This window comes from Anomaloglossus baeobatrachus, chromosome 9, assembly GCF_048569485.1.
Source record: "Anomaloglossus baeobatrachus isolate aAnoBae1 chromosome 9, aAnoBae1.hap1, whole genome shotgun sequence".
NCBI classification, from domain to species: Eukaryota; Metazoa; Chordata; class Amphibia; order Anura; family Aromobatidae; genus Anomaloglossus; species Anomaloglossus baeobatrachus.
Window position 1 is genome coordinate 13953809 of NC_134361.1, and position 576716 is coordinate 14530524.

General features: G+C 49.5%; 2 protein-coding genes across 2 annotated transcripts; one reads left to right on the forward strand and one right to left on the reverse strand.

Moving 5' to 3' along the window:
• Window positions 1–26374: 26374 nt before the first annotated feature.
• On the reverse strand, window positions 26375–419548 carry DACH2 (dachshund family transcription factor 2). The gene is made up of 12 exons (XM_075323069.1): window positions 419124–419548; window positions 249260–249375; window positions 189725–189856; window positions 125016–125174; window positions 122779–122951; window positions 117761–117896; window positions 112360–112434; window positions 55769–55911; window positions 55362–55509; window positions 46298–46441; window positions 44468–44533; window positions 26375–27138 (listed from the first exon to the last, which is right to left on the reverse strand). Exons 1-12 carry the CDS (start codon window positions 419507–419509, stop codon window positions 27101–27103), a joined length of 1716 nt encoding a protein of 571 aa, XP_075179184.1. The 5' UTR covers window positions 419510–419548; the 3' UTR covers window positions 26375–27100.
• Window positions 419549–457924: 38376 nt separating this feature from the next.
• CHM (CHM Rab escort protein) lies at window positions 457925–557594 on the forward strand. Its single transcript, XM_075323070.1, has 15 exons — window positions 457925–457989; window positions 467132–467198; window positions 475912–475984; window positions 476576–476700; window positions 481351–481696; window positions 488620–488736; window positions 488823–488943; window positions 489128–489350; window positions 511910–511987; window positions 536605–536709; window positions 539140–539203; window positions 540000–540096; window positions 548169–548264; window positions 557103–557266; window positions 557358–557594. Exons 1-15 carry the CDS (start codon window positions 457941–457943, stop codon window positions 557589–557591), a joined length of 1959 nt encoding a protein of 652 aa, XP_075179185.1. The 5' UTR covers window positions 457925–457940; the 3' UTR covers window positions 557592–557594.
• The last annotated feature ends 19122 nt before the right edge of the window (window positions 557595–576716 follow it).

Genomic DNA, 576716 nt, shown 5'->3' on the forward strand with positions numbered 1-576716 from the left:
GGCAGGAAGAGGTAGTGAGGGGACTAGAGGGAGAAGGCGGACAGCTCTTCGCCTGAGCATCCATACGCGGCTAGATCCCAAGCCAAACGTTAGGTGTGCCCCTGTCTGGTGCTTTTTTTCTAAAGAAAGTGCGGATGATAAAGGAACAGTTAAATGCAACCTGTGCCGTACGAAGATCAGCAGGGGCCAGACACCACCAGCCTGACCACCACCAGTATACTCAGGCAGATGTCATCAAAGCACCCCAATACGTGGGCCGAACGCCTGGGTCCACAGTCAGTGTCTGTGGGTGACACCACGGCCTGTTCCCCTGCGCTATGTGCTGGCCAATCTCCTGTCCAGAATGCAGGCGCGGATGGTGTCTGTTTGGCGTCTGTGTGGCATCTGGCATCCGTATGGTGCTTGTGTGATGTCCGTATTGGTCCGTGAAAAAAATCCTGCTCATCGGAACAGCAATACTGAACAACCCCCCTATTGAGATTTGCTGTGACGTGGCAGGGGTGGCTCAAATTATTGATCACTTTTACACTTTTTATTTGTTGCATGACATTCATAGGCAGTGCTGGCCCCCCCTCTATAACAAATAACAAGATGATGTCCGCTGTCTTCAGCCTCAGGACCAAAAATATAGTGATGTGAATAAAAATAAGAATGAGGCAATTCACTGACAACAAGCGCAGATCCTGAAGATGATGAAAAACGGAAACACAAAGTTGCAAAAAAAATCCATTTATTTGCGAAAAAAAAAATTACAAACATATTTTGAGCAGAGAAGAGCTGCGGCGTGCGGTTCTCTGGGGTGCGGCGCGTGGTTCTCTGGGGTGCGGCGCGCGGTTCTCTGGGGTGCGGCGCGCGGTTCTCTGGGGTGCGGCGCGCGGTTCTCTGGGGTGCGGAGCGCGGTTCTCTGGGGTGCGGCGCTCAGCGACCTTACTGTCCGCTCCTCCGCGCGTTTTCCCCGCACACAGATGGCCGCCTTATTGCAGCAGAGCCAGAGATGCTACATTAATGTTTGGGGGGATTAGCTTCCCTCCCGGCAGCGGCCGCCGCATATGTTACCAGTTAATTGTGGAAGTGGAAGCTTCCCCGCTGGTTTACAACATGGAGCCGCTCACGTGCGCGGGATTGAAACGGCGCAAATCTCCGAATAAAAGCAAAATTATAAACAAATTCTCCTGTAAAAAGTCACATATTCCAGAGGAGGTGGGGGAGGGGCGGAGGGCGAAAAACGGGGCGACCGGAGCGAGAAATCACAGAGAGCGAGAAACCAAAGGGTGAATAGAAATAATGACAATATTAAGAATTCAGAAACCTCCGTGATCAGATAATGGCCGAAAACATACAAATGACAACATCTGTACATAGGACTGCAGGTGACACATACTACATTATCTGTACTCAGAGATATCACTGTTATCTGTGGTGTTACATAGGACTGCAGGTGACACCTACTACATTATCTGTACTCAGAGAGATATCACTGTTATCTGTGGTGTTACATAGGACTGCAGGTGACATCTACTACATTATCTGTACTCAGAGATATCACTGTTATCTGTGGTGTTACATAGGACTGCAGGTGACACATACTACATTATCTGTACTCAGAGATATCACTGTTATCTGTGGTGTTACATAGGACTGCAGGTGACACATACTACATTATCTGTACTCAGAGATATCACTGTTATCTGTGGTGTTACATAGGACTGCAGGTGACACCTACTACATTATCTGTACTCAGAGAGATATCACTGTTATCTGTGGTGTTACATAGGACTGCAGGTGACATCTACTACATTATCTGTACTCAGAGAGATATCACTGTTATCTGTGGTGTTACATAGGACTGCAGGTGACATCTACTACATTATCTGTACTCAGAGATATCACTGTTATCTGTGGTGTTACATAGGACTGCAGGTGACATCTACTACATTATCTGTACTCAGATATCACTGTGTTATCTGTGGTGTTACATAGGACTGCAGGTGACATCTACTACATTATCTGTACTCAGAGATATCACTGTGTTATCTGTGGTGTTACATAGGACTGCAGGTGACATCTACTACATTGTACTCAGATATCACTGTGTTATCTGTGGTGTTACATAGGACTGCAGGTGACATCTACTACATTATCTGTACTCAGAGAGATATCACTGTGTTATCTGTGGTGTTACATAGGACTGCAGGTGACACATACTACATTATCTGTACTCAGAGATATCACTGTTATCTGTGGTGTTACATAGGACTGCAGGTGACACATACTACATTATCTGTACTCAGAGATATCACTGTTATCTGTGGTGTTACATAGGACTGCAGGTGACATCTACTACATTATCTGTACTCAGAGAGATATCACTGTTATCTGTGGTGTTACATAGGACTGCAGGTGACATCTACTACATTATCTGTACTGAGAGATATCACTGTTATCTGTGGTGTTACATAGGACTGCAGGTGACACCTACTACATTATCTGTACTCGGAGAGATATCACTGTTATCTGTGGTGTTACATAGGACTGCAGGTGACATCTACTACATTATCTGTACTCAGATATCACTGTGTTATCTGTGGTGTTACATAGGACTGCAGGTGACATCTACTACATTATCTGTACTCAGAGATATCACTGTGTTATCTGTGGTGTTACATAGGACTGCAGGCGACATCTACTACATTATCTGTACTCAGAGATATCACTGTGTTATCTGTGGAGTTACATAGGACTGCAGGTGACATCTACTACATTATCTGTACTCAGATATCACTGTGTTATCTGTGGTGTTACATAGGACTGCAGGTGACATCTACTACATTGTCTGTACTCAGATATCACTGTGTTATCTGTGGTGTTACATAGGACTGCAGGTGACATCTACTACATTATCTGTACTCAGAGATATCACTGTGTTATCTGTGGTGTTACATAGGACTGCAGGTGACACATACTACATTATCTGTACTCAGAGATATCACTGTTATCTGTGGTGTTACATAGGACTGCAGGTGACACATACTACATTATCTGTACTCAGAGATATCACTGTTATCTGTGGTGTTACATAGGACTGCAGGTGACATCTACTACATTATCTGTCCTCAGAGATATCACTGTGTTATCTGTGGTGTTACATGGGATTGCAGGTGACATCTACTACATTATCTGTCCTCAGAGATATCACTGTGTTATCTGTGGTGTTACATAGGACTGCAGGTGACATCTACTACATTATCTGTACTCAGAGAGATATCACTGTGTTATCTGTGGTGTTACATAGGACTGCAGGTGACACCTACTACATTATCTGTACTCAGAGAGATATCACTGTTATCTGTGGTGTTACATAGGACTGCAGGTGACATCTACTACATTATCTGTACTCAGAGATATCACTGTGTTATCTGTGGTGTTACATAGGACTGCAGGTGACATCTACTACATTGTCTGTACTCAGATATCACTGTGTTATCTGTGGTGTTACATAGGACTGCAGGTGACATCTACTACATTATCTGTACTCAGAGAGATATCACTGTGTTATCTGTGGTGTTACATAGGACTGCAGGTGACACATACTACATTATCTGTACTCAGAGATATCACTGTTATCTGTGGTGTTACATAGGACTGCATGTGACACCTACTACATTATCTGTACTCAGAGAGATATCACTGTTATCTGTGGTGTTACATAGGACTGCAGGTGACATCTACTACATTATCTGTACTCAGAGATATCACTGTGTTATCTGTGGAGTTACATAGGACTGCAGGTGACATCTACTACATTATCTGTACTCAGATATCACTGTGTTATCTGTGGTGTTACATAGGACTGCAGGTGACATCTACTACATTGTCTGTACTCAGATATCACTGTGTTATCTGTGGTGTTACATAGGACTGCAGGTGACATCTACTACATTATCTGTACTCAGAGATATCACTGTGTTATCTGTGGTGTTACATAGGACTGCAGGTGACACATACTACATTATCTGTAATCAGAGATATCACTGTTATCTGTGGTGTTACATAGGACTGCAGGTGACACATACTACATTATCTGTACTCAGAGATATCACTGTTATCTGTGGTGTTACATAGGACTGCAGGTGACACCTACTACATTATCTGTACTCAGAGAGATATCACTGTTATCTGTGGTGTTACATAGGACTGCAGGTGACATCTACTACATTATCTGTACTCAGAGAGATATCCCTGTGTTATCTGTGGTGTTACATAGGACTGCAGGTGACATCTACTACATTATCTGTACTCAGAGATATCACTGTGCTATCTGTGGTGTTACATAGGACTGCAGGTGACTTCTACTACATTATCTGTACTCAGAGATATCACTGTTATCTGTGGTGTTACATAGGACTGCAGGTGACATCTACTACATTATCTGTACTCAGAGAGATATCCCTGTGTTATCTGTGGTGTTACATAGGACTGCAGGTGACATCTACTACATTATCTGTACTCAGAGATATCACTGTGCTATCTGTGGTGTTACATAGGACTGCAGGTGACTTCTACTACATTATCTGTACTCAGAGATATCACTGTTATCTGTGGTGTTACATAGGACTGCAGGTGACATCTACTACATTATCTGTACTCAGAGATATCACTGTGTTATCTGTGGTGTTACATAGGACTGCAGGTGACATCTACTACACTATCTGTACTCAGAGATATCACTGTGTTATCTGTGGTGTTACATAGGACTGCAGGTGACATCTACTACATTATCTGTACTGGTTATCATACATCTGCATTGTGCTTTGCAGGTTTTCTTCTCTGCTGCATTATACAGTGTGTCCACCCATATCCTGTCCACCGCACCTATATACAGTGCGTCCACCCATATCCTGTCCACCGCACCTATATACAGTGCGTCCACCCATATCCTGTCCACCGCACCTATATACAGTGAGTCCACCCATATCCTGTCCACCGCACCTATATACAGTGCGTCCACCCATATCCTGTATACACCGCACCTATATACAGTGCGTCCACCCATATCCTGTATACACCGCACCTATATACAGCGTGTCCACCCATATCCTGTATACACCGCACCTATATACAGTGTGTCCACCCCTATCCTGTATACACCGCACCTATATACAGTGTGTCCACCCCTATCCTGTATACACCGCACCTATATACAGTGTGTCCACCCCTATCCTGTATACACCGCACCTATATACAGTGTGTCCACCCCTATCCTGTATACACCGCACCTATATACAGTGTGTCCACCCCTATCCTGTATACACCGCACCTATATACAGTGTGTCCACCCATATCATGTATACACCGCACCTATATACAGTGTGTCCACCCATATCCTGTATACACCGCACCTATATACAGTGTGTCCACCCATATCCTGTATACAACGCACCTATATACAGTGCGTCCACCCATATCCTGTATACAACGCACCTATATACAGCGCGTCCACCCATATCCTGTATACACCGCACCTATATACAGCGCGTCCACCCATATCCTGTATACACCGCACCTATATACAGCGCGTCCACCCATATCCTGTATACACCGCACCTATATACAGCGTGTCCACCCATATCCTGTATACACCGCACCTATATACAGCGTGTCCACCCATATCCTGTCCACCGCACCTATATACAGTGTGTCCACCCATATCCTGTATACACCGCACCTATATACAGCGTGTCCACCCATATTCTGTATACACCGCACCTATATACAGCGTGTCCACCCATATCCTGTATACACCGCACCTATATACAGTGTGTCCAGCCATATCCTGTCCACCGCACCTATATACAGTGTGTCCACCCATATCCTATATACACCGCACCTATATACAGCGTGTCCACACATATCCTGTATACACCGCACCTATATACAGTGTGTCCACCCCTATCCTGTATACACCGCACCTATATACAGTGTGTCCACACATATCCTGTATACACCGCACCTATATACAGTGTGTCCACCCCTATCCTGTATACACCGCACCTATATACAGTGTGTCCACCCCTATCCTGTATACACCGCACCTATATACAGTGTGTCCACCCATATCCTGTATACACCGCACCTATATACAGTGTGTCCACCCATATCCTGTATACACCGCACCTATATACAGTGTGTCCACCCATATCCTGTATACACCGCACCTATATACAGTGTGTCCACCCCTATCCTGTATACACCGCACCTATATACAGTGTGTCCACCCCTATCCTGTATACACCGCACCTATATACAGTGTGTCCACCCATATCTTGTATACACCGCACCTATATACAGTGTGTCCACCCATATCCTGTATACACCGCACCTATATACAGTGTGTCCACCCATATCCTGTATACACCGCACCTATATACAGTGTGTCCACCCATATCATGTATACACCGCACCTATATACAGTGTGTCCACCCATCTCCTGTATACACCGCACCTATATACAGCGTGTTCACCTATATCCTGTATACACCGCACCTATATACAGCGTGTTCACCCATATCCTGTATACAACGCACCTATATACAGTGTGTCCACCCATATCCTGTATACACCGCACCTATATACAGTGTGTCCACCCCTATCCTGTCCACCGCCATTAACTTGAGAACGGCGGCAGCTATAGGCATAGAAGTGGTGTCTAGGTAAAGTAAAGTAGCCATGCGCTACGCAATGAAACCACCTATAGCGCCACCTGGTGGAAATCAAAGGCGTTAGCATTTTTATCTTCAAAACGGAACGAGATAGAGAACCTCGTATAGGTGGTGTATACAGGATATGGGTGGACATGCTGTGTATAGGTGCGGTGTATACAGGATATGGGTGGACACACTGTGTATAGGTGCGGTGTATACAGGATATGGGTGGACACACTGTATATAGGTGCGGTGTATACAGGATATGGGTGGACACACTGTATATAGGTGCGGTGTATACAGGATATGGGTGGACACGCTGTATATAGGTGCGGTGTATACAGGATATGGGTGGACACGCTGTGTATAGGTGCGGTGTATACAGGATATGGGTGGACACACTGTATATAGGTTTGGTGTATACAGGATATGGGTGGACACACTGTGTATAGGTGCGGTGTATACAGGATATGGGTGGACACACTGTATATAGGTGCGGTGTATACAGGATATGGGTGGACACACTGTGTATAGGTGCGGTGTATACAGGATATGGGTGGACACACTGTATATAGGTGCGGTGTATACAGGATATGGGTGGACACACTGTATATAGGTGCGGTGTATACAGGATATGGGTGGACACACTGTATATAGGTGCGGTGTATACAGGATATGGGTGGACACACTGTATATAGGTGCGGTGTATACAGGATATGGGTGGACACGCTGTGTATAGGTGCGGTGTATACAGGATATGGGTGGACACGCTGTATATAGGTTTGGTGTATACAGGATATGGGTGGACACACTGTGTATAGGTGCGGTGTATACAGGATATGGGTGGACACGCTGTATATAGGTGCGGTGTATACAGGATATGGGTGGACACGCTGTATATAGGTGCGGTGTATACAGGATATGGGTGGACACGCTGTATATAGGTGCGGTGTATACAGGATATGGGTGGACACGCTGTATATAGGTGCGGTGTATACAGGATATGGGTGGACACACTGTATATAGGTGCCGTGTATACAGGATATGGGTGGACACGCTGTATATAGGTGCGGTGTATACAGGATATGGGTGGACACGCTGTATATAGGTGCGGTGTATACAGGATATGGGTGGACACGCTGTATATAGGTGCTGTGTATACAGGATATGGGTGGACACGCTGTATATAGGTGCGGTGTATACAGGATATGGGTGGACACGCTGTATATAGGTGCGGTGTATACAGGATATGGGTGGACACGCTGTATATAGGTGCGGTGTATACAGGATATGGGTGGACACGCTGTATATAGGTGCGGTGTATACAGGATATGGGTGGACACGCTGTATATAGGTGCGGTGTATACAGGATATGGGTGGACACGCTGTATATAGGTGCGGTGTATACAGGATATGGGTGGACACGCTGTATATAGGTGCGGTGTATACAGGATATGGGTGGACGCACTGTATATAGGTGCGGTGTATACAGGATATGGGTGGACGCACTGTATATAGGTGCGGTGTATACAGGATATGGGTGGACGCACTGTATATAGGTGTGGTGTATACAGGATATGGGTGGACACACTGTATATAGGTGCGGTGGACAGGATATGGGTGGACACGCTGTATATAGGGGCAGTGTATACAGGATATGGGTGGACACGCTGTATATAGGTGCGGTGTATACAGGATATGGGTGGACACGCTGTATATAGGTGCGGTGTATACAGGATATGGGTGGACACGCTGTGTATAGGTGCGGTGTATACAGGATATGGGTGGACACGCTGTATATAGGTGCGGTGTATACAGGATATGGGTGGACACGCTGTATATAGGTGCGGTGTATACAGGATATGGGTGGACACGCTGTATATAGGTGCGGTGTATACAGGATATGGGTGGACACGCTGTATATAGGTGCGGTGTATACAGGATATGTGTGGACACGCTGTATATAGGTGCGGTGTATACAGGATATGGGTGGACACGCTGTATATAGGTGCCGTGTATACAGGATATGGGTGGACACGCTGTATATAGGTGCGGTGTATACAGGATATGGGTGGACACGCTGTATATAGGTGCGGTGTATACAGGATATTGGTGGACACGCTGTATATAGGTGCGGTGTATACAGGATATGGGTGGACACGCTGTATATAGGTGCGGTGTATACAGGATATGGGTGGACACGCTGTATATAGGTGCGGTGTATACAGGATATGGGTGGACACGCTGTATATAGGTGCTGTGTATACAGGATATGGGTGGACACGCTGTATATAGGTGCGGTGTATACAGGATATGGGTGGACACGCTGTATATAGGTGCGGTGTATACAGGATATGGGTGGACACGCTGTATATAGGTGCGGTGTATACAGGATATGGGTGGACGCGCTGTATATAGGTGCGGTGTATACAGGATATGGGTGGACGCGCTGTATATAGGTGCGGTGTATACAGGATATGGGTGGACGCACTGTATATAGGTGCGGTGTATACAGGATATGGGTGGACGCACTGTATATAGGTGTGGTGTATACAGGATATGGGTGGACACACTGTATATAGGTGCGGTGTATACAGGATATGGGTGGACGCACTGTATATAGGTGTGGTGTATACAGGATATGGGTGGACGCACTGTATATAGGTGCGGTGTATACAGGATATGGGTGGACACACTGTATATAGGTGTGGTGTATACAGGATATGGGTGGACACTGTATATAGGTGCGGTGTATACAGGATATGGGTGGACACGCTGTATATAGGTGCGGTGTATACAGGATATGGGTGGACGCACTGTTTATAGGTGCGGTGTATACAGGATATGGGTGGACGCACTGTATATAGGTGCGGTGTATACAGGATATGGGTGGACGCACTGTATATAGGTGCGGTGCATACAGGATATGGGTGGACGCACTGTTTATAGGTGCGGTGTATACAGGATATGGGTGGACGCACTGTATATAGGTGCGGTGTATACAGGATATGGGTGGACGCACTGTATATAGGTGCGGTGCATACAGGATATGGGTGGACACTGTATTGTGGAGGACGGTGATTGTTGTTACTCAGAATATACATTTATCACAATGCCCCGCACACAGTGCATGTCAGGCTGATTTCCAAAGGCTTTGGGTTTTTTAACCCAACAACTAATAGAATCATGTGTAATGTGTTAGTTAAGACCCAAAGACCTGTGGTCACTGCACATTGTGGTCCGTATTTAGGACATCTGACATCAGCCAAAGAGGGTAGAAAATGAGTCCGACACTACAAAAATTCTATTATTTTGCCAGTAGAGGTCAGACACAGAGTCCAGCAGGGAGTGTCTGCAGCATAGCCAGCGAATAGTGGGGGGGAAGGGGGGGGGGGTGTAGCACTCGCTTTATTCTGTTTCCTGTTTTTGTATTCTGTCCCACATGGAGGAACCAACCACCTGTATGAGAGTACCACCATTTAGGAGAGAGGGTGAGGATATCCACCAAAAAGGGAGCAGAAAGGTTTATTTCTTGCCATGCCAGAGAGCGCCCATGTGCCAATGTCCGAGCGCCCGTGTGTCGATGCCCGAGCGCCCGTGTGGGCAGTGTAAAGGCTACCGCTAACTAGGTCACCCAGTTGGCGGGCAGTATAGATTTTATATATATTAGTTGATCCACCTGGTGGACGCTCAGTCTGCCCCTCTCAGGTGTCTTTCCTCCGTCTGCCGCTCCCGGTGTCTTTCCTCCGTCTGCCGCTCCCGGCGTCTTTCCTCTCCCTGCCGCTCCCGGCGTCTTTCCTCCGTGTGCCGCTCCCGGCGTCTTTCCTCCGTCTGCCGCTCCCGGCGTCTTTCCTCCGTCTGCCGCTCCCGGCGTCTTTCCTCCGTCTGCCGCTCCCGGCGTCTTTCCTCCGTCTGCCGCTCCCGGCGTCTTTCCTCCGTCTGCCGCTCCCGGCGTCTTTCCTCCGTCTGCCGCTCCCGGCGTCTTTCCTCCGTCTGCCGCTCCCGGGGTCTTTCCTCTGTCTGCCGCTCCCGGTGTCTTTCCTCCGTCTTCGCTCCCGGCGTCTTTCCTCCGTCTTCGCTCCCGGTGTCTTTCCTCTGTCTGCTGCTCCCGCTGTCTTTCCTCAGTCTGTCGCTCCCGGTGTCTTTCCTCCGCGTGCCGCTCCCGGCGTGTTTCCTCCGTCTGCCGCTCTCAGTATCTTTCCTCTGTGTGCCGCTCCCGGTATCTTTCCTCCGTCTGCCGCTCCCGGTGTCTTTCCTCCGCGTGCCGCTCCCGGCGTGTTTCCTCCGTCTGCCGCTCTCAGTATCTTTCCTCTGTGTGCCGCTCCCGGTATCTTTCCTCCGTCTGCCGCTCCCGGTGTCTTTCCTCCGTCTGCCGCTCCCGGTGTTTTTCCTCCGTCTGCCGCTCCCGGTGTCTTTCCTCCGTCTGCCGCTCCCGGTGTCTTTCCTCCGTCTGCCGCTCCCGGTGTCTTTCCTCCGTCTGCCGCTCCCGGTGTCTTTCCTCCGTCTGCCGCTCCCGGTGTCTTTCCTCCGTCTTCGCTCCCGGCGTCTTTCCTCCGTCTTCGCTCCCGGTGTCTTTCCTCCGTCTTCGCTCCCGGTGTCTTTCCTCCGTCTGCCGCTCCCGGTGTCTTTCCTCCGTCTTCGCTCCCGGCGTCTTTCCTCCGTCTGCCGCTCCCGGCGTCTTTCCTCCGTCTTCGCTCCCAGCGTCTTTCCTCCGTCTTCGCTCCTGGTGTCTTTCCTCCGCCTGCCGCTCCCGGTGTCTTTCCTCCGTCTTCGCTCCCGGCGTCTTTCCTCCGTCTGCCGCTCCCGGTGTCTTTCCTCCGTGTGCCGCTCCCGGCGTCTTTCCTCCGTCTTCGCTCCCGGCGTCTTTCCTCCGTCTTCGCTCCCGGCGTCTTTCCTCCGTCTGCCGCTCCTGGCATCTTTCCTCCGTCTGCCGCTCCCGGCGTCTTTCCTCCGTCTTCGCTCCCGGTGTCTTTCCTCCGTCTGCCGCTCCCGGTATCTTTCCTCCGTGTGCCGCTCCCAGTGTCTTTCCTCCGCGTGCCGCTCCCGGCGTGTTTCCTCCGTCTGCCGCTCTCAGTATCCTTCCTCCGTGTGCCGCTCCCGGTATCTTTCCTCCGTCTGCCGCTCCCGGTGTCTTTCCTCCGTCTGCCGCTCCCGGTGTCTTTCCTCCGTCTGCCGCTCCCGGTGTCTTTCCTCCGTCTGCCGCTCCTGGTGTCTTTCCTCCGTCTGCCGCTCCCGGTATCTTTCCTCCGTGTGCCGCTCCCGGCGTCTTTCCTCCGTCTTCGCTCCCGGCGTCTTTCCTCCGTCTTTGCTCCCGGTGTCTTTCCTCCGTCTGCCGCTCCCGGTGTCTTTCCTCCGTCTTCGCTCCCGGCGTCTTTCCTCCGTCTGCCGCTCCCGGTGTCTTTCCTCCGTGTGCCGCTCCCGGCGTCTTTCCTCCGTCTTCGCTCCCGGTGTCTTTCCTCCGTCTTCGCTCCCAGCGTCTTTCCTCCGTCTTCGCTCCTGGTGTCTTTCCTCCGTCTGCCGCTCCCGGTGTCTTTCCTCCGTCTGCCGCTCCCGGTGTCTTTCCTCCGTGTGCCGCTCCCGGCGTCTTTCCTCCGTCTTCGCTCCTGGCGTCTTTCCTCCATCTTCGCTCCCGGTGTCTTTCCTCCGTCTGCCGCTCCCGGTGTTTTTCCTCCGTCTTCGCTCCCGGCGTCTTTCCTCCGTCTTCGCTTTCCTCACTTTTGTTTTTCGTTTCCTGATATTACTTTTCCATCATCTCTGTGTAATGCAGTTAGAAGTATCAGTGGTGAGGAGTTTGCGCCTCGTCGGGGGACTCCATCCTCATTAATCCCATTTTTATAATTTGGAATTAATTTTGCGCATTTATCATGCATCTTCTGAGGAGACTCCGGCTCTTCCCCTTCTCGGAGTAATGAACAATTTGGCTGTTGTAAGGACATTTGCAGCGAGCGGATCGGGTGATTAACGCGCCGCTGCGTTCTATTACCCGTCTAATGCCTCCATCTTCTGATTAACAATTAGCCGGTATAACACGAGCGCCTCGCCGTGCGAATTCCCTGCCCTCGTCTTCCAGGCGCGGCTCGTGGGTGGCCCGGGAGAGGACCATGCACATTCCCATCATTTTATGCCCGGCGGGTGGTTTTTACCTTCAATCTTCTCCGCGATTTAAGGTTTAATATTTGTTTATCAAGTTTTAATTCCGAGGTAAAAAAATTGTTACTAAATATCAGCATCCAAAAAAAAAAGAATCGCAGCCGGTGCCCGGAAAATCATCAAATGTTCTCAACCCCTGGAATATACAGAAATTTATTCTGCAGATCTACCTACCTCCCGCCATATAATACTGCAAGAAGCCACAGCTCTGACATCAGTGCATAAGTGTCCACACCCTGCTATCAGCCCCAATACTGCCTAATCCTAGGTGAGAAGCGCTTCATACCCCCCAGGGGATCACGATCCAGGCTGCGATTTTACTGCACATAAAAAACAGTTTATCACTAAAGTTAGTACACCCCTCACATGTTTGTAAATATTTTATATCTTTTACTGGGACAACATTAAAGATCTGACCCTGTGATACAATGCACAGTATCAGTGCGCAGCTTGTATGCAATGTACAGTGTCAGTGCGCAGCTTGTATTACAGCGTCCTCTAAATAACTCAGCACACAGCCATTAATGTCTAAACTGCTGGCAACAGAAGTGAGTACACCCCTAAGTGCAAATGGCCACATGGTGCTGAATTAGCCATTTTCCCTCCCCAGTGTCATGTGACTCATTAGTGCTACAAGGTCTCCAGCGTCAATGGGGGAAGTGTTACATTTGGTGTTATCTCTCACACACTTTCTCATACTGGTCACTGGAAGTTCAGCGCGGCTCCTCATGGTAAAGGATTCTCTGAGGGTCTGAAAAGAATTGTTACTCTACATAAAAATGGCTGAGGCCATAAGAGGACTGCCACCACCCTGAACCTGAGCTGCAGCACAGTGGCCAAGACCATACAGAGGTATAACCAGACAGGTCTCACTCAGAACAGGCCTCACCATGGTCACCCACAGAATCAGAGTGCACGAGCTCAGCATCATATCCAGAGGTGAAAGAAAAAAAAAAAAGCAGTTCCCGTGATCCTGTTTTCTGATACAAATGTTTCATTTCTTCACACAAGAACTAAAACATCTCCAAATAGGAGAATCTGCTTTGTGACCGGTGGATGAATCTATGTGGGACGGACCCCTGTGCAGTGTTGATTACTGTGCAGCGGTGCGGACCCCTATGCAGTGGTGCAGACCCCTGTCCCTGTGCACTGTTGCGGACCCCTTTCCCTGTGCACTGGTGCGGACCCCTGTGCAGACCCCTTTCCCTGTGCAGCAGCGCGGACCCATCCCTGTGCAGCGGTGCAGACCCCTGTGCATGTGAGCGGCAGCGGCGAGATTCATGGGGGGTGCAGCATTATTTCCCCCGCAGACATCGTCGCTTCCTCTTTAAATCCTGGACGGGAGGCGATTTCCTGCGCACACAAAACCTATTAAGAAAATAAGAGCAATAAAACGACTTCAGTGAAACTTTTTTTTTTCTTTCTCATCAGGAAACATTTTCCCATAAACATGTACAGTAAATAATGTGCGCAGATTTGTGTTTTTCCTCCTTCTGCCTTTTGTGGTCTGCAGACCTTTCTTCAGCCGTGCTCCCCCTCCCCCCACCCTACATTACAGGCTGATCCTCATCACGTGTTGGTCAATGGGTTTTATTTGCTGGTTTCTGTAATAATCACATTCGGGGGGAACACGTTTATGGCCACTTCACTAATCCGGCATCTCTGGACCAGATCTGAAAACAGAAATCCCCTCACATCTTAGATACGGGGTAGAAATAACCAAAAATGTCTACGAAAAAACAGTAAACAGTATTAACAAAACATAGAAAAATATAGAAATTAATCATCACCGAAATAAATCACATGGAACTGCAGAGACACCAGGGACAGGAGAGAGACCCCACTAGGACACCAGGGACAGGAGAGAGACCCCACTAGAACACCAGGGACAGGGGAGAGACCCCACTAGAACACCAGGGACAGGGGAGAGACCCCACTAGAACACCAGGGACAGGGGAGAGACCCCACTAGAACACCAGGGACAGGGGAGAGACCCCACTAGAACACCAGGGACAGGAGAGAGACCCCACTAGAACACCAGGGACAGGAGAGAGACCCCACTAGAACACCAGGGACAGGAGAGACCCCACTAGAACACCAGCGACAGGAGAGAGACCCCACTAGAACACCAGGGACAGGAGAGAGACCCCACTAGAACACCAGGGACAGGAGAGAGACCCCACTAGAACACCAGGGACAGGAGAGAGACCCCACTAGAACACCAGGGACAGGAGAGAGACCCCACTAGAACACCAGGGACAGGAGAGAGACCCCACTAGAACACCAGGGACATGGGAGAGACCCCACTAGAACACCACGGACAGGGGAGAGACCCCACTAGAACACCAGGGACATGGGAGAGACCCCACTAGGACACCAGGGACAGGGGAGAGACCCCACTAGAACACCAGGGACAGGAGAGAGACCCCACTAGAACACCAGGGACAGGAGAGAGACCCCACTAGAACACCAGGGACATGGGAGAGACCCCACTAGAACACCACGGACAGGGGAGAGACCCCACTAGAACACCAGGGACATGGGAGAGACCCCACTAGGACACCAGGGACAGGAGAGAGCCCCCACTAGGACACCAGGGACAAGAGAGAGATCTCACTATAACACCAGGGAGAGGACCGAGACCCCACTATAACACCAGGGACATAAGAAAGACCCCACTAGGACACCAGGGACAGGAGAGAGACCCCACTAGGACACCAGGGCATAGCCAGAGATACCAGAAAAGAACTAGGGATCAGGCATTAATATTACTTAATGACCAGAGATTAGCTGCACGTATCGGGGTCTGGACACTGATAATTCTATTACCCTAAATTTAATGTAGATGTTTTTAGATCATCAGGATTGATTTACCCAAAGATTCCTCTAATAGTGAATATGGAGGTAACCTCTTGAGGACGTGATCTCTAGCGCCACCTATTGGAGGCCACAATCCTAAAAGTCAATAGCAACCCTTTATAGAGCCTGGTCACACGACTTAGGATAAAAGCCAAACCAGACCCTCCATTTACAGACACGGATTTCGCAGTGTTTTCCCCTCCTCAGTGCAAAGCAAGAAAAATTATTTTGCCTTTGATAGAACATTAATGTTGTTGATACGTGGTCTATAATATATTTTGCAAATGTGCAACACAATCCTTTGTTGCTTTTCTTTGGTTATTGGGATAAGAGCTGATGTCTCATATAAGAAAGATGGCGGCAGATGGGGCCACGGCAGCGGTCACCGCACAGTCTACAGCATCTGCCCCTAATAAATCCCGGGTAAATGTAACGTTTCCCTCCACCGCAGAAATCTGCACTGAGGATACCCCGACATGACCCCATAACAATGGGAGATGGTCGCACTTTGTGCGTTCTCGTTCGCGGCTTCACATCCGACCGCGGATCCATTGTGATCTCACTGACTGCGCTTCATCACAGACGCTTCTGTCCAGACAACATCTCACAGATTGTTTTTTACCAACGGCTGCGAGAATATGGCGCTAATTTATAGATGAGATAAGGAGGCGGCCGCCCGTCATTTATATCCTGGAACGTCCTCGTCTCCTGCTGTCCCCGCGACCGGCGTCCACCGCTGCCATCTGCCTCGTGACCGGCAGCAAAACCCAAAGGAGGATTGATCTCATTAATCAGGGAAAGAAAATAATAAGATACAGCGAATAAAATACATAATCCTACGATAGATAATACATGGGGAACACGCAAACTAAACAATAGGAAGAATACAAATAATAAATACATAAAAATGTGGAACTGTATAACCTAAAGAAAATCATAAGAATACAGATAAAAGAAATAATCCTATAGATAAATGGTGAACACGGAAGCTACATGCTAAGAAGAATACAAATAATAAACAATGACATAAAAAAATGTGTAAACATATAACCTAAATATGATAAATGGAATACAGATAATACAATGTATAACTACACTTAACCTAAAAATATTAATAATAATAACATTATAATGACTTAATTACTACTATGAACTAATGATAAATATATTTAATTCTATACATAATAAATCATTTAAATATTAAGTATATACAATATAATGAAACTTGTGCAATCTGAATACTACCAATATAATGATGATGACTATAAATAATAATATTCATATATAATATACATGAAGGGTTTATTGGTGTCGGACACATTTGTTTTTCACATTATTTACCAATAGATCATTTTATGTTGAAGTTCTGCAACTTTCTAATAGACTTTGTAAACTTTTTCTTAAAACAATTGAATATGGGGGGGGGGAATTTTGCTATTTATTTTAACCCCTTTTGACACTTTTAAAAAAGCACTATGAGGGTGGGTAGTGTTAACCATGCAAATAAGGGGTATGAGAGGGGTATTCTTAAATTTGCATGTTAACCCCAGTCAAAAACGTCCTAGTTGCTTGGGGTCCAACTGCAGAGACCATCACTGAACCCAAAAACCATGATTATTAAGAGCCAGTGTGAACGGAGCGGTGACCATTCTGGTGGGAGAAGTTGGGTGCTGTGCTCTGATATCTCGGGGGTTCAATTAAGAATGAATGGAGCGGCGCATGATCGATCATGACTATTGATGAGCGAGTGTAATGATTACTATTTGCTACTCGCACTGATAGTACGGTAACAGGGTATTCGTTATATTGTGAGTTTTTGTGTACTCGCCTCGCTATATTCGGATGTCGCGCTCAGCAGGTTTGGCGCCTGATTTGCAGCCACTAAACATGCTGGGCTCCTTAACCAATCACAGTAATGCTGCTGCCATCTTGGTTTTTTCATTACTGTGATTGGCTGGCCGCACTTCATACTTACCGGTCACGGGAGTGAGAGAGCGAGACCAAGACCCATATGTGAGTCAGTAATGCATGCAGCATCTTCTCCAGACTCTCCCCATTCAGTTTCATCACTTTCCCGCCCATTACAGCCTCTTCCTCAGGCCTCCAGACCTCTCTGTTGGGTCCAGCAGAAATTACTCGCATTTCCCATTGACTTTCATTGTACTCGCTATTCGTGATTCCGAATATTACGGTACTCGTTCATCTCTAATCACCACTCCACGTGAACTCTTCAGACCCCCAGTTGTCGGGGTCTGTGATGGTCTCAGCCATGGACTCCAGCGATCGAAAAGCTATCCCCTAGAAAACAGAGTATAATTTCCAAATTTCAGAATATCCCTGTAAATCAGATTTATAAATTGCAACTTTTTAAAAAGTCATCAAAAAGTTGGTTGCACTTCTCATTGCAGTAGAATGGAGGGGGGAAACGGAAGAAGCAACTTAGTCTGAAGCGCAATATCCAGAGTGAACTGAATGTATCAATCATCGCGCGACACCATAATAAATGAGATAGATGGAGACCAAACAGACCTCAAAAAGTCTGAATATTCGAAACTCCATCTTTACTGTTTCAATTCCTTCCTATATTCAATATTGGAAACATTACAATATAAATAACGGCGGCTGCACTCACAGCTGAGGGTTCGTTACAGTCATATACAGCTTAGGCTGGTTTCACACTACGTCTTTTTAACATCCGTCCATAACGTTTTTTTAGCGGAAGTACGGATCCTGCTTTTACAGCAAATAACGTATGCAAACGCATCTGTTATTTTGCAGGATCCTGCACTGGATGTTTAGGGGCGGGCATTGGAGTCATGTGATCGGGAGTGAGGGGAACTAGACTGGGAGCCGGCTTCTGACAGCTGCAGACGCTGGTAACCAAGGTAAACATCGGCCTTGGATACCCGATATTTATCTTGGTTACGAGTGTCTGCAGCTGCTAGGAGCAGGGCTGCCTGCACGCGTAACCAACGTAAACATCGGGTAACTAAGAGAAGTGGTTACCCGATATTTACCTTGGTTACGAGTGTCCGCAGCTCTCAGATGGGAGAGAGGGAGGAGAGGAAGGGGGAAAGACAGAGATAGAGAGAGAGAGGGTGAGGGAGGGAGTAGAGAGATAGACAGATCACGCGAGACTGGTTCTGGGCATGCTCAGTACTTTCTGGGCATGCTCAGTACAAAAGCAGGATCCTGTCTATCAGCACGCCAGCGTTCACCTGCGTTTGCGTGCTGTTTAGTCAGGATCCGGTGACTTGCAGTATTTTGACGCAGCTCAAATTTGCTACAAGTAGCGTTTTTGAAACATGTTAAAAAACTGCAAGTCACCGGATCCTCACTATAACGCACGCAAACGCAGGTGAACGGATGTTAACGCGAGTCCATTGCAAATGCATTGAAATGAAAACGCATTTGCACTGGATCCGTACTTCCGCTAAAATAACGTTTTCAACGGATGTTAAAAAGACGTAGTGTGAAACCAGCCTTAGGCTAGTTTCACACTTGTGTTGAACGGCATCCGTTGCATTGCGTTGTGTGACGGATGCAACGGATGTGTTGCATATAGTGGCACAACGGATGCAACGGATGCTGCAAAACAACGCAATCCTTTGTAATTTTTTTTAATTTTTTTTTTACAGCTCCCAGTAGCCAGGTGATCAGCTGATCGCTCCCAGTAGCCATGGCCGCCGGGTGATCAACTGATCGCTCCCAGTAGCCGGCCGCTGGGTGATCAGCTGATCACTCGGTCGCCGAGAATGTGTGCGGGGGCGGAGTGCGGGGTGGGTGTAGCCGAGTGGGGCCATGGCGCTGAGGACAGGCGAGTGTGTGTGTGTATATACATGCGGAGTGGAGTGCGGGAGGGGGCGGAGCCAAGTGGGGAAGTATCTGGCTCCCTGCACACGTAGCGAGGGTAAATATCGGGTATAACTAAGCAAAGCACTTTGCTTGGTTACCCGATATTTACCTTGGTTACCAGCATACACCGCTTAGCGCTGGCTCCTTGCAAACGTAGCCAGGGTAAATATCGGGTAACTCAGCAAAGCGCTTTGCTTAGTAACCCGATGTGTACCCTGGTTACGTGTTCAGGGAGCCAGAGAGAGCATGCGCAGTGAAATCCTACGGATTGCGATGCTCAAAAAACGTTACATGCTGCATTCCTTCCACCCAGCGGAAGCAACGCAGCATCGGCTAGCGGAAGCAACATAGGTCCATCACTCGCAATCCGTCGTCCATACAAGTCTATGGGAAGCAGCGGAATCCGTTAACAGATTCCGCTGTTTTCAAAAACGGCGGATTGCAACTGAAGGAAAACAACGCAAGTGTGAAACTAGCCGTAGTAGTCTTTCATTTGTGAACCTGACCCCACCCATACCTTGCCGGTCCACATTATACATATATAGCCGAGGTCTCAGCTTCCCATACATGGTAAGTTTTTTAACTGAGAGAGGACACGCATTAGCTAGAGACCCCAGAAATAAGAGAATACCATGAAGAGGTTTTGGAGCTCTATTGCATTGATCAATTCAGTAGCTAAATTTCTCTTTATTCATATATTCATGGCAGTAATGCAGATTCCATTGTCATTTTTTCATTTTTGCATATAGCTATTGGATTTTTCATGTCAGTATTCACACAGCAGTTTCTGCTATTACATGTATTCCCCTTAGTCACATACATAGTCACTGGTGTGCATAAAATCTCTAAAGACTCCGCTTTCAGATCAGATATAGCGAGGTCCTGCGCCAAATATTATTACCTCTAACACATTTCCCCTTTAATTGAACATTTGCTGTCAGTGAATGAAAACAAATCCTGTCTATATTCAAGACCAGTGATGAATCTGCTCAGTGAGGATTGTTACAATGTGGTCAATTCTCTGTGAACGCAACAAAAACCTTTCCTCTGCAGGAACGTGTCTGACACCGATACAATGTAACAATCCGGGGAAACGCTGGACGGGGACGATGCAGATTCTGAAAATGGAGCCAAGCTTCAAAGCTTATTAGAAAGTTGCAGAAAACAGAGAACACCTGACTGGATCATTACAGAGACCCCCTGACTGGATCATTACAAAGATCCCCTGACTGGATCATTACAGAGATCACCTGACTGGATCATTACAGAGACCCCCTGGACTGGATCATTACAGAGACCCCCTGGACTGGATCATTACAAAGACCCCCTGGACTGGATCATTACAGAGACCCCCTGGACTGGATCATTACAAAGACCCCCTGACTGGATCATTACAAAGATCCCCTGACTGGATCATTAGAGAGACCCCCTGACTGGATCATTACAAAGATCCCCTGACTGGATCATTACAGAGATCACCTGACTGGATCATTACAGAGACCCCCTGGACTGGATCATTACAGAGACCCCCTGGACTGGATCATTACAAAGACCCCCTGGACTGGATCATTACAGAGACCCCCTGGACTGGATCATTACAAAGACCCCCTGGACTGGATCATTACAGAGACCCCCTGGACTGGATCATTACAAAGACCCCCTGGACTGGATCATTACATAGATCCCCTGACTGGATCATTACATAGATCCCCAGAGTGGATCATTACAGAGATCCCCAGAGTGGATCATTACAGAGATCCCCAGAGTGGATCATTACAGAGAGCCCCTGAGTGGATCATTACAGAGATCCCCTGAGTGGATCATTACAGAGAGCCCCTGACTGGATCATTACAGAGATCCCCTGACTGGATCATTACAGAGACCCCCTGACTGGATCATTACAGCGCCCCCAGTGGCCGTGCTGCACAGTACAAGGCTGGATTTCGTAAGGGGTTAAGGTGGGAGTTTCAGCCTCTCGATTGTTTCGTGGCTGGGATTAGATATTAATGCAATGAGGTCTGAGCGGGGGGAGGCCGAGGTTTTATGAATCGAGCTCCTATATTATAGATGTGCTGCTTAGCGCGTTTCTTGCTTCCCCTTGATGTGTTGTTGCGTCTCAGAAGTCAGCGCCGCGCAAAACTAAAGAGAATATTCTGTACAAAAAACGATAAAAACGCAGCTCAAAATAAAGAGGCCAGTATTGATGATAACGGACGCTTCATGGGCTCTTACAATACAAAGCTGTGAGGATGGAGTCAGTGATTCAGTTTGTCCCCAGAGCTGCGCTCTCCTTTTCATATGTAATTATTCTCTGAGTGTATTAGATAAAGCTCCGGCTCCCACATCTATAAATCATTAATGAGGCCGTTAACTCAAACAAAACTATAAAAGATCCGCATTACCCGGCAGAACCGCGCTTAATTGACTTCCAGTTATTTACAATTAATATTTCCATTTGGAATAATGATCGGAGCAGCGCTCCTTCTTGTTTCCTTAGGAGATTGTCGCTGCAGCTTCGCTGATTCATCACATTCCAGTCTATAAATGACCGGTAATGAGCCTCAGAGCCGAAAATAAACTGCAAACCAGACGGCGCAGCCACTGCGCTCAGGTAGAAAGGTGGCGGCAACCGCGGCCGGACCGCCGCGATTAACTACTAAATCCCCAGTAATCCGGACGTCGGAGAGAACAAACACTTCATAACCCTGAGACGAGTCCCCAAAGTTATCCCACAAAACTGACCAAACACTAAAAAGTCACAAACGTTACACAACTTTTACCATTTTCTCACCAGATAGAAGCAGCTCCACCAAAGAGGGGGGAACTGGGACAGACCGGGCGAGACTAACACACACCCCTCAAATACTGGAACAGAGGCAACACCTCTGACAAACATTGAACCCCAGTCTATTCATCATTCTCCATTCATTAAGAATGACCTATACAATACCAATAGCTGCTGTACATCCTGCATTATACTCCAGAGCTGCACTCACTATTCTGCTGGTGCAGTCACTGTGTACATACATTACATTACTGATCCTGAGTTACATGCTGTATTATACTCCAGAGCTGCACTCACTATTCTGTTGGTGCAGTCACTGTGTACATACATTACATTACTGATCCTGAGTTACTGCCTGTATTATATATACTCCAGAGCTGCGCTCACTATTCTGCTGGTGCAGTCACTGTGTACATACATTACATTACTGATCCTGAGTTACTGCCTGTATTATACTCCAGAGCTGCACTTACTATTCTACAAGCTTCACAGCTGAAATCTCTGAATCCTTTGCAGACTGTGAAGTGTCTCATTTACATCAGATTTTGCACATTCGTCCAATGTTGAAAAAACCATCTGTCCCCCTTGACTTATAAAAGCTCAGTTAGGGTGTCCCCAGGCTTGCTGACTGTTTCCATATTTGCACATTGGGGGCGCTGTCAGTGGAAGGTCAGCACTGGTGAGAAACTGACGTGATGCAATAATGAATGATTATTTACTGCTTGGAAACAAGTTGCAGCTAAAATCCCTGCGCTCCCCTCTGCCCGGTGCGGTGCGGAGTTTCCTGCTGATAAAATCCTCAGGATTCGCCGGCGGCTGATTATGGACGAACAATTTAACAATCAATGGAAATATTTTACACTTGGATCAAAGACTAGAGAAATAGTGATCAATGCTCAAAGGAATGTATCACTGGAGCATAACCTATTGTCTAAATCAGATGCTTATATTTTTATGGTTTATTTAAGTCTTTAATTTTTCATATCGTTGTATTAAAATGTTCACATTAATTCTAATGCAAGAGACAAAGGCATAAGCAGCAATAGATGGACTCTGACATATTGACTTTTAAAGGGAAGTAGAGGTGTTATCAGTCATTGTACAGGAGGGGGAGGAGGTGAGCTGTGATATCACCTATTATGAATGGTGGATCCTGTGTTATCTACCGTATATAGAGGTGTTATCAGGATTGGAAAAGGAGGGGGAGGAGGTTAGCTGTGACATCACATTGTGAATGGTGGATCCTGTGTTATAAGATGTATATAGAGGTGATATCAGTCATTGTAAAGGAGGGGGAGGAGGTGAGCTGTGATATCACATATTGTGAATGGTGGATCCTGTGTTATAAGATGTATATAGAGGTGTTATCAGTCATTGTAAAGGAGGGGGAGGAGGTGAGCTGTGACATCACATATTGTGAATGGTGGATCCTGTGTTATAAGATGTATATAGAGGTGTTATCAGTCATTGTACAGGAGGGGGAGGAGGTGAGCTGTGATATCACCTATTGTGAATGGTGGATCCTGTGTTATAAGATGTATATAAAGGTGTTATCAGTCATTGCAAAGGAGGGGGAGGAGGTAACTGTGACATCACCCATAGTGAACGAGTATAATGGAAGTCACTGATTGGGCAGTTCGTGCCTCCACCCACATACAGCCTTAAACCGGGCATTTAGTGAAGGGAGTCGGCTCTTTGCGTCCGATCTTTCACAAATGACACATTTGAGCACCTGCAATACCCGGCCGAGCACCAAGCGTACCCGAGCCCCCCAGTGCCTGATTGAGTGTCCTGCAGTGGGGAGCACGCTCGCTCATCATTACTTAGAAGCTTTTCTCTTTCGAGCTTGTTACCACAGTTTAAAAGGTGTTCGGGATCGCGGGAGTCCCGTCACCTCCTAATCCCCGCCAGCGGTGGTCGGTCTCCTAGGCAACAAGGTGCAAACAAAAGAAAAGTGTTATATCCTCAGACGGCAAATATTAATAATCACTATACAACAATATCATCTATTAAGATGGGAATAACAAAACAATAGATCATTGTCTGATGACACATTCCTAAGAAAACTGGCAGAAAAGTGCGGAATTACAAGAGAGGACATCGCTGTGTATAACAACCAGGAGCAGTACAGATAAGATAGTGACGTCACCTGCAGTCCTATGTAACACCACAGATAACACAGGGATATCTCTGAGTACAGATAAGATAGTGACGTCACCTGCAGTCCTATGTAACACCACAGATAACACAGTGATATCTCTCTGAGTACAGATAATGTAGTAGATGTCACCTGCAGTCCTATGTAACACCACAGATAACACAGTGATATCTCTCTGAGTACAGATAATGTAGTAGATGTCACCTGCAGTCCTATGTAACACCACAGATAACACAGTGATATCTCTGAGTACAGATAATGTAGTAGACGTCACCTGCAGTCCTATGTAACACCACAGATAACACAGTGATATCTCTCCGAGTACAGATAATGTAGTAGATGTCACCTGCAGTCCTATGTAACACCACAGATAACACAGTGATATCTGAGTACAGATAATGTAGTAGATGTCACCTGCAGTCCCATGTAACACCACACATAACACAGGGATATCTCTGAGTACAGATAATGTAGTAGAGGTCACCTGCAGTCCCATGTAACACCACAGATAACACAGTGATATCTCTGAGTACAGATAAGATAGTGACGTCACCTGCAGTCCTATGTAACACCACAGATAACACAGGGATATCTCTGAGTACAGATAAGATAGTGACGTCACCTGCAGTCCTATGTAACACCACAGATAACACAGTGATATCTCTCTGAGTACAGATAATGTAGTAGATGTCACCTGCAGTCCTATGTAACACCACAGATAACACAGTGATATCTATGAGTACAGATAATGTAGTAGATGTCACCTGCAGTCCTATGTAACACCACAGATAACACAGTGATATCTATGAGTACAGATAAGATAGTGATGTCTCCTGCAGTCCTATGTAACACCACAGATAACACAGTGATATCTCTGAGTACAGATAATGTAGTAGATGTCACCTGCAGTCCTATGTAACACCACAGATAACACAGTGATATCTATGAGTACAGATAATGTAGTAGATGTCACCTGCAGTCCTATGTAACACCACAGATAACACAGTGATATCTATGAGTACAGATAAGATAGTGATGTCTCCTGCAGTCCTATGTAACACCACAGATAACACAGTGATATCTCTGAGTACAGATAATGTAGTAGATGTCACCTGCAGTCCTATGTAACACCACAGATAACACAGTGATATCTATGAGTACAGATAAGATAGTGATGTCTCCTGCAGTCCTATGTAACACCACAGATAACACAGTGATATCTCTGAGTACAGATAATGTAGTAGATGTCACCTGCAGTCCTATGTAACACCACAGATAACACAGTGATATCTCTCTGAGTACAGATAATGTAGTAGATGTCACCTGCAGTCCTATGTAACACCACAGATAACACAGTGATATCTATGAGTACAGATAATGTAGTAGATGTCACCTGCAGTCCTATGTAACACCACAGATAACACAGTGATATCTCTCGGAGTACAGATAATGTAGTAGATGTCACCTGCAGTCCTATGTAACACCACAGATAACACAGTGATATATCTCTGAGTACAGATAATATGGTAGACTCCTGCAGTCCTATTTAACACATTTCTCTGACACGCTTCTACCCCCGTCGCGCTTCTGTCCCGCTTCTGTCCCCGTCGCGCTTCTGTCCCCGTCGCGCTTCTCTCCCCGTCGCGCTTCTCTCCCCGTCGCGCTTCTGTCCCGCTTCTCTCCCCGTCGCGCTTCTGTCCCCGTCGCGCTTCTGTCCCCGTCGCGCTCCTATCCTTCTCCTGTACATTATACGCCGCCTCGATAGTGATCGCAGAAAACTGAAAGCTCCTGAATGTGTCTTATTACAAATTCTTAATTGATAAAATGATAAAACAATTCCGGATCCTTCATTAAATTACGAACAGATTTCAAAAGTCAAACAAAAAAAGTTTTAATACTGAATCTTAGCAAGAACATCTTAACAAAGTTATACTTTAACTTAATATAGTACAACAGCGAATCCTCCCGCGGAGCCGGCGCCGCGCTCCTCGTCTCCACCACGGCGGCTCCGCGCTCCGCTGGTCTTCTTCATTCATTTCCTTTTTGTCAAAATTTTTACAGTATTTTGTTTCTGTCTTTTTTAAAAAAAAAATGTACACACATTTCTGTCCACAACGTCCTGTCCGCTGAGCGTCCGCTCCGGCACACGAGGCTCCGCAGAGACACACAATGTTCTGTGATCGGGGAGACCAAATCCAGCCACCGGGAGCCAGAAAAGATTGGGTCGAATAATCCAACATTTCTGTGCTTTAGCCAAAAAAAGGAAAAATAAACTAAATATAAACAAAAAAATAAATAATGACATAAAATCTGGTGGTTGTGGAGGGAGTTACGCAAGTCTACGATGTGTCTCTTGCTCCAATGTTGGGGGCCGTGATCTGCCGCCCTCGTGTGCGGAGCCTCGCGGGAACCTCTCCTCCTCGTCACCTGCCGGAGCAGTTGTTGATGCAGCAACTGCGGGAACAGCTCAGAAAAGTCCGTCCGCCTTTCATGCTTTTTGTTTTTCACCATCTTTCCTTCCATACCAAAGGCAGCGAAAGTTGGAAAAGTTTCCTCCGGTGGGCCGCGGGCTCCCAGATGGCGTCCTCGCCCTCAGTACATGATCGGAGGCTTTATATACGTCCTGTTTTCTGTAAATAGAAAAGATAAACTTATAAATTTACATTTTTACTAAAAAATATTACAGTAAATTTTGCAATAAAGGCAACTTTTTGCTCAATATTCATAGTGACACTTGCTGCACGTGTTGTTCTGCATTGTTGCATTCGCTGCTGCAGTCTTTGCCCGGCCGTTTCCGCGATGATTGATGCGCCATTTACACTAAAGGGTTGAGGCATCAGTAGATGAATATGTCACCTATTATTAAATAGCCAAATAGTAATAAAATATCATTATATTAATTATATTAAAATATTATTAACAAACAGTAACAATGAGTGCACTAGGAAAAAAGTGCCTCAAACCAGCGGGAGGGGGACAAATACACCATATCCTTTAGTATACTGGTGGTCCATATAAATGTATTATAGATGATATACCAATAAAATCATAAAGATATATATAAATAGACAAACAACCAACATGTTCCCCAGCTTCTGGAATGGCGCCAGAGACCCGACGCACGTTTCGGCGTGGATGCCTTCGTCAGGATACCAATGTCCCTTGATGAAGGCATCCATGCCGAAACGCGCGTCGGATCTCTGGCGCCATTCCAGCAGCAGGGGAACATGTAAACAGGTTGGTTGTTTGTCTTTCACATATACCAATAAAATCATAAAGAGATTATATATATATATATATATATATATATATATATATACAGTTAGGTCCAGAAATATTTGGACAGTGACACAAGTTTTGTTATTTTAGCTGTTTACAAAAACATGTTCAGAAATACAATTCTATATATAATATGGGCTGAAAGTGCACACTCCCAGCTGCAATATGAGAGTTTTCACATCCAAATCGGAGAAAGGGTTTAGGAATCATAGCTCTGTAATGCATAGCCTCCTCTTTTTCAAGGGACCAAAAGTAATTGGACAAGGGACTCTAAGGGCTGCAATTAACTCTGAAGGCGTTTCCCTCGTTAACCTGTAATCAATGAAGTAGTTAAAAGGTCTGGGGTTGATTACAGGTGTGTGGTTTTGCATTTGGAAGCTGTTGCTGTGACCAGACAACATGCGGTCTAAGGAACTCTCAATTGAGGTGAAGCAGAACATCCTGAGGCTGAAAAAAAAGAAAAAATCCATCAGAGAGATAGCAGACATGCTTGGAGTAGCAAAATCAACAGTCGGGTACATTCTGAGAAAAAAAGGAATTGACTGGTGAGCTTGGGAACTCAAAAAGGCCTGGGCGTCCACGGATGACAACAGTGGTGGATGATCGCCGCATACTTTCTTTGGTGAAGAAGAACCCGTTCACAACATCAACTGAAGTCCAGAACACTCTCAGTGAAGTAGGTGTATCTGTCTCTAAGTCAACAGTAAAGAGAAGACTCCATGAAAGTAAATACAAAGGGTTCACATCTAGATGCAAACCATTCATCAATTCCAAAAATAGACAGGCCAGAGTTACATTTGCTGAAAAACACCTCATGAAGCCAGCTCAGTTCTGGAAAAGTATTCTATGGACAGATGAGACCAAGATCAACCTGTACCAGAATGATGGGAAGAAAAAAGACTGGAGAAGAAAGGGAACGGCACATGATCCAAGGCACACCACATCCTCTGTAAAACATGGTGGAGGCAACGTGATGGCATGGGCATGCATGGCTTTCAATGGCACTGGGTCACTTGTGTTTATTGATGACATAACAGCAGACAAGAGTAGCCGGATGAATTCTGAAGTGTACCGGGATATACTTTCAGCCCAGATTCAGCCAAATGCCGCAAAGTTGATCGGATGGCGCTTCATAGTACAGATGGACAATGACCCCAAGCATACAGCCAAAGCTACCCAGGAGTTCATGAGTGCAAAAAAGTGGAACATTCTGCAATGGCCAAGTCAATCACCAGATCTTAACCCAATTGAGCATGCATTTCACTTGCTCAAATCCAGACTTAAGACGGAAAGACCCACAAACAAGCAAGACCTGAAGGCTGCGGCTGTAAAGGCCTGGCAAAGCATTAAGAAGGAGGAAACCCAGCGTTTGGTGATGTCCATGGGTTCCAGACTTAAGGCAGTGATTGCCTCCAAAGGATTCGCAACAAAATATTGAAAATAAAAATATTTTGTTTGGGTTTGGTTTATTTGTCCAATTACTTTTGACCTCCTAAAATGTGGAGTGTTTGTAAAGAAATGTGACAATTCCTACAATTTCTATCAGATATTTTTGTTCAAACCTTCAAATTAAACGTTACAATCTGCACTTGAATTCTGTTGTAGAGGTTTCATTTCAAATCCAATGTGGTGGCATGCAGAGCCCAACTCGCCAAAATTGTGTCACTGTCCAAAGATTTCTGGACCTAACTGTATATATATAAAATGTGTGTGTGTGAAAGACAAACAACCAACCTGTCTATATGTTCCCCAGCCACTGGAATGGCACCAGAGACCTGACGCGCGTTTCGGCGTGGATGCCTTCGTTAGGCCGCCAAAACATGCGTCAGGTCTCTGGCGCCATTCCAGCGGCTGGGGAATATGCAGACAGGTTGGTTGTTTGTCTTTCACACATATATCTTTATGATTTTATCACACATATATATATCTTTATGATTTTATTGGTATATCTTCTATAATATATTTATATGGACCTCCAGTATACTAAAGAATATAGTATATTTGTCCCCCTCCCACTGGTTTGAGGCACTTTTTTCCTAGTGCATTCATTGTTACGGTTTGTTAATAAATTTTAATATATTTAATAAAATGATATTTTATTACTATTTGCTTTTTAATTATTTCTTTTTTGGTTTGAGATTGTCTTTTGATCATAAAGCCTGTTACACACTACTATAAATTGGGAAAAGTAATTATTTTGTTATAGTATTTACTTTTTGATACATTGTTATTTTCCTTGATTGGCTGAAAGTTTTTCCCAAGATCAATGAGGTTAGACAAGGGAGGAAGGTAAATTACAAATTGTATCCAGGCTCCGGTCACTGACGGGTTAATGTTCGGTGCAAAACTCCAGAAGTAAGAAGCAAGGCGTCCGCAGTAAATCTGTTATGAGGGGGCATTAAATATTTTACAGGCAGGAGCGGCACCGGCACCGGCCTCGGGTCATGCAATATTCAGGGACACTGTGCGGCTCATCGCTACACAATTACTATACAGTCAGGTAACATGAATCACACAACGCCACGTCTGTAAACCCAGAAAGCACGCGCTAATGGCGCACATACACACAGGCGCGGCGCACACAAGCCTGCCCATACAGTGCAGACATACAGGTCACAGACGCGTACACATCCTACTCCTATTATACAACATACAGGTACACAGTCATACACGTCCAACACCTACTATACAAAGATACAGGCACACACACTCATACACATCCTACACCTACTATACAAAGATACAGGCACACACACTCATACACATCCTACACCTACTATACAAAGATACAGGCACACACACTCATACACATCCTACACCTACTATACAAAGATACAGGCACACACACTCATACACATCCTACACCTACTATACAAAGATACAGGCACACACACTCATACACATCCTACACCTACTATACAAAGATACAGGCACACAGCACTCCTACACGTTCTACACCTATTATACAAAATACAGGTACACACAGATTCATACATGTCCAACACCTATTATACAAAATACAGGTACACAGTCATACACCTCCTACACCTACTATACAAAGCAGGGCTGTGGAGTTGGAGTTGGAGCTCATTTTGGTGGAGTCGGAGTCGGTATAAAATGCTCCGACTCCTAAAATATATAATAAATTGGGGACAGTCGTGCAATGCAGAATGTGCTGAATATTTTACTAAATAATAACATTTAGTATAATGCTTATATTTAAGTGAAAAATGTATTGTACAATGTGAACATCAGACATTTAATCATTTTTATGATACAATAATCAAGATATTTAGATAGAACATAAAATATAGTTATTGGATACAACTTTAGAACACAACTTACTAATAAATTGTAAATATGTAATACACTATGTAAATAAATACATATATATATACACACACACAAGATATATATGTAATCTATATTACATAGTGTATTACATATTTACAATTTATTCGTTTTTTGTGTTCTAAGGTTGTATCCAATAAATATATTTTATGTTCTATCCAAATATCTTGATTACTGTATCAGAAAAATGATTAAATGTCTGGTGTTCACATACACATGTTCATGTATTACAATACATTTTTCACCTAACTATAAGCAATATATGTAGGAGTCGGAGTTGGAGTCGAAGGTTTGGTTTACCGACTCCAAAGCCCTGGTACAAAGATACAGGCACACACACTCATACATGTCCTACACCTGCTATACAAAAATACAGGTACACAGTCATACATCTCCTACACTTATTATACAAAATACAGGTACACACACTCGTACACTTCCTAAACCTACTGTACAAAATACAGGTACACAGTCAAACACATCCTCCACCTAGTATACAAAAATACAGGCACACACACACACACACACACACATGTACATGTCCTATACCTACTATAAAAAATACAGGTACACAGTCGTACACATCCTACACCTATTATACAAAAATACAGGTACACACATAGTTGTATATGTCCTGCACCTACTATAAATATAAAAGGTACACAGTCGTATCCTACACCTACTATACAAAGATACAGGCACACACACTCCTACATGTCCTATACCTCTTACAAGAATACATGTACACCCTCTTACACGCCCTACATTCGGGGCTGGAGCCGCAGCCCGACCCTCAGACCTGATATTCAGAATCAATCCTGAGAGGACATTTATATTTTTTTCTTGATCCCCTTTTTGGAGACTTTGTTGCAGCTCCTAATAATCTCACCGGTTATCCAGAGCTTTATTGTAGCGTCATGTAATCAATCCATTTCCTGGGCTGCCTAATGCACTCTAGTGCTCTCTGTTATCAGGACAGATAACAGGGGCAGCGTCCCTATATCTGCGGTGCTATCAGTGTTAATGTGCCGATAATGCGGTGCGGCCCCCACATCTCGGCGGACGGTCCCCGGTGTCGCTGATCCTGCGAGCGCTGTCACATTGTAATTTCAGCTGTGTTGGGTGTAATATGAGTGATTTATCATTCAGCTCGCGCTGTCAGGAGTCGAGTCGTAGATAAAGCCAAAACATCTGGAAGCACAAACAAAGGAGCGCAGCGGCTGCATGTTAATCCGGAGCCGGCCAGCGCGCTTCATTAGGGCCAGGAAACCGCTAATTAGCAGCTGTGAGGCAGCGGGACCGCGCACGCGGTATACGACAGCCCCGGGTGCCCTGTACAGTGCACGGTCTGGCAGCATTATACCGCCAAGTGTTAACCAGAACATCAAGATTGCAAATGATCAAGTCATCACCAGTTTACAGACTGTACTATTCCCAGAGCTGCACGGTAGATGCCTCAGAGCTGAAATCCCCCAGCATTCCCTGCTCGTTCAGAGTACAGGAGGGATAAGATACACAATCTGGGCAATGTCATTTGGATACATTCAGAATGCAATTGCTGCTTACAGCTGAGGATTTGCTACTTTGTGACCAATTGATACATTGTAACAAAAGATCCAGACAGACATCTGCAGCTGCATTTACATGTAGAGGATTGTCTGAGCGGGACACATTGTAACGAGGCCCTCAGCTGTGCCAGCGGGCGCTGGTGGACGGTTGTATCTGCCCTGTGACACACTATACGGCTCACGCTGATTTTCGGTGGCGTCCACACAACATTGATTTTGTGTATATTGATGCAATTTTGGCTTAATGATGCGTTTTTGTTACTGCGCTGTGTGACCGCGGCCGTGACCTTCAGGGGCGATTACAGGGGGCGCCGTCTCCCTGATATTTGGGCGACGCTCCCCCCCCGCCGTGACCTTCGGGGGCGATTACAGGGGGCGCCGTCTCCCTGGATTCCTGATATTTGGGCGCCGCTCCCCCCCGCAGTGACATTCAGAGGCGATTACAGGGGGCGCCGTCTCCCTGATATTTGGGCGACGCTCCCCCCCCCCCCGCCGTGACCTTTGGGGGCGATTACAGGGGGCGCCGTCTCCCTGGATTCCTGATATTTGGGCGCCGCTCCCCCCCCCCGCAGTGACATTCAGAGGCGATTACAGGGGGCGCCGTCTCCCTGGATTCCTGATATTTGGGCGCCGACCCCCCCCCCCGCCCCCCCCCCCACCGTCTCTCCTATAAAGTGATTGCTGATTAATACTTCATGTGAAAGGTACAACATGAAACCCTAAATAATAAAGTAACAATCGCGGAGAATCATTAATTCATCAGAGGAGTAAACAAAGCGCTGACATTTCTCTATAATTTATAAGGAAAAGATGGAAAAAGTTGGAATAATTCATTATTTAGGGTTTCCATGTAGAGACATCTCCTGATTTCCACATTCTGTACTGACATCTGCTGTGTAGGTCAGGACCGCCGCGCAGGAGACGCCACGGCGTACGGGGCCGACATAGCCACTAAGTATGTGCTGAAATACCCTCTGCTTCTCTGTAACCTTCAATCCAAGGGCTACCAAAAATTACCACTTATCTGCTTAAACACTCTGCGCTGCTGAGAACCTGCACATTACTATCTACCTCACACTCCTCCTGAAATACTCTGTGCTGCTGAATGGACTTGATTCTTGCACAATGACGTCAGATAAGATTAGCAGTCATTGTGGCAGATTTCAGTCTCCTGAAATACTCTGTGCTGTCCAGGACATTATGCTTTCCATTATGTAATTAATAGTCTGTGTCCTCCTATAAGATGAGCACTCTCCTCTCCTGAAATACTCTGTGCTGCTGGGACCTGCTCCTTCCTTTATGTATCTCTGTGTCCTCCTATAAGATCAGTGTCCTCTCCTGAAATACTCTGTGCTGCTGGGTCCTGCTCTTTCTTCTATGTATCTCTGTGATCTTCTATAAGATCAGCGCTCTCCTCTCCTGAAATACTCTGTGCTGCTGGGACCTGCTCCTTCCTCTATGTATCTCTGTGACCTATGAGATCAGCGCTCTCCTCTCCTGAAATACTCTGTGCTGCTAGGACCTGCTCCTTCCTCTATGTATCTCTGTGACCTCCTATAAGATCAGTGCTCTCCTCTCCTGAAATACTCTGTGCTGCTGGGACCTGCTCCTTCCTCTGTATCTCTGTGACCTCCTATAAGATCAGCGCTCTCCTCTCCTGAAATACTCTGTGCTGCTGGGTCCTGCTCCTTCCTCTATGTATCTCTGTGACCTCCTATAAGATCAGTGTCCTCTCCTCCTGAAATACTCTGTGCTGCTGGGACCTGCTTCTTCCTCTGTATCTCTGTGACCTCCTATAAGATCAGTGTCCTCTCCTCCTGAAATACTCTGTGCTGCTGGGTCCTGCTCCTTCCTCTGTATCTCTGTGACCTCCTATAAGATCAGTGCTCTCCTCTCCTGAAATACTCTGTGCTACTGGGACCTGCTCCTTCCTCTGTATCTCTGTGACCTCCTATAAGATCAGCGCTCTCCTCTCCTGAAATACTCTGTGCTGCTGGGACCTGCTTCTTCCTCTGTATCTCTGTGACCTCCTATAAGATCAGCGCTCTCCTCTCCTGAAATACTCTGTGCTGCTGGGACCTGCTTCTTCCTCTGTATCTCTGTGACCTCCTATAAGATCAGCGCTCTCCTCTCCTGAAATACTCTGTGCTGCTGGGACCTGCTTCTTCCTCTGTATCTCTGTGACCTCCTATAAGATCAGTGTCCTCTCCTCCTGAAATACTCTGTGCTGCTGGGTCCTGCTCCTTCCTCTGTATCTCTGTGACCTCCTATAAGATCAGTGCTCTCCTCTCCTGAAATACTCTGTGCTGCTGGGACCTGCTCCTTCCTCTGTATCTCTGTGACCTCCTATAAGATCAGCGCTCTCCTCTCCTGAAATACTCTGTGCTGCTGGGTCCTGCTCCTTCCTCTGTATCTCTGTGACCTCCTATAAGATCAGCGCTCTCCTCTCCTGAAATACTCTGTGCTGCTGGGTCCTGCTCCTTCCACCATCTGTCACTATGGAGCGGACTCTGCCCTGAATCCGATGATCTCTGCGCAGGTTCTTCTATCGCTTTCTCGCGGGTGGGAAAGGCGCCCTCCGTCTGGATACCCGGCACCGGCAGCCTAAATCCTCCGGGGCACAGGAGACCACTTAGCCGATCGGCAGCTTTATGGCGTTCCAGCGCTGCGCGTGCGGAGATTTGTCCGCGTCTCTGCGCAGTAACGGCCTCCTTTATTGGGTTTTTTGCTCTAATCAAATATTCATTTCTGTGGGTTTCGTTCCATTAAAGGGCGCATTATACAAAGGTGAGCAAAACGGGAGATTTAGGAGGACGCTTATTCCGGATCTCTGGGGGTAATATCCACTATATAAAACCAGTATAAATGATATTGTGTAACAGTAAAATCTGCTGATGGCCCCCGGGTGCCGGCTCGCCCGCTTTACAGCCGCCGCCGAGATGCATGACTGGCTTATTAAGCAACATATCTGGAAAGGATTTTACACCGAGTAAAGATCTCACAAATTCTCCGAGAGCTGAAAATCCTTCAATAATAGGAATTCTCCCTCAGGACGCAGAGTTTACAGCCGAAGATGCAGCTAAATCACCGCGCGCTGCAGAAAGAGAGAAGATGGAGAATCCGAGCGCCATCAATCTCAATGCTGAGCTGCTGCTCCAATGTGTCATGGAAGCTTAACGCTGAGATGTGGCACCAGGATCGGTGGAGATGGTGAGGAGGTCCAGGCCCTGAGACGGTGAGGAGATCACGGTCCTGAAGCGGTGAGGAGATCACGGTCCTGAGGCGGTGAGGAGGTCACGGTCCTGAGACGGTGAGGAGGTCAAGGCCCTGAGACGGTGAGGAGGTCCTGGCCCTGAGACGCTGAGGAGGTCCATGCCCTGAGATGGTGAGGAGGTCCAGGCCCTGAGACGGCGAGGAGGTCCAGGCCCTGAGACGGCGAGGAGGTCCCGGCCCTGAGACGGTGAGGAGGTCCAGGCCCTGAGACGGTGAGGAGGTCCAGGCCCTGAGACGGTGAGGAGGTCCATGCCCTGAGACGGTGAGGAGGTCCAGGCCCTGAGACGGCGAGGAGGTCCAGGCCCTGAGACGGCGAGGAGGTCCAGCCCCTGAGACGGCGAGGAGGTCCAGGCCCTGAGACGGCGAGGAGGTCCAGGCCCTGAGACGGTGTGGAGGTTCCTTTCCTGAGACGGTGAGGAGGTCCCGGCCCTGTGAAGGCGAGGAGGTCCCGACCCTGTGAAGGCGAGGAGGTCCCGGCCCTGTGAAGGCGAGGAGGTCCCGGCCCTGTGAAGGCGAGGAGGTCCCGGCCCTGTGAAGGCGAGGAGGTCCCGGCCCTGTGAAGGCGAGGAGGTCCCGGCCCTGTGAAGGCGAGGAGGTCCCGGCCCTGAGAAGACGAGAAGGTCTCGACCCTGAGAAGATAAGAAGGTCCCGGTCCTGAGAAGACGAGAAAGTCCCGGCCCTGAGAAGACGAGGAGGTCCCGGCCCTGAGAAGGTGAGAAGGTCCCTTTCCTGGTGAAGAAGACCTGGTCCTAAGACAGTGAGAAGGCCCGGTTGTCAGAAGATGAGGCGGTTCCAGCCCTCAGAAGGTGAAGTGGTCCCTGTCCTCAGGTTGTGAACAGGTCCCTTTCCTGATGCAGTCAGGAGGACCCGGTCCTGAGACAGTGAGTAGATCCTGGTGCAAAATCATAGTGTATGGCTTCAGAACCAAGATGGAGGTGACGGAGGCATTCAGCAGTGATTGTGCCTCTGTTATATTGCTATAAATTACAACCAACACCTGCCCTTTAGGAAGCAGACACAGCTCCTGAGCCCGCGCCATACACCAGGACCATGATGTACCTGTATACAACCTCTGGCAAAAATTCTGGACTCCCCTGGCTCAGAGGATGTTCATTCAGTTGTTTAGTTTTGCGCCATGTGTGTGATCTGCTTTTATTAAACCAAACTAAAGTCATTTCAAATGGAAACTTTCTGGCTTTAAGAAACACAAAAAAAATTTCATGAAAGCACAATGTGCAGCCAGTAATGGTGACTTTTCAAGACCAAACAGAGGGAAAAATTCTGGAATCACTCAATTATGAGGAAAAAAATATGGAATCATGAAAAACAAAGAAACAAAAGAACCCTCCAATCTATCACTAGTATTTTGTGGCACCACCTCTGGCTTTTATAACAGCTTGCCGTCTCTGAGGCATGGACTTAATGAGTGACAAACAGTCTCTTCATCAATTTGGCTCCAACTTACTCTGATTGCTGTTGCAGATTTTCTTCAACTTCCACCAAAGATTTTCAATTGGATTGAGATACGGACTATTTGCAGGCCCTGTCATTGACCTTATGTGTCTTCTTTCAATGAATGTTTTCACAGTTTTTGCTCTATGGCAGGATGCATTATCATCTTAATAAATGATTTCATAATCCCCAAATATGCTTTCGATTGATGAGATAAGAAAAGTGTCCAAAATGTCAATGTAAACTTGGGAATTTATTGAAGTTGTAATGACAGCCATCACCCCAGTACCTTACCTGACATACAGCCCCATATCATCAATGACTGTGGAAATTTACATGTTTTCTTCAGGCAGTCATCTTTATAAATCTCATTGGAACGACACCAAACAAAAGTTCCAGCATCATCACCTTGCCCATTGCAGATTCGCAATTCATCACTGGATATGACTTTCATCCAGTCACCCACAATCCACGATTGCTTTTCCTTAGCCCATTGTAACCTTTTTTTCTGTTTAGGTGTTAGTGATGGCTTTTGTTTAGTTTTTCTGTATGTAAATCCCATTTCCTTTAGGCGGTTTCTTACAGTTCGGTCACAGACATTGACTCCAGTTTCCTCCCATTCGTTCCTCATTTGTTTTGTTGTGCATTTCCTGTTTTGGAGACATATTGCTTTAAGTTTCCTGTCTTGACGCTCTGATGTCTTCCTTGGTCTTCCAGTATGTTTGCCTTTAACAACCTTCCCATGTTGTTTGTATTTGGTCCAGATTTTAGACACAGCTGACTGTGAACAACCAACATTTTCTGCAACATTGCGTGATGATTTACCCTCTTTTAAGAGTTTGATAATCCTCTCCTTTGTTTCAATTGACATCTCTTGTGCTGATTCATGTCGGTATACTTGGTGTAGCAGTTCTCCATGGTGTGATCACTCCTTTTTAGATGCAGACGACTGAGCAGATCTTATTTGATGCAGGTGTTAGTTTTGGGAATGAAAATTTACAAGGTGATTCCATAATTTTTTCCTCATAATTGAGTGATTCCATCATTTTTCCCCTGTTTGGTCTTGAAAAGTCACCGTTACTGGCTGCACATTATGTTTTTATGATATTTTTTAGTGTTTCTTAAAGCCAGAAAGTTGACATTTGGAAGGAATTTAGTTTTGTTCCGTCAGTAAACAACTGAATGAACATCCTCAGAGCCAGGTGAGTGCATCATTTTTGACGGGTTGTAGTAGGGAGCGTGAAGGGGAAATCTGTTTATTTTTTTCTTTGTTACAATGGATCACTGCAGGTTGTTAAAAGGGTTTTTTCATGATGTTAAATCAGTAAGTTTGCAAAGAGGTTGTAAAAACAAGCAGGTTTACAATTTAATTCTTATTAAAAGTCCTCTCCATTCTCGAGACTGAAGGGATTTCCAGGTTCATAGTTTACAGTTTGTGATTAGGTTACCAGCCGCATATGCAGTCATCAGTGGTGGATGATTTTGTAAGCAGGGAGCGCAGCACTTACAAACTCTTGAAAACCACTGGATCCGGCCATCATCAGTGTCCTCGGACGCTGCCTGTGCTAAAAGCCCGGAAGATCGCAGTTTGAAGCAGCAGCTCAGCAATGCCGCCGATCCGATCTGTCAATCATCAGGAGCGCACCGTCCCCTGAGCAGGAAGCCGGTAGGCAGAGGAGCGGTGCGCTCCTGCACAGAGGATCATGGGAAGCCTTTAAGCTCCTAAATTGTGTACACAATTGTATCAAGCTGTCAATTTTGAGAATGTGAGGTCAGGACCAATGTTGAGCTTGTTTCTTGCAGCTGATAATTTTCTACAATTTCATCTAGAGGAGGAAATACTGTATGAGCTTAAAAGCCGGCTACGAGGAGGTGCTGCAGCTAAGAGAACCGTTACTGACCCCTCCGCTCCAGCGCTGCCGATCTGGTGCTGCCGCGCTGTTCTTGCAGGGATGGCGCAATCTTCACATGACCACTGCAGCCAATCACTGGCCTCGGCGGTGACGGGTCGATGTGTGATCAATGCAAAACCAGTGAGGACCACCTTACTATGTAAGTACCTCCGATCTTCTGACCTCCACGGTCACCGCTCTGAGCTCCGTTCCTCGTAGCGATGGCTGAGCACAGACATCAGATAAACGCTGCTCAATAATTCACCGTGACGGCGCTGGTGGCGGAGGCGCTGACTGCAGAGCACGATCTGCAGGCGTCCGTCTCTCCGGAGCGCTGTACTCACACGAATCCATTATGTGGAGAAGATGTAGACGAGGCCTTAAACGTGTTCCCAACAGCGGCTCCAGTAACGTGCGCGGATCTCATATCATCAGAACACGAGCGGAGACAAGCGGCGGCGTCTGCTTATTCTGCAGAAAGGGATGGAAGAGGGGCGCATAATACATCCTGGTTACATTGGCTAACCCCTGCAGCGCTCCCTGCCCTACTATTCACCAGGATGCCATAGGCTAGGTGAGGCCAGCACCCCGGAGTACACCTGATATACTGCGGACTGAAGGCTCAGAAAAGCGCCCTATGGCTGTGAGGAGGTATCTGGACACTGTACGGCACCATTTATCTGGACACTGTATGCCATTATTTATCTGGACACTGTACGGCACCATTTATCTGGACACTGTATGCCATTATTTATCTGGACACTGTACATCATTATTTATCTGGATCCTGTACGGCACCATTTATCTGGATCCTGTACGGCACCATTTATCTGGACACTGTACGGCACCATTTATCTGGATCCTGTACGGCACCATTTATCTGGACACTGTACGGCACCATTTATCTGGATCCTGTACGGCACCATTTATCTGGATCCTGTACGGCACCATTTATCTGGACACTGTACGGCACCATTTATCTGGACACTGTACGGCACCATTTATCTGGACACTGTACGGCACCATTTATCTGGACACTGTACGGCACCATTTATCTGGACACTGTACGGGACCATTTATCTGGACACTGTACGGCACCATTTATCTGGGCAGTGTGGAAATATCTGGGCACTAAATGGCACCATTTATTTGGACAGTTTGTGGCAATATCTGAGCACTGTATGGCACCATTTATCTGGATACCGAAGGGCACCATTTATCTGGGCAGCGTGTGGCAATATCTAGGCGAGAGCTCGCAATGTATTTGTATAATCATCCCAGTGGCTGTGAAAATGCAACTCCCAGCAGGCCAGGTGATAGCCAACAAGACTGATAACAGTAAAACAGGTTGTGTTATTCAAGAAATGACAATGAGGTCCGTGCCCTCCAATTGCTGCAGGGTCCAGAGCTGCTCTATTGGATTGAGCACGTGCTGCATTCTGCGCTGCGTGGATCCATACGGATCACATATTACAGATCTCCAGCTAATGGCTCCTCTAGGACACATACTTGGGAGTTTTGCTAGCATCTCTTTGCGCTCCTCAGGGCCTCCAGCTTTGTTCCTGGCTCTTCGTGCTCGTCACGGTCTCCATGTTTTGCTCCTGGCTCTTCGCGCTCGTCAGGACCTCCAGCTTTACTCCTGGCTCTTCGTGCTCGTCAGGGTTTCCATGTTTTGCTCCTGGCTCTTCGCGCTCGTCAGTACCTCCAGCTTTACTCCCGGCTCTTCGTGCTCATCAGGGTTTCCATGTTTTGCTCCTGGCTCTTCGCGCTCATCAGGGCCTCCAGCTTTGCTCCCGGCTCTTCATGCTCGTTAGGGTCTCCATGTTTTGCTTCCGGCTCTTCGCGCTCGTCAGGGTCTCCATGTTTTGCTCCCGGCTCTTTGCGCTCGTCAGGGTCTCCATGTTTTGCTCCCGGCTCTTCGCGCTCATCAGGGCCTCCAGCTTTGCTGCCAGCTCTTCGCGTTTGTCAGGACCTCCAGCTTTGTCCCGGCTCTTTGTGCTCGTCAGGGTTTCCATGTTTTGCTCCTGGCTCTTCGCGCTAATCAGGGCCTCCAGCTTTGCCCCCGGCTCTTCGCGCTCGTCAGGGTCTCCATGTTTTGCTCCCGGCTCTTTGCGCTCATCAGTGCCTCCAGCTTTGCTCTCGACTCTTCGCGCTCGTCAGGTTCTCCAGTTTTGTTTCAGTCTCTTCCCGCTCGTCAGGGCCTCCAGCTTTGCTCCCGGCTCTTCGTACTTATCAGGGCCTCCAGCTTTGCTCCCGGCTCTTCGCGTTCATCAGGGCCTCCAGCTTTGCTCCCGGCTCTTTGCGCTCGTCAGGGCCTCCATGCTTTGCTACAGACTCTTAACGCTCGTCAGGGCCTCCAGCTTTGCTCCTGGCTCTTCGCTCTCGTCAGGGACTCCAGCTTTGCTCCCTGCTCTTCGCTCTCGTCAGGGCCTCCAGCATTGCTCCCGGCTCTTCGCGTTCATCAGGGCCTCCAGCTTTGCTCCCGGCTCTTCGCGCTCGTCAGGGCCTACAGCTTTGCTCCTGGCTCTTCCCGCTCGTCAGGGCCTCCAGCTTTGCTCCCTGCTCTTCGTACTCGTCAGGGCCTCCAGCTTTGCTCCCGGCTCTTCGTGCTCATCAGGGCCTCCAGCTTTGCTCCTGGCTCTTCGCTCTCGTCAGGGACTCCAGCTTTGCTCCCTGCTCTTCGCTCTCGTCAGGGCCTCCAGCATTGCTCCCGGCTCTTCGCGTTCATCAGGGCCTCCAGCTTTGCTCCCGGCTCTTCGCGCTCGTCAGGGCCTACAGCTTTGCTCCTGGCTCTTCCCGCTCGTCAGGGCCTCCAGCTTTGCTCCCTGCTCTTCGTACTCGTCAGGGCCTCCAGCTTTTTTCCTGGCTCTTCGCGCTCGTCAGGGCCTCCAGCTTTGCTCCTGGCTCTTCGCGCTCGTCATGGCCTCCAGCTTTGCTCCTGGCTCTTCCCGCTCGTCAGGGCCTCCAGCTTTGCTCCTGGCTCTTCGCGCTCGTCAGGGCCTCCAGCTTTGCTCCCGGCTCTTCGCGCTCGTCAGGGCCTCCAGCTTTGCTCCTGGCTCTTCGCGCTCGTCAGGGCCTCCAGCTTTGCTCCCGGCTCTTCGCGCTCGTCAGGGCCTCCAGCTTTGCTCCTGGCTCTTCGCGCTCGTCAGGGCCTCCAGCTTTGCTCCCTGCTCTTCGCTCTCGTCAGGGCCTCCAGCTTTGCTCCCGGCTCTTCGCGCTCGTCAGGGCCTCCAGCTTTGCTCCTGGCTCTTCGCGCTCGTCAGGGCCTCCAGCTTTGCTCCTGGCTCTTCCCGCTCGTCAGGGCCTCCAGCTTTGCTCCTGGCTCTTCCCGCTCGTCAGGGCCTCCAGCTTTGCTCCTGGCTCTTCCCGCTCGTCAGGGCCTCCAGCTTTGCTCCTGGCTCTTCCCGCTCGTCAGGGCCTCCATGTTTCTACACTTTATGTTGGATGCAGATTGCGCCAATAAAACAAAACCAAAACTTAACTAAAAGGTAGAACAGGCGAGGAAAAAAAAAAAAGAGAAACGAGAAGGAAACTCTCGCCGCGATCATAAAAGGAAGTTATTTTGTGTTCAGCAGTTCATGTTACTGCTGTTCATACTAATTAATTAAAGGAGCTGTTCCACTAATGTGCAAACAGGGAATCGCGGAAACTGAACGGGCTTTTAGGGCTCGGAGAGAAGTTCAGTCAATCCGGGCGCGAGCAATCAAATGTAATGAATTCACTTGTCAGTGCTAAGCTTGCAAAAACGCCGAAGTTTGACTGGGGAGTAAAAGGTTTATAATTAGATTTCCAATAGGATAATAACTAAATGGCAGCGAGCAGTAAAGAGAAAATATTACGCTCCGGCTAATGGCTGCGTTCGCTCAGCCCGCTGCAAGAGGCGCTCATTTAATTTGCTTTTGCCAGCAAAAAAAATTAAAAAAAGGGAAAAAAAGGAAAAAAAAAAAAAAAAAAAAGTATTTTGCAGCTCCGTCAATTGTGCCTCAATGTCATTTCCAAAAACCATTGACTGCGATGGGATAACAGGGCGGCTGGGTCAGCAGTGGAGGGCGCTGCCTGCCGTATCCAGGCGGCACGGGGGGTGTCCAAGTATAGACCCCATTGTTATACACCCTACTGGGGAGGGGGACCCTGAAATCAGGTGTCCTCCTGCTCTATTGGCATGAATGGGCACCGTGTAATACTAGACTTCTCCAGTGGGGGCGCTGCAGAACATATAAGACCAGAGATCTCTGAGATTACAGCTGATCGCTGGCGATCCCAGAAGGGAGACACTTTCTGAAGAGCTTTATGATCAGGGAATTTTGCTGGGAGGAGATCCCCGGACCTCACGCACCGGCTGACTCCTTCATTTCCATTTTTTTCCACTATTTTCCCATTAGGTGCCACCAAGGGCGACATAACGCTGGTGCATCCTGGGGCCCCGAGAGGTCAGGGGGCCACATCCACCTCCACAGCAGGAAGAATTCTGAATTCTTGGGCTGCAAAGGGCCCATATATTGCTCCTGCACAGGGGCCCTTTTTGGTCTGTGTCCACCAATGGGTGCCACAATCCCGCTCCTGTAATTGGGTGGTACGTGGCATCTGGTGACCGTCCCCCGAATCTGCAGGAAATTGGGGAGACTCCTGCCGGAGACTGATGTGATCAATCCATCTTTCCTATAGGAACTTTCATTAGTGGGGGGGGGGGGGGGGTTTACCCATGATGTGAAAACTTTTGCAATGTTGTCTTTAACCCTTCCCGTCTCAGTTGCTCCTTAATCTAGTGTGGAGATGCAATCACTCTGCCCCGCGGCCGGTTACTCTGCGCGCCGTCCCTTTAATTGACTAATGACCTGATCCTGCGCTGTGCGGCCGCTCTGGGGCACAATTACCGGCGACATCTTTACATTCACACATTTCACTTGTGAACTCATCGCCGTCCGATCGCACAAATCCTCTGCATGTAAAAAGGTCAAATAAAAAAATAAAGTGTGACAATGTGACGCGGAGCGGCTGAGCCGCAATCACCGGCGGAGCAGTAAATCACTGCGCTGCGTGCGGAGCCGGAGACACGGCAATAAAAGAGGCCGAGACAAGACAAGTCCGGGGGTTTAAGGCAAAGCGCGGCTAATCCTGCGCCTCGGCGGACGCTCAGCCGTTACCTTGCATGGGCGGGCTGTCGTGTTGCGAACCGTTGTGCTCTGTCTCCATTTCGGGAATACAAGCGTCTGAAAGACAAAAACATCAGAAGTGTGTGAACGGCGGCGGAAAACCAAGTGTGACCCAATACTGTCCACAGCTGAGGGTCCGTCACAATTGTATCAAGTCCAAACAACCCTGTGTGACCTAAACAATGGGGACACGAGGATACATTGTAACAAACACAGAAGAGACATTCCTGCCGCTTCTGAGCCCAACTTACATATAACTAACTACAGTAACACAAAGTAACAAACCATCAGCTGTGAGAGCACAAAACGGGCTTCATGGATGATGTCAAAAAGTGTCCACTCACGAAAAATAGCAGGAAAATAAGTGAGAAAAATGCAAAAAGTGCAAATATGTGAAGCAGAGAGGAGTATGTCATTCAACCTGCAGTCCCATGTAACATCACAGATAACACAGTGATATTTCTGAGTACAGATAATGTAGTAGATGTCACCTGCAGTCCTATGTAACACCACAGATAGCACAGTGATATCTCTGAGTACAGATAATGTAGTAGATGTCACCTGAAGTCCTATGTAACACCACAGATAACACAGTGATATCTCTGAGTACAGATAATGTAGTAGATGTCACCTGCAGTCCTATGTAACACCACAGATAACACAGTGATATCTCTGAGTACAGATAATGTAGTAGATGTCACTTGCAGTCCTATGTAACACCACAGATAACACAGTGATATCTGTGAGTACAGATAATGTAGTAGATGTTACCTGCAGTCCTATGTAACACCACAGATAACACAGTGATATCTCTCTGAATACAGATAATGTAGTAGATGTCACCTGCAGTCCTATGTAACACCACAGATAACACAGTGATATCTCTGAATACAGATAATGTAGTAGATGTCACCTGCAGTCCTATGTAACACCACAGATAACACAGTGATATCTCTGAGTACAGATAATGTAGTAGATGTCTCCTGCAGTCCTATGTAACACCACAGATAACACAGTGATATCTCTTAGTACAGATAATGTAGTAGATGTCACCTGCAGTCCTATGTAACACCACAGATAACACAGTGATATCTCTGAGTACAGATAATGTAGTAGATGTCACCTGCAGTCCTATGTAACACCACAGATAACACAGTGATATCTGAGTACAGATAATGTGGTAGATGTCACCTGCAGTCCTATGTAACACCACAGATAACACAGTGATATCTCTCTGAGTACAGATAATGTAGTAGATGTCACCTGCAGTCCTATGTAACACCACAGATAGCACAGTGATATCTCTGAGTACAGATAATGTAGTAGATGTCACCTGCAGTCCTATGTAACACCACAGATAACACAGTGAGTACTGATAATGTGGTAGATGTCACGTGCAGTCCTATGTAACACCACAGATAACACAGTGATATCTCTCTGAGTACAGATAATGCAGTAGATGTCACCTGCAGTCCTATGTAACACCACAGATAACACAGTGACATCTCTCTGAGTACAGATAATGTAGTAGATGTCACCTGCAGTCCTATGTAACACCACAGATAACACAGTGATATCTCTGAATACAGATAATGTAGTAGATGTCACCTGCAGTCCTATGTAACACCACAGATAACACAGTGAGTACAGAGAATGTGGTATGTGTCACCGGCAGCCCCATGTAGCGTGCTCTGGCAGTAGATTGCTGTGTATGGAGCGGGTCCCCTGGGTGTCTTGCTGTGTACCCCTCCCCCGCCCGGTGCGTCGTCTGCGCTCCTGATTTCCTTTCCCCGGGTCTCATCTATCTGGCGGTGTCGTTACCGTTCAGCATCCGGAGGCCGTCTCCCGCCGTGGCTTGCTTAAGTGCCTGCTCTACTTGTTCTCGTCGTTTGGACTCGAATTCCAGGGCTTCTTGTAATTTTCTTTTCGCCTTTTTCTCTTTTTTCAAGCGCTTCTGAATTGTCGCTGTAAGACACAAGCATTGGCGGCGTTACGGTCATCCGCGCTCTCCCAGGAATATTCTCCCAGAAAAGCCGCTTTCCTGCTGCGCGCGTCGTCACCGTGCGCTGCAGCCTCCACTCTGCCATAATCACTTTCTCCAGGTAATAGCTGCCGGAGATCGCGGCTCTGACTATAATCCATTTACTGCTCCGGGTATAAGACGCTGGAAATGACTCCGAGGCGCCCACTAAATACATACAGTAAAACCGCCGCTCGCGCACTCCCCGAACTGCTGCTACTAAAGCGGCAAACACGGGAAATTGTGTTTATCCAAAACACCTGTCACCTGCGCTGAGACAATGTAACGAAGTCTAGAGAATAATTCCCCCTGGTAGTATCCATGAGGCGCGAGGCACCGGGGACCCCAGATCACACCAGCAGCCAACATTCACACCCAGAGCGGCATCGCACAGCAGAAGCAACACAAAAAGGCAGAAGTAGGATTTGTGCTCTGCAGCCCGAGAGTGCACCGGTAACCAGCAGAACCAGGGTTTGTCCAGACATTGCGCTCGTGCCCCAATTCAGGCCAAGAAAAGTCCTGCAAGAAGCTCTACAGCAAATGGCTGCAGCGAGTGAAGCTCCGCACAACGGTGTAATGCACCGTGCGCCTGTTTTTTAGCACAACCAAAAACCGCAGCACAACCGCGACAACAGAACATCGGCTGCATTCACACGAGACGTTCTGCTGATACTTTTTGTTTTTTCCAAAGGTGCAAAATAAATGTTTCACCTAGAAAACAAAAAGGCATCAAAAACTGGTGATATTGTCACTACAAACCTATTTAGATACAATGTTTCACTTTGTGTCAATGCCTTATGTAAATGAAGCATTATGATTGCAGCTCCGGATGTGAATAGAGCTTATAACATGGTGAGCATTCCAAACAATTTCTAAATTTAGGGCCCAATTTATCATTCAAGAGTTCTTTTATTTTTTTTTCCCTTTTCTTTTTTTGTCTTCTGATATTAGTTCCATTTTTTGTGCCAAATTCTTCACCGTGGAGCGTTTGGTTCATGAATTTTGCACAAAATCTAAATTTCTATTTATTTTTGCCCTTTTTTTTTTTTTACCCTTTTTTGAGCTTTTTTAGTGCAAAATTTGAACGTTCCACTAGAAATTTTGCAAAGTTTGAGTAATAATTGCAGGCGTGCGCATCAATCACTCCAGGGTGGGGGATGGGAGAACAATTTGCACAGTTTTTGAGCCTTTTTTTTTTGATGAATTTAATGAAAACATCTAAAAAACAAAATCCCGGCCAGAAAGAGGAACAAGGAGAACATAAAACCAAAGAAAATAAACTTTAAAAAGGGGGAAATTAAATAGGAATTTGGTGCAAATAAAAAACAAGGTAAAAACAAAAAAAATAGCAAAAAAAAAATCTGCAAGTGCAGAAATGAATCTTTGTGTGAGATGACGGCGGCCGCCTACAGATTCTCCATAATCCACAAGTGCCCGTAACGGGAAAGTGTAACTCCACCCTAAGAAGTCCCTGTCTCCAGATTCCCGGGTGGAATCGTGCGGCTGCTCCATGTGTTTAGTTTTATTATTGGTGGAGTTTTACTTTTACCTTGTAGATCTGAGCAGTTTCTTAACCCTTTAGTGACGGAGCTAATTTTCACCTTAATGACCAGACCAAATTTTGCAATTCTGACCAGTGTCACTTCATGAGGTTATAACTCTGGAACGCTTCAACGGATCCCGGTGATTCTGAGATTGTTTTTTCGTCACATATTGGACTTCATGTTAGTACCAAATTTAGGACAATATTTTTTGTGTTTATTTATGAAAAAAATTGAATATTGGCAAAAATTTTGAAAATTTAGCAATTTTCAACTTTTGAATTTTTATACCGTTAAACCAGAGATTTCTGTGACACAAAATAGTTAATAAATAACATTTCCCACTTGTCTACTTTACATCAGCACAATTTTGGAAACAAAATTTTTTTTTGTTAGGAAGTTAGAGGGGTTCAAAGTTTATCAGCAATTTCTCATTTTTACATCAAAATTTACAAAACCAGTTTTTTAGGGACCACATCACATTTGAAGTGACTTCAATAGGCCTAGATGACAGAAAATACCCAAAAGTGACACCATTCTAAAAACTGCACCCCCCAAAGTACTCAAAACCACATTCAAGAAGTTTATTAACCCTTCAGGTGCTTCACATGAACAAAAGCAATGTGGAATGAAAAAAAGCAAAAATTAAATTTTACCTAAAAATGTTGCTCTAACCCAAATTTATTCACTTTTAGAAGAAATAACACAACAAAATGGACCCTTAAACTTGTTCCCCACTTTCTTATGAGCGCGCCGATACCCCACATGTGGTCAGAAACCTCTGTTTGGACAAATGGGAGGGCTCGGAACAGAAGGAGCAATATTTGAATTTTGGAAAGCAAATTTGGCTGAAATAGATTGCGGGCACCATGTTGCATTTACAGGTCCGCTAAGGTACCTAAACAGAAGAAATCCCTCACAAGTGACACCATTTTGGAAACTAGACCCCTCAAGGCTTCTATCTAGGGGTATAGTGAGCATTTTAGATCCACAGGTACTTCACAGATTTTGTTAACGTTACGTTGTCATATTGAAAATTTTAATAATTTTCTCAAAAATGTTGCTTTAGCATCAATTTTCTCACTTTTTCAAGAGGTAATTCCAAAAATTTGACCTCAAGGTTTGTTAACCACTTTTTTATGAGCGCGGTGATACCTCACATGTGGTTTGAAACCTTTGTTTGGACAAATGGGAGGGCTTGGAACGAAAGGAGCAATATTTGAATTTTAGAAAGGAAATTTGCCTGAAAAAGATTGCGGGCACCATATCGCATTTGGAGGTCCCCTAAGGTACCTAAACAGCAGAAACCCCGCACAAGTGGCCCCATTTTGGAAACTAGGCCCCTCAAGGAATTTATCTAGATGTTTGGCGAGTACCCTGAACCCTCAGGTGCTTCACAGAATTTTATAACGTTGAGCCATGAAAAAAAAAAAATAAAATTTTACCACAAAATTGTTATTTCAACCAGGTAGCTTTTTTTTACAAGAGTAAAAGGAAAAAATTCAGCATAACATTTATTGTGCAATTTCTCCTGAGTTTGGCGATACCTTATATGTGGTGGAAATCAACTGTTTTGGCGCATGGCAGGGCTCGGAAGGGAAGGAGTGCCATTTGACTGCAAAATTGGCTGGAATCAATAGCGGACGCCAGGTTGCATTTGGAGAGCCCCTGAGGTGCCTAAACAGTGGCGGTCCCCCACAAGTGACTTCATTCTGGAAACAAGACACCTCAAGGCTTTTATCTAGGTGTATAGTGAGCAGTTTGAATCCACGAGTACTTCACAGAATTTGATAAGCTTAGGTTGCCATATTGAAAATTTTCATTTTTTTCACAAAACTGTTGTTTTAGCATCAAATTTCTCACTTTTTCAAGAGACAACAACAAACCGTGGACCCCACAGGTTGTTATCCAATGTCTTATGAGCACAGGGATACCCCACATGTGGCCAAAAACCTCTGTTTGGATAAATGGGAGGGCTTGGAATGGAGGGAGCACCATTTGAATTCTGGAAAAGTTGAAATAAATTGCGCGCACCATGTCACATTTGCAGGGCCCCTTGGGTACCTATACATCAGAAAACCCCCCACAAGTGACTCCATTTTGGAAACTGGATTTTATTCAGGAGTATAGTAAGCATTTTCAATCCACAGGTACTTCACAAAAATGTTGCTGTAGCAACAAATGTCTCACTTTTAGGCTATGTGGCCATGATCCAGCGACACGGCGTCTAGTACACAGTGTCAGCCTCCTGCAGAGATGTGAGTGTTGTCCACGGGAGAACGCAGCTGCCCATGCCCACGATTTGGGTTCAGGCCGCTGTGGAGCTCTATGCTACCTGCAGAGAACACTCATCTCCGCAGCATAAATTGACATGCTGAGGCTCGGGAAGCTGCGCCACAGGTCGGTTTATGCTGCGGAGAAAAGAAGCACATTGGGCATGAGATTTCTAAAATTCCTTCCACTGTGCTTCTACTGCACAACGCAGCGCTATGGATGCAGGGAAAACACTCTGCGCCCAAAACGCTGCAAATCCTGATTGTGGGCACACAGCCTAAAATGCTACAATGGATGAATGGATAGATGTCAAACATATATAACGTCCCACCCCCTGCATATTCTAAGCTGGCGCCCTTTAGTGCCTTTCATGTGGCACTAAAGGGTGCCTAGCCTTGTATTTAGCCCCCCAAAAAATTAATAATTAAAATAAACGACGTGGGGTCCCCCCTATTTTGGATAGCCAGCTAGGGTAAAGCAGACAGCTGTAGCCTGCAAACCACAGCTGACAGCTTCACCTTGTCTGGTGATCAATTTGGAGGGCTCCCCAGGCGTTTTTTTTTTTAAAAAAAAAACGTGGGGTCCCCCCCAAATTAGATCACCAGCCAAGGTGAAGCGGACAGCTGGGGTCTGGTATTCTCAGGGTGGGAAGAGCCATGGTTATTGGACTCTTCCCAGCCTAAAAATAGCAGGCCGCAGCCGCCCCAGAAGTGGCGCATCCATTAGATGCGCCAATCCTGGCGCTTCGCCCCAGCTCATCCCGCGCCCTGGTGCGGTGGCAGACGGGGTAATATATGGGGTTGATACCAGCTGTAATGTCACCTGGCATCAAGCCCTGGGGTTAGTGATGTCACGGCATCTGAACAGATACCCGACATCACTAACCCAGTCAGTAATAGAAAAAAAAAAGACAAAAAAAAAATTTATTTGAAAAAACACTCCCCGAAACATTCCTCTTTTACCAATTTATTGAAAATAAAGAAATTCCGGTCGCTGTAATCCATTTTGGAGGTCCCACGCCGACTCTGGATCTTCTAGAATATGGGGGGCACGTTCAGGGAACGTATCCCCCATTTTCTGGAAGAGCAAGCTCTCCATGAGCAGTGTGGGTGGAGTAATCTGAGAATACTGCACTCACACTGCCCCGGTCCAACCTAGGGCAGAGTGACCTGCAGTAACCTCATTCCAGAATATGAGCGGCACGCTCACAGAACGTACCCCCCATTTTCTGGAACAGCAGTCTCTCCATGTGAGGAGTGTGACTGCAGATTACCGCACTCACCCTCCCCCGGTCCACAGTGGAGTAGCTTGTGCAGTTGCGACGTCAGCAGGATCCCTGCTTGCAGGGATCCAGCTGACAGCCGCTGTCTGCGCATGCGCCGCCAGCTTTGAAGAAGGAGGCGGCGATCGCGGGCCCGGAGCACCAGCAGCCAGGTAACGTATAACCGGGGGCTGGGGGGGGGGGGGACGGGGGGTGACCTAGTGGGACCTAGTGGGACCTGGGGACACCTTTCTGCTGCATGTGACGTGTCACATGCGGCAGAAAGAGCAGAATGAAGGCGGCCGCGCGCTGTGCGCCGCCATCTTCCACGCTCCGGAGGGGGGAGGGGGGGGTGGCTCTGGAGAACCGGAGGGGGCTCCGGTGACCAGAGGGCTCCGGTGGACCGGAGGAGGGGTCAGGGGGAGGACATTTCCCTCCGATCTGAAATGTTTGATCATTTCAGATCGGAGGGAAATGACTGCAGAGCCGGCGCCGGCGGCAGTTTTCTGTGCGCTTCGGCGCCATTTTGGATGTCCGGTGGGGGTAGGGGTGGGGGTGGGGGGACTCTCCGGTACCGGGGGCTTTGGGGGCACTAGGGGGTTAGATTTCTTTCTCATCTGACATGTTTGATCATGTCAGATGAAAAAGAAATCAGTTTTACCGGCCATTTCTTTTTTTTTCATGTGTTCGTCGGTATACAGTGTATACCGCCGATCACATGATCGGGGTCCAAAAAAAACACCCCGATTCATAATCTGGGGGGTCTCAGCTACCCCCGGTAGCTGAAACCCCCGAGATTTTCGGTCGCTGGGGGGCGCTACAGGGTTTTTTCGGGCCGCCGCTTTAAAGCGGCGGAACAGAATAAGTACCCTGTTTTGCCGTCGCTTTAAGTCGTACGGCCGTCGTTATGAGGTTAAAGGGGGGTCTCCAAGTTTTTGGAATCCTCCAACCGGGAGAGAGGGGGGAGATACCGAAATCTTGAGGTCCAATAGTAGCCTAATGCAATAGGAGTGCTGCAGACCCCACGATCTCCAGATTACCGCGCCCATGATGCAACTTATTGGCACTGCGCTACATTCTGCACCTGAGTGAAGAATCCATGGAGATTAAATGGGGCTCATAGAGAGCCGCTGCATTAAAAATCCCACCGTAGCCCCTGTGTCCTGGGAGTCAGTGGGGTCCTGACCTGCGGCCCCCTGATAACACTTCCTGCCCGCAGAGGCCCCCATCACTGTGTTACATTGTATCAGGGGGGAGGTTTGTGCATTATCTGATCATCCGCAGCCCTTGTGTCCTGGGAGTCAGTGGGGTCCTGACCTGCGGCCCCCTGATAACACTTCCTGCCCACAGAGGCCCCCAGCACTGCGTTACATTGTATCAGGCGGGAGGCTGACGTCGTCTCTCCGCATTCAGCAGATGAACATGTTATAAATCCGTTTCTCGCAATGAGTAAGTGCGTGTAATTAAGACTAATGATGAATCCGCGCTCGCTGCCGCCATATTTTACTATGTGCCAATGATATAAAGTCTCTTTCCCTTCCATTTGTATAGAGCAGATCATCTCCCGGACGGATGAAACTATGTAAATCCTGGTAATTTTCATAAAAAAATATGAAGAGAAGGAAAAAAATCAGAGTCTGTAAATCCCGAGACTTTATAAATCAGAAAATGGGACAAGACGAAACGGACGGAGCTGGAACAGCGGAAAGAGACGGGCGCGCTACACTATATATCCGTATACAGGGGGAAAGTGCCGCCAACACTGTGCACACATAGTACCGCCACATCCAAACAATACCGCCACGTCCAAACAATACCGCCACGTCCAAACAATACCGCCACGTCCAAACAATACCGCCATGCAGCACTCGGGGGTGGGATACTTGATGTGACACAACAATTCAGAGGTCGGGGTAAAATTGAGATGATGAGTTGTGCTGCCCTACAGATGCCAAATCCTACCGTCATGCAATGGCCACATATTACTGCAATACTGCGCCCAAGTAATCCCATAATGAGGACGTCGCAGGTGGCATCCAGGATCGGAGCAGTCACTGATCAGTAAATCGATCTGATCGCTGCTCCTGTGCGGATGATGGGGATGATTGTTCTATTGGAAAATAATTCACATTTTTGGAAAAGTTGCAGGAACAATCATCTAGACAATAAGCTGGAGTCAGGTGTGTGAGGTCACGCTCCAAGCTGATGACATCACCCCGATGACATCACAGCTGCACTGTGATATTACGGCGGGGTCCTCGCTGCCCCCACTCGCTGCACGTGCAGTAAAGCCGTTACATGTTGTGAAAAGGATTGACGGCCGACGTCCGGGAGACGCTGCGGAGCTTCTGCTGACTCCAGCGATCGGGGCTGTAAGTCATGAGGAACCCACAGATGGGACAATAAGAATTTCATGTGACCGCGAGCATCACATATGGGCGATAACTCATCCCAAACCGCACCGAATACACCCGCTGCATAGTGAGAGACTGCGCTGTTAACCCCCCGCTGCATAGTGAGAGCGCCTGTGCTGTTAATCCCTGCGCATAGGAGAGCCTGCGCTGTTAACCCCCCGCTGCATAGTGAGCATACCTGCGCTGTTAACCCCCCGCTGCATAGTGAGCATACCTGCGCTGTTAACCCCCCGCTGCATAGTGAGCATACCTGCGCTGTTAACCCTCCGCTGCATAGTGAGAGCCTGCGCCATTAACCCTCCGCTGCATAGTGAGAGCACCTGTGCTGTTAACCCCCTGCTGCACAGTGAGAGTGCCTGCGCCGTTAACCCCCTGCTGCACAGTGAGAGCCTGCGCCGTTAACCCTCCGCTGCATAGTGAGAGCCTGCGCTGTTAACCCCCCGCTGCATAGTGAAATGCGCCTGTGCTGTTAACCCCCTGCTGCACAGTGAGAGTGCCTGCGCCGTTAACCCCCTGCTGCACAGTGAGAGCCTGCGCCGTTAACCCTCCGCTGCATAGTGAGAGCCTGCGCTGTTAACCCCCCGCTGCATAGTGAAATGCGCCTGTGCTGTTAACCCCCTGCTGCACAGTGAGAGTGCCTGCGCCGTTAACCCCCTGCTGAATAGTGAGAGCCTGCGCCGTTAACCCTCCGCTGCATAGTGAGAGCCTGCGCCATTAACCCTCCGCTGCATAGTGAGAGCACCTGTGCTGTTAACCCCCTGCTGCACAGTGAGAGTGCTTGCGCCGTTAACCCCCTGCTGCACAGTGAGAGCCTGCGCCGTTAACCCTCCGCTGCATAGTGAGAGCCTGCGCTGTTAACCCCCCGCTGCATAGTGAAATGCGCCTGTGCTGTTAACCCCCTGCTGCACAGTGAGAGTGCCTGCGCCGTTAACCCCCTGCTGAATAGTGAGAGCCTGCGCCGTTAACCCTCCGCTGCATAGTGAGAGTGCCTGCACAGTTAACCCTCCGCTGCATAGTGAGAGCGCCTGCACCGTTAACCCCCCGCTGCATAGTGAGAGCGCCTGCACCGTTAACCCCCCGCTGCATAGTGAGCGCCTGCACCGTTAACCCCCCACTGCATAGTGAGCGCCTGCACCGTTAACCCCCCCCGCTGTATAGTGAGAGTGCTTACGCCTTTAACCCCCTGCTGTATAGTGAGAGTGCCTGCGCCGTTACCCTCTGCTGCCCCTGGAAAGTTCAGCATGATTTCATTATTAACCCCTTGAGCTGGCATTGTGGCTATTGTGGATATACTGGCAGGGGCACTCCGCTGCTGGAGGGCTCAGAATAGAACCCCTTTCCTCCGCATCCGGGGGTCTATCGGGGCAGCGCTCACCTCGGCTCTGTAGTTCGGCCGTCAGCTGCCGCTCCAGGTTTTCCCGCAGTTCCCTTTCCCGACACAACTCCAATTTTAACTCTTTCTTTTCCTGCTGGATCTGCTTTTCTTGTACTCTGGCGTTGTCCACTGCGACTTTAAGAAGACCCTAAAAACAGGAAACATTAGTGTAAAACTGAAGACCCGCAGATACCCCAAATTCTGATCATTCTCCTCCTACACCCATCGGGGAGGCGCGGAGACGCCCCGTACATGAGGTCTGTGGCTCTTAAAAAAAGAGACTGGGATCAGCTTCAGTCCTGACCACCTCCTCCTCACACAGCAGAGGGTTTGCTACAATTGCATCCACTCTAGAAAACCCCCAGAAGCACAAACCTTCCCAAGCCCCGGAAGCGCCGGACCGATACCTGAATGTTGGTGAGCAGCGTTTCTACGGATGACAGTCCGTCCGCGAAGAGGAATGGTGCCGGGAATCCGTGGGGGAGGGTCTGTGCCAGCGTCACCTTCTCCAGGGTGGGTTTAATGATGGGGATGGCGATCTGGATTTCATCTGCAGGAAGGAAAGTGATGAAGAGATGAGAGGATCATACGGGGCGGAAAACGCGTGAGGATGGCGAAGACCGGAGGATTCAGCGCATGGTCCTCGGCCGCCGGCTCCAGACCGGCCCCATCAATGTCACACAGAGGGTTCTTATGTGACTTGCAAACTTTCCAGAGAATCTTGAAGCCACGAGGTGTCCCCCATGCAGCCCCAAAGGGCGACAGGAGAGGGATCAGTGATACGCCCCGAATAATCAGAGGTGCACCCCAAAAGATTCCTGCCCTCAGTGGGGGACGACAGAGCTGCAGGTGGAGCAGATGTGGTGCAGGGAATGGATTGGCTGCAGGTGGAGCAGATGTGGCGCAGAGACCGGAGAGGCTGCAGGTGGAGCAGATGTGTAGCAGGGACCGGAGGGGCTGCAGGTGGAGCTGATGTGGTGCAGAGACCGGAGAGGCTGCAGGTGGAGCAGATGTGGAGCAGGGACCGGAGGGGCTGCAGGTGGAGCAGATGTGGAGCAGGGACCGGAGGGGCTGCAGGTGGAGCTGATGTGATGCAGAGACCGGAGAGGCTGCAGGTGGAGCAGATGTGGTGCAGGGACCGGAGGCGCTGCAGGTGGAGCAGATGTGGTGCAGGGACCGGAGGGGCTGCAGGTGGAGCAGATGTGGCGCAGAGACCGGAGAGGCTGCAGGTGGAGCAGATGTGGTGCAGGGACCGGAGGCGCTGCAGGTGGAGCAGATGTGGTGCAGGGACCGGAGGCGCTGCAGGTGGAGCATATGTGGTGCAGGGACCGGAGGGGCTGCAGGTGGAGCAGATGTGGTGCAGGAAATTGAGGGGCTGTAGGTGGAGCAGATGTGGTGCAGAGACCGGAGAGGCTGCAGGTGGAGCAGATGTGGTGAAGGGAATGGAGGGGCTGCAGGTGGAGCAGATGTGGCGCAGGACCGGAGGTGCTGCAGGTGGAGCAGATGTGGTGCAGGGAATGGAGGGGCTGCAGGTGGAGCAGATGTGGTGCAGAGACCGGAGAGGCTGCAGGTGGAGCAGATGTGCTGAAGGGAATGGAGGGGCTGCAGGTGGAGCAGATGTGGCGCAGGACCGGAGGTGCTGCAGGTTGAGCAGATGTGGTGCAGGGAATGGAGGGGCTGCAGGTGGAGCAGATGTGGCGCAGGGAATGGAGGGGCTGCAGGTGGAGCAGATGTGGTGAAGGGAATGGAGGGGGCTGCAGGTGGAGCAGATGTGGCGCAGGACTGGAGGTGCTGCAGGTGGAGCAGATGTGCTGAAGGGAATGGAGGGGCTGCAGGTGGAGCAGATGTGGTGCAGGACCGGAGGTGCTGCAGGTGGAGCAGATGTGGTGCAGGGAATGGAGGGGCTGCAGGTGGAGCAGATGTGGCGCAGGGAATGGAGGGGCTGCAGGTGGAGCAGATGTGGTGAAGGGAATGGAGGGGCTGCAGGTGGAGCAGATGTGGTGAAGGGAATGGAGGTGCTGCAGGTGGAGCAGATGTGGCGCAGGGAATGGAGGGGCTGCAGGTGGAGCAGATGTGGTGCATCATTGTGATATGTTAGTTCAGGTAACGAGACCGGCGGACGACTGGAGGCTCCATCATCATTCAGAAGAGAAAATCCGCAATTTGCAGCATGAGTGTAATGTGGCCCTAAAGCAGAGCGTAACGTGGCCCTAAAGCAGAGCGTAACGTGGCCCTAAACCGGAGTATGATGTGGCCCATTATGGTCCCAATCCCCACAGTCACAGATCATCACGAAAACAGAGGCGCAGCAGCAGATCCCAGTGGATTTCCGGCTCCGAGCCTGACGAGAGAATTTTACATGGTTTTATGACCGTCCAATAATCCAGAATCATCAGCGCCCACTGGTACCAGAATAAAGGAACTTAAATCTCAATCTCTGCTGCATCAGTCCAGAGATCCCGCTGAGCGGCGCCGGAGTGCACAGCCCAATCTGTAACCACAGCGCCGAGGAGACCCCCCCATCCCTGCCGCAGTCACACAATGTTACCACACGGAGGGGTGGTTTTTGGTTTTTTTTTAAAGCAAAAAATGTGCGCTTAACTGCAGAAGCAAAGTGCATGTGACCTGATGGCGCCTCGCGCCTCGCGCGTCTTCAGGAGATTTTGAAAAAAACACAGTAACTTTTTCAAGTGTAAAATCAAACATTTGGCATTAAATAAAAAAAGGCATTAAATAGCGGCGCCTCAAACTGCACCAAAAAAGCATCAGCCAAAGGGGACAGCGCATAAAAGAATGGCCTCTCCAGACTCAAATGCAGCATTTATGCCACGTGTAAACACGGCCCCATCATCCGAGCACAGACCAATCTGTCACTGTGCACGCCCCTAGTGCCGCCGGCCGCTCTCCGGTGCACCTCTTCTGTCTCTATGTACGTCCCTGGTGCCGCCGGCCGCTCTCCGGTGCACCGCTTCTGTCTCTATATACGCCCCTGGTGCCGCCGGCCGCTCTCCGGTGCACCTCTTCTGTCTCTATGTACGCCCCTGGTGCCGCCGGCCGCTCTCCGGTGCACCTCTTCTGTCTCTATGTACGTCCCTGGTGCCGCCGGCCGCTCTCCGGTGCACCGCTTCTGTCTCTATGTACACCCCTGGTGCCGCCGGCCGCTCTCCGGTGCACCTCTTCTGTCTCTATGTACGTCCCTGGTGCCGCCGGCCGCTCTCCGGTGCACCGCTTCTGTCTCTATGTACGCCCCTGGTGCCGCCGGCCGCTCTCCGGTGCACCACTTCTGTCTCTATGTACGCCCCTGGTGCCGCCGGCCGCTCTCCGGTGCACCGCTTCTGTCTCTATATACGCCCCTGGTGCCGCCGGCCGCTCTCCGGTGCACCTCTTCTGTCTCTATGTACGTCCCTGGTGCCGCCGGCCGCTCTCCGGTGCACCACTTCTGTCTCTATGTACGTCCCTGGTGCCGCCGGCCGCTCTCCGGTGCACCGCTTCTGTCTCTATATACGCCCCTGGTGCCGCGGGCCGCTCTCCGGTGCACCACTTCTGTCTCTATGTACATCCCTGGTGCCGCCGGCCGCTCTCCGGTGCACCGCTTCTGTCTCTATGTACGTCCCTGGTGCCTCCGGCAGCTCTCCGGTGCACCGCTTCTGTCTCTATGTACATCCCTGGTGCCACCGGCCGCTCTCCGGTGCACCGCTTCTGTCTCTATGTACGTCCCTGGTGCCGCTGGCCGCTCTCCGGTGCACCACTTCTGTCTCTATGTACATCCCTGGTGCCGCCGGCCGCTCTCCGGTGCACCGCTTCTGTCTCTATGTACGTCCCTGGTGACTCCGGCAGCTCTCCGGTGCACCGCTTCTGTCTCTATGTACATCCCTGGTGCCACCGGCCGCTCTCCGGTGCACCGCTTCTGTCTCTATGTACGCCCCTGGTGCCGCCGGCCGCTCTCCGGTGCACCACTTCTGTCTCTATGTACGCCCCTGGTGCCGCCGGCCGCTCTCCGGTGCACCGCTTCTGTCTCTATATACGCCCCTGGTGCCGCCGGCCGCTCTCCGGTGCACCTCTTCTGTCTCTATGTACGTCCCTGGTGCCGCCGGCCGCTCTCCGGTGCACCACTTCTGTCTCTATGTACGTCCCTGGTGCCGCCGGCCGCTCTCCGGTGCACCGCTTCTGTCTCTATATACGCCCCTGGTGCCGCCGGCCGCTCTCCGGTGCACCACTTCTGTCTCTATGTACATCCCTGGTGCCGCCGGCCGCTCTCCGGTGCACCGCTTCTGTCTCTATGTACGTCCCTGGTGCCTCCGGCAGCTCTCCGGTGCACCGCTTCTGTCTCTATGTACATCCCTGGTGCCACCGGCCGCTCTCCGGTGCACCGCTTCTGTCTCTATGTACGTCCCTGGTGCCGCTGGCCGCTCTCCGGTGCACCACTTCTGTCTCTATGTACATCCCTGGTGCCGCCGGCCGCTCTCCGGTGCACCGCTTCTGTCTCTATGTACGTCCCTGGTGCCTCCGGCAGCTCTCCGGTGCACCGCTTCTGTCTCTATGTACATCCCTGGTGCCACCGGCCGCTCTCCGGTGCACCGCTTCTGTCTCTATGTACGTCCCTGGTGCCTCCGGCAGCTCTCCGGTGCACCGCTTCTGTCTCTATGTACATCCCTGGTGCCGCTTGCCGCTCTCCGGTGCACCGCTTCTGTCTCTATATACGCCCCTGGTGCCGCCGGCCGCTCTCCGGTGCACCTCTTCTGTCTCTATGTACGCCCCTGGTGCCGCCGGCCGCTCTCCGGTGCACCTCTTCTGTCTCTATGTACGTCCCTGGTGCCGCCGGCCGCTCTCCGGTGCACCGCTTCTGTCTCTATGTACACCCCTGGTGCCGCCGGCCGCTCTCCGGTGCACCTCTTCTGTCTCTATGTACGTCCCTGGTGCCGCCGGCCGCTCTCCGGTGCACCGCTTCTGTCTCTATGTACGCCCCTGGTGCCGCCGGCCGCTCTCCGGTGCACCACTTCTGTCTCTATGTACGCCCCTGGTGCCGCCGGCCGCTCTCCGGTGCACCGCTTCTGTCTCTATATACGCCCCTGGTGCCGCCGGCCGCTCTCCGGTGCACCTCTTCTGTCTCTATGTACGTCCCTGGTGCCGCCGGCCGCTCTCCGGTGCACCACTTCTGTCTCTATGTACGTCCCTGGTGCCGCCGGCCGCTCTCCGGTGCACCGCTTCTGTCTCTATATACGCCCCTGGTGCCGCGGGCCGCTCTCCGGTGCACCACTTCTGTCTCTATGTACATCCCTGGTGCCGCCGGCCGCTCTCCGGTGCACCGCTTCTGTCTCTATGTACGTCCCTGGTGCCTCCGGCAGCTCTCCGGTGCACCGCTTCTGTCTCTATGTACATCCCTGGTGCCACCGGCCGCTCTCCGGTGCACCGCTTCTGTCTCTATGTACGTCCCTGGTGCCGCTGGCCGCTCTCCGGTGCACCACTTCTGTCTCTATGTACATCCCTGGTGCCGCCGGCCGCTCTCCGGTGCACCGCTTCTGTCTCTATGTACGTCCCTGGTGACTCCGGCAGCTCTCCGGTGCACCGCTTCTGTCTCTATGTACATCCCTGGTGCCACCGGCCGCTCTCCGGTGCACCGCTTCTGTCTCTATGTACGCCCCTGGTGCCGCCGGCCGCTCTCCGGTGCACCACTTCTGTCTCTATGTACGCCCCTGGTGCCGCCGGCCGCTCTCCGGTGCACCGCTTCTGTCTCTATATACGCCCCTGGTGCCGCCGGCCGCTCTCCGGTGCACCTCTTCTGTCTCTATGTACGTCCCTGGTGCCGCCGGCCGCTCTCCGGTGCACCACTTCTGTCTCTATGTACGTCCCTGGTGCCGCCGGCCGCTCTCCGGTGCACCGCTTCTGTCTCTATATACGCCCCTGGTGCCGCCGGCCGCTCTCCGGTGCACCACTTCTGTCTCTATGTACATCCCTGGTGCCGCCGGCCGCTCTCCGGTGCACCGCTTCTGTCTCTATGTACGTCCCTGGTGCCTCCGGCAGCTCTCCGGTGCACCGCTTCTGTCTCTATGTACATCCCTGGTGCCACCGGCCGCTCTCCGGTGCACCGCTTCTGTCTCTATGTACGTCCCTGGTGCCGCTGGCCGCTCTCCGGTGCACCACTTCTGTCTCTATGTACATCCCTGGTGCCGCCGGCCGCTCTCCGGTGCACCGCTTCTGTCTCTATGTACGTCCCTGGTGCCTCCGGCAGCTCTCCGGTGCACCGCTTCTGTCTCTATGTACATCCCTGGTGCCACCGGCCGCTCTCCGGTGCACCGCTTCTGTCTCTATGTACGTCCCTGGTGCCGCCGGCCGCTCTCCGGTGCACCGCTTCTGTCTCTATGTACATCCCTGGAGCCGCCGGCCGCTCTCCGGTGCACCGCTTCTGTCTCTATGTACATCCCTGGTGCCGCCGGCCGCTCTCCGGTGCACCGCTTCTGTCTCTATATACATCCCCGATGCCTCCGGCCGCTCTCCGGTGCACCGCTTCTGTCACTATGCACGCCCCTGGTGCCGCCGGCCGCTCTCCGGTGCACTGCTTATATAGCTATATACGTCACCCATGCCACCGGACGCTCTCCGGTGCACCACTTCTGTCTCTATGTACGTCCCTGGTGTCGCCGGCTGCTCTCCGGTGCACCGCTTCTGTCACTATATACATCCCCGATGCCTCCGGCCGCTCTCCAGTGCACCGCTTCTGTCTCTATGTACGTCCCTGGTGCCGCTGGCCGCTCTCCGGTGCACCACTTCTGTCTCTATGTATGTCCCTTGTGCCACCGGACGCTCTCCGGTGCACCACTTCTGTCTCTATGTACGTCCCTGGTGCCGCCGGCCGCTCTCCGGTGCACCACTTCTGTCACTATATACATCCCCGATGCCTCAGGCCGCTCTCCGGTGCACCGCTTCTGTCTCTATGTACGTCCCTGGTGCCGCCGGCCGCTCTCCGGTGCACCGCTTCTGTCTCTATGTACATCCCTGGTGCCGCCGGCCGCTCTCCGGTGCACCGCTTCTGTCTCTATGTACATCCCTGGTGCCGCCGGCCGCTCTCCGGTGCACCGCTTCTGTCTCTATATACATCCCCGATGCCTCCGGCCGCTTTCCGGTGCACCACTTCTGTCTCTATGTACGTCCCTGGTGCCGCCGGCCGCTCTCCGGTGCACCGCTTCTGTCTCTATATACGCCCCTGGTGCCGCCGGCCGCTCTCCGGTGCACCACTTCTGTCTCTATGTACATCCCTGGTGCCGCCGGCCGCTCTCCGGTGCACCGCTTCTGTCTCTATGTACGTCCCTGGTGCCTCCGGCAGCTCTCCGGTGCACCGCTTCTGTCTCTATGTACATCCCTGGTGCCACCGGCCGCTCTCCGGTGCACCGCTTCTGTCTCTATGTACGTCCCTGGTGCCGCTGGCCGCTCTCCGGTGCACCACGTCTGTCTCTATGTACATCCCTGGTGCCGCCGGCCGCTCTCCGGTGCACCGCTTCTGTCTCTATGTACGTCCCTGGTGCCTCCGGCAGCTCTCCGGTGCACCGCTTCTGTCTCTATGTACATCCCTGGTGCCACCGGCCGCTCTCCGGTGCACCGCTTCTGTCTCTATGTACATCCCTGGTGCCGCCGGCCGCTCTCCGGTGCACCGCTTCTGTCTCTATGTACATCCCTGGTGCCGCCGGCCGCTCTCCGGTGCACCGCTTCTGTCTCTATGTACATCCCTGGTGCCGCCGGCCGCTCTCCGGTGCACCGCTTCTGTCTCTATATACATCCCCGATGCCTCCGGCCGCTCTCCGGTGCACCGCTTCTGTCACTATGCACGCCCCTGGTGCCGCCGGCCGCTCTCCGGTGCACTGCTTATATAGCTATATACGTCACCCATGCCACCGGACGCTCTCCGGTGCACCACTTCTGTCTCTATGTACGTCCCTGGTGCCGCCGGCTGCTCTCCGGTGCACCGCTTCTGTCACTATATACATCCCCGATGCCTCCGGCTGCTCTCCAGTGCACCGCTTCTGTCTCTATGTACGTCCCTGGTGCCGCTGGCCGCTCTCCGGTGCACCACTTCTGTCTCTATGTATGTCCCTTGTGCCACCGGACGCTCTCCGGTGCACCACTTCTGTCTCTATATACGTCCCTGGTGCCGCCGGCCACTCTCCGGTGCACCACTTCTGTCACTATATACATCCCCGATGCCTCAGGCCGCTCTCCAGTGCACCGCTTCTGTCTCTATGTACGTCCCTGGTGCCGCTGGCCGCTCTCCGGTGCACCGCTTCTGTCTCTATGTACGTCCCTGGTGCCACCGGCCGCTCTCCGGTGCACCGCTTCTGTCACTATGCACGCCCCTGGTGCCGTCGGCCGCTCTCCGGTGCACCGCTTCTGTCACTATGTACGTCCCCAATGATTCCGGCCGCTCTCCAGTGCACCGCTTCTGTCACTATGTACGTCCCCGATGATTCCGGCCGCTCTCCGGTGCACCGCTTCTGTCTCTATGTACGTCCCTGGTGCCACCGGCCGCTCTCCGGTGCACCGCTTCTGTCACTATGCACGCCCCTGGTGCCGCCGGCCGCTCTCCGGTGCACTGCTTATGTAGCTATATACGTCACCCATGCCACCGGACGCTCTCCGGTGCACCGCTTCTGTCTCTATGTACGTCCCTTGTGCCACCGGACGCTCTCCGGTGCACCACTTCTGTCTCTATATACGTCCCTGGTGCCGCCGGCCGCTCTCCGGTGCACCGCTTCTGTCTCTATGTACGTCCCTGGTGCCGCCGTCCGCTCTCCGGTGCACCGCTTCTGTCTCTATGTACGTCCCTGGTGCCGCCGGCTGCTCTCCGGTGCACCGCTTCTGTCTCTATGTACGTCCCTGGTGCCGCCGGCCGCTCTCCGGTGCACCGCTTCTGTCTCTATGTACGTCCCTGGTGCCGCCGGCCGCTCTCTGGTGCACCGCTTCTGTCTCTATGTACGTCCCTGGTGCCGCCGGCCGCTCTCCGGTGCACCGCTTCTGTCTCTATGTACGTCCCTGGTGCCGCCGGCCGCTCTCCGGTGCACCGCTTCTGTCTCTATGTACGTCCCTGGTGCCACCGGCCGCTCTCCGGTGCACCGCTTCTGTCTCTATGTACGTCCCTGGTGCTGCTGGCCGCTCTCCGGTGCACCGCTTCTGTCTCTATGTACATCCCTGGTGCCGCCGGCCGCTCTCCGGTGCACCGCTTCTGTCTCTATGTACGTCCCTGGTGCCTCCGGCAGCTCTCCGGTGCACCGCTTCTGTCTCTATGTACGTCCCTGGTGCCACCGGCCGCTCTCCGGTGCACCGCTTCTGTCTCTATGTACGTCCCTGGTGCCACCGGCCGCTCTCCGGTGCACCGCTTCTGTCTCTATGTACGTCCCTGGTGCCGCCGGCCGCTCTCCGGTGCACCGCTTCTGTCTCTATGTACGTCCCTGGTGCCACCGGCCGCTCTCCGGTGCACCGCTTCTGTCTCTATATACGCCCCTGGTGCCGCCGGCTGCTCTACGGTGCACCGCTTCTGTCTCTATGTACGTCCCTGGTGCCGCCGGCTGCTCTCCGGTGCACCGCTTCTGTCTCTATGTACGTCCCTGGTGCCGCTGGCCGCTCTCCGGTGCACCGCTTCTGTCTCTATATACGCCCCTGGTGCCGCCGGCTGCTCTCCGGTGCACCGTTTCTGTCTCTATGTACGTCCCTGGTGCCGCCGGCTGCTCTCCGGTGCACCGCTTCTGTCTCTATGTACGTCCCTGGTGCCGCTTGCCGCTCTCCGGCGCACCGCTTCTGTCTCTATGTACGTCCCTGGTGCCGCCGGCCGCTCTCCGGTGCACCGCTTCTGTCTCTATGTACGTCCCTGGTGCCGCTGGCCGCTCTCCGGTGCACCGCTTCTGTCTCTATGTACGTCCCTGGTGCCGCCGGCCGCTCTCCGGTGCACCTCTTCTGTCTCTATGTACGTCCCTGGTGCCGCTGGCCGCTCTCCGGTGCACCGCTTCTGTCTCTATGTACGTCCCTGGTGCCGCTGGCCGCTCTCCGGTGCACCGCTTCTGTCTCTATGTACGTCCCTGGTGCCGCCGGCCGCTCTCCGGTGCACCACTTCTGTCTCTATGTACGTCCCTGGTGCCGCTGGCCGCTCTCCGGTGCACCGCTTCTGTCTCTATGTACGTCCCTGGTGCCGCCGGCCGCTCTCCGGTGCACCGCTTCTGTCTCTATGTACGTCTCTGGTGCCGCTGGCCGCTCTCCGGTGCACCGCTTCTGTCTCTATGTACGTCCCTGGTGCCGCCAGCCGCTCTCCGGTGCACCGCTTCTGTCTCTATGTACGTCCCTGGTGCTGCTGGCCGCTCTCCGGTGCACCGCTTCTGTCTCTATGTACGTCCCTGGTGCCGCCAGCCGCTCTCCGGTGCACCGCTTCTGTCTCTATGTACGTCCCTGGTGCTGCTGGCCGCTCTCCGGTGCACCGCTTCTGTCTCTATGTACGTCCCTGGTGCCGCCGTCCGCTCTCCGGTGCACCGCTTCTGTCTCTATGTACGTCCCTGGTGCCGCCGGCTGCTCTCCGGTGCACCGCTTCTGTCTCTATGTACGTCCCTGGTGCCGCCGGCCGCTCTCCGGTGCACCGCTTCTGTCTCTATGTACGTCCCTGGTGCCGCCGGCCGCTCTCTGGTGCACCGCTTCTGTCTCTATGTACGTCCCTGGTGCCGCCGGCCGCTCTCCGGTGCACCGCTTCTGTCTCTATGTACGTCCCTGGTGCCGCCGGCCGCTCTCCGGTGCACCGCTTCTGTCTCTATGTACGTCCCTGGTGCCACCGGCCGCTCTCCGGTGCACCGCTTCTGTCTCTATGTACGTCCCTGGTGCTGCTGGCCGCTCTCCGGTGCACCGCTTCTGTCTCTATGTACGTCCCTGGTGCCGCCGTCCGCTCTCCGGTGCACCGCTTCTGTCTCTATGTACGTCCCTGGTGCCGCCGGCTGCTCTCCGGTGCACCGCTTCTGTCTCTATGTACGTCCCTGGTGCCGCCGGCCGCTCTCCGGTGCACCGCTTCTGTCTCTATGTACGTCCCTGGTGCCGCCGGCCGCTCTCTGGTGCACCGCTTCTGTCTCTATGTACGTCCCTGGTGCCGCCGGCCGCTCTCCGGTGCACCGCTTCTGTCTCTATGTACGTCCCTGGTGCCGCCGGCCGCTCTCCGGTGCACCGCTTCTGTCTCTATGTACGTCCCTGGTGCTGCTGGCCGCTCTCCGGTGCACCGCTTCTGTCTCTATGTACGTCCCTGGTGCCGCCGTCCGCTCTCCGGTGCACCGCTTCTGTCTCTATGTACGTCCCTGGTGCCGCCGGCTGCTCTCCGGTGCACCGCTTCTGTCTCTATGTACGTCCCTGGTGCCGCCGGCCGCTCTCCGGTGCACCGCTTCTGTCTCTATGTACGTCCCTGGTGCCGCCGGCCGCTCTCTGGTGCACCGCTTCTGTCTCTATGTACGTCCCTGGTGCCGCCGGCCGCTCTCCGGTGCACCGCTTCTGTCTCTATGTACGTCCCTGGTGCCGCCGGCCGCTCTCCGGTGCACCGCTTCTGTCTCTATGTACGTCCCTGGTGCCACCGGCCGCTCTCCGGTGCACCGCTTCTGTCTCTATGTACGTCCCTGGTGCCGCCGGCCGCTCTCCGGTGCACCGCTTCTGTCTCTATGTACGTCCCTGGTGCCACCGGCCGCTCTCCGGTGCACCGCTTCTGTCTCTATATACGCCCCTGGTGCCGCCGGCTGCTCTACGGTGCACCGCTTCTGTCTCTATGTACGTCCCTGGTGCCGCCGGCTGCTCTCCGGTGCACCGCTTCTGTCTCTATGTACGTCCCTGGTGCCGCTGGCCGCTCTCCGGTGCACCGCTTCTGTCTCTATATACGCCCCTGGTGCCGCCGGCTGCTCTCCGGTGCACCGTTTCTGTCTCTATGTACGTCCCTGGTGCCGCCGGCTGCTCTCCGGTGCACCGCTTCTGTCTCTATGTACGTCCCTGGTGCCGCTTGCCGCTCTCCGGCGCACCGCTTCTGTCTCTATGTACGTCCCTGGTGCCGCCGGCCGCTCTCCGGTGCACCGCTTCTGTCTCTATGTACGTCCCTGGTGCCGCTGGCCGCTCTCCGGTGCACCGCTTCTGTCTCTATGTACGTCCCTGGTGCCGCCGGCCGCTCTCCGGTGCACCTCTTCTGTCTCTATGTACGTCCCTGGTGCCGCTGGCCGCTCTCCGGTGCACCGCTTCTGTCTCTATGTACGTCCCTGGTGCCGCTGGCCGCTCTCCGGTGCACCGCTTCTGTCTCTATGTACGTCCCTGGTGCCGCCGGCCGCTCTCCGGTGCACCACTTCTGTCTCTATGTACGTCCCTGGTGCCGCTGGCCGCTCTCCGGTGCACCGCTTCTGTCTCTATGTACGTCCCTGGTGCCGCCGGCCGCTCTCCAGTGCACCGCTTCTGTCTCTATGTACGTCTCTGGTGCCGCTGGCCGCTCTCCGGTGCACCGCTTCTGTCTCTATGTACGTCCCTGGTGCCGCCAGCCGCTCTCCGGTGCACCGCTTCTGTCTCTATGTACGTCCCTGGTGCTGCTGGCCGCTCTCCGGTGCACCGCTTCTGTCTCTATGTACGTCCCTGGTGCCGCCAGCCGCTCTCCGGTGCACCGCTTCTGTCTCTATGTACGTCCCTGGTGCCGCTTGCCGCTCTCCGGCGCACCGCTTCTGTCTCTATGTACGTCCCTGGTGCCGCCGGCCGCTCTCCGGTGCACCGCTTCTGTCTCTATGTACGTCCCTGGTGCCGCTGGCCGCTCTCCGGTGCACCGCTTCTGTCTCTATGTACGTCCCTGGTGCCGCCGGCCGCTCTCCGGTGCACCTCTTCTGTCTCTATGTACGTCCCTGGTGCCGCTGGCCGCTCTCCGGTGCACCGCTTCTGTCTCTATGTACGTCCCTGGTGCCGCTGGCCGCTCTCCGGTGCACCGCTTCTGTCTCTATGTACGTCCCTGGTGCCGCCGGCCGCTCTCCGGTGCACCACTTCTGTCTCTATGTACGTCCCTGGTGCCGCTGGCCGCTCTCCGGTGCACCGCTTCTGTCTCTATGTACGTCCCTGGTGCCGCCGGCCGCTCTCCGGTGCACCGCTTCTGTCTCTATGTACGTCTCTGGTGCCGCTGGCCGCTCTCCGGTGCACCGCTTCTGTCTCTATGTACGTCCCTGGTGCCGCCAGCCGCTCTCCGGTGCACCGCTTCTGTCTCTATGTACGTCCCTGGTGCTGCTGGCCGCTCTCTGGTGCACCGCTTCTGTCTCTATGTACGTCCCTGGTGCCGCTTGCCGCTCTCCGGTGCACCGTATCTGTCTCTATGTACGTCCCTGGTGCCGCCGGCCGCTCTCCGGTGCACCGCTTCTGTCTCTATGTACGTCCCTGGTGCCGCCGGCCGCTCTCCGGTGCACCGCTTCTGTCTCTATGTACGTCCCTGGTGCCGCTTGCCGCTCTCCGGCGCACCGCTTCTGTAATGTCAGCCCAATTCTATTTAGTAGAAGAAAGAAAGCCAACATTACATCGTCGCAGGAAGAGAACAGTCATTTGCGGAGCGTCCAATCTCCCGGTCGGAGCATAAACTGCGCTGAAATAATGTTTCAGGTACTATTTGAAATGAGTCATTTTCGGAGGAGCCGCACAGTAAAATACTTCACAGCGATGCATCTGGCACATAAAAAAGGTTATGGAGAGAATTTCAGCTGCAATTGCTGTTTGGGAAACCTTCCTCCGAATATACGGAGGGCGAGCACCGGATCCATTACTTTTGCAGGCGGTCCCTGCTCCGCGGCTCCTTATGGCTCCATTTCTCATGCCTCCGTGTCATATTAATGCTCAGATTTACAATTAGACGTCGGCTGAATGGCATTTTCTTCTTTCCCTCTTACAATTCCCCCGGGGCCGGGTGAATCGGTTCTGATCGGGGCATGATTGAGCGGCGGGCCTGCGACCGTGGTGCCGCGCTTCCGGCAGACTCATTCCTCAGGTCTCCATTACGAGACGGCCGCTGACAGAGGACACGTCTCCTCTATTGCGCTGGTTTGTATTCGCCGGGTATTTATTTCTCATCCGGATGAGGGTGGGTATTTATCACCGGCGGCGTGCGCATTAAACCGACCGTCTCCAGAATTATCTCCCAAGATTAAGCCCTGGCGCGGAGTCTGGCAGCCGCCGCTATATCTCCCGTTTAGGGCTGTTTTGGCGCTCGTGTATCAGGGACACAATGTTACAATGTATCTTTATTGCGCCATCTATATTAACCAGTGACGAATGGCCTTAATATGGGCGGCTGACGGCGGCACTTACTCTGCGCTGCGGGTTTATTTACACGCCGAGCGCTGATGATAGATTTGGGGACTGGACGAAACCTCGTGGGAATTTACCTGGGAATGGGAGGTAAAAGTTACATTGTTTCAGGACTCTTACAGAGGACTGCAAAGAAGTTCTGCAGCAGCTGCTCAACTGCAAAACCTAGATAGGATTTATTACATAAAGTGGATGTGATAAAACGGGATTATCATCAGTGGGATCGAGGTGAGGACCCCCCCAATATAATCCAGATTGCTCAGGAAAGTCTGGAAACTTTCTACAGGGGTTTTCTGTAAAATCCAAAACCATCGCAGGGTTAACGTTCTACAATAAACAGGTTTTCTTTCAGTTGCTCTCAGTTTTCACCGCCTCCGCTTGCTGTTAGTGAACGGAATCATTGATTATTTCCACCCAATGGCTGCCAATCATTTACAGACTCGATCCTTCTCACAACTGAATGTTTGTTACAATTGTATCCAATCTAATGAATCCTCTGCGAGCGACACCGGAGCAGCACAGATCTCTCTCCTGTGCAGAGGCTTTGTTACAATGGATCAGTGCAGGTAACATCAGTCGGAGGAGGATAAACGGCTCATGGTGCATTCTCCTTCCCGGTGCCATCGGGTGTGCGAGTGTCCTCCACCAGGGCTGACCGCCGCATCTGAAGCCTGACCGGCGGAGGATAGACGGCTCATGGTGCATTCTCCTTCCCGGTGCCATCAGGTGTGCGAGTGTCCTCCACCAGGGCTGACCGCCGCACCTGAAGCCTGACTGGCGGAGGATAGACGGCTCATGGTGCATTCTCCTTCCCGGTGCCATCAGGTGTGCGAGTGTCCTCCACCAGGGCTGACCGGCACACCTGTAGCCTAACCGGCGGAGGATAGACGGCTCATGGTGCATTCTCCTTCCCAGTGCTATCAGTTGTGCGAGTGTCCTCCACTAGGGCTGACCGCCGCATCTGAAGCCTGACCGGCGGAGGATAGACGGCTGATGGTGCATTCTCTCTCCCGGTGCTATCAGTTGTGCGAGTGTCCTCCACCAGGGCTGACCACCGCACCTGAAGCCTGACCGGCGGAGGATAGACGGCTGATGGTGCATTCTCTCTCCTGGTGCCATCAGGTGTGCGAGTGTCCTCCACCAGGGCTGACCGCCGCATCTGAAGCCTGACCGGCGGAGGATGGACGGCTCATGGTGCATTCTCTCTCCTGGTGCCATCAGGTGTGCGAGTGTCCTCCACCAGGGCTGACCGCTGCACCTGAAGCCTGACCGGCGGAGGATAGACGGCTGATGGTGCATTCTCTCTCCTGGTGCCATCAGGTGTGCGAGTGTCCTCCACCAGGGCTGACCGCTGCACCTGAAGCCTGACCGGCGGAGGATAGACGGCTGATGGTGCATTCTCTCTCCTGGTGCCATCAGGTGTGCGAGTGTCCTCCACCAGGGCTGACCGCTGCACCTGAAGCCTGACCGGCGGAGGATAGACAGCTGATGGTGCATTCTCTCTCCTGGTGCCATCAGGTGTGCGAGTGTCCTCCACCAGGGCTGACCGCTGCACCTGAAGCCTGACCGGCGGAGGATAGACGGCTGATGGTGCATTCTCTCTCCTGGTGCCATCAGGTGTGCGAGTGTCCTCCACCAGGGCTGACCGCTGCACCTGAAGCCTGACCGGCGGAGGATAGACGGCTGATGGTGCATTCTCTCTCCTGGTGCCATCAGGTGTGCGAGTGTCCTCCACCAGGGCTGACTGCCGCACCTGAAGCCTGACCGGCGGAGGATAGACGGCTCATGGTGCAATCTGCCCCTGGGAACGACTATTGATGGCTCGGCCCAGCGTCACGCCGCGGCGACTCCAGTGTTTCCATGCACTAAAAATTGAAGTTTCAAAATAACATTACTCTCCGTTAAAAAGAGAGAGACACGGCGAAATTAGGTGCTGCCGGCTGCGGCGAGGATCAAATGCAAAAAGTCTCATATTTCATGTCTGCGAGTCAGGAGCTGGAAAATAAATAGAAAAATAAGAGGTGTGCGGGCAATGATTCATTTTGATAATCTGGCCCAGGAGAGACGGCCGCAGACAGCGCACGGATCCGAGCATCCACAGAAAGACAAATAGGACGCAGAGGGTGGGAATTGGGAGGACGGTGCAGCAGAGGTCACATCGATTTTTAACAGCATTTGTGCACAGATGAGATAACCCTGGACTCCATCGCGCCCATTGTTCATATCCGACCTGTCCCCCAAGCCATAAATATCTCACTCCAAGACGGAAAAAAGGAGGCCGTAAAAAAGAAAGATTCTACTTAGGACTCCTTATGATTAAGTTTTTGTGCTAAGCAAACATGTTCTGTAGACCAAGGTCACGGCGCTGAGCTCCACAATGCCTGGCGAGGAGCGGATTATGGGGCCACGGATCGGGGAGGAGCGGATCGGGGAGGAGCGGCCCCGGCCCATTCATCAGATGTGAAGGATAAATGTGCAAGTGATCGGATCCAATCCCAAAATATTCACTGAATGGCAACACCGCTCTGTATGAGCGCGGCTTAGGAGGAAGTGGCAGCTATTGTGCCCGCATCCTGGCAGATAGGTGCAGCTATTGTGCCCGCATCCCGACAGATAGGTGCAGCTATTGTGCCCGCATCCCGGCAGGTAGGTGCAGCCATTGTGCCCGCATCCCGGCAGATAGGTGCAGCTATTGTGCCCGCATCCTGGCAGGTAGGTGCAGCTATTGTGCCCGCATCACGGCAGGTAGGTGCAGCTATTGTGCCTGCATCCCGGCAGGTAGGTGCAGCTATTGTGCCCGCATCCCGGCAGATAGGTACAGCTATTGTGCCCGCATCACGGCAGGTAGGTGCAGCTATTGTGCCCGCATCACGGCAGATAGGTACAGCTATTGTGCCCGCATCCCGGCAAGTAGGTGCAGCTATTGTGCCCGCATCCTGGCAGATAGGTGCAGCTATTGTGCCCGCATCCCGGCAGATAGGTGCAGCTATTGTGCCCGCATCCCGGCAGATAGGTGCAGCTATTGTGCCTGCATCCCGGCAGGTAGGTGCAGCTATTGTGCCCGCATCCCGGCAGATAGGTACAGCTATTGTGCCCGCATCCCGGCAGATAGGTGCAGCTATTGTGCCTGCATCCCGGCAGATAGGTACAGCTATTGTGCCCGCATCCCGGCAAGTAGGTGCAGCTATTGTGCCCGCATCCTGGCAGATAGGTGCAGCTATTGTGCCCGCATCCCGGCAGATAGGTGCAGCTATTGTGCCCGCATCCCGGCAGATAGGTGCAGCTATTGTGCCTGCATCCCGGCAGATAGGTGCAGCTATTGTGCCCGCATCCCGGCAGGTAAGTACAGCTATTGTGCCTGCATCCCGGCAATAGGTGCAGCTATTGTGCCTGCATCCCGGCAATAGGTGCAGCTATTGTGCCCGCATCCCGGCAGATAGGTGCAGCTATTGTGCCCGCATCCCGGCAGATAGGTGCAGCTATTGTGCCCGCATCCCGGCAGATAGGTGCAGCTATTGTGCCCGCATCCCGGCAGATAGGTGCAGCTATTGTGCCCGCATCCCGGCAGATAGGTGCAGCTATTGTGCCCGCATCCCAGCAAGTAGGTGCAGCTATTGTGCCCGCATCCCGGCAGATAGGTGCAGCTATTGTGCCCGCATCCCAGCAAGTAGGTGCAGCTATTGTGCCTGCATCCCGGCAGATAGGTGCAGCTATTGTGCCTGCATCCCGGCAGATAGGTGCAGCTATTGTGCCCGCATCCCAGCAAGTAGGTGCAGCTATTGTGCCCGCATCCCGGCAGATAGGTGCAGCTATTGTGCCCGCATCCCGGCAGATAGGTGCAGCTATTGTGCCTGCATCCCGGCAGGTAGGTGCAGCCATTGTGCCCGCATCCCGGCAGGTAGGTGCAGCTATTGTGCCCGCATCACGGCAAGTAGGTGCCGCTATTGTGCCTGCATCCAAGCAAGTAGGTGCAGCTATTGTGCCCGCATCCCGGCAGATAGGTGCAGCTATTGTGCCTGCGTCCTGGCAGATAGGTGCAGCTATTGTGCCCGCATCCTGGCAGATAGGTGCAGCTATTGTGCCCGCATCCCGGCAGGTAGGTGCAGCTATTGTGCCCGCATCACGGCAGGTAGGTGCAGCTATTGTGCCCGCATCCCGGCAGGTAGGTGCAGCTATTGTGCCCGCATCAAGGCAGGTAGGTGCAGCTATTGTGCCCGCATCACGGCAGGTAGGGGCAGCCATTGTGCCCGCATCACGGCAGGTAGGTGCAGCTATTGTGCCCGCATCACGGCAGGTAGGTGCAGCTATTGTGCCCGCATCCCAGCAAGTAGGTGCAGCTATTGTGCCTGCATCCCAGCAAGTAGGTGCAGCTATTGTGCCCGCATCCCGGCAGATAGGTGCAGCTATTGTGCCCGCATCCCAGCAAGTAGGTGCAGCTATTGTGCCTGCATCCCGGCAGATAGGTGCAGCTATTGTGCCTGCATCCCGGCAGATAGGTGCAGCTATTGTGCCTGCATCCCGGCAGATAGGTGCAGCTATTGTGCCCGCATCCCAGCAAGTAGGTGCAGCTATTGTGCCCGCATCCCGGCAGATAGGTGCAGCTATTGTGCCCGCATCCCGGCAGATAGGTGCAGCTATTGTGCCTGCATCCCGGCAGGTAGGTGCAGCCATTGTGCCCGCATCCCGGCAGGTAGGTGCAGCCATTGTGCCTGCATCCCGGCAGATAGGTGCAGCTATTGTGCCTGCATCCCGGTAGATAGGTGCAGCTATTGTGCCCGCATCCCGGCAGGTAGGTGCAGCTATCGTGCCCGCATCCCGGCAGATAGGTGCAGCTATTGTGCCCGCATCCCGGCAGATAGGTGCAGCTATTGTGCCTGCATCCCGGTAGATAGGTGCAGCCATTGTGCCTGCATCCCGGCAGATAGGTGCAGCTATTGTGCCCGCATCCCGGCAGATAGGTGCAACTATTGTGCCCGCATTCCGGCAGATAGGTGCAGCTATTGTGCCCGCATTCCGGCAGATAGGTGCAGCTATTGTGCCCGCATCCCGGCAGATAGGTGCAGCTATTGTGCCCGCATCCCAGCAGATAGGTGCAGCTATTGTGCCCGCATCACGGCAGGTAGGTACAGCTATTGTGCCTGCATCCCGGCAGATAGGTGCAGCTATTGTGCCCGCATCCCGGCAGATAGGTGCAGCTATTGTGCCTGCATCCCTGCAAGTAGGTGCAGCTATTGTGCCCGCATCACGGCAGGTAGGTGCAGCTATTGTGCCCGCATCACGGCAAGTAGGTGCAGCTATTGTGCCTGCATCCAAGCAAGTAGGTGCAGCTATTGTGCCCGCATCCTGGCAGATAGGTGCAGCTATTGTGCCTGCGTCCTGGCAGATAGGTGCAGCTATTGTGCCCGCATCCCGGCAGGTAGGTGCAGCTATTGTGCCCGCATCACGGCAGGTAGGTGCAGCTATTGTGCCCGCATCCCGGCAGGTAGGTGCAGCTATTGTGCCCGCATCAAGGCAGGTAGGTGCAGCTATTGTGCCCGCATCACGGCAGGTAGGGGCAGCCATTGTGCCCGCATCACGGCAGGTAGGTGCAGCTATTGTGCCCGCATCACGGCAGGTAGGTGCAGCTATTGTGCCCGCATCCCAGCAAGTAGGTGCAGCTATTGTGCCTGCATCCCAGCAAGTAGGTGCAGCTATTGTGCCCGCATCCCGGCAGATAGGTGCAGCTATTGTGCCCGCATCCCGGCAGATAGGTGCAGCTATTGTGCCTACGTCCTGGCAGATAGGTGCAGCTATTGTGCCCGCATCCCGTCAGATAGGTGCAGCTATTGTGCCCGCATCCCAGCAAGTAGGTGCAGCTATTGTGCCCACATCCCGGCAGATAGGTGCAGCTATTGTGCCTGCGTCCTGACAGATAGGTGCAGCTATTGTGCCCGCATCCCGGCAGATAGGTGCAGCTATTGTGCCCGCATCCCGGCAGATAGGTGCAGCTATTGTGCCTGCGTCCTGGCAGATAGGTGCAGCTATTGTACCCGCATCCCGTCAGATAGGTGCAGCTATTGTGCCCGCATCCCGGCAGGTAGGTGCAGCTATTGTGCCCATCTGTTACATCCCTACCCCAGTCACTGGTCCGGACAGCACGCGCCTGTTACATCCCAACTCCATTCACCGGTCCAGACAGCACGTGCCCGATACATCTCGACCCCATTCCCCGATTTGCACAGGTGCGGCGTCTGTTGCATCACCTTATTAATGTATGGGGTGGCAGCGGTCCAGGTGAGCGGTCACATCACTGGACGCTGAGCGGATGGTGGGGTTTATAATGGTTATGACCTATATACACTGTATCTATAGGACAATAAGACATTTCCAGACTCATAACCTTCATTTTTTGTAACACAAAAATCCCTATTAGGGGTGAAGTACAGCGCGGCACAATCTGCTCCGCCGCTGACCCCTGTTTAAACCCTTTGTTAAACCCTGTGGAAACAGAGTCGTGGGTAGGACCCTCGCAGCGTGGTCTCCGGGGCAGGACGTGTAGTTCTCTGACCCCAGGGTGCGATTGTCACGGTCCTGGTCCATGACTCCGCAGGGGGAATACTCTCATCATGCACAGTCCACGCTGGGACTCGTGAGAGGCGACACCTCGAGGACAAGAGAAGAGGATTGAATGGGGAGAAAAAAGAATAACGTCCATTATACCTTGGATTTACGGTGACGGAGGCGGCAACACATCCTTCCCCGCACCTCGTCTCGGGCGCCGTGCGAGCGGCGGGGGGCGCAGGCGCCGCCATACAAGTGTGATACAAATATTTATGAACCCATATGGGGCGACAGATGTCTCTGCGTACACGGCGTAGCGAGGATTTCATTTCCAGCCATAATCCCGGTGCTGTGTCAGCAGCTTCTCTCCTACTTACAGCGAGGAAACCGCGCAAAGAACATTAACGCTTCATTAATATTTATACAAACAGAAGCCATTAACAGAAAAAAAGACCCTCATAGATCTGTGCGATTGTCAGATCGTCTGCATCAAAGGACGAAGGAAAGAAATCAGTCCAATTGTGGATGACGGATCTTCTCATGTAAACTGTATAAATGCGGCATCGCAAGAGAATGGAGAAAACGAGCCGAGAAAAGGGACAAGAAAAGGAACTAGAAAAGGGACGAAAAAGTCACAAATCACAAGAGAAAGGAGGAAAAGCGTCAGAAAAGGACAAAGAAAAGGAATGGGAAAAGGGACGAGAAAAGGGACGAAAAAGTTGCAAATCACAAGAGAACGGAGGAAAAGCAGCAGAAAAGGAAATAGAAAAGGGATGAAAAAGTCGCAAATCACAGGAGAACGGAGGAAAAGCGGCAGAAAAGGATCGAGAAAAGGGACGAGAAAAGGGACAAGAAAAGGGATGAAAAAGTCACAAATCACAAGAGAAAGGAGGAAAAGCGGCAGAAAAGGACAAAGAAAAGGAACGGGAAAAGGAACGGGAAAAGGGACGAGAAAAGGGACGAGAAAGTCAGAAATCACAAGAGAACGGAGGAAAAGTGGCAGAAAAGGAACTAGAAAAGGGACGAAAAAGTTGCAAATCACAAGAGAACGGAGGAAAACCGGCAGAAAAGGATTGAGAAAAGGGAAGAGAAAAGTGACAAGAAAGTCAGAAATCACAAGAGAATGGAGGAAAAGCGACAGAAAATGAACTAGAAAAGGGACGAAAAAAGGGAAGAGAAAAGGGACGAAAAAGTCACAAATCACAAGAGAAAGGAGGAAAAGCGGCAGAAAAGGCCCAAGAAAAGGGACGGGAAAAGGGAAGAGAAAGTCACAAATCACAGGAGAATGGAGGAAAAGTAGCTGAAAAGGGCCAAGAAAATCACAAGAGAAAGGAGGAAAAGCGGCAGAAAAGTACCGAGAAAAGGGACGAGAAAAGGGACGAGAAAGTCACCAATCCCAGGCGCCACAAAGGGGGACGCCACTGCAGCCCCCAAACATCCCCAGAGGGGCCACTGGAATCAAAGTTGTCCTTTCCAAAAAACCGACCCACTGAAGGTGTCCGGGATCTTCTATTACGATTCTCCGGTCTCCGCTCAGACAAGAAATGTATCCAAGACGAAGACGCAGAATGTAAGATGGAAGAAGAAGCTTCTGATCCCGTCATTGGCTATTTAATTATTTTCTTTTTAACCCTTTCATTCTGTTCTGAGTGCAAAAAGATATGGAAACAGTCAGTAAGCAGCAGAATATTATCCAATGGCCAGTAAAAAAAAAAATCCTTAAAAGTTTCATTACCCAAGAAGAAATAATCAGCAAAGAGACAATGTCTAAAAATTCTGCCGTACAGAAACCGCAAGCAGCCGAATATTAGAGAACGAAATCCTCAAAAGATGTCAAAACCCACGAAGAAAAAGTCAGCGAGGGAAGAGGTGATGTCGATGAAGTCAGGCACCTGGAAACAGTCAGTAAGCAGCCGAATGCTGACAGATCCTTAAGATGATGTATTTAGGTAGAATCGGTGTGAGACGGATGGAGATGATATTCTGAAGCTCTGAGATGGAATCTGCGGGAGGTGAAAAATGGAGACTTAAAGGGGGCGTCTGGATTTACAAGATAATGGTTGTTTACTTCCACAATCGGCACCTTGGTTCTGTCTGTTCTAAGTCCGGCTGCTCAGAATCATTTACTTCGATGCAGCTGATTTCCAAAATCGGAAATATGGAACATAGCAGCCGTCTTTTTCTAGTCCTGGGCAATCACTTTAAAACAAGTCTGTGCAGCGTGGAGAGGCAGTCCCCTGTATGGTAGATAGGGTTTTCAGCTATAGCTTCAGAACAGTAAATCTAAAAGACGCTACAATTCCTGAAGTAAAACCCAATCTACAGAAGATACACTGAAGCTTCTTCTCAGACCCCCACTCTGAATTCTCATAGCTGAGGGTTTGCTACAATTGTATCCAGTTTAAGGCAATCCTCCCTGAGCTAAATGGCTAGTCCGGCCTGTGTGCAGGTAGCCCGACAGACAGAAGTCAGCAGCTGTGTCTATTCCAGATACAACTGTAACAAAACCTCAGCTGTGAGAAGTATTAGGGGATAATAAAGACAATGCTCCAATTCACTGACAGCAAGCGGAGATGTAGAGATGGCGGCGACAATATCAGTAATGTGCGGAGCTGCTGCTGCAGGGTCACTGAACTAACAATTTCTAGGGCGATTTGTCCCCCCAATAACACAGGAGGTGCAGTGTCCGGATATAAATCTGCTCCGGCCTGCGCTGAGCGCTTACCGCTCCATAACCCAGCGCGCAGCGCCCGGCTCCGGCCCCCGATTAATTATTCCGACTTTATTAAGGGCTATTTTACTACTTTATCCGGCAGGTTATGGGGGGCCGGCCCGCGCCCACTCCAGAAATATGACGTCCCCTGCCATCTATTAAACGCAAGTAGTGCAGAAAGTAATGGCGGCTGTAACCTGCTGTATAGATGGAAAATAACCTTTATAAAGCAGCGGTGCCGAGCAGTCAGCAGCACATTACACCGCCACACTGTCATAAAATAGTGCCCCCCTTGCAGAATTAATCCTGAACGAGTGGCGGTCCCGGCGGCGCAGTGAGCGCGTCCTCTGTGCGGACGCAGAGCCGGTTAACACGGTGAAATAGATCGGGATTTTTAGTAATATTCTGTTTGCGTCCTCACAGATACAAGGTTCAGCGCGGCGTCGGGGGAGCAGTAAAGCTGCTGGGAGGGAGATTTCTCTCCGCGATTTTACTACTCGGAAAATTCAATCACTGGGAAAATGTTCTGCTGTAAATATCTGGTGAGAAGCGAACAAAAGCGTCTGCTGGCGGCAACTGCTCCGATAACGCCCGGAACGCGCCAAACAGCGCACTGATCCGGCACAAGAGGCCAAAATAAACCAACAGATACATTGTATCACCAGACAACGACCCGATACATCATATCCCCAACTACCCAATACAATGTATCACCATACAATGACCCGATACATCGTATCACCAGACAACGACCCGATACATCATATCCCTAACTACCCGATACAATGTATCACCAGACAACGATCCGATACATTGTATCACCAGACAACGACCCGATACATTGTATCACCAGACAACGTCCCGATACATTGTATCACCAGACAACGACCCGATACATTGTATCACCAGACAACGATCCGATACATTGTATCACCAGACAACGCCCCGATACATTGTATCACCAGACAACGATCCGATACATCGTATCACCAGACAACGACCCGATACATTGTATCACCAGACAACGACCCGATACATCATATCCCTAACTACCCGATACATTGTATCACCAGACAACGACCCGATACATCATATCCCCAACTACCCAATACAATGTATCACCATACAATGACCCGATGCATCGTATCACCAGACAACGATCCGATACATCGTATCACCAGACAACGATCCGATACATCGTATCACCAGACAACGACCCGATACATCATATCCCCAACTACCCGATACAATGTATCACCATACAATGACCCGATACATCGTATCACCAGACAACGATCCGATACATTGTATCACCAGACAACGATCCGATACATCGTATCACCAGACAACGATCCGATACATTGTATCACCAGACAACGACCCGATACATCATATCCCTAACTACCCGATACAATGTATCACCATACAATGACCCGATACATCGTATCACCAGACAACGACCCGATACATCATATCCCTAACTACCCGATACAATGTATCACCAGACAACGATCCGATACATTGTATCACCAGACAACGATCCGATACATCGTATCACCAGACAACGATCCGATACATCGTATCACCAGACAACGATCCGATACATTGTATCACCAGACAACGACCCGATACATCATATCCCCAACTACCCGATACAATGTATCACCAGACAACGATCCGATACATTGTATCACCAGACAACGATCCGATACATTGTATCACCAGACAACGATCCGATACATCGTATCACCAGACAACGATCCGATACATTGTATCACCAGACAACGATCCGATACATCATATCCCCAACTACCCGATACAATGTATCACCATACAATGACCCGATACATCGTATCACCAGACAACGACCCGATACATCATATCCCTAACTACCCGATACAATGTATCACCAGACAACGATCCGATACATTGTATCACCAGACAACGATCCGATACATTGTATCACCAGACAACGATCCGATACATCGTATCACCAGACAACGATCCGATACATTGTATCACCAGACAACGATCCGATACATTGTATCACCAGACAACGATCCGATACATTGTGTCACCAGACAACGATCCGATACATTGTGTCACCAGACAACGATCTGATACAATGTATCACCAGACAACGATCCGATACATCGTATCACCAGACAACGATCCGATACATTGTATCACCAGACAACGATCCGATACATCGTATCACCAGACAACGATCCGATACATTGTGTCACCAGACAACGATCCGATACAATGTATCACCATACAATGACCTGATACATTGGATCACCAGACAACGATCCGATACATCGTATCACCAGACAACGATCCGATACATTGTATCACCAGACAACGATCCGATACATTGTATCACCAGACAACGATCCGATACATTATACCACCAGACAACGACCCGATACATTGTATCACCAGACAACGACCCGATACAATGTATCACCAGACAACGATCCGATACAATGTATCACCAGACAACGACCCGATACATTGTATCACCAGACAACGATCCGATACATTGTATCACCAGACAACGACCCGATACATTGTATCACCAGACAACGACCCGATACATTGTATCACCAGACAACGATCCGATACATTGTATCACCAGACAACGATCCGATACATTGTATCACCAGACAACGATTCGATACATTGTATCACCAGACAACGACCCGATACATTGTATCACCAGACACCGACCCGATACATTGTATCACCAGACAACGACCCGATACATTGTACCAACTCAACACAATAATGGAGATCTAAACTCCTCACTGTGTTATCTGTGGTGTTACATGGGACTGCAGGTGATATTATGTGCAGCTTTGGAGGTGACTGGAGTATGAGCCTGATCTATAATTCCAGCAGGACATGTTTCCGTCCTCTCCGGGGATGATGTTCGGACTGTTTCCCGCGTCTTTAGCTGCATCTATTATCAATCTTCGGCGCAGACACCGCAATCACCCGGCGTACGGACAAGGTGCTGCTTGTCTGGAGCCGCAGCCGAGCTTCCTCCGGGGTGAATTACTTCTGTGAATGGCCCCATTAAGGTTCAGCTTTCTTGCGCCATTGTTTTGCAGTAATATTGCCCTTGTGCCTGTGACCTGTGTCGCGGCGCTCGCTGCTCCTCGCTAACAGCCGCTCGGCTACAAAATGACTTGTGTGTCCTGTGGCCATTTACTAAGAAAAAAACTGCTGAGAGAAGGACATAAAATCTCAGGCGACAGCGGCGGCGGCAATACAGAGCGCACGGGTCTACAGCAAACATGGCGGCAGGCGGCACAGACGTGATCGCTTTATTAATATTGCCATAAGACTTAAAGGGGCGGCGTCCAGGTACTATGGAAATCAGCCTGGTGTAGCAAGACGCTCTTCTACTTTATTGCATTTGACACTATTTTTTTTCTACAGTTTTTTGGCTGTTTTTTTTTTTTTTGTTTAGCGACAAATACTTTAAAGGGGTTTTCTACAAATTTAATAAAGTGGCGTCATCATGTAATTCAAAGGATTTTTCCTGCAGTCCCGGTCCGAGGGTGCTCAGCCGGCCCCGGTCCTCGGGTGCTCAGACTGTCCTTGGGTGCTCAGCCAGCCCCGGTCCTCGGGTGCTCAGGCTGTCCTTGGGTGCTCAGCCGGCCCCGGTCCTCGGGTGCTCAGACTGTCCTTGGGTGCTCAGCTGGCCCCAGTCCTCAGGTGCTCAGCCAACTCCAGTCCTCGGGTGCTCAGCCGGCCCCGGTCCTCGGGTGCTCAGCCTGTCATTGGGTGCTCAGCCGGCCCCGGTCCTCGGGTGCTCAGACTGTCCTGGGGTGCTCAGCCGGCCCCAGTCCTCGAGTGCTCAGCCAACTCCAGTCCTCGGGTGCTCAGCCGGCCTCAGTCCTCGGGTGCTCAGCCAACTCCAGTCCTCGGGTGCTCAGCCGGCCCCGGTCCTCGGGTGCTCAGCCGGCCCCAGTCCTCGGGTGCTCAGCCGGCCCCAGTCCTCGGGTGCTCAGCCGGCCCCGGTCCTCGGGTGCTCAGCCGGCCCCGGTCCTCGGGTGCTCAGACTGTCCTTGGGTGCTCAGCCGGTCCCAGTCCTCGGGTGCTCAGCCGGCCCCAGTCCTCGGGTGCTCAGCCAACTCCAGTCCTCGGGTGCTCAGCCAACTCCAGTCCTCGGGTGCTCAGCCAACTCCAGTCCTCGGGTGCTCAGCCGGCCCCGGTCCTCGGGTGTTCAGCCGGCCCCGGGCCTCATGTTCTTACAACACAGCTCTTCCTCTGTCAGTTGAACCCCAGCTCTGCGCTTCTTCAGACTGCAGCTTATCCTGACAATTTCAGCTGCTGTTTGAATTGTGTGATGGGGGCCAATTTATTACATTCTTGGAAAACCCCTGGAAAAGAACAATTTGGCGCAAAACAAAAAAAAAGCCTTTAAAATAGGAAAAACTGGAGAAAAAACAGGGGCAAATACATTAATGTTTATTGAGAAACCTGGAGAACTCAGACTTCAGCGTCGATTAATCTTGTTCTTCTAGTGAATTTAAACTACAAGTGAGTTCTAAACCCACCGTTTTGTGTATACAGCTCCTCTGCGCAGCCATGTATTTATAGTGAGCAGTGGAGGAACACGACCGCACACAGTTTTTTGGCGCGTTTCCTCTCAATTAGTGACTTTTTGATTTGTAACAAATTCATCAAATGATTTGTGCCTTTTTTTAACGCTGTCTTTTGGGGCTTATTTTTCTAATTTTTATGTCTCTATGGCTTTTCAAATAATTTGCGAGTTGCGACTTTTTTTAACTCTAGCTGCAAAATTTGCACATTTTGCAAAATGACTGTGACAAAACCAGTTAAAAACAGAAAAATAGCCCATTTTGGACTTTGCACAAAATTCATTAATCACCAGCAAAATCGTTCATGAACTGGGCACGAAAAACGTTAATGAAAAGTAGAAGTTAAAACTGACTTTAAAAATCATCCACAAATGATGAATCCGGCTCCCGGGGCTTATCCTCTGCAGGTAAAGAGGCAGCGCCGCATAAACCATTATTAAAATTGCTTCACATGTTACTTTAGGTTTATTGGAGCAGTAACAAATAGTTGACAAAGTTTACACACCCTTCACCGCGGCTCTGATGACTCACGGAGCGCTCGCCGTCTCGCTTCACGTCTGGTATTTCACCTTTTACAGTTTTCTTTTTAATTGGGCTTTGAAATTGTTGCCAGAAGCGGTGACCACGATCAGAGCCACGGCTGCCCCCAACCACGGATTCCCCACAAGCAGCAGATCGGGGGCGTCCTGGAGAACGGCCCATGAGGGATTACAGGAAGCCGGGGCACGGCCGAGCTCGGGGCGGGGGGAGCGGGTCCTGTGCTCGGCATTGTTCTGTGATTACTGGAAGGAGTTTGGTTACGAGTTAATGCAAAATCAGTGAAGTGTCCAAGAGACGAAAACTGTAACTTCCCGATTCCGCGCTCTGCGGGCAAGAAACGTAACAATTTCCCATCATCATTATTATCGTTACATTACTTCGCAAACTCCGGAAATGTTACACTTTTATTTCATAATAGAACTCAACTAGGAATGTGTCAAAACAAACGGCACAATGCGGCACCGAAAGTCACCCGCCGCACACTGGTGTACAACGCTGCACATACAAGAAGCACAGAGCGCGGCACCGAAAGTCACCCGCCGCACACCGGTGTACAGCGCTGCACATACAAGACCTACAGAGTGCGGCACCGAAAGTCACCCGCCGCACACCGGTGTACAACGCTGCACATACAAGAAGCACAGAGCGCGGCACCGAAAGTCACCCGCCGCACACCGGTGTACAACGCTGCACATACAAGACGCACAGAGCGCGGCACCGAAAGTCACCCGCCGCACACCGGTGTACAACGCTGCACATACAAGAAGCACAGAGCGCGGCACCGAAAGTCACCCGCCGCACACCGGTGTACAACGCTGCACATACAAGACGCACAGAGCGCGGCACCGAAAGTCACCCGCCGCATACCGGTGTACAGCGCTGCACATACAAGACGCACAGAGCACGGCACCGAAAGTCACCCGCCACATACCGGTGTACAGCGCTGCACATACAAGACCTACAGAGCGCGGCACCGAAAGTCACCCGCCGCACACCGGTGTACAACGCTGCACATACAAGACGCACAGAGCGCGGCACCGAAAGTCACCTGCCGCACACCGGTGTACAACGCTGCACATACAAGACGCACAGAGCGCGGCACCGAAAGTCACCCGCCGCACACCGGTGTACAACGCTGCACATACAAGACGCACAGAGCGCGGCACTGAAAGTCACCCGCCGCACACCGGTGTACAGCGCTGCACATACAAGACCTACAGAGTGCGGCACTGAAAGTCACCTGCCGCACACCGGTGTACAACGCTGCACATACAAGACCTACAGAGCGCGGCACTGAAAGTCACCCGCCGCACACCGGTGTACAACGCTGCACATACAAGACGCACAGAGCGCGGCACCGAAAGTCACCCGCCGCACACCGGTGTACAACGCTGCACATACAAGACGCACAGAGCGCGGCACCGAAAGTCACCCGCCGCACACCGGTGTACAACGCTGCACATACAAGACGCACAGAGCGCGGCACCGAAAGTCACCCGCCGCACACCGGTGTACAACACTGCACATACAAGACGCACAGAGCGCGGCACCGAAAGTCACCCGCCGCACACCGGTGTACAACGCTGCACATACAAGACACACAGTGCGCGGCACTGAAAGTCACCTGCCGCATACCGGTGTACAACGCTACACATACAAGACGCACAGAGCACGGCACGAGACGTACAGAGCGCGGCACACAATGTACAGAGTGCGGCACGAGACATACAGAGCGCGGCATGAGACTACAGAGCGCGGCACACAATGTACAGAGTGCGGCACGAGACATACAGAGCGCGGCATGAGAGGTACAGAGCACGGCACACAATGTACAGAGCGCGGCACGAGAGATACAGAGCGCGGCACGAGAGGTACAGAACGCGGCACACAATGTACAGAGCGCGGCACGAGAGATACAGAGCGCGGCACGAGAGGTACAGAACGCGGCACGAGACGCACAGAGCACGGCACGAGACGCACAGAGCGCGGCACACAATGTACAGAGTATAGCACGAGAGGTACAGAGCGCGGCACACAATGTACAGAGTATAGCACAAGAGGTACAGAGCGCGGCACGAGACGTACAGAACGCGGCACAAGACGTACACAGCACAGCACAAGACGTACACAGCGTGGCACGAGACATACACAGCGCGGCACAAGACGTACACAGCGCAGCACAAACAAGACGTACACAGCGCGGCATAAGACGTACACAGCGCGGCACAAGACATACACAGCACGGCACAAACAAGACGTACACAGCGCGGCACGAGATGCACAAAGCATGGCACACAATGTAAAGAACGCGGCACAAGATGTACAGAGCACAGCACGAGATGTACGGAGTGCGGCACACAAGTACAGAGCACGGCACGAGACGTATAGATCGTGGCAAAAGACGTATTGAGCACGGCACAAACCATATAGAGCACAGCACAAGAAGTAAAGAGCGCACCACAAGACGTGAAGAGCGTGAGAAAAGATGTATAGAGCGCGGCACAAGACGTACAGGGTGCTGTGCTCTATACGTCTTGTGCACAACTGACAACACAGGACCAATGTTAGTCAATGGGTGAATTCACCGGACCTTTCACAGTGCTCCATCTCTGTGCATTGTATGGTGTGTCTGATAACACGTCTGTCGCTCTCTATTAGACGCACGCGCTCTGCATATGATATATATATGTATATGTACCCCGTAACACGGATTATATTATGTGGTGGGACGAGTCTTATCTGCGTAAAAATAACAGTTATAAAAGACCTAGAAAATAATCTTGGGCTGCGCCATTAACCGGCAGCGAGTGACCGGCAGCGAGTGACCGGCAGCGAGTGACCGGCAGCGAGTGACCGGCACCGAGTGACCGGCAGCGAGTGACCGGCACCGAGTGACCGGCATGTTGAGCGTTAGTTGATCTTTCGGATGTGGCGACCGCAGCCTCCAGGACATTAACGCCGCGGCCTCCAGGACATTAACGTCGCAGCCTCCAGGACATTAACGCCGCGGCCTCCAGGACATTAACGCCGCGGCCTCCAGGACATTAACGCCGCGGCCTCCAGGACATTAACGCCAACATCTAACTTCATTGTACAGAAAAATTAACGACCAGAACAAACTGTGCAAGAAAAAAATCTGCAGCGTCTCCTGTAAAATAAAAGACTAAATTAACATTTGCTTCAGTGAAAAGTGCGACAATTTATCAAGTCCTGGGGGAGATGACTCACATCAAGGGGAAACTATGGCACCGAGCGCAAGAAGTCCAAACACCGCCAGGCAGCGACATGAGCTAAAGAGCGCCACCGCCAGGCAGCAACATGAGCTAAAAAGAGCGCCACCGCCAGGCAGCAACATGAGCTAAAAAGAGCGCCACCGCCAGGCAGCAACATGAGCTAAAGAGCACCACCGCCAGGCAGCAACATGAGCTAAAAAGAGCACCACCGCCAGGCAGCAACATGAGCTAAAAAGAGCACCACCGCCAGGCAGCAACATGAGCTAAAAAGAGCGCCACCGCCAGGCAGCGACATGAGCTAAAAAGAGCACCACCGCCAGGCAGCAACATGAGCTAAACAGCACCACCGCCAGGCAGCAACATGAGCTAAAAAGAGCACCACCGCCAGGCAGCAACATGAGCTAAAAAGAGCACCACCGCCAGGCAGCGACATGAGCTAAAAAGAGCACCACCACCAGGCAGCAACATGAGCTAAAGAGCACCACCGCCAGGCAGCAACATGAGCTAAAAAGAGCACCACCGCCAGGTAGCGACATGAGCTAAAAAGAGCACCACCACCAGGCAGCAACATGAGCTAAAGAGCGCCACCACCAGGCAGCGACATGAGCTAAAGAGCACCACCGCCAGGCAGAGACATGAACTAAAGAGCACCACCGCCAGGCAGCGACATGAGCTAAAAAGAGCACCACCGCCAGGCAGCAACATGAGCTAAAGAGCACCACCGCCAGGCAGCAACATGAGCTAAAAAGAGCACCACCGCCAGGCAGCAACATGAGCTAAAGAGCGCCACCGCCAGATAGCAACATGAGCTAAAGAGCGCCACCGACAGGCAGAGACATGAGCTAAAGAGCGCCACCACCAGGCAGCAACATGAACCAGACGGTGCCACCACCAAACAGTGACGTGCCAGAGAGTGCCACCGCCAGGCAGCAATATGATCTAAAGAGCGCCACCACCAGGCAGAGACATGAAACCAGAGAGCGCTACCACCAGGTAGTGACGAAGTGACACGTACCAGAGAGCGCCACCGTCAGGCAGCGACATGAATGGAGAGTGCCACAACCAAAATGCAACATGTACCAGGACCAAGTTGTCATTTACGCTGCGTCGCGTCCGTAAAGACTCTGCGTCCATGAGACATATCCGCCGTATATTGCCCGCTGCAGCGCGCCGTCCTGTGAAGACCCCGCGGCTCATCCTCCCCGTCACTAATGGGGGTCTCTGCGGGTTTCCATTGAGTTGTGTTAGAAGAACAAGGACGTCTTAGATGTTCGTGTGAAGAAGCGGCGACACAAAAACATTCAAAAGGAGATAAAGCAATAAGTAAATGATGGCGGCCGGCGCCGGCGGTGACTGAGGAGTCATTTCATGCGATTAGAGAATAATCATCAAAAACTTCTCCACAGAAATAAAGAGCGTTTTTGTTTGTTTTTAATGAGAAGCCGTTTATGAGCGACTGTTCTGGAGACGAAGCATTAAGAAAACAAATTCACGTGGACGCGGCGGCGAAACGCCAAATTGCTTCAATAATTCATTACGTTCAAAGCGAATTTGCAGGAACAGCGGTAACAAGACGAATCCTCACCGCTGCCGCCGACGGCACATGTCTAAGGGGTTAAATCACTCAGGTTCCAAGATGGTGGAATGGCCCAGAAGGTCAGCGCTGCGACTAATCAGCACCGGACAGAGACCGGCGGCAGCCAGAGATAGCGGGACCGGGGTACAGACTGCACCGTGTGAATGAGGCTCATACAGACGCAGAACCAGCCGCACAGCGAGGCCTGCACCAGGGACCGCACAGCGAGGCCTGCACCAGGGACCGCACAGCGAGGCCTGCACCAGGGACCACACAGCGAGGCCTGCACCAGGGACCACACAGCGAGGCCTGCACCAGGCACCGCACAGCGAGGCCTGCACCAGGGACCGCACAGCGAGGCCTGCACCAGGGACCACACAGCGAGGCCTGCACCAGGGACCACACAGCGAGGCCTGCACCAGGGACCACACAGCGAGGCCTGCACCAGGGACCACACAGCGAGGCCTGCACCAGGGACCGCACAGCGAGGCCTGCACCAGGGACCGCACAGCGAGGCCTGCAATCGGTACTGTATTTTATACTCTGCTTCATCATCAGTACTGTACCAGCTACTCACTTCTGCTACAGTGCCTACAAGTAGTATTCAACCCCCTGCAGATGTAGCAGGTTTACACATTCGGAAGTAACTTGGCATTGTGACATTTGGACTGTAGATCAGCCTGGAAGTGTGAAATGCAGCAAAAAAAAATGTTATTTCTTTTTTTATTTTTTTTTTTTTTAAATTGTGAAAAGTTTATTCAGAGGTCATTTATTATTCAACCCCTCAAACCACCAGAATTCTGTTTGGTTCCCCTAAAGTATTAAGAAGTATTTCAGGCACAAAGAACAATGAGCTTCACATGTTTGGATTAATTATCTCTTTTTCCAGCCTTTTCTGACTAATTAAGACCCTCCCCAAACTTGTGAACAGCACTCATACTTGGTCAACATGGGAAAGACAAAGGAGCATTCCAAGGCCATCAGAGACAAGATCGTGGAGGGTCACAAGGCTGGCAAGGGGTACAAAACCCTTTCCAAGGAGTTGGGCCTACCTGTCTCCACTGTTGGGAGCATCATCCGGAAGTGGAAGGCTTATGGAACTACTGTTAGCCTTCCACGGCCTGGACAGCCTTTGAAAGTTTCCACCCGTGCCGAGGCCATGCTTGTCCGAAGAGTCAAGGCTAACCCAAGGACAACAAGGAAGGAGCTCCGGGAAGATCTCATGGCAGTGGGGACATTGGTTTCAGTCAATACCATAAGTAACGTACTCCACCGCAATGGTCTCCGTTCCAGACGAGCCCGTAAGGTACCTTTACTTTCAAAGCGTCATGTCAAGGCTCGTCTTGGAGGACTCTGAGACAGACTGGTTCAAGGTTCTCTGGTCTGATGAGACCAAGATCGAGATCTTTGGTGCCAACCACACACGTGACGTTTGGAGACTGGATGGCACTGCATACGACCCCAAGAATACCATCCCTACAGTCAAGCATGGTGGTGGCAGCATCATGCTGTGGGGCTGTTTCTCAGCCAAGGGGCCTGGCCATCTGGTCCGCATCCATGGGAAGATGGATAGGACGGCCTACCTGGAGATTTTGGCCAAGAACCTCCGCTCCTCCATCAAGGATCTTAAATGGGTCTTCATTTCATCTTCCAACAAGACAACGACCCAAAGCACACAGCCAAGAAAACCAAGGCCTGGTTCAAGAGGGAAAAAATCAAGGTTTTGCAGTGGCCTAGTCAGTCTCCTGACCTTAACCCAATTGAAAACTTGTGGAAGGAGCTCAAGATTAAAGTCCACATGAGACACCCAAAGAACCTAGATAACTTGGAGAAGATCTGCATGGAGGAGTGGGCCAAGATAACTCCAGAGACCTGTGCCGGCCTGATCAGGTCTTATAAAAGACGATTATTAGCTGTAATTGCAAACAAGGGTTATTCCACAAAATATTAAACCTAGGGGTTGAATAATAATTGACCCACACTTTTATGTTGAAAATTTATTAAAATTTAACTGAGCAACATAACTTGTTGGTTTGTAGGATTTATGCATCTGTTAATAAATCCTGCTCTTGTTTGAAGTTTGCAGGCTCTAACTTATTTGCATCTTATCAAACCTGCTAAATCTGCAGGGGGTTGAATACTACTTGTAGGCACTGTACATCTATACTGTACCACCTACTCGCTTCTGCTACATCTAAACTGTACCACCTTCTCGCTTCTGCTACATCTATACTATACCACCTACTCACTTCTACATCTATATTGTACCATCTACTCGCTTTTGCTACATTTATACTGTACCACCTACTCGCTTCTGCTACATCAATAATGTACCACCTACTCGCTTCTGTTACATCTATACTGTACCACCTACTCGCTTCTGCTAGATCTATACTGTACCACCTATTCGCTTCTGCTACATTTATACTGTACCACCTACTCGCTTTTGCTACATCGATACTGTACCACCTTCTCACTTCTGCTACATTTATACTGTACCACCTAGTCATTTCTGCTACATTGATAATGTACCACCTACTCGCTTCTGCTACATCGGTGCTGTACCACCTACTCGCTTTTGCTACATCGATACTGTACCACCTTCTCACTTCTGCTACATTTATACTGTACCACCTAGTCATTTCTGCTACATCGATAATGTACCACCTACTCGCTTCTGCTACATCGGTGCTGTACCACCTACTCGCTTTTGCTACATCGATACTGTACCACCTACTCGCTTCTGATACAGTATCGATGTATCAGAAGCGAGTAGGTGGTACAGTATCGATGTAGCAAAAGCGAGTAGGTGGTACAGCACCGATGTAGCAGAAGCGAGTAGGTGGTACATTATCGATGTAGCAGAAATGACTAGGTGGTACAGTATAAATGTAGCAGAAGTGAGAAGGTGGTACAGTATCGATGTAGCAAAAGCGAGTAGGTGGTACAGTATAGATCTAGCAGAAGCGAGTAGGTGGTACATTATTGATGTAGCAGAAGCGAGTAGGTGGTACAGTATCGATGTATCACCTACTCGCTTCTGCTACATCGATACTGTACCACCTACTCGCTTCTGCTACATCGATACTGTATAACCTATTCCCTTCTGCTACATCGATACTGTACCACCTACTCGCTTCTGCTACATCGATACTGTATAACCTACTCGCTTTTGCTACATCGATACTGTACCACCTACTCGCTTCTGCTACATCGATACTGTACCACCTACTCCCTTCTGCTACATCGATACTGTATAACCTACTCGCTTCTGCTACATCGATACTGTACCACCTATTCCCTTCTGCTACATCGATACTGTATAACCTACTCGCTTCTGCTACATCGATACTGTATAACCTACTCGCTTCTGCTACATATATACTGTACCACCTACTCCCTTCTGCTACATCGATACTGTATAACCTACTCGCTTCTGCTACATCGATACTGTACCACCTATTCCCTTCTGCTACATCGATACTGTACCACCTACTCGCTTCTGCTACATCGATACTGTACCACCTATTCCCTTCTGCTACATCGATACTGCACCACCTACTCGCTTCTGCTACATCTATACTGTACCACCTATTCCCTTCTGCTACATCGATACTGTACCACCTACTCGCTTCTGCTACATCGATACTGTATCACCTACTCGCTACTGCTACATCGATACTGTACCACCTACTCGCTTCTGCTACATCGGTACAGTACCATCTACTCGCTTCTGCTACATCGATACTGTATCACCTACTCGCTTCTGCTACATCTATACTGTACCACCTACTCGCTTCTGCTACATCGATACTGTACCACCTTCTCGCTTCTGCTACATCTATACTGTACCACCTACTCCCTTCTGCTACATCGATACTGTACCACCTTCTCGCTTCTGCTACATCGATACTGTACCACCTTCTCGCTTCTGCTACATCTATACTGTACCACCTACTCCCTTCTGCTACATCGATACTGTACCACCTACTCGCTTCTGCTACATCGATACTGTACCACCTTCTCGCTTCTGCTACATCGATACTGTACCACCTACTCACTTCGCCCTCATCACCGTTAATGGTGGGGTTACCTTTCTATGTATCTCACCCTTTCCTACATTTTCTCTGGTTTCCCACCTGATGATTATTATCCAGAGGATCCGCCATTGGGCTGAAGACACCAAAACCTGAGCCCCTGCCCCTGCGCTAGCCACTGATAGTGACATTGTGCCGCCCGGAGGGTGAATTCTCCGGCATAGAAGCACTCATCGAGGACAATCACACGTGAATTCCCCGCGTCATTTATCTGAACCTTTGCTCCTACGTGGCCCAAACCGTGGATTACAGCTCAGGAGGTCGGGGGGACCTTTATTCCTGCAGAGGAGCAGCACTTCTCGGAGGTTACAGAGAAAAGCTCCGGCACAAGAAGGGTTAAATAAATTTATCTTCAGAAACAACGTCCTTCTTTATTGAGCAAAACAAATATGTCGCTCCGGAAAGAAAATGAGACATTTATATCAAAGTAGGAAAAAAAACCGCCGTCTTCACAATAAAAATGCCGCGTCATGGAAAAACTTCAGTGCGGAGTTCTGTGAACGCTGCACTTTCTATATTACACTGTCAGTCTTCATTCACTACCTGCCAGAGCTGTCAATCACCCGGCGACCGGGATCCAAGAGACGATCGCAACAATAATACTGCTGGGCGAGCATTATCTGACGGAACGTAATGAAGAACCCGAGACAAGGACGGTGCCGCGCTCTGCGGAAGAGCGTGCTGAAATCCTCTGTGCTGCTGGGCGAGCATTATCTGCCGGAACGTAATGATGCACCCGAGACAAGGACGGTGCCGCGCTCTGCAGAAGAGCGTGCTGAAATACTCTGTGCTGCTGGGCAAGCATTATCTGCCGGAACGTAATGAAGAACCCGAGACAAGGAGGACGCTGAGCTCTGCGGAAGAGCGTGCTGAAATACTCTGTGCTGCTGGGTGAGCATCATCTGCCGGAACGTAATGAAGAACCCGAGACAAGGACGGTGCCGCGCTCTGCGGAAGAGCGTGCTGAAATACTCTGTGCTGCTGGGTGAGCATTATCTGCCGGAACGTAATGAAGAACCCGAGACAAGGACGGTACCGCGCTCTGCGGAAGAGCGTGCTGAAATACTCTGTGCTGCTGGGCGAGCATTATCTGCCGGAACGTAATGATGCACCCGAGACAAGAACGGTGCCGCGCTCTGCGGAAGAGCGTGCTGAAATACTCTGTGCTGCTGGGCGAGCATTATCTGCCGGAACGTAATGAAGAACCCGAGACAAGGACGACGCCGAGCTCTGCGGAAGAGCGTGCTGAAATACTCTGTGCTGCTGGGCGAGCATCATCTGCCGGAACGTAATGAAGAACCCGAGACAAGGACTGTGCCGCGCTCTGCGGAAGAGCGTGCTGAAATACTTTGTGCTGCTGGGCGAGCATTATCTGCCGGAACGTAATGAAGAAACCCGAGACAAGGACGGTGCTGCGCTCTGCAGAAGAGCGTGCTGAAATACTCTGTGCTTCTGGGCGAGCATTATCTGCCGGAACGTAATGAAGAAACCCAAGACAAGGACAGTGCTGCGCTCTGCAGCAGATAGAAGAGCGTGCTGAAATACTCTGTGCTGCTGGGTGAGCATTATCTGCCGGAACGTAATGAAGAACCCGAGACAAGGACAGTGCTGCGCTCTGCGGAAGAGCGTGCTGAAATACTCTGTGCTGCTGGGCGAGCATTATCTGCCGGAACGTAATGAAGAACCTGAGACAAGGACGGTGCCGCGCACTGCGGAAGAGCGTGCTGAAATACTCTGTGCTGCTGGGCGAGCATTATCTGCCGGAACATAATGAAGAACCTGAGACAAGGACGGTGCCGCGCACTGCGGAAGAGCGTGCTGAAATACTCTGTGCTGCTGGGCGAGCATTATCTGCCGGAACGTAATGAAGAACCCGAGACAAGGACGGTGCCGCGCACTGCGGAAGAGCCTGCTGACATACTCTGTGCTGCTGGGCCCCCCCCCCTCCTGGTCTATGACCTCTTACAAGATCAGCATGCTCATCTGCTGACATACTCTGTGCTGCTGGGGACCCCGCACCTTGGATCATCTCTCTGTGACTTCCATAGACACATTTTCCTGTTCTTGGCTCTCGCTTCTATCACAGAATAAGATTTGGCGACCGTATCCGGGAGTAAAGTGGGCTGTGGCGCGGCTCTCGGGCTCATGAGTTTAGACCGATGGCAAACGAAAGGCGTCCAAAATCACTTTACCGGAGATAATAAATTCGGTCTTTGGAGATGGGAGATCTCAGTTTTGCTGCCTCTTTGTGGCGGTCATTTGTAAGTGGCGCTGGCTGGGATCCCACCGTCTGCGTCCGCGAAGCTTAAAGGGGTGGTTCACCCATTTTTTTTTTTTTCCCCAATGATTCTCACTTACCATTATATGCATCTTCTGCATTGGCTTCTGTTTCCATTTCTGGCACTGAGCGGCGCTATCCTGCACGCTCAGTGCCAGTCACATGACCCCCTGGAGCTGTGGCCGCCGGCATCCTCTGACGTCCCGGCATTTCCGGGCTCTCAAACTGGACGGGTACGTCACAGGATGCCGGCGCCACTCACAGTGATTGACTGGGCTGTGGGCGGTGACTACCTGACGTCACAGCCCAGCATCGAGGGGAGGAGCCGGAGGATGCCAGTGTGTGGAGCGGTGAAGGCAGAGCGCGCGCTACCAGCATTCAGCTGTGGGAGGTACGGGGCGCCAGTGTGGAGTACAGGGGGGGTTTCTCCAACTGAAATCCCCCCTGTCACGCAAGTATGTGATCACACTGTCCACCCGCCCGCTGTGCTCAGCTGTCAGGAGAGCGGGCGGTGTCGGCAGTGTGATCATATACTCCCACCAGCAGCACAGGTGACCGGACGCGGACTGAGTGTGTATGTGTATGTCATACTCACCTGTCTGCAGGGTCCGGGTGCCATGCTTGCTTCCAGCCCCTGTCTCGGTCCCGCCGCTCTGGCTGTGTGCAGTCTCCCCGGGGCACGCACGAAGCTTGCAGGACCTGGCCGTGGATCACCTGATGCAGTCACCTGACGCATCAGCTGATCGTAGTCTCGCCGGCTTTTTCGCGCCCGGCCGGCTATCAGCTGATCCTGCTGTCAGGGGACTTCATCAGCTGATTACCGGCCGCTCCTGCAGCGATGGGACAGGATCAGACTCCTGTCCAATCGATCGCTGCAGGAGCTGCCGGTAATCAGCACAGCACATAAGTGAGTATTTTTTTTTTTTGCACCGATGCATCTGCTGATTGTATAATCGGCTTTTATACAATCAGCTGATGTGTGATGTGATTCAGGCACTTGATCCTGACACATCATCTGATCGCTTTGCCTTCCAGCAAACCGATCAGATGATATTGGATCCGGATTGGACGGCGCGGGACCCTAACCCAGGATTACTGCGGAGGGGGGTTTATTTCAATAAAGATGGAGTCACTAATTGTGTTGTGTTTTATTTCTAATAAAAATATTTGTGTGTTGTGTTTTTTTTTTTTTTATCATTACTAGAAATTCATGGTGGCCATGTCTAATATTGGCGTGACACCATGAATTTCGGGCTTAGGGCCAGCTGATAATATACAGCTAGCCCTAACTCCATTATTACCCGGCTAGCCACCCGGCTTCAGGGCAGCTGGAAGAGTTGGATACAGCGCCAGAAGATGGCGCTTCTATGAAAGCGCCATTTTCTGGGGTGGCTGCGGACTGCAATTCGCAGTGGGGGTGCCCAGAAAGCTTGAGCACCCTTCACTGTGGATTCCATTCCCCAGCTGCCTAGTTGTACCCGGCTGGACACCAAAATTAGGCGAAGCTCACGTCATTTTTTTTAAAATTATTTCATGAAATTCATGAAATAATTAAAAAAAAAAAAGGGCTTCTCTATATTTTTGGTTCCCAGCCGGGTACAAATAGGCAGCTGGGGGTTGGGGGCAGCCCGTACCTGCCTGCTGTACCCGGCTAGCATACAAAATATGGCGAAGCCCACGTCATTTTTTTTTTTCTCTTTTTTGGTGACCGGATGCTAAATGTCACTATCTGTCTCCACTCTGTGATTTCTGCTGCATAGTACCAACTGTATACACTCTCACCTGCAGAACAAGTACCACAGTGGAGACAGTTAGTGACATGTAGCATCCGGTCACCTGCACAACAAGTCCCAGAGTGGATACAGTGACATGCAGCACACTATGTGTCAGGGCACAGCATGTCACCAACTTGCTCTGCTCTGTCACCTGCGGTGCTGCATGTCACGTTTTTGCTGCGATTTGGTGCGTTTTTTGCTGCGTTTTTGCTCACTGCGTTTTTAATCAGTGCACAATGCCATTAAAGATTGTTGATGAAAAAAAAAAAAGGTCTGATGTCATTTCCTTATTCAAAATGTTCATTGTATGCAGGAGAGCAGACAGCAGCTACAGAACTACAAGGCTCAGCATCCTCCATTCACTAGTGTATGCAGGAGAGCAGATAGCAGCTGCAGGACTACAAGGCTCAGCATCCTCCATTCACTAGTGTATGCAGGAGAGCAGACAGCAGGTGCAGGACTACAAGGCTCAGCATCCTCCATTCACTAGTGTATGCAGGAGAGCAGACAGCAGGTGCAGGACTACAAGGCTCAGCATCCTCCATTCACTAGTGTATGCAGGAGAGCAGACAGAAGCTGCAGAACTACAAGGCTCAGCATCCTCCATCCAGGACTGTATGCAGTTTTTTTCCCAAAAAGAAAAAAAAATGACATGGGCTTCGCCATATTTTTGTATGCTAGCCGGGTACAGCAGGCAGGTACGGGCTGCCCCCAACCCCCAGCTGCCTATTTGTACCTGGCTGGGAACCAAAAATATAGAGAAGCCCTTTTTTTTTTTATTTCATGAATTTCATGAAATAATTTTAAAAAAAAAATGACGTGAGCTTCGCCTAATTTTGGTGTCCAGCCGGGTACAACTAGGCAGCTGGGGATTGGAATCCACAGTGAAGGGTGCCCAAGCTTTCTGGGCACCCCCACTGCGAATTGCAGTCCGCAGCCACCCCAGAAAATGGCGCTTTCATAGAAGCGCCATCTTCTGGCGCTGTATCCAACTCTTCCAGCTGCCCTGAAGCCGGGTGGCTAGCCAGGTAATAATGGAGTTAGGGCTAGCTGTATATTATCAGCTAGCCCTAAGCCCGAAATTCATGGTGTCACGCCAATATTAGACATGGCCACCATGAATTTCTAGTAATGATAAAAAAAAAAAAAAAAAACACAACACACAAAAATATTTTTATTAGAAATAAAACACAACACAATTAGTGATTCCATCTTTATTGAAATAAACCCCCCTCCGCAGTAATCCTGGGTCAGGGTCCCGCGCCGTCCAATCCGGATCCAATATCATCTGATCGGTTTGCTGGAAGGCAAAGCGATCAGATGATGTGTCAGGATCAAGTGCCTGAATCCCATCACACATCAGCTGATTGTATAAAAGCCGATTATACAATCAGCTGATGCATCAGTGCAAAAAAAAAAAAAATACATACTCACTTATGTGCTGATTACCGGCAGCTCCTGCAGAGATCGATTGGACAGGAGTCTGATCCCGTCCCATCGCTGCAGGAGCGGCCGGTAATCAGCTGATGAAGTCCCCTGACGGCAGGATCAGCTGATAGCCGGCCGGACACGAAAAAGCCGGCGAGACTACGATCAGCTGATGCGTCAGGTGACTGCATCAGGTGATCCACGGCCAGGTCCTGCAAGCTTCGTGCGTGCCCCGGGGAGACTGCACACAGCCGAAGCGGCGGGACCGGGACAGGGGCTGGAAGCAAGCATGGCACCCGGACCCTGCAGACAGGTGAGTATGACACACACACACACACACTGTATATACACACACACACACTGTATATACGCGCACACATACACATACACTGTATATACGTGCACACACACACTTTCTTCCCCTGGCTGTGTAGAGCTGCTGCTGTCTCTGTGTAATTGATCTCAGTGCATCCACAGGGAAGAGGCAGGGAGGAGGGTTTGGGTGGGAGCAGAGTGGGTGTATTAGACACAATGGGTGTGTTAGATAAGCCAGACACCGCCCTAGAGCCACAAAGAATTCTGGGACTTGTAGGAACTGAACACAGGAAGTCAGAGGAGAGATTAACCCCATCAGAGCTGGAGCCAGCAATGACCGTGTGCTGCTAGTGCACAATGAAAGGTAATTTTGCTGAAAAAACATAATAGATGTGTTGAGGGGCACATATTAGCAAGATTTATCAGAAAAAAAAAAATCAGTTTTGGTAACTGGACAACTTCTTTAATTTGTATTTATACACGCTAATATCTGTGTGTTGTGCGGTCAGCACCATTTCTTCTGTGGATGTGGAGCGGCACCGCCGTCTCTTCTGTGGATGCGGAGCGGCACCGCCGTCTCTTCTGTGGATGCGGAGCGGCACCGCCGTCTCTTCTGTGGATGCGGAGCGGCACCATTGTCTCTTCTGTGGATGCGGAGCGGCACCACCGTCTCTTCTGTGGACGCGGAGCGGCACCACCGTCTCTTCTGTGGACGCGGAGCGGCACCATTGTCTCTTCTGTGGACGCGGAGCGGCACCGCCGTCTCTTCTGTGGATGCGGAGCGGCACCGCCGTCTCTTCTGTGGATGCGCAGTGGCACCGCCGTCTCTTCTGTGAATGCGGAGCGGCACCGCCGTCTCTTCTGTGGATGCGCAGTGGCACCGCCGTCTCTTCTGTGGATGCGGAGCGGCACCGCCGTCTCTTCTGTGGATGCGGAGCGGCACCGCCGTCTCTTCTGTGGATGCGCAGTGGCACCGCCGTCTCTTCTGTGGATGCGGAGCAGCACCGCCGTCTCTTCTGTGGATGCGGAGCGGCACCGCCGTCTCTTCTGTGGATGCGCAGTGGCACCGCCGTCTCTTCTGTGGATGCGGAGCGGCACCGCCGTCTCTTCTGTGGATGCGGAGCGGCACCATTGTCTCTTCTGTGGATGCGGAGCGGCCCGACACGTTCCTGTCCTCCTTATTTACAGCGATGATACGTTCCTGCAGCGCATTATTTGGCAGAAAGTCGCCAGATTATTTTTAAATGAACGGTTACAACTTGATAACGATTTATGGGAAGCAGAAAAAAAGCGATTGTGTCTGCACGGAGGATATTGGATGTTCTGTGATCCCTGGACAAGATGCTCTGTATACCTATATCCCAGAGCTATAGAGGAGGGGGCTGCTATAGAGACCCCCTCTACAGTGCTGGCCAAAAGTATTGGCACCCCTGCAATTCTGTCAGAGAATACTCAGTTTCTTCTTGAAAATGATTGCCATCACAAATTCTTTGGTATTTTTATCTTCATTTAATTTTGTCTTCAATGAAAAAAAATAAAAAAATTGTCATAAAGCCAAATTGGATATAATTGCACACCAAACATAAGGAAGGGGGTGGACAAAAGTATTGGCACTGTGTGAATAATCCTGTGCTGCTTCTGTAATTTGTGTAATAGCGCCTGTGACTTACCTGTGGCACCTAACAGGTGCTGGCAATAATAAATCACACTTGCAGCAGGTGACATGGAGTAAAGTTGACGCAACCTCTGTCCTGTGTCCTTGTGTGACCACATTGAGCATGGAGAAAAGAAAGACCAAAGAACTGTCTGAGGACTTGAGAATCCAGATTGCTCATGCTTCCTCACAATCTCAAGGCTACAAGTCCATCTCCAAAGACCTGAAAGCTCCTGTGTCTACGGTGCGCAGTGTCATCAAGAAGTGTAAAGCCCATGGCACTGTGGTAACCTCCGTAGATGTGGAAGGAAAAGAAAAATTGACGAGAGGTTTCAACGCAAGATTGTGCGGATGGTGGATAAAGAACCTCGACTAACATCCAAACAAGTCCAAGCTGCCCTGCAGTCCGAGGGTACAACAGTGTCACCCCGTACTATCCACCGGTGTCTGAATGAAAAGGGACTGTATGGTAGGATACCCAGGAAGACCCCACTTCTTACCCCAAGACATAAAAAAGCCAGGCTGGAGTTTGCCAAAACTTACCTGAGAAAACCTAAAACGTTTTGGAAGAATGTTCTCTGGTCAGATGAGACAAAAGTAGAGCTTTTTGGGAAAAGCCATCAACATAGAGTTTACAGGGAAAAAAAGAGGCATTCAAAGAAAAGAACACGGTCCCTACAGTCAAACATGGCGGAGGTTCCCTGATGTTTTGGGGTTGCTTTGCTGCCTCTGGCACTGGACTGCTTGACCGTGTGCATGGCATTATGAAGTCTGAAGACTACCCACAAATTTTGCAGCATAATGTAGGGCCCAGTGTGAGAAAGCTGGGTCTCCCTCAGAGCTCATGGGTCTTCCAGCAGAACAATGACCCAAAACACACTTCAAAAAGCACTAGAAAATGGTTTGATAGAAAGCACTGGAGACTACTAAAGTGGCCAGCAATGAGTCCAGACCTGAACCCCATAGAAGACCTGTGGAGAGATCTCACAATGGCAGTTTGGAGAAGGCCCCTTCACATCTCAGGGCCCTGGAGCAGTTTGCCAAAGAAGAATGGTCTAAAATTCCAGCAGAGCATTGTAAGAAACTCATTGATGGAACCGGAAGCGGTTGTGCAACCAAGTATTAGGCTAAGGGTGCCAATACTTTTGTCTGGCCCATTTTTGGAGTTTTGTGTGAAATGATCAATGATTTGATTTTTGTTTCATTCTCTTTTGTGTTTTTTCATTGCAAGCAAAATAAATGAAGATAATACCAAAGAATTTGTGATTGCAATCATTTTCAAGAAGAAACTGAATATTATCTGATAGAATTGCAGGGGTGCCAATACTTTTGACCAGCACTGTATACCAAGGTCAGACCTTCACCCATCTATGGACAGAATTCCACTGGACACAAGGTATCATCTCAGAAGCCCACAAGAAGGTGAGACCCAAAAATGTAACAACCCTGAGAGTTCCCGTCCGCCCCCAGCAGTCACCAGCTCTGTGTCCCCGATGGGGAGGTTCGGTTCTCTCTCACAGCGGGAAGTCCCAGCACGCTCTCCATGTGTCTCTGGGGTCTCTCTGCTCTGGGGGTGGGCTGCACGCCCCGACGCCGAGTGCTAATTACTTTCCTCTTACACATAAGTACAAGTTTCAAACCGTTGCAGAAAATGAGGAAAGGCAGAAGTTTTCCCGAATCCACTCTAGCAGATGTCAAGCGAGCCGACAGAACGATTAAAAAGCTCGGTGTCGCGGAAACGGAACTTCAAACGCCGGCGCGCCACCGCTCTGCGCACATCAATGAGCCGGAGCCTTTAAGAACTGGCTGCGAGATGTAAGTGGCGCTCTCACGCCCCATATGTAACGCGCTCTCTCTATAAATTGAATGTCGTCTTTATAAGCAGCAGAAAGGCGCCGCGTCCTTTCAAATGATTTTTTTTTTTAGGATAATTGTTTCTGCCGCAAACATCATTATTTATCGGTTTTGAAAACGAGCCAACTGCTCGCGGTTCAAATGCACGGAAATCTTGGCACGCGACAGAGGAAATGTTAATCTCAATTTTCTTTTTTTTTTCACAAGTAAAATGTTTTGCATCTTTTATTTATTTATTTTTTGTACACGTTTTTGTCAAGTTCTTATCTCAAAGCCGGGCATGGCGTCCCGCTCCTATCTGAGATCAGCGCGCTACTTTATAATCACTTCTCCGCCGCTCATTTACAAACTTTTATAAAAGGGACACGTAGATCCCCAGCAGATGCAGCCACCTTTTACAGTCCTGTTTATACCTCGCTGAGAGTGGCCCCCGGGGACCGGGAACGAGGGAGGAGGGGGCTGCACGCTGCCGGAAAACACAAGGTTACCTTGTACCAGGCCGTACCTGGCACCGAGTCTGTGGAAGGAGCCCGATTCCTATTAAATGCAAAGCAGAAAAATCATCATTTCCCTGGAAGTTTCTACAAACTTGGCAAAAGCGACTCCGAGAAACACGAGGAGGGTAAACTTAAACTCGAATGATTGTAAATATGCGGCCGAGTCGCGGAAGTGTTTATGCAAATTCATCCTATTTTTCTAATTTCCCCTCGATTTGGAAATAAAGGGCTCGATTCATCATTTGCGGAGTGTTTTGTTTTTCTAACATTTGTGATATTTGTTGCCAATTTTTTGCACCAAATTTCTCAAACGACTGAATTTTGAGCAAAATCAAAAATTCTCATTTTTTGTATTTTGCCTTTTTTGGGCAAAAAGTAACATGATACGGGAAGGCTTTGCATGCAAGTCGAACATTGGCGCAAAAATTTCTGGCATACAAAAAAAAAAGTATTCAAAAGGGGAAGCCATGGAGAACATTGATACACTGGAAGAAAGATGTTACCACTTCTTACAAAGCTGTAAATAATGGATTGGCAACAAACATCCGGATTCCAAAAATCAATAGAATCTAGTATAAAAATAGTATAAAAATAGTATAAAAATAGTATAGGGGCAATTTAAAGAAAGAATTGGACGCAAAAGAAAAAATAGAAGTTTGCAGGTGCTTCCCTATCATTGGAGCCAAATCTCTGGGGGCCAGAAAGACAACGCTCCTTAAGGACCCCAGAATTCTTTTAGGAAAATGGCCAAAAAAAAAATGGAAAACCTTTCCCCCCCCAAAAAAAACCCAATGCCACAATGTTGATAGAAAGAAAATATATATATATATATATATATATATATATATATTTACACACCGTATTTTTCGGACTATAAGACGCACCGGACTATAAGACGCACCCTGGTTTTAGAGGAGGAAAAATAGGAAAATAAAACTTTAAGCTAAAAAATGTGGTCACACTGTTATGGGGCGAGGATCTGCTGCTGACACTGTTATGTGGTAATGTCCCCAAATTCTCTAATAAGGTACCCCATCCTGGTAATGATCCTCCTGCCTTGTATATGATCCTGCTATAAACCCTCATCCTGCTCATATACCCCCATCCTGTTCATATACCCCCATCCTGCTCATATACCCCCATCCTGTTCATATACCCCCATCCTGCTCATATACCCCCATCCTGCTCATATACCCCCATCCTGTTCATATACCCCCATCCTGTTCATATACCCCCATCCTGCTCATATACCCCCATCCTGTTCATATACCCCCATCCTGCTCATATACCCCCATCCTGCTCATATACCCCCATCCTGTTCATATACCCCCATCCTCTGGTTGTATCCCTTACCAAGGGTTTAAGGATACCCTCTACCCATCCAGAGACTTGTTCAGTGAGGGTGCCCACACATGAAATGATGGGTCTTCCTGGGTTTCCAGATTTGTGAATTTTGGGAAGCAGAATGTGCCTATTCTTGGACTCACCGGTATCAGTTCATCAGTTCTTATGGATATGTCAGGCAGACAAGAGGCCAACTTGTCAAGTTCCTTGTAATAGTCCTGTGCAGGGTCAGACTCCAATGTTTTATAGTAGCGTGTGTCCATCAGTTGTCTGTGTGCTTCCTTCATGTAGTCTGATTTGTTCATCATGACTATTGCACCCCCCTTGTCTGCAGGTTTAATGATGATTTCTTTGTTGGTTTTCAGAGATTTTATGGCCCTTCTCTCCTGGGCACTGATGTTGGATGGTTGCCTCCTGTGTGTGTCTAGGATACTGGATTTTACCAAATGTCTGAAAGTGTCTATATAGTTATCCAGATGAGGTTGCGTCCTGGTGGAGGTGTCCAATCTGATCTTTTCCTGGTTGTCAAGATCCGTCTTCCTTCAGTCTGGGTGGATTCTGAAACATCTGCATCGCTAAAATATTCCGTCAGACGTAGTCTCCTGAAGTAATCTTCCATGTCGCTGCAGAGTTCAGTTTTGTCTAGAGCTTTAGTAGGACAAAATGAGAGTCCTCTAGAAAGCACAGCAAGTTACACTTTGTTGGGTTTATAATACGAGAGATTGATAACACAGTTAGATGATTTTGTGCCTTGAATGGAGTAGTTGTCCGAGTTGTCAGGTTTTGGCTTTGTTCTCCACCTGTTTGTATTAAGTCCTGAATTGAGGCGCAGTCTGTGTAGCTTCTTTTCCTTGTTGTGGATCAGAAGGGTTCGTAGTCTGTAATAGTATTGTTGTACTTCTTGTTCTGTGCTTTCTGGAAGTGTCTTCCTTTGTGTTTCAAATTCCCTCTGGATTTTACTCTTGATGCTGTAGAAGACCTGCAAAAGGTGGTTCCTTAGTCTCTCAGAAGTCCTGTGACAAAGGTTTTGTGCATAATGGGTATTGTAGGTATGTAGAATTGGGTTTGCAATCCAGAGTCCTTTGGGGATCAGATTCTCCTTTTTGCATTTGGATAAGAAACATATGTCGCTGTCCAGTTGTGCGCGTTTCTCCAGAAGTGTCTTTAGTTCCATAAAGATGCGGTACATTCTGGTATCCTCCATTTTGATACAAGTAAAATATATCTTTGTACCGTGTTAGCCAGTAGAGAGAAAAAAATTGTTTAAAAGAACTGAAGTCCTCAGTGGTTGATACCTTTTAATGGCTAACTGAAAAGATGGTAATAATTGCAAGCTTTCGAGACTGCTCAGGTCTCTTCATCAGGCCGGTATTACACAAAATCTGAAGAGTCACATATTTATACACAACAGGACATAGAATGGGGCAGTAACAAAAAACAAAAAAAAAACAAGTTATATGAAACAGAACTATCACTATGGCAGGGGGCAAACTGTTCTAGCCATAAATACTGCTGCAGTTCAGTGTGAAAGTTTTATTGTCCTCTGATCAGGGTCTGGTCCGGGCTGTGACGCGCTCGGATGGTCAGAGGAGCACATCTCTTAATTGATGTAAAAAGACATGAATCCATGAGACACATTCATTCCTGCTCTGAATGTGTGAAAGGTCATCATAAGTTTGTACTCCCATAGTCTCCTGTCTCTCTGGGACTTGAAGTTTCCTTTCAATACCAGCAATGTCATGTCCATGATGCTGTGGTCTGAGTTACAGAAATGTTTGGCCACAGGTAGATCCATCCTTTTTCTCTAATTGTGTGGCGGTGAGAATTCATCCTTGTCCTGAGCTGTTGTCCGGTCTCCCCTACATACAGACCCCCAGTTGGACATTTGGTACATATAATTAAGTACACCCCATTAGTTGTGGTGCAGCTGAAGGTACCTGGGATCTTGTAGTCCTGATGTGATCTGGGGATCTATCTTGTCCATTGTCAGTATAAATGGACAGGTCTTGCATTTTTTCTGGTTGCAGGGAATGTTCCTGTTGTTGGAGAGGACAGGGAGCTTCTGACAATGATGCTTCTTAGATTCGGGGGCTGTCTAAAACACAGAAGTGGGGGTCTGGAAAAATAGATTGTAACCGGGCATCTTTTTGCAGTAATGGTTGTAGTTTCCGTGCAGCTCCTCTAAACACCTCCAGATGTGGATTGTGGGTGATCACAAGAGGGACCCGGTTATTTTCTTCTTTAGTTTTATAATGTAGGAGATGGTTTCTTGATATTCTGGTGGCTCTTATAATCTGGTTTTCAATTGTAACTCAGACCACAGCATCATGGACATGAAATTGCTGGTATTGAAAGGAAACTTCAAGTCCCAGAGAGACAGGAGACTAGGGGAGTACAAACTTATGATGACCGGTGACACATTCAGAGAAGGAATGAAAGTGTCTCATGGATTCATGTCTTTCTACCATCTTTTCAGTTAGCCATTAAAAGGTATCAACCACTGAGGACTCTCTGTTCTTTTAAACAATTTTTTTTATTTCTACATCAGGTAAGAGATGTGCTCCTCTGACCATCCGAGCGTGTCACAGCCCGGACCAGACCCCGATCAGAGGACAATAAAACTTTCACACTGAACTGCAGCAGTATTTATGGCTAGAACAGTTTGCCCCCTGCCATAGTGATAGTTCTGTTTCATATAACTTGTTTTTTTTGTTTTTTGTTTTTTTTTTACTGCCCCATTCTATGTCCTGTTGTGTATAAATATGTGACTCTTCAGATTTTGTGTTATACCATGCCTGATGAAGAGACCTGAGTAGTCTGGAAAGCTTGCAATTATTACCATCTTTTCAGTTAGCCATTAAAAGGTATCAACCACTGAGGACTCTGTTCTTTTAAACATTTTTGTATCTTTGCCTCTGTACAGTTTCCGGTATAAAGACAACACTGCTCAGGATGCAAATCACCGGAGCAAGTTCACTGCATACAATAAGCAAGCAGGGCATGCTGGGAGATTTCCGCTCTGAAGCTGAACATGTGAAGCTGCAACTTCAAAATAAAAATCTGTCAGACTCAAATTTATTGGAAATCTGCGGATCCAAAAAGTCAGACATTACACATTCTCTACAACTTGGGGGCGCTCATCCATCTCCAGCCCAAATTTGTAGTGAAAAAACAAATAACAAAAGTAATCTGCAACTAAAAAACTCCTGACAGCGTGATGTCATCTCAGGAGGAGAACAGCGCAATAACGGAGGCCGCCTGCTTCATTGTTGCGTCTTCAGTTCTGCACTGTGTTGAATACGATTTTCGTCTTTTTCCTTCTTCCCTTTTTAAGCTCCATCTGGAGACTTCACTGCACAGAAACCCGAAATATTCATGTAAACGGCCGTCCCTGGAGAGGTCCCCGGACCCCGCCGCCGGCTCCACTGCACCTGTTCACGGATTATTTTGCCTTAAATAACCTAATTCTTTTAGCCAATGACTGGTTCTGAGGTTGCAGAGACCCCCGGAGCCGATGTCAGGATCGGCAGCGCATGAAACGCAGATAATGTCCTAATGGAGGCACCTGGAGCCTCGAAGAATAAATCCACCGCACATCCTCTGCTCCAAGCGAGTCACCAGCCTCAAAGATCCACAACATCTGAGGAGCCTCAAACGCATCAATCCCATGTCTGATCCCGTCAGTAATATCAGCAGGGGGCGGGGCTGTATATAAGGGGTGTGGTCTCATGTCTGATCACGTCAGTGATGTCACCACCAGGGGAGGGGCTGTAGTATAAGGGGTGTGGTCTCATGTCTTATGTCATTACATCAGTGATGTCATCACCAGGGGGCGAGGCTGTATATAAGGGGTGTGGTCTGATCATGTCATTATATCAGTGATGTCATCACTAGGGGGTGGGGCTGTACATAAGGGGTGTGCTCTCCTGTCTGATCATGTCATTATATCAGTGATGTCATCACTAGGGGGTGGGGCTGTACATAAGGGGTGTGGTCTCCTGTCTGATCATGTCATTATATCAGTGATGTCATCACCAGGGGGCGGGGCCTACACCTCTCTCACACCTATACAGGCAGGTTGTCAGCAGTGATACAGGGTGGTCTGGTGCAGTGATTTGGTCCCAGGTTTGGCTAAGCTCTGGTCTTGTTCTCTTTGCCTCCCGCCTGTCCGCACCTGCGCAGCTCTCACTGAGCGTCTCAGATGTGCACGTTGCAGCGTAGCGGGCGATTTACGATGTGCCGCGCTATAAATCATTTTTAAAATCATGATGATGTTACTGATAGCAGATGTGAGGACATATGCTGCCGCCGCCGTGTGCACCACTTACCTGTCACACCTAATAAATGGTGATGCCTTCACTTTATATTCCAAACTTTAAAAAAAAAAAGACCCGGGGGGGAGGGGGGAGGGCACTAATTTATTGCTGCAATTGTGTAATTTATGGATTTATTTCGCCTCATTTCTCGTTGTGATTCCGATGTCCCGATAATGAATTCAGTATTGAGCGCAGCGAGAGGAACTGTGCAAAATATCCTCCAGTCACATCCGGAGCTGCACGCACCAGTCCCGGAGAGCTGGAATCTCCCACAATGCACTGCAGTGGAGCAGACTCTGGATCAAAGATGGGAAACCTGAAATAACAGGAGCAACGAGCAGCTGAGGACGCAGGACAGAAACCGCTCCCATGCGTGCTCCTGCTCAAATGTGGACATTCCCTTTAAATATTTAAAGGGGTTTTCCATAATTTTTTAATTTTTACATCTTTTATTGTATCTACCCTGTATAATGCCACCATCACCCCAAAAACCTGCCGATTACTTATATATAATATTATTGTATTGAGAGGCTGCAACGAGCTCTGCGAGTATCCGGCTCCTGGATTGACATGTAAGGAGCGCGGCGCTGTGCACGGGCAGAAAGTGCTGACGTGTCCGCTCCGTGTCAAGATTCCCATTTACCAAACTAAAGGCTAATCACATTTCATAGCATCGCGAAGAACAAGTCAATAGTCCTGAGCATTGTGTGCGCCGCATAACAAGGACCCCAGGTAATGAGATGTCACCTTGAACGCCGGGGACTGTGCAAACACCGAATAATTGGGGGATGGGGCAGTGGCGCAGCAGGGGGGGCACACAGGAAAGGTTTAAGGGGAAACAAAATGTTGCTGTGCACATGATGCAATAGGATCATCTCAGTTCAAAAAGCTGTTTTACACGTTTTGTAACCCTACCTGGAGTTAGGGCAGGGGGTCGGTTTAAGGTTAGGGCTGGAGGTCAGTTTAGGGTTAGGGCTGCAGGTCGGTTTAGGATTAGGGCTGGGGGTCAGTTTAGAGTTAGGGATGGGGGTTGGATTAGGGTTAGGGCTGGGGTCAGTTTAAGGTTAGGGCTTGGTATTGGCTTAGGGGTTAGTTTAGTATTAGGGCTGGGGGTCGGTTTAGGGTTAAGGATGTGGGCCGGTTGAGAGTTAGGGTTGAGTGTCTGTTTAGGGTTGGGGGTCATTTTAGAGTTAGATATGGGAGTTGGTTTAGGGCTCAGGTCGATTTAGGACTAGTCCTTGGGATTGGCTTAAGGGTTGGTTTAGGGTTAGGGCTGGAGGTTCAGTTTAGGGCTTTGGGTTGGTTTAGGGTTAGGGCTGGGGGTTGGTTTAGGGTAAGGCCTGGGGGTTGGTTTTGGGTTGGTTTAGCTGGGGGTCGTTTTAGCCTTAGGGGTGGGAAGGTGGTTTAGGGTTATTGGCTGTGGGTTGGTTTAGGATTAGGGCTCGGATTTGGTTTAGGATTAGGGCTGGGAATTGGTTTAGGGTTAGTGATTTGGATTGGCTTAGAGGTTGGTTTTTGATTAGGGCTGGGGGGTTCAGTTTAAGATTAGGGTTTTGGGTTGGTTTAGACTTAGGGCTGGGGTTCGGTGTAGGATTATGGCTGGGGGTCAGTTTCGGATTAAGGCTTGGTATTGGTTGAGAGTTAGGGCTGGGGGTCGGTTTAGACTTAGGGCTGGGGGTCGGTTTAGAGTTAGGGCTGGGGGTCGGTTTAGAGTTAGGGCTGGGGGTCGGTTTAGAGTTAGGGCTGGGGGTCCGTTTAGAGTTAGGGCTGGGGGTCCGTTTAGAGTTAGGGCTGGGGGTCCGTTTAGAGTTAGGGCTGGGGGTCCGTTTAGAGTTAGGGCTGGGGGTCCGTTTAGACTTAGGGCTGGGGGTCCGTTTAGACTTAGGGCTGGGGGTCCGTTTAGACTTAGGGCTGGGGGTCCGTTTAGACTTAGGGCTGGGGGTCCGTTTAGACTTAGGGCTGGGGGTCCGTTTAGACTTAGGGCTGGGGGTCCGTTTAGACTTAGGGCTGGGGGTCCGTTTAGACTTAGGGCTGGGGGTCCGTTTAGACTTAGGGCTGGGGGTCCGTTTAGACTTAGGGCTGGGGGTCCGTTTAGACTTAGGGCTGGGGGTCCGTTTAGACTTAGGGCTGGGGGTCCGTTTAGACTTAGGGCTGGGGGTCCGTTTAGACTTAGGGCTGGGGGTCGGTTTAGACTTAGGGCTGGGGGTCGGTTTAGACTTAGGGCTGGGGGTCGGTTTAGACTTAGGGCTGGGGGTCGGTTTAGACTTAGGGCTGGGGGTCGGTTTAGACTTAGCGCTGGGGGTCGGTTTAGACTTAGCGCTGGGGGTCGGTTTAGACTTAGCGCTGGGGGTCGGTTTAGACTTAGCGCTGGGGGTCGGTTTAGACTTAGCGCTGGGGGTCGGTTTAGACTTAGGGCTGAGGGTCGGTTTAGACTTAGGGCTGGGGGTCAGTTTAGAGTTAGGCTTAGGGTATTGGACCAGTGGAAGGGACTCGCGGGCGGTGCTAACAGTCCATGAGTTATGGGAGCAGAATACTAGTTTCGGGCCCCTGTAAACCCCGCTACTACACTGAATGGAAGTCATTCGTTGGTTCCTGAAAATTGATATAAATCTGCTCTTCTGTTCATTCCGCAGATTAATGGCTGCGGTCCGGCTTCTACACGGTGGCTATTTGTGGCGGCGATCTACCCGACTACCAGCCTAAACCTCTGTACATTACAGGCACGAGTTGTCAGACGCACACAATCATGTGACATCAGGTTTCTTTATGGCGCTGCTGTGGCCCCGGGGCCGAGAGGCATCTGGAAACTCCGCAGCCCCACAGCAGCGATCATTGGAAATAACAGAAGAGACGTCTCATCCCTGCAATGCCCCGCACCTATGTACAGGAAATCAGCACCCAAAGTGCGATCATTAAAGGGCCGGAAAGCTGAAACGTTCTGCAACTTCCCAATACACTTTCTGTCTCTGTCACTTTCTCCAGGTTCACACATACAGTGCCCTCCGCTGAGCAGTATATTGGGGCCCTTCATGAAATCCCCCACTGAGCCCCGATGGATCCATTAATGAGACGAAAAGCCCATCATGAGCACACAGCTGAGGGGTTGTTACAGTGGATCAGATGATCAGGCGTACACGTTGCGCTTCACTCCCAGACTAACCCACCAGGCGCACACCGCTCTCGTGTCACTGGCAACTGTTCCACGTGACATCGCTTTTTTAGTGGACGCAGCCGACCTTCATTTAGGTGTTTATTCACATGTAGTGCGGGAGCTCCGGCTCTCGGGAAATTACACCATTATTTTTTTTTTTGCTTTAGCTGTGGAGCTGCTGCAATTCTCCAGTAAACAAAGTGTTTTTTGCTGCGTAGTGAAGACAGCAAACACGTACGTGCACACAAAGTGTACGACTGTTATATCTGTGTAATCATCCAATATGATCAGCAAGTGGAGAGATGAAGTGGGACGGAGTCTGCGCGGCGGAGGGACGGCGCCTGCGCGGCAGAGTCTGCACTGCGGAGGTCTGCCCGGCGGAGGGACGGAGTCTGCGCGGCGGAGGGACGGAGTCTGCGCGGCGGAGGGACGGAGTCTGCGCGGCGGAGGGACAGAGCCTGCGCGGCACAGTCTGCAATGCGGAGGGACGGAGTCTGCAATGCGGAGGAGGGACGGAGTCTGCGCGGCGGAGGGACGGAGTCTGCGCGGCGGAGGGACGGAGTCTGCGCGGCGGAGGGACGGAGTCTGCGCGGCGGAGGGACGGAGTCTGCGCGGCGGAGGGACGGAGTCTGCGCGGCGGAGGGATGGAGTCTGCGCGGCGGAGGGACGGAGCCTGCGCGGCACAGTTTGAAATGCAGAGGGACCGGATCTGCGCGGCGGAGGGATGGTAATAACAGATTTGGTATGCGGGGGTCACTCACCTTTCTCTTTCATCATCTTCTTTATACTGGGTCCAGTATCTTGATCGATGAGGTCTCCGTCTCTGTGTAATATGGCTGCAGACAGAATGTTATGGAGGATTAGTACAGGAATGACATGGGTGTAAAAATAAGAAAACAAGCGCAATATATAAGGAGAATCCAGAGAGGAAAAGATGATGAGGGAAGGCATGGTGGAGGAGCAATCACAAGGGGGAGGAAAAATCAGAGAAGGGGTAAAAATAGAAGAAGCAAAACATGAGACTGAGATGAAGGCGGGGGCAACAAGAGATGGATAAGACCCAGAGGGCGCGGCGACTGAGAGAGGGCGCGGAGACAGAGAGAGGGCGCGGAGACAGAGAGAGGGCGCGGAGACAGAGAGAGGGCGCGGAGACAGAGAGAGGGCGCGGAGACAGAGAGAGGGCGCGGAGACAGAGAGAGGGCGCGGAGACAGAGAGAGGGCGCGGAGACTGAGAGAGGGCGCGGAGACTGAGAGAGGGCGCGGAGACTGAGAGAGGGCGCGGAGACTGAGAGAGGGCGCGGAGACAGAGAGAGGGCGCGGAGACAGAGAGAGGGCGCGGAGACTGAGAGAGGGCGCGGAGACTGAGAGAGGGCGCGGAGACTGAGAGAGGGCGCGGAGACTGAAAGAGGGCGCGGAGACTGAGAGAGGGCGCGGAGACTGAGAGAGGGAGCGGAGACTGAGAGAGGGAGCGGAGACTGAGAGAGGGAGCGGAGACTGAGAGAGGGAGCGGAGACAGAGAGGGAGCGGAGACAGAGAGAGGGCGCGGAGACAGAGAGAGGGCGCGGAGACTGAGAGAGGGCGCGGAGACTGAGAGAGGGAGCGGAGACAGAGAGGGAGCGGAGACTGAGAGAGGGAGCGGAGACTGAGAGAGGGAGCGGAGACTGAGAGAGGGAGCGGAGACTGAGAGAGGGAGCGGAGACAGAGAGAGGGCGCGGAGACAGAGAGAGGGCGCGGAGACAGAGAGAGGGCGCGGAGACAGAGAGAGGGCGCGGAGACAGAGAGAGGGCGCGGAGACAGAGAGAGGGCGCGGAGACTGAGAGAGGGCGCGGAGACTGAGAGAGGGCGCGGAGACTGAGAGAGGGCGCGGAGACTGAGAGAGGGCGCGGAGACAGAGAGGGCGCGGAGACAGAGAGAGGGCGCGGAGACAGAGAGAGGGCGCGGAGACTGAGAGAGGGCGCGGAGACTGAGAGAGGGAGCGGAGACTGAGAGAGGGAGCGGAGACTGAGAGAGGGCGCGGAGACAGAGAGAGGGCGCAGAGACTGGGAGAGGGCGCGGAGACTGAGAGAGGGCGCGGAGACAGAGAGGGCGCGGAAACTGAGAGAGGGCGCAGAGACTGAGAGAGGGCGCGGAGACAGAGAGGGCGCGGAGACAGATAGGGCGCGGAGACAGATAGGGCGCGGAGACAGATAGGGCGCGGAGACAGAGAGAGGGCGCGGAGACTGAGAGAGGGCGCGGAGACGGAGAGGACGGAGACTGAGAGAGGGCGCGGAGACTGAGAGAGGGCGCGGAGACTGAGAGGGGCGCGGAGACTGAGAGAGGGAGCGGAGACTGAGAGAGGGCGCGGAGACTGAGAGAGGGCGCGGAGACTGGGAGAGGGCGCGGAGACTGAGAGAGGGCGCGGAAACAGAGAGGGCGCGGAAACTGAGAGAGGGCGCGGAGACTGAGAGAGGGCGCGGAGACTGAGAGAGGGCGCGGAGACTGAGAGAGGGCGCGGAGACTGAGAGAGGGCGCGGAGACTGAGAGAGGGCGCGGAGACTGAGAGAGGGCGCGGAGACAGAGAGAGGGCGCGGAGACAGAGAGAGGGCGCGGAGACAGAGAGAGGGCGCGGAGACTGAGAGAGGGCGCGGAGACTGAGAGAGGGCGCGGAGACTGAGAGAGGGCGCGGAGACAGAGAGGGCGCGGAGACTGAGAGAGGGCGCGGAGACTGAGAGAGGGCGCGGAGACTGAGAGAGGGCGCGGAGACTGGGAGAGGGCGCGGAGACTGAGAGAGGGCGCGGAGACAGAGAGGGCGCGGAAACTGAGAGAGGGCGCAGAGACTGAGAGAGGGCGCGGAGACAGAGAGGGCGCGGAGACAGATAGGGCGCGGAGACAGATAGGGCGCGGAGACAGATAGGGCGCGGAGACAGAGAGAGGGCGCGGAGACTGAGAGAGGGCGCGGAGACGGAGAGGACGGAGACTGAGAGAGGGCGCGGAGACTGAGAGAGGGCGCGGAGACTGAGAGGGGCGCGGAGACTGAGAGAGGGAGCGGAGACTGAGAGAGGGCGCGGAGACTGAGAGAGGGCGCGGAGACTGGGAGAGGGCGCGGAGACTGAGAGAGGGCGCGGAAACAGAGAGGGCGCGGAAACTGAGAGAGGGCGCGGAGACTGAGAGAGGGCGCGGAGACTGAGAGAGGGCGCGGAGACTGAGAGAGGGCGCGGAGACTGAGAGAGGGCGCGGAGACTGAGAGAGGGCGCGGAGACTGAGAGAGGGCGCGGAGACAGAGAGAGGGCGCGGAGACAGAGAGAGGGCGCGGAGACAGAGAGAGGGCGCGGAGACTGAGAGAGGGCGCGGAGACTGAGAGAGGGCGCGGAGACTGAGAGAGGGCGCGGAGACAGAGAGGGCGCGGAGACTGAGAGAGGGCGCGGAGACTGAGAGAGGGCGCGGAGACTGAGAGAGGGCGCGGAGACAGAGAGAGGGCGCGGAGACAGAGAGAGGGCGCGGAGACAGAGAGAGGGCGCGGAGACAGAGAGGGCGCGGAGACAGAGAGAGGGCGCGGAGACAGAGAGAAGGTGCGGAGACAGAGAGAGGGCGCGGAGACAGAGAGGACGGAGTGAGAGCGCGGCGACGGAGAGAGGGCGCGGCGACGGAGAGAGGGCGCGGAGACTGAGAGAGGGCGCGGCGACGGAGAGAGAACGCGGAGACAGAGAGTGGGGGCGGAGACAGAGAGAGGGCGCGGAGACAGAGAGAGGGCGCGGAGACAGAGAGAGGGCGCGGAGACAGAGAGGACGGAGTGAGAGCGCGGCGACGGAGAGAGGGCGCGGCGACGGAGAGAGGGCGCGGCGACGGAGAGAGGGCGCGGAGACAGAGAGAGGGCGCGGAGACAGAGAGAGGGCGCGGAGACAGAGAGAGGGCGCGGAGACAGAGGAGGGCGCGGAGACAGAGAGAGGGCGCAGAGACAGAGAGGACGGAGTGAGAGCGCGGCGACGGAGAGAGGGCGCGGCGACGGAGAGAGGGCGCGGCGACGGAGAGAGGGCGGAGATGAACAAGGCACTGAGATGTTGAAGGCTAGGGAGAGCGCAGAGATGGAGAGGGTGTATACACAAAGCGAAAATGAAGACGCAGATGGAGGAGACGAAGAAGTAGTAGAGATGAAGAGGGTGTGGAGATGCAGAGGGCGCGGTGGAAACAACAACAAAGCTAAAAAGGAGAGGATAAAAAAATGGCCAATATAAGAGACGAATAGGAGGCAAGTAACAGTATACAGTAACCAGGATAATAAAGAGGACACGAGGGGTAGAGGTGACAGAAAGGACACTGATGGCAGAAGGATAACGTAAGGTAAAATGTAACAACAGGAAAATGGCAATAAAGCAAGGAGGGAAAATAAAAGACGACCAGTCAAGACCAGTGCCCCCCCCAAAAAAAGTGACAAAGGGTTAAAGTCCAGTGATGCCAATAGAGGACAGCACAATGACAGCAGAGGTGGAGAAAAAGGAAAAACAGCGAGAAGGTGCAACTATGTCCAGAGTATAGAAAGGAGAGGAGCAGCGACAGGTGGAGAGGAGCAGCGAGAGGCAGAGAGGAGCGAGAGGCAGAGAGGAGCAGCGAGAGGCAGAGAGGAGGAGAGGCAGAGAGGAGCAGCGAGAGGTGGAGAGGAGCAGCAAGAGGCAGAGAGGAGCAGCAAGAGGCAGAGAGGAGCAGCGAGAGGCAGAGAGGAGCAGCGAGAGGCAGAGAGGAGGAGAGGCAGAGAGGAGCAGCGAGAGGCAGAGAGGAGCAGCAAGAGGCAGAGAGGAGCAGCGAGAGGCAGAGAGGAGCAGCGAGAGGCAGAGAGGAGCAGCGAGAGGCAGAGAGGAGAGGCAGAAAGGAGCAGCGAGAGGCAGAGAGGAGAGGCAGAGAGGAGCAACGAGAGGCGGAAAGGAACGGCGAGAGGCGGAGAGGAGCGGCGAGAGGCAGAGAGGAGCAGTGAGAGGCAGAGAGGAGAGGCAGAGAGGAGCAACGAGAGGTGGAAAGGAACGGTGAGAGGCGGAGAGGAGCGGTGAGAGGCAGAGAGGAGCAGCAAGAGGCAGAGAGGAGCAGCAAGAGGCAGAGAGGAGCAGCGAGAGGCAGAGAGGAGCAGCGAGAGGCAGAGAGGAGCAGCGAGAGGCAGAGAGGAGCAGCAAGAGGCAGAGAGGAGCAGCAAGAGGCAGAGAGGAGCAGCGAGAGGCAGAGAGGAGCAGCGAGAGGCAGAGAGGAGCAGCGAGAGGCAGAGAGGAGGAGAGGCAGAGAGGAGGAGAGGCAGAGAGGAGCAGCGAGAGGCAGAGAGGAGCAGCGAGAGGCAGAGAGGAGGAGAGGCAGGGAGGAGCAGCGAGAGGCAGAGAGGAGAAGCAAGAAGCGGAGAGGAGAGGCAGAGAAGAGTGGCTAGAGGCGGAGAGGAGAGGCGGAGAGAAGCAGCGAGAGGCAGAGAGGAGCGGCGAGAGGCGGAGAGGAGAGGTGGAGAAGAGTGGCAAGAGGCGGAGAGAAGCAGCGAGAGGCCGAGAGGAGCGGCGAGAGGCGTAGAGGAGAGACAGAGGAGCGTCAAGAGGCGGAGAGGAGCAGCGAGAGGCAGAGAGGAGCAATGGGAGGCGGAGAGGAGCAGTGGGAGGCGGAGAGGAGTAGCAGGATGGGCCCGGGGAAGCATCACACGGGATGTGTCATCTGAAAATCACCCTTTACATCAGCGCTGGGTGCAAAATGTATTATTATTTTTGCATATGACGATTTTTATTAAAATTAAAATTGAAACTCTTGCAATTCTAACATCAGCCACTAGGGATATTTTATACTGTAAAGACTTCTTGTTTGAGGAAATTCACATGTAAATCTAATGAGCGTGTGCAAATGTCATTGTAAAGCGAGGGGGAGGAGGTGAGCTGTGACATCACCTATTGTGAATGCTGGATCCTAGGTTATCCACTGTATATAGAGGTTTTAACAGTCATTGTACAGGAGGAGGAGGCGAGCTGTGACATCTATTGTGAATGGTGGATTCTGTTATCTCCTGTATACAGAAGTGTTATCAGTCATTGAGCCCCTGATTTATCCTGTGGGTCATTTTCTGGAGACACCTATTACAATGATAATGGGGGTGCAGGGTGTGAGCAGATAGCGGGTGAGGGATGGGCAGATATAGGGGGACGGGGGAGACGTAAGTGCGGTATTACTCACTGACACGGTCAGCTATGTTGTCTAGCTGGGAGGGCGAGCTGGAGACACTGCTGCTCTGGTGTGAGGAGGCATGGCTGCCGGGTCGCTGGCTGTCCTCTATGGACGGGGTGGGGGACGGGCTGTCCTGGATCCTCTCCTGCAGAAATAAGCACAAAGAACAGAATATTCACCCACCGTGAGCGTCACTACAGATATTACCCCCAGGTGCAGAAGTACCACAGCTCCCAGCATATTCCCCAATGGACAGCAGAGACACAAGGGGTTATTTTATTGGCATATTTTGGGGAACTTTGTTCCCTTTTTTGGAGAGCGCAGCGAGCGACTGCTCAGTCACATCTGGTAATGACGGTGAGAGTTTTTCTCTTGGACCTGTTCACATGGCGCTGTGCTGTTCCCGGTGAGTCCTGTTCACATGGCGCTGTGCTGTTCCTGGTGAGTCCTGTTCACATGGCGCTGTGCTGTTCCTGGTGAGTCCTGTTCACATGGCGCTGTGCTGTTCCCAGTGAGTCCTGTTCACATGGCGCTGTGCTGTTCCCGGTGAGTCCTGTTCACATGGCGCTGTGCTGTTCCCGGTGAGTCCTGTTCACATGGCGCTGTGCTGTTCCTGGTGAGTCCTGTTCACATGGCGCTGTGCTGTTCCTGGTGAGTCCTGTTCACATGGCGCTGTGCTGTTCCCAGTGAGTTCTGTTCACATGGCGCTGTGCTGTTCCCAGTGAGCTCCTGTTCTCCGGCGAGCAGCGGCGTGTTCCCGTCAGTAATCAGCTTGTCTCTATGTAACTACTTAGCCGCGATCTGCTGCGCTTCATTAGGCGGCTCCTCGCCCGTCTCCGCTGTTCCCGTTTCACTGCAAATTCATCTATTTTACTACAAATGAGAACAAACTGCTAATTTAGTCGTCATTTACCTAACAAGGGGTTAACAGTCGGCAGCGAATCAATGAGCGTCGTTAGAGCCCAAAATCTGCAGATTCCCGGCGTTTCCGTGCGGGTTTTATTTGGCATTTTGGATTTTTTTACTGTTCCGTCTCACTCCATATACTTTATACTCTGCGCCGCGGCTGGTTCTTCTCCGCGGACGCCGCGTCCAATCGGCTTTTTAGGACCGAGATTGGAACAATGTAACAGAGTTATGATTTCATAAGAAAAATGTTTTTATGAGGTTTAATGGCGGATACTAAACATTTGGGCGCAGGATGGTGGAAGCGCGGACGGAGGAGATAAGAGGATGAAGAGGAGACGCGAATTCCCTGCAATCCACATTCAAATGGAGGGAGAAGCAGCGGCGCAGGCGGAGGAGGGGCTGCTTTCTAGGCTGAGCTGATGGTTCACAGCTACCCCGCAGAGTCCGGCCGGGTCACGTCCGCCATGCTGCGGCTGACAGTCACTGATTGTTCTCCCCCTGGTGCACGATTCACAACCATTGCTTAGTTCTGCTGCTGCTGGTTTCTAGTAAGTGTATTATCTCACCACAAAGCTTTATTTAATTATAATAGTCTCAACTAAGTCCCCTCTGTAATTTACATGTATAACTGTTATTTATATACTTTTTTGCAGGGTATCTACTCATTTTTTTATTCTAGGTTTTGTTCATATTGTGACAGCAGAATTGTGAGCGCAGCTCTTGAAGTGACCAAAATAAAAAAAAATATGGAAAACATTATTATGAATGAACCTCTAGGTGTATATCTAGTAGAAGGTATTAATAAAATAGAGCTGCATTCACAGTTCTGCTGTTACAATGTGCCGTATCCTCCAGTCACATCCAGAGCTGCATTCACAGTTCTGCTGTTACAATGTGAAGCATCCTCCAGTCACATCCAGAGCTGTGGTCACAGTTCTGCTGCTACAATGTGGAGCATCCTCCAGTCACATCCAGAGCTGTGGTCACAGTTCTGCAGTTCCAAGGTGGAGCATCCTCCAGTCACATCCAGAGCTGCATTCACAGTTCTGCTGTTACAATGGGCAGTATTCTCCAGTCACATCCAGAGCTGTGGTCACAGTTCTGCAGTTACAATATGGTGTATTCTCTAGTCACATCCAGAGCTGTAAGTCGTCAGTATATATAAATCAGTCTATTCCTTTCTCTAGGAGGATTTTTAGTTGAGTGGCGCTCCAGATGATCTCTGCCGGTTATAGGGGGGGGCACTGTCCCCTGAATTCCCCATACACATTACAGGACCCCTCTAATCCGGCACCATGCGACACTCTGGTATTGGGGAGATCGCTGCCAGTTTTGAGACTCCTGTGCTGTAATTATCCGGTGAATGTTAATGTGAGCGCAGCTCCGGGAGGAGTCGGTGACATTTCATCATGGAAACAGATCGGATCTTCCGTCACTTTTCCGTCTGCGTCTGGCAGCTTTAATTCCTGCTTTTCCTCTGCGCTGTCAGTATCAATAGCAAAGAGACAATGCGCCAATTACAGCTGCGCCGCCGCGTCGTCCTCCGTCACTCTGTAGATGCACTAATTAGCCGCGCGGCTTCATCAAGACGACACAGGTCTCCCCCAGATCCCGCCCGGACCCCAACATTTATTACACGTTCTAGGGGTTTTGCCGATGACGATCTGTTCTGTTCCTCTGGATGAGGTTGTTTTGGTGGGAAACTCATGGTGTGAACAGACCCCGAGGCCACGTGTGCATTTTCTGGGCCAGAAATCAGCCTCTGACGTGCAGCCCATAGCTGCCACTAAATCCTAGATTAATCATGTCAGGCGTCTATGAGATACCTTCCATGATTAATCTGTAAGTTACAGTAAATAAACACACACACACATGAAAAAATCCTTTATTAGAAATAAAAAACACAAACAAATTCCCTCATTACCAATTTAATAAGCCCGAAAAAGCCCTCCATGTCCGGCGTAATCCTGGATGTTCCAGCGTCGCTTCCAGCATGAAGGTGACAGGAGCTGCAGCAGACACCGCCGCTCCTGTCACCTCCACGCAGCAACTGAGGTGAGTAGCGCGATCTACTGAGCTGTCACTGAGGTTAATCGCGGCCACCACTGGATCTATTGGCGGCCACCGGGTAACCTCAGTGACAGCTCAGCTGATCGCGCTACTCACCTCAGTTGCTGCGTGGAGGTGACAGGAGCGGCGGTGTCTGCTGCAGCTCCTGTCACCTCCATGCTGGAAGCGACGCTGGAGGTCCGTGGATTACGCCGGATATGGAGGGCTTTTTCGGGCTTATTAAATTGGTGATGAGGGAATTTGTTTGTGTTTTTTATTTCTAATAAAGGATGTTTTCATGTGTGTGTGTTTATTTACTGTAATTTACAGATTAATCATGGAGGGTGTCTCATAGACGCCTGACATGATTAATCTAGGATTTAGTGGCAGCTATGGGCTGCCATTAACTCCTTATTACCCCGATTTGCCAACGCACCAGGGTAAATCGGGAAGAGCCGGGTACAGTCCCAGAACTGTCGCATATAATGTATGCGGCAATTCTGGGCGGCTGCTGACTGATATTGTTAGGCTGGGGGGCTCCCCATAACGTGGAGCTCCCCATCCTGAGAATACCAGCCTTCAGCCGTATGGCTTTATCTGGCTGGTATTAAAATGGGGGGGGGGGACCGCACGCCGGTTTTTTAAATTATTTATTTATTTATTTCACTGCACAGTATAGACCCACCCACCGGCTGCTGTGATTGGGTGCAGTGTGACACCTGTCACTCAGCGTGGGGGCGTGTCTCACTGCAACCAATCATAGGCGCCTGTGGGCGGGGAAAGCAGGGAATACGAGATTGTTTAATGAGCGGCCGGCTTTTTCAAAATAGTAAAAGCCGCCGGAGCAGTGAGAATGCCGTGCAGCGCCGTGCCGGGGATCGGTGAGTATGAGAGAGGGCTGCTAACTTCAGTCACTCAGGAGTTTAGCGGTCACCGGTGAGTCCTTCACAGGTGACCGCTAATCAGGGCGCGACACAGACAGAGCCGCAGCATGACAATGAAGTCGGGTGAAGTTCACCCGAGTTCATTCTGATCGTGCGGCTCTGTCTGTGTCTGCTGTCAGCGGCCATTCAGCTCTGCTACATGGCTGTCTGTGTCTGCTGTCATCTGCCATGTAACAGCGCTAAATGGCAGATGACCTAGTAAAAAATACGCATTACACACGCATTACACACGCTAGTAAAATCATTAATTTATTCAGAAAAAGCATCGCACTTGTGTTGCACTCGGACCTAACGTGAACTAAAATTAGCCGAGTTTTTTTCAGCCCAGTCGGGCCGATTTTACTCGAATAGATGTGTTTCCACCCTTATAAGCATTACATACAGAGATGCACTCATCCTGTGTTATACTCCAGAGCTGCACTCACTATTCTGCTGGTGCAGTCACTGTGTACATACATTACATTACTGATCCTGAGTTACCTCCTGTATTATACTCCAGAGCTGCACTCACTATTCTGCTGGTGCAGTCACTGTGTACATACATTACTGATCCTGAGTTACCTCCTGTATTATCCTCCAGAGCTGCACTCACTATTCTGCTGGTGCAGTCACTGTGTACATACATTACATTACTGACCCTGAGGTACATAGTGACGTTGCCCTATAATCAGGGTCTGGCCATTCTGGAGCTGTATTCGTGGCCATACTGATGGTCTCTGGGTCTGAACACCATTGTGTTGGGATTTTCTTAGCATTTGACCTGTCTATACAGCAGCTAAGGGGTTAAATGCACCTTTCTTAATGCTAAGAGGGATGCATTTGAGGTTAACCCTTTGCAGCATGGTGGTAATCTGTTGAGTGTCGGCCCGAGTCCGCAGATCTGCAGCACGCTTCTTCATGAGGCGGCCGCTGACGCTCCGCACAACACGGGGACGTCTCATAGGAGCAAAAATGCAGAGGAAAAGCCGGAGACACAATAGAATACAATGTGACACAACGTGATGTAATGTGATACAATATAATACAATGTGACACAACGTGATATAATGTGATACAATAGAATACAATGTGACACAATACGATACATTTGTTGCACCAGGATGCTGCAGCGGCCATTGTTCTTACCTTGATAACGGACGCTCCCACTCTAGACAGAGGGCTGTGCATCTGAGCAGCTGCGGCCATGTTGGCGATAGTATTAAGGTGATTCATTTGATTCATTGCCATGGCAACGGATGCAGGCGGTAAGCTGACGGGAAGGAGGGGGTGGGGCATTACCATGAATGGCAGGTCTAATCCTAAAATACAGAAAAACAACAAGAAGAGATTATATTTCCTGGTGACATTAATCCGGAAGCAGCAGCAGATTCCGGGCTGACGGCTCCGCACCGATCACTCCCCCCCCCTCTGAAAACAAAGTGTCACCCGAAACTACAGAGGCAGGAGCTGCCGGACTGAACCCCCCGATGACTGCAAAACGAGAGTCATAGATCTACATACCTCATTGTGCTAAAGAGATTATATACAGCGCTGTGCAAAAGTCTAAAGGTCCAGTCACACTAAGCAACTTACCAGCGATCCCAACAACGATAGGGATCGCTGGTAAGTTGCTAGGAGGTTGCTGGTGAGCTGTCACACTGCGACGCTCCAGCGATCCCACCAGCAACCTGACCTGGCAGGGATCGCTGGAGCGTGGCTACACGAGTTGCTGGTGAGCTCACCAGCAACCAGTGACCAGCCACACGTGCAGAGAGCAGGGAGCAGCGCACACTGAGTGCTGGCTCTCTGCTCTCCTAGTTACAGCACACATCGGGTTAATTAACCCGATGTGTCCTGCAGCTACATGTTTACAGAGCAGGAGCCGGCACTGACAGTGAGAGCGGCGGAGGCTGGTAACAAAGGTAAATATCGGGTAACCAAGGACAGGGCTTCTTGGTTACCCGATGTTTACATTGGTTACCAGCCTCCGCAGAAGCCATCTCCTGCTCACTGCACATTCAGTTGTTGCTGTCTCGCTGTCACACACAGCGATCTGTGCTTCACAGCAGGACAGCAACAACTAAAAAATGGCCCAGGACATTCAGCAACAACTAACGACCTCACAGCAGGGGCCAGGTTGTTGCTGGATGTCACACACAGCAACATCGCTAGCAACGTCACAAAAGTTGTTCGTTAGCAGCGATGTTGCTAGCGATGTTGCTTAGTGTGACGGGGCCTTAAGGCAGGTGTGAAAAATAATGCAAACAGCTTCACAAATAGAAGTGATAATAGAGGAGTATCAAAGAAGAAAATGCAAATCAATGAAGAAAAGAAAACGTAAATCATCTCAGTATCTGGTGACCGCCCGTCTCCTCCGTCCTCAGAATTCAGTGACCGCCCGTCTCCTCCGTCCTCAGAATTCAGTGACCGCCCGTCTCCTCCGTCCTCAGAATTCAGTGACCGCCCGTCTCCTGCGTCCTCAGTATTCAGTGACCGCCCGTCTCCTCCGTCCTCAGTATTCAGTGACCACCCGTCTCCTGCGTCCTCCGTATTCAGTGGTCACCCGTCTCCTCCGTCCTCAATATCTGGTGACCGCCTGCCTCCTCCGTCCTCAGTATTCAGTGACCACCCGTCTCCTCCATCCTCAGTATTCAGTGACCGCCCATCTCCTCTGTCCTCAGTATTCAGTGACCGCCCGTCTCCTGAGTCCTCAGTATTCAGTGACCGCCCGTCTCCTCCATCCTCCGTATTCAGTGACCGCCCGTCTCCTCCATCCTCAGTATTCAGTGACCGCCCATCTCCTCTGTCCTCAGTATTCAGTGACCGCCCGTCTCCTGAGTCCTCAGTATTCAGTGACCGCCCGTCTCCTCCATCCTCCGTATTCAGTGACCGCCCGTCTCCTCCATCCTCAGTATTCAGTGACCGCCCGCCTCCTCCATCCTCAGTATTCAGTGACCGCCCATCTCCTCCATCCTCAGTATTCGGTCTCCTCCGTCCCCAGTATGTGGTGACCGCCCGTCTCCTCCGTCCTCAGTATGTGGTGACCGCCCGTCTCCTCCATCCTCAGTATTCAGATCATTTTGTATTACATCATGTCTTATACTCCAGTCACCTCCAGAGCGGCAATCTTAATTCTGCTGATTGCTTTAGGAACGTTTTGTACTCTCTTAGCTGTTCTCCCATAACACAGGGTAATTGGCAAGAAAAAAAAAAGAATGGAGTATGACTTATTCAGATACTGATCCAGCAAAAGGACATGGGGTTGTGCAGCCAAAAACTGCTCACAAGAATCTAGCAGAATTGTGATTCCAGCTCTGGGTGTGAGGTGGAGATATGGATGGGTCACACAACGTGCTGCTGTGCGCAGAACGCTGGATACGTACTGTTGGATAGCAGGTGACTTTGCTGGAGAGGACTTAGCGGATGAGCACCTCCGATGGTGGCCTGTCCTGACAGCGTGACGTGTCCGAGGACGTGCTGCGACCCTCCGGTGGTGATCGGAGACTGGAGCTTCTCCTTATCCCACGAAGATTCACTTCCACCTGCAGAAAAAGGAGAAGACGGAAATAAGAAGAGATCCATAATGATAAAATCATTCCGAGAAATTCCTATGAAATGGCTGTCACATAGCGCTGTGTCCCCTGGCACTGACCCGGAGCCGCACCGTGGGGGTCCCAGGGTCAGATGCCCCCAGATTATTCATGCTCAATTTCTACCATTCTCACACTGCCTCGGTCACCGTCAGCGCCTGTGCACACAGTGATTCCAGGCGGTCATCAATTCACCACTTCAGGAAACGTCTCCTCTACCATTTAAAGTGTTTCGAGGAATTTCTGGCTTCCTGAAGGGGTGTGAAGACTTTTTTGCCGCCTTCTCATCCTGGACGGTTTTGGTTTTTATTGACTGCCCTTTTTTATTCCCACAAGATGTTTTTCAAAATCTTAAGCAAAAAAAAAAAAATGCTTAAAATATCGGACACATGAACAGTAAAGTGGAAAGGAAAAACCATTTCAGCGTTTAAGAGACTTCTCAGGCTTTTGTCCTGAGATCCGTGCGTCCCAGAAACGTGTGTGCACGCGGCCTGAGACGTCTTCCAGCTCACAGACCCCGCACCGCTTCCGGTTCATTCAATCCCTGTCACTTCATATCATTCACGTTACACCTTCCTATCAGACTTTCTTCTACATGTCTTCACCGGGTTCAGGATCTCCGCTTGCTGCGAGGGAATGAGAACTACCTGCATCCAGAGGCCGGGACACAGCCGGCACCAGCGCTGCGGGGAGGGGGATACTATTGTGTCCAGTGAACTCCACCATTTATGTCTGATACATTGTAACAAGCTGGGAACATCGACCACTTCACTCATCTCCCCGGCCGTGCACGCTCCTGAAAACGTCCAATGTCAGACGTTCTGGGGCTCATTATTCAAGGTCCTGGTTCTGAATTTTGTTGGATTCTCTCAACCAACGTTTTTGCAACAGAACAGAATTTTAGGTAGAAAAATGGAGTTGAGACTGAAAACCGGTCACCGGCGAGGAGATACGAGAGTCGCATTTCTTGGAATAATAATCCGGACAAGATCTCAGGTTTCCGCACTACCTGATCGTCTTAGGCTATGTGCGCACTCTGCATTTTTTTGACGCTGCATTTTTGGCTGCTAAAAACGCATAAAACCCCCCCGGCGACAAAAACGCACAAAAAACGCACTGATAAAAACGCATACGTTTTTACCGCGTTTTGGTGCGTTTCTGATCTCTGCGTTTTTCCAATGCATTGCTTGGGGGGGAAAACGCAGAAAAACGAAGAAAAGAATTGACATCTCCATTTTTTTTAAGCTCAAAAACACAGCTAAAAAAAAAAGTTGTGTGCGGACAGCAAAAATGAAAACTCAGACTTTGCTGGGGAAAGTTGAACTAGATGGACCTAGGTCTTTTTTCAACCTAAGTAACTATGTAACTATGCAGTTTTGAGCCCAAAAACGCGCAAAAATGCACCCGAAAAATGAGAAAAAAAACGCACTGTGTGCACATAGCCTAACATTTGTCCCAATCATTAAACTCCCACTCTGAAATATTCTCTAATTTGTTGAGCGTCTTCTCTGAGCATCTTCCCAGTCTTGGTCAGAAAAAGCATCAATTGAATGCACTCTCTCCACTTCTAGGAGCGCGACGTGTTCCTCCAGCCTCGTCCGAGTCCCCAGCCCGGGACAGGGGAGGATCACACAAATATCTGTCCCAATCCTTCATTTCATGAAGATAAATCCAGTATCCGAAAATACAAGAAGCTGCAAACAGAGAACACAAGTCCCATCACAAACGCGTTTCAGACCAATATTTTTACTTTGTGGTGCTTTATCCAGGTAGAAGATATTTCACAATGAGAAAATGAGTAAATGCCGCTGGTTTCTTTTTCTATTTTTTTTTAACCAGCTCCATTTGCTCATTATGAAACCGCACAATGAAGAACCACAGGATAAAACGGGCTCAAAACGCGTGGGAATATGATCATGTAATGACTATAGTCTCAACTTGGATCTTCTTGTATTTTCTTAGATTGGATTTTAATCTCATGGAATTTGGGATCCAGACAGATTTTTCACCTTCAGGACGAGGGCCGGATGTTTCTTTTTTTCCGCTACATATCTATAGTGTGGAATCCACCGGCCGGCTGAGGACCATCGCCGGTCACCGTCCTATATACTGAGTCATATGGGATATTTGGCTTTGGAGAGGTGAGCTGGAGAAATGGTCATTTTTTTTTTTTTGTACATGGAACAGCACAATACATAGAAAGGCATCGATCGATACATGAGCCGCTGCGATAGAAGGACATTGAAATGTGGACTGTTTTGATGAGTGGAGACGAAAAATCTGGTCAAAAAGTCATGAAACCCAAGGGTTAAAGGGTTATTCCCATAATATTAAATTGTCCCCATGTATAGGACCAGGGGGATCTTACTGATCACTGGGGTCCGACTGCTATTCCCAAGGTCGGAGCTCCAGAACCAAGGAGCGTCTCTGCAGTTTAGAATATACTGGAGATGTGCGTGCTGGACCGCCGCTGCATCCACCGATGACAAGGCTGCCGGCAGGGTCCACGGCCACCATCCTGCGATCATGGGGGTCACAGAGATTGGTCCCCCCAGTATCACATACTTATTCCCTATCCTTTCGGATTTTACATTTTAGGAATACTCTAATGTAGCTCAAAGTTGAATCCAGAGCTGAAATCTCCCAGCATGCTCTGCTTATCCACTGTCTGCTCAGATCCTTCTCTGGAAGCGGAGATCACCCGACTGTGTGCAATCATTATTACAGTGCATGCAAAAGTTTGGGCACCCCTTGAGAAAATGATTGTTAACAGTTAAGCAAGTTGAAGATGAAATGATCTCTAAAAGGCAGAAAGTTACAGAGGACACGTTGCCTTTGTATTTTAGGCAAAAGATAATTATTTTTATCTTTTATATGGGCAGATGCAAAAGTTTGGGCACCCTACATGGTTAGTACCTATTTGCACCCCCTTTTGCAAGTATCACAGCTTGTAAACGCTTTTTATAGCAGCCAAGAGTCTTTCAATTCTTGTTTAAGGGATTTTTCTCCATTCTTCCTTGGAGACGTCTTCCAGTTCTCTGAAATTCCTGCCTATTCTTCCAGTTCTGTGAGATTCCTGGCTCATCTTCCACTTACATATCTGTGAGATTCCTGGCTCGTCTTGCATGCACTGCTCTTCCCTGGAGACATCTTCCAGTTCTGTGAGATTCCTGGCTGGTCTTGCATGCTCTGCTTTTCCTTGGAGACGTCTTCCCGTTCTTTGAGATTCCTGGCTCGTCTTGCATGTACTGCTCTTCCTTGGAGACATCTTCCAGTTCTGTGAGATTCCTGGCTCGTCTTGCATGCACTGCTTTTCCTTGGAGAAGTCTTCCCGTTCTTTGAGATTCCTGGCTCGTCTTGCATGCACTGCTCTTTCTTGGAGACGTCTTCCAGTTCTCTAAGATTCCTGGCTCGTCTTGCATGCTCTGCTCTTCCTTGCAGACGTCTTCCAGTTCTGTGAGATTCCTGGCTCGTCTTGCATGCACTGCTCTTCCTTGGAGACGTCTTCCAGTTCTGTGAGATTCCTGGTTGTCTTGCATGCTCTGCTCTTCCTTGCAGACGTCTTCCAGTTTTGTGAGATTTCTGGCTCGTCTTGCATGCACTGCTCTTCCTTGGAGACATCTTCCAGTTCTGTGAGATTCCTGGCTTGTCTTGCATTCTCTGCTCTTTTTTTGAGGTCTTGCCACAGATTGTCAATGATGTTCAGATCAGGAGACTGTGAGGTCATTGTAAAACCTTCAGCTCACACCTTTTGAGGTCTTCTATTATGGATTTTGAGGTGTGCTTAGGATCATTATCCATTTGTAGAAGCCATCCTCTTTTCACCTCTTTTCAACTTCAGCCTTTTTACAGATGGTGATATGTTTGCAGTAAGAATTTGTTGAAATTTCCTTGAATCCATTCTTCCCTTTACCTGTGAAATGTTCCTCATGCCATTGGCTGCAACACAACCCCAAAGCATGATTGATCCACCCCCATGCTTAATGGTTGGCAAGATGTTCTTTTCCTGAAATTCTGTGCCCTTGTTTCTTCTCTTCTTTCCAGAATGTATGAGACTTCTTTAGATGTTCTTTTGCAGACTTGTGATGCTACATTTTATTGTTAGGACGCAGGAGAGGTTTTCTTTTGATGACTCTTCCATGAAGGCCATATTTGTGCAGGTGTCTCTGAACTGTAGAACAATGTACCACAACTCCAGAGTCTGTTAAATCTTCCTGAAGGTCTTTTGCAGTCACGCAGGGGCTCTGATTTGTCTCTAGCAATCCTACGAGCAGCTCTTACAGAAATGTTGCTTGCTCTTCCAGACCTTATCTTAACCTCCACTGTTCCTGGTAACGGCCATTTCTTAATTACATTTCAAAATGAGGTAACAGAAAATTAAAAACTCTTTGCTATCTTCTTATAGTCTTCTCCTGCTTTGTGGGCCTCCACCATTTTTATTTTCAGAGTGCTAGGCAGCTGCTTAGAAGAACCCATGGCTGCTGTTTTTGGCACAAGGATAGAGGAGGACGGGTTTTTATAAAGCTGTGAAATTTGCATTACCGGTATTTCCTAACGATGATACTGAACAAGACTTAAGCTGGGTTTACACACTGCAACATCGCAAACGACATCGCTGTAATGTCACCGGTTTTGTGACGTTACAGCGACCTCCCCAGCGACATTGCAGTGTGTGAAACACATCAGCGACCCGGCCCCTGCTGTGAAGTTGTGATCGCTACAAATCGTTCAGGACCATTCCTAGGTCCTTTGTTTCCCGCTGTGCAGCATGCATCGCTAGCAAGTTTCAGTGTGTAAATGGGACTTTACAGCGACTCCGCGGCTCTGTCCGTGTAGCGTCCTGATTAGCGGTCACCGGTGAAGGATTCACCGGTGACCGCTAATCCCCCGAGTGACTGAAGTGTCCCCCCCTCTCTCATACTCACCGATCCCCGATCACCGGCGCTGCACGGCGTTCACTCTGCTCCAGCGGCTTTTCCATTTTTGAAAAAGCCGGCCGCTCATTAAACAATCTCGTATTCCCTGCTTTTCCCCGCCCACCGGCAAATATGATTGGTTGCAGTGAGACACGCCCACACGCTGAGTGACAGCTGTGTCACTGCACCCAATCACAGAAGCCGGTGGGCGTGTCTATACTGTGCAGTAAAATAAATAAATAAATAATTAAAAAATCCGGCGTGCGGTCCCCCCCAATTTTAATACCAGCCAGATAAAGCCATACGGCTGACAGCTGGTATTCTCAGGATGGGGAGCTCCACGTTACGGGGAGCCCCCCAGCCTAACAATATCAGCCAGCAGCCGCCCAGAATTGCCGCATACATTAGATGTGACAGTTCTGGGACTGTACCCGGCTCTTCCCGATTTACCCTAGTGCGTTGGCAAATCGGGGTAATAAGGAGTTATTGGCAGCCTATAGCTGCCAATAAGTCCTAGATTAATCGTGTCAGGCGTCTCCCCGAGATACCTTCCATGATTAATCTGTAAATTACAGTTAAAAAACACACACCCGAAAAATCCTTTATTAGAAATAAAAAACACTAACAAATTCCCTCATTACCAATTTATTACCCACAACAAAGCCCTCCTTGTCCGGCGTAATCCACGGTCCTCCAATGTCGCATCCAGCTCTGCTGCATGCAGGTGACAGCAGCAGCAGAAGACACCGCCCTTCCTGTCACCTGCACGCAGCTAATGAAGAGAGCCGTGTGATCGGCTGAGCTGTCACTGAGGTTACCTGGATCCAGCGGTGGATCCAGCGGTGGATGCAGCGGTGGCCGCGGGTAACCTCAGTGACAGTTCAGCTGATCGCGCTACTCACCTCATTTGCTGGTGATTTCCCCCCCTCTCTCATACTCACCGATCCCCGATCTCCGGCGCTGCACGGCGTTCACACTGCTCCGGCGGCTTTTCCTTTTTTGAAAAAGCCGGCCGCTCATTAAACAATCTCGTATTCCCTGCTTTCCCCGCCCACCGGAAAATGTGATTGGTTGCAGTGAGACACGCCCCCACGCTGAGTGACAGCTGTGTCACTGCACCCAATCACAGCAGCCGGTGGGCGTGTCTATACTGTGCAGTAAAATAAATAAATAAATAAATAAATAAATAATTAAAAAATCCGGCGTGCGGTTCCCCCTATTTTAATACCAGCCAGATAAAGCCATACGGCCACCGCTGGATCCAGGTAACCTCAGTGACAGCTCAGCCGATCACACGGCTCTCTTCATTAGCTGCGTGCAGGTGACAGGAGCGGCGGTGTCTTCTGCTGCTCCTGTCACCTGCATGCAGCAGAGCTGGATGCGACGTTGGAGGACCGTGGATTACGCCGGACAAGGAGGGCTTTGTTGTGGGTAATAAATTGGTAATGAGGGAATGTGTTTGTGTTTTTTATTTCTAATAAAGGATTTTTCGGGTGTGTGTTTTTATTTACTGTCACTTACAGATTAATCATGGAAGGAATCTCGGGGAGAAGCCTGACATGATTAATCTTGGACTTATTGGCAGCTATGGGCTGCCAATAACTCCTTATTACCCCGATTTGCCAACGCACCAGGGCAAATCTGGAAGAGCTGGGTACAGCCCCAGAACTGTCGCATCTAATGAATGCGGCAATTCTGGGCGGCTGCTGACTGATATTGTTAGGGTGGGGGGCTCCCCATAACGTCGAGCTCCCCATCCTGAGAATACCAGCCTGCAGCCGTATGGCTTTATCTGGCTGGTATTAAAATAGGGGGGGACCGCACGCCGGATTTTTTAATTATTTATTTATTTACACGGCACACAGAGCCGCGTGGCATTAAATGAAGTCGGGTGAAGTTCACCTGCTGTCCCCAACGACCAGCTAGGTCGCTCTGCAGGTCCGGATCGCTGTTGCGTCGTTGGCCAGGTCTGCCTGTTTGACAGCTCACCAGAGACTTTGTAGCGATCCCGGCTAGGTTGAGATCGCAGGTTGGATCGCTAGAAAGTCTCAGTGTGTAAACCCAGCATTAGCCCTAACAGGCTAATTAAGGTCTGAAACCTTGGTCAAAGTTATCTGAGCACAAACCTCCAAGGGTGCCCCAACTTTTGCATCGGCCCATCTTCCTTTTTGTGATTTATCAAATGTAAAAAATAAAAATATTTTTTTTTTGTCTAACATACAAAGGAAATGTGTCATGTGTAACTTTATGGCGATTAGAGATCATTTCATCTGAAATTTGCATAATTGTTCACAGTAACAGGATTTTGACCAGGGGTGCCTAAACTTTTGCATGCCACTGTACAGACGTACTAACCGCACAGCGTAATACAGGAGCTGTTAGAGGGGATATGAGTCCACAGACTTGCTGACTGTTTCCGGCTATAGTGAGTACAATGACTCAGGTGGACACTCCGTTACACGAGTTGATATCTATCTTGTCTGCAGTGTCCGGGGGCAGCGGTGCGATAACGCTTTTAGTTTGGTCATCCACAGTATAATATTGAGTAGCCGCTAAAATCTCACAAATCCGCGTCTCTTTATGGATTTCAGAAGAGACACATGATACAGTGACAATCAGACGATAAAAGGCGAGATCAACGCTGTAATGTGCAGAGCAAGAATCTGACGCCATTTATCTCGGAGATTTCAGTCCCTGTCCACACCCTGGAGCCCGAGGAAGAAAGGAACATGTACTCCACTCGAGTGTTACACTAAGAAAGCGCAAAAATACAGCGAGCGGCCGCCATAATCACAGGCGGCGGCCTAACTCACCGCGCCCAGCGACACCGGAGAGAACAACGGAGGCAACCCCAACACCGGGCAAACACTACTACAAATCACTGTGCTTTACATGGGACTGCAGGTGACATCTACTGCATTATCTGTACTCAGAGATATATCACTGTGTTATCTGTAGTGTTACATAGGACTGCAGGTGACATCTACTACATTATCTGCACTCAGAGATATCACTGTGTTATCTGTGGTGTTACATAGGACTGCAGGTGACATCTACTACATTATCTGTACTCAGAGATATCACTGTGTTATCTGTAGTGTTACATAGGACATATGGAGGATCCTGCACCCGCACGGCTGAGGCGCTGGAGTATGTAGGATCCTGCACCCGCACGGCTGAGGCGCTGGAGTATGGAGGATCCTACACCCGCACGGCTGAGGTGCTGGAGTATGGAGGATCCTGCACCCGCACGGCTGAGGCGCTGGAGTATGGAGGATCCTGCACCCGCACGGCTGAGGCGCTGGAGTATGGAGGATCCTGCACCCGCACGGCTGAGGCGCTGGAGTATGGAGGATCCTGCACCCGCACGGCTGAGGCGCTGGAGTATGGAGGATCCTGCACTTGCACGGCTGAGGCGCTGGAATATGGAGGATCCTGCACCCGCACGGCTGAGGCGCTGGAGTATGGAGGATCCTGCACCCGCACGGCTGAGGCGCTGGAGTATGGAGGATCCTGCACCCGCACGGCTGAGGCGCTGGAGTATGGAGGATCCTGCAACCGCACGGCTGAGGCACTGGAGTATGGAGGATCCTGCACCCGCACGGCTGAGGTGCTGGAGTATGGAGGATCCTGCACCCGCACGGCTGAGGCGCTGTAGTATGGAGGATCCTGCACCCGCACGACTGAGGCGCTGGACTATGGAGGATCCTACACCCGCACGGCTGAGGTGCTGGAGTATGGAGGATCCTGCACCCGCACGGCTGAGGCGCTGGAGTATGGAGGATCCTGCACCTGTACGGCTGAGGAGCTGGAGTATGGAGGATCCTGTACCCGCACGGCTGAGGTGCTTGAGTATGGAGGATCCTGCACTCGCACGGCTGAGGCGCTGGAGTATGGAGGATCCTGCACCCGCACAGCTGAGGCGCTGGAGTATGGAGGATCCTGCACCCGCACAGCTGAGGCGCTGGAGTATGGAGGATCCTGCACCCGCACGGCTGAGGCGCTGGAGTATGTAGGATCCTGCACTCGCACGGCCGAGGGCTGGAGTATGTAGGATCCTGCACTCGCACGGCTGAGGCGCTGGAGTATGGAGGATCCTGCACCCGCACGGCTGAGGCGCTGGAGTATGGAGGATCCTGCACCCGCACGACCGAGGTGCTGGAGTATGGAGGATCCTGCACCCGGACGGCTGAGGCTCTGGGGTATGGAGGATCCTGCACCCGCACGGCTGAGGCGCTGGAGTATGTAGGATCCTGCACTCGCACGGCCGAGGGCTGGAGTATGTAGGATCCTGCACTCGCACGGCTGAGGCGCTGGAGTATGGAGGATCCTGCACCTGTACGGCTGAGGAGCTGGAGTATGGAGGATCCTGTACCCGCACGGCTGAGGTGCTTGAGTATGGAGGATCCTGCACTCGCACGGCTGAGGCGCTGGAGTATGGAGGATCCTGCACCCGCACAGCTGAGGCGCTGGAGTATGGAGGATCCTGCACCCGCACAGCTGAGGCGCTGGAGTATGGAGGATCCTGCACCCGCACGGCTGAGGCGCTGGAGTATGTAGGATCCTGCACTCGCACGGCCGAGGGCTGGAGTATGTAGGATCCTGCACTCGCACGGCTGAGGCGCTGGAGTATGGAGGATCCTGCACCCGCACGGCTGAGGCGCTGGAGTATGGAGGATCCTGCACCCGCACGACCGAGGTGCTGGAGTATGGAGGATCCTGCACCCGGACGGCTGAGGCTCTGGGGTATGGAGGATCCTGCACCCGCACGGCTGAGGCGCTGGAGTATGTAGGATCCTGCACTCGCACGGCCGAGGGCTGGAGTATGTAGGATCCTGCACTCGCACGGCTGAGGCGCTGGAGTATGGAGGATCCTGCACCCGCACGGCCGAGGCGCTGGAGTATGTAGGATCCTGCACTCGCACGGCTGAGGCGCTGGAGTATGTAGGATCCTGCACTCGCACGGCTGAGGCGCTGGAGTATGTAGGATCCTGCACTCGCACGGCTGAGGCGCTGGAGTATGGAGGATCCTGCACTTGCACGGCGGAGGCGCTGGAATATGGAGGATCCTGCACCCGCACGGCTGAGGCGCTGGAGTATGTAGGATCCTGCACCCGCACGGCTGAGGCGCTGGAGTATGGAGGATCCTACACCCGCACGGCTGAGGTGCTGGAGTATGGAGGATCCTGCACCCGCACGGCTGAGGCGCTGGAGTATGGAGGATCCTGCACCCGCACGGCTGAGGCGCTGGAGTATGGAGGATCCTGCACCCGCACGGCTGAGGCGCTGGAGTATGGAGGATCCTGCACCCGCACGGCTGAGGCGCTGGAGTATGGAGGATCCTGCACTTGCACGGCTGAGGCGCTGGAATATGGAGGATCCTGCACCCGCACGGCTGAGGCGCTGGAGTATGGAGGATCCTGCACCCGCACGGCTGAGGCGCTGGAGTATGGAGGATCCTGCACCAGCACGGCTGAGGCGCTGGAGTATGGAGGATCCTGCAACCGCACGGCTGAGGCACTGGAGTATGGAGGATCCTGCACCCGCACGGCTGAGGTGCTGGAGTATGGAGGATCCTGCACCCGCACGGCTGAGGCGCTGTAGTATGGAGGATCCTGCACCCGCACGACTGAGGCGCTGGACTATGGAGGATCCTACACCCGCACGGCTGAGGCGCTGGAGTATGGAGGATCCTGCACCCGCACGGCTGAGGCGCTGGAGTATGGAGGATCCTGCACCTGTACGGCTGAGGAGCTGGAGTATGGAGGATCCTGTACCCGCACGGCTGAGGTGCTTGAGTATGGAGGATCCTGCACTCGCACGGCTGAGGCGCTGGAGTATGGAGGATCCTGCACCCGCACAGCTGAGGCGCTGGAGTATGGAGGATCCTGCACCCGCACAGCTGAGGCGCTGGAGTATGGAGGATCCTGCACCCGCACGGCTGAGGCGCTGGAGTATGTAGGATCCTGCACTCGCACGGCCGAGGGCTGGAGTATGTAGGATCCTGCACTCGCACGGCTGAGGCGCTGGAGTATGTAGGATCCTGCACCCGCACGGCCGAGGCGCTGGAGTATGGAGGATCCTGCACCCGCACGGCTGAGGCGCTGGAGTATGGAGGATCCTGCACCCGCACGACCGAGGTGCTGGAGTATGGAGGATCCTGCACCCGGACGGCTGAGGCTCTGGGGTATGGAGGATCCTGCACCCGCACGGCTGAGGCGCTGGAGTATGTAGGATCCTGCACTCGCACGGCCGAGGGCTGGAGTATGTAGGATCCTGCACTCGCACGGCTGAGGCGCTGGAGTATGGAGGATCCTGCACCCGCACGGCCGAGGCGCTGGAGTATGTAGGATCCTGCACTCGCACGGCTGAGGCGCTGGAGTATGTAGGATCCTGCACTCGCACGGCTGAGGCGCTGGAGTATGTAGGATCCTGCACTCGCACGGCTGAGGCGCTGGAGTATGGAGGATCCTGCACCCGCACGGCTGAGGCGCTGGAGTATGGAGGATCCTGCACCCGCACGGCTGAGGCGCTGGAGTATGGAGGATCCTGCACCCGCACGGCTGAGGCGCTGGAGTATGGAGGATCCTGCACCCGCACGGCTGAGGCGCTGGAGTATGGAGGATCCTGCACCCGAACGGCCGAGGCGCTGGAGTATGGAGGATCCTGCAGGTCTGAAACCTTGGTCAAAGTTATCTGAGCACAAACCTCCAAGGGTGCCCCAACTTTTGCATCGGCCCATCTTCCTTTTTGTGATTTATCAAATGTAAAAAATAAAAATATTTTTTTTTTGTCTAACATACAAAGGAAATGTGTCATGTGTAACTTTATGGCGATTAGAGATCATTTCATCTGAAATTTGCATAATTGTTCACAGTAACAGGATTTTGACCAGGGGTGCCTAAACTTTTGCATGCCACTGTACAGACGTAATAACCGCACAGCGTAATACAGGAGCTGTTAGAGGGGATATGAGTCCACAGACTTGCTGACTGTTTCCGGCTATAGTGAGTACAATGACTCAGGTGGACACTCCGTTACACGGAACAGTTGATATCTATCTTGTCTGCAGTGTCCGGGGGCAGCGGTGCGATAACGCTTTTAGTTTGGTCATCCACAGTATAATATTGAGTAGCCGCTAAAATCTCACAAATCCGCGTCTCTTTATGGATTTCAGAAGAGACACATGATACAGTGACAATCAGACGATAAAAGGCGAGATCAACGCTGTAATGTGCAGAGCAAGCGACGAATCTGACGCCATTTATCTCGGAGATTTCAGTCCCTGTCCACACCCTGGAGCCCGAGGAAGAAAGGAACATGTACTCCACTCGAGTGTTACACTAAGAAAGCGCAAAAATACAGCGAGCGGCCGCCATAATCACAGGCGGCGGCCTAACTCACCGCGCCCAGCGACACCGGAGAGAACAACGGAGGCAACCCCAACACCGGGCAAACACTACTACAAATCACTGTGCTTTACATGGGACTGCAGGTGACATCTACTGCATTATCTGTACTCAGAGATATATCACTGTGTTATCTGTAGTGTTACATAGGACTGCAGGTGACATCTACTACATTATCTGCACTCAGAGATATCACTGTGTTATCTGTGGTGTTACATAGGACTGCAGGTGACATCTACTACATTATCTGTACTCAGAGATATCACTGTGTTATCTGTAGTGTTACATAGGACATATGGAGGATCCTGCACCCGCACGGCTGAGGCGCTGGAATATGGAGGATCCTGCACCCGCACGGCTGAGGCGCTGGAGTATGGAGGATCCTGCACCCGCACGGCTGAGGCGCTGGAATATGGAGGATCCTGCACCCGCACGGCTGAGGCGCTGGAGTATGTAGGATCCTGCACCCGCACGGCTGAGGCGCTGGAGTATGGAGGATCCTACACCCGCACGGCTGAGGTGCTGGAGTATGGAGGATCCTGCACCCGCACGGCTGAGGCGCTGGGGTATAGAGGATCCTGCACCCGCACGGCTGAGGCGCTGGAGTATGGAGGATCCTGCACCCGCACAGCTGAGGCGCTGGAGTATAGAGGATCCTGCACCCGCACGGCTGAGGCGCTGGAGTATGGAGGATCCTGCACCCGCACAGCTGAGGCGCTGGAGTATAGAGGATCCTGCACCCGCACGGCTGAGGCGCTGGAGTATGGAGGATCCTGCACCCGCACGGCTGAGGCGCTGGAGTATGGAGGATCCTGCACCCGCACGGCTGAGGCGCTGGAGTATGGAGGATCCTGCACCCGCACGGCTGAGGCGCTGGAGTATGGAGGATCCTGCACCCGCACGGCTGAGGCGCTGGAGTATGGAGGATCCTGCACTTGCACGGCTGAGGCGCTGGAATATGGAGGATCCTGCACCCGCACGGCTGAGGCGCTGGAGTATGGAGGATCCTGCACCCGCACGGCTGAGGCGCTGGAGTATGGAGGATCCTGCACCCGCACGGCTGAGGTGCTGGAGTATGGAGGATCCTGCACCCGCACGGCTGAGGCGCTGTAGTATGGAGGATCCTGCACCCGCACGACTGAGGCGCTGGACTATGGAGGATCCTACACCCGCACGGCTGAGGTGCTGGAGTATGGAGGATCCTGCACCCGCACGGCTGAGGCGCTGGAGTATGGAGGATCCTGCACCTGTACGGCTGAGGAGCTGGAGTATGGAGGATCCTGCACCTGTACGGCTGAGGAGCTGGAGTATGGAGGATCCTGTACCCGCACGGCTGAGGTGCTTGAGTATGGAGGATCCTGCACTCGCACGGCTGAGGCGCTGGAGTATGGAGGATCCTGCACCCGCACAGCTGAGGCGCTGGAGTATGGAGGATCCTGCACCCGCACGGCTGAGGCGCTGGAGTATGGAGGATCCTGCACCCGCACGGCCGAGGGCTGGAGTATGTAGGATCCTGCACTCGCACGGCCGAGGGCTGGAGTATGTAGGATCCTGCACTCGCACGGCTGAGGCGCTGGAGTATGGAGGATCCTGCACCCGCACGGCTGAGGCGCTGGAGTATGGAGGATCCTGCACCCGCACGACCGAGGTGCTGGAGTATGGAGGATCCTGCACCCGGACGGCTGAGGCTCTGGGGTATGGAGGATCCTGCACCCGCACGGCTGAGGCGCTGGAGTATGTAGGATCCTGCACTCGCACGGCCGAGGGCTGGAGTATGTAGGATCCTGCACTCGCACGGCTGAGGCGCTGGAGTATGGAGGATCCTGCACCCGCACGGCCGAGGCGCTGGAGTATGTAGGATCCTGCACTCGCACGGCTGAGGCGCTGGAGTATGTAGGATCCTGCACTCGCACGGCTGAGGCGCTGGAGTATGGAGGATCCTGCACCCGCACGGCTGAGGCGCTGGAGTATGTAGGATCCTGCACTCGCACGGCTGAGGCGCTGGAGTATGGAGGATCCTGCACCCGCACGGCTGAGGCGCTGGAGTATGGAGGATCCTGCACCCGCACGGCTGAGGCGCTGGAGTATGTAGGATCCTGCACTCGCACGGCTGAGGCGCTGGAGTATGGAGGATCCTGCACCCGCACGGCTGAGGCGCTGGAGTATGGAGGATCCTGCACCCGCACGGCTGAGGCGCTGGAGTATGGAGGATCCTGCACCCGCACGGCTGAGGCGCTGGAGTATGGAGGATCCTGCACCCGCACGGCTGAGGCGCTGGAGTATGGAGGATCCTGCACCCGAACGGCCGAGGCGCTGGAGTATGGAGGATCCTGCACCCGCACAGCTGAGGCGCTGGAGTATGGAGGATCCTGCACCCGCACGGCTGAGGCGCTGGAGTATGGAGGATCCTGCACTTGCACGGCTGAGGCGCTGGAGTATGGAGGATCCTGCACCCGCACGGCTGAGGCGCTGGAGTATGGAGGATCCTGCACCCGCACAGCTGAGGCGCTGGAGTATGGAGGATCCTGCACTTGCACGGCTGAGGCGCTGGAGTATGGAGGATCCTGCACCCGCACGGCTGAGGCGCTGGAGTATGGAGGATCCTGCACCCGCACGGCCGAGGGCTGGAGTATGTAGGATCCTGCACTCGCACGGCCGAGGGCTGGAGTATGTAGGATCCTGCACTCGCACGGCTGAGGCGCTGGAGTATGGAGGATCCTGCACCCGAACGGCCGAGGCGCTGGAGTATGGAGGATCCTGCACCCGAACGGCCGAGGCGCTGGAGTATGGAGGATCCTGCACCCGCACGGCTGAGGCGCTGGAGTATGGAGGATCCTGCACCCGAACGGCCGAGGCGCTGGAGTATGGAGGATCCTGCACCCGAACGGCTGAGGCGCTGGAGTATGGAGGATCCTGCACCCGAACGGCTGAGGCGCTGGAGTATGGAGGATCCTGCACCCGCACAGCTGAGGCGCTGGAGTATGGAGGATCCTGCACCCGCACGGCTGAGGCGCTGGAGTATGGAGGATCCTGCACCCGCACGGCTGAGGCGCTGGAGTATGGAGGATCCTGCACCCGCACGGCTGAGGCGCTGGAGTATGGAGGATCCTGCACCCGCACGGCTGAGGCGCTGGAGTATGGAGGATCCTGCACTTGCACGGCTGAGGCGCTGGAATATGGAGGATCCTGCACCCGCACGGCTGAGGCGCTGGAGTATGGAGGATCCTGCACCCGCACGGCTGAGGCGCTGGAGTATGGAGGATCCTGCACCAGCACGGCTGAGGCGCTGGAGTATGGAGGATCCTGCAACCGCACGGCTGAGGCACTGGAGTATGGAGGATCCTGCACCCGCACGGCTGAGGTGCTGGAGTATGGAGGATCCTGCACCCGCACGGCTGAGGCGCTGTAGTATGGAGGATCCTGCACCCGCACGACTGAGGCGCTGGACTATGGAGGATCCTACACCCGCACGGCTGAGGCGCTGGAGTATGGAGGATCCTGCACCCGCACGGCTGAGGCGCTGGAGTATGGAGGATCCTGTACCCGCACGGCTGAGGTGCTTGAGTATGGAGGATCCTGCACTCGCACGGCTGAGGCGCTGGAGTATGGAGGATCCTGCACCCGCACAGCTGAGGCGCTGGAGTATGGAGGATCCTGCACCCGCACAGCTGAGGCGCTGGAGTATGGAGGATCCTGCACCCGCACGGCTGAGGCGCTGGAGTATGTAGGATCCTGCACTCGCACGGCCGAGGGCTGGAGTATGTAGGATCCTGCACTCGCACGGCTGAGGCGCTGGAGTATGTAGGATCCTGCACCCGCACGGCCGAGGCGCTGGAGTATGGAGGATCCTGCACCCGCACGGCTGAGGCGCTGGAGTATGGAGGATCCTGCACCCGCACGACCGAGGTGCTGGAGTATGGAGGATCCTGCACCCGGACGGCTGAGGCTCTGGGGTATGGAGGATCCTGCACCCGCACGGCTGAGGCGCTGGAGTATGTAGGATCCTGCACTCGCACGGCCGAGGGCTGGAGTATGTAGGATCCTGCACTCGCACGGCTGAGGCGCTGGAGTATGGAGGATCCTGCACCCGCACGGCCGAGGCGCTGGAGTATGTAGGATCCTGCACTCGCACGGCTGAGGCGCTGGAGTATGTAGGATCCTGCACTCGCACGGCTGAGGCGCCGGAGTATGTAGGATCCTGCACTCGCACGGCTGAGGCGCTGGAGTATGGAGGATCCTGCACCCGCACGGCTGAGGCGCTGGAGTATGGAGGATCCTGCACCCGCACGGCTGAGGCGCTGGAGTATGGAGGATCCTGCACCCGCACGGCTGAGGCGCTGGAGTATGGAGGATCCTGCACCCGCACGGCTGAGGCGCTGGAGTATGGAGGATCCTGCACCCGAACGGCCGAGGCGCTGGAGTATGGAGGATCCTGCAGGTCTGAAACCTTGGTCAAAGTTATCTGAGCACAAACCTCCAAGGGTGCCCCAACTTTTGCATCGGCCCATCTTCCTTTTTGTGATTTATCAAATGTAAAAAATAAAAATATTTTTTTTTTGTCTAACATACAAAGGAAATGTGTCATGTGTAACTTTATGGCGATTAGAGATCATTTCATCTGAAATTTGCATAATTGTTCACAGTAACAGGATTTTGACCAGGGGTGCCTAAACTTTTGCATGCCACTGTACAGACGTAATAACCGCACAGCGTAATACAGGAGCTGTTAGAGGGGATATGAGTCCACAGACTTGCTGACTGTTTCCGGCTATAGTGAGTACAATGACTCAGGTGGACACTCCGTTACACGGAACAGTTGATATCTATCTTGTCTGCAGTGTCCGGGGGCAGCGGTGCGATAACGCTTTTAGTTTGGTCATCCACAGTATAATATTGAGTAGCCGCTAAAATCTCACAAATCCGCGTCTCTTTATGGATTTCAGAAGAGACACATGATACAGTGACAATCAGACGATAAAAGGCGAGATCAACGCTGTAATGTGCAGAGCAAGCGACGAATCTGACGCCATTTATCTCGGAGATTTCAGTCCCTGTCCACACCCTGGAGCCCGAGGAAGAAAGGAACATGTACTCCACTCGAGTGTTACACTAAGAAAGCGCAAAAATACAGCGAGCGGCCGCCATAATCACAGGCGGCGGCCTAACTCACCGCGCCCAGCGACACCGGAGAGAACAACGGAGGCAACCCCAACACCGGGCAAACACTACTACAAATCACTGTGCTTTACATGGGACTGCAGGTGACATCTACTGCATTATCTGTACTCAGAGATATATCACTGTGTTATCTGTAGTGTTACATAGGACTGCAGGTGACATCTACTACATTATCTGCACTCAGAGATATCACTGTGTTATCTGTGGTGTTACATAGGACTGCAGGTGACATCTACTACATTATCTGTACTCAGAGATATCACTGTGTTATCTGTGGTGTTACATAGGACTGCAGGTGACATCTACTACATTATCTGTACTCAGAGATATCACTGTGTTATCTGTGGTGTTACATAGGACTGCAGGTGACATCTACTACATTATCTGTACTCAGAGATATCACTGTGTTATCTGTGGTGTTACATAGGACATATGGAGGATCCTGCACCCGCACGGCTGAGGCGCTGGAATATGGAGGATCCTGCACCCGCACGGCTGAGGCGCTGGAGTATGGAGGATCCTGCACCCGCACGGCTGAGGCGCTGGAATATGGAGGATCCTGCACCCGCACGGCTGAGGCGCTGGAGTATGTAGGATCCTGCACCCGCACGGCTGAGGCGCTGGAGTATGGAGGATCCTACACCCGCACGGCTGAGGTGCTGGAGTATGGAGGATCCTGCACCCGCACGGCTGAGGCGCTGGAGTATGGAGGATCCTGCACCCGCACGGCTGAGGCGCTGGAGTATGGAGGATCCTGCACCCGCACGGCTGAGGCGCTGGAGTATGGAGGATCCTGCACCCGCACGGCTGAGGCGCTGGAGTATGGAGGATCCTGCACTTGCACGGCTGAGGCGCTGGAATATGGAGGATCCTGCACCCGCACGGCTGAGGCGCTGGAGTATGGAGGATCCTGCACCCGCACGGCTGAGGCGCTGGAGTATGGAGGATCCTGCACCCGCACGGCTGAGGTGCTGGAGTATGGAGGATCCTGCACCCGCACGGCTGAGGCGCTGTAGTATGGAGGATCCTGCACCCGCACGACTGAGGCGCTGGACTATGGAGGATCCTACACCCGCACGGCTGAGGTGCTGGAGTATGGAGGATCCTGCACCCGCACGGCTGAGGCGCTGGAGTATGGAGGATCCTGCACCTGTACGGCTGAGGAGCTGGAGTATGGAGGATCCTGTACCCGCACGGCTGAGGTGCTTGAGTATGGAGGATCCTGCACTCGCACGGCTGAGGCGCTGGAGTATGGAGGATCCTGCACCCGCACAGCTGAGGCGCTGGAGTATGGAGGATCCTGCACCCGCACAGCTGAGGCGCTGGAGTATGGAGGATCCTGCACCCGCACGGCTGAGGCGCTGGAGTATGGAGGATCCTGCACCCGCACGGCCGAGGGCTGGAGTATGTAGGATCCTGCACTCGCACGGCCGAGGGCTGGAGTATGTAGGATCCTGCACTCGCACGGCTGAGGCGCTGGAGTATGGAGGATCCTGCACCCGCACGGCTGAGGCGCTGGAGTATGGAGGATCCTGCACCCGCACGACCGAGGTGCTGGAGTATGGAGGATCCTGCACCCGGACGGCTGAGGCTCTGGGGTATGGAGGATCCTGCACCCGCACGGCTGAGGCGCTGGAGTATGTAGGATCCTGCACTCGCACGGCCGAGGGCTGGAGTATGTAGGATCCTGCACTCGCACGGCTGAGGCGCTGGAGTATGGAGGATCCTGCACCCGCACGGCCGAGGCGCTGGAGTATGTAGGATCCTGCACTCGCACGGCTGAGGCGCTGGAGTATGTAGGATCCTGCACTCGCACGGCTGAGGCGCTGGAGTATGGAGGATCCTGCACCCGCACGGCTGAGGCGCTGGAGTATGTAGGATCCTGCACTCGCACGGCTGAGGCGCTGGAGTATGGAGGATCCTGCACCCGCACGGCTGAGGCGCTGGAGTATGGAGGATCCTGCACCCGCACGGCTGAGGCGCTGGAGTATGTAGGATCCTGCACTCGCACGGCTGAGGCGCTGGAGTATGGAGGATCCTGCACCCGCACGGCTGAGGCGCTGGAGTATGGAGGATCCTGCACCCGCACGGCTGAGGCGCTGGAGTATGGAGGATCCTGCACCCGCACGGCTGAGGCGCTGGAGTATGGAGGATCCTGCACCCGCACGGCTGAGGCGCTGGAGTATGGAGGATCCTGCACCCGAACGGCCGAGGCGCTGGAGTATGGAGGATCCTGCACCCGCACAGCTGAGGCGCTGGAGTATGGAGGATCCTGCACCCGCACGGCTGAGGCGCTGGAGTATGGAGGATCCTGCACTTGCACGGCTGAGGCGCTGGAGTATGGAGGATCCTGCACCCGCACGGCTGAGGCGCTGGAGTATGGAGGATCCTGCACCCGCACAGCTGAGGCGCTGGAGTATGGAGGATCCTGCACTTGCACGGCTGAGGCGCTGGAGTATGGAGGATCCTGCACCCGCACGGCTGAGGCGCTGGAGTATGGAGGATCCTGCACCCGCACGGCCGAGGGCTGGAGTATGTAGGATCCTGCACTCGCACGGCCGAGGGCTGGAGTATGTAGGATCCTGCACTCGCACGGCTGAGGCGCTGGAGTATGGAGGATCCTGCACCCGAACGGCCGAGGCGCTGGAGTATGGAGGATCCTGCACCCGAACGGCCGAGGCGCTGGAGTATGGAGGATCCTGCACCCGCACGGCTGAGGCGCTGGAGTATGGAGGATCCTGCACCCGAACGGCCGAGGCGCTGGAGTATGGAGGATCCTGCACCCGAACGGCTGAGGCGCTGGAGTATGGAGGATCCTGCACCCGAACGGCTGAGGCGCTGGAGTATGGAGGATCCTGCACCCGCACAGCTGAGGCGCTGGAGTATGGAGGATCCTGCACCCGCACGGCTGAGGCGCTGGAGTATGGAGGATCCTGCACCCGCACGGCTGAGGCGCTGGAGTATGGAGGATCCTGCACTTGCACGGCTGAGGCGCTGGAGTATGGAGGATTCTGCACCCGCACGGCTGAGGCGCTGGAGTATGGAGGATCCTGCACCCGCACGGCTGAGGCTCTGGAGTATGGAGGATCCTGCACCCGCACGGCTGAGGCGCTGGAGTATGGAGGATCCTGCACCCGCACGGCTGAGGCGCTGGAGTATGGAGGATCCTGCACCCGCACGGCCGAGGCGCTGGAGTATGGAGGATCCTGCACCCGCACGGCCGAGGCGCTGGAGTATGGAGGATCCTGCACCCGCACGGCTGAGGCGCTGGAGTATGGAGGATCCGGCACCCGCACGGCTGAGGCTCTGGAGTATAGAGGATCCTGCACCCGCACGGCCGAGGCGCTGGAGTATGGAGGATCCTGCACCCGCACGGCTGAGGCACTGGAGTATGGAGGATCCTGCACCCGCACGGCTGAGGCACTGGAGTATGGAGGATCCTGCACTTGCACGGCCGAGACGCTGGAGTATGGCGGATCCTGCACCCGAACGGCTGAGGCGCTGGAGTATGGAGGATCCTGCACCCGCACGGCTGAGGCGCTGGAGTATGGAGGATCCTGCACCCGAACGGCCGAGGCGCTGGAGTATGGAGGATCCTGCACCCGAACGGCCGAGGCGCTGGAGTATGGAGGATCCTGCACCCGCACGGCTGAGGCGCTGGAGTATGGAGGATCCTGCACCCGAACGGCCGAGGCGCTGGAGTATGGAGGATCCTGCACCCGAACGGCTGAGGCGCTGGAGTATGGAGGATCCTGCACCCGCACGGCTGAGGCGCTGGAGTATGGAGGATCCTGCACCCGCACAGCTGAGGCGCTGGAGTATGGAGGATCCTGCACCCGCACGGCTGAGGCGCTGGAGTATGGAGGATCCTGCACCCGCACGGCTGAGGCGCTGGAGTATGGAGGATCCTGCACTTGCACGGCTGAGGCGCTGGAGTATGGAGGATCCTGCACCCGCACGGCTGAGGCGCTGGAGTATGGAGGATCCTGCACCCGCACGGCTGAGGCTCTGGAGTATGGAGGATCCTGCACCCGCACGGCTGAGGCACTGGAGTATGGAGGATCCTGCACCCGCACGGCCGAGGCGCTGGAGTATGGAGGATCCTGCACCCGCACGGCTGAGGCGCTGGAGTATGGAGGATCCTGCACCCGCACGGCCGAGGCGCTGGAGTATGGAGGATCCTGCACCCGCACGGCTGAGGCGCTGGAGTATGGAGGATTCTGCACCCGCACGGCTGAGGCGCTGGAGTATGGAGGATCCTGCACCCGCACGGCTGAGGCGCTGGAGTATGGAGGATTCTGCACCCGCACGGCTGAGGCGCTGGAGTATGGAGGATCCTGCACCCGCACGGCTGAGGCGCTGGAGTATGGAGGATCCTGCACCCGCACGGCTGAGGCGCTGGAGTATGGAGGATCCTGCACCCGCACGGCTGAGGCGCTGGAGTATGGAGGATCCTGCACCCGCACGGCCGAGGCGCTGGAGTATGGAGGATCCTGCACCCGCACGGCCGAGGCGCTGGAGTATGGAGGATCCTGCACCCGCACGGCTGAGGCGCTGGAGTATGGAGGATCCGGCACCCGCACGGCTGAGGCTCTGGAGTATAGAGGATCCTGCACCCGCACGGCCGAGGCGCTGGAGTATGGAGGATCCTGCACCCGCACGGCTGAGGCACTGGAGTATGGAGGATCCTGCACCCGCACGGCTGAGGCGCTGGAGTATGGAGGATCCTGCACCCGCACGGCTGAGGCACTGGAGTATGGAGAATCCTGCACCCGCACGGCTGAGGCACTGGAGTATGGAGGATCCTGCACTTGCACGGCCGAGACGCTGGAGTATGGCGGATCCTGCACCTGCACGGCCGAGACGCTGGAGTATGGAGGATCCTGCACTTGCACGGCCGAGGCGCTGGAGTATGGAGGATCCTGCACTTGCACGGCCGAGGCGCTGGAGTATGGAGGATCCTGCACTTGCACGGCCGAGGCGCTGGAGTATGGAGGATCCTGCACTTGCACGGCCGAGGCGCTGGAGTATGGAGGATCCTGCACTTGCACGGCCGAGGCGCTGGAGTATGGAGGATCCTGCACTTGCACGGCTGAGGCGCTGGAGTATGGAGGATCCTGCACCTGTACGGCTGAGGCGCTGGAGTATGGAGGATCCTGCACTTGCACGGCCGAGGCGCTGGAGTATGGAGGATCCTGCACCCTCACGGCCGAGGCGCTGGAGTATGGAGGATTCTGCACCCGCACGGCTGAGGCGCTGGGCCATACACCTCCCCTCCCCCGCACAGTATGGCGTCTGCGGAGACCTGAGAGTCTTCAGAGAAGGGTAAAGCGCAGATTTATTTTGCATCTCGGAACATCAGGTTTTCCAGTTTTTCTGCTTTTAGTCCATAAATCAAAGCCAATAAATGAGATGAAGGTGACTCGAGCGCCGCACGCCCGGAATTACCCGCGTTATTGGAGAAACACTATTTACTGTCCATATGTTCTGTGACAGCGGAGATGTATGATCCGGACAGGTGCAGGGAATATTCAGAAGAGCTTAATAGCCTGAAGACGGGTGCGGGGGGTGCAGGGGGTGCGGGGGCCGCGCAGCTCAATGCAAGACTCAACCATCTCTGCAGAATAAAGAATGAAAAAGGAGATTCTAGAGCCCCCGAAAATCACCGCCAAGGAGTGGACCGAGGCGATACATAACATCAGAGCTCAACTTACAGTCATTATACTACAGAGCAGCACTCACAATTCTGCCGCCTCAGGGGAGATACATAGTGTCACTACTCCTCGGAGACCTCAGCCTACACACAGTCACTAAGTATATTGCAGACCATGCTCCAGAGCAGCACTCACAATTCTGCTGCCTCAGATGATACATAAAGTCACTGCTTCCTCAAAAGCTCAACCTACACACAGTCACTAACTGTACTGCAGACTATACTCCAGAGCAGCACTCATAATACTGCCACCTTCGAGATGATACATAAAGCCACTGCTCCTGGAGAGCTCAGCCTACACAGTTACCACTCCAGAGCAGCACTCACAATGCTTCCCCTCAGAGGTAATAAAATAAAGTCACTGCTCCCTGGAGAGTTCAACCTAAACTTACTGCAGACTATACTCCAGAGCAGCACTCACAATTCTGCTGCCTCAGAGGTGAGATACATAAAGTCACTGCTCCCTGCAGATCCCAGCCTACATACAGTCACTAAGCATACTGCAGACTGGACTTCAGAGCAGCGCTCACAATTCTGCAGCCTTCAAGGTGATACATAAAGTCACTGCTCCCTGAAGAGCTCAACCTAAGCTTACTGCAGACAGTAAGCTTAGGTTGTGAGTTGTGAGTGCTGCTCCAGAGCAGCACTCACAATTCTGCCTCAAACGGCCATTGCTGTGAAGGCGTCAGGTGATTTGGAGACGGATCCAAGAGATAAAGCTGAAACTTTTTCCCGTGATGGATGTGATGCCAGAAAGCGAGGCATCTTTACAGCAGAGCGGAGGCTCCGGCGTCTCCGTTACGGAGGTGGAATCGGCAGATGCTTATTTTCTACACAATCTTAGTGGAGCGCGTAATGAGCAAAGACAAAAAAAAAAAATATTGAAAAAAATTCTTCCTCAAAGCCCCCGTCTGAAGCCCCTTCATGTCGGACGCGGCGGATTCTGCTGCTGAAGGAACCGCGATTTCAGGTTAAAGTGTCAGATTGTTAAAGCCTCAGCGATGGTTTTACTGGGCCGGGTCCAAAAATGTATCAAGTGGTTGAGAGATGTAATTACTGCGCGGCTCTGCCAAAGCATTGAAATGTGCCCATTAATTCTGCAATTCCCAGTCTGTCCATCCGTCAGTCATACTTAAAAAATATGTCCGTCACTGCCGAGGTGAAGTAATCTTTTAATAATTATGTAATGAAAAGCTGAACATTTCTGCGCCCGTCCAAACTTTCCAAAAAAAAGAGGAAAAATTAAAAAAAAAAGGAGAAAACAGAGCGGGAAAAAAAACAGTGAAAAAGACAAGATGTCAGGAAAGTGGCAGCTCAGCACCTGACGGCCGCCCAAGGACAAAGCGCAAGTGTTCTGCACGGAGGCACATTAACATCCAGAGCTGCAATCACAAGCTCTTATTCTGCAGTTACCTCCCCAGCTACAATCACACTTCTACCATTGTGTTGTCTTCTACTAGTCATAAACTAAGTAACAATCAAATTATATCTCATACTCCACTTACTGCCAGAGCTGCATTCACAATTCTGTCCTCTATGCTCTCCTATTCTCACAACCTGAGATAAATACTGCCAGAGCTGCATTCGCAATTCTGTCCTCTATGCTCTCCTATTCTCCCAACCTGAGATAAATACTGCCAGAGCTGCATTCATAATTCTGTCCTCTATGCTCTCCTATTCTATACACAGCCTGACCTAGATACTGCCAGAGCTGCATTCATAATTCTGCCCTCTATGGTCTCCTATTCTCACAACTTGACCTAGATTTTGCCAGAGCTGCATATATAATTCTGTCCTCTATACTCTGCTATTCTCACAACCTAAGCTAGATATGCAGCACATCTCACACTCCAGGGACACCAGAGCTGCATTCACAATTCTCCCCATATATTCTGACTTCTATTAGTTACATCTTTTATCACTTCTGAAGCCACACAAAAAATCTGTTCTTATTTTCTGTTTCACTAGCCACAATCTAAACTACAGTCACTTCCTATCTTATACACCAGTCACTTCCAGAGCTGCACTCACAATCATTCTCATATGCATCTTATTCCAGTCCCAACCTATGTCATTTAAATCTTATCCTCCATTCTCCTCCAGAGCAGCACTCAAAATTGCACCCATCACAGATGTTCTTATACGATTCACTATCTGAAGTGGCGTAATGTTACATCATTCCTACTCCGGTCACACCCAGTGCTGCATCCTTCACAGATATGCATTATCTTTTGTGATTTTAGCAAAAGTAAGGCTATGTTCACACATTGGTTTTTGCAGCTTTTTTCCTGCAGCAAAACCTTCTCTTGGCAGTAAAGAAGCCGATTACAAGCAGCAGGTTTTGCTGCGTCTTGGATGCTGATTATATCTGTTATTTGTCTACAGCACATGTTTAATAAAGTTAGTTCTGTCACAAAAAAGGAAGCAAAAATGCATTGTTACATTGTTGAATTTTTTGCATTTTCTCATCGCTTTCTATGGTGAAAACATTACAAAACGCTGAAATATACGAGATGCTGCAGATTTAAAAAAAGCAATCGTGTGCAGGAGATTTCTGAAATCTCAGAGCTTTTCCTGGGACTGTAAAAAGCAGTTTTTAATTTGTATAAAATGCATTTTAAAAATGCTGCAAAAAAAAAGCAACGTGTGAACATAAACTAAGGAAGGGAAAAAACCCCAAAACATTTCCTAAGAAAATACTAAGAAATGTTCTCCTTTTACCTTAACCTTATTTATTCCAAAGAAAGCAAAGGATAGCAAAATTACACAACACAAAAAGGGTTAAAATCTGCAGTCACATCCAGAGCTGCATTCACAATGAGTCTTAAGGGTGCTTTACACGCTGCAATATCGCAACTGATATATCATTGGGGTCACGTCGTTAGTGACGCACATCCGGCACCGTTAGCGACATCGCAGCATGTGACAGCTAGGAGCGACCATCAACAATCGCAAAAACGGCAAGAATCGTTGATCGTTGGCCCGTCGCTCCTTTTCATATCGTTGGTGGTGCATGCCGCTGGTTGTTCCTCGTTCCTGCGGCAGCGCACATCGCTATGTGTGACACCGCGGGAGCGACGAACATCTCCTTACCTGCCTCCACCGGCAATGCGGAAGGAAGGAGGTGGGCGGGATGTTCTTCCCGCTCATCTCCGCCCCTCCGCTTCTATTGGATGGCTGCCGTGTGACGCCGCTGTGACGCCGAACGACCAACCTCCTTAGAAAGAAGGCGGATCGCCGGCCAGAGCGACGTCGCAGGGAAGGCAAGTCCGTGTGACGGGTGTTAGCGATGTTGTGCGCCACGGGCAGCGATTTGCCTGTGTCGCACATCCGACGGGGCGGGTACGCTCGCTAGCGATAGAGATATTGCAGCGTGTAAAGTGCCCTTAAGCTGTGTGCACACAGTGCGTTTTTATCCCATTTTTGCTGCTTTTTTTAAGTGTTGCGTTATCACACAGCTGCATGCAAATCCAGTAAAGTCTAGGCGAATTCTGGAGTTTTGTGCACTTGTTACTTTTTTATTCTTTGCAGCGTCACGCCTGCTCAATAAAGATGCTGTAGGTTAAAACATTGCTATTTGCTGCATCGGCAGAAGATACAAGTTGCTTTGCTCGCCTGATGGGACGCGTCTATTGTCTACAAGTGGACTCCTTGCTTTGTGACGTGCGGCCCCTAGTTTGGGACTATTTGCCTTCACAGTTGATCCCTGGGCTGCAGTTCAGGTAAGGAGCTTTGGATGTTTCTGTTGCTTTGGTTGGTGCAGAAATAAATCTGCAGCATGTTAATACTTTCAGCGATTTTGTCAGTGTTTTTTCAACCCAAATGTATGGAAAAAAAGCATGGGAAAAAAAAAAAGCATCAAAAAGGCAGCAAAAATGTGTGTTTTTTTCTGCCAAAAGATGCAGATTTGGTGCAGCGTGCGCACATCGCCTTACACTCCAGATACATTCTCCTACTTGTTTAAAGTGGATACAATTGTAGCAAACGCTCATCTGTGAGACATTTGAATAAAATGAACTTCAGCTCTGGAGTATAAACATGAATGTTTCCATTCATTAAAAGCAAGCAGAGATCTTGCTATTAAGAAACACAATCTCCCAGATTCATCTTATCTGATGTTTGCACATTAGTCTTGATGAAGGGTGCGCTGGAGTAAGGGGCTCCGAACTCCAGAGGCGTGCACCACCGCCAGGCGTTTCTCCGGAGGCGTGCACCACTGCCAGGCGTTTCTCCGGAGGCGTGCACCACCGCCAAGCGATACTCCGGAGGCGTGCACCACCGCCAGGCATTATCCAGAAGCGTGCACCACCGCCAGGCATTACTCCGGAGGCGTGCACCACCGCCAGGCATTACTCCGGAGGCGTGCACCACCGCCAGGCGTTTCTCCGGAGGCGTGCACCACTGCCAAGCATTTCTCCGGAGGCGTGCACCACCGCCAGGCATTATCCAGAGGCGTGCATGCATCACTGCCAAGCAATACTCCAGAGGCGTGCACCACCGCCAGGCATTACTCCGGAGGCGTGCACCACCGCCAGGCGTTTCTCCAGAGGCATGCACCACTGCCAGGTGTTACTCCAGAGGCGCACGCACCATCTCCAGGCATTCCTTCAGAGGCGTTCACCACCGCCAGGAGTTCCTCCAGAGGCGTGCACCACCACCAGGCATTATCCAGAGGCGTGCACCACCACCAGGCATTATCCAGAGGCGTGCACCACCACCAGGCATTATCCAGAGGCGTGCACCACCACCAGGCATTATCCAGAGGCGTGCACCACCGCCAGGCATTATCCAGAGGCGTGCACCACCGCCAGGCATTACTCCGGAGGCGTGCACCACTGCCAGGCGTTTCTCTGGAGGCGTGCACCACTGCCAGGCAATACTCCAGAGGCGTGCACCACTGCCAGGTGTTACTCCAGAGGCGTGCACCACCGCCAGGTATTCCTCCAGAGGAGTGCACCACCGCCAGGCATTCCTCCAGAGGCGTGCACCACCGCCAGGCATTATCCAGAGGAGTGCACCACCGCCAGGCATTATCCAGAGGAGTGCACCACCGCCAGGCATTCCTCCAGAGGCATGCACCTCCACCAGGCATTCCTCCAGAGGTGTGCACCACCTCCAGGCATTCCCTCCAGAGGCGCACGCACCACCTCCAGGCATTCCCTCCAGATGCGTGCACCACCTCCAGGCATTCCCTCCAGAGGCGTTCACCACCGCCAGGCATTCCCTCCAGAGGCGTGCACCATCTCCAGGCATTCCTCCAGAGGCGTGCACCACCTCCAGGCATTCCTCCAGAGGCGTGCACCACCTCCAGGCATTCCTCCAGAAGCGTTCACCACCGCCAGGCATTCCCTCCAGAGGCGTGCACCATCTCCAGGCATTCCTCCAGAGGCGTGCACCACCTCCAGGCATTCCTCCAGAGGCGTGCACCACCTCCAGGCATTCCTCCAGAGGCGTGCACCACCTCCAGGCATTCCTCCAGAGGCGTTCACCACCGCCAGGCATTCCCTCCAGAGGCGTGCACCATCTCCAGGCATTCCTCCAGAGGCGTGCACCACCTCCAGGCATTCCTCCAGAGGCGTGCACCACCTCCAGGCATTCCTCCAGAGGCGTTCACCACCTCCAAGCATTCCTCCAGAGGCGTGCACCACCGCCAGGCATTCCTCCAGAGGCGTGCACCACCGCCAGGCATTCCTCCAGAGGCGTGCACCACCGCCAGGCATTCCTCCAGAGGCGTGCACCACCGCCAGGCATTCCTCCAGAGGCGTTCACCACCGCCAGGCATTCCTCCAGAGGCGTGCACCACCTCCAAGCATTCCTCCAGAGGCGTGCACCACCGCCAGGCATTCCTCCAGAGGTGTGCACCACCGCCAGGCATTCCTCCAGAGGTGTGCACCACCGCCAGGCATTCCTCCAGAAGCTGCAGGGGTTAAACCTCCTCAGTGTGGACACCGGCCCTTTAATCGCTCCCTCTATCGCAGTGTTACATTGTTGCATCGTCTTCTATATTTAAACGCTTCTTTATTAATATTTACATTTTCTAACAACCAAATTGTTACAAAATACAAAGAAATTGTTTCCATGTGAATCTTCTTGGCCGGGCGACAGTTCCTCGGCGTTCTCCTCGCGCCACCGTCTCCGTAATCGCCGTGTCCGTGGGTTATAATCGGTGGCCGCCTTGATTATGTTTTGAAAATATATTGACAGCTTGAATCCCAAAACCGGCGCCGGGAACAAATTCCAAATGCTCGGTCCCATTTCTTGTAAGCGGCACCATCTGCCCGAGGTGGAAGAACGCGGCATCTCGGGCCGACTCCCTCCAAGAATTCATCTGCCACCGACTAATGCCCCCGAATAAAGGGGATTAAGATTCCGAGGCTTCAGAGACTATTGATAATTTGCTATAATTGGGAAGAAATGAAGATAAATGAGGTTGAGGATGGAGAGGCAATTAAATGTGCCGCGAGTGCAGCTGTGCTCCCGGCTACATCCCCTGGCCTTTACTTCAGCGCGTTACGTGCAAATTAAGCATAATGACAAATAAGCCGCTTCCTCTAAACAGAAGCAGAGGTGGAGCAGAGCGCCAAACCGACACACTGTCACGAACACGCAGAAACACAACAGACGGCGTATACCGCTATACAAGAGGATGACCGTACAGAGGTAGCAGAGCCAAGGAGCTCGTAAACCCTACCTTCTATATGTGAGGTCACCTGCAGTCCTATGTAACACCGCAGATAACATAGTGATATCTCTCTGAGTACAGATAATGTAGTAGATGTCACCTGCAGTCCTATGTAACACCACAGATAACACAGTGATATCTCCCTGAGTACAGATAATGTAGTAGATGTCACCTGCAGTCCTATGTAACACCACAGATAACACAGTGATATCTCTCTGAGTACAGATAATGTAATAGATGTCTCCTGCAGTCCTATGTAACACCACAGATAACACAGTGATATCTCCCTGAGTACAGATAATGTAGTAGATGTCACCTGCAGTCCTATGTAACACCACAGATAACACAGTGATATCTCTCTGAGTACAGATAATGTAGTAGATGTCACCTGCAGTCCTATGTAACACCACAGATAACACAGTGATATCTCTCTGAGTACAGATAATGTAATAGATGTCTCCTGCAGTCCTATGTAACACCACAGATAACACAGTGATATCTATGAGTACAAATAATGTAGTAGATGTCACCTGCAGTCCTATGTAACACCACAGATAACAGTTATATCTCTGAGTACAGATAATGTATTAATGTCACCTGCAGTCCCATGTAACACCACAGATAACACAGTGATAACTCTCTGAGTACAGATAATGTAGCAGATGTCACCTGCAGTCCCATGTAACACCACAGATAACACAGTGATAACTCTCTGAGTACAGATAATGTAGTAGATGTCACCTGCAGTCCTATGTAACACCACAGATAACACAGTGATATCTCTGAGTACAGATAATGTAGTTGATGTGACCTGCAGTCCTATGTAACACCACAGATAACAGTTATATCTCTGAGTACAGATAATGTATTAATGTCACCTGCAGTCCTATGTAACACCACAGATAACACAGTGATATCTCTGAGTACAAATAATGTAGTAGATGTCACCTGCAGTCCTATGTAACACCACAGATAACAGTTATATCTCTGAGTACAGATAATGTATTAATGTCACCTGCAGTCCTATGTAACACCACAGATAACACAGTGATAACTCTCTGAGTACAGATAATGTAGCAGATGTCACCTGCAGTCCCATGTAACACCACAGATAACACAGTGATAACTCTCTGAGTACAGATAATGTAGTAGATGTCACCTGCAGTCCTATGTAACACCACAGATAACACAGTGATATCTCTGAGTACAGATAATGTAGTTGATGTGACCTGCAGTCCTATGTAACACCCCAGATAACAGTGATATATCTCTAAATACAGATAATGTAGTAGATGTCACCTGCAGTCCTATGTAACACAACAGATAACAGTGATATCTCCGAGTACACATAATGTAGATGTCACCTGCAGTCCCATGCAACACCAGATATAACAGTAATCGTGCTCTCCCTTACCTGCAGTCCTATGTACACTAAACATAACATGTAGTGAACATATAGTGCCTATTCTTTCCTGAGCTGTTCGGCTTATTCCCATTTGGTCCCATTAACCTCACATGGATCGGGGGTGTCTATTCTCTTCTCCTGAAATACTCTGTGCTGCTGTGGCCATTGCTCCTCACGCCTCCGTTTTCTCAGACACTCCTATAATAGTGAATGGGTCGTTCACATGGTCGTGGTCTCTCATGACCCGAGCGGCCGCCTGTGTAAGATCCTGGATCTGTCTGATATTGATCCAGTCAATGGGTCGGGGGGTAAAGCAGAGCGCGGTCGGCTGCCATCTCCGCGTGGAGCGATTATCACGAGTGCTGGAGAAGGTGGAGAAATTATTTTTTTTTTACATATGGGAATTACTGAGCGCCATGTTACTGCGCCCGGGTGCGGGACCCCGCGTTACGCTCTCGTCGGGCGGCTCCATCAATGTTCTGCGGAGCTGTGCACCTCTGGCATTATGGGTAACGTGCTACAGATAGATCCCACTGCCAAATCCCACCTCCTGGCCGCGACCTCTGGGGGCAGATATCTGAAAATATAAAGAAATTCTCCCAGGAGGAGATAGAGTGAGCAGTGACAGTGCGGCTGTGTGTACATGCGTCTGTGCGTATATGCGTCTGTGCGTACATGCGTCTGTGCGTACATGCGTCTGTGCGTACATGCGGCTGTGCGTACATGCGGCTGTGCATACATGCGGCTGTGCATACATGCGGCTGTGCGTACATGCGTCTGTGCGTACATGCGTCTGTGCGTACATGCGTCTGTGCGTACATGCGGCTGTGCGTACATGCGGCTGTGCGTATATGAGTCTGTGCGTATGCGTCCGTGCGTATATGCGTCCGTGCGTATATGCGGCTGTGCGTATATGCGGCTGTGCGTATATGTGGCTGTGCATACATGCGTCTGTGAGTACATGCGTCTGTGCGTATATGTGTCTGTGCGTATATGCGGCTGTGAGTACATGCGTCTGTGCGTACATGCGGCAGTGCGTACATGCGGCTGTGCGTACATGCGGCTGTGCGTATATGAGTCTGTGCGTATATGTGTCCATGCGTATGTGTCTGTGTGTACATGCGGCTGTGCGTATATGCGTCTGTGCGTATATGAGTCTGTGCGTATATGTGTCCATGCATATGTGTCCATGCGTATATGCGGCTGTGCGTATATGCAGCTGTGTGTCTATGCGTCTGTGCGTATATGCGTCTGTGCGTATATGCGTCTGTGCGTATATGCGGCTGTGCGTATATGCATCTGTGCGTATATGTGTCTGTGCGTATATGCGGCTGTGCGTATATGCAGCTGTGTGTATATGCGTCTGTGCGTATATGTGTTTGTGCGTATATGCGTCTGTGCGTACATGCGGCTGTGCGTATATGTGTCAGTGCGTATATGCGTCTGTGCGTATGTGTGTTTGTGCGTATATGCGGCTGTGCGTATATGCGTCTGTGTGTATATGCGTCTGTGTGTATATGCGGCTGTGCGTATATGCAGCTGTGTGTCTATGCGTCTGTGCGTATATGCGTCTGTGCGTATATGCGTCTGTGCGTATATGCGGCTGTGCGTATATGCATCTGTGCGTATATGTGTCTGTGCGTATATGCGGCTGTGCGTATATGCAGCTGTGTGTATATGCGTCTGTGCGTATATGTGTTTGTGCGTATATGCGTCTGTGCGTACATGCGGCTGTGCGTATATGTGTCAGTGCGTATATGCGTCTGTGCGTATGTGTGTTTGTGCGTATATGCGGCTGTGCGTATATGCGTCTGTGCGTATATGCGTCTGTGCGTATATGCGGCTGTGCGTATATGCATCTGTGCGTATATGTGTCTGTGCGTATATGCGGCTGTGCGTATATGCAGCTGTGTGTATATGCGTCTGTGCGTATATGCAGCTGTGCGTATATGCGTCTGTGCGTATATGCAGCTGTGCGTATATGCGTCTGTGCGTATATGCAGCTGTGCGTATATGCGGCTGTGCGTATATGCGGCTGTGCGTATATGCGGCTGTGCGTATATGTGTCTGTGCGTATGTGCGTCTGTGCGTATATGCGTCTGTGTGTCTGTGTCTGTTCGTTAATGTGTCACTTGTGTGTCGGCGTCATTCTCCTCTCGCTGTTTTGTTCTCGGCGGCCGCGATGTCAATAAGATGAAAAATGATGTAGATTTGGGAGGATTGAGGCCGCGCTGCAGCATCACTCATATTATTATTCCAGGATCATCTGTTACCAAGTATCAGCAATTCCCACATCTAATTACAAACCGGATTTCAGAGTCATTAAACAGAAAACATTTCCATTAGCGACTCTGGAAGACGGCGACAAAAACCAACACGATAACGGCGCGGCGAACCCTGCAAACATGCGGACAGGACGGCGGTACAACGAGACACCGCGAAACAACGATGTGACGCTGCAACGTCCGCCCGCTCCCCGGAAACAACAAGACACAACGATGTGACGCTGCAACATCCGCCCGCGCCCCGGAAACAACAAGACACAACGATGTGACGCTGCAACGTCCGCCCGCGCCCCGGAAACAACAAGACACAACGATGTGACGCTGCAACGTCTGTCCACGCCCTGGATACAACGAGACACAACGATGTGACGCTGCAACGTCTGTCCACGCCCTGGATACAACGAGACACAACGATATGACGCTGCAACATCCGCACGCGCCCCGGAAATGACGAGACAATGCCGTGACGCTGCAACGTCCGCCCGTGCTCCAGACAGGACGGTGATACAATGAGACATCGCGAAACAATGATGTGACACTGCAATATCTGCCTGTGCCCCGGAAACAACGAGACACAATGAGACACGGCGAAACAACGATGTGATGCTGCAACGTCTGCCCGCGCCCTGGCTATAACGAGACACAATGATGCGACGCTGCAATGTCCGCCTGATACAGTGTATCGGAGTCAGTAAGAGCTGATACATCGCATGAACCCTGCAGCCGCCTTCACCAGAAAATAAGGCAACAATGTTCATAAAAGACAAAATTAAGATCGTCCCACAATAGTCTGCAATCTGTGCGTTATCCGAATGGCCGCGTCCAGTTGTCTCTGCCGACCGCATGTTCCCTCCGTAGAGCGGCCTCCGAGCTCCCACCGCTGACGACAAAGAAGTGACCTAACAGTAGATCTTACATGATGAAGAAAATGGTTAATTCTCTAATAGTTTCCAAAACACAAGAAATGATTGGACTACACTCCGCTCCAGATTTCCCGCTCCTTCCACGGGACACAACATTGGCCGAACGTCACTCTCCTGTTCATTAATGGAAGTTACCGCCACAAACAGTGGAGACATCGGCCCAATATCATGAAGATTGTCCCAGGTTCCAATGTAAAACTCCATTAAATGGCACAAAATGTTGTGGTTATTGGCATTTTAACACCAGACTCAGGAAACTCTGCTAAAGTGAGTGACGCCGGAGAGGAGCGAGGAGCCGACATCCGACATGTGCAACCTAATACAGTGCCTTGCGAAAGTATTCAGCCCCCTTGAATTTTCCAACCTTTTCCCACATTTCAGGCTTCAAACATGAAGATAAAAATGTGAATGTTCTGGTGAAGAATCAACAACAAGTGACACAATTGTGAAGAGGAACAATATTTATTGCTTATTTTAAACTTTTATAAAAAAAATAAAAACTGTAAATTGTGTTGTGCAATATTATTCATCCCCTGTAAGTGAATACTTTGTAGCGCCCCCTTTTGCTGCGATTACAGCTGCAGTCGCTTGGGGTATGTGTCTATCAGTTTTGCACATGGAGAGGCTGAAATTCTCGCCCGTTCTTCCTTTGTAAACAGCTGGAGCTGAGTGAGGTTGGATGGAGGCGTTTGTGAACAGCAGTTTTCAGCTCTTTCCACAGATTCTCGATTGGGTTCAGGTCTGGACTGTGACTTGGCCATTCTAACACCTGGATACGGTTATTTGTGAAACATTCCATTGTAGATTTTGCTTTATGTTTGGGATCATTGTCTTGTTGGAAGACAAATCTCCGTCCCAGTCTCAGGTCTTTTGCAGACTCCAACAGGTTTTCTTCAAGAATGGTCCTGTATTTGGCTCCATCCATCTTCCCATCAATTTTAACCATCTTCCCTATCCCTGCTGAAGAAAAGCAGGCCCAAACCATGATGCTGCCTCCACCATATTTGACAGTGGGGATGGTGTGTTCAGGGTGATGAGCTGTGTTGCTTTTACGCCAAACATATCGTTTGGCATTGTGCCCGAATAGTTAGATTTTGGTTTCACACTTTTTATGGATATCTTTGAGAAATGGCTTTCTTCTTGCCACTCTTCCATAAAGGACAGATTTGTGCAGTGTAGACTGATTGTTGTGCTATGGACAGACTCTCCCACCTCAGCTGTAGATCTCTGCAGATCATCCAGAGGGATCATGGGCCTCTTGGCTGCATCTCTGATCAGTCTTCTCCTTGTGTGAGATGACAGTTTGGATGCACGGCCGGGTCTTGGTAGATTTGCAGTGGTATGATGCTCCTTCCATTTCTATATGATCGCTTGCACAGGGCTCCTTGGGATGTTTAAAGTTGTGGAAATCTTTTTTGTAACCAAATCCTGCTTTAAACTTTTCCACAACAGTATCCTGGACCTGCCTGTTGTGTTCCTTGGTCTTCATGATTCATGATTCATGTGCTTTACACAGAACCCTGAGACTATCACAGAGCAGGGGCATTTTATACGGAGACTTGATTACACACAGGGGCTTATATTTATCATCAGTCATTTAAGACAACATTGCATCATTCAGAGATCCTCAATGATTCTGGAGTGAGTTTCCTGCACTGAAAGTAAAGGGGATGAATAATATTGCACACCCCAATTTTCAGTTATTTATTTTTTTAAGTTTAAAATAAGCAATAAATTTCCTTCCTCTTCACAATTGTGTCACTTGTTGTAGATTCTTCACCAGAACATTCACATTTGTATCTTTATGTTTGAAGCCTGAAATGTGGGAAAAGGTTGAAAGATTCAAGGGGCCGAATACTTTCGCAAGGCACTGTATGTGCTACAACAGTGGGGCAGATATCACCAGAAATGTACTGACGTGTTTGACCGGAGGAATATCTCTGCAGGGGTCACATTACCATTGTAAGAAGCCGGAATTTCATTAGGCGGCCTGAACATCAATTCATTTCTTGTATCTTCCTCCAGTTCTCTAATGATGAGCGATCGCTGCTCAGGACTAAAACAAGCAGGGTAGACGCTCGGACGACGCAACTCCAGCACCGAGCATAATGGAAGTCAATGGAGGACTCGAGCACTCTCCAGAAAATATGGAAAAATGCTAGAGTTTTCTAATGACTTCTATTATACTCAGTACTCGAGTGGAGCCCGTCCAATCATCCAACCTGCCCATTGTCAGTACCAATCACCTGAGCATGGTAGTGCCCACTCATCACTATTCAGAGCCATTATGTACATAGATTAGATTACTTATTCTATATGATCCTCAGTTATATTGTATATTATACTCCAGAGCTGCACTCACTATTCTGCTGGTGCAGTCACTGTGTATATACATTACATTACGGATCCTGAGTTACCCCCTGTATTATCCTCCAGAGCTGCACTTACTATTCTGCTGGTGCAGTCACTGTGTACATACATTACATTACTGATCCTGAGTTACCTCCTGTATTATACTCCAGAGCTGCACTCTCTATTCTGCTGGTGTAGTCACTGTGTACATACATTACATTACTGATCCTGAGTTACCCCCTGTATTATGCTCCAGAGCTGCACTCACTATTCTGCTGGTGCAGTCACCGTGTACATACATGACATTACTGATCCTGAGTTACCTCCTGTATTATACTCCAGAGCTGCACTCACTATTCTGGAGATTCAGAGATAATATTGTCCAGCATTTTAGGAATTGTCCTCCTTAAGCCTGCTTTACATGAGACGACAGATTGTGCGATTTTTTTTTTTATCCGATGCGTCACACCCATGTCTTTTTTTTTTGATCGCACATAGGTTGTTATCTATGCGTCACACGTTTTGTTTTGATCATCGACCCAATAGCGATCAGCGATGTATTGATTGTCCATGGCGGTCGTGCCAAAGGCTTCACACATGTTTTGTTTTAGTCGATCTGTCTTTCGTGGGGGCGTTTTTATGTAAACTACACACCCCTCTGTGACGTTGTGTATAATTGATCACGCCCAGATCCTTGCTTTCCAGCACACTCCTGTCTTTATCCTTTGGCTGATTGGTTGGCTTTAATATAAATCGTCTCTCGTGCGTCCGTCATTGTTGTCTCGTTTTTCCCTTGTATCTGCGTACATTTTTTCCTGGCATCCTTTTGTTTGTCTTGCATCAAAGGTTTTTTGGGTTTTTTTGGGTTTGTTTTTTTTAATGTTATATTTTAATATTGTTCAAATAATATTTTGTTTAGGAAAAACTTTTTCCTTAGTTTTGTTAATTTTTTAAGCAAAGGTTTTTACTTTCATTTATTCAATTAATATTGACATTTTATGTTGTTTTACAAAAAAAAAAAAAGGGGTTAAAATAAAACTTACCACAAATACGGTTGCAAAAGGGCACAAGCAGAGGAATCCCGAAAAAGACAAAAATAAGTAACACTGTACTATAATACACACTGCTGAAAGGCTACCCAGAATGGAGGAAATTCGGAACGCGAGCTTCGGCTTTTATTTCATGATTAGCAAATCAAAACGCATCAGCGACAACCAATCACAACATATTAGGTGTGTATTTAAAATAGCAACTTCGCCCTGGACCCTGATGACGTTCCAAAAAACGACGAAGGACGGACGTTGAAAAGGAGTCACTTATCAATGTGTCGTTCTGAAAGCCAAACATAAACGATGATATGGAAATAAACGACGAGTACACGATGGACGATTTTATAACGATTATTGATCGTTTGGGATCGCACGGAGGTAACATATGCAAAGATGTCGTTACGAACGGCGGAAGTGCGTCACGAAAACCTCAACGATGCATCGCACAATAATAGAACGACTCGTGTAAAGCAGCCTTTAGTCTTGCCATTGTAAACTTATCTGCACTGGTCCCCCACTCTCTGCATTATAGCTGCTCCTATATATTGTTATATACGGTTATATACGGTTATATACTGTTATATACTGTTATATACGGTTATATACGGTTATATACTGTTATATACTGTTATATACTGTTATATACTGTTAGAGGAGGGTGGTAACATTAGGGGTTCAGTTGATCACTCAGTACAGACTATACATTAATGCAAGCGACAACATATCCGACCATGTAATATCCGGCCTGGGAAGAGTGTGCACGTCACAGCCATTGTGGCCGATACTGGGCTCCCACGTGGCACGCAGCAATCCTCTGCGGCGATGCTCTGCGGCAATCCTCTGCGGTGATGCTCTGCGGCAGTCCTCTGCAGTGATGCTCTGCGGCAATCCACTGCGGCAATCCACTGCGGCAATGCTCTGCGGCAGTCCTCTGCGGCAATGCTCTGCGGCAATGCTCTGCGGCAGTCCTCTGCGGCGATGCTCTGCGGCAATCCTCTGCGGTGATCCTCTGCGGCGATGCTCTGCGGCAGTCCTCTGCGGTGATGCTCTGCGGCAATCCACTGCGGCAATGCTCTGCGGCAGTCCTCTGCGGCAATGCTCTGCGGCAATGCTCTGCGCCAGTCCTCTACGGCAGTCCTCTGCGGAAATGCTCTGCGCCAGTCCTCTACGGCAGTCCTCTATGGCAGTCCTCTGCGGAAATGCTCTGCGGAAATGCTCTGCGGCAATCCTCTGTGGCAGTCCTATGCGGCAATGCTCTGCGGCAATGCTCTGCGGCAGTCCTCTGCGGCAATGCTCTGCGGCAATGCTCTGCGGCAGTCCTCTGCGGCAGTCCTCTGTGGAAATGCTCTGCGGCAATCCTCTGCGGCAGTCCTCTGCGGCAGTCCTCTGCGGCAGTCCTCTGCGGCAATGCTCTGCGGCAATCCTCTGCGGCAGTCCTCTGCGGCAATCCTCTGCAGCAATCCTCTGCGGCAGTCCTATGCGGCAATGCTGGATGTCCCCGGCAGCTGTATGGCGAGCGGCGATCGTCCCGTCCAGATGCCGGAGTGATATCTCATCAGCTTCTTTCATACTTTGGAATCTCTGCCAAATGCTGACGCCGCTGAAGTGTGACCGGCGCCGGGGCAGAACACGCACCGCGCTCCGCACCGCCACGTATCCAATGGATGAATAAACTGTGCTGCTAATTAGCTGCCTCCTTTTATAGCCCCAGCGCGGGCTGCGGAGCTGACAATCGCAACGTCACGGGTTTCCGGGCAGATTTCTGTACTTTTATAATGTAGATCACAGAATTGGCGGATATGGAGCGGCAGATACTGTTCTGTAACACCGGGTATCCCGCATCTGGGCGGCAACTTTGATGGAGAATATATTAACGCAAAATGTTTTCTCGTGTGCGGGGTCTTCACCCCCCCCCCCCCACACACACACACACACATTGTGTCAGAGAGAATACAGGACAGGCCGAAACCCCGATCCTGCTGATCTAAGGTGCCGAAAACACGGTGTCTGGCAGCCGCTTACTCCTCTCTCCCCATAGAAAACACAAGTACGCAGCGCAAAACAGAACAGGAGAAATAGGATGTGGATGGCGACTACTGACAGTGTGCGGCTGTCATGTACTACACACAGTGGATATAAAAAGTCTACACACCCCTGATAAAGGTCAGGCTTCTGTCAAGTAAAAGAAGCAATTCAGGACTTTCCTCATTTAATGTCGCCCAAAATCTGAAGAAAAAGCAGAAGAGCGATGAGATTTACATCTGCTGACCACTGGAGCATCGCTGTGCCCGGGTACACTCAGTGCTGAGATACGCTCGATTGTCATGTACACTCAATGCTCGGATACACTCTGTGCACGGATACGCTCAGTGCTCGGATACGCTCAGTGCTCGGATACGCTTAGTGCTTGGTTATACGCTCACTGCTCAGATACGCTCAGTGCTTAGATACGCTCAGTGCTCAGATACGCTCAGTGCACGGATACGCTTAGTGCTTGGTTATACACTCAGTGCTTGGGTATGCTTGGTACTCGTTTACACTCGGTGCTCGGGTATGCTCAGAGCTCAGTGCTCGGATACGCTTATTGCTTGGGTACACTCAGTGCTCGGGTACGCTTGGTACTCTGGTACACTCGGTGCTTGGGTATGCTTGGTACTCGGGTACACTATGTGTTCGGGTACACAGTGCTCGGGTACGCTTGGTACTCTGGTACACTCGGTGCTCGGGTACGCTTGGTACTCTGGTACACTCGGTGCTCGGGTACGCTTGGTACTCTGATACACTCGGTGCTTGGGTATGCTTGGTACTCGGGTACACTATGTGTTCGGGTACACAGTGCTCGGGTACGCTTGGTACTCTGGTACACTCGGTGCTCGGGTATGCTTGGTACTCTGGTACACTCGGTGCTCGGGTATGCTTGGTACTCGGGTACACTATGTGTTCGGGTACACAGTGCTCGGGTACGCTTGGTACTCTGGTACACTCGGTGCTCGGGTACGCTTGGTACTCTGGTACACTCGGTGCTCGGGTACGCTTGGTACTCTGATACACTCGGTGCTCGGGTATGCTTGGTACTCGGGTACACTATGTGTTCGGGTACACAGTGCTCGGGTACGCTTGGTACTCTGGTACACTCGGTGCTCGGGTACACTTGGTGCAGTGCTTGAATGAATCGCAGTGGGAATAATAACAGCATGATCAGATGCATTAATGGAAACCTCCGCCCCCCCTCCCTCAGGGACCTGTTTAGGACTGTGCGAGGGCGGAGACTCCACCGAACAATCAGTGACTTCAAATCAAGTTCAGGTCCAGATCAGAACTTTATCTAAGGTCCGGCTGATGCCGCAGAACTTGAGCTTTCACGGGTCCGCTCATCTCTTAGAATTGGGGCTGTTTTTGTGATGACACTTTCCTGTTACTTTGTAGTCAGAACTATATAAAGACGCGGAGCGCACGTCCAGAAGCCACGGATTGATCCAGAGCCGCCAGGAACAAAAAATGTACACACTGAAGAGTCTTAGTGCAACATTGTGATCAGATTGTAAGAAGCCGCTGCCACATCCTGATGAACCCTCCCAGTGGATACCTAACCTACAGAGTGCACCGCCGTGCGCCAACCACCGCCGCTGCAATGGTGCATCAGCAGGGAGGGCGACCTGGCCTTTCACAGCACCCTAGGATTTAATAGGGGCGTGTAGACTTTTTGCTACATTGAATGCTGTGCTGAATCATTGCTCCTGCGGCAGTCACATCCAGAGCTGCACTCACAGCTGCATTAACATCCGGAGCGTCCTATGAACTCGCACTTGTTTTCTCTTCGAGCTCCGCACGATGACCGACATTTGCTTCGTTCATTTTCTTTATTCATACTTTGTGCCAAAATTCAGCTTTTTAGGAATGATTTATTAATGTGTTGCACAAAAAAAAAAAAAGTCCATTTTGATAACACTTAACGCATTTTTCCCCACCCGGATAGTGATGAGTAGAGCTGTGATTTGTGCCGGATATTTTCAGGAGTGGGTGTGGGATGGAGCCTGCGGCTCTGAAGATTCCTCGCATGAACGGACGAAATGGATTTTCTGTTACAGAGTTAGTGAATGAGCCCCAAACTATTTAAAGGCCAACCAAGAAAACTTGGACAGCGCGCGCTGCACCCCAGAACATACCGCAGCCGCTTAATTCTGCCCCTCAGCAGCTGCGATCAGTGATGGATCGATGCGGTCTTCCTGGTAGCGATCACTAGCGGACGCCATTACATTTTTATCACAGTTCTGCCTAAAGTTTTGGATTTTATCCATGAACCAAAACAAGGGAACATTAGAAGCCACTGCGCGGGCGGAGCAGGAACACGACCTGGAGTCGCCTCCCCCCCTGGAGTCGCCCCATCCCCCGCAGTCGCCCCACCCCCCGCAGTCGCCTCACCCCCCGCAGTCGCCTCACCCCCCGCAGTCGCCCCATCCCCCGCAGTCGCCTCATCCCCCGCAGTCTACTCACCCCGCGGAGTCACCTCACCCCCCGCAGTCTCCTCGCCCCCTGGAGTCGCCTCTTCACCTCCGCGGTCCTACATTACCATTAACATTTTCCGTCGTGTCTTAATTTCTGTCCTTTTTACTCTTCCGATGTCTTATGTTTCCTGGAATAATACAAATAAGACAAACTCTTCTCCCCGGTGACTTGTGAAGCCCTCAAATATGCGAAGAAGAAAAAACAAACTGCTGAGCGCGGAGCGGCGGAGTGTTTGTGGCGGGTGCAGAACATGAAAGGTTACAGTATGGATCTGTGCCTGCGCCATTTCTTTTCAGAAGCGCCGTCCTTCCTCTGCTAACTCGGCAATCATCCAGCTGACAGACTCCGCGCTCCCCTTAATAATGCATAGGATTTTCTTTTAACATGTCACTGCAGAAGTATCAATTCTGCCCTCGTGTCGCCGCTGACGCTGATTTTTCCTGACAGCGTTCCATTAAACCAATGAGTTTCTCCCTCCTGACGCTTCCTTAAATATTCCTCCGAGTGATGGATTTGTGCTGGCATTTTGTTTTGTTTTGTTCTTTTTTTTTCTTTAACAGATTGAGAAAGATTTTTTTTTGCATTTATGAGCGAGCAGCTGCGCAGGTAACGGAGAAGACAACCAAAAAAAACAACAATATTTCATTGTATCTTTTTTTTTTAATTAAAACAAAATGGCAGCAGTGACGGAAACACTGCAAAAAACACAAAAAAAAGTCTAAAAACAATAAAAATATTTTTTTTTTTGCAAATTTAGAAATTTTTTATACAAACAAGCAGCAATGATAATATTTAAGCTTACAGCCACATTACGCACCAGATTTCCCGCTGACGTTTCATTCATGTGGAGGTGGTTATATCATCCGGATGGACGGACATTTCAAGAGCAAACATTTCTGCAAGAAATCGGTCTGTGACCATCGGAATATTAAATTACAGTCAATATTTACCTTTTATTTTTAAACTTTTGTTTGGAGGTTTTATGTTGCAATTAGAATGTTTATAGCTTTTATTTTATATCTATTTTTCACTTCCTTAAAAGTAATAACATTCAATTGGCCAGAAATGCTGAGATTCCCAACCATGACCTTAGACCAGAATGTGAGCAAATTCTCAGAATGTTACATTTGTTGCATCATTTTGTTACAATTCTTGTGTCAATATTGTGAAAAAATTGTAGCTCAAGGCACTTGTATCTTGCACAGACAGCATTGGGAATGTTTTTACTATTTTTCATATTTTTTACTTTTTTCCTGCTGAAAAAAAAAGGCAAAATTGTGGGGTTTTTTTTGCTTTTTTTGTCATCTCTAATAAATGCAATATTTGTTAATAAGAAAACCATCAGCTCAGGATGAAAGAAAAATTCTCACACAAGAATGGAAAGGATCCCGGAAAGTCGTGTCAAATACCCAATTTATTTCTACAAAATATAAATTATTTTTTTTCACCACTAAACAGTTAAAATATCAATTTAAGTTTTGATATTTTCATAACAGAATCACATCACCAGGTCACTTTTAGTGCACAATGAATGTTGTAAAAATGAAAAACAAAAACTATTTTTGCATTGAGGTTTTGGGGTTTTTTTTGCTTGTCTTTACAATTTCAAGACAATCTGAATTTTATTCCTGGTTTTCAGGCCATTATATTCTCTAATAAAGGTGAAAACTATAACTTGTAAGAAGCTAACCCTCGCACGGCAATGTCTGCGGAAGAATAAAGAATAAATGCACAAAAATTAAAAATGTCCAGACTATAAAGGGTTATTTGGGCAGGTAGAAGAAAAAAAAAAAAAAAGATTCTATGGAAAAGCCACCAAAAATAAAATTGTTACATTTCTACAGTTCATTTTTCAGGTAAACCCTACATATACATACATATATATATATATATATATATATATATATATATATATATATATATATATATGCACAAAAATTAAAAATGTCCAGACTTTACAGGGTTAATTAGGCAGGTTAAAAAAAAAAAAAAAAAAAAACATTCTATGGAAAAGCCACCAAAAATGAAATTGTTACATTTCTACAGTTCATTTTTCAGGTAAACCCTTTTACATATTAATTTATATATATATATATATATATATATATATATATATATATATATATATATATATATATACATACATACATACATACATACATACATATATATATATATATATATATATATATATATATATATATATATATGTATGTATGTATGTATGTATATGTATGTGTGTATATATATATATATATATATATATATATATATATATATATATATATATATATATATATATATATATATAAATTAATATGTAAAAGGGTTTACCTGAAAAATGAACTGTAGAAATGTAACAATTTCATTTTTGGTGGCTTTTCCATAGAATGTTTTTTTTTGTTTTTTTTTTAACCTGCCTAATTAACCCTGTAAAGTCTGGACATTTTTAATTTTTGTGCATTTATATATATATATATATATATATATATATATTCAGAATCAGCAGAAGTTCCTGCTCGTTTTGGTGTCAGATTTTCTGTATTTGTTTTTTTTTCCTGTTTATTTCTGTTCTTTGCCTTTCAGAATCCTCTGAGCTGGAAACAAGTTGACAGCAGCGTTAATGCGCAGTTTCTGCATTTCAGTTAGCAGAAGAAATACTTAGCGCTGTTTGATATTTCACATGGGAAAGCAAGAAAGCAATTACTAAATCATGCATGGAGGCTCTGAAATCCAACAAAAAGCAAAGTGAGGGCTTTAATCTGTGTATGACGGCGGCGAGAGCGCGAGCGCGGTGTTAAATACCATGGTACATGGCAGGTCTTTCACTGCGTTTATTTAATACTGTATGATAGTTAAAAGCCTGGAAAAGTAACTAAGTGTCACGTCCCAGTCAGTGAATAAACTCTTAAAGGAGCTGTAATCCGCTAAATGATGAGTTATGTACCGAACACACGCCGGGGCGGAAGGAATAAAGCCGAGTAATGGCCTCAGATTACACAGATTTCTACTCATGAATGAGAAAGACACACTATACAAGCGTCATACAGGAATGTAACCACTATAATACTGCCACTATGTACAAGAATGTAACCACTATAATACTGCCACTATGTACAAGAATGTAACCACTATAATACTGCCACTATGTACAAGAATATAACTACTATAATACTGCCCCTATGTACAAGAATATAACTACTATAATACTGCCCCTATGTACAAGAATATAACTACTATAATACTGCCCCTATGTACAAGAAAATAACTACTATAATACTGCCCCTATGTACAAGAATATAACTACTATAATACTGCTCTAATGTACAAGAATATAACTACTATAATACTGCTCCTATGTTAAAGAATGTAACTAATATAATACTGCCCCTATGTACAAGAATATAACTACTATAATACTGCCTCTAGGTACAAGAATATAACTACTATAATGCTGCCTCTATGTACAAGAATATAACTACTATAATACTGCCCCTATATACAAGAATATAACTACTATAATACTGCCCCTATGTACAAGAATATAACTACTATAATACTGCTCTAATGTACAAGAATATAACTACTATAATACTGCTCCTATGTTAAAGAATGTAACTAATATAATACTGCCCCTATGTACAAGAATATAACTACTATAATACTGCCTCTAGGTACAAGAATATAACTACTATAATGCTGCCTCTATGTACAAGAATATAACTACTATAATACTGCCCCTATATACAAGAATATAACTACTATAATACTGCCCCTATGTACAAGAATATAACTACTATAATACTGCCCCTATATACAAGAATATAACTACTATAATGCTGCCTCTATGTACAAGAAGATAACTACTATAATACTGCCTCTAGGTACAAGAATATAACTACTATAATGCTGCCTCTATGTACAAGAATATAACTACTATAATACTGCCCCTATATACAAGAATAAAACTACTATAATACTGCCCCTATATACCAGAATATAACTACTATAATACTGCTCCTATGTACAAGAATATAACTACTATAATACTGCCCCTATATACAAGAATAAAACTACTATAATACTGCCCCTATATACCAGAATAACTACTATAATACTGCTCCTATGTACAAGAATATAACTACTATAATTCTGCCCCTATATACAAGAATATAACTACTATAATACTGCCCCTATGTACAAGAATATAACTACTATAATACTGCCCCTATATACAAGAATATAACTACTATAATGCTGCCCCTATATACAAGAATATAACTACTATAATACTGCCCCTATGTACAAGAATATAACTACTATAATACTGCCCCTATATACAAGAATATAACTACTATAATACTGCCCCTATGTACAAGAATATAACTACTATAATACTGCCTCCTATGTACAAGAATATAACTACTATAATACTGCCCCTATGTACAAGAATATAACTACTATAATACTGCTCCTATGTACAAGAATATAACTACTATAATACTGCCCCTATGTATAAAGCCCGCTTTACACGCTGCAATGTATCTTACGATGTGTTGGCGGGGTCACGTGGTAAGTGACGCACATCCGGCATTGTAAGGTACATTGCAGTGTGTGACAGGTACGTGCGATTGCGATTGAACGGTAAAACGTTGATCGCATACACATCGTACATTTCTCTAGAATTGAATGTCAGGTTGTTCATTGTATCCGGGGTAGTGCACATCGCAGCGTGTGGCACCCCGGGAACGATGAACAGATCTTACCTACATCCTGCGGCTCCCGGCCAGCAAAGCGGAAGGCAGGAGGTGGGCGGGATGTTTACGTCCCGCTTAGCTCCGCCCCTCCGCTTCTATTGGCCGGCTGCCGTGTGACGTCGATGTGACGCCGAACGTCCCTCCCACTCCAGGAAGTGGACGTTCGCCGCCCACAGCGAGGTCGTATGGACGGGTAAGTACGTGTGACGGGGGTTAATCGTTTGTGCGGCACGTTCAACAAATTGAACGTGCTGCACATACGATGGGGGCGTGTCACATCGCATACAATATCGTATGCGAAATTGCAACGTGTAAAGCAGGCTTAAGAATATGAGTGTTACGGATCTTTATATTTTCAGTATTCCTGTATCTTGTGTCTTCTTCTCTATATGGACGGTATATACATAGTGTGTATTCTATTGTATACATTGTGTATATTCTATTCTATACACTGTGTATATTCTGTTGTTGTGTGGGACCGCTCTCCCCTGATTAGTTGTATAATGTCAGTTCCCCTTTAAGGCGCGGGCTCCAGTGAAGTGTATGGGGGATATTTGGATTATGGAGATTTGGGGTTTGTGAAGCAGAAGATGAATACCTTTCGCTCGGAGTCACAGACACGACTTTCCTGCTACATTTCACTGCAGGTCTCGCAGAGTCGGTGGCAATTAGTCGGTGCAGGGAGCTGGTGTTTGGCAGTGGCGGAGCGGCGGTGGATGTGCGGTGAGCAGGTGCGCGTCTTCACGGCGCTCCTCTCCGGTTCTGAGCCGTGAAGCTCCCGCTGGCACAGACTTCAGATGCCGCTCGTCTGCGAGTGCGGAGAACACGAGCGTCTGGCCGGGAACATGAGAACACACAATTTCACGATTTCAGTGGTTTGCGGCGATTTTTCCCTCACCGCCGGCGCAGCAATCATGTCATTACAATCTGCAAAGCTAAATATTCTGAGAAGTTATATGTGTAAGATCTATGCCGCCTGTGCTACATTGTATCCACTATCATGTAGGAAATAGAGTGCAGCGTTAACTGCAGGAGCAGCGCTCTTATCTGCACCCTACAAGGACCATAGCGAACTCCCCCATGCACCTTATCCCATTCTTTTTGGGTATCCGAAAAGAGCAAAGTCCTGCACTACACATGCATATCTGTTACTACGTGGGCTCACCCATAGGTAAGGAAACACCGTACCAGCTATCAATACGGAATCCGGATCAGCATGCAGGTCAAACAGGAGCAGAAAGTCCCAATGATCCAAAGAAAGAAGAATGCGACCACACGGACAACGGCCGTTTCGCCTGTAATTAGGCTTCTACGGGTCCACCTGTAGAAGCCTAATTACAGGCGAAACGTCCGTCGTCCGCAGCGAGGGGCCGCATCCAGGTCTCCTCCACCCGCTGACAACTTACACCTTTTGATAATGGAATAAAGATTCACCAGAAGAAAAACAGCTTTGGTGCGGTCGCATTCTTCTTTCTTTGGACCATTCTTTTTGGGGCTCACAATTTTAGAAGACACCCTGTTATCAGGCAGCTAATAAGTAATAGATCCCTGCAGTAAGAAGAGATCGTCTGACCTAGTGATCGATCAGCAACATCAGGCGGATAATGACCTGTATACAATGTAGAAAATGATCAGAACACGAGAGATTTCAGCTCCGGAGGCACAAACTGAATACAATCCAACAAAGGCAGTGATAAGATCCAGGTCCCTGCCGGGGTCAGATCTGTCACTTCTGTCGCTTTGCAATGTAATAATGATGAATTTTTTGGCTTTTCTTGTCTGAGCTCCGTCCTGGTTCTGATTCCTTTGGTGGCCATTTTTTTTTTTTACTGCCAAAAAAGCAGGTTTTGCAACAGAAAAAAAATGCAACTTGTGAACATAGGCCACATCCAGATGATGCGGTTTCCGCTATCCACGCCGAGGGCGTCCACAGATAGGAGCAGAGGAAGCGTCCTTTCTGGATAATCAGTTGCTGGATTAAAGGACTTTTAGGCCCTGTGCACACGCTGCGGTTTTTTATGCAGTTTGGTTTTTTTTTTTTTTTTTTAAATCTGCATCAAAATCTGCATGCTTCTCCTTAAGCCAGCAAAGTCTATGGGACTTTGGATTTGCTGTGCACATGGTGCGGTTTTGGTGCAGATTTTGATGCAGAAAAAAATCTTCAGCATGTCACTCATTGGTCTGGTTTAGCAGCATTTTTTAACTTTTTAACCCATTGACTTCAATGACATCAAGAACCGCAACAAAACTGCACCAAAACGGCATTTGTTTTTTGACGCTTTTTTTGCCACAACATGCAGATTTGGTGCAGAAAATGTCTGCACCAATTCTGCAGCGTGTGCACATAGCCCTAATTTCTGCGCTGTAACATCACATTTTCTAGCAGATGAGTTTATCCCTTTAATCGCAGCCTTTCTTGTGATTTTCTCCTTTCTCGTATTTTTTGCTGGTGAACTTTTGTTCTTTTCATCTTCATGAATCATAAAATAAATAAAGAAAAGGCGAAATCGTTTCCCATCTTCTTCACATCCCGAGACCAGATCTTGACAGAGATAACCCCCCCCCCAGATAAGCGGCATTCAGCGGCCGCCCCCCCCCCATCCAGGCCAATGTACGGGAGAGATGTGGCTAATGTGGGGGGGATCTGGCGCCGGCTCATGGACCTCCGAGTGATTGAGAAGAGACATAAAATGTAAATGAGCTCGTTTCCGATCGCTTAATTGTAATGATGCAACGAGCAAAGCGAAGAATTTACTGTCTCCAGTTTTCTCCAAAAAGCAATCAGTGGAAAAGACAACTTCACTGATTTATGGGAAACTTCTCCATCTCCGCGCAGTCACCGTCAAGACAGACGGAATATGGATGGATCCACGGCTACAAGACGACTTACAGGAAAGTCCCAGTGATCCGGAATCCACTAATCTGATAGTCGGGAGACCAGGAGGATTCTGCCGCTGCCAGGGGCTAAATATCGAAGGCCACAGAGGTGACGTGGTCTATCCCATCACTGCCCAAAGCTACAGAGCGGACAACGATTCCTCATCCCATAAGCTCCAATCTCACAAAGGTTGGAGGCGACCCCCATTCATACAGCAAGCAGAAGCAATAATGTGGCGTCTGCAGGACACAGCGCAAACCGGTCACATTACAGGACACAACAACAGCGATAGCGCCAAAGATCCCGGCGACTGCAGTAAATATCCCAGCGACTGCACCAAAGATCCCGGCCACTGTGCCAAAGATCCCGACGACTGCGCCAAAGATCCCGACGACTGCGCCAAAGATCCCGACGACTGCAGTAAATATCCCAGCGACTGCACCAAAGATCCCGGCCACTGTGCCAAAGATCCCGGCGACTGCACAAAAGATCCCGGCGACTGCGCCAAAGATCCTGGCGACTGCACTAAAGATCCCAGCAACTTCGCCAAAGATCCCGGCGACTGCAGCAAAGATCCCGGCGACTGCGCCAAAGATCCCGGCGACTGCACCAAAGATCCCGGCGACTGCACCAAACATCCCGGCGACTGCACCAAACATCCCGGCGACTGCGCCAAACATCCCAGCGACTGCGCCAAACATCCCGGCGACTGCACCAAAGATCCCGGCGACTGCACCAAAGATTCCAGCGACTGCACCAAAGATCCCGGTGACTGCAGTAAATATCCCAGCGACTGCGCCAAAGATCCCTGCGACGGCACCAAAGATCCTGGCAACTGCGCCAAAGATCCCTGCGACTGCACCAAAGATCCTGGTAACTGCGCCAAAGATCCCGGAGACTGCAGCAAAGATCCTGGCAACTGCGCCAAAGATCCAGACGTTGGCAAGATTTCACATGTATGTGGATGTTCCACCATCCACTGAGCGCCGGCGCTGTGCCGCTCTGTTACGGAATGCGTCCATTTGTGACAGCTCCAATTGTAATCATTAAGCCATTAATTCCCCGGCAGTTCTGCGCCAGCGTAACCTTTACTGATGGATTGTAACGTTGCTAGCGCGCGGCACACCGACTAATTTCCTAAAACAATAAAACACAGAATTTCTCATTCAGAGCTCAATGAAACGCGAGCGGCGAGACCTTATTCACGCTTCACATCGAGATGCAGAGTCATGTTCCAGTCATTATCTGCCGTACTCAGCGCAGCTCAAAACCGCGGATCTGACACCCTCTATTCACACCATGTGCCTCCAAAAGCTTGTGCTTCTTGTTTTTTTTCTACTGCAATAATAAAGACACAAATTTGATATATATATATATATATACACACACACACAAACACACACACACAGAGTATATACACACACACACAGTATAAACACACACACACACAGTATACACGCACACCGTATATAGACACACACACACACACACACACACACACAGTATATACACACACACTATATACACACACACACACACAGTATATACACACACACACACACACAGTATATACACACACACACACACACACACACAGTATACACGCACACCGTATATAGACACACACACACACACACAGTATATACACACACACACACAGTATACACGCACACCGTATATAGACACACACACACACACACACACACACAGTATATACACACACACACTATATACACACACACACACAGTATATACACACACACACACACAGAGTATATACACACACACACAGTATAAACACACACACACACAGTATATACACACACACACACACAGTATACACGCACACCGTATATAGACACACACACACACACAGTATATACACACACACACACACACACAGTATACACGCACACTGTATATAGACACACACACACACACACACACAGTATATACACACACACAGTATATACACACACACACTATGTACACACACACACACAGTATATACACACATACACTATATACACACACACAGTATATACACACACACACTATATACACACACACACACGCTCCGATTCACAAGGTGCTAGAATCCTGGTGCAATAACTCCTTGTAATGTTATAATGTTGCAAGTTTTTGCACAACTTGTGTTAACAATGTAATGACTTTTGGAGTATTTACACTACTCATTGCCAGAACCACCCAATTTTGCAAAAGTGGCCTGATCTGGGGTAGGACGGGGGGGGGGGGGGTGACTAAGCCCCACAAATAATTCACAATTTACACCCATAAAATAGCCTAAATTACGCCTGAAATGCACTGACTAGAATGACACTCAGCGCCCGGCGCTAAATTCATTAGGAGGTGAATGTTTCATTGTGCGTTCGCCTGATTTTTATTTATTTTTTTACGCTCGCCATTGTGGGCTGCTATATGGGCGAGAGGTCATGACCCAGGAGAGAGAGGGGCAATTGTTCATAAAGGCTACACCGTCGCAGAGGATACAATGTATCACCATGTAACTGACACATTTTACTTATAGGTCACCTGTTCTTGCATTAATCACCAGTACATAAATGAAGAATAAATGAAAATTAGTAATGATTCTATCTCCCCTATGTACAGCAGCATGGAATCAATGGTGCTCTATAAATAAAGTAATAATAACTGGCGTCACGGACATCTTCCTCACTTTCCAGGATGCTGCGGTCACTGCTCCGGCTGCAGCACCTCTACACATGGTAACAAGCTGCTAAAAACATGTATTCTAGAGTAATACAGATTACTGGATAGTAGATTACTGGAAGGAGGGGAGAGGAGGGGGATGCAGCTGCATGTTGTGAGAGGAGAGGGGAGCAGCAGGGGAGAGACTTCTGATTGGCTCCCAGCTGTAAATGTGCCCGTCCAGTCAGCAAGCAAGAAGGGAGAAATGGTGCAGGAACAGCAGAGGGAAGAAAGACCCCAAATCTGCGCACACTTTCTGGCATCTCTACCGCGGAGTGTTACTATTACAGCATTACTATGCGCCTCCAATGGCGGTTATTCGTGTGGACACATCCTCCACTGACGCCTTTCTCCTGCGTTGCGGCTGATGGATCGGTCCTCACGGCCATTCTAGCATGTTACTCATGAGATGTGAAGATCAGGATGAGCAGGACGAGACGTCCATCTCTACCCAAGAACTCAGCCTTTCAAAACCTCGGTGTTTCCTTCTGCATTTGTAGCAAAAAAAAACAATAAACAAAGAAAACCTCAAACAGAAAAAAAACATTTAAGGCTACTTTTACACATCCGTTTTTTTTCATCAGGCCAATCTGGAAAAAAACGGATAAAATGGATCCGGTGCCAGATCCGTTTTATCCCCATTGATTTGTATTAGCGCCGGATTGTGCCGGATTGCCTTGCGTTGCTCATCCGCCAGATACTACCCCTCCCCCGCCCGTCCTCCTGTCAATCACCAATAACTCCCATCATTCACATTATTCTCCAGGATCTTCTGGACACTGGATATTAGGAATTAATTCATTAATGGTTTTTCTAAAAAAATACAAACACACAAAGTGAACGGCTGCTTTCAGGACAGATCTACAGCATGGCCCCTGCACATGGCTGCCAGAGACCTCTATACGGCTGCTTTCAGAACAGATCTACAGCATGGCCCCTGCACATGGCTGCCAGAGACCTCTATACGGCTGCTTTCAGAACAGATCTACAGCATGGCCCCTGCACATGGCTGCCAGAGACCTCTATACGGCTGCTTTCAGAACAGATCTACAGCATGGCCCCTGCACATGGCTGCCAGAGACCTCTATACAGCTGCTTTCAGGACAGATCTACAGCATGGCCCCTGCACATGGCTGCCAGAGGCCTCTATACGGCTGCTTTCAGAACAGATCTACAGCATGGCCCCCGCACATGGCTGCCAGAGACCTCTATACGGCTGCTTTCAGAACAGATCTACAGCATGGCCCCTGCACATGGCTGCCAGAGACCTCTATACGGCTGCTTTCAGAACAGATCTGCAGCATGGCCCCTGCACATGGCTGCCAGAGGCCTCTATACGGCTGCTTTCAGGACAGATCTACAGCATGGCCCCTGCACATGGCTGCCAGAGGCCTCTATATGGCTGCTTTCAGGACAGATCTACAGCATGGCCCCTGCACATGGCTGCCAGAGACCTCTATACGGCTGCTTTCAGAACAGATCTGCAGCATGGCCCCTGCACATGGCTGCCAGAGACCTCTATACGGCTGCTTTCAGAACAGATCTACAGCATGGCCCCTGCACATGGCTGCCAGAGACCTCTATACGGCTGCTTTCAGAACAGATCTGCAGCATGGCCCCTGCACATGGCTGCCAGAGACCTCTATACGGCTGCTTTCAGAACAGATCTACAGCATGGCCCCTGCACATGGCTGCCAGAGACCTCTATACGGCTGCTTTCAGAACAGATCTACAGCATGGCCCCTGCACATGGCTGCCAGAGACCTCTATACGGCTGCTTTCAGGACAGATCTACAGCATGGCCCCTGCACATGGCTGCCAGAGACCTCTATACGGCTGCTTTCAGGACAGATCTACAGCATGGCCCCCGCACATGGCTGCCAGAGACCTCTATACGGCTGCTTTCAGGACAGATCTACAGCATGGCCCCCGCACATGGCTGCCAGAGACCTCTATACGGCTGCTTTCAGAACAGATGTACAGCATGGCCCCTGCACATGGCTGCCAGAGACCTCTATACGGCTGCTTTCAGAACAGATCTGCAGCATGGCCCCTGCACATGGCTGCCAGAGACCTCTATACGGCTGCTTTCAGGACAGATCTACAGCATGGCCCCTGCACATGGCTGCCAGAGGCCTCTATATGGCTGCTTTCAGGACAGATCTACAGCATGGCCCCTGCACATGGCTGCCAGAGACCTCTATACGGCTGCTTTCAGGACAGATCTACAGCATGGCCCCCGCACATGGCTGCCAGAGACCTCTATACGGCTGCTTTCAGAACAGATGTACAGCATGGCCCCTGCACATGGCTGCCAGAGACCTCTATACGGCTGCTTTCAGAACAGATCTGCAGCATGGCCCCTGCACATGGCTGCCAGAGACCTCTATACGGCTGCTTTCAGAACAGATCTACAGCATGGCCCCTGCACATGGCTGCCAGAGACCTCTATACGGCTGCTTTCAGGACAGATCTACAGCATGGCCCCTGCACATGGCTGCCAGAGACCTCTATACGGCTGCTTTCAGAACAGATCTACAGCATGGCCCCCGCACATGGCTGCCAGAGACCTCTATACGGCTGCTTTCAGAACAGATCTACAGCATGGCCCCTGCACATGGCTGCCAGAGACCTCTATACGGCTGCTTTCAGAACAAATCTACAGCATGGCCCCTGCACATGGCTGCCAGAGACCTCTATACGGCTGCTTTCAGAACAGATCTGCAGCATGGCCCCTGCACATGGCTGCCAGAGGCCTCTATACGGCTGCTTTCAGAACAGATCTGCAGCATGGCCCCTGCACATGGCTGCCAGAGACCTCTATACGGCTGCTTTCAGAACAGATCTGCAGCATGGCCCCTGCACATGGCTGCCAGAGACCTCTATACGGCTGCTTTCAGGACAGATCTACAGCATGGCCCCTGCACATGGCTGCCAGAGACCTCTATATGGCTGCTTTCAGAACAGATCTACAGCATGGCCCCTGCACATGGCTGCCAGAGACCTCTATACGGCTGCTTTCAGAACAGATCTGCAGCATGGCCCCTGCACATGGCTGCCAGAGACCTCTATATGGCTGCTTTCAGGACAGATCTACAGCATGGCCCTGCACATGACTGCCAGAGGCCTCTATATGGCTGCTTTCAGGACAGATCTACAGCATGGCCCCTGCACATGGCTGCCAGAGACCTCTATACGGCTGCTTTCAGGACAGATCTACAGCATGGCCCCTGCACATGGCTGCCAGAGACCTCTATACGGCTGCTTTCAGAACAGATCTGCAGCATGGCCCCTGCACATGGCTGCCAGAGACCTCTATACGGCTGCTTTCAGAACAGATCTACAGCATGGCCCCTGCACATGGCTGCCAGAGGCCTCTATATGGCTGCTTTCAGAACAGATCTACAGCATGGCCCTGCACATGGCTGCCAGAGACCTCTATACGGCTGCTTTCAGAACAGATCTGCAGCATGGCCCCTGCACATGGCTGCCAGAGGCCTCTATATGGCTGCTTTCAGGACAGATCTACAGCATGGCCCCTGCACATGGCTGCCAGAGACCTCTATACGGCTGCTTTCAGGACAGATCTACAGCATGGCCCCTGCACATGGCTGCCAGAGACCTCTATACGGCTGCTTTCAGGACAGATCTACAGCATGGCCCCTGCACATGGCTGCCAGAGACCTCTATACGGCTGCTTTCAGAACAGATCTGCAGCATGGCCCCTGCACATGGCTGCCAGAGACCTCTATACGGCTGCTTTCAGAACAGATCTACAGCATGGCCCCTGCACATGGCTGCCAGAGGCCTCTATATGGCTGCTTTCAGAACAGATCTGCAGCATGGCCCCTGCACATGGCTGCCAGAGACCTCTATACGGCTGCTTTCAGGACAGATCTACAGCATGGCCCCTGCACATGGCTGCCAGAGACCTCTATATGGCTGCTTTCAGGACAGATCTGCAGCATGGCCCCTGCACATGGCTGCCAGAGACCTCTATACGGCTGCTTTCAGAACAGATCTACAGCATGGCCCCTGCACATGGCTGCCAGAGACCTCTATACGGCTGCTTTCAGGACAGATCTACAGCATGGCCCCTGCACATGGCTGCCAGAGACCTCTATACGGCTGCTTTCAGAACAGATCTACAGCATGGCCCCTGCACATGGCTGCCAGAGACCTCTATACGGCTGCTTTCAGGACAGATCTACAGCATGGCCCCTGCACATGGCTGCCAGAGACCTCTATACGGCTGCTTTCAGAACAGATCTACAGCATGGCCCCTGCACATGGCTGCCAGAGGCCTCTATATGGCTGCTTTCAGAACAGATCTGCAGCATGGCCCCTGCACATGGCTGCCAGAGACCTCTATACGGCTGCTTTCAGGACAGATCTACAGCATGGCCCCTGCACATGGCTGCCAGAGGCCTCTATACGGCTGCTTTCAGAACAGATCTACAGCATGGCCCCTGCACATGGCTGCCAGAGACCTCTATACGGCTGCTTTCAGAACAGATCTGCAGCATGGCCCCTGCACATGGCTGCCAGAGGCCTCTATACGGCTGCTTTCAGAACAGATCTACAGCATGGCCCCTGCACATGGCTGCCAGAGACCTCTATACGGCTGCTTTCAGAACAGATCTGCAGCATGGCCCCTGCACATGGCTGCCAGAGGCCTCTATACGGCTGCTTTCAGAACAGATCTACAGCATGGCCCCTGCACATGGCTGCCAGAGGCCTCTATACGGCTGCTTTCAGAACAGATCTACAGCATGGCCCCTGCACATGGCTGCCAGAGACCTCTATACGGCTGCTTTCAGAACAGATCTGCAGCATGGCCCCCGCACATGGCTGCCAGAGACCTCTATACGGCTGCTTTCAGAACAGATCTACAGCATGGCCCCTGCACATGGCTGCCAGAGGCCTCTATATGGCTGCTTTCAGAACAGATCTACAGCATGGCCCCTGCACATGGCTGCCAGAGACCTCTATACGGCTGCTTTCAGAACAGATCTGCAGCATGGCCCCTGCACATGGCTGCCAGAGACCTCTATACGGCTGCTTTCAGAACAGATCTACAGCATGGCCCCTGCACATGGCTGCCAGAGACCTCTATACGGCTGCTTTCAGAACAGATCTACAGCATGGCCCCCGCACATGGCTGCCAGAGACCTCTATATGGCTGCTTTCAGAACAGATCTACAGCATGGCCCCTGCACATGGCTGCCAGAGACCTCTATACGGCTGCTTTCAGAACAGATCTACAGCATGGCCCCTGCACATGGCTGCCAGAGACCTCTATACGGCTGCTTTCAGAACAGATCTACAGCATGGCCCCTGCACATGGCTGCCAGAGACCTCTATACGGCTGCTTTCAGAACAGATCTGCAGCATGGCCCCTGCACATGGCTGCCAGAGACCTCTATACGGCTGCTTTCAGAACAGATCTACAGCATGGCCCCCGCACATGGCTGCCAGAGACCTCTATACGGCTGCTTTCAGAACAGATCTACAGCATGGCCCCTGCACATGGCTGCCAGAGACCTCTATACGGCTGCTTTCAGAACAAATCTACAGCATGGCCCCTGCACATGGCTGCCAGAGACCTCTATACGGCTGCTTTCAGAACAGATCTACAGCATGGCCCCTGCACATGGCTGCCAGAGACCTCTATACGGCTGCTTTCAGAACAGATCTGCAGCATGGCCCCCGCACATGGCTGCCAGAGGCCTCTATACGGCTGCTTTCAGGACAGATCTACAGCATGGCCCCTGCACATGGCTGCCAGAGACCTCTATACGGCTGCTTTCAGAACAGATCTACAGCATGGCCCCTGCACATGGCTGCCAGAGGCCTCTATACGGCTGCTTTCAGAACAGATCTGCAGCATGGCCCCTGCACATGGCTGCCAGAGACCTCTATACGGCTGCTTTCAGGACAGATCTACAGCATGGCCCCTGCACATGGCTGCCAGAGACCTCTATACGGCTGCTTTCAGAACAGATCTGCAGCATGGCCCCTGCACATGGCTGCCAGAGACCTCTATACGGCTGCTTTCAGGACAGATCTACAGCATGGCCCCTGCACATGGCTGCCAGAGACCTCTATACGGCTGCTTTCAGAACAGATCTACAGCATGGCCCCTGCACATGGCTGCCAGAGACCTCTATACGGCTGCTTTCAGGACAGATCTACAGCATGGCCCCTGCACATGGCTGCCAGAGACCTCTATACGGCTGCTTTCAGAACAGATCTACAGCATGGCCCCTGCACATGGCTGCCAGAGACCTCTATACGGCTGCTTTCAGAACAGATCTGCAGCATGGCCCCTGCACATGGCTGCCAGAGGCCTCTATATGGCTGCTTTCAGAACAGATCTACAGCATGGCCCCTGCACATGGCTGCCAGAGACCTCTATACGGCTGCTTTCAGAACAGATCTGCAGCATGGCCCCTGCACATGGCTGCCAGAGACCTCTATACGGCTGCTTTCAGAACAGATCTACAGCATGGCCCCTGCACATGGCTGCCAGAGACCTCTATACGGCTGCTTTCAGAACAGATCTACAGCATGGCCCCTGCACATGGCTGCCAGAGACCTCTATACGGCTGCTTTCAGGACAGATCTGCAGCATGGCCCCTGCACATGGCTGCCAGAGGCCTCTATATGGCTGCTTTCAGGACAGATCTGCAGCATGGCCCCTGCACATGGCTGCCAGAGACCTCTATACGGCTGCTTTCAGGACAGATCTGCAGCATGGCCCCTGCACATGGCTGCCAGAGACCTCTATACGGCTGCTTTCAGAACAGATCTGCAGCATGGCCCCTGCACATGGCTGCCAGAGACCTCTATACGGCTGCTTTCAGGACAGATCTGCAGCATGGCCCCTGCACATGGCTGCCAGAGACCTCTATATGGCTGCTTTCAGAACAGATCTGCAGCATGGCCCCTGCACATGGCTGCCAGAGACCTCTATACGGCTGCTTTCAGAACAGATCTACAGCATGGCCCCTGCACATGGCTGCCAGAGGCCTCTATACGGCTGCTTTCAGAACAGATCTGCAGCATGGCCCCTGCACATGGCTGCCAGAGACCTCTATACGGCTGCTTTCAGAACAGATCTGCAGCATGGCCCCTGCACATGGCTGCCAGAGGCCTCTATATGGCTGCTTTCAGGACAGATCTGCAGCATGGCCCCTGCACATGGCTGCCAGAGGCCTCTATACGGCTGCTTTCAGAACAGATCTGCAGCATGGCCCCTGCACATGGCTGCCAGAGGCCTCTATATGGCTGCTTTCAGGACAGATCTGCAGCATGGCCCCTGCACATGGCTGCCAGAGACCTCTATACGGCTGCTTTCAGAACAGATCTGCAGCATGGCCCCTGCACATGGCTGCCAGAGGCCTCTATACGGCTGCTTTCAGAACAGATCTGCAGCATGGCCCCTGCACATGGCTGCCAGAGACCTCTATACGGCTGCTTTCAGAACAGATCTGCAGCATGGCCCCTGCACATGGCTGCCAGAGGCCTCTATATGGCTGCTTTCAGGACAGATCTACAGCATGGCCCTGCACATGGCTGCCAGAGACCTCTATACGGCTGCTTTCAGGACAGATCTACAGCATGGCCCCTGCACATGGCTGCCAGAGGCCTCTATATGGCTGCTTTCAGGACAGATCTACAGCATGGCCCCTGCACATGGCTGCCAGAGACCTCTATACGGCTGCTTTCAGAACAGATCTACAGCATGGCCCCTGCACATGGCTGCCAGAGACCTCTATACGGCTGCTTTCAGAACAGATCTGCAGCATGGCCCCTGCACATGGCTGCCAGAGACCTCTATACGGCTGCTTTCAGAACAGATCTACAGCATGGCCCCTGCACATGGCTGCCAGAGGCCTCTATACGGCTGCTTTCAGAACAGATCTGCAGCATGGCCCCTGCACATGGCTGCCAGAGACCTCTATACGGCTGCTTTCAGGACAGATCTGCAGCATGGCCCCTGCACATGGCTGCCAGAGACCTCTATACGGCTGCTTTCAGAACAGATCTACAGCATGGCCCCTGCACATGGCTGCCAGAGACCTCTATACGGCTGCTTTCAGAACAGATCTACAGCATGGCCCCTGCACATGGCTGCCAGAGACCTCTATACGGCTGCTTTCAGAACAGATCTGCAGCATGGCCCCTGCACATGGCTGCCAGAGACCTCTATACGGCTGCTTTCAGGACAGATCTACAGCATGGCCCCTGCACATGGCTGCCAGAGACCTCTATACGGCTGCTTTCAGGACAGATCTACAGCATGGCCCCTGCACATGGCTGCCAGAGACCTCTATATGGCTGCTTTCAGGACAGATCTACAGCATGGCCCCTGCACATGGCTGCCAGAGACCTCTATACGGCTGCTTTCAGAACAGATCTGCAGCATGGCCCCTGCACATGGCTGCCAGAGGCCTCTATATGGCTGCTTTCAGGACAGATCTACAGCATGGCCCCTGCACATGGCTGCCAGAGGCCTCTATATGGCTGCTTTCAGGACAGATCTGCAGCATGGCCCCTGCACATGGCTGCCAGAGGCCTCTATACGGCTGCTTTCAGAACAGATCTGCAGCATGGCCCCTGCACATGGCTGCCAGAGGCCTCTATACGGCTGCTTTCAGAACAGATCTGCAGCATGGCCCCTGCACATGGCTGCCAGAGACCTCTATACGGCTGCTTTCAGAACAGATCTGCAGCATGGCCCCTGCACATGGCTGCCAGAGGCCTCTATATGGCTGCTTTCAGGACAGATCTGCAGCATGGCCCCTGCACATGGCTGCCAGAGACCTCTATACGGCTGCTTTCAGAACAGATCTGCAGCATGGCCCCTGCACATGGCTGCCAGAGGCCTCTATATGGCTGCTTTCAGAACAGATCTACAGCATGGCCCCTGCACATGGCTGCCAGAGGCCTCTATACGGCTGCTTTCAGAACAGATCTGCAGCATGGCCCCTGCACATGGCTGCCAGAGACCTCTATACGGCTGCTTTCAGGACAGATCTACAGCATGGCCCCCGCACATGGCTGCCAGAGGCCTCTATACGGCTGCTTTCAGAACAGATCTGCAGCATGGCCCCTGCACATGGCTGCCAGAGACCTCTATACGGCTGCTTTCAGAACAGATCTGCAGCATGGCCCCTGCACATGGCTGCCAGAGACCTCTATACGGCTGCTTTCAGGACAGATCTGCAGCATGGCCCCTGCACATGGCTGCCAGAGGCCTCTATATGGCTGCTTTCAGGACAGATCTGCAGCATGGCCCCTGCACATGGCTGCCAGAGGCCTCTATACGGCTGCTTTCAGAACAGATCTGCAGCATGGCCCCTGCACATGGCTGCCAGAGGCCTCTATATGGCTGCTTTCAGGACAGATCTGCAGCATGGCCCCTGCACATGGCTGCCAGAGACCTCTATACGGCTGCTTTCAGAACAGATCTGCAGCATGGCCCCTGCACATGGCTGCCAGAGGCCTCTATACGGCTGCTTTCAGAACAGATCTGCAGCATGGCCCCTGCACATGGCTGCCAGAGGCCTCTATATGGCTGCTTTCAGGACAGATCTACAGCATGGCCCCTGCACATGGCTGCCAGAGACCTCTATACGGCTGCTTTCAGAACAGATCTGCAGCATGGCCCCTGCACATGGCTGCCAGAGACCTCTATACGGCTGCTTTCAGAACAGATCTACAGCATGGCCCCTGCACATGGCTGCCAGAGGCCTCTATACGGCTGCTTTCAGAACAGATCTGCAGCATGGCCCCTGCACATGGCTGCCAGAGGCCTCTATATGGCTGCTTTCAGGACAGATCTACAGCATGGCCCCTGCACATGGCTGCCAGAGACCTCTATACGGCTGCTTTCAGAACAGATCTGCAGCATGGCCCCTGCACATGGCTGCCAGAGGCCTCTATATGGCTGCTTTCAGGACAGATCTACAGCATGGCCCCTGCACATGGCTGCCAGAGGCCTCTATATGGCTGCTTTCAGGACAGATCTGCAGCATGGCCCCTGCACATGGCTGCCAGAGGCCTCTATACGGCTGCTTTCAGAACAGATCTGCAGCATGGCCCCTGCACATGGCTGCCAGAGGCCTCTATACGGCTGCTTTCAGAACAGATCTGCAGCATGGCCCCTGCACATGGCTGCCAGAGACCTCTATACGGCTGCTTTCAGAACAGATCTGCAGCATGGCCCCTGCACATGGCTGCCAGAGGCCTCTATATGGCTGCTTTCAGGACAGATCTGCAGCATGGCCCCTGCACATGGCTGCCAGAGACCTCTATACGGCTGCTTTCAGAACAGATCTGCAGCATGGCCCCTGCACATGGCTGCCAGAGGCCTCTATATGGCTGCTTTCAGAACAGATCTACAGCATGGCCCCTGCACATGGCTGCCAGAGACCTCTATACGGCTGCTTTCAGAACAGATCTGCAGCATGGCCCCTGCACATGGCTGCCAGAGGCCTCTATACGGCTGCTTTCAGAACAGATCTGCAGCATGGCCCCTGCACATGGCTGCCAGAGGCCTCTATACGGCTGCTTTCAGAACAGATCTGCAGCATGGCCCCTGCACATGGCTGCCAGAGGCCTCTATATGGCTGCTTTCACACATCAGTTTTTTGGCATCAGGATCGATCCGGCGAAAAAACTGATTAGCCGGATCCGGTGGAAAAACGGATCAGTTGCATCAGTTTTTTCCATCAGTTCCTTTGGGTTTTTGCCGGATCCGTTGTGATACTGAACATGCTCAGTATCAGGTTTTTTTTGCCGCATTACGCCGGCGTCCATATGGTTCCATTATAAAACACGCTGTATGGCGCCGGATCTGGCATGATACAGTTTTTCGCCGGAGACAAAAAACGTTCCGATCAGGCTGGTTTCACACATCCGGCTTTTCACCTGTTTGCCGGATTCAGCGCACGCCAGTACAGTGTATACAGTACAATGGCAGCGCTGCAACTTCCGGGTCACATGACAGCATGTGACCAGCGCTTTTCGCGCTGCCATTGTACTGTATACACTGTACTGGCGTGCGCCAAATCCGGCAAACTGACGAAAAGCCGGATGTGTGAAACCAGCCTCAGCGTTCCATCCGGCACAATCTGGCGCTAATAGAAGTCTATGGGGGAAAAAACGGATCCGGTGGCAACAGACATCGGATCTGTTTTTTCAGGTTTTTGCCGGATTGTGCCTGATAGCAAAAAACTGATGTATGAAAGCAGCCTAAGAGCGCAGGGACGTGTCTGCGGGGTCCGGGGCCCCAGCTGGGAGCCGCGCTGCAGAATCGTCACACTGGTTACAAGAGGAGCAAAACAGAGATCCCCTGGAGCAGAAGTGACAAAACGCAAAACGCTGGGGTCTGGAGGAAAAAGCAGAGGTGCTCAGGATCATGAAGCAAGAGCAAAATGAAGCTCCAGCAGCACCGGACGCCCCCTGATGTCCGAAGAGGCTTGGGGTGCACTTACTCACATCCATCCACAGGTCCTCGGGTCTCAGCTCTCTACCCCCACAGATCTGACTCACATTGCAGGATGAAGGGGCCCCAGAGCATTAGCGCCATCTGCAGCCGTAACCGCACGTTACAGGGACAACACCAATAAGATCACCCCACCTCGCACACTGTATCTGGGTGTGGGGGATTGTGGCCCCCGGGGGTCGCGGACGAGTTGCAGCCACTAACCTGCATTGGAGTTGAGCTCCTCGTTCTCGGACTCGGTCCCGTTCTGGCTGCCGCTCCCGTGGAGGCTGCTAATGGCCATCAGCTTCATCTTCTGCAGTTTCATGGCTTCTGCCATCGCAGCCGCTGTGAGTCCTGAGGGAGAAACAAACCTGTGGTCAGATGTTGTATGGAAATATCCGTGTCATAAATAAATGTACAATATACTGGACACAGAAGAGTCCCCCACAAATGTCCCTGACCCCCACTGTCCTCGGAGAGATGAGACACCTTCCATATTATACAGAACTAGGACCCTCGTCAATACCAAGAGCACGGCTCGGTGCCGCACCACTGGACTGGAGAGCGGCCAGAACCAGAACCACCGCTCCTTCCAAAGACGCAGTTCAGAGCCGCGTTCTCGGGATCGGTGGGTCCCAGGACTCAGAACCTTATCACCAATATGTGGCCATGTGATCACCTGTATATGGGGGAAACGCTTTCGTCCTGATATAAAGCTCAATTCTGAAACTTTCCTATGTACATTAGGGCTGATTCCATAAAACGGCGCGGAGCACGACCGTCCTATAAGGGTCAGATCCAGTCACAGGAGCACAATGAATGAGTGGTGAGCGCCTCCACGTGCCGCGCCAGAAATGTGCAAGGGCCTGACACTTTTACTGAACAGAACAGGTGGGTGCAGCCACACCCTGCCCCGGCGTATCACCGGCATATCCCCAGCATCGCCCCGGCATCTCCCCAGTGTATCCCCGGCATATCCCCGGTGTCTCCTCGGCATATCCCCAGTGTATCCCCGGCATATCCCCAGTGAGTGCCCAGCGTATCCCCGGCATATTTCCAGCTTATCCCCAGTGTATCCCCAGCATCTGTCCAGCGTCTCCCCAGCATCTCCCCGGCGTCTCCCCAGCATCTCCCCGGCATCTCCCCAGCATCTCCCCGGCGTCTCCCCGGCGTCTCCCCAGCATCTCCCCGGCGTCTCCCCAGCATCTCCCCGGCATCTCCCCAGCATCTCCCCGGCATCTCCCCAGCATCTCCCCGGCGTCTCCCCAGCGTCTCCCCGGCGTCTCCCCAGCATCTCCCCGGCATCTCCCCAGCATCTCCCCGGCGTCTCCCCGGCGTCTCCCCAGCATCTCCCCAGCATCTCCCCGGCGTCTCCCCAGCATCTCCCCGGCGTCTCCCCAGCATCTCCCCGGCATCTCCCCAGCATCTCCCCGGCGTCTCCCCAGCATCTCCCCAGCATCTCCCCGGCGTCTCTTCAGCATCTCCCCGGCGTCTCCCCAACATCTCCCCGGCGTCTCCCCAGCATCTCCCCGGCGTCTCCCCAGCATCTGTCCAGCGTCTCCCCGGCGTCTCCCCAGCATCTCCCCGGCGTCTCCCCAGCATCTCCCCGGCATCTCCCCAGCATCTCCCCGGCGTCTCCCCAGCATCTCCCCGGCATCTCCCCGGCGTCTCTTCAGCATCTCCCCGGCGTCTCCCCAACATCTCCCCGGCGTCTCCCCAGCATCTCCCCGGCGTCTCCCCAGCATCTGTCCAGCGTCTCCCCGGCGTCTCACCAGCATCTCCCCGGCATCTCCCCGGCGTCTCCCCGGCATCTCCCCAGCATCTCCCCGGCATCTCCCCGGCATCTTCTCGGCATCTCCCCGGCGTCTCCCCGGCATCTCCCCGGCGTCTCCCCGGCGTCTTCCCGGCGTCTCCCCGGCGTCTCCCCGGCGTCTCCCCGGCCTCTCCCCAGTGTATCCCCAGCATCTCCCCAGCGTATCCCCAGCATCTCCCCAGCATCTCCCCGGCGTCTCCCCAGCATCTCCACGGCGTCTCCCCAGCATATCCCCGGCATCTCCCCGGCGTCTCCCCGGCATCTCCCCGGCGTCTCCCCAGCATCTCCCCAGCATATCCCCGGCGCCTCTCCAGCATCTCCCCAGCGTATCCCCGGCATCTCCCCAGCGTATCCCCGGCGTTGCCCCGATGGCTCCCCAGCATATCCCCGGCGTCTCTCCAGCATCTCCCCGGCGTCTCCCCAGCATCTCCCCGGCGTCTCCCCAGCATCTCCCCGGCGTCTCCCCAGCATATCCCTGGCGCCTCTCCAGCATCTCCCCAGCGTATCCCCGGCATCTCCCCAGCGTATCCCCGGCGTTGCCCCGATGGCTCCCCAGCATATCCCCGGCGTCTCTCCAGCATCTCCCCGGCGTCTCCCCGGCCTCTCCCCAGCGTATCCCCGGCGTTGCCCTGATGGCTCCCCAGCATCTCCCCGGCGGTCTCCCCAGCATATCCCCGGTGTCTCCCCAGCGTATCCCCGGCGTTGCCCCGATGGCTCCCCAGCATATCCCCGGCGTCTCTCCAGCATCTCCCCGGCCTCTCCCCAGCGTATCCCCGGCGTTGCCCTGATGGCTCCCCAGCATATCCCCGGCGTCTCTCCAGCATCTCCCCGGCGTCTCCCCAGCATCTCCCCGGCGTCTCCCCAGCATCTCCCCAGCGTCTCCCCAGCATCTCCCCGGCGTCTCCCCAGCATCTCCCCGGCGTATCCCCGGCATCTCCCCAGCATCTCCCCGGCCTCTCCCCAGCGTATCCCCGGCATCTCCCCAGCTTTGTGTATGTGTTTATCTTCACTCTGCTTGCTGTCAGTGAATGAAGCCGTGTTCTAGCTGCACACTGAGCACTTCTCACATCTGAGGTTTGTTACAAGGTCTCCAGGCCACACACTCCTCACATTTCCCTTCTGCGCTGGAGGTTTTTACAATCAGTCTGGAGTTCTGAGACCGGATACAATTGTAACAAACTCTTATTTAGGAGACGTTTGAGGTCAGAGCTGGATTTTCAGCTTCTAGATATAAGCAGGAATATCTTAAAGGAGGCGCGTCTCCCAAATTGACAGTATAACCCCAGCACACGGCCGGGAAGGGGATTTCACCCCCATAAAAATCACACAAGTTTACTCAAACATGCAAATTAGAGTGCAGAGTGGGTGTGGCCAAGCAGCTCCGTGCGCCTCTGGTTTTGCATGCCCCGCCCCCTCTTAGTGATGAAAACAAACACCAGGATAATTGTGGTATACTCCGCGCTGCTGTACAAAGAATCACTCCAAATAATAAAAGCAATGGTGATGGTTTATTCTACGCGTTTCGAAGAGATATCCCCTCTTCTTCCTCAGGAAAATCCACCGAAAAAATCCCCCTTTAGTGATTGACAGCGCTAGTTTTGCATGCCCCGCCCCCTCTTAGTGATTGACAGTGCTGGTTTTGCATGCCCCGCCCCCTCTTAGTGATTGACAGCGCTGGTTTTGCATGCCCCGCCCCCTCTTAGTGATTGACAGCGCTGGTTTTGCATGCCTTGCCTCCTCTTAGTGATTGACAGCACTGATTTTGCATGCCCCGCCTCCTCTTAGTGATTGAAAGCACTAGTTTTGCATGCCCCGCCCCCTGTTAGTGATTGACAGCACTGGTTTTGCATGCCCCACCCCCTCTTACTGATTGACAGCGCTGGTTTTGCATGCCTCGCCTCCTCTTAGTGATTGACAGTGCTGGTTTTGCATGCCCCTCCCCCTCTTAGTGATTGTCAGCACTGGTTTTGCATGCTCCTCCTCCTCTTAGTGATTGAAAGCACTGGTTTTGCATGCCCCGCCCCCTGTTAGTGATTGACAGCACTGGTTTTGCATGCCCCACCCCCTCTTACTGATTGACAGCGCTGGTTTTGCATGTCTCGCCTCCTCTTAGTGATTGACAGTGCTGGTTTTGCATGCTTCTCCCCCTCTTAGTGATTGTCAGCACTGGTTTTGCATGCTCCTCCTCCTGTTAGTGATTGACAGCGCTGTCTTGCCTGCAGTGAGTGTTCTGAACAGAGAGCGGAGTTTCTGCAGTTCGGAGGCTGCAATCAGGACACTAGGAACAATTTTAATAAGGACTAAATGCCCTACAAGGAGATGTGTGCCATGAATGTGTCCCATCCAGGGGAGCCCTTGGGCGAGTCTGCCATCAGAAGGTCCCAGCGCCTCGCTGCTGGCAGATCCACTGCTGTTATTTGAATAACATCTTTTTGCTAATAGTGCTGTAAGGGTTAAGCACCCTTTCCTGCCTGGCTGCGGGCTGTAGTTTTCAATCTCCGGTGCAGCTCTTTGTGATCACCCCCCTTCAGTATATAAGGTCATGTTCTAATCAGCTGATGCCTGTGACAGAAACTGTTTCCTCGTTTCTATGTGGTCCACTTTGGAAGTAGCCTGCTCTGGAAGAAGCCATGTTGTGTGCAGCGGTGGTGACAGCGGCACTGAAGGTGTCTGGAGAGTTTTCCTTTTCATGTCTATTTCCCCTGCCTGTTTTCCTACCCTTGTGTTTCTGTATTGTAATGGAGAGACTAGCGATCTCGTCGGCCTGCTCACTAGCCAGGGTGAGTCAAGGGCAAATGAGGGTTTAGGAATGTGGTCGGTGAAGGGGTGAAAGACCCGTATAGAAACGTCAGGGAGTGCAGGGTTCAGCCACAGGTGAGTGCAGGTGGTGACCGCGCTCCCCTCTCCCTAGCACCAGGGAACTCTGTTGTATCTTGACCCCTGTGCGTAGTGACACCTACTGGGGGTTTTTTGGTATCTGGTTTATTCATCCATCACTGCCCCGCGGGGGTCATTCCTCCATCACTTCCCAAGGGGGTCATTCCTCCATCATTTTCCCGCAGGGGTCATCCCTCCATCACTGTCCCGTGGAGGTCATTCCTCCATCACTGTCTCGTGGAGGTCATTCCTCCATCACTGTCTCGTGGAGGTCATTCCTCCATCACTGTCCCGTGGAGGTCATTCCTCCATCACTGTCCCGTGGAGGTCATTCCTCCATCACTGTCCCGTGGAGGTCATTCCTCCATCACTGTCCCGTGGAGGTCATTTCTCCATCACTGTCTCGTGGAGGTCATTCCTCCATCACTGTCTCGTGGAGGTCATTCCTCCATCACTGTCTCGTGGAGGTCATTCCTCCATCACTGTCTCGTGGAGGTCATTCCTCCATCACTGTCCCGTGGAGGTCATTCCTCCATCACTGTCCCGTGGAGGTCATTCCTCCATCACTGTCTCGTGGAGGTCATTCCTCCATCACTGTCCCGTGGAGGTCATTCCTCCATCACTGTCTCGTGGGGGTCATTCCTCAGCGTTTCAATAGCTGCAGAGTGTTGCACAACCCATAGCAGTAGACCACGTGACTGCCAGGGGATCCAAAAGCAGGGGCGGTCCTAGCACCAGATGGCCCCACCCCTGCCCAGCGCCCACCTGCTCCTGACATACATTGATTTGCACGCAGAGGACTCCCACATTTGCTCCTTACCGGGCCAGTGCCGGATGTTTTACACAGCAAACGCCCCCCACTAACTGCAGTGATTGAAGTGAGCTCCGATGAATATTGTTTAACCCTTCAAATGCCACGATGAACAGTAATCACAGCGTCTACAAGTGGTTGAGTTCTATAATTGCACCTGTCCCTCCCCCCACTGACCCCCCCAATGATGCAATCATGGATGCTCAATATATTATTTAATGGCATCTGGGAGCCCAGGAGTTGGTCCCAATTCAGAGCTTCATCATGGGACCCATGGATTGCTATGTGCCCCTGTACCCAACAATATTGAACAAATGGAGAAGGGGAAGCGTTTAAAGTGCAGCTGGACTACAGCCCCTTAAATGCCGTGCAGAGTGATGGGGTCCAGGTCCCGAGACCCTTACAGACGACTAACACTACTGGTCAGAAACGCTCATGACCATCGGCCATACAATCCCACAGACGTCCTCCAGCCCATGCAGGGCCGGATTAAGGTTGGTGGGGGCCCCTGGGCAGAAAATCTGGTGGGGGCCCCATAAACGTTAACATTTTTAGCCATAACAGTAGAGCACGAACTGTAGCATTTAGATATAAATCCAATAAACATGTATCTTAAGGCCCCGTCACACTAAGCAACATCGCTAGCAACATCGCTGCTAACGAACAACTTTTGTGACGTTGCTAGCGATGTTGCTGTGTGTGACATCCAGCAACAACCTGGCCCCTGCTGTGAGGTCGTTGGTTGTTGCTGAATGTCCTGGGCCATTTTTTAGTTGTTGCTGTCCCGCTGTGAAGCACAGATCGCTGTGTGTGACAGCAAGACAGCAACAACTAAATGTGCAGGCAGCAGGAGCCGGCTTCTGCAGAGGCTGGTAACCAATGTAAACATCGGGTAACCAAGAATCCCTGTCCTTGGTTACCCGATATTTACCTTTGATACCAGCCTCCGCTGCTCTCACTATCAGTGCCGGCTCCTGCTCTGTGCACATGTAGCTGCAGCACACATCGGGTTAATTAACCCGATGTGTGCTGTAACTAGGAGAGCAAGGAGCCAGCGCTAAGCATTGTGCGCTGCTCCCTGCTCTGTGCACATTTAGCTGCAGCACACATCGGGTAATTAACCCGATGTGTGCTGTAACTAGGAGAGCAGGGAGCCAGCGCTCAGTGTGCGCTGCTTCCTGCTCTCTGCACGTGTAGCTGCGTGCGCTGGTAACCAAGGTAAATATCGGGTTGGTTACCCGATATTTACCTTAGTTACCAAGCGCAGCATCTTCCACGCGGCGCTGGGGGCTTGTCACTGGTTGCTGGTGAGCTCACCAGCAACTTGTGTAGCGACGCTCCAGCGATCCCTGCCAGGTCAGGTTGCTGGTGGGATCGCTGGAGCGTCGCAGTGTGACATCTCACCAGCAACCTCCTAGCAACTTACCAGCGATCCCCATCGTTGTTGGGATCGCTAGTAAGTTGCTTAGTGTGACTGGACCTTTACCCTGATCTGCCATATTCAGATTTACAGGACTACAATACAGATACAGTCCAGGATAACTCACAGCCGTCACTTATACACACAGTACAATACAGATACAGTCCAGGATAACTCACAGCCGTCACTTATACACACAGTACAATACAGATACAGTCCAGGATCACTCACAGCCGTCACTTATACACACAGTACAATACAGATACAGTCCAGGATCACTCACAGCCATCACTTATACAAAGAAAGTAGAGTAAAGGGGGCTTTACACGCTGCGACATCGCTAATGCGGAGTCGTTGGGGTCACGGAATTCGTGACGCACATTCGGCCGCATTAGCGATGCCGTTTCGTGTGACACCGATAAGCGATTTTGCATCGTTGCAATAACGTGCAAAATCGCTAATCGGCGACATGGGGGTCCATTCTCTAATATCGTTGCTGCAGCAGTAACGAAGTTGTTCCTCGTTCCTGCGGCAGCACACATCGCTCCGTGTGACACCGCAGGAACGAGGAAGCTCTCCTTACCTGCCTCCCGGCCGCTATGCAGAAGGAAGGAGGTGGGCGGGATGTTACATCCCGCTCATCTCCACCCCTCCGCTGCTATTGGGCGGCGGTTAAGTGACGCTTCAGTGGCGTCGCTGTGACGCCGCATGGACCGCCCCCTTAGAAAGGAGGCGGTTCGCCGGTCACAGCGACGTCGCCGGACAGGTAAGTATGTGTGACGGCTCTGGGCGATGTTGTGCGGCACGGGCAGCGATTTGCCCGTGTCGCGCAACAGATGGGGGCGGGTACGCACGCTAGCGATATCGGGACCGATATCGCAGCGTGTAAAGCGGCCTTTACTCACATATTTTTAATTGATCCCAATGTTAAGGCAGCCAGGGACGGCTCCAGGTTTTTGTGGTCCCCGGTTGAGTCTCAGTGGGCCCCATCCACACACAGACACGCACATACACATACAGGCATACGTACATATACATATTTGAAGACAAATTCACAAAAATACATTTAAACAGACAAATATATGCACAGTCATATACACTGACATACATGCAGACACAGACGCATTACAGGTGTTAATATGGAGAAGTCACAAGCAGCCTCACTCACCTCTCCCGCTTGTTTCCAGCTCCTCCAGGACATATGGCTGTGTTGCATGATGGCCATCAATAACAGACATGACTGCACACCATGCACACTGACACAGCACTGATGTATATACATCACAGGAGGGGCTGGGGCCTACAATAAATACATTACAGGAGGGGCAGGGGGCATAGACATTACTGGGGGGGGCATAGACGTTACTGGAGTGGCAAACCGCTCTGGTGGCGTACACATTACTGGGATGGGTGGTTTAGCGCTCTGGGGGACCCATATAGTTCTGGGGTGCCGCATAGACTGCTCTGATTCATATATACACACACACACAGCTCTGCTTCAAACACACAGCTCTGCTTCACACACACAGCTCTGCTTCACACCACACATCTTTCTTCAGCTCTGCTTCACACACACACACAGCTCTGCTTCACACACACACACAGCTCTGCTTCACACCACACATCTTTCTTCAGCTCTGCTTCACACACACACACAGCTCTGCTTCACACACACACACAGCTCTGCTTCACACCACAAATCTTTCTTCAGCTCTGCTTCACACATAGCTCTGCTTCACACCACACATCTTTCTTCAGCTCTGCTTCACACACAGCTCTGCTTCACACCACACATCTTTCTTCAGCTCTGCTTCACACACACACACACACACACACAGCTCTGCTTCACACCACACATCTTTCTTCAGCTCTGCTTCTCTCACACACACACAGCTCTGCTTCACACCACACATCTTTCTTCAGCTCTGCTTCTCTCACACACACACAGCTCTGCTTCACACACAGACACACACACAGCTCTGCTTCACACACAGACACACACACAGCTCTGCTTCACACCACACATTTCTTCAGCTCTGCTTCACACACACACAGCTCTCTTTCACACACACTCACACACAGCTCTGCTTCACACACAGACACACACACAGCTCTGCTTCACACCACACATATTTCTTCAGCTCTGCTTCACACACAGCTCTGCTTCACACACACAGCTCTCTTTCACACACACACACAGCTCTGCTTCACACACAGACACACACACAGCTCTGCTTCACACCACACATTTCTTCAGCTCTGCTTCACACACAGCTCTGCTTCACACACACACAGCTCTCTTTCACACACACACTCACACACACAGCTCTGCTTCACACACAGACACACACACACACAGCTCTGCTTCACACCACACATATTTCTTCAGCTCTGCTTCACACACAGCTCTGCTTCACACACACACAGCTCTCTTTCACACACACTCACACACACAGCTCTGCTTCACACACAGCTCTGCTTCACACCACACATCTTTCTTCAGCTCTGCTTCACACACACACAGCTCTGCTTCACACCACACATCTTTCTTCAGCTCTGCTTCACACACACACACACACACACAGCTCTGCTTCACACCACACATCTTTCTTCAGCTCTGCTTCTCTCACACACACACAGCTCTGCTTCACACCACACATCTTTCTTCAGCTCTGCTTCTCTCACACACACACAGCTCTGCTTCACACCACACATCTTTCTTCAGCTCTGCTTCTCTCACACAGACACACACACACACACACACACACAGCTCTGCTTCACACCACACATATTTCTTCAGCTCTGCTTCACACACACACAGCTCTCTTTCACACACACACTCACACACACAGCTCTGCTTCACACACACAGCTCTGCATCACACCACACAGCTCTGCATCACACCACACAGCTCTGCATCACACCACACAGCTCAGCATCACACCACACATCTTTCTTCAGCTCTGTCCCTACCTGCTCTGATGCCATCCTCCTGCTGCTCCGGTATAGGCCGCCATCGTCCTGCTGCTGTTCCGGTGCCGCGGCCATTCTCCTGCTCCGGTTAGTCTCCTCTCCTGGCCGCGGCGTGGGTCTTCTCCGCGGCCGGCCGCGCGCGTGGGTCCTCTCCTCCGCGGCCGGCCAGCCAGCCGGCCGCCCGCGTGGGTCCTCTCCTCCGCGGCCGGCCAGCCAGCCGGCCGCCCGCGTGGGTCCTCTCCTCCGCGGCCGGCCAGGCAGCCGGCCGCCCGCGTGGGTCCTCTCCTCCGCGGCCGGCCAGCCGGCCGCGCGCGTGGGTCTTCTCCGCGGCGGCGTCCTGCTGTGACGTCCGCGGCGTCCTGCTGTGACGTCCGCAGCATTGGACGCCGCAGCAGAGCAGGGAGCAGGCACACCTCTGACCCCGGAAGTACAAACGATGGTACTTCCGAGGTCAATCAGCGTCCTGTGCCCGCAGCTTGTTTTTGCGTCTTAGAGACGCAGATACAAATAAATGTAGGTGCCCCCCCCCCCCGAAAACACAGCTGATTTAGACTGTCTTAACGGAGGGGGAGCGGGTGTGAAGAAAAGAAAAAAAAATTGCTGACGGGTGGCAAGTATGGCCCTGGTGGTGGGGGCCCCCTTGGAAGCTCTTTTGGTGGGGGCCCCGGGGCTGAAGCCCCGCCTGCCCCGCCTATAATCCGGCCCTGAGCCCATGCCACACTGTGCAGACCCCCCTCCTCCCACCATTCTAGGGGGCTACAATATATCAGAAAACTGTCAAACGTTCAGTAAAACACTTCGATTAGTAACAGAGTAAAATCCAGGCTTCAGATCCGACAACTCCAGAAGCGCACACGTATTCAGCCATGTATACAGATTGCCATTCAGGCGTCTGGGAAAGCTGGGAGCCAGCGACAAGGCTGACATCGGGGGGTCTCCATCTCTCCGAGGACACAGAGGAGCAGAACACACCATTGTTACATTATTTGCTGTTTCCTTTTCTGCTTTCTTCTTCTTTTCTCCCCTCCTTGAAGACGCATTGTCCTTCTCGCTGCTCCAGCTTTCCTCCTGCACTGATAGGCAACTCTCCTCAGTCGTCTGATTGGCTCCTTAGGTTTTTAAGATTTCCCCCCTTTTCTTAAAGAAAATTGCAAGGTTAAGATTAAAAAGGCGAAGTCCTGGAAGCTGGAGGAGCCGGAGATAAAACGGACGCCGCACTTTCACCTTGTGATCTCGGCCGGATCCATTTGGCGCGGTTCAGGTTTGATCGCGGCTGAAGTGAATCGGCGCAGAGATTCGTCACCGTTAACGACCGATGGCCGCAGATTCTGATTCATTCATGAACCCGGATACCTGACCCATAAATAAGCGAGACCCCCTCCACCAGTCACTCCTGTGTATATCCTCCTCTCATCACTATCAAGGTCTCCACTAGAAAGCTCAGCAGGACCGTCACCCAACTTTCCACAGATCCTGAGCGGCACACAGATCTGCACTTTTTGGATTCTTGCTGCTGGGGTCGTCCTTCATTTCTTCCTTAGTTGTGATGGATAAGTGACCACAGAGATGACTACTCAGCTTTCCACAGACCCTGAATGTATCTAAGCCTGGATTGTTACATGACTGTATATGCCGGTCCTCACTGGATATATCTGGCATCCATACTGTGCCCATGATGGCTGTTACTCTACTTTCCGCAGACCCTGATGGGCGGATAAATCTTCCTGAAGAAAGATTTCCTAAAAATGTGCAGGTTCACCCCATCACCTCCACGAGGACCCGGCCTCATCAGACGCGGCAAATGAGGGGAAAACTGCCCCATAAGGGGCGGAATAAGGGGATCATGTGTAATCTGAACCACACTTAAAGGGGAAGTGTAGAAGGCCCCAGAGTCTGTTCTGCTGCGCACACAATGCTGCGCCGAGCCAAAACATGCAAATTTATTAACACGAGTGCGACTAGGAAAGAATCTGGCACAACTCGCTGCAGATGACACCCGTCCGACCAAATTCCCCTCATTACATCCTAATAAATGTCAGATTCACCTAAGTGGGTCCGCACTGGAGTCCTCGGCCCGGCCGCAGCGGTGTGGACTCATCCAGCGTATAGTAATGCCCCCGCACGAGCTGCGCCTGATTCATTAGGCTGTGCACACGGAGATTATATTGCATTTTTTATGCGGCTTTTAGTGCAGTTTTGTCATAAAACTATAAACAAATCCTGATGCAGCAAAGTCACTGAGGATCCGGCAGCTTTGTGCACATTGAGGGTTTTTTCCTTGCAGATTTGATGCAGAAAATAAATGCAGAATGTAAATTCTTTCAGATTTTTGCAGCATTTTTCACCTTTGTATGCAATGAGAAAAACGCAGCAAACATATGGCAAAAATGTTTTTATGCTGCATTTTTCCTGCCAAGAAAAGCAGAAATATCTGTCACCCCATTCTCCGCGTGTGCACAGAGCCTAAAGAATAACACTCCGCTTAAATAAGGGGCATCGCAAATATACACCCACCATGAGCTGCTGCGGACCCTCACTTTCATCTTTACCCCTCTCTGGTGTAAATCATAGAAGCTTTGTCGCCCGTGGCCTAACACAATCTATGGCCCACCCGCCTTATACAAAGAAAATAAGCGACATAACTGCCTCCCCCCTCAAAAAAAGCAGCACCTGCTGGTGTAAGTCTGAGGCTGCAGCCGCAATAATAAGTGCATGTGCACAGTGACTGCACCAGCAGAATAGTGAGTGCAGCTCTGGAGTATAATTCATAATGTAACTCAGGATCAGTAATGTAATGTATGTACACAATGACTGCACCAGCAGAATAGTGAGTGCAGCTCTGGAATATAATACAGGAGATAACTCAGGATCAGTAATGTAATGTATGTACACAGTGACTGCACCAGCAGAATAGTGAGTGCAGCTCTGGAGTATAATTCATAATGTAACTCAGGATCAGTAATGTAATGTATGTACACAGCGACTGCACCAGCAGAATAGTGAGTGCAGCTCTGGAGTATAATTCATAATGTAACTCAGGATCAGTAATGTAATGTATGTACACAGCGACTGCACCAGCAGAATAGTGAGTGCAGCTCTGGAGTATAATTCATAATGTAACTCAGGATCAGTAATGAAATGTATGTACACAGCGACTGCACCAGCAGAATAGTGAGTGCAGCTCTGGAGTATAATTCATAATGTAACTCAGGATCAGTAATGAAATGTATGTACACAATGACTGCACCAGCAGAATAGTGAGTGCAGCTCTGGAGTATAATACAGGAGGTAACTCAGGATCAGTAATGTAATGTATGTACACAATGACTGCACCAGCAGAATAGTGAGTGCAGCTCTGGAGTATAATTCATAATGTAACTCAGGATCAGTAATGTAATGTATGTACACAGCGACTGCACCAGCAGAATAGTGAGTGCAGCTCTGGAGTATAATTCATAATGTAACTCAGGATCAGTAATGTAATGTATGTACACAGCGACTGCACCAGCAGAATAGTGAGTGCAGCTCTGGAGTATAATTCATAATGTAACTCAGGATCAGTAATGAAATGTATGTACACAGCGACTGCACCAGCAGAATAGTGAGTGCAGCTCTGGAGTATAATTCATAATGTAACTCAGGATCAGTAATGAAATGTATGTACACAGTGACTGCACCAGCAGAATAGTGAGTGCAGCTCTGGAGTATAATTCATAATGTAACTCAGGATCAGTAATGAAATGTATGTACACAGTGACTGCACCAGCAGAATAGTGAGTGCAGCTCTGGAGTATAATTCATAATGTAACTCAGGATCAGTAATGAAATGTATGTACACAGTGACTGCACCAGCAGAATAGTGAGTGCAGCTCTGGAGTATAATTCATAATGTAACTCAGGATCAGTAATGAAATGTATGTACACAGTGACTGCACCAGCAGAATAGTGAGTGCAGCTCTGGAGTATAATTCATAATGTAACTCAGGATCAGTAATGAAATGTATGTACACAGCGACTGCACCAGCAGAATAATGAGTGCAGCTCTAGTAGGATTAAGACTAGTGCATGGCATCACTCAGAGGGAATATCAGGAGTCCAAACCCAACAACCAGATATTAATGTCTGATCCTAACATCTGGGAAATCAATGTCAAATCCCTGGAAAATTCCTTTAAAATTGGTCATCACCCAACATTGTGCAAACCCAATACAGCCAACATATCCGCCTTGTCACAGGGATCTGCACTTTTCTCGCCTGTTTCTCTCCCTTAGTGCTAGCTTACACCTGCATGAACCAGGAGGCTCAGGATGCGCAGTTCTGTGCGGCCAGTGCTGCGTCTGTACAAGGTCAGCACCCCCTAATCACGGCCATCATGGACGCTCTGCAATCAGATCCGCTGCGGAGGACTTTCTGCAATCTGTGTTTTTCATAGTAAACTCTGGAGGTCGATAAAACGTAACAATCAGAAACGTTTTCGGATGTAATCTCCATTATGGAGATATAAGGTTCTGCCTCATCTGCTGGATTGGCCGGGCACAGATTTATAGCGTCGTCATTAAATTATTAATACTTGTGCTCTTATTCGCGGCCGGGGCACCGGGGGATCGGCCATCTGCCATCTGCACCAAAGCATCCCGCTAAGTAAACACAACCGACCGCGCTCAACGGAAGAAACAAGACGATATCAGAGGGTCTTACAACATCTCAGGAATTTACTGCAAACGTCTCCCCATCAGACCCCAAACGGGCCGCAGTCTGCAGAGAAAGTCCCCCCAGAGCAATACTCCACACCGGAACGTGACCGAGCGCAAAATAAAGAGAAATATCACAATGACACCCGCGAGCTGAGAAACGTAACAATCCGGTATCTCCGGATAACACAGACGCCGCCATTGTGATATACAAAGAATTCAAGAATGTATCTACCTGCAGATAGCACAATGCAATGGAAATAGTCCACACACAGCACAAGCTAAGGGCTCACTCACACTCAATGTTATACTATGGAGCAGAACTGATCCAACATGAGAAAAATATCTGCGACTGGCAGCGGATATAGGACGGCGCACTCCCATACAAGTCTATGGAGCGCAGGAAACACCGGGCTGCACTGATGTCATCTGCCCGATATACACCGAGACGGCGCACTCCCATACAAGTCTATGGAGCGCAGGAAACACCGGACTGCACTGACGTCATCTGCCCGATAAAAACCGAGACGGCGCACTCCCATACAAGTCTATGGAGCGCAGGAAACACCGGACTGCACTGACGTCATCTGCCCGATATACACCGAGACGGCGCACTCCCATACAAGTCTATGGAGCGCAGGAAACACCGGACTGCACTGACGTCATCTGCCCGATATAAACCGAGACGGCACACTCCCATACAAGTCTATGGAGCGCAGGAAACACCGGGCTGCACTGATGTCATCCGCCCGATATACACTGAGACGGACAACGGAGAAAAGTGAGAAAGTAATCTCTCCTGCTCTGCACCGGTCATCAGATTCTCACATGCAGAGTCCTCCCTGAGTGTCATTAGCAGATCTCATCCAATGCCATGCATTAGCCTTAATATTACTACCGGTATTATACCCCAGAGCTGCACTCACTATTCTGCTGGTGCAGTCACTATGTACATACATTACATTACTGATCCTGAGTTACCTCCTGTATTATACCCCAGAGCTGCACTCACTATTCTGCTGGTGCAGTCATTGTGTATATGTGTGCCGCCCCGGCACAGACCGGGGTGCTCGGATCCGGGGTGGTCGTGGCTCGAGGGGTCCGGACCCGGGCTCGGCAGACACTCAGAACCTTGAAAGGGGATTATTTACAGGGGAGAAGTTTGTGACGCCACCTGTGGATTGCAGTAATAGGAGTACCGCCGCTGCTGGAGGGAGTACCGCAGCTGCTGGAGGGAGTACCGCCGCTGCTGGAGGGAGTACCGCCGCTGCTGGAGGGAGTACCGCCGCTGCTGGAGGGAGTACCGCCGCTGCTGGAGGGAGTACCGCCGCTGCTGGAGGGAGTACCGCCGCTGCTGGAGGGAGTACCGCAGCTGCTGGAGGGAGTACCGCAGCTGCTGGAGGGAGTACCGCAGCTGCTGGAGGGAGTACCGCCGCTGCTTGAAGGAGTACCGGGGCAGATGGTGGGGAGCAGCCAGGTGTCAGTCCTCCGCAGGTAGGGAAGGCCCCGGCCTCTGGGCTTGTTGGTGGGATGTTTGGGAGCGCAGGGTGCAGGGCTCCGGGTACTCACTGTGGGTAGTCGTGGTGCAGGATGAGGATTATAAAGCAGACACTCACACTGAAGATAAACCAGAGTCTCTGTGCATCACAGTCTTTACGGGAGCCCGTCCAGTGTCCGCTCCCACCGGTGTCACTGGGTAATCCGGACCCCGCTTCCGTGCACAATTTAGTTGTCTGTTGTGGCCCCGCTCACTATGTGTAGGGCAGCTGTGCTCTCGACGGCTGGCGCTTGGGACTTCAGTGGGCCGCATTACTGGAAAGCCCTATCCCCCGCGGTGTGCTGACACCTTCAATCTCTGAGCTCTTAGGGAAGTTCCTGAAGAGACTCTCCCTCCCAGGTTAATTATCAGGACATTGAATCGGCTCCTGACCTAGAGTCCTGTACCCCGTCGTGCTCAAACCAGTCAGTTATTTTGGGTTTCTGATGCGGACAGTTCTCTTAGACTATGTCCATTGCACCCTTTTCCAATGTCACTGCAACCGGTCCCCGACTCCTCTGGTCCCGGACCGCTGTCTGTGACCCAACCTCGGTCTAGCTTCCCGGGAGCGAATACTCCAGCTCCTCACTCCTTGAGGGCTCTCACTCGACTCTCCTCTCTTCCGCCCTCCCACCAGTCTGCCTGACCCCTAGGTAGGTGGCCTTATTCCACTTAACCAACCCACTGGTGTGTCTGACAGGTCATGATGTGGGGTGTGATTGGGATTTGTGGTGCTGATGATAGTGACACCGGTTTCTTAGGAACCTGGAACCATGGGGGGTAGGCCCTGCACCCTGGGTAAGGATGCAGTACCCTGTGGCACCACTCAGGGGCGCCACACATGCATTACATTACTGATCCTGTAGTGATCCTGAGTTACCTCCTGTATTATACTCAAGAGCTGCACTCCCTATTCTGCTGGTGCAGTCACTGTGCACATACATTACATTACTGATCCTGAGTTACATCCTGCATTATACTCCAGAGCTGCACTCACTATTCTGCTGGTGCAGTCACTGTGTACATACATTACTTATCCTGTTTTGACCCTGAGTTACATCCTGTATTATACTCCAGAGCTGCACTCACTATTCTGCTGGTGCAGTCACTGTGTACATACATTACATTACTGATCCTGAGTTACATCCTGCATTACACTCCAGAGCTGCACTCACTATTCTGCTGGTGCAGTCACTGTGTACATATATTACATTACTTATCCTGTTTTGACCCTGAGTTACCGCCTGTATTATACTCCAGAGCTGCACTCACTATTCTGCTGGTGCAGTCACTGTGTACATACATTACTTATCCTGTTTTGACCCTGAGTTACATCCTGTATTATACTCCAGAGCTGCACTCACTATTCTGCTGGTGCAGTCACTGTGTACATACATTACATTACTGATCCTGAGTTACATCCTGCATTATACTCCAGAGCTGCACTCACTATTCTGCTGGTGCAGTCACTGTGTACATATATTACATTACTTATCCTGTTTTGACCCTGAGTTACCGCCTGTATTATACTCCAGAGCTGCACTCACTATTCTGCTGGTGCAGTCACTGTGTACATACATTACATTATTGATTCTGAGTTACATCCTGTATTATACTCCAGAGCTGCACTCATCATTCTGCTGGTGCAGTCACTGTGTACCTGTGCACCTACATGCAGAATAGTGAGCGCAGCTCTGGGGTATAATGCACATATACAGTATTTATTCCATTTTGCAGGTCGGTTTGTTATAGCCATACACTGCTGCTAGTGATTATTCCCCGTCATTTACAGACTCCAGCATGGAAAGCGTTAACCGTCCGGAAGCTTCGGAGATGTTGTAACGAGCCGCATTGATTTTCCAGCGCACAACAATTATTTATGTATTTAAGGAGCTGCTGATGTAAAGTGAAGGACGGAGGAACCTGCACCCGCGAATTAACCAAATTGATTGTACAAATGTGCAGAAAATAAAGGCGATATGTAAATCCCGCGGCGGCCGCAGGACGCGCCGTTCTCTCCGTTACATTTCTTCTGACATCGCTACTTAGATTAATTTGATCCATCACAATAAGTGCGTCTCCATAAACACAGAAATCTTAAAGGAAGAGGCCGTGCCCCACTCCCCCTCCCCCGGACAGCCCCTGTACAGGCCATTAATGAGCCGCACGCCATTGTTCAGCAGAGCAAACATGGAGGGATCTTGGAAACTCCTCAAGCCGCTGTCTATTCCGATTTCCCGCAGACAATCGTGATGAATAAAGTGCTGGACCCCGGCCGTGGCCTCCAAACCCCCGACTAATTGTTCTGTCCCTGCTCCTGTCTCCTCATCTCACAAATGGAGGACAGAAGGCGAAACCGGAGGCCGCCCCCGACACATTAGAGCTCATTACAGAGGGAGGTGACGCGGCCGCTCCGGGGCCACAGCATAAGAGGACACATTACCGCCCGGAACAAGCCGAGTGCGCCAGATCCAGGGACGAGGAGACAACGTAGAGAAAAGCCCCCCGTATATTACCGAGGGGACGTCACAAGAGACCCCAATACATAGAGATAGAGGGAGGTGACGCGGCCGCTCCGGGGGCCACAGCATAAGAGGACACATTACCGCCCGGAACAAGCCGAGTGCGCCAGATACAAAGTATCCAGGAACGAGGACACAACGTAGAGAAAAGCCCCCCGTATATTACCGAGGGGACGTCACAAGAGACCCCAATACATAGAGATAGAGGGAGGTGACGCCGGCCGCTCCGGGGGCCACAGCATAAGAGGACACATTACCGCCCGGAACAAGCCGTGTGCGCCAGATACAAAGTATCCAGGGACGAGGACACAACGTAGAGCAAAGCCCCCCGTATATTACCGAGGGGACGTCACGAGAGACCCCAATACATAGAGATAGAGGGAGGTGACGCGGCCGCTCCGGGGGCCACAGCATAAGAGGACACATTACCGCCCGGAACAAGCCGAGTGCGCAAGATACAAAGTATCCAGGGACGAGGACACAACGTAGAGCAAAGCCCCCCGTATATTACCGAGGGGACGTCACAAGAGACCCCAATACATAGAGATAGAGGGAGGTGACGCGGCCGCTCCGGGGGCCACAGCATAAGAGGACACATTACCGCCCGGAACAAGCCGAGTGCGCCAGATACAAAGTATCCAGGAACGAGGACACAACGTAGAGAAAAGCCCCCCGTATATTACCGAGGGGACGTCACAAGAGACCCCAATACATAGAGATAGAGGGAGGTGACGCCGGCCGCTCCGGGGGCCACAGCATAAGAGGACACATTACCGCCCGGAACAAGCCGTGTGCGCCAGATACAAAGTATCCAGGGACGAGGACACAACGTAGAGCAAAGCCCCCCGTATATTACCGAGGGGACGTCACGAGAGACCCCAATACATAGAGATAGAGGGAGGTGACGCGGCCGCTCCGGGGGCCACAGCATAAGAGGACACATTACCGCCCGGAACAAGCCGAGTGCGCCAGATACAAAGTATCCAGGGACGAGGACACAACGTAGAGCAAAGCCCCCCGTATATTACCGAGGGGACGTCACAAGAGACCCCAATACATAGAGATAGAGGGAGGTGACGCGGCCGCTCCGGGGGCCACAGCATAAGAGGACACATTACTGCCCGGAACAAGCCGAGTGCGCCAGATCCAGGGACGAGGAGACAACGTAGAGCAAAGCCCCCCGTATATTACAGAGGGGACGTCACAAGAGACCCCAATACATAGAGATAGAGGGAGGTGACGCGGCCGCTCCGGGGGCCACAGCATAAGAGGACACATTACCGCCCAGAACAAGCCGAGTGCGCCAGATCCAGGGACGAGGAGACAACGTAGAGAAAAGCCCCCCGTATATTACAGAGGGGACGTCACAAGAGACCCCAATACATAGAGATAGAGGGAGGTGACGCGGCCGCTCCGGGGGCCACAGCATAAGAGGACACATTACCGCCCGGAACAAGCCGAGTGCGCCAGATACAAAGTATCCAGGGACGAGGACACAACGTAGAGCAAAGCCCCCCGTATATTACCGAGGGGACGTCACAAGAGACCCCAATACATAGAGATAGAGGGAGGTGACGCGGCCGCTCCGGGGGCCACAGCATAAGAGGACACATTACTGCCCGGAACAAGCCGAGTGCGCCAGATCCAGGGACGAGGAGACAACGTAGAGAAAAGCCCCCCGTATATTACAGAGGGGACGTCACAAGAGACCCCAATACATAGAGATAGAGGGAGGTGACGCGGCCGCTCCGGGGGCCACAGCATAAGAGGACACATTACTGCCCGGAACAAGCCGAGTGCGCCAGATACAAAGTATCCAGGAACGAGGACACAATGTAGAGAAAAGCCCCCCATATATTACCGAGGGGACGTCACAAGAGACCCCTATACATAGAGATAGAGGGAGGTGACGCGGCCGCTCCGGGGGCCACAGCATAAGAGGACACATTACTGCCCGGAACAAGCCGAGTGCGCCAGATCCAGGGACGAGGAGACAACGTAGAGAAAAGCCCCCCGTATATTACAGAGGGGACGTCACAAGAGAGATAGAGGGAGGTGACGCGGCCGCTCCGGGGGCCACAGCATAAGAGGACACATTACCGCCTGGAACAAGCCGAGTGTGCCAGATACAAAGTATCCAGGAACGAGGACCCAATGTAGAGAAAAGCCCCCCATATATTACCGAGGGGACGTCACAAGGGACCCCAATACATAGAGATAGAGGGAGGGGACGCCGGCCGCTTCCGGGGCCACAGCATAAGAGGACACATTGCTGCCCGAAACAAGCCGAGTGCGCCAGATACAAAGTATCCAGGGACGAGGACACAACGTAGAGCAAAGCCCCCCGTATATTACCAAGGGAACGTCACAAGGGACCCCAATACATAGAGATAGAGGGAGGGGACGCCGGCCGCTTCCGGGGCCACAGCATAAGAGGACGCATTACTGCCCGGAACAAGCCGAGTGCGCCAGATACAAAGTATCCAGGGACGAGGACACAACGTAGAGCAAAGCCCCCCGTATATTACCGAGGAGACATCACAAGGGACCCCAATACATAGAAATAGAGGGAGGGGACGCCGGCCGCTCCGGGGGCCACAGCATAAGAGGACACATTACTGCCCGGAACAAGCCGAGTGCGCCAGATACAAAGTATCCAGGAACGAGGACCCAATGTAGAGAAAAGCCCCCCATATATTACCAAGGGAACGTCACAAGGGACCCCAATACATGAAGATAGAGGGAGGGGACGCCGGCCGCTTCCGGGGCCACAGCATAAGAGGACACATTGCTGCCCGAAACAAGCCGAGTGCGCCAGATACAAAGTATCCAGGAACGAGGACACAATGTAGAGAAAAGCCCCCCGTATATTACCGAGGGGACGTCACAAGGGACCCCAATACATAGAGATAGAGGGAGGGGCTGCACTCACCTCCCCGCACCCCGTATATTACCGAGGGGACGTCACAAGGGACCCCAATACATAGAGATAGAGGGAGGTGCTGCACTCACCTCCCCGCACCCAACTGTGTATATAGTGATATTAAGCTCCGCACCCCGTATATTACCGAGGGGACGTCACAACCGACCCCAATACATGAAGATAGAGGGAGGGGCTGCACTCACCTCGAACCACCCCTCTGCACCCCCACCACTGTGTATATAGTGATACCAAGCTCTGCACCCCTCTGCACCCGCACCACTGTGTATATAGTGATACCAAGCTCCGCACCCCTCTGCACCCCCACCACTGTGTATATAGTGATATCAAGCTCTGCACCCCTCTGCACCCCCACCACTGTGTATATAGTGATATCAAGCTCTGCACCCCTCTGCACCCCACCACTGTGTATATAGTGATACCAAGCTCTGCACCCCTCTGCACCCGCACCACTGTGTATATAGTGATACCAAGCTCCGCACCCCCACCACTGTGTATATAGTGATACCAAGCTCCGCACCCCTCTGCACCCCCACCACTGTGTATATAGTGATACCAAGCTCCGCACCCCTCTGCACCCCCACCACTGTGTATATAGTGATACCAAGCTCCGCACCCCTCTGCACCCCCACCACTGTGTATATAGTGATATCAAGCTCTGCACCCCTCTGCACCCCCACCACTGTGTATATAGTGATACCAAGCTCTGCACCCCTCTGCACCCCCACCACTGTGTATATAGTGATACCAAGCTCCGCACCCCCACCACTGTGTATATAGTGATACCAAGCTCTGCACCCCTCTGCACCCCCACCACTGTGTATATAGTGATATCAAGCTCTGCACCCCTCTCCACCCCCACCACTGTGTATATAGTGATACCAAGCTCTGCACCCCTCTGCACCCCCACCACTGTGTATATAGTGATACCAAGCTCCGCACCCCTCTGCACCCCCACCATTGTGTATATAGTGATACCAAGCTCCGCACCCCTCTGCACCCCCACCACTGTGTATAAAGTGATATCAAGCTCCGCACCCCTCTGCACCCGCACCACTGTGTATATAGTGATACCAAGCTCTGCACCCCTCTGTACCCCCACCACTGTGTATATAGTGATACCAAGCTCCGCACCCCTCTGCACCCCCACCACTGTGTATATAGTGATACCAAGCTCCGCACCCCTCTGCACCCCCACCACTGTGTATATAGTGATACCAAGCTCCGCACCCCTCTGCACCCCCACCACTGTGTATATAGTGATATCAAGCTCCGCACCCCTCTGCACCCCCACCACTGTGTATATAGTGATATCAAGCTCTGCACCCCTCTGCACCCCCACCACTGTGTATATAGTGATACCAAGCTGGGAAATCAATGTCAAACCTCAACTTAGGGATTATCCAATCTCGGACACGAGACCAGAGCATGGTAGTGCCCGATCATCACTAGTCACGAGTACAGAGCACCTGAGCATGGCAATGCCCCTCATCACTAGTTACCAGTACTGAGCACCCGAGCATGGTAGTGCCCCTCATCACTAGTTACCAGTACTGAGCACCCGAGCATGGTAGTGCCCGCTCATCACTAGTTACGAGTACAGAGCACCCGAGCATGGTAGTGCCCGCTCATCACTAGTCACGAGTACAGAGCACCTGAGCATGGCAATGCCCGCTCATCACTAGTTACCAGTACTGAGCACCCGAGCATGGTAGTGCCCGCTCATCACTAGTTACCAGTACTGAGCACCCGAGCATGGTAGTGCCCGCTCATCACTAGTTACCAGTACCAAGCACCCGAGCATGGTTGTGCCCGCTCATCACTAGTTACGAGTACTGAGCATGGTAGTGCCCGCTCATCACTAGTTACCAGTACAGAGCACCCGAGCATGGTAGTGCTCGCTCATCACTAGTTACGAGTACTGAGCACCCGAGCATGGTAGTGCCCGCTCATCACTAGTTACGAGTACTGAGCACCCGAGCATGGTAGTGCCCGCTCATCACTAGTTACCAGTACTGAGCACCTGAGCATGGTAGTGCCCGCTCATCACTAGTTACCAGTACTGAGCACCCGAGCATGGTAGTGCCCGCTCATCACTAGTTACCAGTACTGAGCACCTGAGCATGGTAGTGCCCGCTCATTACTAGTTACCAGTACTGAGGACCTGAGCATGGTAGTGCCCACTCATCACTAGTTACCAGTACTGAGCACCCGAGCATGGTAGTGCCCGCTCATCACTAGTTACCAGTACAGAGCACCCGAGCATGGTAGTGCCCGCTCATCACTAGTTACCAGTACTGAGCACCCGAGCATGGTAGTGCCCGCTCATCAATAGTTACCAGTACTGAGCACCCGAGCATGGTAGTGCCCGCTCATCACTAGTTACCAGTACTGAGCACCCGAGCATGGTAGTGCCCGCTCATCACTAGTTACCAGTACTGAGCACCCGAGCATGGTAGTGCCCGGTCATCACTAGTTACCAGTATTGAGCACCTGAGCATGGTAGTGCCCGCTCATCACTAGTTACCAGTACTGAGCACCCGAGCATGGTAGTGCCCGCTCATCACTAGTTACCAGTACTGAGCACCCGAGCATGGTAGTGCCCGCTCATCACTAGTTACCAGTACTGAGCACCCGAGCATGGTAGTGCCCGCTCATCACTAGTTACCAGTACTGAGCACCCGAGCATGGTAGTGCCCGCCCATACACTGTGCATCCAGCCAATAATATTATCATTACACTCTTTCAAGTAGTATTATCCCTACACTGTATCTCTGCAAAATATCAGCAAACACACCCCATATGCACATATCTTTAGGCTGTGTTCACATGTTGCGTTTTTGCTACGTTTTTTTTCATGAGTTTTATACAAATTAAACGTTTTTACAGAACCAGCAAAAGCGGAAAGAGTTTGGAAATCTCCTGCACGCACAGCTGCTTTTTTTCCCGGCTAAAGTATAAAACTGCTTTTTTTTTTTTTCAAAAAGTGTCAATTCTTTCAGCATTTTTACAGCAATGCAAGTGCAAAGAAGCAGCTGGGTTTTTTTTGCTGCTTTTGTGGTGAGTAAAAAGATCTTTATTTAAACATGTAGTGTCGAGAAATTGCACCAAAAGACAACTACAGACGCAAAAAACCTGCAAAACGTTTTTGAAGCAGCTTTTTTTTTTTACTGCAAAGAGCCGCAAAAACGCAACATCTAAACATAGCCTTAAAGGGGTATTCAATTACTATGATACTGATATGGTATGGCGCCCCCCACTGATTAGGCTACTTTAACACATCAGGTTTTTTCCATCAGGCACAATCTGGAAAAAAACGGGTAAAACGGATCCGGTACCGAATCAGTTTTATCCCCATAGATTTGCATTGTTACCGGATTGTGCCTGCCGCCGGATCCGGTGCGATACGGCATGTTTTACAATGAAATCCTATGGACGCCGAATCCGGCAAAAACCGGATGCGGCTGCCGGATCCGTTTTTGTAAACTGAGCATGCTCCAATGTTTTGAAAAACTGATCCAGTAAAAAAAAAAAAAAACGGACAAAACGGATGCAAAATGGATCCGTTTTTTTACGCATCCGGCATAACGGATCCGGTGGATACGGTTTTTACATTTTTTGCCGGATCCGTTGGATCAGGAAAAAAAGGATTGTGCCTGAAGGCAGAAAACTGATGTGTGAAAGTAGCTGCCAGGTGGTACACATCAGCTCCCTGATAACAGGTAATCAGGGAAGATGCTACCTGTCCGACCGCCAATGATCGGATATTCATGACCCATCCTAAGGCTGCTTTCACACATCCGGTTTGAGCAGTGCGGCTCAATCCGGCTGTGCAAGCTATGCAACGGATGCGGCGAAAACACCGCATCCTTTGCATAAGTTTTTACATGCGGCCCGTCCGTTTTTTTCCGGTTGCGGCATGCTACTGAGCATGCGCAGTGGAAGAAACTGCATGCGGCGGCCAGATGTGTTTTTTTCGCATCGCGCCGCATCCGGCGTCCATAGGCATGCATTGAAAAATGTGCCGGATGCGGCGCGATACGGTTTTTTTGCCGGAGCAAAAAAAACGTTGCAGGCAAAGTTCCATCCGGCATCGGCTAAATCTGCCACATGCGGCAAAAACCGGACCGAACGCAAGTCCATGCGGCACAATACGGCACTAATGTAAGTCTATGTAAAAAAAAAAACGCAACCGGCGGCAAAAAAAACGGTTGCGGTTTTTCTGCAGAGCGCCGTATTGTGCCGCACAGGAAAAAACGGATGTGTGAAAGTAGCCTAAGATTCATTTTGCTAGCATCCTGGTAATGGAAATCCCACCTCAAAAAATGAAGTGCATCTTTTGTGCCGTTCACACACCAAAAAATGAGCCCGACATGATCGCTGAGCAGCGCGAGTTCCAGCCACGGTTTCCGTAAATTTGCTGCAGGACGGCTGAAGACGTCTCCGTTTTTGAAGACCCCGCACACTTGTTTGAGATAATATTGTTGCAAAAGACTAAAACCTCATCACACTTTGGAGCAGATGATAATATTTGGAGTCATTTGGACCCCCCTGGTCTGTGACAATCCTGCACATTTTGTAATGATTTGGGCGCCTTTGGTTGAGCCCCCGCGACTGTTCCCGGACTCCCAGGAGCACCGGCTCCGCAGCCATCGCTCGCTATTTCCCTAACTAAATTCTAATGTTTGCGAGACATTGATAAGAAATTGAGCAGAGACTTTAAACAGTTATGTAAATGAGCGCTTGGCGAGCACAGAGCAATTAAAGTGATTTGGCTTTTAAAATGCTAGCCTCATTAGACTATAAATACCAGTCAATTGACTTTGTGTCTTCACTTTTTTCATGTTATTGACACAGAGAAAAAAAAAAAAAAAGTTTCATGAGAAAATTGCAGCCGCTTTTCTGTGCGGCTTGAAAGGAATTAATAGGAGCATTCAGCCCCGAATGTTCATTAGTGAGTGAGGAGTTTAAGGCCGTAAATGGCAGCCGCGCTTTCTTCTCCTCGGCTCAACGAAACATTCATTCAAGTACAGAAATTCATTATCACACCTCCTGATTACACAAAGTGGTATTTCAGCGCACTGATCTCTGACATGGCGGCTGAAAATTATATTATATCCACATCTAAGGCTCCGAGATAAAAGCCCTGAAAGATTCTGCGGGAAAACTCAATAACGCTATTAACTGCCGGCAATGGCGCGGACTAACGAGGACACGGAGGAAAAATGGCCGCAAACTCTGCAATTATTAAGAGTACAACAGTCAACAGTTTCCACAAATTGTAACACTGCGGGCGGTGAAACGGAGAAAGCATTTATTTTGCACTTAAGAAAACGGATTCAGTTGTAAAATCCGTCCAAACCCGTTTGCTGTGTAGTGCGCCATGTGTAGTGCACCATGTGTAGTGTAGTGCACCATGTATAGTGCACCATGTATAGTGCACCATGTATAGTGCACCATGTGTAGTGCACCATGTGTAGTGCACCATGTATAGTGTAGTGCACCATGTATAGTGCACCATGTATAGTGCACCATGTGTTAGTGCACCATGTGTTAGTGCACCATGTATAATGTAGTGCACCATGTATAGTGTAGTGGACCATGTATAGTGCACCATGTATAGTGTAGTGCACCATGTATAGTGCACCATGTATAGTGTAGTGCACCATGTATAGTGCACCATGTGTAGTGCACCATGTATAGTGTAGTGGACCATGTATAGTGCACCATGTATAGTGTAGTGGACCATGTATAGTGCACCATGTATAGTGTAGTGCACAATGTATAGTATAGTGCACCATGCATAGTGCACCATGTATAGTGTAGTGCACCATGTATAGTGCACCATGTATAGTGTAGTGCACCATGTTGCAGTGTAGTGCACCCTGTTGCAGTGTAGTGCACCATGTATAGTGCACCATGTTGCAGTGTAGTGCACCATGTTGCTGTGTATTGCACCATATTGCAGTGTAGTGCACCATGTTGCTGTGAATTGCACCATGTTGCAGTGTAGTGCACCATGATGCTGTGGAGTGCACATTTGCTATTGGTGCACCATGTCTGTCGATTGCACCAATTTCTGCAATCTCCACCATCAATCTCAGGTCTACTGATGTTTCAGGTCCCGTTGAAGTTTAGCAGCCAGGAGACCGAATATCAGGAACTCTGGAGCTCAGTGTCCGACCGCTCTTCCCGCAGCATTCGCCTTTAGCAATGGCGGGGTGCTGGTGTCTAGTTTGCTTTCAAGCCCCAATCTCCGGTAACTGCTTAATAATGGCCAAAATTAGTATCAATCCAAGGCACTCCATACAAGAGAGAACCTTACATTCCAAATACAAACCCCAGGTTACATTTTATCGAGTGATAAAACCAACCTCATGACACAATAATCCACAAGTCTGATCCAGGGTTTCGCCATTTCCTCAGGCTTCATCCTTGGGTGTGTTTTATATACATATTGGATATACATATATATTAGTCAAATTATTTATGAATATTGCTCAAAAAAAAGTTAAGAGAAAGTGTAAATCTCATATCTGAACTCGATGAAGGAAACATTCATAGTGAATTTTATTAACTATTAAAAATTGTATAATTAGTTATCAATGGAGAAATAAACAAAAATCATCAATAGAGAACTGGATTCCAGGTCACCCCAAAACAGGGCAGAGCCATCTTATGTGAATTTCATCACGGCAGCTCATAATTTGTCCGGGCATCTCCTGATAAGATGGTGGATGGAGTCCTGGGGGGAGGGGGTCTCCACTAGACCTGGATTAGGGCATCAGTGGCACAGTCTGTGGTGCTTCTTGGCAGCATCCGATGCCCTGAATTATGATGCCTCAGTGTCACAGATGTAATGGAGAAACCTGTGGACAAGGGCTCCTAGACTGACCCTCAGGCTAAAGGGACCCTAGCTATCCCTGATCTCAGAGTTACCGCTGAAGGTGAGGAAGTTTGAGCCGCCTTCCTGGCCCTGCTCCTCACCAGCCCTGATCTTATACCCCAGGGGGAGGGATGGGACATGAGTGTGATAAAACCAACAGAGATACACAAACAGGGGAAACCAAATCTCTATCTCACATCACGCCCAGTGATAAAACTGTATTGTTGATATTCTGGTCCTGAGGAAGAGGTTTCATACCTCGAAACACATAGACTATTGGAATAAAAGATTTATGATTTAATCAACAATTCTACATCTTTTCTGGCGAATGCGTGATGTTAACGCCTTCTCCTCTCCTGCTTTGAAGTCACATCACACCCACACAGAGGTATAAGACAATAAAAGGTAAGGAGGAAAATAAGAGCAGGGAGGAAACAAGACGGTGAAACGATTACACAACAACTCCACGCACCACATAATACAATCACAGACCAACAGAGCACTAAACTGTAGTCGGCATGAGAAGACAGATGCCTGTCTGTGTAACTCAGAAACAGGAGGGCAACCATAATGTGAAGTGTCAGATTCTGTAGTGTGAACAGCGTCATGACAATCAGAGTTTTGAGCAAAACCTGGTATGACACTTGGTTAATTTCAGACCTGGGGAACGATCACCAGAGTCTCCAGACTCTATCACGTCTCTGATGCACAGCGTAACTCTGCTCTCATTTGGGAAGGGAACGGGGCACAATGGCGGACCTGCCAATGCTGGTGTTATCTGGACAATGTTGCACGGAGCTGTGCTGTGAGCACAAGTCCCACTACAGGATGCCCGGCACTCACGTCGTAAGGGCAGGAACATGCTCTTGTTCACTATCATCAGGTGATAAAAAAATCACAGCTTTATAAAAACCCGGCCTCCTCTAACCTTGTGACAAAAACCAGCAGCCATGGGTTCTTCTAAGCAGCTGCCTAGCACTCTGAAAATGAAGATGGTGGAGACCCAGAAAGCAGGAGAAGGCTATAGGAAGATCGCAAAGTTGTCTTTTTCTCAGTTAAAAATGTAATGAAGAAATGGCAGATTCCAGGAACAGTGGAGGTGAAGATAAGGCCTGGAAGATCATGGAAAATTTCTGTTAGAGCTGCTGGATGGAAAGCTAGAGGAAAATCAGAGCCCCTGCCTGACTGCAAAAGACCTTCAGGAAGATTCAGCAGACTGGAGTTGTGGTACATTTTTCTGCTGTTCAGAGACATTATAAAAAAAGCAACAAAAAAGACTAATAAGTATCATCACTTACAGCAAAGATGGAACTGCAGCTGTACATTACCTAGGCCAAAAACTACTACTCCAGCAGGATACAGCTTCATGGAAGAGTCATCAGAAGAAATCCTGTCCTGCCTCCTCACCATAAAATTCCACATCAGAAGTCTGCAAATGAACATGTAAACAAGCCTGATGTATTTTGGAAACAAGTTCTGTGGACCGATGAGGGTAAAATAGAACTGGACACAATGATGAAAGCTATGTGTGGAGAAAAAAGGGCACAGAATTTCAAGAAAAGAACATCTCGCCAACCATTAAGCATGGGGGTGGATCAGTCATGCTTTGGAGTTGTGTTGCAGCCAGTGGCACGGGAACATTTTCCTTTTCCGTTAGTATAAAAATGCAAAACATGAAAATATATATTTGCCTAAAATACAAAGGAAATGTGTCATCTTTAACTTTTTTTTTAATCAAAGTTTTTTTATTGAAAGTTTTTTTTTTCCTTTTCCTTAACAAAAATCAGCAACTTACAGACACAAAATAAGTGTTACATCACAACGGCTGCATTAAACGTTGAGAGCGTGTGGTAGAATGCAACACATTAACAAAACACTGCAGCATACACGTTCACAGCCGTCCATAGTAACGTCAGAAGCAACTGGTCCTCATCTTCTTCGTCATCTGTAACTTTCTGCCTTGAAGAGATCAGTTCATCTTCTACTCACAATAACCATACTTTTGACCAGGGGTGTCCAGACTTTTGCATGCAACTGTAGATGCTGGAGGTGTTTTATTTAAATAATCCCAATACATAAATGTTATTTAGATGTAAACAAAGCTGATAGAGGACAGCGGCGTCCTTGTATATATATATATATATATTATATATATATATACATACATACATACACACACATACATACATTTTATACATACATACAGCACAAAGATAATGGCGGTGACTTTTATAAATTATTATAAATGGCGGTAACTTTTATAAAGGATTGTGACCCACAGATGATGGCAGTGTGGTTTAATAAAATGGTAACTAAATGATGGCGGTATTCATACATTATATATATATATATATATATATATATATATATATATATATATATATATATACATACATACACACACACACACACACATTGTATACATATATATATATATATATATATATATATATATATATATATATTAAAAATAAATATATCTGTATATATATGCATACACACACAGATGTTGGCGGCCTCCTCTGTTTATACATACGCTTTAAACAATTGCGTCGTCCCTTTTTATTGCGCCTTTTCCGCTGACTAATAACGAGCAGAACTAGGGATGAGAATCCTTTGATCCGGTTGCAGTAGCCGGCCCCCGGTGATCCGAGGTGGCGATTACCGTTGGGCGTTAGACGGCGCGGTCCTCGTTACCTGCTCCACACTTGAGCGCAGCCTCTCATTAGGACTTACCTGCTAATTTGCAGCCGAAGTCTCCTTGTGAGGAGCTAAGTGCTGGGAGCAGCGGAGCTGAGAGCAAACACTGAACAGAGGGTAATTGATATGTATGCAGCGCGCTACGAGGGGCAAGATGAGAGCACTCAGGCCAAACACAAGGAGCTGCCATGAAAGAGGCGACGGATAATTACACAACCGCAGCTTCTATCAGGATCCACCGGCAAACTGCGCCCTCACATGTCCTCAACTACTATCCTCTAACTGCTGGGAGTTTTAGTTCTACAGTGGCTGAACTAGGGGTACCAAGGGCTAACCAGGGGTACCGAGCGTCTATAACGCCTGATCTCACACGCCTGGCCTCGATCCTGGTGTAGGGGACGGTTCCTCCAGTTATAAAACCTAATATCAGTATAATGGAGATTTCTGTATCTTACACATTTTGCTTTCCAATTTCTCACCATTTCCAAAATCTCTGCTTGCTTTCAGTGAATGGGGTTTGAACAAAGTCAAGAAGTGACCATTAAAGGTTCAAAGACCAATGAATAACATCTCAGTGGGGAAATAAAAGGAGAATTTTATATTGTTTTACAACTTTTTTAGTCCCAAATTTTACTTTTTTTGGGGTGATGGATTTTGGATGTGTTTGCTGCACTTCAATGCCCCCTCCCTACAAATAATGCTGATTAGGAGGCTTGGAGAGCCAGAAAATTCCCTATTAACCACTTAGGAAAGTTATAAGATGCAGGAAGGAAAAGGTATCGGTCACGATTCCACTGTGCAGAGCATCTTGCACACTAGGAAATGCTCTGCGGTGTTTTCCTGGGCTTCTGGCTGGCAGGTTGATTGATGCTGGTTCTGGGAGGTGCTGAATACTCAGGCGTTCCACCTTGCTGGTAATTGCTTTGCTTCTTTACTGAGCATGCTCTTCCAGATACTTGCCAGTCGTACATTCTGGTTCTGTTGTTGTGCTGTTGGCCTGAGTTCCTGCCTATGTTATGATCTTGTAAATCTGAAAATAAGGAGCACTGATAGTGTAACACCAAAGTGATCGGTGGGGTATACCTGAAAAATATACACTCACCTGGATCAGTTGTGATAGTCACAACCACTAGTACGCATGAGATAATGGCGTCTGCTGCAGCCCCACGTGGATGAGCATACAAGATGGGGTAGAAAAGGGGTTAATGCCGCGCATCAGCCGAATGAAGATGTAGAATGTTGATGAAGATAAGTATTCTTTTATTTTATAGGTCTACGCGTTTCGAGGTGAAAACCTCTTCCTCAGGACCAGTACATCAACAACAAGTAGGGCATAAATGAAGATGACAGATATATATACACAACTGGTGAAGAGAGAACTGCCTTATGCAAAAAGACCAAGGTCAGTAAGAAAATGGTAATATAAAGAATTTTAAGATTGTGTCAAAACCAGAGATGCGCCCAGTAACAGGAGCCAGCGACAGCATGGAGCAGCAGTCTCAAGCAGCGGTATCTACCGCTATGCAGTGGCTGCCTAGATACCGCTGCTTGACACTGCTGCTCCATGCTGTCGCTGGCTCCTGTTACTGGGCGCATCTCTGGTTTTGACACAATCTTAAAATTGTTTATATTACCATTTTCTTACTGACCTTGGTCTTTTTCCATCAGGCAGTTCTCTCTTCACCAGTTGTGTATATATATCTGTCATCTTCATTTATGCCTTACTTGTTGTTGATGTACTGGCCCTGAGGAAGAGGTTTTCACCTCGAAACGCGTAGACCTATAAAATAAAAGAATACTTATCTTCATCAACATTCTACATCTTCATTCGGCTGATGCGCGGCATTAACCCCTTCTCTACCCCATCTTCTATGTTATGGTCTTGGTTTCCTGATCCTTAACTGCTGTTTAACTCCTCTCTGCTGCTCCCTGTTCTTGTTGTGATCTCCCAGCTTTTGACCTTGGACCGTTACCTGACTACATCTCAGTTTACTCCCTGAATCCATTACATGGCTTCCCTGAATTTGGACCCTCGGATGGTGACCTGACTACGTCTCTGTGTACTTGTGTGTCCTCCTGTTACCAGACCCCAGCTTTCCTGACTACGCTACTGTTTGTACTACCCGTAATTAGTGGCTAGCATCACAATATCCCAGATTGTGGGCAGAGCACTCGTATTCTTCGCCTTTCCTCTGCTTAATCAGGAGACTCCAATACCCCGGCTGGTTCAGAATTGTCAGTAAATTGTACAAATGCAAGAACCGGTCTGATTCAGAGTTTCCCTTTAAATAACAATACATTCATATTAGATTTCTAAGAATATAGATACATTCACATTAAAGTTATAAGAATCTAGATATATTCATATTAGCATTATAGAAATATAGATATTCACATTAGAATTTTAAGAATCTAGATACATTCATATTAAAGTTATAAGAATCTAGATACATTCACATTAGAGATATAAGAATATAGATACATTCACATTAGAGATATAAGAATATAGATACATTCACATTAGAGATATAAGAATATAGATACATTCACATTAGAGATATAAGAATATAGATACATTCATATTAGTTATAATAATCTAGATACATTCATATTAGAGTTTTAGGAATCTAGATACATTCATATTAGTTATAATAATCTAGATACATTCATATTAGAATTCTAAGATTCTATAATGAGCACAAACGAAGCCTAAAACAACATCTGTGCGTCATATTTCGTGCCCGGATTATTGTGCCTGCTGGAGCCGGGACAGATTACTCCGGATACAAAATTCCCACATATCTAAATATTCCGAGAGATACAATATATGAAACAAAATCCTCAAATCTGGCAGAAAATGAGCGGCTGCCATTTGTCGGCTGCTCCGGAGATATTGCGCAGCACGGAGCCGGCTGGCGTTCCCCGGAGCCGGCGGCTGTAACGATGTCGGTGTGACGTATAGTCAGCGGTGAGCACTTAACATCCCGCTCTTATTACGCCGATACTGCTGACTTTTATAGAGCGTGTGGCCACAGGACAAAGCTAATAATTAGCGGCCCCAGAAACAGCTTGTGGCTTTATATTACATGGAGGTAAAATTAAACTGGAATCAGAGTGGATTAGTTTTATCAAATAGGGAATAAGCTGTTAATTAACTCCCCACTGTAGCAATCTTTTTCTGAGCTGCAACTGTTATTAGCTCTAGATTAAACTGTTGAATTAATTTCCCACTTACTTACTATTTCAAGAGTTTTTAATTTACCTGGCAGCCGCTTTAATGGGAAATTGTATTAGTGCGCATAAATTGTTTTTTTGGGAAGGGTAAACAGTTTGCGATAATGTTTATTAAGTCGTTTTGTTTGAGCAAAAATATAATTGCGGTTTTAATTAGTGGATGGCTGTTGGAGTATTAGGTTTGAGATTACATTATGGCTTTTTTATAGAGAACAATCAGTCAGGTAATCCCAGCATTTAGAAGTGATAGCGAATACAAATGGCGTGCGCTCGCGCTCCTCGCCGCCGGCGCCGCCTTCCTCCTCTTCTGCCGGGGATGTGTTAATAAAATAATAATAAATAATTACAAATGTCTCGTTTGTTACATTTCCTTTTAAAAAGGGAAAGAAAAGCAGACGAGAGAAGAAGTAAAAAATACGTGTCAATATTTTATAAAGTCAGATGTGGAGCGGCTCCAACCGAAAGTATTGTATGTTCCGGAAAACAGTCGTGTGTGAACTACGACCGCGGGAAACAGACTAAAAAAACCCAGAACATTTGAAAAATGAATCATTGTGGTGTGAGAAATGGCCGCAGAGCGACACAGAACACCTGCGTGATACAAGGTGGTGGGATCGGGGGCCGCACACATTATAATGGGGTCATAAAGGGAAGACATTTATGTGCCGCGTCCTCCGGCCTCGACACCGAGAATACATCCGCCAAAAATCGAGTATAAGACGTTACTGCAGCACAGAGGAATGTAATACATATACAATGTATAGTATATCTATATACATGCACTGCCATCCATCTGACTATATACCCATTATATAGAACCAGTGTGTATAGGGTTAATGGTACAGGAATGTGGCTCTTTCTAGCAGTGATACAATTCTTCACCAGGTCACGATACCGTACAAGACTATAGTATCTTAAAGGGTATTCCCGAGAAACCAAGATATCCCTTATCCACGGTTAGGCCATGTGCACATGCTACAATTGGGGTTTTTTTTTTGTTTTTTTGCATTTTTTTGCTGCATTTATTCCTGCAGATTTTAATCAATCTGCAAGGGAAACCGCATCCCAGCAAAGTCTATGAGAATCCTGAAGTGCTCTGGGCATGCTGCAAATTTCGGTGCAGAAAAAAACCTGTTCCAAGCAACTGACTAGTTTCTGTGTTTTTTTCCAGCATTTTCACAATGCATAAAGAAAGCGTAAAAATCGCAGTTTTTTTTTCTGCAGCATTGCCAAGAGATGCAGTTTTTCGTGCAGAAAATCTGCACCCAAATCTGCAATGTGGGAACATACCCTTAGGGAATAATTTTTGGATCGCTGAGGATCCAAATTGCATGCATGGCCTCCGCTCCATTTTTAAGGCTCTTAGAAGTAGATGTACAGCGCCCGACAGGCGACCGTGTCAAATGTCACCCTGCAAGGGCCGATGGTGTCAAAGCAGATTGTGACCATTTAGTACCATAGATGCCACTCTCAATAGGAACACTATTAGATAATAGATATAATTTAACAGAAGTGTCCCCCTTCTATAACCCCACTGCCCCCCAGTGATTGCTAATGCTAGCCCAAGACAAAGTAAGGCTATGTGCGCACGTTGCGCAAATACATGCAGTTACGCTGCGCTTTGTAGCGCAGCGTAACTGCATGCGTCCTGTGTCCCCTGCACAGTCTATGGAGATTGTGCAGGGGCCGTGCGCACGTGGCGTTTTAGAGCGCAGCGCTTCGGCTATTGCCGAAGCGCTGCGTTCTAAGAAGTGACATGTCACTTCTTCCGTGCGCTTTGCCGGCAGCTCCTGCTCTGTCTATGGCAGGAGCTGCAGGCAGAGTGCATGGAATCGGCTTCACTACGGACATTTCTGCAGCGATTTAAAGCGCACATGTGCTCTTCAGATCGCTGCAGAAATTTCTGCAGTGAACTGTACGCAACGTGCGCACATAGCCTAAGGCTATGTGCGCACGTTGCGTTCTATTCCGCAGCGTAAGTCACTGATTGTGAGTCTCAGAACGCAGCTGCTGCGTGACTGCAGAATTCCTGCTGAATTCATGCGTTCTGGATGCTTTCTCTCATGGGAAAAGCATCCAGAACGCACAATTTTGACAGTGCGGTCCCACTCAGCTCTGCTGCATCCGCATAGACTTTCAGCAGAGACGAGTGGGACCGGACTGTCAAAAAGAGCATGGCTGGCTGCGACACAGTACCGCGCGATCAGAATGAACTCGGATGAACTTCACTCAACTTCATTGTGATCGCACGGCTCTGTCCGTGTGCTGCGGCTTGATTTGCGATCACAGGTGAAGTACTCACCGGTGACCGCAAATCTCCTGAGTGACTGAAGTGAGCCGCACGATCACCGGTGCCGTCACTCAGGTTACCCGTGGCCAGCTCGAGTCCTCCACCTGTGGCCGCGGGTAACCTGAGTGACGTCTCCGCTGACAATGTGACTCACTTCAGTTTCTGCATGGAGCTGACAGGAGTGGCGGTGTTCTACTGCCGCTCCTGTCAACTTCTAGTAGCAGAGATGGATGCATCGCTGGACCTTGTGTGGATTACGCCGGACCTGGAGGGGTGTTTGGGGATTTTAATAAAGTGGTGAAAGAGGGTGTTTTTTTGTCTTTTATTTCAAATAAAGGATTTTTTTGGGTGTATGTGTTTATTTACTTTCACTTACAGGTTAATCATTGGGGGTGTCTCATAGACGCCTGCCATGATTAACCTAGGACTTAGTGGCAGCTGTGGGCTGCCATTAACTCCTTATTACCCAGATTGCCACCGCACCAGGGCAATTCTGGATGAGCCAGGTAGAGTCCCGGGACTGTCGCATCTAATCGATGCGGCAATTCCAGGCGGGTGCTGGCTGATATTGTTAGGCTGGGGGGCTCCCCATAACATGGGGCTCCCCATCCTGAGAATACCAACCTTCAGCCGTGTGGTTTTATCTTGGCTAGTATCAAAATGGGGGGGGGGCCCGCATGCCGCTCTTTTTTTATTTTACTGCACTACATAGACCCGCCCACTGACGCCTGTGATTGGTTGCAGTGAGACAGCTGTCACTCAGCGTTGGGGCGTGTCTGACTGCAACCAATCATAGGCGCCGGTGGGCGGGGAAAGCAGGAAATACGAGATTGAATAATGGGCGGCCGGCTTTTTCAAAAGCAGGAAAAGCCGCCGGAGCTTTGTGACAACAGTGCAGTGCCGCGCCGGTGATCGGTCAGTGATCGGTGAGTATGAGAGAGGGGGGAGAGGGATAAACCGAAAGAGAGAGAGACCGACCGACAGGGAGACAGAGAGACCGACATTGCAACCAAAACGCACAAAAGAAGTGACATGTTGCTTTTTAGAACGCAGCGTCTTGGCAGCAGCCGAAACGCTGCGTTCTAAAACCCAGCGTGGGGATGGAATTTGCACAATCTTCATAGATTAGCAGATAGATAGCTAGCAGTGCAATACGCAGCGTAACTGCATGCAAATACGCAATGTGGGCACAGAGCCTTAAGCAAAATATCAGCTGAGAAAAATTAAAATGTTTCCATTTTTAGTCATTGCACTTTGTGTTAATTCCAGTTAAAACACATCAAGGGTTAAACGTTCTGGCCGCAGCCTTGAATACACTGGGGGGGGGCAGTTTAAAAATGGCGTCACTCTTTCGGGGTTCTCCAATATATCTGGAATTAATGGTGCTCTATAAATAGATAATAATAAATAATAATAAAATAATATCTGCCCCTAAAGTCACTTTAAAAGTGTACAGGGCCATTTTGTAAATTAAAAAAAGCAAAAAATGTTGCTAAAATTTCAACCCTCCAAACTAAATAGAAGAACGGATGGGAAACGTTTATGAACCGCATTGTGTAGCATCATCACCTGGTTCAAGCGTATAAGAAATCTCAGAAGAAAGATGGCAGAATTGTCCAAATTTAACAAATTTGAGAATGAGATAAAAAAAAGAAAAAAAACATAAGAGAAATCAGAAAAATATATCAACTAAATTTACCACTAACATAAAATACAAGGTGTCACAAAATAAAGCCTCAGAATGACGGCTATATAGACGACATGTCAGAATAGAAAATGGGGCTCGTCTGTCTGGAACCAAGATTGGAAGAAAAGGAGATGAAACTGCTCTGGATTTTAGGATTTCTGCATAGGAGACTGTAGGGAGACCACGCGGTCTGCAGCCCCTTCACCCGTCACATCAGCCGACAGTGCAGCCACCATCTTTGTGGCGGACGATATTGAGGGATATTTCCCTCCTGATCCACAAAACTGAGTCCAACAATATTTTCTTAATATGTTGTGGTCTGAGATCCCCAATAAGCAGCGGGTGCGAGCAGAGAAGTGTAGGTGAACGTCATAAACCGATCTGCACACATCCAACAAGCAGCGGAGCGATCCCGACCCTGGAGCGATCCCGACCCCGGAGCGATCCCGACCCCGGAGCGATCCCGACCCCGGAGCGATCCCGACCCCGGAGCGATCCCGACCCCGGAGCGATCCCGACCCCGACCCTGGAGCTATCCCGACCCCGGAGCGATCCCGACCCCGGAGTCATCCCGACCCCGGAGTGATCACTAAGAATGAAAAGTACTTAACAAAACCTACAGCATTAATGTTTTCATTTATGTAAGTTTAGCTACCCTTGAGGAAGGCTGACGTCAGCTGCAGCTGATACTCATGGACCCGCTGGTCCCGCACCACTGACTCACAGATCTGATAAAAGTAATTAGTCTTCCTTCATACTTTGCTAAACATTACTCCTGCAAAACACAAACCTGGCAGGAGAGGCACAAAAATGCCTCATTCATGTCATATTCTTTACTGTCTTTTCCTAAATATTTGCCTTTTAATCTAGATTTGTGAGAAATTATGTGTTGTATAAATAAGATGCTTCTGCCCCTCCTATGATTGTGACATCTACAGACATAATCGTGTATCCCTGTAAACATGGAGCTCCCCCTAGTGGTGGCTGCAGACAGGATCTTATCATGTATCTCTGTATACAGGGAGCTCCCCCTAGTGGTGACGGCAGACAGGATCTTATCATGTATCTCTGTATACAGGGAGCTCCCCCTAGTGGTGGCTGCAGACAGGATCTTATCATGTATCTCTGTATACAGGGAGCTCCCCCTAGTGGTGGCTGCAGACAGGATCTTATCATGTATCTCTGTATACAGGGAGCTCCCCCTAGTGGTAACTGCAGACAGGATCTTATCATGTATCTCTGTATACAGGGAGCTCCCCCTAGTGGTGGCTGCAGACAGGATCTTACTCTGTATACAGTGAACTCCCCCTAGTGGTGACTGCAGACAGAATCTTATGTAACTCTGTATACAGAGAGCTCCCCCTTGTGGTGGCTGCAGACAGAACCTTATCATGTGTCTCTGTATACAGGGAGCTCCCCCTAGTGGTGGCTGCAGACAGGATCTTATCATGTATCCCTGTATACAGGGAGCTCCCCCTAGTGGTGGCTGCAGACAGGATCTTATCATGTATCTCTGTATACAGTGAGCTCCCCCTAGTGGTGGCTGCAGACAGGATCTTATCATGTATCTCTGTATACAGGGAGCTCCCCCTAGTGGTGGCTGCAGACAGGATCTTATCATGTATCTCTGTATACAGGGAGCTCCCCCTAGTGGTGACTGCAGACAGAATCTTATCATGTATCTCTGTATACAGGGAGCCCCCCCCCCTAGTGGTGGCTGCAGACAGGATCTTATGTATCTCTGTATACAGGGAGCTCCCCCTTGTGGTGACTGCAGACAGGATCTTATCATGTATCTCTGTATACAGGGAGCCCCCCCCCCTAGTGGTGGCTGCAGACAGGATCTTATGTATCTCTGTATACAGGGAGCTCCCCCTTGTGGTGGCTGCAGACAGGATCTTATCATGTATCTCTGTATACATGGAGCTCCCCCTAGTGGTGACTGCAGACAGGATCTTATCATGTATCTCTGTATACAGGGACCTCCCCCTAGTGGTGGCTGCAGACAGGATCTTATCATGTATCTCTGTATACAGGGAGCTCCCTCTAGTGGTGGCTGCAGTTAACCATTTCTTTCAGCATTTAACTTCATATACTCATGTAGTTTCAGATTTGCAGCACTGTAATAAAACAATGTTCTGTCCTTTAATCAGCATCGAATATTAAACCCAAAAAAGACCTAATTGTAAAGGCTGGAAATTCTCTAAGACTATATGAGTATTTGTATTGTTCATATATTCATCCACGCGGATCATGTTGGATAAAGGCTCATGTTTGACCAAGGGTTAATATAATCTGCAGCCAAACAGAACATGGACTTTTTCAGACCATAAAAATGATTTTGTTTTTCATTAATGTCAAAATTTGTAAAACGGCAGAAGCCATAATAACGGCTGTGACTCTGCGGGGGGAAATTGACAGTTTTAAATTGCAAAGAAAACATAAAAAACATTCAATTTCAGCTTTTTCAATTAATTTCACTTTCCGATTTATGATTTTATTATTCAAACAAAAAAAAGAACAAGAGATTAGAAATTATCTAAAGACACATTCCACCCACAACCCGACACAACTTTATGGCCATTTTAATATAAAAGTAATTTTAAAAATAATAGATGCAAAATACAGAAAAAAAGAGGAAAAATTACAGTTTTTGTAAATTACATTTTTTACGACTTTCTCTCAAAGAGTCATTCCTCTTAAAGTGAAAGCGAACGATAAAATATAAAAAAAAGTTGAGATAATATAGAAATATGAGAAATTGATTCCAGTATGGAACATAAACTTTTTATTCTGTATTAAAAATGAAAATTCAGACGGAGGAGGAGGAAGCTAAATATTATCTAACACTAACGACGATCGGAATATCGGGAGGACTTTGTAACTTTAATTGGATTCTGCGGAAAGTAACTTTTCGACTATAAAAGTTTGTGTAATGAAGATTTGATATTAACCCTTCAATGTCTACAGACCTATGAAAGCGCAGCAGTTGCAGGAATGTGGCGCACACCGATAGGAATGCACTGAACGGACGCACAGAGGTGTCCTGATTTGCTACAAAACTGTCAGTCGTTACAACCAGTGGCTCCATGAGCCAGAGTCTTAGATCTACCCCTTCATCATCAGGGGCTCGGGCTATCCCTCCAACCCTCCACATCTACTACTTTACAATACAGCTATAAATGGCCCCAAATTATCTGCAGTATCTATTAAGGAACATTCCCCGCTCACTAGGGGTTCAGACAGAAGCTTTGTCACCTCCCATGATTTACACTGCAGCTCTGCTCCCTACAGGTACAGCACTGATCAGTGTCTCCTCCAGACCCAACGTGTGTAATGAATCATGAGGAAACCTGAAATAAACCACCTGTCTCTTCAGAAGCTTAGGCAACTACTCTGTTCCTCCATGCTTTACACTTCAGTTCTGCTCCTTTATAAGTGATGCTGAGAATACACAGAAGCTCACCTGGGGGCTAGAATTCAGTACGAGGCTGAAAGTGTCCCCCGCGGTCATGTGACTTAATGTCACATAACTAAAACAACAGATTAGTGGCCGCTGATTGGATGCAGCATTCACATGCCATTGGTTAGTAGGGGGTTAAACTCACATTAGGCTTTAATTTGGAATTTAAGACAATATATGGGTCTCCAGTCGGCATCATACTATAAGATTTGAAGTCTTGCAACAATTTGTTACCATTTACAATATTCCCAGATTGCCACAATTAATTTAAATATTGTTCTTACATCAGGAGATCAAAATTCAGTTGTGACTTGAGCTGTGCACAGTGTTTTTTTGTGTGGTTTTTTTTGTGCAGTTTGTGACAAAACCCCAAGAAAATCCTGATTCCAGCAAAGTCTATGAGAATCCTGAAGTTTTGTGCACGAGTATTTTTCTCCTTGCAGATTTGGTGCAGAAAATAATCTTCAGCGTCAATTCTTTCAGTGGTTTTTGCAGCATTTTTCACCCCTTGAATTCAAATGAAAACGCAAGCAAAAATGCAGGGAAAAAACGAGGCCTTAAAAGCACTTTTCTGCCCTGTTTTTTTCCTGCCAAGAGATGCAAAAATGTCTGCAACCAAATATCTGTGCACATCGCCTAATGCTTCTCACAGCTGAGAGGTGGTTACAATCGTATCCAGTCTAAACAGCTGGGATTTCTGAAGATACAATGTATCAGGGCAGGTGAAAAGTTACAAACAAAAGAGCAAGAGACAGGGTTTATCAGAAGAGGAAATTCACTGACATCAAGCAGAGATCTCAGAATCCAGAGCTCCAGAAACCCCAAATATATAAAACCTAATGAGAATTTCTGGCATCTGATATAACGATGTACAGTCCCTTTAAGCATGTGATGTGTGACCGGTGTTTGGCATTTACCCTGCCCCATATGATGTGTGACCGGTGTTCAGCATTTACCCTGCCCCATATGATGTGTGACCGGTGTCCGGCATTTACCTGCACCATATGATGTGTGACCGGTGTCCGGCATTTACCTGCACCATATGATGTGTGACCGGTGTTTGGCATTTACCCTGCCCCATATGATGTGTGACCGGTGTCCGGCATTTACCTGCACCATATGATGTGTGACCGGTGTCCGGCATTTACCTGCCCCATATGATGTGTGACCGGTGTTTGGCATTTACCCTGCACCATATGATGTGTGACCGGTGTCCGGCATTTACCCTGCCCCATATGATGTGTGACCGGTGTTCGGCATTTACCCTTCCCCATATGATGTGTGACCGGTGTTCGGCATTTACCCTTCCCCATATGATGTGTGACCAGTGTTCGGTATTTACCCTGTCCCATATGATGTGTGACCAGTGTTCGGTATTTACCCTGTCCCATATGATGTGTGACCGGTGTCTGGCATTTACCCTTCCCCATATGATGTGTGACCGGTGTTCGGTATTTACCCTGTCCCATATGATGTGTGACCGGTGTTCAGCATTTACCCTACCCCATATGATGTGTGACCGGTGTCTGGCATTTACCCTGCCCCATATGATGTGTGACCGGTGTCTGGCATTTACCCTGCCCCATATGATGTGTGACCGGTGTTCGGCATTTACCCTGTCCCATATGATGTGTGACCGGTATTCGGTATTTACCTGCCCCATATGATGTGTGACCGGTGTTCAGCATTTACCCTGCCCCATATGATGTGTGACCGGTGTCTGCCATTTACCCTGCCCCATATGATGTGTGACCGGTGTCTGGCATTTACCCTGCCCCATATGATGTGTGACCGGTGTCTGGCATTTACCCTGCCCCATATGATGTGTGACCGGTGTCTGGCATTTACCCTGCCCCATATGATGTGTGACCGGTGTCTGGCATTTACCCTGCCCCATATGATGTGTGACCGGTGTCTGGCATTTACCCTGCCCTATATGATGTGTGACCGGTGTTCGGCATTTACCCTGTCCCATATGATGTGTGACCGGTATTCGGTATTTACCTGCCCCATATGATGTGTGACCGGTGTTCGGCATTTACCCTGCCCCATATGATGTGTGACCGGTGTTCGGCATTTACCCTGCTCCATATGATGTGTGACCAGTGTTCGGTATTTACCCTGCCACGTATGATGTGTGACCGGTGTTTGGTGTTTACCCTGCCCCATATGATGTGTGACCGGTGTTCGGCATTTACCCTGCCCCATATGATGTGTGACCGGTGTTCAGCATTTACCCTGCCCCATATGATGTGTGACCGGTGTTCAGCATTTACCCTGCCCCATATGATGTGTGACCGGTGTTTGGTGTTTACCCTGTCCCATATGATGTGTGACCGGTGTTCAGCATTTATCCTGCCCCATATGATGTGTGACCGGTGTTCGGCATTTATCTGCCCCATATGATGTGTGACCGGTGTTCGGCATTTACTCTGCCCCATATGAAGTGTGACCGGTGTCCGGCATTTACCCTGCCCCATATGATGTGTGACCGGTGTTCGGCATTTTCTCTGCCCCATATGATGTGTGACCGGTGTTCAGCATTTACCCTGTCCCATATGATGTGTGACCGGTGTTCGTCATTTTCTCTGCCCCATATGTTGTGTGACCGGTGTTCGGTATTATATGTATCTTTGCCCTGCATTGTCGGTGAGGTACGAGCGCCGCCTCCCTCACGTGGTGCCGCATTTCATCGCCATCAACTCATTTGTTATTGCAGCTAAATCAGAGAAAGTCAAACACTGGAAATAATGAAATGGCTTCGGTCTGGGGTCCACGGAGGGGACTTTGATGTCGCCACAGAGCGGCTCGGCGCTGAACATACTGGATCCGTTACATCACAGGTGTCGGCTAAATTCACTCCACATGTTACGGCCCCACATCTGTGCAGCGGCAGCAGCGGGATTAGTCCTCGGGCGCAAATACTTGAGAAGTATAAAGGAAATCTATCCAAGGAAATGTACAAGCTCCTGAAGCCTCGTGACCCGGAGAACTGACGGGCGACACCGCGCTCGCCTCACCCGATATACAGACGGGACAGCGAGAACAGAACAGCGAGACCGGAACAGGACACAACGCAACACGGATGGAATCATCCACAGCAAATGCAGAGAAATGAGGCAGCTACAAAGTATTAACACATTGCGCCACATTAGTTATATCACATTTTCTCACTTCATAGAAACCGATTTTCCCTCGGATTATTCTGGATTTAGGGAGATTATAAGAAGTGATGAGCGAACGGTAAAGTTTGGGGTTCGTACTGATCACCGGGTGTCCGGGACTCGGACTTGAACATGCACTTAAAAAGAAAAAAAAAAGTGTGTGTTTGAGTTTGGGTGTTTGTATGTTAATAAAGTTTGTTGAAAGGCTACAGCGCAACCAATCAGAAAGCTTTATTGTATGCACACATTCCCTGTCTGCTGCTGTTAACAAGAAGAATTAAAAAAAAAAACCCACAAAAAAAAAACGACATGGGTTCCTACCTATTTTTGATACCAGGCAAGGTAAAGCAGACGACTGTGGGCTGCAACCCCCAGCTTTACCTTGGCTGGTTAATAGAAATAGAGGGGATCCCATGCCATTTTTTTATTTAAAGAATTTTTTAAGAAATAAACGGCTTAGAGTCCCCCTATTTTTGATAACCAGCCACTGTAAACCTGACTGGGGTCTGATATTATCAGGCTGGAAAGGTCCAAGGTTATTGAGCCCTCCCCAGCCTAAAATTAGCAGCCTGCAGCTGCCCTAGAAGTGGCGCATTCATTAGATGTACCAATTCTGGAGCTTTGCCCTGGTGCAGTGGCAATGTGGGTAATATTTTTGGGGGTTGATGTCAGCTGTGAATTGACAGCTGACATCATGCCCAGGGGTCAGTAATGGAGCAGTGTCTACCAGACATCCCCATTACTAACCCAGCAAGTATAGAATTAAAAAATACACAAACACACAAGGGAAAAAAAAAATATTTAAATAAAGACTAAATACTAAATAAATTACTAAACTAAATCCTGAGTTCCAAAGTTTTGCAGCCCCCTATCCCTATGACCATTTTACAGCACAGACGTTTGGGTCCACATAGACTTATATGGGCTTCGGGGTCAAGTCCAGGTCAAGAACTGAACTTTTAGTTAATGTCCAGGGGAACTCGGCCATCCACGGGTCCACTCATCTCTAGTTATAAGCATCAAGTAGATAATATGGAAAGTCAGCGGTGATTACTCCCACAATGATCTCCTCTATTACATCGAAAATGACAGTTTATTACGACGACTACTACAAGGGTTAGATGTTATAAAGGTGAATGGTTTAGAGAAATTCATGCTGGGAATCTCGCTGAGAGAGGGGAGAAGCTGCAATGTTCAGGACACTGATGATCCCCTCCACTCCGGCAGCTGGCGGACCTTTATGCGGAGCGGTGCACGTACCTTTATCCGGAGAGGTGCACGTACCTTTATCCGGAGCTGTGCATGTACCTTTATTCGGAGCGGTGCATGTACCTTTATTTGGAGCGGTGCGGGGACCTTTATCTGGAGCAGTGCATGTACCTTTATCCGGAGCGGTGCGGGTACCTTTATCTGGAGCGGTGCACGTACCTTTATCCGGAGCGGTGCACGTACTTTTATCCGGAGCGGTGCGGGTACCTTTATCTGGAGCGGAGCGGGTATCTCTATCCGGAGCGGTGCGGGTACCTGACATTTTCTTACGATTGTGCGGCGATTTCCTTCCTTTCTTCGCTCAGATCTCATTCCTGAACCTCATGTGGATAACACATGGACCCCGGTGACGTCCCCCCAGCAGCGCTCACCAGGAGTTTATGTAGAGTTCATAACAGCGGTGTATGAAGCGGAGAAGGGGCCCGACAAAGAACATCAAAAAGCCGCGGGTCCTGGGGTCACCACATCGCCCTCCGCGGGGAGGGGGGCTCCATTGTACTCCTCATTCGTACAGAGCGCAGGTTATTTCATCTTATATGTTCCAATAGGACAGTCAGGACTCAGATCATCCCGTGCGTCCCTCATATTGTAATAGTCCGGGGGGGCCGCTCAGCTGTACAGGGGTCCGCTCGATACAGAGAATGTATTGCAATATGAAGAAAGAAACCCACTGCGGCCCCCGATATAAGCAGGAACGATACTGGGATAAACTTGCTACAATGTATCAGTGCAGCAGACATTATACACATTATTGTGACATCGCTGCTCGTTCGGTTCTCAGTGCGGTGACCACACATCTCCTTTGATGTGAACAATCCCTTTAATGACTATATAATGAGAATCTCTGCAGTTTTGTAATAAATGTGATCTTATTTCCGATCCTGCTCACAGCTGAGGGTTTGTTACAATGCGCTGGACACAGATCTCGCAGGGCCGGGTCGGACAGCTGCCGCTCACCCGATTCTTATTTTATGCTTTTTAAACAATTTGATTCCATCTTCTGCTCGTTATGACAATGGCGAATTGATTCAATTATGACAATGATGATATTTATACCAGTAAATGGCCGGTCACGCGCGGATTCTACAATGTATGGTGTGGTGCACACGGTTACCCCGTATATAAGTGATGCCCCTATAGACCTTCCTATATGAGGAGCTCTAGATCCTCCCCCCTCAATTATTTAGGTGCTAAAGAGATAAATTGTGGGGAAACAAGATTGGGAAGGTGAATCCATTTCTGCCATCGCAGCTATCATCCTCATCGCCATCATCCTCATCGCCATCATCCTCATCATCATCCTCATCACCATCATCCTCATCACCATCATCATCCTCATCACCATCATCATCATCATCGCCATCATCATCATCGCCATCATCCTCATCACCATCATCCTCATCGCCATCATCCTCATCACCATCATCCTCCTCATCCTCATCATCATCCTCATCGCCATCATCCTCATCGCCATCATCCTCATCGCCATCATCCTCATCATCATCCTCATCACCATCATCCTCATCACCATCATCATCCTCATCACCATCATCATCATCATCGCCATCATCATCATCGCCATCATCCTCATCACCATCATCCTCATCGCCATCATCCTCATCGCCATCATCATCCTCATCACTATCATCATCCTCATCACCATCATCATCATCCTCATCACCATCATCACCCATCATCCTCATCGCCATCATCCTCATCGCCATCATCGCCATCATCATCATCGCAATCATCATCATCGCCATCATTATCCTCGCCATCATCATCCTCGCCATCATCATCCTCGCCATCATCATCCTCGCCATCATCATCCTCGCCATCATCATCCTCGCCATCATCATCCTCGCCATCATCATCCTCGCCATCATCATCCTCGCCATCATCATCCTCGCCATCATCATCATCCTCATCGCCATCATCATCATCATCCTCATCGCCATCATCCTCATCGCCATCCTCATCGCCATCCTCATCATCCTCATCGCCACCATCATCATCATCCTCATCGCCATCATCATCATCGCCATCATTATCCTCGCCATCATCATCCTCGCCATCATCATCCTCACCATCATCATCCTCGCCATCATCATCCTCGCCATCATCATCCTCGCCATCATCATCCTCGCCATCATCATCATCGCCATCATCATCATCATCATCGCCATCATCATCATCCTCATCGCCATCATCATCATCATCCTCATCGCCATCATCCTCATCGCCATCCTCATCGCCATCATCATCATCCTCATCACCATCGCCACCATCATCATCATCCTCATCGCCATCATCCTCATCGCCATCATCATCCTCGCCATCATCATCCTCGCCATCATCATCCTCGCCATCATCATCCTCGCCATCATCATCCTCGCCATCATCATCATCGCCATCATCATCATCGCCATCATCATCATCGCCATCGCCATCATCCTCATCGCCATCATCCTCATCGCCATCCTCATCGCCATCATCATCATCCTCATCACCATCGCCACCATCATCATCATCCTCATCGCCATCATCATCATCGCCATCATTATCCTCGCCATCATCATCCTCGCCATCATCATCATCACCATCATCATCATCGCCATCATCATCATCGCCATCATCATCATCGCCATCATCCTCATCGCCATCATCCTCATCGCCATCATCATCATCCTCATCGCCATCATCCTCATCGCCATCATCATCCTCATCACCATCATCGCCATCCTCATCGCCATCATCATCCTCATCGCCATCATCGCCATCATCATCCTCACCGCCATCATCCTCGCCATCATCATCACCATCATCATCATTGCCATCATCACCATCGTCATCGTCGCTTTTGCATCTTGGAAGTTTTCGCCTTTTGTGTCTTACGTGACAGCGCGATGCATCCGTCGTTGGACATGGGAATTAGTGGTAAAAGGAATAATAAATGAAAGAGAATGACATTAAAAAACAGCAGATTTCACAGTAAGTGAAGGCTTGACTTATGCGGAGTGGCAGCTCTGATGGCCCGCGGCATCGCATTCGTTGTGCCACTCGATAATTTGACTGATACACTCGAGTAACCAGAAGAGGACATTTTCTGCCTGATTTCAGAGTAATCAAGTCACCTGCTCCTACAATCGCTGGGGCCAAGTCAATTGCACTCGGCTGAGCGTAGAGTCGAGGACGCGGCCGCCGCGTTTTCTGCCTAAGTGCGCGGAGAAATAAGACGCTCCTGGCTCCTCTCCTGCTCACTCCGGGATATTTAGACTCTCGGGTCATTTTTAGAAATTTCTGGGCGATAATGACAACGAGCAGAGGGGGGGGGATCTGCGCCCCACACCCCTATAATGCACCAGGAGCCGTGTCCTGCGCCATCAGTACAAGCAACTTATCTCACATGTCATAATCCCCAATTACTCCCTGCTCCTGGGAGAAGCCGCTATCTGCAGACAAAAGCCTCTTCATCCAGCACATTGTAGAGGATTCAGTGAAGCGACTGAGGATAGACAGCATTATCCCCCGTTTTGTGTATGCAGCTCCTCTGCACATTTATGCTTCTCTGTGGTTACAGATTACAAACCAAACGCTTATTTTATGAAGCTACAGCCCTCGTACACTATAGTATGAGAAAGCAGCAGATTTAGGCTATGTGCACACGCTGCAGATTTGGTGCAGAAATTTTCTGTATGAAATCTGCACCTTCTGGCAGAAAAACGCACCAAAAAACAAACAAAAACTCATGCATTTTTGGTGCATTTTTTTTTCCATGCATTTGTCACCAGATTTCACAACTCAAACTGCATACATTACACAAGTTTTATAGACCTGATGATGCTGATGTGTATACTGTGAAAATCCATGTCCTTATGGAACATTCAACTCAATTTCCACCCACTAAGCTTGACAGAAATCTCCTCAGTGTTCCTCCTCCCTGCTGCTGAACCTCCACCCATCTATCCTGACAGCTGCTCAGGGACCCTCCTCTCTGCTGCTGAACCTCCACCCATCTATCCTGACAGCTGCTCAGGGACCCTCCTCTCTGCTGCTGAACCTCCACCCATCTACCCTGACAGCTGCTCAGTGTTCCTCCTCCCTGCTGCTGAACCTCCACCCATCTACCCTGACAGCTGCTCAGTGTTCCTCCTCTCTGCTGCTGAACCTCCAGCCATCTACCCTGACAGCTGCTCAGTGTTCCTCCTCCCTGCTGCTGAACCTCCACCCATCTACCCTGACAGCTGCTCAGTGTTCCTCCTCCCTGCTGCTGAACCTCCACCCATCTATCCTGACAGCTGCTCAGGGACCCTCCTCTCTGCTGCTGATTCTCCACCCATCTATCCTGACAGCTGCTCAGGGACCCTCCTCTCTGCTGCTGAACCTTCACCCATCTATCCTGACAGCTGCTCAGGGATCCTCCTCTCTGCTGCTGAACCTCCACCCATCTATCCTGACAGCTGCTCAGGGATCCTCCTCTCTGCTGCTGAACCTCCACCCATCTATCCTGACAGCTGCTCAGGGACCCTCCTCTCTGCTGCTGAACCTCCACCCATCTATCCTGACAGCTGCTCAGGGACCCTCCTCTCTGCTGCTGAACCTCCACCCATCTATCCTGACAGCTGCTCAGGGAACCTCCTCTCTGCTGCTGAACCTCCACCCATCTACCCTGACAGCTGCTCAGGGACCCTCCTCTCTGCTGCTGAACCTCCACCCATCTATCCTGACAGCTGCTCAGGGGCCCTCCTCTCTGCTGCTGAACCTCCACCCATCTACCCTGACAGCTGCTCAGGGATCCTCCTCTCTGCTGCTGAACCTCCACCCATCTACCCTGACAGCTGCTCAGGGACCCTCCTCTCTGCTGCTGAACCTCCACCCATCTATCCTGACAGCTGCTCAGGGAACCTCCTCTCTGCTGCTGAACCTCCACCCATCTACCCTGACAGCTGCTCATGGACCCTCCCCTCTGCTGCTGAACCTCCACCCATCTATCCTGACAGCTGCTCAGGGATCCTCCTCTCTGCTGCTGAACCTCCACCCATCTACCCTGACAGCTACTCAGGGACCCTCCTCTCTGCTGCTGAACCTCCACCCATCTACCCTGACAGCTGCTCAGGGATCCTCCTTCTCTGCTGCTGAACCTCCACCCATCTACCCTGACAGCTGCTCAGGGACCCTCCTCTCTGCTGCTGAACCTCCACCCATCTATCCTGACAGCTGCTCAGGGACCCTCCTCTCTGCTGCTGAACCTCCACCCATCTACCCTGACAGCTGCTCAGGGACCCTCCTCTCTGCTGCTGAACCTCCACCCATCTATCCTGACAGCTGCTCAGGGACCCTCCTCTCTGCTGCTGAACCTCCACCCATCTACCCTGACAGCTGCTCAGGGACCCTCCTCTCTGCTGCTGAACCTCCACCCATCTATCCTGACAGCTGCTCAGGGACCCTCCTCTCTGCTGCTGAACCTCCACCCATCTACCCTGACAGCTGCTCAGGGACCCTCCTCTCTGCTGCTGAACCTCCACCCATCTACCCTGACAGCTGCTCAGGGATCCTCCTCTCTGCTGCTGAACCTCCACCCATCTACCCTGACAGCTACTCAGGGACCCTCCTCTCTGCTGCTGAACCTCCACCCATCTACCCTGACAGCTGCTCAGGGATCCTCCTTCTCTGCTGCTGAACCTCCACCCATCTACCCTGACAGCTGCTCAGGGACCCTCCTCTCTGCTGCTGAACCTCCACCCATCTATCCTGACAGCTGCTCAGGGACCCTCCTCTCTGCTGCTGAACCTCCACCCATCTACCCTGACAGCTGCTCAGGGACCCTCCTCTCTGCTGCTGAACCTCCACCCATCTATCCTGAGAGCTGCTCAGGGACCCTCCTCTCTGCTGCTGAACCTCCACCCATCTATCCTAACAGCTGCTCAGGGAACCTCCTCTCTGCTGCTGAACCTCCACCCATCTACCCTGACAGCTGCTCAGGGACCCTCCTCTCTGCTGCTGAACCTCCACCCATCTATCCTGACAGCTGCTCAGGGACCCTCCTCTCTGCTGCTGAACCTCCACCCATCTATCCTGACAGCTGCTCAGGGACCCTCCTCTCTGCTGCTGAACCTCCACCCAACTAGCCTGAATGAAAGCTCAGTTCTCCTGCTTGCAAAATCACTGAGAATCCCAAAATTCTCAGTGATTTTCCTCCCTGCTGCTAAAGCTCCTCCCACTTATCCTGATTGACAGCTCCTCAGTGGCCCTCCTCCCAGCTACCGCTACAGCAAATTGGCATCCCTCCTCCCTGCTAATTGTCCACTCATGGAGTCCAACTGACAGCTGGTCAGGGCCCTCCTCTCTACTGATGCTGAATTACCACCAGATAGACAGCTCCTCAGTGTCCCTCCTCCCTGCTGCTGAATTCTCACACTTGTCAGTACAAGCTGCAGCAGTCAGGCTGGGTGGGTTACCCTACAGCTGGTGTAACAATGTTCATATTAATATGAGGATCATACAGCCATCATAAAATGGATTTTCATAGTAAGTTCACCAGCTTCATCAGGTGTAAGCTTTATGTAATAATGTATGTAGTTTATATTGTGATTTGTGGTGACAGAATAATAATCATTGTTACATTTTACAGATTAGCAACTTCTAATATATTTTAACTCCAATTTTATCCCCTTTTCAAGATCTCTGCTTGCTGTCAGTGACTGGAAACATTTACTGTACGATAGACAGATACGTTTTCACAGGTCGGGATTCGTTACAATCGCAGAGAATTCTCGGATACATTGGAGCGATCCATCGGGACAGACGAGACATTAATGTGGGGGATTTGATAGATATCCTGACTGATCGCTGCACTGAGATGTCACTGGGGAGGTCGGAGCTTGGACCTTTCTGTCCCTTTAAGTTGTGCCCCCTCCTCCGTGTCCATGGACCCCGAATGTGGCAGGGGTGACGGATTTTCCTTTATTAGGAAAGCCTCATTAACTAACGAGCTTGTGTCACCGCGGTTCTGACTCACTCCTTTTAAGAGATTTTCTACTTGACACTTGTTCTATGAATCATCAAGTACCCGGAGCCGGCGAGACCGGAGCAGTAATAAAGGGGAAGGTGACCTCCAGAATCACAGAGGCAAGAAAAGCAGGCGAGGGGTTAACACGAAACAGCCACGAAGGAAAACGTACCAATGTATCAACACATTGTATTCTCATCAGTGAATCACAATATTATTTATTATATACTTCAAAAACCTTCAGAGCAGCATTCACAATTCTGCTTTTCAATTCAAAACAGCTTGCAGTTTATTGACCCTCTGAAGTCATGTGACCTAACAGCTTAGAGCTATATAACTTCATTGTGCAGAATTGCAAATGCAGCTCTGGATGTGACCGGAGAAGAAGACACAATGTTGTTGGCGGTGTGATACTCTGCAGATGTCTTTTTACAGTATGTGGATGGGGCTCCTCACAATCTCATCCATGTTGGCGGTGCTGGTGCGATACTCTGCAGATTCTCTGGTTGAAAATACATAGAGAAAATAATCTGCATTTTGGTAGAGAACAGCAGAATTGTAGTTTCAGTGTAAAAAAAATTCTGGTTCCAATTTTACAATAAACGGAAAAAAAATCCTGAAAGTGTCTGATCTGTGATCTCCAGCAATGAGGACACTGAATCACAGGTTCAGAGAGGCAAATTGTGGCGATTGCCCTGGATGTCTCCGCGGCACAGGAATACGCCGCCACTTCCAGCGCATCCGCTAAGGAATGAACATATGGCTGCTCCCCCTTATCCCACATTCTTATGGATTTCCTAAAACCTCCGAGATGTCACCGCCACGCATAAAGTCACCACCGCTGGAAGCATTAATTACCAATTTCTGGTGCCTCGCCATATGCCGCACAATATATAACATTTACGAGCAGCGGAATTTCTGCCATTTGTGCATCAGAAACTTAATCAAGTTGAATTAATTCCAGGCAGAACTCAAGAGCTTCATGTATTTGAGGAAGAAAAGCCACCGCTGGAGAAGGAACCGTGTACGAGGGCAGCAACTGAGCGTAGAGAAAGCGGAGATCCAGCATGTGCGCAGGAGGCAGAACCTCCGGATTATCCGGATACATTGTATCCAATGAGTGGACACTGTGCAGTGATGAGGAGCCGGCGATGACTCCAGAGAAGGAGCTGAAACTACATCTGACCATTGCTACATGGCCGCACACAGACACTGCTGCATATACATCACAGGAGAGGCTTGGGACATACACATTACTGAGGAGGGGGGCATACAGCAATGGGGGGGCATACAGCTTTAGAGAGGGGGGGAGATACAGCTCTGAGGGGTATACAGCACTAGGGTGGAGGGGGACACAGAGCTCTGGGGGGTATACAGCACTGGGGTTGAGGGGGCAGACAGCACTGAGGTATAGAAGTATGCAGCCCGCACATTCCTCCATATAACAATGCATCCATATCGCTCCACATAATTTAATGCAGCCTTATATTACTCCATATAATGCACCCGCATATTCCTCCATAGTGTTATGCAGCCCCCATAGTCCTCCATATAGAATAATGCACCAAATATTCATCCATATAATATAATGCACCCCAGATTGCTCCACATAATATAATGCAGCCCCCATGCAGCAGCCCCATGTAGCCCTATGCGGCAGCACCATGCAGCCCCTGTAGCAGCACTATGCAGCCCCATGTAATTGCATTATGCAGCCCCATGTAGCAGCATTATTCAGCCCCATATAGTAGCATTATGCAGCCCCATGTAGCAGCATTATGCAGCCCCATGTAGTAGCATTATGCAGCCCCATAGTCGTCTGGCCACTGTGATCAATACATACTCCTCCCTGTTCCCCCGCTGCTCCGGTCTCCTTAGCGGGTCCACTGTTCTGCCTCTGACAGCTCAGGACACAGGCGCGCACAGTAATGACGTCATCGCGCTCCTCTGTACTGAGCTGTCAGAGGCAGAGTGCAGACAGACGCTGCCGGAGAATGATGAGAGAAGAAGTGCGCCGCTCCCTCTATGATTGCTTTCAATTGTATCGGCATCTGCGATGCCGATACAATTGAAAGTGCGATCCTCAGCGGGGGAGGGGGGGGGCGTGGGAGGTGAGGGAGGCCGGTGCAGCATTGGTATTGAGCCTCTTCTCTCTGACTCACTGGCTCCAAAGTGGCCGCGTGGACTGCCCCTATTGGCGGTACGCAACCCTGCCGTCTAAGAGTGGGCCCCTCGGTGGTACAGGGCCCCGGCACTTGCCCAGGTGTGCTGGGTGCTGACGCCGGCCCTGCATGAGGGACCCACTGAGCCCCCCGACATAGGAGCCAGGAGCATGAGGAACCCTCTGAGCCCCCAGACATAGGAGCCAGTGCAGGAGCGAACCACTAAGCCCCCCCAACATATGACACTTTGGTGGGTCCTATATAGGGGGCCGGTTTACGGAGCCAGACCTGCTGACGGAAACAAAAGAAATTTATAAAAAAATTGAGGGAATTTGAGGCTTTTGCAGCAGATTGCAAAACCTTACGCTGTTCAAAATTTAGGACTCTCAGACGCCGGCAAAGTTTCGGAAATGCTGAACTTTACATACCGACCACCATTTAAAAAAAAGTGCTGGAGATTATTGGAAGGCGGCGGAGCCAACGTCACCACCAGAGCCACTATAATGTACACCAGAAAGTGGCCTAAAATATAACAGAGCCCCCCCCAGCCCCAGACCTCGTAGATTTCCAGATCAATAAACCTAAAGATGCGACAAGTCCATTAAGAGGCGAGGACGTCTTCACCAATGTGACGCATCATCCTCCGGGGGCTTTTCATCAAGCCCTGCGGAGGAGACACCTGGAAAAGTTACAATGTCTCACTCCGGATTCAGGCTGCTCCGCTCGCAGAGGATTGTATTATTACTCTGGATTCAGGCTGCTCTGCTCGCAGAGGATTCTATCACTCTGGATTCAGGCTGCTTTGCTCGCAGAGGATTGTATCACTCCGGATTCAGGCCGCTCCACTCGCAGAGGATTGTATCACTCTGGATTCAGGCTGCTTTGCTTGCAGAGAATTGTATCGCTCTGGATTCAGGCTGCTCGCAGAGGATTGTATCACTCTGGATTCAGGCTGCTCTACTCGCAGAGGATTGTATCACTCTGGATTCAGGCCGCTCCGCTCGCAGTGGATTGTATCACTCTGGATTCAGGCCGCTCCGCTCGCAGAGGATTGTATCACTCCGGATTCAGGCTGTTCCGCTCGCAGAAGATTGTATCACTCTGGATTCAGGCCGCTCCGCTCGCAGAGGATTGAATCACTTTGGATTCAGGCCGCTCCGCTCGCAGAGGATTGTATCACTCCGGATTCAGGCCGCTCCGCTCGCAGAGGATTGTATCACTCTGGATTCAGGCAGCTGCACTAGCAGAGGATTGTATTACTCTGGATTCACGCCGCTCCACTTGCAGAGGATTGTATCACTCCGTATTCAGGCCGCTCCGCTCGCAGAGGATTGTATCACTCTGAATTCAGGCTGCTCCGCTCGCAGAGGATTGTATTACTCTGGATTCAGGCCGCTCCACTCGCAGAGGATTGTATCACTCTGGATTCAGGCAGCTGCACTAACAGAGGATTGTATTACTCTGGATTCAGGCTGTCCGCTCGCAGAGGATTGCATCACTCTGGATTCAGGGTGCTTTGCTCGCAGAGGATTGTATTACTCTGGATTCAGGCTGCTCCGCTCGCAGAGGATTGTTTACACTGGATACAATTATCTCCCTGCCCATAAACAAAGATAAAATGTAAATCATCACTTCTGGTTTCCAATATTCGGAGACTTCTTACACTCTGTGCGTCTCGGAGACAATTAGCGGAGGACAGATCGGGGTCATCTCAGACAGTCACATATTACACATCGAACACACAGAGGAAAAAGGAAGAAAAAAAAAGTTGAGCGTTGTGCGTTATTTAGATGTGATAATTTGTTATTTCCCCGGGAGACGCAGCGGTCGCTGAAGCATAAATTACAGAGATGGGGGCGCCGGATTCTGCGGATCTTTGGATGTTTAGACGACCGTCACATATATTATGTTGTTTTGGGGACGGAGCAGATGGGATGTAATGCACCGCAGGATGCGTCATCTATCACCATGACAATGCGCAGGCTCCTCGCCATCCCATCACCGCAGGGGGGGAAAGGACGAAACTCACGTCTGTGGCGGCACTCACCGGACGGCTGAAGTTTGGCACCGGCTCTGCCGCTCATTAATTTAATCACATTAATATATTACATGTACACATCAGAGGAGATGTCAGATCTAAAGGTTTCCGAGCTTCGAGGATCCCACAAGGATGAGGACACGACGGCTACCTGTCACCACAAATCCCTGATATGAAGGGGACGGGCGGGGGAGGGGACGCAGAGCCAGGAGGTGATAACAGAGAAATAGGGAAGATTTCCAGGAGAGAGGACTCATCAACATCCTCCATTATTATATTATTTTATCTTCTTAGAAATTTACAGCAGAATAGTGAGCGCAGCTCTGGAGTATAATACAGGAGGTAACTCAGGATCAGTAATGTAATGTATGTACACAGTGACTGCACCAGCAGAATAGTGAGTGCAGCTCTGGAGTATAATACAGGAGGTAACTCAGAATCAGTAATGTATGTACACAGTGACTGCACCAGCAGAATAGTGAGTGCAGCTCTGGAGTATAATACAGGAGGTAACTCAGGATCAGTAATGTAATGTATGTACACAGTGACTGCACCAGCAGAATAGTGAGTGCAGCTCTGGAGTATAATACAGGAGGTAACTCAGAATCAGTAATGTATGTACACAGTGACTGCACCAGCAGAATAGTGAGTGCAGCTCTGGAGTATAATACAGGAGGTAACTCAGGATCAGTAATGTAATGTATGTACACAGTGACTGCACCAGCAGAATAGTGAGTGCAGCTCTGGAGTATAATACAGGAGGTATCTCAGGATCAGTAATGTAATGTATGTACACAGTGACTACACCAGCAGAATAGTGAGCGCAGCTCTGGAGTATAATACAAGAGGTAACTCAGGATCAGTAATGTATATACACAGTGACTACACCAGCAGAATAGTGAGTGCAGCTCTGGAGTATAATACAGGAGGTCACTCAGGATCAGTAATGTAATGTATGTATACAGTGACTGCACCAGCAGAATAGTGAGTGCAGCTCTGGAGTATAATACAGGAGGTATCTCAGGATCAGTAATGTAATGTATGTACACAGTGACTACACCAGCAGAATAGTGAGCGCAGCTCTGGAGTATAATACAAGAGGTAACTCAGGACCAGTAATGTATATACACAGTGACTACACCAGCAGAATAGTGAGTGCAGCTCTGGAGTATAATACAGGAGGTCACTCAGGATCAGTAATGTAATGTATGTATACAGTGACTGCACCAGCAGAATAGTGAGTGCAGCTCTGGAGTATAATACAGGAGGTAACTCAGGATCAGTAATGTAATGTATGTACACAGTGACTGCACCAGCAGAATAGTGAGTGCAGCTCTGGAGTATAATACAGGAGGTAGCTCAGGATCAGTAATGTAATGTATGTACACAGTGACTGCACCAGCAGAATAGTGAGTGCAGCTCTGGAGTATAATACAGGAGGTAACTCAGGATCAGTAATGTATGTACACAGTGACTGCACCAGCAGAATAGTGAGTGCAGCTCTGGAGTATAATACAGGAGGTCACTCAGGATCAGTAATGTAATGTATGTACACAGTGACTGCACCAGCAGAATAGTGAGTGCAGCTCTGGAGTATAATACAGGAGGTAACTCAGGATCAGTAATGTATGTACACAGTGACTGCACCAGCAGAATAGTGAGTGCAGCTCTGGAGTATAATACAGGAGGTAACTCAGGATCAGTAATGTAATGTATGTATACAGTGACTGCACCAGCAGAATAGTGAGTGCAGCTCTGGAGTATAATACAGGAGGTAACTCAGGATCAGTAATGTATGTACACAGTGACTGCACCAGCAGAATAGGGAGTGCAGCTCTGGAGTATAATACAGGAGGTAACTCAGGATCAGTATGAATGGAGGTTTCATGTACATTCTCATTATTGGCACACAGGTTTTCTTTATATTATCACTTGGGCCTCTATCAGCCTTCACCTGGACCTTTTTACTGACGTATACAATGTAACAATCTTGTATCCAGTATTTGTAAATACAGATTGGTTTGTTAATTCTGCAGTTTACAAGCTCATTTATTGTTATGCTTCTCATTTAGCAGAAAGACGCCTCACAGGTCTATGGACCCCTATCAGGACTCCCCCACCTCTGTACCCCTATATCTTCTCCATTGCTGTGCATTACAATGTGAACCCTCGATGTCCCCCCTCCATTATTAGGGCCCAGATGGTGCAGCAGAACTCATTACACCATTATTAGTTTATTTGCAGCGGGTGGCCGGTGATGCTTCCATTACCTGTGTGGGAGAGGAGTCCGGGTGATAAGAGGCTCTGGACCCCGTGCGGCAGCAGACGAGCGTTCTCCTGAATCGTAACTCCCAGCGATCGCTTCGGGGGCCTCCCGGGTCTGGAGCTGTGGGCACACAATGGACAGAGTATGAGCCGACCTTATAGGAAATATTGTATGTTCTTCCCTCACAGAGGGGAAAAAAATATAATCACATTATTCTGTAAATGGCATCATTACATGGAGAATATTCATTATCTCTGCTTGCTGTCAATAAATGAAAACAATCTTGCTTCAATATGGAGGGGGGAGGGGGTCAGCGCCCGTCCCGTTCACTCAACCAATGATTTATTACAATACGTATATAGATTAAAACTGCAGAATGAAACATTGTAACAAACTATCATTCCTGGGGAAAGAAGTGAGAATATGATCTGTTACACTGTGACAAAGCCGCAGCTGTGAGAGATATTAGATATGTATGGGTTATCAGTTTCTGGATGGAATAAACAGCCGCAAGGAGAGATTCTGGAAAAGCAAAGAAAATGAATCAAAAGAGTAAAGAAATAATAAAAAATCCACAGAACAATAAACTATGAGGAAAAAAAAAAGCACAAAAATTCTTAAAGACAGAGGCCTTGTAGAATGAACTTCAGGACAGTTCTCACTTCTACCACTAGAGAACATTCCGCTGGAGGCGGAGCCTTGTACAGACTGCGCATGCGCAGGGGCGGAGCTATACTGCGTGGACCCCACCCCTCTCCTCATACCCCTTAGCAGCCACCTTGTGTTACACCTCGTGCAGCGGGTGCTCAGCGCAGATCTAGGGATCGTCAGGGATGATTTGTGTCAATTTGTGACTAAGTGATGTCAATATGAAGATTTAACAATCCAGAAAATATTACAGCAAGCGGCGCGCATCTCCGGGCGTCACTTATCCCGCGGATAATCAGCTCTCGTATCCGCCGCCTCTGATTACAAAATGTCAATTATTTTTCAATTTGGACAAGTTATTAAAAGAATATATCTTGTTGATCTCTTCATTTCAGCGGAAAGAAAAGTTTACAGCACGACAGATGGCAACAAGATGGTAAGAAGAAGATAGATCGATAGAGGGATAGAGGGATAGATAAAATAAAGAGATAATAGAGAGATAGAGGGATAGAGAGCGGGATAGATAAAATAAAGAGATAGAGAGATAGAGGGATAGAGAGAGGGATAGATAAAATAAAGAGATAGAGAGATAGACGGATAGAGAGAGGGATAGATAAAATAAAGAGATAGAGAGATAGACGGATAGAGAGAGGGATAGATAAAATAAAGAGATAATAGAGAGATAGACGGATAGAGAGAGGGATAGATAAAATAAAGAGATAGAGAGATAGATGGATAGAGAGAGGGATAGAGGGATAGAGGGATAGAGAGAGGGATAGATAAAATAAAGAGATAGAGAGATAGAGGGATAGAGAGAGGGATAGATAAAATAAAGAGATAATAGAGAGATAGATGGATAGAGAGAGGGATAGATAAAATAAAGAGATAATAGAGAGATAGACGGATAGAGAGAGGGATAGATAAAATAAAGAGATAATAGAGAGATAGAGGGATAGAGAGAGGGATAGATAAAATAAAGAGATAATAGAGAGATAGAAAGATGATATTAAACGGATGATAAATAGATAAAATAAAAGGTAGATAAATTAAACCAAAAACTGATAAAACTTGCAACTAAACTTGGACTGAGCATCCAAAAATAATCTTAATCTGCCTGTGATCAAATGGCAGAGATTGATTTTATATATATACTGGAGATCAAAATTAGAGAACACACAATTTTCTAAATGTTGCGGTCATTGTGCGGTCCTATGTGATTATATCCTGATATGAGGAAACTCGCAGGATTTTCCGCTTAATTCATAAACTGAATTAATTGTAAAGCAAATACGGTAATAAAAATGTAAAATAAAACACAATTAGAGAACACTGTCAGATGCTGTTAATCTGCACCTGGTGCGAATTTCCTTCATTATTTGACAATCCCTATGTAACTGGCAGTTTCCAGTTTGCACTGACTTTGCGGTTCCAAAGTGACTGAAACCCTCCGGCAGAAGGTTGTCCAGATGAAGTCAAAGGGGTGACCCTATCAGCCATAGCAAAAAAAGTTGGTTGTTCAAAGTCTGTGACTTCCAGAATATTGCATCTTTACATCATCACAAACTTTGTCAATTCCCCTAGGAAGGCCGGTCGCCCTTGAAAAACAAATGCAAGAGAGGACAGGATAATATAAAGAATCTCCATGGGTGATAGTTTCACCACTGCAGCTGGAATTGCTCGCCAGTTCAGCACTGAACAGGGAAAGGATCTGTCTCGTCATACAGTGTCACAACGTGTAAGAGCATTTGGACTGAAAGCCTCTGCAGTGACCAAACCTCTAATTAGCAGAAAGAATCACAAGGCTAGACTCCCCTTTGGTGAGGAGCATGTTGTGTGGACAGAGGAGAAGTGTCCACAGGTCATTTTAATGATGAAAGCAAGTGTAATTTATTTAGGTCTGATGGGAAACATTATTTTCATCAACAAACTAGGGAAAGACTGAACCCAAAGTATGTTAATAAGTCGTGGTGAAGCAAGGGTCATGGTTTGGGGAATGTTTTCTGCAGCAGGAGTTGAACCTCTCATACAGATACATGGCAGAGTGAATTTAAGTATGGATCAGAACCTTCTCCACAACACGCGGCTTCTTAGGCGTGCTTTGCACACTTCGATATCGCAGGTGCGATGTCGGTGGGGTCAAATGGAAAGTGACGCACATCCGGCATCGCATGCGACATCGTACTGTGTAAATCCTAGATGATACGATTAACGAGCGCAAAAGCGTCGTAATCGTATCATCGGTGCAGCGTCGGCGTAATCCATAATTACGCTGACGCGATGGTCCAATGTTGTTCCTCGCTCCTGCGGCAGCGCACATCGCTGTGTGTGAAGCCGCAGGAGCGAGGAACATCTCCTTTCCTGCCTCACTGCGGCTTCCGTAGGATATGCGGAAGGAAGGAGGTGGGCGGGATGTTTACATCCTGCCTATCTCCGCCCCTCCGCCGCTATTGGCCGCCTGCCGTGTGACGTCGCTATGACGCCGCACGACCCGCCCCCTTAGGAAGGAGGCGGGTCGCCGGCCACAGCGACAGTCGCAGGGCAGGTGAGTGCGTGTGAACCTGAAAAGCGAAAATTATCGCTACGCCAGCTATCACACGATATCGTACCTGCGACGGGGGCGGGGACTATCGCGTGCGACATCGCAGCATCGGCTTGCGATGTCGCAACGTGCAAAGCCGCCCTTACTTGTGTCCATCACTCAATCAACAGCAACAATCAACAGCAAGTTTCATGCAGGACAATGCCCCCTGTCACACAGCAAAACTGGGAAAGCAGCTACTGGAAACAATGAAATTGCCACAGCCCAAAGCCCTGATCTAAACCCAATAGAAAACCTCTGGAAAATCATTGGTGACAAAATTATGGCCAAGAAACTCCCAACAGTCAAAGAACTGTGGAAGAGACTGGAAGAAGAGTGGACCAAAATCCCCCCAGAGCAGTGTGAGGGACTAGTGATCTCCTGTGGCCACAGATGTGCTGAAGCCATTTCCAGCGATGGCCGGTGCACGTCCTACTGATTGTGACTGTTGTTACCTGCAGAGCATTTACTGATCATCTCTCTACAGTCATTGCTGCTCTCTAATTATCAGCATCAAGTTCTGGGCAAAATAAAGGTTTTATGTTGATAAATTTTAGATCTTTTGTAAAAACACTGCTCTAGTGGAATGGTGCGCCCCTTACCCTGTTCTAGTGGCATGGTGCGCCCCTTACCCTGCTCTAGTGACATGGTGCGCCCCTTACCCTGCTCTAGTGGCATGGTGCGCCCCTTACCCTGTTCTAGTGGCATGGTGCACCCCTTACCCTGCTCTAGTGGCATGGTGCACCCCTTACCCTGCTCTAGTGACATGGTGCGCCCCTTACCCTGTTCTAGTGGCATGGTGCACCCCTTACCCTGCTCTAGTGGCATGGTGCGCCCCTTACCCTCTTCTAGTGGCGTGGTGCACCACTTACCCTCTTCTAGTGGCATGGTGCGCCCCTTACCCTGTTCTAGTGGCATGGTGCACCCCTTACCCTCTTCTAGTGGCATGGTGCGCCCCTTACCCTGTTCTAGTGGCATGGTGCACCCCTTACCCTCTTCTAGTGGCATGGTGCACCACTTACCCTCTTCTAGTGGCATGGTGCACCACTTACCCTCTTCTAGTGGCATGGTGCGCCCCTTACCCTGTTCTAGTGGCATGGTGCACCCCTTACCCTCTTCTAGTGGCATGGTGCACCACTTACCCTCTTCTAGTGGCATGGTGCACCCCTTACCCTCTTCTAGTGGCATGGTGCACCCCTTACCCTCTTCTAGTGGCATGGTGCGCCCCTTACACAAAACCGGAGCACGGTCATCAATGGAGATTATATTATTTATGAAAAAAAACAACTGATCAGCCATTGCTCCCTGATTTTCATCTCCAGTGCACATTGTTATAGACGTTCCGGCTTCTGCCTCTTCTTCACAGATAACGGCACATACCGGAGGGTCACCTGTTCCAAGTGATCTGCACATACCGGAGGGTCACCTGTTCCAAGTGATCTGCACATACCGGAGGGTCACCTGTTCCAAGTGATCTGCACATACCGGAGGGTCACCTGTTCCCTGTGATCTGCACATACCGGAGGGTCACCTGTTCCCTGTGATCTGCACATACCGGAGGGTCACCTGTTCCCAGTGATCTGCACATACCGGAGGGTCACCTGTTCCCAGTGATCTGCACATACCGGAGGGTCACTTGTTCCCAGTGATCTGCACATACCGGAGGGTCACCTGTTCCCAGTGATCTGCACATACCGGAGGGTCACCTGTTCCCAGTGATCTGCACATACCGGAGGGTCACTTGTTCCCAGTGATCTGCACATACCGGAGGGTCACCTGTTCCCAGTGATCTGCACATACCGGAGGGTCACCTGTTCCCTGTGATCTGCACATACCAGAGGGTCACCTGTTCCCAGTGATCTGCACATACCGGAGGGTCACCTGTTCCCAGTGATCTGCACATACCGGAGGGTCACCTGTTCCCAGTGATCTGCACATACCGGAGGGTCACCTGTTCCCAGTGATCTGCACATACCGGAGGGTCACCTGTTCCCAGGGATCTGCACATACCGGAGGGTCACTTGTTCCCTGTGATCTGCACATACCGGAGGGTCACTTGTTCCCTGTGATCTGCACATACCGGAGGGTCACCTGTTCCCAGTGATCTGCACATACCGGAGGGTCACCTGTTCCCTGTGATCTGCACATACCGGAGGGTCACTTGTTCCCAGTGATCTGCACATACCGGAGGGTCACCTGTTCCCTGTGATCTGCACATACCGGAGGGTCACCTGTTCCCAGTGATCTGCACATACCGGAGGGTCACCTGTTCCCAGTGATCTGCACATACCGGAGGGTCACCTGTTCCCAGTGATCTGCATATACCGGAGGGTCACTTGTTCCCTGTGATCTGCACATACCGGAGGGTCACTTGTTCCCTGTGATCTGCACATACCGGAGGGTCACCTGTTCCCAGTGATCTGCACATACCGGAGGGTCACTTGTTCCCTGTGATCTGCACATACCGGAGGGTCACCTGTTCCCAGTGATCTGCACATACCGGAGGGTCACTTGTTCCCTGTGATCTGCACATACCGGAGGGTCACTTGTTCCCAGTGATCTGCACATACCGGAGGGTCACCTGTTCCCAGTGATCTGCACATACCGGAGGGTCACTTGTTCCCAGTGATCTGCACATACCGGAGGGTCACCTGTTCCCAGTGATCTGCACATACCGGAGGGTCACCTGTTCCCAGTGATCTGCACATACCGGAGGGTCACTTGTTCCCTGTGATCTGCACATACCGGAGGGTCACTTGTTCCCTGTGATCTGCACATACCGGAGGGTCACCTGTTCCCAGTGATCTGCACATACCGGAGGGTCACTTTTTCCCAGTGATCTGCACATACCGGAGGGTCACTTGTTCCCTGTGATCTGCACATACCGGAGGGTCACCTGTTCCCTGTGATCTGCACATACCGGAGGGTCACCTGTTCCCAGTGATCTGCACATACCGGAGGGTCACCTGTTCCCAGTGATCTGCACATACCGGAGGGTCACCTGTTCCCTGTGATCTGCACATACCGGAGGGTCACTTGTTCCCAGTGATCTGCACATACCGGAGGGTCACCTGTTCCCTGTGATCTGCACATACCGGAGGGTCACTTGTTCCCAGTGATCTGCACATACCGGAGGGTCACCTGTTCCCAGTGATCTGCACATACCGGAGGGTCACTTGTTCCCAGTGATCTGCACATACCGGAGGGTCACCTGTTCCCAGTGATCTGCACATACCGGAGGGTCACCTGTTCCCAGTGATCTGCACATACCGGAGGGTCACTTGTTCCCTGTGATCTGCACATACCGGAGGGTCACCTGTTTCCAGTGATCTGCACATACCGGAGGGTCACTTGTTCCCTGTGATCTGCACATACCGGAGGGTCACCTGTTCCCAGTGATCTGCACATACCGGAGGGTCACCTGTTCCCAGTGATCTGCACATACCGGAGGGTCACCTGTTCCCAGTGATCTGCACATACCGGAGGGTCACCTGTTCCCAGTTATCTCCACATACCGGAGGGTCACCTGTTTCCAGTGATCTGCACATACCGGAGGGTCACCTGTTCCCAGTGATCTGCACATACCGGAGGGTCACCTGTTCCCAGTGATCTGCACATACCGGAGGGTCACCTGTTCCCTGTGATCTGCACATACCGGAGGGTCACCTGTTCCCAGTGATCTGCACATACCGGAGGGTCACTTGTTCCCTGTGATCTGCACATACCGGAGGGTCACCTGTTCCCAGTGATCTGCACATACCGGAGGGTCACCTGTTCCCAGTGATCTGCACATACCGGAGGGTCACTTGTTCCCTGTGATCTGCACATACCGGAGGGTCACCTGTTCCCAGTGATCTGCACATACCGGTGGGTCACTTGTTCCCTGTGATCTGCACATACCGGAGGGTCACTTGTTCCCAGTGATCTGCACATACCGGAGGGTCACTTTTTCCCAGTGATCTGCACATACCGGAGGGTCACTTTTTCCCTGTGATCTGCACATACCGGAGGGTCACCTGTTCCCAGTGATTTGCACATACCGGAGGGTCACCTGTTCCCAGTGATCTGCACATACCGGAGGGTCACTTGTTCCCAGTGATCTGCACATACCGGAGGGTCACTTGTTCCCAGTGATCTGCACATACCGGAGGGTCACCTGTTCCCAGTGATCTGCACATACCGGAAGGTCACCTGTTCCCAGTGATCTGCACATACCGGAGGGTCACCTGTTCCCAGTGATCTGCACATACCGGAGGGTCACCTGTTCCCAGTGATCTGCACATACCGGAGGGTCACTTGTTCCCAGTGATCTGCACATACCGGAGGGTCACTTTTTCCCAGTGATCTGCACATACCGGAGGGTCACCTGTTCCCAGTGATCTGCACATACCGGAGGGTCACCTGTTCCCAGTGATCTGCACATACCGGAGGGTCACTTGTTCCCAGTGATCTGCACATACCGGAGGGTCACTTGTTCCCAGTGATCTGCACATACCGGAGGGTCACTTTTTCCCTGTGATCTGCACATACCGGAGGGTCACCTGTTCCCAGTGATCTGCACATACCGGAGGGTCACTTGTTCCCTGTGATCTGCACATACCGGAGGGTCACCTGTTCTCTGTGATCTGCACATACCGGAGGGTCACCTGTTCCCAGTGATCTGCACATACCGGAGGGTCACCTGTTCCCTGTGATCTGCACATACCGGAGGGTCACCTGTTCCCTGTGATCTGCACATACCGGAGGGTCACCTGTTCCCTGTGATCTGCACATACCGGAGGGTCACCTGTTCCCAGTGATCTGCACATACCGGAGGGTCACTTGTTCCCAGTGATCTGCACATACCGGAGGGTCACCTGTTCCCTGTGATCTGCACATACCGGAGGGTCACCTGTTCCCAGTGATCTGCACATACCGGAGGGTCACCTGTTCCCTGTGATCTGCACATACCGGAGGGTCACTTTTTCCCAGTGATCTGCACATACCGGAGGGTCACTTTTTCCCAGTGATCTGCACATACCGGAGGGTCACCTGTTCCCAGTGATCTGCACATACCGGAGGGTCACCTGTTCCCAGTGATCTGCACATACCGGAGGGTCACCTGTTCCCAGTGATCTGCACATACCGGAGGGTCACCTGTTCCCAGTGATCTGCACATACCGGAGGGTCACCTGTTCCCAGTGATGTGCACATACCGGAGGGTCACTTTTTCCCAGTGATCTGCACATACCGGAGGGTCACTTTTTCCCAGTGATCTGCACATACCGGAGGGTCCCTTGTCCCCAGTGATCTGCACATACCGGAGGGTCACTTGTTCCCTGTGATCTGCACATACCGGAGGCTCACTTATTCCCTGTGATTTGGGGAGCACCGTGTAACCTGCAGACAGATTACCTCCTTGTAGTAAGGAGTGGAGACTGGCGTGTGAGGTGGATCAGCGCCTCCACGGTCCCTTCGTGTAGGATGATGGATCACTCTGCAGCCGGGGGCTCCGCTAACAGCATTAACCTCACCCGTCAGCAGCACGGATTTTCCTCCAGGCCCAGAGAACCTCATAACATGTGAGTCTCAATTTCCAATCCAATGCATAAAAATGCAGGAAAATAGAAATCTGCACCTTTACACCCGGTGTTCATCGCTCGCCATAACCGGATTTACCCACTTACACTTCCAGGAAAGTCTCAGCAATAAAATCCACATTCTGCAGATCATCTCCCATCATGGAACAGATCAGTGAATGTCAAGGAGGATACAAGGAAGGGTTTACAAGACACCATGAAACGCGTAAGAACAGGGAAGAAACAGGAAAGTGACAACTGTTCAGCCCTCTGTATAAGGAGTGGATGGTGGAAAAAACCCTAGAAAACTATATAGAACCAGAAAGACCACAGGAATGGTGATAGGACCACCAGAATCATACTACAGGCCTCCAAATTACAGAGCGCCATAAGTAGACTACAGAAATGTATTACAGACTACTGTACACTACCTGCAGAGCGCCGTGCACACTATCTATAGAGCGCCAGACACATTGACCTCAGACCACCCCACATACTATCTACAGAGCACTGTACACAATGACCTCAGACCACCCCACATACTCTATACAGAGTGTCGTACACAATGACCACGGAGTGCTCCCCATACTACCTACAGAGCACTGTACACCGTGCTCTTAGACTTCCCCACGTAGTATCTACAGAGCACCATACACAATGACCACAAAGCACCCCACATACTACCTACAGAGCACTGTACACAATGACTGCAGAGCACTCCACATACTACCCATAGAGCGCTGTGCACACTGCCCTCAGGGCGCCCCGCACACTATCTACAGAGCGCCAGACACAATGACCTCAGACCACCCCACATACTATGTACAGAGTGTCGTACACAGTGACCACAGAGTGCTCCCCATACTACCTACAGAGCACTGTACACCGTGCTCTCAGACTGCCCCACGTAGTATCTACAGAGCGCCATACACAATGACCGCTGAGCACCCCACATACTACCTACAGAGCACTGTACACATTGTAATCACAGGACCCCACATACTATCTACAGAGCGCTGTACACAATGACCGCAGAGCACCCCACATATTACCCATAGAGAGCTGTACACACTGCCCTCAGGGAGCCCCGCACACTATCTATAGAGCGCTGAACATACTTCCCACAGAGCACCGCACATACTACCTACAGAGCACCATTCACACACTGTCCTCAGAACGCCCAGCACACTATCTACAGAGCACCGAACACAATGACCACAGAGCACTAGGCAAGGACTACAGAGCCTCATACAAGTAATGTGTCCGTACCATTTAAATAACTTTTGCCTGAGAGATCTTTTCCCACTCCCCCAGACACATAATTGTGGCGCTCGGAGGAGCGTTCATGACTTCCCTGTAGGGTCAGTGGAGTCGGCCACGAAAAGATTGGATCAGTTTAACTGCCTGACCCTTAGAGATTTGTGGAGCCCCCATATTCATTAGATGGTCGCAATAACCAATCAGAGACCACCATGAACCCAAGACTACAGCACAAAAATCGGCTGTGTGCAGAGGACACAGAGACCGGAGGGGGAGGGCTGCCGAAAAAACTCACAGTAACTTATTACCGGATTATAATCCTCAACCTCAGTATCTCTGAAGAAGAATCCAGTTCTCCGGCCTCTGCAGCACCCGGCACTCACCCCTGGGGTCTCACTACTCCGGCCTCTGCAGCACCCGCCACTCACCCCTGGGGTCTCACTACTCCATCCTCTGCAGCACCCGCCACTCACCCCTGGGGTCTCACTACTCCGGCCTCTGCAGCACCCGCCACTCACCCCTGGGGTCTCACTACTCCGGCCTCTGCAGCACCCAGCACTCACCCCTGGGGTCTCACTACTCCGGCCTCTGCAGCACCCGCCACTCACCCCTGGGGTCTCACTACTCCGGCCTCTGCAGCACCCGCCACTCACCCCTGGGGTCTCACTACTCCGGCCTCTGCAGCACCCGCCACTCACCCCTGGGGTCTCACTACTCCGGCCTCTGCAGCACCCGCCACTCACCCCTGGGGTCTCACTACTCCGGCCTCTGCAGCACCCGGCACTCACCCCTGGGGTCTCACTACTCCGGCCTCTGCAGCACCCGGCACTCACCCCTGGGGTCTCACTACTCCGGCCTCTGCAGCACCCGCCACTCACCCCTGGGGTCTCACTACTCCGGCCTCTGCAGCACCCGGCACTCACCCCTGGGGTCTCACTACTCCGGCCTCTGCAGCACCCGCCACTCACCCCTGGGGTCACACTACTCCGGCCTCTGCAGCACCCGCCACTCACCCCTGGGGTCTCACTACTCCGGCCTCTGCAGCACCCACCACTCACCCCTGGGGTCTCACTACTCCGGCCTCTGCAGCACCCGCCACTCACCCCTGGGGTCTCACTACTCCGGCCTCTGCAGCACCCGCCACTCACCCCTGGGGTTTCACTACTCCGGCCTCTGCAGCACCCGCCACTCACCCCTGGGGTCTCACTACTCCGGCCTCTGCAGCACCCGGCACTCACCCCTGGGGTCTCACTACTCCGGCCTCTGCAGCACCCGCCACTCACCCCTGGGGTCTCACTACTCCGGCCTCTGCAGCACCCGGCACTCACCCCTGGGGTCTCACTACTCCGGGCTCTGCAGCACCCGCCACTCACCCCTGGGGTCTCACTACTCCGGCCTCTGCAGCACCCGCCACTCACCCCTGGGGTCTCACTACTCCGGCCTCTGCAGCACCCGCCACTCACCCCTGGGGTCTCACTACTCCGGCCTCTGCAGCACCCGCCACTCACCCCTGGGGTCTCACTACTCCGGCCTCTGCAGCACCCGGCACTCACCCCTGGGGTCTCACTACTCCGGCCTCTGCAGCACCCGGCACTCACCCCTGGGGTCTCACTACTCCGGCCTCTGCAGCACCCGGCACTCACCCCTGGGGTCTCACTGCTCCGGCCTCTGCAGCACCCGGCACTCACCTCTGGGGTCTCACTACTCCATCCTCTGCAGCACCCGCCACTCACCCCTGGGGTCTCTCTACTCCGGCCTCTGCAGCACCCGGCACTCACCCCTGGGGTCTCACTGCTCCATCCTCTGCAGCACCCACCACTCACCCCTGGGGTCTCACTACTCTGGCCTCTGCAGCACCCGGCACTCACCCCTGGGGTCTCACTACTCTGGCCTCTGCAGCACCCGGCACTCACCCCTGGGGTCTCACTACTCCGGCCTCTGCAGCACCCACCACTCACCCCTGGGGTCTCACTACTCCGGCCTCTGCAGCACCCGCCACTCACCCCTGGGGTCTCACTACTCTGGCCTCTGCAGCACCCGGCACTCACCCCTGGGGTCTCACTACTCTGGCCTCTGCAGCACCCGGCACTCACCCCTGGGGTCTCACTACTCCGGCCTCTGCAGCACCCACCACTCACCCCTGGGGTCTCACTACTCCGGCCTCTGCAGCACCCGCCACTCACCCCTGGGGTCTCACTACTCTGGCCTCTGCAGCACCCGGCACTCACCCCTGGGGTCTCACTACTCCATCCTCTGCAGCACCCGGCACTCACCCCTGGGGTCTCACTACTCCGGCCTCTGCAGCACCCGGCACTCACCCCTGGGGTCTCACTACTCCGGCCTCTGCAGCACCCGGCACTCACCCCTGGGGTCTCACTGCTCCGGCCTCTGTAGCACCCGGCACTCACCCCTGGGGTCTCATTACTCCGGCCTCTGCAGCACCCGGCACTCACCCCTGGGGTCTCACTGCTCCGGCCTCTGCAGCACCCGTCACTCATCCCTGGGGTCTCACTACTCCGGCCTCTGCAGCACCCGGCACTCACCCCTGGGGTATCACTACTCTGGCCTCTACAGCACCCGGCACTCACCCCTGGGGTCTCACTGCTCCGGCCTCTGCAGCACCCGGCACTCACCCCTGGGGTCTCACTACTCCATCCTCTGCAGCACCCGGCACTCACCCCTGGGGTCTCACTGCTCCGGCCTCTGCAGCACCCACCACTCACCCCTGGGGTCTCACTACTCCGGCCTCTGCAGCACCCGTCACTCATCCCTGGGGTCTCACTACTCCGGCCTCTGCAGCACCCGGCACTCACCCCTGGGGTATCACTACTCTGGCCTCTACAGCACCCGGCACTCACCCCTGGGGTCTCACTACTCCGGCCTCTGCAGCACCCGGCACTCACCCCTGGGGTATCACTACTCTGGCCTCTACAGCACCCGGCACTCACCCCTGGGGTCTCACTGCTCCGGCCTCTGCAGCACCCGGCACTCACCCCTGGGGTCTCACTACTCCATCCTCTGCAGCACCCGGCACTCACCCCTGGGGTCTCACTGCTCCGGCCTCTGCAGCACCCACCACTCACCCCTGGGGTCTCACTACTCCGGCCTCTGCAGCACCCGGCACTCACCCCTGGGGTCTCACTACTCCGGCCTCTGCAGCACCCGGCACTCACCCCTGGGGTCTCACTGCTCCATCCTCTGCAGCACCCGCCACTCACCCCTGGGGTCTCACTACTCCGGCCTCTGCAGCACCCGGCACTCACCCCTGGGGTCTCACTACTCCGGCCTCTGCAGCACCCGGCACTCACCCCTGGGGTCTCACTACTCCGGCCTCTGCAGCACCCGGCACTCACCCCTGGGGTCTCACTGCTCCGGCCTCTGTAGCACCCGGCACTCACCCCTGGGGTCTCATTACTCCGGCCTCTGCAGCACCCGGCACTCACCCCTGGGGTCTCACTGCTCCGGCCTCTGCAGCACCCGTCACTCATCCCTGGGGTCTCACTACTCCGGCCTCTGCAGCACCCGGCACTCACCCCTGGGGTATCACTACTCTGGCCTCTACAGCACCCGGCACTCACCCCTGGGGTCTCACTGCTCCGGCCTCTGCAGCACCCGGCACTCACCCCTGGGGTCTCACTACTCCATCCTCTGCAGCACCCGGCACTCACCCCTGGGGTCTCACTGCTCCGGCCTCTGCAGCACCCACCACTCACCCCTGGGGTCTCACTACTCCGGCCTCTGCAGCACCCGGCACTCACCCCTGGGGTCTCACTACTCCGGCCTCTGCAGCACCCGGCACTCACCCCTGGGGTCTCACTACTCCGGCATCTGCAGCACCCGCCACTCACCCCTGGGGTCTCACTACTCCGGCCTCTGCAGCACCCACCACTCACCCCTGGGGTCTCACTACTCCGGCCTCTGCAGCACCCGGCACTCACCCCTGGGGTCTCACTACTCCGGCCTCTGCAGCACCCACCACTCACCCCTGGGGTCTCACTACTCCGGCCTCTTCAGCACCCGGCACTCACCCCTGGGGTCTCACTACTCCATCCTCTGCAGCACCCGGCACTCACCCCTGGGGTCTCACTACTCCATCCTCTGCAGCACCCGGCACTCACCCCTGGGGTCTCACTACTCCGGCCTCTGCAGCACCCACCACTCACCCCTGGGGTCTCACTACTCCGGCCTCTGCAGCACCCGGAACTCACCCCTGGGGTCTCACTACTCCGGCCTCTGCAGCACCCGGCACTCACCCCTGGGGTCTCACTACTCCGGCCTCTGCAGCACCCGGCACTCACCCCTGGGGTCTCACTACTCTGGCCTCTGCAGCACCCGGCACTCACCCCTGGGGTCTCACTACTCCATCCTCTGCAGCACCCGGCACTCACCCCTGGGGTCTCACTACTCCGGCCTCTGCAGCACCCACCACTCACCCCTGGGGTCTCACTACTCCGGCCTCTGCAGCACCCGGAACTCACCCCTGGGGTCTCACTACTCCGGCCTCTGCAGCACCCGGCACTCACCCCTGGGGTCTCACTACTCCGGCCTCTGCAGCACCCGGCACTCACCCCTGGGGTCTTACTACTCTGGCCTCTGCAGCACCCGGCACTCACCCCTGGGGTCTCACTACTCCGGCCTCTGCAGCACCCGGCACTCACCCCTGGGGTCTCACTGCTCCGGCCTCTGCAGCACCCGGCACTCACCCCTGGGGTCTCACTACTCCGGCCTCTGCAGCACCCGGCACTCACCCCTGGGGTCTCACTACTCCGGCCTCTGCAGCACCCGGTACTCACCCCTGGGGTCTCACTACTCCGGCCTCTGCAGCACCCGGCACTCACCCCTGGGGTCTCACTACTCCGGCCTCTGCAGCACCCGGCACTCACCCCTGGGGTCTCACTACTCCGGCCTCTGCAGCACCCGCCACTCACCCCTGGGGTCTCACTACTCCGGCCTCTGTAGCACCCGGCACTCACCCCTGGGGTATCACTACTCCGGCCTCTGCAGCACCCGGCACTCACCCCTGGGGTCTCACTGCTCCGGCCTCTGCAGCACCCGGCACTCACCCCTGGGGTCTCATTACTCCGGCCTCTGCAGCACCGTACAATGTAAAGCGACTCATGGGTGGAGCTTAGAACATCTTTAGTGTCTTGCTCCGCCCACTCCACACTGGTTGCGGCACATTGTATCAGTTTTCCCAGCGTGTTCCTTTCATTGATGCCACCAAATCATTAGAAGTTTCTAGAAAACAGAAGACATTTCATGACCCGGTGATGATGATGCAACAATCTATGGAGACAATCTCCTGGCGATGAAACGGCGGCGCGAAGCGCTCTCCGGGGCGCAGGGAAGCGGCCATTACTCTTTAATTGCGCCCTGATTGTTTGTTGATGTTTTTACGCTTCTGCTTAATTGTCTGAGCTTTTGTCTCAGTTTAAATTAACAAATTCATTTAACTCTAAAGTTTAATTAAGACAAAAAGTAATTAGTAACAAAACGAGGAAAAGCCGGAGACGCAGAAGATGGTCACTGACAAGTCACAAACAGGAGTGCTATATGACGTTACATAGGACTGCCGGTGACATCTACTACATTATCTGTACTCAGAGATATCACTGTTATCTGTGGTGTTACATAGGACTGCAGGTGACATCCACTACATTATCTGTACTCAGAGAGATATCACTGTGTTATCTGTGGTGTTACATAGGACTGCAGGTGACATCTACTACATTATCTGTACTCAGAGATATCACTGTGTTATCTGTGGCGTTACATAGGACTGCCGGTGACATCTGCTACATTATCTGTACACAGAGAGATATCAGAGTTATCTGTGGTGTTACATAGGACTGCAAGTGACATCCACTACATTATCTGTGGTGTTACATAGGACTGCAGGTGGCATCACTACATTATCTGTGGTGTTACATAGGACTGCAGGTGACATCACTACATTATCTGTGGTGTTACATAGGACTGCAGGTGGCATTGCTACCTTTATACTGTGTATCCATTGCACAGCAGGCGAGGGATGGGACTTCTCTGGTAGCGGTGGTGAATGTAATAAGATTAATGGGAGTGTTTTGCGGCGGCAGGCCGTTATTTCATTACTTCCTATGGGATCAGCTGCGTTTTGGGATAATTTATTTGACATTTCGCCTTCGTTCTCTCATTTTGCGGAGGTAACTATAAATAACAAAGGAAGAAATCTACAACAGATAAAACAATAAAATACAATTCTCGGGTACGAGCTGCCGGACTCCCGCCGCAGACGTCCTGAATTATGTGAAATCCATAAAACGCGCAATGTTGTGAGACGCGAGAGCCGCGGCAGAAGATCTTCATCCCGGTAATGGAGACGTGCGGCCGGTCTCTGCCAGGAGGACAGCGACGACTCAGAAGACTCAGAACAATGTCTCAATGTCTTTGTATCAATTTGTTTACAATAATAGTTGCTCATTTGTCACGTGTAATATTTGTGCTAAAATTTGCAACTTTTTACCTTTTTTGTCACTTTTTTTTTAAAAGGTGGTAAAGTTGGTGGAGGGCGATATCCGCCTGAGCTCCAACTCTCATCTGTAAAGACTGAAGCCAGAACTTCTCACAGGTGAGACTTTGTGACAATGTTTCATGTGCAGTGATACAATGGTTTCATTACACTATAGATGTACGTGGTCCTGCAGCCGGATTATAAATGCAGCTCTGGCTGTGATTGATGTGGACAGTGATACGCAGGGATCGCGCCGTTATCAAACCCCCCGTCTGTGATGATCCCTTATAAAGCCGCCGCGTCCCCTGCGAGCCCCGGCCATGGAAGACGCTGCCTATTTAGGGCATATCTCCTGCAGATAAATCGCTCGAACATTTCATTACATTTTTATTCTAAACTTGTCCTAATAAAAATTAAAAAAAAAATAAGAAATAATTCCGGTTTATTTTTAGAGCAATTTCGTTTTAGAATCATATTAAGGTCAAATTAAAATCCCTTTTATTTGGAATTTATGACACAAGTTTCTTACAAGCCAAAAGGTAGTTAAACTCTCCCTGACCCGAGAGACACATGTAGACTCCGGAGGACGAGCGGCCGCAGGGAGGATCACAGGGACAGGTGGAGGATGGGAAGCGATGCAAAAAAACGGAGATTTAGATAGTACGGTACCCGCGCGTTACTATTAAATAAATCAGCAGAACTTGGAAATAGAAGCTTTGTAATACTCTGCATCAAAAGAGAAGACGAGCAGCAAGAAGTCCATCTGGAGAAAGAGGAGGAGAGGAGGGAGATGCAGCTGCAGATTAGTAATGAGGAAATCTGACGGATGCAGAGCATGTTCCCACGGTGCAGATTTTCTGCACCAAAAACTGCATCTCTTGACAGGAAAAGTGCAGCAGAAAAAAAAGACATTTTTTGTAGCGGTTTTGCATTTTTTTATGCTTTTTTTTTTTTTTTTAAGCATAGTGATAGGAAATATGCTGAAAAAATGCAGAAATAACAGACGTCAATTGTTTGGTGTAGGCTTTTTTGCACCAAAATCTGCAAGAAAAAAAATCTGCAATGTGTGCACAGCACTTCAGGATCCTCATAGACTATACTGGGATGTGTTTTCCCTTGTAGACTGATTAAAATCTGCAAGAAAGAAAAATCACATAAAAAAAACCCAGGAAAAAAAACGCACATCATCATCTCCAATGCCGGATTGACAGAGGTAAGTGATGGTTTAGAGAAGGAGATCCTTGGAGGTTCACATAAAATAACTGACAATTGCTCCCTGACCACTATGACAAACTGAAGAAATCCTAAGCCAATGGCGCAATGAGAGCAGCCCAGTGGTTAGCACCGTACGGTGGCTCAGTGGTTAGCACCGTACGGTGGCTCAGTGGTTAGCATTGTATTGTGGTTCAGTGGTTAGCATTGTATTGTGGTTCAGTGGTTAGCATTGTATTGTGGTTCAGTGGTTAGCATTGTAGTCTTGCAGCGCTGGGGTCCTGGGTTCAAATCCTACCAAAGACTGATAGGAATATAGATTGTGAGCTCCAATGGGGACAGTGATGATCACATTTGTAAAGCTGTGGAATTAATAGTGCTATATAAGTGAGTAAAATAAACAAATGGTCCTGGGTTCCTCCTGGTGAAGGACAATGCGCGGCCCCGTGTGGTCTGAGTGTGTAGACAGCACCTGGATGATGGAGACATTGATGTAAGTTACTGGCCCTCACGTTCCCAGGACCTGAATCCACCAGAGATGCTGCACGGTTTCCTGCACAGTCGCTGGTGCCCTGATCCATGTGTGTGAGGAGATCCCCAGGACACCACACCAGGAGCGTGCCCGGACATGGATGGGATCCGCCTGTGATTACAATTTATTACTCTGATTCTCGGGGTGATTGGGAATCTTCCCCGGCCCCATGCTCCTATCCCCGGCCTCCCCCATCCCATCCCCACGCTCCCATTCTCGGCTGCGCGCTCCTAGAGTTGGCCTTGGCCTCCTGCCCACATCCCCGACCTCGCGCCCACAGCCCCACGCTCCCATCCCCCCTGCCCACAAATCCGGCCCCGCGCCCCCATCCTCAGCCTTGGCCCCGTGCTCCCATCCTCCCATCCTCGGCCCTGGCACCGCACTCCCATCCCCGGCCCCGCGCTGCCATCCTCGGCCCTGGCACCGCGCTCCCATCCCCGGCACCGCGCTCCTAGAGTTGGCCTTGGCTCCCTGCCCACATCCCCGGCCCCGCGTTCCCATCCCTGGCCCCAAGCTCCCATCGCCGGCCCCCATCCTCAGCCGAGGCACCGCGCTCCCACCCCTGGCCCCAACCTCCCATCCTTGGCCCCGGCACAGCACTCCCATTCCCGGCCCCAAGCTCCCATCCTCAGCCGAGGCACCGAGCTCCCATCCCTGGCCCCAACCTCCCATCCTTGGCCCCAGCACCGCACTCCCATTCCTGGCCCCGCGCTCCTAGAGTTGGCCTTGGCCCCCTGCCCACATCCCCAGCCCCGCGCTCCCATCCCCGCCCCCAGCTCCCATCCTCGGCCCCGGCACCACGCTCCCATCCCCGCCCCAAGCTGCCATCCTCGGCCCCGGCACCGCGCTCCCATCCCTGCCCCAAGCTCCCATCCTCGGCCCCGGCACCGCGCTCACATCTCCGCACAGCTCACACACAGAATAGCAGATGACGGCGGCGCTGTGATGTGACACAGCCTGGGCGCGTTGTCGGCTGATTGTAAGACGCTATTCCCACCCGGCGGCGCTTTGTTCTGCGGCTTCTGATGGCGTGGATCACAAAGCTCGTCATGTCACCGGCCTGACAGCTCCTGCCTCATCTTCTCTTTCCTCGGGGCGTCAACTGAAACAAATCACTTTGGCGCTCGGAGCACAAACTGGGGAGGTGAGAAGCGACGACTGCAAATGTTCTGATTGAATTCTGAGAGGTAAAAATCAAAGAACAGGTGCGATGGCTTCACCCCGATACAAGATCCACAATGTGAGCAGCAATTCCACCGGGAGGCGCCATCAAAACAAGCGCCAACTCTGCACGCAATTCACAAAAACCCAATACTGGATGTCAATGCCGAGAGCTGCAAAACCGTGTCCCCCGGTGTCATATGAGGAAGCGCGGATGGCCGGCGGGACCCCAACACAAATATCAACATTAGAGATTAGAAAATCAGGGCCGATTTCTTCTAAAAACAGTGCGACCTGTCCAGAGGCGATCAGTGGTAGATCAGCGTCATTAACAGAAATAAGCAAAATGTCAAACAGTTAGGCAGGAGGGTGCAGATCCAGGAAGAGTCCACCACAGCCCGCACCCCGCTGCCCTCCGCCAGAGCCCGCACCCTGCTGCCCTCCACCAGAGCCCGCACCCTGCTGCCCTCCACCAGAGCCCGCACCCTGCTGCCCTCCACCAGAGCCCGCACCCAGCTGCCCTCCACCAGAGCCCGCACCCTGCTGCCCTCCACCAGAGCCCGCACCCTGCTGCCCTCCACCAGAGCCCGCACCCTGCTGCCCTCCACCAGAGCCCGCACCCTGCTGCCCTCCACCAGAGCCCGCACCCAGCTGCCCTCCACCAGAGCCCGCACCCTGCTGCCCTCCACCAGAGCCCGCACCCTGCTGCCCTCCACCAGAGCCCGCACCCTGCTGCCCTCCACCAGAGCCCGCACCCTGCCGCGCCCCGCCAGAGCCCGCACCCTGCTGCCCTCCACCAGAGCCCGCACCCTGCTGCCCTCCACCAGAGCCCGCACCCTGCTGCCCTCCACCAGAGCCCGCACCCTGCTGCCCTCCACCAGAGCCCGCACCCTGCCGCGCCCCGCCAGAGCCCGCACCCTGCCGCCCTCCGCCAGAGCCCGCACCCTGCTGCTTCCACCATAGCCTGCCTTTTGCTATTGGCTCAAGTCATGGATCCCCACCATGTCAGCGCAGGGCAGAGCTGATTCCTCCACCAACATGAACCTTTATTTTATCTTCCTCACTTGTTACATTGTAACATTAGTTAAATATTTAAAGGGGAAACCACAAAGGGGCAAAGTAAAGTAAAGGGGCACGGGGCCACTCTGATCTGTGTCTCTTCTCATGAGCTCAAAGCCAAACATTTAAAGCCCAAATCACAGGACACTCCAACCCCCACCATTGTACCTACACAGGCCGTTTTGGGCAGACTTGTCCCTTTGCGGCTCAGTTGTCTCTTAGCAGCCGCCCGAGGCGGATTATGAAACATTGCATTGAGTGTTTATAGCAAGAAGAACAATAAACCTGCAAATATTCCCTACAATATATAAACTACTCAGGAGAATGGAAAAATAATATTCCCCCCCCCCCGGAGGATGGACGGCGTGTGACCGAAGAAGAGACGAAGCCCCACGTCTCCCTAATGAATTGCATTTACATCAAATAATTCTCCAATTTTTACAGTAAGTATTTCAGAACATTCTATTTTGTGGCTTTGTAATAATACGAGGCGTCGGAGCGGGCATCAGAGCGGGCGTCGGAGCGGGCATCAAAGCGAGCGTCGGAGCGGGCGTCGGAGCGGGCGTCGGAGCGGGCATCGGAGCGGGCATCAAAGCGGGCGTCGGAGCGGGCGTCGGAGCCTCCATTGTTCCTTCCTCTTGATGGTTACAAACTATCGCTCCAGATTAACCTAAACTATGCATGTCGCGCCGACAGTCATAGATTTTCAGCTTGTTTTAGGTGAACGCTGGAACTTTGGCGCCGCGGTCGTGTGACAGCCGCGTTCTTCCCCGTACACGTCCCTCCGAGCAGCCGCGCAGGTTATAATTTACAGATTAAACGCGCCGCACTCTCACCGCTCCTTATAAGAGGATTCAGCGCAACAAGAGGGGAAAAAAGAAGAGGAATCTGTCGGTTGCCGGTGACGAGACGAGCGCGGCGCCTTCTCCTCGCAGTGTGATGAACGCAGACAAAAGCAAAGCCATTTATTCTCAAGAAAACAAGTCAATACAGAAGCCACGACTTATTACACCGAGAAACGTCTACAACTGGTGGAGGAGGTCACAGCCGAGCTATGCAAGGAAAGTTTACAAATAAACCTTATGTAGAAAAGTGTGTGCCCCCCCCCCCCCAATCCAACTCCGGGGGCTTCTCTGTCCTCATCTACATGCATAGACGTTAATATGGCGTCATCCTCTGAAGATATAACAGCTCCCGCTCTTCAGGGGAACAATTTCTACAACATTTTGGAGCTGTCTGTGGGAATATTTGCCCCTCATCCAGAAAAGCTTTTGTGAGGTGACGCTGATGTTGGGGGAGGCCGGGCTCCATTCACCAAACCCAGACTGCTCCATCAGACATAGATAGGTGAAATCCGTCTCTGCACTGAACACCTCTCCAATGGTGACATTTTACACTGCTCCATCCAATGCTCAGCATTGTGCTTGGTGATGTACGGCTCGGCATTGTGCTTGGTGATGTATGGCTCAGCATTGTGCTTGGTGATGTATGGCTCAGCATTGTGCTTGGTGATGTACAGCTCGGCATTGTGCTTGGTGATGTACGGCTCAACGTTGTGCTTGGTGGTGTACGGCTCGGCATTGTGCTTGGTGATGTACGGCTCGGCATTGTGCTTGGTGATGTACGGCTCGGCATTGTGCTTGGTGATGTATGGCTCGGCATTGTGCTTGGTGATGTGCGGCTCAGCATTGTGCTTGGTGATGTATGGCTCAGCATTGTGCTTGGTGATGTATGGCTCGGCATTGTGCTTGGTGATGTGCGGCTCAGCATTGTGCTTGGTGATGTACGGCTCGGCATTGTGCTTGGTGATGTACGGCTCGGCATTGTGCTTGGTGATGTATGGCTCGGCATTGTGCTTGGTGATGTATGGCTCGGCATTGTGCTTGGTGATGTACGGCTCGGCATTGTGCTTGGTGATGTACGGCTCGGCATTGTGCTTGGTGATGTACGGCTCAGCATTGTGCTTGGTGATGTACGGCTCGGCATTGTGCTTGGTGATGTACGGCTCGGCATTGTGCTTGGTGATGTATGGCTCGGCATTGTGCTTGGTGATGTGCGGCTCAGCATTGTGCTTGGTGATGTATGGCTCAGCATTGTGCTTGGTGATGTATGGCTCGGCATTGTGCTTGGTGATGTACGGCTCGGCATTGTGCTTGGTGATGTATGGCTCGGCATTGTGCTTGGTGATGTGCGGCTCAGCATTGTGCTTGGTGATGTACGGCTCGGCATTGTGCTTGGTGATGTATGGCTCAGCATTGTGCTTGGTGATGTACGGCTCAGCATTGTGCTTGGTGATGTACGGCCCGGCATTGTGCTTGATGATGTACGGCTCGGCATTGTGCTTGGTGATGTGCGGCTCGGCATTGTGCTTGGTGATGTGCAGCTCAGCATTGTGCTTGGTGATGTATGGCTCAGCATTGTGCTTGGTGATGTACGGCTCGGCATTGTGCTTGGTGATGTGCGGCTCAGCATTGTGCTTGGTGATGTGCGGCTCAGCATTGTGCTTGGTGATGTGCGGCTCAGCATTGTGCTTGATGATGTACGGCTCGGCATTGTGCTTGGTGATGTGCGGCTCAGCATTGTGCTTGGTGATGTACGGCCCGGCATTGTGCTTGATGATGTACGGCTCGGCATTGTGCTTGGTGATGTGCGGCTCGGCATTGTGCTTGGTGATGTGCGGCTCAGCATTGTGCTTGGTGATGTATGGCTCAGCATTGTGCTTGGTGATGTACGGCTCGGCATTGTGCTTGGTGATGTATGGCTCAGCATTGTGCTTGGTGATGTGCGGCTCGGCATTGTGCTTGGTGATGTGCGGCTCGGCATTGTGCTTGGTGATGTACGGCAGCTGCTAAGCCATGAAGCTCCCAACAAGCTCAGGGTTTGTGCTGTTATCAGAGGAGGTCTATACTCTGCAGCTATGGGGTCAGCAGAGCGGTGGGGACTTTTCTGTCCTCTGCTCCTCAGGACTAGTTCCCCCCGCTCTGTAACGTTTAGGGGTCTCCACTTCAGGACTGAGTTGCTGCGGCTCCTTCCATTTCTCAATAATATCACTCACAGGAGATGGGGAAGAATCGGGAGGAAGAAATGTCAGGAACAGACTTGTTACCCCATCAGCTACTATTACAGGACGCGCTGGTATCAGTGAGCTTTGCACTACTGGCCGCTCTGCCACATGGTAAAGGAAGACGGAACGGCAGAGGGATGGAAGTTATGCACCGGGGGGGGTCGGATGGAAGTCATGCACCGGGTGGGGGGGCCGGATGGAAGTTATGCAGCGGGGGGCCGGATGGAAGTTATGTACCAGGGGGCCGGATGGAAGTTATACAATCGGTGGACCGGATGGAAGTTATGCACCGGGGGGGGGGGGGCGGATGGAAGTTATGCACCGGGAGGGGGGGGGGCCGAATGGAGGTTATACACAGGGGGGCCAGATGGAAGTTATATATCGGCGGGCCGGATGGAAGTTATGCACCGGGGGGGGCCGGATGGAGGTTATGCACCGGGGTGGGGGGGGGGGGCGGAGATGGAAGTTATGCACTGGGGGGGGGAGACGGATGGAAGTTATACACAGAGGGGCCGGATGGAAGTTATACACAGAGGGGCTGGATAGAAGTTATGCACCGGGGGGGCCGGATGGAAGTTATACCCCGGGGGGGCCGGATAGAAGTTATGCACCGGGGGGGGGCCGGATGGAAGTTGTACACCGGGGGGGCCGGATGGAAGTTATACACCAGGGGGGCCGGATGGAAGTTATACACCGGGGGGGCCGGATGGAAGTTATACACCGGGGGGGCCGGATGGAAGTTATACACCGGGGGGGCCGGATGGAAGTTATACACCAGGGGGGCCGGATGGAAGTTATACACCGGGGGGGCCGGATTGAAGTTATACACCAGGGGGGCCGGATGGAAGTTATACAACGGGGGGGGGCGGATGGAAGTTATACACCGGGGGGCCGGATAGAAGTTATGCACCGGGGGGGCCAGATGGAAGTTATACCCCGGGGGGGCCAGATAGAAGTTATGCACCAGGGGGGCCGGATGGAAGTTATACACCGGGGGGGCCGGATGGAAGTTATACACCGGGGGGGCCGGATGGAAGTTATACACCAGGGGGGCCGGATGGAAGTTATACACCGGGGGGGCCGGATTGAAGTTATACACCAGGGGGGCCGGATGGAAGTTATACAACGTGGAGGGCCGGATGGAAGTTATACACCGGGGGGGGGCGGATGGAAGTTATACACCGGGGGGGCTGGATGGAAGTTATACACCGGGGGGGCCGGATTGAAGTTATACACCGGGGGGCCGGATGGAAGTTATACACAGGGGGGCCGGATGGAAGTTATGCACTGGGGGGGGGGGGGCGGATGGAAGTTATGCATTGAGGGGGCGGATGGAAGTTATACACCGGGGGGGCCGGATGGAAGTTATGCATTGAGGGGGCGGATGGAAGTTATACACCGGGGGGGCCGGATGGAAGTTATGCATTGAGGGGGCGGATGGAAGTTATACACCGGGGGGGCCGGATGGAAGTTATGCATTGAGGGGGCGGATGGAAGTTATGCATTGGGGGGGCCGGATGGAAGTTATGCACTGGGGGGGGCCGGATGGAAGTTATGCACTGGGGGGGGGCCGGATGGAAGTTATGCATTGAGGGGGCGGATGGAAGTTATACACCGGGGGGGCCGGATGGAAGTTATGCATTGAGGGGGCGGATGGAAGTTATACACCGGGGGGGCCGGATGGAAGTTATACACCGGGGGGGGCCGGATGGAAGTTATACACCGGGGGGCCGGATGGAAGTTATGCATTGAGGGGGCGGATGGAAGTTATACACCGGGGGGGCTGGATGGAAGTTATACACCGGGGGGGGCCGGATGGAAGTTATACACCGGGGGGCCGGATGGAAGTTATACACTGGGGGGCCGGATGGAAGTTATACACCGGGGGGGGCTGGATGGAAGTTATACACTGGGAACAATAGGGATAAAAGAAAAAACTGAATTCACTGAATAAAGGGGGTGTCCCAATACTTTTCTCCATATCGTTTATCTGATCTTTCTTCGGATGTCCTGAGCCACCAACCTTCTGCAGGTCGAAAACAAAGACTGGCTCCAGTCTCTCCTGCTACCAAACTTCAAGGCTCCCCCCTAACAAGTAACGTGCTCGCTCCCGGCTTGTGCACTAATCCTCTTTGGGGGGCCGTAGTTCCGCAGTCGCCCCTTCATCTCCGTGGGCTCTGCCACTGGTTACTTTCCAGCCTTTCCAGCATCTGATCGTCCATTGCAGAGTCTCTGCTCTCGGCGCACGCTTCCAGAAACCTCAGACTGTTTTGGAGGAAACTCAGCAGGAAGACGTTTTGATCTTGGTGTTGTTCTTGGCGTGGAGCGCGGCATTAATATACTATACTCATCCTAATAAAGAACCGCCATGACAGCGCGGACAGCGAGCCGTCCTAACCGGGAGCACCAGAGCTCCGCACATCAACTGGGACATGGACTCCTCACAGGGCGCGCAGGAGGCGACGCGGAATATGTATCAAAAAAAGCAAAGACATGTCAGAATAAAAACCATGGGCGTCTTCTTCCTACACCGCACCGCTCCCGTCTGCAGGTTTTGGGTATCATGGCGGCCGTGCACCGTTCACTTCATGAGAGCAGAGCTGCAATATAAGGCGCAACCTGGAGACGGATGAGAAGGATTTGGGGGAAGGCAGCAGTGATTTTCTAATCGGAGACTGATTTTTTTTTATATACAATGGCCAAAAGGGTCAAGAGATTTCCAAAACGTCTTCTTGTTCCCATCTACAGCTGATCATCAGGACCCGTGCTGGCCATCAGATTAGGGAGGGGGGGAGGGCACCATACTTTCAGGATTCCCTTCTTGCTCCATATATATCATAATTGGCTGCTCTTGGGGGGCGGAGGGGGGTAGCGGGGGGGGGGGGGGAGTCCTCATCATTACTGGCAGTCACTGTATATCTTTGAGGGGTCCTCCTGCCCAAAATACATCTGTCCATTATCCATAGGGCCAGTGTGGGGTCCATTCACCGTGAAATGTCTCATTTTAGGCCACTCGGAGGAGCGACAAAATCTGGCCTGACTTCTGGCATTTTAATGATGGAAATATTGGTCCCTGTTTGTCAGGCACCAGTTAGTTGTTGGCCATGTGCACGGCATGTAGGAGCGTTCACCACGCTGTGTGCCCTCATGAATATATTGGGAGGCTCAAAGTCTACTGTGCCCGGCTGGTGGCTCAAAAAGAGGGAAATCCCCATCAACTCTGGGGAACCAGTGATGCTGGATTTGGTGCTTGGCATTGGTGAGCAGCGAAAATCTGATAAGGGTCACAAGCTGGTGGCAAAGGCAACATGATGAAGAAGCAGCCATGACATCTACCCAATGGTCCGTCCTAGCCTGCAAGAGTCGTGAAGTTATAGAAAGCCATTGCCCAGAGTGTGCATGGTCCCGGACCCTGCAGCTTTTTCCAGCGTGCTCCTGGATCCTGCAGCTTTTTCCGGCATGCTCCTGGACCCTGCAGCTTTTTCCGGCGTGTTCCCGGACCCTGCAGCTTTTTCTGGCGTGCTCCTGGACCCTGCAGCTTTTTCCAGCATGCTTTTGGATCCCGGAGCTTTTTCCGGCATGCTTTCGAACCCTGCAGCTTTTTCCGGCGTGCTCCCGGACCCTGCAGCTTTTTCTGGCATGCTACCGGAACCTGCAGCTTTTTCCGGCATGCTCCTGGACCCTGCAGCTTTTTCCGGCGTGCTCCTGGACCCTGCAGCTTTTTCTGGCATGCTACTGGAACCTGCAGCTTTTTCCGGCATGCTCCTGGACCCTGCAGCTTTTTCCGGCATGCTCCTGGACCCTGCAGCTTTTTCCGGCGTGCTCCCGGACCCTGCAGCTTTTTCTGGCATGCTACTGGAACCTGCAGCTTTTTCCGGCATGCTCCTGGACGGACCCTGCAGCTTTTTCCGGCGTGCTCCCGGACCCTGCAGCTTTTTACGGCATGCTCCTGGACCCTGCAGCTTTTTCTGGCATGCTCCTGGACCCTGCAGCTTTTTCCGGCATGCTCCTGGACCCTGCAGCTTTTTCCGGCATGCTCCTGGACCCTGCAGCTTTTTCCGGCCTGCTCCTGGAACCTGCAGCTTTTTCCGGCATGCTCCTTGGATTGTGTTTAGGTTCCTCCATTACTCCTGGGTTTGGACTCCTGATAAAGATCTTGTGGAGACCTGCAGAATCCCCCAGAGGACATATTCAATAAAGCTCCACACTGGAGCCTCATTCTCTGCACCTCCATTACAGCACCCCACTTTTCCATGTATTTGGGCGTTGTGTGGCACAGTCTGCACACGTCACAGCATCACCTGGGCAATGTATAAGGCTAGAGACACATTGATATAAGATACATTGTATCTGAAGGAAAACGTCCCACAGCCCTGGGACAGCAGAGGGAGGCCCCGTCCGTACGGATCGCACACGTCAGGCCCCTCCATTACGGTCCACACCAGTGGAAACATTCCAGTATTTCCTCCTCAGCGGGCAACTCGCGGCTCAGCCGATATTTCCACTACACGATGGTCCTTGAACACTCGGTCTTATTACAGCGCGGGCATTTCCTCGGCCGCGGACTTCTTATTATTCTCCGCTTCTTACCACACAATACAAATATTACAGCATTGTCTCCTCCCGAGTCCGTCTTCCCTTCCATCTGCAGATGCTTCCTCCAGGTTTCCGCTTTGCTAATGAGACGGATTCTGGTAACATTCACTTTGATACTTTGTTACGTAAAGTTTTCTGATTCCAAGTAAAAACTGACCCGCTCCTTAAAAGGGATATCCCACAAACCAAAGTGAATAAAAAGAAGTCCTAAAAGCCCAAATATCTCCATCTCGCCAGTCTACACTGCTCATCTACACCACTGTGTGCGGGCTGCAGGGCCGTCTAGCCATGACCCTTCACTGCCCCCAGCTCCGCAGCAGAACCAGTCTCCTTTATCGAGCGGCTGAAAATATAATCCCAAATAAGTTTCAGTCTTCAATCCCTTCTGCCAACTGCAAGTCAAGTCCCCAAAAAAGTTCACTATTCACTCGCTCTCCTTCCCCCTCTGGCAGCCATAAATATAAAACTTAGCAAGTTCCATGATAAGTCTCCTTCCCCCTCTGACAGCTATAGAAATATAGACCCAAGTTACTTCCCCTTCAGAATGATACCTGTGCTGGAGAAGTGAAGGGCAGCCATGCTCACACGCCCATCCTCAGCTTTCCTGCACAATGTCCAGTATCAGCTGCTGTTCAGGTGAGAAAGGACGAGCAGCGCGGAGGGTGATTGAGCGTCTGTGTCCTGCAGCGCTCGGCTCAGGTGGATGTGCACGTCCCTATGCTATGTGAGCACCAGGGGGCGCCATTTGTATGTGAATAGAAGATGCTTTCACCCTTAAAATGGGGATTTCCAGAGCTTTAATAGTGATGGCCTATTTCATGTACACTGCTGCACATACAATGCTTGCTTCATAACCTATACCCCCAGCATCTCCTATGTATATATCGCCATATACCCCCAGCATCTCCTCTGTATATTACCATATGTCCTCAGCATCTCCTCTGTATATCGCCATATACCCCCAGCATCTCCTCTATATAATCACCATATACCCCCAGCATCTCCTCTGTATATATCGCCATATACCCCCCAGCATCTCCTCTATATAATCACCATATACCCCCAGCATCTCCTCTGTATATATCGCCATATACCCACAGCATCTCCTCTGTATATTACCATATGTCCTCAGCATCTCCTCTGTATATCGCCATATACCCCCAGCGTCTCCTCTGTATATCACCATATACCCCCAGCGTCTCCTCTATATAATCACCATATACCCCCAGCATCTCCTCTGTATATATCGCCATATACCCCCAGCGTCTCCTCTATATAATCACCATATACCCCCAGCATCTCCTCTGTATATATCGCCATATACCACCAGCATCTCCTCTGTAGATCACCATATGTCCTCAGCATCTCCTCTGTATATAATATATCGCCATATACCCCCAGCGTCAAATATCTCTAGTCACCCCCTGTCTTGAGTTCTGGTGCAGTTTCTCCAGTTTCTTCCAATACTGTAGTAAGACGTCTCTATCCTTTCGCTCTATGAATTATTTCCATGTTTTTTCTTCGTGTTCCTCTGGACACATTCAGCAGATCGCCCCCTCGGAGCCTCGCTGGACACATTCAGCAGATCGCTGCCTCGGAGCCTCGCCGGACACATTCAGCAGATCGCCGCCTCGGAGCCTCGCCGGACACATTCAGCAGATCGCCTCCTCGGAGCCTCGCCATACACATTCAGCAGATCGCCCCCTCGGAGCCTCGCTGGACACATTCAGCAGATCGCTGCCTCGGAGCCTCGCTGGACACATTCAGCAGATCGCCCCCTCGGAGCCTCACCATACACATTCAGCAGATCGCCACCTCGGAGCCTCGCCATACACATTCAGCAGATCGCCCCCTCGGAGCCTCACCATACACATTCAGCAGATCGCCGCCTCGGAGCCTCGCTGGACACATTCAGCAGATCGCCCCCTCGGAGCCTCGCTGGACACATTCAGCAGATCGCCCCCTCGGAGCCTCGCTGGACACGTTCAGCAGATCGCCCCCTCGGAGCCTCGCTGGACACATTCAGCAGATCGCTGCCTCGGAGCCTCGCTGGACACATTCAGCAGATCGCTGCCTCGGAGCCTCGCTGGACACGTTCAGCAGATCGCCCCCTCGGAGCCTCGCTGGACACATTCAGCAGATCGCCCCCTCGGAGCCTCGCTGGACACATTCAGCAGATCGCCGCCTCGGAGCCTCGCTGGACACATTCAGCAGATCGCTGCCTCGGAGCCTCGCTGGACACATTCAGCAGATCGCCTCCTCGGAGCCTCGCCGGACACATTCAGCAGATCGCCCCCTCGGAGCCTCGCTGGACACGTTCAGCAGATCGCCCCCTCGGAGCCTCGCTGGACACATTCAGCAGATCGCTGCCTCGGAGCCTCGCTGGACACATTCAGCAGATCGCCCCCTCGGAGCCTCGCTGGACACATTCAGCAGATCGCCCCCTCGGAGCCTCGCCATACACATTCAGCAGATCGCCCCCTCGGAGCCTCGCTGGACACATTCAGCAGATCGCTGCCTCGGAGCCTCACTGGACACATTCAGCAGATCGCCCCCTCGGAGCCTCGCTGGACACATTCAGCAGATCGCCCCCTCGGAGCCTCGCTGGACACATTCAGCAGATCGCCCCCTCGGAGCCTCGCTGGACACATTCAGCAGATCGCTGCCTCGGAGCCTCCCTGGACACATTCAGCAGATCGCCCCCTCGGAGCCTCGCTGGACACATTCAGCAGACCGCTGCCTCGGAGCCTCGCTGGACACGTTCAGCAGATCGCCCCCTCGGAGCCTCACTGGACACGTTCAGCAGATCGCTGCCTCGGAGGCTCGCCGGACACATTCAGCAGATCGCTGCCTCGGAGCCTCGCTGGACACATTCAGCAGATCGCTGCCTCGGAGCCTCGCTGGACACATTCAGCAGATCGCTGCCTCGGAGCCTCGCTGGACACGTTCAGCAGATCGCCCCCTCGGAGCCTTGCCATACACATTCAGCAGATCGCCCCCTCGGAGCCTCGCTGGACACATTCAGCAGATCGCTGCCTCGGAGCCTCGCTGGACACATTCAGCAGATCGCCCCCTCGGAGCCTCACTGGACACGTTCAGCAGGTCGCAGCCTCGGAGCCTCACTGGACACATTCAGCAGATCGCCCCCTCGGAGCCTCGCCGGACACATTCAGCAGATCGCCGCCTCGGAGCCTCGCTGGACACGTTCAGCAGGTCGCAGCCTCGGAGCCTCACTGGACACATTCAGCAGATCGCCCCCTCGGAGCCTCGCCGGACACATTCAGCAGATCGCCGCCTCGGAGCCTCGCTGGACACATTCAGCAGATCGCTGCCTCGGAGCCTCGCTGGACACATTCAGCAGATCGCCCCCTCGGAGCCTCGCTGGACACGTTCAGCAGATCGCCCCCTCGGAGCCTCGCTGGACACATTCAGCAGATCGCCCCCTCGGAGCCTCACTGGACACATTCAGCAGATCGCAGCCTCGGAGCCTCGCTGGACACATTCAGCAGATCGCCCCCTCGGAGCCTCACTGGACACATTCAGCAGATCGCAGCCTCGGAGCCTCGCTGGACACGTTCAGCAGATCGCCCCCCTCGGAGCCTCGCTGGACACATTCAGCAGATCGCAGCCTCGGAGCCTCGCTGGACACATTCAGCAGATCGCAGCCTCGGAGCCTCGCTGGACACATTCAGCAGATCGCCCCATCGGAGCCTCACTGGACACGTTCAGCAGATCGCCCCCTCGGAGCCTCGCTGGACACATTCAGCAGATCGCAGCCTCGGACCCTCGGAGGACACATTCAGCAGATCGCCCCCTCGGAGCCTCGCTGGACACATTCAGCAGATCGCAGCCTCGGAGCCTCGCTGGACACATTCAGCAGATCGCCTCCTCGGAGCCTCGCTGGACACATTCAGCAGATCGCCCCATCGGAGCCTCACTGGACACGTTCAGCAGATCGCCCCCTCGGAGCCTCGCTGGACACATTCAGCAGATCGCAGCCTCGGAGCCTCGCTGGACACATTCAGCAGATCGCAGCCTCGGAGCCTCGCTGGACACATTCAGCAGATCGCCGCCTCGGAGCCTCGCTGGACACATTCAGCAGATCGCCCCCTCGGAGCCTCGCCGGACACATTCAGCAGATCGCCTCCTCGGAGCCTCGCTGGACACATTCAGCAGATCGCCCCCTCGGAGCCTCACTGGACACGTTCAGCAGATCGCCCCCTCGGAGCCTCGCCGGACACATTCAGCAGATCGCTGCCTCGGAGCCTCGCCGGACACATTCAGCAGATCGCCCCCTCGGAGCCTCGCTGGACACATTCAGCAGATCGCCCCATCGGAGCCTCACTGGACACGTTCAGCAGATCGCCCCCTCGGAGCCTCGCTGGACACATTCAGCAGATCGCAGCCTCGGAGCCTCGCTGGACACATTCAGCAGATCGCAGCCTCGGAGCCTCGCTGGACACATTCAGCAGATCGCCGCCTCGGAGCCTCGCTGGACACATTCAGCAGATCGCCCCCTCGGAGCCTCGCCGGACACATTCAGCAGATCGCCTCCTCGGAGCCTCGCTGGACACATTCAGCAGATCGCCCCCTCGGAGCCTCGCTGGACACATTCAGCAGATCGCTGCCTCGGAGCCTCGCCGGACACGTTCAGCAGATCGCCCCCTCGGAGCCTCGCCGGACACATTCAGCAGATCGCTGCCTCGGAGCCTCGCCGGACACATTCAGCAGATCGCCCCCTCGGAGCCTCGCCGGACACATTCAGCAGATCGCTGCCTCGGAGCCTCGCTGGACACATTCAGCAGATCGCTGCCTCGGAGCCTCGCTGGACACATTCAGCAGATCGCCCCCTCGGAGCCTCGCTGGACACATTCAGCAGATCGCCCCCTCGGAGCCTCGCTGGACACATTCAGCAGATCGCTGCCTCGCCGGACACATTCAGCAGATCGCTGCCTCGCCGGACACATTCAGCAGATCGCCACCTCGGAGCCTCGCCGGACACATTCAGCAGATCGCCACCTCGGAGCCTCGCTGGACACATTCAGCAGATCGCCGCCTCGGAGCCTCGCTGGACACGTCCATGCAGCGACTCCAACGTCTCCTCCTGATCCTCACGTGAAACATCCAGGAATCAACATTAGACAAAAGTGCAGAATCCTCCGAGATTTTGGCTATAAACACGCTGATCTACACAAAAGCTTATCCAATCGCCAACTGTCAGAGGACGAGCGAACGCCGGAGGGATTCACGATCGATGAAGGAAACGCGTCTTATAAAAATGACGGGACGATGGGAAAACCGTACAGAAAAAGTGACCGGAGAGGTGAAAACCAACAAAACACTCAGACATCCCTAATAGGCCCGGGGTGGCACAGCTCTGTCCAGCTCAGACCCAACTCTCCAGCGCTCAGCCCCAACTCTCCAGCGCTCAGCCCCAACCCTACAGCGCTCAGCCCCAACCCTACAGCGCTCAGCCCCAACTCTACAGCGCTCAGCCCCAACTCTACAGCGCTCAGCCCCAACTCTACAGCGCTCAGCCCCAACTCTACAGCGCTCAGCCCCAACTCTACAGCGCTCAGACCCAACTCTACAGCGCTCAGACCCAACTCTACAGCGCTCAGACCCAACTCTACAGCGCGCTCAGCCCCAACTCTACAGCGCGCTCAGCCCCAACTCTACAGCGCGCTCAGCCCCAACTCTACAGCGCGCTCAGCCCCAACTCTACAGCGCGCTCAGCCCCAACTCTACAGCGCGCTCAGCCCCAACTCTACAGCGCGCTCAGCCCCAACTCTACAGCGCGCTCAGCCCCAACTCTACAGCGCTCAGACCCAACTCTACAGCGCTCAGACCCAACTCTACAGCGCTCAGACCCAACTCTACAGCGCTCAGACCCAACTCTACAGCGCTCAGACCCAACTCTACAGCGCTCAGACCCAACTCTACAGCGCTCAGACCCAACTCTACAGCGCTCAGACCCAACTCTACAGCGCTCAGACCCAACTCTACAGCGCTCAGACCCAACTCTCCAGCTCGCTCAGACCCAACTCTCCAACGCGCTCAGACCCAACTCTCTCCAACTGCTGTAATCAATTGTTTCTATTTACTGGGAGCAAACTGGGATTTGGAAAGGAAATGCTGCAGAATGAGACAATGCCGGGTAATTGACAGGAGGCCGGTCTGGGCTGTATGGCGTCTGCGTCATCCGCACTCCGATCAGCACCCGTCAGGGGTTTGCGGTGCACCCGCTGATCTCCTGTGCACTGATTTATGGCGGTTCAGGCCGGTGGCACCAGGACCACAATGAGGACAGACTCCAGGGCACCGGCGCCTACAGACGATGGCTCCTGCTGCCTCCTGACACTTGGGACCATTGACAAAGAAATAAAGAGCGGCAGCGCCAGGGAGGCAATAATGGGGAATGAGGGATGATTAACCCCTCGTCTGCTGGGCTCGGTTCATACTGAACTTCAGCTCTCAGGCTGGCTTATAAAAATATATCATTAATCAAAGCCAAAACAAAGGCGCCCGAGCCCCCGCCGCTTCGAATGTGACCGTATCTGCAGAACAGAGGTAGCTGGGCCGCCAGGTAAGAGAATGCAACTTTTACTTCGGTCTATAAATTACAGATTTTAGGTGCACCTGGGGCCCAGTGGTTAAAGGGAAGTCAGGTTTTATTACTATATAACGAATAAACTCCTTAGACCCTCATGAGTAGCCTGAGACCACCAGGAGCACAGCGAACCTCCTCCTCCCTTCCGACATTTCCAGATCCTGTGATGAGCCGGCCTGCTGTGTCACATTGCAAAACTCAGGATCCTGCAGGTGGATTCACAGAGCTCTGGATGTTGGAAAACAAAAGGTATTTTTTTTTTTTTTAAATGATCATGATCCTTTTATAAAACCAAGAACATTATTCTTGCAAATTTTACACTGGCCACTAGGGTTATATATTATACTATTAACTTTTTGACCTTTCACAAAGTTTATCAGTATCTCTATATATAGTAAATATCATACGAACTACTATTCACAGCTCACCTCCCCCTCCTGCACAATGACTAATAACACCTCTTTATACCTGAGATAACACAGGATCCACAATTCACAATAGGTGAAGTCACAGCTCACCTCCTCCTCCCCCCCCTGTACAATGACTGATAACGCCTCTATATACAATAGATAACACAGGATCCACCATTCACAATAGGTGATGTCACTGCTTACCTCCGTGTACAATGACTGATACCTCTATATACAATAGATAACAGGATCGTTCATCCACAATAGGTGATATCACAGTTCACCTCCTCCTCCTGCACAATGACTAATAACACCTCTTTATATCTGAGATAACACATTATCCACCATTCACAATAGGTGATGTCACAGCTCACCTCCTCCTCCCCCTGTACAATGACCGATAACGATTCTCTATACAGTAGATAACACAGGATCCACCATTCACAATAGGATTTATCACAGTTCACCTCCTCCTCCTGTACAATGACTGATAACACCTCTATATACAGTAGATAACCCAGGATCCACCATTCACAATAGGTGATGTCACAGCTCACCTCCTCCTCCCCCTGTACAATGACCGATAAGACCTCTATATACAGTAGATAACACAGGATCCACCATTCACAATGTGATGTCACAACTCACCCCCTCCCCCTCCTGTACAGTGACTGATAAGACCTCTATATACAGTAGATAACAGGATCCACCATTCACAATAGGATTTATCACAGCTCACCTCCTCCTCCTGTACAATGACTGATCGACACCTCTATATACAGTAGATAGCACAGGATCCACCATTCACAATAGGTGATGTCACAGCTCACCTCCTCCCCCCCCGTACAATGACTGATCGCACCTCTATATACAGTAGATAGCACAGGATCCACCATTCACAATAGGTGATGTCACAGCTCACCTCCTCCCCCCGTACAATGACTGATCGCACCTCTATATACAGTAGATAGCACAGGATCCACCATTCACAATGTGATGTCACAGCTCACCTCCCCCCCCCCCGTACAATGACTGATCGCACCTCTATATACAGTAGGTAGCACAGGATCCACCATTCATAATAGGCGACATATTGACATATTTTGGTTTTCACATTGTGGCTCTTCGGTGTTTTTGACGGTTGTGGGGTCCGCAGGCAGAGGGAATGTACATGGAATAATTCTGTTCCCAACTGCAGCTCAGACAAAAAATATTCCTATTATATCATGTACAAAAAAATGGAATTAAAAAAAAAGACCATTGAAAACAGAATGAGAAATCTATCCGGTGCCGCTTTAGAGAGCACCCATCACATGCAGGAAGCCGGACACACGGGCGGGAAAGCAGAGCACATCGAGGTGTACGATATATGCCGAATATTCACTTGTGCTTACACATTTATACACCCCCCGGAGGAGTCCAGTGGGCGGGTCTTCCTGTGATTGACAGCTATGATTGTACATGCCGTCATGCAGGCGAGGCAGCCGGTCACCGCCGTCATCTGCTCGTCTCTTTCTGGTGTTTGCTGCATTTCCAGCTCAATGTTAATGTTCCTCATAAACACATGATGAGGAGACGTTTCTGCCTCCAAAGATGGCAATTAATAGAGTCTAATTAAATGTATTTATATCAGGTGATCACAAAAAGATGCAGATGAGAAGAGATCAGTCACAAGTGAACGCGCAAGCAGACAAGGGCACGAGAACACCGCTCCATGTACTCTTACATAGGACTGCAGGTGACATGTGCTACATTATCTGTACTCAGAGAGATATCACTGTGTTATCTGTGGTGTTACATAGGACTGCAGGTGACATCTACTACATTATCTGTACTCAGGGAGATATCACTATGTTATCTATGGTGTTACATAGGACTGCAGGTGACATCTACTACATTATCTGTACTCAGAGACATCACTGTGTTATCTGTGGTGTTACATAGGACTGCAGGTGACATCTACTACATTATCTGTACTCAGAGATATCACTGTGTTATCTGTGGTGTTACATAGGACTGCAGGTGACATCTACTACATTATCTGTACTCAGAGATATCACTGTGTTATCTGTGGTGTTACATAGGACTGCAGGTGACATCTACTACATTATCTGTACTCAGAGATATCACTGTGTTATCTGTGATGTTACATAGGACTGCAGGCGACATCTACTACATTATCTGTACTCAGGGAGATATCACTATGTTATCTGTGGTGTTACATAGGACTGCAGGTGACATCTACTACATTATCTGTACTCAGAGATATCACTGTGTTATCTGTGGTGTTACATAGGACTGCAGGCGACATCTACTACATTATCTGTACTCAGGGAGATATCACTATGTTATCTGTGGTGTTACATAGGACTGCAGGTGACATCTACTACATTATCTGTACTCAGAGACATCACTGTGTTATCTGTGGTGTTACATAGGACTGCAGGTGACATCTACTACATTATCTGTACTCAGAGATATCACTGTGTTATCTGTGGTGTTACATAGGACTGCAGGCGACATCTACTACATTATCTGTACTCAGAGATATCACTGTGTTATCTGTGGTGTTACATAGGACTGCAGGTGACATCTGCTACATTATCTGTACTCAGAGATATCACTGTGTTATCTGTGGTGTTACATAGGACTGCAGGCGACATCTACTACATTATCTGTACTCAGAGATATCACTGTGTTATCTGTGGTGTTACATAGGACTGCAGGTGACATCTGCTACATTATCTGTACTCAGAGATATCACTGTGTTATCTGTGGTGTTACATAGGACTGCAGGCGACATCTACTACATTATCTGTACTCAGAGATATCATTGTGTTATCTGTGGTGTTACATAGGACTGCAGGTGACATCTGCTACATTATCTGTACTCAGGGAGATATCACTATGTTATCTATGGTGTTACATAGGACTGCAGGAGACATCTACTGCATTATCTGTACTCAGAGATATCACTGTGTTATCTGTGGTGTTACATAGGACTGCAGGTGACATCTGCTACATTATCTGTACTCAGAGAGATATCACTATGTTATCTATGGTGTTACATAGGACTGCAGGTGACATCTACTACATTATCTGTACTCAGAGAGATATCACTGTGTTATCTGTGGTTTTACATAGGACTGCAGGTGACATCTACTACATTATCTGTACTCCGAGAGATGTCACTGTGTATCTGTGGTGTTACATAGGACTGCAGGTGACATCTACTACATTATCTGTACTCAGAGAGATATCACTGTGTTATCTGTGGTGTTACATAGGACTGCAGGTGACATCTACTACGTTATCTGTACTCAGAGAGATATCACTGTGTTATCTGTGGTGTTACATAGGACTGCAGGTGACATCTACTACATTATCTGTACTCAGAGAGATATCACTGTGTTATCTGTGGTGTTACATAGGACTGCAGGTGACATCTACTCCATTATCTGTACTCAGAGATATCACTGTGTTATCTGTGGTGTTACATAGGACTGCAGGTGACATCTACTACATTATCTGTACTCAGAGATATCACTGTGTATCTGTGGTGTTACATAGGACTGCAGGTGACATCTACTACATTATCTGTGCTCAGAGAGATATCACTGTGTTATCTGTGGTGTTACATAGGACTGCAGGTGACATCTACTACATTATCTGTACTCAGAGATATCACTGTGTTATCTGTGGTGTTACATAGGACTGCAGGTGACATCTTCTACATTATCTGTACTCAGAGTTATCATCCATTGCACATATTTAGTGCCATGTGTCTCATATCCCCAGCGCCTACAATCAGCAGACATACAGAGGGTGAAAGAAGTATTCAACACGTCATCAATGTTTTTATCGTTGCAAAACATCCACATGGCATTGGATACAGAAGAATTCCTAAACTACTGAAGGGTCCATTAATCCAGAAATGTAAAAACCATCATTTCAGCATAAACCGGCCACGACCAGGTGAGACACACTGCAGCAGAGCGAGATCCCCTCCCTTCATATTCCAACATGACAATGACCCCAAACACCTCCAAGACCACCACCTCCTCAGTACAGACACTGAGGGTAAAGGTGCTGGATCGGCCGAGCGTCTCCAGACCTAAACCCTATGGAGCATGTGTGGAGCCTCATCTAACAGAAGATGGAGGAGCGCAAGGTCTGTAACATCCTCCAACTCCGGGATCATCGTGGAGGATGAAGAGGATCCAGCGGCTCCTGTGAAGCTCTAGTGACCTCCAGGCCCAAGAGAAGTAAGGCAGAGATGGAAAATAATGGTGGCTACACAAAATAGTCACACCAAGGGCACAATTTGGCATTTTCACTTAGGGGTGTACTCACTTTTGTTGCCAGCAGCTTAGACATTAACGGCTGTGTGATGAGTTATTTACACTGTTATGCAAGCTGCACACTGACACTGTACAGTGTATACAAGCTGCACACTGACACTGTACATTGTATACAAGCTGCGCACTGACACTGTACAGTGTATACAAGCAGCACACTGTACAGTGTATACAAGCTGCACACTGACACTGTACATTGTATACAAGCTGCGCACTGACACTGTACAGTGTATACAAGCTGCGCACTGACACTGTACAGTGTATACAAGCTGCACACTGTACAGTGTATACAAGCTGCGCACTGACACTGTACAGTGTATACAAGCTGCACACTGTACAGTGTATACAAGCTGCGCACTGACACTGTACAGTGTATACAAGCTGCGCACTGACACTGTACAGTGTATACAAGCTGCACACTGTACAGTGTATACAAGCTGCACACTGACACTGTACATTGTATACAAGCTGCGCACTGACACTGTACAGTGTATACAAGCTGCACACTGACACTGTACAGTGTATACAAGCTGCACACTGACACTGTACAGTGTATACAAGCTGCACACTGACACTACATTGTATATGTGGTGCCCCTAAGGCTTCAGACACCACAGGGCACAGCACCTGATTTTAGGTGCTGTGCTCATCCTGAATTCCTGGGTGATCAGTGTCGGTTCTACACAACATCAGATCTCCGCACACGCCAGCTGTCGGGACGCACCCAGGAGATGGGACAGGGTTTAAGGCAGGTACTCCATTGAAGCTGGGAAGCAGCAACCAGTATACCTGGTGATGGGGCCTTAAGTCCCACACCCCCACAGTCCTTCACTGTCCTGTAGGGGTGGGGCCTGGCAGAGGGAGTGTGGGAGGAGTCAGCAGATAGTGGGCGGAGCTAGTTTTGAAAAGTGGACAGTTGAGACCAGTCCAAGGCAGTCCAGTCAGGAGTCGAGTCCAGGGAGGGAGTCCAGTCAGGAGTCGAGTGCAGGGAGGGAGTCCAGTCAGGAGTCGAGTCCAGGGAGGGAGTCCAGTCAGGAGTCGAGTGCAGGGAGGGAGTCCAGTCAGGAGTCGAGTGCAGGGAGGGAGTCCAGTCAGGAGTCGAGTGCAGGGAGGGAGTCCAGTCAGGAGTCGAGTCCAGGGAGGGAGTCCAGTCAGGAGTCGAGTCCAGGGAGGGAGTCCAGTCAGGAGTCGAGTGCAGGGAGGGAGTCCAGTCAGGAGTCGAGTCCAGGGAGGGAGTCCAGTCAGGAGTCGAGTGCAGGGAGGGAGTCCAGTCAGGAGTCGAGTGCAGGGAGGGAGTCCAGTCAGGAGTCGAGTGCAGGGAGGGAGTCCAGTCAGGAGTCGAGTCCAGGGAGGGAGTCCAGTCAGGAGTCGACTCCTGGGAGGGAGTCCAGTCAGGAGTCGAGTGCAGGGAGGGAGTCCAGTCAGGAGTCGAGTGCAGGGAGGGAGTCCAGTCCAGTCAGGAGTCGAGTGCAGGGAGGGAGTCCAGTCCAGTCAGGAGTCGAGTGCAGGGAGGGAGTCCAGTCCAGTCAGGAGTCGAGTGCAGGGAGGGAGTCCAGTCAGGAGTCGAGTTCAGGGAGGGAGTCCAGTCAGGAGTCGAGTTCAGGGAGGGAGTCCAGTCAGGAGTCGAGTGCAGGGAGGGAGTCCAGTCAGGAGTCGAGTGCAGGGAGGGAGTCCAGTCAGGAGTCGAGTGCAGGGAGGGAGTCCAGTCAGGAGTCGAGTTCAGGGAGGGAGTCCAGTCAGGAGTCGAGTGCAGGGAGGGAGTCCAGTCAGGAGTCGAGTCCAGGGAGGGAGTCCAGTCAGGAGTCGAGTGCAGGGAGGGAGTCCAGTCAGGAGTCGAGTGCAGGGAGGGAGTCCAGTCAGGAGTCGAGTGCAGGGAGGGAGTCCAGTCAGGAGTCGAGTCCAGGGAGGGAGTCCAGTCAGGAGTCGAGTGCAGGGAGGGAGTCCAGTCAGGAGTCGAGTGCAGGGAGGGAGTCCAGTCAGGAGTCGAGTGCAGGGAGGGAGTCCAGTCAGGAGTCGAGTGCAGGGAGGGAGTCCAGTCAGGAGTCGAGTGCAGGGAGGGAGTCCAGTCAGGAGTCGAGTGCAGGGAGGGAGTCCAGTCAGGAGTCGAGTGCAGGGAGGGAGTCCAGTCAGGAGTCGAGTGCAGGGAGGGAGTCCAGTCAGGAGTCGAGTGCAGGGAGGGAGTCCAGTCAGGAGTCGAGTGCAGGGAGGGAGTCCAGTCAGGAGTCGAGTGCAGGGAGGGAGTCCAGTCAGGAGTCGAGTGCAGGGAGGGAGTCCAGTCAGGAGTCGAGTGCAGGGAGGGAGTCCAGTCAGGAGTCGAGTGCAGGGAGGGAGTCCAGTCAGGAGTCGAGTGCAGGGAGGGAGTCCAGTCAGGAGTCGAGTGCAGGGAGGGAGTCCAGTCAGGAGTCGAGTGCAGGGAGGGAGTCCAGTCAGGAGTCGAGTGCAGGGAGGGAGTCCAGTCAGGAGTCGAGTCCAGGGAGGGAGTCCAGTCAGGAGTCGAGTGCAGGGAGGGAGTCCAGTCAGGAGTCGAGTGCAGGGAGGGAGTCCAGTCAGGAGTCGAGTGCAGGGAGGGAGTCCAGTCAGGAGTCGAGTGCAGGGAGGGAGTCCAGTCAGGAGTCGAGTCCAGGGAGGGAGTCCAGTCAGGAGTCGAGTCCAGGGAGGGAGTCCAGTCAGTCGGTCTGAGGAGAAGGTGGGGGACAGCTGACAACCCCCATTCAGTTCCAGTCAGAGCTCACTACTGGCTTTGGTGAAAGGAGGAGTGCGGTCGCTGGGGAGTACAGCGCGATTACTCCCAGGACCGTGCACAGTCGGGGTGTAGAGCCCTAGATTAGGGGACGCTTCAGGCTCGCCTAATAAATCTACAAGGAGAGAAGATTGCCCGTTTCTCGGCCCACCATAGTGCCTGAAGCACAGCAGCAGACTCAGAGCCTGGGAATTGGTGCAGAGATACGGCCTATTGAAATGTTCGCGCTGCCTGCGACCGGACCGGGACTTTCTATCCAAAAAGCCAAGCAGGGGCCTACGAAAGCTACAGGCTACGGGGACCCTCTAGTAACAGAGAGGTGCACGAGAGCAGCATTCACCGGGTCACAACCAGCACTGGGATCCGAGGACTCAGGATCGCCTGGAGAACATCATGGTGGAAACCGGCGCCCTGCAGGCATAACGAACAGCGAGTAAAGACATCTTAACCGCAAGCCCCGTGTCGTCTGCTTCTTCCTGCACCTCATCAACATCCACCATAGACTTTCCCAACGGTTGCCCCGGGGTACCCCCTCACCCTGTGGGGAGCAAGAAACACCTCAGCTGCCATAACACCAGCCCCGGAGGTCCCGTCCAGCAGCTGCGGCTCCAAAGCCGCAAAATACCACAGGTGGCGTCACGAATCTTATATAACTTTACCATCTCCCCCATACCGCCATATTAATTGACTCCACCAGGGTCACGGAGCCCGGCCCCGCCACCGCTGACTACCCTGGACTAGTCCGGCCCGACACAGTCACCTAAGGCCCTGGGGTGGGCGAGTCATATACAAGCTGCACACTGACACTGTACATTGTATACAACCTGCTGAGAGCAGTTCTACTATTTCATATGTGAGGCCGTATGGCACCTTTTATAAAAATATTTTAGCGTAGGACTGCCCCAAAGAGATTTGCCGTGGAGTGGCGGGGTGGTTCAAGAAATTGCAATATTTTTGCCAAAAATCTCAAATTTATAATAAGTACAGTTGGAATTTTTAGTGCTGAAGTGCACATTTAGTGCTGGCTTTTTTGTTTTTTCTTCATTGTATACAACCTGCACACTGACACTGCACATTGTATACAACCTGCACACTGACACTGCACATTGTATACAACCTGCACACTGACACTGCACATTGTATACAACCTGCACACTGACACTGCACATTGTATGCAAGCTGCACACTGACACTGCACATTGTATACAAGCTGCACACTGACACTGCACATTGTATACAAGCTGCACACTGACACTGCACATTGTATACAACCTGCACACTGACACTGCACATTGTATACAAGCTGCACACTGACACTGCACATTGTATACAAGCTGCACACTGACACTGCACATTGTATCACAGGGTCAGATCTGCAGCGCTGTCCCAGGAAACAATATAATAAAATAGTTACAAATGTAAGGGGTGTACTGAGTTTTGTGATATACTGTATATATAAAAACAATACTGACAGCTGAGGCAGACTGTAGTAGGTGTGAACAGGCGCAGGTGGCTCCTATAGATACAGACGTACCACCAGGTAATATATTACATCTGTTACATATCAATACTATCCATTCTGTCCTGTAATATTTAGCATTCGCTGTTACCTCTCTGCGGTGTCCTCCTGGGAGCCCGGCTTCCCTGTGCTGCGCCCCCGCCCGAGGCCGATATTAATCATTGCTGCCCAGATCAAGCGTCAGGAAATGATGTGTTCTGGGTCGGTGACTCCGGGCTCTGGACCAGGAATAGTCGTTATAACCCCGCAACGTGAGCGGAATAATTGGATCAGAATATTAACAAGGAAACAGGAGGATGAAGGCCAGACGGCGACCTGCGGAGCGTCAGGGGGGCACATACATGATGGGGGGCACATACATGATGGGGGGGGGCCTATCTGCTTCATCGTGTATCATATCTGCTTCAGCAACACTTGTCCAAGCTCCACCCAATTATCAAAATTTTGGTAAATGATAAAAGTTGCAAAGTTTACTTTGCAACTATGAGTTGAGCTTAAAATTTGGGACACCTTAAACAATTTCATACGAGAGTTCTAGTGCACATTGATTGATGACTCGGGGCCTACGTTTTGCTTTGTCGTCATTTTTTGCAATCTGCTACCTGTCAGTGAATAGAAACATTCCTACAGTCTAGCACGTGACAGAGTTATTACAAGTGTATCCAGTTTGGACAATCCACATTGTAACAAACTCTCAGGGCAGAGACCAATGTGTCCATGACGGCAGAACCTTCTAGATTGTCTGTTTTTCTCAGGGCATGCTGGGAGTTGTAGTTCCAAAAACACATAACATTGGGTCACGGACCCGGCCTTAAATATTCAACCAAACAGAAACATTCCTAATTGCTTTAGTCCCCTCCCCTCCCCCATGGCAGAAGGATCGAAGCAGCAGCCAAAAAAAATTTACCAAGTCAGGGTGCCTTTGAAGATATTTAATTAAAATCTAATCCCGCATTCTTAAAGGCTCACATAAATTAAGCTGTCATTCAGGAGATTTATGCATTCCTATTTGCATATTACATACAATTCATCAATTACTCATGTTTGAAAGCAATTCCTTTCCCAGGGAGCCGAGCTGCCAGACGTGCCAATGGGCGCCCCGAGACACTGGTCCTGTACCCGCTGGTACCTTGGAGAGCGCCGCGTCCATATGTCCCCTGCCCACTGACGGTGTACAAGACGAGGGGCCCCGACGTGACCACGGACCTCATCCCCCGCACAATCTGCCAGGTTACCAGAAACACAAGCCGAGAAAACGTCGCGATCCAAGAAAAGGAACCGGACCAGAGACGAGACGGATCCATGAGAGTCCGAAAAAAGGCAAAGAATGGAGAAAAGTTATACAAAGTATCGGACGAAAAGTCCGGATTCCACAAGAAAAACTGTGCAGTAATAAAGTCTCCTCAATCATGGAGGACGCTTCAGTCTGGTTACAGCCAAGCCGTATACAAGGAGGTGGAGCCAAGTAATCTACAAGAGGGTGGAGCCTAGCAGTACAAGAGTGTGGAGCCAAGCCATGTTCAAGAGGGCGGAGCCAAGCCATGTTCAAGAGGGCGGAGCCAAGTCATGTACAAGAAGGTGGAGCCAAGCCAGTTGAGAGGGTGGAGCAAAGCTATATAAGAGGGTGGAGCCAAGTTGATTACAAGAGGGTGGAGCCAAGTCATGTACAAGAGGATGAAAATAAGCCAATTATAAGAGGGTGGAGCCAAAGGAATTACAAGAGGGTGGAGCCAAGCCATATAAAAGAGGGTGGAGCTAAGCAAACTACAAAAAGGTTAAGTTAAACCGTCTGCAAGAAGGTGGAGCTAAGGCACAATAAGAAGGTGGAGCTAAGGCACAATAAGAAGGTGGAGCTAAGGCACAATAAGAAGGTGGAGCTCAGGCACAATAAGAAGGTGGAGCTCAGGCACAATAAGAAGGTGGAGCTCAGGCACAATAAGAAGGTGGAGCTAAGGCACAATAAGAAGGTGGAGCTCAGGCACAATAAGAAGGTGGAGCTCAGGCACAATAAGAAGGTGGAGCTCAGGCACAATAAGAAGGTGGAGCTAAGGCACAATAAGGTGGAGCTAAGGCACAATAAGAAGGTGGAGCTAAGGCACAATAAGAAGGTGGAGCTCAGGCACAATAAGAAGGTGGAGCTCAGGCACAATAAGAAGGTGGAGCTCAGGCACAATAAGAAGGTGAAGCTAAGGCACAATAAGGTGGAGCTACGGCACAATAAGAAGGTGGAGCTAAGGCACAATAAGAAGGTGGAGCTCAGGCACAATAAGAAGGTGGAGCTAAGGCACATACAAGAAGGTGGAGCTAAGGCACATACAAGAAGGTGGAGCTAAGGCACATACAAGAAGGTGGAGCTAAGGCACATACAAGAAGGTGGAGCTAAGGCACATACAAGAAGGTGGAGCTAAAGCACATACAAGAAGGTGGAGCTCAACTATATACACACACTATTCCATTCTGTATCCAATGATCCAGAAATTCTACTAATCTGTCATCTATCAGGTGCCACTGACACCGGCCATTTCTCTCCATGGAGTAGATAGAGGATTTATTTCCTAATCACTGGAGCACAGTTGTACAGCGCGCAGTAAGGGAAGGGTTAACGTCTGCTCCGGTGTCCGCCCTCCAGACACTTTGCTTTTCCCTCCTTTTCTGGTGAAGTCTCACAATGGCCATTAAATCACCGGCTACTTTTAATTAAAGTGTAAGGCTCCCTGTAACCTCTGGATCCAGTGGTCCGGATCGGCGAAATTAAAAGTCGTGCCACTGACTTAAAAGGAATAGTTTGTAACAAAGAAGCTTCACAAACGAGCTCGTTAGGGGGAAAGACTTCATGTGTACAGGACCGGAGCTGGTGAAATCAGCGCAGGAACATAATGCGCTGCGCAAACGTGACGGCGACGTCCCACGTGCTGCACAGATTGTCACTGTGTACGAGGACGTCACTCTGAACTGTGGAGGGGACAAGACCAAGAGAAATGTTTGTGAAACTGATGGATTCCAAACTGTATAGAGTCACAGAGGTGAGGACAAGCAAAACTGCCGGTGCCTGCAGTGAGATCTGATGGTACCGGTGTCCTTATCGGGGGTCCATGAGCTGCCGATGTTAAGAGAGGAAGGGGGGGGCACATGAGCTGCTGGTGTCGGGGGGGCACATGAGCTGCCGGTGTTAAGAGGGGGGGAGGGGGGGGGACACATGAGCTGCCGGTGTCGGAGGCACATGAGCTGTCGGTGTCGGGGCCACATGAGCTGCCGGTGTCGGAGGGCACATGAGCTGCCGGTGTCGGGGGATGGGGGGGCACATGAGCTGCCGGTGTCGGGGGGCACATGAGCTGCCGGTGTCGGGAGGCACATGAGCTGCCGGTGTCGGGGGATGGGGGGCACATGAGCTGCCGGTGTCGGGGGGCACATGAGCTGCCGGTGTCGGGGGGGGGGGAGGGCACATGAGCTGCCGATGTCGGGGGCACATGTGCTGCTGGTGTCAGGGGGTGGAAATGAGCTGCCGGTGTCGGGGGGCACATGAGCTGCCGGTGTCGGGGGATGGGGGGGGCACATGAGCTGCCGGTGTCGGGGGGCACATGAGCTGCCGGTGTCAGGGGGCACATGAGCTGCCGGTGTCGGGGGGCACATGAGCTGCCGGTGTCGGGGGGGGGGGGGAGGGCACATGAGCTGCCGATGTCGGGGGCACATGTGCTGCTGGTGTCAGGGGGTGGAAATGAGCTGCCGGTGTCAGGGGCTACATGTCACTGATGGATCATGAAGTCACAGACGTACTGCTCTATAGTGACAGAGAAGATGCCGCCATCACTCTGGCCTTGGTAGTCGAGCTGATCACCTACATGACAATGACACAGATCCCACATCTAGAAAGAACAGGTGACAGAGATTCCAGGGCTGAACATCTCTGGATCTGACAACCCAGCACATAAAGGGAGTTCTGAGGAGACAAGTTGTCAGCACTGTCCTTCCAGAATCCAGGCTCTAGAAGAGCTCATTCTGGAAATGGAGGAAGATCCATGGTGTAATATGTCACCTACTTGTCCCTTCCAGGCCTAGAAGCCTCAGTGCCGTTGACATATCATGGAGGTCGTGCAGAATTCTGGATGGAGGAGTTTTTGATGTGGGGTGCACTCAGTTGTGCATCACCTAATTTTAGTAAAATGAAAAATGTTGTAATGAAAGATCTTCTATTAACTTTATATTTTATACTTTATACTTATACTTTATATTTTATACTATGTTGAGTTAAAAACATGTTCTATGAAATTGTCTAAAATGTTCAAATTGTTAGTGTAATAAGTTTTCAAAAGAGGTTGTACTTATTTATGCTGAGCACTGTTTATATAGGGGGTGTACTCAATGTTGTACAGTCTACATAGCAAAAAAAAAAAAACAGCTATTCAAGTGCATCAGTGCGATAATTGTTGCATCTAATGAATGCAACAATTCCGGGAGGCTGCAAGCTGCTATTTTTAGGCAGGGGGGGGCCCCAATAGCAATGGTTCTCCCTAGCCGGAGAATGCCAGCCCCCAGCTGTTTACTTTATCTTGGCTGGATTTCAAAATTGGGGGGGACCACACACTTTAAAATTATTTATTTAACAAAATCACAAACAATGTCACAGAAGGTCAGGGAGGAAACAGTGAATATGCATGAGGGTTAATGAAGTGGAAGTAGTGTGACAGCCACACAGGAAACTCAGTAAGTAGAATTCTCCCGCTTTAACCTCTATTTTGCTTCCTTTTAACTTTTAGTGGGCAGATGCGGGATTTCAAAGCAGGAACTACACGTCACAAAAAAAATGATGCTAATAAAGAAAGGAGGTAGGGCTATCTTTAAGGCAGCATACGCCCCAAAGCCTGGAAGAGCTCCTTAAAGCGATAAAATTTGATATTTCGACAACGACCCATCTGATATGAGACATACGGGTGAGGAGACCATGGTCCGCATCCTACAACCTGTATGCCCATAGTGACAGTTTATGAGGTCAAAGTGGTGACAGGTTCCCTTTAAGGCATCAGAATCACAGATGTCTCCTCTCTTTTTACTTTGCTACAATGTGTCAGTGTACATGACATTCTTTGACCAGGATTGCATTAAGGGAATACTACAAAGTACAATGGGAACAAACTATCAGCTGTGAAAATCATCAGTCAGAACTTATTTTCTTTTTCACACCATTAATATTCCTATTAGCCAAGAGCAATCAGGGATCTATAACATAATAGGGAGGTGAAAAAGTTCATAGAATAGAGCGGAGCAAAAAGAAATCAGAGGAACGGCCTGAAAAAGAGCAGAGAACCTCCTCCCTGCCGGCCTCCCTGGCGCCAAAACATGTGAGTCAGAAGTTGCAGGGGAGGAGGCTGGCAGGGAGGCGGCACACTGGGCTCAGAGGCCGACAGGCAAGAGGTGCACTGGGCTCAGAGGCCGACAGGCAAGAGGTGCACTGGGCTCAGAGGCCGACAGGCAAGAGGTGCACTGGGCTCAGAGGCCGACAGGCAAGAGGTGCACTGGGCTCAGAGGCCGACAGGCAAGAGGTGCACTGGGCTCAGAGGCCGACAGGCAAGAGGTGCACTGGGCTCAGAGGCTGACAGGTAGGATGTGCACAGGGTATCAGAGGTGAGCAGGGAGGAGGTGCGCTTGACTCAGAGGCCGGCAAGTAGGAGGTGCGCTGGGCTCGGAGGCCGGCAAGGAGGAGGTGCGCTGGGCTCGGAGGCCGGCAAGTAGGAGGTGCGCTGGGCTCGGAGGCCAGCAAGTAGGAGGTGCGCTGGGCTCGGAGGCCGGCAAGTAGGAAGTGCGCTGGGCTCGGAGACCGGCAAGTAGGAGGTGCGCTGGGCTCGGAGACCGGCAAGTAGGAGGTGCGCTGGGCTCGGAGACCGGCAAGTAGGAGGTGCGCTGGGCTCGGAGGCCGGCAAGTGGGAGGTGCGCTGGGCTCGGAGGCCGGCAAGTGGGAGGTGCACTGGGTTCGGAGGCCGGCAAGTAGGACGTGCGCTGGGCTCGGAGACCGGCAAGTAGGAGGTGCGCTGGGCTCGGAGGCCGGCACGTAGGAGGTGCGCTGGGCTCGGAGGCCGGCAGGTAGGAGGTGCGCTGGGCTCGGAGGCCGGCAGGTAGGAGGTGCGCTGGGCTCGGAGGCCGGCAGGTAGGAGATGCGCTGGGCTCGGAGGCCGGCAGGTAGGAGGTGCGCTGGGCTCGGAGGCCGGCAGGTAGGAGGTGCGCTGGGCTCGGAGGCCGGCAGGTAGGAGGTGCGCTGGGCTCGGAGGCCGGCAGGTAGGAAGTGCGCTCGGCTTGGAGGCAGGCAAGTAGGAGATGCGCTGGGCTTGGAGGCTGGCAAGTAAAAGGTGCGCTGGCCTCAGAGGCCGGCAAGTAGGATGCGCACTGGGCTTGGTAGCTGGCAAGTAGGAGGTGCGCTGGGCTCGGAGGCAGGGAGGAGGTGCGCTTGGCTCAGAGGCTGGCATGTAAAAGGTGCGCTAGGCTCAGAGGCCGGCAAGTAGGAGGTGCGCTGGGCTTGGATGCCGGCAAGTAGGAGGTGCGCTGGGCTCGGAGGCCGGCAGGTAGGAGGTGCGCTGGGCACGGAGGCCGGCAAGTAGGAGGTGTGTTGGGCTCGGAGGCCGGCAGGTAGGAGGTGCGCTGGGCTCGGAGGCCGGCAAGTAGGAGATGCACTGGGCTCAGAGGCCGGCAGGTAGGAGGTGCGCTGGGTTCGGAGGCAGGGAGGAGGTGTGCTGGGCTCGGAGGTCGGCAAGTAGGAGGTGCGCTGGGCTCGGAGGCCGGCAAGTAGAAGGTGCGCTGGGCTCGGAGGCCGGCAAGTAGGAGGTGCGCTGGGCTCGGAGGCCGGCAAGTAGGAGGTGCGCTGGGCTCGGTAGCTGGCAAGTAGGAGGTGCGCTGGGCTCGGAGGCAGGGAGGAGGTGTGCTGGGCTCGGAGGCAGGGAGGAGGTGTGCTGGGCTCGGAGACAAATCTTTTTGCCACTCCACTATAGGAAGCTACAGAACTTTTCACTAAACTCTGATGTCGCTGGACGAGCCGTAGATTATAATGGAAACCCCGAGCGTCTGGACGGACGTCCGCCATGCAGAGTTTTGGGCGGAGATTTATGATCTTTGAATTGTTTTGCTTCTTTCACCTTTTCCCATGTGTGAATATTGTCAGAACACTGTCTCTCATGGCAGTGGATTAAGGGAACGCGGCTCGGTCCACGAGGTGGCAGTTATCTGCGCTGCACAGCCTCAGACTCCGGCGGCCGGGGAGCGTCCATCGCAGCGTGGTCTGGACTCTGCGCTTCCATTTTCTTTGTATTGAGGCCAGTTATGTTTTAGATTTTAATTTCCAGGATTCAATTAAATATCAGCCCGCGCCGGCTCCTGACTCAGCCACTGAGAGTTTGGGTTGGCCCCGAGCCAGTGAGATCCTCCGCGCTCGTGAACTAACACTACACCACTAATCTCCTCTGCTGATTGCAACGCTTAATATTGAGTTTGGCAACTGTGAACGGCGGGAAGTTCATGGGACGGCTGTAAGCTCAGCCCGAAACATCCAGCTCTGCCCGAGGTTTATTATTTATACATATTATGGGACGGAGCATTAAGGGGCTTTGCTGCAGCAGATTAAGATGCTTGGTGGTCTACCAGGAGCGCATGCAAAAAGACAGCGCTGCCGTCTATCCTCTGCCAGGTCACTGCCACCCACAACACTAGCACATCTCTCCATAAACACTCTGATCTATGGCTGATCTCATGTCATTACATCAGTGATGTCATCAGCAGGGGGCGGGGCTGTAGTATAAGGGGAGTGGTCTCATATCTGATCACGTCATGTCAGTGATGTCATCACCACATAAAAGGAGTGGCCTAATGTCTGCTTACATGTCATATCAGTGATGTCATCACCAGGGGGCTGGGCTGTATATAAGGGGTGTGGCCTAATGTCTGCTTACATGTCATATCAGTGATGTCATCACCAGGGGGCTGGGCTGTATATAAGGGGTGTGGCCTCATGTCTGCTTACATGTCATTACATCAGTGATGTCATCCTAACAATGGTTGTGATCTCATGTCTGCTTTCATGTCATCATATCAATGTCATCACCAGGGGTGGGGCTGTAGTATAAGGGGTGTGGTCTCATGTCTAATCATGTGTTATTTTATCAGTGACGTCACCACCAAGGGACGGAGCTGTACCTAAGGGGTGTGGCCTCATATCTGCTTACATGTCATATCAAGGATGTCATCCCTAGGGGGTGTGGCTGTATATAAGGGGTGTGGCCTCAAGTCTGATCTTGTCATTATTAGTGATGTCATCACCAGGGTGCGATGCTGTATACAAGGGGTGTGGCCTCATGTCTGCTTACATGTCATTATAACAATGTCATCACCAGGGGGCGCGGCTTTAGTATAAGGGGTGTGGTCTCATCTCTGTGTTCATGACATATCAATGATGTCATCCCTAGAGGGTGTGGCTGTAGTATAAGGGGTGTGGTCTGACACGTCATATCATTGATGTCATCACCATGGGGCAGGGCTGACACCTCTTATGTATACAGTCTGGTTGTTAGCGGTAAAATAACACTGTAAAATACGAATTATCCCTCCCATTACTGATGATACTATAATGGCGCTGTAGCGCATCCCGCACGTTCTGTGCAGCGGTTTCCTGTGTCGTTTTCCTCTGGGAATCATTGTGGCAATAATCGTAACAATGTAGCAGCAGTGAACGTTCTCATCATCCACCGACTGGATCTCCAGGCAAAATCTCATTTTTAATTTATAAATTGGAAATTGCATCTCGGGGATCAGAATATAAAGATAAACATTTTGCTGTTTGTTTTTTTGCGCTACTGCGTTGGCGGCTCCTCCCCGGCCGTGCGCCGCTCACATTGGAGTGACATTTACAAACATTTGGTGTTGATCTTGCTCGGGTCACATCCATCAGCTGCACAGGCTCAATGACACTTTGTTAAATAAACTGTCATGAAAGATTTATTGAGAATTTGATAAAAGTAAAGAAGATCTAGTTCAGCTTTTGTAGGCGCATCGGATCTTTCTAGAGGGAAAAATCACTCTCCGAAAATATAAGAAAGAACGTCAGGTGGAAAACAGGAGTGATGGCCGAAGGCTGGAGAAGGAGGCAGCGAGGTCTGGTGGGGGGAGGACAGAGAGCGGCCGGGCTGCTGGAAATGAAGACGCAACATTGTATCATTTATGCAGAATCTAAAAGGCATTGTCCAACTTATGAATGAATGAATGAATGAATGAATGAATAGCATGCTCCCATTATCAGGGATAGTTCTGAATGTAGAGTGTTTTCGCTGTGTCTAAAACGCTGCGTTGTACAGCACAAGCACAGTGGATGGATTTATAGAAATCTCTGGCCCACTTTGCTTTACTCTTCTGCAGTGTAAAGTGACATGCGGCGCGGCTTTCCTCTGCAGCATGTCAGTTTATTCTTGAGGAGTTGCGAGTAGTGAAAATACACTGCGTCAGGAATCCTGATGGAGCCGGTGGGCAGCGCAACTCCCGCACAAGACACTAGCGCCTCCAAAATAGAAAGCACACTTCTTCCAGAACGCAAGAAAGCCTAATTGTGGCACGTACCCTTATAGAGCCTCTCTAAAGATACAATAATGAAGCTTTATTTACAGCAGACGGATCGCTCCGTGCTCCACTGTAACATCCGGGGAGACTGGGAACGGGTGTGGAGTGCGATCAGTGTAGAGGGGGACCTCAAAAAAAAAAAACGAACGAACGGCAAATACCCAGAGGATAAGCCCAGGTCCTGTCCTCTCCTGCTTTTTATTATTACGGGAATTTGCCGATTAGATAGAATGAATCGATCTCCCAGGAGCACCGGTGCTGAAGAGACTCAAGCTGAGCTTCTGCTACATTGTATCCAGTCCGGACTATTTAATAAACAGATGACAGAAGACTGTCTACAATAGATGCAACTGTGACAACCCTTCAGCTGTGAGATGTGAAGGATGTTAGGCTGTGTGCGCACTTTGCGTCGAGTTTCTTGCAGTTCTAAACGCATCCTCTGGCAGAAATTGTCTGTCGAAATTGGTTTTGACCACAAAAACGCTAAAAATACGCTTGCGTTTTTACCACGTTTTGCCGCGTTTTTACTGCGATTTACTTGCTTTTTCATTGCTTAAAGTCAGATGCGTTTTGAAGACAAATACACTACTAAATAAAGTTTAAACATTCAAACACTATGGAAAAAATGATAAATATCATGATTAAAATCATACACAAAATAGCTAATTTGATTAATTTATTTATTAAAATTATGACTGTTTTATAATATTTATGCATAAAATAATGTAAGATTATGGTTTTTCATTAATTTGTCGGACTGTGTGTGTGTGTGTGTGTGTGTGTGTAAAGGGACATATCATGCCCTTATTATAAAGTCAAAAAGGCATGCGTTTATTTATGTTAAACGCTGGGATTTTGATGTAGAATGCGTTTTGAAAGTTCTCATTGACTCTAATGTTAGCAAAACGCTGCCAAAATGGCAAAAACAATTGACATGCTGCTTCTTTAAACGCTGAGTTTTTGCTGCGTTTTTAACAGCATTGTGCGCACAAGAAATCACAAATTCCCATAGACTTTGCTTGAAAATCAAAACGCATGCATTTTGGCATTAAAACGCTGCAGTTCAAAACGCTGCGGAAACGCATGAAAAAACGCAAAGTGCGCACATGGCCTTAAACTGGGTCTTTGGCTACATTTGCCTCCCAGTTCGGACCCCTCTGTCTTTACAGGTTATTCAGGCCCCCAGTTCTTGTCACCTGATGGCCCATTTAGCATAGGAGTATGATTGGGACACGATACTTGGGATCACACAGTTATGTGCTGGCCGAAAACGTCCCACAGCAGAATGCCCCCAGTATGATGGGCACTGCATGCGGGCAGCCAGGGTCCCATCCCCCTCCCCCCCCTCGATGCAGCCTTTTCCCATCCTTCTTGGCAACTGATGTTTGTAGAAGGGAAACAAGTGAATAATCGTCTAAATCTCCAGTTAATATTTTGCCTTTTTGACTTTTCTGTGTTCGCGACACAAAAATAACTCCTGGATTTTCCACAATCTAAAACATTAAAGAAATAATTGCAATTCAAGAGCGAGGAGCGAAGCCCAGGAAATGCCAGAGAGCGACTTTCCCATGCACTGAATAAACGATGATGTGCGGCTGAGGCCCCCGCCACCCCCAAATCTGAGGGTCCGAAGTGTAACATGCAAAATAGGGGCCATCTCCATCCGGGGGGCGAATATAAAAGGGGCATTCAGCTCTGCTGCCAAATAGACAGTTCTACTCTTCGCCAATTTCTGGATCTCTGTTTGCTGTCAGTGACTGGAAACATTTATTTACATCCAAACTCTAAACACCCATCATTAGTGAATGTTTCCCACAGCTGAGTGTTTGCTACAATGTATCAGTGGACATGATCATCTATGAAATACACAACTTCTCAACTTCAAAAGAAACTACTTGTTATAAACCAGATGGACCCCCTCCAAGCTCAAAAATGCTGTCAGGCCCCAGCAGAGACGTGAGCGCGTGATCCCAGCAGCACAGAGGATTTCAGAAAAGAATGTTCATCTTTTGTGAAAGTCGCAGAATCTGGAAGAATCATTGGTCTTCCAGCAGCGCAGAGTATTTCAGAAGAGTGTGTTGGTCTTGTGGAAGGTCAAAGGCAGAACTGCATAGCAGGTGGAGTAAAGTCCACAGCAGCACAGAGGATCTTAGGAGAAGAGTGGGACATCATACACTGATGGGCAAGTAAGAGAAGTAAGCAGGATTCCCAGCAGCACAGAGTGTTTCAGAAGAGAATGTTCATCTTTTGTGAAAGTCTCAGAACGAAAGTTGCATATTGGAAGAATCATTGGTCCTCCAGCAGCACAGAGTATTTCAGAAAAGTGTGTTGGCGTTGTGGAAGGTCAAAGGCAGAACTGGATAGCGGGAGGAGTAGGGTCCACAGCAGCACAGAGGATCTTAGGAGAAGAGCACGCTCATCCTGTGAGACGTCATACACCGAGGGGCTATTAAGAGAAGCAGGATTCCCAGCAGCACAGAGTGTTTCAGTAGAGGACTGTGCTGAATATAGACGGGATGAATGGAGGGCTGAGTGTCAACAGTGACATGATGATCAGAGGGGGCCACGTTACTTGTTACTTCTCACCGATCTCATTCTTCTTCTTCCTCGTCTTGTGTTGTGCACAGATTTGGTCTCGGCAGAAGGCGATGATTCTCCATTTACTCTCATGGTCTCCGTATAAGAGGGAATTGATCGCACTTAGTCTGTTAAACCCCAGAATTACGACATCCACGGTGACATCGATAAAAGCTAATGAGAAAGCCGTCACCGGAGCGCTAAAGACACCGCCACGTTTATCCAGAAGTGGAAAACCGGAGCGCTCAGTTATTCTCCAAAAGACTCCGCTATCGGGTTTCCCACCGCTCCGTTACGCGCTATCGATCACTTCTTAAAGGGCACAGTCAAAACCTTGTAGAATCATATGTTTAACACGCGTTTAACCCCATGAGGTCTGATGTACGGTCACGATACGATCCGACACCAATAAATAACCTAACGAGCCACAATATGCACACAAGGAAGAGTCACAGGCTACAAAAGGGGCGTGTTACATCACCGCAAGCACAGGACGACAAGCAGACGGCAAAAGCTCAATCATTCTAGAATTAGGCACTCTGAAACTTTTAGGTCACAATAGCAATTGCATAGCAGGGCTCGTAAGGTGTCCCTCAAGTTGGGGGAGCCTATACTATCCCTAATCTCAGGGATACTCCTAGTGGTGGAGAGGCCTGAGCCTCCTTCCCGGCCCTGCTGCTGACCAGTCCTGATCTGATTCCCCCTTCCAGCGGGGAGGGACGGGACAGGAGTGTGATGAATCCCACAGATAAAGACAGACAGGGGAAAACCAAAACTCTGTCACACAGCACGCACAAAGGTAAAGACAATAAGAGATTCAGGAGGAAAACAAGAGCAGGAAGGAAGCTACAAAACAACAGGGGTAAACTACGCAACCACATCAAGAAATGAGCACACCTTTCACCAGTAAGTCTGGGAAACCAGACCTATAATAATAATAATAATCTTTATTTCTATAGCGCCAACATATTCCGCAGCGCTTTACAATTCAGGAGGAACATATACAAACAAGTAACAGTTATAGAAAATACAATATTTAGAGGGGAGAAAAAAAAGACAACCCTGCTTGTGAGAGCTTACAATCTACTACGAGATATGGGGGTGGGCAAGGTACAGACCTCAAAGACCAACAAAGATTAAACTATAGCTGGCATGGGCAGAAGGCTTCCACCAGCATAAATGTGGGGAGCAGATGTGATATGCCTCCCCACAACACGTGACCAAGGACCAAACATACCAGCAGAGATTAACTATTGCTAGCCTGCCTATGAATCAGCACACAGCAGGTTGACGTCTGAGTTTGCCTGTGCTGATCGCAGACACCAGCGAAACCACCGGGCGGAGCGTCAGAATCTGCAATCTGAACTGAGCCCAACGCCGCCATGACAGCCGGCGAAGTTTGTGCAAAACTCTGTGTGACATTTTAAACTGCAATATTGTAAGTCATCCGCAGTCGCTGATTTTGGCAACAGATGATGAACATGTAACTTGTATATTCGGTTTTTGGGCAAAGTCAGTATTTCACATACGAGGGAGAGGAAAGATCCGGCACGCGGTATTTCAATGTCTCGGGGTAGACCGGCCATTCGAGCACACAGAGGAGTGTTGAGGAAAGCGGCAGGAGGGATAGCTGTAATATCCAATGTGAACACTCCTTTATACAGGTCTGCACTGCACCTTTATATTCCTGATTACTTGCAGTACTACGTTTCACCACCAGTAGCAGCAAAGCTTCATAGACTCCAATGCAACAGCGCCCCCATCAAAGGCAGCAAGTAAATAGAAAGCTATTAACGTTACAAGCAAGAACTTCTCAGCCTCCGACTTAAGCAGCTTTTTTTTTTAGTTTACATTATATATGAAGGAATCAGAACTGATCTCTCGGCTTTAACTCTTTATATTCCTGATCCTCATCAGCCATGAAATGACACAAGAAAAGGCGACGGAGCTATCTGTCTGCACAAAGTCATTTCAGAGGAACATGGAGCCGTGATGAAAGATTAATGCAGGTCTCGCTGCACAATTACACAACTAAAACAAAACCTCGGGAGAAACATGAGGCCCAAAGACGATATTATAGCAATTAGAAAGTAAAAAAAAATCTTATGAAAATAACTGATGCACAAAATTGTGCAAAAACTCCGGAAGGAAAAAGATGATATTTCATAAATAAGTAAAAGTTATATGTTGTGTATTGTAATACCACATTCCACCATAGGGGGCAGCAAATGCCCCTAAAAAATGAAAGTAACATCGCCCCCTAGCTGTGAAGACTGTAAAATAAAACAAAGGACAGAACTGATATAAAACAGCGGAGGACACAGCGGAAATGGGAAAGGATCTCAAATATTGACAAGCAGTCGCTCCCTCTGGAGGCGCTAATTGTGGAGGCACAGAGTCATTTAAAGGGTTTTGTCCAAGTCAGTAGCGCTCATGTAGGGGTAGAATAATGGCGGCATTGGGCAGGTGCAGCTCCACTACCCAACCTTTGATGTGAGGTGGCAAGTTACTGGCGGGGTGGACGGGCACACTAGTGTGTGGAGGATGCCCAGCACATGAGGTCTGGGGCTGTCTATGGATACGGTGGGCCGAGGTCTCCTGTGTGGGAGCTGCTGTGGCCTCGTGGGTCACAAAAAGCGCCATGATTAAACACGTTCCCCTGTATTGTAATTTTGCTAATTGGTTGTGTTGCATAAAAAATGGCAGCGCAGAAGTCAGAACAGCTTTACCATAAAGGTCTCAATTTAATGGGTGGATGGTAATTTAGGTGGTGAGAAAAATGAGGGGCAGCAGGCGACCATCTTATTCCCTATAGACAGGCTGCTGTCCTGGAAGGAGGTGCAGATATGAAGAACATTTTATTGCAGCCTCCGATCTTACAATTCGCCATTGTATCACACTCAAATTGTCATAAAGAATAAAACAAGAAACGAGGCGCGGGAAGGCGCGGGAAGGCGAGGGCACGAGAAGACAGGCAAACGAGAAGGAGATAGAAGGCAAGGGCGCGGAAGGCAAGGGTGCAAGAAGGCGAGGGTGCAAGAAGGCGAGGGCACGGGTATGGGAAGGCAAGGGTGCGGGAAGGCGAGGGCGCGTGAACACGAGGGTGCGGGAAGGCGAGGGAACGAGAAGACAGGCAAACGAGAAGGAGATGGAAGGTGAGGGTGCAAGAAGACAAAGGTGCAAGAAGGCGTGGGAAGGCAAGGGCGCGGGAAGGCGAGGGCGCGGGAAGACGAGGGCGCGCGAAGATGGGCAAGCGAGAAGGAGATGGAAGGCAAGGGCGGGGAAAGGTGAGGGTGCAAGAAGGCGAGGGTGCAAGAAGGCGAGGGCGCGGGAAGGCGAGGGCGCGGGAAGACGAGGGCGCGGGAAGACGAGGGCGCGGGAAGACGAGGGCGCGGGAAGACGAGGGCGCGGGAAGACGAGGGCGCGGGAAGACGAGGGCGCGGGAAGACGAGAGCGCAGGAAGACGAGGGCGAGGAAGACGAGGGCGCGGGAAGACGAGGGCGCGGGAAGACGAGGGCGCGGGAAGACGACTGGAGGAGCACGGACAAGAATACAAAAAGGTGCTTCTAAGATGCCGCTCGATTCATGCTCACCTGCCATCCAAGAATGTCGCTCCTAAATCACAACACTTTAGAATCTCAAGAGTTTGCGTTACAAAATTATACAACTCGCACACGACTGAGAAAAATCTTCTCTTTCTGCTATTTAATGGGTGAAATCACCAGGTTTTGGGGCAATCAAAGAGACTTTTTGCTGCTGATCCACAATGAGATGATTTCTGGGCTGTTCCAGGTGTAACAGATATCACAGGGCAACGATCGATTGATCTCTTTACTCAAAGCTCAAAAGAGTTTTGTTTTTTTCAGCGCTGGTGTATAAGCCCCTGCCCAGTCTGATCCTGACTTTCCATCATCTTCACCATTGCTCACTGTCGCTTCGGTCTCACAATGCTATCTTGTGCCCATAACTTCTGACTGGCCGGAAGTCAGAAACTGCATCACAAGCTGCTCTCACTGCAAATCTATGAGAGCCAGGGCCGGACTAGGACAGGGCCTGGACAAAGCCAGAATGAAGCTAGGACAAAGCCAGAGCGAGGTCAGGACAAAGTCAGAGCGAGGTCAGGACAAAGCCAGAACGAGGCCAGGACAAGGCCAGAACGAGGCCAGGACAAGGCCAGAACGAGGCCAGGACAAGGCCAGAACGAGGCCAGGACAAGGCCATAACGAGGCCAGGACAAGGCCAGAACGAGGCCAGGACAAGGCCAGAATGAGGCCAGGACAAGGCCAGAACGAGGCCAGGACAAGGCCAGGACGAGGCCAGGACGAGGCCAGGACGAGGCCAGAACGAGGCCAGAACGAGGCCAGAAAGAGGCCAGAACGAGGCCAGAAAGAGGCCAGAAAGAGGCCAGAACGAGGCCAGAACGAGGCCAGGATGAGGCCAGAACGAGGCCAGAACGAGGCCAGGACAAAACCAGAACGAGGCCAGAAAGAGGCCAGAACGAGGCCAGAACAAGGCAAGAACAAGGCAAGAACAGGTCAAGGACGAGAAGAGGATGGGGCCAACACAAGATCAAGACGGGGCCAGGACGAAGCTCTCACAAACTTTAATCTCTCCTCATTTATAAGCCCTCGGCCTGCTGACTCCATCCTGATCTTGCTTTTCTCACACGGCTGCAGGACGCAGTAACTAAGATCTGCAATTCTGTACGGAATCACACAGCAGATTTGGTGCAGCATATTCTGTGGCTTCCGTATAGATGTAAACAGACTGTGCGATATTATAGGGGCTTCGGCAAAAACTATTTACATAAAATTGAGATTTTCACCATCTTTGGGGCTTATTCACAAGTTCAATATTCTCACATATGAGAAGCAAAGTCAAACTTTTGGACCAGCCTGATCAGAGCGCGGCTTCTCCACCTTCTCCTTTCTGACAGTCCATGAAAATCGAACCAACCTCTGATATCACCCAACTGCGGTCCCAGTTTTTTTCACTGACTCATAGACTTGTATCAAAATCGGAAATGTCTCCATGATTTTTCAAAAAACGCAAACTCTGCGATAAAACATGCATTAGTTTAGCGCCAGAGCCAATCACAAGTAAGAGTGCGACTGTGAAAACCACAAATCGCGACCGCGAAAAACAGACGTCTGAACAAGGCTCTATGGAGAACTGAGCGGAGCTCCGAAAATACAAGGAAGGAAGGAGGCAACTCATTGTAAGGTGACAGAACAGCCCTGGTGTAAAGGCTGCTATATCCAAAATAATACTGCAGAATGAGCTCTGCAAGAGGCATTTCTGCTCAGAAGGCAGCAGAATAGTGAGTGCAGCTCTGGAGCATAATGCAGCAAGTAACTCAGGATCAGTAATGTATGTACACAGTGACTGCACCGGCAGAATAGTGAGTGCAGCTCTGGGGTATAATTCAGGATCAGTACAGGATAAGTGATGTAATGACTGCTGTTGATGTAGATTATTTGTAGCCTCTACAATGATTGATTGTTACATATATTTCTCAATGTTTCACCTATAAGTGACCGAATAATTCTGGAAGAAATCTTGGCTATTCAGCCCTGTAACAAGATGCCGCCATTATTACCCAGCGGCAGGAGATGAGGGGCCGGATTTCAGGTAACAGACGATCATTTGCGGATAATTCCTGCATTGAACATCTGTTTCCACATTACAGAATCCCCCAAACTATCAGACATTAAGTTATTCTGCAATTAGTTTTTCCATTCCAGGAATTCATGTGACATTTGCAAATAAAATGTGCGAGATCTTTATATGCGCAAACAATTAATGCTGATAAATAAGATAATTAGCTGCCGGGCCGGAGAAAGAAGCATTTCACTGGAGATGGATGGCGGCGGGGGAGGGGCTGCGCATTCTGCCATCGCTGGTGTTTGGGATAATTCTGGGGTTCGATGTTCTCCCCCTTGATAGTGGTTATAGAGACATGATATTTCACAGTGCCGTCTATTAGAATGGGGGTTTGGGCGGAGGTCACAAGAAAGCTCAATATTCACGGCTCAAAAAATTATATTTTTGCAGCAGTTTCACAAAATGTTGCAGATTTGTAAAGATTGTAGCAAAAATCATTGCAAAACGTGAAGAAACTGCAACACCAGGGTCAAGTTAACATCACAAGGAGATTCAATGTATTTACAAAATATGGAAGAACTGACAGATGTAACATTGGTCCAAGGAGCGCGGCCGACCGACCCCCCCCCCCCACCTCGATGACAAATTATGGTCACATGTTGATGGGTAAGTCACAAATCAGAGAGGGCAGTTGCATTGATAGTACAATACCCCATATTAGTGGCTGTTTTGTTTCCAAAAATACTGCCCCCCGAGTCCTCAGGTTGTTGCTGGTATTGCAGCTCAGTCTTATTCATTACAGTTCAGCTGCTTTTGGAGAATCTGGATTATTGTACCCGTATTGAACATTTCTGGGACATTAAGGCTATGTGTCCACGGTAGAATGTTGCTGCGGATTTTTCTGCATGAAAATCCGCGGCTTTCCCGCAAAATCCGCACATTTTCAAAGGTGCGGATTTGCCGCGGATTTACCGCGGAATTGCCGCGGATTTTGGTTTCACACTTGCGTTAAACGGCATCCGTTGCATTGCGTTGTGTGACGGATGCGTTGCATATAGTGGCACCACGGATGCAACGGATCGTACAAAAGAACGCAATCAGTTATACTTGTTTTTCTTGACTTTACACATCTGAGCATGCGCAGTTGTGTAAAGACAGTTGCATCAACGGAATCCGTCAAATGACTGATTCTAACGGAATCCGCCACCATAGGCGTCCATTATAAAAACAACGAACGCCGACGGAATCCGCCGCTCTGCATCATTCTAACGCACGAAAAAACGTTACATGCTGTGTTCCAGCGTCGGCCAGCGGAAGCAACGCAGGTCCATCAGTCGCAATCCATCATCCATACAAGTCTATGGGAAGCAGCGGAATCCATTAACAGATTCCGCTGATTTCCAAAACGGCGGATTGCGACTGAAGGAAAAAAAATCAAGTGTGAAACTAGCCTTCATACAAGTGTTCTGGTATCCGCTCCTCGGAGCGTTTCCATCCATTACTGAACACATTTCTTTCCCTTTCATTTAAAGCCGCTTAAGATTCAACCCCGACACGGATATAATGTAAAACTCCTGCTGTAAAGTCACCGAGCCGACACCAGAGAGGCAACAGCACCTGCGAGCACAGGCTGTTATATGGGGACGCAGCCCCCCGAGCCCCGGGAGGCAGCTGCTGGGGAAGGAAGCAGAAGCGCTCGCTGCTCACTTCAGCTCTCCAGGGGAATCCTGCTGACTTCTGATTAACACAAGAAGACACAGACTGAGAAACGGACAACAGGGTGGAGCTGCCAGGAGGGGAAGGGGCCTGACCGACATAATATAGGATTAATAAGCAATCCTGCAGGGATCTCCGTCACTGTGTAATGAAAGCTTCTGCAGATTGCTCATAGACTTTGCATTTATTTTTACTCACAATTCTAAACTATATATATCTCATCCATTCACTGACAGCAAGCAGAGGCTGAAAACCAGTCCAGACTAGTCCTGCTTAGTGATGAGTGGGCACTGCCATGCTCAGGTGCTCGGGTGCATGGCAGTGCCCGCTCATCACTAGTTACAATGTATCAGCAGCGACAGGCTGCACAGAACTCCAGGGTTACAGCCTCTTCTCCAGTGATACAATGTAACAACCCTCATTGTACACTTATTTACAATGTGTGGATCTTCCTCTGTCTTTTTTATTGTAAAGAAAACATTGATGCAGCTTTTACTAAATTCTAAATACATTTTTTTTAATAACTTTCTTTGTGGGGTGGATTTGGACCACTGATGTCCTCCAACTTCCCATCCTGTCATTGGTATGGACCAGTTGTTCGCTTCCTATCCCTGCTGGCGTCAGTAGTCATGAACCAGGAGGCCCAGGATGGACAGTTATTGGCTTCCCATCCCTGCTGGTGTCAGTAGTCATGAACCAGAGGGCTCAGGATGGACAGTTATTTGCTTCCCATCCCTGCTGGTGTCAGTAGTCATGAACCAGAGGGCTCAGGATGGACAGTTATTTGCTTCCCATCCCTGCTGGTGTCAGTAGTCATGAACCAGGAGGCTCAGGATGGACAGTTGTTCGCTTCCCATCCCTGCTGGTGTCAGTATTCATGAACCAGGAGGCTCAGGATGGACAGTTGTTCGCTTCCCATCCCTGCTGGTGTCAGTAGTCATGAACCAGAAGGGTCTGGATGGACAGTTGTTCGCTTTCCATCCCTGCTGGTGTCAGTAGTCATGAACCAGGAGGCTCAGGATGGACAGTTATTTGCTTCCCATCCCTGCTGGTGTCAGTAGTCATGAACCAGGAGGCTCAGGATGGACAGTTGTTCGCTTCCCATCCCTGCTGGTGTCAGTAGTCATGAACCAGAAGGGTCTGGATGGACAGTTGTTCGCTTTCCATCCCTGCTGGTGTCAGTAGTCATGAACCAGGAGGCCCAGGATGGACAGTTATTTGCTTCCCATGCCTGCTGGTGTCAGTATTCACCGCACTGGTATTCTAGTCATGAACCAGGAGGCTCAGGATGGACAGTTAGTTGCTTCCCATGCCTGCTGGTGTCAGTATTCACCACACTGGTATTCTAGTCATGAACCAGGAGGCTCAGGATGGACAGTTATTTGCTTCCCATGCCTGCTGGTGTCAGTATTCACCGCACTGGTATTCTAGTCATGAACCAGGAGGCTCAGGATGGACAGTTATTTGCTTCCCATGCCTGCTGGTGTCAGCATTCACCACACTGGTATTCTAGTCATGAACCAGGAGGCTCAGGATGGACGGGCCCGATTCTCTACTGATATATGAAGATACCGTACACACTTTCATGTTTGCGCCGCTCATTGCGCCATCGATACAAGTAAACCACACAATGTGATTGGTCGCCAGAGCGGATTTTTGCCTTTTTCTGGAAATGACCTCGTACAGTAAATGCGGCGACTGCAAAAACTAATTAGTGAAGTTAAGTTGAAAATTCTCTAAACAAGCGCGGTTATTATTCATCCCGTCCGGCGCTACGAATGTGGGAGGACGCTGTAAATGATAAATTAAGCATGAACGGCTTTAATCTGTAAACTGAACATGTTAGCGATAGGCCTGCATTTGTAATTAGTGTCTGTGGCCACAGGAGAGTGACTCTTTTATAACGGTGACAGGAAATTGATCAGTTCAGGTCGCCATGGCAACCGGCGTCCTCCTCCGATCTTGTGTGGGGTTGTTTTATTTTCTGTATTTCGCTGGTTGCGCTTCATCCATGTTTAGAAAGACATTTGTGAGCGGCGCAGGGAAAACGGCTCCATAATGCACAGACGCCGCCGCAACCAAGCGTCAGGAGCAACGGTGCAATAAGTGAAGGGATACAAAAAACAATGTTTATTTTCCTTTTTATTTATTTATTTTTAGGGGAAATCAACCCTATTATGTGAAGACACAAGAATTATAAAAATGATCCCAGATACAAATGGGGGTAAAGCGCTGGCAAGAGGCCATGAAACCCCTCAGAATGGGGCGTAATGACGATGATTTATGACCAGACGCCATGGAAACAGAATCCCTGCGCGCCCATGGTTACTTTTATCAAAGAGGTTTAGTCTTCAAGGCGATCAGTCACAGAATATTAACCTCTCCGATAACAGGATCAGCCACAATCCAGGTAAACTAAGGGCAAAACATACATTTTATTTAATTTTATATATATATATATATATATATATATATATATATATATATATATATATATATATATATATATATATATATATATATATATATATATATATATAAATAGATAGATATATATTATATATAAATTTAGATTTTCGGGCATCTTTAATATTTTGCGTTACGTACAAGTTAAACTTTTTATTATTGCTATTTGGATGGTGGGGGGGCATTATTTATTTATTTTTTTAAATAAAAAAATAAATAAAAATGGACCACATCCATGTATATAGGAGTAACAAACAATCCTTTAATAAGACGCCCGACAGTCCACAAATCCTGACAGTTACACGATTAATGTGCAAGCCAAGAATTTTATGGCTGCATTTATATTGGGGAATTATCCTGGCGACGCACCAGGGCGATGACATCCTCACAAGTCGTGTAATATTGTGCACAAGACGTATCAGAGGGCAGAGCATCAGATACATGAAGGAGCAGGTTCCTCCACCCTGGCACCCTCCATATACAGACAGGGCGTTCTCGCCTCCACGTTCACCCCATCCTTATTTCAGACTTCTTCAGATATTGTGTTCCACACTTTCCTGCATTTTCTACTTTTTGCCTTCACTAGTTCTTGTACGGTTTGTTCAGCCATTTTTTGGACTGCTCACTAGTGATGGGCGAACCCGAACTTTGTTCGGGGTCCATACTGAACACATTATTTATGCACACGGTCCCGAACACGAGTTTTCCTGGGAAAACCATGTTACAGTTCAGGTCCAGGGACTGTATATAAATAAATAAAAAGCACATTATTAAAAAACATGATTATACTTACCAGTCCCGCAACGCGTCCTACAGACCCGTTCAGCCTCTGTCTCCTGGCCGCTTCTGCTTCCGGGTTCGATCATTAACTTCCGGAGGTATTCACTGCACTGCTCGTCACTCAGCAGTCTTCGGCTTTTTTCGGCCATGTTCACGGTGACGTCAGGATTCACTCAGATGAACTTTGACTATCACTGTCAGCCTGCTTCTCGCTCTGTACAAACACTTGTCTAATCAGAGTGATGAAGTAGAGCTGACATTGCTCTCCCTGCTTCTCACTCTGTATAGACGCTTGTCTGTACGGAGCGATGAAGCAGAGCTGACATTGCTCTCCCTGTGGACCACATCAGACTAAAGATTTTTTTTATAATAAAGATGGAGTCTCTAAATTTTTTTTTGTTTTATTGCTGATAAAACATCTTGTGTGTTGTGTTTTGTTTTTTTTTGTTTTTTACCGTTTACTAGAAATTCATGGTGGCCATGTCTAATTTGGCGTGACATGAATTTCGGGCTTAATACAAGCTGATAATAAAAAGCTGGCCCTAACCCCTTTATTACCCAGCGTGCTACCGCCGTCAGGGCTGCTGGACGAGCCGGGTAGAACACCAGAAAATAGCGCATCTATGAATGCGCCATTTTCTGGGGCAGCTGGGGGCTGCAATGCGCAGCGGGGGAGGCCTAGACAGCTTGGGTCACCCTACGCTGAGGATTTCATCCTCACGCTGCCAAGTTTTACCTGTCTGGCCATCAAAATATGGCGGGAGACCACGCAATTTTTTTAAAATATTTTTTTAAATAATTAAAAAAAAAATTAGACTTCTCTGAATTCTGATTGTCAGCCAAGGTAAAGCCAGGCAGCGGGGGGGTGGCAGCCCATAGCCGTTCGCTTAATCTTTTATTAATTATTTAAAAAAAAAAGTGTGGGCTCCCGTTGTATTTTGATTGCCAGTCAGGTAAAACCAGGAAGCTGGGGGCTGGGATTCTCAGCGTGGTAATGGCCAAGCATTCTGGGCCCACACGCTAAAAACCGCAGCCTGCAGCTGCCCCCCCTGGAAATGGCACGCTGTTTCTTAGCGTCATTTCCAGGCTCTTTACACGGCTCATCCAGTGGTCCTGATGGCGGTGGCACACTAGGTAATAAAGGGGTTAATAACAGCTTTGTATTTTCAGCTGGTACTAAGCCCCAAATTCGTGGTTTCACGCCAAATTAGACATGGCCACCATGAATTTCTAGTAAACAGTAATAAAAAAAAAAAAAAACACATTAACATTTTCTTTATTAGAAATAAAATAAAAAAAAAATTTAGAGACTCCATTCTTATTACAAAAAAATCCTTAGTCCGATGTAGTCCACAAGGAGAGCAATGTCTATACAGAGCGAGAACCAGAGAGAGCCATGTCAGCTCTGCTTCATCACTCTGTACAGACAAGCGTCCCTACAGAGCGAGAAGCAGGCTGACAGTGATAGTCAAAGTTCAATTGAGTCCATGGCTAAGCCATGGACTTCGGTGAACCATGACATCACCGCGAACACGGCCGAAAAAAGGCAAAATCTGCCGAGTGACAAGCCATGCAGTGAATACCACCGGAAATTAATGATCGGAACCGGAAGCAGAAGCAGGCCGAGAGACAGCAGCTGAGCAGGTCTGCAGGACGCATTGCGGGATCGGTAAGTGTAATGACAATGTTTATTATTAACTATATTCTTTATTTTACAGCCACCTCCCCGCCCCATCCTATAAATATAAAGTCCAAGGTCGGGGTTCGGACGCAAGTCCGCGTTATCTTCGGCCCCGAACTCGAACTTTACAAACAGTACAGGTGAGGCTCCCGATCATCGGGGGGTTCGCCCATCACTACTCCTCACCTCCACATTTGGTTTACAGACACTTTCTGTATGTTTATGTTGATTTCTTCCCTTTGCACACTATTTGTGATGTATCAGATCATGGATTTTTATGACCTATGACCTTTATGGTCGGGTATAAACGTTCACGTTTTGTATATTATCCACTATTATTAGCATAGAGATCATTATTTACAACCAGATTCCATTATGACTGTATCCAGTGTATATATGTTTGTGTATTTCATTGCAATATGAAATGTTCTTCTTTTGTATCATTTTGTTAATAAAATTGCTTATTACTGAGGACCGTCACCATTTTTCTATGTATTCACACCTCTGTACATAGAGGAATACAGTCCCCCAACTCTCACCAGCCCGCGGTCACAAAGCTTCTATACACTAGCCCACAAGGGGGAGCCACTGGGCACAGGCTCCATTACTATACTCCACGCACACTTCCAGTAAAGCACCTGCGGAGAAGGAGAACCAGAGCAGCTGCTGCAAAATAAATGAGCAAACAAGAGTCGTCTGCATAGAACAAAGAAATGACATAGAATCCTAAAGAAAGATATAATGCTTTGTTATTGCAGGAATGTGGGTATGTAATTACAGGGGAATAAGGGCTTATAAAGTGTAAGGCCGGTACAATGTCATTATATGTAGGTGGGATACAATTTCACAAGACAATGAGGAGGATACATTGGTACAAAATTATATCTGGGATCAAATGTTATAAAATTACATGAGGCACTTAATATTACAGGAAGGAGCTAAGGCCTTTCTGGTCAGGCCGGTGGTGCCAAGGCCTTTCAGGCCAGGCCGGTTGGTGCCAAGGCCTTTATGGCCAGCATGGTGGAGCCAAGGCCTTTCGGGCCAGGCCGGTGGAGCCAAGGGCTTTCGGGCCAGGCCGGTGGAGCCAAGGCTTTTCGGGCCAGGCCGGTAGAGCCAAGGCTTTTCGGGCCAGGCCGGTAGAGCCAAGGCCTTTCGGGCCAGGCAGGTGGAGCCAAGGCCATTCTGGCCAGGCAGGTGGAGCCAAGGCCATTCTGGCCAGGCCGGTGGAACAAAGGCCGTTCAGGCCAGGCGGGTGGAGCAAAGGCCGTTCGGGCCAGGCCGGTGGAGCCAAGGCCTTTCTGGCCAGGCCGGTGGAGCCAAGGCCTTTCTGGCCAGGCTGCTGGAGCCAAGGCCTTTCTGGCCAGGCCGGTTGAGCCAAGGGCTTACTGGCCAGGCCGGTTGAGCCAAGGGCTTACTGGCCAGGCCGGTGGAGCCAAGGCCGTTCGGGCCAGGCCGGTGGAGCCAAGGCCGTTCGGGCCAGGCCGGTGGAGCCAAGGCCGTTCGGGCCAGGCTGGTGGAGCCAAGGCCGTTCGGGCCAGGCCGGTGGAGCCAAGACCGTTCGGGCCAGGCCAGTGGAGCCAAGGCCGTTCGGGCTGCTAGAGAAAAGGGCTTGCTGGCCAGGCTGGTGGAGCCAAGACTTTGGGCCAAACCAGTGAAACCAAGCGTGAAGGATGGACATGAGGAGAGATCATTTACATTTCTTATTATTGAATCCAAAATAAGACAAGACATTAAATGTTCTTTCTTGCATATGGCTGATATTACACAGGTGACTGGAGGAACAATAGGTCCCACCTGAATCTGGGGTCAGACTGGTATCTCAGGGTTACAAGGAAGACGTGGTCCCTTTAATGGATGATTACATGCATGGTGCACAATGGCGCATTATTATGCCAGTCGAGGCCCCGGGATCTTAGTATTCACAGGATTATGGTAATTAAGCCGCCTTCACTTAGGGTGATGTGACACTTGCTTGACTATAATGTCACTCCACTTAATGTCTGTGTAAACAATATTATCTTCGTCACTCTGCATTACATTTCCAACCGAGAGCAGAATTACAAGGTCAAAGTGGACAGGGATGTAGGTAATTCTGAGGAGCCGCCGTGTAAATACGTAGCGTGGGACCGAAGTGCATCGTATGGAGACTGATGGGGCGGATTAACTAGAGCGGCAGGGAGCGAAAAGAGGGGCGACCGGAGGCCACGGATCGATAGAACCAAAATCTCACAAGTCAGTTCATTTGGGTGCAAAAAAAAAAAAAGTATGTGTCTGGTGGCCATGTGACCGATGCATTATACAGTTCCCTGGCCTTCATTATAAAAAAACAAAACAAAAAAAAAACAAAACAAAACAAAACCTCTCCCGCCAAAACTGATAGAACGTTCTCCCTGGTGCTGGATGCGGGCGTTACCGGTAGCCCCTGCTCCCACCTCGCACCCGACAGTTTGGCCGGACGACTCCTCCAAATGTAACAAAGTAACAAATACTTAACAGCTGATGAAGGTGGAAGGAGAATAATCTCACAAGTCACTTCCTCAGAAGATTTACACAACCACAACAATAGTTTCTAACATTATACATAACATTATACATATAACATATACATTATAACACAATACATATAACATATACATTATAACACAATACATATAACATATACATTATAACACAATACATATAACATATACATATAACATATACATTATAACATATACATTATAACAATATACTGCCCCAGAAAAAAAGCCCTAGAAAAGGCATGAGAAAATAGGAATACAGTGTAACAAATGAAAGAGCACAAGAGCGCACTAAAGCCCCATCTTCTCAGTCATTGTCACAATTGTACAGATCATGGTTTGTTTTCCGTGCACTATTATTCTTTACTAATTACTAGTTACCTAATTCTACCCCAATCATGTCTCCGACAGGGCCGGGCCACGAGCAAGAGAAATGTATACAGGAACGCACAATAATGTGATAAGATGTAATAATATTCACAAAGTCTATCTACTAGACCCAACCTTCATAAAAGCTCCTACAAAATAGTGAGTGCTGCTCTGAAGTACGTAAAAGTAATGTAATGTACTCAGCAACGTCACCAGCAGTATAGAGAGTGCAGCTCTGGAGTATAATACAGGATGTAACTCAGGATCAGTAATGTAATGTATGTACACAGTGACTGCACCAGCAGAATAGTGAGTGCAGCTCTGGAGTATAATACAGGAGGTAACTCAGGATCAATACAGGATAAGAAATGTAATGTCTGTACACAGTGATTCCACCAGCAGAATAGTGAGTGCAGCTCTGGAGTATAATACAGGATGTAACTCAGGATCAGTAATGTAATGTATGTACACAGTGACTGCACCAGCAGAATAGCGAGTGCAGCTCTGGAGGATAATACAGGAGGTAGCTCAGGGTCTGTACAGGATCAGTAATGATAAATTCGGCACAACAGTCAAACAGTTACAGTGAAAACATGTAAATTCTGTGAATGATATCTTCATCACCATCAATGAATCCACGGGCAGCTCCTGACCCTGTATATACAGTGGTTATTCCCGCATATGTCAGGCTGTGCAGAATCTCAGGATCTTATAAATGACAGATACAAGAGACACGTGATGTAATTGTCCTAATATTTCTATGACCCTGTATAAGGCTCAGTGACAGCGCCGGGCGCCTCCGTGACACAGGACCATGCGGAGCATGCACCGGGAGCCGAATCCACAGACACAGCTAGGAGTCAGGAACATGAATTACGCAGATGAGATGAATGAGGTTAAAAGCGTGACGTGATGGGATAAATCTCCGCCGTGTATCATTAGTGCGGCAGCGTCTCCGGTCGCTGTGTTACATTGTTGGTTTAGTGCAGGTCACAGTGTGAAAATGACACAACTATAAGGCTAGGTTCACACTTCCGTTGTTTTGCTTCTGTCGCAATCCGTCACCTTGAGGAATTACGGTATCCTGCAAAATATTTTGTAGGAATCCATTTTTCCCCATAGACTTCTATTAGCAACGGATTGTGACTGATGGCCTTGCATTGCATCCGCCACGTGACAGATCAGTCGTTTACTGACAGAACGTCAGGCGGGAGCAACGCTGAATGTAACGTTTTTTGGTGCGGCAAAAAAAACCGCACAACGCAGATGTCCGTCACCATCCGTCAAGCGCTATAATGGATGTCTATGGTGCTGGATTGCGTCATGCTCTACTGAGCATGCCCAGCACGTTTGGCACACGCACTGGGCTGTCCCAAACACACAAACTGATCACGACGGATCCGTGAAAAAACAGACGCACAACGGATGTAATGGATGCGATGGATCAGTTTTTCACAGGATTCCTGTCAACGGAATCCTGTGAAATAACACATCCGTTGCGTCAGTTGACATCTCAAAAATGACGGACCTGACAGAAGCAAAATGGAAGTGTGAACTTACCCTAATCCAGCGCAGACTCAGGAGACGAGATCTCACCCCAATGTCGGAACAACAGGAGTCACATTGTAGAGAAAAGTGCGGAAGGAGAAGATATCACAAGATACAAAGACTCGGACATACATGGTGGAGATCATCAGCAGGTTACTGACCGTCCCTGCCGGGGTCTGTATCACTGCCGGTCACAGATGTGTCGCCTCCCTGGTGCCCGCTGGTTTATCCTCCAGCCACTCATTCCCAAACATACAGAGTTTTACTGACCCTGCCTGGTGACCAGTGGTTACATCCCCAGTCCTGTAACTGATGGGGTGTATCTCACTGGTTACAGTAAGTTTTGATCACTAATTTATGGTGATGGAAGGTCCCAGCTTCTCGCGGGTCTCATGCGGTCCACTCTCCCAGCTCCTCACAAATGTCATGCAGTCCAAGGTCCTAGCTTCTAGCGGGTGTCAGCCAGTCTAGCATGTCAGGTCCTCACAGATGTGAACCGGTCCAAGGTCCCAGCCACTCTAAGGTGTCAGGTGGTCCATGGTCCCAGATCCTTGTAGAAGTCATGCAGTCCAAGGTCCCAGCTCCTCATGAACCTCAGGCAGGCCAACGTCCCAGCTCCACATTGATGTCATGCAGTCCAAAATCCAAGCTCCTCATGGATCTCAGGCGGTCCAAGATCCCAGTTCCTTGCAGGTGTCAGGCAGTCCAACGTCCCAGGTCCTCACAGATCTCAGGTGGTCCAAGGTCACAACTCTTCACTGGTGTCAGGTGGTCCAAGGTCATGGCTCTTCCCTGGTGAAAGGCTGGCCAAGGTCATGACTCTTCCCTACCGTCACATGGTTTCAGGTCAAAGTCCCTCACTGGTGTCAGCTGGTCTAAGGTCACAGCTCCTCACTGGTGTCATGTGGTCCAAGGTCATGGCTGTTCCCTGGTGTGTCACGGACCAAGGTCAAAGCTCTTCACTGGTGTCAGGTGGTCTATGCTCACAGCTCTTTACTGGTGTCAGGCAGTCTATGGTCACAGCTCTTCACTGGTGTCAGGTGGTCTATGGTCACAGCTCTTCACTGGTGTCAGGCGGTCTATGGTCACAGCTCTTCACTGGTGTCAGGCAGTCTATGGTCACAGCTCTTCACTGGTGTCAGGCGGTCTATGGTCACAGCTCTTCACTGGTGTCAGGCAGTCTATGGTCACAGCTCTTTACTGGTGTCAGGCAGTCTATGGTCACAACTCTTCACTGGTGTCAGGTGGTCCAAGGTCATGGCTCTTCCCTGGTGAAAGGCTGGCCAAGGTCATGACTCTTCCCTACCGTCACATGGTTTCAGGTCAAAGTCCCTCACTGGTGTCAGCTGGTCTAAGGTCACAGCTCCTCACTGGTGTCATGTGGTCCAAGGTCATGGCTGTTCCCTGGTGTGTCACGGACCAAGGTCAAAGCTCTTCACTGGTGTCAGGTGGTCTATGCTCACAGCTCTTTACTGGTGTCAGGCAGTCTATGGTCACAGCTCTTCACTGGTGTCAGGTGGTCTATGGTCACAGCTCTTCACTGGTGTCAGGCGGTCTATGGTCACAGCTCTTCACTGGTGTCAGGCAGTCTATGGTCACAGCTCTTTACTGGTGTCAGGCAGTCTATGGTCACAGCTCTTCACTGGTGTCAGGCGGTCTATGGTCACAGCTCTTCACTGGTGTCAGGCAGTCTATGGTCACAGCTCTTCACTGGTGTCAGGCGGTCTATGGTCACAGCTCTTCACTGGTGTCAGGCAGTCTATGGTCACAGCTCTTTACTGGTGTCAGGCAGTCTATGGTCACAGCTCTTCACTGGTGTCAGGCGGTCTATGGTCACAGCTCTTCACTGGTGTCAGGCAGTCTATGGTCACAGCTCTTCACTGGTGTCAGGCGGTCTATGGTCACAGCTCTTCACTGGTGTCAGGCGGTCTATGGTCACAGCTCTTTACTGGTGTCAGGCAGTCTATGGTCACAGCTCTTTAGGCTATGTGCGCACGTTGCGTACTAGCCCTGCAGATATTTCTGCAGCGATCTGAAGAGCACATGTGCGCTTTAGATCGCTGCAGAAATGTCCGTAGTGAGCGCCGATTCCATGCGCTCTGCCTGCAGCTCCTGCCATAGACAGAGCAGGAGCTGCCGGCAAAGCGCAGGAAAGAAGTGACATGTCACTTCTTTTTGCGCAGCGCTTCGGCAGTAGCCGAAGCGCTGCGCTCTTAGACGCCACGTGCGCACGGCCCCTGCACAATCTCCATAGACTGTGCAGGGGCCGCAGGACGCATGCAGTTACGCTGCGCTACAAAGCGCAGCGTAACTGCATGTTTTTACGCAACGTGCGCACATAGCCTAACTGGTGTCAGGCAGTCTATGGTCACAGCTCTTCACTGGTGTCAGGCGGTCTATGGTCTCAGCTCTTCGCTGGTGTCACTTGGTCCAAGGTCTCAGCTCTTCGCTGGTGTCACTTGGTCCAAGGTCTCAGCTCTTCGCTGGTGTCAATTGGTCCAAGGTCTCAGCTCTTCGCTGGTGTCACTTGGTCCAAGGTCTCAGCTCTTCGCTGGTGTCACTTGGTCCAAGGTCTCAGCTCTTCGCTGGTGTCAGGCGTCCAGCTGTCTTTTTCCACCTCTTCTCTGGGGTTCAGCACATTATTGTCTCACTGGTTAACACGTGGAGACAATCTGATAAAACAATCACTGACTCATAAGGAAACAAGTACAAAAAAAATCCTTGCCATTCCTCTTTGGTGGAAAACACATGGTTTCGTCAAAGCCCATTTACATTAATGGAAAAGACCGAGAAACGTTTGCAAAAATATTCTGCATGTGAACGCACCCGTAAAGATCCAGATCCACTGAAGATAATAATTTAGTGCCCAATTTCAAGTCTATGAGCGTCTTTCCTATAGGGATACACGGGGCCGCCACAGCCAAAGGTTTGCTTTGTGTGCGTCCTGGATTCCAGGAGCCGGTTAAGCGCTGTATGTTTTCCTTCGGAGCGGTGGTTTACAGCAGAGCCGGCGGCTTCATAGTCTTCTTCAATACAAATACACAGCTGGATTAAGGCTGATGAAAGGGGCATTTGGATGTCAAAAGGGCTGCAATCGAGAAAGGATTATGTGCTTACGGCCAAGGGCCGGGCTCCCCGAAAGCTGTGGGGTCCTGGAACCCGAGTCACATGAACCCTCCATAAGGAACAGCGAAAAGTACAGGAGATTTGTTTGATCTGTATTAAGGCATTTTAGCCAAATAAATGCAGCGGTTTATTCTCTGCTCATCTTTCCGCTAAATAGTGAACATATTTTATCATCTGAGAATCTGAAAAGAAAGCATGGGAAACGGCGAGCAAGGAATCCCCCCCAACCGGGGGAAGGAAGAAGACATAAAGGACCAAAACGCGTCCTAACATAACCCAAAAAAAGAGCTCTACTCCGTACACAGGGGCTGTATTATAGTAGATATATTCTTGTATATAGGAGGCAGTATTATAGTAGTTATACTCTTGTACAAAGGGACAGTATTATAGTAGAACTACTATAATACTGCCCCTATGTACAAGAATATAACTACTATAATACTGTCCCCTATGTACAAGAATATAACTACTATAATACTGCCCCTATATACAAGAATATAATTACTATAATACTGTCCCTATGTACAAGAATATAACTACTATAATACTGCCCCTATATACAAGAATATAACTACTATAATACTGCCCCTATGTACAAGAATATAACTACTATAATACTGCCCCTATGTACAAGAATATAACTACTATAATACTGCCCCCTATATACAAGAATATAACTACTATAATACTGCCCCCCTATGTACAAGACTATAACTACTATAATACTGCTCCCTATATACAAGAATATAACGACTAATACTGCTCCTATGTACAAGACTATAACTACTATAATACTGCCCCTATGTACAAGAATAAAACTACTATAATACTGCCCCTATGTACAAGAATATAACTACTATAATACTGCCCCCTATGTACAAGAATATAACTACTATAATACTGCTCCCTATGTACAAGAATATAACTACTATAATACTGCCCCTATGTACAAGAATATAACTACTATAATACTGCCCCTATGTACAAGACTATAACTACTATAATACTGCCCCTATGTACAAGAATATAACTACTATAATACTGCTCCTATATACAAGACTATAACTACTATAATACTGCTCCTATGTACAAGAATATAACGACTAATACTGCTCCTATGTACAAGAATATAACTACTATAACACTGCCCCTATGTACAAGACTATAACTACTATAATACTGCCCCTATGTACAAGAATATAACTACTATAATACTGCCCCCTATGTACAAGAATATAACTACTATAATACTAACCCTATGTACAAGAATATAACTACTATAATACTGCTTCCTATGTACAAGAATATAACTACTATAATACTGCTCCTATGTACAAGAATATAACTACTATAATACTGCCCCTATGTACAAGACTATAACTACTATAATACTGCTCCCTATGTACAAGAATATAACTACTATAATACTGCCCCTATGTACAAGACTATAACTACTATAATACTGCCCCCTATGTACAAGAATATAACGACTAATACTGCTCCTATGTACAAGACTATAACTACTATAATACTGCTCCTGTGTATAAGAATATAACTACTATAATACTGCTCCTGTGTATAAGAATATAACTACTATAATACTGCCCCCTATGTATAAGAGTATTTGTAGTAAATGGTGGTTAATTAATGATGCCTGTGGAACATGGTAATGTGAACAGGTTCCAACATTAGTTTTGATAGTAGCAGAAGGAATTTGCAAACCACACTGGGCGTGCACAGCATAGTGGGGGTCAGCCACCAGACCAGTCGATCACTATAGAGAGGGGGTAGCCAGCACTGCCTATGAATGGTTCCACAGGCATCGTTAATTAAGCACCATTTTCTTGGGCCTGCTCCGTCTTTATTCATGGCTGCTGGTCAGATACTGTGAGGGCCAGTTCTGACATTGTGCTGGCGTGTGTGGCTTTGCTGCATATGCTGGCACCTGGACTGCCTTTATGTAACGCCTGCCTAGATGAACAGACTCAGGTGGGATGTAATGGACAGGCTAGGGGGAAGCCACTCACCAAGCAGGACCCCCAGAACCCTGTAACCCTTTAACCCCTATATAGGGATTTGGAATTACACAGGGCCCTGGAGATCACTACCTGTGGAAGGCTGCAGTCCGAGAGAGTAGTCGTCAGGCAGGGTCAAACCAGGAATTGTGGAACAGGGACAGAATTGGCAGACAAGGACGTAATCAGAAAACGGAGCAGAGGTCAAATCCGGATCGGGCAGCGAGGTACAAAAACAGCAGGCAGAAGGGTAGTCAGAAAACACGCAGAAGTCAGCACACAGGAATCACAAAACAGAATAGTACGTAACAGGAGCCAGGAAATCAGAACTATCTCTGACAGTGGTCATGTGACAGGAGGGGGAATAAGAAGGGTGTGGTGTCTTCCCATTGGCTGTAGCTGAACGCTGGCAACTTCAGCTGGAAGACACACGCCACGCACAGTCAGCCAGCGGTACTGCAGATCCCAAGATAACCCAGCCCAGTGGATGATCGGAGCCTGCGCCCACCGGTGCCGCTGGCATCGACTCCTCTCCCATCACCAGCACCATCCACGGCAGGAACACGGCGTCGCCTGGCGATCGGAGCAGAAGTCGCTGGAGCAGACCCCGGTGGTGACGTAACACTTTATTCGGTTATCTGTCTCTGCAACATAGGAGCGGATCTGAGATGTCACAGGTATATGTGTTGCTTTTATATGGTTCTGCTTATTAAAATATTTAGGAGGCCGTATGGCACAATCATAAATTATATAATATAGAGTATCACCCCCCTATTGAGATTTGCTGTGACGTGGCAGGGGTGGCTCAAATTATTGATTAATTGTTTGCTAAAAGTCTCATTTTGCATTAGAGTACAGTAAAAATGAATGTGAATTTTACACTTTTTATTTGTTGCATGACATTCATAGGCAGCGCTGGCTCCCCCCTCTCTATACTAAAAATAAATAAGCCCTGCAGGCTGCCGCGACATTCGCAGGTTTGGAGTGTCCTGTTGCTGGACAGGAGATGTGCGGCGGGTGATTTATGGCCGCGGTATTCTGTGTGATGTCACGGCCCTGGTAAGATGACAGCTGGGGGCGTCACACTTCATTAGGCCGCGCGCTCTCTCATTGTATCGGGTAAACTCCTTTTGTTGAGAAGTTCATAAGTGAACGGTGTCAGCGAGTCTGAGGGGGACAAGTCCCGAGTCAGCACAGAAAATCTCCAAGACGTGAAAACACGTGGGGAATATTGTAGATTCAGCCATGGATAGAAAAGTGACCTGAGAAGAGGTCGTACATAGCAAAAACCTACAGTCAGGGCCAGAAATATTTGGACAGTGACACAAGTTTTGTTATTTCAGCTGTTTACAAAAACATGTTCAGAAATACAATTCTATATATAATATGGGCTGAAAGTGCACACTCCCAGCTGCAATATGAGAGTTTTCACATCCAAATCGGAGAAAGGGTTTAGGAATCATAGCTCTGTAATGCATAGCCTCCTCTTTTTCAAGGGACCAAAAGTAATTGGACAAGGGACTCTAAGGGCTGCAATTAACTCTGAAGGCGTCTCCCTCGTTAACCTGTAATCAATGAAGTAGTTAAAAGGTCTGGGGTTGATTACAGGTGTGTGGTTTTGCATTTGGAAGCTGTTGCTGTGACCAGACAACATGCGGTCTAAGGAACTCTCAATTGAGGTGAAGCAGAACATCCTGAGGATGAAAAAAAGAAAAAATCCATCAGAGAGATAGCAGACATGCTTGGAGTAGCAAAATCAACAGTCGGGTACATTCTGAGAAAAAAGGAATTGACTGGTGAGCTTGGGAACTCAAAAAGGCCTGGGCGTCCACGGATGACAACAGTGGTGGATGATCGCCGCATACTTTCTTTGGTGAAGAAGAACCCGTTCACAACATCAACTGAAGTCCAGAACACTCTCAGTGAAGTAGGTGTATCTGTCTCTAAGTCACCAGTAAAGAGAAGACTCCATGAAAGTAAATACAAAGGGTTCACATCTAGATGCAAACCATTCATCAATTCCAAAAATAGACAGGCCAGAGTTAAATTTGCTGAAAAACACCTCATGAAGCCAGCTCAGTTCTGGAAAAGTATTCTATGGACAGATGAGACCAAGATCAACCTGTACCAGAATGATGGGAAGAAAAAAGTTTGGAGAAGAAAGGGAACGGCACATGATCCAAGGCACACCACATCCTCTGTAAAACAAGGTGGAGGCAACGTGATGGCATGGGCATGCATGGCTTTCAATGGCACTGGGTCACTTGTGTTTATTGATGACATAACAGCAGACAAGAGTAGCCGGATGAATTCTGAAGTGTACCGGGATATACTTTCAGCCCAGATTCAGCCAAATGCCGCAAAGTTGATCGGACGGCACTTCATAGTACAGATGGACAATGACCCCAAGCATACAGCCAAAGCTACCCAGGAGTTCATGAGTGCTAAAAATTGGAACATTCTGCAATGGCCAAGTCAATCACCAGATCTTAACCCAATTGAGCATGCATTTCACTTGCTCAAATCCAGACTTAAGACGGAAAGACCCACAAACAAGCAAGACCTGAAGGCTGCGGCTGTAAAGGCCTGGCAAAGCATTAAGAAGGAGGAAACCCAGCGTTTGGTGATGTCCATGGGTTCCAGACTTAAGGCAGTGATTGCCTCCAAAGGATTCGCAACAAAATATTGAAAATAAAAATATTTTGTTTGGGTTTGGTTTATTTGTCCAATTACTTTTGACCTCCTAAAATGTGGAGTGTTTGTGAAGAAATGTGACAATTCCTACAATTTCTATCAGATATTTTTGTTCAAACCTTCAAATTAAACGTTACAATCTGCACTTGAATTCTGTTGTAGAGGTTTCATTTCAAATCCAATGTGGTGGCATGCAGAGCCCAACTCGCCAAAATTGTGTCACTGTCCAAATATTTCTGGACCTAACTGTATATGTAATCACGCCTGTCACCTGCCCGAAATGTCACATTGTTACCCGTGTAAATGCCGCTGTTCTCCTGAATCCGGAGACTTATCTTTTGAGGAAAAAGAGAAAATATTCAGCTCACCCCTCTTCACTCCAGGATACCACCACCGATGCACGGAGACGCCCTGGCCTGGGCGGGAGAAACATTCATCAGCAAGAGAACAAATCCAGCATCAGGACGGAGATATATATATCCTGATTAAGACCGTAAGGTTGAAACGCGTAGGATAGCACCTGTTCCCCTGTGTCACTGTGTTCCCCACTGTACTCACATTTTTAACGGATCCCAATAAATTTCTAAGTTTTAAATTTTTATCTCCGTCCCGATGCTGGATTTTTTCTCTTACTTTTATCTTTTGCTCCTGAGATTTCTTCCCTCCATGTAAATCTAGTCTTTATAGGCAACTGGGCGTGGTCATTGGGATTTTCAAGGCAAAAGTTGCTGACCACGCCCACTTGGCTAATAATTAAAGAGAGACATATCAAGAACAGAGGTGCAGGAACAGCGGCATTAACTCCAGATAAAAAGGCAAAATATTGGAGTCAAAAAGTCGTCTCATCACAAGGTCTATGGCGGGCTTTGCACGTTGCGACATCGCAAGCCGTTGCTGCGATGTCGCACGCAATAGTCTCCGCCCCCGTCGCAGGTACGATATCTTGTGATAGCTGGCGTAGCGAAAATTATTGCTACGCCAGCTTCACATGCACTCACCTGCCCTGCGACCGTCGCTCTGGCCGGCGACCCGCCTCCTTATTAAGGGGGTGGGTCGTGCGGCGTCATAGTGACGTCACACGGTAGGCGGCCAATCAGAGCGGAGGGGCGGAGATGAGCAGGATGTCAACATCCCGCCCACCTCCTTCCTTCCGCATATCCTACGGAAGCCGCGGTGACGCCGGTAGGAGATGTTCCTCGCTCCTGCGGCTTCACACACAGTGATGTGCACTGCCGCAGGAGCGAGGAACAACATCGGACCGTCGCGTCAGCGTAATTATGGATTACACCGACGCTGCACCGATGATACGATTACGACGATTTTGCGCTCGTTAATCGTATCATCGAGCCTTTACACACTACGATGTCGTAGTGTGCAAAGCCCGCCTAGCACTTCTGGCAACATCATGGCAGTCCATGAAGCACCGAGTGACGCACGTTACACAAGAATGGTGAAGAAGCCTCGACCTGCCATATGCTGAAGAATAGCCCCACACCATGATATTCCCAGCTCCACACTTCACTATTGGTGTTTTTGGGGTGATTTGCTCAGATTTGCTCTCATCAGCAGTCCTGCATGGAGAGCGTGCATACAGGAGCGTGCATACAGGAGCGTGCATACAGGAGCGTGCATACAAACCATGGAGGAGGGAGTGCATTGCTAATGGATTTCTGTGAAAAAATTGTGCCTGGTGATTCCTCGTCTTTCTGTAGCCTCCACAGGTGTCCTTGGCTCTTGGACAACTCTTCTAATAATTCTTTTTACTCCTCTGTCTGAAACGTTTCGGTAATTACCTGGTCGTGGCCGGTTAATGGTGTAATAAATGTTCCTTCTACTACTGGATTATGGCCTCAACAGTCACTGGACGCTTCAAAAGATTAGAAATTCTTCTGTAACCAAAGCCTTCAGTATATTTTCCAACAATAAGGTTGTAAAGGTCTTCAGACAGCTCACTGGTTTTACCCATCATGAGATGTTTCTTGTGTGGTGAGACACTTTTTATAAGCCATTAGTTGAACCAGCTGATATTATTTCTCAAAAAGTGGCAGGATTGCTTTCCAATTACTGATAGCTCTCATCTGGTGTCTGGACTTTTCAGGGCTTTTTGCACCTCTGTTTCTTCATGTGTTCAATACTTTTTTCCTGTGTCATTTCTCATTATTGCACATCACTAAATTTATTGACATCTATGGTTTGCTTTTTTTTTGCCTGTGCAGACTGCATGGATTGTTATCGGCATCTCGTGAGAAATTCATGTCTAGAGCAACTTTAGAAATATATTTACTGAGAATCTTGGTGACGTGTTCAATACTTATTTCACGTGTTGTATACTTTGTTTCCATTTCTCATCACATTTTAGTATCTTTTTGCAGTCAGTGAGTGAAGACTGTAAATCTAAACTGTGTAAGAGCTGAAGGTTTGTTACAATCGGATACGTTTTCTGCAGTATTTGTGATCATCACTTCACTTTCCCGAAATCAAACAAAAACAAAAAGTAACGGTTTAAAACAAAACAAAAAAAAAAAAATTAAAACCGCACATCCGCATCTGGGCCATCACCTGAGCGCGGCTGTACCGGCGGCCATTCTGGGAGCCGCCAATTGTCCCAGAAACTGAAGAATAGTTGAATGCGAATCAAAGTGAAGGATTGTTCCTCCGGGGATATCGGAGGATTCGGGGGTTAAAGCTCGGGATGCGCCGTCGGCTTTGCTATTAGCGGGATGTAATAGCCCCCCGCACCGGTGACCGCGTCCCGCCGCTGCCCATTTCTCATACACATCAGAGATAATTGAAACCTTCTCCGGCTCCATCTCTGCCTCTTCAGGGGTTAGTTTACCTCCGGCCGCCCCGACGCCGTCACCTCGCTCCGCTGTATCTCCGGCTATTGTCTCTTTTATTGTTATTTAATTACAGTCTTGTCATCTCACCGACCTAATCTCTTTACTGGCGGAGAAATGTGGCCGAGCAGATTACCAGCGGAATGGCCTCCATGTTTATCTAGCGCTAAAACCTAATACGATCGCAAGTACAAAGGTGGAAAATGACAATGTATCTGGTAATGGAGGCCCGAGGAGAACGGCGACAAATCCAGTCACATGGCAGCCTCCACTACATCACGAAAGAGAGCCGTCTGCAGCGTTACATAGGACTGCAGGTGACATCTATCACTGTGTTATCTGTGGTGTTACATAGGACTGCAGGTGACATCTACTACTGTTATCTTTGGTTTTACAAAGGACTGCAGCTGACATCTGCTACTGTTATCTGTGGTGTTACATAGGACTGCAGGTGACATCTACTACTGTTATCTGTGGTGTTACATAGGACTGCAGGTGACTACTACTGTGTTATCTGTGGTGTTACATAGGACTGCAGGTGACATCTACTACTGTTATCTGTGGTGTTACATAGGACTGCAGGTGACATCTACTACATTATCTGTACTCAGAGATACAGTGATATGAAAAAGTTTGGGCACCCCTATTAATGTTAACCTTTTTTCTTTATAACAATTTGGGTTTTTGCTATTTCAGTTTCATATATCTAATAACTGATGGACTGAGTAATATTTCTGGATTGAAATGAGGTTTATTGTACTAACAGAAAATGTGCAATCCGCATTTAAACTAAATTTGACTGGTGCAAAAGTATGGGCACCCTTATCAATTTCTTGATTTGAACACTCCTAACTACTTTTTACTGACTTACTAAAGCACTAAATTGGTTTTGTAACCTCATTGAGCTTTGAACGTCATAGGCAGGTGAATCCAATCATGAGAAAAGGTGTTTAAGGTGGCCACTTGCAAGTTGTTCTCCTATTTGAATCTCATATGCAGAGTGGCATCATGGGCTCCTCAAAACAACTCTCAAATGATCTGAAAACAAAGATTATTCTACATAGTTGTTCAGGGGAAGGTACAAAAAGTTGTCTCAGAGATTTAAACTGTCAGTTTCCACTGTGAGGAACATAGTAAGGAAATGGAAGAACACAGGTACAGTTCTTGTTAAGCCCAGAAGTGGCAGGCCAAGAAAAATATCAGAAAGGCAGAGAAGAAGAATGGTGAGAACAGTGAAGGACAATCCACAGACCACCTCCAAAGACCTGCAGCATCATCTTGCTGCAGATGGTGTCACTGTGCATCGGTCAACAATACAGCGCACGTTGCACAAGGAGAATTGTTATAAAGAAAAAAGGTTAACATTAATAGGGGTGCCCAAACTTTTTCATATGACTATCACTGTGTTATCTGTGGTGTTACATAGGACTGCAGGTGACATCTAGTACATTATCTGCAGTAAGAGGCAGAGAAAGTAAAATATCCCGTGAAATGAAGTAAACGGTCACCAGCAGGACCCAGCTGACCCTCCAGAGAGCCCCCGAGCAGGACCCTCCATACGATCCCCTCTATATAATGGGGCATGTGGTGAAGACTTCCAGAGTGGACACCTCTAGAATAGTGGTGTATCGCCAATGGCGGCAGACCACACGGCCGCTATGGGGCCTGTGAATCAATTGCGGGGTGAGGGACGCGAAATAGGACTGTCTCAGCATCGCGGAAGCAGATACATTTGAAAGCAATGATGAAAGAAGGAGCGCTCCGCGGTCTGCTCCATCCTCCTCACAGTGCGTCTGATATCTGATAGCGCAGCAGGTGCGATGACATCACTACTACACACACTGTGCCATGAAATGCAGAACACACACTACTGCATCCACCAGAGGAAAGAGGAGAGGTGACTACACATTTATTTAAATCAGTGAGTACACTGGTGGAGAACTATAGGGGGTGCATTATACTATATAGAGGACTGTGGTGGATGCATTATACTACATGGAGGACTATGGGGTGAGCATTATACTATATGGAGGACTATGGGGTGCATTATACTATATGGAGGACTATGGGGTGTGCATTATACTATATGGAGGACTATGGGGTGCATTTTAATAAATGGAGGACTATGCGGTGCATTAAATTATATGGAGCACTATGGGAATGCATTATTCTATATGGAGGACTATGGTGGGTGCATTATACTATATAGAGGACTATAATGGGTGCATAATACTATAAAGGGGACTAGGGGGGTGCATTATACTATACAGAGGACTATAGTGGGTGCATAATACTATATGGAGGACTATGGGGGGGTGCATTATACTATATGGAGGACTATGGGGGGTGCATTATACTATATGGAGGACTATGGAGGGTGCATTATACTATATGGAGGACTATGGGGGGTGCATTCTACTATATGGAGGACTATGGGGGGTGCATTATACTATATGGAGGACTATGGTGGGTGCATAATACTATAAAGGGGACTAGGGGGGTGCATTATACTATACAGAGGACTATAGTGGGTGCATAATACTATATGGAGGACTATGGGGGGGTGCATTATACTATATGGAGGACTATGGGGGGTGCATTATACTATATGGAGGACTATGGAGGGTGCATTATACTATATGGAGGACTATGGGGGGTGCATTCTACTATATGGAGGACTATGGGGGGTGCATTATACTATATGGAGGACTATGGTGGGTGCATAATACTATAAAGGGGACTAGGGGGGTGCATTATACTATACAGAAGACTATGGGGGGTGCATTATACTATATGGAGGACTATGGGGGGTGCATTATACTATATGGAGCACTATGGGGAATGCATTATTCTATATGGAGGACTATGGTGGGTACATTATACTATACAGAGGACTATAGTGGGTGCATAATACTATAAAGGGGACTAGGGGGGTGCATTATACTATACAGAGGACTATGGGGGGTGCATTATACTATATGGAGGACTATGGGGGTGCATTATACTATATGGAGGACTATGGGGGTGCATTATACTATATGGAGGACTATGGGGGTGCATTATACTATATGGAGGACTATGGGAGTGCACTATACTACATAGCGGACTATGGGGGTGCGTTATACTATATAGAAGACTATGCGTGCATTATACTATAGAGAGGACTATGGGTGCATTATACTATACAGAGGACTATGGGGTGCATTATAATACATGGAGGACTATGGGGTGCATTATACTATATAGAGGACTATGGGTGCACTATACTATACAGAAGACTATGGGGGTGCATTATAATACATGGAGGACTATGGGTTGTCTTATAATATATGGTGGACTATGGGGGTGCATAAAATATATGGAGGACTATGGGGTTCATTATAGTATATGGAGGACTATGGGGGTACATTATAATACCATATATGGAGGACTATGAGGTGCATTACTATCATTGTCTAGTATCTCCATCCATTTCCCACAAAGTCACTCTTACAGAAATAATGGAAAGTGCATGTTCCGCTGCAATAAAGGTCCATGTGGTGTGGGGTCTCGATTGCAGGTGAGGGTCTGCATTTTGGGTTCATCATTGCCTCCCTGTACATTACTGGACCCCTCTGCCAGAGCCGAGAGCCAGGACCAAGGAGCTACTGATCGTTGGTCATCTCCTCTTCAGTTGTGTGCATTCTTGCACGTGGTCCCCACTGACGTCTTAATGACCCGTCCCCAGAGGCAGAGCTCCCCTTTAAGGTCCACGTAAAGCCTGTATAATAAACGTGGCCCGTTCTGCAGCGCGGGAGGCAGATCTGCGGTAATTACTTTCTCATGGACAAGATGGCGGCTGTGATCTCGGGAAGTTCATGCAGAGATTATCTCCACTTCACCAGATACATTTGTTTTTGCTGGGTCTGGCGGAGGAGTCAGCGGGGAGGCGACTCTCAGCTGCGAGGAACCAGATCTTGTTTATAAGGATAGAAATATGAAAGATGGGAATACTCTCTAAACAAACAAACACCAAAAACCTCCGATCCACAAAAGCAAACAGGCGGCCGGCTTTCATCTTGCTGAGCAAACACTCGCAGGTTCCCGGCAGCTCTGCCGAGCGTCGAGCGCACAACCGAGAACTCGGCAAGAAAAACAAAAACTCACTGACGGAGGAGAAAACTTCCGACGTGGAGCGCGGCTGGGGAGGCCCAATCTGGGGCCAGCGTCACTGATACCCCCGAAACGCTCCTACAGCAAAGATGGACAACGCCACTAAGCCCCGGAGACTTTTCATTACAGATTTGCTATTTTTGCGTCCCATTTTACTGACATTTCGGCTTCACTTGCACGTTTTTTGGTGCAGTTTCAGCCATACAGGGGCGAACGCACAATGGTTCCGTTTTCAGTCGAGATCTCCGGGCCGTTCATAGAAGTGACACAACGTTACCTTGGCTCGCAGCCACAGGACACAGCACTCGGGAAATCGCAGATCCTAATGACATCAGGAGGTCAGGTTTTAAATAGACATTTTCACCCTGCGACATGTGTCGCATCCTTACATGCATTTAAAGCAGCTCCAACTGGTGGTTCTCCAACTACAAGTCCCAGCATACTGCGGCCGTCAGGGTATGTTAGGATTCGTAGCTGCACAACAGTTGGAGAACCAAAGATAGGAAATATCTGCTTTAAATACTGCAGCAACCCTGACCCAAACTGATGCTTTACACCACTTTATCCGACATTTGGCATCATGCTTGGTGATGTACGGCTCAGCATTGTGCTTGGTGATGTACGGCTCAGCATTGTGCTTGGTGATGTACGGCTCGGCATTGTGCTTGGTGATGTACGGCTCAGCATTGTGCTTGGTGATGTACGGCTCAGCATTGTGCTTGGTGATGTACGGCTCGGCATTGTGCTTGGTGATGTACGGCTCAGCATTGTGCTTGGTGATGTACGGCTCAGCATTGTGCTTGGTGATGTACAGCTCGGCATTGTGCTTGGTGATGTACGGCTCGGCATTGGGCTTGGTGATGTACGGCTCGGCATTGTGCTTGGTGATGTACGGCTCGGCATTGTGCTTGGTGATGTACGGCTCGGCATTGTGATTGGCGATGTACGGCTCGGCATTGTGCTTGGTGATGTACGGCTCGGCATTGTGCTTGGTGATGTACGGCTCGGCATTGTGCTTGGTGATGTACGGCTCGGCATTGTGCTTGGTGATGTACGGCTCGGCATTGTGCTTGGTGATGTACGGCTCGGCATTGTGCTTGGTGATGTACGGCTCAGCATTGTGCTTGGTGATGTACGGCTCAGCATTGTGCTTGGTGATGTGTGGCTCAGCATTGTGCTTGGTGATGTACGGCTCAGCATTGTGCTTGGTGATGTATGGCTCAGCATTGTGCTTGGTGATGTATGGCTCGGCATTGTGCTTGGTGATGTATGGCTTGGCATTGTGCTTGGTGATGTACGGCTCAGCATTGTGCTTGGTGATGTGTGGCTCAGCATTGTGCTTGGTGATGTACGGCTCAGCATTGTGCTTGGTGATGTACGGCTCAGCATTGTGCTTGGTGATGTACGGTTCAGCATTGTTCTTGGTGATGTACGGCTCGGCATTGTGCTTGGTGATGTACGGCTCAGCATTGTGCTTGGTGATGTACGGCTCGGCATTGTGCTTGGTGATGTACGGCTCAGCATTGTGATTGGCGATGTACGGCTCGGCATTGTGCTTGGCGATGTACGGCTCGGCATTGTGCTTGGCGATGTACGGCTCGGCATTGTGCTTGGTGATGTACGGCTCGGCATTGTGCTTGGTGATGTACGGCTCGGCATTGTGCTTGGTGATGTACGGCTCGGCATTGTGCTTGGTGATGTACGGCTCGGCATTGTGCTTGGTGATGTACGGCTCAGCATTGTGCTTGGTGATGTACGGCTCAGCATTGTGCTTGGTGATGTACGGCTCAGCATTGTGCTTGGTGATGTACGGTTCAGCATTGTGCTTGGTGATGTACGGCTCAGCATTGTGCTTGGTGATGTGCGAAAGAAATCTCATGGACAGACTTAGTACCCCGGTGGCTTCTATTACAGGACGTGCTTGTATACTGAGCTCTGCACCACTGGTTGCTGTCACATTGTAGAAATGGAAGATGGCATGGTGGGGGGGGGCAAAGGTTTTACTCCGGGGTCAATGAGGTTGGAGAGTATACACTGAGGGGCAATGAGGCTGGAGGTAACCCACAGGGGTAACGGAGCCAGGTGTTGTACACTGTGGATAACGAGGCCGGACATTATACATTGGGGGGGAATTTGGGGGGTGATAGTGGTGAGGAGAGACTGGAATTCACAGATTTAGACGTGTAGCGATACGTTGCTCCTTACAGTGTATATTCGGCCGTACAGTGACAATCCCTCCACACGATTTCTCCTCGCCTGTGACGCCGCCTGGTTCTCGCTCTTACGGGCCGCGTTCCTGACCTCTGAAAATGGCTCGATAAATCAGAGTTTCATCACATGGCGTGACATATTACTAATTGAACAGGGCCATAATTCCTGTAATCTGACTGCGCAGCGCCATTGTCCCATTGTTTCCCGATCGGCCCGATGACAATGCTTACAATATTGATACAAAATCTAACAGTTTATTTATTACCTTGTCAAGGAACGTGGCCAGAGAGAACGTCACAGGCTCAAAGGGTTAATACATCACAGGTTCATCTCCTCTCCTATCACCACTGATCTCCCGCAATGGCCGCCCTGCAGCGTATAGTGCTCTGTCCATCCTGCGCCTCCTGGTCCATATATGAAATGCATTACGTCTGCTACTCTGCATGTTATATAGAAGGAAATGTCATCTCAAAGGAGAGCTAACTATATAACACACATCTATTATCTGTGCTACTGACTGCTGAGCTGTGTATCTAATCCTATCCTGTGTGATACTGTCTGCTGAGCTGTGTATCTAATCCTCTCCTGTGTGATACTGTCTCCTGAGCCGTGTATCTAATCCTCTCCTGTGTGATACTGTCTGCTGAGCTGTGTATCTAATCCTATCCTGTGTGATACTGTCTGCTGAGCTGTGTATCTAATCCTCTCCTGTGTGATACTGTCTCCTGAGCCGTGTATCTAATCCTCTCCTGTGTGATACTGTGTGCTGAGTTGTGTATCTAATCCTATCCTGTGTGGTACTGTGTGCTGAGCCGTGTATCTAATCCTATCCTGTGTGATACTGTCTGCTGAGTTGTGTATCTAATCCTATCCTGTGTGGTACTGTGTGCTGAGCCATGTATCTGATCCTCTCCTGTGTGATACTGTCTGCTGAGATGTGTATCTAATCCTATCCTGTGTAGTACTGTCTGCTAAGCTGTGTATCTAATCCTCTCCTGTGTGATACTGTCTGCTGAGCCATGTATCTAATCCTCTCCTGTGTGGTACTGTCTGCTGAGCTGTGTATCTAATCCTCTCCTGTGTGATACTGTCTGCAGAGCTGTGTATCTAATCCTCTGCTGTGTGGTACTGTCTGCTGAGCTGTGTATCTAATCCTCTGCTGTGTGGTACTGTCTGCTGAGCTGTGTATCTAATCCTATCCTGTGTGGTACTGTCTGCTGAGATGTGTATCTCATCTTATCCTGTGTGATGCTCTCTGCTGAGCCGTGTATCATCTTATCCTGTGTGATGCTCTCTGCTGAGCTGTGCATCTAATCCCACCACTTGTGATACTTTTGGCTGAGTGTCCATATGTGATACATTTAAAAAAGTTATATTGACTATTTTAAATAAAAACTATAAACAAGAATATAAACCTTTAATAAAAAAAAAACACAAACATTTTTGCTCTTCACTCAAAAGACATGACTATTAATCATAAACAGAAGAATACAGCAGTCTCTGTAGGCGCCAAGACATATGCAAACACGGAATATTTGACATTCACACTGCATTAAAGTTATATAAAATATACTTAGAAAATGAAGGTGCTGCACTTACTACTCATTGGACAATTTATGCTCTATGTATCTTCATTTTCTAAGTATATTCCATATATGTTTGCATACGTCTTGCCTGTATCCTTTAGTTTGTGTTTCCTGTCGTTATAGCAGTTGACAGTGTTCACACTGGCTATTTCTATTTGGAGATGCCGGTCAGTTTTGTTTTTGGAGTATTTGTATTAATCATCACAGGGGCTGAAGAGTGAAAATTATGGGATGATGCCGGGAGGTCGGATCAGACGTGGTCAGTGGACGGCTGCAGGCACTGGACACAAAGGGTTAGTCCAGAAGGCGCAGAACATCTCGGCCTCTGGAGGGTAAAAATCTTCAATGGGCGCAGCGGGAAATGGACATAACCTCGAGGGGCAGAGAATTGACGCTCCCGATCTGTGAATGTTACATTGTACGGCACATTCCATAAAATCAAAATAACGTTCAAATTCTCTTTTTCATACAATTGTTTCTTTTCTTTTCTTTTGTTGTTGGTTTGCAGAAAGAGTTAACGTGAAGTGGTGTCTGCAGAGGAGGCAGAGCACAAATGTCACTTTCTCAGCTGCATCGCCAGCATTTTTGTTTATTTGGAAAGGGACGATAAGTCTTTAATTATTAAAAGAATTGCATTTAGCAGATGGTCAAAGAAAAGTACTTAAAAAAAAAAGGAAAAAAAAAAGTTGCCCAGAGGGTTATATAAACGAACAAGAGAGAAAAAGCCGCCAGCTGGTGCGTGAAATCAATAATGGGAAAATGAGTTCTACTGTATCTTCGTTTTCATTGTCTGGACAGTGAGGACGGGAGAAGGGGCAGATAATCAACTCGTGAACTCCGCACAGCGGCTGAAAGGAATTACGTGCCTTTAATTACAGAACAGGGGAACAACTGGTCGCCATGAGGCCGCAGCGGATTCACATAGGAGGTGAGGAGCGGCGACACTGGACACGGACGAGGCCGGGAGAAGCAAATGCAAACACAAGACACAATCACACACACTGCAATATTACATTACCCACCAAACAAAAGTGCAACAAGAAGAGTAACAAAGTCTCATCCAATCACACGCCACCACCGGCGGTCACATGACTGCGCAACTATCCCAAAACTACAGGCTAAATGGAGACATTGTTAACCATGGATTGTAGCATGTCACATGTCCATATACAGCACTCCCGGAGAGATGAGCCCACGTCAACTGCCAGGAAAGCACAAAACCCAGATATCAGCAGTATAACCCCAAAGATGAGGCGGCTAAGAGAGGCTACAGCACATAAGCAGTGAGGAAAAAGCCAACAAGCAAAGGAGGAAGTCTACCACCCGACATCTCCCTGAGCTCGAGATGTTAGTGTAAGAAAGTGAGAAAGTCTGAAAGAGAGAAAGTGAGACTGAAAGCGAGAAAGAGAAAGTGAGAAAGACTGAAAGAAAAGTGAGAAAGACTGAATGAAAAAGAGAGAAAGTGAGAAAGACTGAATAAAAAAGAGAGAGAAAGTGAGAAAGACAAAGAGAAAGTGAGAACGTCTGAAAGACTGAAAGAGAGAGAGAAAGTGAGAAAGACTGAAAGAGAGAAAGTGAGACTGAAAGAGAGAAAGAGAAAGTGAGAAAGACTGAAAGAAAGTGAGAAAGACTGAATGTAAAAGAGAGAACGTGAGAAAGACTGAATAAAAAAGAGAGAGAAAGTGAGAAAGACTGAATGAAAAAGAGAGAAAGTGAGAAAGATTGAAAAAGAAAGTGAGAGACTGAAAGAGAGAGAAAGTGAGAGATTGAAAGAGAAAGTGAAAAAGACTGAAAAAGAGAAAGTGAGAAAGACAGAGAGAAAGTGAGAATGTCTGAAAGACTGAAAGAGAAAGTGAGAAAGACTGAAAGAGAGAGAAAGTGAGAGACTGAAAGAGAGAGAAAGTGAGAAAGACTGAAAGAGTGAGAAAGACTGAATGAAAAATAGAGAGAAAGTGAGAGACTGAATGAAAAAGAAAGAGAAAGTGAGAGACTGAATGAAAAAGAAAGAGAAAGTGAGAAAGACTGAAAGAGAGAGAAAGTGAGAAAGACTGAAAGAGAGAAAGTGAGACTGAAAGAGAGAAAGAGAAAGTGAGAAAGACTGAAAGAAAGTGAGAAAGACTGAATGTAAAAGAGAGAAAGTGAGAAAGACTGAATGAAAAAGAGAGAAAGTGAGAAAGACTGAAAGAGAGAAAGTGAGACTGAAAGAGAGAAAGAGAAAGTGAGAAAGACTGAATGTAAAAGAGAAAGTGAGAAAGACTGAATGAAAAAGAGAGAGAAAGTGAGAAAGACTGAATGAAAAAGAGAGAAAGTGAGAAAGACTGAAAGAGAGAGAAAGTGAGAGACTGAAAGAGAAAGTGAAAAAGACTGAAAAAGAGAAAGTGAGAAAGACAGAAAAAGAGAAAGTGAGAAAGACAGAGAGAAAGTGAGAACGTCTGAAAGACTGAAAGAGAAAGTGAGAAAGACTGAAAGAGAGAGAAAGTGAGAGACTGAAAGAGAGAGAAAGTGAGAAAGACTGAAAGAGAGAGAAAGTGAGAGACTGAAAGACTGAGAAAGACTGAATGAAAAATAGAGAGAAAGTGAGAGACTGAATGAAAAAGAAAGAGAAAGTGAGAAAGACTGACAGAGAGAGAAAGTGAGAGACTGAAAAAGAGAAAGTGAGAAAGACTGAATGAAAAATAGAGCGAAAGTGAGAGACTGAAAGAGAAAGAGAAAAAGAGCATGAGAAAGACTGAAAGAGAGAAAGTGAGAGAGACTGAAAGAGAAAGTAAAAGACAGAAAGACAAAGTAAGACAAAGAGAAAGTGAGAAAGTTTGAAAGAGAAAGTGAGAAAGAAAAAGTGAGAGAAAAAGAAATAAAGAGTTAGAAAGAGAAAGATTGAAAAGAAAAGATAAAAAGAGAAAGCAAAAGAAAGTGAAAAGAGAAAAAATACAGAGAGAAAAAAGTGAAAAAGATAGAAAAAAGAGAAATAAAAAAGTGAAAAACAGAAAAAAAAGTGAAAGAAAAGTAAAGCAAAAAAGGAAATAAAAAAAAAAAAGATTGAGAGATGAAAAGGTGCCACTTAGATTTGCACCATCACTAGGCCTCACTCCGCATCATATCACTGGGCCTTGTGAGTGTCAGGCCGTCCGGCACAGAAATGATCGCCGGATGCCAAACACGACCAGATGATGTCCCGCAGACACGGTATGGTTGTAGTAAAGCGTTGGGATGATGTCCCGCAGACGCGGTATGGTTGTAGTGAATCATTGGGATAACGTCCCGCAGACGCGGTATGGTTGTAGTGAATCATCGGGATGACGTCCCGCAGATGCGATATGGTTGTAGTGAATCGTCGGAATAACGTCCCGCAGACGCGGTATGGCTGTAGTGAATCGTTGGGATGACATCCCGCACACGCAGTATGGTTGTAGTGAATCGTTGGGATGACATCCCGCAGACGCAGTATGGTTGTAGTGAATCGTTGGGATGACGTCCCACAGACGCAGTATGGTTGTAGTGAATCGTTGGGATGACGTCCCGCAGACGTGGTATGGTTGTAGTGAATCGTTGGGATGACGTCCCGCAGACGCGGTATGCTTGTAGTGAATTGTTGGGATGACGTCCCGCAGCCACGGTATGGTTGTAGTGAATCGTTGGGATGACCCCCCGCAGACGCGGTATGGTTGTAGTGAATTGTTGGGATGACGTCCCGCAGCCACGGTATGGTTGTAGTGAATCGTTGGGATGACGCCCCGCAGACGCAGTATGGTTGTAGTGAATTGTTGGGATGACGTCCCGCAGACGCGGTATGGTTGTAGTGAATCGTTGGGATGACGCCCCGCAGCCACGGTATGGTTGTAGTGAATTGTTGGGATGACGTCCCGCAGCCGCGGTATGGTTGTAGTGAATCGTTGGGATGACGTCCCGCAGCCACGGTATGGTTGTAGTGAATCGTTGGGATGACGCCCTGCAGACGCGGTATGGTTGTAGTGAATCGTTGGGATGACGCCCTGCAGCCACGGTATGGTTGTAGTGAATTGTTGGGATGACGTCCCGCAGCCGCGGTATGGTTGTAGTGAATCGTTGGGATGACGTCCCGCAGATGCAGTTGGGAAATCACCTGGACGTGACTGTAAACCTGGGATACTATTCATGTGTCCGAAGATAGAGTGAAGGGAAATGACCTGAGGGCGGATGAAATGCAGCATTTTCTTCTCAGAGCCTGTGTATCTCATGGCCGACAGCAGCAGACGCCGGGGAGCGGCGCAGGCAGGTGTCAGTGTGTCAGCCAGTAATGGGGCTTCATCAGGAGCATGAGAATGGGAGGACACCCCACACAAAGGGGAGCACATGGCCGAGGCGAGAAGGGGATCGTGTGGGAATGGAATTCAGCGTCCAAGGATCCAGCCATTGTTCAGTCAGCAATGCGCTCATTAACAAAAGACACAAACTCCGGGAGAAGTGACAAGAGGAGAGAGTCTGCAGCATGTGGTGTGGGAGCGCTGCAAGAAGCTGCGGATACCGGCCTGATTACCCCGAAGACTCTGGGACGGGAGGGGGAGGAGATCATTAAAAACATACAAAACTTCATTAAATTCTTTGTAGTAAAAATGTTACAATGTATCAACATTCAGAAAGTATCAGTCTATAGGTGCAGAAACAGAGCAGCTACTGTTCACTTCATCACGAGAGGGCCCTTTAAAATGAGGGGATAAACAAGACAAAAAAAAACCAAAACTGTTGGTGAAATGCATTGGTCTCCAGCGTATATCCACGCTTTTGCAGGAATTGGCTCATCTGCCCAAAGAGCTGCAAGTCAACATGGTGCGGACTATAATGGGCCCTCGCGTCAGCGCCCCCGTCACATGGACAGTTAATGGGGAGGATTTTATTTTTATTTATTTTTTTTTAGAATATGGATGGTGAAATGCGTTGGTGTCTCATGAATAGTTTTCCTCAAGATCTCTGGATGATGGCTTGACTGGCACAAGACCCTCTCGAGAGCTGCTATATTTGCAAAACAAATGCACCATCCCCTTCCCTTTCTCACTTTTGTGAGTCCAACTACTATTGGGGAATGTCACAAGGAGGTTTTTACAAACATCGCTGACTGTCATGGTGGCGTCAGGATCTGTTCAGGCTACAGATTATGACACTTCCCCTGATAACTTCTCTGATGACTAATCAGCGCAGGCAGACTCCCATCATCAAACAGATTCGAAGTTCATAGGCGGGCTATCAAGAGTTAATCTCTGCTGGTCTGCTTGTTAGTCTCCATTGATCACATGTTGTGGGTGAGCCACTCACATCTGCTCCTATCCGATATATGCTGGCTACATCCTTCCTATAATGCCCGTTATAGTCTATGCTGATCTGGTGAGATGTTGTGAGCCAAACTATCTAAAGGTTGTAGTACTTGTTTCTGTGTGCAGTTGTGGAGTTAACCCTTATCTTTTTGCTGCTACCTTCCTGCTCTTTCTTTTCTCCCTCTGTGTTTGCAGTGTGTCATAGTTTTGGTTTTCACATCTGTCTTTATATGTGCTTCCATCTCACTCCTGCCCCTTACTTGCCTGGTGGGAGGGGGAAATCAGATTAGTTCTAGTCAGGAGTATAGGCAGGAACGGGACTCCAGAATCTCCACCATTAGAGGTAATCATGAGAGTAGGAATAGCCTAGAACCCCTAGCATGAGGGACAGCATAGGAGCCACACTCCCTTGCTTTCCTATGTTCACATCAAGCCAGAGAATGAATAAGGTAATCTCTGATTATTGATAGGATGCATCAGTTCGCATTTAAAGGGATGTCATCCCGTGACCACATCATAAGCTTGACAGGTCACACGGCCACTGAAATCCACCTCCACAGATTCTATTGATTTAGTTCTGCTCTATGTGGTCCATTAAACTACTTCAATCTGTTACAAACACTTATTTTCTAAAGTTTTTGGCCATAATAATAATAACAATAATAATATTTGTAATATTATTATTATATCATTTATTATTATTTCATATTAATATTAATTAATAATGAATTCATATTATTATTAATTTACCTTTCGTTTAAAAAAATATATATATTTTTGGTCTCGTTTTGGCCAATGTCCAAGAGTAAAAATAATAAAAAAAAAATTTAAAAAAAAAAAAAAAAGCAGCAACTGTCTCATGAAATCAGAGGAGCGGAATAAAAGCTGCGCAGAAATGTAGCAATTAAACGTAGTACACAGATAAGATCAGTAATCAGGAAGAATATTTGAGAAAGGATATTGCACGCTGCTGCCGGCACTTCCCCAACCGATCAGAGCAAATAACCGACGAGATGCGGACGATAGATTTGTTTCGTTTATTTCATTAGATGTTTGTGCAGTTTTTTTGCTACATATTTTAGTTTCCATCTCCTGTCCCAGATGTATCCACAGCGGTCGGCCGGATTCCCTCACCGAGAACCAATATTTACAGGTCAGAGCCATGTACCAAAGTATCACTCGCTGCATATCCCTTCGAGAGTCGCCCAATGGTTCCCAATATCGTGACCGTATCTCCAAGGAACAAGTGAAGGTCTCACAGAATATGCACTACAGAGCGGGGGCCACAATCTGGATTCCTGGACATGTCAGAACCGTCATGGTTTATATTCCTCGCAGTGAAGCTCATCGTAGGCACACGGTGCTGTAATAATGGGCTCCGTACACCGGACAGAAAACAAGGCCTCCCATAGCCACAGTCCCCATAGGCTCCAATGTAAAAAATATATACTTAACACGGTATAAATCCGTGTAATCTGATGTCTCTGAATGGACATTCCAGATCATGTATACAGGAATGATGGAGCCAAAATGACACGGCGAGTTCTGTACGTCGAAGGTTACGGGCGGTTGGACATTATGTGTCAGGAGCTTTTCAGGGGGCCCAAGAGTCTGTGAAAAGCAAAGAGAAAAGCCCCAAAAAATATAATATAAGGAGCTGCAAAAAAATGAAAAGAAAAAAACAAAATCCGCTCCGCGCTGTTCTCGCCAAGACCACCGCAGCCTTCTCGCAATGTGAGGTGACAGTCAGTGCTCGCTGGTTCTCGCCCGCACACGAGTCCCTCCACAGCTCCGCGGCGCTCGCACACGGCAAGGTCACACATTTCTAACATTCCAGGATTAATGCTGAGAGCTGCAGCGCGTTCAGACAAGGTCGCGACCCCAGGCATCCATTTAATCAAATTTCTCTGCTGCGCGTCCCAATGGAATCATCACGTCCAGAAATTCTCTCAATGAAACAAAATGGAAAACGCAAAGAAGAGCGAAAAGGTAAAAGGCATCCGATCGACGCGTTTCCCATCTCCAGTGTTTACACGCTATTAAGTAATGATTCCACTCCTCGACCTCCACTGGTCATCGATGGTCAAGTCACCTCCAAGGAAGCGGCAGAAAAAAAGCTGACGTGGCTCGAAAAGATACATTCATCCATACAAGATGCCATTTAGCTGGAAGACTTTGACAGAGTCCTGAAGGACGCAGCGAGGCCGGCGCTAACAAGTGCACTAATTACACAGAATCCAATATATTGCAAGATTCAGTCTCCGCACAGGACACAAAGCGCATCCATGTCCCCCCGACAAAACTCACACTCACCCCCCAAAACACAGCACATGAAATATTCTATCAGTGACCTTCACACACGTCTCCTCTGCCATTATCTTTTACACGTTTAATATTGCATTTTAAAATAATGTTTTCGTACCTGGAAGTTTTATGGCTTTTAACATTGTAAGTCACCTAATCCTATCATGTATCTCTGTATACAGGGAGCTCCCCCTAGTGGTGGCTGCAGACAGGATCTTATCATGTATCTCTGTATACAGGGAGCTCCCCCTAGTGGTGGCTGCAGACAGGATCTTATCATGTATCTCTGTATACAGGGAGCTCCCCCTAGTGGTGGCTGCAGACAGGATCTTATCATGTATCTCTGTATACAGGGAGCTCCCTCTAGTGGTGGCTGCAGACAGGATCTTATGTATCTCTGTATACAGGGAGCTCCCTCTAGTGGTGGCTGCAGACAGGATCTTATGTATCTCTGTATACAGGGAGCTCCCCCTAGTGGTGGCTGCAGACAGGATCTTATCATGTATCTCTGTATGCAGCAAACTCCCCCTAGTGGTGGCTGCAGACAGGATCTTATCATATATCTCTCTATACAGGGAGCTCCCCCTAGTGGTGGCTGCAGACAGGATCTTATCATGTATCTCTGTATACAGCAAACTCCCCCTAGTGGTGGCTGCAGACAGGATCTTATGTATCTCTGTATACAGAGAGCTCCCCCTAGTGGTGACTGCAGACAGGATATTATCATCATGTATCTCTGTATACAGGGAGCTCCCCCTAGTGGTGGCTGCAGACAGGATCTTATGTATCTCTGTGTATAGGAAGCTCCCCCTAGTGGTGGCTGCAGACAGGATCTTATGTGTCTTTGTATACAGGGAGCTCCCCCTAGTGGTGGCTGCAGACAGGATCTTATGTGTCTCTGTATACAGGGAGCTCCCCCTAGTGGTGGCTGCAGACAGGATCTTATGTGTCTCTGTATACAGGGAGCTCCCCCTAATGGTGACTGCAGACAGGATCTTATCATGTATCTCTGTATACAGGGAGCTCCCCCTAGTGGTGGCTGCAGACAGGATCTTATCATGTATCTCTGTATACAGAGAGCTCCCCCTAGTGGTGGCTGCAGACAGGATCTTATCATGTATCTGTGTATACAGGGAGCTCCCCCTAGTGGTGGCTGCAGACAGGATCTTATGTATCTCTTTATACAGGGAGCTCCCCCTAGTGGTGACTGCAGACAGGATCTTATCATGTATCTCTGTATACAGGGCGCTCCCTCTAGTGGTGGCTGCAGCCAGGATCTTATCATGTATCTCTGTATACAGGGAGCTCCCCCTAGTGGTGGCTGCAGACAGGATCTTATCATGTATCTCTGTATACAGGGAGCTCCCCCTAGTGGTGACTGCAGACATAATCTTATCATGTATCTCTGTATACAGGGAGCTCCCCCTAGTGGTGGCTGCAGACAGGATCTTATCATGTATGTCTGTATACAGGGAGCTCCCCCTAGTGGTGACTGCAGACAGGATCTTATCATGTATGTCTGTATACAGGGAGCTCCCCCTAGTTTTGGCTGCAGACAGAATCATATCATGTATCTCTGTATACAGGGAGCTCCCCCTAGTGGTGGCTGCAGACAGGATATTATCATGTATCTCTGTATACAGGGAGCTCCCCCTAGTGGTGGCTGCAGGCAGGATCTTATCATGTATCTCTGTATACAGGGAGCTCCCCCCAGTGGTGGCTGCAGACAGAATCTTATCGTGTATCTCTGTATACAGGGAGCTCCCCCTAGTGGTGGCTGCAGACAGGATATTATCATGTATCTCTGTATACAGGGAGCTTCCCCTAGTGGTGGCTGCAGACAGGATCTTATCATGTATCTCTGTATACAGGGAGCTCCCCCTAGTGGTGGCTGCAGACAGGATCTTATCATGTATCTCTGTATACAGGGAGCTCCCCCTAGTGGTGGCTGCAGCCAGGATCTTATCATGTATCTCTGTATACAGGGAGCTCCCCCTAGTGGTGGCTGCAGACAGAATCTTATCGTGTATCTCTGTATACAGGGAGCTTCCCCTAGTGGTGGCTGCAGACAGGATCTTATCATGTATCTCTATATACAGGGAGCTCCCCCTAGTGGTGGCTGCAGACAGGATCTTATCATGTATCTCTGTATACAGGGAGCTCCCCCTAGTGGTGGCTGCAGGCAGGATCTTATCATGTATCTCTGTATACAGGGAGCTCCCCCTAGTGGTGGCTGCAGACAGGATCTTATCATATATCTCTGTATACAGGGAGCTCCCCCTAGTGGTGGCTGCAGACAGAATCTTATCGTGTATCTCTGTATACAGGGAGCTTCCCCTAGTGGTGGCTGCAGACAGGATCTTATCATGTATCTCTATATACAGGGAGCTCCCCCTAGTGGTGGCTGCAGACAGGATCTTATCATGTATCTCTGTATACAGGGAGCTCCCCCTAGTGGTGGCTGCAGGCAGGATCTTATCATGTATCTCTGTATACAGGGAGCTCCCCCCAGTGGTGGCTGCAGACAGAATTTTCTGTGGCTGAGATATGGAAGCCAAGTATCATCAAACATTGAGCACCTTTTGCCACATGAAATGAAGGTGAAGTCGCCCCTTTTACTGACACATTTAGTCAGTTAATCATACCTCTTCACATTCATACCATCATCAATATGAAGAGCTAAAACATTCAATGTCGACCTGGACGCCAGGAAATTCATTATGGATTGTGAGGGATATGGGCCAGGAATAATCGGTTTTGATGTGTGCTATATGCTGTCATTTGCATTACTGGACTACAAGAGTTACAGCAATGTGCGGCCAACTTCAATTAACCCCTGAGGAAACCAACCCTAACAATGGCTGCTGCACGGCTACATTGTTGCGGAGCAGAATCCACTTCATTGACTTAACATTTGCTGAGCAGTTTCTAGCCTCATCTTGAATGCAGAACCTGCGCAGGTCAAAGTGCGGCAGAAAAGCAGCCGGGTAATAAAGAATGAGTTTGCCGCGGTTTAATAGCTCAATCAGTCAGAGTAATAGAGATGGATAAATTTGTAACCTGTTCACCCGGCTCTTCCTAATTGCTCTCCTGAAAAGCTCGCAGTGAAGCCGGGGCCAGGGGAAAAGTTTAGATCTAATTGCGGTTCAGAAATTAGAGGTGAATGAGTAAAAAGTATAATCTGCCGACACCACGATCCTGGGCGGAGAGAGGCGGCCGCGCCATGAGAAGCCGCGACCGCAGAAACGTACGGGGAAAGTATTGACAACGGCCCCAGGACTTTACAAACAAGCAGGATTTCTCACTGCTGCCCGCGCTTCGCCTTTCTGCCGACGTCTGCAATTCCCGGCTGTCACTCTGGAACCAGTTCTGGCGCTTGGTTACAAAATACAAAAAGTACAACATGTTTAATGATACATTTCATGTTGTTGGGGACAGAATCGATCGGAAAACTAAATGAGAAAAAGGCAAACTTGGCCTGATTTGCGTAGACTTCAGAGGCGCCGTGTTTTAACTCTTCTCATTATAGACTGTGGAAAGCGGGAAATGCACCAGAAAGTGCAAAATATTACAAGCAACGCAATAAATCACCTTATACAGTCAATGAAATGCGGCTAAAAAATGTGCAATTATTGCAGATAGTCTGCACATCAGGAACAACAGACACAAATATAGTGTCAGCGCTAGGGTGCATCTGTAAAACAGTAAAGTAACAAGAGAAAATGGAATACTAATAAGCTGGATCCACACAGGGATGAGGAGCTGTTTCCCTGTATACTCAACGCACGTTTCGCAACCTTAGTGCTTCGTCCAGGAGTCAACCTCAGTGGTCCTGGACAAAGCACTGAAGTTGTGAAACGCGCGTCGAGTGTACGGGGAAAATGCTCATCATCCCTGTCTGGACCCGGGTTATTGGTATGCCATTTTCTCTTGTTACTTTACTGTTTTACTTGTGATACATGGCGCTCCATTGCTGCTGTTATTACCTATACACATAGCCTTTATACAGTTTTGGGACTTCATGCATCTCTGTAACTTTACTGAAGTTGATCCGGATAGTCACACACTTCTGGGATGCTGGGTTCCATTTATTTGTATTAGGGTGTTGTCGGATTTCCCCAATTCATACCGTCTCTTGGGTTGTTCCATTTTTATTATATTTTAATTGTGTTTAATAAAGGATATTTGTGTATATATCTTTATTTTGGCAAGCATATTTCCTTCTTGTTGTTAGTATGGTATATATATATATATATATATATATATATATATATATATATATATATACTTTGAGCTCCCACTAGTGGGTTGTGATATTGGTGGTATATTTACAAGAAAACCTCCAATGTGAATTGTAACAGTGACAAAGTTAAAAAGTTGAGGCATGAACCGTTTAAACTGTTGCTTTTTAATTTGCACTGGTTTTTCAAAGATGCATCCTGGAAGGTAAAGAATGGAGGTTTTATTGGAAGTAAGAGGTGTTGAAATGTATCTATTAGATTACTAAACCTTACATCTGTTACAATGTATCAACCAATCGCATATTCAGAATTTCACAATTTATATATTGTCTTTACAAATATAATCAAACCATAAAGTATCAAAAAACAAAAGCTTCAATTGTTCCCACTGCTACAAGCAAAAAGAAAAAAGGCTCTCGATCCTGTTATCAAAAACTCACAAAATGTATCTTTCTGCTGATCTGTCAATCTTGTTCAAGGGGTGGAATTTAGCAAAAAGGGGGTGTAGTCACCCACAGGACGACCAGTTTCTTATACTGCACGCTCGTTAATAAATTTGGTGCATGTAACCCCAGCGGTCTTGGGGTTCAACAGAAGTCAATAGAACACGAATCTTGATACATTGGTTCATACGACAAAGCAACAACTTCTTTAAAGCCTTAGTTCTTGACCTCCCAGTACAATTTCGCAGAAGGGTTTGTAAGACCCAGTGAAGCTTTGCCCGATACAAACCGGAGGAGCCGCGATCTCAGAACAGAATTATATCGGTCTTCATAAGTAGCGGAGCGGATTTAGTAATGAAGAAATTGCTGAAGAGGCAGAAAACATTCTGATATGTAAAAGATGAAGAAACGCCAAGAGCGCGCGCCTGTCACCGGCCGTATCCATCACAAGGAAGGCGGAATCAATAAAAATAATTATATATATTGTTATTCTCCAGCCGCTACCTCACCGATAATAAGTCACATGTGACACAGAGAAGAAGCGGATTCACCAAACACCTCAAACACGGCCTACTTCACACCGAGGAATGAGAAACCGAGCATCGATTCCGGGACACAAATGCAACATAATAACACTCCGGAAGCAGCCGATCTGCAAGTAGCAGGGTTGTAAAGCAATTTTGACTAATTATGGGGTAAATTGCTTTGAAAAGTGACAACATTTTGCAGAACTCGGAGATGCAAAAATATTTTGCAACATTTGACATCTTCATGCCGTTTGCCCCAGATATACTGTGGAAGACGGTCTGGGAAAAGGGGGGAACCCATGGGTGTTCGTCAGTTTTAATGCCACGGTCTGTCTGGATATTTAAAGCTGTTTTGACGTCTGTAACACGGGTTTCTTTGCATCGCTGGATACCTATAGTTTCCTTTCCCTTTTGCTGCGTGGCTCGGATCCAGGCCACTCCATGCTGATCCCAGGACCCTCATACAAGGTGGAAGGGGGAACGGACTTGTTATAGTGTAGACGTTTGTCCCAGATCTGCCAAAATGGACAGAACGGGAGCGGTGCAGGGGCGTGACACCACAGGTAATTAATTTATTAAGAGCCGCGGCGCTCTCCATGTAACATTTGTGGTGTGGTGCACGATGGGGACCGCCAGCCGTCAGATGAAGACCTCTGCATGAATCAGGAGCCTCGCACTCCAGACCCCTCATCAAGAACGGCCAACAATCGCTGGTATTGATGCATCGCAGGAAATACGCTCAGACTCCATTCTACAAAAAAAAAAAACACAAGCCTATTACCGAATAAGAGCAGAAACAAACCCAGACAGCATGGAGAAGCGTGCAGAGGCGATTTCAGAATTGTACTTGATGCAACTCAGCGCGGATTGCATATCGCAGGCTCTTATCTCTGCAGCTTACGACACTCGCCGATCACAAGACACATTCTGCTCCATTGTGAAGAAAACTTACAGAACGTACGTGATCCAAGTGAGGATGGAAAAACGAGGATACATTATACAAAGGCAGCAGTGCAGACGCTTTGTATGATGATTTATGTCACCTCTGACCCCATATGACAGATTATGAGATCACAGTGCACAAACACAAAACACCGCAGAAATACAAATATACTCAACATTGTAGTATTGTCACAATCTCACCGCCAGCGGATCCAGGAAGGCAGCGAGGGTCCGGGAGTAGAGTGGATCCACTGCACCACAGGAGGAATCCTGGACCAGATTTTTAGCATAAGGGAGCGACTTCACTAAGCGCCCGCCACAAGGCGGGACGCCAAGTGCCACTCACAGGGTAAGCGACCGGGACTGTGGCAGCTGAGCGGGCCAGGGTGACAGCAAAAACACAGAGCAGGGACCTGAACAAGAATGAGCAAGGTAAGCACCAGCAGACATCAGGCACGAGACACCAGGAGTAGGACCTCAGGCACAGGTTATTGGACCTCAGGCACAGGTTCCAGACATCGGGCAGAGGTCGTCAGACATCGGGCAGAGGTCGTCAGACATCGGGCAGAGGTCGTCAGACATCGGGCAGAGGTCGTCAGACATCGGGCAGAGGTCGTCAGACATCGGGCAGAGGTCGTCAGACACCAAACATCGGGTACAGCAAGTACTTCCAAACTTGAGATAACATATAAACACGACTTTATTCATGCAATACAGCAGGACTACGGGTACATCACGCGGCAGGATATCAGGTTGCACAGCAGGACATCGGGGTGCGGCAGGAACACAAATGCAGGACACAGGACCAGGCTGGAGTCCAGGGGGATTGCCAGTAACGAGATACGCCAGGTCCTAAATATGCAGGTACCTGAGCACACCAGGACAATGAGTAACCGGTCTACCGGCAGGATACCAGACTCAGACAGGTGACCGCACTCAGGCAGTATACTGGACTCAGGAACAGAAGACCCCAGCCCTCAATGAAACATATCAAGACACATAATGCTCTGCACCTCCTATCAGGGGGGGAGGAGCCTTAAATAGCTGGTGCCTGTCAGCAATAGGCTGGGGACACCTTAGCAAGGTGCGCTCATCTGCCTATAAAACATGGGAAAGTGTGCACGCCCTCTAGGATGGAGAGCAGGAAACCACACACAACATGTCCAGAGCTGACCATCACGTGGGCATCCACCGGGAACAACAGCCGGGGACTGCACCTATACGTGGACGGCAGAGAGGATGGAAGCAGGTACACTGCACAAGGTACAGAGGAACGCCGGCATATTAGGGAAGCCAAAGTGACAAGCATATAATAATGAAGAAGCTCAATATGAGCAACTTCTCCTTCCCCTACCTCCACAACTCATTCACTATTAAAATCCACCACGTTCCCTTGTTACATCTTGTATTAAACTTCAGAGCTGCACTCACTATTCTGCTGGAGCAGTCACTGTGTACATACATTACATTACTGATCCCGAGTTACCTCCTGTATTATACTCCAGAGCTGCACTCACTATTCTGCTGGTGCAGTCACTGTGTACATACATTACATTACTGATCCTGAGTTACCTCCTGTATTATACTCCAGAGCTGCACTCACTATTCTGCTGGTGTACTCACTGTGTACATACATCACATTACTGATCCTGAGTAACCTCTTGTATTATACTCCAGAGCTGCACTCACTATTCTGCTGGTGCAGTCACTGTGTACATACATTACATTACTGATCCTGTGTTACCTCCTGTATTATACTCCAGAGCTGCACTCACTATTCTGCTGGTGTACTCACTGTGTACATACATCACATTACTGATCCTGAGTAACCTCTTGTATTATACTCCAGAGCTGCACTCACTATTCTGCTGGTGCAGTCACTGTGTACATACATTACATTACTGATCCTGAGTTACCTCCTGTATTATGCTCCAGAGCTGCACTCACTATTCTGCTGCTGCAGTCACTGTGTACATACATTACATTACTGATCCTGAGTTACCTCCTGTATTATATTCCAGAGCTGCACTCACTATTCTGCTGCTGCAGTCACTGTGTACATACATTACTGATCCTGAGTTACCTCCTACTGGATGAGGCAGTTTCTTCAGATTTCTGCAGGACATTTGCTGCCATTTTTTGCGCTTTGTGAGTGAGGAGAATATTCCTTTCTTGAATGTGTCCATAACCAAATTTATCCTCATGGACCACAAGTGATTTCCTCTGTGAATAAATGTATTTGGATTATTAAGTATATAATATACAGTCTCCGCGCTGGGTTGTGACCGCTCGCTCCTTGCACGTCCCGGTTACATCTATTTTGGGCAGAGTCTGTTTCCCTTTGTCATTATCCAGTCCCTGAGGAGGGAGAATTGTATATTCAGGTTTCATATTCTGAATTTATATTGCCTCACGGCAGATAGGGGCCGATATACATAGAATACCGGGGCACCGGGCGCCCGAAAACCAGCAGAAGAGAGTCTAAGGACAGTTCAACAAATCGTGGTTAAAAATGTGAGGCCAATTAGATTTCTAATTCCAGTTATAGGTTAAAGATTTCTAGGGAAAGCTTTACTAATTTTAGGTTCAAAACAGGTACCCCAACATTTCATAACCTAGATTCATAGAGTCAGAAATATAAGACACGGGTCCAAATCCTCTGCTACAGTCACTGAGGAGTCCGATAAAAATCAGATTCTGTAGCCAATGGGGGAGCCAGGACTATAAATTACACTGAGTCATACGTATGGAAAATTTACAAGGTGCTCCCCCTAGTGGAAGCTGCAGACAGGATCTTATCACGTATCTCTGTATACAGGGAGCTCCCCCTAGTGGTGGCTGCAGACCGGATCTTATCATGTATCTCTGTATACAGGGAGCTCCCCCTAGTGGTGGCTGCAGACCGGATCTTATCATGTATCTCTGTATACAGGGAGCTCCCCCTAGTGGTGGCTGCAGACAGGATCTTATCATGTATCTCTGTATACAGGGAGCTCCCCCTAGTGGTGGCTGCAGACAGAATCTTATCATGTATCTCTGTATACAGGGAGCTCCCCCTAGTGGTGGCTGCAGACAGGATCTTATCATGTATCTCTGTATACAGGGAGCTCCCCCTAGTGGTGGCTGCAGACAGGATCTTATCACGTATCTCTGTATACAGGGAGCTCCCCCTAGTGGTGGCTGCAGACCGGATCTTATCATGTATCTCTGTATACAGGGAGCTCCCCCTAGTGGTGGCTGCAGACCGGATCTTATCATGTATCTCTGTATACAGGGAGCTCCCCCTAGTGGTGGCTGCAGACAGGATCTTATCATGTATCTCTGTATACAGGGAGCTCCCCCTAGTGGTGGCTGCAGACAGAATCTTATCATGTATCTCTGTATACAGGGAGCTCCCCCTAGTGGTGGCTGCAGACAGGATCTTATCATGTATCTCTGTATACAGGGAGCTCCCCCTAGTGGTGGCTGCAGACAGGATCTTATCATGTATCTCTGTATACAGGGAGCTCCCCCTAGTGGTGGCTGCAGACAGGATCTTATCATGTATCTCTGTATACAGGGAGCTCCCCCTAGTGGTGACTGCAGACAGGATCTTATGTATCTCTGTATACAGGGAGCTCCCTCTAGTGGTGGCTGCAGGCAGGATCTTATCATGTATCTCTGTATACAGGGAGCTCCCCCTAGTGGTGGCTGCAGACAGGATCTTATCATGTATCTCTGTATACAGGGAGCTCCCCCTAGTGGTGGCTGCAGACAGGATCTTATCATGTATCTCTGTATACAGGGAGCTCCCCCTAGTGGTGGCTGCAGACAGGATCTTATCATGTATCTCTGTATACAGGGAGCTCCCCCTAATGGTGTCTGCAGACAGGATCTTATCATGTATCTCTGTATACAGGGAGCTCCCCCTAGTGGTGACTGCAGACAGGATCTTATCATGTATCTCTGTATACAGGGAGCTCCCCTAGTGGTGACTGCAGACAGGATCTTATCATGCATCTCTGTATACAGGGAGCTCCCCCTAGTGGTGACTGCAGACAGGATCTTATCATGTATCTCTGTATACAGGGAGCTCCCCCTAGTGGTGGCTGCAGATAAAGATAATTTTAGCATGAAACCTAAGGACAAAGAGAAAAGTTTTGGTAGTTGCATCAGAGAACTTGACTTCTGAGTCCTAGCTCAAAATATGACAGTTTAGACTAAGGCTGTAACTACCATTGAAATTGATAGAAATCAATGGGAGGAACAGATTGCAACATTTGCCTTAGGGGAGGGTCATTATGTAGCAGTTCCCATATATAAATATGCATGTGAGTGACTGAAGACACAGATCACTTTGAACTGATCAGTTTTGACTACGTCTCTAAAATAACCTTAGGAAGAGCAGCTCTGGAGCACAAGCTAGTGAAATTTGTCACCAATGCTACGACATCAAGGTAGTTCTTTATAGGTTGCTATTATTGTATTGGAATCTATTTCAGAACTATGAGAGGCCTTATATAGGTTATTTGACATCAAGGTAGTGATGACAATCACTAAGCAAAGTTCTCTCAGTGTCAATGTATTAGGTTCTTTATTTTCATAAGGGATTGTTAAGCAGCTGATACCCCAGACTGTCCCGATACCCCACACTGTCCCGATACCCCACACTGTCCCGATACTCCAGCACTGTCCCGATACCCCACACTGTCCCGATACCCCACACTGTCCCGATACCCCACACTGTCCCGATACCCCACACTGTCCCGATACCCCACACTGTCCCGATACCCCACACTGTCCCGATACCCCACACTGTCCCGATACCCCACACTGTCTCGATACCCCACACTGTCCCGATACCCCACACTGTCCCGATACCCCACACTGTCCCGATACCCCACACTGTCTCGATACCCCACACTGTCCCGATACCCCACACTGTCCCGATACCCCACACTGTCCCGATACCCCACACTGTCCCGATACCCCCACACTGTCCCGATATCCCACACTGTCCCGATACCCCACACTGTCCCGATACCCCACACTGTCCCGATATCCCACACTGTCCCGATACCCCACACTGTCCCGATACCCCACACTGTCCCGATACCCCACACTGTCCCGATATCCCACACTGTCCCGATACCCCACACTGTCCCGATACCCCACACTGTCCCGATATCCCACACTGTCCCGATACCCCACACTGTCCCGATACCCCACACTGTCCCGATACCCCACACTGTCCCGATACCCCACACTGTCCCGATACCCCACACTGTCCCGATACCCCACACTGTCCCGATACCCCACACTGTCCCGATACCCCAGCACTAGTTTCGTTGCTTTCATTGTCCACAATGCTCAGTTTTCCGTCTGTAAAGTAGAAAGTGTTGCAGAAAGTCTATAAGTGGCAGAAGATGTGAACTTCTCCCGGAGACTTGGATTCTTTTTTCCTGGGAATATATTTTTAGCCACAGAACATCAATTACGCTTTCTCGTCTCCGCGCTGTAAACTTCTCTGATCCATGTATGATTTTAAGTCAATTTAATGTTGTGTAAGAACTGCTGATACAATAAAATTTCCCGGCGAGTGACAGAAAACGCGGCTGACAACCTGCGCATTATGCAATTACAGGCGCTTTATTACTGTTATTAATTTATTAGAATAATTGCGCTTTTTCTTCTTTTTTCCCTCTATCTCCTCAATGTCAGAATGTGATTATAAAGGACTTGTCATTATGAAGTTAACCTCGGGAACATCTCTGACCCCAGGGGAGGAAGCGCGGATCTCTCCATCCAAAATAAGCTGTCACTTACACGAGAGCATCGTGATGACTACATTATCTCGTAATTAAATGTCTCCACAAACTTCCCCCCGTGATTGACAGGCGTCGGGGGCCACGGTTGACCACAGGGCAAGTCTCTTTATTTTTATTTTAAGTGAGAATAATTTCCCGGCATTGTGTGCAGAAGAAAAGACATCGAAAAACACAACAGAACAATCCCAATGTGTTACATGGAAGACAATGCCCCCCCCCCCCCCCCCGCAAGATGCATTTTGTGTTTTGTTGCGTTCGCAACTTTGTGTCCTGATGACAGGAATGATTGATTAAGAAGATTTTAGCAGCTTCTTGTCATTAGAAGTGAAATGTTCCTGTCGCCCCCTCCTCTGATTCCTGGGACTTATAAGCAGCGAGAACAAAGTAAAGTAAAGTAAAAGTTTACTGTGGAAAAAGAAAGTTTAGAGGATTTCTATTTGTTGGAATAATCTTAAAGTAAATCAAGTAAAATGGGGAATATTGGGGTGAGTGCAGCAGACGCCCGTCCGGGGTCCACGTCCACAGCGAGGTATGACGAGCCACTCACCTGTAAATGGGACACTCACTATTACATATTATATATACAATGCACCACAGAGGGTTAACATTAGAGAGAAAAGAAAAAAAAAAAATCACATTTACTGGACAACAAGCAAATAGGAGACATGTAATAAAGGCAAAAACTGCCAAGGAAAGTGAAGGCAAGTGGACTAAGATAATGCACCTAGCGCCAAAAGCCAGACACGAGAAACTTATATTACTCCAGAGCTGCACTCACTATTCTGCTGGTGCAGTCACTGTATACATACATTACATTATTGATCCTATACGGATCCCGAGTTACATCCCATATTATACTCCAGAGCTGCACTCACTATTCTGCTGGTACAGTTACTGTGTACATACATTACTGATCCTGAGTTACCTCCTGTATTATACTCCAGAGCTGCACTCACTATTCTGCTGGTGCAGTCACTGTGTACATACATTACATTACTTATCCTGAGTTACCTCCTGTATTATACTACAGAGCTGCACTCACTATTCTGCTGGTGGAGTCACTGTGTACATACATTACATTACTTATCCTGAGTTACCTCCTGTATTATACTCCAGAGCTGCACTCACTATTCTGCTGGTGAAGTCACTGTGTGCATACATTACTGATCCTGAGTTACCTCCTGTATTATTCTCCAGAGCTGCACTCACTATTCTGCTGGTGCAGTCACTGTGTACATACATTACATTACTTATCCTGAGTTACCTCCTGTATTATACTCCAGAGCTGCACTCACTACTCTGCTGGTGCAGTCACTGTGTACATACATTACTGATCCTGAGATACCTCCTGTATTATACTCCAGAGCTGCACTCACTATTCTGCTGGTGGAGTCACCGTGTATACACTTTACAGGTAAAACCATGCATATAATGCTTATATTACATATTTGCAGAAGTCTTAGCGCCCTCAGTGCTGTTGCATTCTCTTGTATACGTGTTGCTATTTACAAGGAGTAGCATTACAGGTGAGGCAGATTGCGTCTCGTCTTGCTTCTCGCCCATGATTTGCCTGGTAGGGCAGAGCAATCTTCGCGCCTCCCTCCCGATCCTCTCGCGGTCTCCCCTCCGGTGCAGCCGCGGTGTAATTCATCAGTGAGCTAACCTATAGACATTTGAAGGTTGCGGAACACCTCTGAGGAGCCGTTGACCTTCACCAACCAGAAGAGCTGGAGTTCGAGGCTTCGTCAATATATATTTATCTTTCTGTTGGGACCATTACAAGTGCGCGAGGAATGCTGACCTTGAAACTTCAGAGCGATGCAGTAAAATCAGGATCCCAGAAGAGAGGATATAAAACACGGGAAGAGTCTCGCCCCTCCTCCGCACTTTACAAAATAAAACTTTCCTTTAAGGAGCCGGCGGAGAGCCACAATCCAGAAGGATGGGAGACCATGAATCTGCATTGTGTCTCCTGAAGGGCTGAATATTGATACATTGTCTGCAACATCGTGTAACCGAAGAATAATGAGAAGATGTATACCGCTGTGTACAACCCAATTACAGCACATTGCTGCAGAGGGGCGGCTAATAATCTGCACCCCCCAAAATCGTAAGAACGGGACTGGGCTGGATACAGGAGATTTGGTAATCTGTTTTTGTATTGTCTGTTTTATTCTTGTTGAGAAATTAACAAATATCACCCCCCCCCCCTCCCCCCGCCCATGCTATTCACCGACGCCCCCCAGGACAGGGCTGGTGAGGACACTCCCTACACTTCCATACAGGCAGGAGTGCCTCGGGGGCAGGTCATCTCAACTCTACAGTGTCTCCACCTCATTGACGGATGGATATAATTGGCACGCAACGTGAGCAGCACTAAACGACATTGCGATCGGCACGTAACTGTCACAGTCGACAGACAGCCTTGTGGTGTCCGGCTGCAGAAGGTCGCACAAACTGCGCCTTGATATTCCATCCTTTCTTTTGTGGTGTGAATTGAGTTTCATGTGTATTCTCTGTCAGGGTTAACTCTTTACTCTTTAGGACCCTGCGGACACCTTGGCAATTCAGCTGCTAATCCTGAACCTTACTCCCTGTGTCTATATACATCTGCAGTTCCCCTTTGTTGCCGGCAGTAGTGTTACTCCTATGCGGTCCTGGTTGGAATCACCTGTGGAGACACACTGTTGCATGTTTCTGTACTTCTCCCAAAGTCATCTTGGAGAGAAGTTGTCTGTCCCGGTGTATTCTTTAGGACGTAGTGGGGTTGACTAGTGCTCATCCCATCCAATCACTGCTTAGAGTTCATTTCAGGGCCAGGTATCCTGCTCGGTGCATAGGTGCAGACGCTATCTAGGGACGTCAGGGGAGCCAGGGGCCAGCAGAAGGTTTTATCAGCGGTCACCTTCTTCCTTTCCTTTGAGACAGGTTCCCCTCTCCTGTGTCCCCTTTGCCCGGTATTCCCCAATACCTAGCGTGACAATAATGTGAGCAGGCAGTAAACTACATTGTATGAAAATTGACACATGGATTGGGGCTGTTAAGGAAATCTTTGGGGGCTGCAAGAGTAGAACGATCAGTGAGTGGTGGCTCTTTGGGGGCAGTTACCTTTTTTACAGGTCTCTTAAGCATCCCATGCCAATACCAGGGGCTATATTTTGGATTTGACTTTTTCAGAGATCTTTGTTTTGTAACAGGAATTCGAGCCCCTTCGGCTAATTTGGGGGGGGGGAAACCAGGCCGGGCTCTGGGATTAGTGCCCATCTGACTGATGATGGGGGGATAGGCCGGGTTCAGGGATTTGTGCCCATACGGCTGATGTGGGGGAGAATAGGCCGGGATCAGGGATTTTTGCCCATCCGACTAATGTGGAAGGACCAGCCCCGGCTCAGGGATTTGTGCCCATCCGGCAGATGTGGGGGGGGGGGGGGGAAATAGGCCGGGCTCATGGATTTGTGCCCATCCAGCTGATGTGGGGAGGACCAGGCCGGGCTCATGGATTTGTGCCCATCAGGCTGATATGGGGGAAGGGGGAGATCAGGGTGGGCTCAGGGATCTGTGCCCATCCGGCAGATGTGGGGGGGGGGGAATAGGCAGAGTTCAGGGATCTGTGCCCATCCGGCTGATGTGGGGGGGGACCAGGCCGGGCTCAGGGATCTGTGCCCATCCGGCTGATGTGGGGGGACCAGGCCAGGCTCGGGGATCTGTGCCCATCCGGCTGATGTGGTGGGGACCAGGCCATGTGCAGGGATCTGTGCCCATCCGGCTGATGTGGGGGGACCAGGCCGGGCTCAGAGATTTGTGCCCATCCGGCTGATGTGGGGGGACCAGGCCGGGCTCAGGGATCTGTGCCCATCCAGCTGATGTGGGGGGGACCAGGGTGGGCTTGGGGATTTGTGCCCATCCAGCTGATGTGGGGGGGACCAGGGTAGGCTCGGGGATTTGTGCCCATCCAGCTGATGTGGGGGGGACCAGGGTTGGCTCTGGGATTTGTGCTCATTTAGCTAATGTGGGGGGGACCAGGGTGGGCTCTGGGATTAGTGCCCATCCAGCTGATGTGGGGGGACCAGGGTGGGCTCGGGGATTTGTACCTATCCGGCTGATATGGGGGGGGACCAGGCCGGGATCAGGGATTAGTGCCCAGCCAGCTAATGTGGGGGGAATAGGCCGGGATCAGGGATTAGTGCCCATGCGGCTGATGTGGGGGGGACCAGGCCGGGCTCGGGGATCTGTGCCCATCCGGCTGATGTGGGGGGACCAGGCCGGGCTCGGGGATTTGTGCCCATCCGGCTGATGTGGGGGGACCAGGCCGGGCTCGGGGATTTGTGCCCATCCGGCTGATGTGGGAGGGACCAGGCCGGGATCAGGCATTAGTGCCCATCCAGCTAATGTGGGGGGGACCAGGCCGGGATCAGGCATTAGTGCCCATCCAGCTAATGTGGGGGGGACCAGGGTGGGATCAGGCATTAGTGCCCATCCAGCTAATGTGGGGGGGACCAGGGTGGGCTCGGGGATTTGTACCTATCCGGCTGATGTGGGGGAAAAGGCCTGGATCAGGGATTAGTGCCCATCCGGCTGATGTGGGGGGACCAGGCCGGGCTCGGGGATTTGTGCCTATCCGGCTGATGTGGGGGGGACCAGGCCGGGCTCGGGGATCTGTGCCCATCCAGCTGATGTGGGGGGGACCAGGCCGGGCTCGGGGATTGGGTTCTTCCAATCTCAGTAAATCTTGTGTAGACATCCCGGTGCTCCCAATACTATAGACAGGGCTTCTATCTACAGCCACCTATGGAGACCCCCGGGCAGAGCTCGTCCCCCGCAGAGCTACAGATGTGTCCTGGTCTGTATCTGGCTGAATGTTAGTAACTCTCCAAACCCCCTAATGGGGGGGCACATACTTTTCTCCATGTCGTGTATATTTATCTTCTGCTTCCTCATCAGAGCGGTTACAAATCAGCGACAGGAGCCATTTCCACGATTGGAGCAGTAGTCCTTTCATGTTGGTCCTTCATGCGCACTCGTCTCGCTTCCTGGGGGCGCGGAGCCTAATGCGCTGCCATCCATCTCCATCACCGCGCTCGTGCATCACTGACTCCATGTACAGTCTATAGTCCCAGATTACATCCCTCCGAGAGGACGTCTGCCCGCCGGCCATTCCCTGCCACTGTGCTCAGAAGTGGCGCTGCTCGGGCTCAGCCGGGATTCTGGGGCTCAGCGTTTGCACATTACACCCCAGAAAAAAAAATAGTCAAGACACTTCTTAAAGGGACATCGCCGTTAAAATAAAAAAAAAAACGGCAAATATTTGTGACATCCAGGTAAGCGGATAAAGAGGGAGCAGACGTGGCGTCACCCAGATTTAGGCCCCGATCACACGGTCAGTATTTGTCAAAATCAAAAATGGAGCAATCGGAGAAAAACGCACTGCATTATTCACCCACTCCTGATATTGGCTACAAATACTGATGAGCAAATACTGCAGGTGTGAACGCGGCCTGACACTGACTCTCTCCTATGTGCATGCCTTTGTGTCAGTGTTTACTGCAGACTTAGTATTATGTTCCAGGATTTCACTTACCCAACCGCCCAAAACCCTCTCCAGAAAAGTGAGACGCCCGTATGTGTGTCAGTTCTGGCATTGTGTCCATGAAGCAGGTGGCTCTGGATGAGCGGTGCCCCCCAGCAGCAGGATCCCCCCTGTGAGCGCTGGTGGTCGCCCCACACTCCGCTTATCACCATTTATGCCCCGGAAGATGCTCCGTTATCGCTATCGCCCGTTTCTCCCTTGCGCTCGGCCGTCGCAGTCACATTTATTGGTTTTGTGCGGTTTCGTCTTTCTTCTCTGATAATAAATCATTGCAATTTGCTCCTCGCTGCCAACAATGGCTTTAATCTTCATTTACGATGTGGAGTCCGTTTTGTGGGAAGCGTTTGATAAAATACTCAATTACCACCTTTTTTTTTCCTGCAGATGATCCGCAGCTGTGCTCAAAACAGAAAAACTACGAGATAAACTGCAAATAATTCTCACAGAACGATGTCAGTGGCGGAGTCACCATGGATGGGACGCGGGGCGAGGAGGAGCCTCCCGGTGACGGGACCGGCGCAAAAATATTTATTCTGCTGCGAATGTCATTTAAATATGGAGTGACACCTGCTCCAGGATGGGGGAGGGGGGGGGGGGGGGGAGGTATGGCAAAGGACCGAGGGGACCGGCCCAGGACAGGAGGGGGGGGGCATGGCAAAGGACCGAGGGGACCGGCCCAGGACAGGAGGGGGGGGCATGGCAAAGGACCAAGGGGACCGGCCCAGGACAGGAGGGGGCATGGCAAATGACAGAGGGGACCGGCCCAGGACAGGAGGGGGGGGCCATGGCAAAGGACAGAGGGGACCGGCCCAGGACAGGAGGGAGGGGATGGCAAAGGACCGAGGGGACTGGCCCAGGACAGGAGGGGGGGGGGCATGGCAAAGGACCGAGGGGACCGGCCCAGGACAGGAGGGGGGGGCATGGCAAAGGACCAAGGGGACCGGCCCAGGACAGGAGGGGGCATGGCAAATGACAGAGGGGACCGGCCCAGGACAGGAGGGGGGGGCCATGGCAAAGGACAGAGGGGACCGGCCCAGGACAGGAGGGGGGGGATGGCAAAGGACCGAGGGGACAGGCCCAGGACGGGGGGTGAGGGGGGGGGGTTGGTGTCAAAGGACCGAGGGGACCTGCCCAGGACAGGGGGGAGAGGCAATGGCAAAGGACAGAGGGGACCGGCCCAGGACGGGGGGGGGGGGGGGGGGTATGGCAAAGGACCGAGGGGACCGGCCCAGGAGAGGGGGGGGGGGCCCAGGCCAGGAGGGGAGAGGGCATGGCTGGATGGAGGAGACCAGCCCAGGACGGTGGGTGGGACTGGACCAGGACAGGGGCGGTGGGGGGGTAGGGGGACGGACACTGCATAGGATGAGGGGGGGGGCACCTCACAGGACAAGGGTGGCGGACACACCGCACAGGACAAGGGGGGGGGGACGGAAACACCGCACAGGACGGGGGGGGGCCCGACACCGCACAGGACAAGGGGGGGCCGACATCGCACAGGACAAGGGGGGGCCGACATCGCACAGGACAAGGGGGGGGCCGACACCGCACAGGACAAGGGGGGGCCGACACCGCACAGGACAAGGGGGGCGACACCGCACAGGACAAGGGGGGGCCGACACCGCACAGGACAAGAGGGGGCCGGCACCGCACAGGACAAGGGGGGGCCGGCACCGCACAGGACAAGGGGGGGCCGACACCGCACAGGACAAGAGGGGGCCGGCACCGCACAGGACAAGGGGGGGCCGGCACCGCACAGGACAAGGGGGGGCCGACACCGCACAGGACAAGGGGGGCCGACACCGCACAGGACAAGGGGGGGCCGACACCGCACAGGATGAGGGGGAGGGGGACACGGCAAAGGACGAGGACGACACTACACAGGATGAGGGGGACACAGCACAGGACGAGGGGGACGAGGCCCAGGATGGGGGGGGGGGGGGAACCAGCCCAAAACGAGGAGGATGCACGACCCAGGACAGAGGGGGGGGAGTGGACAGGGCCCATGATTGTATACACAAAATAAAAATAAACAAAACAAAAAAAAAAAACAAAAAAAAAAACCCTTTCTCCGCAGAAAGCGTGTGTATATTAAGTTAAGGCCACACAGAAGTAAACCTATAGCGGCGTCGCTGCTGAACTATCAGGCAATTTACTAATCTGGATTACTGTTCATTGATTCCAGATTAAAGCTGCAGGTAATGATGTTGGATTGCAGGAATTTAAAAGAATTGTCCAGTATCTGAGAAGATGGTGACACCCAAGATGTCCTCTATAAATACCCTTCCAGGAGGAGTAAGGGTACCGTCACACTTTACCGATGCAGCAGCGATCCGACCAGCGATCTGACCTGGTCAGGATCGCTGCTGCATCGCTACATGGTCGCTGGTGAGCTGTCAAACAGGCAGATCTCACCAGCGACCAGTGACCAGCCCCCAGCCAGCAGCGACGTGCAAGTGACGCTGCGCTTGCACGGAGCCGGCGTCTGGAAGCTGCAGACACTGGTAACTAAGGTAAACATCGGGTATGGTTACCCGATGTTTACCTTAGTTACCAGCGCACACCGCTTAGCATGTGCAGGGAGCAGGAGCCGGCACCGGCAGCGTGAGAGCTGCGGAGGCTGGTAACGAAGGTAAATATCGGGTAACCACCGTGGTTACCCGATGTTTACCTTGGTTACAGCTTACCGCAGCTGCCAGATGCCGGCTCCTGCTCCCTGCACATTCAGGATTGTTGCTCTCTCGCTGTCACACACAGCGATGTGTGCTTATCAGCGGGAGAGCAACAATAAAAAAACGAACCAGGGCTGTGTGTAACGAGCAGCGATCTCACAGCAGGGGCCAGATCCAGTGTCACACACAGCGAGATCGCTAATGAGGTCACAAAAAACGTGACTCAGCAGTGATCTCGCTGTGTGTGAAGCACCCCTGAGGAGCGCGGCAATGCAGCTGTAATAATAAAGGCTCCAGCTTATGAGAACTATAAGCCTTTACTAAACCCATCAGGAGCGGCGCTGACAGATCCGCTATGAAGCAGTTACCTGCGGCTGTCAGGGCATGCTGGGAGTTGTAGTTTTGCTTCAGTCTTGCAATACACCTTATCCAGGTCGTCGTTCCTAGAAAGAAATAATAACACAACTTCTTGGCGACGTCTCGGAGGCTGCACGGAGAGGAGGTCGGCGGAGCGCTCCATTGTCGGGGCTTTCTCCGGCGCAGCCTCCCGCCGCTCTATTCAGACATCATTACTCCGGCGCTGCGTGCGGCGATTCTGCTCGTCATGCTTGGAAACAAGAGCGGCGCGAGGATTAAACACAATCTATATCCACATAAATCATTAGATAAATGAATCATGAAATTAATATGTAAATTGTGTGTTTAACCTCTATTTATGCGCCGCTGTCTGTCACCGAACTGTAAATCTGGATCTAATTGCAAATTCACGAGTCTCACAAAACAGGAAAAAAAATAAAACTTTCACAGCCGCTTAAATCCTGACATATTTATTAACTAAAGCGCCGCAATACACGAAGCCGGTAATTAACACCGGGCAAAGAGCGGCCCATCCCAGCGCAGATGTCGCCTGCGTAACACAGCCGGCACCACCGAAGAGCGAGACACGCAGCATCCAGGGGTGGGGGGGCGGCTCAATACTGGAGGCTAAAGACCAGCAAAGGAGCCGGCACATAAAGGGGGACTGCAGGGATACGGCGTGCAGTATACAGCGTATACATCAGATGTACAGATCTCCTGCACTGCTGACAACACTGACTACTGCAGCATCCACACAGGTTGTCAGCACCATCACCACCCCACGCGGACCCTGCTCTTACAAGGAGTCACTGGAATCTCTGCACACTAATGACATTTACTCTAATCCAATTTCTTTAAAGGGAAAAACCGCTGTGATTGCTCCAATCACTAAGAAAACTAATACAATTAGATGGAAGGAGAAGATCCCGGCCCATTACCTGGAGAAACTACTACACCCACCATTAACTCACAAACGGTACCTCTGAACACAAAAGAATGAGAAGTCAGAACTAAAAGTGTCAATATTAGTCACTGACTCCAGCTATAAAGACATTACAGGGGAGAACCTCCATCCTAAACCATCATGTCCAGAGCTGCACTCACTATTCTGCTGGTGCAGTCACTGTGTACATACATTACTGACCCTGAGTTACCTCCTGTATTATACTGCAGAGCTGCACTCACTATTCTGCTGGTGCAGTCACTGTGTACATACATTACATTACTGATCCTGAGTTACCTCCTGTATTATACTCCAGAGCTGCACTCACTATTCTGCTGGTGCAGTCACTGTGTACATACATTACATTACTGATCCTGAGTTACCTCCTGTATTATACTCCAGAGCTGCACTCACTATTCTGCTGGTGCAGTCACTGTGTACATACATTACATTACTGATCCTGAGTTACCTCCTGTATTATACTCCGGAGCTGCACTCACTATTCTGCTGGTGCAGTCACTGTGTACATACATTACTGACCCTGAGTTACCTCCTGTATTATACTGCAGAGCTGCACTCACTATTCTGCTGGTGCAGTCACTGTGTACATACATTACTGATCCTAAATTACCTCCTGTATTATCCTCCGGAGCTGCACTCACTATGCTGCTGGTGTAGTCACTGTGTACATACATTACTGATCATGTACTGATCCTGAGTTACCTCCTGTATTATACTCCAGAGCTGCACTCTCTATTCTGCTGGTGCAGTCACTCTGTACATACATTACATTACTGATCCTGAGTTACCTCCTGTATTATACTCCAGAGCTGCACTCACTATTCTGCTGGTGCAGTCACTGTGTACATACATTACTGATCCTAAATTACCTCCTGTATTATCCTCCGGAGCTGCACTCACTATGCTGCTGGTGTAGTCACTGTGTACATACATTACTGATCATGTACTGATCCGGAGTTACCTCCTGTATTATACTCCAGAGCTGCACTCTCTATTCTGCTGGTGCAGTCACTCTGTACATACATTACATTACTGATCCTGAGTTACCTCCTGCATTATACTCCAGAGCTGCACTCACTATTCTGCTGGTGCAGTCACTGTGTACATACATTACATTACTGATCCTGAGTTACCTCCTGTATTATACTCCAGAGCTGCACTCTCTAATCTGCTGGTGCAGTCACTGTGTAGATACATTACATTACTGATCCTGTATTATACCCCAGAGCTGCACTCACTGTTCTGCTAGTGGAGCTTCTGCTTGCTGCTCACATATAGCACTGAATTCAGTCTAGAGACGTATGTAGACTCTAGGATCAGCAGTCTGGATTGCCGGATGACCTATATGTACAGTGATAGATTTGTGCTGTGATAAGTTCGCAGCTGATTCTCTAGATCAGAGTTTCTCACCCATCATCAGGCCGTGTCTTCAGGATTTCCTTGTGATATTAGAGGGGATGTCCTTTTCTCGAGGCCTCAGCAGGTTTTCTTAAACTACGTTCAGACGGAGACCAGGATTTATCAAAGCTTTTATGCCATGGTTGTAAAACGCTTCGAAAAATGTTGCAACTTTTGGCATTTTTACCCCAGTTTTGGCCACCTCTGACAACACGGGATACGTGGTGTCTAATTCTGTGCCTTAGTGACTGGAGTAAGACTTGAGACAAGACACTTGGAGGTGTCTTACTGACTCCTGCACATCCCCTCATGTGAACACCAGTCATGATGGAGTTTTCAGCTTTCAGTGGATCCGCTTAAATAAAAAAAAAGTCAGAAAAATATTCTAAAAAAAATTCTGAAACGCTCCACCTATTCATTTGTATTGCAGAAACACTTAGTTGTTCATATGAGAAGGGATTTTTTTTTTCTCCCACTTCAAGTTTTGAAAATCACCCAGAGAAACTAGAAAGTGCTGATCCGTTCTATGAGGCGACTCCTGACAGCGATCACTCCGAACTTAGCAATATCCAATCACAATGCTGCAAAAAAGAAGACGATTCAGGAGAATAAGATCTCTTCCAAAAAAACTTTCCAAAGCGGCTTCAGGGAAAGGAAACCTTCTACCTTGGTTACCCGTTATTCTTTGTTTACAATATGAATGTTTATAATGCACCTTTGTCACAATGTTATTGCTTTTGAAACATTGTAGATAAAGATGATACAAATATAAACGCTTTGTAGGTTCAAATCTGTAAAAGAAGAAATAAGCAGCGAGTGCAGGAGATTTCAGAAACCTCTTTTTGCTGCTCCTGTAAAAAGCAAGGGATTTTTTTTACATGACACTCATTGTTTGAACAAGTCCTAACATTTGGAAAAGCTGCTTTTTTTACTCTAAACCTGTTGCATGTGAATTCTTTCAGCGTCTTTATGCAGCATTTTTCCTGCAGCGCTTGCTTTTTGCGTGTGCACATTGCTCTCACTTATGTTTTGACGCATCAAGAAGAAATCCGTCTGCACAGCTCCCTCTAGAGGAGAGTCTCAAATCACGACGTAGATACTTCTGTGAAAAATGAGTTTGGGAAACAACTTCTACAAATGTCCCCATTTAATAAAAGTAAGCAGAGATATTAAGGTCAAAAATCAAAACAAAAACCATGTCCATTACAAATTAGTGTAACACCCCTTCAATCGCACCCTCATACCCCCAATTATTCACTGGATAATCGATTCGAGACAGGGGCAGGATGCGCACTCTGATAAGTGTCCACACATTTGCATTATTGCATGTGATGGATGAAGCCTCCACCCCAGCGATGCATCCATCACTGCAGCAAGGATCCCCGGGAATCCTCCCTGCAGCATCTACCCCTGCGGTGCATCCACCTCTGCTGCAAGGATCCCTGGGAATCCTCCCCACAGCATCCACCCCAGCGGATAATCCACCTCTGCAGCAAGGAACCCCAGGAATCTTTCCCGCAGTGTCCGTCCCAGCGGTGCATCCACTTCTGCAGCAAAGAACCCTGGGAATCCTCCCCACAGTATCCACCCCAGCGGAGCATCCACCTCTGCTGCCAGGATCTCTGGGAATCCTCCCCGTAGCATCCACCCCAGCGGAGCATCCACCTCTGCAGCCAGGATCCCTGGGAATCCTCCCCGCAGCGTCCACCTTTGCCCCATTCAGTGGAACTTTCATGGGAGATTCGTGTCCCACCTCCGTCAGAATCAGCAGAGCCGACAGACTGGAAGCCCGGAGGGAGGAGGACACAAGATATTACAGGGTCACTGGAAGAGAGGTCAAGTGGCAGCTTCCTCCAGCAGCTCCTCCTGTCACTGGGACACATTTATCACCAATACTCTAAGAAAGCTACAATGTATCGCAACCTCCTGATCTCATGAGAAGCTGCAGAAAATAGTCCAGATCCACAGTTGCCTGCACCAACACGTTATGATCATCCAGAGCCTTCTGCTTCATGAAAAGAATTCCAGAACGACATCAATTAAAATCATTTTACTTGTCAGAAATCTTGATCATCAGAATCCGGGTGCAGAGATCACATCAATGGTTAAAATACCGAGAAAGCTGCTGCAAATATTGGGAATAAGACTGTTCAATCTCACGGGACAGCAGTACTCGGATGAGCTTCTCCTCTGCTGCAGTGATCGATGGGGTCCAAGTACCCGGACCACCACCCGTTATATGTGCAAAAAAGATATTTTTTTTCTCTTCCACATTTTTCCTGCAGGTGCTCCCATTCAGACGCTGCCGCAATCTGCTCTTATATTGCTGCATATTTTGTGCATCAGCAGTTTTCTGATACGTTTTAGTGGAATTCTGAACGTAAAAACTGCAAATACTTTTTGTAAACAAATCAGGCTCCGAATAGAAGCTTCTAAAAGAAATAATAAAAGTCACGGAAAAAGGCACAGTTCTGTAGCATCATTAAATGCTCAAAGGACAGGAATCGCTATAAAATCGCAACACTTTGCTTGAACTGTTAAATGCAGATTTTCTGCAAAAATAAAAAAGCCACGTTCATGCTATAATAGAAGCCCAAAATGTCTCTATAACTTCCGAAACGTTCACTAAAACGGCAATTACACATGATATAACGGCTTTCAGAAGCTTGTGATGCCAGATACATAACAGTGGAAATCCACAGCAGTGTTCATCCTGAACCTCCTGGTTCATTATTATATTGTGTTGTATAGGGGAGCGCAAAGAGATGACACAGAAGTAGCTGATGTGCTGTGGAAAGCTGGGTTGTCTCTCTGAGTGGCTACTGGTGTTTTTCATTCTTACTGGGCAGCACGGTGCCTCAGTGGATCGCACTGCACGGTGCCTCAGTGGATCGCACTGCACAGTGCCTCAGTGGATCGCACTGCACAGTGCCTCAGTGGATCGCACTGCACAGTGCCTCAGTGGATCGCACTGCACAGTGACCCAGTGGATCGCACTGCACAGTGCCTCAGTGGATCGCACTGCACAGTGCCTCAGTGGATCGCACTGCACAGTGCCTCAGTGGATCGCACTGCACAGTGACCCAGTGGATGGCACTGCACGGTGCCTCAGTGGATTGCACTGCACGGTGCCCCAGTGGTTCGCACTGCACGGTGCCTCAGTGGATCGCACTGCACAGTGCCTCAGTGGATGGCACTGCACGGTGCCTCAGTGGATCGCACTGCACAGTGCCTCAGTGGATGGCACTGCACGGTGCCTCAGTGGATTGCACTGCACGGTGCCCCAGTGGTTCGCACTGCACGGTGCCCCAGTGGTTCGCACTGCACGGTGCCCCAGTGGATCACACTGCACGGTGCCCCAGTGGTTCGCACTGCACGGTGCCCCAGTGGTTCGCACTGCACGGTGCCCCAGTGGTTCGCACTGCACGGTGCCCCAGTGGTTCGCACTGCACGGTGACCCAGTGGTTCGCACTGCACGGTGACCCAGTGGTTCGCACTGCACGGTGACCCAGTGGTTCGCACTGCACGGTGACCCAGTGGTTCGCACTGCACGGTGACCCAGTGGATCGCACTGCACGGTGACCCAGTGGATCGCACTGCACGGTGCCCCAGTGGTTAGCACTGCACGGTGCCCCAGTGGTTAGCACTGCACGGTGCCCCAGTGGTTAGCTCTGTATGGTGGCTCAGTGGTTAGCACTGCAGTCTTGCAGTGCTGGGCTCCTGGGCTCAAATCCCACCAAGGACAACATCTGCAAGGAGATTGTATGTTCTCCCCGTGTTAAGGTGGGTTTCCTCTGGGGTCTCCGGTTTAATCTCACACTGCAAAGATTGATTGGGAATATAGATTGTGAGCCTCAAAATGGACAGTGCTGCCAATGTATGTAAAGTGCTGTGGAATTAATAGCGCTATATAAGTGAATAAATATTCTATTATATATATTATTAGAGGGATTTTTTATTTTGCAGACCCCCCCGATGGAGAACACAATTCTCCGAGCTGCGCATTATGTAGTTATGTGACCGGCATCGAGGACTCCTCTGAAGGTTACAATGTAGCGACTCTGCCTCTCCGTGAACCCGCGTCTCCCGTGAACTCCGCTCTCATTTTAATCTCATTTTCCATTTAATCCTCAGAAACAAAGTAACGGAAAGTGTTTGGTATCGCGTTACTAAATCAGCTTAGCAATCCAATCCGCGGATATTTATAGCCGGCGTAGTACCCGCCCGCCATCCTCACAACTTCACCTAAATATTTTCTGCCATCAAATTTACACCTGAATCTTGAGGAAATAAAAAAAACCGCAAAACTGCTGGTGACAACCTGGCACATTGGCAGCTGATGGAGAGAAGGTGCAAACGACATGCAAACCCCGAAAATAGTCCTGATCCTGGTATTAATACACAAAGTATGTGCGTAATCTGCAGAAATAAAGCTCCTTACATGGATCAAAACATAGCGTAATCCTGCGCTAAATGGATTCCACTCAGAATTAAAGGAGACCGGTCTCTGGACGGACCCCTAAAGAAATCCAGAGAACCCAACCACACCGGTAACAACTCCTCCATAATGCTACAATGTTGCACTTCTCACTGTGTCAGACCACACTGCAGCACTAGCATTTTATTCATGAACCAGGAGGCTCAGGATGAACACAATCCATTTTCCTAAAAGCAAAGATACATTTTTTTTGGGGGGGGGGGGGGGGTTCCACCATAACATAAAAAATCCAAAACTGTTCTGTAAAATAAAACCCCATTTATGGTTTAATGATTTAAGTTTAGAATTTCCTGAAAGTGTGTGTGTGTGTGCAAACTAATAAACAAAGACGTCACCAGAGAGCCAAGTCTCTATGACCCGGCACCCCTGGAGCGGAGACTGGGCCGCAGAGCTTACAATCTAAATCTATACATGCATCGGGATAACTTGTGTCGCTATTTTGGATTATGGAATTGCGCATTTTTTTGCAGCTGGGCGGACGTTTCTCCTCTCGGCAGCAGTACATATCGCCGGTAACATTACCGACAGCGCTGATGCATCGCGTAACCTTGCGGAGAAAAATGAATTTCACGTCTTATCCATCCAGGAAAGTCAATTTCCAGCAGATGTTCAGAACGCACAGAACCGGCCCTTTCTGCACAAAGGAAAGTTGTTTGAAGGTCGCGAGCCGCGGGTGAAACACGCGAGATACAAATAGCGGGAATTTATGAGCCTGGAGCCCCATGAATCGCGGGCCGGGCGCAGTTCCTCAGCGTAGTTAGGGACTGCATCAGACAGCTCCTTCATATCTCAATACCCATTGAATATAACATCGCTTCTGTGCAGGAAATCCATCAGCCGGTGGACGGTGCACGGCTCGTAATTACACTGTGCACCAGCGGAGGATCCTCGCACGCTCCCGGGGGGGAAAGAAAAGCGGACGTCAGACGCGGCGGCCGAGCATTATGCCATAAACAGCTGAGATGATTAGCACCGGCTGTAATGAGAATGAAGATGTGCAGAGCGCGGTCCGGAGGGGCCGCAGCACCGCTCTGGAGGACACCGCAAAGGTTAAACACATCCTTCATACACCAGCGAGGATCCTCCGTAAACAACCCCCATATGTTCAACGCAGGCGGATACACGGGAAAATAATACTGCAGGTGCTCCGAGGAAATCACTGCCCTGCCCTGACTGCTGGCTACAATTTATCAGTGCGGGAGTCCAGGGCTCGCAGAGGACCGGTCCGGGAGTCCAGGGCTCGCAGAGGGCCAGTCCGGGAGTCCAGGGCTCGCAGAGGACCGGTCCGGGAGTCCTGAGCTCACAGAGGACCAGTCCGGGAGCCCAGAGCTCGCAGAGGACCGGTCCGGGAGTCCAGGGCTCGCAGAGGACCGGTCCGGGAGTCCTGAGCTCACAGAGGACCAGTCCGGGAGTCCTGAGCTCACAGAGGACCAGTCCGGGAGTCCTGAGCTTACAGAGGACCGGTCCGGGAGTCCTGAGCTCACAGAGGGCCAGTCCAGGAGTCCTGAGCTTACAGAGGACCAGTCCGGGAGTCCTGAGCTCACTTAGGACCAGTCCGGGAGTCCTGAGCTCACAGAGGGTCAGTCCAGATGCAAATATAACATACCCTCAGCTGTGAGATGGGCGTGGGTTGTACCACCACAGTGGAGTTTGCTACAGTCCTGCAGTCATCTTGGAGTTACAGACTGTTACATAGTAACAAACCATCATCATAGGAAAGAGATCAAGTGAGGGATTATCGGGAACTTGTGCAACTTTCTAAAAGTGGGTTTCCATTCTTTACAACACGTCCTGTAATCATCTGTTAGATCGGATCCTGCAGAGATCCATTGTCATACCGGATCCATTTCTTTTAACATTGGAGTCTCTGGAGAATGGATCTATTAACAGATTGCTATTTATCTTCCATTTGTAACGGATCCTGTACAAAAAACAACGGATCTGTTACAAATGTAAGAATAACAGATTTGCTCCATTAACGGATCCGTCCTATATAGTCTCCAAAGTTAAAAAAAAAAAAAAATGGAACCGACAGAAACCAGTTATTAGAAAAAAAAAAAGTTGTGTTTGCAGAACTTTTTTGACCCATTAAATCTCTGCAGGATCTGTTCTAACGGATGATTACAGGACGTGCACTCAGGGGGTCTCCTGGCTGTCAAAGAAGGTCGATATTCGAGTTTACATCCAGAGATCGAAAACCAACAGATGTGGCCCCTGCGCACAGACACGGGGGTATTACAGGCACGAAGATTGGAGAGACCTTCAATATTGCCCTTTACCTGCCAGCGCGGCACAGTGCAGCCGTCCTCAGATATCGCCCTTTACCTTGCAGCGCGGCACAGTGCAGCCGTCCTCAGATATCGCCCTTTACCTTGCAGCGCGGCACAGTGCAGCCGTCCTCAGATATCGCCCTTTACCTTGCAGCGCGGCACAGTGCAGCCGTCCTCAGATATCGCCCTTTACCCCACAGCGCGGCACAGAGCAGCCGTCCTCAGATATCACCCTTTACCTGCCAGCGCGGCACAGTGCAGCCGTTCCCAGATATCGCCCTTTACCTGCCAGCGCGGCACAGAGCAGCCGTCCTCAGATATCGCCCTTTACCTGCCAGCGCAGCACAGTGCAGCCGTCCTCCGATATCACCCTTTACCCCACAGCGCGGCACAGTGCAGCCGTTCCCAGATATCGCCCTTTACCTGCCAGCGCGGCACAGTGCAGCCGTTCCCAGATATCGCCCTTTACCTGCCAGCGCGGCACAGTGCAGCCGTCCTCAGATATCACCCTTTACCTGCCAGCGCGGCACAGTGCAGCCGTCCTCAGATATCACCCTTTACCTGTCAGCGCGGCACAGTGCAGCCGTCCTCAGATATCGCCCTTTACCTGCCAGCGCGGCACAGAGCAGCCGTCCTCAGATATCACCCTTTACCTGCCAGCGCGGCACAGTGCAGCCGTCCTCCGATATCGCCCTTTACCCCACAGCGCGGCACAATGCAGCCGTCCTCAGATATCACCCTTTACCTGCCAGCGCGGCACAGTGCAGCCGTCCTCAGATATCACCCTTTACCTGCCAGCGCGGCACAGTGCAGCCGTCCTCAGATATCGCCCTTTACCTGCCAGCGCGGCACAGAGCAGCCGTCCTCAGATATCGCCCTTTACCTGCCAGGGCGGCACAATGCAGCCGTCCTCAGATATCGCCCTTTACCTGCCAGCGCGACACAATGCAGCCGTCCTCAGAGATCGCCCTTTACCTGCCAGTGCAGCCGTCCTCAGATATCGCCCTTTACCTGCCAGCGTAGCACAGTGCAGCCGTCCTCAGATATCGCCCTTTACCTGCCAGCGCGGCACAGTGCAGCCATCCTCAGATATCGCCCTTTACCTTGCAGCGCGGCACAGTGCAGCCGTCCTCAGATATCGCCCTTTACCTTGCAGCGCGGCACAATGCAGCCGTCCTCAGATATCGCCCTTTACCTGCCAGCGCGGCACAGAGCAGCCGTCCTCAGATATCGCCCTTTACCTTGCAGCGCGGCACAGTGCAGCCGTCCTCAGATATCGCCCTTTACCTTGCAGCGCGGCACAGTGCAGCCGTCCTCAGATATCGCCCTTTACCTTGCAGCGCGGCACAATGCAGCCGTCCTCAGATATCGCCCTTTACCTGCCAGCGCGGCACAGAGCAGCCGTCCTCAGATATCGCCCTTTACCTTGCAGCGCGGCACAGTGCAGCCGTCCTCAGATATCGCCCTTTACCTTGCAGCGCGGCACAGTGCAGCCGTCCTCAGATATCGCCAATATCCATTACAACAGAGATCCACTGGAAAAAAACTTCTGCAACTTTTTTTTGTGAGTTTTGAAAAAATTGATGTCTGCCAGATCCATTTCTTTTAACATTGGAGTCTATGGAAAATGGATCCATTAACTGATTACTATTTATCTTCCATTTGAAACTGATCCAGTAAGGAAAAAAAAAAAAGGATCCTTTACAGGATAGCTAAATGGTAATCAGTTAACGGATCCATTTTCCATAGACTTCCATGTTAAAAGAAATGGATCCTGCAAAAATCAATGTTTTTAAAACAAACAAAAAAAGTTGTTTGCAAAACTTTTTTGTTGTTGTAACTGTTGATTACCGGACGTGTGAGCTCCGCCTCGGTGTGTGAGGTGTTTATTGTCCCCTCGGAAAAGTAAAACGCCGCAGAAAATGTTGGCGCCATAGAAATAAAAAATATATTATAATATTATTCCATTTTCAGAGTAAAGCACATTTGCCTGGATGCGATCCTCTCGCCTATACTCTCGCCCGCAGTGAGCAGATACAATCCGGGATCCTGATATGGCCCAATACACAGATTGTAACAATGTATCCACCTCTGCGTAACATACAGCAGCACAAGGCTCACTCCTGTCCTTTACAATGTGTCAGTGCTGGGACGTATCAGCCTGGAGCCGAGGATTGTCCAGACTGATACATTGTAACAAACCTCTTATGATTATTTTAGACTAAGAAATCTAAGCACAGAGCGGATCCCCGACACGGCTGAGACGCTGGCGCACACACGGAGGAGCGGACCCTTAGAACTACAGAACAAGTGTTCGCGGACCGCGGCGCTCGTGCTGTAGCGCGAATTCCATTTAACACTTGGATTGCCGGAGACATTTCTCATAAATCGCTGGCACAGGACTGTATTAAATTTAATTAGTTAAAAAGCAATTTGGAGGGGAGCGTGTAACGATGGCGGAGCATGCTGTGTAATCTCCTATCCATTACTGCGGAGCGTAAGCCGATGAAATTAATATCTCCAGCCGCGGCGAGAAGTGGAGTCATGTGCTGCGCGCCACATACCTCAGTACAGGGGTTATTAGCAGCCGCGCTGACACCACCCGATTACGGCGTTTATTACCGGCGCTCACAGCCATTATTATAAATAGGAGCGAGTGCGGAGAGGAGGACGCAACGCGGCCGAGGAGGCAAATGAGCCATTATTTATACTATGGGAGGTGGAGGCAAAGACGCTCTAATAGAGGTGAAGGCTCAACGAGCGGCTGCTAAATGTTTCCTTTATTTTCCGCAGACTAAATTGTAGCGAGCGGCTGATTTAGGAGGACGAGATTATTAGGTTTAATGTCACCCATTGATCAGAACAGTCTGAGAACTGGAGAAAGCGACGACACAAGAGGCGACCAGCAGCGGATACCGGAGCGTGTTTAATATGGAGGGTATATCAGCACCGGAGCATTATAAGAGGGGCTGATATCAGTCACATATGTAATGTCTGGAGGATATATCAGCACCGGAGCGTTATAAGAGGGGCTGATATCAGTCACATGTGTAATGTCTGGGGTTATATCAGCACTGGAGCGTTATAAGAGGGGCTGATATCAGTCACATATGTAATGTCTGGGGTTATATCAGCACTGGAGCATTATAAGAGGGGCTGATATCAGTCACATATGTAATGTCTGGGGTTATATCAGCACTGGAGCATTATAAGAGGGGCTGATATCAGTCACATGTGTAATGTCTGGGGTTATATCAGCACTGGAGCGTTATAAGAGCGGCTGATATCAGTCACATGTGTAATGTCTGGAGGTTATATCAACACTGGAGCGTTATAAGAGGGGCTGATATCAGTCACATGTGTAATGTCTGGAGGTTATATCAGCACTGGAGCGTTATAAGAGGGGCTGATATCAGTCACATATGTAATGTCTGGAGGATATATCAGTACTGGAGCATTATAAGAGGGGCGGATATCAGTCACATATGTAATGTCTGGGGTTATATCAGTACTGGAGCGTTATAAGAGGGGCGGATATCAGTCACATATGTAATGTCAGGAGGTTATATCAGTACTGGAGCATTATAAGAGGGGCTGATATCAGTCACATATGTAATGTCTGGGGTTATATCAGTACTGGAGCATTATAAGAGGGGCTGATATCAGTCACATATGTAATGTCTGGGGTTATATCAGCACTGGAGCATTATAAGAGGGGCTGATATCAGTCACATATGTAATGTCTGGGGTTATATCAGTACTGGAGCGTTATAAGAGGGGCTGATATCAGTCACATATGTAATGTCTGGGGTTATATCAGTACTGGAGCGTTATAAGAGGGGCTGATATCAGTCACATATGTAATGTCTGGGGTTATATCAGCACTGGAGCGTTATAAGAGGGGCCTATATCCGTCACATATAGTGTAATGTCTGGAGGGTATATGAGTGCTGGAGCGTTATAAGGATATAGAATGTCCATTATACTGTATATGATGTAGATATTAAAGTGCGAATATGATGCGAAGTGAAAGTGGACAGTGAGTTCAGGATCCCTTTAAAAGCACAAGGAATAATTTGCCAAGAAAAAATAACCTCTTAAAAACAATATTGACTGGAGAATTCCTTTAAAATGACGACTCCCCGGAGCATCACATGACGTCACATCGACCAATGAAAGTTGTTGCATTTATACAACTTTGAGCTTTAACTCAAATTCTCTCCCATAATGCATCACTCCTGACACTTTTATAACTTCTGGGTGGAGATTTGGGCACCTCTAAAAGGAAAATATACAAAGGGGAGGAGTTTGACACATTACCTAATGAGGGAGAAGAGTTCCCCTAGAGATCACAGCTCGGCTCTGCTTCATCGCTGGAGACCATAACATGAGCCAATAATTGTACAGTTCTGGTCGACATCGCTGACATCCGAGAATATGAAGTTCACAAGGTAAAAAAGTCTCCAGAAATAAAAGGTAAAATCTTCATGTGTCAAAAGAAAAGCTCAAGACACAAAATAAATTAAAAAACTTGTGGAAAAAAAAAAAAAAGTACCGTATCTAACAGTAAATGATGGAAAGCGAGCACCGGTCAGACGACCCTGCCATCGCTCAGTAATTAGTTTCGTGTCCTAACGATGTCACATGACTAATTATCCTATAAACTGCAGCTTGAATGCTTAAAGAATCCAGTGGAATTCCTTTTTTGATAGTGCACAATGACAAAAATAAGGCCAAGGTCACATGTCCTGTAATCATCCAATAGAACGGATCCGTTGGGAAACTGATTTCTGCCGGATCGTTTTTTGGGGGGTTTTTTTAACATGGGAGTCGTCTATGGACAATGGATCCATTAACAGATTACTATTTAGCCATTTGTTGTACTTGTATTTGCAACGGATCCATTACAAATGGACAATAAATAGCAACCCATTAACCCCATTCCGTTTTCCATAAACTCCAATGTTAAAAATGGATCCGGCCGACATCCATTATTTAACAATGGACAAAAAAGTTGCATTTGCAGAACTTTTTTTTGCAAATGGCTCTCTAACGGATCTGTGATAACGTATGATTACATTACATGTGAGCCCAGCCTTACATAGGACTGCAGCCTCAAAAAGCTGACGTGGTGGAAGGAGGAAGATTGAGGAGAAAACCCTGGAAAAAAGGAAATTGAGCTCCAGGTGTAAGAAAACTGCACGATGGGCGATACAGGAGAAAAAGGACTGAAAACCACGTTCAAAAGTGCAAAAAAGTGAAGCAGGGAAAATGGACGGTGCCACAGGAGAACTAACGGGGTCTGATCGCCACCCAATAGGAAAACTTTGTAGACCTGAAATCTATTGAGAAAAGAATTCTCCAAACACAGAAGAGCTGGATAAAAATGTAGAGGAAAAAAACGCACGTCGGAGAGCAGGAAGAAAGAGAGGAGGAAGTAACGCACGTCGGAGAGGAGGAAGAAAGAGAGGAGGAAGAAACGTGCGTCGGAGAGGAGGAAGAAACGCGCGTCGGAAAGGAGGAAGAAACGCACATCGGACAGAAGGAAGAAACGTGCGTCGGAGAGGAGCAAAAAAAAACCAAAAAAAACACAGGAGGCTGCAGCTATATGTAAAAGTATCCTCCCGAATTGTGCACTATGTGGAGTCTTTATTCCTTCCGTGAGACTGCGGCATATACACGGACAAGATGAGTTTTCTGCTGGATGACTCTGCACATGTGATTTACTGTTGGTTCGGCCACTTATTTCTGAAAATTTGGGATTTTTCTAACAGTAAAGGGGGCGATAATGTCCACCCCTGCTGTACTTAGGTTTGGAGGACTCGCTCGTGTGCCCCCCATACAGGACGCTCTATGGAGAGGACATGGTGGGAGAATCGGCCTCTGCTCCATTTATCATGAATAAAACATCCTAAAACAATTCACAAAATAAGAATAAAAGCCCCAAGGTCAACATCAATAAAACACACAAACCTGGAGTAAATCAGAACGCGGACAAATAAAACGCCAGTCGGTAATTAAAAGCGTCCGCCTCCATCCCGGCATTATCAGCTCATCACCTTCATTGCTGCCCTAGAATAACAGAGCCGCATCTGCAGTCATTACCGCGCGGAGGATAAATCAATCCTCGCAATGATGCTTTGAGCCAACCCTGCTCCCTTTTAAGCAGCCTGATATTTATTTCTGCCTGACACGTCTGACAACCTATTTACTGTAGGCAAATGGAAGCGGCCTGCACCTTGTAACGGCCTGAACAATTCCCATTGTGGGGTGCATCTCACAAGACGGATGGAAGCAATAAAAATGGCTTTATGGCCTAAGAAGCGGCTCTGAACTTTTCTATTTGTCTGATGACCTTTGGCGAAGTTGTTCTTGTATTTACAGCCTGTAGATTGCAAGCTCTTGGGGGCACTGGAAGATGATGGCCATAAGACACAAAATGATGCAAATTATTATAAAATGTTGCAAAAATGAGGATTCCGTCTCTTTAAGACCTGGAAAACAGGTGACGGTGCTGAAGAAGGCAGTGCTTACACACAGGTCATAGGATCAGTGTCTGAAGAAACATTGTCAATATTTTAAAATACATTTTTGACACTTAATTTACAAAAATGCAATGAACATAAAATATTGAGAATAATCTTGTTCACTTGAAACAGATTTATTGCAAATGTTTCCCCACCGCCCCTTGCATCTCGATGGGGTTTGCAGGGATTTGTACTTTATGTCTCAACAATGAAATAAATGGAACGGTTTTCACATATTTCTACAACAGATCCTCTAATTGTCAATATCCTCGAAAGATCCGAACACTCGGTAATCAACTCTTATTTATAGCTGCTTTTCAAACTGTTTCCCCACATAGACGACCTGCACAAGATGTCAAAATGTCACAGATGGAAGCAACAAGAATCTTCTGATAAACATCTGCAAAGACAAAGTATCACCAGCTAGGAAAAAGTTGCTACAATATAAATTCATATATATATTATATATATATATATATATATATATATATATTATATGTATATATATATATATATATAAATAAAATGAATTTATACATGTATAATATATATATATATATATGTGTATATATGTGTGTATGTATATAGATATATGTATGCATGTATAAATTCATTATATGTATGTATAAATTCATTATATATTATACATGTATAAATTCATTTTATTTATACATGTATAATATATAATGAATTTATACATACATATAATGAATTTATACATACATACATATATCTATATACATACACACATATATACACATATATATATATATATTATACATGTATAAATTCATTTTATTTATATATATATATATATATATATATATATATATATATATATATATACACACACACACACACACACACACTATATTATATACGGTATATATAATATAGATATAATGTGAATGTGTGTGTGTGTGTGTTAGTTATATATTTATATACACACGCACACACACACACACACACATGCACACACACTTCAATGCATAAATTGCAAGAAAAGAAAATATAGAAACCATGTATTTGTCACATTATTATGTTTTTATACTCACAGATCACACACCCGTCCGATCACTCATTATCTTATGGTAAATCTTAGCTGTTTGCAGAAATATAACCTGAATCTGCAGTAATAATCGCTCAGACAGGTTTATTATATATGACGGGTTCATTCACACACGGCAGAATTACAGCAGAAATTTTCTGTTCTACAGATAAGTACCAAAGGGGTAAAAAAAAAACAAAAAAAAAAAAAAAACCCGGCCCTCGTGTGACAGAGAAAGAACATTACTGTCAGTAACAGACATACGTAGGATGACACAAATGACAACACACCGAGGAATACAAAGTTTTCTCCCAGTGTTTGCGTGGGTTTCCTCCGGGTTCTCCGGTTTCCTCCCACACTTCTAAAACACACTGATAAGGAATTTAGATTGTGAGCCCCAATGGGGACAGTGTTGCCAATGTATGTAAAGCGCTGTGGAATTAATAGCGCTATATAAGTGAATAAATATTATTATTATATTATTATTATTACTCAATGCCGAGTTTGCAGGGTGCAAAAAAGAAAGAAAATTACATTACACACCTAGAAAGTATCACAAAAAAAACCACAATAACAATACACTGAATGTTACAAAGAGATAAAACATAAAAATAAAAACATCTAAACGAGCGCAAAATGACAAACATCACAGCAATAAATATTACACAATCACAACAGCTTCCAAAAATTCACCACTCATTCCAGAATACACTAATAAACAATCATTGTAAATAAAGCAATAAAAATAACACATTCTACAAAAGCACAATCTGTCCTGCCTGCTATAGCACCAGCAGAATAGTGAGTGCAGCTCTGAAGTATAATACAGGAGGTAACTCAGGATCAGTAATGTAATGTATGTATACAGTGACTGCACCAGCAGAATAATGAGTGCAGCTCTGGAGTATAATACAGGAGGTAACTCAGGATCAGTAATGTAATGTATGTACACAGTGACTGCACCAGCAGAATAGTGAGTGCAGCTCTGGAGTATTATACAGGAGGTAACTCAGGATCAGTAATGTAATGTATGTACACAGTGACTGCACCAGCAGAATAGTGAGTGCAGCTCTGGAGTATAATACAGGAGGTAACTCAGGATCAGTAACGTAATGTATGTACACAGTGACTGCACCAGCAGAATTGTAAATGCAGCTCTGCAGTCTATATAGATTATTCTATGTCACCTGTATGATGGTAATCAGAGGTGACTTGTCTATCTGTTGGATTCTGCATTAGTGAAGGAGTCAATCCTGTGTAATTCTCATCGTTGTATTCGGGTGTAATTCTGCTCCGGCCCCGATAATCTGAGGTCACACAACCATCTCGGACCAGCTCCTCGCACACAAGACTTGGACAAAGCTTCGATTTACTGGCAACTTAAATCATGAAGCCGTGTGACTGACGTCCTGTAATTAATCAGTTTTACAATAGTTATTGGTATTTGGACGCTTCGCTTCTCCTGCGGATGGATGCGAGCCTCTGGCTTCCTTCAGTAGCCTCCCCTCCTCTCCTGAATATTTCTGCATTGCCTCTATCACTGAGAAATCACGTGATACCAAATACTACAAATGTAATAAAGGTTTCCATTCAGTGACAGGATGCAAAGATGGGAAATCTGCAGAGAGCTGATATTTCTGCCAGTTGAGAACTTGTTACAATTGTATCCAGTCTAAACAATACTTTATGAGGCGCAGTAAAGTCCTGGACTCCCTGATACAATGTAACGAGATTCCGGCTGATGAGTTTTCCTACAATGGACACAACTGTACCAGACCCTCAGCTGTGAGAAGCGTTACCTCTGCCTCTTATTTCCATCCTCTGAATGTAAAGATGGTTCCCATTCCCCGACAGTAAGCAGATATCTGGAAAACTGGGAAGAACTGAAAAATGTCATCACAGTTCTACAATTATAATCCTGGTGCTCGTTCCAGCACAATACCTCCATCAATGGCGCCATACTTCATATCTCACCGTCATCATCATCACCATACACTGATACACTGAGGTCTCAGCAGCACAGAGCATTTCAGCACCTGAGACCCCTCAATAATGAGCTCTGGAAACATAGGGACCGGCTGGAACCAAACTCATCCAGCAACGGCCAACAAAACAAACAATTAGGACGCGGTCGCATCATTTCTGAGAATATGAAACACCCAATAAAACGCGTGGATGGCGGTCAAATCCACAGAGCGAATAACCAGGTGTTCGGGGCGCCACAAAACAATGGCGGATCCAAGAAATGAGCCTCCTCCTCCCAGACCCGCGGGGAACGACCGCCTCACACCCGCAGACCGCTCTATTGCTCGATGCCGGTTATAGGAATCGATTATTGTTTATTTGGTAAATTTCCGGGATTTCAACAAACGTCTCGGGGTCGGGAGATTCGCGGCTTCTGCCGGAGACAAGAGGCCAATAAATGGTGAAATAATCCCATGTGGGAACATCATTACTTCACAAATTCAGAATTTGAGCACCAGACGGACCGGAGACGACGGGACGCTGGAGGATCCATTACATGATAAACCTCCGCTACTAGAACTGCCCAAATATCCGATCCGGGGATAAACTATTGCTCTGCTCATCCAGGGCCTCCTGGTTCATGAAAAACCATCAAAGCGACAGTGCAGACTGACAGAGGAAAACTGCAGGTAACTGAGGCTTTGAATCGACGAGGAATATACGCTGCATACGGCAGCCATTCTGACCGATCACACCAGGTTTAAAGTGACAGCACCCCAATATTTATAGCAGAGCAGCCGCACATCCCACCAAGACAAGACATCCCAAGCCCGGCAGCTGCAGACTCGGCTCCTGATCCCGATGTATTCCCTCCGATTAACGTATCCAAGAGGTGTACGCTCAGCGAGCAACAGAAACCCGGCCCGAGATGCTAAGGTTTTACTTCAGGTGGAGAAAATTTCTGTCTCGATGTCATTAAAAAGAGAAATTTTGCAGGACTCGGAAATTGCTGTTATAAATTCTTATTAACGTCCATCTTTCCAATGGGACTTTAAATGTTACAGTGAAAATCTATAATCTAATGCAGGAAAATATCTGAAGTCTCTAGGCCAGGAAGGGTTTAACAGCGGACAAGACATAGGCCAGGAAGGGCCTAACAGCGGACAAGACATAGGCGAGGAAGGGGTTAACAGCGGACAAGACATAGGCCAGGAAGGGGCCAACAGCGGACAAGACATAGGCCAGGAAGGGGCTAACAGTGGATAAGACATAGGCCAGGAAGGGGTTAACAGCGGACAAGACATAGGCGAGGAAGGGGTTAACGGCGGACAAGACATAGGCCAGGAAGGGGTTAACAGCGGACAAGACATAGGCGAGGAAGGGGTTAACAGCGGACAAGACATAGGCCAGGAAGGGGCTAACAGCGGAAAAGATATAGGCCAGGAAGGGGCTAACAGCGGACAAGACATAGGCGAGGAAGGGGTTAACAGCGGACAAGACATAGGCGAGGAAGGGGTTAACAGCGGACAAGACAAAGGCGAGGAAGGGGTTAACAGTGGACAAGACATAGGCCAGGAAGGGGTTAACAGCGGAAAAGACATAGGTGAGAAGGGGCTAACAGCGGAAAAGACATAGGCCAGGAAGGGGCTAACAGCTAAAAAGACATAGGCCAGGAAGGGGCTAACAGCGGAAAAGACATAGGCCAGGAAGGGGCTAACAGCGGAAAAGACATAGGCCAGGAAGGGGCTAACAGTGGACAAGACATAGGCGAGGAAGGGGTTAACAGCGGGCAAGACATAGGCGAGGAAGGGGTTAACAGTGGACAAGACATAGGCCAGGAAGGGGTTAACAGCGGACAAGACATAGGCGAGGAAGGGGTTAACAGCGGAAAAGACATAGGTGAGAAGGGGCTAACAGCGGAAAAGACATAGGCCAGGAAGGGGCTAACAGCTAAAAAGACATAGGCCAGGAAGGGGCTAACAGCGGACAAGACATAGGCGAAGAAGGGGTTAACAGCGGAAAAGACAGGCCAGGAAGGGGCTAACAGCGGAAAAGACATAGGCCAGGAAGGGGCTAACAGCGGAAAAGACATAGGACAGGAAGGGGCTAACAGCGGAAAAGACATAGGACAGGAAGGGGCTAACAGCGGAAAAGACATAGGACAGGAAGGGGCTAACAGTGGAAAAGACAGGCCAGGAAGGGGTTAACAGCGGACAAAACAGGCCAGGAAGGGGTTAAAAGCAAACAAGACAAGAAATAAAAGCAATGCCAGCTGCTAAAAACATCGGATACAGACCGGTCACTATGGTCCTGATGTTGCAGATACGGGTCCTGCCCCCGGACTAGTCACGAGTTTACACAGAAGCGCAACATTCTAACTCTGTTAAATGGACACGGTCAAAGAGGCGAGGAATTTGCATGAGGCCACGACTAACACTAAGGGTGGTTGCAACATCGCACGTGCGATGCCGGTGGGGTCAAATCGAAAGTGACGCACATCCGGCATCACTTTCGAGATCGTAGTGTGTAAATCCTAGATGATACGATTAATGAGCGCAAAAGCGTCGTTATCGTATCATCGCTGCAGGCTCCGACTTTTTCATAATTACGCTGCCGCGACAGGTACGATGTTGTTCCTCGCTCCTGCGGCAGTGCACATCGCTGTGTCTGAAGCCACAGGAGCGAGGAACATCTCCTTACCTGCCTCCGGCGGCTATACGGAAGGAAGGAGGTGGGCGGGATGTTTACATCCTGCTCATATCCGCCCCTCCGCTTTGATTGGCCGCCTGCCGTGTGACATCGCTCTGACGTTGTACGACCCGCCCCCAACGTCGGCCAGAGCGACGGTCGCAGGGCGGGTGAGTGCATGTGATGCTGGCGTAGCGATAATGTTCGCTACGCCAGGAATCACAAGATATCGCTGCTGCGACAGGGGCGGGGACTATGGCGTGCGACATCGCAGCATTGGCTTGCAATGTCGCAACGTGCAACGCCCGCCTAAGAACTAGGAAACATATAGACCACTGACTGACAGGGACCATCACAAATCCGCCAAACATCTTCATTTCCACATAGGGATCATGTGACTCCAACTGTTACAATGTATTTATTAATGTGTTTTAGCTACAAAGTGACAATTTACAAGAGTATTCTCAACATTCTACTATTATGGTGCTAATTTAACCTGCAGAAAGGTAACAGTTCACAATTCTCCTGGCTCATTCCTGACGTTGCACAACGACCATCTTCCTCCAGGTTTCTGCTCTTTCTGGGCACATGACGACTTCTCTGCTGCACTGTGCTTTCCTATTCTCTTAAATTTCTGGATGTGATGAACACAGAGAGGTGGATCCTCTGAGCCCGCAGAGAATGCGGTGCATGTGCAGAACAAAGAAACTGGTGCAGAGCAAAGAAACCAGCGCATGCGCAGAACAAAGAAACTGGTGCAGAGCAAAGAAACGGCGCATGCACAGAACAAAAAAACTGGTGCAGAGCAAAGAAACCGGCGCATGTGCAGAACGAAGAAACCGGCGCATGCGCAGAACAAAGAAACTGGTGAAGAGCAAAGAAACCTGCGCATGCACAGAACAAAGAAACTGTTGCAGAACAAAGAAACTGGTGCAGAGCAAAGAAACCGGCGCATGAGCCGAACAAAGAAACTGGCACATTTGCAGAACAGATATGCAGGCGAACGCGCATAATAAAGAAACTGGTTCAGAAGAAAGAAAACGATCACATGCGCAGAATAAAGAAATAGGCGCATGCGCAAAACAACATCCCATATTCATTGTCACCTGTGTATTATGGATCTCAAAATTTCAGCCTTACTACTGACACCCCTAATGATGATTTGCTAGGGGGGGCTAAGTGGAGCAGAAATACTGAGGAGTTGGAGAGGCCAAAAAGCGGCCAGTGACCGTGGTTGGGAAAAGGACAGATTATATAATATTATATATATATATATATATATATATATATATATATATATATATATATATATATATATATATATATATATATATATATATATATATATATATATATGCTCTTACAACATTATTGAGTATTTTAGAGTCAGAAATAAATTTTAGCCAGAATATGACTCCCAGGATTTCATAGTGACAGCGCTTCTGTAACGTTCTCAGTCAGGAGCGCTGCTCCTTTACCTCTCGGCTTCCAGTTTTCCTGACTGAGGTCGCTTTGTGTCCGTCTCGAATGCACGCTCCAGAGGCAGATGTGTGCAGCTTCAGAGCAGCACTCTCAGTCTCCATAAAGAGCTTGTAAACGCTGCACACCCGCGGCAGCGGCGGCTGGTAACCTAAACAAGAGCATTAAAATTTGCTGTAAATTATCATTTTTAGTATTTACGTAAATTAGTATTTATGTAAATTATAATTATTACGATTTATGAGCCATTTTTCTCACTTATGATGCTGAGACAAATCTTCATTTCTAAATTGCAGTAAATGCATTTCTCTTATATGGACGGAGACCCCCGCCTCACAGGGGGACCCCGATCTTTTACGCCTTTTAATGCATCATTTCCACCTGCGAGTCCGACCCTCACAACAAACCCCCGACTTAGGAAAGGGCTCGACAACTATTTGTCAGGTGGAAACAGTTGTCAGGAACAAATTGCTACAATTTCTCTCTGTTGGTGTAGCCTGGAGTAACGGCGCACTCTACATTCTGTGACGTTCCCGCGCTCTACAGTCACATCAGACCCCGCGCAGGTTACGTCCCGTATTACCATCCGCCCGTATATTTCTGCCTCCTGACATTAACCCCCCCCGTATCAGACTGAACCTATTACACATCATTCCTAATTACATGATTAGTGCTTTGAAGGGCAGAAGAGAAGCGATTTACATAATTTAATCATAAAAAGAACTTAAAGATACAGATTTTGCTGTTCGTTTGTACAATTAACTCCGCGGCCTGGGGGGGGCTGAGATATTAATGTGATTAAACAGTATTTCTGCATTAAACAGGCGACTGTGTGTCCTCTATTAGAGGAGGGCTGGAGGCAAACGAAAAATTAATTTTAGAAGACAATCAATTTTATCCTACATGACGGTAATAAATAAGAGCCCATCTGCGGAGGAGCCGCGCGCCCTGGGTGGGGACATGTCAGAAAGCTCAATCTTTCCTAAAAATAGACGGCTCCACCAGATGCCATCCTCGCCCCCAGTCCCTGATGGGATTTCCTAGAAGTTCATGTGAAGCCACCACCAGCTCCTGGGCTCTGCCAAGACTTTCACTCTCCTTCCTGAAAATTAACTTATTCCTGACCCGACCATACGTGAAACTAGAAGAAAACCGCCCCGACGCCCCAGGAGCCGCGCAGGATTGCAGACCCCGGTGTCAGCACATCATTTATTCACAGCATCTTCTATCCCAATTCCACGCACAGCGAAAAAGACCTATCTGGGAATAATAATGCTGCTCATCCTGAGCCTCCTGGTGCATGCACAGCCAATGACATAAGTGTTAAATACATTTCAGTAACGTGTTCAATACTTTCCCCTGTGTCATTTCTCATTATTACACATAATTTATGGACATCTATGGTTTGTCACCTGTGGATTGGATGGGTTGTTACCGACATCCGGTGAGAAATTCAGGTCAATAGCAGCTTTATAAATATATTTACTTAAAAAACTGGTGACGTGTTCAATACTTATTGCACCAGCTGTATAACAAAATGCCCTGAAGTATGAGACACAATAAGGAGCCAAGCGCACAGAAGGAAGATTTCCATAGACACTCATCTATTCTGTGCTGAGAATTAATTTTTAATTTTATTTTTTTTTTAAGATCTCTGCTTGCTGTGAATGAATAAGGACCAATTGTATCAATCAGAGACAATATATCCTGACGGAACATGATAGAACACCTCTCAGCTCTGCATTTGCAACATTGTATCTACTCTATAGAAGCAGCTGATACATTGTTGCACAAACACAGGGCTGTAATGTAGCAAACCCTCAGCTGTGAGAAGTACAGGATTTTTAAGAGTTTTAACCCTATGGATGGAAAGACAACTATTTTAATTTACTGACAGCAAGCAGAGATGTTACGAAAATTAAGCAATTCCTACATTTCACTACACAGTGATATAAGTGGAAAATCCCTTTAATTCCATAATCCTCACCGACCGCAGATGATTATGTCAGTGATCTGGAAACCCTGACAGCGCCGATTCTGCCACAATGTAACACAGGCGAGAAGAAGACGCGCCCGTCCCGAGCCTTGTAATTAATTACTTCTTCAACCACTGTGACTGAGCGCTCAGTGTAAGACGTTAATGTGCCGCCCGCAGCAAAGCAAGACGCAGTGTACGGATGTGTCATAGAGCCGTATAAACCAGAGCCACCAATAGCAGAAAAAGCAGGCAGTCCCAAGTAAACCAGCCCCGAAACAGCCACTTACATGGTGGATATCATCTCTGAATGATCCTCAGTCCGGCCAGCTTCACATTGGGGTTTGGTTATTTGTTTCACTATAGGAACAGAAAAATGGAAATCTTGCAAAGAACGACATCCCCCCTATGACCGACCCGGCCACAGCAGGCGTACCCCATTACTAAGCCCAGTACTCATCCGAACGGATCCAGCACCAAGCCATTGTGAAAAAAAAAGTTCTGCAAACAGACTCGCCTATTTATATTTATGGGTGCGCAAAAAAATGGATCCCATACGGATCATCCATATAGTATCTGATTTTTACAGATACGCTGCAATGTTTGCATGGTACCACAGCGCTCTACCCTGGGCCCGGTGTTCTTCAACATCTTTATCAATGATTTAGATGAAGGAATTGAGGGTAAACTGTTTAAATTTGCTGATGACACAAAGCTCGGAGGGATAACTAATACTAAAGAAGACACAGGAGTCAAAAATATCTAAGCAAACTGGAACAGTGGCCAGCAACTAACAGAATGGTTTATAACAAGGAGAAATGCAAAGTCCTACATCTGGGCAAGAAAAATAAAAAAAGCATCTACAGAATGAAAGGAAAAGAACTAAGCAACATCACGTGTGGAAAAGACTTGTGTATACTAAAAGATCACAGACTGCACAGGAGTCAGCAGGGTGATGCAGCAGCAAAAAGGCAAACACAGGTCTGGGATGTATTAACAGAAGCATAAAGTCCAGATCACGTGAAGTCATTATCACCCTCTACTCTTCTGTGGTCAGACATCTGGAATAATGGGTCCAGTTCTGGGTGCCAAATTATAAAAAAGACATCAACAAGCTGGAGCAAGTTCAGATTAGAGTGACCAGAATGGTGACCGGACTACAAATCATCAGTTACAGGATCATGGTAGTGCGCGCTCATTATTAGTTACAAGAAAATCAGACTTGTTTAGTCACTAAATGTTAAAAAGAATAATGTGGGGTACAGGGCGAGTTGCAGTCTGCCATGGTTTATTAGCAAACTTTGGTACAGGTGGCACCGGCATCACCATGACTTATATCCCATACACAGACCGGATCCTGGTGCACGTTAGTCTACGGCTCCACGTAAGTGAGGGTGAAGTAATGAGCGCAGGATTCAGCATTTCCCGCCAGGTAATTTGATGGCCTCGGGCTACGGCTGATTTTGTAGGATCGCTGCCCTTCCCAAATCCCAATACAAAAACCCTATTACCAAATCTTCCAGTGTAAGACGAGCGGATTCCAGCGCCTCTATAATACGAATCACTGGAAAATCTGCAGAAGCGAGAGATTATGGCTTATTAAATAAATCCACCGGCCGATGCAATAATGACACATAATCCCAGTGATCGGCCATCGCTGCGCCGGAGATATCAGCGGTGTATATGGGAAATGCAACATGAACATACAATGAGTCGGAGGTGGTCAATCGCCTCGGTTCTTGCTATCACGGCGCCAACAGGGGTTTTCTCCTGTCCTAAAGTGCTACACATCAGACGTCAATGACTTGGGTTTATGAAGCAGGAGGCTCAGGATGAACAGAACAACATTATCCAATCTGATACAGGCGATGATACTAAAATACCAACCCTGTGGCCTCCTCTGCTCCTGCAGCCTCATGGCCATGCAATAAAGTTGCTCAGTAAGATCTGGAGATTTTTGGGGAATGCTGACTTCTGCAGAGCCCTGCGATGGTTTAGCCCCGGCACCCGCTCCGTGGACCCCATTACAGCCGGTGCACATCATACAGACACGAGTCCTGACAAGACACGGACCTTGCCGCAATCCAGCAGCTTTTGAATTATAATCCCACCGTGCTCCGCCGGACCCCGGAGAGTTACGGCTTCATTTTCTCCCTAATTCTTATATATCTGATAAATCAGACGATCCTGATGGCGATTCCTCGGCTACCGCTCTAGTTTGGGGGAGACGGTCGCGTCTTTGCCGCTGTAATTTTTAATCTACTTTTCAAGTGTCCGTCTATTAAAGATTGACGAGGAACTCCTATTCCCATCGGTGCGGTGTAAATTATTTAGTCCTCATTCAGGCAGCAGGACACAACAACTGGCGGAGTCCGTAACTTAGATACCTCCTGCCCGCCATGAATTATAGATGCTTACAAAACATCACTAAGTAATCAATAGATGAGGAGCCTCCTCCTGCGACTCCAGCACCCGCCGGGGTCACCATATAGGATGATCTATAGGGTCTTACACCGGAACAGCACTCATGTTTGTACCTGAAGGCTCCTCACAATGTGCAGAAGAGCGGCCGATGGGCGCCATGTGCAGAAGAGCGGCCGACGGGTGCCATGTGCAGAAGAGCGGCCGACGGGTGCCATGTGCAGAAGAGCGGCCGACGGGCGCCATGTGCAGAAGAGCGGCCGACGGGCGCCATGTGCAGAAGAGCGGCCGACGGGTGCCATGTGCAGAAGAGCGGCCGATGGGTGCCATGTGCAGAAGAGCGGCCGACGGGTGCCATGTGCAGAAGAGCGGCCGACGGGTGCCATGTGCAGAAGAGCGGCCCATCGGCGCCATGTGCAGAAGAGCGGCCCATCGGCGCCATGTGCAGGAGAGCGGCCCATCGGCACCATGTGCAGAAGAGCGGCCCATCGGCACCATGTGCAGAAGAGCAGCCCATCGGCGCCATGTGCAGAAGAGCGGCCCACCGGCGCCATGTGCAGAAGAGCGGCCCACCGGCGCCATGTGCAGAAGAGCGGCCCATCGACGACATGTGCAGGAGAGTGGCCCATCGGCACCATGTGCAGAAGAGTGGCCTACCGGCGCCATGTGCAGGATAGTGGCCTACCGGCGCCATGTGCAGGAGAGCGCCGACCCGTGCCATGTGCAGGAGAGCGCCGACCCGTGCCATGTGCAGGAGAGCGCCGACCCGTGCCATGTGCAGGAGAGCGGCCGACACTTCTCAGATTCGCTGTGAATGGAGAGATATCTGCACCTCTGGGCATATCGGACTGTAGAGCTCTGTATTCACAGAGGCCAGAGGACGAGCATCAGCGACGATCACTCCACATGTCCTAAGGCCACGTCCACACCGTCAGTATTTGTAGCCTAAACCCAGAGTCGGTGAATAATCCAGGAGCGGTAAAGTGCTCTATTCCACTTTTCATTTGATTATTCCACTCCTGGTTTCGGCTACAAATACTTATGTAAAATATGGACCAAATCCTGAGTGTGGCCTAAAGCCGGAGTTACACTTGCGAGTGACTTGCACCAGAATTGAGTGGGATCTCCTGCTACGACCTGACACTTCCAGATAGCAGCGTGCGGCTGCATAGAAATACATAGAGCTGCACGCTCCTATCCGGAGAGCAGAGGCTCTGACGGGTGAGGTCTGACTCTGGCCTTACAGTGACGCCTGCATCTATGAGACACTAATAGGAAAAAAAATGTTACAAATTCTGCTGCACGGCCATTCTGCAAAAAGACAAAAGAGCCAAAACTGTCATCAACTCTGATAAAGATGAGAAAGGACAGAAAGATACAGGAGTTTCCGGAGGTTTATACTGGAAATGTTTCATCAGCTCAAAGAAGAAGAATGCAGATATCCAAATAAATGGCATTACCAGGTGTGAACTACCTCCTAATAAAGCTGTGACCTTCTCACCAAGAAAAACAACAAAAACATGTCACCAAGGAGCGAGGTGCGGTCCGGACACGGCCATTCCAGTCAATCCTCTACCCCACACGGCCCGCACATCGGCCGGATACATCGCACCCGCTGATACATCTCATAGAATGTGACACAAAGTAACAAACTGAAGCCGATAATGGTTTATAGAGGACTAGCTGCACTACCCGGCTTCGCCCGGGTTAATAACTGCTGTTGCTGTCTCAATCTCTTTCCCTGTCTGTTTATCTATCTCTGTCACTTTCCCTGTCTGTCTCTTTCCCTCTCTTTCCCTGTCTGTCTCTTTCCCTGTGTCTGTCTCTTTGTCTGTCTCTTTACCTGTCTTTGTCTGTCTCTTACCCTGTCTGTCTCTTTCCCTGTCTGTCTGTTTCCCTGTCAGTCTGTATCTTTGTCTGTGTCTGTTTCTTACCCTGTCTGTGTCTGTCTCTTTCCCTGGCTGCATTGTAGTCAAAAACACAGGGTAGATAGAGAAGTCGGGTTAGATGCTGCGCTAGAAACCACAAATCCAGGAGATGTGATGAATTCTTTCCTTTATTAACACAGGTCAACGCGTTTCAAAGGCATCTCCGCCTTCAGACATGAACATCATTGAGCATGTTTCCGGTAGGATGAAGGAGGAAGCTGTCAGTCGCTCTGCAGGCTTCTATGTAGGCTCGACCTCCAGGGAGACTCTCTCACTGGGCTCACTAACCCGGTCCTCGGACCAGCTACATTCGACGGCACCTGCTGTCAGGCCAGAGCCCCAGTAGACTCTGCAACTCCCTGGACTCTCACAGCCCTTTGCTGTCTCAGCAACTGTTTCCACAGCGCTGTTTGATATCTACCCTGGCTGCATTGTGACACACCAACATTCCATATAAGGGCGTGGCTGTGCATTCTTCTGAAGTTCTGGCTGCACTGTGGCTCCCAGCTCCATTTGCTTTAATGGAGGCAGGTTTTTTGGTGAATAACTGTAAAGCGCGGGGTTAAAATTTCCCCTCAAAACATAGCCTATGACGCTCTCGGGGTCCAGAAGTGTGAGTGTGCAAAACTTTGTGGCTGTAGCTACGACGGTGCAGATGCCAGTCCCGGACATACACGCGCGCGCACACAAACACACACACACACACACACACACACACACACACACACCTTTATATATTAGATTGTTCTCAACTGGAAACATAGTAGCAAATCCTCTGCTGTCAGAAGCATTAGATTTGTATAAGTTTTCAGCGTCACCGTACAAATGAGAACGTCACTATTCATAGACGGCAAGCAGAGATCATTAATGATGGAGAGAGCAAACACAAAGACCCCGACTCATTATGTCTTAAGAAAAATAGCGCTGGAATAAGAGGCGGTAATGAATTTTCTCATCTTTCTCCTGTCTTATCAATGCCCTGACCAGGTTCTTGGCAGAAAACCACCAATGCCCCGCATCATAATGGTGGTTACATCAAGTGTCATGACAATTTTGCACAATGCAAAGTTGCGTAAAAACTCAGCGACTTTTTACATTTTGCGCCAGTTTTGGGGATAATCACTAAAGTGAGTGGAGTTGATGGTAACACTCATCCAACAGACTTACTAAAAGACCAGAAAAGCTACTCCCATCTCTGACCGGAGTAATACTTCTGGCCACTTCATGAATGTGGTGGTCTTACTTCTGCCCCCTCACATTGGGACAAGTGTACAAGACTCTAGTATAAATGAATCGGGACCAAAGAGTTCCAAAATGTTAGCAAAAATTAAAAGTCACGCAAAAAAATTGCTACTTTTTTAACACTTTCAATCCAGAATGTTGACAAAGAAAAGTTGTAACACTTTGTATCAATGAAGAAAATGTTACTGGAAACTTCTTGTGTTATTGTAACATATGTGGGTTCTGGGGCCCCAAATAAAGGGCTCAAGAAGGACTTCAGTCTGCAGGGTTTGGGGGTGCTGGGAGCCCTGTGGGCCATTGATTTGGGCAGAGGGGGACGGAGGGGGTGCAGCTCCGATCCAAAACATCAAGTCAATCTTGGATTATGTTATCATTCACTTTATATTACGGAAACTTCTTGTGTTATTGTAACAGGGAATCTGAGCCCCTAAATAAACAGCTGAAGAGAGACTTCAGTCTGCAGGATTTGGGGGCACCTTGGTCCATTGATTTAGGACTATGGGGGAGGGGGTGTAGCTCGTACTGATGCAATACTTGAAGTCAATGTTGGATTTTGGGCTCATACTCTTTATATTAGCTTCTGGGTGCCAACAATTGGAGGTCTGAGTCTCCAGCTTCTGCTGCTCGCTATGCTTTATACTGCAGCTGCACTCATTTAGCTCTCCCAGAGCTCAGCGTATGGAGAAACAATTGCCTTTATAGCACATACCTTTGTGTGAGTTTTCAATATAAATATTGGGAGGTAGAATGATAAAACGTTATTACAAAAAATATACATATACATATTAAAAAATATTACAAAAGCAAATCCCAGGCGCGATGGGATCAGACATGTGGAAGGGTTTACCGGGAGCGACATATTTTAGGGGCTCCCTGTTAATCCAATACAACTTTTATACAGACCCATAAACAGCAGCAGTGGAAAAGACAGCACAGATGTTCACCTCTAATGCAATTTCCATTCAATTTCCTAAGTGCGTCCCCGTGTGCCGCGCGGCTTAACGTTATGTTTAGCTTGCAAATTCTTTTAATAAATAATGAATGCAATAAAATGGAGAGATCAATGGCAGCTGAGAAAATCATAAAACAAGGCGCGCGGCTCCGGCCCCGGCTGCTGAGCTCAAACTTTAATACGGAGACCAATCAATACGATTTTTCCCCTCTGCGCTCTCTCAACCTGTCACATGGTGAGCAGATAACCTCAGCGCAGATACCCGATATCAGTCACCCAACACCCGATCGCCCACCGCGGCCCCACTCACTGCTAACTGCGAGAAAACAATACAAAATCACTTAATAAACCACAGATAATAACTACAGGTCACAAGTGAAAGAAGAGAACAGCGACAGCGCAAGATCCACGCACGAGAGAAGTATCCAGAAATCACAGCAAAAAATACCAGATGGAGAAAAGACGATGATACACCGGTCACGTCAAATCTCCTCTCTATACAGCAGTATTATAGGAGTTATATTCTTGTACATAGGGGCAGTATTATAGTAGTTATATTCTTGTACATAGGGGGCCGTATTATAGTAGTTATATTCTTGTACATAGGGGGCAGTATTATAGTAGTTATATTCTTGTACATAGGAGCAGTATTATAGTAGTTATATTCTTGTATATAGGGGGCCGTATTATAGTAGTTATATTCTTGTACATAGGGGGCCGTATTATAGTAGTTATATTCTTGTCCATAGGGGGCAGTATTATAGTGGTTATATTCTTGTACATAGGGGCAGTATTATAGTAGTTATATTCTTGTACATAGGTGCAGTATTATAGTAGTTATATTCTTGTACATAGGGGCAGTATTATAGTAGTTATATTCTTGTACATAGGTGCAGTATTATAGTAGTTATATTCTTGTACATAGGGGCAGTATTATAGTAGTTATATTCTTGTACATAGGTGCAGTATTATAGTAGTTATATTCTTGTCCATAGGGGGCAATATTATAGGAGTTATATTCTTGTACATAGGGGCAGTATTATAGTAGTTATATTCTTGTACATAGGGGACAGTATTATAGTAGTTATATTCCTGTACATAGGAGCAGTATTATAGTAGCTATATTCTTGTATATAGGGGGCAGTATTATAGTAGTTATATTCTTGTACATAGGGGGCAGTATTATAGTAGTTATATTCTTGTACATGGGGGTAGTATTATAGTAGTTATATTCTTGTACATAGGGGGCAGTATTATAGTAGTTATATTCTTGTACATGGGGGTAGTATTATAGTAGTTATATTCTTGTACATAGGGGCAGTATTATAGTAGTTATATTCTTGTACATAGGGGCAGTATTATAGTAGTTATATTCCTGTACATAGGAGCAGTATTATAGTAGTTATATTCTTGTACATAGGGGGCAGTATTGTAGCAGTTATATTCTTGTATATGGGGGCAGTATTATAGTAATTATATTCTTGTACATAGGGGCAGTATTATAGTAGTTATATTCTTGTATATGGGGGCAGTATTATAGTAGTTATATTCTTGTACATAGGGGCAGTATTATAGTAGTTATATTCTTGTATATAGGGGCAGTATTATAGTAGTTATATTCTTGTACATAGAGGGCAGTATTATAGTAGTTATATTCTTGTATATAGGGGCAGTATTATAGTAGTTATATTCTTGTACATAGGGGCAGTATTATAGTAGTTATATTCTTGTATATAGGGGCAGTATTATAGTAGTTATATTCTTGTACATAGAGGGCAGTATTATAGTAGTTATATTCTTGTATATAGGGGCAGTATTATAGTAGTTATATTCTTGTACATAGGGGCAGTATTATAGTAGTTATATTCTTGTACATAGGGGGCAGTAGTATAGTAGTTATATTCTTGTACATAGGGGGCAGTATTATAGTAGTTATATTCTTATATTCTTGTACATAGGGGCAGTATTATAGTGGTTATATTCCTGTACATAGGGGCAGTATTATAGTAGTTATATTCGTGTACATAGGAGCAGTATTATAGTAGTTATATTCTTGTACATAGGGGGCAGTATTATAGTAGTTATTTTCTTGTATATAGGGGCAGTATTATAGTAGTTATATTCTTGTGTATAGGGGGCAGTATTGTAGTAGTTATAGTCTTGCACATAGGGGCAGTATTATAGTAGTTATATTCTTGTATATAGGAGCAGTATTATAGTAGTTGTATTCTTGCACATAGGGGCAGTAGTATAAATTTATTGAAATGCATTATAAGAGTTGTCCTAGATCATGTAGTGGCGTCCCACTGTTAGGAGTACATGTGAAATACTGATATAATACGCACTCACTGGTTCCTCGTCCCTCGGTTGCGTTTCCAGTGGCTGCAGACGTCACCGGCCGTTTTCCCCGGTGACATTTGCAGCTCGTCACTGGCCTCGGGGACAATAATACATACATCGGGGTCAGTGAGCCTCTTGTATCAGACGTTGTTGCGGGGACGTTCACATTTTGAAGCTTTGATACATTTCCTCTTTATCGGAGATTTCGGGTGTCGCCTCCTTTAAGCCTCGTGAGATCACTTATTCGGCTCCATTATTCGGGAGCGGCGATTACTACATGGAACTTGTAGAGAAATACAAATTGGATGTGTGTAATATTTAATCTGCAGGAACCGCGGCTTAAACAAACCTCACATTTCTATTAATTAAAACAATGCAGGTCATAAATCAACACCGGGGAGCAATAAGCGAACGTCAAAACACTTTGTACCACGTCTGAGCCCCGGGAGGGGAGGGAAAGGGGGGGAAAGGGGAGGAAAGGGGGGGGGAGGGGGCTTTTGTTTAAAGATTTGTGGAGGTCTCTATGGCTCAGAAGAGGAAGACGAGTCAATCTCAGCAGAAATCTGGAAAATTAAAGCACCGGTAACCTCCAGCCACCAGGACACTGAGCGTGCAGATAACGGGGGGATGATGGGAGTGGGCTTGTGTGTGGTGTAGGGTGCAGTGATTAGAGAAGCGGCTCAGTACCAGGCACCGCTTATCCCCTCGGACGCTGCGGGTCCTGGGTAATGACGCGGTGACAGCCGAGCTCCCCGCTCTTATTAATCATTCATCGCTCCCTACTGTAATCTCCTGTAACTTTATACGCTATATTGTTACTCGCTTTATACCTGCAGTCATAAAGGAAGACACCGTCTCCAGAAAGTGCAAGAAACAGACGACTTATACAAGAGCGGATGAACGAGTGAGGACGCAGGGTCTGAGGATATCGGGGTTCAGTGGCCCCTACAGGACCGGACTGTGAGGGCCCCTCATCTATACAGACTATCACCATCACCGCACATAATACTAATCGCCAATAAAATCAAACAGGACACAAGTCACAATACAAGCGCTATAATACAACGGCCTCGCCACATGGGGCTGTCTTTTGACTTTCGGGGTGCATTGTACACACATTGGTCCACACGGGAACTGGTCCTGCGACGCCAACATGGCCGGAGGCTGCAACATTACATGAGCAGATTGCATTACTGCACGTGATGGCCAAGGGCTGCAACATTGCATGAGGCTGTTGCATTACTGCAGGTGATGGCCAAGGGCTGCAACATTGCATGAGACTGTTGCATTACTGCACGTGATGGCGGAGGGCTGCAACATTGCATGAGATGGTTGCATTACTGCACGTGATGGCGGAGGGCTGCAACATTGCATGAGACGGTTACATTACCGCACGTGATGGCCGGAGGCTGCAACATTACATGAGCAGATTGCATTACTGCACGTGATGGCCGAGGGCTGCAACATTGCATGAGCAGATTGCATTACTGCACGTGATGGCCGAGGGCTGAAACATTACATGAGCAGATTGCATTACTGCACGTGATGGCCGAGGGCTGCAACATTACATGAGCAGATTGCATCACTGCACGTGAAGGCCGAGGGCTGAAACATTGCATGAGACGGTTACATTACCGCACGTGATGGCCGAGGGCTGCAACATTGCATGAGCAGATTGCATTACTGCACGTGATGGCCGAGGGCTGCAACATTGCATGAGACGGTTGCATTACTGCACGTGATGGCCGAGGGCTGCAACATTGCATGAGACGGTTGCATTACTGCACGTGATGGCCGAGGGCTGCAACATTGCATGAGACGGTTGCATTACTGCACGTGATGGCCGAGGGCTGCAACATTGCATGAGACGGTTGCATTACTGCACGTGATGGCCGAGGGCTGCAGCATTGCATGAGACGGTTGCATTACTGCACGTGATGGCCGGGGGCTGCAACATTGCATGAGACGGTTGCATTACTGTACGTGATGGCCGGGGGTTGCAACATTGCATGAGACCGTTGCGTTACTGCACGTGATGGCCGGGGTTGCAACATTGAGGGACACTATTGCATTACTGCACGTGATTCTGCCTATTAATCTCTGCTGGATCCGATGGATTCCAGGACGTGTGAACTCAGCCCAAGAAAATTCTCAGACAAAAGTAAACAATCCTCAGTGCAGCGACCTGTGACCTCACGCTGCATCAATGTGACTGCGTCAGTGTCAATAGGAAGTCAGTGACACAACTTGAGAGCGACAGAGCATGGAACACACGGGTTCGGAAACATTGGCAACTTTGTGTCACAGTCGTGGTAGATCGCAACACAAATCATCAAATGTCACAATGTGAAACATCGTGTGCTCCTGGTGTCTGTGCAATTTACAACCTGCAGCCTACAATGGTGGCCACATCTGTAACCAGCAAGTCACCGACAAGCTGCAAAAATAGTTTCACCATATGACAAAAAGGTCATTTCCCAGCCGAGATCACACAGTCTCACCCTGAGAAAATGGCAGGAGCCTTCTTTACTGTAGTGACCGGTCCACATCGGATACAAGGAACCTCGTCACAGATCAGTTTAATGCAAATGATATCAAGTGTAATGAGCTGTACAGGAGCATGAGGATGATGAGGAGGGGGAGAACCAGGATGATTGTTGATGATGATGATGATGATGATTGGATTTCACACTTTGCTGCTAACTCTTCTGTTGCTATTTTCTCCCAGGAATTTTCTTTCTTAAATTGATAAATCAGTGAAAAGTTCAGAAATGTAACAATTGTAACAAGAAGTGGATCGTTCTCTGTGGATGGATCAGTGCATGGATCGTTCTCTGTGGATGGATCAGTGCATGGATCGTTCTCTGTGGATGGATCAGTGCATGGATCGTTCTCTGTGGATGGATCAGTGCATGGATGAGTGCATGGATCGTTCTCTGTGGATGGATCAGTCCATGGATCGTTCTCTGTGGATGGATCAGTGCATGGATCGTTCTCTGTGGATGGATCAGTGCATGGATTGTTCTCTGTGGATGGATCAGTGCATGGATCGTTCTCTGTGGATGGATCAGTGCATGGATCGTTCTCTGTGGATGGAGCAGTACATGGATCGGTCTCTATGGTGGATTAGTGCATGGATCGTTCTCTGTGGATGGATCAGTACATGGATCGTTCTCTGTGGATGGATCAGTACATGGATTGTTCTCTACGGTGGATCAGTGCATGGATCGTTCTCTGTGGATGGATCAGTACATGGATCGTTCTCTACGGTGGATCAGTACATGGATCGGTCTCTACGGTGGATCAGTGCATGGATCGTTGTCTACGGTGGATCAGTACATGGATCGGTCTCTACGGTGGATCAGTACATGGATCGTTCTCTACGGTGGATCAGTACATGGATCGGTCTCTACGGTGGATTAGTGCATGGATCGTTGTCTACGGTGGATCAGTACATGGATCGGTCTCTACGGTGGATCAGTACATGGATCGGTCTCTACGGTGGATCAGTGCATGGATCGTTCTCTACGGTGGATCAGTATATGATCATTCTCTGGTTGTATCTGTGACGTATCCGCCTCCGGTGGTTGATCCTTCATATTTCTATGGCCGGTCGTCTTCCTCAGGTTGTAGGAGTTTTAATATAAAGGCAGAGACTCCACAAATCTTCCAGGGAGCAGCTGCTTCCCTCGTCCCCGCTCCTCCCCTCCGCATATCGCCAGATTGATAGGTGACATTTACCAAACGCCATAATCGTTCATTATCCGCTGCTGTCACTTTCATTACAGTCAAATGTTAATGTGAAAAATGCTTCACTAAACTCACGATTTTACTATTGATTTTTCCTTATTTTTTTCCTTTTGCAAATAATGATTTGTTCAATACTAAACCTGGGAGTGTGGGATCAGGATTCACAAGAGGCGCGCGCCTCCTCCACCGCCGCAATTATTCATGTGTAAAGAATTATTTACACATTAATCTACAGGGAATGAAGAAATGTGGACGAATTTATCCTGAATCCCAAAATTTAAAAAATGAAGAAAAAGCACAAGCTTTACTTTTCCCTGGGAAAGCAACCAAGCCGTCACCCAGCTTTCCTGGAATCCCACATGACCGGCAATAAACCTCCTATACCTGTTACAGGACAATGATGCAAATTTGCATTTTTGGAGTATTGAAGAAACTGAGTAACAATTCCAGTGACCGCACTAATGATGGTTGTTACCCAGCTTCCCTGGAAGCAGATATTATTTTAAAGCCTTTTTGTAATAATAAATAATAATATTATATTATTATTATTAAAAATATTTATATACTTTATGTTCAGCACCATGGAATCAATGGTGCTCTATAAATAAATAATAAATAATAATAATAATAAATACTTGTTATTTATGGGGTTGATATCCCCGACAACATTAAGTTGCTCCATAACAGAATTTTCCGGAATGTAAATCTTATCTGGTTACATTTGGCGCCAAAACACTTACGGTAGTTTGGGTAAATTTATTCATTTTTAAAGGTTTATGAAAATTAAAAGGAAAACAATAAAACAATACGTTACCAGTTTAGATGCGATCATGAAGCAGTGATATTTGTTTTGGGGGTTTTTTTCAATGCATTTTAAAACTTTAGCCATTGTGTTTAATTGGGGGAAAAAAAAGTAAATGTTTGGGATTTTTTGAACAGTTGATACATTGTGTCTCTCGGTACAAATACAATGTCTCTTTCATGAAACCTGGGACCGATTCTAAGTGATTTCTTTCATTTGTATTTTCTTTTTTTCTGCTGCTGTCGCTTTAAACGTCTCCAGCCTCTGCGCTGATTGCTGACAGTGTATAGGACATTAATGCATCTGTCATGATAACAAGCTAAGAATAACTTGCAGACATCAAACCAAGAGGCAGAATCTATGTGAAGTGATTCATTCAGATCTGTCTCATTGATTTATTAAACACAGGGCAACATCTGCAGCCTCACACAGCCGCGCCGCAAAATTAATGCAGGATCAATTCAAATGGAAAAAAGTGCAAAGAGAGATAAATCAAAACAGCATTTGCATGCGCTGCCACAATCAGCCTTATTGGGTGTAAATGCTGCGTATCCCCTTTCTGGAGCGAAACGCGACTAAACATTATGTTATCTCCGCAGAAGGGGCTTGATTTGAAGCGACACAGATTTGTACAGGTCCCGGCGCTGAAAAAAGAAAAGAAAAAAGGAGAAGAAAGGAGATGGAAAAAAAAAAAAATCAAGCGGCTTGGTGAATAACACTACTGAATATGCAACAGGAGCCGAGCCGTGATGTGCGCGCGCTGCCAATGGGGTCCGGCCGGCGGCGGCAATGTAAACATGGAGGTGGGGGCTCCCCATAAAGAGACAGTGATAAATGGAAAAATGTCAGACGCAAGGTGCACGGACACCGGGGAGGGACACGGCCGGATCAGGCAGGCGACAAAACCATTTAGCATTTATGACCCAAAAGAGCAGAGATCCCGAATTTTCCCCCACCAGATGCGACTCCTTTTTACTAAGCAGTCAGCGGCGTGAATATATACGCAACGGTGATATAGTGTAAGCAGCGGGGGGGGGGGGCAAGCCAGAGAAAAGACAAAAAAAGTGGGGAAACAAAATATATGCAAAAGTAAAAAAAAAAAAAAAAAAAAAAAAATATTAAATAATTATATATATATATATATTTCATATATATATATATATATATATATATATATATATATATATATATATATATATAAATATATTATATATATAATATATTATATAATATATTACATATAAAATTATAAATATTCCATATATATATATATATATATATATATATATATATATATATATATACACACACACATATACACACACATATATAAAATATTTATAATTTTATATATAATATATTATATATATATATATAATATATTATATATAAATTTATAAATATATATATAAAATTTTATATATATATATATAAAAATCTCATAAAAGTCTTGGGGACTTGGGAGAGAGAGGGAATGACAGGGGGAGCAGTAAAGGTCGGCGACAGTCTTGTCAATGGAGGTCACGCAGGTCGGCAGAGGGTGACGAGACTCATCTCATCCACACATTTAATCCTGTTACACCCCATTAATTTCTCCAGATTTGCACACAGATCTGCCACAAAATGATAAAAGAAAGAAAATCATAAGAAGTATTTAAAAAAAAAAAATCAGCCAATGGTGGATTTTAATTAGTTCTGTCAATATGAAATTAACCCCCCCCCCAACAATAACTGGTTTTAGAAATGTATCTTATGTTATTTTTCTCACAATGCAAAAATAGTCACAAATCTTTGATAACATCAGTCACAGAGTTCCAGTGTGAACAGACCCTGACCGGTATATAACAGAATTGCTGCCCCCAGCCCCAGTTATCCGGAGGCGTCACCGTATTACCGAGCCCGTGGCTTCGTGTCTGGACCGTCGGTGGGATAACATATTGGATTTATTTACAGAGCCCATTAACTTCTACGAGTCTGTGTTCCCTAATCAGCCCCGTCACATAAAATCTGTCTCTGGAGAAGTGAATCTGGTGGACGAGCCAATGGGAGGATGCGCTCAGTGATGGAGATATTGCGGCATCGTCAGTCATCATCAACGTTATCCTCTACACTGGACGTCGCCTCTACACCACGGAGCCCACGGAAAACAGAGACTTCCACGGGACACCGATGAAAAGTTCAGCAAATTTCTGCAAAACTTTAGGATTTATTTTGGTTACATCCAGAGGCTAAAAACCTGTCCTCAGCCAACACATGGGGTTGTCACAATTGTATCCAGTCTACAGGCACTTTGACTCCAGAATGATAACTGATACATTGCTGCAAACCATCAGAGGTGTTAGTGCCGCCGCACAATCCAGATTGAGATTGCAGAGATTATATTATTATTTTCTGGGAATGAAAGGCAAAGACGATGCCAACTGCATAAATGGAGGTCCGCGGCCTCGTCCCCTGGTGACCCAGATTCACACATTCCAGTATTGTCCCTTGATGTTGGTGGGGACCTGCTGAAGAATGGCTGGAGGCCGGCAGTGCGGGGTCAGGAGGGGCCCGAACGGGTTTAATCTTTATATTATCCTCACACAAAAGCACAAAAATCAGGAGAAACTGAGCGGAGACCATGGAGGAGCCTGAAAGTGACCACAGCCAAGTACAGGGGAACGGGCCTGAAACACCGAGACCCCGGAATGAGGAGGCCGGGCACAAAAATAAGGAGACCCCAGCAGAGCAAGAGAAGAGTCCTGAGAAGAATCAGAAGAGACCCGAGAAGAGACCTGAGAAGAATCAGAAGAGACCTGAAAAGAGACCTGAGAAGAATCAGAAGAGACCTGAAAAGAGACCTGAGAAGAATCAGAAGAGACCCGAGAAGAGACCCGAGAAGAGACCCGAGAAGAGACCCGAGAAGAGACCTGAGAAGAATCAGAAGAGACCTGAAAAGAGACCTGAGAAGAATCAGAAGAGACCTGAAAAGAGACCTGAGAAGAATCAGAAGAGACCTGAGAAGAATCAGAAGAGACCCGAGAAGAGACCTGAGAAGAATCAGAAGAGACCTGAGAAGAGACCCGAGAAGAGACCCGAGAAGAATCAGAAGAGACCTGAAAAGAGACCTGAGAAGAATCAGAAGAGACCTGAGAAGAGACCCGAGAAGAGACCCGAGAAGAGACCCGAGAAGAGACCCGAGAAGAATCAGAAGAGACCTCAAAAGAGACCTGAGAAGAATCAGAAGAGACCTGAGAAGAGACCTGAGAAGAATCAGAAGAGACCCGAGAAGAGACCTGAGAAGAATCAGAAGAGACCTCAGAAGAATCAGAAGAGACCTGAGAAGAGACCTGAGAAGAATCAGAAGAGACCTGAGAAGAGACCCGAGAAGAGACCCGAGAAGAGACCCGAGAAGAGACCCGAGAAGAGACCCGAGAAGAGACCCGAGAAGAGACCCGAGAAGAATCAGAAGAGACCTGAAAAGAGACCTGAGAAGAATCAGAAGAGACCTGAGAAGAGACCTGAGAAGAATCAGAAGAGACCTGAAAAGAGACCTGAGAAGAATCAGAAGAGACCTCAGAAGAATCAGAAGAGACCCGAGAAGAGACCTGAGAAGAATCAGAAGAGACCTGAGAAGAGACCCGAGAAGAGACCCGAGAAGAGACCCGAGAAGAGACCCGAGAAGAGACCAGAGAAGAGACCAGAGAAGAGACCAGAGAAGAGACCCGAGAAGAGACCCAAGAAGAGACCCAAGAAGAGATCCGAGAAGAGATCCGAGAAAAGACAGGAGAGACCCGAGAAGAGACCCGAGAAGAGACAGGAGAGACCCGAGAAGAGACAGAAGAGACCCGAGAAGAGACAGGAGAGACCCGAGAAGAGACAGGAGAGTCCTGAGAAGAGACAGGAGAGACCCGTGAAGAGACAGGAGAGACCCGAGAAGAGACAGGAGAGACCCGTGAAGAGACAGGAGAGACCCGTGAAGAGACAGGAGAGACCCGTGAAGAGACTGGAGAGTCCTGAGAAGAGACAGAAGAGTCCTGAGAAGAGACAGAAGAGACCCGAGAAGAGACAGAAGAGACCTGAGAAGAGACAGAAGAGACCTGGAAAGATGCTACAATCACCAAGAATCAGAGCAACGTCAGCAGCAGAAATACACAGAGAAGAGTTTTTCTTTTTACCATTAAACACATAAATCGATACAAATACAAACACAGATGAATACCTCCACTATATCACAGGACGATAATATATACACAACAATGCAAAAACACAAAGGACAGCAGCGCAGTGCGGAAAATAAGGTCAGAGGGTCAGCAGCATTGCAATAAGCAACATCCGGCTATAAACACAGATACACATGGAATATTATCAGTTACCATGGAATGTGTGCTGTTACATAGGACTGCAGGTGACAGCTACTACATTATCTGTACTCAGAGATATCACTGTTATCTGTGTTACATAGGACTGCAGGTGACACCTACTACATTATCTGTACTCAGAGATATCACTGTGTTATCTGTGTTACATAGGACTGCAGGTGACACCTACTACATTATCTGTACTCAGAGATATCACTGTGTTATCTGTGGTGTTACATAGGACTGCAGGTGACACCTACTAGATTATCTGTACTCAGAGAGAAATCACTGTGTGATCTGTGGTGTTACATAGGACTGCAGGTGACATCTACTACATTATCTGTACTCAGAGATATCACTGTTATCTGTGTTGTTACATAGGACTGCAGGGGACATCCACAACGCTATACCATAGTGTATATTAAATGACACTGTCAGCTCTGCTCCACGTGTGACACCTGCAGATACACAGCACATACAGATGAAGCACATGGCGGCGGTGACAGGGTTATCTTTAACACACAGATATCAGAGACTCCCGGCTCTATTAAGACATCTATTCTGCAAGCATCAAGCATTAATAACAGCAACATGCGAAGCGTCACAGCAGATACTCACCGCAAAGAAGACGGAGCGTGCAAGAGCGGATCTGGAGCCTACAGGTGAAGCCGAGCTGAGGATGCTATTAGGAGCTCAAGCTTTACAGCATTGTGATTACTCCGAGCACAGATAATGTAGTAGATGTCTCCTGCAGTCCTATGTAACACCACAGATAACACAGTGATATCTCTCTGAGTGCAGATAATGTAGTAGATGTTACCTGCAGTCCTATGTAACACCACAGATCACACAGTGATATCTCTCTGAATACAGATAATGTAGTAGATGTCACCTGCAGTCCTATGTAACACCACAGATAACAGTGATATCTCTCTGAGTACAGATAATGTAGTAGAGGTCACCTGCAGTCCTATGTAACACCACAGATAACACAATGATATCTCTCTGAATACAAATAATGTAGTAGATGTTACCTGCAGTCCTATGTAACACCACAGATCACACAGTGATATCTCTCTGAATACAGATAATGTAGTAGATGTCCCCTGCAGTCCTATGTAACACCACAGATAACACAGTGATATCTCTCTGAGCACAGATTATGTAGTAGATGTCTCCTGCAGTCCTATGTAACACCACAGATAACACAGTGATATATCTGAGTACAGATAATGTAGTAGATGTCACCTGCAGTCCTATGTAACACCACAGATAACACAGTGATATCTCTCTGAGTACAGATAATGTAGTAGATGTCCCCTGCAGTCCTATGTAACACCACAGATAACACAGAGATAGCTCTCTGAGTACAGTTAATGTAGTAGATGTCACCTGCAGTCCTATGTAACACCACAGATAACACAGTGATATCTCTGTGAGTACAGATAATGTAGTAATGTCACCTGCAGTCCTATGTAACACCACAGATAACACAGTGATATCTCTCTGAGTACAGATAATGTAGTAGATGTCACCTGCAGTCCTATGTAACACCACAGATAACACAGTGATATCTCTGAGTACAGATAATGTAGTATGTGATGGTCATTACTCTAGATTTAGCTGGTGATCCACATACCAGTCTAGATCCAGGGAGGTTTTCCACCTGGCGCCTCCAGAGCCCTGATAGCAGAACTCTTCTCCTGCGGTGCTGCTGTATGATTACAGCTCTGGGGGAAGCTTTCATGCAGTTTGAAAGGGGGAATTTAAACCATGATCTACACAATAATACAGTAATACATGTGTGACAAATCAGTGACGCCAGATATCACTGCACCAGGTTGGTAGGATTAATAGTAAATAGAAAATCATAACAATATACATGACATCCCATGTTATACATCTACATATATATGTAAAGTCTCGTGTAGAAAATAAATTAGGCTAGGTTCACACAGGGCATTTTTGCAGCTTTTCTTTCTGCAGTGAAACTGCAGCAAAACCTAATATATTCTCATGAAATAACCTGCTGTTTTGCTGCGTTTTTTGCTGCGTTTTTGCAGTTCCTCATTGCTCTGTTTGGGTGGGAAAAAAGTTGCAAAAATGCTGAAACAATTGGCACGCTGCTTCTTTAAAAAACGCAGCAAAAACCGGAGCGAGGTGATAACTCAGTCAGGAAAGAAAACGCACGTGTGTGCAGGAGATTTGCGGAACCTCAGACTTTGCTGGGGCTGGAAAAGCAGCATCTTATTAGCATGGATTTGCATAAAACCAAATGACAAAATCAAACAAAAAAGTTTCAAAAATGCAACGTGTGAACATAGCCTTACACAGAAAAAGCCCCAATTATATAGAGGATATTTGATATACACAGTACACAGATGACAGTATACACAGCACAGCTACCATAGAGGCACACAGCGTATACACAACTATGTGTCCATCATCCTGATATATAACAATATATATATACACACACACAGAACCAGATACTGTGTACACAATATAAACCGCACATACATGTGATAAACCCGCTATACCCCAGACATGCAGCGTATACAGGGCGTATACAGGACGTATACAGGACGTATACAGGACGTATACAGGACGTATACAGGGCACTCACGGTCTATGGATACACAACGCTCCCAGAAGACACAGAACAGATACAAAATGTCAAGAGTGAAGGCATTAAGTAAAGACGAGCAGTCCGGAGCAGCGTGCACACAGCAGCGTCTACCTCGTATGTCACATCACACACGTGTCCATCCGGACGTCCAGGCTGCAGGTGAAGACACAGAAAACTCAGAAAAGACACCACAAACAGGAACACGGGCGGCGGTGCCCAATGTCAGCCACGAGGACGGTGACTGCGCAATACAGAGCGATGCAGAAGTTTACACGCCGCACACGTACATGTGTTATTACATGTGATGAAGCTCAGGGAGACCACATCCAGATACAAGAGTAACCGTCCACAGCGAGGACATCCCCCAAAAAGGGCCCCGCAACCTGCACACAGCAAGCCCCCCCAAATAATGACACCCCGAGCTGGTGAAGAGGGACATCAGCTCAGAGCAGACGCCAAGACAAGACCCCATCACCTGACACACAAAATTACACCACACACACACATAGAATGAAATAACTCGGCAGCTCTACTACACCAGCAAATATATAACATGTGCACATGTAGCAGAGCTCACGATGACATGCCTACATGTCTTCAGTTACATGGGACTGCAGGTAATAACTACCAGAAAGTTATCCCTGTGTTATCTGTGGTGTTACATAGGACTGCAGGTGACATCTACTACATTATCTGTACTCAGAGAGATATCACTGTGTTATCTGTGGTGTTACATAGGACTGCAGGTGACATCTACTACATTATCTGTACTCAGAGATATCACTGTGTTATCGGTGGTGTTACATAGGACTGCAGGTGACATCTACTACATTATCTGTACTCAAAGATATCCCTGTGTTATCTGTGGTGTTACATAGGACTGCAGGTGACATCTACTACATTATCTGTACTCAGAGATATCACTGTGTTATCTGTGGTGTTACATAGGACTGCAGGTGACATCTACTGCATTATCTGTACTCAGAGAGATATCACTGTGTTATCTGTGGTGTTACATAGGACTGCAGGAGACATCTACTACATTATCTGTACTCAGAGAGATATCACTGTGCTATCTGTGGTGTTACATAGGACTGCAGGTGACATCTACTACATTATCTGTACTCAGAGATATCCCTGTGTTATCTGTGGTGTTACATAGGACTGCAGGTGACATCTACTACATTATCTGTACTCAGAGATATCACTGTGTTATCTGTGATGTTACATAGGACTGCAGGTGACATCTACTACATTATCTGTACTCAGAGATATCACTGTGTTATCTGTGATGTTACATAGGACTGCAGGTGACATCTACTACATTATCTGTACTCAGAGATATCACTGTGTTATCGGTGGTGTTACATAGGACTGCAGGTGACATCTACTACATTATCTGTACTCAGAGAGATATCACTATGTAATCTGTGGTGTTACATAGGACTGCAGGTGACATCTACTACATTATCTGTACTCAGAGATATCACTGTGCTATCTGTGGTGTTACATAGGACTGCAGGTGACATCTACTACATTATCTGTACTCAGAGATATCACTGTGTTATCTGTGGTGTTACATAGGACTGCAGGTGACACCTACTACATTATCTGTACTCAGAGATATCACTGTGTTATCTGTGGTGTTACATAGGACTGCAGGTGACATCTACTACATTATCTGTACTCAGAGATATCACTGTGTTATCTGTGGTGTTACATAGGACTGCAGGTGACATCTACTACATTATCTGTACTCAGAGATATCACTGTGTTATCTGGGGTGTTACATAGGACTGCAGGTGACATCTACTACATTATCTGTACTCAGAGATATCACTGTTATCTGTGGTGTTACATAGGACTGCAGGTGACATCTACTACATTATCTGTACTCAGAGATATCACTGTGTTATCTGTGGTGTTACATAGGACTGCAGGTGACATCTACTACATTATCTGTGGTGTTACATAGGACTGCAGGTGACATCTACTACATTATCTGTGGTGTTACATAGGACTGCAGGTGACATCTACTACATTATCTGTACTCAGAGATATCACTGTGTTATCTGTGGTGTTACATAGGACTGCAGGTGATATCTACTACATTATCTGTACTCAGAGAGATATCACTGTTATCTGTGGTGTTACATAGGACTGCAGGTGACATCTACTACATTATCTGTGGTGTTACATAGGAGAATTCTGCTTTGTGTTTTTGTTACTTTGTAACATTTGTTTTCATCTATTATCTTCCTCATTCTATTACTTTGCGGCTCTGATAACAAAAATATAACAACATGAAATAAAAGAATAAGTGCAGCGCTCTAGACTGGTACGCACAGTATATGCTGCCCAGGACTGGTACATGTGGTATACAGGGCCCTGGACAAGAACATGCAGTATACAGTGCATCGGATGAGAACATGGATATACAGGAGGCGCTGACCCCAGGTGGGCATACGCAGGAGGCGCTGACCCCAGGTGGGCATACGCAGGAGGCGCTGACCCCAGGTGGGCATACGCAGGAGGCGCTGACACAGGTGGGCATACGCAGGAGGAGCTGACCCCAGGTGGGCATACGCAGGAGGTGCAGACCCCAGGTGGGCATACGCAGGAGGCGCTGAACCCAGGTGGGCATACGCAGGAGGCGCTGAACCCAGGTGGGCATACACAGGAGGCGCTGAACCCAGGTGGGCATACGCAGGAGGCGCTGAACCCAGGTGAGTATACGCAGGTGGCGCTGAACCCAAGTGAGTATACGCAGGCGGCGCTGACCCAGGTGGGTATACGCAGGAGGCGCTGAACCCAGGTGAGTATACGCAGCAGGCGCTGACCCAGGTGGGCATACGCAGGAGGCGCTGAACCCAGGTGAGTATACGCAGCAGGCGCTGACCCAGGTGGGCATACGCAGGAGGTGCTGACCCCAGGTGGGTATACGCAGGAGGTCCTGACCCCAGGTGGGCATACGCAGGAGGTGCTGACCCCAGGTGGGTTTACGCAGGAGGTGCTGACCCCAGGTGGGTTTACGCAGGAGGCGCTGACCCAGGTTTATATATATATAGAAGACACTGACATCACTATAGGGAGCTTTTAGCCTATACATATATATATGAAGTTTGTTAGCATGTAGGCAGAACACGCGAGTCCTGTAGTGTAATGAGACAGGAGGCACGGCGCGGTGTATACGGCACACACACATACAGTGACATTATCAGGCACAGGGTATATATCAGGCACACTCCAGCAGTAATATATAATGATGCACAGGGCACATTATAGGGCACAGCCCTGGACTGTATAGAGCATCACACATGGCAGATTATGGGGCACACAGTGCTCGGTTCTCTGACCTGGCGCTGGCACTGTCCTGGTACGGGACACACTACTGTACTATATAAATGAGGCTCAGGGCACACTATGGGGCACACTATGGGGCACAGTACGGGGCACAGTATAGGGCACATTTCAATCTGACATAGCGTCGGTTCAGTCCTCTTGTAGGGCAGAGTATGGGGCACACTATGGGGCTATTCGGCACAGTACAGGGCACACTATGGGGATATGCGGCACATTTAGGTCTGACCTGGAGTTGGTTCAGTCCTGTTGTAGGGCACAGTGTGGGGCACAGTACAGGGATATGAAGCACACTGTGTGACACATTGTGTGGTACAATATGGGGCACATTTCAGTCTGAGCTGGCATTGGTGAAGTCCTGTTGTAGTAGGGCACAGTACGGGGCACACTATGGGGATAGGGGGCACAGTACAGGGACACATTGTGGGGCACAGTATGGGGACACATTGTAGGGCACAGTACGGGGACACATTGTGGGGCACAGTACGGGGCACAGTGTGGGGCACAGTACGGGGCACATTGTGGGGCACAGTACGGGGCACATTGTGGGGCACATTGTGGGGCACAGTACGGGGCACATTGTGGGGCACAGTACGGGGCACATTATGGGGCACAGTTCGGGACAAATTGTGGGGCACAGTACGGCCCACATTGTGGGGCACAGTAGGGGGCATATTATGGGGCACAGTTCGGGACATATTGTGGGGCACAGTACGGGGCACATTGTGGGGCACAGTACGGGGCACATTGTGGGGCACAGTATGGGGCACAGTACGGGGCACATTGTGGGCCACAGTACGGGGCACATTGTGGGGCACATTGTGGGGCACAGTACGGGGCACATTGTGGGGCACAGTACGGGGCACAGTACGGGGCACAGTACGGGGCACAGTATGGGGCACATTGTGGGGCACAGTAGGGGGCACAGTACGGGGCACATTGTGGGGCACAGTACGGGGCACAGTACGGGGCATTGTGGGGCACAGTACGGGGCACATTGTGGGGCACAGTACGGGGCATTGTGGGGCACAGTACGGGGCACATTGTGGGGCACAGTATGGGGCACATTGTGGGGCACAGTATGGGGCACATTGTGGGGCAGAGTATGGGGCACATTGTGGGGCAGAGTACGGGGCACATTGTGGGGCACAGTACGGGGCACATTGTGGGGCACAGTACGGGGCACATTGTGGGGCACAGTACAGGGCACATTGTGGGGCACAGTACGGGGCACATTGTGGGGCACAGTACGGGGCACAGTGTGGGGCACAGTGTGGGGCACATTGTGGGGCACAGTAGGGGGCACAGTACGGGGCACATTATGGGGCACAGTAGGGGGCACATTATAGGGCACATTATGGGGCACATTGTGGGGCACAGTAGGGGGCACAGTATGGGGCACATTGTGGGGCACAGTAGGGGGCACATTATAGGGCACATTATGGGGCACATTGTGGGGCACAGTTCGGGACATATTGTGGGGCACAGTACGGGGCACATTGTGGGGCACAGTACAGGGCACATTGTGGGGCACAGTACGGGGCACATTGTGGGGCACAGTACGGGGCACAGTGTGGGGCAGTGTGGGGCACATTGTGGGGCACAGTAGGGGGCACAGTACGGGGCACATTATGGGGCACAGTACGGGGCACATTGTGGGGCAGAGTACGGGGCACATTGTGGGGCACAGTACGGGGCACATTGTGGGGCACAGTAGGGGGCACAGTACGGGGCACAGTTCGGGACATATTGTGGGGCACAGTTCGGGACATATTGTGGGGCACAGTACGGGGCACAGTAGGGGGCACATTGTGGGGCACATTAGGGGGCACAGTTCGGGACATATTGTGGGGCACATTTCGTTCTGACCTGGCGTTGGTGCAGTCCTGGTACAGGGTCTCGAAGTCCCGGCGGGTGATGAGCTTGCAGCGGTTGACCCCCGGCTGGATGGCCCCCAGCCCCCGCAGCACCCGCACCTGCTCCACGGTGCAGACCACCGGGGTGATGTCCAGCCGCTTCAGCTTGGTGTAGACGGTGTGCAGCCCGCCCACCAGGTGCTTCAGGAAGAGCTCGAACACCTGCGGCAGACAGATCAGCTCCTGCCCGTCCAGCACGAAGGACGCCACCCGCACCCCGTGCACCTCCACCATCCGGCACTCACTGCCGCCACTGCCGGGAGCCGGGCTGTACGCGCCCAGCAGCGGAGACTCCGCCGGGCTCAGCACTGCAGGAGGAGGAGGCGCGGACACGGCCATGCTCGGGCTCCCGGCCGGGAACAAGCTGCAGCCGCCGCCGCTACCTCAGAGTGAGTGCCGGAGCCCGGGGCGCGGAGCGGCCACACACACCGCCGACACCAGGCCGCAGCCAATCCGCGCCTCGGGAGGGGGCGGAGCTCCGCGATGATTGGGTGCACACGGGACGGGGCGGGGTTTTGCTGTGCCACTCTCTGGGAGCTGCTGCTGAGCGCGTGTCCCGGCTCCGCGCCGTCCCGACACCTAGGGGTTAACGGCTCCTGCACCCCGGGACTGCAGGGGTTAACTGAAGGGCGGCGAGAGCAGGGGACTTCAGGGGTTAACTGGAGGAAGGAGAGAACAGGACACCAAATCCAGGACTGCAGGGGTTATTAACTAGAGGGAGGAGAAACCGGGACTAAAGCCGGGACGGCAGGGGTTAACTAGAGGGAGGAGAAAACAGGGGACTACAGCCGGGACGGCAGGGGTTAACTAGAGGGAGGAGAAAACAGGGGACTACAGCCGGGACGGCAGGGGTTAACTAGAGGGAGGAGAAAACAGGGGACTACAGCCGGGACGGCAGGGGTTAACTAGAGGGAGGAGAAAACAGGGGACTACAGCCGGGACTGCAGGGGTTAACTGGAGAAAGTAAGGAGCAGAAGAGAAAATCCAGGATTGCAGGAGTTAACTAAAGGGAGGAAAGAGCAGGGTACCAAATACAGGAGGGCAGGAGTTAACTGGAGGGAGGAGAGAACAGAGATCCAAATCTGGGACTGCAGGGGTTAACTGGAGGGAGCAGGAGAGAAAATCCAGGGCAGCAGGGGTTAACTGGAAGGAGGAGCAGGGTACCAAATACAGGAGTGCAGGAGTTAATTGGAGGGAGGAAAGAGCAGGGTACCAAATACAGGAGTGCAGGAGTTAACTGGAAGGAGGAAAGAGCAGGGTACCAAATACAGGAGTGCAGGAGTTAATTGGAAGGAGGAAAGAGCAGGGGACCAAATCCGGGACTGCAGGGGTTAACTGAAGGGAGGAGAGAACAGGAGACAACATCCAGGAGTGCAGGGGTTAAGTGAGACCCACCCCCAGGGCTGTAGGGTTGCTTGTCACTAGTCAGTCACCAGCATCACAAGGGTTAAGTCTTAGCAGCACGTCTACTATTGCAGCGCTCAGAGGTGAATTCAGATCTCTCGATATTCCGCTGTGAAACTTTGTACTTTTCTCCACATTATATCCAGGAGACACATTTCTGAAAAATAAGGGGTTAAATCGTCCTCCTACATTAGAATTTGCAAAAATCCATACAAAAAAAAAGTTGCATTGTCAGATCATGTTATATACAGTGGGTACGGAAAGTACTTGGCCGAAGGTTCACCTTCCAACAAGACAATGACCCTAAGCACACAGCTAAAATAACAAAGGAGCGGCTTCAGAACAACTCTGTGACCATTCCTGACCGGCCCAGCCAGAGCCCTGACCTAAACCCAATTGAGCATCTCTGGAGAGACCTGAAAATGGCGTCCACCAACGTTCACCATCCAACCTGACGGCACTGGAGAGGATCTGCAAGGAAGAATGGCCGAGGATCCCCAAATCCAGGATCCCAAGAAGACTCATGGCTGTACTAGCTCAAAAGGGAGGGTGCCTCTACTCAATACTGAGCAAAGGGGCTGAATACTTATGACCATGTGATATACTGAGCAAAGGGGCTGAATACTTATCACCATGTGATATACTGAGCAAAGGGGCTGAATACTTATGACCATGTGATATATTGAGCAAAGGGGCTGAATACTTATGACCATGTGATATACTGAGCAAAGGGGCTGAATACTTATGACCATGTGATATACTGAGCAAAGGGGCTGAATACTTATGACCATGTGATATTACAGCTTTTCTTGTTTAAAAAATTTGCAAAAATTTCCGTTGTTTTTTTCTTTTTTCTGTCAACATGCGGGATGGGGAGATGGGGCAGAGTGTACATTAATGAGAATTTACCAAATGGCTGCAATGAAACAGAGGGAAAAATGTAAAGGGGTGTGAATACTTATGACTATATGAGATTTCAGTTTTTCTTGTTTAATAAATTTTCAAAACATTTCTACATTTCTGTTTTTTCTGATAAGACGGGGGATGGGGGCAGAGTGCTCATTAATGAGAAAAACAAAATGACCAAATGGCTGCAATGAAACAAAGAGTGAAAAATTTAAAGGGGTCTGAATACTTTCCATACCCACTGTCTGTATGTCTTCCCTGTGTGAATATCTTCCTAGTCTTTATTTCTTTTTTTTCTTTAAACCGTTGGTATTTTAACTAGCCACAGTGTTTTAAAATAAACTCTTTTTTTGCATTATTCACTCCTTTTCTCTCGTTTACCTAATACATATATACCAGCAGTGAATATACCATATACATAAATATATACATGAGCAGTTAATAAACCACACACAGAAATATATACCAGCTGTTAATACACGACTTTGGCCTTCATCTGGACGACCTGCTGCCGGAGGGTTTCAGTCACTTTGGAACAGCGAAGTCAGTGCAAACTGGAAAGTTTGGCGCCAGTTACATAGGGATTGTCAGATAATGAAGGAAATCAGCACCAGGTGCAGATTAACGCCAATAACTTCTGAACGTGTTCTCTAATTGTGATCCGTGTTCTCTAATTGTGATCCGTGTTCTCTAATTGTGATTCGTGTTCTCTAATTGTGATTCGTGTTCTCTAATTGTGATCCGTGTTCTCTAATTGTGATCCGTGTTCTCTAATTGTGATCCGTGTTCTCTAACTGTGATCCGTGTTCTCTAATTGTGATCCGCGTCCTCTAATTGTGATCCGTGTTCTCTAATTGTGATCCGTGTCCTCTAATTGTGATCCGTGTTCTCTAATTGTGATCCGTGTCCTCTAATTGTGATCCCTGTTCTCTAATTGTGATCCGTATCCTCTAATTGTGATCCATGTTCTCTAATTGTGATCCGTGTCCTCTAATTGTGATCCATGTTCTCTAATTGTGATCCGTGTCCTCTAATTGTGATCCGTGTTCTCTAATTGTGATCCGTGTCCTCTAATTGTGATCCATGTTCTCTAATTGCGATCCGTGTCCTCTAATTGTGATCCGTGTTCTCTAATTGTGATCCGTGTTCTCTAATTGTGATCCATCTTCTCTAATTGTGATCCGTGTTCTCTAATTGTGATCCGTGTCCTCTAATTGTGATCCGTGTTCTCTAATTGCGATCCGTGTCCTCTAATTGCGATCCGTGTTCTCTAATTGTGATCCGTGTTCTCTAATTGTGATCCATCTTCTCTAATTGTGATCCGTGTTCTCTAATTGTGATCCATGTTCTCTAATTTTGATCCGTGACTTTTACATTTATCTCTTTTACATTTTTATTATTTGCTTTACAAAACATTCAATTTATGAAATAAGCGGAAAATCCTGCGCGTTTTGCAATTCTGACCGGCGTCACTTTATGAGTTAATAACTCTGGAGCTTCAACGGGTCCCGGTGATTCTAAGATTGATTTTAGTGACATCTTGTACTTCACATTAGTTGTAAATTGAAGATGATATTTTTTGTGTTTATTTGTGAATATATGGAAAATTTTGTAAACTTTTGAAAATTTGTCAACGTTTAACATTTTAATTTTTATGCTTTTTCTTAGGGACAACATCACAATTGAGACTTTGAGAGGCCTACGTGACACAAAATACCCAAAGTGACTCCATTCTAAAAACTGCACCCCTCACACTGCTCAAAACCAGATCCAAGAAGTTTATTAACCCTTTAGGTGATTCACAGGAAGTAAAGCAATTTGGAAGGAAATGAAATTGTAACTTTTGCCTCAAATGTTGCATTTTCACAAGGGTAACAGGAAAAAATGCACCAATTTGTTGTGTTGGTTTTTTTTTATGAGTATGCCGATACCTCAAATGTCATGCAAAATTACTGGGCACACGGTAGGGCTTGGAAGGGAAGGAGCGCCATTTTACTTTTTGTACAAAAATTGGGTGGAATAGATAGCGCACGCCATGTCACATGAGCGTAAACAGTGGAGCTCCTCCACAAGTGACCCCATTATGTAAACTAGACCCCTCAAGGAACTTATCTAGATATTTGGTGAGCACCTTTAACCCCCAGGTGCTTCATAGAATTTTAATAATGTTGAGCTGTGTAAAAAAAAAATGTTGCTTTAACTCCAAATATTTCATTTTTACAAGGGTAACAAGAAAAAATGGACAGTAAAATAAGCAATTTCTCCTAATTTCCCAGTACTCCATATGTGGTTGACAACTACTTTTAAAGCTCAGAAGGGAAGGAGCGCCATATTGGAGTGCAGATTTGGTTCGGATGGTTTCCAGGTGCCATGTCACATTGGCAGGACAGCAGAAACCCCCCACAAGTGACCCCATAATAAAACCTAAACCCCTCAATGAATTCATCCAGGGGTGCAGTGAGCATATTGACACTACAGGTGTGTTAAATATTTTTTACTATTAGGCGGTGAACAAAAAAATAGTTATATACTTACCATTAGAATGTTGTTTTAGCCCCAGATATCCAATTTTTACAAAAGGGATAGGTAAAAATGGCTGCATAATGTGTTGCACAATTTCTCCTGAATGTGACAATACCCCACATGTACAGTATTGTGTGGCTGCACCTCACAGCTCGGGAGGGATGGAGCGCCATTTGAATTTTGGAGCACAGATTTTCCTAGAATAGTTTTCAGACTCCATTTGCAGAGCCCCTAAGTGCCAGAACAACAGAAACCCCCTCAAGTGACCACATTTGTTAATTACAATTGGGAGTTTTTGTTCAGGTCTAGTGACGATTTAGTCTCAGGAAAACACCCATGGTGTCAAAGACAGTGAATATTGCAGAATTAAAAATTGCAAATAAGTCATTGTTGTGCCCAGTACATTGTAGTGCCCGTACATTGAGCTCAGCTTATGGTTCTGTAAACCATTAAGTGGGCTCTCCTCACTACAACAATGCCAAACATGTAGATATTATCTGTGGTTTAGGGACATTGTGGGGCTCAGAAGAGAGAGGGGCATTTAGATTTGGGAGTGCCGATTTTGCTGGACTTCTTTTTGAGGGTGGGGGCCCATAGCATTTATCCAGAGCCTTTGTGCTTCCGGTAACATGGAAGCCCCCTATATTTCCATTAACAAATGATGTACATGAGTGGGGATGTTTTTATATGGGTTCAATGCTATTCGGTGGCAATTTGGTTTCAGAACATTTTGGATCCGTTCACGTTTGTTCTGTGCTCTATGCTGAGAACTTACATCAGCAGTTTCCATTTACATCCCCGTAAATACTTTTATTCCCAAAAATCACAAAAGTATTCTAGAAGTGACCAAAAAATATATATATTTGCAGCTTTTAGAGAACAAAGGCTCCTTCATCAGGACGGTTTACAAATGAATCACTGAGGCCGAGGTAGAACATGTAAGAGATGTGACAGAAGGACATGTGTGCGGGTGGGGGGGGGGATGAGAAGATAAGAGGGGAATCACATTAAGGGGCAAATGTAGATGTGGCAGTGACTGTGATCTGGAGTCTGTGGAGGTGTGAAGTGTCCATGTACCGGGTCATAAATCCCGGGGTTACGTTGTGTCCTTTTGTCAAAGACTTGATCGTCCTTATCAGATGAATTCCCAGATTTTTCTCTCTTGTCCTTAAAATGACCTTTCAGTTTTGATACTTTTATATCTGCCATATTGTGTCCTGCTCCCGAAAAGAGTTTCCCCACAATGTACCCAGCTCATTCCTTATAGTCTCTGTGCAGATTCTTCCTCGTCTGAAGTCTTTGCTTAGTTTCCCCAATATAAGTTCCTCCAGGGAATCTTGTACATTGTATCGAGTCACCAATGTTATGTTCGCCGAGGGGCGCCGAGTGTCCGGGAGTGGACCCACTGAACCGTACACCGGACTCCCCTGGAGGAATTAACCTCAAGCTAACCCCTATACAGGGACTGTCAGGCGCAGCCCTAGGGGGTCACAATACACAACCAGGACCAGTGGTGTCGGCTCTTATGGAGAGGAGAGTCTCAGAAGTCCAGTATGGATGTGCACAGATGTAAGGGCATGGACAAGGTATCCTGGACGTGGCAGCATGAAAGTGGTAACTCAGACGTGACAGCATGGAGATGGTGACTCAGACGTGACAGCATGGAGATGGTGACTCAGACGTGGCAGCATGGAGATGGTGACTCAGACGTGACAGCATGGAGATGGTGACTCAGACGTGACAGCATGGAGATGGTGACTCAGACGTGGCAGCATGGAGATGGTGACTCAGACGTGGCAGCACGGAGATGGTGACTCAGACGTGGCAGCATGGAGATGGTGACTCAGACGTGGCAGCATGAAAGTGGTGACTCAGAAGTGGCTGCTCGGAGTTGGTGACTCAGACGTGGCAGCACGAAAGTGGTGACTCAGATGTGGCTGCACAGAGGTGGTGGTAGCAGCAGACTCTAGGAAGAGACAGAGATATCGGGTACAGGTAACTGGTACTAGAACACAAGACACAGGACTAGACACTGTAACGGGTATGAGACCTGAGAACTAGCAACGCATTACGGATAGGCAACATTGCTCAGGCACCTCCCCTAAGGGAAAAGTGCCTTAAGCGGGCTTTACACGCTACAACAAATCTAACGATGTGTTGGCGGGGTCACGTCGTAAGTGACGCACATCTGGCATCGTTAGTGTTGTTGTAGCGTGTGACAGGTATGTGCGATTGCGATTGAACGTAAAACCGTTCATCGCATACACGTCGTTCATTTCCTTAAAATTGCACGTCGGGTTATTCAATGTTCCCGAGGTAGCACACATCGCAGTGTATGACACCCCGGGAACGATGAACAGATCTTACCTGAGTCCCGCCCGCAATGCGGAAGGAAGGAGGTGGGCGGGATGTTTATGTCCCGCTCAGCTCCGCCCCTCTACTTCTATTGGCCGGCTGCCGCGTGACGTTGCTGTGACGCCGAACGTCCCTCCCACTCCAGGAAGTGGATGTTCGCCGCTCACATCAAGGTCGTATGGAAGGGTAAGTGCGTGTGACGGGAAATAATCGTTTGTGCACCACGGTCAACAAGTTGAATGTGCCGCACATACGATGGGGGTGGGTACGATCGCGTACGATATCGTATGTGATATTGTAAGGTGTAAAGCAGGCTTTAAATACTTACAGGGAGATTGCTGACATCAAGGGTCACTTCCCGGTAATAGGACGCCGGAAAGGGGGCATGGCTGCGTGCACCCTATAGGCACTTCCAGGAGACCTGTGTGTGACCTACAAACAGGAGCAGGGTGCAGCAGGCCCCGGGACAGGAACGGGGCACATGGGCCCACTGGACAGGTGAGGAGAACGGTGCCCCTGCCAAGGCCTGGGAGTGGACCGGGCGCTACTATCACATTGGAGGATGTACATGAAAATAAATCCAGGATCTTATAGTCCTGATCTGTGCGGGGTGCGGACTGTATCTATTGGTAAATGTGGGCACAGCTCCTTAATTTCTTACTGTTACAGGGGAATGTGCCGTCTCTGATGGAGATGAGAGGACACTTCTGACGAGGAGATTCCTTACGTCCGGTGGCTGTTTGTAGGGTAGAAGTAGTAGTCCCGGGAATATTTCTTTTAGTCTGTGGTCCCTGTGGAATACTGGTTGGAGATCAGCACCTGTTCTCGGTAGGATCCTCATGTGGGGGATGTATGTGACCACAAGAGGCGCCATGTTCTCCTCCTCTGTGTGTGATCCAGGAGGCGGCTTCTTGGGATCCTTGTAGCTCTGTGGATCTGTTCATCTATCACCGGTGGATGTTTCCTTCTTGTGGGAATGTATTCCTCAGTGCAAATTATCAGCCCTGGCTCCACTTCCAGAAGATACAATATTGTCCACCATGGAAGTGATCGCAGATGGAGTTTTCTATCCTCATTGTCTGAACAGAGCCGAATGTTCCTCAGACCCTGACTGTAGATGATGGATTTTTGTGTGTTTTGGATGAACACTGTCTCATCTCAGATATGCCGGACGTTTTGTGGGTTTATGGTAAATTGACCTTTGTATGATGTTGTCTTTGATGTAAATGGTCGTGTCCAGAAAATGTAGTTGTGACTTTGAGAAGTTGAGGGTGGGCTTGATGGTCGGAGGAACTAGTTGAAGTTATGGAAGGTCAGCAGATCATCTTATGAGCCTGTGCAGATTATTAGCAGATCATTAAAGGTGTGATGGAGCACATGGCTGATGAATTTCAGGGCTGGATCTGTGGCCAGAATGTGTTTTTTGAAGGAAATATTTGCGAGCAGCAATGCCATCCTCGTGAGGGAATGTTCCAGTAGAGAGACTCTACAGCCATGGTGGCCAATAATGTATCTTCTGGAAGTGGAGCGAGGGCTGATAATTTGCTGAGGAATAGGTTATTTTAACATGGAACCATCCACCGGTGATAAATGAACAGATCCACAGAGCTACAAGGATCCCAAGAAGCCTCCTCCTGGATCACAGAGGGAGGAGAACATGGCGCCTCTTCTAGTCACATACATCCCCCACATGAGGATCCTAAAGAAAATTGATGCTGATCTCCAACTAATATTCCACAGAGACGACAGTCGAAAAGAAATATTCCCAGAACTACCACTTCTCTCCTACAAACAGCCACCGACTGCAACCCCTTAACAACCATGGGCTGTACTAGTATGTCCTAAGCCATATAGTTGTAATCATCTGAGGCTGGTACTGTGAGCCGATGGTGATCCCCGCACATGTCTGCTGATTTTTACAGCTGACATGTGTGCCTCGCAGGCACCTGTGGATCCGCAATCTCCCCGTGCCTGTTAACCCCTTAAACTGCACTGTCAAAATATGACAGCGCAATTTAAATGGCCGCCATGATAAATCTCACCTTACTTGGCTCCATCGGCAGCGCCGTGATGTGATCACTGTGCGCCGATGGTTGTCATGGTAGCATAAGGTCATGTAATGACTCCTGTAGCTATCATATATAACTGCCGGCAGAGCAAACTCTGTTACAAGACATGAGCATTTCAGCTGATCTGAGCTGTGTAGCTGTGATCAACAGAAATACACAAGCGATCAGACTGCTGATCCTTATAGTCCCCTAGGGGGACTAGTAAAATAAATAAAAAAAAGTTTAAAAAAAACTAAAAGTTTAAATCACCCCCTATTCGCCCCATTGAAAATTTAAGAGTTACAAAAATAAAGAACATACACATATTTGGTATCATCGCGTTCAGAAATGCCTAATCAAAATATAAAATCAATTCATCTGATTGAAAAGCGGCGTAGCGGCAGAAAAATTCTAAATGTCAAAATTACGTTTTTTGGTCGCCAAAAATTTTGTGCAAAATGCAATAACAGGCGACATAAATGTAGCATTTGTGCAAAAATGATACCATTAAAAACGTCAGCTCGAGATACAAAAAATAAGCCATCACTGAGCCAGAAATCTGGAAAAATGAGAACGCTACGGGTCGCGGAAAATTGCGCAAAAAGTGTGCCCCTATTTTTGGATAAACTTTTGATTTTATTTAACCCCTTAGGTAAAAGTAAACCTATACATGTTTGGTGTCTACGAAGTCGTACTGACCTGAGGCATCACACCCACACATCAGTTTTACCATATAGTGTACACTGTCAATAAAATATCTCAAAAACAATCATGTAATCGCACTTTTTTTTGCACTTTTTCCGCACTTTGAATTTTTTGCTGTTTTCCAGTGCACTATATGGTAAAACGTATGGTTTAATTTAAAAGTACAACTCGTCCTGTAAAAGACAAGCCCTTATATGTAAGATTAACGGAAAAATAAAAAAGGGGGGTTAAGGAATCTCTTTGTCAGAAGTGTCCTCTCATCTTCATCAGAGACGGCACAGTCCCCTGTAACAATAAGAAATGCAGGAGCTGTACCCACATTTACCTGCAGCCGCCACACACAGATCAGGACTATAAGATGATGGATCTCTTCTCATGTCCATCCTCCAATGTGGTGACCTGATACAATGTACAAGATTCCCCGGAGGAACTTATATTGGGGAAACTAAGCAAAGACTACAGACGAGGAAGAATCTGCACAGAGACTATAAGGAATGAGCTGGGTACATTGTGGGGAAACACTTTTCGGGAGCAGGGCACAATATGGCAGATATAAAAGTATCAAAACTGAAAGGTCATTTTAAGGACGAGAGAGAAAAATCTGGGAATTCATCTGATAAGGACGATCAAGTCTTTGACCAAAGGACACAATGTAACCCCGGGATTTATGACCCGGTACATGGACACTTCACACCTCCACAGACTCCAGATCACAGTCACTGCCACATCTACATTTGTAACAAGCCCCTTAATGTGATTGCCCTCTTATCTTCTCATCTCCCCCCCCCCCTCCTGCTGTCACATCTCTTACATGTTGCACCTCGGTCTCAGTGATTCATTTGTAAACTGTCCTGATGGAGCCTTTGTGCTCTGAAAGATGAAAATATATGTATTTTTTTGGGTCACTCCTAAAATACTTTTGTATTTTTTTGTGAATAAAAGGATTTACGGGGATGTAGATGGAAACTGCTGATGTAAGTTCTCAGCATAGAGCACAGAACAAACGTGAACGGATCCAAAATTTTCTGCACTCAAATCACCACCAAATAGCATTGAACTTAAATGGCATAAAAACGTCCCCCCTTAGGTCCGACATCAGTTAGTGGAAATATAGGGGGGCTTCCATGTTACCGGAAGCACAAAGACTCTGGATAAATGCTATGGGCCCCCCCCTCTCAGAAAAGAAATCCAACAAAATCTGCGCTCCCAAATCTAAATGCCCCCCCACTTTTGATCCCCATATTGTGCCTAAACCACAGATATCGGCCACATGTTTGGCATTGTTGTAGTGAGGAGAGCCCACTTAATTCACGGGGTGAAGGTTTTCAGAAGCATGAGCTGGGCACAATGTACAGGCACTACAATGTACTGGGCACAACAAGGACTTACTTGCCTTTTTAATTCTGCAACATACACTGTGTTTGACACCATGGGTGTTTTCCTGAGACTAAATGGTCACTAGGCTCATAGATAAACTCCCAGATGGGCATAACTAACAAAATGTGGTCACTTGAGAGGGTTTCTGTTGTTCTGACACTTAGGGGATCTGCAAATGGTCGCAAACTATACTAGGAAAATCTGTGCTCCAAAATCCAAATGGCGCTCCTTCTCTCAAGAGCCCTGAGGTGCGGACAAACAGTGCTATACAGTCACGTGGGGTATTGCCACATTCAGGATAAATTGTGTAACACATTATGGGGCCAATTTTTAATTATTCCCCTTGTGAAAATTGGAAATATGGGGTTAAAACAACATTTTAATGGTAAATATCTTATTATTTTTTGTTCACTACCCAATAGTCTAAAAATTTGTGTAATGTGAATATGTTCACTGCACCTTTGGATGAATTCATTGAGGGGTGCAGGTTGTAAAATGGGGTCACTTGTGAGGGGTTTTGCTGTTCTGCCAATTGACATGGCACATGGAAACCATTCCAACAAAATCTGCACTCCAATATGACGCTCCTTGTTGTAGTGAGGAGAGCTTGCTCAATTCACCGAGCGAAGGTTTCCGGAAACACGAGCTGGGCACAATGTACTGAGCACTACAATGTACTGGGCACAAGAAGGACTTATTTGCTATTTTTAATTCTGCAACCTTCACTGTGTTTGACACCATGGGTGTTTTCCTGAGACTAACTCATCACTAGACCCGTAGATAAACTCTCGGAGGGGCGTACTTAACAAAATGTGGTCACTTGAGGAGGTTTCTGTTGTTTTGGCACTTAGGGGATCTGCAAATGGAGTCTGCAAACTGTTCTAGGAAAATCAGGCCAATCCTCAAATACCAGTGTAATGGCTAACAGTTCCCTGATGCCAATTTCTTACTTCCTTTCAGCCAGCGACGACTTCTTTGAGAAAAAGGCGCATGGATGCCAATTAGTAGGAGACAGCCCCTTGAGATTACACAGCCCCAACCCCCACCTCGGACGCATCATCCTCAACAAAAAATGGTTGTGAGACATCGAGTTGGACGAGCAAAGCTGCTTTAGCAAAGCATCTCTTCAAGGAAGAGAATGGCTGGCGGGCGAGGTCAGACCACCTGGAAAAGTCCGTGCCATTCTTAGTCATATCCGTGAGGGGTTTGACAAGTGACGAAAAGCTGAGAATGAACTTCCTGTAATAATTAGAAAATGCCAGAAAGCGTTGTAGTGCTTCAGATTTTCAGGAGGATCCCACTCCAGAACAGCACAGACCCTTTCTGGATCCATGTGGATATATAACCACAAATCTACCCGCCAGGTAAAGAAAAATGTAATTAACAAAATGTTGGAAAGTGGCGGGGGTGTCACGGTGAGGGTGGAGAGCAGGGGACAGGGGCTCCTAGACTGGCCTCAGGCTAGGGGGACCCTGGCAATCCCTAATCACGGAGTTACCTCTAATGGTGATGATGTGTGGGCCGCCTTCCTTGCCCTGCCCCTGACCTGCCCTGATCTTCTACCCCCCCCCCAACGATTAGGGAGGGTCGGGGCTGGAGTGATAAAGCTGACAGAAATAGACAAACAGGGCAAACCATATTTCTATCTCACGTGATAGATACACAGAGGTATAATAGAAAAAGAGCTTAGGAGGAAACAACAAGACAAAGGAAGAAGTCCACAACAACTCCACACACAAAGCAATACAATCACCAGCAAGACTAAGACATAACAGCACACGGACAGGTGTAGCTACAGCTATAGTCGGCATGGGTAGACAGGCTCCACCATCTTAAAAACATGGGGAGCAGCTGTGATAGGTCTCCCACAACATGTGATCCAAGAGGTAACCAATAAGTTAGCAGAAATTAACTCCTGCAAAGCCAAACACTAATGAGAACACAGCTAGTCAATGCCCGAGCCTGTCTGTGCAACTCAGAAGCATCAGAGAAGGCATAGTGTGGAGTGTCAGAGTCTGTAGTGGGAACGGTGTAAAATGCGACCATGACACTCGGCAAGTTTAGCGCTAAACATTGTGTGACATGTATCTGCCATACCCGCTGCTGCACCTATCCATAGCTGCTGTATCTTCCATACCCATTGTTGGATCTTTCTATAATGGCTGTGTCTGCTGTATCAGCCATCCCGGCTGCACCTGCCTTATCAGAGACTGTCAGTATTTACACGTGTCGCAGCACGGAGTCTCTTTGAGTTTCGCCTTGTGGCTACTCTCAGCCCGGTCCATCCTCACCATCAGAAGCTCTGGTAAAATCCCGGTGTGCACCTAGTCACGCCCCTCAGGTGTACCGCGTGCTGCTGTGGGTTCACTCCCGTTCGCACCCGAGAGCACTACAGATTACCCAGGCCATGGGTCTCGCTGGCTCCTGTGCTGTCCTGCTTACCGTCCTGCAGCAGGAGGTGGTTCGGCAGTGAGAAGAACAACACCGGATTCTGACCCATCTGCGGCCAATGGACGCTCATCTGCACACCTTGACTCAAGCATCTCCGTCTGTTTCGTTTCTGCCTGTAGTCCCTACTCCGGCAGCAAATCCAGCTCCAAATTCTGGCCTTCATTTGTTTACTCCTCCACGGTTTGACGGCGATCCCCAACAATGTGGTTGACTTATAAATTAGTGCTCCTTACACTCTGAACTTTTGTCCCATCAGCTCCTCTCCGACCGGGCTAACGTGGCCCTTGTGATGTCGCACCGGACTGCCGAGGCCTTGGCTTGGATCAATCCATTATGGGAGTGGAGTGATCCTATCGTCCTGAATCTGCAGACCATTCTAGACACGTTCTGCAAGGTTCTCGATGAGCCGGGTTGAGCTTCCTCAGCTCAGCAGCATCTTCGTTCCTTAGACTCTGCCAGGAAAGTCTCACCGTAGGCCACTATGTCGTCCGTTTTCTCACCCTGTCCTCCGAACTGGGCTGGAATAATGAGGCCCTGATGGCTGCATCCTGGGAAGGATTGAGCGATTGGATGAAGGCCGACCTGCCGGTGGTGATGTGTCTTCTTCCCTGGACGACCAAGTATCTCTGGTTATCCGCATTGACCTCAGGTTACAAGAACAATCCAGAGAGGTGAATCGTGAGAGGAGGTCTTTGCGCCTGGCTCCTTCTTCCAGAGACCCATCGTGCCACGACTCGCAGTCTCCGAGACTCCTCCTGAGCCCATGGAGGTAGCTCAGCTGCATCCGGCAAAGCACCGCCGAGAGGTCCATCACACCGGAGAGGGCTCCTTCTACTGTGGAAGTCCTCCTCACCTGATCTGTAGAGGCTTTCTGTACCTTGTTGACCCGGTAACAACAATTGGGCCCTGCGATTACATCAAGGGGGCACCAATTGGAGGGGAGAGCGATCCCCCTCCTAATCCCCTACGTGCAGCAATTGATGTGGATCGTGGCATTTAAGGGGTTAAACTGCCGGAGACAGCACAGGACCGACCCTGGCTGTGAGATCCAGGACTGGGCTGTCAGGAAAGCTGAGTCACCGGAGGCGATCGCGGGCGTACAGAGCCTATGCCCCTGCAACCGCCAGTATGTACTGGGTACGTCCTTTCAGCAACGCAAAGCCTATCAGGGCGCGCCCAATATGTCCAATGTTGGTAAAAAAAAAATAACAGGTCTGTGAGAGCAGAATTCTTGCTGGTCTGTTGGTGATCAAATACTTATTTCATGCAATAAAATGCAAATTAATTATAAAAAAAAAGACAATGGGGTTTTCTGGATTTTTTTTATTCTGTCACAGTTGAAGTTACCTGTGATAATAATTACAGATCTCGCCAGATTCTCTATGGGTGGAAAACTGCAAAATCAGCAGAGGATCAAATACTTATTTTCCCGACTGTATAAAGTTCAAGTCCTCAAAGGGAAGTATAAACTTAAAATATTGTTTAAAAAGTTTAAAAAAAATGTATTGCTGCTGATACATCAAATGCAACATGCAAAGAATCCAGTGCAAATATCACAATGCAAAGGTTATCGCTTTCTAGTCAATGTATCAGAAAAAACTGCAACAAAGAGATCAAAGTGGTAACTACGGTATGCGTTCCTCAATTACTGAAAAGATAACAAAAAAAGTTACAAGTACAGAGCTGGCCAAAAGTATTGGCACCCCTGCAATTCTGTCAGAGAATACTCAGTTTCTTCCTGAAAATGATTGCAATCACAAATTCTTTGTTATTATTATCTTCATTTATTTTGCTTGCAATGAAAAAACACAAAATAGAATGAAACAAAAATCAAATCATTGATCATTTCACACAAAACTCCAAAACTGGGCCAGACAAAAGTATTGGCACCCTTAGCCTAATACTTGGTTGCACAACCTTTAGCCAAAATAACTGCGCACAACCGCTTCCGGTTCCATCAATGAGTTTCTTACAATGCTCTGCTGGGATTTTAGACCATTCTTCTTTGGCAAACTGCTCCAGGTCCCTGAGATTTGAAGGGGGCCTTCTCCAAACTGCCATTGTGAGATCTCTCCACAGGTTTTCTATGGGGTTCAGGTCTGGACTCATTGCTGGACACTTTAGCAGTCTCCAGTGCTTTCTCTCAAACCATTTTCTAGTGCTTTTTTAAGTGTGTTTTGGGTCATTGTCCTGCTGGAAGACCCATGACCTCTGAGGGAGACCCGGCTTTCTCACACTGGGCCCTACATTATGCTGCAAAATTTGTTGGTAGTCTTCAGACTTCATAATGCCATGCACACAGTCAAGCAGTCCAGTGCCAGAGGCAGCAAAGCAACCCCAAAACATCAGGGAACCTCCGCCATGTTTGACTGTAGGGACCGTGTTCTTTTCTTTGAATGCCTCTTTTTTTCCCTGTAAACTCTATGTTGATGGCTTTTTCCAAAAAGCTCTACTTTTGTCTCATCTGACCAGAGAACATTCTTCCAAAACGTTTTAGGCTTTCTCAGGTAAGTTTTGGCAAACTCCAGCCTGGCGTTTTTATGTCTCGGGGTAAGAAGTGGGGTCCTCCTGGGTATCCTACCATACAGTCCCTTTTCATTCAGACGCAGACGGATAGTACGGGTTGACACTGTTGTACCCTTGGACTGCAGGGCAGCTTGAACTTGTTTGGATGTTAGTCGAGGTTCTTTATCCACCATCCGCACAATCTTGCGTTGAAATCTCTCGTCAATTTTTCTTTTCCTTCCACATCTAGGGAGGTTAGCCACAGTGCCATGGGCTTTACACTTCTTGATGACACTGCGCACCGTAGCCACAGGAACTTTCAGGTCTTTGGAGATGGACTTGTAGCCTTGAGATTGCTCATGCTTCCTCACAATTTGGATTCTCAAGTCCTCAGACAGTTCTTTGGTCTTCTTTCTTTTCTCCATGCTCAATGTGGTGCACACAAGGACACAGGACAGAGGCTGAGGCAACTTTAATCCATGTCACCTGCTGCAAGTGTGATTTATTATTGCCAGCACCTGTTAGGTGCCACAGGTAAGTTACAGGGGCTGTTATTACACAAATTACAGAAGCAGCACAGGATTATTCACACAGTGCCAATACTTTTATCCACCCCCTTTTTTATGTGGAATTATATCCAATTTGGCTTTATGACTATTTTTTTATATTTTTTCATTGAAGACAAATTAAATGAAGATAATACCAAAGAATTTGTGATTGCAATCATTTTCAAGAAGAAACTGAGTATTCTCTGACAGAATTGCGGGGGGGCAATACTTTTCGCCAGCACTGTATATTATTGTAACATACATATATACATACAATAGAAGCAGTATTATTGTAGTTATATTTTTGTGTATAGGGGCAGTATTATATTAGTTATTCTTGTACATAGGGGCAGTATTATCGTAGTTATGTTCTTGTACATAGGGGCAGTATTATAGTAGTTATATTCTTGTACATAGGGGCAGTATTATAGTAGTAATATTCTTGTGTATAGGAGCAGTATTATATTAGTTATTCTTGTACATAGGAGCAGTATTATAGTAGTTATATTCCTGTACATGGGAGCAGTATTATAGTAGTTATATTCTTGTACATAGGGGGCAGTATTATAGTAGTTATATTCCTGTACATAGGGGCAGTATTATAGTAGTTACAATCTTGTACAAAATGGGCAGTATTATAGTAGTTACATTCTTGTACATAGGAGCAGTATTATAGTAGTTACAATCTTGTACAAAATGGGCAGTATTATAGTAGTTATATTCTTGTACATAGGGGGAAGTATTATAGTAGTTATATTCTTGTAGATAGGGGGCAGAATTATAGTAGTTATATTCTTGTACATAGGGGGCAGTATGATAGTAGTTATATTCTTGTACATAGGGGCAGTATTATAGTAGTTATATTCTTGTACATAGGGGCAGTATTATAGTAGTTATATTCTTGTACATATGGGGCAGTATTATAGCAGTTATATTCTTGTACATAGGGGGCAGTATTATAGTAGTTATAGTCTTGTACATAGGGGCAGTATTATAGTAGTTATATTCTTGTATATAGGGGCAGTATTATAGTAGTTATATTCTTGTACATAGAGGCAGTATTATAGTAGTTATATTCTTGTACATAGGAGCAGTATTATAGTAGTTATATTCTTGTACATAGAGGCAGTATTATAGTAGTTATATTCTTGTATATAGGGGCAGTATTATAGTAGTTATATTCTTGTACATAGAGGCAGTATTATAGTAGTTATATTCTTGTACATAGGGACAGTATTATAGTAGTTATATTCTTGTACATAGGAGCAGTATTATAGTAGTTATATTCTTGTACATAGAGGCAGTATTATAGTAGTTATATTCTTGTATATAGGAGCAGTATTATAGTAGTTATATTCTTGTACATAGAGGCAGTATTATAGTAGTTATATTCTTGTACATAGGGGGCAGTATTATAGTAGTTATATTCTTGTACATAGGGGCAGTATCATAGTAGTTATATTCTTGTACATAGGAGCAGTATTATAGTTATATTCTTGTACATAGGGGCAGTATTATAGTAGTTATATTCTTGTACATAGAGGCAGTATTATAGTAGTTATATTCTTGTATATAGGGGCAGTATTATAGTAGTTATATTCTTGTACATAGGGGCAGTATCATAGTAGTTATATTCTTGTACATAGGAGCAGTATTATAGTTATATTCTTGTACATAGGGGCAGTATTATAGTGGTTATATTCTTGTATATAGGGGGCAGTATTATAGAAGTTATATTCTTGTACATAGGGGCAGTATTATAGTAGTTATATTCTTGTACATAGGAGCAGTATTATAGTAGTTACATTCTTGTACATAGGGGCAGTATTATAGTAGTTATATTCTTGTACATAGGAGCAGTATTATAGTAGTTATATTCTTGTATATAGGGGCAGTATTATAGTAGTTATATTCTTGTACATAGGGGCAGTATTATAGTAGTTATATTCTTCTACATAGGCGCAGTATTATAGTAGTTATATTCTGGTACATAGGGACAGTATTATAGTAGTTATATTCTTGTACATAGGAGCAGTATTATAGTTATATTCTTGTACATAGGGGCAGTATTATAGTAGTTATATTCTTGTACATAGAGGCAGTATTATAGTAGTTATATTCTTGTACATAGGAGCAGTATTATAGTTATATTCTTGTACATAGGGGCAGTATTATAGTGGTTATATTCTTGTATATAGGGGGCAGTATTATAGAAGTTATATTCTTGTACATAGGGGCAGTATTATAGTAGTTATATTCTTGTACATAGGAGCAGTATTATAGTAGTTACATTCTTGTACATAGGGGCAGTATTATAGTAGTTATATTCTTGTACATAGGAGCAGTATTATAGTAGTTATATTCTTGTATATAGGGGCAGTATTATAGTAGTTATATTCTTGTACATAGGGGCAGTATTATAGTAGTTATATTCTTCTACATAGGCGCAGTATTATAGTAGTTATATTCTGGTACATAGGGACAGTATTATAGTACTTATATTCTTGTACATAGGGGGCAGTATTATAGTAGCTATATTCTTGTACATAGGGAGCAGTATTATAGTAGTTATATTGTTGTACATAGGGGGCAGTATTATAGAAGTTATATTCTTGTACATAGGGGCAGTATTATAGTAGTTATATTCTTGAACATAGGGGCAGTATTATAGTAGTTATATTCTTGTACATAGGAGCAGTATTATAATAGTTACATTCTTGTACATAGGGGCAGTATTATAGTAGTTATATTCTTGTACATAGGAGCAGTATTATAGTAGTTATATTCTTGTATATAGGGGCAGTATTATAGTAGTTATATTCTTGTACATAGGGGCAGTATTATAGTAGTTATATTCTTCTACATAGGCGCAGTATTATAGTAGTTATATTCTGGTACATAGGGACAGTATTATAGTAGTTATATTCTTGTACATATGGGGCAGTATTATAGTAGTTATATTGTTGTACATAGGGGCAGTATTATAGTAGTTATATTCTTGTACATAGGGGCAGTATTATAGTAGTTATATTCTTGTACATAGGAGCAGTATTATAGTAGTTATATTCTTGTACATAGGAGCAGTATTATAGTAGTTACATTCTTGTACATAGGAGCAGTATTATAGTAGTTATATTCTTGTATATAGGGGCAGTATTATAGTAGTTATATTCCTGTATATAGGGGCAGTATTATAGTAGTTATATTCTTGTATATAGGGGCAGTATTATAGCAGTTATATTCTTGTACATAGGGGGCAGTATTATAGTAGTTATATTCTTGTACATAGGGAGCAGTATTATAGTAGTTATATTCCTGTACATAGGGGGCAGTATTATAGTAGTTATATTCTTGTACATAGGGGCAGTATTATAGTAGTTATATTCTTGTACATAGGAGCAGTATTATAGTAGTTATATTCTTGTACATAGGGGGCAGTATTATAGTAGTTATATTCTTGTACATAGGAGCAGTATTATAGTAGTTATATTCTTGTACATAGGGGGCAGTATTATAGTAGTTATATTCTTGTACATAGGGGCAGTATTATAGTAGTTATATTCTTGTACATAGGGGCAGTATTATAGTAGTTATATTCTTCTACATAGGCGCAGTATTATAGTAGTTATATTCTTGTACATAGGGGCAGTATTATAGTAAAAAGGAAGGAAATCCAGCATTCTTGTGGTATCCAATAAAATTGTAGAAAGAACTTTATTCAGAATTCATTATAACTCCAGCATCAGGGACAGGGGATTGTAGAATGACGCGTTTCGAGCAGTCGTGTCCTCTTAATCATAGCTTTTGCAGGGTTGTTTCCACACCTGGATAACACTTTTGCACAGTCGTGTATACGTGCACTCGCCTTCCACCATTGTACACCCCCTCCCCCACACCCGTCCGCTCCCTTGATGTTAATCTCTCGGTTTTGGCAGGATCCGCTGTCAGTGATGGCGGCTGCCGCGTTTCTCACCTCACGTCTCAGATATTGAGATGGAAGTTCTGAGTCGTAACATCTGTGTCTGCGTTGTGAGCCGCTGTGAAATGAAATGCGCTTTATTAATGGGCGCCTGATGCGGAATCAATAAATAACGGATCAGCGCTGATTGTAACGGAGCGATCTGATAATTCCTATTGTCAGCCATGATAAATAATCAGCTCATTTATACTCTATTAAATTAATTAGAGCGCGGCTTCTGTTCCATCCATCAGCAGTGGAGGAACGCCGCGACATCTGGATCTCTGTATTAGGGAGAATCAGCCATATTAGTGACAGAGGTGGAGGACGGACGCTGCGGAGAGCGCCTGTCACTCATCCCCGGCAGCGCTTCACTCAGGAGCCGCAACAGAAAACTTTCTGGAGAAGGTTCTGTATGACGCTGCCGCCATGTCCTGGGCGAGGAACCTGCGCTTCACTACAATCAGATCCATCAGTAAGGGGCAAACCAAGGCTGCGCACTGTGCGCTTTTGGTGACTTTTTTGATGCAGATTTGGTGCAGATTGTGGCACAAATGTTCATGACTATACTTATACCAGCAAAGTCAATGAGAATCCTGAAGTGCTGTGCACACTTTGCTTATTTCTTACCTGCAGATTTGGTGCGGAAAATAATCTGCATCGTGTCAATTGTAGGTGCATTTTTTTCCTACGTTTTTTAGCGCTTCCCCTCATTGACCATGAAGAAAAGCGTATTGCACCCAAAAAAAAAATTGCATGCGTTTTTTGGTGCATTTGTCTGCCAGAAGATGCAGATTTGATGCAGAAAACTTCTGCATAAAATCTGTAATGTGCGCACATTGCCTTAAGGTAACATCATGAGCAATGTCCTCAGCTGCACAGAGTATTTAAGGAACAAATTCTGCAGATCTAATGTTAGATCACAGATTGGGAGTGACATTTAGGATGGAGCAGGATCCCCAGCAGCACAGAGTATTTAAGGAGCTAAGGATACCGATCATACTGAAGGCCCTAAACCCAAAGTTACATTGAAAGGTAAATAAGCAGGGTCCCCGGGAGCACAGAGCATTTAAGGAACAAATTCTGCAGATCTAATGTTAGATCACAGATTGGGAGTGACATTTAGGATGGAGCAGGATCCCCAGCAGCACAGAGTATTTAAGGAGCTAAGGATACCGATCATACTGAAGGCCCTAAACCCAAAGTTACTTTGAAAGGTAAATAAGCAGGGTCCCCAGGAGCACAGAGCATTTAAGGACCAGATTGTGTAGCTCCAGGGGAAGGCCACAGATAGAGCTATACAGTGGAAGGAGAAGGATCCACAGCAGCACAGAGTATTTCAGTAAGAGGTCAAACACAGATGGTTACACAATAGAAAGACCTGTATCTACAGCAGCACAGAGTATTTCAGGAGACGTGTTTGCTGATTTTATGACAGATTATTCACAGATGGTTACACAGTATTAGGACCAGTGTCGCCAGCAGCACAGAGTATTTCAGGAAAAGTGTTTGCTGATCTTATGAGAGGTCATACACAGATGGTTACATAATAGGGGGACCTGTACCTACAGCAGGACAGAGTTTTTAACAATGGACCCTACGGCAAACGGATTGCTATTTATCTCCCACTTGAAACTGATCCAGTAAAGAAAAAATAGATCCTTTACAAATACAAGAAAAATGGAAGATAAATAGCAATCAGTTAACGGATCCGTTTCCCAAAGACTCCAATGATACAAAAATCAGATCCGGCAAAAATCAATTTTTTCAAAATGGACAAAAAGATTCTGTTTGCAAAACATTTCTGCCAATGGATCTCTTCTGGATCTGCTCTAACAGAGGATTACTGGATATGGGAACTTAACCTCAGTTATTATAACGGCATCAGCTACTAATGACAAAAGTGATATGTGAGCAGCCCTGGGCCTGGCACACCGCCACCCAGTGGACACTTCTTGTACTACAATCTTGTTTTGATACTTTGTAACTTGTGGGAAGCTACTAATAATAATAATGTTTATTTTTATGTGCCAACATATTCCACAGCACTTTACAATTTATTATTATTATTATTAATAATAATAAAAAGATGATTATATTTAGATTTATTTCAGATAAAGACCAAATATAAAAACATATTTCAGACTGCTGTCTATATCCCTGCCCTCTCTGCACAGGACACCTCCACCCATGACAATGAGAATTATAGTAAGACTCTAAATATGATGAAAAATAAACACATTATATAAAAAATGCCTAATCTGATAACATTGTATCATATTAAAGGGAAGTGGATAACTATAGTGGCCAGCACACAGATATATATATATATATATATATATATATATATATATATATATTTATATTTATTTAGCGTCTGACTCTGCAGGGCTCACACATACAATCCTGAGCTTTTCCATTAGTTTGCAACATTGGTAAAATAAGGCTATATGCACACAGTGCGTTTTTCGCTGCATTTTTCGGATGCGTTTTTGGCCTCAAAACTGCATGACTTTGCTTCCCCAGCAAAGTCTATGAGTTTTCATTTTTGCTGTCCGCACACAACTTTTTTTTAAGCTGTGTTTTTTAGTTAAAAAAAAAATGGACATGTAAATTCTTTTCTGTGTTTTCTGTGTTTTCCCCCATGCAATGCATTGGAAAAACGCAGAAAAACGCAAAGATCAAAAACGCAGCAAAAACGCAGCCAAAAACGCACCAAATCGCGGTAAAAATGCATGCGTTTTTGCCGCATGTTTTGCCGCGGGTGCGTTTTTGTGCGTTTTTAGCAGCCAAAAACGTACAAAAACGCAGCGTCATAAAAACGCAGCGTGCGCACATAGTCTAAGCGTCCTCCAATATATGGCAGCCTGTTAGTTGCCACTGAATAAAATGTGGCAATATGTGGGATCCGCTCTTTGCCCACCCATATTATGGAAAGAAAAACCCTTGCAGCGACCATTTGTAAGATGATTACAATTATTACTGAACTTTTCATTCTGCAAGGATTAACCCTTACATAACCAGGGGGTGTTTTGCTGGAGAAACGTTACAACTCTTGCAGTTCTGCATTCTCGGGATCTGTTCACATGGAGTGTTCTTTTATTTAGATTTTGCAATGGATGAGCCACAAAATCCTCATGAGAAATCACTTTGGACACCCACAGGATAATGCTCCTGTTGACTTCGATTGGAATGCATGGTGTAGTTCGGGAAGTGATGTGAAGTGGTGAGTGATCCAGTGTTCCCCAGGTGCAGGACACCGATATCTCACCACTGACCCAATCACTAAAGTAAACGACCAGTGACTATTGCACTAACGCCATGGCTTCAGCACAATAATCTGCCTGATTGGCCCCTTGGCCGGATTCCTGTTCGGACACATGCAGACGGTGCGGCGGAGGGGCAGACGGTGCGGCATTCCCCCTTGAATGGGCGCCTCTCACCGCACGTGTGGCCGTAACCTCACCGGAACATACGTGTGATGGACATGTTACATACCTGCCATACATCTGTCACCCCCCCCCCCTGCCCCGCTCAGGTGACTAATCTCTTCTGACGCTCCCTGGATGGCAGAACAGAGGCAGAATATTATCAATTCTCTTTGTTATTTTAATACCTGGCAGGCGAAACATCTGATTTGCATTTATGTGCTAAACATATGTTCAAAATCCAGATGAGAGCGAGTAAATAAAATCCCAATTCTCAGGTGTCATCTGTTACAGGACGCGCTTCATACATTAACCCTCTGTGTCCCTCCACTGCTCCACATCATAACAGAAAAGACAGAGGCTAGGAAGAGCAGAAATAAGATCACTCCTTATAGGATGATTTCCACTGTGCTCCGCCGTATACACAATATATACAATCATCCCTACAGAGACCCTGCATTATTCATATGTAACAATAATATTGTGAATAAAGTATCAACAGAATTCCTGAAAAGTGCAACAATTAGGTATTAAAATATATCAGGGTTGTAAAGCCGGATTATATCTACAGTAAGCCACATTTTATTTATTACTTGTAAATGTATTCAACATAAACAGCGGAATCTATGTGTAAATACATTACTGATCCTGAATTATAATACTCCAGAGCTTCACTCACTATTCTGCTGGTGCAGTAACTGTGTACATACATTACATTACTGATCCTGTGTTATATCCTGTATTATACTCCAGAGCTGCACTCACTATTCTGCTGGTGCAGTCACTGTGTACATACATTACTGATCCTGAGTTACCTCCTGTATTATACTCCAGAGCTGCACTCACTATTCTGCTGGTGCAGTCACTGTGTACATACATTACATTACTGATCCTGAGTTACATCCGGTATATACTCCAGAGCTGCACTAACTATTCTGCTGGTGCAATCACTGTGTACATATATTACATTACTGATCCTGAGTTACCTCCTGTATTATACTCCAGAGCTGCACTCACTATTCTGCTGGTGCAATCACTGTGTACATATATTACATTACTGATCCTGAGTTACCTCCTGTATTATACTCCAGAGCTGCACTCACTATTCTGCTGGTGCAATCACTGTGTACATATATTACATTACTGATCTTGAGTTACATCCTGTATTATCCTCCAGAGCTGCACTCACTATTCTGCTGGTGTAGTCACTGTGTACATATATTACAATACTGATCTTGAGTTACATCCTGTATTTTATTCCAGAGCTGCACTCACTATTCTGCTGGTGTAGTCACTGTGTACATATATTACATTACTGATCCTGTACTGATCTTGAGTTACATCCTGTATTATCCTCCAGAGCTGCACTCACTATTCTGCTGGTGTAGTCACTGTGTACATATATTACAATACTGATCTTGAGTTACATCCTGTATTTTATTCCAGAGCTGCACTCACTATTCTGCTAGTGGAGTACCTATGTACATACATTACATTACTGATCCTGAGTTACCTCCTGTATTATACACCAGAGCTGCACTCACTATTCTGCTCGTGCAGTCACTGTGTACATACATTACTAATCCTGAGTTGCATCCTGTATTATACTCCAGAGCTGCACTCACTATTCTGCTGGTGCAGTCACTGTGTACATACATTACATTACTGATCCTGAGTTACCTCCTGTATTATACTCCAGAGCTGCACTCATTCTGCTGGTGCCGTCACTGTGCACATACATTACTTATCCTGCACTGATCCTGAGTTGCCTCCTGTAATATATTCCATAGCTGCACTCACTATTCTGCTGGTGCAGTCACTGTGTACATACATTACATTACTGATCCTGAGTTACCTCCTGTATTATACTCCAGAGCTGCACTCACTATTCTGCTGGTGTACTCACTGTGTACATACATTACATTACTGATCCTGAGTTACCTCCTGTATTATACTCCAGAGCTGCGCTCACTATTCTGCTGGAGCAGTCACTGTGTACATACATTACATTACTGATCCTGAGTTACCTCTTGTATTATACTCCAGAGCTGCACTCACTATTCTGCTGGTGCAGTCACTGTGTACATACATTACTGATCCTGAGTTACCTCCTGTATTATATTCCAGAGCTGCGCTCACTATTCTGCTGGTGCAGTCACTGTGTACATACATTACTGATCCTGAGTTACCTCCTGTATTATACTCCAGAGCTGCGCTCACTATTCTGCTGTACAATGATGGTAAGGGGTGGACAGTTTTCTTGCAGTCAGACTTTGTACTCCTCCCCAGCTTTGCTTTCCGCAGTGTTGCTACGTATATATTTATTGATAAGCTTTATGTATGTTGTTGCTTTTCCATACTAATGTGAGGAGATGGATACAATGTTGCGGCTGGCGACCGTCATGTCCTGATCGATGCCCCGAGCTGCTTGTTCTTGCATTTGTCCTTCACTCTTCTGACCCTTCGCTGCTTGCCCTGACCCATGCCCGACCTGAGCCCATCATCCCGGTGACTGCACTGCCCCGGCCCCGACCCCCGAGGAGCCGAGACACGATTTCCCCTCGTCCTCTGAATCAGAGTCCAACAGTTCATTAAGCAAATCGCGGAGAGAAGATGCAGTAAACACATTAGCGCCTGTCGGTGCCGGACGCTAATGGCAAGAATTAAAGGGCCACTCCAGCCTGGAAAGGAAAACGCCAACTTCCGGTACTTCTTTTAGTGTACATTAAATGTAGAAGACAAATACAGTGGCAAGCAAAAGTTTGTGCACCCCTGGTCAAAATTACTGTTAATATGAACAGTTTAGTAAGTTGAAGATGAAATAATAATAAAGTTACAGAGGACACATTTACTTTGCATTTTAGGCAGAAAAAAAAATATTTTCATCTTTTACATTTTTAAATGAACAAAAAAGGAAAATCGACTGATGCAAAGGTTTGTGCACCCTGCATGGTTTGCACCTAGCAGCGCCCCTTTTGGCAAGTATCACGGCTTGTAATTGCTTTTTGTAGCAGCCAAGAGTCTATCAATTCTTGTTTGAGGGTTTTTTCATCCATTCTTCCTTGGAGACGTCTTCCAGTTCTGTGAGATTCCTGGCTCGTCTTGCATGCTCTGCTCTTCCTTGGAGACGTCTTCCAGTTCTGTGAGATTCCTGGCTCGTTATGCATGCTCTGCTCTTCCTTGGAGACGTCTTCCAGTTCTGTGAGATTCCTGGCTCGTCTTGCATGCACTGCTCTTCCCTGGAGACGTCTTCCAGTTCTGTGAGATTCCTGGCTTGTCTTGCATGCTCTGCTCTTCCTTGGAGACGTCTTCCAGTTCTGTAAGATTCCTGGCTCGTCTTGCATGCTCTGCTCTTCCTTGGAGACGTCTTTCAGTTCTGTGAGATTCCTGGCTCGTCTTGCATGCTCTGCTCTTCCTTGAAGATGTCTTCCAGTTCTGTGAGATTCCTGGCTCGTCTTGCAAGACAAGCCAGGAACCTCACAGAACTGGAAGACGTCTCCAAGGAAGAATGGAGAAAAATCCCGCAAACAAGAATTGAAAGACTCTTGGCTGCTAGAAAAGTGTTTACAAGCTGTAATACTGCCAAAGAGGGTGCTAGTAGGTACTAACCATGCAGGGTGCCCAAACTTTTGCATCGCCCAATTTTCCCTTTTTGTTAATTTAAAAATGTAAAAGAATGCATTTTGTTTTGGGTAAAATACAAAGCAGATGTGTAATCTTAAACGTTATGCCTTTTACAGATCAATTAATTTTCAACTTTCTTAACTGTCCATAATAACAGTTATTTTGACCAGAGGTGCCCAAACCTTTGCATGCCACTGTAGGAGGGAAAATGACTGCAGGATCAGAGTGCACAAGGGTGTCATCCATTACCACGAGGAGACGTAGATCTGCAAAAGAGTGGCTGATATAATAAAGACACTATGAGGTGTACTCGGACGTATCCAACCTCTTTCACAATCTTTAAAGCACATACAGCTTATAAGATCAACACTGGGGGTACAGGATAATGACACTGACACTGGGGGTACAGGATAATGACACTGACACTGGGGGGTACAGGATAATGACACTGACACTGGGGGGTACAGGATAATGACACTAAGACTGGGGGTACAGGATAATGACACTGACACTGGGGGTACAGGATAATGACACTGACACTGGGGGTACAGGATAATGACACTGGGGGTACAGGATAATGACACTGAGACTGGGGGTACAGGATAATGACACTGACACTGGGGGTACAGGATAATGACACTGACACTGGGGGTACAGGATAATGACACTGACACTGGGGGTACAGGATAATGACACTGACACTGGGGGTACAGGATAATGACACTGACACTGGGGGTACAGGATAATGACGCTGACACTGGGGGTACAGGATAATGACACTGACACTGGGGGTACAGGATAATGACACTGACACTGGGGGTACAGGATAATGACACTGACACTGGGGGTACAGGATAATGACACTGACACTGGGGGTACAGGATAATGACACTGATACTGGGGGTACAGGATAATGACACTAACACTGGGGGTACAGGATAATGATACTGGGGTACAGGATAATGACACTGGGGGTACAGGATAATGACAATGACACTGGGGGTACAGGCTAATGACACTGACACTGGGGGTACAGGATAATGACACTGACACTGGGGGTACAGGATAATGACACTAACACTGGGGGTACAGGATAATGACACTGGGGTACAGGATAATGACACTGGGGGTACAGGATAATGACAATGACACTGGGGGTACAGGCTAATGACACTGACACTGGGGGTACAGGATAATGACACTGGGGGTAAAGGATAATGACACTGACACTGGGGGTACAGGATCATGGCATTGACACTGGGGGTACAGGATAATGGCATTGACACTGGGGGTACAGGATAATGACACTGGGGGTACAGGATAATGACACTAACACTGGGGGTACAGGATAATGACACTGGGGGTACAGGATAATGACACTGACACTGGGGGTACAGGATAATGACACTGGGGGTACAGGATAATGACAATGACACTGGGGGTACAGGCTAATGACACTGACACTGGGGGTACAGGATAATGACACTGGGGGTAAAGGATAATGACACTGACACTGGGGGTACAGGATAATGACACTGGGGGTACAGGATAATGGCATTGACACTGGGTGTACAGGATAATGACACTAACACTGGGGGTACAGGATAATGACACTGGGGGTACAGGATAATGACACTGACACTGGGGGTACAGAATAATGACACCGACACTGGGGGTACAGGATAATGACACTGGGGGTACAGGATAATGACACTAACACTGGGGGTACAGGATAATGACACTGGGTGTACAGGATAATGACACTAACACTGGGGGTACAGGATAATGACACTGGGGGTACAGGATAATGACACTGACACTGGGGGTACAGGATAATGACACTGACACTGGGAGTACAGGATAATGGCACTGACACTGGGGGTACAGAATAATGACACCGACACTGGGGGTACAGGATAATGACACTGGGGGTACAGGATAATGACACTAACACTGGGGGTACAGGATAATGACACTGGGTGTACAGGATAATGACACTAACACTGGGGGTACAGGATAATGACACTGGGGGTACAGGATAATGACACTGACACTGGGGGTACAGGATAATGACACTGACACTGGGGGTACAGAATAATGACACCGACACTGGGGGTACAGGATAATGACACTGGGGGTACAGGATAATGACACTGGGGGTACAGGATAATGACACTGGGGGTACAGGATAATGACACTGGGGGTACAGGATAATGACACTGACACTGGGAGTACAGGATAATGACACTGACACTGGGGGTACAGAATAATGACACCGACACTGGGGGTACAGGATAATGACACTGGGGGTACAGGATAATGACACTAACACTGGGGGTACAGGATAATGACACTGGGTGTACAGGATAATGACACTAACACTGGGGGTACAGGATAATGACACTGGGGGTACAGGATAATGACACTGACACTGGGGGTACAGGATAATGACACTGACACTGGGGGGTACAGGATAATGACACTGACACTGGGGGTACAGGATAATGACACTGACACTGGGGGGGTACAGGATAATGACACTGACACTGGGGGTACAGGATAATGACACTGGTGGTACAGGATAATGACACTGACACTGGGGGCACAAAATAATGACACTGGGGGTACAGGATAATGACACTGACACTGGGAGTACAGGATAATGACACTGGGGGTACAGGATAATGACACTGACACTGGGGATACAGGATAATGACACTGGGGGTACAGGATAATGACAATGACACTGGGGGTACAGACTAATGACACTGGGGGTACAGGATAATGACACTGGGGGTACAGGATAATGACACTGGGGGTAAAGGATAATGACACTGACACTGGGGGTACAGGATAATGACAATGACACTGGGGGTACAGGATAATGACACTGACACTGGGGGTACAGGATAATGACACTGACACTGGGGGTACAGGATAATGACACTGACACTGGGGGTACAGGATAATGACACTGACACTGGGGGTACAGGATAATGACACTGACACTGGGGGTACAGGATAATGACACTGACACTGGGGGTACAGGATAATGACACTGACACCTGTTTAAAGTATCTCACTATTTCATGTAGAAAAGTTGACAATGATCCATAGTAATGTGTGTTCATGTTCATCACACTCGTATAATAATAACAATGTATCAATGTTGTTTATTCATTTGAACAGAAAATACAAATCCAAACTAAAAATAATTAGGACGAGCAGCGACCACTGCCCGGGATTATGTACCAGCACTGACAACACATGGAACGGGAACCCCTAATAAATGGTCTGTTATGTAGAAAATGTCTACAGAATGTGACTGTTCATCCGTGCAGAAAACAGAAAGAGCCGTCCTGCTGCTCAGTCATGATAATCATACAACAGTATGTACATAGGGGCAATATTATAATAATAATTATTATTATTATTATTATTAATATTATTATTCTGGTATGCGGGCAGTATTATAGTAGTTATATTCTTGTACATAGGGGCAGTATTATAGTAGTTATATTCTTGTACATAGGGGCAGTATTATAGTAGTTATATTCTTGTACATAGGGGGCAGTATTATAGTAGGTATATTCTTGTACATAGGGGCAGTATTATAGTAGTTATATTCTTGTACATTGGGGCAGTATCATAGTAGTTATATTCTTGTACATAGGAGCAGTATTATAGTAGTTATATTCTTGTACATAGGGGGCAGTATTATAGTAGTTATATTCTTGTACATAGGGGCAGTATTATAGTAGTTATATTCTTGTACATAGGGGCAGTATTATAGTAGTTATATTCTTGTACATAGGGGCAGTATTATAGTAGTTATATTCTTGTACATAGGGGCAGTATTATAGTAGTTATATTCTTGTACATAGGGGGCAGTATTATAGTAGGTATATTCTTGTACATAGGGGCAGTATTATAGTAGTTATATTCTTGTACATTGGGGCAGTATCATAGTAGTTATATTCTTGTACATAGGAGCAGTATTATAGTAGTTATATTCTTGTACATAGGGGGCAGTATTATAGTAGTTATATTCTTGTACATAGGGGCAGTATTATAGTAGTTATATTCTTGTACATAGGGGCAGTATTATAGTAGTTATATTCTTGTACATAAGAGCAGTATTATAGTAGTTATATTCTTGTATATAGGGGCAGTATTATAGTAGTTATATTCCTGTACATAGGAGCAGTATTATAGTAGTTATATTCTTTTACATAAGAGCAGTATTATAGTAGTTATATTCTTGTATATAGGAGCAGTATTATAGTAGTTATATTCTTGTATATAGGGGGCAGTATTATAGTAGTTATATTCTTGTATATAGGAGCAGTATTATAGTAGTTATATTCTTGTATATAGGGGGCAGTATTATAGTAGTTATATTCTTGTACATAGGGGGCAGTATTATAGTAGTTATATTCTTGTATATAGGAGCAGTATTATAGTAGATATATTCTTGTACATAGGGGGCAGTATTATAGTAGTTATATTCTTGTACATAGGGGCAGTATTATAGTAGTTATATTCTTGTACATAGGGGGCAGTATTATAGTAGTTATATTATTGTACATAGGGGCAGTATTATAGTAGTTATATTCTTGTACATAGGGGCAATATTATAGTAGTTATATTCTTGTACATAGGGGCAGTATTATAGTAGTTATATTCTTGTACATAGGGGGCAGTATTATAGTAGTTATATTCTGGTACGGGGGGCAGTATTATAGTAGTTATATTCTGGTACAGGGGGCAGTATTATAGTAGTTATATTCTGGTACGGGGGGCAGTATTATAGTAGTTATATTCTGGTACGGGGGGCAGTATTATAGTAGTTATATTCTGGTACAGGGGGCAGTATTATAGTAGTTATATTCTGGTACGGGGGGCAGTATTATAGTAGTTATATTCTGGTACGGGGGGCAGTATTATAGTAGTTATATTCTGGTGCAGGGGGCAGTATTATAGTAGTTATATTCTGGTACGGGGGGCAGTATTATAGTAGTTATATTCTGGTACGGGGGGCAGTATTATAGTAGTTATATTCTGGTACGGGGGGCACTATTATAGTAGTTATATTCTGGTACGGGGGGCAGTATTATAGTAGTTATATTCTGGTACGGGGGGCAGTATTATAGTAGTTATATTCTGGTACGGGGGGCAGTATTATAGTAGTTATATTCTGGTACGGGGGGCAGTATTATAGTAGTTATATTCTGGTACGGGGGGCAGTATTATAGTAGTTATATTCTGGTACGGGGGCAGTATTATAGTAGTTATATTCTGGTACGGGGGGCACTATTATAGTAGTTATATTCTGGTACGGGGGGCAGTATTATAGTAGTTATATTCTGGTACGGGGGGCAGTATTATAGTAGTTATATTCTGGTACGGGGGGCAGTATTATAGTAGTTATATTCTGGCACGGGGGGCAGTATTATAGTAGTTATATTCTGGCATGGGGGGCAGTATTACTCGCTCTCCCTTTCAGCAGCAGTTGGTGTTGGATTTGCCCTCAGAGCTGACATCAGGCTGCGCCCGTCGCCTATCACAATGCTCACGTTTCAGTTTCCGGCTTCTGCTCCGTTTGTTTGCAGGACTTGCGGAGGGTCCGGTTGGTTTTGCGTGTGATGATGGATCTGGACTGTGAGCAGGGATTCATCGTTAATATCTCAGTATCTCTCCATTTTCGGTCTCGTCTGTTCTCTTTGTTGGTCGCAGGAAACGATGAGGAAATTAAACTGAAAATTGAGTCCAATTATTATTCTATGATTCAGATCTTAGTTTTTACCTTTACTTTAAACAAGGAGACAAAGCATCAAGTTAACCATTTCATTACTGTGAATTTTCTACAGATTTTTTTACCACATTGATACTAATCACACAGGGCAACGAGCCGTGAATCTAATCCCATCCTGTGTGATACTGTCTGCTGAGCTGTGTATCTAATCCTCTCCTGTGTGATACTGTCTGCTGAGCTGCGTATCTAATCCCATCCTGTGTGATACTGTCTGCTGAGCTGCGTATCTAATCCCATCCTGTGTGATACTGTCTGCTGAGCTACGTATCTAATCCCATCCTGTGTGATACTGTCTGCTGAGCTGCGTATCTAATCCCATCCTGTGTGATACTGTCTGCTGAGCTGCGTATCTAATCCTATCCTGTGTGATACTGTCTGCTGAGCCGTGTATCTAATCCTATGCTGTGTGATACTGTCTTCTGAGCCGTGTATCTAATCCTATCCTGTGTGATACTGTCTTCTGAGCCGTGTATCTAATCCTATGCTGTGTGATACTGTCTGCTGAGCCGTGTATCTAATCCTCTCCTGTGTGATACTGTCTGCTGAGCTGTGTATCTAATCCTGTCTTGTGTGATGCTATCTGCTGAGCTGTGTATCTAATCCTATTCTGTGTGATACTCAGTGCTTTTTTTGCGGTGGTATGCGCCGATACGGCGTACCGGAAAATCTGAAGAACGCTGAGGATAAGCACCTCTGGCTCCGTCCGCATGGCTAATTTGTAAATTTGCTATATCATCAGCCATTGGCTGGAGCAGGGTGACCTCTGTGTCTCCCCCCCCCTCCGATCTGATTGGAGCTAGCATCCATGTGACGCTATCCCTCCAATCAGATGTGGAGGGGTGGTGGGTGCCCGCTCTCTTCAAGATGTTCATGGACGCACAATATCGAGGTCACGGCCGGTCACCCCGATCTGCCGTCATGCGGTAAGGTATTTGCTCCCCTCTTCTGTCTTCCACTCCCCCCGACCTCTGTTGCCCCCGTCGTCCGATTCAAACCCCCCCCCCCACGACCTCCGCTCCCTCCCACCTGCCCTGTAATCACTGTGCTGCTCCTGCCGCCGGTGATCGGGTCCCCCAGTGCTCCCCCCTCCCCCCCCCCGGCCCCCAGTGCTCGCCAATCCCCCGGCCCCCAGTGCTCGCCAACGACCCCCCCCTGCTACCACTGGCGCCATGTCCGCTCCCAGCTGCTAAGTGGGAACACTAGAAAAAAATATCTCACACTTACCGGTGTGCAGCCTCCCAGGACACGTGTGATCGGCTTCAGGACCTGCCGGTGATCAGCTGATGCAGTCACGCTACGGCATCAGCTGACAGTCTAAGTCCAGCGGTGGGGCCGGCTTTTTACCGCCCAGCTGGTTTAAGCGATCAGGTGATGCTCTGAGGTGACTGCAGCAGCTGATTACCGGCGGCTCCTGGAGCGATCAGTCGTGTCCCGGGATTTTGCAGACAGGTGAGTAGTTGTTTTTTTTTGCACTGATGCATCAGCTGATTGTAGAATCGGCTTTAACACAATCAGCTGATGTGTGATGTGATTCAGGCCCGTGAACCTGACACATCATCTGATCGCTCTGCCTTCCAGCAAACCGATCAGATGATATTGGATCCGGATTGGACGGCGCGGGACCCTTGACCCAGGATTACTGTGGAGGGTCTTTATTTCAATAAAGATGGAGTCACTAATTGTGTTGTGTTTTATTTCTAATAAAAATATTTTCTCTGTCTTGTGTTTTTTTTTTTATCTTTACAAGAAATTCATGGTGGCCATGTCTAATATTTGCGTGACACCATGAATTTCGGGAAAAGGGCCAGTTGATAATACACAGCTGACCCTACCCCCTTATTACCCAGCGAGCCACCCAGCTCCAGGGCTGCTGGAAGAGTTGGATACAGCACCAGAATATGGTGCTTCTATGAAAGCACCATTTTCTGGGGAGGCTGCGGACTTCAATTTTCAGCAGGGGTGCCCAGAAAGCTTGGGCACTCTTGCGCTGCGGATTCCAATCCCCAGCTGCCTAGTTGTACCTGGCTGGACACAAAAATTGTACGAAGCCCACATCATTTTTTTTTTCTTAAATTATTTCATGAAATTCATGAAATAATTAAAAAAAGGGCTTCCCTATATTTTTGGTTCCCAGCCGGGTACAAATAGGCAGCTGGGGGTTGGGGGCAGCCCATACCTGCCTGCTGTACCTGGCTAGCGTACAAAAATATGGCGAAGCCCACGTCATTTTTTTTTTACATTTTACGTTTTTGGGCAAAAACTCCTGCATACAGTCTTTGCTGAAGGATGCTGAGCCTTGTAGTTCTGCAGCTGCTGTCTGCTCTCCTGCATACACTAGTGGATGGACACAAGAATAGTATTTGTCCAGCTCACCTGCTTGAAATGGAGACCCGTATGCTATGGATCGTGCAAGGAAAGGAAGGTCGGCAAGTCCTTTGTAGAGAATATAGAGGAAAAAATTCCAGCAACTTGATCCAAGCAGGAAAATTTCTTTAAAATCCAAATTCTTTATTTAAATACATTTTTAAAAAGTCCATGATATGGTCAGTTGGAGCCCATGTTAACATGTCCATATCATGGACTTTTTAAAGATGTATTTAAATAAAGAATTTGGATTTTAAAGAAATTTTCCTGCTTGGATCAAGTTGCTGGAATTTTTTCCTCTATATTCTCTACTAGTGGATGGAGTATGCTGAGCCTTGTAGTTCTGCTCCCCTGCCTCTCTCTCCTGCATACACTAGTGGATGGAGTATGCTGAGTCTTGTAGTTCTGCTCCCCCTGCCTCTCTCTCCTGCATACACTAGTGGATGGAGTATGCTGAGCCTTATAGTTCTTCTCCCCCTGCCTCTCCTGCATACACTAGTGGTTGGAGTATGCTGAGCCTTGTAGTTCTGCTCCCCCTGCCTGTCTCTCCTGCATACACTAGTGGTTGGAGTATGCTGAGTCTTGTAGTTCTGCTCCCCCTGCCTATCTCTCCTGCATACACTAGTGGTTGGAGCATGCTGAGCCTTGTAGTTCTGCTCTCCCTGCCTCTCCTGCATACACTAGTGGTTGGAGTATGCTGAGCCTTGTAGTTCTGCACCCCCTGCCTCTGTCTCCAGCATACACTAGTGGATGGAGTATGCTGAGCCTTGTAGTTCTGCTCCCCCTGCCTCTCCTGCATACACTAGTGGTTGGAGTATGCTGAGCCGTGTAGTTCTGCTCCCCCTACCTATCTCTCCTGCATACACTAGTGGTTGGAGCATGCTGAGCCTTGTAGTTCTGCTCTCCCTGACTCTCCTGCATACACTAGTGGATGGAGTATGCTGAGCCTTGTAGTTCTGCTCCCCCTGCCTCTCCTGCAGACACTAGTGGTTGGAGTATGCTGAGCCTTGTAGTTCTGCTCCCCCTGCCTATCTCTCCTGCATACACCAGTGGATGAAGTATGCTGAGCCTTGTAGTTCTGCTCCCCCTGCCTCTCTCTCCTGCATACACTAGTGGATGGAGTATGCTGAGCCTTGTAGTTCTGCTCCCCCCGCCTCTCCTGCATACACTAGTGGATGGAGTATGCTGAGCCTTGTAGTTCTGCTCCCCCTGCCTCTCTCTCCTGCATACACTAGTGGATGGAGTATGCTGAGCCTTGTAGTTCTGCACCCCCTGCCTCTCTCTCCAGCATACAGTACCGTATGTAGTATGTAGTAAACCGTGCACAAGATCTCCCGGCTGCCCGACAGCACCCCCTCCCACTCCTCAAACTTGGCCGCCGGCTGACAGATCCTCCCCCCCCCTTAATCTTGGCCGCCGCCTAACAGCAACCCCCCCCCCCCACTCCTCGTCTCAGAAATGCGCACCAGCAAATATTTTTTTTACAAAGAAAAGCACTGGTGATACTGTCTGCTGAGCTGTGTATCTAATCCTATCCTGTGTGATACTGTCTGCTGAGCCGTGTATCTAATCCTCCCCTGTGCGATACTGTCTGCTGAGCCGTGTATCTAATCCTCCCCTGTGTGATACTGTCTGTTGAGCCGTGTATCTAATCCTATCCTGTGTGATACTGTCTGCTGAGCTGTGTATCTAATCCTCTCCTGTGTGATCCTGTCTGCTGAGCCGTGTATCTAATCCTCCCCTGTGGGATACTGTCTACTGAGCTGTGTATCTAAGCCTCTCCTGTGTGATACTGTCTGCTGAGCTGTGTATCTAAGCCTCTCCTGTGTGATACTGTCTGCTGAGCTGTGTATCTAATCCTCTCCTGTGTGATACTGTCTGCTGAGCTGTGTATCTAATCCTCTCCTGTGTGATACTGTCTGCTGAGCTGTGTATCTAATCCTCTCCTGTGTGACACTGTCTGCTGAGCTGTGTATCTAATCCTGTCTTGTGTGATACACTCTGCTGAGCTGTGTATCTGATCCTATCCTGTGTGATACTGTCTGCTGAGCTGTGTATCTAAGCCTCTCCTGTGTGATACTGTCTGCTGAGCTGTGTATCTAATCCTCTCCTGTGTGATCCTGTCTGCTGAGCCGTGTATCTAATCCTCCCCTGTGTGATACTGTCTGCTGAGCTGTGTATCTAAGCCTCTCCTGTGTGATACTGTCTGCTGAGCGGTGTATCTAAGCCTCTCCTGTGTGATACTGTCTGCTGAGCTGTGTATCTAATCCTCTCCTGTGTGATACTGTTTGCTGAGCTGTGTATCTAATCCTCTCCTGTGTGATACTGTCTGCTGAGCTGTGTATCTAATCCTCTCCTGTGTGATACACTCTGCTGAGTTGTGTATCTAATCCTGTCTTGTGTGATACTGTCTGCTGAGCTGTATCTATCTGTCTATCTTTATGAGCCCAACAACCAATCAGATCGCAGTTTACATTTTCTGTCACGCGGAGGAGGAATGATAGCAGCGATGTGATTGGATACTGTCAATGCTGCTCTTCTTCTTTTCTCCTCGCGGGTGTAGCTGTGTGTAGGTGATGAGGATACGCACCCGCGGGAGATGATGGAGGTTTCACACTGGATGCATGTGTACATGTATATATAATGTATACTTACGATCATCTGGCATCTGCCCTCAGAAAACATGGCCGCTGGTGCGCCGCAGTCTCTGACCAATGAGCTTATCTGCTTTGGTCACACGATCTCTCCTCTTTGGCAAGATGGCTGACGAGCTGCCTGCAGAGCTGGACGTGGTGCTCCTGGGCACAGGTAGGGACGTAGCAGGATGCGGTGATGACAGGGCGGTCAGTGCGACCCTGCGGGGGGCGGAGACAGAGGGTGACCCTGCGGGGGGCGGAGACAGAGGGTGACCCTGCGGGGGGCGGAGACAGAGGGTGACCGGGCCGGGACCAGTACAGGGGCCCGGGAGTGTTGGGAGGAAGGAGGGGAGCGTATATACAGGAATATACCGGCCCCGGGAGCCCCACACTCCCTATACAGGAATATACCGGCTCCCAGGGGCCCCACACTCCCTATACAGGAATATACCGGCCCCCGGGAGCTCCACACTCCCTATACAGGAATATACCGGCCCCCGGGAGCCCCACACTCACTATACAGGAATATACCGGCCCCTGGGGGCCCCACACTCCCTATACAGGAATATACCGGCCCCCGGGGCCCCCACACTCCCTATACAGGAATATACCGGCCCCTGGGGGCCCCACACTCCCTATACAGGAATATACCGGCCCCCGGGAGCCCCACACTCACTATACAGGAGTATACCGGCCCCCGGGAGCCCCACACTCACTATACAGGAGTATACCGGCCCCCGGGAGCCCCACACTCACTATACAGGAGTATACCGGCCCCCAGGGGGCCCCACACTCCCTATACAGGAATATACCGGCTCCCAGGGGCCCCACACTGCCTATACAGGAGTATACCGGCCCCCGGGAGCCCCACACTCACTATACAGGAATATACCGGCCCCCGGGAGCCCCACACTCACTATACAGGAATATACCGGCTCCCAGGGGCCCCACACTGCCTATACAGGAGTATACCGGCCCCCGGGAGCCCCACACTCTCTATACAGGAATATACCGGCCCCCGGGAGCCCCACACTCACTATACAGGAATATACCGGCCCCTGGGGGCCCCACACTCCCTATACAGGAATATACCGGCCCCCGGGGCCCCCACACTCCCTATACAGGAATATACCGGCCCCTGGGGGCCCCACACTCCCTATACAGGAATATACCGGCCCCCGGGAGCCCCACACTCACTATACAGGAGTATACCGGCCCCCGGGAGCCCCACACTCACTATACAGGAGTATACCGGCCCCCGGGAGCCCCACACTCACTATACAGGAGTATACCGGCCCCCAGGGGGCCCCACACTCCCTATACAGGAATATACCGGCTCCCAGGGGCCCCACACTGCCTATACAGGAGTATACCGGCCCCCGGGAGCTCCACACTCCCTATACAGGAATATACCGGCCCCCGGGGGCCCCACACTCACTATACAGGAATATACCGGCCCCCAGGAGCCCCACACTCACTATACAGGAATATACCGGCCCCTGGGGGCCCCACACTCCCTATACAGGAATATACCGGCCCCCAGGAGCCCCACACTCACTATACAGGAATATACCGGCCCCCGGGAGCCCCACACTCCCTATACAGGAATATACCGGCCCCCGGGAGCCCCACACTCCCTATACAGGAATATACCGGCTCCCAGGGGCCCCACACTCCCTATACAGGAATATACCGGCCCCCGGGAGCCCCACACTCCCTATACAGGAATATACCGGCTCCCAGGGGCCCCACACTCCCTATACAGGAATATACCGGCTCCCAGGGGCCCCACACTCCCTATACAGGAATATACCGGCCCCCGGGAGCCCCACACTCCCTATACAGGAATATACCGGCCCCCGGGAGCCCCACACTCCCTATACAGGAATATACCGGCCCCTGGGGGCCCCACACTCCCTATACAGGAATATACCGGCCCCCGGGAGCCCCACACTCCCTATACAGGAATATACCGGCCCCCGAGAGCCCCACACTCCCTATACAGGAATATACCGGCCACGGGGCCCCACACTCCCTATACAGGAATATACCGGCCCCCGGGGGCCCCACACTCCCTATACAGGAATATACCGGCCCCCGGGGGCCCCACACTCCCTATACAGGAATATACCGGCCCCCGGGGGCCCCACACTCCCTATACAGGAATATACCTGCCCCCGGGAGCCCCACACTCCCTATACAGGAATATACCGGCCCCCGGGAGCCCCACACTCCCTATACAGGAATATACCGGCCCCCGGGAGCCCCACACTCCCTATACAGGAATATACCGGCCCCCGGGAGCCCCACACTCCCTATACAGGAATATACCGGCCCCCGGGAGCCCCACACTCACTATACAGGAATATACCGGCCCCCGGGAGCCCCACACTCACTATACAGGAATATACCGGCCCCCGGGAGCCCCACACTCACTATACAGGGATATACCGGCCCCTGGGAGCCCCACACTCACTATACAGGAATATACCGGCCCCCGGGAGCCCCACACTCTCTATACAGGAATATACCGGCCCCCGGGAGCCCCACACTCACTATACAGGAATATACCGGCCCCTGGGAGCCCCACACTCACTATACAGGAATATACCGGCCCCCGGGAGCCCCACACTCACTATACAGGAATATACCGGCCCCCGGGGGCCCCACACTCACTATACAGGAATATACCGGCCCCCGGGGGCCCCACACTCACTACACAGGAATATACCGGCCCCGGGGGTCCCACACTCACTATACAGGAATATACCGGCCCCCGGGGGCCCCACACCCACTATACAGGAATATACCGGCCCCCGGGAGCCCCACACTCACTATACAGGGATATACCGGCCCCTGGGAGCCCCACACTCACTATACAGGAATATACCGGCCCCCGGGAGCCCCACACTCTCTATACAGGAATATACCGGCCCCCGGGAGCCCCACACTCACTATACAGGAATATACCGGCCCCTGGGAGCCCCACACTCACTATACAGGAATATACCGGCCCCCGGGAGCCCCACACTCACTATACAGGAATATACCGGCCCCCGGGGGCCCCACACTCACTATACAGGAATATACCGGCCCCCGGGGGCCCCACACTCACTACACAGGAATATACCGGCCCCGGGGGTCCCACACTCACTATACAGGAATATACCGGCCCCCGGGGGCCCCACACCCACTATACAGCGCTGATATAACCTTCAAACATTAGCTACAGTGGGTACAGAAAGTATTCACACCCCTTTACATTTTTCACTCTTTATTTCATTGCAGCCATTTCGTAAATTCTCATTAATGTGCACTCTTCCCCCCCCCCCCCATCTTGTCAGAAAAATGTAGAAATTGTTGCAAATATATTACACAAGAAAAACTGTAATATCCCATGGTGATAAGTATTCAGCCCCTTTGCTCAGTATATCACGTGGTCATAAGTATTCAGCCCCTTTGCTCAGTATATCACGTGGTCATAAGTATTCAGCCCCTTTGCTCAGACACTCATATCTAAGGGTACCCACACATCAGCGTTTTCCTGCCGCACTCGCAGATCCGGCACAAGGGCAGTACAGTACTTTACAGTTCACAGACGGTGCTGCAAGCCCCGGTCACAGCTGTCACATGCTGTCACATGCCCCGGTCACATGACCCTATGTGCCCGGATCTTGCCAGTGAACTGTTAAGTACTGTACTGATACCGGATCTGCGAGTGCGGCAGGAAAACACTGATGTGTGGGTACCCTAAGTCCCATGCTGTCCATTTCCTTGTGATCCTCCTTGAGATGGTTCTGCTCCTTCATTGGAGTCCAGCTGTGTGTAATTACACTGATAGGACGTGATTTGGAAAGGCGCACACCTGTCTATATAAGACCTCACAGCTCACACTGCATGTCACACCAAATGAGAATCATGAGGTCAAAGGAACCGCCCAAGGAGCTCAGAGACAGAATTGTGGCAAGGCACAGATCTGGCCAAGGTTACAAAAGAGTTTCTGCAGTACTCAAGGTTCCTAAGAGCCCAGTGGCCTCCATAATCCTTACATGGAAGAGGTTTGGGACCAGCAGAATTCCTCCTAGACCCGGCCGTCCAGCCAAACTGAGCAATCGTGGGAGAAAAGCCTTGGTGAGAGGTGAATAAGAACCCCAAGATCACTGCGGCTGAGCTCCAGAGATGCAGTAGGGAGATGGGAGAAACCTCCACAAAGTCTCCTATCACTGCAGCCTCCACCAGTCGGGCCTTTATGGCAGAGTGGCTGATGGAAGCCTCTCCTCAGTTCAAGACATATGAAAGCCGCATAGAGTTTGCAAAAAAAACACATGAAGGATCCCAGATTATGAGAAATAAGATTCTCTGGTCTGATGAGGTGAAGATAGAACTTTATGCAGATAATTCTAAGCGGTATGTGTGGAGAAAACCAGGCACTGCTCATCACCTGCCCAATACAATCCCCACAGTGAAACATGGTGGAGGCAGCATCATGCTATGGGGGCAGGGACAGGACGGCTAGTTACAATTGAAGGAAGATGAATGCAGCCAAGTACAAAAAGGGAGGGTGCCTCTACTCAATACTGAGCAGAGGGGCTGAATACTTATGACCATGTGATATACTGAGCAAAGGGGCTGAATACTTATGACCATGAGATATACTGAGCAAAGGGGCTGAATACTTATGACCATGAGATATACTGAGCAAAGGGGCTGAATACTTTTGACCATGGGATATTTCGCGTTTTTTTGTTTAATAAATTTGCAAAAATCTCTACTTTTGTGTTTTTTTTTTGTCAAGATGGGGGCAGAGTGTACATTAATGAGGATTTACCAAATGGCTGGAAAGAGTGAAACATGTAAAGGGGTGTGAATACTTTCTGTAGCCCCTGTATGTGACTGATATCAGCCCGTTATAACGCTCCGGTGCTGATATAAATGCCGCTGCTTTCCTCCTTGACACTTGTGTAACTTTCCATCTGGCGGACAATCCTGCGTCCCGTCCATTAATAATGGGTAATGGCGGGTGAGGGAGCGATCGCCTCCCGCTCCTCGTAAAGTAAGATCTATTCCTCCTCCGCGGCTGTCGGTCACCTCCGCGCCCCTCACACTTCAGACTTATCTTCATTGCTGCCTCTGATTTCTTCTCTATCCGTCGTCCATTGATTTCTTATTCTGAAATGATAAATATAAATGTGGCGGCTGTAGAAGTTTTGGAAAGTTTGTGTCTTTCATCTTGTGAGTGGACGGTGGCATTCATCAGAGCGCAGCATTATGTCTGTCTGCCCTCAGAGCGGTCTGCTCTATTCACAAGGGATCAGGCAGAGTAATGAGGGAGAAGGTCCCCCCCCGTCCCCAGGGAGCCCCCCCCATCATTACACTGGGATTGTCCATCACAACGCACTGTACAAATATCATCAGTAATATTCTCACCAATGGCCACACAATGATTAGAAAAGGCAAAGAAGGAATTTTCTTATTATGGTATTTTAGCACTACATTACTGATCCTGAGTTATCTCCTGTATTATACTCCAGAGCTGCACTCACTATTCTGCTGGTGCAGTCACTGTGTATATACATTACATTACTGATCCTGAGTTACCTCCTGTATTATACTCCAGAGCTGCACTCACTATTCTGCTGGTGCAGTCACTGTGTACATACATTACATTACTGATCCTGAGTTACCTCCTGTATTATACTCCAGAGCTGCACTCACTATTCTGCTGGTGCAGTCACTGTGTACATACATTACATTACTGATCCTGAGTTACCTCCTGTATTATACTCCAGAGCTGCACTCACTATTCTGCTGGTGCAGTCACTGTGTATATACATTACATTACTGATCCTGAGTTACCTCCTGTATTATACTCCAGAGCTGCACTCTCTATTCTGCTGGTGCAGTCACTGTGTACATACATTACATTACTGATCCTGAGTTACCTCCTGTATTATACTCCAGAGCTGCACTCACTATTCTGCTGGTGCAGTCACTGTGTACATACATTACATTACTGATCCTGAGTTACCTCCTGTATTATACTCCAGAGCTGCACTCACTATTCTGCTGGTGCAGTCACTGTGTATATACATTACATTACTGATCCTGAGTTACCTCCTGTATTATACTCCAGAGCTGCACTCACTATTCTGCTGGTGCAGTCACTGTGTACATACATTACATTACTGATCCTGAGTTACCTCCTGTATTATACTCCAGAGCTGCACTCACTATTCTGCTGGTGCAGTCACTGTGTACATACATTACATTACATTACTGATCCTGAGTCACCTCCTGTATTATACTCCAGAGCTGCACTCACTATTCTGCTGCTGCAGTCACTGTGCACATACATTACATTACTGATCCTGAGTTACCTCCTGTATTATACTCCAGAGCTGCACTCACTATTCTGCTGGTGTAGACACTGTGTGCATACATTACTGATCCCGAGTTACATCCTGTATTATACTCCAGAGCTGCACTCACTATTCTGCTGGTGCAGTCACTGTGTACATACATTACATTACTGATCCTGAGTTACCTCCTGTATTATACTCCAGAGCTGCACTCGCTATTCTGCTGGTGCAGTCACTGTGTACATACATTACATTACTGATCCTGAGTTACCTCCTGTATTATACTCCCGAGCTGTACTCACTATTCTGCTGGTGCAGTCACTGTATACATACATTACAGATCCTGAGTTACCTCCTGTATTATACTCCAGAGCTGCACTCACTATTCTGCTGGTGCAGTCACTGTGTACATACATTACATTACTGATCCTGAGTTACCTCCTGTATTATACTCCAGAGCTGCACTCACTATTCTGCTGGTGCAGTCACTGTGTACATACATTACAGATCCTGAGTTACCTCCTGTATTATACTCCAGAGCTGCACTCACTATTCTGCTGGTGCAGTCACTGTATACATACATTACAGATCCTGAGTTACCTCCTGTATTATACTCCAGAGCTGCACTCACTATTCTGCTGGTGCAGTCACTGTGTACATACATTACATTACTGATCCTGAGTTACCTCCTGTATTATACTCCAGAGCTGCACTCACTATTCTGCTGGTGCAGTCACTGTGTACATACATTACATTACTGATCCTGAGTTACCTCCTGTATTATACTCCAGAGCTGCACTCACTATTCTGCTGGTGCAGTCACTGTGTACATACATTACATTACTGATCCTGAGTCACCTCCTGTATTATACTCCAGAGCTGCACTCACTATTCTGCTGGTGTAGACACTGTGTACATACATTACTGATCCCGAGTTACATCCTGTATTATACTCCAGAGCTGCACTCACTATTCTGCTGGTGCAGTCACTGTGTACATACATTACATTACTGATCCTGAGTCACCTCCTGTATTATACTCCAGAGCTGCACTCACTATTCTGCTGGTGCAGTCACTGTGTACATACATTACATTACTGATCCTGAGTTACCTCCTGTATTATACTCCAGAGCTGCACTCACTATTCTGCTGGTGCAGTCACTGTGTACATATATTACATTACAGATCCTGAGTTACCTCCTGTAATATACTCCAGAGCTGCACTCACTATTCTGCTGGTGCAGTCACTGTGTACATACATTACATTACTGATCCTGAGTTACCTCCTGTATTATACTCCAGAGCTGCACTCACTATTCTGCTGGTGCAGTCACTGTGTACATACATTACATTACTGATCCTGAGTTACATCCTGTATTATCCTCCAGAGCTGCACTCACTATTCTGCTGGTGCAGTCACTGTGTACATACATTACATTACTGATCCTGAGTTACATCCTGTATTATATTCCAGAGCTGCACTCACTATTCTGCTGGTGCAGTCACTGTGTATATACATTACATTACTGATCCTGAGTTACCTCCTGTATTATACTCCAGAGCTGCACTCACTATTCTGCTGGTGTAGACACTGTGTACATACATTACTGATCCCGAGTTACATCCTGTATTATACTCCAGAGCTGCACTCACTATTCTGCTGGTGCAGTCACTGTGTACATACATTACATTACTGATCCTGAGTTACCTCCTGTATTATACTCCAGAGCTGCACTCACTATTCTGCTGGTGCAGTCACTGTGTACATACATTACATTACTGATCCTGAGTTACATCCTGTATTATCCTCCAGAGCTGCACTCACTATTCTGCTGGTGCAGTCACTGTGTACATACATTACATTACTGATCCTGAGTTACATCCTGTATTATATTCCAGAGCTGCACTCACTATTCTGCTGGTGCAGTCACTGTGTACATACATTACATTACTGATCCTGAGTTACCTCCTGTATTATATTCCAGAGCTGCACTCACTATTCTGCTGGTGCAGTCACTGTGTACATACATTACATTACTGATCCTGAGTTACCTCCTGTATTATACTCCAGAGCTGCACTCACTATTCTGCTGGTGCAGTCACTGTGTACATACATTACATTACTGATCCTGAGTTACATCCTGTATTATCCTCCAGAGCTGCACTCACTATTCTGCTGGTGCAGTCACTGTGTACATACATTACATTACTGATCCTGAGTTACATCCTGTATTATATTCCAGAGCTGCACTCACTATTCTGCTGGTGCAGTCACTGTGTACATACATTACATTACTGATCCTGAGTTACCTCCTGTATTATATTCCAGAGCTGCACTCACTATTCTGCTGGTGCAGTCACTGTGTATATACATTACATTACTGATCCTGAGTTACCTCCTGTATTATACTCCAGAGCTGCACTCACTATTCTGCTGGTGCAGTCACTGTGTACGTATATACATTACTGATCCACAGCTGTGATTGTTTTGTCTGTCTGATTTGCAGCCCCTTTCCCTTCACAGCTGTATGTTCATTCTTTCTTCACCCCAGTGCTTTACACTGCAGCGCTGCTTGCTCAGATTCCCCCGTGTGGTAATATAATGTGCGGCCGTTGTTGCACTGACTTCTGCAGTGATGTGATGTGATGCAGCTGTGATCTGGGTTAACCCTGTAGAGCCTGGTGATTGGGGCGGTCTCTGCCTCCTGGGACTATATGGTAGCACTTGGCGGTTACGTTGTGATTTTCGGTAGTGGCGCAGTTTGCGGTCACAGCCTCTGATGCGCTGTCTAATACTCCAGCAGCCGCAGTCCCCACTCATTCCAGATTACTGGATTTTTTTGAGTAATTTGTGTTCCTCGCTGACCCGGCGCGCCTGGAGCAGAGCTGTGCTGGGCTCTGTAGTGCGCCCAGACAACTAATAAAGCCTCTTCTTTTTTTTTTTTTTTCCCGCAGGCCTGCCGGAGTCCATCGTCGCAGCCGCCTGTTCTCGGATCGGACAGCGTGTCCTCCATCTTGACTCGTAAGTAGCTCGTGGTCTGCGGCTGCGTGCACCGTGGTGGCCAGTGTAACAGGAACCCACGGAGAGAGGCCGGGTACCCACATTATCCCCCAAAAAGATGGGTGCTTCAACAACAGCCATGTAGAGCGTCCTCGCTGCGTGGAGTGTCCTCGCTGCGTGGGGGGGGGGGGTGGTCGTCGGTGCGTGGGGGGGTGGTCGTCGGTGCGTGGGGGGGTGGTCGTCGGTGCGTGGGGGGGGGGTCGTCGGTGCGTGGCGGGGGGGTCGTCGGTGCGTGGGGGGGGGGTCGTCGGTGCGTGGCGGGGGGGTCGTCGGTGCGTGGCGGGGGTCGTCGGTGCGTGGGGGGGGGTCGTCGGTGCGTGGCGGGGGGGTCGTCGGTGCGTGGGGGGGGGGTCGTCGGTGCGTGGGGGGGGGGTCGTCGGTGCGTGGGGGGGGGGTCGTCGGTGCGTGGGGGGGGTGGTCGTCGGTGCGTGGGGGGGGTGGTCGTCGGTGCGTGGGGGGGGGGCGTCGGTGCGTGGCGGGGGGGGTCGTCGGTGCGTGGCGGGGGTCGTCGGTGCGTGGGGGGGGGTCGTCGGTGCGTGGGGGGGGTCGTCGGTGCGTGGAGGGTCCTCGCTGTGTGGAGCGGGCTCAGGAGCTGATCCCTCCTCATACAGCATCAGAGGCCGCTGTGTTACACAGCCGGCACCGAGAGTAACCGATACTGCTGTCATTCGTGAAAATAGCATGTATCAGGGTAAGACTGGGGGGACGGTGTCACCGGGGGCTGCTGGATTCTCCGAGGCCTAATGAGCGCCCCCGTCCCCCATATTGCTGCATTACTCCCATTACTGCTGGAGTGTATAGAATAGGGAGTTACGTAATAATGGGTCCGGCTCCTCCAGGGGGAGAACGAAAAATAAGATATAAAAGACATAAAGTGGAATTACTTCAAGGTCGCTCCAAACACCGACAATAAACAATGTCCTTTAGTGTCGCAGCCGCGGTGATTCTCCAGACTAGGAACCCATCAATACACTGTAAGCGGTTATTTGGGACTGTAGGTTTTTGCCATGGGCCTAAGGACACACCGGTAGTGTCCAACGATGTGCCTGTTCTACCATGTGAGATCACTGCTGGCTCAGGGTGGTCCCAGACCGCTGCTGCCGGCCACGCTGTGCCTCAGGGTAATTACAGACCGCTGCTGCCGGCCACGCTGTGCCTCAGGGTAATTACAGACCGCTGCTGCCGGCCACGCTGTGCCTCAGGGTAATTACAGACCGCTGCTGCCGGCCATTCTGTGCCTCAGGGTAATTACAGACCGCTGCTGCCGGCCATTCTGTGCCTCAGGGTAATTACAGACCGCTGCTGCCGGCTATTCTGTGCCTCAGGGTAATTACAGACCGCTGCTGCCGGCTATTCTGTGCCTCAGGGTAATTACAGACCGCTGCTGCCGGCTATTCTGTGCCTCAGGGTAATTACAGACCGCTGCTGCCGGCCATTCTGTGCCTCAGGGTAATTACAGACCGCTGCTGCCGGCTATTCTGTGCCTCAGGGTAATTACAGACCGCTGCTGCCGGCTATTCTGTGCCTCAGGGTAATTACAGACCGCTGCTGCCGGCCACGCTGTGCCTCATGGTAATTACAGACCGCTGCTGCCGGCCATTCTGTGCCTCAGGGTAATTACAGACCGCTGCTGCCGGCCATGCTGTGCCTCAGGGTAATTACAGACCGCTGCTGCCGGCCACGCTGTGCCTCAGGGTAATTACAGACCGCTGCTGCCGGCCATTCTGTGCCTCATGGTAATTACAGACCGCTGCTGCTGGCCACGCTGTGCCTCAGGGTAATTACAGACCGCTGCTGCCGGCCACGCTGTGCCTCAGGGTAATTACAGACCGCTGCTGCCGGCCATTCTGTGCCTCAGGGTAATTACAGACCGCTGCTGCCGGCCATTCTGTGCCTCAGGGTAATTACAGACCGCTGCTGCCGGCTATTCTGTGCCTCAGGGTAATTACAGACCGCTGCTGCCGGCTATTCTGTGCCTCAGGGTAATTACAGACCGCTGCTGCCGGCCATTCTGTGCCTCAGGGTAATTACAGACCGCTGCTGCCGGCCACGCTGTGCCTCAGGGTAATTACAGACCGCTGCTGCCGGCCATTCTGTGCCTCAGGGTAATTACAGACCGCTGCTGCCGGCCATTCTGTGCCTCAGGGTAATTACAGACCGCTGCTGCCGGCTATTCTGTGCCTCAGGGTAATTACAGACCGCTGCTGCCGGCTATTCTGTGCCTCAGGGTAATTACAGACCGCTGCTGCCGGCCATTCTGTGCCTCAGGGTAATTACAGACCGCTGCTGCCGGCTATTCTGTGCCTCAGGGTAATTACAGACCGCTGCTGCCGGCTATTCTGTGCCTCAGGGTAATTACAGACCGCTGCTGCCGGCCACGCTGTGCCTCATGGTAATTACAGACCGCTGCTGCCGGCCATTCTGTGCCTCAGGGTAATTACAGACCGCTGCTGCCGGCCATGCTGTGCCTCAGGGTAATTACAGACCGCTGCTGCCGGCCACGCTGTGCCTCAGGGTAATTACAGACCGCTGCTGCCGGCCATTCTGTGCCTCATGGTAATTACAGACCGCTGCTGCTGGCCACGCTGTGCCTCAGGGTAATTACAGACCGCTGCTGCCGGCCACGCTGTGCCTCAGGGTAATTACAGACCGCTGCTGCCGGCCATTCTGTGCCTCAGGGTAATTACAGACCGCTGCTGCCGGCCACGCTGTGCCTCAGGGTAATTACAGACCGCTGCTGCCGGCCATTCTGTGCCTCAGGGTAATTACAGACCGCTGCTGCCGGCTATTCTGTGCCTCAGGGTAATTACAGACCGCTGCTGCCGGCCACGCTGTGCCTCATGGTAATTACAGACCGCTGCTGCCGGCCATTCTGTGCCTCAGGGTAATTACAGACCGCTGCTGCCGGCCATGCTGTGCCTCAGGGTAATTACAGACCGCTGCTGCCGGCCACGCTGTGCCTCAGGGTAATTACAGACCGCTGCTGCCGGCCATTCTGTGCCTCATGGTAATTACAGACCGCTGCTGCTGGCCACGCTGTGCCTCAGGGTAATTACAGACCGCTGCTGCCGGCCATTCTGTGCCTCAGGGTAATTACAGACCGCTGCTGCCGGCCATTCTGTGCCTCAGGGTAATTACAGACCGCTGCTGCCGGCCATGCTGTGCCTCAGGGTAATTACAGACCGCTGCTGCCGGCCATTCTGTGCCTCATGGTAATTACAGACCGCTGCTGCCGGCCATTCTGTGCCTCAGGGTAATTACAGACCGCTGCTGCCGGCCATGCTGTGCCTCAGGGTAATTACAGACCGCTGCTGCCGGCCATGCTGTGCCTCAGGGTAATTACAGACCGCTGCTGCCGGCCATGCTGTGCCTCAGGGTAATTACAGACCGCTGCTGCCGGCCATGCTGTGCCTCAGGGTAATTACAGACCGCTGCTGCCGGCCATTCTGTGCCTCAGAGTAATTACAGACCGCTGCTGCCGGCCATGCTGTGCCTCAGGGTAATTACAGACCGCTGCTGCCGGCCATTCTGTGCCTCAGGGTAATTACAGACCGCTGCTGCCGGCCATGCTGTGCCTCAGGGTAATTACAGACCGCTGCTGCCGGCCATGCTGTGCCTCAGGGTAATTACAGACCGCTGCTGCTGGCCACGCTGTGCCTCAGGGTAATTACAGACCGCTGCTGCCGGCCATTCTGTGCCTCAGGGTAATTACAGACCGCTGCTGCCGGCCATTCTGTGCCTCAGGGTAATTACAGACCGCTGCTGCCGGCCATGCTGTGCCTCAGGGTAATTACAGACCGCTGCTGCCGGCCATGCTGTGCCTCAGGGTAATTACAGACCGCTGCTGCCAGCCATTCTGTGCCTCAGGGTAATTACAGACCGCTGCTGCCGGCCATTCTGTGCCTCAGGGTAATTACAGACCGCTGCTGCCGGCCATTCTGTGCCTCAGGGTAATTACAGACCGCTGCTGCCGGCCATGCTGTGCCTCAGGGTAATTACAGACCGCTGCTGACGATCATTCTGTAGGTCTAGATCAGGGGTGGGCAATTAATTTTCCCATGGGGCCGCATGAGAAGTTGGGATGGTTTTAGAGGGCCGGACTAATATAATTAACTCGGTTCTACTAATAATAAATATATATATATATATATATATATATATATATATATATATATATATATATATATATTATATATAATATATTACACACGCATATATACTGTGTGTGTATATAATATATACACATACACACAATGTATACATACATACACACACACAATCCCCATATACTACATCACTACACCCACCACATACTACACCTGTAATATACATCCCTATACACTACACCTGTAATAAACTACACCTCTATATACTATACCACTATATACTACACCCCTATATACACCTGTATTATACTACACCACTACACCCCTATATACACCTGTAATATACTACACCACTATATACACCTGTAATATACTACACCACTATATACACCTGTATACTACACCACTATATACACCTGTAATATACTACACCACTATATACATCTGTATTATACTACACCACTATATACATCTGTATTATACTACACCACTATATACACCTGTATACTACACCACTATATACACCTGTAATATACTACACCACTATATACACCTGTATTATACTACACCACTATATACACCTGTATACTACACCACTATATACACCTGTAATATACTACACCACTATATACACCTGTATTATACTACACCACTACACCACTATATACACCTGTATTATACTACACCACTATATACACCTGTATTATACTACACCCCTATATACACCTGTATTATACTACACCACTATATACACCTGTATTATACTACACCACTATATACACCTGTATTATACTACACCACTATATACACCTGTATTATACTACACCACTATATATACCTGTAATATACTACACCACTATATACACCTGTAATATACTACACCACTATATACACCTGTATACTACACCACTATATACACCTGTATTATACTACACCACTATATACACCTGTATTATACTACACCACTATATACACCTGTATTATACTACACCACTATATACACCTGTATACTACACCACTATATACACCTGTATTATACTACACCACTATATACACCTGTATTATACTACACCACTATATACACCTGTATTATACTACACCACTATATACACCTGTATACTACACCACTATATACACCTGTATTATACTACACCACTATATACACCTGTATTATACTACACCACTATATACACCTGTATTATACTACACCACTATATACACCTGTATTATACTACACCACTATATACACCTGTAATATACTACACCACTATATACACCTGTATACTACACCACTATATACACCTGTATTATACTACACCACTATATACACCTGTATTATACTACACCACTATATACACCTGTATTATACTACACCACTATATACACCTGTATACTACACCACTATATACACCTGTATTATACTACACCACTATATACACCTGTATTATACTACACCACTATATACACCTGTATTATACTACACCACTATATACACCTGTATTATACTACACCACTATATACACCTGTATTATACTACACCACTATATATACCTGTAATATACTACACCACTATATACACCTGTAATATACTACACCACTATATACACCTGTATACTACACCACTATATACACCTGTATACTACACCACTATATACACCTGTATTATACTACACCACTATATACACCTGTATTATACTACACCACTATATACACCTGTATACTACACCACTATATACACCTGTAATATACTACACCACTATATACACCTGTATTATACTACACCACTATATACACCTGTATTATACTACACCACTATATATACCTGTAATATACTACACCACTATATACACCTGTAATATACTACACCACTATATACACCTGTATACTACACCACTATATACACCTGTAATATACTACACCACTATATACACCTGTAATATACTACACCACTATATACACCTGTAATATACTACACCACTATATACACCTGTATTATACTACACCACTATATACACCTGTATTATACTACACCACTATATACACCTGTAATATACTACACCACTATATACACCTGTATACTACACCACTATATACACCTGTATACTACACCACTATATACACCTGTATACTACACCACTATATACACCTGTATTATACTACACCACTATATACACCTGTATTATACTACACCCCTATATACACCTGTATTATACTACACCACTATATACACCTGTATTATACTACACCACTATATACACCTGTATTATACTACACCACTATATACACCTGTATTATACTACACCACTATATACACCTGTATTATACTACACCACTATATACACCTGTAATATACTACATCACTACACCACTATATACACCTGTAATATACTACACCACTATATAGTACACCACTACATCCCCCCCCCCATATACCACACCTGTAAAACTACATTCCCACATACTGCACCCCTACACCCCGAATATTTGTCAACAGTTACCCCCCCCCTCCCCATTGCCCCCGCAGGTTACTAGTAACCACTCACCTGTCTTCTTATTGTCCCCTCCTCAGGCTCCTCCGTACGTTCCCCTCGCTGAGCGGCTTCTCTTTCAGATGCCCAGGCTGCGCCGACGCTGTATTCCTAGGCGCCGCTGCTTCTCTCCGTGCGGCCCAGGCTGCTGCAGCGTCTTCTGCTGCCGGGCGGGAACTTTTCAAATGACACACGCGCGCCGTACTGACGACATCAGGGCGCGCGTGTGTCACACAGAGCATCTGCCGGGCAGGAAACAGAGGACAGATTCCTGCGTTCCGCTGCCTGCACTGACTGTGCGGAGCTGCAGCCAGGATCTGTGCTTTGTTTCCTGCCCGGCACGCAGCATGTGATGAGGGCAATCTGACCACGGGCCTCCCGGAGCCTGGAGCTCCGGACAACAGGTCAGATTGCCCTCATCAGTGACCGGCCAGCAAGGACGCCCTGAGCCAGGCGGGCCGGTCACAGAGAGTAGGCGGGCCGGATGTGGCCCGCGGGCCGCCCCTTGCCCAGGTCTGGTCTAGATGGTCACGGACTGCTCCTGTCAGCCATTCTGCGGATCACTGTGGTCACGGATATCTTTGAGGAGCTCTCATCAGTATAAATACATGTGTGGTCAATATAAAGGACTGGCAAATAACTTATTTCTTCCAAAGACAATACTAAGGACCGGGTGCACTCACTGCGGGGGAAGAAAAGCGATTCCGACAGCTAAATAGGAAAGGGTTCTTTACAGTTAGAGCAGTCAGACTGTGGAATGCCGACCACAAGAGGTAGTAATGGCCGATACTATAACAGCTTTTATATCAGGGCGGAGGATTCCTCAGTGCACAGCATTGTGGGTGATAGATTAGTGATGACGTATAATTGGTGTAGGGAGGTGAAGTAGATGAAGCGGGGGTTTTTTTTTAACCCTACGTAACTGAGATTCCCCCAGAATCCACAGATCAGGACAAGAAATCAGAGCCTTGTGCATAATGAGCGAAGTCATGTGACTTGCCGTTACAGCCGGTGGTGCGCAGCCCGGGAGCCGCGTGCTGCTCATATATCAACGCTGCGCACATCCCGGGTTTCATGGCGCCAAGTGGTGGTGACGAGCACTTCAGCAGAACGCTGGACGGCACCTGGGAGATTTATGTCCGCCCGTCCCATCTCTGCACCTGGAGCGGCTGCTGCCAATAATTCCCGTAGATGGATCCGAAGCCGTCCGGTGCCAAGTAGTAATTAAAGGACGGTGGCGTGAGCGTGCCAGCCGGGCGTGCCAATCACTGCAGCCGAGATACCGGACGCAAAGGGAGAAACTATCATCAAATAATATCTATTGTCCCCTGTTATCAGCCATGTCAGGCTGCAGAAATGCATGCACTTTTGACTGCAGTTGTGAGAGATAAGAAAAGTATCCGGATTCTCCGGACCGGACGGTGCATTCTCTGAGATAGCGATATCACCAGGACAAAACCAGCTCTGCTACATCTGTGCATCACGTGGCTGCACTTCAGGTGGAGCGGGATGTGGTGTCCTGATGACGTACAGGACATGAGGAGGCTGCGCCGCTCACAGCTTGTTAGCGGAGAGTTTTTTATCGTTTTTGCACCCACTCTTATGTTCGGTTATTCCTCTGTCACACATTTAGGCCACAGTATTAGCATTTACTCCAACACTGGGGGGAGAAACAGTCAGCAAGTAGCAGCACGACCCTAAGCGGGCATCGATGGATTGCTTGTGTGTCCTGCGAGTGACCATCCGGACAGATACATTCTGCGCTCTCTCTGAGTGCCTGTATCACTGGGCTATATTATTACAGGATTAGCACCAGACTGTGCTCACCATGCCCCTGGCGTGCCCCCTGCCATCCTAGCCGTGCCCCCTGCCGTCCTAGCCGTGCCCCCTCACTGTACCCCCTGCCGTCCTAGCCGTGCCCCCTGCCGTCCTAGCCGTGCCCCCTGCCGTCCTAGCCGTGCCCCCTGCCGTCCTAGCCGTGCCCCCTGCCATCCTCTGCCTTTGTCTTTGTCTTCATGCCTTTCCTTAATTATCTTTCAGGAGAAATTATTATGGAGGAAATTGGGCCAGTTTTACATTTTCCGGGTTGCAGACGTGGATTGCGGACTGTCAGGTTGGTGATTGTGCCGTCACATTATGATAGTCTGTATTGAAGAGGCAGATTTAACAGAAAATATCATGACTGTTACTTAAAAATGTGATCCTCTTTCTTTTGTCCTTTCTCTTTCTAACTAACCCCTCCTAATAGACCGGTGCTACCGGCCCCGCTCCTGTAGCTGATCTCTCTGCAGCAGATATAGTCCTATGTTAATGTTTTGGTGTCTTCCTTCCCAGTCTGGCTCTGCCATGTGCCCGTCAGTAGATAATATCACACGATCTGCAGCGCTTGTTACATGAACGCTCCGCACTGTAAACCAGGCTGAGAGGAGAGCGGCGTGTGATCTGGACCTGCGCGCCCAGACTGCTGTCACTCAGAGAGGCCGCCCCGGCCAGACCACTGACGTGTCCTGCTCAGTGTCTTATTCCAGTCTCCAGACTGAAAGGACCAAAGCAAATCATCAGCATAGGAATATATGCGCCACAGAGATATCAGCTGCAGGAGCAGTGCAGGTAGTTAGGAAGAGTTAGGACAAATGAAAGAGGATCACATTATTAGTGGAAAACTCCTTTAATTTTTCCTGTTTCTAATTTTATCTTGTACCAGAAAGAACACGACGGCACAGAGGAAGCTCGGATAGAAAAGGAAAGCATACTGGAGAATGAAGACGTGCTGCTCCTGAACCAGCGGGACAAAACCATACAGAACATCGAGGAGTATACTTACACCAGGTAAGAAATGGACCATCAAGGTGAAATGGAGCGCTGCACCGCTGCTCCAATAATACCAAGATATGTGAAAACGGGCAGTAAGGTTATGGTCAGACACCTCCATAACGATTTATCAGAGCTTCTAAAAGGTGGAAGCTGTACAAAGCGTGGTGTAAGGATGACACGTGCCAGAGTGCAAATCACCAGAACAACTCAGCAAAATAGCGAGTGCAGCTCTGGAGTATAATACAGGAGGTAACTCAGGATCAGTAATGTGATGTATGTACACAGTGACTGCACCAGCAGAATAGTGAGTGCAGCTCTGGAGTATAATACAGGAGGTAACTTAGGATCAGTAATGTAATGTATGTACACAGTGACTGCTCCAGCAGAATAGTGAGTGCAGCTATGGAGTATAATACAGGAGGTAACTCAGGATCAGTAATGTAATGTATGTACACAGTGACTGCACCAGCAGAATAGTGAGTGCAGCTCTGGAGTATAATACAGGAGGTAACTCAGGATCAGTAATGTATGTACACAGTGACTGCACCAGCAGAATAGTGAGTGCAGCTCTGGAGTATAATACAGGAGGTAACTCAGGATCAGTAATGTAATGTATATTGAGTAGTGATGAGTGAGCACTACCATGCTTGGGGGCTCAGTACCAGAAAATCTTCCCGAAAAATGCTTTTTTTTTCTATTGACTTTAATTATACTCTGTATACGTGTCGTGAGCATCAGACTGCTCGTTACGAGCACCCGAGCATAATAGTGCCCGCTCAGCACTAGATAAAAGTACTGAGCACCTGAGCATAGTAGTGCCCGCTCATCAGTAGTTAACAGTACTGAGCACCGGAGCATGGTAGTGCCCGCTCATCAGTAGTTAACAGTACTGAGCACCGGAGCATGGTAGTGCCCACTCGTCACTAGTTACCAGTACTGAGCACCCGAGCATGGTAGAGCGGTCATCACTAATACTGAGGCTTTCCTTACATATGATCCTGTATGGATACTGTCTGTTGATTCGCGGTGGTCTTGTCTCGGTTGGTTGGCGGCGGTCTTGTACGGCGGTGGTCTTGCCTGGGTCGGTCGGCGGCGGTCTTGTACGGCGGCTGTCTTGTACAGCAGCGGTCTTGCCTGGGTTGGTCGGCGGTGGTCTTGTACAGCGGCGGTCTTGCCTGGGTTGGTTGGCGGCGGTCTTGTACGGCGGTGGTCTTGCCTGGGTCGGTCGGCGGCGGTCTTGTACGGCGGCTGTCTTGTACAGCAGCGGTCTTGCCTGGGTTGGTCGGCGGTGGTCTTGTACAGCGGCGGTCTTGCCTGGGTTGGTCGGCGGTGGTCTTGTACAGCGGTGGTCTTGCCTGGGTTGGTTGGCGGCGGTCTTGTACGGCGGTGGTTTTGCCTGGGTTGGTCGGCGGCGGTCTTGTACGGCGGCGGTCTTGTACAGCAGCGGTCTTGCCTGGGTTGGTCGGCGGTGGTCTTGTACAGCGGCGGTCTTGCCTGGGTTGGTTGGCGGAGGTCTTGTACAGCAGTGGTCTTGCTTGGGTTGGTCGGCGGTGGTCTTGTACAGCGGCGGTCTTGCCTGGGTTGGTTGGCGGCGGTCTTGTACGGCGGTGGTCTTGCCTGGGTTGGTCGGCGGCGGTCTTGTACAGCAGCGGTCTTGCCTGGGTTGGTCGGCGGTGGTCTTGTACAGCGGCGGTCTTGCCTGGGTTGGTTGGCGGCGGTCTTGTACGGTGGTGGTCTTCTACAGCAGCGGTCTTGCCTGGGTTGGTCGGCGGTGGTCTTGTACAGCGGCGGTCTTGCCTGGGTTGGTTGGCGGCGGTCTTGTACAGCAGCGGTCTTGCCTGGGTTGGTTGGCGGTGGTCTTGTACAGCGGCGGTCTTGCCTGGGTTGGTTGGCGGCGGTCTTGTACGGCGGTGGTCTTGTACAGCGGCGGTCTTGCCTGGGTTGGTTGGCGGCGGTCTTGTACGGCGGCGGTCTTGCTTGGGTTGGTTGGCGGCGGTCTTGTACGGCGGTGGTCTTGCCTGGGTTGGTCGGCGGCGGTCTTGCTTGGGTTGGTTGGCGGCGGTCTTGTACGGCGGCGGTCTTGCCTGGGTTGGTTGGCGGCGGTCTTGTATGGCGGCGGTCTTGTACGGCGGCGGTCCTGCAGCTTTGCTTTCTGCGGTCGGTGCAGGAGGCCGTGCTTCTCCCGCTCCTTTCTTTATATTGCACACAGCCTCTCTCCTTTCTCACTCCACAAGTGACGGCTTGTAGTAAAGCCCATATTACCGGCGTCTGTATTTATTAGAGCAGTGAAATAAGTGGAGCCGGTAACGGCCGTTGTTTACACTCTGTAATATTCTCTCCGAGCTCCGTGGCTGCAGAGTCCTTGAGGAAATTTGCTCATAAATATTATGGCCGCTCCACATAAAGCAGGTTTGCCCAGGTAGCCGCAGAGCACGCCGCCACCGCCTGAAAACATCGGCAAATGCATTTTTTTTTTTATGTAAACAATCAATCTCTGGCGCGGTGCGATGTGTCATTCAGGAGTGAAGCGAGGAGGTAAAGGACGACGATGGAGGACGGCGGATGTGAGGACCCCGTGTGGAACGCAGCGACCAGAGACGTTTCTTCACAGTGATGTGTAATAAGGGAGCGGTATCAGCAGAGTCTGAGGATGGGAGCTTTCAGGAGACTGCCCATGAATGCTGCAGATTTCTCCAATGCAATTTAGCGGGACCTTCTGGAGGATTGGACGCTCCAAAAAACTTTGTGCATCTTGAAACACACGACAGGATGCAGCGGTACGTCACATGTTGAGTTGATTGTCTGCAGTGGTCACGTGACTATAGTTATTGTTGGGAACATCTTCTGGATTCTCGGAATTCATCCATATCGGATCCTCACTTTCTCTACAGGTGTTTTTTTTTCTCCTCGCATCTTAAAAATAAAGATCACTAATGAGACGTCTCCGGCAGAATCCCCCCCCCCCACCGCCGCCCCCCGCCGCCTCTTTATAAGGTCGTTTTTTTTCTTTTTCTGTCGCACATCACCGGTTATTACACACGAGAAGTGATTGTCCAGCGAGGTGGAAGCCGGGCGCCAGCGTCTGAGCGTGTTCAGCACAAAATGTGCGCGGAGCGTGAGATCAAACCCGAGCCGTCATTAACCCGACAGCATTAACCTAAATAGAAAAGCTCCTCATCTGCATGTACCCTGGGTGAGGACGGCGCAGGAGGCGCTCACCACCACCACCTCCACCGCCGCCGCCACAGCCTCCTCCACCAGCGCCACCTCCGCCACCACCAGCACCTCCACTGCCACCGCCTCCACCACCACTGCTGCCTCCACCAGCACCAGCACCTCCACTGCCGCTGCCGCCGCCTCTGCCACTGCCTCCTCCACCTCTGCCACTGCCTCCTCCACCTCTGCCACTGCCTCCTCCACCTCTGCCACTTCCTCCTCCGCCGCTGCCACTTCCTCCTCCGCCGCTGCCACTTCCTCCTCCGCCGCTGCCACTTCCTCCTCCGCCGCTGCCACTGCCTCCTCCGCCGCTGCCGCCTCCACCACTGCCGCCACCACTGCCGCCTCCACCACCACCACCACCACCACCGCCGCTGCAGCCTCCATCACCACGCCAGAGAACACTCAGGTGTCGGGGTTTGTTGTTTCCAGGATCTTCCATCTGGCTGAGCGCAGCGTCGCCCCCGGCACACAGTGTTCTCTGATTCTGCCGTTACCTGTTGTGTGATGTGTAAACACCGGACGGACAGCAGATTGTTTATAGATCGGAGACCGCGCCATTTATCTGCCGCTATGTCATAACCCGCGAACGTCACAGTAACCGCGCACCACGTATGTGCATGTATCATAGAGCGGTCTGCAACTGTGCGATCACATGTGGCCTATGTCATTATCGTTCTCAAGATCTCTGCTCCCTGTCAATGACGTCCATCCCTCATTATTACATCTATAGCGTTACATAGACTGGTTATTATACAGATTTACCTGCCCTGCGACTGTCACATCCAGAGCTGCACTCGGTATTCTTCTGGTGAAATCACTGTGTATGGACAATATAATATGTATTCTGCAGAATGGTGAGTGCAGCTCTGGAGTATAATACAGGAGGTAACTCAGGATCAATAATGTAATGTACGCAGTGACTGCACCAGCAGAATAGTGAGTGCTGCTCTGGAGTATAATACAGGAGGTAACTCAGGATCCGTAATGTAATGTATGTACACAGTGACTACACCAGCAGAATAGTGAGTGCATCTCTGGAGTATAATACAGGAGGTAACTCAGGATCAATAATGTAATGTACGCAGTGACTGCACCAGCAGAATAGTGAGTGCAGCTCTGGAGGATAATACAGGAGGTAACTCGGGATCAGTAATGTAATGTATGTACACAGTGATTGCACCAGCAGAATAGTGAGTGCAGCTCTGGAGTATAATACAGGAGGTAACTCAGGATCAGTAATGTAATGTACGCAGTGAGTGCAGCTCTGGAGTATGACATAGGATAAGCACTGTGTTTAGTAATGGAGCTGTAGTAGGGATGTTTGTGTTGCTCTTAGCATCTAACTACAAAGTACCATGCAATCTGTAGGGTCTGATGTTGTCGGCTGCAGTTTGATATAAAGTTTAATGATTTAATCTTTTCGCTTTTCTGTTTTTCCTGCTGTAGACATGAGTCTTTGGAGAGCGTTCAGGAAGCTGGGTCGCTTGGTGTGAATCCTGAGCTCATAACCACTGAGCCTCATGACTCGGACTCCACCACCGAGGCTTCCGCTCAGAATATCGATGTTGCGGAGCAGCCGATCGTCGCAGCAGAGTCTCAGAATGAGCCGCAGTCAGAGACTTCAGCCCCCGCTGCGCAGGAGGAGTCTGTGGAAAGTGACCCGTCCACCGGAGACGTGAGTGAGACGGATCCCTGCCCCGAACCCGGGAGTCCGCCAGAGCCGCAGAGGAAGGTCACATACTCTGATATCGTGCGAGAAGGAAGAAGATTCAACATCGACCTGGTCTCCAAGGTGAGCAGATCTGCGGAGCTGCACTCTCCCTATAGGCTTTCCTTACTAAACGCCATGTTCCCAGCACCGCACAGCCGATCTATGACCACATCAAAGCTGAATATGCAGTGACCCAGTGAGACTGTAAAAGCCAAACCGGACAACATGCTTAATTATACCCCATTTCAAAAATGATTTTAGCCCCAATTACATGCATGTAAACAAAATACTTACCAAAAAGTGAGCAACTCATATACTGTACATATTCTGTGCTGAGTCTAAGTTTTATAACCTTTTAAACTGTGTACATACAATACTGATCCTGAGTTACCTCCTGTATTATACTCCAGAGCTGCGCTCACTATTCTGCTGCTGCAGTCACTGTGTACATACATTACATTACTGATCCGGAGTTACCTCCTGTATTATACTCCAGAGCTGCACTCACTATTCTGCTGCTGCAGTCACTGTGTACATACATTACATTACTGATCCGGAGTTACCTCCTGTATTATACTCCAGAGCTGCACTCGCTCTGTAGATGGATTTTCAGGCATCTACACAGTATATGTCTTGCTTAGTTCTGCCTTGTGTTTTCTCCTGAATATTTGTATCTTTCGGCCTCACAGCTGTGATATCGGCTTTTCCCGGTTTCCTAGAAGCTGCACTTCTGTCTATTTTGTAACTTGCAGGAAGAGTTGAAAAGATTAAAAACTTTTTGTATGATTTTTATTTTTTTTTATTTTTCTACTTAAAGGGCCGGCGCTGTTTTCCGGCCTGGTCCGCTGCCCGCCTTCTGCTCCCGATATGGCGGTAGATCAGGGAATGGCGCCGGTGACTTGTTATCTCTTCATTACATCTAATATTTACATTTCTGCGCTCGCCGCCGGCCACAACTGACTGATCCCATCCACTTAATTAGCTCTTATGGTTTATTTTCCTATAAATCCTTTTTTTCCTTTAATAATTGCACCTTGTAGCGGGAATGAATATTAATGATCCCGGCCTCACTTTTCATCTCATAATATAGATGTGAACCCAGAAGAAATGTCTTTTTCGGAGCGCGAGCCTCGTCTGCCTCCGCGATTCATCACCGTGATCAGTCTCTCTGTCTCGCTGCAAATCAAAGACATAATTGAGTTCCTGAGGATGGATTAGGCCGAAAAATCATTTACTCTGCACGCATTTAGCAGCAATGTCAGGGCTCAGAGGAGGCGACGGACCACGCTCGGGAGCTACTATAGATCCCTCACATGTCAGAGATCCAGCACATGAGGGTCGCAGAACAAATAAAGACAATATTCCAAATGCAACGTATAGTAACGGGAAATGTAACTATATAGCATTGTAGGTGACAGAAATCTCCTCTAACTTATGAGAACACGTGCGCCCTCTATCCTGGGAATGTAAATAGGATTGCCCCTTCGTGAATATACATACCATCTCCCCCAAAGCTGATCATACAAAGCCGCAGAACCAAGCTCATAAGGTATATACAGCATCAGAAGCAAGCTCATAAGGTATATACAGCACCAGAACCAAGCTCATAAGGTATATACAGCACCAGAACCAAGCTCATAAGCTATGTACAGCACCAGAACCGAGCTTATAAGCTATGTACAGCACTAGAACTGAGCTCATAATGGATATACAGTACCAGAACCAAGCTTATAACATATATATATATAATATAGCACCAGAACCAAGCTTATAATGTATATACAGCACCAGACCCAAGCTCATAAGGTATATACAGCATCAGAACCAAGCTCATAATGTACATACAGTTAGGTCCAGAAATATTTGGACAGTGACACAATTTTGGCGAGTTGGGCTCTGCATGCCACCACATTGGATTTGAAATGAAACCTCTACAACAGAATTCAAGTGCAGATTGTAACGTTTAATTTGAAGGTTTGAACAAAAATATCTGATAGAAATTGTAGGAATTGTCACATTTCTTTACAAACACTCCACATTTTAGGAGGTCAAAAGTAATTGGACAAATAAACCAAACCCAAACAAAATATTTTTATTTTCAATATTTTGTTGCGAATCCTTTGGAGGCAATCACTGCCTTAAGTCTGGAACCCATGGACATCACCAAACGCTGGGTTTCCTCCTTCTTAATGCTTTGCCAGGCCTTTACAGCCGCAGCCTTCAGGTCTTGCTTGTTTGTGGGTCTTTCCGTCTTAAGTCTGGATTTGAGCAAGTGAAATGCATGCTCAATTGGGTTAAGATCTGGTGATTGACTTGGCCATTGCAGAATGTTCCACTTTTTTGCACTCATGAACTCCTGGGTAGCTTTGGCTGTATGCTTGGGGTCATTGTCCATCTGTACTATGAAGCGCCGTCCGATCAACTTTGCGGCATTTGGCTGAATCTGGGCTAAAAGTATATCCCGGTACACTTCAGAATTCATCCGGCTACTCTTGTCTGCTGTTATGTCATCAATAAACACAAGTGACCCAGTGCCATTGAAAGCCATGCATGCCCATGCCATCACGTTGCCTCCACCATGTTTTACAGAGGATGTGGTGTGCCTTGGATCATGTGCCGTTCCCTTTCTTCTCCAAACTTTTTTCTTCCCATCATTCTGGTACAGGTTGATCTTTGTCTCATCTGTCCATAGAATACTTTTCCAGAACTGAGCTGGCTTCATGAGGTGTTTTTCAGCAAATGTAACTCTGGCCTGTCTATTTTTGGAATTGATGAATGGTTTGCATCTAGATGTGAACCCTTTGTATTTACTTTCATGGAGTCTTCTCTTTACTGTTGACTTAGAGACAGATACACCTACTTCACTGAGAGTGTTCTGGACTTCAGTTGATGTTGTGAACGGGTTCTTCTTCACCAAAGAAAGTATGCGGCGATCATCCACCACTGTTGTCATCCGCTATCTCTCTGATGGATTTTTTCTTTTTTTTCAGCCTCAGGATGTTCTGCTTCACCTCAATTGAGAGTTCCTTAGACCGCATGTTGTCTGGTCACAGCAACAACTTCCAAATGCAAAACCACACACCTGTAATCAACCCCAGACCTTTTAACTACTTCATTGATTACAGGTTAACGAGGGAGATGCCTTCAGAGTTAATTGCAGCCTTTGGAGTCCCTTGTCCAATTACTTTTGGTCCCTTGAAAAAGAGGAGGCTATGCATTACAGAGCTATGATTCCTAAACCCTTTCTCCGATTTGGATGTGAAAACTCTCATATTGCAGCTGGGAGTGTGCACTTTCAGCCCATATTATATATAGAATTGTATTTCTGAACATGTTTTTGTAAACAGCTAAAATAACAAAACTTGTGTCACTGTCCAAATATTTCTGGACCTAACGGTACAGCACCAGAACCAAGCTTATAATGTATATACAACCAAGCTTATAAGGTATATACAGCACCAGAACCAAGCTCATAGGGTATATACAGCACCAGAACCAAGCTCATAGGGTATATACAGCACCAGAACCAAGCTTATAGGGTATATACAGTACCAGAACCAAGCTCATAAGGTATATACAGCACCAGAACCAAGCTTATAATGTATATACAGCACCAGAACCAAGCTTATAATGTATATACAGCACCAGAACCAAGCTCATAAGGTATATACAGCACCAGAACCAAGCTCATAGGGTATATACAGCACCAGAACCAAGCTTATAGGGTATATACAGTACCAGAACCAAGCTCATAAGGTATATACAGTACCAGAACCAAGCTCATAAGGTATATACAGCATCAGAACCAAGCTCATAAGGTATATACAGCACCAGAACCAAGCTCATAAGCTATGTACATCACTAGAACTGAGCGCATAATGGATATACAGTACCAGAACCAAGCTTATAACATACAGTATGTACAGCACCAGAACAAAGTTCATAAGGTATATACAGCACTAGAACCAAGCTCATAAGGTATATACAGCACCAGAACCAAGCTCATAAGGTATATACAGCACCAGAACCAAGCTTATAATGTATATAAAGCACCAGAACCAAGCTCATAAGGTATATACAGCACCAGAACCAAGCTTATAAGGTATATACAGTACCAGAACCAAGCTTATAATGTATATACAGCACCAGAACCAAGCTCATAAGGTATATACAGCACCAGAACCAAGCTCATAGGGTATATACAGCACCAGAACCAAGCTTATAATGTATATACAGCACCAGAACCAAGCTTATATGGTATATACAGCACCAGAACCAAGCTCATAAGGTATATACAGCACCAGAACCAAGCTCATAAGGTATATACAGCATCAGAACCAAGCTCGAGTCATAAGGTATATACAGCACCAGAACCAAGCTCATAAGCTATGTACATCACTAGAACTGAGCGCATAATGGATATACAGTACCAGAACCAAGCTTATAACATACAGTATGTACAGCACCAGAACAAAGTTCATAAGGTATATACAGCACTAGAACCAAGCTCATAAGGTATATACAGCACCAGAACCAAGCTTATAATGTATATAAAGCACCAGAACCAAGCTCATAAGGTATATACAGCACCAGAACCAAGCTTATAATGTATATACAGCACTAGAGCCAAGCTTATAATATATATACAGAACCAAAACCAAGCTCATAGGGTATATACAGCACCAGAACCAAGCTTATAATGTATATACAGCACCAGAACCAAGCTCATAAGGTATATACAGCACCAGAACCAAGCTCATAAGGTATATACAGCATCAGAACCAAGCTCATAAGGTATATACAGCACCAGAACCAAGCTCATAAGCTATGTACATCACTAGAACTGAGCGCATAATGGATATACAGTACCAGAACCAAGCTTATAACATACAGTATGTACAGCACCAGAACAAAGCTCATAAGCTATGTACATCACTAGAACTGAGCGCATAATGGATATACAGTACCAGAACCAAGCTTATAACATACAGTATGTACAGCACCAGAACAAAGTTCATAAGGTATATACAGCACTAAAACCAAGCTCATAAGGTATATACAGCACCAGAACCAAGCTTATAATGTATATACAGCACTAGAGCCAAGCTTATAATGTATATACAGCACCAGAACCAAGCTCATAGGGTTTATACAGCACCAGAACCAAGCTTATAATGTATATACAGCACCAGAACCAAGCTCATAAGGTATATACAGCATCAGAACCAAGCTCATAAGCTATGTACATCACTAGAACTGAGCGCATAATGGATATACAGTACCAGAACCAAGCTTATAACATACAGTATATACAGCACCAGAACCAAGCTTATAACATACAGTATGTACAGCACCAGAACAAAGTTCATAAGGTATATACAGCACCAGAACCAAGCTTATAATGTATATACAGCACCAGAACCAAGCTCATAAGGTATATACAGCATCAGAATCAAGCTCATAAGGTATATACAGCACCAGAACCAAGCTCATAGGGTATATACAGCACCAGAACCAAGCTTATAATGTATATACAGCACCAGAACCAAGCTCATAAGGTATATACAGCATCAGAATCAAGCTCATAAGGTATATACAGCACCAGAACCAAGCTCATAAGCTATGTACATCACTAGAACTGAGCGCATAATGGATATACAGTACCAGAACCAAGCTTATAACATACAGTATATACAGCACCAGAACCAAGCTTATAACATACAGTATGTACAGCACCAGAACCAAGCTCATAAGGTATATACAGCACTAGAACCAAGCTCATAATGTATATACAGCACCAGAAACAAGCTTATAACATATATACAGCACCAGAAATAAGCTCATAATGCATATACAGTATCAGAACCAAGCTCATAATGTATATACAGCAATAGAAACAAGCTTATAAAATATATACAGCACTAGAACTAAGGTCATCATGTATATAAAGTGTCAGAACCAAGCTCATAAGGAATATACAGCACCAGAACTGAGCTTATAATGGATTTACAGTGCCAGAACCAAGTTTATAACATATATAAAGCACCAGAACCAAGCTCATGATGAATATACAGCAACAGAACCAAGCTTATAACAGGTACACAGCACCAGAACCAAGCTTATATATAAAGCACAAGTACCAAGATCATAATGTATGTACAGCACCAGAATTAAGGTCGCAATGTATATACAATACCATAATGTGTGTGTGTGTATATATATATATATATATATATATATATATATATATATATAATAGCACCAGGATCATAACATGCATAGAGTATCAGAATCAAGCTGGTCACATATATATACGGTTCCAGAACAGCGTTTATACAAGAAAAGAACTAAGCTCATAACCACATGTATAAAGTGTGTGAACTGAGCTCATTATGCACATAGAGAACTAGAACCAAGTGTATGATATGAATACCAGAGCAAAGGTTATAGGGAGAATGAGAATACAGCATCAGAACCGTGCTCATATTATTACAGCACCATAAACAAGTTCTAACCTAATATACAATACCAGAACCAAGCACAGTACATATAGTATCAGCACCATATACAGCAGAAGAACTAAACAATATATATAAATCAGCAGAATTGTTCATACAGCACTAAGCTGTGCTCCTAACGGGAGAGTACTGGATCCAGACATGTAACATAACTATATAACCATGGTCATTACATAAAAACCACATAAGAATCAGTCACACCATATATTCAGCACCAAAACCGCGCTTGTAAGTCCATTATAGTATCAGAACCGAGCACAGTGCATAGATACAGCACCAGGATACAAGAATACTGGACTAATCTGCTAGTCTGGAATAGAACTACTGGGCTTTCTGAACCATTGGTTTCCAGATAGATGAAGTGTCATGTGTTCATTCATGTCTGAGTTACACAGTCTTTCTACCTTATTAGCGTGTATATGTCGCCGACGTAGTCCGCTGCGTTGTACAGATCCGCTGTCACCTGTTGCTCTGTTTGCTCTGCAGTTCCTTTATTCTCGTGGATTATTAATCGATCTGCTGATAAAATCCAACGTCAGCCGCTACACAGAATTCAAGAACGTCACCCGGATCCTCACCTACCACCACGGCAAGATCGAGCAGGTGAGTGCCTGGGAGCGGCGGTCGTCGGGTGTGCGGAGGATTCAGAGACTGGTCCAGGGTAACGTGGGCATCCCTTCCTCCGGTAGGTGCCGTGTTCTCGCTCCGACGTCTTCTCCAGCAAGCAGCTGTCCATGATCGAGAAGAGGACGCTGATGAAATTCCTGACGTTCTGTGCGGACTACGAGCAGCATCCCGAGGAATATGAAGGTGCAGTGTGTGAGAATGTTATCTGTAGAGATGAGGGAAGGGGTCCCGGGCTCAGCGTCCGGTCTGCGTCTGGCTGCCGTGACGGGGTCTCCGGGAGTCCTGCAGGTGGGAGGAGGTCTCTGGGCTTCTATATGGCGGCTACTGGTGTGACTAGTGACGTGATTTGAACTGTTTTCTGGTACAGATCACAAGGAGGCCATGTTTTCCGAGTTTCTCCATTATAAGCGGTTATCTCCCAGTCTGCAGCACTTTGTCCTCTGCTCCATTGCGATGGTGTCCAAGTCCAGCAGCACCATAGAGGGACTGAAGGCGACGCAACATTTCCTGCGGTGCCTCGGCCGCTACGGAAATACTCCGTTCCTGTTTCACATGTACGGCCTGGGAGAGATCCCTCAGTGTTTCTGCAGGTGAGTGCAAAAGATGGAGCATACCATGATAGTCTACAATTGCCGCCTGAGCAGGGGTCCTCACCGGAGCTGCCGGTAACATCATCTGCAGCCCCACAAGATATAACAGCCCCATGATAGTCTATAGTGGTCGTCCTCACCAGAGCTGCCGGTAACATCGTATGCAGCTTCATAAGCTAAAAAAAATAAAATAAAAAAATAAAGTAAACTGTGAGGGCATAGCACCTCTCACAGCTGATGCTTTGTTACACTTTCCTCGTCCTGTATGGGCACTGCTCTCCGGCCTGCCTTGTTTTATCTGCTCTGATACATTGTAGAGAAGTGGATGTGATATTTTATATATTGATCCGCCATATACTGCACGTATCAGGAAGACTATGGCTATGCCGGCATATCTGCCTTCTGGCTTGACAACTAAACTGCAGCATTTTGAAAAAAAAGCAGTAAAAGCACATGCGTTTTCGAGGCGTTTTCAATGCATTTTCGATGCGTTTTTGCAGCATTTTGAGATTGACAAGTCCATAGGTGGAAAATGTAACCAAAACGCAATGATGAAGTGACGCTGCTTTTTTTTTTTTTTTTTTTTTTTTTTTTTAGGAAACGATTTTGACAAATTTGTCAAACAGATCGCTGCCTAAAAAAAAGCAAAGTGCGCATGGAAATCCTGATTTCTCAGACTTTGCTGGGGAAGCAAAACGCATGCATGTTGTCATTGACACGCTGCAGTTTAAAAAGCGGCCAAAAAGCAAGAAAAAAGCAACGTGCGGACATGGCCTTATAGCTTTGTTTATTTTACCTTTCTTAAAGGGATTCTCCATATCTGATTCCTTCCACCTCAGTGGATACCTTGTGCTGGTGGAGGGGTGTGATCAGATGCCGTCCTGTCACAGTGCCTTGTCAGTGCTACGTTGTCTTCAGCTCTCATTTTCCCTTTCGGCCATGACCGCACCACCTGAGAGATCGGTTCCGCCCACATCAGGACAGGAAACCCACTGTTAAAGAGGCGGTACCTCTCCTCTACATCAGTTTGGTTTCCTGTTTTGATGGGACAACCCACGGATTCTCCCAGGTCTGACCCGGTGTGGAAGTTTGGTTTCTTACCAAAAGCCGGCATTCGGGCCTGGATGCACCTCCCCAGGGCTTTGGCCGTCTGCGGTGGTGGGGCGCAGGCCTGGAGCGGGAGCTCGGCTCTGCGTCGCCCCAGGCTTTGTGATCCTCAGACGGAGCCCGCGAGACGGGCGCCCTGCTGACGGAACGCTGGGGTGAAGAGGAAGTGACGCGGCACCCGGAAGTTCATCACCTGCGCATGTGCATGGTGTTCCAAGATGGCAGCGCCCAGCGAACAGATTTCAAGCGGGAAATTTGAACCAGGGAGGTATGAGGAGTCACCTTCGCTGCATTCTGGTGAGTATGACGTCTCCCCTATTCAGGATGAAAGACAACTCTCCTCCAGAGCAGGATGTGCTGGAACAGCATGCAGATTCCCAGGGCAGCGAGGGGAGCGCTCCTCCGGCAGTGCTAGTCCCTCCAGTCCGGCAAGTCGACATTCCAGGAGATCTGAGAAATCCAAATCTGGAAGTCATAGGCTGTGTCCACGGTAGAATGTACCTGCGGATTTTTCTGCATGAAAATCCGCGACTTTCGCGGCAAATCCGCACCTTATTTTTGCCGCGGATTTACCGCGAACTTGCCGCGGATTTTGATGCAGATTTTTTTTTTTTTCCCCATTCTATAGCCAAAATCCGCACCAAAATCCGCAACAATAATTGACATGCTGCAGATTTTTCCGGATCAAAATCCGCGGCAAATCCGCCGCGGAAAAATCCGCAGCATGGACACAGCATTTCCAAAATGCCATTGAAATGGCTTGGAAGTGCCGCTGCTGCAGATTTTCGGAAAATCCGCGGTAAATCCGCAGCGTGGGCACATAGCCTTAAACTGCCTCCGAAACCGGTACCAGATCCGCCATCTTGAGGGGTGAGTGTCTGCTGCAGCATTTCATTGTTTAAAGGTCCCCCCTATGTTCCCTTCTTTCTTCAGGAGGTACCTCTAAGAGGAATCAGGAATTGTGGGGGTTACAAGGACAGTCTATCCTCAGATTACCAAGGAGGCCTTGTCCCACCTGTATCAGAGGTCTTCTGTTTTATTTATAGATCATAATGTTGAAATTACGTACAAAATGAAACAACGTGACCAAATCCTGACAGGTTTCAGACCCTAGAACAGGGTCCTTATTCTTAGGTTTCATGGACAAATATGTGTTGAATTTATAAGAGGAAACATGGACTTGTCTCAGTGAATCAGTGTCTAAGTGAAGACATCTGCTGTAGACTGATTGCTCCCTGTCTGGTCTTAAATGAAAAAAAGAGGCTGCTGGGTGTTGTGGTGCACCTTTAACCCTGGCTATATGCTGGGTGTTGTGGTGCACCTTTAACCCTGGCTATATGCTGGGTGTTGTCGTGCACCTTTAACCCTGGCTATATGCTGGGTGTTGTGGTGCGCCTGTAACCCTAGCTATATGCTGAGTGTTGTGGTGCACCTGTAACCCTGGCTATATGCTGAGTGTTGTGGTGCACCTGTAACCCTGGCTATATGCTGAGTGTTGTGGTGCACCTGTAACCCTGGCTATAAGCTGGGTGTTGTGGTGCGCCTGTAACCCTGGCTATATGCTGGGTGTTGTGGTTCGCCTGTAACCCTGGCTATATGCTGGGTGTTGTGGTGCGCCTGTAACCCTGGCTATATGCTGGGTGTTGTGGTGCGCCTGTAACCCTAGATATATGCTGGGTGTTGTGGTGCGCCTGTAACCCTAGATATATGCTGGGTGTTGTGGTGCGCCTGTAACCCTAGATATATGCTGGGTGTTGTGGTGCACCTGTAACCCTAGATATATGCTGGGTGTTGTGGTGCACCTGTAACCCTAGCTATATGCTGGGTGTTGTCGTGCACCTTTAACCCTGGCTATATGCTGGGTGTTGTGGTGCGCCTGTAACCCTAGCTATATGCTGGGTGTTGTGGTGCGCCTGTAACCCTGGCTATATGCTGGGTGTTGTCGTGCACCTTTAACCCTGGCTATATGCTGGGTGTTGTGGTGCGCCTGTAACCCTAGCTATATGCTGGGTGTTGTGGTGCACCTGTAACCCTGGCTATATGCTGGGTGTTGTGGTGCACCTGTAACCCTGGCTATATGCTGGGTGTTGTGGTGCGCCTGTAACCCTAGCTATATGCTGGGTGTTGTGGTGCACCTGTAACCCTGGCTATATGCTGGGTGTTGTGGTGCGCCTGTAACCCTAGATACATGCTGGGTGTTGTGGTGCGCCTGTAACCCTGGCTATATGCTGGGTGTTGTGGTGCGCCTGTAACCCTAGCTATATGCTGGGTGTTGTGGTGCGCCTGTAACCCTAGCTATATGCTGGGTGTTGTGGTGCGCCTGTAACCCTACATATATGCTGAGTGTTGTGGTGCGCCTGTAACCCTGGCTATATGCTGGGTGTTGTGGTGCGCCTGTAACCCTGGCTATATGCTGGGTGTTGTGGTGCGCCTGTAACCCTGGCTATATGCTGGGTGTTGTGGTGCGCCTGTAACCCTAGATATATGCTGGGTGTTGTGGTGCGCCTGTAACCCTAGATATATGCTGGGTGTTGTGGTGCGCCTGTAACCCTAGCTATATGCTGGGTGTTGTGGTGCGCCTGTAACCCTAGATATATGCTGGGTGTTGTGGTGCGCCTGTAACCCTAGATATATGCTGGGTGTTGTGGTGCGCCTGTAACCCTAGATATATGCTGGGTGTTGTGGTGCGCCTGTAACCCTGGCTATATGCTGAGTGTTGTGGTGCACCTGTAACCCTGGCTATAAGCTGGGTGTTGTGGTGCACCTGTAACCCTGGCTATATGCTGAGTGTTGTGGTGCACCTGTAACCCTGGCTATAAGCTGGGTGTTGTGGTGCGCCTGTAACCCTGGCTATATGCTGGGTGTTGTGGTTCGCCCGTAACCCTAGATATATGCTGGGTGTTGTGGTGCGCCTGTAACCCTGGCTATATGGTGAGTGTTGTGGTGCGCCTGTAACCCTAGCTATATGCTGGGTGTTGTGGTTCGCCTGTAACCCTAGCTATATGCTGGGTGTTGTGGTGCGCCTGTAACCCTAGCTATATGCTGCGTGTTGTGGTGCGCCTGTAACCCTAGCTATATGCTGGGTGTTGTGGTGCGCCTGTAACCCTAGCTATATGCTGGGTGTTGTGGTGCGCCTGTAACCCTAGCTATATGCTGCGTGTTGTGGTGCGCCTGTAACCCTAGCTATATGCTGGGTGTTGTGGTGTTCCTGTAACCCTGGCTATATGCTGGGTGTTGTGGTGCGCCTGTAACCCTGGCTATATGCTGGGTGTTGTGGTGCGCCTGTAACCCTGGCTATATGCTGGGTGTTGTGGTGCGCCTGTAACCCTGGCTATATGCTGGGTGTTGTGGTGCGCCTGTAACCCTGGCTATATTGGGAGGCTTGGACTGTTGTATCACTTGTGATTCTCAGTTCTGGTCCAGATTGTGCTATGTGGTTACTGTCCTCTGATGACTGAGGACGGGTGGTGCCTGGCAAAAAAAAAATCCCAAAGCAAATCAAAGCACTGTTAAAAAAAAAAAAAAAAAAAAAAAAAAAAAAACCCCACACATAATGTTACCACTAAAAGCTTAATTGTGACACTCTAGGTGTGATCAAAGATACATAGTTCATAATTCTATCATTCCAGATGTTGTAAAGTGTAAATAAGCGAATCACTCAGACCAGAAAAGACTGCTTCTATTGTTCTCTGTTGTCAACCTTTATACACAACTGTTATTGGTATAGAGAGGCTGCAACTATTATCACTTGTCAATCTTACAAGTCATAGAATAACTGTTATAATGTGGGATAACTACTGCTTTTAATCTCTGTTGTCAGCTATTACTAACCAAGAAAAGGCTGTTATAATATGGGGGAACCACATCCACTATTCTCTATTGTCAACCTTAACAGGCTAGGTAAGAAACTATTGTAAGGCTATGTGCACACAGTGCGTTTTTTTGACGCTGCGTTTTTGTGCGTTTTTGGCCGCTAAAAACACACCTGCGTCGAAAAAACGCGGCAAAAAACGCACGCGTTTTGCCGCGATTTGGTGCGTTTTTTTGCTGCGTTTTGCTGCGTTTTTGCTCACTGCGTCCTTATGCGTTTTTTATCAGTGAACAAAAAAAAGGTCTGATGTCATTTCCTTCTTCAATGTGTTCTTCATTCTCCACTAGTGTATGCAGAAGAGCAGACAGCTGCAGAACTACAAGGCTCAGCATCCTCCATCCAATAGTGTATGCAGGAGAGCAGACAGCAGCTGTCGAACTACAAGGCTCAGCATCCTCCTTCCAGGACTGTATGCAGGATTTCTTTGCCCCCCCAAACAAGAAAAATGACGTGGGCTTCGCCATATTTTTGTATGCTAGCTGGGTACAGCAGGCAGGTACGGGCTGCCCCCAACCCCCAGCTGCCTATTTGTACCCGGCTGGGAACCAAAAATATAGGGAAGCCCTTTTTTTTTAAATTATTTCATGAATTTCATGAAATAATTTTTTAAAAAAAAATGACGTGAGCTTCGCCCAATTTTTGAGTCCAGCCGGGTACAACTAGGCAGCTGGGGATTGGAATCCACAGTGCAGGGTGCCCAAGCTTTCTGGGAACCCCCGCTGTGAATTGCAGTCCCGCAGCCACCCCAGAAAATGGCGCTTTCATAGAAGCGCCATCTTCTGGCGCTGTATCCAACTCTTCTAGCTGCCCTGATGCCGGGTGGCTAGCTAGGTAATAATGGAGTTAGGGCTAGCTGTATATTATCAGCTGGCCCTAAGCCCGAAATTCATGGTGTCACGCCAATATTAGACATGGCCACCATGAATTTCTAGTAAAGATAAAAAAAAACACAACACACAGAAAAATATTTTTATTAGAAATAAAACACAACACAATTAGTGACTCCATCTTTATTGAAATAAAGAACCCCCCCCTCCGCAGTAATCCTGGGTCAGGGTCCCGCGCCGTCCAATCCGGATCCAATATCATCTGATCGGTTTGCTGGAAGGCAAAGCGATCAGATGATGTGTCAGGATCAAGTGCCTGAATCCCATCACACATCAGCTGATTGTATAAAAGCCGGTTATACAATCAGCAGATGCATCGGTGCAAAAAAAAAAAATAAATAATACTCACTTATGTGCTGATTACCGGCAGCTCCTGGAGCGATCGATTGGACAGGAGTCTGATCCCGTCCGATCGCTGCAGCAGCTGCCGGTAATCAGGGATGAAGTCTCCTGACGCATCCGCTGATACCGGCCGGGCGCCCGCGTCACCGCGATACTTACGATCACCTGATGCGTCAGGTGACTGCATCAGGTGATCCATCGCCAGGTCCTGCATCCATCGGAGGTTTCCCGGCCGTCTGCACACAGCCGGAGCGGCGATACCGTGAGAGGATCTGGGAGCGGGCATGGCACCGGGAGGCTGCAGACATGTGAGTATAACTTTTTTTTTTTTTCTACTGTTAACTTTTGATATTGCAGCCGCTTCCACCTCCTGCCTGTACATGGCGCCGCACGGCAGCATACATGCACAGGACGGGAGATGGAAGCGACGGTGACGGTACCGGGAGGATTCACGCTTCTGTATATACTGACAGAAGGAATCCTCTTCCTGTACACGTCACTTTGCTACCCACCTCCTGCGTTTATAGCTGCGTTTTTGGTCTTAGAAACGCACCAAAACGCACCAAAACGCAGCTATTTGCGTTTCTCATTGCGTCTTTCAACATCCCATTGAACTCAATGGATGAAAAGCGCAGTGAAAAACGCGGGAATAATTGACATGCTGCGTTTTTGTGGCACCACAAAAACGCAGCTGAAAAAAAACAGATGTGTGGGGACAGCAAAAATTAAAACTCATAGACTTTGCTGGGGAAGCAAAGTCCTGCAGTTTTGAGGCCAAAAACGCACCCGAAAAACGCGCAAAAACGCCGCGAAAAATGCACTGTGTGAACTTACCCTAAAGCATGGAAACTAACGTCTATTGTTCTCTGTTCTCAGCCATACAAGCTGGGGAAAAAAAAGGGGGTAATCTTAGGAAACTACATCTCTACTCTCTGGTTTTGGCTTGTGTGGAAACACCAAGCCTCGAGGCTGAGTTGAGAGGTATTAGCCGTGCTGAAGTCAGGGAAACACATAAACAATCCACTAGGAAGATGGGGGAACTTCAGATAAATCAGGCGGCTCTGAACGGGGATCCAGAAAATTGTCACCTGCCTCTTCCTCAGCCTTGGACTCCTCATCTTCCTCAGATGTGGACGGCAGACTATGCTCCCCATCCTCTGAGGTGACACCCCTAGTGGAAGCTGTCCACTCCACTATGGGGCTGGTGGATGATAAAGATCCTGAATCCACACAAGACCTCATGTTGGAGGCCTGGATTGCAGGTCCGTGGTACCTGGAAGGCTGCAGCAGGAGCTCTTTGCCCGGCGGTGGCAGGTACATGTGTAACAAGGTCCATAATGGTTTGGGTCCCTTCTCCTCGCATGCCTCCCTGGTATTAAATCTTGTCCTTGATGCCCTTTCAGATGTTCCCTCCAAGACCCTGAAGGTGGTACTACTCATTGCTTGACGTCCGCTAGACGGGTGGGTGACCTACAGGCGCTCTCCATTGTCCATCCATATACCCAAATTTTGGTCGATAAGGTGGTATTGTGTACAGATCCCTCATAGCCTAAAGTGGTCAAGCCCTTCACAGGTCCCAGAAATTCATACTGCCTTCCATTGTGACCCTCCTTCCAATGACAAAGTGGACAGGCTCCATAGCTTGGATGTAAGACTTGCCCTTATAACCTACTTAGATAGGACCAGGGAATGGCGGGAATCTCAGGCCCTGTTTTTGCTACTTTACAGCCCCCGGACTTTCCCTAGAACGGATCTACAAGCACCTTGGCTAGGTGGGCCCGGGATGCTATGTCGCTGACCTACTCAGCTAAGGGGGTGCCAGTTCCCCTGCAGATTAGGGCCTTTCCACTGGGTCACTTTCTACTACTTGGGCGGAGCGGGCAGAGGTGTCTATTGATCATATATGCAGGGCCGCCACTTGGTCCTCCTTCCTCTACCTTTTTCTGTCACTATAGACTTGACTTGTCCTCCACGGCCAACCCTTCTTGGTAGACGGGTATTAGAGGCGGTGGTCCCTCGCTAAGGTGATTGGTCTCTAGAATCTCTCAGGTGGTGCTGTCATGGGCGAAAGGGAAAAATCTTAATTACTTACCGGTAATGGGATTTTCAGAAGCCCATGACAGCACCCTTAGTTCCCCCCCTATTCACTGGTTATGGGCACCCTTCGGGGAGTGTTAGAGTTAATGGTGTATTCCTTTGGTGGTGATGTGATTAACATTTTTGTTTGTGTTTTGTTGATCCTCTCTGGCTCTGTAAACCTGCTGATGTGGAGGAGAGGTACCGCCTTTTTATCAGTGGGTTTCCTGTCCTGATGTGGACGGAACCGATCTCTCAGGCTGTGCTGTCATGAGCTTCTGAAAATCCCATTACCGGTAAGTAATTAAGATTATCTCAATACAAAAGTGCAAGACGCCCGAGAACCCCTTTAACCCTTTCCCCAACATCTGCTGTATATGAGCCTCAGACGGCGTGTTCAGGTGCTATATAGCCGGCTTCTGCCAGAAACAGCAGGGAATGGAGCTTGCTCTGATTACTGCTGTTTAACTGCCTAAATGCTGCTGCCCATCCCTGACAGTGGGTATAAGCGGCGTGTCGCCATGTTGCACCTCACGATGCCTCCGCCATAGAGCAGTATCTGTAAGAATTAATAATCAGGAGTAGAGTTCAGCGAGTACCTAACTATTCACTACTCGCAGGAAGAGTACAGCGTTCGGGTAAGGCTGCTTTCACACCTCCGGGTTTTGCAGTGCGGCACAATCCAGCTCAAAAACCTATGCAACGGATGCGGCAAAAAAAACTGATCCGTTGCATAAGCTTTTCCATGCGGCGCGTCCATTTGACGGATGCGGCTTGATACTGAGCATGCACAGTTCAAAAAACACGCATCCGGCATCCATAGGCTTGCATTGTAAATCATTTTTTTCGCCGCAGACTAAAACGTTCCCTTGAACGTTTCATCTGGCCGCCGCATCGGCTAAATATGCCGCATCCGGCAAAAACTGGACTCAACGCAAGGCCATGCGGCACAATCCAGCGCTAATAAATCTATGTGGAAAAACCGCATCCGGCGGGAAAAAAACGGATACGGTTTTCCCGCAAAGCGCTGTATTGTGCCGCACAGCAAAAAACGGATGTGTGAAAGTAGCCTTACTCGTTACTTTGCGAGCAGCATTCTGTAATCTGCAGGCAGCCCAGCGGCCAGTACTCCGCAGATAGCAGCGCGGTATAATGGGGATCTGTCCGCTCCGCTGCCCTGTGATAGGAAAGTCTCTGTGAGCCGCAGATGGATGGAAGTGTCAGGGATGAATGCGGAGCGGCCGCTGCCTCTACATCGTGTCACAGGGGAACATTCCTTTCCGGTGACGTCTACTCCGAGGTGAACGACCAAAACATTGGAGTATTTGTGCTGTCCTGCAATATTACCATGGAATTAACCCCAAATCTGCCGGTCTCCTAAATGAGATCTGTCAGTTTGATTCCAGGAAAGCTGGATGGGAAATTGTAATGTGAGGTCAGAGGAACGTTCCTTCTCACTGTGTATATGCATCGCATTACTGATCCTGAGCTACCTCCTGCATTATACTCCTGAGCTGCACTCACTATTCTGCTGGTGCAATCACTGTGTACATACATTACATTACTGATCCTGAGTTACCTCCTGTATTATACTCCAGAGCTGCACTCACTATTCTGCTGGTGCAATCACTGTGTACATACATTACATTACTGATCCTGAGTTATATCCTGTATTATTCTCCAGAGCTGCACTCACTATTCTGCTGGTGCAGTCACTGTATACATACATTACATTACTGATCCTGAGTTACCTCCTGTATTATACTCCAGAGCTGCACTCACTATTCTGCTGGTGCAGTCACGGTGTACATACATTACATTACTGATCCTGAGTTACCTCCTGTATTATACTCCAGAGCTGCACTCACTATTCTGCTGGTGCAGTCACTGTATACATACATTACATTACTGATCCTGAGTTACCTCCTGTATTATACTCCAGAGCTGCACTCACTATTCTGCTGGTGCAGTCACGGTGTACATACATTACATTACTGATCCTGAGTTACCTCCTGTATTATACTCCAGAGCTGCACTCACTATTCTGCTGGTGCAATCACTGTGTACATACATTACATTACTGATCCTGAGCTACCTCATGTATTATACTCCAGAGCTGCACTCACTATTCTGCTGGTGCAGTCACTGTATACATACATTACATTACTGATCCTGAGTTACCTCCTGTATTATACTCCAGAGCTGCACTCACTATTCTGCTGGTGCAATCACTGTGTACATACATTACATTACTGATCCTGAGTTACCTCCTGTATTATACTCCAGAGCTGCACTCACTATTCTGCTGGTGCAGTCACTGTATACATACATTACATTACTGATCCTGAGTTACCTCCTGTATTATACTCCAGAGCTGCACTCACTATTCTGCTGGTGCAGTCACGGTGTACATACATTACATTACTGATCCTGAGCTACCTCATGTATTATACTCCAGAGCTGCACTCACTATTCTGCTGGTGCAGTCACTGTATACATACATTACATTACTGATCCTGAGTTACCTCCTGTATTATACTCCAGAGCTGCACTCACTATTCTGCTGGTGCAATCACTGTGTACATACTACATTACATTACTGATCCTGAGTTACCTCCTGTATTATACTCTGGAGCTGCACTCGCTATTCTGCTTGTGGTGTTTTCAGACCATTGGATGCAGTTTGCTCCTGTGTGAGCTGTTTTTCGGCCTCAGTCCCCGCTCCAGTCACCTCCAGAGCTGCAGCCGGTGATCAGCGTCTCTCCCCATAGTTGGATCTTCTCTCTCGGGTGCGCGGAGGCCTTGTTTCGTCTCTGTGCCCATCGCGCTCGGGTGATTTCTCTGTTTTATCTCCCGTCTGATTAAAAGTTGAGTGCGTCCATCACTGTGAGGTGAAACCTGTAAATAGAGCGCGGTGCGTGCTGGGCGGACCGCTGCTGCGGCATCACACAGAATCCCCCCCACTCTGATTTCTGCTCAGAATGATACTTTGCGGTGGGGAATGTGACACGTCTGAGCGTTTTATCACCGCGTGGTAATGAGGAATATTTCGGGCGGATTGTTTAGTATGTATAGTAAAGTGTTGCGCGCGGCGTCCATACATCATCGCTCCCCGCCGTTATCTGCAGCTTATCAGAATAAGGTGTCGCTCTGCCGGTGATTTCTCGCTGCCGTCCCACATTCCATTTTAATGTAAACCTCTTAAGCGATTCTCGCGGCCGGTTCCTCCGCGTGTTCTCATCAAGGCCTCTGTTATATATGGCGCGCATACATATTTATGGGAATGATCCAAAGACATTTGGAAGTCACATCCTGCGCCTCATCAGCGGCCTTACTGCATAAACAGAGACCAGGACCGCCGGCTGCACCGCGAGCGCCGGGCCGACCTCTACCCTCCGCCACCAGGGGAGCGCAACGTGCCTGATTTATTACACATCTTCACTGTCTCATAGACCACGTCACCTTTCTCAGGACCTCTGCTTGCTGACAGTGAATTGGATGAGGGCGCAACACATTTTACCTGCCCTGATACATTGTAATAAAGCCGTACAGATCTGTGCAAACGCTTCCAGACCGGATACAATTGTAGTAAATCCCCAGCTGCTAGATGGTTGAGGGTCTCAGGCCTGGGATGTAGGAGTGTCTCCATTCATTGACAGCAAGCAAAGTGACGAGCCCCCGTACGCTGGGTGTCGGGCGGAGGCCTCAGCCGCTGGTGTCTGATCAGGTGGGGGGAGGGGGTGTCTGAAAACCCCTTATATATTGATCTACTTCCCAAAAATTATTTTAAACTTGTAACTAAACTTTCATAAATATATATATATATATATATATATATATATATATATATATATATATATATATATATATATATATATATATATATATATATATATATATATATATAATGTGTGTATGTATGTATGTATGTGTATACATATATATATACACACACACATATATATTATATATGTATTAACACATATATATGTATGTGTGTGTTATATATATATATATATATATATATGTGTATATATATATATATATATATGTATATATATATGTATATATATATATGTGTATATATATATATATATATATGTATATATATATGTATATGTATATATATATATATATATATGTATATGTATATGTGTTGCAGCCGCATTAACACTGTGTAGGTCGGTGGAGATCTGGGTACCGAGACCCCCACCAATCACTCAGCCCACTGTGCTGTATGGCGGCATTGGAAGGTTTAAGGGTCTATACAGGACCAGCTCCAGAACCCGGCAAATTGTGGGGTGTACGGGACCTGGGGTCCATTTGCAATATTTACCATATACTGTACCTACGACGACATATTCGGCTCGAGCTCAGGAGCTGAGCCTGCTTCATGCAGCCTCTGTCCTGGCTGTGTTAGGGTGTGTGTACATGCTGCAGATTTCGTGCAGCAATTTTCTGCATCAAATCTGAACTTTCGGGCAAAAAAACGCACCAAAAAACACGTTTTTGGTGCATTTTGTTTTCCCATACCTTTTTTTTTCTTTAGTGAAGTCAGTGGCTGGAAGGGCTAAAAAACGCAGGAAAATCCAGCCCATCCCTTTTTTCTGCACCAAACCTGCAAGGAGACAAAAAAGCAATATGACTTTGCTGGCTTCAGGACAGGCAGATTTTGGTGCAGATTTCTCTAAAAACGCACTCACCATGTGCACAGGCCCTTATACAGCCGGCACCCCAGTGCTGCAAAGGCAACCGTTTAACCTCTTAGATGCCAATGTCATTCCCAATGGGAAAAGGGAGGCGGCGTCTCTTCTGGCAGCCATCTACCCTCACCCTGCATGATGGCATTTTCATGGCTGCTATAGGGGCTACAGGAGACCCTCGTGTCTGCCATGCATGTGCACATGTGGATTGGCTTCATGAAAGCTTGGCAGTGTTACAACCCACTGCAGCAGTTACATATAGTGGATTGTGTGAAAGATCCATAATAAAAGTGAAGAATAAAATATATATTTAATGCTGCAGTGTTATAAAGCTGTGCATGCATTGAATGAGACAGGAGGGGCTGGCTTGGATTTTCGGACAGCCCCCTTCACATCCGGCAGTGATGAGTGGCGTTACTGGAAACGCTCCAAGTGCAGAGACGATGCAAATAGCGGACAGTTGGGGCAACCTGGAAAAGATAATTTTTTGGAAATCTACAACCCCATTAAGCTTTTTCCTAATGAAATCTGGAGCATTTCTGACTCCGGTGTTTAGTGGACATGAGAGGAGTTACCAGCGGACCCCGTGGATCCATCACTGATGCGGTGCAGGTCTATATTCCTGGTACCTGCAGATGTTCCTGACTTCTGCCCCATCTTTGTCCCTGTAGGACCAGTCTTCTTCTCGGATGCCCCTTTCCGCTGTTCTGCCCATCTCTATCCCTGTAGGACCGGTCTCCTTCTCGGATGCCCCTCTCCCCTGTTCTGCCCCATCTCTGTCCCTGTAGGACCAGTCTCCTCCTTCTCGGATGCCCCTCTCCACTGTTCTGCCCCATCTCTGTCCCTGTAGGACCAGTCTCCTTCTCGGATGCCCCTTTCCGCTGTTCTGCCCCATCTCTGTCCCTGTAGGACCAGTCTCCTTCTCGGATGCCCCTCTCCGCTGTTCTGCCCCATCTCTGTCCCTGTAGAACCAGTCTCCTTCTCGGATGCCTCTTTCCGCTGTTCTGCCCCATCTCTGTCCCTGTAGGACCAGTCTCCTTCTCGGATGCCCTTTCTCCGCTGTTCTGCCCCATCTCTGTCCCTGTAGGACCAGTCTCCTTCTCGGATGCCCCTCTCCACTGTTCTGCCCCATCTCTGTCCCTGTAGGACCAGTCTCCTTCTCGGATGCCCCTTTCCGCTGTTCTGCCCCATCTCTGTCCCTGTAGGACCAGTCTCCTTCTCGGATGCCCCTCTCCGCTGTTCTGCCTCATCTTTGTCCCTGTAGGACCAGTCTCCTTCTCGGATGCCCCTCTCCGCTGTTCTGCCTCATCTCTGTCCCTGTAGGACCAGTCTCCTTCTCGGATGCCCCTCTTCGCTGTTCTGCCCCATCTCTGTCCCTGTAGGACCAGTCTCCTCCTCGGATGCCCCTCTCCACTGTTCTGCCCCATCTCTGTCCCTGTAGGACCAGTCTTCTCGGATGCCCCTCTCCGCTGTTCTGCCCCATCTCTGTCCCTGTAGCACCAGTCTCCTTCTCGGATGCCCTTTCTCTGCTGTTCTGCCCCATCTCTGTCCCTGTAGGACCAGTCTCCTTCTCGGATGCCCCTCTCCGCTGTTCTGCCCCATCTCTGTCCCTGTAGGACCAGTCTCCTTCTCGGATGCCCCTCTCCGCTGTTCTGCCCCATCTCTGTCCCTGTAGGACCAGTCTCCTCCTCGGATGCCCCTTTCCGCTGTTCTGCCCCATCTTTGTCCCTGTAGGACCAGTCTCCTCCTCGGATGCCCCTTTCCGCTGTTCTGCCCCATCTCTGTCCCTGTAGGACCAGTCTCCTCCTCGGATGCTCCCCTCTGCTGTTCTGCCCCATCTCTGTCCCTGTAGGACCAGTATCCTTCTCGGATGCCCCTCTCCGCTGTTCTGCCCCATCTCTGTCCCTGTAGGACCAGTCTCCTTCTCGGATGCCCTTTCTCTGCTGTTCTGCCCCATCTCTGTCCCTGTAGGACCAGTCTCCTTCTCGGATGCCCCTTTCCGCTTTTCTGCCCCATCTCTGTCCCTGTAGGACCAGTTTCCTCCTCGGATGCCCCTTTCCGCTGTTCTGCCCCATCTCTGTCCCTGTAGGACCAGTCTCCTCCTCGGATGCCCCTTTCCGCTGTTCTGCCCCATCTTTGTCCCTGTAGGACCAGTCTCCTCCTCGGATGCCCCTTTCCACTGTTCTGCCCCATCTTTGTCCCTGTAGGACCAGTCTCCTCCTCGGATGCCCCTTTCCGCTGTTCTGCCCCATCTCTGTCCCTGTAGGACCAGTCTCCTCCTCGGATGCCCCTTTCCGCTGTTCTGCCCCATCTTTGTCCCTGTAGGACCAGTCTCATCCTCGGATGCCCCTTTCCGCTGTTCTGCCCCATCTCTGTCCCTGTAGGACCAGTATCCTTCTCGGATGCCCCCCTCTGCTGTTCTGCCCCATCTCTGTCCCTGTAGGACCAGTCTCCTCCTCCGCCGTCCCGGATTGCAGAGGCCAGCCGGGGTAAGTTTGTCTCCTCACCGGAGGATGCGCAGCAGGAGGGGGGGGGGACGATCTATCCTTGTGAAGCCGGCTCCGCTGTGATGGATGGATAGATGGAGAAAGTAACTCAATAATCTTCATTTTCTTTGCAGGTTATTCACAGATCATTGAGCATTATCGTTAATAAAGAGTCTGTGCCCTTGGTTCTCGCTCTGCAGGAAAAGTCACTGTCATCTTATAGAACCCGTCCTGCACCGATCCCGGCTCTGACAACACGTGTAACCCTCCACCTGCATGTGTCACCCAGAGGGGGCCGGGACCTGCAAAACCTGCGTTCCCCCCCAGTGCTGTCTGCACAGAGCATTGTCACTGCCACACCGGGGATGTGTGCTGCGCTCCTCCAATTACACCCAAAAGTCTGAAGGGTAACTCACAATCAGTAATGTATGTACACAGTGACTGCACCAGCAGAATAGTGAGTGCAGCTCTGGAGTATAGTACAGGAGGTAACTCAGGATCAGTAATATAATGTATGTACACAGTGACTGCACCAGCAGAATAGTGAGTGCAGCTCTGGAGTATAATACAGGAGGTAACTCAGGATCAGTAATGTAATGTATGTACACAGTGACTGCACCAGCAGAATAGTGAGTGCAGCTCTGCAGTATAATACAGGAGGTAACGCAGGATCAGTAGTGTAATGTATGTACACAGTGACTGCACCAGCAGAATAGTGAGTGCAGCTCTGGAGTATAATACAGGAGGTAACACAGGATCAGTAATGTAATGTATGTACACAGTGACTGCACCAGCAGAATAGTGAGTGCAGCTCTGGAGTATAATACAGGATCAGCAATGTAACGTATGTATACAGTGACTGCACCAGCAGAATAGTGAGTGCAGCTCTGGAGTATAATACAGGAGGTAACTCCGGATATGTAATGTACAGTATGTATACGGTCTCCAGTGGGACAGATGATTGGAGAAGTTCTGCAGTTTTTATCACTTTTTCTACACCTCTTCCCCCCCCCCCTCCGATAATCTGTAGTGTTCCTCTATCCCCCGATAGTCTGTAGTGTTCCTCTGTCTCTCAGGTCCTGGTGATCCCATTTTCCTGGATCTGCTGCACTGATGTGATCCGGTGTAACATCCTGATCCAGTCTTTCCTGATCCCTCGTGACTTGCTGGAGTTCAGCACAATTGACCGTCAGTAAATTAGAGAGGGCAGAGTCGCCTGAATCCCGTCCTGCCGCGCCGTTAAAAATAATCTGCAGGAGTAATGTCTTGAGTCAGGGTATCGCGCGCCTTCCGGCATCTGTCTCCTCTGATCTCTCCCGGAGGCTCCGGCGCTCGTGTGTAAGATTCATCTCTAGCAAAAATCCATATCTATGTATAGAGGCTGCGGTGTGTCAGCGGGGGGAGGACGGAGGCCGGGGATGGGGGGAGGACGGAGGCCGGGGATGGAGGGAGTCTGGGACATCAGCGCTGAATAGTCATCTATGAATTGCAATTAAAAATGAGAAAAATTGGGGTTTACAGTAAACTTTAATTTAGGAGTGATAGATGTCGTATCGTCAAATGTTCTGGATTATTGGACCGTGTAAGGAGGGAAAAATCTGCGCAGAGATTTCAGATTCATAACTTTCCTCTATAGTGAAGCCAGAGAGGTGCAATCTGGAACATCCTAAAATTCCATTAATCTGGCATCTACTAGTCTGGAAAGTTTCTTCTAGCCCACCGTCCACTTCATACTCGCCCGCACGTTGACGCGTTTCCAGCAATGTTGGCCGCTGAATGGCTGCAGAACTCACACAGCACAGAGTCCTGACATCGTAGGAGTCACGACAGGGCGAATATAAGGTGGACGCAAGACTAATGGCATTATAGGGGTTCTGCAGAGATTGTATGTTGTAGCACTCTGCCCTGAGGAACAGAGGGCGGGGTCCTAATCATGGATCTCCAGGAATTACAATTGTGCTCAAAAGTTTACACACCCTGGCAGATTTTCTGCTTTCTTGGTCTTTTTTCAGACAATATGAATGATAACACACAATCTTTTTTCCGCTCATGGTTAGTGGTTGGGTGAAGCCAATTATTGTCATCTACTGTGTTTTCGCTTTTAAAATTATGATGACAACAAAAAACATCCAAATGACCCTGATAAGTTCACACACCGCAGTTCTTAATACTGAGTATTGGCCCCTCTGACATCAATGACAGCTTGACGTTTTTGTGGTAGTTGTGGATGAGGCTCTTTATTTTCTCAGATGATGAAGCTGCCCATTCTTCTTGGTCAGATGATGAAGCTGCCCATTCTTCTTGGTCAGATGGTAAAGCTGCCCATTCTTCTTGGTGCCTCCCGTTCCTGTAAATTCCTGGCTTTGTTGCATGAACTGCGCTTTGCTTGAGTTCTCCCCAGAGTGGCTCAATGATATTGAGGGAGGAGACTGAGATGGCCACTCCAGAACCTTCACTTTGTTCTGCTGTAGCCAGTGACAGGTCGACTTGTTTTGTGTTGTGGATCGTTGTCATGTTGGAACGTAAGTACGTTCACTGCGCAGCTTCCGGGCTGATGAGTGCAAATTTGCCTTCAGTATTTGCTGATAATGTGCTGGATTAATCTTTTATTCAACTTTGACCAAGTTCCCTGTGCCTTTTGTAGCTCACACATCCCCACATTATTAGCGATCCACCTCCATGCTTTACAGTGGGAATGGTGTTCCTTTTTATCATTGACCTTGTTGACACCTCTCCAAATGTAACGTTTATGGCTGTGACCACAAAGTTTGATTTTGGTCTCATCTCTACAAATTACCTTGTTCCAGAAGTTTGGGGGCTTGTCTCTGGGCTGTTTGGGGGCTTGTCTCTGGGCTGTTTGGGGGCTTGTCTCTGGGCTGTTTGGGGGCTTGTCTCTGGGCTGTTTGGGGGCTTGTCTCTGGGCTGTTTGGGGGCTTGTCTCTGGGCTGTTTGGAGGCTTGTCTCTGGACTGTTTGGGGGCTTGTCTCTGGACTGTTTGGGGGCTTGTAGGTGAGATACTTTGTGGCATTTGCGCAGTAATGGCTTTCTTCTGGTGACTCGTCCATGCAGCCCATTTTTTTTCTTCACATGCCTCCTTATTGTGCATCTTGAAGCAGCCACACCGCTAGTTTTTAGTGACTCCTGTATTTCAGCTGATATGTGTGGGCTTTTCTTTGCATCCCAAACAATTTTCCTGGCAACTGTGACCGAAATGTTTGGTCTACCTGATCATGGTTTGGTTTTTACAGAGCCTCTAATTTTCCATTTGTTAATCACAGTTTGAACACTGCTGACTGGCATTATCAATTCCTTGGATATCTTTTTGTATCCCTTTCCTGTTTTATACAGTTCAACTATCTTTTCCCATAGATCCGTTGACAATTTGTTTTCTTTCCCCATGACTCACAATCCAGAAACATCAGTGGCTGAATGAAAGATGCAAGAGTCTGTCTGGACCCCAGAAACTCACTCAGCTTTTATGCACACACTGATTACAAGCAGACAGGTCACAGGTGAGGATATTCCCTTTATTAGCCATTCACACCAATTTCTGCAACTTTTGTGCTTATCAGCCAAAATCTCCAGGGTGTGTGAACTTTTCATCGGGGTCATTTGGATGTTTTTTTGTCATTATGATTTAAAAAGAGAAATCAAATAAATGGCTTCACCCGACTACTGACCATGGGAGGAAAAAAGATTGTGTGTTTATCATTCATATTCTCTTGAAGGCCAAGAAAGAAAAAAAATCTGCCGGGGTGTGTAAACTTTTGAGCACAGCTGTAATTCCTCGAGTTGCGTGATTAGGACCCCCTTTGATTCCTTAGGGCACAGTGCTACAACATGCAATCTCTGCAGGACCCCTCGAATTCCATTAGTCTTGCGTCCAGCTGTAATTATGCCCAATGATTCTCCACCGTGCGGCTGCGTCTGCAGTTACCGATTTTATTGCTGCAGGTTTTCTGTCCGGATTTGATTTCTCCGTGGGAAATTGCACTAAACCGCAGATTTTACCGTTTAGCGCTTGTCAATTTGTGTTGCTGAAAGATGCAATTTTATTGCAAAACTTAAACGCCTTCAGTACTTTTATTCATTATATATATAATATATTATAATATATGTTTATATTTATAATATATATTTATAATATATTATTTCTTTATGTGCATTTTTATTTAATGTGAGCGTTTTGCCTTGAACGTGTGATTGGCGTTTGGGCGCATTGTCTGCCGTCCCCGCGGTTACCACGATCCCCCCCCCCTGCAGCGGCGGAGGCAGCAGATGCGACGAGCCTCCAGCCTCTTTTCTTTTCCTGTTACATTAGTGTTTAATTAAAGCAAACAACTCATTGCAGGCATTTAGCTTCTCTGCGAAACGTAATGAAGATTTATTCTGGGAGTGACCTTCACCGTATTAACCGAAACTGTAATCAGCAGAATTAATAAAATAATCAAATTATACGCAGCCTCATAAATCACGAGGAGCTGCGCTGTCAGGGCCCCCGCTATTAATGGGGCCTATTGTTTTGCAGCTGTATTAAAAAATTACAAGTGCTGATTCTTGCTTTGATAGAAGCTGAAATGGCATTTAAAGGCTGCGCAGGACGGGACGGCCGAGGCCCCAGATTTTCACAACTGTTAATTTCACCGTAATATGATTTGAAGTCAGCAGGGCAAAGTTGAAGCGGAGTGCATCGTGCGAGCGTCTGTCAGCAGAGCGCCGCTGATCACCGGCGACAGGAGCACGTTAATTAGAGGGAGGAGTATCACTTAAACCGTCCGTCGTTCTGCAACGCCGCTGAAACCAGGCTCCAACGTGGACGGAGCAGAGCTCCGAAATACAAAGTACCCCTATTTATTGCCTGGGCACCCCCCTCCCCGGGAGCCTCCTGATAACATCTCTTGTTCATCGCGTCTGCAGAGCGTTACACGATTGTGCTGTCAGCGCAGCGTCCTTCTCATGTCGCTTTCCGCTGCGATCAGCCAGGCGGCGCAGGCCGGGTACAAAGCACAGAGAAGTCAGATGTCACTTAGTGAGTAATCGGATAAAAACATTAAAGAAGTTCTTGTATTTTGTAGCAGTGGTGCGCACAAGTATCAGAGATTAAACCCGTCCGATCATCATTGTACATGAATATTTACAAAACAATGGAAAGAATGTGATGACTCCCAGCAATTAACTATCACATAAAGCACATACGCGAAATCCTGCGCCGGCATCGCCCTGTGCTGCCCGGTGCCGGCTCCACGCTGCAATGCTCTGCGTGTCCTGACTCCTTTCTATCATAGCTGCGATGCTCTGCGTGTCCTGACTCCTTTCTATCATAGCTGCGATGCTCTGCGTGTCCTGACTCCTTTCTATGATAGCTGCGATGCTCTGCGTGTCCTGACTCCTTTCTATCATAGCTGCGATGCTCTGTGTGTCCTGACTCCTTTCTATGATAGCTGCGATGCTCTGCGTCTCCTGACTCCTTTCTATCATAGCTGCGATGCTCTGCAGGTCCTGACTCCTTTCTATCATAGCTGCGATGCTCTGCAGGTCCTGACTCCTTTCTATCATAGCTGCGATGCTCTGCAGGTCCTGACTCCTTTCTATCATAGCTGCGATGCTCTGCAGGTCCTGACTCCTTTCTATCATAGCTGCGATGCTCTGCAGGTCCTGACTCCTTTCTATCATAGCTGCGGTTTCATCCTTTTTTTTTCTTTTTCTTTTTTTCATCCCATATAAAGATATTTTGACAGAATTCGTGATTTGCAACTTTTCAAATTGTCATGAATTTTATTGCTCATCTAATTTCCCGTCCTAATGAAGATCAGTGTTGTCTAATTTAATTTTTATTTTCCTGTAAAAATGACATGGGACTTTTTAAAGGGCCATGCAACTTACTTTTTTGCAAAAAAAAAAAAAAAGACAGAAAAATGTGCAAAATGTATAAACCCTTTTGCACCATTTAAAAAAATTTGGTGTAAAAGTGCCACATAACAAAGTAGAAAAAGTTTTTCATATATTCTATAAGGCAAATAATGATTTGGGGCCTTTGTGTTTTGTGCTGCGTCTTCTGGGATACAATGTAGCAGACACCAGATGGTTTGACGCTTTCTCCCCCATTTCATTAGTCCATAGGTTTCTATTGATTGTTTGTAAATCTGTATCTGGCGAGTTGTGGGATACAATGTAACAGACGCCAGATGAAATGTTCCTTGTTTTCTTCTGATGAATTGGATACAATGTATCATTCACCTGCGGAGCTTTTACTCCAGGTGACAGATTTTTGTCTTTCTCCTGTTTTCTGATTTTGTGTGTAGTGGATACAATGTTTCATACACCTACGGAGCTTTAGGTCTCAGGTTTTTGTCTTTCCCCTTTTTTATGATTTTGTATCTTGTGTTTGGATACAATGTATCATTGACCTGCGGAGCTTTTACTCTAGGTCCCAGATGTCTTTCCCCTGTTTTCTGATTTTGTATCTTGTATTTGGTAGATACAATGTATCATTCACCTGCGGAGTTTTCTTTACCCTGATTTCTGATTTCTATCTTGTGTTTGGATACAATGTATCATTCACCTGCGGAGCTTTAGTCCCATGTTTTTGTCTTTCCCTTGTTTGCTGATTTCGTATCTTGTGTGTAGTGGATACAATGTATCATTCACCTGCGGAGCTTTAGGTCTCAGGTTTTTGTCTTTCCCCTGTTTTTCTGATTTTGTGTTTGGATACAATGTATCATTCACCTGCGGAGCTTTAGGTCCCAGATTTGTCTTTCCCCTGTTTTCTGATATATATCTTGTTTGGATACAATGTATCATTCACCTGCGGAGCTTTAGGTCCCATGTTTTTGTCTTTCCCTTGTTTGCTGATTTCGTATCTTGTGTGTAGTGGATACAATGTATCATTCACCTGCGGAGCTTTCTTTACCCTGATTTCTGATTCTGTATCTTGTGTTTGGATACAATGTATCATTCACCTGCGGAGCTTTTACTCTAGGTCCCAGATTTGTCTTTCCCCTGTTTTCTGATATATATCTTGTTTGGATACAATGTATCATTCACCTGCGGAGCTTTAGGTCCCATGTTTTTGTCTTTCTCTTTGCAGGATGAGCGCGGTGTTCGGGGGCATCTACTGTCTGCACCACTCCTTGCGGGGTCTGCTGGTGGACGCACAGTCCTCAGAGTAAGTCTCTTTCCCTTTTAACCTTCATTTATTTACAGGCATAAAAAACAGAAGAAAAATGCTGCAGTCGATTAAGGAGGAAAAAAAAAAAACTTCAAAGAGCCCGGCGGTATTAATGACATATCAACCTTGATTAAAAGTAATCTGTGTATTGGTCGTCCACAATGGAGGCAGCGGGGCCACAGTATAGAAAATAAATTAATTTTCCCCGGTGATATTACTCCAGCTCCTGATCATCCAGGCTTGGAAGACAAATCATTGGAGCTGCCGGGGGCTGGCGATGACTGATGTTAGTTTTTCTTCTGGCCTTACCAGTCTAATTGATTTTCATCAGATGACACAAAGCTCCTGTTATTGCGGGGAATTTTTTTTTTTTTTTCTTTTTTAGATGGAGCTCACCTAAAGACTCATCAGATTAATCTTTGCTGATAATGCATGTCACTCCAAGAGAAAAGACTTTAATGAGTTCTAGGTAGATTGTTGTCATAAACCAGCCTGCCCTTTCTATCCCTGAAGGTTGAGTTAACCCCTCCACCCCTGGTGTGGACCTGGCCCCCAACTGAGCCTCATTTTACAGCCTTATCCTACATGTATAATGACTGACGGGTGACATTTGTTCCCCCGGCTTTGATGCTTATCATGAATTTCATCATATTTTACGTATTCTCCGGTCACTTCCAGAGCTGCATTCAGTAACTCAGCTTCATACCATCATGTCATTGTTTCACATTCATGTGCGATAACATCACTTTTAGTGCCTGGTCCCCTCCAGAGCTGCATTTCATAGTGTCTGGTAGCGTCGCTTTACTTACTGTGCTGGCGTATTGCATACAGTCAAAGGCATTATTGTAGATGTAGTGTATACTCCAGAGCTGCATTCTGTGCTGGCACTTTGCATACAGACAGTCAATGGCATTATTGTAGATGTAGTGTATACTCCAGAGCTGCATTCTGTGCTGGCACTTTGCATACAGACAGTCAAAGGTATTATTGTAGATGTAGTGTATACTCCAGAGCTGCATTCTGTGCTTGCACTTTGCATACAGACAGTCAAAGGCATTATTGTAGATGTAGTGTATACTCCAGAGCTGCATTCTGTGCTGGCACTTTGCATACAGACAGTCAAGGGCATTATTGTAGCTTTAGTGTATACTCCAGAGCTGCATTCTGTGCTGGCACTTTGCATACAGACAGTCAATGGCATTATTGTAGCTTTAGTGTACACTCCAGAGCTGCATTCTTGATAGTGCATCTTCATACTTTCATGTAATTGTTTTGTATTCATCTTTGACGGCTGCAGTTTTATTCTTCGGTTACTCCCAGAGCTGCACTCCCAATGCTGAGGCTTTTGTTGGGGTCTGGTGACCGCTCAGTAAGGTGAACCTGCACATATTAGACTAATTTGTTTAGGAACTGATCTGATTCTCTTGCTTTGTAACTTGAAATCCACTACTTTTGAGTAAGATCCGCTACATTAGCATTCTGCCAGCATTGTTGGTGCTGGAACTTCCCTGCATGCACTGCTTCTCACATTTTCCAATAATTGCCTCTCTGTTATTATTGGGTTTTGTTGCCAGTAGAGCAGTAGGAGAGGGAGGCAGTCCCGGCCCAACCTCCTGTACCGAAAAAGTCCTCCACCAACTTATTATAGAGAGACTAGGTCCCACCCACAACTCCTGTAGAAACCAAAAACATTCTGACACACCCCCCCCACTCACTTTTTGTGGAAGGGGGGCAAAGAACCTCCGCTCACTTTTTGTGGAAGGGGGGCAAAGACCCTCCGCTCACTTTTTGTGGAAGGGGGGCAAAGACCCTCCGCTCACTTTTTGTGGAAGGGGGGCAAAGACCCTCCGCTCACTTTTTGTGGAAGGGGGGCAAAGACCCTCCGCTCACTTTTTGTGGAAGGGGGGCAAAGACCCTCCGCTCACTTTTTGTGGAAGGGGGACAAAGACCCTCCGCTCACTTTTTGTGGAAGGGGGGCAAAGACCCTCCGCTCACTTTTTGTGGAAGGGGGGCAAAGACCCTCCGCTCACTTTTTGTGGAAGGGGGGCAAAGACCCTCCGCTCACTTTTTGTGGAAGGGGGGGCAAAGACCCTCCGCTCACTTTTTGTGGAAGGGGGGGCAAAGACCCTCCGCTCACTTTTTGTGGAAGGGGGGGTAAAGACCCTCCCCTCACTTTTTGTGGATGGGGGGGCAATGACCCTCCCTTCACTTTTTGTGGAAGGGGGGGGGCAATGACCCTCCCCTCACTTTTTGTGGAAGGGGGGGGCAATGACCCTCCCCTCACTTTTTGTGGAAGGGGGGGGCAATGACCCTCCCCTCACTTTTTGTGAAAAGGGGGGGGGCAATGACCCTCCCCCTCTTACTGGGCATGATTCCTGCCATGTTGGTGGGAGCTCTTGACTCTCCTGTGCTGGGGGATGGGGGAGCGGTGGCCGGCGGTGGTGGTGGCGTGCTGATTCCAGTCGTGTTGGTGGAAGGGGGGGGCAATGACCCTCCCCTCCCCTCACTTTTTGTGGAAGGGGGGGCAGTGACCCTCCCCTCACTTTTTGTGGAAGGGGGGGGCAATGACCCTCCCCTCACTTTTTGTGAAAAGGGGGGGGGGGCAATGACCCTCCCCCTCTTACTGGGCATGATTCCTGCCATGTTGGTGGGAGCTCTTGACTCTCCTGTGCTGGGGGATGGGGGAGCGGTGGCCGGCGGTGGTGGTGGCGTGCTGATTCCAGTCGTGTTGGTGGGAGCTCTTGACTCTCCTGTGCTGGGGGATGGTGGAGCGGTGGCCGGCGGTGGTGGTGGCGTGCTGATTCCTGCCATGTTGGTGGGAGCTCTTGACTCTCCTGTGCTGGGGGATGGTGGAGCGGTGGCCGGCGGTGGTGGTGGCGTGCTGATTCCAGTCATGTTGGTGGAAGGGGGGGGCAATGACCCTCCCCTCCCCTCACTTTTTGTGGAAGGGGGGGGCAATGACCCTCCCCTCACTTTTTGTGAAAAGGGGGGGGCAATGACCCTCCCCCTCTTACTGGGCATGATTCCTGCCATGTTGGTGGGAGCTCTTGACTCTCCTGTGCTGGGGGATGGGGGAGCGGTGGCCGGCGGTGGTGGTGGCGTGCTGATTCCAGTCGTGTTGGTGGAAGGGGGGGGCAATGACCCTCCCCTCCCCTCACTTTTTGTGGAAGGGGGGGCAGTGACCCTCCCCTCACTTTTTGTGGAAGGGGGGGCAATGACCCTCCCCTCACTTTTTGTGAAAGGGGGGGGCAATGACCCTCCTCTCACTTTTTGTGTAAGGGGGGGGCAATGACCCTCCCCTCACTTTTTGTGAAAAGGGGGGGGGCAATGACCCTCCCCCTCTTACTGGGCATGATTCCTGCCATGTTGGTGGGAGCTCTTGACTCTCCTGTGCTGGGGGATGGGGGAGCGGTGGCCGGCGGTGGTGGTGGCGTGCTGATTCCAGTCGTGTTGGTGGGAGCTCTTGACTCTCCTGTGCTGGGGGATGGTGGAGCGGTGGCCGGCGGTGGTGGTGGCGTGCTGATTCCTGCCATGTTGGTGGGAGCTCTTGACTCTCCTGTGCTGGGGGATGGTGGAGCGGTGGCCGGCGGTGGTGGTGGCGTGCTGATTCCAGTCATGTTGGTGGGAGCTCTTGACTCTCCTGTGCTGGGGGATGGGGGAGCGGTGGCCGGCGGTGGTGGTGGCGTGCTGATTCCAGTCGTGTTGGTGGGAGCTCTTGACTCTCCTGTGCTGGGGGATGGGGGAGCGGTGGCCGGCGGTGGTGGTGGTGTGCTGATTCCAGTCATGTTGGTGAGAGTTTGTCACGGTCTCTTGCTGGAAACGGAAGCGGCGGCGGAGCGACGGCAGAGCGGCGACGGTGGCGGAGCGTTTCCTTTCATGCTCACAGAATAGAGCCATTTAAACCTTGTTTTCTTCGGCGCTCCATTGGGAGACCCAGACGATCGGGTGTATAGCACTGCCTCCGGAGGCCACACAAAGCATTACACTAAAAAGTGTAAGGCCCCTCCCCTTCTGGCTATACACCCCCCGTGGGATCACGGGCTGCTCAGTTTTCAAGCTTTGTGCGAAGGAGGTCAGACATCCACGCATAGCTCCACTGTTTAGTCAGCAGTAGCTGCTGACTATATCGGATGGAAGAAAAGAGGGCCCATACTAGGGCCCCCAGCATGCTCCCTTCTCACCCCATTCCTATTGGCGGTGTTTGTTAAGGTTGAGGTACCCATTGTGGGTACGGAGGCTGGAGCCCACATGCTGCTTTCCTTCCCCATCCCCCTGAGGGGCTCTGAGGAAGTGGGATCTTACCGGCCCCCAAGCCCTGAGGCCGGGCTCCATCCACAGACCCGTAGAACCTGCTGGATACGGAGCTGGGTACCGTTCAGGGACAAGGCCCTGCAACATTCAGGTACTCTGTGTCCCCGTATGGACAGGCCGCGCACACTCCAGACTTGCTGGGTGTGCTAGTGCGCCGGGGACAGTAGCGCTGCGCGCTGGGGTTACAGTCACTGCAGTTTCTCTGAGGGACTTTATGTGTTGGGGACTGCCGCGCCGGCCGCCCCTGGAGCGGCGGCGCGGCTGAGACTTGTGGTGCGCCGGGGACTTAGCGCCGACCGTGCTTTTACGACGGCGGCGCTTATAAATCTAGTCCCCGGCTTTTGCGGCCTAGCTCCGCTTCGTTCCCGCCCCCACCCTGTCAATCAGGGCAAGGGAGAGACGCTGTACGATAGTCAGCGCCGAGGGCTGGAGTCTTATTTACATACTCCAGTCCTCTCACTGAGCACAGTGGGGCGCAGGTTTCCCGCACTTTGTCTGCACACGCCCAGGGCCCGCCCCTCTCCACAGGACGCCGGCAGCCATTCCTGCACGCAGTCTGAGCTGGAGAACGGACACAGGCTCTGGGAGACCCAGACAAGGGACTCTGGCGACCACACACCCGCGTTTATGCGGGCGGTAAGCTGCACATTAGTGCTGGCCCCCACTAGTGCCACAGTGTTATATTGGTGTACTTTTTTCTCTATACCATATATATATATATATATATTGCACTGTAAGGTCGCTTCTTGGCTGTATACCCTATATTGCTCTGAGGAGACGACAACATGTCATCCGCAAAACGCAAGGGTGCCAAGACACAGGCTGTATACGCTACTTGTGCCGCTTGTGGGGCTGATCTACCGGCAGGTTCCAATGACCCCCATTGTGTGCAATGTTCGGTCCCTGTGCCACTTCGTCAGCCAGAGTCTATGGTAGTAGTGGCCCAGGCAGAGTCACCGGTGAACCCTGTCCCGGTGACGGGGACAGAGTTTGCAGTTTTTGCTGACAAGATGTCTGTCACTATGACAAAAATCCTAGAGACCTTGCAGGCCAGGCCAGTTACTCAGACCATGGACACTGCTGCGTCAATGTTCCCCGGTCCCCCTCAGTTGGAGTTAATCCGTGCTTCAAGGGGGTCCCAGGCATCTCAGGCTGAAGGCTCTGACTCAGATGACAGTCCCAGGCAGCCTAAGCGAACTCGCTGGGAGAGACCCTCCACGTCATCACGCGGATCAGGGTCTCAGCGAGAAGAGTCTCTACATGATGAGACAGAGGAGGGTGATCAGGAGTCTAATCCTGAGACCGCTCTCAATCTGGATACTCCTGATGGTGACGCCATGGTAAATGACCTTATAGCGGCCATCAATAGACTGTTGGATATTTCTCCCCCAGCCCCTTCTGCAGAGGAGGCAGCTGCACAGCAGGAGAAGTTCCATTTCAGGTATCCTAAGCGTAAATTGAGTACTTTTCTGGACCACTCTGACTTCAGAGAATCAGTCCAGAAACACCATGCTTATCCAGACAAGCGTTTCTCCAAACGTCTTAAGGATACACGTTATCCCTTTCCCCCTGACGTGGTCAAACGCTGGACCCAGTGTCCAAAGGTGGATCCCCCAATCTCCAGCTTGCGGCTAGATCCATAGTTGCAGTGGAGGATGGGGCTTCACTTAAAGATGCCAATGACAGACAGATGGACCTTTGGTTGAAATCTGTCTATGAAGCTATTGGCGCGTCGTTTGCTCCAGCATTCGCGGCCGTGTGGGCGCTCCAAGCTATTTCAGCTGGTCTGGCGCAGGTGGACTCTATCATACGTCCAGCAGTGCCGCAAGTGGAGTCCTTAACTTCGCAAATGTCTGCGTTTGCGACCTATGCTATCAATGCTGTCCTGGACTCTACGAGCCGTACCTCAATGGCGTCTGCCAACTCGGTGGTTTTGCGCAGAGCCTTGTGGTTAAAAGAATGGAAAGCGGATTCTGCTTCCAAAAAATGTTTAACCAGCTTGCCACTATCTGTAGACAGACTGTTTGGTGAGCAATTGGCTGAAATCATTAAACAGTCCAAGGGTAAAGACTCCTCCTTACCCCAGCCCAGATCAAGCAAACCTCAACAAAGGAGGTGGCAGTCGAGGTTTCGGTCCTTTCGAGGCTCCGGCAAGGCCCAATTCTCCTCGTCCAAAGGGACTCAGAAGGAGCAAAGGGGCTCAGATTCCTGGCGGGCTCACTCACGCCCCAAGAAAGCAACCGGAGGAACCGCTTCCAAGGCGGCTGCCTCATGACTTTCGGCCTCCTCCCTCCGCATCCTCGGTCGGTGGCAGGCTCTCCCGCTTTTGCGACATTTGGCTGCCACAGGTCAAGGACCGGTGGGTAACAGACATTTTGTCTCACGGGTACAGGATAGAGTTCAGTTCTCGTCCTCCGCCTCGGTTCTTCAGAACTTCCCCACATCCCGACCGAGCAGATGCTCTTCTGCAGGCGGTGGGCTCACTAAGAGCAGAAGGAGTGGTGATCCCTGTTCCTTTTCAGGAACAAGGGCAAGGTTTTTACTCCAATCTCTTCGTGGTTCCAAAAAAGGACGGCTCGTTCCGTCCTGTTCTGGACCTAAAGCTGCTCAACAAGCATGTGAACGCCAGGCGGTTCCGGATGGAATCCCTCCGCTCCGTCATTGCCTCAATGTCTCAAGGAGATTTCCTTGCATCAATAGACATCAAAGATGCTTATCTCCACGTGCCGATTGCTACAGAGCACCAACGTTTTCTACGTTTTGTGATAAGAGACGAACATCTCCAGTTCGTAGCTCTGCCTTTTGGTCTGGCGACAGCCCCACGGGTTTTCACCAAGGTCATGGCGGCAGTGGTAGCAGTCTTGCACTCCCAGGGACACTCGGTGATCCCTTACTTGGACGATCTACTTGTCAAAGCACCCTCTCAAGAGGCATGCCAACACAGCCTGAACGTTGCGCTGGAGACTCTCCAGACTTTCGGGTGGATCATCAACTTTTCAAAGTCAAATCTGTCACCGACTCAATCACTAACGTATCTTGGCATGGAGTTTCATACTCTCTCAGCGATAGTGAAGCTTCCGCTGGACAAGCAGCGGTCACTACAGACAGGGGTACAGTCTCTCCTTCATGGTCAGTCGCACTCCTTAAGGCGCCTCATGCACTTCCTAGGGAAGATGGTGGCAGCAATGGAGGCAGTCCCGTTTGCACAGTTTCATCTGCGCCCACTTCAATGGGACATTCTCCGCCAATGGGACGGGAAGTCAACTTCCCTGGACAGGAAAGTCTCCCTTTCCCAGACGGCCAAGGACTCTCTGCAATGGTGGCTTCTTCCCACCTCATTATCACAGGGAAGATCCTTCCTACCACCATCCTGGGCGGTGGTCACGACAGACGCGAGTCTGTCAGGGTGGGGAGCAGTTTTTCTCCACCACAGGGCTCAAGGGACGTGGACTCAGCAGGAGTCCACCCTTCAGATCAATGTTCTGGAAATCAGGGCAGTGTATCTTGCCCTACTAGCCTTCCAGCAGTGGCTGGAAGGAAAGCAGATCCGAATTCAGTCGGACAACTCCACAGCGGTGGCATACATCAACCACCAAGGAGGGACACGCAGTCGGCAAGCCTTCCAGGAAGTCCGGCGGATTCTGTTGTGGGTGGAGGACAGAGCATCCACCATATCAGCGGTTCACATCCCGGGCGTAGAAAACTGGGAAGCAGACTTCCTCAGTCGCCAGGGTATGGACGCAGGGGAATGGTCCCTTCACCCGGATGTGTTTCAGGAAATCTGTCGCCGCTGGGGGGGTGCCGGACGTCGACCTAATGGCGTCGCGGCACAACAACAAGGTCCCGACGTTCATGGCGCGGTCTCGCGATCAAAGAGCTCTGGCGGCAGACGCCTTAGTGCAAGATTGGTCGCAGTTCCGGCTCCCTTATGTGTTCCCACCTCTGGCACTCTTGCCCAGAGTGCTACGCAAGATCAGATCCGATTGCAGCCGCGTCATACTCGTCGCCCCAGACTGGCCGAGGAGGTCGTGGTACCCGGATCTGTGGCATCTCACGGTCGGCCAACCGTGGACACTACCAGACCGACCAGACTTAGGGGTGCTTCACACACAGCGAGCTCGCTGCCGAGATCGCTGCTGAGTCACGCTTTTTGTGACGCAGCAGTGACCTCATTAGCGATCTCGCTGTGTGTGACAATGAGCAGCGATCTGGCCCCTGCTGCGAGATCGCTGCTCGTTACACACAGCCCTGGTTCGTTTTCTTCAAAGCCGCTCTCCTGCTGTGACACACAGATCGCTGTGTGTGACAGCGAGAGAGCGACAAATGAAGCGAGCAGGAGCCGGCATCTGACAGCTGAGGTAAGCTGTATCCAAGATAAACATCGGGTAACCAAGGTGGTTACCCGATATTTACCTTAGTTACGAGCCTCTGCAGCTCTCACGCTGCCTGTGCTGCCGGCTCCGGCTCTCTGCACATGTAGCTGCTGTACACATCGGGTTAATTAACCCGATGTGTACAGCAGCTAGGAGAGCAAGGAGCCAGCGCTAAGCAGTGTGCGCGGCTCCCTGCTCTCTGAACATGTAGCTGCATTACACATCGGGTTAATTAACTCGATGTGTACTGTAGCTATGGTAGGAGAGCAAGGAGCCAGCGCTCAGTGTGCGCGGCTCCCTGCTCCCACTGGTAACTAATGTAAACATCGGGTAACCATACCCGATGTTTACCTTAGTTACCAGTCTCTGCAGCTTCCAGACGGCAGCTCCGTGCAAGCGCAGCGTCGCTTGCACGTCGCTGCTGGCTGGGGGCTGTTCACTGGTCGCTGGTGAGATCTGCCTGTTTGACAGCTCACCAGCGACCATGTAGCGATGCAGCAGCGATCCTGACCAGGTCAGATCGCTGGTCGGATCGCTGCTGCATCGCTAAGTGTGAAGGTACCCTTACTGTCCCAAGGGCCGTTTTTCCATCGGAATTCTGCGGCCCTGAACCTGACTGTGTGGCCATTGAGTCCTGGATCCTAGCGTCTTCAGGATTATCCCAAGGAGTCGTTGCCACCATGAGACAGGCTAGGAAGTCCACTTCTGCTAAGATCTACCACAGAACGTGGAGGATTTTCTTATCCTGGTGCTCTGCACAAGGAGTATCCCCCTGGCCTTTTGCATTGCCTACTTTTCTTTCCTTCCTGCAATCTGGGTTGGAAAAGGGCTTGTCGCTCGGCTCCCTTAAAGGGCAAGTCTCGGCACTATCCGTGTTTTTTCAGAAGCGTCTAGCACGGCTTTCTCAGGTGCGCACGTTCCTGCAGGGGGTTTGTCATATCGTCCCTCCGTACAGGCGGCCGTTAGATCCATGGGATCTAAACAGGGTACTAGTTGCTCTCCAGAAGCCGCCCTTCGAGCCTCTGAGGGATGTTTCACTTTCTCGTCTCTCACAGAAAGTGGCCTTTCTAGTGGCGGTCACGTCTCTTCGGAGAGTGTCTGAGCTAGCAGCGCTGTCATCCAAGGCTCCCTTCCTGGTGTTCCACCAGGACAAGGTAGTGCTGCGCCCCATTCAGGAGTTTCTCCCTAAGGTGGTATCCTCTTTTCATCTTAATCAGGATATCTCCTTGCCTTCCTTTTGTCCTCATCCAGTTCTTCGGTATGAAAAGGATTTACATTTGTTAGATCTGGTGAGAGCACTCAGAATCTACATTTCCCGCACGGCGCCCCTGCGCCGCTCGGATGCACTCTTTGTCCTTGTCGCTGGTAAGCGCAAAGGGTCGCAGGCTTCCAAAGCCACCCTGGCTCGATGGATCAAAGAACCAATTCTTGAAGCCTACCGTTCTGCGGGGCTTCCGGTTCCATCAGGGCTGAAGGCCCACTCTACCAGAGCCGTGGGTGCGTCCTGGGCATTACGACACCAGGCTACGGCTCAACAGGTGTGCCAGGCAGCTACCTGGTCGAGTCTGCACACTTTCACCAAACATTATCAGGTGCATACCTATGCTTCGGCGGACGCCAGCCTAGGTAGAAGAGTCCTGCAGGCGGCAGTTGCCTCCCCGTAGGGGAGGGCTGTCTTTGCAGCTCTAACATGAGGTATTTCTTTACCCACCCAGGGACTGCTTTTGGACGTCCCAATCGTCTGGGTCTCCCAATGGAGCGCCGAAGAAGAAGGGAATTTTGTTACTTACCGTAAATTCCTTTTCTTCTAGCTCCTATTGGGAGACCCAGCACCCGCCCTGTTGTCCTTCGGGATTTTTGGTTTTTTCGGGTACACATGTTGTTCATGTTGAACGGTTTTCAGTTCTCCGATGTTACTTCGGAGTGAATTTGTTTAAACCAGTTATTGGCTTTCCTCCTTCTTGCTTTAGCACTAAAACTGAGCAGCCCGTGATCCCACGGGGGGTGTATAGCCAGAAGGGGAGGGGCCTTACACTTTTTAGTGTAATGCTTTGTGTGGCCTCCGGAGGCAGTGCTATACACCCGATCGTCTGGGTCTCCCAATAGGAGCTAGAAGAAAAGGAATTTACGGTAAGTAACAAAATTCCCTTCTTTGTGGCTCTTTTCATGTCCTTTTGAGCGAGCGTTCTGACCCTGAGTTACGGCCGTAGTGTTCGCCCGGCAGATAAAGACCGGGGGAAAGGTGCAAACATCGCGGCTCTGTTCTCTAAAGTGGGATCGTTTCTATATGGGGCGTAAATGGAAGTCGTCTTACGCTGGATAATAATGGAGGGGGCTGAGGGGGTGCCGTTACTTCTGCAACATTGTGACAAATGGATGAAATTCCAGACAATTTTATTACCTGTTTGTCGCCTCTCGCTGCACATTGTGGTGTACGGTGTGCTGTGGTTGCAGGTCTCCTATAGAAACATACATGAGCTGTGCTGCTGCGTCAGATCGTCACATACGATCACATACTGGGACCTTCTCAGGGCTCTAGAGCCACATGTGAAGGCTTCCTCCAGTCTTAATATATGAGGATAAATACCGCCATACTGATCATTACTGCACACCGCTGTACAAAGACAAATATTACTAATAACACCGCTCTATAAGGGTAAATACCGCCATACTGACCATACATTGTACCTTACACCACTGTACAAAGAACAATATTACTAATACTGCTTTATAAGCCTAAATACCGCCATTCTGATCGGTACCAAATAACACTGTAAAAATAACTGTATACTAATAATGCCGCTCTATAAGGTTAAATACCGTCATACTGATCACTACCATACACCACTGTACAAGACCAATATTACTAATAATGCCGCTCTATAAGGGTAAATACCGTCATACTCATCGCTACCATACACCACTGTACAAGACCAATATTACTAATAATGCCGCTCTATAAGGGTAAATACCGTCATACTCATCGCTACCATACACCACTGTACAAGACCAATATTACTAATAATGCCGCTCTATAAGGGTAAATACCGTCATACTGATCACTACCATACACCACTGTACAGTCATGGCCAAAAGTTTTGAGAATGACACCACAATGCTATTTTCACATGATGTGTTGTCCTCTAGTTTTTATTTGTGTTTGTCTGATGTTTACATCACATACAGAAATATAATTGCAATCATATTATGAGACCAGAAGGTTCTATTGACAGAATGAGTTAATGCAGCAAGTGAATATTTGCAGTGTTGCCCCTTCTTCTTCAGGACCTCTGCAATTCTCCCTGGCTGCTGTCAATCATCTTCTGGAGCAAATCCTGACTGATCGCGGTCCATTCTTGCATAAGCAATGCTTGCATTTTGCCAGAATTTGTTGGTTTTTGTTTCTCCACCCGTCTCTTGATGGTTGCCCACAAGTTCTCAATGGGATTAAGATCTGGGGAGTTTCCAGGCCATGGACCCACAATCTCTATGTTTTGTTCCATGAGCCATTTAGTGATCCCCTTTGCTTTATGGCAAGGTGCTCCATCATGCTGGAAAAGGCATTGTTGGGGCCAAACTGCTCTGGGACAGTTGGGAGAAGTTGCTCTTGGAGGACATTCATGGCTGTGTTTTTAGGCCAGACTGTGAGTGGTGCGATTCCCTTGGCTGAGAAGCAACCCCACACATGAATGGTTTCCGGATGCTTAACAGTTGGCATGAGACAAGACTGGTGGCAGCGCTCACCTCTTCTGCTCCTAATAAGCCGTTTTCCAGATGTCCCAAACAATCGAAAAGGGGATTCATCTGAGAAATGACTTTCCCCCAGTCCTCAGCAGTCCACTCCCTGTACCTTCTGCAGAATATCACTCGGTCCCTGATGTTTTTTCTGGAGAGAAGTGGCTTCTTTGCTGCCCTCCTTGAAACCAGGCCTTGCTCCAGCAGTCTCCGCCTCACAGTGCGTGCAGAAGTCCTCACACCAGCCTGCTGCCATTGCTGAGCTAGCTCGCCACTGCTGGTAGTCCCATCCCGCAGCTGAAACAGTTTTAAGATGCGGTCCTGGCGTTTGCTGGTCCTTCTTGGGCGCCCTGGAGCCTTTTTGGCAACAATGGAAGCTCTCTCCTTGAAGTTCTTGATGATGCGATAGATTGTTGACTGAGGTGCAATCTTTGTAGCTGCGATACTCTTCCCTGTTAGGCCATTTTTGTGCAGAGCAATGATGGCTGCACGTGTTTCTTTAGAGATAACCATGGTTAACTGAAGAGAAACAATGATACCAAGCACCAGCCTCCTTTTGAAGAGTCCAGTGGTGTCATTCTTACTTAATCATGACTGATTGATCGCCAGCCCCGTCCTCATCAACACCCACTCCTGTGTTACTGGAACAATCACTAAAACAATGTTAGCTGCTCCTTTTACGGCAGGAATGCAATGATGTTGAAATGTGTTTTGGGGGTTAAAGTTCATTTTCTTAGCCAATATTGACTTTACAAGTAATTGCTGTTAAGCTGATCACTCTTTATGACATTCTGGAGTATATGCAAATTGCCATTAGAAAAACTGAAGCAGTAGACTTTGTAAAAATTTAATATTTGTAGCATTCTCAAAACTTTTGGCCATGACTGTACAAGACCAATATTACTAACTAGAAGGTGGCCCGATTCTACGCATCGGGTATTCTAGAATTTACGTATTGTGTAGTTCATGTATGATTTTTGTTATATATATAGATGTTGTTGTGTGTAGTTACCAAGTGTTTGTGTAGGGCGCTGTACATGTTCTGAGTGTCGCGGGGGGTGAGAGCGGTGTTGTATGTGTGTTGCGTGTGTTGCGTTGTTTGTGGAGCGCTGTGTGTCTGTAGCGTTGTGTGTGTGTGTGTGTTGTGCGGTTTGTGTGGGTGTGGTGTGTTTTGGGGGGAGGTATGTTTTGAGCAATGTGTGTGTTGTGCAGTATGTGCGTATATTTGTGTGTGCAGCGTTGTCTGTGTGTGTGGGTGTCTGTGTAGGGCGTTGTTTGTGATTCCTAGTGTGTGTGTGTTGTGCAGTGCGCGTGTGTGTGTGTGTTGGGGGGAGGTGTGCACCTCCCATCGTGCTCCATCCCCCATGCTGCGCACCCCCCATCGTGCTGCATCCCCCATGCTGCGCACTCCCAAACGTGCTCCATCCGCCATGCTGCGCACTCCCAAACGTGGTCCATCCGCCATGCTGCGCACTCCCAAACGTGCTCCATCCGCCATACTGCGCACTCCCCATCGTGCTGCATCCCCCATGCTGCGCACTCCCAAACGTGCTCCATCCGCCATGCTGCGCACTCCCCATCGTGCTCTATCCGCCATGCTGCACACTCCCAAACGTGCTCCATCCGCCATGCTGCGCACTCCCAAACGTGCTCCATCCGCCATGCTGCGCACCCCCTATCATGCTCCATCCGCCATGCTGCGCACTCCCAAACGTGCTCCACCCGCCATGCTGCGCACTCCCAAACGTGCTCCATCCGCCATGCTGCGCACTCCCAAACGTGCTCCATCCGCCATGCTGCGCACTCCCAAACGTGGTCCATCCGCCATGCTGCGCACTCCCAAACGTGCTCCATCCGCCATGCTGCGCACTCCCAAACGTGCTCCATCCGCCATACTGCGCACTCCCCATCGTGCACCATCCGGCATGCTGCGCACTCCCAAACGTGCTCCATCCGCCATGCTGCGCACTCCCAAACGTGCTCCATCCGCCATGCTGCGCACTTCCAAACGTGCTCCATCCGCCATGCTGCGCACTCTCAAACGTGCTCCATCCGCCATGCTGCGCGCTCCCAAACGTGGTCCATCCGCCATGCTGCGCACTCCCAAACGTGCTCCATCCGCCATGCTGCGCACTCCGAAACGTGCTCCATCCGCCATACTGCGCACTACCAAACGTGCTCCATCCGCCATACTGTGCACTCCCCATCGTGCTCTATCCGCCATGCTGCACACTCCCAAACGTGCTCCATCCGCCATGCTGCGCACTCCCAAACGTGCTCCATCCGCCATGCTGCGCACTCCCAAACGTGCTCCATCCGCCATGCTGCGCACCCCCTATCATGCTCCATCCGCCATGCTGCGCACTCCCAAACGTGCTCCACCCGCCATGCTGCGCACTCCCAAACGTGCTCCATCCGCCATGCTGCGCACTCCCAAACGTGCTCCATCCGCCATGCTGCGCACTCCCAAACGTGGTCCATCCGCCATGCTGCGCACTCCCAAACGTGCTCCATCCGCCATGCTGCGCACTCCCAAACGTGCTCCATCCGCCATACTGCGCACTCCCCATCGTGCACCATCCGGCATGCTGCGCACTCCCAAACGTGCTCCATCCGCCATGCTGCGCACTTCCAAACGTGCTCCATCCGCCATGCTGCGCACTCCCAAACGTGCTCCATCCGCCATGCTGCGCGCTCCCAAACGTGGTCCATCCGCCATGCTGCGCACTCCCAAACGTGCTCCATCCGCCATGCTGCGCACTCCGAAACGTGCTCCAACCGCCATACTGCGCACTCCCAAACGTGCTCCATCCGCCATACTGCGCACTCCCCATCGTGCACCATCCGGCATGCTGCGCACTCCCAAACATGCTCCATCCGTCATGCTGCGCACTCCCAAACGTGCTCCATCCGTCATGCTGCGCACTCCCAAACGTGCTCCATCCGCCATGCTGCGCACTCCCAAACGTGCTCCATCCGCCATGCTGCGCACCCCCCATCATGCTCCATCCGCTTAGGAGTGCGCAGCATGCCGGATGGTGCACGATGGGGAGTGCGCAGTATGGCGGATGGAGCACGTTTGGGAGTGCGCAGCATGGCGGATGGAGCACGTTTGGGAGTGCGCAGCATGGCGGATGGACCACGTTTGGGAGTGCGCAGCATGGCGGATGGACCACGTTTGGGAGTGCGCAGCATGGCGGATGGACCACGTTTGGGAGTGCGCAGCATGGGGGATGCAGCACGATGGGGAGTGCGCAGTATGGCGGATGGAGCACGTTTGCTCAGCCTCTCTCCTTCCAGCCTCCCTCAGCATCAGCCCCCCCTTCCCAGCCTTCCCCAAGATCAGCCTCTCTGCTCCCAGCCTCCTCCAGCACGCCGTGCTCCTCTGCCGACACTCACCCACACCCGATCGCATCCACTCACCCACACAACCGATCGCATCCACTCACCCACACAACCGATCGCATCCACTCACACACACAACCGATCGCATCCACTCACACACACAACCGATCGCATCCACTCACACACACACCCGATCGCATACACTCACACACACACCCGATCGCATACACTCACACACACACCCGATCGCATCCACTCACACACACACCCGATCGCATACACTCACACACACACCCGATCGCATACACTCACACACACACCCGATCGCATACACTCACACACACACCCGATCGCATACACTCACACACACACCCGATCGCATACACTCACACACACCCGATCGCATACACTCACACACACACCCGATCGCATACACTCACACACACAGACACTGACGATATTGCACATACGCGCTGATACTCACAACATCCGGGGATATCACATGCTTCTGGCCATGTGATCCTCCGTCAGGTCCTGGAAGCTCACAGCACAATATCGCCGCCGAGAAGCAAGCGATATCCCAGGATGTTGTGAGTATGTGGATGCGATGTGATGTGTGTGTATGTGAGTGAGTGTGATCTGATTTGTGTGTGTGTGTGTGTGTGTGTGTGTGTGTGCTGTTATGTTATGTATGTTCTGCAGCTGCAGGACCTTGATGTGTGGATGCGATGTGATGTGTGTGTGAGTGTGAGCCGGTGTACACTGGTAACTATGATACACATCGGGTAACTAAGGGACCTTAGTTACCCGATGTGTATAATGGTTACCAGCTTTCACGGCCTCCGTTAAGATCCCAGCATCGCAAGGTTATGTCTGGCGCTGCCGGGATCCTGACGGAGCCGGTGTAGAAGCAAGCGATATCCCAGCATGTTGTGAGTGTGTGGATGTGATGTGTGAGAGTGAGTGTGAGAGTGAGTGTGATCTGATGTGTGTGTACTCACCTGGGAATCGGAGCCCCGTGTCAGTTGGGCCACAGCGAGCGTGCATTGCGTGAGGGGGCGGGGCCTGCAGAGAGCCGGGGCGAGAGGCCAATCCGTGTGGGGGGGCGGGGCCATGGCGAGCCCAGCGGCCAATCAGCTTTGTGTCACCGTAAGGACACAATTTCGGAGCATGACAGACAGACAGACAGATAGACAGACAGACAGACAGACAGACAGACAGAATAAGGCAATTATATATATAGATAGCACTCTAAAAGGATAAATACCGCCAACATACCGTCCCCTCCATACCTTCAGCCCCCTCCAACAGTGTGTGATTCTCTTTGGAACATCTCTTTCCACCTTTCACCCCCCCCCCCCCCAACATACAGTCCTATGTAAATAGCCTCACTTCTTTCTCTTCAGCCTCCTCTGTTATACAGTCCCATGTAAATACCCATTTCAGCATCCATCAACCTACAGTCCCATGTAAATAACATCACTCCCCTCTTTTCAGCCTCCTTCAACTTCAGTTCACTGTAAATAGACAGCAGTCTCCTCTAGAGTTGAGTAAAATACTAGCCTGACCCTGGTCCAGTGCCCACTTCCATAGTCCATGGCTGCCGGACCAGAGCCCGCGAGCCTGAACTGGCTGACAGCCCTGGCGTGATATCATGACCGGTCGTGCTGCAGCGACGATGTCATATCATAGGTGATTTCCAGGCCTCTGGTGTGACCTCTGACAAGGCTGCTGGACCAGGACCCTGTGAATCTTTTCACTCAACTCTTCTCTCCTTTTTTCAGCTACCTCCAGCATACTGTCACATGTTACAATTTATAGCCTTCAGTTTTTTTCACCCCTCTATAGAGAGCACCATCGTCCTGGACATCGCTCACCTTTAAACTCTCTATACAACAGCCCCATCCTGCATGAAATTGCTTTTTCTAGCCCCTCTATCTACTGCCTCCATCCTATAGTAGATCACTCCTCTGAGCCCCTCTGTATATTGCTCCATCCTGCTCCTTTCAGCCCCTCTATACTGAGCCCCATCCTGTAGTATATCACTTCTTTCTGCTCCTCTATACACAGCCCCATCCTGCAATATAGCACACCTTTAAGCACCTTGTGAAAAGTCCCATCCTGAAGTCTATCTCTACTCTCAGCCCCCTGTATATAAACCCTACCTGAAATATATCACTTCTTTCAGTTCACTATATTTAGCTCTATGCTTCAGTACATCACTCCTTTCAGCCATCTGTATAAAGCCCCATCCTGCAGCATATTGCCCTTTTCAGCTCCTTTATACACAGCACCATTCTGCAATATATCACACCTTTTTTAGCCCCTTTATACAGCACCATTCTGCAATATATCACACCTTTTTTAGCCCCTTTATACAGCACCATTCTGCAATATATCACACCTTTTTTAGCCCCTTTATACACAGCACCATCCTGCAATATATCACGCTTTTTTTAGCCCCTTTATACAGCACCATTCTGCAATATATCACACCTTTTTTTAACCCCTTTATACAGCACCATCCTGCAATATATCACACCTTTTTTAGCCCCTTTATACAGCACCATTCTGCAATATATCACACCTTTTTTTAACCCCTTTATACAGCACCATCCTGCAATATATCACACCTTTTTTAGCCCCTTTATACAGCACCATCCTGTAATATCACACCTTTTTTAGCCCCTTTATACAGCACCATTCTGCAATATATCACACCTTTTATTTTAACCCCTTTATACAGCACCATCCTGCAATATATCACACCTTTTTTTAACCCCTTTATACAGCACCATCCTGCAATATATCACACCTTTTTTAACCCCTTTATACAGCACCATCCTGCAATATATCACACCTTTTAGCACTCTCTACATAGCCTTATCATGCAGTACATCACATGCACACCGCAGTTTTCTGGTATTAGTACCTCACTGTAATAAAGGAGGCTCCTGCTTGGCGCAAGCCGTGCAATTAAGTGATTGTGATGTCTTCTGCATTGCCTCATTCTCCACAGGCCTGAAGGAGCCGGTGTCCTCCGGAGTAAGCGGTGGAGCACGGAGCCAATGGCTCTCCTCTCTGCAACTATTATTACAACAGTTGCCAGATGGACAGTCCAGCCATGGCTTTCCTATGCCTTTTAGTTATGATCATATAATGTAATACCCCATGATATCTATATAATGTCCCGCCTCCATTACACGCATTATATTGCATCACACTCCTGTTTTTAATTTCATTTCTCATCCCCCCCGCCCCCTCAGATTCTCTCATTCTTTGTGCTCCGGGCAGCACAGGGTTAATCCCGCTCGCTCCGGCTCTCTAGTGTCTTCTAGGTTTCTTCAGGTGTTTTGTCTTCTCTCGGGCTCTGGATACAAGACGCCGGATTTCCATTTCCCTTCTTGAGGATGAGCGCGGTGAGTGAGATCCATCACGGTGACGTGTGATTGAGTTACATCTCACCGTAATAACGGAAGGTTAATGTCTCCGCACCGCGCCGCTGTCACCTGTGTGAGCGGGTTACCAAAACCCTCCTTAATACAGAACAGAAGCGTCTGCGCTGCCAGAGGTCGTCACATACATTCAGTGCGTCTGTACATTACACCGCCACGCGGAGAGTCGCCATTTAAAGGGAACCTGCGCTTTACATCAGAGGTAAATGCATTATGTAAAGCGGAGCCAGGAATGTATAATACGAGGATTATTTGTGTTCCTTCTGCTCAGGAGACATTCTAATAAGACGCCGCACGGATCATTACCACCATGGATGCATCGCTGTGTTATTTACCACATACATGGAAACATAGACAGGAAATAAAAGTATCCATATATCTGCAAATATTACCTATAGAGCGGGCGAGGCGAGCCGGTTACCAGCGCTCAGTATATATCCAGGCATTGTGCGGGATTCGGAATAAGGAACCGCGCCTTTCTTGTCTGCGGCGGTATCTGGTTGTGCAATGCATCCGATTCTGCAATTTTTAAAGGATTAATCATCTCTGGGACCGCTTATTGTAAGGTGGAATCTGAAAGACAGAACAGTAAAATAAATGACGAAAAGTCAATTATCTTTTTATTTTTCCTTATTTAATGATTCCCAATAAACAGCAACTGATGAAAGGGGTTTTCTGGGATATTTTTATTAGATCAGTTGATCGTTTTTGGGGACCCCCATTCATCAGCTGATTGAAGGGGTCGCACTGGAAGCAGCACAGCGCCGTATAATGTGTCCTGGCCACGATTGGTACTGCACGCAGAAAAGTGAAGACACAACTCGCAATTCATTCATGGACTTTGGGTCAGGTCATCAATATTTAAAAAAATCAGAAAACCCATGAATTTCCGTATTTGCCCCTTTTTCATATCGTTCAGCCGTACGACCTGGAGGCAGTGATCTTGAAATGTCATCTGAAAAGTAAAACCAATTTGAACAATAAAAAAAGTTTTTAAAAATAATTTGGCCACTCTATGTATATGGGGTCTCCGGTCTACTCCAGCCTCAGCAGGTTCACCAGATTCCCATAGGTTCTTCTGTAAGAATCCGCTCCGAGGGTCTCGTGGTCCTAGTCACCTACAGGGGGTGAGAACCGCTTCATCCTGCCTCGGGGTGAATGTGGGAACCAGTCAGCAAATGATGTCCCATGATACATTGTATCCACCTCTCAGCAGTGTCTGCACTGATACATTGTATCCACCTCTCAGCAGTGTCTGCACTGATGCATTGTATCCACCTCTCAGCATTGTCTGCACTGATACATTGTATCCACCTCTCAGCATTGTCTGCACTGATACATTGTATCCACCTCTCAGCATTGTCTGCACTGATACATTGTATCCACCTCTCAGCATTGTCTGCACTGATACATTGTATCCACCTCTCAGCATTGTCTGCACTGATACATTGTATCCACCTCTCAGCATTGTCTGCACTGATACATTGTATCCACCTCTCAGCAGTGTCTGCACTGATACATTGTATCCACCTCTCAGCATTGTCTGCACTGATACATTGTATCCACCTCTCAGCAGTGTCTGCACTGATACATTGTATCCACCTCTCAGCATTGTCTGCACTGATACATTGTATCCACCTCTCAGCAGTGTCTGCGCTGATACATTGTATCCACCTCTCAGCAGTGTCTGCACTGATACATTGTATCCACGTCTCAGCATTGTCTGCACTGATACATTGTATCCACCTCTCAGCATTGTCTGCACTGATACATTGTATCCACCTCTCAGCATTGTCTGCACTGATACATTGTATCCACCTCTCAGCAGTGTCTGCACTGATACATTGTATCCACCTCTCAGCATTGTCTGCACTGATACATTGTATCCACCTCTCAGCATTGTCTGCACTGATACATTGTATCCACCTCTCAGCACTGTCTGCTCTGATACATTGTATCCACCTCTCAGCATTGTCTGCACTGATACATTGTATCCACCTCTCAGCATTGTCTGCACTGATACATTGTATCCACCTCTCAGCATTGTCTGCACTGATACATTGTATCCACCTCTCAGCAGTGTCTGCACTGATACATTGTATCCACCTCTCAGCAGTGTCTGCACTGATACATTGTATCCACCTCTCAGCAGTGTCTGCACTGATACATTGTACCCACCTCTCAGCATTGTCTGCACTGATACATTGTATCCACCTCTCAGCAGTGTCTGCACTGATACATTGTATCCACCTCTCAGCATTGTCTGCACTGATACATTGTATCCACCTCTCAGCAGTGTCTGCACTGATACATTGTATCCACCTCTCAGCAGTGTCTGCACTGATACATTGTATCCACCTCTCAGCAGTGTCTGCACTGATACATTGTATCCACCTCTCAGCATTGTCTGCACTGATACATTGTATCCACCTCTCAACATTGTCTGCACTGATACATTGTATCCACCGCTCAGCATTGTCTGCACTGATACATTGTATCCATCTCTCAGCATTGTCTGCACTGATACATTGTATCCACCTCTCAGCATTGTCTGCACTGATACATTGTATCCACCTCTCAGCAGTGCCTGCACTGATACATTGTATCCACCTCTCAGCAGTGTCTGCACTGATACATTGTATCCACCTCTCAGCATTGTCTGCACTGATACATTGTATCCACCTCTCAGCATTGTCTGCACTGATACATTGTATCCACCTCTCAGCATTGTCTGCACTGATACATTGTATCCACCGCTCAGCATTGTCTGCACTGATACATTGTATCCACCTCTCAGCATTGTCTGCACTGATACATTGTATCCACCTCTCAGCAGTGTCTGCACTGATACATTGTATCCACCGCTCAGGATTGTCTGCACTGATACATTGTATCCACCTCTCACGATTGTGTGCGTGGTTTTTATAAATTTGTGGATTTCATTTTCTTCTCCAGTCTCACACTATAATATTTTGTACATTAGATTTTTTTCCAAATATGAAATTAAGGATCACGCAATTATTTGGTTTTCCTAAAAAGGTGTAAAATAAAAGCGATTTTATATTTTCTACAAAATATTAGTGAAGAATGCGCCGCTGAGATCCGGAATGAAACCACAACACAATACAAAGTGACGGAAGAAACGCCCGCGCTGTGTTAGAAAGTTGTGGAACTTTCCATTTCTGCTTTCACCTAAAAGTATAGTAATGGGTATAAGAAATAAACTCTCGGGTGGAGGAAAGTGCGGAGCCGGCGTCTCGCAGGACGGGGTCCCCGTGTAAGATCACTTAGGAGGTGACTGAAGGAAACTTCAGCAATATTTCTCTGTAACTTAGGAGGCGACTTCCATCATAAAATCTATCGCTGCAATCAATTCTTATATAATTTGTTTGGGGCCGCAGCAACTTCAGACACAACTTTCCCCTCCTCGAAAACGTGTCCCTCAAACGGACGCAAAAAATCCAATAAATTTATATTTCTTTAATAAAAAGAAAGATGGAAAATAAGGTGGAAATTTACATATTTGTGCTGAAATATTGCAGCGAGGGCTTTGTCAGTGGCGAGCGGGTCCGTCTCAAGGATGCGGCCCTTAGTCCATTAGTTTGGATAATGAGGTCCATAAAGAACCTTTATAACTCATGGCGGTGCGGGAGATGGATGGCGCTCGCCACTCTCCTCACCAGACACATTGAGGGAAGGTCAACGGAGGCCGAGCGTGATTCATGGGCCCAACACCAGATGTCACCGCGGGCGGGCGGGTCACCGAGCGATGGCGGACAGCGAGTGCGAGGAATGAAGCCTACCTGTCTGACAGCTATCCGTCATCTATCTATTTATCCCTCTATCTATCTATCCCTCTATCTATCTATTATCTATCCCTCTATCTATCCCTCTATCTATCTATCCCTCTATCTATCCCTCTATCTATCTATCCCTCTATCTATCCCTCTATCTATCTATCCCTCTATCTATCTATATATCTATCTATCTATCTATCTATATATCTATCCCTCTATCTATCCATCTATCTATCTATCCCTCTATCTATCCCTCTATCTATCCCTCTATCTATCTATCTATCTATCTATCTATCTATATATCTATCCCTCTATCCCTCTATCCCTCTATCTATCCCTCTATCTATCCCTCTATCTATCTATATATCTATCTATCTATCTATATATCTATCCCGCTAACTATCTATCTATCTATCCCTCTATCTATCTATCCCTCTATCTATCTATCTATCTATCCCTCTATCTATCCCTCTATCTATCCCTCTATCTATCCCTCTATCTATCCCTCTATCTATCCCTCTATCTATCCCTCTATCTATCTATCTATCTATCTATCTATCTATATATCTATCCCTCTATCTATCTATCTATCTATCTATCTATCTATCCCTCTATCTATCTATCTATCTATCTATCCCTCTATCTATCTATCTATCCCTCTATCTATCCCTCTATCTATCTATATATCTATCTATCTATCTATATATCTATCCCGCTAACTATCTATCTATCTATCCCTCTATCTATCTATCCCTCTATCTATCTATCTATCCCTCTATCTATCTATCCCTCTATCTATCTATATATCTATCCCTCTATCTATCTATCTATCTATCTATCTATCCCTCTATCTATCTATCTATCTATCCCTCTATCTATCCCTCTATCTATCCCTCTATCTATCCCTCTATCTATCCCTCTATCTATCCCTCTATCTATCCCTCTATCTATCCCTCTATCTATCCCTCTATCTATCTATCTATCCCTCTATCTATCCCTCTATCTATCCCTCTATCTATATATCTATCCCTCTATCTATCTATCTATCCCTCTATCCCTCTATCTATCTATCCCTCTATCCCTCTATCTATCTATCCCTCTATCCCTCTATCTATCTATCCCTCTATCTATCTATCTATCTATCTATCTATCCCTCTACCTATCTATCTATCTATCTATCAATCTATTTGTATATTTTATATCTATTTGTATCTAATGATCTAATATTTTGTGATCTTTCCTTACTGGTGGTATTTTATGAATGATGGAGGCCGGGCTCTTAACATATTTTAGCAAAGTGACAGTCGTTTAGGAGAACTGCGACCCCCCCCCCCCCCCCCCGCCCCGTGTGACCTGGCTGCTGCAGTGACTGATAGGAGACCCTGAGACCACCACGGTGCTGCTACAGTGTTAGGAGGCGAGGGCATCACCGTGATGGGTGGGATCGAGACCGTCTGCCATTACTGGATCTTTAAAAGGCACAACTTGTATCCGTTAATTAAAGGGGCGGTTTGGTCTTGCTGCCTCTGGGTCTTTGGTGCACCTTTAATACATGTATGGTCCGTATTTGTGACTGTTTCCCTTTCTTGTGACTGTAGGTGTAAAGCGGTTGTGGACAGCAGAGGTAAGCGGATCCGCTGCCGGTATGTGGTTATCGAGGACGGTTACCTGCCAGAGAACGTCTGCGCTCAGCTCTGCTACAGGTACGGGCCCAGCAAGGACTTGTTACATGTGATATACGGGAACGAGGGGTTAAATAATTGAGATTAAAGGGGTATTCTGCACCCTCAGGTGAGTGAGGTGACGTGTCTCCAGGGTAAGAATGTGCAATTGTGAATTGGCAGCTCCTAAGGACAGTGGCAGCGATAGATTGGCAGCTCCGGAGGACTGGGATGGTGGCCGCGATAGATTGGCAGCTCCAGAGGGCGGTGACAGTGGCAGCTATAGATTTGCAGCTCCAGAGGGCGGTGACAGTGGCAGCTATAGATTTGCAGCTCCAGAGGGCGGGGACAGTGGCAGCTATAGATTTGCAGCTCCAGAGGGCGGGGACAGTGGCAGCGATAGATTGGCAGCTCCTGAGGACCGGGACAGTGGCAGCGATAGATTGGCAGCTCCAGAGGGCGGGGACAGTGGCAGCTATAGATTTGCAGCTCCAGAGGGCGGTGACAGTGGCAGCTATAGATTTGCAGCTCCAGAGGGCGGGGACAGTGGCAGCTATAGATTTGCAGCTCCAGAGGGCGGGGACAGTGGCAGCGATAGATTGGCAGCTCCAGAGGGCGGGGACAGTGGCAGCAATAGATTGGCAGCTCCAGAGGGCGGGGACGGTGGCAGGGATAGATTGGCAGCTCCAGAGGGCGGGGACAGTGGCAGTGATTGGCAGCTCCAGAGGGCGGGGACAGTGGCAGTGATTGGCAGCTCCAGAGGGCGGGGACAGTGGCAGTGATTGGCAGCTCCAGAGGGCGGGGACGGTGGCAGTGATAGATTGGCAGCTCCTGAGGCCGGGGACAGTGGCAGCTATAGATTGGCAGCTCCTGAGGCCAGGGACAGTGGCAGCTATAGATTTGCAGCTCCAGAGGGCGGGGACAGTGGCAGCGATAGATTGGCAGCTCCAGAGGGCGGGGACGGTGGCAGCGATAGATTGGCAGCTCCAGAGGGCGGGGACAGTGGCAGCGATAGATTGGCAGCTCCTGAGACCGGGGACAGTGGCAGCGATAGATTGGCAGCTCTAGAGGGCGGGGACGGTGGCAGCGATAGATTGGCAGCTCCTGAGGCCGGGGACAGTGGCAGCGATAGATTGGCAGCTCCTGAGGCCGGGGACGGTGGCAGGGATAGATTGGCAGCTCCTGAGACCGGGGACGGTGGCAGGGATAGATTGGCAGCTCCAGAGGGCGGGGACGGTGGCAGGGATAGATTGGCAGCTCCAGAGGGCGGGGACGGTGGCAGGGATAGATTGGCAGCTCCAGAGGGCGGGGACAGTGGCAGCGATAGATTGGCAGCTCCTGAGGCCGGGGACGGTGGCAGGGATAGATTGGCAGCTCCTGAGACCGGGGACGGTGGCAGGGATAGATTGGCAGCTCCAGAGGGCGGGGACGGTGGCAGGGATAGATTGGCAGCTCCAGAGGGCGGGGACGGTGGCAGCGATAGATTGGCAGCTCCTGAGACCGGGGACGGTGGCAGGGATAGATTGGCAGCTCCAGAGGGCGGGGACGGTGGCAGGGATAGATTGGCAGCTCCAGAGGGCGGGGACGGTGGCAGCGATAGATTGGCAGCTCCTGAGACCGGGGACGGTGGCAGGGATAGATTAGCAGCTCCAGAGGGCGGGGACAGTGGCAGGGATAGATTGGCAGCTCCAGAGGGCGGGGACAGTGGCAGCGATAGATTGGCAGCTCCTGAGGCCGGGGACGGTGGCAGGGATAGATTGGCAGCTCCTGAGACCGGGGACGGTGGCAGGGATAGATTGGCAGCTCCTGAGGCCGGGGACAGTGGCAGTGATAGATTGGCAGCTCCTGAGGCCGGGGACGGTGGCAGGGATAGGTTGGCAGCTCCTGAGACCGGGGACGGTGGCAGGGATAGATTGGCAGCTCCTGAGACCGGGGACGGTGGCAGGGATAGATTGGCAGCTCCAGAGGGCGGGGACAGTGGCAGGGATAGATTGGCAGCTCTAGAGGGCGGGGACGGTGGCAGCGATAGATTGGCAGCTCCTGAGGCCGGGGACAGTGGCAGCGATAGATTGGCAGCTCCTGAGGCCGGGGACGGTGGCAGGGATAGATTGGCAGCTCCTGAGACCGGGGACGGTGGCAGGGATAGATTGGCAGCTCCTGAGGCCGGGGACAGTGGCAGTGATAGATTGGCAGCTCCTGAGGCCGGGGACGGTGGCAGGGATAGATTGGCAGCTCCTGAGACCGGGGACGGTGGCAGGGATAGATTGGCAGCTCCAGAGGGCGGGGACGGTGGCAGGGATAGATTGGCAGCTCCTGAGACCGGGGACAGTGGCAGGGATAGATTGGCAGCTCCAGAGGGCGGGGACGGTGGCAGGGATAGATTGGCAGCTCCAGAGGGCGGGGATGATGGGATTGGCGATACTATGTAAGTAAGTGGTAATAATAACGTACAGATCATTCTCGTGTCTCCAGACAGATTTCCCGAGCGATTCTGATCACCGACCGATCCGTGTTGATCTCTGATACAGACCAGGAGGTAGGTGGTGTCCTCTCTATACGTGGGAGGGTTACTGACCGGCGACCTCTCACCCCGCCGTATATCATTATCAGTGATACATAAACGCTGCGCGGCTCCTCCTTCCGTTTTCCGGTGGAGACGCCAGATGTTCCACGCTCTCGTCTTGAGCATTGACGACGTCTGGGATTTAATTGGCTCCAGATTTGCTGTAAATATTAGCAAATAACGGAGAATAATATAATGAAGCTGTCAGCGCCCACGGAAAGTAAACCGCCGCCGTCTACCGCAAATTATAAAGATTGTATCTGTCATTATAATCAGTGTCAGGAAAACAGGAGCTGAACCCGTCAGACGAGAAATCTGCTCTGCTGGCACCGAACCAGGCGATCCGCAGAACCGGCTCAACGCGATACGAGCGGCGCCGTCATCTGTGTATGATCTGGCGGTCTTATCCTCTATTGGGGCGGTTGTACTTGACATAAATGCTGTGTTATCACTGGCGCTAAACATCCGGGCACATGCATCTGCCTCAAACTCATGGCCGGGTCCCTGGACTTCAAAATTTGGCACGTTTCGTTGCATAGGTGTCAAATTGAGGTCGATAGAGTGGATTCTGTGGTAGAGCCACGGCCCCACGCTCCGTCCTGCAGATTACAGGCTGCTGCAGCCGACGGACTACAAGAGCGAGCAGCACAATGACGTCTCTGCCTCACTCTGCATGTATCTCTGTATCCACCTCACATGTATCTGTATCCATCAGTCGTGTACTATGCACTTTACTTGATGACTTTGGGCCATTTTTGTTTTTCTTTAGATTTCGGTACTGACGGTCCCCCCGGATGACGAGCTGCTGACCGGCGTGCACCTGACCGAGCTCTGCTCCTCCACCAACACGTGCATGAAAAACACTTGTAAGTAGCAATGTTGATCTCACTCCTGAAGTGCTCTGTGCTGCTGTGGATCCTGCAGGATTTCATTCTGTGCCTGTCCCATCATATACGGACGTCTTTGTATATTTGTGACCTCCCGGCTGGGCAGCCTTTCTGATCACACGGTGCTATATGGTCCCGGGTGTTTCCTTCGCCCTCGGCTCATATATGGGGCAGTGATTCTTACCGTCGTCTTCCTCTTCCTTGCTCCGGTCGGTAGCGGTAGTGACCGCACGGCCATTTGTGTCTCAGATCCTTTCCCAATCACTACATAAAAGCCTGAAACTGACGAGAAACTCTGCGATCCCCGTCCTCCTTACCCCTGCGTCCGCGCTGCCTCCATTTATAGATGCGGCGGCAGTGGCGGTGACTGACGATATGGAGATTCCTTATTACTCAGATCGCATCGCCGCCGAGAAACCGTCACTTCCATCAGAAAGTGCTCAATCCTCTGTGAGCTGGATACATTGTAACAAACGTCCTCTAGAGGCACGGAATGTATCAGGAGCCGAACATTCTCAGTAATGTCACCCATTGCACAATGTATGGGTTTACTCCATACAAAAAATTAACATTTTTGGCCCCATTGTTTTTTGCTTTTTGATCATACAAAGGGGTGGTGTTTCACAAGGGGGCAGAGCCACAAAGTAACGTCTGTACTATATGATAAATACATTTTAGTGCAGATTTGATGTCTTGGATTTTCGACACAGTTGCATCAAATTTAGAAATCTTGTTACTAGTGTATACTTTATCTTCTCCTTTTTATAAGACACACCCCAAATTTAGAGGGGAAAAAAATGGAGTCTATTTTATAATCCGGTGGGGTCTTACCTGGGAGGGGGGGCGACAGAGGTGGTGGCGCGGGGGTCACAGGAGGCAGGGCAGTGCTGGAGTACAGCGAGGCTGCAGGTGGTGCAGAGGGGGTCCCAGATGCTCAATGCGGGGCTGCTCTGTGCCAGGGTTGTGGATGCGGATTTGCACTGTGCGGCGCTGCTCTGTGCCAGGGTTGTGGATGCGGATTTGCACTGTGCGGCGCTGCTCTGTGCCAGGGTTGTGGATGCGGATTTGCACTGTGCGGCGCTGCTCTGTGCCAGGGTTGTGGATGCGGATTTGCACTGTGCGGCGCTGCTCTGTGCCAGGGTTGTGGATGCGGATTTGCACTGTGCGGCGCTGCTCTGTGCGACATGGGCCATTCTGAAGATGTCAGTGGTGCGGGCTTCAAAGAAATGGCGGCCAGAGTCAGCTTGTGCGCAGATGAGCACTTGAGCCGAGAGAGCCATCTGCACACGTGCCGACTCTGGGTGCAATTATTTGAAATCCTCACTGCTAACCTCTTCAGAATGGCCAGTGCCTCACTGCCTGCAGGAACCGAGCCGCACCCACAGCCCCGGCGCAGAGCCGAGCCGCACCCACAGCCCCGGCGCAGAGCCGAGCCGCACCCACAGCCCCGGCACAGAGCGTCACCATCCACTGCACAGAGCAGCCCCGGCGCAGAGCCGCACCCACAGCCCCGGCACAGAGCAGAGCAGCACCAAGCGCGCAGCCCCGGCACAGAGCAGAGCCGCGCCCACAGCCCCGGCACAGAGCATCACCATCCACTGCACAGAGCAGCCCCGGCACAGAGCAGAGCCGCGCCCACCGCCCCGGCACAGAGCAGAGCCGCGCCCACCGCCCCGGCACAGAGCAGAGCCGCGCCCACCGCCCCGGCACAGAGCAGAGCCGCGCCCACCGCCCCGGCACAGAGCAGAGCCGCGCCCACCGCCCCGGCACAGAGCAGAGCCGCGCCCACCGCCCCGGCACAGAGCAGAGCCGCGCCCACCGCCCCGGCACAGAGCAGAGCCGCGCCCACCGCCCCGGCACAGAGCAGAGCCGCGCCCACCGCCCCGGCACAGAGCAGAGCCGCGCCCACCGCCCCGGCACAGAGCAGAGCCGCGCCCACCGCCCCGGCACAGAGCAGAGCCGCGCCCACCGCCCCGGCACAGAGCAGAGCCGCGCCCACCGCCCCGGCACAGAGCAGAGCCGCGCCCACCGCCCCGGCACAGAGCAGAGCCGCGCCCACCGCCCCGGCACAGAGCAGAGCCGCGCCCACCGCCGCCCCGGCACAGAGCAGAGCCGCGCCCACCGCCGCCCCGGCACAGAGCAGAGCCGCGCCCACCGCCGCCCCGGCACAGAGCAGAGCCGCGCCCACCGCCGCCCCGGCACAGAGCAGAGCCGCGCCCACCGCCGCCCCGGCACAGAGCAGAGCCGCGCCCACCGCCGCCCCGGCACAGAGCAGAGCCGCGCCCACCGCCGCCCCGGCACAGAGCAGAGCCGCGCCCACCGCCGCCCCGGCACAGAGCAGAGCCGCGCCCACCGCCGCCCCGGCACAGAGCAGAGCCGCGCCCACCGCCGCCCCGGCACAGAGCAGAGCCGCGCCCACCGCCGCCCCGGCACAGAGCAGAGCCGCGCCCACCGCCGCCCCGGCACAGAGCAGAGCCGCGCCCACCGCCGCCCCGGCACAGAGCAGAGCCGCGCCCACCGCCGCCCCGGCACAGAGCAGAGCCGCGCCCACCGCCGCCCCGGCACAGAGCAGAGCCGCGCCCACCGCCGCCCCGGCACAGAGCAGAGCCGCGCCCACCGCCGCCCCGGCACAGAGCAGAGCCGCGCCCACCGCCGCCCCGGCACAGAGCAGAGCCGCGCCCACCGCCGCCCCGGCACAGAGCAGAGCCGCGCCCACCGCCGCCCCGGCACAGAGCAGAGCCGCGCCCACCGCCGCCCCGGCACAGAGCAGAGCCGCGCCCACCGCCGCCCCGGCACAGAGCAGAGCCGCGCCCACCGCCGCCCCGGCACAGAGCAGAGCCGCGCCCACCGCCGCCCCGGCACAGAGCAGAGCCGCGCCCACCGCCGCCCCGGCACAGAGCAGAGCCGCGCCCACCGCCGCCCCGGCACAGAGCAGAGCCGCGCCCACCGCCGCCCCGGCACAGAGCAGAGCCGCGCCCATCGCCGCCCCGGCACAGAGCATCACCATCCACTGCACAGAGCAGCCCCGGCACAGAGCAGAGCCGCGCCCACCGCCCCGGCACAGAGCAGAGCCGCGCCCACCGCCCCGGCACAGAGCAGAGCCGCGCCCACCGCCCCGGCACAGAGCAGAGCCGCGCCCACCGCCCCGGCACAGAGCAGAGCCGCGCCCATCGCCGCCCCGGCACAGAGCAGAGCCGCGCCCATCGCCGCCCCGGCACAGAGCAGAGCCGCGCCCATCGCCGCCCCGGCACAGAGCAGAGCCGCGCCCATCGCCGCCCCGGCACAGAGCAGAGCCGCGCCCATCGCCGCCCCGGCACAGAGCAGAGCCGCGCCCACAGCCCCGGCACAGAGCATCACCATCCACTGCACAGAGCAGCCCCGGCACAGAGCAGAGCCGCGCCCACCGCCCCGGCACAGAGCAGAGCCGCGCCCACCGCCCCGGCACAGAGCAGAGCCGCGCCCACCGCCCCGGCACAGAGCAGAGCCGCGCCCACCGCCCCGGCACAGAGCAGAGCCGCGCCCACCGCCCCGGCACAGAGCAGAGCCGCGCCCACCGCCCCGGCACAGAGCAGAGCCGCGCCCACCGCCCCGGCACAGAGCAGAGCCGCGCCCACCGCCCCGGCACAGAGCAGAGCCGCGCCCACCGCCCCGGCACAGAGCAGAGCCGCGCCCACCGCCCCGGCACAGAGCAGAGCCGCGCCCACCGCCCCGGCACAGAGCAGAGCCGCGCCCACCGCCCCCCCGGCACAGAGCAGAGCCGCGCCCACCGCCCCCCCGGCACAGAGCAGAGCCGCGCCCACCGCCCCCCCGGCACAGAGCAGAGCCGCGCCCACCGCCCCCCCGGCACAGAGCAGAGCCGCGCCCACCGCCCCCCCGGCACAGAGCAGAGCCGCGCCCACCGCCCCCCCGGCACAGAGCAGAGCCGCGCCCACCGCCCCCCCGGCACAGAGCAGAGCCGCGCCCACCGCCCCCCCGGCACAGAGCAGAGCCGCGCCCACCGCCGCCCCGGCACAGAGCAGAGCCGCGCCCACCGCCGCCCCGGCACAGAGCAGAGCCGCGCCCACCGCCGCCCCGGCACAGAGCAGAGCCGCGCCCACCGCCGCCCCGGCACAGAGCAGAGCCGCGCCCACCGCCGCCCCGGCACAGAGCAGAGCCGCGCCCACCGCCGCCCCGGCACAGAGCAGAGCCGCGCCCACCGCCGCCCCGGCACAGAGCAGAGCCGCGCCCACCGCCGCCCCGGCACAGAGCAGAGCCGCGCCCACCGCCGCCCCGGCACAGAGCAGAGCCGCGCCCATCGCCGCCCCGGCACAGAGCAGAGCCGCGCCCATCGCCGCCCCGGCACAGAGCAGAGCCGCGCCCACCGCCGCCCCGGCACAGAGCAGAGCCGCGCCCACAACCCCGGCACAGAGTATCACCATCCACTGCACAGAGCAGCCCTGGCACAGAGCAGAGCCGCGCCCACAACCCCGGCACAGAGTATCACCATCCACTGCACAGAGCAGCCCTGGCACAGAGCAGAGCCGCGCCCACCGCCCCGGCGCAGAGCAGTATTCGCAGCACACTACATGGCATTGCCCCTGCCTCTTTTGTCCCCTCTTCACCACTCCCCTGTAAGCTGCATTTGGGTTTTAAGACGCACCCCTTCATTTTTCTCCTAAATTTTTGGGAGGAAATGTGTTGTCTTATAATCCGTAAAATACGGTATATAAATAAATTCCCGTTCTCAGCCATGTATATAGCACCAGCAGATACCGCGGCATTGTACGGTGATGGACTTCTGTCCTATTGACCTATGTTTTTTGTTGTTTTTCCTCCGGCGGGTGTCGTGCCTCGTCGGCGCCTCCTGTCGCTCTCCTCATTCTCCCGCACCCCGATGGGAGTATTAACAATAACAAATTGACCTGCAAAATATTTACCGGGGATGAAGCGCGCTCCCCATAAATCCCCGGGCGTGGCGTGTTCACTTCATTAAGAGTAAATGAGATCGGAGTGAGCGATCTGCGCCGTCACACGATGGCGGGAGATAAATATACAAATCTCTCGCCTTTGATCACCCGGCAGGAATGACAGCCGCATAATCGGCATCGCCAGCTGACCGGAACCAAAGTCGTTCGCTCGGGTCCCCCCCCTAAATAAAATAAAAAAACTTCCTGGCGCTAATGACAGAGCGGCGTAGATGAAGCTCATCGCTCTTCTTCCCCGGAGAATTACCTGAAGACAAATGCTGGCGGCGCGGTAACTAATGCCACTCCACCTGCGTAAATCAAACATAATCAGGAGCCGCGCTGATGAGGTTTTATGAGTCCGTCAGACCCGAAATGACACGATAAAGGCGATATTGAAATTAAACGCCGGTGGATTTGATGATTTTATAACCGACTGGAGCAAAAATCTATAAAACCTATTTTAAATCAATTAGTCTTTGCCTTAATGTTTCCCTTCTTAACGACATGTTCCTGATCTGCTAAGTAGTGTGATTAACAGAGACCCACAAATCTGCCCTGGCGGGGGTGGGCAACGCCAGCCAGAAAATTAAAAGGAAAGTTTGGAAGCAAAGAGAGTATCCAACTTTCCCAGACTCCTGAAAGGCAAAATTACTCATTTTGCTGTCAGATTGGGATGGTTGGGAAAGCTGAATATAACATGGCAGCCTGGGGTGGATCGCAGCACAACAAGGCAGATATTGCTGGTGAGGAGTCTGGGAAAGCTGGGTGACCACCTTTATGGTTACTATAATGAGGGGCATATTGGTTGGCACGGGGATATTAGATGTAGTCATCCAGCTTTATGGATTGTGAACAGTTAATCTGCCCAAATATGTAATGATACAAATGATATCTATGGCAGATTTGCTTCTCAGGAGTCTGGGAAAGCTGGATGACCACCTTTTATGGTAACTGTAATGAGGGGCATATTGGTTGGCACGTTGTTATTAGATGTAGTCATCCAGCTTTACGAATTCTGAATAGTAAATCTGCCCAAATATGCAGTGATATTTGATATATCCATGGCATATTTTCTTCTCAGGAGTCTGGGAAAGCTGGATGAGAAGCACTAAAGCCACCCAGCTTTTCATAACACCTGAATGGTACATCCAATTACTTGTGCATTTATCCATCCTGTTCTTTCATCTCTGTGCATTGGTCAGATCTGCTGTTCAGGAGCCTGGAAAAGCTGAATCAGTAGTAATGTGGCTGCCAGGCTCAGAAATGGAAACACAGTGTGGATCGGAGCACAACAAGGCAGATTTTGCTGTTCAGGAGTCTGGGAAAGCTGGGTGACAAGGTTTACTGTAGCTGAAATGAGGGGCATATTGGTTGGCACGGGGATATTTGAGAGTCATCCAGCTTTACGGAATCTGACTGGCAAATCGGCCCATATCTGCAGTGATATAAATTATATATCAATGTCAGATTTGCTTCTCAGTAGTCTGGGAAAGCTGGATGAGAAGCACTAAAGTCACCCAGCTTTCCTTAAAGCCTGAATGGTATATCTGATTACTTGTACAACTTGTTCTCCCATCTCTGTGCATTGGTCGGATCTGCTGTGCAGGAGCCTGGAAAAGCTGAATCAATAGTAATGTGGCTGCCCGGCACAGAAATAAAAGCATTGATCACTGCACAGCAATGCATATTTCCTTATTAGGTGCCCAGAAAAGCTGGGTGATTGACATATTGGTTTGCACTTGCAGTGCAATCACCAGTAAGATTTTCTCAGGGGCTGTGACCCAGCTTTACTGATCCTGAACGGCAAATCTGCTCCGGTTTGCAGTAATATGGCGTTATTGGAGGAAGATTGCCTGTTCCTGAGTGTAGGTGGGCTGTCAGATTGGTCACCCAGCTTTCTCAGACCCCTATAGATTGAGATGAGAACAGGAGGATGAATCGCAGCAGTCTAGGAAAGCTGGGTGATCACATTTTGGGTGGCCGTGTGGGTCACCCAGCTTTTCCTGAATGGATATAAATTATGGTCACTTGTCACAGAGCAAGGTTATAAGCTCGGGGGATAAAATCGGGCAGGTGTTCCGGTTCTGGACGTGTGGATGATGATGCGGATTCACAAATCGGTCTCATTTTGCTGCTGCAGACATTCTCCATGGTGGGACGCGGACGTATAAAGACGCAGCGCGTTTCATCCCCAGCCCCTTCACCCCTGTGCGCCTCGGCAATGGCCGCTTTGTCCTCTTCATCTCATTGTTACATTGTTGCCATCTTTGGGCAAAAGCTAAAAAAAAAAAGTTTTGTCAATAATTAGAGCAGATTTCATTAAACTAGCAGTGCCCATCTTCGGCGGGGTTTGGCGGCGCTCGGCGCTCCCGTCCTCTGCGGCCCGGCTCCGTGTGTCAGTGGGCGAGATAATTGTCGGGTTGCAGACTACATAGGCCCCACTGTTTTAAAGCTATGATCGGATTACGGCACCAAACCAGATGAGACTAATTATTATTAAACATGAAAAGGAGATTGTACCTCGTTAAGACTTTGATCTCCTGTGATAAAGGAAAAAAAATCCGGTTCATTAAAAGTTTATGGAAGTTGTATACCAAAGTCTTTGGAGACTTAAAGTGTCCTTTGATTGCCAATGGGCATCAGACAGTCGCTTTGTAGAACCAAATGATGTTTGTATTTGTCGGCCGGCGCGTCTATTAATTACGCCGTTCCTTTCAGTATTGTTGCCTTACTTCACCTAATGAGGAAACACATCAAGCATTAATGGGAAAAACAACACCCAAAACTGGAACTTTTCATCAATTTTCTGTTTTGTTTTGGCTTCCTTTGATGTTCTGACTCCTTTTGTGGAACTACAAGGCGCAGCATGCCGCCCCCGGGTCACTTACCTCTGGTGTAAGCCACAACAATGAGGAAAGAACGGTTCTATCAGATTGGATTAAGAAAATACTAAATGGAGTGCATGGTCCCTTTAAGAATATCAGTTGATACATGTAACAATGAGTTGATACGATCGGCTTCCGTGTAGCAGAGCCCAGATTGTGAACGTCTGTAATCTGCGCTTTGTCGTGTGCATCGCTTCATGTCCTAAATGTCTGGTTACAGATCTCGTCCATCTGACGTGTGCCTCCTCCAAGACGACGGCACGAGACGACCTGGAACCGGTGGTGAAGAAGCTGTTCACACTGGATGCAGAGGAAGGTGAGAGGCAAATAACTAGCTGCACGCTCACCAGTCCTGTGCCCATTATCTACAATATACTGATGACCACGCCCACCAAGCATTGGCCACGCCTACCAGTGCTATAGTCACTCATTAGCATACACTGGTGACCACACCCACTAAGCATTGGTCAACCCACCAGTTCTATAATCACTAATTAGCATATACTGATGACCACACCCACAATGCTATAATCACTCATTAGCATATACTGATGACCACACCCACCAATGCTATAGACACTAATCCGCATACACTGATGAACGCACCCACTAATAATTGTTCATACCTACCAATTCTATAGGAAATAAATATTACTATATAATCATCACACCCATCAATACTGTGCTGTGCAATTTATTTACAATATACTTCCCTTATTTGGCTAACCACACCCACTCAGAATCGTCCACACCCACCAATGCTATGATATACTCTGACTTATATGGCTGACCACACCCACCAACGCTATGATGTACTCACTGACTGCCTTATATGGCTGACCACACCCACCAACCCTATGATGTAGTCACTGACTGCCTTATATGGCTGACCACACCCACCAACCCTATGATGTACTCACTGACTGCCCTATATGGCTGACCACACCCACCAACCCTATGATGTAGTCACTGACTGCCTTATATGGCTGACCACACCCACCAACCCTATGATGTACTCACTGACTGCCTTATATGGCTGACCACACCCACCAACCCTATGATGTAGTCACTGACTGCCTTATATGGCTGACCACACCCACCAACCCTATGATGTACTCACTGACTGCCCTATATGGCTGACCACACCCACCAACCCTATGATGTACTCACTGACTGCCTTATATGGCTGACCACACCCACCAACCCTATGATGTAGTCACTGACTGCCTTATATGGCTGACCACACCCACCAACCCTATGATGTACTCACTGACTGCCCTATATGGCTGACCACACCCACCAACCCTATGATGTACTCACTGACTGCCCTATATGGCTGACCACACCCACCAACCCTATGATGTAGTCACTGACTGCCTTATATGGCTGACCACACCCACCAACCCTATGATGTACTCACTGACTACCTTATATGGCTGACCACACCCACCAACCCTATGATGTAGTCACTGACTGCCTTATATGGCTGACCACACCCACCAACCCTATGATGTACTCACTGACTGCCCTATATGGCTGACCACACCCACCAACCCTATGATGTACTCACTGACTGCCCTATATGGCTGACCACACCCACCAACCCTATGATGTAGTCACTGACTGCCTTATATGGCTGACCACACCCACCAACCCTATGATGTACTCACTGACTGCCCTATATGGCTGACCACACCCACCAACCCTATGATGTACTCACTGACTGCCTTATATGGCTGACCACACCCACCAACCCTATGATGTAGTCACTGACTGCCTTATATGGCTGACCACACCCACCAACCCTATGATGTACTCACTGACTGCCCTATATGGCTGACCACACCCACCAACCCTATGATGTAGTCACTGACTGCCTTATATGGCTGACCACACCCACCAACCCTATGATGTACTCACTGACTGCCCTATATGGCTGACCACACCCACCAACGCTATGATGTACTCACTGACTGCCCTATATGGCTGACCACACCCACCAACCCTATGATGTACTCACTGACTGCCCTATATGGCTGACCACACCCACCAACGCTATGATGTACTCACTGACTGCCCTATATGGCTGACCAGACCCACCAACCCTATGATGTACTCACTGACTGCCTTATATGGCTGACCACACCCACCAATGCTATGATGTACGCACTGACTACCTTATATGGCTGACCACACCCACCAACCCTATGATGTACTCACTGACTGCCCTATATGGCTGACCACACCCACCAACCCTATGATGTACTCATTGACTACCCTATATGGCTGACCACACCCACCAACCCTATGATGTACTCATTGACTACCTTATATGGCTGACCACACCCACTCCTCCTGTTCCAGTATCTTTTATGTAGCGATACTGGTTCCATTCTCGGCCTCATTGTGGATGACGTCAGGAGCGGCCGGTCAGCCATGATAGTGTATTTGTTGTCCTCTCTGTACGTGTCCCTGGTAATCAATCAGCGGGTGGGGCGAGCGGGGGCCCATGGCGGGGCGGCCGGACAGTCACCTGCGCCAAAGACCTTCATCCATTTTCCTGCTCTGTGAGTCACAGGAACATTCCAGCGTTAACAACTTTCTAAACTTCTTTATTTCTTTCTTTTTTTTTTTTTCTTTGAGATGCTTTTTGCATTTTATCAAGAGACCATTTGTTCACAGGCTGTTGGATTTAATTAGCATTTTAAACGATTCCCTAACCTTACAGAATCCATGATAAAAGCCTCGCTAATGACATTCCCACTAAAGTTATTCTGACTTATTGGCCAGGCCGACTTTCCCCATAAAAATAAATTCACTAAAATTAAACTTAAAGATGTCCCTAAAAACGTCTCCCGCACCAGTAAATCTAAGGACAGGTGAAGTGTATTGGTCCAGATTGTGATGTTTCAGAAATCCCAATAATCTGGTGTGTGAATGTGACAAGACTTTACCTAATAGTCTGATATGTAAGTTCCTCAGGGGCGGGTCCACTAAATTTAATATTTGATTGGTTCATGGCCTATGGACCGGCCTCCGAGGGGGTGAGAAGTATGTGAATTTCTAATCCTTTCAAGGATTTCAGGGGTTTACAAAGCTAAGTTGTAGTGTCCTGGATGGAAAGTGATTGTCACCTGGAGTCGGTGGTTACCAGAGATGCATTCTGTAACGCAATAGCAGCGCTCCACAGAAAATATGTATTGACTCCTAAGTTTTCCCAGAACCTCTAATTCCTTCATTTATAGAAAGATTCCTGATTTTTCAGTGTGAGGTCCCAGAGAATGGCTCCCATAAATATCCATCAACTTGCTTTACCTGTAAATATTGTGTGGGCTGTGGTTTTATGGGAGGAGTCAGGCGGTGGCCTCATGAGGCAAGGAGTTGGGCAGTGGCCTCGTGGGGGGAGCAGTCGGGCAGTGGTCCTGTTCGGGGATTGAATGTGGTCATTATCCTTGAGGGGGTGGGGGAGGAGTCGGGTGGGGGGCAAAGGCAGGCAGTGTCCTCGTGGGCGGGAGGCAGGCTGTGACCTTGTGGGGGGTTAGTCGGGCAGTGGCCTCGTTGGGTGGTGACCTCTTAGGGGGGAGTTGGGTGGTGGCCTCGTGGCGGGGAAGGTGGGTTGTGTCTTCATGGAGGGGTGAAAGTGGGCGGTGGCCGCATAGGGGGGAAGCGGTCGGTGGCCTCGTAGGGGGGAAGCGGTCGGTGGCATTGTGAGGGGGGAGGTGGGCGGTGGCCTTGTGGGGTGGGGGAGATGGGTGGTGGCTTTGTTGTGGGAAAAGTTGAGTGGAGGCCTTGTGGAGGGAGGAAGGTAGCTCCGTGCTTGTGTAGGTGGGTGGTGCCCTTTTGGGGGGGGGGGGGAGAGTTTGGCTGTGGCCCCGTTGGAGGGGAGAATCAAGCTGTGGCCTCTTGTAGGGGGTTTGCCGGATTGTGGCTTATTTTTGGGGAGGGGGGGGAATTTGAGTGGTGGTCTCGTGAGGGGGTATTGGGCTTTTGTCTCATGGGGTGGAGATGGGATGTGGCTTCATGGGGAGTAGATGAGCTGTGGTCTCGTGGGGGGAGTCAGGGTTTTGTATCATGGGGAGGGGAGATGGGCTTTGGTTCTGTGGGGGGATGTGGGCCGTAGCTTTCTGGGTCTCGGTGAGTGATTTAGTTTAGTATTTGGCGCTGGGCATTACTTTTATGAATGGAGTTTGGCTTTCGGCTGAGGACCGGGCACAGGTTGGGTGCGTCCTGGTGTTTTTTGGTGACTTTTCTCCACCATGTAGTACTTGCATCCGCAGTGGCATCGCCCCCGGTGTACCCGCCGCCAGTTACATCTCCGGTCTCTGATCCTCACACAATCTTCTGCTGTGGACTCTGTTATTTTGGGAAAAGAAAGCAATTATCATATGAAGAAATGACACTTAATAACTAGGTATCGGGATCAGCGAGCGGCCCGTACACAGGCGCTTACACGAGACGCGCGTGTGGCGGAGCCTTTCATCTGCTTAGTGGAATCCATCAGCCTCCGGTGCCCCCCTCGTCATGTTTATTGCCGTACCCTGACATTTGTATTAATGACTTCGCTGACATTTCAGCCTCACATCTCCGCAGGTTCTTTATATCTCGGTAATAATACAAAACGGATTTAATCCAGTTTAGTCGGATGCTGCAAAATACGTAATTGTATAAATTCTGGTGCCTCCGTCTGACGCCGAGCACTTATGTAGATTTTCTGTGTTCTGGGGTATTTGTTACGACCTCCTCACGACAATGAGTCAAGATGGGGGGGGGGGAGCAGATGGAGGGTTACAATGTATCCGCTCCGAGTGTACAGCCCTATACAATGTATTCATTACTCAGGTCTGCAGGGAAATTGTTTGAAAAAGGTGATTTTTTTTTTATAGACTTTGTTTTGTGGAACTCCGTAAAAACATTGAAATATTTCCATCGTGTACAGTTTTTTGCACAAACACTGACCCTATAAGCTGCAAAAAGAATAGGATTCCAAAAGGAGCGGGGACAAGAATCATCACCGGAGCCATCGAGGAGATCTTTGTGACCTGGACTCTCCGGCCACCGCTCCACATTGAGCCGGGACTGATGAAGCAGATTGTGAAATCTCTACTGACAGAAGGAGGCGACTTCTCCCGTGTGCCACGGGTCAGTGACCGTCCGAAGCTAAACTGGAGGAAGGCATTTTTGTGGGTCCGGATATTCAGAAACTCATGAAGGACGACGTGTTCAAAAGAAAAATGAAAGCTGTCGAAAAAAGAGCTTGGGATTCTTTCAAAGAAGTCGGGAAGAAATTAGGCAAAAACAAAGGTCCAAAATTTAAGTCCGTGCTGAAACGTTTCAAGCCTTGGGTTGTCTGAGGATTCTGAAGTTATATTGTATACATTCCCATTTGGACAACTTTCCTGGAAATCTCTGTGCTGATAGCGAAGAACAAGGAGAGACATTTCATCAGGCTATCAAGGAGATGGAAGGACAACACCAAGGTGGATGGAAGGGGAAGATGACGGGGACAATATCAAAGAAGAGGGAAGGTGAAGATGATGGAGACAATACCAAAGAATAGGGAAGGTGAAGATGATGGGGGACGATACCAAGGTAGAGGGAAGGTGAAGATGATGGGGGACGATACCAAGGTAGATGGAAGGTGAAGATGATGGGGGACGATACCAAGGTAGAGGGAAGGTGAAGATGATGGGGGACGATACCAAGGTAGATGGAAGGTGAAGATGATGGGGGACGATACCAAGGTAGATGGAAGGTGAAGATGATGGGGGACGATACCAAGGAAGATGGAAGGTGAAGATGATGGGAGATGACACCAAGGTGGATGGAAGGTGAAGATGACGGGGACAATACCAAAGAATAGGGAAGGTGAAGATGATGGGGGACGAGACCAAGGTAGATGGAAGGTGAAGATGATGGGGGACGATACCAAGGAAGATGGAAGGTGAAGATGATGGGGGACGATACCAAGGTAGATGGAAGGTGAAGATGATGGGGGATGATACCAAGGTAGATGGAAGGTGAAGATGATGGGAGATGACACCAAGCTGGATGGAAGGGGAAGATGACGGGGACAATACCAAAGAATAGGGAAGGTGAAGATGATGGGGGACGATACCAAGGTATATAGAAGGTGAAGATGATGGGGGACGAGACCAAGGTGGAGGGAAGGTGAAGATGATGGGGGACAATACCAAAGAAGATAGAAGGTGAAGATGATGGGGGACAATACCAAGGTAGATGGAAGGTGAAGATGATGGGGGACGATACCAAGGTAGATGGAAGGTGAAGATGATGGGGGACGATACCAAGGTAGATGGAAGGTGAAGATGATGGGGGACGATACCAAGGTAGATGGAAGGTGAAGATGATGTGGGACGATACCGATGTAGATGGAAGGTGAAGATGATGGGGGACGATACCAAGGTAGATGGAAGGTGAAGATGATGGGGACAATATCAAAGAAGATGGAAGGTGAAGATGATGGGGGACGAGACTAAGGTAGATGGAAGGTGAAGATGATGGAGGACGATACCAAGGTAGATGGAAGGTGAAGATGATGGGGGACGATACCAAGGTAGATGGAAGGTGAAGATGATGGGGGACGATACCAAGGTAGATGGAAGGTGAAGATGATGGGGGACGATACCAAGGAAGATGGAAGGTGAAGATGATGGGGGACGATACCGATGTAGATGGAAGGTGAAGATGATGGGGGACAATACCAAGGTAGATGGAAGGTGAACATGATGGGGGACAATACCAAAGAAGAGGGAAGGTGAAGATGATGGAGGATGAGACCAAGGTAGATGGAAGGTGAAGATGATGGGGACAATATCAAAGAAGAGGGAAGGTGAAGATGATGGGGGACAATACCAAAAAAGAGGGAAGGTGAAGATGATGGGGGACGTTACCAAGGTAGATGGAAGGTGAGGATGATGGGGGACGAGACCAAGGTAGATGGAAGGTGAAGATGATGGGGGATGATACCAAGGAAGATGGAAGGTGAAGATGATGGGGGACGATACCAAGGATGATGGAAGGTGAAGATAATGGGGGACAATACCAAAAAAGAGGGAAGGTGAAGATGATGGGGGACGTTACCAAGGTAGATGGAAGGTGAGGATGATGGGGGACGAGACCAAGGTAGATGGAAGGTGAAGATGATGGGGGACGATACCAAGGAAGATGGAAGGTGAAGATGATGGGGGACGATACCAAGGATGATGGAAGGTGAAGATGATGGGGGACGATACCAAGGATGATGGAAGGTGAAGATAATGGGGGACAATACCAAAAAAGAGGGAAGGTGAAGATGATGGGGGACGAGACCAAGGTAGATGGAAGGTGAAGATGATGGGGGACGATACCAAGGAAGATGGAAGGTGAAGATGATGGGGACAATATCAAAGAAGATGGAAGGTGAAGATGATGGGGGACGAGACTAAGGTAGATGGAAGGTGAAGATGATGGAGGACGATACCAAGGTAGATGGAAGGTGAAGATGATGGGGACAATATCAAAGAAGATGGAAGGTGAAGATGATGGGGGACGAGACTAAGGTAGATGGAAGGTGAAGATGATGGAGGACGATACCAAGGTAGATGGAAGGTGAAGATGATGGGGGACGATACCAAGGTAGATGGAAGGTGAAGATGATGGGGGACGATACCAAGGAAGATGGAAGGTGAAGATGATGGGGGACGATACCGATGTAGATGGAAGGTGAAGATGATGGGGGACAATACCAAGGTAGATGGAAGGTGAACATGATGGGGGACAATACCAAAGAAGAGGGAAGGTGAAGATGATGGAGGATGAGACCAAGGTAGATGGAAGGTGAAGATGATGGGGACAATATCAAAGAAGAGGGAAGGTGAAGATGATGGGAGACAATACCAAAAAAGAGGGAAGGTGAAGATGATGGGGGACGTTACCAAGGTAGATGGAAGGTGAGGATGATGGGGGACGAGACCAAGGTAGATGGAAGGTGAAGATGATGGGGGACGATACCAAGGATGATGGAAGGTGAAGATGATGGGGGACGATACCAAGGATGATGGAAGGTGAAGATGATGGGGGACAATACCAAAAAAGAGGGAAGGTGAAGATGATGGGGGACGTTACCAAGGTAGATGGAAGGTGAGGATGATGGGGGACGAGACCAAGGTAGATGGAAGGTGAAGATGATTGGGGACGATACCAAGGAAGATGGAAGGTGAAGATGATGGGGGACGATACCAAGGTAGATGGAAGGTGAAGATGATGAGGGACGATACAAAGGAAGATGGAAGGTGAAGATGATGGGGGACGATACCAAGGTAGATGGAAGGTGAAGATGATTGGGGATGATACCAAGGAAGATGGAAGGTGAAGATGATGGGGGACGATACCAAGGTAGATGGAAGGTGAAGATGATGGGGGACGATACCAAGGTAGATGGAAGGTGAAGATGATGGGGGGGCGACTGCTGGAGGCTTCACAGAGAAGATCTGCAGCTTCTATATGAGGAAAGAGATCAAGAGAAAAGGAAAAGCAAGAATTTCCAGTAAATATATAGGTATAGCAGGAAATCTGTGTGGAGTCCATTAAATACAAAACTACAGTTTTCACCCAATTTGAGTGAAATTTTGCATGGCCCGTATATATGACCCCAGACTAAACCTACTGCAAACATTAATCCTGATCCTGAGTTACCTCCTGTATTATACTCCAGAGCTGCACTCACTATTCTGCTGGTGCAGTCACTGTGTACATACATTACATTACTGACCCTGAGTTACTTCCTGTATTATACTCCAGAGCTGCACTCACTATTCTGCTGGTGCAGTCACTGTGCACATACATTACTGATCCTGAGTTACCTCCTGTATTATACTCCAGAGCTGCACTCACTATTCTGCTAGTGCAGTCACTGTGTACATACATTACATTACTGATCCTGAGTTACCTCCTGTGTTATACTCCGGAGCTGCACTCACTATTCTGCTGGTGCAGTCACTGTGCACATACATTACATTACTGATCCTGAGTTACCTTCTTCTGTTACTGATGATGTCACTGTCTTTCCTCAGTGTTACTTATGATGTCACTGTCCTGTTACTGATGATGTCACTGTCTCTCCTCAGTGTTACTGATGATGTCACTGTTTTTGTAGATCGGGGCACAGAGCTGGAGAAGCCGCAGGCCCTGTGGGTTTTGTACTTTAACATGAGAGACTCGTCTGTGATCGAGCGTCAGTCGTATACTGGACTCCCCTCTAACGTGTTTGTGTGCAGCGGACCTGACACCGGCTTCGGCTATGATGTCGCAGTGCAGCAGGTAATTACGTCCCGTGATTCTATCTTCCTAGCATGGAAGCTGCACCTATTCTTTGCATATTTTGACTGTTTTTGAATCTTTTCTTTTCCAGGCGGAGAATATATTCCGTCAGATGTTTCCCACTGAGGAGTTCTGTCCTCCAGCACCAAACCCAGAAGATATCATATACGACACGGAACCTGCACAGCCCGACACGGAACCTGCACAGCCCGACACGGAACCTGCACAGCCCGACCCGAGCGAGCCTAACCCATCAGTGGAGCTGACGGCAGAAGCATCAAGTGAAAACCTATCCAAAGCTGCGGAGGAGCCACCGGCGGAATGATCTTACAGAAGAGACGGCCTTCTCTGCCACCAATCCTACAGACGTGCCAGCCTCCACCAACGATCCTACAGACGTGCCTGCCTTCGCCGCCGCCAATCCTACAGACGTGCCTGCCTGCTCCGCCAATGATCCTACAGACATGCCGGCCTCCACCACCGATCCTACAGACGTGACAATTATCTCCGCCACCGATCCTACAGACGTGCCGGCCTCCACCAATGATCCTACAGCTGTGACTGCCTTCTCCGCCACCAATCCTACAGACGTGCCGGCCTCCTCCGCCACCAATCCTACAGACGTGCCGGCCTCCACCACCGATCCTACAGCTGTGACTGCCTTCTCCGCCACCAATCCTACAGACCTGCCGGCCTCCTCCGCCACCGATCCTACAGACGTGCCGGCCTCCGCCACCGATCCTACAGACGTGCCGGCCTCCACCACCGATCCTACAGACGTGCCGGCCTCCACCACCGATCCTACAGACGTGCCGGCCTCCACCACCGATCCTACAGACGTGCCGGCCTCCACCACCGATCCTACAGACGTGCCGGCCTCCACCACCGATCCTACAGACGTGCCGGCCTCCACCACCGATCCTACAGACGTGCCGGCCTCCACCACCGATCCTACAGACGTGCCGGCCTCCACCACCGATCCTACAGACGTGCCGGCCTCCACCACCGATCCTACAGACGTGCCGGCCTCCACCACCGATCCTACAGACGTGCCGGCCTCCACCACCGATCCTACAGACGTGCCGGCCTCCACCACCGATCCTACAGACGTGCCGGCCTCCACCACCGATCCTACAGACGTGCCGGCCTCCACCACCGATCCTACAGACGTGCCGGCCTCCACCACCGATCCTACAGACGTGCCGGCCTCCACCACCGATCCTACAGACGTGCCGGCCTCCACCACCGATCCTACAGACGTGCCGGCCTCCACCACCGATCCTACAGACGTGCCGGCCTCCACCACCGATCCTACAGACGTGCCGGCCTCCACCACCGATCCCACAGACGTGCCGGCCTTCTCCGCCAGCGTCATCTACAAGGGCTTTGAACTCTGCGTACTTGTGAATGTTGCGACGAGAACCGGACCGCACGTTCCAGTCCAGCTGCTGCATTTTAAGTTCTCTTATGTCAAGGGATGTAATGTGTCAAAATTTTTCATATTGCTTCTGTTATTAAACAAAGTTTCCTTTGCTCCAGGCATGGACTAAATTACCCAGCATGCCCAGCTGGCCGACATTAATGCCTCTTTATATATTGGTGTGTGCGTTCTATGTTCACATGTATTATTTATGGGCTTTGTATATATTGAACTGTTAGAGTTAATTCTGCTGAGACTTGTAGTCTCTCCTAAATAAAGGTTCCCACGATGCAGATCACTGATGTATAATTACCTGGTGGATGCGCTCTGTGGTCTAACTCTTCTGCCGTTCGTGACTTGGATAGTAAATCTGCACTGGTACTGTTTCTGCACTGGTACTGTTTCTGCCCTGGCACTGTTTCTGCCCTGGCACTGTTTCTGCCCTGGCACTGTTTCTGCCCTGGCACTGTTTCTGCCCTGGCACTGTTTCTGCCCTGGCACTGTTTCTGCCCTGGCACTGTTTCTGCCCTGGCTTTACTCTGGGTTGAGAGTTCTCTTACTTTTTACTCTTAATTACTGTGAGGGAAGATGTGTGGACTCTGCTGCAGGAGCCGTAGTGCTCATTATTGTCAGAAGATGGCAGCCCTAAGTAGCAATAACCAGACAGGGAGAAGACCAGGCATGAAGTATGGAGCGGGATCATAGTGGTAAGGCAAGAGGGAGATCAAGAATAAAGAAGGACCAGGGACATAGAGGGCAGACGAGGAGCCAAAATGTGGTGCATGGAAGACAGACGAGCCAAAACCTGGGACACTGAGGACAGACGAGGAGCCGAGACCAGGGACAGGGAGGACAGACGAGCCAAAACCTGGGACACTGAGGACAGACAAGGAGCAGAGACCAGGGACAGGGAGGACAGACGAGGAGCCGAGACCAGGGACAGGGAGGACAGACGAGAAGCCGAGACCAGGGACAGGGAGGACAGACGAGAAACCGAGACCAAGGACAGGGCGGACTGACGAGGAGCCGAGACCAGGGACAGGGCGGACAGACGAGGAGCCGAGACCAGGGACAGGGAGGACAGACGAGCCGAGACCAGAGACAGGGATGACAGACGAGGAGCCGAGACCAAGGACAGGGCGGACTGACGAGGAGCCGAGACCAGGGACAGGGAGGACAGACGAGAAACCGAGACCAAGGACAGGGCAGACTGACGAGGAGCCGAGACCAGGGACAGGGAGGACAGACGAGGAGCCGAGACCAAGGACAGGGCGGACTGACGAGGAGCCGAGATAAAGGACAGACGAGGAGCCAAGACCAGGAACCTGGAGGAGCCCGAGACCAAGGACATGGATGACAGACGAGAAGCCGAGACAAGCGACAGGGAGGACAGACGAGAAGCAGAGACCAGGGACAGGGAGGACAGACGAGAAACCGAGACCAGAGACAGGGAGGACAGACGAGAAACCGAGACCAGGGACAGGGAGGACAGACGAGGAGCCGAGACCAGGGACAGGGAGGACAGACGAGAAACCGAGACCAGGGACAGGGAGGACAGACGAGAAACCGAGACCAGGGACAGGGAGGACAGACGAGGAGCCGAGACCAGGGACAGGGAGGACAGACGAGGAGCCGAGACCAGGGACAGGGAGGACAGACGAGGAGCCGAGACCAGGGACAGGGAGGACAGACGAGGAGCCGAGACCAGGGACAGGGAGGACAGACGAGGAGCCGAGACCAGGGACAGGGAGGACAGACGAGGAGCCGAGACCAGAGACAGGGATGACAGACGAGGAGCCGAGACCAGGGACAGGGAGGACAGACGAGAAGCCGAGACAAGGGACAGGGAGTACAGACGAGGAGCCGAGACCAGAGACAGGGAGGACAGACGAGGAGCCGAGTCCAGGGACAGGGAGTACAGATAAGGAGCTGAGACCAGGGACAGGGAGGACAGACGAGGAGCCGAGACCAGGGACAGGGAGGACAGACGAGGAGCCGAGACCAGGGACAGGGAGGACAGACGAGGAGCTGAGACCAGGGACAGGGAGGACAGACGAGGAGCCGAGACCAGGGACAGGGAGGACAGACGAGGAGCCGAGTCCAGGGACAGGGAGTACAGATAAGGAGCTGAGACCAGGGACAGGGAGGACTAACTAGGAGCCAAGGACGGGGAAGACAGACTAGGAGCTTAGACCAGAGGCCGGGAGAACAGACTAGGAGCCGCAACCAGGGACAGGAAGGACAGACGAGGAGCCGAGACCAGGGACAGGGAGGACTAACTAGGAGCCAAGGACGGGGAAGACAGACTAGGAGCTTAGACCAGAGGCCAGGAGAACAGACGAGGAGCCGAGACCAGGGACAGGGAGGACAGATGAGGAGCTGAGACCAGGGACATGGAGGATAAACAAGCAGCTAAGTCCAGGGCCACAGAGGACAAATGAGGAGCCGAGACCAGTGACAGGGAGGACAGATGAGGAGCAAAAACCAGGGACAGATAGGACAGAGGAAGAGCCTAGACCAAGGACAGGGAGGACAGACGAGGAGCCGAGACCAGGGACATGAAAGACAGGCGGTGAGCCAAGACTAGGGACATGGAGGACAGACAGTGAGCTGAGACTAGGACCACAGAGGACAGTGAGCTGAGACTAGGACCACAGAGGACAGACAGATGTCATGGCAGATTACTTTACATTAAAGGGCTAAGGAAACAAGTGAAGTGAAAAGTTCTACAACTGCTATTAGATCGGTGAAGTCCTCTCAGGGGCGCGGCTGACAACTTCTCACTTGGTATACAGGCTGGTTGTCAGCAGGAATAGATGAGCTGCTCTTGTACGGTGTGCTATGTTACGCTGGTTACCGTTATTGGGCCTTCACTTGGATACATTGTATTTCGAGCTCTTAGTTTTTGGACATTTTTCTTTATATTTGATCCTATAGATTGTTCCCCTTCTTTCTCATCGCTGTCACATTCGGGTTCCTCCTCCTCCTCGGTGCTCCGCGGGTATCCACCATGTAACCGTCCTCCCGTATCGCGCGCCGGCCCCTCCACATATGGTTTTCAGCAGATTGCTCGTTGCCAAGTTGTTTCATTTCAGTTTAATGTTGATGTAATTAAATTTTCTGTGATTTCCAAATATTTCAATATTTATGACCAGGTGACAAACAAAGCAATAATTTACTCCTGTGACCGCGCCAAGTGCTCAATTTAATTAAGCGGAGATGAGGACATTTTGGGTGATTTCTAATAAATGTTTGACTGCGGTGATCTACTGTAACTATGTAGATAATTCTGGGCTGCAGGAAACTAATGGCCGCGGAGACGACACCCGCCCGTTCCCTGCTCCTTCCCCCATCATTACTAGTCGTAAAATTATTTTTATATGCGCTACAACTTCAGATTGTCCAGCTTTTTTGTGCAACTACAACTCCCAGCAAGCCTCATCAGCAAACCTAAAAATTGAGAAGTCAGCAAGAAAAGGTGAAAGGCCGGCATGGACACTTGTCAGATTCTGCTCTATATGTGCCCCATTGTGTGCATCCAAATCACCCCCCTCCTCTGACAGAAAGGAACATTGCTGCAGATGCTGAATTAGATCCACACAAATCCCCATCTCATCAACGAAACTGTCACAAATCAGAAAACAAAGTGTTATCACGAGAACTTATCAACAGAGCAGCCTATGACCGTGTTCACATTGCATCTTTCACATCAGTGGCTCTGTTGGGGCTCCTGATAGACCTGATAAAATGGGTTCAGACATTTCCATCAACGGGGCCATTGAGTTCAAAGAAGCCAGAATCTTATGTAAATCTGTATACAGGGAGCTCCCTCTAGTGGTGGCTGCAGACAGGATCTTATGTATCTCTGTATACAGGGAGCTCCCCCTAGTGGTGGCTGCAGACAGAATCTTATCATGTATCTCTGTATACAGGGAGCTCCCTCTAGTAGTGGCTGCAGACAGGATCTTATCATGTATCTCTGTATACAGGGAGCTCCCCCTAGTGGTGGCTGCAGACAGGATCTTATCATGTATCTCTGTATACAGGGAGCTCCCCCTAGTGGTGGCTGCAGACAGGATCTTATCATGTATCTCTGTATACAGGAATCTCCCCCTAGTGGTGACTGCAGACAGGATCTTATCATGTATCTCTGTATACAGGGAGCTCTCTCTAGTGGTGGCTGCAGACAGGATCTTATCATGTATCTCTGTATACAGGGAGCTCCCCCTAGTGGTGACTGCAGACAGGATCTTATCATGTATCTCTGTATACAGGGAGCTCTCTCTAGTGCTGGCTGCAGACAGGATCTCATCATGTATCTCTGCATACAGGGAGCTCCCCCTAGTGGTGACTGCAGACAGGATCTTATCATGTATCTCTGTATACAGGGAGCTCCTCCTAGTGGTGGCTGCAGACAGGATCTTATGTATCTCTGTATACAGGGAGCTCCCCCTAGTGGTGGCTGCAGACAGGATCTTATCATGTATCTCTGTATACAGGGAGCTCCCCCTAGTGGTGGCTGCAGACAGGATCTTATCATGTATCTCTGTATACAGGGAGCTCCCCCTAGTGGTGACTGCAGACAGGATCTTATCATGTATCTCTGTATACAGGGAGCTCCTCCTAGTGGTGGCTGCAGACAGGATCTTATCATGTATCTCTGTATACAGGGAGCTCCTCCTAGTGGTGGCTGCAGACAGGATCTTATCATGTATCTCTGTATACAGGGAGCTCCCCCTAGTGGTGGCTGCAGACAGGATCTTATCATGTATCTCTGTATACAGGGAGCTCCTCCTAGTGGTGACTGCAGACAGGATCTTATCATGTATCTCTGTATACAGGGAGCTCCCCCTAGTGGTGGCTGCAGACAGGATCTTATCATGTATCTCTGTATACAGGGAGCTCCCCCTACCGTGTTTCCCCGAAAGTAAGACAGTGTCTTACATTCTTTTTACCCCCAAAAGTGCCACTATGTCTTACTTTCGGGGTATGTCTTATATTGGAAAAAATCCCACAGCAATCGCAGCAAGTCTCCATGCAATGTACCGTATGGGGACTTGCCGCGATTGCGCCCTAAGTGTACCGCAAGTTAAGGAAACTTAACCACCAGCGGCTGCACATGAGGGCACTGAGGCTGCGTGATTTTGTATGTTGTCCATGGTCCTGATGGACCACGGACAACATTACTGCAACATTTCAACATTTCTCGGTAGCCGAGCGTTCAGCTGAGCGCTCGGCCGCTGTAACTGTACTGTAAAGAAGAAGAAAAAAAATAAATACATTTTTACTATGTCTTACTTTCGGGGTACGTCTTACATTAGCCGACTCCCCCAAAACCCCCACTACGTCTTACTATCGGGGGTGTCTTACTATCGGGGAAACACGGTAGTGGTGGCTGCAGACAGGATATTATCATGTATCTCTGTATAAAGGGAGCGCCCCCTAGTGGTGACTGCAGACAGGATCTTATCATGTATCTCTGTATACAGGGAGCTCCCCCTAGTGGTGGCTGCAGACAGGATCTTATCATGTACCTCTGTATACAGGGAGCTCCCCCTAGTGGTGGCTGCAGACAGGATATTATCATGCATCTCTGTATACAGGGAGCTCCCCCTAGTGGTGGCTGCAGACAGGATCTTATCATGTATCTCTGTATACAGGGAGCTCCCTCTAGTGGTGGCTGCAGACAGGATCTTATCGTGTATCTCTGTATACAGTGAGCTCCCCCTAGTGGTGGCTACAGACAGGATCTTATCATGTATCTCTGTATACAGGGAGCTCCCCCTAGTGGTGGCTACAGACAGGATCTTATCATGTATCTCTGTATACAGGGAGCTCCCCCTAGTGGTGGCTGCAGACAGAATCTTATCATGTATCGCTGTATACAGTGAGCTCCCCCTAGTGGTGGCTGCAGACAGGATCTTATGTATCTCTGTATACAGGGAGCTGCCCCTAGTGGTGACTGCAGACAGGATCTTATCATGTATCTCTGTATGCAGGGAGCTCCCCCTAGTGGTGGCTACAGACAGGATCTTATCATGTATCTCTGTATACAGGGAGCTCCCTCTAGTGGTGGCTGCAGACAGGATCTTATCATGTATCTCTGTATACAGGGAGCTCCCCCTAGTGGTGGCTGCAGACAGGATCTTATCATGTATCTCTGTATACAGGGAGCTCCCCCTAGTGGTGGCTGCAGACAGGATCTTATCATGTATCTCTGTATACAGGGAGCTCCCTCTAGTGGTGGCTGCAGACAGGATCTTATCGTGTATCTCTGTATACAGGGAGCTCCCCCTAGTGGTGGCTACAGACAGGATCTTATCATGTATCTCTGTATACAGGGAGCTCCCCCTAGTGGTGGCTACAGACAGGATCTTATCATGTATCTCTGTATACAGGGAGGTCCCCCTAGTGGTGGCTGCAGACAGAATCTTATCATGTATCGCTGTATACAGTGAGCTCCCCCTAGTGGTGGCTGCAGACAGGATCTTATCATGTATCTCTGTATACAGGAAGCACCCCCTAGTGGTGACTGCAGACAGGATCTTATCGTGTATCTCTGTATACAGAGAGCTACCTCTAGTGGTGGCTGCAAACAGAATCTTATCATGTATCTCTGTATAAAGGGAGCGCCCCCTAGTGGAGGCTGCAGACAGAATATTATCATGTATCTCTGTATACAGGGAGCTCCCTCTAGTGGTGGCTGCAGACAGGATCTTATCATGTATCTCTGTATACAGGGAGCTCCCCCTAATGGTGACTGCAGACAGGATCTTATCATGTATCTCTGTATACAGGGAGCTCCCCCTAGTGGTGGCTGCAGACAGGATCTTATCATGTATCTCTGTATACAGGGAGCTCCCCCTAGTGGTGGCTGCAGACAGGATCTTATCATGTATCTCTGTATACAGGGAGCTCCCTCTAGTGGTGGCTGCAGACAGGATATTATCATGTATCTCTGTATACAGGGAGCTCCCCCTAGTGGTGGCTGCAGACAGTATCTTATCATGTATCTCTGTATACAGGGAGCTCCCCCTAGTGGTGGCTGCAGACAGGATCTTATATATCTCTGTATACAGGGAGCTCCCCCTAGTGGTGACTGCAGACAGGATCTTATCATGTATCTCTGTATACAGGGAGCTCCCCCTAGTGGTGGCTGCAGACAGGATCTTATCATGTATCTCTGTATACAGGGAGCTCCCCCTAGTGGTGGCTGCAGACAGGATCTTATCATGTATCTCTGTATACAGGGAGCTCCCTCTAGTGGTGGCTGCAGACAGGATATTATCATGTATCTCTGTATACAGGGAGCTCCCCCTAGTGGTGGCTGCAGACAGGATCTTATCATGTATCTCTGTATACAGGGAGCTCCCCCTAGTGGTGGCTGCAGACAGTATCTTATCATGTATCTCTGTATACAGGGAGCTCCCCCTAGTGGTGGCTGCAGACAGGATCTTATATATCTCTGTATACAGGGAGCTCTCCCTAGTGGTGGCTGCAGACAGGATCTTATATATCTCTGTATACAGGGAGCTCTCCCTAGTGGTGGCTGCAGACAGGATCTTATCATGTATCTCTGTATACAGGGAGCTCTCCCTAGTGGTGGCTGCAGACAGGATCTTATCATGTATCTCTGTATACAGGGAGCTCCCCCTAGTGGTGGCTGCAGACAGGATCTTATCATGTATCTCTGTATACAGGGAGCTCCCCCTAGTGGTGGCTGCAGACAGGATCTTATCATGTATCTCTGTATACAGGGAGCTCCCCCTAGTGGTGGCTGCAGACAGGATCTTATCATGTATCTCTGTATACAGGGAGCTCCCTCTAGTGGTGGCTGCAGACAGGATATTATCATGTATCTCTGTATACAGGGAGCTCCCCCTAGTGGTGGCTGCAGACAGGATCTTATCATGTATCTCTGTATACAGGGAGCTCCCCCTAGTGGTGGCTGCAGACAGTATCTTATCATGTATCTCTGTATACAGGGAGCTCCCCCTAGTGGTGGCTGCAGACAGGATCTTATATATCTCTGTATACAGGGAGCTCTCCCTAGTGGTGGCTGCAGACAGGATCTTATATATCTCTGTATACAGGGAGCTCTCCCTAGTGGTGGCTGCAGACAGGATCTTATCATGTATCTCTGTATACAGGGAGCTCTCCCTAGTGGTGGCTGCAGACAGGATCTTATCATGTATCTCTGTATTTTCCTCAGTTCATATGCAGTAATTTTCAGTTCTGTAACAAAGGAAATAACGTGTGAGAATTACGATGGCTGTTGGAGGTCTATGTTAGATACAACGTGACATCCTTTGTGTTGTTTTATACTTGCCTATAGTTTACGACCTCACAAAGTACATAATACACAGGTATATCTCCATACTCCGGCACGGTGTCACGGTGCATAAATCATCTTGCACCTGACCGTGTGCCGCGCTGCGCCATTCATCATGTGAGCGATCTGCCGGTTGATTCATCTTCATTTGCATGCGCTATTTCTGACATTACTGAAAATCCAGGAATACGTTAATTTCTATCTTGCCGTCTTCTTCAGACCTCCCCGCTGCTCTCACCAGCTGCTGCCTGCGTTTGATTTCACCTGCGCCATCTGCTGCGGTGTCAGGGCTGCAGGCAGATACTCTGGAGCGAGGATGGAAGGTTCTGGAACCATTCATATTTCTTCATTTCCTCCAGAAACATTTATGTATTATTTAAGTTAGATTGGCTTCATAGTGCAGATACCTATACTGCCTGCGGATACGGAAACAAAGGGGCATAGATAAAATAACAATTCCATCATATATAGTAACCAGTAATATAAAGTGTCTGGTGATACCGACATATCTATCGTATGCATTGTATGCACCTATGTAACACTGCAGATAACACAGTGATATCTCTGAGTACAGACAATGTAGTAGATGTCACCTGCAGTCCTATGTAACACCACAGATAACACAGTGATATCTCTGAGTACAGATAATGTAGTAGATGTCACCTGCAGTCCTATGTAACACTGCAGATAACACAGTGATATCTCTGAGTACAGACAATGTAGTAGATGTCACCTGCAGTCCTATGTAACACTGCAGATAACACAGTGATATCTCTGAGTACAGACAATGTAGTAGATGTCACCTGCAGTCCTATGTAACACTGCAGATAACACAGTGATATCTCTGAGTACAGATAATGTAGTAGATGTCACCTGCAGTCCTATGTAACACCGCAGATAACACAGTGATATCTCTGAGTACAGATAATGTAGTAGATGTCACCTGCAGTCCTATGTAACACCACAGATAACAGTGATACCTCTCTGAGTACAGACAATGTAGTATCTGTCACCTGCAGTCCTATGTAACACCACAGATAACAGTGATATATCTGAGTACAGATAATGTAGTAGATGTCACCTGCAGTCCTATGTAACACCACAGATAACAGTGATACCTCTCTGAGTACACATAATGTAGTAGATGTCACCTGCAGTCCTATGTAACACCACAGATAACACAGTGATATCTCTGAGTACAGATAATGTAGTAGATGTAACCTGCAGTCCTATGTAACACCACAGATAACACAGTGATATCTCTGAGTACAGATAATGTAGTAGATGTCACCTGCAGTCCTATGTAACACCACAGATAACACAGTGATATCTCTGAGTACAGATAATGTAGTAGATGTAACCTGCAGTCCTATGTAACACCACAGATAACAGTGATATCTCTCTTAGTACAGATAATGTAGTAGATGTCACCTGCAGTCCTATGTAACACCGCAGATAACACAGTGATATCTCTGAGTACAGATAATGTAGTAGATGTCACCTGCAGTCCTATGTAACACCACAGATAACAGTGATATCTCTCTTAGTACAGATAATGTAGTAGATGTCACCTGCAGTCCTATGTAACACCACAGATAACACAGTGATATCTCTCTTAGTACAGATAATGTTGTAGATGTCACCTGCAGTCCTATGTAAGACCACAGATAACACAGTGATATCTCTGAGTACAGATAATGTAGTAGATGTCACCTGCAGTCCTATGTAACACCACACATAACAGTGATATCTCTCTTAGTACAGATAATGTCGTAGATGTCACCTGCAGTCCTATGTAACACCACAGATAACATAGTGATATATCTGAGTACAGATAATGTAGTGGATGTCACCTGCAGTCCTATGTAACACCACAGATAGCACAGTGATATCTCTCTGAATACAGATAATGTACAGTGCCTACAAGTAGTATTCAACCCCCTGCAGATTTAGCAGGTTTACACATTCGGAATAACTTGGCATTGTGACATTTGGACTGTAGAGCAGCCTGGAAGTGGGAAATGCAGCAAAAAAGAATGTTATTTCTTTTTTTATTTTTTTTTTTTTTAAATTGTGAAAAGTTTATTCAGAGGTCATTTATTATTCAACCCCTCAATCCACCAGAATTCTGTTTGGTTCCCCTAAAGTATTAAGAAGTATTTCAGGCACAAAGAACAATGAGCTTCACATGTTTGGATTAATTATGTCCTTTTCCAGCCTTTTCTGACTAATTAAGACCCTCCCCAAACTTGTGAACAGCACTCATACTTGGTCAACATGGGAAAAACAAAGGAGCATTCCAAGGCCATCAGAGACAAGATCGTGGAGCATCACAAGGCTGGCAAGGGGTACAAAACCCTTTCCAAGGAGTTGGGCCTACCTGTCTCCACTGTTGGGAGCATCATCCGGAAGTGGAAGGCTTATGGAACTACTGTTAGCCTTCCACGGCCTGGACAGCCTTTGAAAGTTTCCACCCGTGCCGAGGCCAGGCTTGTACGAAGAGTCAAGGCTAACCCAAGGACAACAAGGAAGGAGCTCCGGGAAGATCTCATGGCAGTGGGGACATTGGTTTCAGTCACTACCATAAGTAACGTACTCCACCGCAATGGTCTCCGTTCCAGACGAGCCAGTAAGGTACCTTTACTTTCAAAGCGTCATGTCAAGGCTCGTCTACAGTTTGCTCATGATCACTTGGAGGACTCTGAGACAGACTGGTTCAAGGTTCTCTGGTCTGATGAGACCAAGATCGAGATCTTTGGTGCCAACCACACACGTGACGTTTGGAGACTGAATGGCACTGCATACGACCCCAAGAATACCATCCCTACAGTCAAGCATGGTGGTGGCAGCATCATGCTGTGGGGCTGTTTCTCAGCCAAGGGACCTGGCCATCTAGTCCGCATCCATGGGAAGATGGATAGCACGGCCTACCTGGAGATTTTGGCCAAGAACCTCCGCTCCTCCATCAAGGATCTTAAGATGGGTCATCATTTCATCTTCCAACAAGACAACGACCCAAAGCACACAGCCAAGAAAACCAAGACCTGGTTCAAGAGGGAAAAAATCAAGGTGTTGCAGTGGCCTAGTCAGTCTCCTGACCTTAACCCAATTGAAAACTTGTGGAAGGAGCTCAAGATTAAAGTCCACATGAGACACCCAAAGAACCTAGATAACTTGGAGAAGATCTGCATGGAGGAGTGGGCCAAGATAACTCCAGAGACCTGTGCCGGCCTGATCAGGTCTTATAAAAGACGATTATTAGCTGTAATTGCAAACAAGGGTTATTCCACAAAATATTAAACCTAGGGGTTGAATAATAATTGACCCACACTTTTATGTTGAAAATTTATTAAAATTTAACTGAGCAACATAACTTGTTGGTTTGTAAGATTTATGCATCTGTTAATAAATCCTGCTCTTGTTTGAAGTTTGCAGGCTCAAACTTATTTGCATCTTATCAAACCTGCTAAATCTGCAGGGGGTTGAAGACTACTTGTAGGCACTGTAGTAGATGTCACCTGCAGTCCTATGTAACATCACTGATATCTCTGAGTACAGATAATGTAGTAGATGTCACCTGCAGTCCTATGTAACACCACAGATAACACAGTGATATCTCTCTGAGTACAGATAATGTAGTAGATGTCACCTGCAGTCCTATGTAACGTCACTGATATCCCTGAGTACAGATAATGTAGTAGATGTCACCTGCAGTCCTATGTAACGTCACTGATATCTCTGAGTACAGATAATCTAGTAGATGTCACCTGCAGTCCTATGTAACACATCTCAGCTCTGCCAGCTTATCTGTCCCTTGTTGCCGGTTTTCTTGTCCCTTTGTTTCTTGTTACATTGTATCGCATTCGGTGCTGTGTGATACATGTTGGAGCTGCTTCGCCGTCACCTTTGCTCTTCTTCTTTATTAGTGAATTGTCTTTATAAAGTTGGCGTCGGCTGCTGCGGGCGATATTTGGCGGTGGATTTGGCGCCCTCGCTCCGCTGTCTGCGGAGACCATTGTGTGCAATTATCATAATACGAGCGATTCTTCCTTCTGATTCTTTTCATGGTTCCTATTGAAATAACTTGTTTAATTCCATCGCCATTCAGCGCCGCTCGTCTCCGGCAAAGATACTGAATCAAGTATTGAAGCGGAGGTGCCGGGGTCGAGAGCTAATAATGAGCCGCTCTAATCTAAAGTGTTTAAGCCGAGTTTATTAAACACATAATGCACGGAGAAGGCGTCGCGACCCCGGTGCTGTCACCGCGCCTCCGTGCTGTCACCGTGCCTCCGTGCTGCCGCGCCAGCTTGTTGTGTCTCATTATTTGCAAACAACTCACAATAAGACCTCACGATTGTTTCACGGGAACATGAAATTTCGCACAAAGGAGAATCTTACAAAATATGTGAAACGCGTTGTTACCCCAAATCCCAGGTTGTACGAGGACGAGACACACACGAGAGAATACGAGATGAGCGGCTCTATGCAGTGACTGTGAAAGTATTCACCCCCCCAACTACAAAGTGTGTTACAAAGTTACATCACTTCATTACACAATGAGAAAACTTTTCATTGTTTACCCCTGGAGAGGTGAATCCTCGAGGTTATGAGGTCCAGACAGAAGGTGTCGGTGCAGCAGGGAGGAGATGGAGCAATGGAGGCTGCGGTGGAGGAACGGAAACTGGAGGAGCCAACCAGAATCAGGGATCTGATTAAAGGGAACCTGTCACCACTTTTTTGGCCTATAAGCTGCAGCCACCACCACCGGGCTCTTATATACAGCACTAGAAGGTGGCCCGATTCTACGCATCGGGTATTCTAGAATTTACGTATTGTGTAGTTCATGTATGATTTTTGTTATATATACCGTATATATATATATATATATATATATATATATAGATGTTGTTGTGTGTAGTTACCAAGTGTTTGTGTAGGGGCTGTACATGTTCTGGATGTTGTCTGGGTGTGATGGGGGGTGAGAGCGGTGTTGTTTGTGTGTTGCGTTGTTTGTGGAGCGCTGTGTGTTGCGTTGTTTGTGGAGCGCTGTGTGTCTGTAGCGTTGTGTGTGTGTTGCGCAGTTTGTGTGTGTGTGGTGTGTTTTGGGGGGAGGTATGTTTTGTGCAATGTGTGTGTTGTGCGGTATGTGCGTATATTTGTGTGTGCAGCGTTGTCTGTGTGTGTGGGTGTCTGTGTAGGGCAGTTGTTTGTGGTTCCCAGTGTGTGTGTGTGGTGTGGTGTGTTGTGCAGTGCGCGCGCGCGCGTATGTGTGTGTGTTGGGGGGAGGTGTGCACTTCCCATCGTGCTCCATCCCCCATGCAGCGCACTCCCCATCGTGCTCCATCCCGTATGCTGCGCACCCCCCATCGTGCTCCATCTCCCATCCTGCGCACTCCCAAACGTGCTCCATCCGCCATGCTGCGCACTCCCAAACGTGCTCCATCCGCCATGCAGCGCACTCCCCATCGTGCTCCATCCCCCATGCTGCGCACTCCCAAACGTGCTCCATCCGCCATGCTGCGCACTCCCCATCGTGCTCCATCTCCCATGCTGCGCACTCCCAAACGTGCTCCATCCGCCATGCTGCGCACTCCCAAACGTGCTCCATCCCCCATGCTGCGCACTCCCAAACGTGCTCCATCCGCCATGCTGCGCACTCCCAAACGTGCTCCATCCCCTATGCTGCGCACCCCCCATCCTGCTCCATCTCCCATCCTGCGCACTCCCAAACGTGCTCCATTCGCCATGCTGCGCACTCCCAAACGTGCTCCATCCGCCATGCTGCGCACTCCCAAACGTGCTCCATCCGCCATGCTGCGCACTCCCCATCGTGCTCCATCCCCCATGCTGCGCACTCCCAAACGTGCTCCATCCGCCATGCTGCGCACTCCCCATCGTGCTCCATCTCCCATGCTGCGCACTCCCAAACGTGCTCCATCCGCCATGCTGCGCACTCCCAAACGTGGTCCATCCGCCATGCTGCGCACTCCCAAACGTGCTCCATCCGCCATACTCCGCACTCCCCATCGTGCTGCATCCTCCATGCTGCGCACTCCCAAACGTGCTCCATCCGCCATACTCCGCACTCCCCATCGTGCTGCATCCCCCATGCTGCGCACTCCCAAACGTGCTCCATCCGCCATGCTGCGCATTTCCAAACGTGCTCCATCCGCCATGCTGCGCACTCCCAAACGTGCTCCATCCGCCATGCTGCGCACTCCCAAACGTGCTCCATCCGCCATGCTGCGCACTCCCAAACGTGCTCCATCCGCCATGCTGCGCACTCCCAAACGTGCTCCATCCGCCATGCTGCGCACTCCCAAAGGTGCTCCATCCGCCATGCTGCGCCAGCATCAGCCTCTCCGTCTCCAGCATCAGCCTCCCCATCCCAGCCTTCCCCAGGTTCAGCCTCTCTCCTCTCAGCCTCCTCCAGCACGCCGTGCTCCTCTGCCGACACTCACAGACCCGATCGCATACACTCACACACACCCACCCGATCGCATACACTCACACACACCCGATCGCATACACTCACACACACCCGATCGCATACACTCACACACACCCGATCGCATACACTCACACACACCCGATCGCATACACTCACACACACCCACACACCCCCACCCGATCGCATACACTCACACCCACCCGATCGCATACACTCACACACACCCGATCGCATACACTCACACACAAAGACACACACACTGACGATATTGCACATACGCGCTGATACTCACAACATCCGGGGATATCACATGCTTCTGGCCATGTGATCCCCCGGCAGGTCCTGGAAGCTCACAACAGCACAGTATCGCCGCCGAGAAGCAAGCGATATCCCAGGATGTTGTGAGTATGTGGATGCGATGTGATGTGTGAGGTGTGTGTGAGTGTGATCTGATTTGTGTGTGTGTATGTGTGTGTGTGTGCTGTTATGTGTGTGTGCTGTTATGTGTGTGTATGTTCCGCCGCTGCAGGACCTTGATGTGTGGATGCGATGTGATGTGTGTGTGATGTGTGTGTGAGAGTGAGTGTGAGCCGGTGTACACTGGTAACTATGATACACATCGGGTAACCAAGGGACCTTAGTTAACAGCTTTCACGGCCTCCGTCAAGATCCCAGCATCGCAAGGTTATGTCTGGCGCTGCCGGGATCCTGATGGAGCCGGTGTAGAAGCAAGCGATATCCCAGCATGTTGTGATGTGTGAGGTGTGTGTGAGAGTGAGTGTGATCTGATGTGTGTGTGTGTACTCACCTGGGAATCGGAGCTCCGTGTCAGTTGGGCCAGAGCGAGCGTGCATTGCGTGAGGGGGGCGGGGCCTGCAGAGAGCCGGGGCGAGAGGCCAATCCGTGGGGGGGGCGGGGCCATGGCGAGCCCAGCGGCCAATCAGCTTTGTGTCACCGTAAGGACACAATTTCGGAGCATGACAGACAGACAGACAGACAGACAGACAGACAGAATAAGGCAATTATATATATAGATTCTAACATGCTGTATATAAGAGCCCAGGCCGGGGGTATAACATAAAAACACTATATAATAGTCACCTAACGGTCGCGCGGTGGGCCTAATGGGCGTCTCCTTTTTCGGCCATCTTCGTCCTTCTTCTGAAGCCTGGATGCATGACGCGTCTACGTCATACACACTCGCCGGTCCTGCGCAGGCGCACTACAATACTTTGATCTGCCCTGCTCAGGACCTGAATGCCGGCGAGTGTGGATGACGTGGGACCCGTCATGCATTGCGTCTATAGAAGAAGGAGAACAAAGATGGCCAAAAGAGGCGGCGCCGGCACCGGACAACGAAGACACCTATTGGGTTCACCGTGCGACCGTTAGGTGGAATAAAGAACTAGATAACTATAAACTAGGCAGGAATGGGTGGCTAGTACTGAGGTCCATATAGAACTGGCACAAGGAAGCATTCCATGGTGGCGGGCTATTATTTTTGCAAGTGTGTGAGGGGGACTCACGGGTATTATTACCCTATGAGGGGAGGACTTAGGGGTCATTATTACTGCATGAGAGGCAACTCAGGGGCCATCAATACTGTATATAGGGGAAACTCAGGGGTCATGATTACTGCATGAGTGGCGACTCAGGGGCCATCAATACTGTATATAGGGGAAACTCAGGGGTCATGATTACTGCATGAGGGGTGATTATTACTGAATAATGGGGGACTCGGGCCATCAATACTGTATATAGGGGAAACTCAGGGGTCATTATTACTGCATGAGTGGCGACTCAGGGGCCATCAATACTGTATATAGGGGAAACTCAGGGGTCATTATTACTGCATGAGTGGCGACTCAGGGGCCATCAATACTGTATATAGGGGAAACTCAGGGGTCATGATTACTGCATGAGGGGTGATTATTACTGAATAATGGGGGACTCGGGCCATCAATACTGTATATAGGGGAAACTCAGGGGTCATTATTACTGCATGAGTGGCGACTCAGGGGCCATCAATACTGTATATAGGGGAAACTCAGGGGTCATTATTACTGCATGAGTGGCGACTCAGGGGCCATCAATACTGTATATAGGGGAAACTCAGGGGTCATGATTACTGCATGAGGGGTGATTATTACTGAATAATGGGGGACTCGGGCCATCAATACTGTATATAGGGGAAACTCAGGGGTCATTATTACTGCATGAGTGGCGACTCAGGGGCCATCAATACTGTATATAGGGGAAACTCAGGGGTCATTATTACTGCATGAGTGGCGACTCAGGGGCCATCAATACTGTATATAGGGGAAACTCAGGGGTCATGATTACTGCATGAGTGGCGACTCAGGGGCCATCAATACTGTATATAGGGGAAACTCAGGGGTCATGATTACTGCATGAGTGGCGACTCAGGGGCCATCAATACTGTATATAGGGGAAACTCAGGGGTCATGATTACTGCATGAGGGGTGATTATTACTGAATAATGGGGGACTCGGGCCATCAATACTATATAGGGGAAACTCAGGGGTCATTATTACTGCATGAGTGGCGACTCAGGGGCCATCAATACTGTATATAGGGGAAACTCAGGGGTCATGATTACTGCATGAGGGGTGATTATTACTGAATAATGGGGGACTCGGGCCATCAATACTGTATATAGGGGAAACTCAGGGGTCATTATTACTGCATGAGTGGCGACTCAGGGGCCATCAATACTGTATATAGGGGAAACTCAGGGGTCATTATTACTGCATGAGTGGCGACTCAGGGGCCATCAATACTGTATATAGGGGAAACTCAGGGGTCATGATTACTGCATGAGGGGTGATTATTACTGAATAATGGGGGACTCGGGCCATCAATACTGTATATAGGGGAAACTCAGGGGTCATTATTACTGCATGAGTGGCGACTCAGGGGCCATCAATACTGTATATAGGGGAAACTCAGGGGTCATTATTACTGCATGAGTGGCGACTCAGGGGCCATCAATACTGTATATAGGGGAAACTCAGGGGTCATGATTACTGCATGAGTGGCGACTCAGGGGCCATCAATACTGTATATAGGGGAAACTCAGGGGTCATGATTACTGCATGAGTGGCGACTCAGGGGCCATCAATACTGTATATAGGGGAAACTCAGGGGTCATGATTACTGCATGAGGGGTGATTATTACTGAATAATGGGGGACTCGGGCCATCAATACTATATAGGGGAAACTCAG

What these genes read in the sequence shown, in the direction of transcription:
- DACH2 (XM_075323069.1), bottom strand. Translation starts at nt 419,509, where the DNA reads ATGGCCGTGTCCGCGCCTCCTCCTCCTGCAGTGCTGAGCCCGGCGGAG. An exon ending in CAGGACTGCACCAACGCCAG is followed by an intron (nt 249,376 to 419,123) that starts GTCAGAACGAAA and finishes GTGTGCCCACAG; the next exon opens with CTCCAGACCCGGGAGGCCCC. An exon ending in CGCTGCTCACCAACATTCAG is followed by an intron (nt 55,510 to 55,768) that starts GTATCGGTCCGG and finishes TCCTGTTTTTAG; the next exon opens with GGTCTTCTTAAAGTCGCAGT.
- CHM (XM_075323070.1), top strand. Translation starts at nt 457,941, where the DNA reads ATGGCTGACGAGCTGCCTGCAGAGCTGGACGTGGTGCTCCTGGGCACA. An exon ending in CGTGGATTGCGGACTGTCAG is followed by an intron (nt 475,985 to 476,575) that starts GTTGGTGATTGT and finishes ATCTTGTACCAG; the next exon opens with AAAGAACACGACGGCACAGA. An exon ending in TGCGCTCAGCTCTGCTACAG is followed by an intron (nt 536,710 to 539,139) that starts GTACGGGCCCAG and finishes TCGTGTCTCCAG; the next exon opens with ACAGATTTCCCGAGCGATTC.